The sequence below is a fragment of the Condylostylus longicornis genome, unplaced genomic scaffold (assembly GCF_029603195.1).
Source record: "Condylostylus longicornis isolate FDR11 unplaced genomic scaffold, ASM2960319v2 ptg000084l, whole genome shotgun sequence".
Classification (NCBI taxonomy): Eukaryota; Metazoa; Arthropoda; class Insecta; order Diptera; family Dolichopodidae; genus Condylostylus; species Condylostylus longicornis.
Window position 1 is genome coordinate 9,213,945 of NW_026578052.1, and position 464,650 is coordinate 9,678,594.

At 26.2% G+C, this 464,650-nt stretch overlaps 4 protein-coding genes and 1 non-coding gene across 9 annotated transcripts; 3 read left to right on the plus strand and 2 right to left on the minus strand.

Annotated features, from left to right (window-relative positions):
- The first annotated feature begins 73,404 nt into the window (after window positions 1-73,404).
- On the plus strand, window positions 73,405-211,478 carry LOC129613448 (axotactin). 4 transcript variants are annotated; one of them, XM_055527519.1, is made up of 20 exons: window positions 73,405-73,489; window positions 108,469-109,236; window positions 109,304-109,544; window positions 116,266-116,485; window positions 116,934-117,069; window positions 119,964-120,248; window positions 122,785-123,312; window positions 125,039-125,235; window positions 155,448-156,313; window positions 157,336-157,550; window positions 165,081-165,480; window positions 166,922-167,169; window positions 170,251-170,697; window positions 172,386-172,586; window positions 176,289-176,903; window positions 181,529-181,710; window positions 181,993-182,283; window positions 182,359-182,716; window positions 182,830-183,194; window positions 191,054-192,008. In XM_055527519.1, exons 2-20 carry the CDS (start codon window positions 108,747-108,749, stop codon window positions 191,564-191,566), a joined length of 6,798 nt encoding a protein of 2,265 aa, XP_055383494.1. In that variant the 5' UTR covers window positions 73,405-73,489; window positions 108,469-108,746; the 3' UTR covers window positions 191,567-192,008. The 4 variants fall into 4 exon arrangements, with proteins under 4 accessions (XP_055383494.1, XP_055383495.1, XP_055383493.1 ...); XM_055527520.1 differs by lacking the exons at window positions 73,405-73,489; window positions 191,054-192,008 and adding exons at window positions 86,354-86,392; window positions 210,947-211,478; XM_055527518.1 differs by lacking the exon at window positions 73,405-73,489 and adding an exon at window positions 86,354-86,392.
- Window positions 211,479-212,989: 1,511 nt separating this feature from the next.
- Window positions 212,990-215,618, minus strand: LOC129613474 (histone deacetylase HDAC1). Of its 2 annotated transcripts, none has more exons than XM_055527562.1 (5): window positions 215,441-215,618; window positions 214,918-215,030; window positions 213,851-214,782; window positions 213,504-213,775; window positions 212,990-213,366 (listed from the first exon to the last, which is right to left on the minus strand). In XM_055527562.1, exons 1-5 carry the CDS (start codon window positions 215,481-215,483, stop codon window positions 213,296-213,298), a joined length of 1,431 nt encoding a protein of 476 aa, XP_055383537.1. In that variant the 5' UTR covers window positions 215,484-215,618; the 3' UTR covers window positions 212,990-213,295. The 2 variants fall into 2 exon arrangements, with proteins under 2 accessions (XP_055383537.1, XP_055383536.1); XM_055527561.1 differs by having other exon boundaries at window positions 212,993-213,366; window positions 213,477-213,775.
- Window positions 215,619-217,267: 1,649 nt separating this feature from the next.
- On the plus strand, window positions 217,268-421,929 carry LOC129613485 (tyrosine-protein kinase Src64B). Its single transcript, XM_055527581.1, has 9 exons — window positions 217,268-218,003; window positions 298,373-298,516; window positions 308,281-308,460; window positions 336,880-337,038; window positions 412,378-413,866; window positions 420,086-420,302; window positions 420,388-420,641; window positions 420,729-421,036; window positions 421,132-421,929. Exons 5-9 carry the CDS (start codon window positions 413,638-413,640, stop codon window positions 421,744-421,746), a joined length of 1,623 nt encoding a protein of 540 aa, XP_055383556.1. The 5' UTR covers window positions 217,268-218,003; window positions 298,373-298,516; window positions 308,281-308,460; window positions 336,880-337,038; window positions 412,378-413,637; the 3' UTR covers window positions 421,747-421,929.
- On the minus strand, window positions 322,106-322,178 carry Trnam-cau (transfer RNA methionine (anticodon CAU)). Its single transcript has one exon. It is a non-coding gene; the product is annotated as a tRNA-Met (tRNA).
- An 8,643-nt stretch (window positions 421,930-430,572) lies between the features above and the next one.
- On the plus strand, window positions 430,573-433,193 carry LOC129613506 (uncharacterized). The gene is made up of 2 exons (XM_055527613.1): window positions 430,573-431,834; window positions 431,902-433,193. Exons 1-2 carry the CDS (start codon window positions 430,622-430,624, stop codon window positions 432,750-432,752), a joined length of 2,064 nt encoding a protein of 687 aa, XP_055383588.1. The 5' UTR covers window positions 430,573-430,621; the 3' UTR covers window positions 432,753-433,193.
- The last annotated feature ends 31,457 nt before the right edge of the window (window positions 433,194-464,650 follow it).

The following is a 464,650-nucleotide window of genomic DNA, read 5'->3' on the forward strand; positions in this document are numbered from 1 at the left end:
TGAATTTTAATTATGGTTGACAAAAAATCATAACAATTTTTATTGTATTTATTTAAAAATAAAAGAGATTGAAATGATTATTTCGGGAAAATGATTTTAAACTATTTCTTAGATTTTATAATTGGAAATAATTGCATGATAACTTTGATAAAAATTCATATGAATTAATAATATCTTTTAGTATAGGAATTAAATTTGATTGAAATGAAAAGGAAACTATGGTAATTATTGTAAAATAATAAGTAAGTTGAAAGAAAAGACCTTCTTAAATTGTTGAGGACATTATTTGTGCGTTTTGTTTTATCTGATTACCAAAATTTATTTAGATTACCAAATTACATACATATGTTACGTATGTGTTAAAGGAAGGCAAAATTCCAAATCCAAAAAATTCATTATATTTAGTTGATATTTTCTTAAGTTGTCGCAAAAGATATGACTTACCTAAAAATAAAAAGAAAAAAAAAGAATATTTTAATAAATTATGAATTCTACTAATACAACATCATAGTTGCGAATTAATAAGAATGTGCTTATTACACTACTAATTTAAATTTCCATTAAGTTAAATATTTTAATAATTTTGGGAATGCAGATAAATTGAAATACAGTTTAAGAATATTCGAAATCATAGCATAAATATAATTTTAGAGCAAATAAAAAATTTAGTTTTTTGTCTAATCAATATTAAAATACTCGATTGTTTTAAATTAATTTGCTGTTAAGACATTTACTGGTAAGGCATTTACTTTCGAGTCATTTATTACTTGCCAAAACATTTACTGCTAATACCGGTTAATATGACAAACGCTTAATTTCTTATACTCAAATTATGGTTTCGCAAAACTATTAAGGATAATTTTTTTAGTTAGCTTATTGTTAAGCCGGTAATATTATTTGTCGTAGCATGATCAGTATTTAAAAAATTAACATTAAGTATAGTTTTACATTATCATTATAAATGTGTAGCAAACATTATTTTGTCATTTATTTTTTGTTAATGAATTGATAAGAAAGTTATTCTATTTTGAAAAAAAATGAGCATTTTTAAAAGCTTTACAGTAGATTATGAAAATATTCTTTAAACACTTCTTTTCAATTTTAAAGACGCTAGCATATTTTTAGTTAGAAAGGCCTTGCATAAGGTCTAATCCGTGATATAGGGAAAATAAACTCACAAACAAAATTTCATCAAAATCGGTCCAACCGAACTTGAGGTACAGGTGTGCACACCGATAGATACACAAACCGACAGACCGATAGATCTACATCTCTCTCAAAATAGTTTTCTTACATTTCCTTACCATGAAGAAATGCGTTTTCACCGAAAATTCTTTTACTGTATACAATACGGTCGGTAAAAGTCAATTAACCCAATGATAGAAAATCTAAAAAGTAGGATTTCGAAAATATTTTCACTTACACACTGCACTCGTTTAATAACGTAGTAAGATTTACTTAACTAAACTATAATTAAACTTTCTCAACTTTATTAAAAAAAAAAATGCTCCGTGCAGTGGAAAAATGCGTACAAATACCGAACAAAATTATAGTGAAAAAAAAAAAAACATTTTCTATAAAAACAACAACGCTACCCTATTAATTTTTTTTTAATTTAAAACATGTTTGCTGTTATTACACACGTACTACATTTTCTATTATATTTTGTATTAAAAAAAAAATGTATAACATATAAAAATAACAACATCACAGTAATCACCTGATATTTTATCTCTTCTTGATTGTAATATCACCTTTCCATCTTCTAACCTATTATAAACCCATATATCAAAAAACATTATGGTTAAACAATAAGAAAAACCAAGAAGTTATAAATTGAATCAATCATCTATGAACATAATAAGTATAATAGTTTAAGTGTAGGTTAGTAGACAGGGACGGAATATATCACATGATCAGGAATATACCAATAGAAATTAAATTCAGAGAGAATTGTATATAAAATGCCGGCAAATATATAAACATATTAGCATGTTCTTCTCGATTTGAAACAATTTTTATTTTTACTCTCTTGTTTATGGCATTGTGTTACAGTTGTGGCTTCCTTAATTATTCCATTTACGTTTTCATTTCTTTATTTGAAGTTTTATCGGTTGTTGGTTGCCGAAGGACTGATATATATATTTAAAAGTTGTGTCTAACTGGAATTCGGATTATTGAACACTGGTGAACACCTACTAGTTACTAGTCTAACGTTCTTCCTAGGGAGCATTCACACTAGGTGTGTTCCATAATAACATTGTGTATGGTTTCCAGCAATTTTAATATAGTACTTTAGAATTTAATGACAAAACTAATTCGAACTCGTTTAGAGGTACTTTTATATTCCGGGGTTCAAAGTTGAAGCTTCATTATCATATAAGTAGATTCGTCACTGTTAAATAAATGCAATAATAATAATAACAAAGGTGCCAATATTAAAATAACTTGAGTGTTATGATGTACAAGATGAAATTTAAAAAAAAAAAGCATTGAAAAACAACAAAACAAAAAAATCGGAGTGTTAATTAAGTACATGGTGATCTCATTTCATTGTTAAAGCAAAAATAAAAGTAATAATGCAAAAATGAAGAAAGAAATAAAAAAAAATTTTTCTAACCCGATTTTCTTTTTCATACAACATTTCCTAACATTCACATACTTACGTTCAAACCACAATAACTACATGTACATCAAAACACAATATAATACTTTATTTCATCATACGCTCATATCTTAAATAACAACAAAATGACCAACTTGATTATGATTTTATTAAGGTAAATAAATAGATCTAACATTTAAACAAATCTAACACAGTATGCACAAACTTATATACATACGTTTATAATGTCTGTGAAAATAAATCAATCCAATTAAAGTCATTAATGAACAAGATATTGTCATAATTTATTTCATACTTCTTCATTTATATACCATTATTTCTTCATCTAACATTCAACGTAATAATTGTATGTACATACATGTTGTATGGTGTTTATACATGTTGTATACGTATTTCTATATCAAATTAATTCTTCTTTACAATCTTGTTAACATTTTAGATTAATTTATTTTTATTCGCTTTCATTTCATCTTTAAAGATAAAAAAAAATTTCTTTTCTAGATAAAATACCAAAGCGACATCGCTCGCGTTTATTGTACATTTTAAAAATACCTATATCATTTTAATAATAAATGGTTGTATAAAATAAATTAACAAATGAAAAAGTATTTTTTAAATTTTTATGATTTTGAGTCTAAATAAATAATAAAAAATTATCATATATACGTACATACATTCTGTACATAATTGTTATTATCGCATATCAAAGCGAAAAAATAATCAAAACAACATTTACAATAATTTAATTAATTTTATCATAAACAAATAATAATAATAACAATATCCGAGATGATTTAATGAAAAAGATCTAGATCTCCGGATCATATTTTCATAGCTATATAACATATACATTCACACATATCTGTATGATTCGAACATTTAATTAAAAAATTGTGGTGGTTTTAAAAAGTAATCAACAGTTTGTTAGAAAAGTCATTATTAAAAGAAAAATATTATTAAAAAAATTTGATGTGATCGGCACATAACACCTCATAGGGTATATTGTCTAGTTTAGTGAAAGTGTTACACAAGATTATGAAAATGCCTTTTAAACATTTCTTTCAAAGGACGGCAGTAAGTTTTTGTTTAACATATCTAGATGTAAATTTATGCAATTCAAATTCCTTGAAAAGTTTATCAGTTACTTGCCATAACAAACTGAACTCAAATATTGAATTTCAAGAAATTTTGTCAATTAGTTCCTTAGTAATAATCAAAAGAATATTATCTCCGTTGTGATGCCCCCAAAAGAGGATCCACCCGCGACATAGCCGTAGTAATTTCATACATAATATATCATTAAAATCGAGTCAATCGATTTGTCACATATGAAAGCTGTCGCATATACAGACAGCTTTCTAAAAATCGGTTACTTACGGTTCCCTCTAATGCTCAAATGTGTTTCCACGGAAAACTTGATATGCGAAATTTGCTGCTACCACAATATCTCTGTTATTATATGCAATGCGGTCTTGTAAAAATGTAAACTCTTATAATTGACTTTAAATTTATGTAAGAGAATATTATAACACTTTGTGGAAGCATTTTTTAACTTGTTCACTCTTGTTTGGCTTCTATATTTTTTCGCCTATAAATTGAAATAATAATGGGCCTTTCCATTTTTAATCGAATAAAATAGGAAAGAAAATTAAAACTCTTGAAAATTTAAAATTGAAACGCTTTAAAAATAAAAAAAAAAAAGACTTAACGGAAAATTTAAAACTCTACAAAACAAATAATTTAAAAATATCAGGTTTTCCAATTGAATTCACTTGCACACACACACAAGAGTTTATTAAAAATTGAATTTCATAAAAACAAAAAACCAAATTTTATTAGAGAAAATTTTCATAATTTTTACAGCTGCCAACGCAATGTCAATTTTTAATAGTGCGCGTACAATCTTTGGAAATAAATTGTCAATATAAAATTCTCTTTAATTTGACAAAAATATTACAATGTTTATACACAACTTTTGTTTTTTCAATTTAATTTTTAATATTAGATTGCAATTTCTATATTATTTTATATTAAATTTCATATTTATTGCATTTGAAACCAAAAAAAAAAAAGTGAAAAATTTTAATTTTATTTTCTATAAAAAAAAATTAAAAGAGAATGACAAAATAATTAAAGAATTTTATGACATACTCTTACTTGTCATAACATTATTAAAATTATGGATGACATATAAAACTGTTAACATTATACAAAGTATAAAACTTGATAAAATATACACGTACATATTATATTAGATTAGAATCGATTGGAAATTGATCAATACGGAACTTTGTAAGTGAAAATTAACTTACTTTTCTTCGGTTTTCTCTTCGTTTTGAATTAAATTATAAAAGTTAAAAAAATTACGGTACTTTGAAGCAAAAAAAAGTTGACCTTGAGAATTGCGGAAAATTCCAACTCAATTTGATTTGAAAACTTACAGCTAGAGTGAACAATCTTGATTTCTCAATATTAATTGTCAATTATAAGAATCTGATTTTTTCCGTATTCAAGAGATTTTAAATATTTTGATTTAAGGGTTGAATATTTTTATTTTATTTTATGTATTATATTTTTATTTTATTTATGTCTTTTCATGTTAACACTGCCAATAGCGCACTGGGATGAAATAGAAGGCCACCTATAGAAATCCACTTATAAATAAATAAAAAAAACTCGCACATGATTATCATGACACGCTATCTACTGAAAAATGTCATCATGCGAAGTTGTTCCTTCTATTTTGCTCGAAGAAGCTCTACTCAGAACTGCCAGGAATGGATTAAAATCGGATTTGTGCTATTGTTGGAGTCTTAGCTGGGCACTATCCGGTGAAATATCATTTGCCAATATTAAAATATTTCCTTTTCCCGGGAAAAAGTTTAAAGCTCCCTTTAAACTTTCTTAGGGATATTTCCGGGTATTTACTTGGGACCTATATACGTGCAATATAGGTGTGCTATAATAAGCCGTCGCTAACTCCACAATCTAAAATCTATAAAATGAAGATATAAAAATTTCTCCAATTAAAAAATCTTTAATTTGATTAATGCTGCGAAATAAATTATACTACAATGATTGTAATCTTTGATTGTTATTCTACACAATTTGTTTTCTAAATTTAAAATCTATTATTCGATAAACTTTCATAACGGAACTCCAAAAATTTTTCGAACAAATTACAATTTTTGTATAGAAACTTTTATCACTCTAACGTTATTTTAATTTCTATGAGTTTTAAAATCGCTAATTTTAAATTTAAATTACTTTAAAAACACAAATAAATAAATTGCGACAATATGGTAATTAAAATTTATTAATTTGAATTTAATGGATTTTAATTACACTTAACAATTTTAGCGATTATCTCAACAAAATTTAGTAGGAAATTCCGAAGATTAAATTAATAAAAATTAAAATTAAATTAAAATTATTTTTTTTTAAATGCATAATTTTTATAAAAATAAAATTGTTGTAATTATCATAAAATATTTAATTTAATTGTTTTGATCAACAAGATAGGTGGAAACTTATAATTTCTATAATTGAAATACAAAATTTATCAACTTAAAAAATTATTGATCTTGTCCAAATTAAATAATATTCTGTTTTCACTTAACATTTTTAATATAAGAAATTAAATATAAATAGAGGAATTACAAAAGAAAACAAAAATTATTTCGCGGTCGTGCATTGCAACTTTTCTTTAATAAGAAAAAAAATTTCGATTTCTACTTACAATTTTTATTTTCTTTTCATTTTAAAAGCTAATTTGCTTAAAACGCGTAAACAATGACAATAAATGTAAAATAAACTTATAGAAAATCCGCCCGTTTAAGTAGCGAATTATAAAAGCCATTCCGCTCTTTTCCTCGTCATTCGCCTCTATCATTCGTTTCAGCTCCGATTTTGGTAAAAACTAGGATGTTGTTGATCACAACTTATTTTTGTGTCAATTTTTTTTTTATATTGTTTGTGTAACAATTTTTTTCTTTAAGGAAATTTTTATTAATGGAACATAAAGGCAAGAAAGATAATAAAACTAAAAAAGCAGATCTTAAGTATGATGCCTATTTTTGCATTTTAATGGTTTTACATTGAAAATTAAACGCAATTGAAAGTGCGGAATTTCATAAATGGAAATTTTATAGATAAATTTAGTAAAATTTGGTGAACTATCCACAATTAGATTACAATTACGACGGATAGGCGTTCAAATGGATCAACAGTAGACGATAAAATGATGGTATACGAACGGATAGAGTAAATAACCTAAATTTGTTCATTACAAAAATTGCATGTCTAACCGCAGGTTATTGTTTTTCAGTGTAACAAAATAAAAGGCAAATTGTTAAGTAAATTATTATTGCTGGTCCATTCTAATTTACTGATGTAATTCGAACAACAAACTCAAAATGATATACTCGTTATGAATTTTCTGACATTGCACAAATATTTATTTGAAAAGTAGTTAAATTTAATTAAGCGTTAATGATCTATGTATTTTATATATGCAAATCACAAGTACTGTATTAAAATCTCCGATAACTCTCTCCTACAAATCAAACTTTAATGCAGTTTAATAACTATACCAAAAGAACCAAACCAAATTCAACCAAATTTTGTAAAGTAACCAAACATGTTAATATAAAATAAAATAAATAGAAAAATTCCAACCTAAAATAATTGTGAGCATTCAACTATTCCATTCAATAATTGTAAGTCAACTAATTAAAAAAGGATTAAAATTTTTTTAATAAGGATTTAACAAAAATATGACAAAAAAAAATTTTTTTTAATTGACTACTGATGCAAAAATTAAAGTATTGCGAATTAAATAATTTTGTTATCAAAAAATTTTTTACATAATTAATGCGCGTGTAAATACGAAACTTTAAATTACAGACAAAATTTTGTTCAATATTTATGTGTAAGTAATTTGGACTATACAATATTCCCAAAATTCTAAGTTTGAAAAACAAAACACAAGCGATGTGATCAGCACATAGCCGACCACCAGTTGTTGATATCTAACGTATTCCATAAATTAACTAATTCGTTATACGCTTCCAAAACAAAAGCAGTTTCTGAAGTATACAAATCTAAAAACTGGTCTGGTTTCAAACATGTATGACAGTCGATATTCGACTCAATCAAACTCTTTTAAAATAATATTATAAAATCGTCTATTTTATTTCAAAATAATTTCATATCATTTTCAAACTCATCTCATGCATATTGTTGATAAGTCCGCGATTTTTGATTCAAATCATATAGAAAGTTGCTTTTTCAGTAAATTTCATTTTCAAACTTATACATACTCTTGATAACTTAAGCAAGACATTACCTTTGTGAGAAACAACTTCCCTACATACCTAATTTTTTTATTCTAATTCGAATTCCTGTAAAATAACAAAATTTATAGCTTTAAAATCTATATGCTGTTATTTGTTTTAATCATGACCTATTTGTTATACATACCATATATTTTCCACTTTACATTCATAGATAACAATAATAAAATTTAATATCGTGCTGTTTATGGTAACCTTCTTTCTCTCTTTTAATATCAAAAACAACCAAACACTTTGATTGTCAATCCAATATCAATTTCAATCAATACACACTTAATTGTTTAGTAGGCATACCAAAACTTTAATCAACAAGTTCATATGCTGATTGTATAAATTATGCAAAAATCATTTTACTCTGTAATGTGCTTCAACATGTGTATAGTAGAGTTAAACGCAAAACACCCATTTAATTGGAATATTGCGCCCATATGCAAAGAAAAATTTCTTAAAACGTATATAAGGCAACAATATAACAATAATATTTTTTTATACATACATATCTAGAAAACTCATGTTTTTTAAATAAATTTTTAATTTTTATTATAAAAAATATTAAAAAAAAAATGTATTTTAAATTCTAGCAGATGCAGATCGTTAAGAAAATGTCACGCAATTTTCAAATGCTGGGTTTCATATTTAAAAATTTTATCAGAAATTTGACAAAGGCACAAGAAAACGAGCATTATTATACATACATTATGTACAAGGTGTAATGGAATTATAAAAACATGGAATTGAAAAAAACACATTGGGTAACTATTTTTGCTATTAGTATCTCAAATTGTAACCCTAACTTCAAAATTGCAGTATACTAATTTTAGCTCGCTAATGGCCATAGGTCTGTGGTTTACAGTGTGTACAAATTTAAATCCGGCTCTTAATTCAATACGGAAACCAACTTCTGAGAAGGAACCTTGTAAATAATAGAGATTGCTGAAACCCTAAACACGGTGTATAGTTTTATGTGAAGCAAAAAACAAGGAAAACCCCTTCTAGAAAAGAAGTAAACCTGACAATGAACTTATTGGAAATAAATTTTTCTTCAATCAGTTTCAGGCACCGAATTCAGTAACCAACTAATTGTTTTTAAGATAATACCCGGAAATTGCTGTAAGAACGAACTTTATAAGTAGTTATTTTACATTGATAAATATAATTGCTCAGTTATATCGACTATGAAAATATTTAATTTAGATTATTTATCGTCGAAAACACCACGTTAATTTAAATATCAACTTTTTTTTATTTCATATTGCTTGTATCACGCACCCGTTATAACTAATCTTCTAAACAATGTTTAATAGAGCTGCATTATTAAGAATGATAATTACTTTGTATGTGTAAAAGCCATGCACCTTGCGATTAAATAAATTGACCACTTAATTTTTTTTTGATTTCTTAATCCAGATTATTTATAAGATATTCATGATAGTTTGATTTGCTTGTCTTACTTAGGTTTTCTGGTTTTGTATTGTAAAGCAATGGTAATTGCCAAGAATTTTTGAGATAATCAACGAATACTTTACAAAATTATTTATTTATGTCACACAATCAAATAATTTTCATATTAAAATTCATTTAAATATGCAAATTATTTAAAATATAGCAAAATATTAGCCAGTAGAACGGAAAATCAAATTGTATGGTTAAATAGTTGGAGTTTAATTAACATTTGAATACTTAATTGACCTCGAAACTGAATATTTACTATAGTTGTTCTTACAAAATTAATATAGGAGGGAGTTTATTTTACGTTATGAGAACTACCGTCATTCTAAACTCATAAAACAGACTAAAGAAGCAACTTAACGAAAACGTCTTAACCCTTTCGACCAACTTGTTCTCAAACATGCTCATTTATATATTTAGAATTGTATGTGAATGCTATTACTCATCCAATATCAAATAGAATTTATTAAATTTTTCACCTTCACGCATTTTATATTGGTCTATATTATCACCTATTTTTGTTGTTTATTAATTGAGGGCAATGACAGGAATTGGTGCAAGTGAAGAATTTTAATTTTATGCTTTCTAGGCATAAACATATTTACATTTTTAATAAAATGTAGGAATGTAGAATAAGAATTAGGGTATTCGTGTACAATATTGGACAGAAAAGACATGCTTGTTAATTTTTTTATTGTTTTATATGTACAAGTTGATGTGATGACGAGCGTAACGCGTTTTCCTTTTTTTTTTTTTTGACAAGTCATCTTTAATGGGGCATTATATTTTATTTTTTTTTTGCCTTTCTATGCGTACATACTAATTATTATTTTAAAAGTGTACATAGATCATGTCATAAAATATGTACTTTTATTGTTTCATCTAAATGTACGTGGAGAGGGAGAGAAAGAAAGTCGTGATATTTTGTAATTATCTTTTTAAGAATTGAATTTAATTCTCGACTTGAAAACTTTCTTTTTATTATTAATAATAATAAAGGTCTACATATTCATATCATACATATAAGAATAATTGCATTCTTCTTAAAATGAAAGTGCCTGCCTATCTATACTAATTAATAATAATATTAAAATATTGTGACATATTAGAGAGTATAGTGTCACGAATTGAAAATAAAATACGTCGTGTACAACAGAAGTGTATAGGTATTAATTTGCGTGGCGTATGTTCGAAACAGAATAATGGTATACATAATTAATATTTACAAGTAGGGCAAAAGAACGTATAGCATGAATTATATAAAAGATAGTGTAAATGAAACAAATTTTAGTTTTAAGTTGGGTTTAGTTAATTATATTCTTAGCATAAATCCACCTAATAAACTGTGATTTATTTTATTGACCTAAATCGGATGAAGTGATTCTTATAAAAGTATAGTAAACTTAATTCTCGTTATTTATTTTTTTATTTGTTCATTTATTCATTTCAGCAAGCGAATTTTTCTTCAGTAACTTCTGCAGCCTCAAATAATCTGGAGAACAATAGATTAATTAGATTAATAGCTGTAATTTTACAATAGATGGGACTAGAAGCGATGATATATGAGCAGATGAATCAATCCTCAACAAACGAATTCGTAAATCTAGCTTATACATACTCTCTTAATGTAAATCAAAAGGATCATGAGTCAAAGATTCAAAATTACAGCCTAAATTAAATTTTCACAAAAAGTTTTCTTATCAAATCCGTCACCTAAATTGTGAATACTCTAATAATTAACCAGTTTGGTACAACAATTTTCTATACTAATATTGTCTAAGAACGCGCCAGCAAAAAAAACTCTAATCGTTAATCTCCCACAATAAAGTTCACTATATGTAACAAAAGACTGAATAAATTTACCTTTAAATTACAAGTTTAAAAAACGTTTTTAAAAATACAAATATAATCTTCTACTACTAGAAATCTCCACGATCATCATGAATCATACTATTATTTAAATTACAGAAATTCGAAACCGCTACCCAATTATAATGAAAAACCCATTTAACCTTATACAGTAATTTCCTATAATATTAGTACACTCTAAATGCTATTGTATAACTAAGATGCCAAATTTTTGTTTTCCTAATTTACATATCTAATTAATTTAATTTATTAATATATTAAAAAAAAAAAATGAGAAAAAGCTCTTCCATCTCAAATTTTCATTATAAATTTAAAATGATTTTAATTCAACGAAGATTTTAAAATACGTAGACATAGAGGGACAAATATATATATAAACATAAATATAATTTAAAGAGTGTTTCAATTTTTAATTTTTATTTATTAAAGCGTTTGCGTTATATTTAAGGGAATAAATAAATCTTGTAAGGCATGATGGAAAACAAAAAATATCAGCATCAAATCAAACATTAGTCTATTCTATATAAACGAGTAGGTAAGAGAAATTATAACACACCGTTGTTCTTTAGATGGTTTGCATTTTCGTATTAAGGGCGAATATGAAATTATTGACATTTAAGTGTTTAGGTTAGTTTTTATGCAAACAAAAAATTTTGTTTTAAAACTTTACTAAATTAAATTATATACATACTTCGAAATCATCCATAAATTCAAGTTCATTTTTCTACTCACTACAGTTACTGCAGTTCACTTAATTATAATGTTCATTCACAATTCGTGAATTGAATGTGTTATTGTAAGTAATACTAATGGAAGTAACAATCATAACTATGGAAGTGTCTAAATTATGAAGAGAGCTTTGCATATTTATTCCGGTAAATGGTTTAAAAGTTTCTAATGCAAAATAAATATAAAATTCTTAAGGACTGCATATTTAATTTTATAGCAATTATTTTTTATTTTTAGAATTTCTATGAAGAAAGGCATTCCATTTATAAACAACTCTCAAAAATTCTGCTGTTTGGAATTTTCTATAACACCCAAAGGAACAGAACTAGTATGAAGGTATACCAAAATCCACCCCACAACCCTGGTGTTATTTTATAAGAACTCTTTCTACAATTTTGATTATTTGTATTTAATTTTAATTAAAATTTCAAACACGTTTTTATTTAACATTTAAAATTGAATCACCTTTTTATTTTTAAGATTTTCTTTAAATTTTTTTCAAAATTAAAAATTTTCTATATCATATAGTAATAAATGTGTTTAGTAATCTTCAGATTGACCTAGTTATGGCCTTTTTAATAATATAAGTAATGGGTAGAGATATTTAATTTATATATACATATTTCTTTTTATTTTCAGAAAAATTCAGAAGAATTTTAATGAAGTTTATAAAATTTCGACAAATATAGTCATTAAATCATTATATAACGACAATTTAAAAGTTAATTTTTAGTAATTATAGAGAATTATCTTCAATATTCGAGCCAAAAAAAAATATATAAAACATAAGAAAATCTTTTGAGTTTAAAAATCATGAAGTATTAAATTGCATTTAAGATCTTAACAAAAAAAAAACGTTGATTGAATTTATAATTAAATTTTTTTTTTCGTTTTCAAAATTATGAATTTAAGTTGGGAGGCTTTTCATATAAGAAATACTTTAAAATTATGGTTATTGTTCATAATTGGTTTATTGATTTAAAAAATTCGAATAATTAAAGCATACATGTTGTTTTGCCCAAACTTTAAAACTTTGTAAAAATGATTAAGAAACTAAGATGTTTTTCATCACAAAAATTACTTAATTGAGAAAATTTACAATGTTGTAAACGAAATAATTATTCTTATATAATTACAGAGACGTTATGCCACATTGGAATCAAGATTATTAAAAGTTTATCACAAAAATTGTCATCATCAAATCTATAATAAGAAGAAAAGAAAACAACTGTAAACTAAAAATTGAAGGTAATGACTTCTTTACAGGTGATAAAATTTATTATTTTAGCTGTCAATTCTACTGATTGGCATCAATGCCATTTATTGAATTTTTACGATGTGCATTGCCTATATTCCAAATAATATTTTCTTGTCATATGGCATATAAAACGCATAATTCAGCATAATTACATACTTAAAATTCCATTATTGTATTAAAAAAAAAAAAAAAAAAGAATTTTAGGCAAGAATACAGCAGTGCCAAATTAAAATTTATTTAAAATATAGGTAATTTGTGTTTCAATACGGAAATCCTCTTTAATAATGATTTTAATTTATGTAGAAGGATTTTAGTTCATGAAACTAAAAAAACACACAAGACACTGAAGATTTCATAAATATTTTTTCGTTTAAACTAATTATAAATGCACAATTATTTGTGTTTTTTACTTCAACTTCTTCTTCTTCGTCAATGGTAGCTTCTTGTACATTCTTATATCCTGAAATCGGATCATTCGTATACTTATGTACTTTCAATTTCAGTACGCAGTGAATTCAAATTCCGCCAAAAATTTAATTAACCAGAAATTTCCAAAATTCGATAAAAGTGGTTAGCATTTTTAATCGTTTGAAATTAATATCATATGAACTGCCAGCTATACAACCAGTAGATTTCTTAAAATTTTAGAATACTACAATATTTTTAAGAGAAAAGCTAGTATCCAAATAGATTTACTTCTAATTTAAAAATTTGTTTAATTCAATGTAAAATTACTTACATTTTTCACTTATATCAAGTCCATATATTCCGCACACAAACGTAACAATCAAGAATCTAAGCATTAATATTAAAAAAAAAATTTAATAAACAAATTGAAATCATAAAATAGCCTGGATCGCTTCCTATACATGTTCATAACTTGCAATTCCTGCATTCAAATATAGAAAAAAAAACTTCTTTTCTTAAGTTGTTCTTCGTGCTACCTAGTGACTGATTTCCATTTTCCAACAGATAAAATTGCAAGATTTAAAAATGGTAATTGGTATATACTACAAAAAAATGAGGTCTTTCTTAATAACAAACCTGAAAATCCACCATGAAAGTTAACCCATTAAAAAAAGAAAAAAAAAAAGAAACTTGTAAGCAAAAAATAGAAAATTTATTCTTACCGCCCAACTGCTTTTTAAACAGATATTTCTACAATTTCTACTATTGCAGCAGCAACAATACTAACTACTAGTTAAAATGCAATTTATTTCCGTGAAAATCTTTAATCTTTGTTCATTAATTCTAGAATTTGAAATTAATTAAAACAAAATAAAATATAAAAAGTAGTAGAAATAGAAAATTTCTGCACTAATTCTATATGTATAAAATTTTTTGTATTTCAGCGAAAATTGCAAAATTTTTTTTACAAATTCAATACTTACACGAAAAAAAATAGAATAATTAAAACTTCAATTTAATTCTTGTTTATTAATATTTACAGTGTGGTTTGGCAATTAAAGGATATTGACGAAAATTAATATTTGATTTTTAAGAATACTTACACAAAAAGTGATCGAACCTCTTGATTAGACATCGTCAACTGAGAATCATCAACTGGAAACTCAAGTTTGGGCTTTGGTTTGGGCTGGAGGCATCTACAGATTTTGTGAGGAGGTCAAGGTTTGAGCCCTACAGAAGAAGAATCTTGGGAGATACATTCTTTTAGCGAAAGTGTTCCGAATAATAAATAGTTGTAAGATATTTGATTTCTCAAGAAGTACAGATCTCGAGAAAATGCTTAAGACGAAGAATTTCGCAAATATTTGGACTGGCATAAAAGAAATCCTCTAAGATGGCGGCACACCTGTTTTCTATGAGTTTGCTACAAAAATGTTTTCAAATTAATTCAATGGAATTTAACATGAATAGAATTCAAATTCTGTTAACCCGAAATTGCAGTTCTTATACAATTTCAAAACATGTATTTCAGCAGTAAATTTATTGGTGGTCTAATACAAACGTGGATCTCGAGGAAATGCTGTAAGTAAAAAACTCATAAGACCTTAGAAGGCGATAGAACAGATTTTTTAAGGTGAAGTGTTTCATCAATCCATAATTATCAATCTACAATTTAAACATGTACGAATAAAATGTGCCGATTTGCATTAATTTCTTACGTTCTAGGAAAATGAAGAACCTGAAGCTTTTGCATAACATAATAAGTAAGTAAAGGGGCTACTTGTAATCTAAAATACAAAAATTTAACATAAAAAGTAGACAGTATTTACTCAAAAGAGTAATCTTCATAATTTTTAATTAAAAAAATGTATTCTAAACCTGATGGTTAGCATAGAATTCAGTTCTTAAAAACATAAGTGATTTTTTTTTTCAAATACACGGAGTAATGAATACTAGTTAAATATAAAATTAAATTAAGTGGTGCTCCGAGCGCAAATTAAATGTTAAATTAATTCGTAAATCATTATGTAGTACAGAATAATTTTAACCTACTTTGTTTAAACCAGTCAACATGTGATTTCTCATGTCTAAACAGAAAAATATTTGAAGTTTTTATGAAACAATTCAAAAACTATTCAAACAAAATATATAAATTAAATTGAAAAAAACATTTAGCAAATATTATTTAGGAAAACAAATAAAACTTTCTGTAATTTTGAAATAAATAAAAGTAGTTTAGGGAATTATGAACTCTGCTCCTCATTGAATCGAAGGACAAGCAGTGTTTTTATTGCCTTGGGAAAGAAATACATATGTATATAATAAAACATGGCAACTTGAATCAGAAAGACTGCAAAGAAATTATAATAATGGATATGAACTAGGTTGGGATGCTCATGGTCGGCTAAGAAGTTTGAAATAATTTTTTGAAATACTTAATATTTATACTGAAAGCAATTGTAGGCAGTCTAGGGAAGCTGAGAAAACTTCGATACGCCTTGCGGAGGAATGTGTAACCTTAAATACAGAATAAGGAGTCTCGGGTAAATATGTATGTCCTCACGTTGATGGAGTTGCGGGAAATTACCACTAGAAATGACATTCGAATTTATTGAATAGCGCGATACATTTATTCACCAAGGTCTCAGTATCCATCATTCAATTTGTCATCCTACTTTAGCAGTCCATAATCTCTCTGTACCTTTTTTCTAAAACCGAAAAACCTTTTTTCGAACCCGTAAAATTCAAATTGATCCGTGGAAACACTGTTAAACCAAACTAATAATAAAAATATCCAAGTTTACTTAATTCAATTTTACCTAATTATAATATTTTTAAGTAAAAACTTTAATAATATGGAGAAAAAAAAGAAAAGAAATATGCCGCCTATTAAATCAAGAGAAAACTATACTTTCCATTTTTAAATGCTATTAAATTAAATTGTCATTTCAATGTCATTTCACCCATATAGATATTATAGTTTTTCACGTACACAAACACACACACATTGTACGTATTTTTTATAATTTGAAAAGAAATTAATCTTTTAATCAACAAACCATCCATTAGTCGCTGCTTTTTTTTTCTTTCTTTCAAAAAGCTTTTAACATTTTGTATTTTTTAATTGGATTGGAATTTTGAGCGCAATTAAATAATAAAGAAAAATAAATATTTGCACACTTTTTATACCCTGCACTTCGTGAAGGGTATATTAACTTTGGTATGGAGTTTGTAACTACTTGAAGGAGTCATCTGCGGTATGGACATATATATATATTCTTGCTCAGCGTAAAATTCTGCGTCGATTTAGACATGTCCGTCCGTCCGTCCGTCCGTCCGTCCGTCCGTCCGTCCGTCCGTCCGTCCGTCCGTCCGTCCGTCCGTCCGATCGCACGATAACTCAAAAACGAATAATGCAATCGACACCAAACTTTCACAAGTTTTTTCTTTTGTGCCAAGGACGAACCCTATTGTTATTGGACTAAGTCGGACAACGGGTTCGGGTAGCTGCCATACAACTCCAAGAGTTTATTTTAAATATTTCAAAAACTAATAAAGCTATAAATATAAAATTTTGTATACATGTGTCCAATTATATTCTACACATGCTCTAAAAATTATAATGGGATAGCTGCACCGGTTCGGGTGGCTGCCATACAACTCCAACAGCAAATTTTTTATATTCGGCAAAATAATAAAGTCAGATTCATGAAACTTGGCAGTTATGTGTCCAATTATAGCTCAAATATATTTCCGAAGTTTTGGAGGAATTGCTTGACAGGTTCGGGTACCTGCCATACAACTCCATAAGCTAATTTTAAATATTTGGAAAAATAATAAAGTTAGATTCATGAAACTTGGCAGTTATGTGTCCGATTATAGATCAGATATATTTGTGAAGTTTTAGTGGAATTGCTTGACAGGTTCGGGTACTTGCCATACAACCCCAAAAGCTTATTTTAAATATTTGGAAAAATAATAAAGTCAAATTCATGAGACTTGGCAGTCGTGTGTCCAATTATGGGTCAGACATATTTCTAAAGTTTTGATGCGATTGCTTGACAGGTTCGAGTAGCTCCCATACAAGTCTAAAAGCTTATTCTTAATATTTGGAAAAATAATAAAGTCAGATTCATGAAACTTGGCAGTCATGTGTCCAATTATGGGTCAGACATATTTCTGAAGTTGTGGTGGAATTGCTTAACAGGTTCGAGTAGATCCCATACAAGTCTAAAAGCTTATTCTTAATATTTGGAAAAATAATAAAGTCAGATTCATGAAACTTGGCAGTTGTGTGTCCGATTATAGATCAGATATATTTGTGAAGTTTTGATGAAATTGCTTGACAGGTTTAGGTACTTACCATACAACTCCAAAAGCTAATTTTAAATATTTTGAAAAATTATAAGGTCAGATTGATGAAACTTGGCAGTCGAATGTCCAATGATAGGTCAGACATGTCCGTGAAGTTTCTATAGAATGATCTCACAGGTTCGAGTAATTGCTACACAATAACGAAAGGTGCAGGGTATAATTCAATCGGTTTATACCGACTGAAACGTTTTTACTTGTTATTATTAATTTAAAGATTGACATTTTATGCAGCACAGGAAGTCAAAGATCCCATACATATTAATTAATAATTGAACGGAAGTTCATAAGGTGAATAAAGAAAAGAATAATACACGCTAGTTGGCAACAATAATTGCAATTAGCAATAAAATATATGATCTTGTTAAATGTATAGTTATAAAAAAATTAAAAAAATATTTTAATTTGATCTTGAAAATTATTATATAAATTAATTGGTTTCAATAATAAATTAATGATTTTAAGCAATTTATTAATTTCGCGCAAAAACTCTAATGAACTAAAGGTATTTATTTAATTTGTGATTAATGTAGTCAATGTCTATGGTGTGACTTAATTTACTTGTATAAAATTAATAAATTATTTATAACGAAAGAAACTAAAGTAGGACTAATTAATAAACACTCAACTTTATTTATAAATATTTTCTTAAAATAATTAATTTTTCCGTATTTTAATTTTAGGTGATTGTTTAGACCAACCGTCAAATTGTCAAACAGCAAATTCATGTAAGGAAAATGTTATTTAAAACACAAAGCGAAGATTTTGAAAATATACTAATTAAACCTGTATGGAAATCTCTGAAATATTCACATTCTTAATAATTATGGCTCTTAGATCCCGATAATCAATACAGATCAATCAATAATGTGATAGCAAGTATTTCTCTAAATGAAGTTTTTTACAATAAAAACGGAAAATCAGTTATCCAACTAATGAACTAACAAATGAAAGCAAAATCTACAATTACTCTCACTAAAAATAATATTGGAGAACGCATGATCTTTAAATCGATCAACAGCAATTATTTTCGTAAGAAGGCAATATCTAAGGAATATAGTAACCTAGGTCATGTCCAACAAAGTGTAAAAGCTAATTTCAAACCACCGTTGCCCGAAAAATATTAACAACGTGAAACTTTAATCAAACCAGACAAGTATACTCTAAAAAGGTTGCAACATGAGTTTATACACAATATTACTAATGTAAAGATTAAAAAAATTTCTATGGCACACCGAGGTTAGAATAAATTTTTATATTTAAGTAGAATTGAAAATCGCTATCACATTTCAAAAAAAATAATGAAAATCATCGACAAAACTCTCAAGAAATTTCTCATTTAGACAATAATCGTTTTAAATTTTAATAAATTAATTTGATTTTTTTTTTATTTTTTTTTTTTGCAAAATTATTTTGTCAAATTTTTAATTTATTCATGATTTTTGTATGACAAATAATTACGAAATCAATGTAAATGCGATTTAAAAGATTTTGAAAACATGATTACAACAATATTTACGATAAAAATATTTTAATGTGCACATCAAATATGTTTTTATATATACATACATATATTTAAAACGTAAATTTCTTTTGACAAATTTTCAAATTTAATCTCTTGAAAATGCATTTATAAAGCCTTAAATATTTTAAAATACTAAAAATTTATCTATGAAAAAATTTTATCAAAATATTTTAATCAGTTTGACAATAATTTTTTCTCTTATATTTAAGTATTGTTGTATTGGACTTTATTGTATACTATATGTACATAGATTCGTATTTCATTTTATTGGGATTAAGTTTAAGTATAAATTATGTATGTATGTTTGTCCGCATAACTGAATATATGAATGTATAGAATACTTATTAAAATATTCATTAGGTTGTTGATGGTAAATTTTGCAAAATTTTAATTGACAAAAAAAATTTAAAATTTTTTTTTTTTTATAATAATGAAAACTTTTTAGTAATTATTCGTTCATTATGTTTTTATCGTTTCATTATGATATATCACAATAGGCATCGTTACAAAAAGACAATTAATCAACGTATTTCCTATAAATCAGATCCCTTCAAAAATCGTCAATTATCGAAAATAAAAATCTCCATAAGATGGATTTTGCGAATGTAACACTTTCTATTCTATTTGATTTTGGTTGAGGGCAATCCTTCTCAATAGATTGTCTAACTATTAAACAAATCAAAATTAAATTGAGTAATTCAACCCTGTCCTATCTTATTATTTCTAACATAAACTTTTAAAATGTGTGAAATTGTTTTCCGAATTTCATTGGAATATTCAAATGCTAATTTTTTTACAATAGCAAAAAGTTGATTAAAATCATTTTTGAACGATAGCAAATTTTAGTGTATTTAAGTAATTTTTTTATTTTTTAAATTCGTTTTAATATTTACGCATTCAAAGTACTTTTACTTATGATGACGTATGTCAAAATTGATTTGCTCATATTTCTATTCTATGTGCAATTATGCGTAATTAATGCACGTTTAAGGATGCCTTAAAAAGACGAACGAAGCCAAATTAGAACAAAGTCAAACTTCTAAATATTTTTTCATATATTTTGTGACAAGTCTTATTGTGATCCCTTAGTTGGCAGATGTAAAAATAATTTCTTTTTCAACTATATTATTTTTAAAATTATGACTTTTTTTTCGGTTTTTAATTTTTCATATAATATTATTGTCCATTTTTTTTTTTTTAATTTAAACATAATTTGGTATTTTATGGTAATCTGATAAAGTAATTGACATTTTAATTACACTTTCAAAATAAGAAAAACATAATAAAAAAAAAAGTAAATAACAGTAATAATAACATAAAAAAAATTATCCTGTCATTTCATATTTGAATACAAAGTGTTTGGTGGCAAAAAAATTACTGTTTTTTTTTGCAATTTTCTCTTAATTGCATTTAAACAAAAAAAAAATTACAGGTTTTTTATACACATTTAACAAATTTTGTATTATTTGTTTTTTTTTTATTACTTGCAAAACATTTGAACATATCATTAAATAACAAAAACAGCTACGTATGTAACGTCCAAACGTACATAGTATGCATATGAAAAAAAACTTGTTATAATTTTTAAAATTTTCGATGACATTTTGTGCAAATAATGCATACATGATACTCAAACCATTCATATTTGAATGAACGCACCTCGTACATGAGTAATAATTATCTGCAAAGTAACAAATTTAAAGTAATTTAAATATAGAATTTATAGAAAGTAATGGTTCTTATGTAAAAGCTTTAGTTAGTTAATTGTGATTAGGTTAATTCTGGAATTATATAATTAATTTAAAATGCTCGTAAATGAACACATTAATATTAATGAAAACTGAAAATGTTTAAACAAAGTTAAGTCATATTTGTCATTTGTCATACTTGTCACTTGATAGATAACCTGAATAATTAAAATAGATTTTGCAGTTTGGAAAATATTATTTGATTTTAAATTTTGTACTAGAATTTAGTTAACAACTCACAAAATTGATCAAAAAATTTTTAAAATTGAAATAATCTCGTAAATAAATTCTTGCCAGATCAGTATTTAGAAAGCTAAATTTTAAATATAATAGCAATGTCACAACGCTCTATATAAAATATCGAAAATATGATGGATGTTTTTTTTTTTAAAAGTCAATTTATTTGCAATTTCAAAGTCCTTATTGCCAAAGCATTGATATTGTTAATAGTTGGAATCGAAACTTATCTTGTCGTATAAGAAAATAAATATGTATTTTATTAAGAAAATAACCAGTTAACTGAATTTTTGGCTACCGTAAAACCAAACTGAGCAATATTTCATTTTTCATTGAAATGGACCTCGGTCACTTTCAAAATAAACCATCCAAATTATGGAAATCCTTTTTGCAAGTTAAACGTCTTCATTAAATATTTTGCTCGGTAGAATAGAAGTCTAAAAAAGAAGTTTCACAGAATTGAATGTGAAACTTCTTTTTTATTAAATAAGTTTTAAAAACAGAATTAGTTTTAATTAAATTTTAATAAACCTAAAGTAATAAATTTTTTTTCTATTCTCTTTTAGGTTTTACTGCTGTCTGGATGAGTTACATTCGAAAAGGTAACGCTACATACACATCAAGATTACACATTTCATTATCATGCCTTTTTTTTTTGCTTTTAATAATAAAACAAACTTTTAATTTAAAGTTACGCAAAAATGTTTTTAGTTACCTATGCCAAAATTAAATACCTAATATTAAGTATGTACCTACATGCAACATATATTAAATTGCATGTTGTAATACTTTTTTTTACTTAATCTGAGCTCGTAAGATATTATAAATTAACTTGTGTATTGTGCACATTTATTATTTAATTATAATAGGATAGCATAAGTTTTGTTATAAATTTTACAAAGTAGTTTTTGTATACATATATTTTTGTTAAATTTAGTTTATTTTTTTTGCTATCTTCTATCTTAAAAATACGAAAAACTATGATATTTAAAACTTTTTTTTTAAATCGTTTTGTATTACATAATAAATTCATATTTCAATTTTCCTCGAATTCAATTATTATCTAGGTTTATTTATGTGCTTACTAATTATTACAAAATGAAAAAATATTAAAAATATACACATATTTAAACATAATAATTAAAATTTTCTAGGTTTAGTCTTCTTCAGTTGCAGCTTTGATAGCCAAATTTATATAAAAAAAAATTATTAATTAATTTTCTATAATAATTATTACGAAAAATATGAAAAATTTAGAAGCTACCAAGAAAATATTGTGTTAATCTGAAATAATCAATCTTGTCTGGTTGCCAAAGAAATGTGATAAGATTTTGTGAATTGAAAGTTATTAGGATTCTATAAAAATTTTACTCTACTGTACTGAAGTCTGATCAAATTCAAAGCACTTAACACTATAAATTTCAACTAACAGACTGCCGAAATCTAAAATTTTTCTGGTTTTATATTAAAAAATGTGCTTTACTTTACATATTCTCGCACATTAAATTATTATAATATTAGTTAAATGGTCATATTAAACGTAAGCATAAATAAAAAATTGCCTTTTTTTTTAATTTTCTCAAAAATTAAAAAAAAAAACAAGTAATTTTCATTGTAATTAACAATCATAATAAAAATGTTTTTAGCCCAAATTATTACCTTAAATATGAGAAGGTCAAATATTAAAAATTTAATATTAAATTTTTTTTTTGTTTTTATTGCAATTTTCATTTTATTTTTTAGGTACTTACGCTGAAAAAATGATGATGATCTACAAAAAATAAATTGTACCAGGTGTAAAAGAGGAACCATAATTAAATGGTATTCAGGCGTGTATATGTATGTGAGCCAACATTCATGGTTGCAATACAGAAAATGATATCCAATTAAATTGTTGTAACATTGCGCTTTTATATGATGTAAGCCTACTACATTTGTAATAATAATTATTGGTTGATTTTAATTATTTAAATATTTTTTTACTATAATAAGTAGTCATTTAGTAAGAGTATCATATAAAAATGTAATAATTGCAAAAATAAAACGAAATTCGTCCAAAAACAATTAATATTTTAAAGATGTTCAGGAAGGTATTCAATGTAGTTTATAATATTTACAAAAATTTATTAAATTTTATAAATTGAAATGTATTTTTATAAATAGAGACCACAGGTTTGGATTTTTAGCATAGTACTTACTAAGTTTTGTCAACAACAATTCAATGTTTAGCAATCACGCTATGAAATCGTACACGTAGGATTTAATTTAGTTATAATATACGACTAGAAAGATATAATTAGTTAAAATTGAAATATTCAGTAGCTTCCGAATTCGCTTTTTAAGATTTATATTTTAAAATTCAAATAAAATTTAATGAGTAATGCTCTTTTCATTATATGAATCTTCATATTTTAAAGTTTAAGTGTTTAACACATCAATTGAAATTTTTTATGTTAAACTACTTAAAAATATTCAGTTTAGATTTTTAAATTTTGGATGATGCCCTTAGTTTTTTTACCGTTAAAGTGCTTAATTTAATTAAGAATTTTGTCTTGAAGTGAAATGTAGCAATTCATGCTTAAGCCGGAGTAAATTAAATTTTAGCTTGATAGGTATTCTTGCACTTTTATTGTTTTTGAAAGAAATTTTTGTGCCTTCATTGTAGTAATATAGAATGCATATCTAAATCCAATAACACCAACTCAACTTATTCAGCAAAGTAATTTTAATTTCTGAATAAAGTAGATTACAGATAAGTTTACATTTAAATAAATAACCATAGTTCATAGCGTTTCATTATCATTAAATTTAATAATTCAGATGAATTTGCAAAAAAAAAATTATTTACTATTTTAATTAAAATTACATAAAAAGAAATTAATTAATTTATATTTTTTCTTTCTTCTTTCTTAATATTATAATTAAATTAAAAATTATTTTATTAGATTCACTAAATTAATTTCTTAAATGTAATTTTTTTTCAAATTTCATAATTTATTCATAATTTTAAGTGTGTATATTAATTCAAAATGTACGCCTAGATTCAAGGTTAAACAAAACTCTTTTGTAAAGAAAACTTCAAAAACAAAAAAGCAGCCATGTAGCTAGTGTAATATAAGAATAATATCTTTCTTTTTATTTAATATTTTTATAAATTATGTATAAATAATAATGATAATATTTAAATGATTTTCATTGTTCCATTGCATGCACTTCAGTTTTTTTGTTTTTTATGAACAATGTTTGAATTCCAGTTCTTGCATACATAATGCGATGAAATATGATGATAAAAAATATACCTACTCCTCCACCTGTTAACAACTGGTACAAAAATTTTGTTTAAAAAACTCTCGTACATAACATACATATAAATGTATGTGTATCCTAATTATAATTTTAAGATATTAAATTATTTGTGCAATAAAATAATGCAATGTAATTTTATTTTTATGAAATAAATAAAAATAAAACATACATTTGAACATTACGCTTATAATCGAGGAAACAAAATAATAATTTTTTTTTTTTTTAAATAAATTTACACTTGAAGTATTTTTTATACATATATTTTTCATTTACTAATATATTATTATTATGTTATTGCATTATAACTCCAGCTATATGGATGAAAACATATTTTGTAAAATAATTCACAAGAGAACACTTTTATATAGATTGTATATTTTAGGTGTACGGCACGTGTATATCTTTACTCTTTTATATTAAAATTTTTTTTACATTCATATGTACATTTACATACAATGTATATAAAAAGTGTGCTCTCTGCAATTGTGATTATCTACACTTCATTTAGAATTTATTATGTTCATATTATATAAAAGGTGTTAGGAAGCGAATAAATTGAAATTTAAATTATCAACTAATAAAAATTGAAAAATAAAAACACTTATTATATACTTCTACATTCTGTTCGATTTCTCATTATAATATGTTTACTAAATTATGTGCGTATTATTTATTCGTTTAAGTACTTCCATTTCCGCTATATACATTAATATGTAAATATATGACCATATATAAGTACATTATGCGAGTATATTCCTAAAATTTCGATATTATAAAATTTCAATTTAAAATTTCAATTTAATTTTAAAATATAAAAATTTTATTACATGAGAATATAAATTTGTATTTGATTTTAATTTTCACACTATTAAGCAATATTGGGTTCAATGTTGGGCGCCACTTTCTGTGGTTAATTACATACAAGGGACGAGTGCTATGTGACAGAGTATTTTCGGTTCGATTATCTATTTAGAGGGCAACCGTATGAATCTGACTGGAATATCCTGAAGCTTCTGTTGGAGGGATGGATCAAGTATGGGAGAATTTTCGTTTTCTAAAAAAGAAAAGTGTTAGAAAATGAAATATAAAATACTGTCTGTATTAGTGACGGGAATACAACAATTTCAAATTGTTGTTTTATATTGTATTGGAAAAAAATTTCAATTTTTGCTTCTAAGATCTTAATTCTCATATGAACTAGTATGAATTGTTAAAGAACTAATTAAGATCTTCATTATAAACATTTGCAGAAAAAGCGATTTCAAGCATCTCATTTTTTCATACGTATAAGAGTTGCCTCTTCTTTTGCTAACCCTACTCGAAGAGTAAAATTATAGTGTCAATAATACAATAATCCTCTCGTGTTCTCTGAAAAACGGAATATCAAAATTAAATAAATACGTACATCCATACTAAAGTAAAGGGCTCTTGAACCGTTTTGAAAATTTTTAATTAAATATGATGAGCCATTAATGAGCTTTAATTAATTTTTTTTTTAATTATATTTGAACATTTCTAGACAGACATACATACGTAACAAAAAATTCGCAATCATATTCAATTTTTATTTTGAGTACAAATTCATGTTGCAATTTTAACCTTAAAAAAACTTAATCAAATAGCACCATCGCGAAAACAATTTCTTAGAGATTGTTTTCGTTTGCGATTTCAATCAATTTTGCCTTTTTTTTTCTTTTCTTTGTTAAAAACTTCTTATATAGTTTTATCAGTGTAATTTAAACAATGATTTTCAAATATAAAAGTTCCATGACTAAACGCTTTCAGTTGTTATTTTTAGGACAAATTTTTTTTGTTTTCGAAACTAAGATTTCACATTTAAGGCAAAAGCAAAAAAAAAAATTGTTTTTACTTTTAACTTTTATCTTAATATGAAAATCTATGGTTTTGTAGGGTAAACCAAGTTGAACAATTAATTTATTGTCCGGCGTTTTATTAATTTTAAAGCGAAAGTAAAAAGAATTTTTTTTTTTTAATTTTCATTGTTATTTTTGTTATCTTTACAACAAAATTTAATGACAAAAAACCGTAATTTGACCTTCATAATTAATAGTTTAGTAAAAAAAAAACGAAAAAACCAAAAAACCAAAAAAAAATATTAATTAAATTATTTCATCAGTAAAATTCAATAACACTAGGTCTAGGTATTTCAAAAACCTAAATAAAAATTTTGGGTTTTTTTTTTGTTTGCCTCGAAATATTTTTAAATTTTCTGTTAAATTTCTTAAAAATAGAATGTTCAAAAAATCAATTAAAACAAGTTAAATAACAAGTTTATTTTTAGATAATTTTGGAACCAAATGCCGATTTTAAAACATGGAAGAACTTGAACTTTTGGGAATACAATATTGTCACGTGATATACATATGAATTTTCAAATTTATAACTTAAGAATTTTTCTCTCTTTCTTTGAGAGTATCGACAAAATGGCGTAGAAGAAACTGTAAAAACTCTCAACATTTGAAATAAAATAATATAAAAGTTTTCGGCAAGTAAACCAGTACGAAACAGCTGATCAACAAACACATTTAATAATCATAAACTTGATCTCCACAACTTACTATTAAAAGACCATTATTTTTGACAGAAGTCATAATTTTTTCCTATCCTAAGATTAGCATGCATTCAAATTTTTTTTCTGGTATTCGTTAATTAAATATAGTAACAAATTTTTTGCAATTTATAAAAACAAAGTAAAACAAAAAAAAAAATTGTTGATTCTCAGTTGATTAAACTTGAAATATTAACAGCTTTACAATGGAATAAATTATCGGAGCGTATCAATAGAAATATTATATTGTTTTTCAAGAAATTTTATCGTAATAGAGTTGTTCTTTTTAATTGTAGGATATGATGCTGACTGTGAAGAGTGAGCTCCTTAAGATTTTTTTTATAGGATTGTAGGATCATCCAATACATGGGTAGTTTATATTTGAATTAATTCGTCAAATTTTCCTCCATTCTTATTTTTTTTACTAAAATGATTTCCGTTTTTTAGCAGTTCCCAAATGTTAACATTTCTTTTAGTGAATGTAGAAATATAAGCTATTAAAGTGACTTTTGCCCCAAATTGAAATTGGGGAAACGGAACAATTTTTGTACAAAAACTACAACATGTTAAATTTGTCGTCAATTATTGTTAGTTTAATCTAGTTTCAACATTCTTTTCTTTTCTAATTTAAATAGAATTTTTAAGGTCAGAGAGTTGTTATTAATTTTTTATGTTGTCTTACAAAGTGAAACAATTTTTATAACACCGTTTTCATATTATTTAAAAAGTTCAAAATTTTCTCTCTTTGTCAATATTTTTTTTTTGTATAAAATGTGAAAATTATACAAATGTTATTGCCTATGCCAATATGTTTTTCGTAATTTCTTAACACTTTTGTTTTATTTTTTTTTTTATTATTTAGTTTAGAATAAATGGAGTGGAATAAAAGTCAAATAAAAGCGTTAATTAAAACAATTTTTTTTTTTACAGAATTATAATATTTTTTTCAAACTGCATCTAATTTTTTTTCTCTCTTTTTGTCAAACTTAAAAGTATCAAGGTGATTTTTTTTGTTTTTGCTAGAATTATTTATAGAAAACAGAAGTTAGTTTAGCATGTGTACAAATATGTATGAAAATACTGAACTATAACAACAAACAACACAATAGTTATCTTGCCTACGTCACATTCAGTTCGGAGAACAACAAAATTGAATTAAAGAATAAAAAGTTTAACGAACGGCAACGTGATGTGGCATCAAAAATTCTCAAACTCTCAAAATTGTGAGACAATAAAAATATGACAATTAAATTTTTTTATGTATTTTTAGAATTTATCTTTGCTTTTGAAAATGTTAGTAGTAGTACTATAAAAAATTTCAATTATCTTTGAGTATATCAACATTTACACATTATAGATGTATGTTTTTTGATTAATTAGCAAAAATTAATGAAGAATTTTTATATGTCAAAATAGTTTCAATTCTCTCAATTATTGTACAATATAATGAACAATCAGTTACATTGAAATTCTTTTAGGAGCAGAAATCATAGCAAGTATGACATTGTGTAATTGTTCTACTAAATATTTATCTTTCAAATTTTGTACTCACAATATAAGAACAAAAATTTTTAAGATGTAAAAAGAATTTTAGCGTCGCTATTAAAAAATTTTACTAAAACTAAAAAATATTAATTTTTAATAAATTGATCAACATTTGAGGTACATCAATTCTTTACACCCAGACCTTTAACATGGACCAATATTACGTCTTTGATTATATCAAACAAAATAAAATAATAAATTTTCCTAAAATTTTAATGAAAGCTCCTCCTAACAATGTGACGCAAGCACCAGCAAAAAACAAAATATACCTACATAAAAGAACACAATGCGATCAGATTTTTTATTTAATTAGAAGTAAGCATGCAATTACATATATGCACTCTATATCTTTTTATTAATATATTTTAAAATTAATTTAAAATTAATCAAAAGTCTATAATTATGAAATTGAATGAAATTAGTATAATTTATTTAAGAAATAAGTTTAGGTTTTAATTCTAAGCAATTTTTTTCCACTCCATTGTAATATTTTAATGCAATACTTAAATATAATTCAAAAATAAATTAAAAACCAAAAATAATAGTGCACGCCATCTAAATTTGATAATTATGTGAAATCTTATATAGTCTTTTATATAATTAACATTATATTTTAATATAAAAAATATATGTATTCATATTTATGCATGCCTGCATTAATTATGTAATTATGAACGAAAATAAGAAACGTAGCCTTCAAAATTAATTCCGAAATAATGCTCAAATTGAAATCACTTCTTAGATTTTACTTAAGTTACCATTATTCTTATATTTTCTAAAAATTTAAAATTATATTCTTACAACCAACCATATTGCATGACTTAAAATAATAACAAAATTTAATTATTTTAATATTTTATATCTATGACAATAATCGACACTCTCATACATCCACCATTATTATAAGTAAATAATTTTTTCTCACATTTTCATACTATTTATTTATCATTTTATTGAAATACTTATTCATATATTTAGGTGCCAAAATAAATAGCGAGTACACATTGATGTACATAAAATAGAAACGAGAATTTTAAACACTTATAAGAAAACCCCATATTGCGTTTACAATATAATTTAATTTTGAAACATCGTGCACAATGCATTATAGTGAAAGCAGGCCAATAACACTAAACACGAACATTAATTAATGGCATTTTATACCTTTATCCACACAAATATTTTTAAAAATAAAAAAAACAATAAAAGTAGGTTTTTTTCTTATGAAAAAATCCCAAAATTAAACAGGATTATAACATTCACTTTTTAATAAAAGACAAATAAAAAAATTAAAACCAAAATTGATTTATGACTGTTGTAACAATTTCATTGCAATACACATTAAGTGCCATGGATATAGCTGTTATAATAATGTTAAAGTACAGTTAATTTAATAGCAAGTAGCATTTAAAATTAAAATAATAATATGAGTTTTATCAGTTTTATTAATAATTCTCATATCTATTTTTTTTTTCTTTTTAGGTAAAATTTTCGCAAGAGCTAAGAGTAAAACATCCTACCGTATTACTACACCATTTGATACGATTGGCAAGTTGATGGTACTATTGGAAATCATTTCTTTAAAATAAGAGCGAAATGCGCTTTAAGGTCAATGAATTTCCTCACTGGAAACTGAAAATAACTTTTTTTTTTTGAATATGAAATTCAGACAGTGTGGCACTATTAAAGAACGCGCCGTTATATTTGCTATCTTCATCGAGATGAGTAATATCGAAAAATGTCACCCATCACTTTGAGATCTAACGTTTTCTAATTTCATATTTTTTGCTTTTTTGGAGATTAATCTTGTACATTAATTTACATAAGGTGAATTCTAATGATCATATTATTCCCAACTAATTTTTTTTTAGAACAATTTTCAATTCAAACGGAGAAAATTATAATGAAACATCAAAAATAATTTTCAATAATTAAAAATATTTCATTGTTAAGAATTTCATTACTAAGAAGTTTACATATGCTGCAATAATTTAAAAATGTGCTACATGCAATAAAACAAAATAAGAGCAAAACAAAAAATAAAACTTACTTTCCTAATTTAATAGAATCAAAAGAATTTCAATACACTTTGTCTACTATAAATATAAATTTATATGCATAGCACACGAACATACCTAATAATCATTATATAACATGAGAATATCTTGGATCATTATGATAATTTCAAACAATAACATCGTAGAGAAAATATTGAATAAAATGACATATTTGGCATAAATACATACGTAAGCTTATTATTTCTATTTCTAAAAAGATTATCTTACATTGATAATAATGCTGATGACAGCAATAAATAATTATTACTTATAATAATCATAACTTTTCATTTTTAATCATACACAAGTACATAATTAGATTTCTTTATAGATATAGCTGCACTGAACTCATCCAACATCAAATGATTATTATACATGCATTTATACATAATGTGTACATGCTGCTTATTATTATCAGAACATATAATAAGAAATTATATAATAATGTAGTTTCTAATATAATTTTAGAAAATCTTCAAAATATTTTTTTTTTTTATTATTAATTAAAGATTACAATTTCAAAGAGAAGCGACTATTGTACTACACATACCTTGACATCTTTCAAGAATTTTCAATTTAGAATATTTTGCAACAAAATTGTATGGTGCAGGAATAAAATGTATAGGTAATATAATTATATTTATAAAGATTATTATTGCAATTTTAATGGAATATACTTATTTTAATATAGTAGAATTTATTCGTACATAGTAATTAAATTAAATTTAATTTAAGAAGTTGGAATTAAAAAAGAATCCTTTATTATGCCAAGATTTGTGCAATAAATTGACGATTAAATAGATACAGTTAAGATATGTCCAATAACACAAATTATTCCTATAAGCACGTACATCACATAAATACATGTGGATCGTTGTGACAGGAATTGTTATTCTTCTAATACGATTAATACTTTCGTAATCAAAAATCCTCGTTACTTATATTCCTCAGTGCTTATCTTATTTTATCTTAAAATGATCTTATTTTATCTTAATGAGGCAATTATTTTTGTAGACTTGCTACTAGCTAAAAATTCTATTTAAACCGCAGGCACTGTTGCTCTCTTATGCCTTCTAGAACCCCGTCATCAAGTTTTACAAATGCTAAAATAATAAAAAATAACTAATTTTCTGTTTTTCTTAGATTTGAATCGTGATACTGTCTATGCATGTGCGGATCATACACCATTTGAAAGTTCCAGTCGGATTTTTATTTCCACATCATTTCAGAGCAAACACACATTATTTCGGAACATGTCAATTAATATCACAATATTTTCGACTGAATTTCGAAAATTAGATTCAAAAATATCGTAAGTATTAAATTTTTAAATTCTATATTTTCAAAGTTCATATTTTTAAGTTCTTGAGTTCCTTTCAGTTAATTTCAATTCAATCGACACAATGTTTAATACGTACTACCCGTGGACGGTGTAAAAATCTTGTTTTTTATGTTGTGCTCATAAAGTGCCATAAGTAAATGAACGTGATTTTTTCTGATTATTTGGTAATTAAATTACTCTGGTGAAATGATGGAGGTCAACATTTAAATTGAGTCAATAATTATTATTGTATGTATAAAGTAGTTATGGTGATTTTGTTTTTTATATTTTTATTATTTTGATAAATTTATTATTTTTATAACTTAAATAATTAATATCAGTTAAAAGAGTTTAATTTAATTTTAAATTATGTTTATTTTAATATATTTATTTACTTAAGAGTTATTTGTATATACATATATGTATGTACTGATAATATATTTAAATTTTAATTGCATTTAATTTTTCAAAAATATTTTTGTAATTTGATTGTTTATTAATTAGTGAAAATTTTTAATGTGGGCATTGTTGTTTTTTTTTTTAATTGTGTTTTTGATTTAAAAATATTTTATAATAAATAATAAAATCAATAAATTTTTATATTTTTAGGTCGTGACGACTATTGTGCATAAAATCAATGATGTGAGAATAAAAGCAAATTGGAAATAACCTAGGTCGTGAGTCTACAAGATACGTAAAACATTCAACAATGTGTTGATTTATAACCAAATAATAAAGCCGTTTTGGACATATATGGTATACAGCTATCGGGTTGTGTCTAGCAACCGCTTATTAGGCAATTACTAAATAAATATCAAGCAAATGCAAACTTTCCAGAACATTGTGCTTCGTAATATGGTGGGTGCTCTTTGATAAGTGCGCAATAGTGATATTCGTAGGGACTTGGGTGTCCTCGAAGGAAGGAACTATGAAGAAATAAAAAACTGTGAAGAAATATGGAACTGTAGCATGAAATATACGGTAAGTTTGGAGCAGCATATGAATATTAAGGCTATTCATTTTATAGAAGAGAGGGTTAGGACGGAAAGACGAATAAGTACTCTCGATTTTAGCTTAAAGTGGTGTTTTCCTTCACACAATAAAGAACCAAAAACTAATAGAGCAAAACTAATGAGTAGTTTGACTCGTTTTAGGAAGTTAGGATTAAAGTTCCCAACTCTTGATAAGTCTGACGACTTTTTGATTCCACCTATCTTTGTCTTACGTTACTGAAATACTGAAATTCAGGTTCTTTGTTTTAAAATTTTAGATTTTTTGTTACCTTCAAATTGAAATGAAAATTTTTGATGATCGTGATACTAGTTCTCAAATACTATGTATCAATTCAAGTTCAATATTTTAATAATCGAAACCATTTTCTAAAGTATCTACTGTACGAAATAATTTTTTAAATTAACTCGAAATTGTTTCAAATGAATTCGGGTGCCACTACGGTACTTTTTATATGATAGCACATAGTAATTTTTTGCAAATATAGCTTCATCTATATTTGCAAAAAATATGCTACTCGTCGGATGTACGTAATATTCTTACGTTATTAAAATATATTTTGCTAAAATTAAAAATAAAAAATGCTTTAATATTCTGAACAAAATTAATTATTTTACTGCTACAGAATAAGTACTTGCATGTACACATAAAAACAAAAAAAGGAATTTTGTTTTTTTTTAAATATAAAAATAATTATGAAACCATTCCCAGAAAAAAATTAAAATAATTTAGTGTGTACTACCGTAATCGGAAACCTTTTAGTTACTGTGAAATTCCGGTTTAAATTTTGAAAATATTCTAACAAATTCTTATATAACTAATACGCTGGAATGTGGGATTTATAGATAAAAGAAGGGGTGATTAATTCTACCCCAGAGAGGTCATTTTATAATTTCTCAGAGTAATTTTAGTTTTCGTTTGCTTCCTCTACTTAAATTTAGAATAATTTGCATTATTACAGAATATAATGTAAGTTAGTTAAACAGAAATTCTATAAATAAATGGTAGAACTCAAGTATTTTCGAATTTTCAGTATAAATGTATCGTCTGTCTATTGATAATCGGTTGCACATACCTGATCTAGTATATTTTCCTCATTCTCTTTCAGATTTTTTAAAATAATTATTATTTTTTTTTTATTTATTATTTTATTTATTTATTTTATTCCAATATAATTTGAAAATAAGGTTTCTTTTTTTTTCACTTCCCTCCCCGTTGTGTTTTTGCAACAAACATAAAAATAAATAAAATTGTGTGCATAACGCATTTATTTTATACGCACAAATTATATGGGAGCATTTATTTAATAATTACAAATATTTTTTCATTTAATAATATAAAAATTGATATTTTAATTACAATTTCCATATTGACAATAACACGAACTAATTTATATGAATTTTAAAAGGGAGGGAAAAAAATATATGAATGTGTAGGTATAAATTGAGTATTTTCACTTTTCTCGCACAATTATTTAAATTTTTTACAATGAGGTTGATTTTGTCTGATAATTAAAGTCGTTTTTGTATTGAAATTTGTATTTGAAATAAGTGAGCTATTTGTTTTCTAATTGCAATTCTTGTTACTTTAAAATTAATACCCTGACAAGCGTATAAATTAATGAGGCGATGCGGAAGTTACAGCCAAATCCAGAAACATTATTAATAGAAATGAAATTTTAATATTCTCAGTAAAAGAAATTCCAATTTTATTTTTGTTTTCCACATAAACAAATAAAAAATTTATCATCTTACTGATTATTAATAAAAAAAATTAATTCTTATTAGTGATTTCAAGCGTAGAGAATTTTTAAATGTTTCAAAATCAAATCCTATTTGACAATCCCTAATGCAAGTTATTTAGTGAATTAATGTCAAAATCCTCTACGATTTCCTGGTTTCCGAACTAAACATACATAATCTACCATTTTAGTATTATGTCATAAATGACATTTTCCTGCATTAAATGCTTATATTTCAATCCCAATAAAGGTTATAGACTAAAAATTTAATTTTAATTCTTTTTTATTGGGTAAAACGATAAAAAATTAATCCAATTTTAATGTAAAATGTTAAATTTCAATTTGTGATTATGTTGGAAATAGAACTTGATTTTTTTTTTTTAAAAAAAAAGCTTTTCCGCTTCAATGAATGACGTACCATGGTGATTATTGAAATAAGTGACCCTTCGCAATAATGCGACCTTTACAAAAACATAATCTTATATGTATGCTTGTAATTCCTGTTTATTGGGTTTTTTTTTCGTTAATTTTGAATGTGTGGTGCAAAAGTTGTCAAAAAGTATTTAAAATGCCGCCAAATTCCTGAGCGGTTATTTGTAAATTTTCAAGACGATGACGTTTTCAATATGAAATGTTACATTGGGGCTATATCCAAATTAAATACTGACCTTGCAGTAAGTAGGAAAGGAACAATAAAAACCTGCTATAAAAACATCACTATTTTCGCATAATATGAAAAAATCACCCCATTTTTATTCTGTTTTAACTTTTTTTTTCCCAACGTTCTAAACGTTTTATATTTCGGAGCCACAAAACAAAAATAAATAAAAATTAATTATAAAGGATGAGAAAAAAAAGGTTCCTTCTAATTATTGATTCCCAAAATCGATTTCATTTTTCATTTTTTATTCTTATTTTACACATCCTATACGTCTACCAGTTTTAAAAAGTTTGCAATCTCTAAAAAAATTAAAGGAAAAAAAACTCGTTTAAAATTATAGGATTTTGACTTTAAATTGAATTCAAGGTCATTAATTTTACATAATCTTTTCTAAAAATAATTTTTTTTATTAATTGAATAAATTTTAAAGTTTTCATTTTATAAACAACAAAAATAAAAGCTAGTCTACACGTTTAAAGTATAACAGGTTTTAAACAACGGTTTTAATTTTTATTTTATGGTAAAAAAATTTTTGAAAATAATTTCAGAAAGTTGGATTTTTATATTTCAGAATTAAATAAGTATAAAATTTATACAAGATGAAAAACTTTCGACTTTCTTTTTAATTTTTATTGGAAGGCAATTTATGTTTCTTGGGCAATTACACAATTGGGCAGTTAGTGGTTTTAAATATTCTCCTGGTAAAATTGCATTTTACATCACTTTAAGTATAGTTTAAAAGCTAAAGGTATATAGTGTTGCAGCACTTATTCCACTTGAAAGCAGTAGAACCTTTCACTTGATTTTTTGCAAACAAGTTTTAATTTCAAAATTCATTGCAGGTTTTGAGCCCAAAACCCTGCGATTAAAGGACCAATACCATAATTACTGCATAATGTAACAGAGGAATCACATGTAAACAACATACTTGATCATAATGCAGAAGGCAATGTGGAGACCAAATCGCCGATAATATTTTCATACATCTGTAGATTAGTTCGTGTTACATGTTAGAGCATTAGTTCTGGTTCAGTTTTTAAGAGGAAAACTTTTATTTACCTTGACTCGTTCCATTTTGGCTATACGCCGTTTATCTGTATACTGCAGTTGCATAAAGAAATTTTCTTTATTTTTTAGCTACTAAATATGGTTACTATTTATGAATATCATAAAGTTAACCACATGATCGTATTCAAAGTGAGATCAAGGAGAAAAAAGTTGTAATATTTTGCACGTAAATTTTCCAGTTAATTAAAGTAACGTGTTTTAAGTAACTTAGACTGTCATAATTTTCCTTATACTCGTAGTAATATAGAAATAAAGTACAAATAATGATGCCATAAAAGTAATTATTTAACTAAAATTATTTTCAGATAAAATTCGAATATTGCAACTTTCACAAATTAACAACATTTTTTTTTTATCTATATTTTAATTAATACTTTCTGTATAGTAGCTTTTACCACTTAGAACTTCTAATTTTTTATTACTATTTTTTATTCGTTTGCCTCTTAAAAAACAACACGTTAATGTTTCACAATTCAAATAAAAAGTATGACACGATCGAATGGAAAAATTTTTAATTTTTATTTCTATATCTTTTTTTTTATTTATAATAAATTTTAATAATGAAAATTTATTTATTAGCAACTAATGTCGATAATTGAATATATACACATTTATATATAAAAAAAAATCTTAAAATAAAGTTATTTATCTCTGTATTTATAATAAAAAACTGTAAATAATATTTAATAAAAATTTTTAGTATAATTCGTCTATTTACGAACGGAGAAAGAGAGAGAGAGTGACGCCATTAAGAATACAGTAACAATGATGACTGATGACCTTATTTTACTATACTCAAATATTTTTATATACCTATAATGTTAGTTATAGGTACTAGAACTATTAGTACTAGAAAATTTATTTTATATAATGATTTTGTATTATTTATAATTCGATTATTTTAAAATTTGCATGTTCTTAATGGTAAATGTGATAACCGCAGACAATGACAATGAAGAAATGGATCTGAGATCACCTCCGCACCAATATGTCAATGATCCCGTGTTTCGACGTTCAAATTAGCGCTGCTTAGTTTGTTGATGCCAGCTCCACGACTGCGACAACACAGCTCTAACCCTTTTGAGTTGATCTTGGATTTGACGTGACTAGAGCTTTTAACGCCGCCCTGCTGTCTGAGAGCTCATGGATAGTACGTTTTTTTTATATTCACTGTTTAAGTTCATTACCAGGTAGATCTTTATTGTATGTATTTCAGCTTTAAACACCGAGCAATACCAGGCTTGCGCTAACACACATGTTTCAAATTCAACATCTGTTGGTGTTACAAGGTTCTTAGCTTTTGCACATTTTATAGTCGCCCATTAAGAATTACAGTATTGTGTACAGGCCGCTATATAGGAATTTAAATTGTTGAGAGTACTAATTCAATATAAGTACCACCATTGCATTTGATCCTGAGCTATTGACCTTACGCATAACAGAGAATTATGTTTGTTAGTTTCTCAATCCTCCAGAATTTAGAAATTGCGCAGTGAAGAGTTATATTGCGATTTTCAATTAGTAAAACTGTTAAATTCTCATTCCTTTATTCATAATCAGTTTCATCAGGCCCACAATTCAATTCAGATGATATCATTGGAATTAGAATTAAAATCAATATAAAAAGGGAAAAATGGCAGAAAAAAATTATTAAAATAAAAATTAAAAATAACTTTTTTTCAAATAAAAGTTACAAAAAAAAACTTAAATAGGAAAAATAAAAGGCAAATTTTAAATGATTGAAGAAAAAAACTACCAAAATACCTACAAATTAAAATTTTATTAAAATTTAGAAAAAAACGAAATAACAAAAGCTTTCAATCAATAATGGTGAGCGAAGAGGTTGTATAAGAAAGCAAAAATTAAAATGATGATGGCACTATATGCGATTCGATCAATTCAAAGATCACGATTTACGAATCTTCTTAAATTAATTTTAAATTTTTTTTATTATTTTTTTTTAATTTTTATTGGATTTTTTGATTTTAATTTGAATCACAATATTCGAATCTGAAAAACTTTTGTTTTCTGTGTTTTTTTTTATTGAATTTTTTAAAGATATTTTTGTTGAATGATTTCAAGTTGTTCGCTCTTGAAATCATCCATGAATTTTATATATACATACTCGTAAGTACACACGGTTACCTTATGATATCAAGATGAAATTGATTTAATTTTTATTGTTCTTTATACAAACATACGAACATATTTAAGATCAATGATTTAATTCACGGTTTTTTTTTTAAATATTTTAAATATAAGCGAATATATAGGTTTAGTGTTATAAATGTAAATGTCATGACAATACTGAATTAGGTTATGAACCGTATCAACTATTTTTAAAATTTCTTATTCATAATATCAAGAGTAAAGCGCATAACTTACACAAGAAAGCACTTCAGATTATCAATTTGTACAATATGTTTTGTGCGTCCCCTCTTAAAAGACGATTTGTGTGTTGGTAAATGAATAGAAAAAATTCTGTTGTTAAATAAAAATTAAATGTTTTGTGTGTCTGTAGTCTTTATACTACCGAGTTTGGCCGTAATTGTTTAGAACTTAATTTGGCTATAATTCGGTAAACGACGTTCGTTTTTGTGGCTGAGTGATTTTTCCATTAGAGACGCAGAAATAATTATGCCTTTTAATAACTCAATCTACTTAATGAAAATCTATGATATTATACAACATTTTCTTCAATCACCTATGCAATGCCTTAGCTCAAAATCAAGCCTGGAAGCATTAACAATGTACATATATTTCACTACATTGTATTTACTTAATTTTTAAGATAATTTTATTACTTTTTTAGCACTTTTATTATAATAAAAATTGCAGACCCAAAAAATGAAAATATTTTAATAATACAAAATCAATTTCACATTAATTAAGCATTGCATTGCAAATTTAATTTCACCATCAAAATTTTTTTGTGCTTATTTATTACAAATTCGAATCTCGAAATTTCATTTAAAATTTTTCACCTTGTATACATTTTATATGCCTATACACAAGTCGGATCTTTTTGAAGAAAAATCCGTCCAATTTCTTTGCAAGGAAAACAAAAAAACAAATAAACACCAAAAAAAAAAACGTCCTAATTAATGGAAAAATTTCCAAAATTTGTTTAAAAAATTTTTTTTTTGTAAGAAAAACGCATAAAAATCTCATATTCGCTACTTGCGTACATTTATGAAAGCGAGTGAAATAAGAAAAAAACCATCATCGCCCATCATGATTTGTTTTTGAACGCATTTTTTTAATAATGTTTAAAAAAAACGTCTCCTGCTGATTACAAGTACTTTTGAGAGTAAAAAAAAAATACGGTTTAATTAATCACAACATTACTAAAAAAAACGAAAAAAAAAACGATAATTAACTTTCAGTTCAACTCAACACTTTGCTCGAGTTTTGAAATATTTTTCTTGCCTTTTTTGCCGACCGTATAGCACAAAAAATAAGGGAGGTATTGTGATAATATTGAATTTTACAAGCAAAGTTTTTAAGGGAAAAGCGTTTATCTGTGATAAAAGAAATCTTAAAAAAAAAGTATTTCTTAGCGAGATATCAGGCTGTCGAAAACTAAATTGCCGAACTGAGAAAATTGAATTTGCCGATGACTGTGAACCTTACTTTACGAAGGCCCTTTAAAGGATTAATCAATTTTCAGGGTATGTCAACTCCTCATAAGTTTCGTTAAAGAAATGCTCAATCCCATTTCTTGAAATTTATTATTCGAGATATGTTCGTTTATACGAAATAAAAGTCGGGATTGCAGAAAATGAGCCCCAACTAAAATTCAAAATTACACTTTTTTAGGTACATATATTGTTTTTTGTTGGATTTATTATATATTGGGTTCGCACTATTGCGAATTTCTTCACGGGGCACTGCCCGGTGAAGTACCACCTGCATAGGCTGGGGAAGTCGGGCTCTCCCCTGTGCAGATTTTGTGGGGGTGGCGATGAGACCGCCGTGCACATTCTCTGCGACTGTCCGGCACTGGCTGTTCGGCGCCGCAATTGTCTTGGACATGGGTCCCTAAGTGTTCGGGAACTGTTGTCCAACTCCCTTAGGGACTTAGGTAGGGGTGGCTACAATAAGTCAAAAATGGCTGCGGTGGCTTGGGGGGATGCTCCTGTCCCACTCGGTTCCCTTAGAATCTACAAATCTACAATCTAGGTACATATATTAACTAAAACGATATTACCACTCATAAAATTCGAAGTACTTATACGTGTTCAAAGAATATTTTTTATGTTATGCAACACACAACTTGTTACAGAGAACACACAATGTTGCCGGTTATATGCTGGTCACATCAAAATTTTTTTTTACAATATCTACTCATTTTTATTAAACTTTTCATTGGTTTCTTCTCACGAATTCTTTTCTTTTTTTTTTTACTATAATACCTTTAAGTTATAGAGTAATTGCATTGAGGCCTTCTTTATACTTCAAAAATTTTTCCTTAAAGGCACACAATAATTTTTTTTTTTAAAGATGAATTTAGTTTATTGTATCAAGGTAACAACATAGTAAAATATTATTGATTTGTTGAATCGAATGATTTCCAATTAAGTCTATAAAATTTAAAATAATAATAGAGTAGATATAATACTTATAGAGAGAGGGATACAACATTATTTTAATAGGAAAAAGGTATGTATATTATGTATAGTAATTATTTTTAACACAGTTTTGATAGCCCCAAGTTGTATATATAGAAAAATGTTCATATAAAAACTATATTAACTACAATTTTGTAGTTTTAAGCTTAAAGCAACAAAATGGTTTTAATAACAGAAAAGTTGTAGGTATTTTACGTCTACTTGTTATTTGAAAAAAGTTGTAACAGTGGCATAAATAAAACATACACACAGAAAAAAAATTAAAAAATCAAAATCTTAAAATGTCAATCTAGATCAAAAAGCATTTCTTTTTTTTTCGAATATCTTCATTCACAATAAAATTAAAAAAAAAATAATAGTAAATTTTAATCTCCTTTCATTTTGGAATTTGAAATTCCGCCCCCCGGAAATAAATTTAGACATTTCCTGAATTATGCGATTACAATAGTTTTCTTTTTTTTATACAAATAGTTTGGTGTAGCATAAATTTAAATTTATTTCTTTTAAGCATTAAAACGGCTACTCATTTTATACGTACGTCTAATTGCAAGATCAGCACAAAAATAAATAAATTTAATATAAAAAAAAATTTAAATTTTAAGATTTTTAAGATTTTTAAACAAAAGAAATAAAACTAATGTTTGATTTTTATCATTTTAACAAAAAACAAAAAAAAAACTACCTTAAATGAACATAAAAAAACGTAACGTAACGCACCACAACCATATTTTATAACCGATAAAAAATTTCAATCTCACTTTCTACACAAAATGTGAACGGTAAATCCAAAAAAAACAGCAAATTGCGAGATGTAAACAGAACAAAAAAACACAAAGAAGAAAAAAAAACAAATTTACACTAAGCTCCAATTTTCGTACCAATTATAATTTTTGATTTTATTGTTATTACTTTTTTTTTTCTTAAAATTAAAGAAAATACATAAAGGTTTTGTTTTAAAATTAAAGAAATAAAAAAAAAAAATTAACGCAAAACACAAGACTATGAATTTGATTTCAACTTTTTAACAATTTGTAAACAATCACTTTTAATTGACAGACTGTCAAATGTTTTATTTTATTGTAAACAGGAATTTACTGTAAATGCTACTTGGTAATAGATGGCGTAAACTATTAACATTGTCTCCCGAGAAAATTACATATCGTCTGTTGAATCCTTCTTAAATAGCGTAAGTATTGTTTAATACTAAATATAAATATCTTGGAATAAATAAGAATGAGAATAATTTTTTTTTAGAGCCAAGCCCTCGAATGTGATGTCAGCACCCCTTTCGAAAGTTTCACATGAAAATTCGTTTGTAAGATTAATTGCAGTCCTCGAAACTCCCTCGAAACGTTGCAAAACTAAGGTATACAACTTGTCAAGAAATTATCAACGATATGCTTCATGGATATGCTTACTAAGTTTTGGAACTAAAAAGGGTTGGACGGAAGCATTTTTAATTTATTTTTTATGCTATTACTTTACTTTCATGGCAAGCCGTCGTCTCGGAGATGAATTAAGTATGTATATGAAGGCAAAATTTGTGCTTTAAGTAGATGATCACACAATATTTATTTTAATTTTTATATCACAAAACCTACTAACGTTGAATTATATTTCTGCTATAAAAGTCGAACAACTTAAGCTAATAAAAAATTTAGGAAAATTGCTTTTTTAATATTCTAAATTACATTACTTATTTTGATAGTTTTTGCATGAATTCGAAAATTCAATCATTTTTGAATAAGCGAAAGACTTTCTTTTAAAATTAAATTTTTTATATTACGTATGTATGTATACATTTTTATATATATTTAAGAGCATTATACATGCCTACATATATAAAGCTTTGTGTGTTTAATAAAAATTCATTTTTAATTTTCGTTTTGTTTTAAATTCGATTTTATTGCCCGGAAAAAGTGGGCTTTTAAATGTAATAATGATGCTTAAATTTTGTTAAGATTTTGTTGGCGATCAAATCTTTTGTAGGCTTGTGTTGTATGTATATTTTTTTTTTATTTTTTTTTTTCTTGCTTCTTTATGGGATTTTGCTTGAATAATGCTTTCATTCATTCATTTGGAAAGTATTAAATTTAGTATAATTTTTTTTTAGTGTATTAAACATAATTAAAATATAGTCAAAATAAATAAAAAAAAATTAGATTATAGATTAACTATAAATTTAGAAACAAGAAAAATAATAATATTAAAATTAGTGACTAATGACTGAGAAAAAGGAAAATTATTTTTAATTAGGAAAAAAAAATCAAATTTTCAAATTTAACTAGATAAATTAAAGTTATTCTTCTTATATATTGAGGAACTCGTTCCGTTTATATATTCATCACTTCCATAATTCTTTCAAAACTCTAAATATTTGAAATTAAAACTGGTCGAAAACTAAATTATTACAGAAAATTGAAAAATTCTATTGAAGTATACGAAAAAATTTTGAAAAATGTACACAAAACCATTAGCATTATTTCCTATTTATTTATCTAAGGTTATTAAAAGTCTCCTGAAACAAAAATGTTGTCGAAAGCTAGTTAAGTTTTTGTATTATTCATGGCTTTACCCTGCAATCGAATTTGAACTTCCACTTTTCACGTCACGTCGACTTTTCTGAACAAACTATAAATAATTTTCAAAACAAAAAGAATATTTTTAGCTTCACACTCCTTATATTTGTCGATATATTAATTTTTATTTAATTAAAAATATTTTTCACAAAACACAACTACTTAATATAAAATAATCGTGTGTAGAAATTTTCATTCAGAAACTTAAAAATTCTTGGAAATTCATAAATCCATTTATGGGATTTAAATAAATCCAATATTATTTGTATTTGATTTCATTCAGATTAACACACGTTGAAGCCTATAAGGAATTTTATACAAAATAACAATATTTAATTAAAATGGAACAGAAACTTGTGTAGATGAAATTCCTTAAGTTTAAAAAAAAAAAGTTTTGTTTTCCATACAATTTGAGTTCATGTGAAATGAATTCAGGCGAAAATCATTTTTCTTGAATGAAAAATACAAAGACACGTTTTAAATTTAATCGAAAATAATATAAAAAAAAAAAAACAAAACAAAAATAGATTGAATTTCTAAAATAATAAAAATGTTGATGAAATTTTATTTCTTCTATTTTTCCGAACAAATAATCAATTGTGTTCTTAAATTAAATAATAATAAAACTAATAAAAATGAAAAATATACTAAGAATTCTTATGTACAAAAAATAAAATAAAATATTTTTCTTTTATTTTCTTTCAATTTTCAATTCAAATATTAGCTTTAGTTTTAAAATTTAAAAATAAGTTTCTGTAAAATAAGCGTTCACGGAGTTAATTTAGAGTTAATTTGCGTTCACAAGAGTTTTATTTTGACAGAAACTCAAAAAGAATAGTAAATGAACTTTTCACTTTTCTTTCGCACTCTTATAAAATATTGTGACCAACAACTAAGTTTTACTGTTTTTATTAAATTCGCATTTTTTCTCTTTCTTTCCAGAATATTAAAGTTGTGGTTTCGGAAAGGAAAATCATCTGGACCATTCGAAGCTCAAAACTATCTATGAGCGCTGTATAGACTTAATTTACATTTCGAGAATTTGGAACTTATCTAAAGTGGTCTTCATACCTAAGGTTGGGAGAAGCTGTGATAGTTGTTCAAAGGTCTTTAGACCGATTAGTCTAATATCGTTTCCATTAAAAACATTGATATAGCTGTTGAACACATACGGAACAACTTGTATTTAAGTGCCCGGTACAACATGGCTACTGCAAGATCTCTGATTAGAAGGTAGTACACAATTGCTACTTTTTTCAACATTGGGGTTGCATTTCAGAGGATTGTGTTATCTAGTTATCTTGTCAAGATGGGTGCTCTCTCCTCTACTTTGGGATCTTATAGCGGATCAACTTTTGCTACACATGGAGAGGAAGGCCACAAAATAATCGTTTATTTGGTCGATTACATCGATTTGGTGGTAGTTGTCTTGGGGAAGTAGTTCCACGATTTAGATGGATTGATCCAAAGAGCTCTCTATCTCATCTCTGCCTGGACCGCTGGCTGCGGATTGGAAATATACCTCTGTAAAATGAAACTATTGTCACCTTCAACAGGAAATTAAAAATACGGAGTTTGGTTCCACCAAACCAGGATAAAGCAAGGTTCATTTTCTTCTCGGAGACTAGATTCTTGAGATTAATCTTAGACTCTACTAAGCTAAACTAGTTAATTTAATTAGAAAAAGTTTCGGCTACAAATCGAATAAGGTTATAAAAGCAATCATTTCTTTTGAATAAATTTCAAATTAATTTAAGCTGGACAACTCAGTCCAATTTAAACAAAAATACACTATTATAGCTTAATTTTCCACAAATTATGTCCAACTTGAACAATGCGTTTCCTTCACTTTTCAGTATGGCTCTTATTTAAAAAAAAAATTATTTTAAATTTACTTTAAAATTTAAAAAACGGTGTAAATTTTTCTTACGATATCAAAAGTGAAATGAAAATATTTTTTTTACAATTTTATTTATACTAGGACGATTTTTTATCATCAGAATACGCAATATTATACAAAAAAAAGCAAATATTTTAAAATTTTACAGCATTAAATTTGGTTGCGTTGCAAAATATCTAGGTTACAGTTACACACTTACTCTTTATTTATATTGATTTATTTGATTTCCTTAAGAAGTATTTATGGTATTAGATGAGAGCAAAAAACTGAAGGAAAACATCTGTATGTTATTTTACTCTCCTTATTCTTATTGTTTCTGATGTTGTTTTATTAGACCAACCAATTTTGACAAGAAACTACTTTCCTTGTTTTGTTTTAAAGCAATCATGTTGCGCCTTATATTGTCACTGGCATTTTTTACTGCCATGTTGCTTTTACTAGTTTACTATTCCGTATTAAAAAATGTTATTATTATTGTTCTCTTTCTTTCTTTTTTTTTTTCGTTTTGAAATTTTTATCTTCTATACCTTTATATCCTTTCTCTTTTTGAAGTTTTTATTGTTGTTGTTGTTATTTTTAACAATTTATTTCTATGTGCTTATTTTTTTTTTGCTTTCTTATATTTGTTTAGTTTTTATTTCTTTCTTTCTTTTACATATTTTGTAAATTTATCAATACTTTGATATCTCAGCACTCTTTTTTTGTTTTTGTGTTTCTCATCTACAATTCACTTGTTCTATCTTTTCTGTTTTACTTTTATATTATATAGTTATACCGTATATAAATTGTCGTATTTTTTTTTCTTAGAAGAAGAAGGAAAATAAATTTTCCTTTGATATATTTCTCTTTTCCTTTTGATACATATGTACATACGTACATTGTATATTTGTCGTACAAAAATCTTATTGTCTATGTTTCTTTCTCTACATATTATTATTATTTTCGAAAAAAAAAGGAATAAGATTCAAAGTTGATTGCTTATTCAGGTAAGAGGTCTAATAAAATAGATGAAAATAAGAATAATAAAATGTGTAATACAATATATAAGCGTGTGCCTATATTTATATTTATTGGAAAATATTCATATGTATATAGGAAAAATAATAAAAATGGCGCATAGAAATAAAGCAATGAATAAAATAAAAAAGAAAACGAAAAATAAGTTATTATAACGGAAATATAAACAGTTGTTTATTAAAATTGTGGGTTATAAAATTTTTGAGTTCCATTTAAGGAGAATAATAATCTCCGAGCTATTCCGAAGTAGTCGATAGTAGTTGTTAAATTAAGCACTGTTTTGTGTGCAAATACTGTTGTACTAAAAATTTTACGTTTATTTTGAAAATCTAAAACTAACTATCGGAATCGTAACTAAATAGATACATATACGTATAGCCTCTCCTTTCAATTGTTTCTTTGTTATAGGTTGGAAGTGTTATACACCTGAAGTTCCTTTTGTTTAAAGTGTTATGTGTTTGACTAGAAAATCTGATAATTCAAAATCTTTAGCAAATCTGCTCGCCTTAACATATTGACAACATCATGAATGTTCCCGCAAATTACTTTGAAATAATTTTATCCCAATTACTTACTATAGCCAAAATTATGTAGTCGTTTCTGCCTTATACTCTCCTACACCAAATGCTTGTTGTGAGAAATCTGTTATCTGTTATGTAAACTAGGTCATCTAAATTATTATAAACGAATAAAGAAGAAACTGATCACTTAGCACAATTCGAATGTTATGTTTAATAAATTAAAATACCGAGAACAAACGTCAATATGAAAATAAAACGACAAATCTTTGATGGCACAAAAGAAAAAAAAAAAAAAACATTTTAATTTTTTTTTCTTATTCTTATGCGAATTTTACATTTTCTGAATGTTTAGTGTACCGGAAACCAATTACTCTTTTTAAATTGAAAATAAATAAATTTTTTTTCTTCTATTTATTTTTAAGCTATTATAGAACTCAAACTTTATTTTGTTTTTAAGACCTCCCCATACATACATATATCCTCCAAGAAACATGTTGATACCCCATATGAGCACAAAAGTATAAATGGATTCAAAAGTCATTTCTTTATTGTCTTAAAAAACTAAGTAAGACTCTTTGTTTTCATATGTAGAAAAAAATGTTGAAAAGTGGCGCGTATACGATGCACACTATGAGAAAGTATGAAGATATGAAAATTAAATGTATAAGAAGAAAACAAACTGTTTTTATTGTTTTCTCTAAGTTTCCTGTATCATTTTAGCAAAATTAAAACTATACCGTTAATGGATTGTGGATGTTAATGTTTACATATCTATAAAAAATACAATATAAAAATGCTAATAAAAATAGTTACAAGTTGATTTCTTATTTAGATCACATTATCAATAATTTTGTAAATGTGTATGTAAATATTTTAATAAAAATTGTTTCAACAAGATTATTTTTAGAGTAGGTGGCAGTCAACAAATGAAATTTGAAATTTCAAGAATTATAATATTTTTAATATCTAATATGGCACAATTAATTAGTAGGAAACAAACTATTAAATTTCAAATAAAAATTTCCCTGTAATCGGAATTTATAATCTTAATTTTAGTTAGAGAAGTGTGCCTTGTCTTAATGATGATTGCCACCCATAAGAGAATAGATCAAAATACTTTTAATTCTATCAAAGAACGAAAAGACCGTACACTTGACTATTAAAGCTGGTTGATTCTCAAGAGACACATAAAGACCTCCAATAATAAAAAGTTAGTGAGCGGCAAAATACGAGTATAATGATGTTCTAAGAAGAAGATCAGTTAAAATTGACTTGCAAATTTAGGGTATAATCGGAAAGTAATCGATGCAGCATCGATGCGTAATCATTCAAAAATCATGTGCGAAAATGCATCAATACGGTAACACTTTCAAAGTTTAGCGTCAAAAAAAGTCAAGAATAGGCATCGTATGCGTCATTTATTAAATCAGCTGTGCATCAATTTTTTTTGTGATTTTGTGTTAATGCAGAGTTTTAAAAATGGATGCTGAGAAGTAAGTAATTTACTATTATAAATTAATAACTAACAAAGTTAATTTTTTTTGATAATATTAACTTTTAGTAATGAATTAACAAAAAAAAAACGAAAATTGGACGGAAGCCCAAACAAAATCATTATTAACAACGCGATTAAAATATGAAACAAATTTCGTAGCTGGCAAAAAGAAAAAAGGAATTTTATGGAGAAGAATTTTCGTTTTGATTTTCCATGGTTGATAATATTTTAGCACTTTTAAAGAAAATTTTTTCAAAATAAATGTCAAAACACATATGATTTAGAAAATGTCCAAAAATGTCAAAAAATTAGCGCATCAGTAAGGTAAGCGCATCACATCGGTATAGTGAGCCTTATTCTAGTTGTCGCGTCACTTACGTGACATTTGTCGTTGTCGCTGTCACATCACTTGAAATGTGGTATTCTAGTTGTCGAGTGACGTGACTGCGAGAAATAAACGAAAATGAAACGTTTCAAGTGAAATTGATACATTTTAAAAAGAAATTTCGGCGAGTAAAATACAAACTAGAAAAAATTTTCAGTGTATATACTTATATTTTTAAATAATAAAAAATGTCATTTGCATTATGGTTTACGAATTCATCTCATTCCGGTAGTGATGAAATTAAAAAAAAAACAACAATTAAGGATCGAAAGATTTAAGATTAGCAACAACTCTAATCCAATGGATTTGCCAAATTTTTTCTATTAAAAAATTAAATGTTTGCAACTAATTTACAAAAACTAATTTTTGTAAATTAGTTGCAAACATTTTATTTTATTCACAGATTTATAAACTATCACAGACTTCCATAGGAGGCCTTTGTATATTTACTGAATATATTCGAGAGAAAACGAGTACCCGTAGAAGCCGTGCCCTGTCATGAAATTTCCAATTCTTCAAATTTATAAATGCTAAAAACAAAAATTAAATTGTATATTTTATGACTTGATTTATGTATAAAATTAATTTTTTTATGATTTTGTTAAATTGTTTTGTTTTAACTTGCATTTTTGGTGTATCCTTCTTTCTTGTCACTTGTAAATACTTTTCGACAAAAAACGTCGTTTCACTACGACATATCTCGCATCAGAACGACAACTGGAATATGGCTGAAACACATTTTCCCGCTATTCCCCGACGATTGTCACTGCGATCGCCGCTTAGAATATCAAATTCAAGTCGTAACGACAATTGTCGCTCTACTTCGACAACTAGAATAAGGCTCAGTATCAGCAACCTTTTTTTTTGCATTGATGCTGTATCGATGCGCGTTTTTGATTACTTTCCGATTATACCCTTAATTAAAAACAATCGTTTTTTCAAATGAGTTTCTAAGAATGCTGGAAAATTTGTGTTTTTATTTAATTTTATTTTAGTAGTAGCACTAAAGAGGATGAGACGGTAGAGAATCTTCCATGCGAAAGTGAGACTGCGGATGGCTTAACGGTGAGACGTTTTGGGGGAGACTTTATAACCCCTTAGGAGATTACACGTCTTAGGGCAGACGAAATACTAAAATTCATATATTGAATTACAATTGCGATATAGAGATAAGAACGGGCTTAGCATTTTTAACAATACAAAGTATTAATGTTAGAGCTCTGTACATACATACGTATGTATATACATATATATTTGCTTTTAAATAAGTATTTTTTGTGTAATTATTCGCATGTAATATTTCAAAAATTAAAATTTCAAAATTAATTGGAATTTTTCGTTTGACACCATATATACAAATGTAATTAAATATTGCAACATTCTTTTTCAAAATTAAAATAATTGAAAATGTCAAAAAATTTTTAAAATTAAAACTTCCATTTTCTGTCTTTTCCTTTTGCAAAGCACATAATTATATACGAGATATACAAAATCTAAGTCTGAAGCATGCATATATGCACAAATTACCCTCAAATTCAATCAATCTACTAACTGTATGCTGTAGGACGTCCTCTAAAACTGGTAATGCATGTTGGCTCCAATAAGAAAAAAATATCAAATTAACTTTATTGATTGTAACACGAAAAATGCTTTTAAAATTTTATAATGTGAATGGTAATGCCAATTGCCAGCATAAAATCATATGTAAAATCATTAGTAAAACCTCACTATACATAAAATTTAATAAATATATTATTTACATATGTAGCTAACATACACAGTATGTACATGGTTATAATCAAAAATATCAATTCCATTTGATTTTTGTTATTTGAAACTAAAATGCATGATTAAATTTAAAATATGTGGTTGTAATCTAACATTAATGCGTTCATATCAAATTTTCATGTAATTCATCACGATCTCAAATGTAATAAAGTGAAGATCAAAAACTTTAACATTAAAATATTTTTTTTTTTTAGCATAACTTGTACACACAGACATTCTTTTTAATTATGTATAATTGTAAATAGCTATGTTGGTATGTTTGCACATGCATGTTGTACAACCAAGTATAAATTATAACTGTGAGAGCTTAAGTTTTTCAATTGATGTTTTTGGTTTTTTTGCCTTTTCTGTAGGTAATTAAATTTCATGTTCTGGAAACCGTAAACAGTTATAAGTTTTATATTTTTATTGCAACATCTTAAATAATAACAATAAATCTATTTAATATTTTCGAAATTAAAATGATTAAATTAAAAAAAAGAATTGATTTGAATTGAATGAATACCAATAAAATTATAGTTGTGTTGGAAATCAGTGATTTGAAAAAAGTACATTTTAATATTTTAAGTATTATGCGGTCGAATTTTGTTAGCTAAAATGTTAAGTAGTAATAAAAGCACCTATTGATGAAATATAAAACCTAATTCAAACAATTTCATATGTGCAATCGGAAATCAAAAATTTCGACTTAGCAGTATTGACATTGACTGCTAAGTTCCAAAATGTTACAGGCCCTTTCCCAGTATGTCAAAGATTTGACGATCATGTCAATCACGTCAATCGCTTGATTTAGCAAATGACAATCACCTGTAATTTGAGCAATTTTCAAACAAATCACTTATGCATTAGCCTTTAAAAACATGCGAAAAAAAAAAACTAAAATGACAATCAATTGCGTTAGCAACATATGTTGGGATTTATGACGCTAGCGTCATGTTGCCTTGGGATTCATGACTAACGTCAGTTGCATGCATTTGACATACTGGGAAAGGCCCACAGTTCCGACGAAATACTAGGTAGCCAATATTTATCGGCAACAACCAATTTATTTGTTGTTCGCACTGGATAAATTAGCACGCGGAATTTTAAATTGTCAATGGGAATTTGACATTCCACATTACATTAATTCGTACTTATATCCACCAAAAACTCTTAAATGGAACAGAGCCCTACTTCTAAAATGTCTCAAGGTTATTTGAAACATATTATATTTCAAAATAAAAGAACCGCTTTCTATAAAATATACCATCAATATTAGACAATATGCCCAGTCTGCATCTTCTCCATTTTGAAAAAATCTATATAATACGCAAACAATTTCAAATTAGTTTTGGATTCAATATTGACATTTCAGTTTAACTGGCTTTTGTCTAATTGACATTTATAACAATTGCAAAATAACTGCAAAAATTGCCATCTATTTTTAAGATTTTCAATTAAATTTGTTTTTAAAGCAATTATGAGCTGTAAACGAACTTTATTATATTTGTGTGTATTGGATTTCGAATATATTAAGACTGTCGTGTAGTTTCAATAAATTTTCCAGTTATAATTGATCCAGAAAATGACAGTCAAACAAAATTACTTAACAAATAGTATACTTTTATTTCCAATATTAATAATGAAAAAAGAAACGGAATATAAGCCCTTCACCAGACATATTTCAATATAATATGACAATATACATTACATACATACATTTAGTACGCACACAATCTACTAAAGCAAAGGAACATTCAATTGTAATGACATTTTTTTTTTACTTATCAATAAGTATTTATTCTTCTTATTTTTCAATGTACACAATATACATAAGTATACACAGAGAAAAAACAACAGATTATTAAACAACAAACAATCTGTTTTATAAAAAAAAAAAACACAAAAATAACAAAGAAAAATTCTATAAAGAAGCCACACTAATAAGTACCTATTTAAGTCTGTATAATATTAGGTATGTATGTATGTATGTACAAACTACTAGTATAATATAAAAATGCAATGTAAAATGATCATCTTATGATTGGTTTTCTCAATATTCAATTATCATTGGTAAAATGATTCTTTGATTCAATGTAAAAAATGTATAATAAAAAAATAATTATATAGGTATGTAGTTAAAAAAAAACCAAATAACTAAATACCTTTCTGTTATATTTTTAGAATTTAGAAACTTTTTTATTAAAAGTTAAAAGAAAAATTAAATAGTAGGGTTTTTGAACTTTTTTCTATTCCCTTTTTATAATTTATAGTTTTTTAATTTTGAGAAACAAATGCATATTAGTTACATTAAGTTTTACTTTGTCGAACCCGTCCGTTCGTGTGCTTAAAATTCTATATATAAATAGAATTTTGCCAGAAACTTATTTTCACAATGGAAAACTTTTACCCCTACCGCCTCTAAAAATTATAGCCCCTTAAATTCGTAAAAGCCTAAAAAATTTGATAAATAGTTAAATCTATTTCGTTTAAAGAAAATTTTTTGCGACCTCCATCCGTCTCCTCTCAATTTTTCATTTCTCAAAATTCGTAAAATTTGAATTTTCGACACCTAATACTTCTGAATCTGCAAGCATTTCTATATTTATGCAAATTCAAATAATTAACGGTAAATGTCATTTCATCACCAAATATAATTATTTTTTTGAACTCACAATTAATTCTTGAAATCGTACCATAATCAATGTTCTAAAATTAAAGCCTCTCTCAATGTTTTTTATTTATCTCATCCTAAATATATGCAATTATTTGAAATATTTTGGGATATGAATGAAAATAATTTTAATAATGTATTACCTACATAGATTGCTTTTAACGGCAGTATTTTCCCGTGTTGAAGAGAAAAGTGCTACTTTACAAACCATTTGTTCTAGTAAACTCATTTCTATTGTGTCTTTTGTATTTATTGAGAATAAAATAATTATTATGGTATTTTTGTTTTTGATCTTTTATGTACTATTTATTAATCAATATACTTTTAATTCTATATATATTCTCTGTACAATCATATTATAATAGTTACTTTTAGACATAAAATAACTATAGTTACTTTAATTTTACCTATTATTTTTGCATATTTTAAAATAAAATAGCAAAAAAAAAATAAAGAATTTTCAATTATTTTCAATTTCGAATTCTGTACTTGGTTACATTATTGCTATATAGAACACCAGTAAATATGTATAAGAGTATATGTAGAGGCACTTATTATTTGCAAAATTTAATACCCCAATAATATTCTCCTTCCTTCTTATATTTACATTATAAGGTATGCATTATGTATATGGGGCGTAAAATATAAAATGTTTTTGATTTATTTGAAATTAAGAATATTAAATTTAATATTATAAATAAGTTTTTTTTTTATGTTTTGCTTTTTTATGTTTTAAATCCATAACCACTAAATAAAACATTCTTGTATTGGTTTCTGTTATACTTATATTTTTTTGTAGTTGTTTTTGTTGTAATTTTTTACCATTCTGTTTAAGAATATTTTGCATTGCTGAAATTTATGGTTTTTATATTATAAAGATATTAAATTTCTCTGTTTTGGAAATGCAAAAAAATTTTTATATATTTGTAGATACTAGATAGATATAGAGAATATTTTGTAGGTATACTTATAAAAATAGTATAGTTTAAAATATTTTCTAAAAATAACCACAAATGTAGAAAGAAAAAATTATTATAAATACACATACCTAGATTAATGTATATGGAGCTATATTGTATATGTATTTGTAAAGATAAGATAAATTGCATTCCATTTGCTTTACAGTAATTTATATTTGAATAAAATAATTAATATATTGAAGAAAATTCTAAATATAAATATCGGAGATAGGATCAGCATATAGTAGACTACATTTTATATGTATATTCCAGATTATATGCTCGCATATTCTAATAAAACTATTCACAGTATTTTAGGTAAAAGCTAACAAAAGATAAAATAACTTAAAAAACAGGAGCTAACAGATCGATTGACTGATAGATTTTACAAACATATCTCGCTTAGTTAAGCTGTTAAGAAATAAGTTGTGTTATACTGCTCATTTCACTACGGAGAAGTGCTTTCCTGTTGAACAATATGATAATATTATGTAACATTTGACGCTATTACAATACCTTCCTTAATGTATGAAATGCGATCGATAAAAAAATACATATTGAAATTCAATTTAAATTAATTAAAATTATGAATTAATTTTCTTCTATTTTCAATTATAAAATAAATAATTATTTTGATGACAATTCTATGACATTTTAATAAAGTATTTAAATATTGAAATATTTAAAAATAAAATTTGGAAATTCTTTTTTTAATAAAATATTAATTTTCTTTCTGTGTTTTGGGAAAAATTTGATAGTAAAGTGCAATGCAATTACTTATATGAATATAGAAATTAGTAATTTAAAATTATTTAATTAAATTTACTTCTTTCAATATGGTTTCACTGATTCAATATAGGTATTTTTTTTCCCCACTCGGAGACCAAGGCCCTTAAGCTCTTTTCACGTCGACCTATAGGATTTTTTGTAATTTCCATCCCCATCTACATTAGCCCTATACCTACGCCCCTGACAAACCGCAGTATAGCAGCAACATCAAGCCGCGAGATCCTCCACGAGGCCACAAAGCCCCCGATGTGCAGTATCGTAAAAATTTTACATTTTCTTTTTTTGTTCATTTGATCTCACATTTATACAGAAAATATTTATAGAAATCGTAAAACAATACAAGTTACCTATAAAAGCTATAGTTTTCAGAAAATCAGACCAGTACCATTTTCCTAATAGGTAATTCTCTTAATCGGTTAACATAATTAGTTTTATAATTTTAACACCAGTAATGAAAATTTAAAAAATAAAAATACGCTGTTTTCTCTTTTATGTATTTTTTTTTCGAAAATTAATTTCGAAAAACTAAAAAACTAGTCATAATGCTCTTGTGATATATGAGTGAATAAATATACTTATTAAAATTTTAGTGTTGAAGGGGGGAAGAAAATTCAAAACAAACATCATATTAAAAAAGCAAAGGTAATTAACGATAATGACTAATGAGAATGCAAAATTGTTGCGTTTTTTCCTCCTTTAATTAATTATAGGAATAAAAACGTTTTTTTATAGTACATGACTTAAAAGTTTCACCATTTCGTATTCTCCAATATAACTTACTAAAGTTAATTAAACAATGAGTTTCCCTATGCTTATTTATACCCAATTTAAGTAAATAAAATTAATTATAGGTATAAAGGAAGTATTTTAACGGTAGACTATGCAAAAACGCAATAAGTAGTTTTTATTTAACACCAGTTTTCTCTACCAAATTATTTATTTTTATTTTAAATCGAGGACGGTAGTTTCCTTAGAGTTTATATGAACAAAAACCAAAGCTTACCAAACACCTAATGCTAAAGCTTATCGAATTATTCAAATACCCAATTTTAATTATTTAGTTTTATCGAAGTTTCGTAACATGACATGACATACTAGAACAGGAAGATTCACAAAATCTAAATCAGCATAAAATATTTCATTTTATTATTTTTAACATTGTTGAATGGTACGATCGATACTGCCTCAAGAGCTATATAAGTAATAGGAAAGTTTTAACCCTTATAATTTACGGCATGCTATAGTTAATCGCCTAGTAAACCTCTTAACTAACGACACTAAAGTGTGAAGACTCTATACTATAATTTAATGCTGCATTCGAATACCACAAGACTTTGGGGGTGAAAAAAGAGAAAAAGAATCCTCATACTTAAATATATTAAGCTGCAAATTTAATTATATAAGAAATCATTTGTTCCACAAACAAAGCTACCCAACAGCTTTTGTTTCTCGCCCTTTTTTGATTACATCTGATATTTTCTTTTGGAATGCGAGTTACATGGCGACAAAAAACATGTCATGCATTATAATAAAAGACGTGTTATCTAAAAATTCGTGTCAGCTAAAACTTTTCATTGAAAGAACACTTTTCCCCATTTAACTACGTTACATGAGAGAAATAAATAAATATTTATTACATAACTAATATAAGAGTATAAATATAATTTTATTTATTAACGAAGAGAAGAATATCGGTCGAAAGAGGTTCCACTATCGATTACTAGGATTACGATCAATTGGTTGAGAAGTCCCTAAACATTACCCAAAGCATTAAAAACTATATTTTTCAGTGATGATTTAAAATCTATAATCAGATTGAACTCCAGACAGTTTACAAAATTTTCTTTAAATTACAAAACTTATTCACGTATTTAAATGTAAAAATTTCATAATTAAATTAAAATACAAGTTAAACCACTTACCTTTCTATAATAAAATATAAAAAATTGTTGTTAATTGCTTTTATAACAAAAAATTAATCCAAATAAATTATGTGCAATAAACCAGTATTAAAGTTACACAAAATTTCACAAAAAAAAAAAAAACAAAATCAATTTTAAAATTTTTAATCGATTTTATTAAAATCGATTCTATTTTATATTGAAATTCAAAAATCGTATATATTTTTTAATTAAATTTTCTAATTGCAATCAATAGGTATAACAGAATTGAACTTAAAATTTGAAAATTATTATAAAATAATTTTTATTTTTTTATTAAAATATTTTCTTCACCGAGTACAGAACACAAATTACACAAATTATGAAATCAAAATGTAAATTATAAAATTTAAATTACAAAAAAATTTATTAAAATATTGCATAGCAGCTTATGTAATTAATCATTAAAATCTGCAGCTTTTTCACACTGCTATGGTATACTCGCATAATAAAAGAGAATAAATTAAAAAATTATTTTAAAAATTATTATCCAAAATATTATGTATACAGTATTAAATTTCACAATAATTTTTCATTTAGAAAATTATTTTACTATTTTTTTTTTTCATTAAAAATCAAATAAAATATGCCGCAAAACTTATGAGGTTTAAGTTTACTAAAAATAAAAAAATCTTCATCTCTTTTTTTTTTTATTTATGTGAAAATTTATGCATTCACAATGTTTAACAATTCTTCGTATATCTTTCGCATAACAACATGCATTCAAAACAAACACAAAACAAGAAACACCGTTAGTTAGATGGTATAGTTAAAAAAAAAAGTTATAATTAATATTCTTAATTTACAAAAATCTTCTAGTAATTTTTTTTTTTTATAAAGTAGACAAAAATAAGAACTTCTTTGTTAATTTATTCAAGAAAACAAAAAAAAAACAATAAAAAAAATACGTAAAAAACGTAAAAAATTTTTCACATCATCAAGAACAACACCAGTAACTGTTATAACAGATTTACACTCAAAAAAAAAAATTAATCACTTGAAAATTCTTATTTTTAATCTCATACATTTAAAATTTTTTTCTCTATTTATTTATTTCTAAAAATGAATAAATGAAAAAAACAAATATTAATTTAAAAAAAAAATAATATTAAAAGAGAATAGAAAAAAAATTAAGAAAGAATTTCATTCACTAAAAAAAAAAAAAAAATCTTGAAAATTCTTATGGTATTGGTAACGTCAAAAAATATAAAAATCTTTTTTTTTCTCTCCTTTCTTCTTTCTTATTATTTATTTTATTATTTTCATTATTGTTATTCATTTCTTATAAACTATTATACAACAGAGGCATATAAACGCGATCATTCAGTCCCGTATGCCTCAACAGAAAAAAAAAAATGTAAAATGTAAACACCAAGAACAAAAAAAAAATTTCCCCACGACACACTAAAAACTGAAAGAACTGTAAATTTTGTGAAAAGAAGAAGGTAAGAATAAACAAACAAGAAAAATAAGAAATTACAAAAATAAATCGAACATTTATGTGCGCTACAAAATTTCCGCGATCAAAAATATCCGGTACATTTTAACATACTTTTGTATACACACACTTTATTTTATATGTTCACTACCGATTTAAATTCAAGTTTCGGCTATAAGATCAAAGATATTTACAATTTTTATTTTTTTATTTTTTTTATTATAAATGATCCAAGTTGGCGATTCAAAGTAGGCAGTTGTAAAACAAACTTCTTCTTTTTTTAGTTCATATTTTTTTTTTTGGTTTTTAACTTCTGCTTCTTCTTTTCTTGTAATTTTATAGGAAACTGGTCAACTGGTCAATTTTCTTTTGAGCAATTCTAAATAAGAAACAAAAAATTTCAACACATTTCTTTTCAATAATTTTTTTGTTTTTAATTTGCTCTTTTTTTTTTCAAATACAAAACGAATAAGATGAATAAAAAATTCTTTAAATAAAAATAATAATAAAAGAAAAATTAAAGAAAAACTCTTCTTATCCGCTTTTTAGGAGAGTTTGACCGAATTAAAAACGTTCATAAATAAATTATATAAAAAAAATAAAAGAAATGCAACAAGATCTTTTACATACACATCTACTGTCTTCGCATATATGCGCATATAATCAAGAAACACCACGTAATATTTTCGTCTTCAAAATCCCATTCAATATGTTTTTTTTTTTTTTTTAATTTTTCTTGTCTCAATTTTAATACCACAATAATAAAAACAAAAAAAAAAATAATTTACAAAAAACTTAAGTGAAAAACTTCACAAAAACAAACAAAAAAAAAATTGAATCGCACGACGTTCCGAATAAAAAAAAAAATTAAATACCAAAATTATCGAGACCAGGCGAAAATCCTCACAAAAAAAAATATTTAAAAATTTAAAACCGTTGCTTATAGTTCAACGGTACACTATCGAATGCAGATCGCTTTTTAACCATACCATAAAAATTTTTTACCACAAATACTTAAAAATTAAAGGTAAAAGAAAAAAAAAGCAAAAACAAAATTTTACTTTAACATTTTGAGAATAGCAGTAAAGCATTTCAATTCACACTTTAATAAAACTTAAAACAAAAATATTCTCAATTCTTTTTTTCCATTTAAAATTAATTTTCTCTCAGCTTTTCTCTCTCTTTATCTCTCTGAATCTCTGATATTCATTAAATCAAACAAGAGTTAAATTAAAGTAAACAAGAGAGAAAAATTTTCAGTCAATTTTCTCTCATTTTTTTTGTTTGCCTCTCTTCTATTTCGATTTAAGTTTGAATTGGGACTTGGAAATTAGAATAAGAAAACAAAAAAATTTCAAATAGAATTTTAAATTATAAAGAAACGTAGAAAATAATTTTCTATATTTTATTTAATTCAGGTTTCTCTTGAGATACCAAAAATAGACCATCATAGATCTGGCCAAACTTAAAAAAAAAAATTAAATTGCATTTTATTTTCATATTACATTGAATGCTCAATATCGCAAAATTCACTGTCAGTGTTGGGAAGTTTAATTTTCAAATAAAAGCAAACAATTGAAGAAGATACTTTTGCTCCATATTTCCTAAAATTTGCACTTATTTTTTAAAGGAAGAGCATACGTTTCATTAATAAGAGATTAGAGACAAGAATATGTGTATAACATAACATGTCTCTTTATTCGACTGAAATGAACAACATTATGCAATAAAAACGTAGGGAATTCACGAAAATTTGACATCAGTATTGGACAAGATATTTAGTAGTTGGTGCAAAATTGCAAATTATTTTTGCATTAACTCGTGAAATTTCGCAAAGATTGTGCATAATTATATGCAACAAGTTTTGAGTATTGATAATTTGTGTATAATTTTGTACTTTTGTATACAAGAAAACAGCAACAAATGTGTGCAACAACAGTCAAAAATGTGAGATTTTTCAAAGTTTTCTACTTGTGCACAACCAATTTAAACCAACTTGTTTATATTCTAATAGTGTTATGTGGAAATGGGTGGATTTCGCAGTAACTTATTTATCTAACAATGTATTGTTGTGTTTTAATTTGCATAACTTTAGGAGATTTTGACATTGCTGTTCGTAATGCCTTTCCGATTTCCGAATTTACTTTCAAATCAATATAAAGATAATGCAAAACAAATACAATTAAAACTACAAGGAAGTTTTTAAATTTATTACAATAAGTAATAAATTTTATTAAAAAAATATTTGATAAAAAATTAATTTGCGAAATTTTCTTAAAATTATTGCTCATTGTACGAAATCATGGCTCTTCTCGCAACGAATTTGAACACTGAATTTTTTAAATTTCTTAAATATGAAGTCCCAACACTACACAATTTGCAGATCAAATATTCGAGAGAAAGAAAAGATATTAACCATATACAAGCAACGATCATTTTAGTATTAATTTTGCACAACGCAAACGCTCTGCTCTGATAATACGAGTATCACAACAAAAACATAAAAAATTGAGTAACAGCAACAATAATAAATAAAGAAAAACATAAAAAAATGGAAAAGATAAAAAGCGACAACCACAAACAACACAGCCACACAGGTTATTTTATTTTTAATTTGTCATTTTAGGTGAGCGAGTGAATAAATTTTATTCTCGTATTTATTGTTATTTTTAATCATTTACAAGAAAGAACAAAAAATTATTGAATAAATTAATGAATAAAAAAAAATAAACGACAAAGAAAAACTCGTTGTACCGTAATTTTTGAGAGACACTAGACTACAGTAAGTTTCCGATTTAAATCTTTATAAATGAGTAAATTATTGCTGCATTCATACATTTATGTATGCAAATACGTACAAATACAACAACATTATACATAATATTATAAGCTCTGCAAAGAATAACGTTACAAAAAATGGAAAACTAGTTTTCTACTAGGCTTTGAAAGCGAGCAAGAAAAATAAAAATTTTAATAAAATGGTATTATACCTTTTAAACTAATGCGAGTGGTGTGTACATAGAGTTGGAAAAAAACATTGAGAAAAGATATTAAATTATAAATTCTTTTTTTTCTTTTTACATTTTAGTTATTCTCCATCATTTTATTATGGTTGTTGAACATCTGATTTGTTTCACTCTGTTGAACATTGTCGATCATTCATGTGTAAGTATGTTTGAGTGAATATTGTAAATATAAGCAATTGAAAGTAGTGTGGTACTTTTGCAGATTTGCATGATTCAACAAAGAAAATCGTATGATATTGTTGCATACAACATACAATCATAAATGACAAGAATGAGAAATGAATTTTCGTTCGAAGATTTTTCAATATTTAATGAAGCAATACCAAATATTTCGTATATAATTGGTAAATAAAAATAAGCGGGATAAGAAAACACAATATGAAAATATAAGACATCTATATCAGTAAGAAAATTTTTAACACATATTGCATTGTATTATACAAAGTATTAAAATATATAAAATGAATTTTAAGAGCTAACGCAAAAAAAATTAGTATAAAATATTGAGAAGAAAACTAAAGAAGAAAAGAAAAATTTTTGGCTAAAACAACAGTTGTCTATTTTCATATGTTATAAAGACCTATATATGATTTTTAAGCTTCTATGTAGTTGCGAGGGGCTACCATGATGACGTCGCAGTTGGCCGAATGCAAGGAACTCCGAGCACCATCCAGGACTGGACACAAGCTGAGGGCCTCGGCATTAACCCAAGCAAAGCAGTTATTGTACCATTTACTAGACGACAGAAATTTAGTTTTCGTCCGGTGTCAAGTATTTGAGAGAGATTCTGGATTAGCGACTGAACTGTCGGCCAAATCTTAAGTTAGTCATCGACAAAGTCATAAGGAATCTATGGGCCTCCACGTTACTGTATGGAAGAACATGGGCTCTTAGAGCTTAAATGGTTCATTGAACCTACTCTACTATTGTCCGACCAATTGTAACATATTCTTGTGCTACATGGTGACAGAAGACTGGGCTTGATATGACGGGTTCTCTGAGAGCGTGTTCAAACGCCTCGATGGAGGCTCTCTTGAGCATGAATCCGCCCATGTTTAAGACATGGAGTTGGCTTTGGGCTCTGGTATAAAGGTGAAGATCTAATGAGGCTTTACGTTCTGGATCTACCCAAAATTGAGGCTTTGATGTATTTGCTGAACACTGCCTCTTGATGGTCATCTGAAAAAGATGAGCAAGTGAGGTCTACTGTCACAGCATTGAGGAGTATAAAATGGTGGAGCATTTATTGTGTAAATGTGAGGTGGCTGCTCGCCTATGATATAGATGCTTTGAAAGAGGCTTTATGAATCGAATGAGGATTCCCGCACCTGGAGGTAATCGCTATACTGCAATTCGTTAGGAGCTTAGATACACAGTGCTAATAAAAATAAGAATGTCGATCACAAAAGATTCTATGAATCGTCGTGAGAAGAGCCTACGGATTCTACGGTGAAAAGAACCCACATTTATATTATATAATTTTTTTTTTTATGTAATATGAATAAGACATTTTGAATTTTATAATATATTAAAAAAACGATTAAAAACTCAATACTCAATCAATAATTTTTGAGTGGTTTTTAAAAATTTTGAATGATTTTTAAAGAATTTTCCGAAAACCCGAACACTTTTATGCTTTTATTTTGCAAAATATTCTAATATTTTTTTTATGTTAATATTTTTCATCGCTTAGAATTTTAATTTTTTCAATTTCATTTTAATTTTTTATTTTATATTAAAAAAAAATGGTGGAAAAAACCTTTAAATAATCTTTTTTTAATTATAAAACTCATAAAAATTCAAAAATAAATGTGAACACTGAAAACATACATTTACACTTTTACATAATATTTGTATACTTATATATACATAATTATGTACATAAAAGAAAAACCAAAATTATTATATAAAATTTCCATTTCTACTCAATTTTATATTCGCGTACTTTTAATATCCTTGGATTCTTTCAATTCCACTAATTTTTTTTTTTTTTATTAGAAATAAATTATTTTTTTTTCGGGGCCAAATTATTCAATTGGAATAAATTTTTATATGCCCACGTGATTGAAAATTTAAATTCTTTAGACCATCATTTGTACATTATATATATAAATATATATATGTATATACATATATTGCGTATTGGGTCTGTAAAATTTTATGTATATTTTAAAAATTTCGCTTTTCAAATTAAATTTTCTATAATATTAATACCTTTATCCTTAAAATTGGAATTTTTTATACTCCTTGAAGCATTAACATGATTTCAAATTACCAAAAGAAAAACGTAAAATATAAATAGCCATACGAATGTACATATGTATATAAATATATTTAAATATTAACCTACATTTTGTATTAAAAGGACTTTAATGAATGTAGTATTTTATAAAATTTTTTAAATTAACCGAATAACATTTTTAAGGTAAGAGAAATGTATAGGACTTTGTGTAATTTATAACCCAAACTCGATATATAGAACAATTACTTATTTTTGTGGCATAGCTTTGAGTGCTTTTGAAAACTCTTAGTTAGAAATAACGTATCTAAGGCGGCAACAATTAGCAGGATTATCTTATCTGTGAACACGGTTGTTAAAACAAAAGTAATTATAAGGCAGCCATTTCAATTAAATTTCTGACTGCTCTGCTAGTGTAAGTTCTTATTTAAACTACTAACATAATAGATATCTAAGTTACTGACACAATTTTACTGCATTTTCCAATATACTCTATTGCGAGCTGAAAAAGTGATTGCTTTCCTCAAAAACTGCCAAAGTACGGTATTAATATTAAACTTTAATTATTTAATTTGAAAACTTTAGGTTAAATTAAATAGGTTACGGTTGTGTTCAACTCCTCATATTACAGTTTTTTTAGTTTTAATTCAACTGACAGTTAATATACCCTGTGAAATTCATTAGAGAGACCGTAATATGCTCTCATTTAATAAAAAGCATCCCATATTTTTTTCTCATTAATTAACATGAAATTCTAATAGAAAAAGGATCACCAAAACGAAAATAACAAATCCATCCATTTTATTTTCTCCATCATGTCTGTATACAGAACTCACTCACCATTTCATACACATACCAAATTATAATAATCACTTAAAATGATGTTTAATTGACGATTCTTTTGAAAATATATTCATCAGCAAGAAATAAAATAAAATTTTTCTTTTTTTGAATTTAAATAACAAGAGGAGGACATGAACATAATTTCTTGAAATATCAACCATCCTTTAAAATATATTCTAATGTCCTTTGACTGACAACCATAATAAAGTCTAAAAATTCAAAACAATCAGTTATTTTCTAAAACATTTAATGTACAATGTCACATTATATAAACGAAGAAGTCACATATAGGTCATTTTGGTGAAAAAAAAACCAAATCGTATAACAGTAAAATTAAAAACTGTAAATGAAAGTATAAGAATAACGCAACCATATTGGAATATAGGCGATTAACATTATTATGCGCATATCAATATAAAATTGACTGTGATTTAGAAATTTATAGAGAAAAATTAATTACATGAAATAAATTTCAATACCAATATCATTGACTTTATTCATTATAGTTAAAACATATCAAAAGTCAGGACAAAAAATTAGAGCTAAAAATAAGAAAACAAAAAAAAATTTTTTTGAAATTAACATAAAATATGTGACAAAATACAAATATCCGAAATTTAAATAAAACGAGTAACTAGAGTACGTCATGTCAAAATGTTGTAAACTGTGTGTTCTAATGGGTCCGATTTCCCAAAAAATTTACATTTATTGATTGACAGAAGAAAATGTTAGTAAATTGTTAAAGGCAGATTGACATTTTTATATTTTAAATATTTATTCGATAATTATTCATTTTAACGTATTAAAGGTTGTGGGGGTCAATAAGGCATATTTTTAAAAGTATTATGAAGTTTTAGGAAAATAATAAAATTTTGAATTAAGAGTTCTGAAAATATTTTTGATTTTAGACGCATTACTGAAAAGAAATCCAATTAGCTTTTTCAAATAAAAGTTGGATTTCATGCAGGAAATGGTGAAGGAAGTATTACGATACAAGTAAGGGATGATTTCAATTAGGTTGTTTCGTGAAATTAAGTTACTTATTTATTTTTCATTATTATTTGACAATTTAAATTTTAAACTATTTCATCCTGAATATATGCAATATTTTTCTGTTAACAATTTAATAAAGCAAAATGTTAATAGTTTTTAAAAATTAGTTTGGTGGTTTAGCCTACAAAGCCCAATATGTAAACAAGTGATGTTAAGGTAATTTGTTCATAAATATTATTAAATTTTCGCAATATAGCGAAATTTAAAAGTGATTATTTATCAAATATACAGCAAAATAATGAGCATGTATTCCTCTTTATTATATTGCTAAATTTTATGATTAAATATTAGTTTTTTTTTTCAAAATAAGTACAAGATTAATTTTATTTCTTAACAAATTCATGCTCATAAAAATTGCATATCGCCACATATAAACTATATTTAATGATCCTAAACGTATGCAAATTTATAATATGTTTATATTTTTAGGCATTTTATTACGGGGGCATCATTAATTGTCAAATGCAAATTGTAACTTTACTTTTGAATATTTGAAATATGAAAATTTATTTAAAACACAAGAAAATCGAAAAATTAAAAAAAAATAAAATATACAATTTAATTGTATAATAAGTAAAACTAGCTTATAAGCTGAACTGAGCCTAATAAAATACCTAACTCTTGCAGTTTGTGTTATCCCAATTGCAATGTGTTGTTAAGTAATGGCAAAAAAGCAAATTATAATTTGTAATTCATTCAAAGTCCACCGAGTTTTCAAATACAAAAAAAAACATTTTGTTTTAGTTTGATAATCCCCTTTAGGAAATTATAAATATGGAATTCTAAAATTACAAATTATTATTAAGTCAAAATGTTAAGTGGATTAAATTCTTAGTTCAATATACTTAAATTTAAAAAAATCTGACAAAAAAAAACCAAAAACCTTTATAAATACTACTGGTACAAAACTCCTTTGTATAACATTTAGTTTGTAAATATTTTAATATATATAAAAATTTACATAAATAGTCATTTTTATATAGATAAATAATATTAAATTCAAGACTAAATCACAAATAATTTGCTAGATTAAATACATACGTTTTATATACCGTAAATAATTCATTAAATATATAAAATATAATAATATTTTCACAAATTATAAAATTGGATCTGGCACCCGATTAATGGCTCAAAAAATAAATGTAAATAATATTTCGATAGTAAAGTGCAAATATATGCTAAGTAACAAATTTTTCCAAAATCGTTTTTTTTACAGCAATACTAATTTTGAACGATCATCTTTGAGTGATGTAGATTTCAGTGCCGTAAATGTATTAATTTGCAAAAGTGTAAGGTCGAAGTAGTAAACAAAAATTCTAAGAAAACGAAATACTTTCTTAACATGTTTGCATTACACAAAACTAACATAATGATTAAACACAAATATGCCAAGTACATTTGTGAGTATCAGCAATTTTATACCAAGTACATGATGACCTTTTGTGCAAAATCTTAAATTTTATTAAAAATAAACTAATTTAAAATCAAAATTAATTTAAGAAGTTAAAGTAGAAAATAAAAAATTTTTTTCTAATTGATTGGGTTGTTTTCACAAAATTGCAAATTTTCAAAACGTTCACCTGTAAAATTTTATTTTTCGTACTTAGCATATCTTTGCACCACGACCTCGATATAATATGATAAATATTTATTTTATTTTTTTTATAGTTTTCATTAGGATTGACATGATTTTTATTATAGTTGATCCCTTAACATTATTATCCTTTTAAAATTATTATCGCATAATAAAATAAAAAATTTCACCATAAATTATTTACAATAATTAATATTTCTGCTAAAATAAAATCAGAATTTTTGTTTTTCGTTTTATATCTATTAATAAAGCAATTAACAAAAATTTCTCTTTAAAATGGCTAGTGTTCTCATCATTTTTACATTTTATTGGACTGTTTTTATTCAAAATTTCCAAAAAAAAAATCCTACTCCACCTAACAATCACAAGAATGGAAGTAGGCATTATGTAATTGCAATCAAGTTCAAAATTCATAAAAAAACTTAAATTTATTCTGTATTGTGTCGAGGGCAAGTTATGCGATTTCTTTTCAGAATATTTTTTGCGAATTTTAGTTAAAAGTTATAGCAAAAATTCTATAGTCTTGGAAAATATGAAAATTTTGCAAAACTCAGTTTTATCATAGATTTAGCTTCTTATCTTATATTGAACTTCAAAATTTTTCCCTATTCGAAAATGAACTTTATTGCATTTTTCTTACAAATAGGTTAATTCTTATGGTGGCAGCTCATTTTTTAATCTAAAAATCTACTTATTATTTAATTTCAAAGAATTTATATAAAATTGTGTATAAGAAATTTCAACTAAAACTATTTTTTTTTAAAACCACATTACTTTCTTCACTTTCAAAATTTATAATGTATGTTTTTCGCCTATACTTTTGGGCTTATTTAATTTGTTTAAAAATAATTAATGTCATCCGGTAATGTTATTGTACTGCACTTTAGGCCTTTCAATTTCATAAATGTATTTGCTTTTGGTACCATAAGATGCCTCTGGTTTGTATTATAACTATGTAAGGTATTTGTTATTTTAAAAACATATTTGCATTTCTCGAAATATATGAGTTGGTTTATATCTAGTTCATTCGTTTTTATGTATAATTCCTTTATCCTTTTATGTAAACCAATTCTTGGGTTGCAATTATATAAACGTTTTAAGCTTCTGTTCATGACAATGCCCTTTATATTAACATGGAATTTTGTATAATGACTCCAGCTGCATACATGTATATTAATTACGCTGCTTTACATAGCATAATATTGTTTTCCATAGTATATTATGTAGGATATCAATTTGTTCGGCTATAAAATGTGAAAATAAAGGCAATCTTTTTCCTTGAATATTTGCAAAATCCAATTCATGTTATGGAGGAAGATTATCGTACAAAATTACTGGGTACAAACTGCTATACAAAACTTTCCAATTGGCTCTAGAATTCTTTCATAATCCTATGGTAGTGTTTCTAGATTTTTTTTTTTTTAAAACATCCTTTTTTTCAGGTATGTGCTGCGTAATCCTTATACTTTGATAACAATTACTTTATTTAAATTTTCTGCAAAAAGAATGTCATTATATTTTATTATGGGTACACAAATATAGATACACGTATAATAAAAATTTATTATAACAAATAGTGGCTATGTGGATGGTCATCATTCATAATATGAAACTGGAATGAAATTTATTTTATTACAACTATTATATAATATGAATTGCTATTAATACAATGAATTAAGTAAGGATATTAAAAGGATTATATAGGGTTTAAAATGATTTATATTTTATACAATTTCTGTACTATAGGTTTTTTGTTTTTATATATATGTAGTAACAAATTCATAGCAATAAACAACTACTATTAATACTCAAATTAAAATGGATTAAAAAATACATACGAATAAAATGTGTGCAATAACAACTGTGCATTGTAGTTTTACTCCTTTTTTGTCATATCTTATTTAATTGGCTAGTGTTTAACAATTACGATTATTTAATTCGTCTTTATTTTAAATTGGTTATGATCTTTAATATATTTCAGATATCGAAATATTAATTATTTTGCGAATTCTACATAAAATTTCTCATTAAAGTTGAACTGAAATTACCAGCTTTTATTAAAAAACAAAATTTAAGAAAATTTATTTGGCCTCCCCATTAGGCAAAGTACAGCCGACTTATTCCAATCTTAATTCAAGCCTCTTATTGGTGTACATATAACATTTTCAGCAGCTAATAATATTTTTAATATTTAAAGAGCTTAACAGTTTGGATCATTCCAATGTCTCGTATTGATGATGGGTTTCTCGCATTGATGTTTTTAATTTTATTGTTACATAATAGTTTATTTTTCATTGAACTTGCTTTCTTTATTATTTTACTAGTTTTAATTAATTTTGTAAACTTATTAGTTCCTACTAATGCCTATTTGACCGAACGGTTGCATATTTTTACTGTACTTTTCATTAATTAATAAATAAATTACATAAAAAAACTGATTTAATATAAAACATTTTATGTTAAACCAGTAATATACTCGTAAATAGATAGTCGCTGTAGAAATTAATTATTAAATAAAACATTGTTTGAAATTATTTTAAATTAAATAAAAAATAGATAAATTTTGAATTGAACTCTTGTTCTTAAACAGCAAAGTTACCAGAAATAAATTCAAATTACTGTTTCACTGCTATCGTGTTGCGACTACATAATCAGACTTAAGATTCTATAATTATTTTAAATTTTATAAAATTCTCAAATTAATTTTTAACGAATTAGATTCTAATTAAGTTTCTAAATCAATTATCGATTTTTAATTTTTGTAACTAACTCAAGGTTTTCCAATTCCTCTATATACGTACATTTTATCACACATAGTTGTTAACTTTTGCTTAAAGAAAACTTGTATAGTTTATAGCTTAATTTTAAGATTTTTCTAAATTATTTAAAAGTGTTTAATTAATTTTTAATAAGTATTGAGTAATTAATCTAATTTATGATCACGTAGAATGCATTTTGTTGGAAAAAATTTTTTTAATCAACTTTTAACTTCTTTCTGTTCATGTAAACTTTTTGTGCCTTAAATGATGAGCATGATAAGAAGCATTATTGTTTCGTGAACTATTCAGTACTACGCAAGCACCATTCCGTGCAATTATCGTATATTTTATACAGTGAAGCTTCAATGATATTTTATACAGTGAACCTAAAATTGTAAAAAATAAAAAAAAAATTAAATTTTAATAATTTGAGAGTGATTTAAGTAATGCGACCGCCACGACTACTTCTAGACAAAGTACATTTTGGATGTTTAACTATTGCCTATATTCTTAAATATTGCTATTTGCCACAAATTACAAAAACTAACGTTTTGTTCAGTAAGCCAGGATGTGTTGCCGATTGGTTATTTTATTTATATTTATGAAATGATTTAAAACTATCAAACATCACGAACTTGCACGAAAATCGTCATATACTTAGCTTAATTTTGGTGTCAATAATCTGATATTTGTGATCGACGCATGTCGTCGATCTATTGAAACCACTTGTCTTCTATTATTAGCCACTTGTACTCTGGAGTCATTGTAATTCACGATAACATATCACTGTATTTTCAATGAATATTTAGAAAAATTGTTAATGATGTCTAAGTGTATTCCACTGCTTACTAGTCTTGCTCAAAATTGACAGTGTTTTCCAAATATATATTACGCCAAACGATCTCTAAAAATATAAAAATATTAAAAAATTTGGTTAACTAAATTCTGAACGCATTTTGTTAGGGATTCGCATTATTCACAAATGATGTGAATTTTAAAGCTCTGGATTTTTTAATTTTTTAACTGCAGTTGCACGTATTTCTATTATTTCTAATAAAAATTGCATAATGTACATAAAATATAGTTTATAGATTTCTAAAAACAATCAACTTTTATTCCAAAAAATTTTATTTTGCTTCTGTTTTTTTCTTCTTCTTTTAAATTTTTAAATTCATGGAAAAGCTTTTTTGGTACCTCTGATGATATTTTGATGAGAATGATATTTTTCACACCTACAAAAAAAATTATAGTATACACTTAACTTATATGATCGGTTTTAACATTTTGTGTGCATCAACAATCACACATTTCATAATTTATCTTTATTATACAGGGTGGTCGATTCCAAATGTTAAAGCGCTCGGGAGGTGATTCGTTGGAGTTTTTTAGAAAAAAAAATCGTATGAATGAGGAGGAGGAAGGCGAAAACGTCAAGGGTAGTTTTGGAAGGTAAAAAAAAATTGGATTAAAATAATTCTGTTCGACATATATGTCCATTCAACTATCCAAAATTCTGTCCGTTATAGCTTAGAATCTGTTGAAGCTAGAGCGAAGCTGTGTTTAGAAACTTTTATGTCAATTGATAGACCTACATAACAGTTGACACCGATAAATAGTGTCAGACTTATCATTTTCAAGTAATAGACACAAAATTTTGTATCCAAAATCTAAAATTTTTTCAAAAAACGCTAATTGTCTCTAAAAAGTATGATTTTCCTTAAAAAAATTCCATCGAATCATCTGCCGAGAGCCTTAACATTAAGACCGTACCACCCTGTATACCTATAAAAGAGTTCATACTTTATTATTACATGTGATAATTATGATAACAATTTTGACTATATACAAAAAAAAATATTTACGTTCATATAAACACCTACATATAAATCATGTGAGCATATTGTATTAAGAGCATACCACTAAGTTAAATATTGTACACAATAACAAACAATTGATAAATGTGAGATGATTACATAAATTATAATATTTAGCTCAATCAGCCATTGCAGTAGCTTTTGGCTTAGAGACTTTTTTAAGCTTTCATAGAACATAATACAATCAGTTTAGAAAATAAATTCTTTTAAAACGGTAGAGAGAGCGCGTATCACCGGTTTATTTGAATTTTTTTTAAAAAATCAGCTGTATTTGTTCTGTAATATTTAAAATTTCTTATTAATTATTTATTTAAATTAATTAAACAAGAACATTTTTTTTTAAATTTTATTAAAATTATGAAACAATTAAACGAATCGAAATAAATTAAAGTGTTTTGAATCGAGAATTATTTAAAATTCGAATAAATTGAAAAATATTATTTCAAAATAAAAAATTAAAATTTTTGAATGAAATGTTTATGATGTTATTTGAAGTGATTAAAATGTTTAACACAAAAAAAATTATTATTATAGTGTAAATTTGTTCGAAAATTAATATTTTGTTTACTTAATTATACAATTCATTATTCAAACTATATTTAACTTGCATTTTACGTTTATTATAAGATTAGATTGCATTAGACTGCGTTTCTTACTACATATTTCTTATCTATTAGAAAATAAATATAAAAAAATATAAAATGTGTAAATTTCAAAAAAAAGAGGAAATAAAACTTATTTGTAATCTGTATAAAATTACCGAAGTTCTAGTATAAAACTAAGTATTTAAAAATACAATATTAAATAAATTATTTGTTTTTAGTATTAGCAAAAGATGAAGGCCATTTCAAACTAGCAAAACTAAAGTATATTATTTGTTCTAATTTTTTAAATACATAATAATTTAATAATAGGAAATTTTAAATGAATTTTACAATAAAAGTTATTTGATTTATTTTTAATTTTGTTTACAATTTATGAGAAAAAAGAGCAAAAATAACAAAAATATAGAAGATTTATTTAAACATAGCTATTAATAATAAATTCAATTATGCGAAACTTGGAAATTTTTTAAAAATTTATAAATGGAATATTGTTGATTTGCTGTAATAATTACGAAGAAAAGTTTTCAATTTAAACAAATTTAATGGTAAGAACAATAATTTAACTTTAAATATATATTTGCACGTAAATATAATAATAAAATTTGTGTAGTTAATTGTGTATTTAATTAGTCTTGAATGTAATATTAGTGTTTTTTTATTTTATTAAAGCAATCTTGTCAGATGTTATTTAACGCAAAATAATTCAATGTCATCAATTATGTACTTATTTTCTAAATTAAATTACGTATACTAAAACAAATTAATAATATCGCCCTTTGCTCCCTTGAAGTAGCGTCTTATATAATTCATCAAGAGCTCCGTTTTGGTCTTTCATTTTCATTCTTTATAATGTATCCGCATATAAAATTCGTTCACAGCACCTAAAAATATGCAAAATTGTAATTTTTATATAATTTTTTTTACTATTAATTATAAAAAATGTTAATGTTAATTATAAAACAGGACTTTCACTTGTAATCTTCATTTTAGCTTATTTTTTGGTTATTTTTACGGCTTCCCTCGATGACAAAACTTAGTTTTCAGTTTGTGCGTTTACAGATCTACGTTGAATATTTTTGAAGTGTCCAAAAGTATCCCTGAACCTGGTGGTTACTAAAATAATTGTAATTAAAATTAATTATTTTCAGCAAAAACAATCAAATTTATTTGTTGGTCACTTCCATTTCACTAATGAACTACAGTAAATTTCAAATAACAATATGAAAATGTGCATCTTATATTTACATAATTATATAGAAAATTCAATTACAAGAGTAATTTATAAAACTTTATTTCAACCCCATCGAAAGTCAGACATATTTTAATATAGCTGACTACTCAATAGTCATAACTATTGTAATATAGCTGATAAATTAGTGAATTAAATATTTTATTCATCTAAATCTTATATAAATATAAGCATCAATAAATAGTTAATTTAAATTTATTATATTAATATAAAACGAAAACACTATAACATGGCATAAATATTATACTGCAAGTTCAATCTGATTTTTAACATACCTCAATAATATGAAAAATTATGTACTATAGACACAAATATTCTTATTTAGAAGACATGTTTACACGCAAAAACGTATGAACTTAATTAAACGGAAATTCAATTAACAATATTGTGTACAATATAAAAAAATAATCTGTTGTTGCTGTTGAAGATGTCTGCGAGACGAAAATTATATTGTGAATCATTTATAAAAACTTACATATAAATAAATTAATGTCTATAATATTTCTATACAAAAATTATGATATTTTAAGTGTATAAAATGGAATCAAAAGAAGAAGAATATAAACTCTTTTTGCCGAAAGTTTATTAACCCAATTTTTTTTTAAGATTGCCCAATTTAATTTTTTATTATAAATTATAATATAGTGTGACAAATACACTTAATATTCGAATGAATAATAAATATTTATATATGTACATTGTATAACAAGTACCATAGTACAAGGACAACAATATAGCTATTACACACACAATCAAATAAGAAATTTTAATAATTAATTACTGATTTATAATATTACATATTTTATATTTTTTGATGCAAAAATGATTCAAACAATTATGACATAATTTTTAAATTTCATTTTATTAAAAAGATGTACGACCCTGTAGATTCTACTATATACGAATTTGTACAGTTGATGTGCAAATAAAACACAAAATATAAATGAAAATTCTTAAGTCTTTTTAATATTGCAGTAATTAATTAATTAAGATCTAAGTTTAAATTACTGACAAAAGAAAATCATAATAATTTAATATTTAATATCATAACCTTTATTCTTTTTTTTCTGACATTTTTTTTTTTGTTATTAAATTAATTCTATTGATGACGCCTTATCAAAGAGTTTTTAATTTCTGATTCATTGAAGAGGAAAAAATGAAAAACTAATTTCGAATCTTCGTCATGATGTCGCACAAGAATATACGAATAGTTATACAATTTGTTAAGCAAATAAAAATATTCACAATAATTATGGTAATCAGAAAGTTAAAAAACTAAAATCAATAAATTATTTTTTGTTTAAATTAATATAAAAATTGTTGATGTTTGTATTCGGCCTTTTATAGTTTTATCTGACTTCGGATTTAAGAAATGAAATATTAATTTTTGCTTTGAATAGGTATATAAAAGTAAACAGTTTACAGAAGCTACGTCAGCTGTAAAAACGTGTATTTTTAATAGTACTGTGTATATTTTGCAACAGACATTAGAAAATTTCCTAATGTCTGTTTATGAACTTTTTTCAAATTATATCTTAACTCTTAATAAGAGAGGAGAACCCCACAGTGCCACCCACACATGAAACCTATGCACAAGGCCAAGAAGAAGAACATCCACTACCTAAGATCCGCTTCCTTTTCCACATCGGAGATACCCGACATACCCGACACACATCCATTGTATCGACACCTAGTCTTGCCTTTTTTTACTCAAGAAACAGTGCCCCGGTTGAGACCATTCCAACCGCATTCAAACAGCGACTTCATTCTCCTCTGATTCCTACAAGACCACAGCGTTCTGGACATCCCATCCAGAAAATGTCGTCCCCATTTAGTTTCTTTATGTATATAATATTAATAAATTGCTCCAACAGAAGATGCACTGATCCATTCACTAGGTCAGGATCCCCGTACTCCAAAGTGCTTCAAGCTCCCCGTAAGACAGTTGTTCATATAGTAAAGGCAAAGTGCGTTTAGTAACACTTTGAAGACAAAACTGACTAACCTGGGTAGGATTCGAGAGCTCCAATTGCTGCCGTACTATCTACAAGGATATTAAATTATTACGTTGAAGTTTTAGAGACTTGTAGTTACCGTTTTACGATATGCTTCTTCAAAAATATCCTATAAGTCTTCTTTAATTTGTTTTACATTGTTTCTTTAATTTCTTATTCTAGTTTTCACTCTGTGACCTTTTGTATTTACGTCGAATGTTTGTAGATCGTTCAGGTACCATAACACTTTTTCTTTCAATATTGCTTTGTCAATATAATCCTGGTTTTCTATTATACAAAGGTCCTCGTTGCTCTTTCTGAAAACTAAAATATAGAAAAATTTTAATCATAAACAAATGAAATTAAAATCATAATTTTTTTAAAAATAAAAATTATGAAAATTACAATTAAATAAACAAACATAAATTTTTCATATTCTCTTTTGAACTTTATAATTATACTGATAGTGATCCTAACACATGACGGTCCTATTTAAAAATTATTTTTTGAGGGGAAAAGAAAAATTAATCTTTAAGACTAATTATGCGAGATAAAGAAAATACCATTGTAAAATTTTTTATACCATCCGATTGGTATTAAACGTTACACTAAATTTCAACACCTTTCTAATTTTAATCCCAATTATTTATGCTATGCTCAATTAAAATTTCACCGCAAAACAGCGACCACAAAACAAATTTAGTATTGTACCAAGAACAACAGTAATGCAACATTATAAGTCTTAAGTGAAATTAACTTTATTTAAGTTCAAAGTACACAACAATAATAATGCATACTTATATATTTATTTACATATTAAATCTCTCGATAATACACACCAACTAATATATACGATATGTAAATAAAAATTAGTGTCACCACTAACCACATTCTCTCTAATGTAAATTCTTTTATTTTTATTTTTATTGTGTGTCATTGTTTTGCATTCATCCTCTTTTCATTTACGAATTTACCTTGTAGTTAAATAAATGTAAACTTTCTCTCTCTCTCTGTTTGTCTTCCTCTCATTATATTTCTCTTTTAATTACAACTATAAATTTTCTTTATAATTTTATTTTTATTATTTTTTTTCTTTGATTTTTTTTCCATTTTTTTCTTTCTTCTTGTGATAAAAATATTAGTGTGAGTTTTTTTCTTCTCTCTTATATGCGAAATTACGATATCCTTGCAAAAACAAAAAAAAATTAGAATAAACACAAGATAATAATATTTACCTAAACAATAATTATACTTATATCGTGAACCTAATTTGTAATCATTACCATAAACAGGAGCAATTAATAACTAAAATGTAAACACATTTAATACCTACTATTATATTATACTCTAATATAATGGTATATAAGAGAAGAAAATTATCATTAGGCATCTGTATAATATTTTTGGTACCTATTTTATATTGTTCTTTTCTCGTTATACCAATCGATTTAAATAAATTAAGAGGTGTGTAAAAATATTTTCTACCTATTTATTGTATTATATCTACCATAATAATTACAGAAAATAATTTTTTGGAAATCCACCACAGCAATATTACTTTATTCTAAGTAAACTTTTTTCGTATAAAATTGTTTTTTTCTTTCTATATAATAATGATTTTGATTCCTGTTTATCAGATTGGGTCCTATATATACATTCCTTATATTTTATATCTTCTATACATATTTACCATTATTGTATTTATCAAATGATCAAACGACAAAAACCATATTATCAAGATTAAAAACTCATAAGGCAAGCTACAATAATCCAGATGTTTATTTTCATCATCTTTAACCTATAAAAAAAAACAAAAAAAAAATGAGAGAATAAAATACTTGTTTTCCTCTCTTTTAATGTATAACATTAATGTATAACAGATATATATATATATACGAAAATGTAAATAATATAAAATATGTGCAGCTATCACCTTGGCAGTAATAGCAGCAGTAACCATAAGTAATATGTATGTACGTATATGGTATAAAATGTAAATCAAATCAAAGTTAAGAGATTAGATTCAACCCTGAAGAAACAAGGATAGAATCTGAATTTTAAGAAAAATATTTTTATTTGAAATACCCAAGTACTATAATAATAATATCACATATATATAAATGGTATTTTGTCTCAAATACATACGCACATACACAGGGAATCATACCTTATATTATTATTAGAAATATTTACCGTAAATATTTTTAAATTTCATTTTTCTTTTTTTACTTTTTTGTATAACAGAGATGAGAATGATAATGATGAGCATAGAACAAAATATACGAAAGAGAGAAAAAAAAAAACAAACCGAATTTCTCATTAAAAATTATTGCACGAATTCTAATTTAAGAAAATGTCCTGATATTTTTCTTTTATATTTTTTGTCTGTTTGCTTTATGAAATTCTTAACCCCTCCTCACCAACATAGTGTCTTGAGTGTAATGATACTGATGTATGAAACCTTTATTTTACTTACAAATTTTCTGTTTTTTTCTTTTTCTTGTTCCCTTAAGCATTTAATATTGCCTCACAATAATAAAATTTTGCACACTCATATACAAATCAACAGTAACATAACTCTGCACTCTTCTTTACATTTAATTAAAATTACTATTAATATATAAAACTGATCTAACTGTATGTGTGACTGTTCAATCTTAAAGTTCTTATACAAATGTGCTGTTGTATGTATGTAGTTGCTTATTAAAAGGAAAATTCCAAAAATAAAATAAAAACAACAAGAAGAGCTGATAAAAGTGTTTGCTTCTTTTTTTTTTCTTTTTGGATTTTCCTGCTCTTCTCCTTATAATAATTGTCATATTTGTAATTCATGCTTGAATTTTTTGGTACGAAAAAAGTGAAAAATGAAATTTCCAAAATAAAATCTTAAAATTCGATTGAATTGACATTTAGTTTTTGTACTTTGTCTTTGTTTTTCAATGATTGGGTCCATAAAAGTATTAATAATTATAAGAAATAAGAACTCGATGTAAAAGGATAAGAAAGATCTCAGAACTTTTTTTTCCAAACAATAAATTAATTCTCACAACTTAAACAAAACTCTAGAATTTATTTTTATAGTTATAATTTAAATTTTCCACTCTTAAATTGCAGTTCTATTCAAAGTATGGATTCAATTTATTTAATTTTATAAGAATATTTATTAATTTTACAAATCAGATTTAAGTTTAATTCAATAATCTCTCACTATACATGAATAAGCGCTAAGAAAATGTAAATAAATATAAGAGAAATTTAAGGTAGCAGCAGAGAACTAGCAAGTAACTGAGACAACAATACATACAATAAATATATATGTTTGAGTATGAGAGCAAAGTTAGTGCAATGTTTGCAGCAGTAGATCGACACTCACTCCTGAATCCTGATATTTGATACTATAGTAAGCATGGTAAGTAGTGGATAAAACGAAGGGTACTGTACATATAAAACACTGTCACGAAACATGAAAGATACCGTCTTCTTCAATTTTTTGAGTATAAACCAGAAAAAGTAGAACAAAAATACTTGGAGCTTCAATATCAAATATGTTACTCAAATAACGTACGGCAACAATATAGAAAAATAAATTAAAAGATTTGTCGAAAAAGTCGGGCTCAAAATTTTGAGGGCGGATTTATCATCAATTATCAGACGGATTATCAGACGGTTAGATGACTTAAAAACAAAAAGTTCCTTAATTATAAGATCTGAAATTCCACCTCAACATCCAAAAAGAATTGCACTTGTAGATCTTCGTGCACAAAAGCATAACGTATAGCTGTAATAACCAAAATTACAACAACTTCACAACTTTCTTTAATGCAAATTTTATATTGAATGACTTTATTTTATTTTCAAATCCTCAGTAAAGTTGACAGTCTAAATAGTTTTTGTGAATCCCAATTATCGGGATTAGTTCTTTCTTTCTTTCATTTCCCTTTATTGTTTTAATTTTTGCTTTTATAGTTTTCGTTCAGTTATTTTTTTTTTTTAGAAATTGTCTCGGCAATTCTTTTATGTTGTATACTGAAAGCAATGAACTCTTAATTGGAAAATTTGCATCAGATTAGCATTGCTTGTTTTCTATCTCTCACTATTTTTTTTTTTTGTTTTACTCGTTCCTCTTTAAACTTTTTATGCTTTTGGATTATGAATCTTCCTCTTCATGCACATATACACAAAAACAAAGTCGTAATGTAGAACGTTATTATGTTATGAAAATTAATTTTAAAGTAGGTACTTCTGTTTTGATTTCCATGTTTTTTGTTTTTGTTTGCTGTCCCTGCCGTTGAATTGATTGTTCTCCATATAAATATTAATCATTATTAAATTTATATTTTAAAGGTCTTCTTTATACATTATTTTATAGGGCATATGTAGGCAATACTTAATATAATAAAAATTCGTTTAATATTTTAAACGAATATGGGGAATAATAGAGAAAATAGGGGTGCAATTTAATAATATAATAAAAGAATTTTTGTTAATATGTGCATGTTACACACTCTTGAATACAAAATATTTGGTCTTGATTTTTTTTTTTCTTTTAGTACTTATAAAATTCACTTTTAGTACTATTTAATTAAGATGAAGATTTATTGATCTTACACATAAACAAATAAAGGAATTATTTAATAATAGTGACATTATAATAATGCATATATATTAATTGTCACTTGAACAGAATACGTAAAAATACTTTTAATACTAAACACTTACTAAATACTTAAACCCTTTAATATACTTAAATTATATCAATTGAGTTCTCTGTACGCATTTTTAATTAAGATATTTTTGATAATTATCAATAATTTAGCATTCGTCTAAAGCAACTTTTAATAATCATTTTGAAAATTTGTGAATCTGGGACGTGCAGGGTCCACAACTGTGTCCTGGAGCTGTGACCTTCCACACAAATGAATCTAAAACCATAAATATTTCAAGCTAAAACATATTGAATTATACATATTGAATACATATTGAATTCTATGCCCTGAGTTGTATCAGTAGGAGAGATCATTCTTAGGGAAGAAAAGAATCTTCATTATATCGCCCAGTAGGGCCATTTTTGTGACCCTCTCACTGCTATATTATTTACTATTTCTATTCTAGTATTTAAAGAAATGCTTTTCCTTCTAGTATCCACGGGAACTGGAGATACGCTGACAAGAAAGGGCATCATTTTCATTTATTTACTAACACTCGAATAATTGAAGAAATTAACAAGTAATTGAATTAAAAATCGCATTTTATCCGTTAAAAATATTTCCATACGTAATTGATGACAAAGTTCAAGATTTTTTTTGTCAGAAAATTCTTTTTGACGGAACAATATCAATTCATTTTGTCATTTTTTAATCCACTTACACAGCTCTTTCATTTTATTATATTGTAATTTAATTGAAAATATATCTAACCTCCTTCTTCTTCAGTTCACTGCCATTGCCACTAAATTAAAAAATATAGGAGTTTATATGCAAAATTTTTTTTCTTATCTTCCGGTTTCATTTGAATTAATTCAAATATTTTCTAAAGAATCATTAAAAGACATAATAATAAAAAATAAAATTAAGAATCAAGAAAATGGAAAAATTGTGAATATAAGTTTCAAAGTTCATTAAATTAAAATGAAAGAACAAGAAAATTTAGATTGCAAAAATATTTCATTGGAAACACACCGGCAAAATTCAACAATGAAGTTGATTTATTTTTTTTTTTCTTTATTGTATTCTTATTAAAAATGGAGCACATTTTTTTTATTGAATTAAATTAAAAAAATAAAATATAAAGCATAAATAATTACAAAGACATTATAATTTATTCATAATTCTAAGATAAATTTCCGGAGAGAATCGCCACTCATTCATTTTATAGATCGCACATTTTATAGAATTCAGAGAAAAATAATTCATTGAAGTTTTTCTAGAACTTTTGGTTCACTGATAATTTATAAAATTTGAAAATTAACTATATGCCATTTTTTAATGGCATACGAGTAATAAAAAATTACTATTTATAAGCTAATCTCAATTCATGGAATTCATGTTTATTTAAATTTTAAAATACGAAGAAAAAATGATTTAACTTGAATTTTTGTTAATCAAAAATAATTCGAGAATTTTACTGAGACCAATTTATTTATGAATTTAAGAACAATGACCTTAACTAAGGCAGTCTACGAAATCTGGAAAAACACCATTTTTAAAAAGTCTTTTAAAAACGTTACACTATCGCGGGAATTTATTAAGCACGAACGACTAAAATGTGAAATGTCATATGAACTTAAATGACAAAGTGCCAATCAAATGTCAAATTGAAAAATTACAGACTTCAGTCAAAATTTTCTCATTGTCTCCGTTTTAGACATTAAATTCTCAAAAGGCCACGACCGAAGCACTTTAGCCTTAAGCGGGCTACAGTCTTACACTCACATAGAAGACACTCTGCCGTCTCATCATTTTTCCAAGCAAAGACAACACAGCTTTCAACTCAACCATAGTCAGACAATGTCCTGTGAGCTCTCCAACCGTTAGCCTCAAGTCTGGACGACTAAGCGAGATCGTCGCTTTTCTCGCTCCCTAGGGCCCCACAAATTTCTGAGAATGCGCCATTCTTGGACACCGACTCCACCAGTCATTTTTAGCCATCAAGGCTCCAGAGAAACCAACTCTATTTGGTCAAGCAAATAAGAGTGTCCGAGTTTTTCCTTATTTTTAAAATAAAAATGCTACACAAAAAACGTGTGAACAAATAGTTCATGCATACTGGGCATGCAAAAAAATGATCATGAAAATAATTAAGTCACGATAGTATAACAATTTAATAAAGTCATGTTAATGTTACATATCGTACACACATGTACATATAACAAAATTATAAAAAATATTGTAAATTGAAATAGAAGAAGATATCAGCAAAAGTCTAATGAGAATATTAAACAATTTCAATATGTCACTTTCTAATTTATTATTAAAATGCTTATTTTATTAATAATATTATAAGTTGAAGAAAGTAATTTAGAAATATTTTACTCCTCTTAATGAGGTGGTACTTATTTAATAAAGAATTTAACAACATTTCTTTTAACATTACTTTTTTTTATTATTGTATAAAAACAGAAAAATTATATAAAATTGCTATTCAGTACATTTCCTTATTATAATTTAAGGAAATTTTTTTTAATATATCAGTAACCGGAATAATAAATAACAATTTGACATAACACAAGTGTCATTTTCTCTCTTTCTCTTTTTGTCATTAATTAGAAAAAATCGTATTAAATTTCATGGATACCACCATTAAGCAAAGTTTATGCAACAGCCACGGGAAGTAAATTGAGGCAAGAAAGCCCTCTCATTGAGCATAGATCCGACGACTTAACTGATTCCTATACCCGCTCCCTTACATAAATCTCACTTCTTCGCATAAATCCCTCTCGTAGCATTACAAAAAGAAAATTTTAATACCCAGAAGGAAATTGCAATTATATTTTCCGTATTTTCTCTACCTTTAAGATAAGGTTTACATTTTACATAAGTTTACATTTTCATACATTATATTAATTAAATAGATCTAGATTCTAGTTAATTAGATCAAGAATTGCCTTTGGAATTTATATCCAGAAATCCCATTTAATTTACACTAATTATTTTTCACACTTTAAACAATATCATCTGAGTTCCGTTAAATATATAATAATCATCATACTTCTTTTAAAAATTCATAAGTCACTTCTCTGTTACAAAAGCTAAACGGTCAATTACAGTACCTACACCTTCATATATCACACATGCATAACAAATGAGTATACTAAATAAATTTTATAATATTTTTATTACCATTTAGAAAATTAACTTAATATTTTATAATAAAAAATTTATCATAACAAAATAATTTTTTTTTACTTATATTAAAATAACAATCAAAAATAAATAGAATAAAATATAAATATAAACAATGAACAATGAAAATTATATAGAAAACATTTTAAGCATTGAGAAAATTCACATTGAATTCATATTGCGTATGTATGTGTGTATAGTACAATATCCATTGCTTTGCTCAGTCGCTCGTTACTACAATACAAATCACGATTCCGCCATCTTTAAATTATTACTGTCGTTTTGGTCTATACTCAATTTAAAACAAATCAACAGAATGAGGAGCGTTTTTTCTGATTTTTTTTTATTCTTTTCTAAATTTACTGTTATAATTCTATTGTTTTTGTTATTTAACATAATAACGAAATGACATATTACAGAAGATTATCATAATCCCTTTCAATTTCTCTTAAATAATTTTTGTTTAATATATATACACACATAATAGAATGCCCATATAATTCAAAAATTAAAGTTACAATTCAAAAAGAATACCGCATTGTGGATTGTATAGAAATCAGTACGTTTCGAAAAATATTCATTCGTACAGAAGGTAAGGCTTCAAAATTTCTTATTAATGCATGTTCAAAGATCTATATTGCGTCATATAAAAACTATTACATGTTTTAACCTTTGTTCCGACACAGTCAGTATTTGAAACAATTAAACACAAACTGGTATATTAGTCTGCCGAAGATGTTTGCTCAAATTTTTGCACCTCAATTTTTTTTTATAAATGCACTGCCATGAAAAGGTCTCACAATTTTAAATTCGGGATAAATCGATTACTGCTATTAAATGTAAGTACGTCAAACTAATATAATTAAAACTAATTTCGAATTACTCTAACAATTTTCAACCCGGATTCAAAAAATTTTTCTACTCCAGTACGTTCAAACTGCATTTTCTCACAAATGACAACTGATAATAGCACTTGGTGGACTAGCACTTACAACATTTTTCATAAGCCAATTTCTTTACAAAATAATAAATTAAAAAAAAAAATCCCATTAAAATTTAAATAATCTCATAAATGTATTTTACTAAATCAAAACTGAAAAAGCAAAAACAAAAATAAATTCAAAATGGTTGCAATGTTCTAACAATTTAAAATTATTTTCAATTTTAAAAAATCATTTAAAGTTTATCCGTCGTCGTGTATGCAGCAAATAAAAACTCAAGTAACTCGTCGCGAACGTTCTAGCAACAAATATATTCTTATCCGTTATTCGAACGCCATTTTGACTTTTTTCGAGCGTGTATCAAAAATTTTGAAATTTTTACAATTAACACGAATTTTTTATTAATTTCTACGGTATGAAATATCGTTTAGAATAATTTAACAATTATGTAATTGGTATACAATTTTCTTTCGCGCATTGAACTCAATTAAATTAATTAATTATTTAAAATGGATTTAAATAATTAATTTAATCGCGAATTAAACGTTCTAATCTAATACGGTTTTTCTTAAATTCACAATTAAAAGCACAAAATTCATCTTAATTAACATGTAAAAGGATTATTAAAGGACATCATTTTGGATTTATAAAACACCTACAAGGATTATCAATTAATTGCAACTAAATCAAGGATAATTAATTTATTAATTATATGATCTTTATTTTATTAAATTTAGAAATATGTATGAAATGTGTGTTTGTGAAATTTCATCAAGATAAATAATTTTCTTTATAGTTATTTTGTTGAAAAATGAAAATTTAAATTCATTTGAGTGTGAAAATTTTATTAAAAAATGTAAAAATTTTTTTTTAATAAATTGTGAATATACGAGCAAATATAAATTAGTGTGAAAAATTTAGAAAATAAAAAAATTGTGTTATAAAAATATTTGTAAATAAAGTTAATTAAATATTCATAATTTTTTTTTTTAAATAAATACGTGTAAATATTACAACAAAATTAAATAAATTTCAATAAAAAAGAATGTGAAAAAAAATCATTACTTATGCATTCAATTCAATTTGAAAAAATTTTCAAATTATAAAAAATTCATTGCCACCATTTTATTTTACATATGTGCTGCCATTTTGAATATTACTTTCAGTTATAATAAAATGCAATTTGTTTCAATTCAATAAATTTATTTTAATAAAATAATAAAAAAAAAGAGAAAAGAGAAAAAAATTAAATGAGAAAATTTTATTTAAATGAGAGTGTTAAGTTCATTTTAATAAAATAAATTATTTAATGAGTTTATATATACATATATATGTATATAGTATATAAATGATGCACTTAAATATTAAAATATGATTAGATAACCAAGAATAAAATAAAAATAAATAAAATAAATTTTTAAAGGTAAAAATTTTTTATGAAATTTTTTATATTGCTTTAAAAAATATTGACGATTATATAATGAAAAGTTAAATTTTTTTTCTAATGATAAAAACTGCAAACTGCCTGCTGCCCTTTCAAGAAATAAATTACTTTTAACAGAAAGCGGTCTTACTTCACTTCTAGTGAAAGTTGTTTCGCATTTTCAACTGAATGGACTCATTAGTATTATGCGTAGAAAATTCGAACATTTTTTTGCTCGTAAGCAAATCGAACTGATGATATACTACTATGCATAAACAGAAAAGACTTAGGTGCACCTTCTGGAAGAGTGTGATATCTTTTGTGAGTAGTGCTTTACTTTCACAGCAGCGGAGTAGTGCTCTTCCGGTACTCACAGTGTGCTCGAGTACATCAAGCGGATAGACTTCGAATGGGTGCCGGAGAACATGTCCCACACTTAAAGAGAGGGACTCATTTACCAGGGGCTCTGTTACTCTGGTTAATCTAAAAAACTACAACTCTACGATATTTGAGTAGGTACGGTTCCGCCTTATTCGACGCCCTCTGCGGTTTCAAAAAAAATTGGAAAATATTTTTATATGTCAAAACTTAGTTTTTTTTTTTAAATTGTCAATGGCGAATCTGTTTTCCGATGCTCATTGCAAATGCTAACTTTGCATATATAGTAGATCCGTCGCTGTCTACTGCATACTAAATGATAGAAAAATGTTAATTATACTAATATTAAGTTGTCAATAACTCACTTATATGGTTTTAAGCAGAGGTTTATATTATAGACAGAATCATTAATAAAAATGTGTTTTTTAAAAAAGATTACCGTATTTATAGATCCGCAAAGCGCTTTATTAAATTTTCTTTCAATCAAATTGTTGGAATATATGTATTTGTGTGGAAGTATTTCCAGTGAAAATAAAACCTCTTCTTTAAATCCAACCGAACTTGTTGCACCCTTTCAACTGAAAACATAAATAAATTACTTCTAAATAGTGTTAAGAAATATTTGTTAAACAAATATTGTTAAGTTCTCTAACATTGAAGTAAATAAATTTACTTCTGAAAATTAGGAAAACACATTATAAAGCTCTTAATTTTTCCAAACCTTATACTCGATAGGATCATAATGGCATTATACTTAATAATACAGAACAGTCCTAAAAATTTTCTCTTTTTCTAAAACATTATTTCATCCGCCAAAATTCTTAAAAATATTAATCCCATTTTAATATATAATTTTATATTTAAAATTCCATTTTGATCTCATATTAATGAAAATTAAACCTTGATCTTTTGTTAAAATAAAAAGAATATTTTCATATTTTAGTTTTTACACTATAATTTCAGGGCCAAAATAAATATTTTTTTAAGGATTGAATTTTTAACTATTTTTCATTTTATATTAGCAGAAGAGCGTGCAATGAGCCCAATGAGCCCTCATTGCACTTTAATAAAATATCCACAGCCACTTATATTATTAAAATTTACATACATATATTTATTTTTCGATTAACTTTATTTTATTTAATATAAATTAAATACTTGTATATTTTTATCCTTTTCTTATATTGTGAGCTTGTACTATATGAGCTGCATAGATACCACATACTACAGCAAGGTATAAACTTTAATGCACATACAAAATGTTTACCATGTTTTTACTATAATCTGCTTTCATATTATTTTATTTTTTTCAATTACTTCAATTGGATTCTCTAGACATTTTATTTTTTTTATATTTTTCTACCCCATATAATTCTAAATTTTTCATTTTGTATGCATTTTATGTATTTCTTGTACAAGTATATCTGCATATGGTTTTGACTACATTGTATTACGAACCAAATATATGTATGTAAAATACTTTTGTCTCAAATTCATTTTATATATAGGAATAATAATAACAACAACATTTAAATGTACGCATAGACATTTTGTAATAAAAGAAATGCATAGAAAAGAAAAAAATAAAGTGCATTTACCTACAAGTTTTTAGCAAGCCTTATTGCATTCTAAAAATTCCGAATCAAATAATTAGAATAACAACAAATTAAAGTACGTTATAAGAATGTAGGTTGAATGTTAAATGTTAATGAAAGTTTTCAGTATGCTATAAAATTTGAAACAGTAACGGAAAATACTAATAAAAGTTCGATGGGACCTGCACGTCGTTCAATAGTTGTTTTTAGTTAATAAACTTCATAAAATTAAATCCGACTTTCCTGAATAAATTGATTAACAAATTTAAAGTTATAAAGAATTCTTGCCCAAAAAGAAAAATCGGCCTATCTACCGAAAGATCCGAACATTTTTCAGACCTATAACTTAGACCTGCCCTTAATAAACCCCTATATGTTATTAGGATTATGTAGTGGTAGTGATTGGTGAATTATAACTTGTTATCAAAGCAAACTTCCAGGTACTTAAGTAATTCAACTCTTCTAAAAATTTGGTTTTTTAATAAATAATCTGAAAATATTAGTTGTCTTAGTCTAGACTGCAGAAGAACACACTCTTGCACTTACTAACGTTGATATTGAAGTTGTTACTAGTGAACCATCTGTAAAAATTAACTGACACCCATTTTCCATATTATTTAAAAAGATACAAGTAGCTTACACTAGATTAGTCATCGTTAATTTCTTCTTCAGAAAGCTGGGCTGTACCGATAATTACTGAAAAACGGAACGTAATTGGGGTAAATGCCATCATATATTATTCAAAAACTTCTAGAATGGTTGAAAGTTAACAATAAGGCTATAGTTTTCCATTTTCCAGTATCGTGATACATTGTATACTAAATAATACAGAATAGAAAATGATAAGCGTTCCTCAATACAAGTTTCTTAAAACTCATCCTTATAAATCAAATGAAATAGAAAAACTTAAATTAATCGTAGTATATATGTATATCTTTAAGTTTTTATTTTAATGAATTTTAAAGTAATTTTTTTTCTTTTCTATAATTTATAATTGAAAACAAGAGATATTCTTCATATTTATTACTCGTACACTAGTGCTTAAACAGGATAGAAGAAATATAGAAAAAAAAATATATAAAAATGCTTCTTGATATATTAATTTAATTGTGTTGGGAATTCATAGATGGAGAAGCTATACCAATTATTACTCTTGATAATTTTTTCTTAACTTCTTAGTTATTAATATATTGGAGAATACTAAAAGGAAAAAAATCTTCAAGTAACTGTTTAATAGCTTCAACTAAAATTCAAAAATTTAATAAAAAATTATTTAAGAAATTTTTACACTGCATTTACACTACATCTTTAACACTAATTTGCTTCTAAAACTTGTGTAGTAAAAATTTTTAAAATAAAGTGGTATACTTTCTTCGCAGTCCCAGCCATCTTTATTGACCAGCAGGGTGACCGTTTTCTAGGTTGCCGATCACAGCGGGATACAGGAAAATAAGACGGCTGGGGGATATAAGAACTGTTTTACAAGAGTTGCGGCATGCAGAAGTGCTTACCTAAAAGATGGATCGGCGCGGTAGCCACTAAAGGAATTCGTAGAGGAAACTAAAAAGAGACTATAAAAATGAGAAGTGGACGAAGGTGTTATTAAGATACGGTCAGGCTGATCTCAACATACTAGTGTAGGTGCTAACGGGGCATTGCCTCTTGAGGAAATAATCAACGGGCTTGGAGTCGCAAATGGGCTTGAAAAAATGCAAATTATTTAATAAATTTTTTCATAACAAAAGCAGCAATAATACTTATATAATAAATAGTGAGTACTTTTGATTTTTTAACAAGTAAACCGATTTTAAAACTCAATAATGGCCTCATTACAAATATTGACAGTTGAAAATTTTCAATTTTAAAAGATTTAGTTGAAAAAATCTACTTTAACGAAACTTTTTCAAAAATAGAAACCTAGTTAATAATATATTTATATAGGCTAGAGCACTAACACAATTTGCGTAGTTACTTTAAGAGTATATTTAAAGTAACTATATAACTTGAAAGTACAATTTTAAATTCCCAACAAGATCAACTAACTTGACCTAATATTTCGTAAAAAAAAAGGGGAAAAAATTTAACATTGACTCTTCCTCCCTTAATATTTATAAATGTTAATACTAAATGCAAATACTTAAACCTGTGCATACTATCGTCATTATGCAAATAAAATTTACTTCATTTTGAAAAAAAAAAAACAAAATAAATGCAATTTTAAATTCATTTTAAACACATTCACCCCCACATTTTCCAACTATACGAGTAATAACGAAAAAAAAAAGTATTTTATTTTCTTTAAACTTTAATTTCCACCCCCTTTTCTACATTTACTATTTATAGACTTAAGTATATGACAGAATATACTTATAACATATTACAGTGACATTTAGAAACAAATTGGCTGCAGTTATTTATTTGGACTTTTTAAATTTAACCGTAGGGAAAAAAATAGTTAACTTCTGAAATAATTTCTTTTAACTTCTTTGGTTATTTGTATACAAATAGAATAATATTATTGTAAATGTTATTTTCATTTTATGTAAAAAGTGTATAGGTATGTATATATTACACTACAATATCATACAGTTAAGGGAAAATAATTTTTCAACCCCATATACAATAGAAAAAGAAGAAATCATGTACTTAGTTCCCCCTCTTTGCCCTTTATAACTTTGTAATAATTATTGTAATACTACTTTTTTAGCAACATAAAAAATTCGATATTCTTTCACACAATATTAATGTAAAACATGTTTACAAGGTATATATAAACACGTATACGATATAAGTGTGCGTATATGTGACGACTAGGTAAAAGAAAATATAAATAAGAAAAAAAATAACGGTATAATGTAAACATGACAGTAGGATTATGTTATACGATATGAAAGTATAAAATTATTATAGTAGCATAGTAGTATTAGTATTGTAGTTTTTGTTCCCTCAAACATAAAAAATTCAGAAAAAAGAGAAAAATTGTTATTATCATGATAATAATTGTGCCAATATATTACTGTCACATATAGTAAGTGTTGACGGTAAACATTTTAATATTTTAAATTGTTTTGTTAATTTTTACTATTATTGACAAACATATTATACAAAGCATATGCAGGATCGTTAATTATAAATTTTGATTTTCAGTAGCAGGTTTTGATTGGAATTGTTGATTGCAAAAGTAGCTTTCAAAAGTAAGTTTAAATCTGAAAAAAAAAGAACCTGATTAATTAATTGTTTTTATTAACATCAAGGCTCTTTTTCCCAATGTTCCAGTAAATGAGACATCAGAATATCTAAAGGTCTGGTTATCCACACACTCAGGAGAAGGTAATTGGAAGAATAAAATAAAGGAATACCTCAGAATATTTTCAGTAGAGTTTTGCATTAAAGAAAACTACTGAGAATTACTTTGAATTTGGAAACGAGATGTACAGAACAGCGTCGTGAAATATTGATTAGCAACCAACTTTTATCATTTATTGCCGAATTAAGCATGCCGAAACTGGAAAACAAAATGGACAAGGAATGCAGGAGAATGTAATCTTATTTTTCTTGGATATACCCCAATATTGAATTCAGCATCTTCAAAAAGAAACCAACTACCAAAAGATACTTCGCAAAGGATTCAAACCATTCCATAAAACAGAAGATGGCCGCATCTTTTCTTATGATATACTGAAAGAAAACTGCACTGATGGAAAAAATAGGTCTTAAAAGCAAAAGAAAACTTCATGTGACTTTTCCACAGTAGTCAAAAATTGAACATGATGACATGGGCACATTGTATAAACAAAACATGTTATTGGATGAACAAGAAACAATATGAGCATCTTTGATTTATGGTTATCGTCCAATGATTAAGTTTTAACGATAAACATTCGTTTAATTCTATAATTTCCACAGTTTTCGTTAGACTTTAATAATAAAATAATTTAAATATGAGTTTAGCTTATTTAAAGGCATTTAAGAATAATCAAATATTGATAGTTTTTAATGCAAAATATTTGTGCAAAATTCTGTTATTTACGTTCAAAAATCATCTTTTGTTTTATTAAAATAACCTTAATCCTCTTAAACCCAACTCCTTAAAACCAACAACAGCCTCCATATATGTATACAGTTATTTCAAACAATAATAAATTATAAAATTAAAACAAATTGCCATCACTTAAAAACTAGCTATATAAGATATTAAAATGACGTATCAAAATTCAAAAAAATTTAATGAAAATTCCAATATTTATAGTTATCGCACAACTTTGCCTCATACAACACCAAAAAACAATTTTCAATTGAATTTTACTTTGTATATTACTTTCAAAATTGTTTGTATTATTGTTGATATCGACTAATCTATATACCTTGATACCATAATAATGCATCACATAAAATATACATATAAATTCTTATAGAAACTTCAAAATCTAAAATTAATATTAGGATTTACGGTATAATTATTTGTAAAATTCCCACATATACATATACCTTATTATATTCTTAAATATCTTTGATATTTGGAATTTTTTTGATATTTGGTGTACGATTTACATTAGGTATGGTATATAGCAGAGGTAAGGAGCCTTGGCCCCGAAACCATATGCGGCTTCTTTGGATTTTTTATGCGTCGTCGCCTCTTAAGGTAAAGGTCTTTAAAATATATTGAAATGACATGTTTTAAGAGAAAGCACCAAGAACAGCGTCTTGATTGCTTTCGTAAAAAAAAAAATCCTTCTGTAAATAATGTTAACTATAAGATAGCACATATCCTTGGCAAAAATTTATGGAAACTATGAACCCGATATGAACATAATGTCGAAGCTCATAGATCCCATCAAAGTTGAAAAACAATTGAATCTTTCAGGGAGAACTATCGCAGATCAGCAACCGAATTATAACAAGTTTATTTTCTAATCGGTTTATAAAAGTTATATTTTTGGGTACTGAAACTTATGTGACCTCTTTTGTTACTGCTCTCTCAAATATGACCATTAAGGTTAAAAAGATTGTCCATCTCTGGGATATAGAAAGTATGTATTCCAAATTCTAATAAATATGTAATTTGTGGTAAAAAAAAAGAAAAAATTAAAATGAAATGAAATCAAAATAATTTACAAAAATAAATTATTTACTAAGTTGTATGTAAAATGCAGGAACAGTAAGTGCTTACTGTCATAAATAGCATGTATTTTTAATACTTATAATACCGAAAAAAAAATTTTTCCGTTTTTTTATTCCAATAATATACATTTTATAATACATATGTAAATAATTCGAATAATATTTGAATTTCTGGACTAAAATATAAAATCTAATACAATATTCTGAGGTATGCATAACCATAAATTTTCTCTTTTGGATGAAAAAAACATAGATACCTATAAAAATGTTTCTCTTTCAATTAATATTAACACACATATAAGTACTTGTATGGATGTGTGTTTCCACATAACCTACATACACGCGTTTGTATAACACAACATACAATAATACCGGCTTTTAATACCCAAATATTCTATGTTTAAATATTTTGTATACACACATGCATACATAGTCTTACTTATATTTTATTCTCAATTAAAATATTTTTGTTTTTTTTTTTAAATACAACAAGTACTTTTTACAAAATATTTTATGTATGAATTGGTTAAGTAAAATTTAATGTTGCCTGACAGGATACAAAACCGAATTACATAAACTTGTGTGGTTTAAAATGAACATACCAACGCTTTGCTATTATACTCCTGTACATTATTTTTATGTATACAAATAATATATGGAATGGCTACACTTTTTTATAGTTATTTAATCTATAAAAAAAATTTTTTTTTTGTGTGCTCTTACTTTTTTTTTTGTAAAAAGTTTAAAATCGGTCAGTATTGCCAATTATTTTACCACTTTTATATTCATACAAATTAAGTTTTAAAAATATTTTATATAATTGTAGTATGAGATGTATACATATATGTAGGTATGTACTCTCAGGCTTAGAAATGATATTATGAAATTATTCTTCCATTTAACACTTAGATCTATTTTGTAATAAAAAAAAAATTATTTAAATTTCTCTAAAAACTATTTTTTGTCTCTATCCCTAAATTATCGTCCATCCTCTCGTAAATTCTGCTAAAGATGTTAGTCATTCCCATGTTAAAAGTTGTCTCATTCCTTTTTTCTCCTTATTTCTTTTTTAATTTTCTCGTTCTTCTATGGGTTGCCTAAATATTATTAGATTTCCTATTGAGATGAAACTACAAAAAGGTTATAAGAACTATAAGAGAATTAACATTAGATCTTATTAAAAATATCGGAAAATATCAAATCAGATTTCGGAAGTTGAAAAATTAATACTGCGTTCTTAAATCAACTTACGCTACTAAGAATTTGACCATTTGACAAATGTGTGGGCTATAATGTCTGGAATATCACACTAGCGCGTACTTACTGACGTTGATTTTTAAGTTGTTACCAGTTGTTGATAGTTAAATTGCTGCACACTCTATTTATTATTGTCTTTTTTTGGCATTACTCTTACTGTGTTCAGATTAGTTCCTTATTTTGCAATCGAAAACTATAAGGCAGTCGGTATTTTACTTATGTCCATCTCACATTTCCAATCCTATTCTTTTTTTCTATTATATTTAATGTAGTTCTACTCTTTAAAAGTAATTTATCAATATCAACACCGACTAAATAAATATCATTTGAAATGTGAACAGTATTTTAACAAACCCGCCGAAAGAATCGCGCTACAAATCAAATTTTAATTATATCCTATAATCCGGTTGATTTAAAATAAATCTTAACTTTTAAAATTTCCAATATTATGTTGTTATAGTTCATACTCATATTATAATCCTATTTTTTATAACATAAAAGAAATTTATAAAACTAAAAAGAGGTTTTTTAAAAAAAAAAAAATGGAGGGACAATCAGATCAAAATTTATTCACATAAACGTATCATTAAAATTAATGTACTGAAAAGATTTTTAGGAAATAAGGGCGTATTAACTTTAAGCTTATTTTCTACTTCTTCCCCCCCCCCCTCCACCGCTCTATGTTGCTTTCTTTATTTTGTATTTTTTTTTTCATTTTCTCTTTCCTTATTTGGTTTTTTTTCTCTTTTTTTGTTAATTTTTTTCTATTTTGTTTATTATATTTTTCCTATATAGAATTTAAATTTAAATTGAGTGTTAATATGTACAACATATTCATACATATATATTCTCATGCATGTGTGTATACTAGTATATACTAAGTATATTTTACACTATTATAATATACTTAATATCAAAAGGGATTTATTTAAGTAGAGCTAATAGATGTTTATAGTTTTCAAGAGGGATTAATGAAATTGATTTTTAGACGGTTATAATAGGCAAAAAAAATTTTTTACAATAAAAATACCTTCACTATATATACAATATCGTGGTTATGTATTTATGTATATGTAGACCCAAAATATTTAGAAAATTATTTTTTGCAAATAGGCTTTTGCTTTTGAAAATTAATTTTCAAATTTAAAATTATATATAGAGCAATTAATATTATAAATGAATACGAAATATTAATTTTGTGTTTAATATTAAAGAGAAATTAAATTAATATAAGGCGAACTATAGGCGAAATTTAGGCGAAATTTTGCATATTTTAAAGACCTTGTACTATACTAATCCGCATTTATATGAAATTTTGTAGACTCATTGTTCACATAGACATATTCTTTTAAAATATTATTACAAGGTCATTATAAAATGCTTTTGTTTAGAAAATATTATAAAAGTAAATATTTTCAAAGGGAAAATAGTCAAGGACTTTGTAACGCCGAAGGTTATGCAATATTAAAATCGAATTATATGAATTTGTATTAATAGAACTGTTTTGTGAGACGAATTTTGAAAATAATTTTATCAATTAAAAATAATTGATTTAAGAAATAATTAACCTTCACTATTGTCTTTTAAAGAAATTTTCTTAAGAAATCTAAATTTAAAATTAAGAAATTTGAACTTGAATTATATTAAAAAGTAAAGAGAAAAATTTCATTACAATTTAATTAGATTTTTAAGGATTTAAGATAAGTAATTAATTTCATTTTTAATTGGCATTTTATATATTATGTGACTTAAAAATAGAATCACATAAAACAAAACACTTAAATATATACTTGAATTCTTTAAAATAGTAGTTCTTAGAAAAACTCTTTAAAATTGCAAGAAATTCAATTATAAAATAAAAAAATATTTTCTTAATGTGTTCGTGAATGAATTGCAATCAAGTCACACCTTAAGTATAATTTGCTATGCTATGGCAACACACTGTATATAATAAAGAATTAAAGATTTTTTTTTATAAATGTTACAAATAAACAGTGAAGTTTTCTTGACTGTTTTTCATTTTTAATCAAATTTTCATTCAGATGTTTTACACCATAATTGTAAATTTTTTCCATAAAAATAAATAAACACATTCTCTTTCTTTTCTACTTCATACTACACAACATTTTAATTTTTTGAAAAACTTTAATCCTCTTGAAATAATTTAAAAAGAAAAAAATTTAATTTCCGCTATTTTTTCTAAGTGTTTTAAAGGCAACCGTTAGTATATAGTGTAAATGTGTTTGTAAATTACAATTAATTTTCGTCTTATACTTTTCGCTTCGCTTTCATATATACCTTTCTTCTTTTGTAATTTGTTTTTTTTTTTCTTATTTTAACTATTAAGAATGAAAAAACACTTCAACGTCTATTAAAGAAGTGCATGAATGGCTTACAACTACATATACGTATATACTTATACAGTTATGTGCATATACACTTATCTCTTTTTAAATTTAATTTGATGTATGTAAACTCATTCAACTTTATTTTAATTTAAGAGTTGCCGCACTATTTACAACTAGGGTTGAATTGATTCCTAATACGTTATGTGGGATTTTTAATTATATTTTAATATTGGAAAATTTTGTAGAGCTTGTCATAAGTTTTCAATTAAATGTCGTAAATGAAAGTTTTCCACATCATTTACACACCTTCCTTTTTCCCTGTGGGTTCCAAAATAACAGTCTGATTATCGCATAGCCACGTTCTTTTATAGCCACGTTTATAGGATTCTTCACTATACCTTTCAGAAACTGTTTGTTTGAAGCCGGTATATTTTTCAGAACGGAAGTTGTAATCAAAAAAGCTTAGATAACTAGAAATTTTGTGAAAATTCGTTAAAATCCCTGTATCTCGAAAACCCTTGATATTTCGCACCTAATCCGGAACAAAAGTTTTACCCATTTTCGACCTTCTAACCAATGGTATATGTTGTTGTGTACCTTTCTGAATCACCCTGTATATGACTGTGACTTATTGATATATGCTGTATCCGACAAAAAAATTTTGGTTTGAAATGTAATTTTACAAAGACGTTGAATATTTTGATCATGGTGCTCTTTGTCAAGCGGGATGACTTACATACGCGCTATAGACGGCCAAAGGCATTCTCGTTTTCGAGAATCTTTGGTAAATGTCTTGTTTCGTCCCTCTATCACCTGCCACGATGCTATCTAGGTAGTTGAATTAGGGCACCTCATTAATTCGGTAGCCGCCTAGTTGAATAGACACATTATTCATTGTATTCAGTCTAAGGCATTTAGTTTTGTTGACGCCTACCTTGAGACTGACTCCCTCAGCTTCCTCTTACGATGTTATATTGTGTATATTTAATTACAAATTTAAACTGGTTCTGTCTCATGGGATGATATTGTCGGAGTCACTCAAATTAAAGTAATGTTTTTGCTTCAAGGTTCTCACACTCACAGAATAATAATGAACGGGTAATGAAACCTTGTTATTATTCTCAAAATAAATTAATTAAAAAACATATAGGTGCGTAAGAAGTTGGTCATAAAAATTTGTACATCCAACTGCAATGAATAACAAATTTCGTTCTTCACAAGCAGAATCGCAAAAGTAAAACTGGAAACTCTAAAATTTTAAAATGTTTTTTTTTCCCTTCATAAACATTACATATAAAAGAGAGTCCTTGATTATATTTTTCTTTTCATTTTTTCAATTTAACATTGTCGGCATATAATCAAAAGCAAAATAAAAATAAGGAAAAAAAAATAAGAAATAAACATTAAAACGGGGCATAAGTAACTTAAAGGAGAATGACTTTAAAGAAAATTACTACGATAAATGATTACTATATATGATGATGACGACAACTATGATGATGACGACGAAGACGACAACAACAACAAAATCAACAAAACGGTTCTTTTCAACAATAATGATGAATAAGGATTAAAGTAAAGCAATTAAAATTAAAATTTTGAATGACTTGACTTCACAATAAACTCCAGGATTTGATAGTTGATTTTTATCATGATAAAATTCATGTTATTTTTCCTTATACATACTGTTATACTAATATAATTTTATTTTTCTTAGCTTTCATCTGTATGCATAGATGTATGTGTTATATGTATGTATTTTTGTATATACGTTAAGTAATTTCATTTCTTATAGTCTTACTTTAATTATTATTATACTTTTTCTTTATAAATCCTCAAAATTTTATATGAAATGTTCTGCTATTTTTTCTTTTTGTTTTTGTTTTAGTATTTTAATTCTATATGTCCAAGGATAAAATGTAATTATATGTGCTATATTTCTATCTCATTATTGTTATACTGTGCCAATGTACGTATTATAGATATTTTAACAAGGTATTTTTGTTGAAAAAGAGAACAGATTAAAACTAATGAAAATGGGATTGTTAAAGAGAAAGTATAAAATTTATTGAACATTTTATATTGTACAGATATACATATATACTTAGAAACAAAAGAATATTTTCGTAATTAATTTAACAATGCAAATAATTAAAGCGATAGCTTGTAATTATATCACTGAAACTTTAAGAAAAGAAAAAAAATTTAATTTTTAAGGTATTAAACGAAACTTGTCGAGAAATTTGCTGTTCGAGGTTTAAGTTTCGGATGGGGTTTGTGTCTTATCTAAAATTACAGATTCAATACATACATACATAGCAACTGCGTACAGATACTATTAATCATAGATTCATTAATATGTATTGTGATTTGATCTCGGTAATTTAAAAATAATATTAATTGCAAAAATATTGTTTACTAATCTTCCAGAAATGTTTACACTGGAGGACACCATAGAATGATTTTTATAAAAAACTTCTTTGTCGAACAGAATTCAAATATAAAGTTTCAATATGTTGATCCATCGTCAAATAAATTTTATATAAAAATTTTCATTATTTATTTATTTTCCAATGCAGATAAACCAAATAAAAAGGTGTGTTCCGATTTCTTTGAAAAAGTAATTACTTGAATAGGTTCATTTTATTTTCATACAAAGCTAATACAGTGATGTATAACAGATTATAAATACCTTAACAGTACCGGTTTCTTATTAAGTAAGAGACACAAATATTATGAGAACTATACAAAACGTAAGATTTTGAAATTTTGAAAATTTTATATATTTTTATTATATTTTTGAAAAATTTTATACCTTCAAACAAACATTATGTATAAAACTTTCCAAAAATTTTCGATGATTTATTAAACATTCGAAAAAATTGGATTTTTTTGATAAAAAATCTAGGTCAAGAAGAAAAATATTTTATGAAGAATTTTTTGAATACTTTTTATTACCTACTATATAATTTATGGTTATACTGAAACATAATGCATTATACGAACATTCTATTAAGGCAAACATTAACAAATACATAAAAATAAAGTAAATAAAATCTGATATACACATGTACATAATGTATATCTATTTGCTCATACATGTGTGAATATTGAAAACTTTAGATTATTTTCAATATTTTGAATATTTTTTTATTGATAGCTAGTAAAAAAGAATTCTTTTTTTTTTTTTATTTCGAAAATAAAATATTAAAAATATTAATATTTTCTTATTTTAGTTATTTATTTACGTATGTACTTAAGTTCTTGTAAATACGAGAAAGTGTAAACACACACACCCATTATTATATTCACATTATTTATTTGAGTGTTTTATTTACCTACCTATTGTGAATTTTTAATATTTGCAATTCGAAAAATTTTCAATCAATTTTTTCATTCTTTTTTCCTTATTTTTATTTTTTTATTATTATTATGATTTATGTCGTAATAATGGGGATAGAATCGTAAAATATAAAAAATTTAATTGAAAATTTACTTTAATTTTGAGTTGGGAATTAATAAACTTTAGGATTAGACAAAAAAAACAAGGAAAAATTAATTTTGAAAATAAATATGAAAATTTTTTTTTATTTAATCTCAAAAGAAAATCTCATAAAAAATTATATTTGCTAAAAATTTCGAATCTATTGAAAATAGTATAACTTGTAAATTAATCTGTAAAGTATTCTGTAAGTATAACAAAATATTTATTTTAAATCTGTTTAAGAAATTGCTGTTAAAAGAAAATTAATTTGAATACATTCGGTTTGAATGGATATAACAGCCCTAACCATTTCCGAATAATTTAGTTGGGAGTTTTATTTACCTAGAGTAGAGTGTTATATATACGTTTTAGAATATTTTTTATGAAACTACAACAAGAATATTTCCTTGAAAACTAGAATATTTTCTAAAAATGACTGAGTTCCAAAACGGACATGTTTGATACAAGTATGATATGGTATTTGAAAATCGAACATTATTAATGAATTTTGCTTTGAATCAAATTTTCGTGTTAATTTATTAAAGTAAATCAGAAAATACAAAAATGTATGTTAAAAGAAACTGGTGAACTTTAATTTTTGCTGCACACATGCACACATGCAAATTTAGAAATTTAAAAATTTTGCATTCACATGTGATTTCTATTTTCAGAAGAAATCAATATGATATCATGCATAAATATTTCAACTTCCAACTTCTAATTTCTGCAGAACTTAACGTATTTCAGGAAAATATAGAAAAAAAATTTTTAGTATTAAAATAAACGTGTATTAAGAAAAACTTTGATAGATTGAAATAATGTTAAGATTTATAAAAATGAAGTCCAAATGTTCGTCCCCCAAATTCTTATACCACCAAAATCAATATAGGTTAATAATGAAAGAAGGTAATTCTTAATATTATCGCATTTAAGCTCTCATTTATTGCATTAAATAATATGAGGTCCAACACAAAAAAAAGAAGGATATAAAAAGTCAACTTAATTTTTCTCATATACTTAAAATAACAAGAGAACATTTTATCAAAAAAAATTCACATGCATTAAGAACTCATCGTACATTACACCATAAGTACATTTTGGCAGATATAGAAACACATGCAATCACATACTCCTGTTTAACAAATGATAGTAAGATAGAAGAAAAACATGCAAAAATAAGACATTTTTTTCTCCTTTTTTTTTTTTTTTTTTTTGAAATTATGTGCCACCTTTTTTAAGCTTTCGAGAAAATCAGATCAACGTGTACACAGAAAAGGTTTAAATCTTTTCTTTTTTTTCATTTCTCCATATAGGAAAACGCACGGAAAGTAAAATGTCTTCATTCTAATAATATTTTTCTTTCGTATTACATTTTTTTTTTTTTATTTCTATTGTATTTAAGAATTTTCTGGGGGTACTTTTGTAGCCATATTTCATATCATGTTGTAACTTTTCTCCTGTTAAGAAAAGAAAAACGAATGAAATCTTAACATTTTGCACGAAAAGTTTCCGGTTCATATTCTTTTCCCGTTGATAATATTAAAAAAAAATATTGTATAACAATTGAGAAACTCAAATGTTTTAGTTAAGACGCTTACTTTATTTGATGTATTCACATTTTAAAGAATAGCAATAGTATATTATGGAATAAAAGTAGAAATTATATTGTGTTTGTGTGCATATGAACATAATAGTAGAGTAGCATAACCATTACATTTAAGAGATTTTACATTTATATTAAAAGAGAACGCAACAGTAACAGTAGATTAGGAGGGAAGGAGGAAAAAATTATTAAATTGAGTTTTTTTCACTCGATATATTCCGAATATAAAAAAAATTTATCATTTTCCTGTTCTACTGATAATTTCTAACTTTTTAAACCTAGTATTTATGTGCAATATTTCAAAAAAAAATTATATATATGAAAATTTTTCTTAAGACTCCCTTAAAGATAAAAGATTCAAAAAAAAAATTGCTTTCCTTTTTTCATATTTTATTTTAAAATTTTTGAAAAAACTTCTTGAAAAATTTTTAATTTTTAAATTTATTGAAAGTGTCATAAAATTATTTTTCTTAAAATTTTATGCTTTATATATGCATATAAAATTTTAGTAACTTTTTAATATTGCAGATTGAAAAGAAGAAGAAAATTTGAAATCAACTATAAATTTATTTGAGAAGAATACAATCAAAAATTCTTCACGCATATACTAGAGGATTAAATTGAAAATTTACTAATTTATAGTTAATACTTTTAAAAATCCATAATAGGGTCGTAAATTTTTAAGAGAAACTGATAGGAGCACGGGAACGATATCTCTAATTAGACGGTTGTGATTTATTTTTGTACCCTACACCTATTGTTAATATTGTAGCGATCGTCACAGCATAAGTATGGTGTTCTCCTCCAAAAAGTTCGGATATTATTTCCAAAATATATAAAACATCATGTCTGAGAAAATAGCAATATCATCGATTTAGTACTGGTTGTATAGAAAAAAATCTAATTTCCAATTTATGATATATAGAAACAAAAAGTAAGCAACAAAGAAATTCATAATAAAAAGAACTTAATTGCTATATCAACCCACAACAGCTTTGTTAAAAACTGGTTTAAGTATCTGGAAACGAAAAATTCATATCCCCCACATGTTTTAAGCTATACCGAAACTTCCAAGCAAAACCGCACCTCTTTACAAAGGGAGACAAACTCGCACGATAATCGTCCTAGATCAAAATTTGTGTTAAAATTATTGTTTTTCTTTTTCTCTCATCTACTTCTCATATAGATGAATATTTCGCAGATCACACCAAACACTTAGTTTATACTCTCCGATTATTTATCATACTCATGCAGTTTTAAAATTTTTTTAAAATTTTGTATTTTTTCGCTTAAACTATTTTAAATTTTTATACTTTTATTTTATATTTAATTAATTCAGACATTTTTCACATATTTTGGGTAACATGTTTGAAGAATAATTTATGAAAAAAAACTATGAAAAGTTTTTGTCACATTCAGTCACATGTGTGGAACCATTTTTCGTTTTTTTTTTAATGAATAATTGCTTAAAATTTTCACTATAATATTAAAAAAATAAACAAGTATATTTTTTATATGATTATTCATTAATGTCTAATATTAAAAAAAAAAATTATGAATAAATGAATGAATAAACTATTCTGAATTGCTTTCAAACTAAACGAGAATTTAAAAAAAAATTTGTTTTTTTTCATTCATTTCAATGTCATCGAGTTTATGAAACATATAGAATGAAACTGCTTATTTTTCAAAATTTTCATGACTTACGTATGTATAGTTTGTCCATATACAACACGTACGTCATCTAATATAATATTACGTGTGTACATTCATTCGTACATGTGCCTCGTATTAAGCAGAATATGTGTTCAAAGCAATTATTCTAAATTAATGATTATGTTTAGCGAATAGCATTTTATTAAATTTTAATATTTAAGTTATGTCATTAATTAATTTTAAAGTTGTTGCCACAAGACTTTACAAAAAAACTAATTCATTCTGTTTCATTCTCTGTAATTTTCTAACATTAAATTAATTTGCTCGAAATATTTTTTAGCCTTTTTCAAAAATATGCGTCCGTCATAATACATCTATACAAAATTTTTGTTCACGTCGAACGCTTAAAAATTATTTTTGAAATGAAAAGTTGAAAATTATAAAATCCAAGAAAATTTTTCTAATTTAAATTAGCGCATAAAAATGCAACGGACCCGCGTAATAATTCAATAACTTCTCAATACACAATCTTAGAATTTGAAAATTTTTGAGTACTTTTTTTCCATAATGACTCAATTTCAATTCTCTTTAATTTCTCAAAACAGTCTGCATTCTCGATGATTCAATCAAATCGAATTTTGTGTTTAAATATTCATTTCTCTATTATCCTAAAAAAACAAATTCATTTTTAAAACATAGCTACTTATATATTCAAAAAAAAAAGTCTGAATTTGAGTCCAAGTGAAACCGTTTTATTTGAAAGAAATTTTATTTTTCTCTATTTTTATGTTCCGATAAACTTTTTTTTCATCAACTGTAGTGAAGAGCAAGTTTGGAAAAAAAAAAGTTATTTCCTTCTTCCTTCTGCTTTATTTTTTTTTTTCATTTTTCATTAATTACCACTGACATTTTAACCAGCATATAATAATTCATCATCTGTTGGCCATATTGAAGGAAAAAGTATATATGTATGTACGTATGAAAAGAATAACCCCAGAAAAGTTAAACTAAAAGTCATAAAACTTTTCCCCTATTTTTTTTTTGTTGTTGTTTTTTTTTTATTCCAATTTATTCCGTCGATGTTTCAAAACTGATTTTGTTGCATAATTAATGCATTATTTTAGAATGCATCAAAAGAAGAAGGAAAACAAAAAACGAAAGAACCATAAAACAATCAAAGTAAAAGTTTTCCGTTTCGATCGTTCAGATTTGAAGGTTTGAATAATAGTTTTTGCTCAAATTTTTTTTTGTTATTCTCTTTTTTTTCAAGTTTTTTTTCTTCTCTTTTTGTGTCAGAATATAGAGGGAAAAGTTATCAGTTTCAATTTGTCAAAGTGACAAGTAAAATCTTTATTTAAAGACATTTCTATTTTTTTTTTGCCTGAAGCGAAGAAATAAAATTATCGGAATATTATTAGAGGGGGGGGAAAGAGGACAGTGATTATACAGTGATAATTAAAAAAAGAAGAGCATTGAAATTGATTGAAAATAATTAATTTTATTTTTTATAATTTATTATTTTCAATTGATATGAAAATGTATTAATTTACCTGAATTCAAAATAATTAAAATTCGGTTAATTCTTATTTGCGAAAATTTTATAGATTTAAAATATTTTTAAGAAAAAAAAAATGAGTGCAAATTAAAAAAAAATAAAGAGTATTATAAATTGTAAGATACTATTGAATCCTTAAGAGAAATCGAAGGATCAATGAACAAACTCGCTATGAACGCTTGACTACCACGAGACAGTTATTCTTGGAGTAATTTTTCTGACAGCTCCAATAACATTTGCTACCTGTTCATATTATGGGAAAACTTGAAACCTATTTCCTACAAAAAATATCGCAAAGAGCCGCTAAGAAAATTCGAGAATATACGTAGTAAAAAAATTACGAAAAATGCACAAGAATAATTTTTTTGCAAATTTTTTATTCTTTACAATAATTGTATTCTCCTAGAAGTATGCAATATTTCTCCAAGACATATGCAATATTTCGCGATTTAAATTTAAAAAATTCAAATATTTTACAAAATCTTTTAAAATTTCTAAATTTTAACGAAATTAAATTCTTAAATTAACCTAATTTATGTATTTAACTATTGATTGTTCAATTGTATTTAAATTAACCTTATTGTAATCGCACTTGTAGACATAAACCTATTAAATAGCATAGGTACACATTTAAATATTTTTGTCATAAATTTTTGATATGAGTTTGTACTTGGGAATACCCAATACCCATTTACTATCAAAATTTTATTCTATACTTATTTGCCTAAGTTACATTAAAAAAAAATCAGCAAAACAAAAGTCTTTTTCATTTAAAAATCAACAAAACGAACAAAACAAATTAAACATGTAAAAAGACCATTGACATACAGAAAACTTCACCATTATCTCACTAATGTAGAATTCACTAAAGAATTAAAGCCCAATAAAACAAAATTTTACAATATTTCATAACATGATCATTAAATTATTATTAATAATTTATGAGAAAATTTTTGACAAAAATTTTTTCTCTATTTAAAATACAAATTTTTTACTTCTATCATGGCTAGACATAAATTTATTACAGCAATTAACAATAAAAAAAAAAGGAAAAAAAAAAATGGACAGAAAAATGTGTTCATTTTTTTTCTCTTTTTTTTTATTAATATTTTGTACAAGTTTTGTTGGCAAAATGCTAACCAAAAGCCTGAATTCATTGACCTGCTTATATTTTTATTATGAAAAAAAAAACAGTAAAACTGAAAAACAAAACTCTTTTCAAGCACAAATAATAAAGAAAAAATAGACCCAAAGGATTCGAAGTAAACAAAAATTTATCAAATAAATAAAAACAAAATAGCAGTTACATTGTAAACCTTTTTTGTAAAAATAAAAATACGTGAATATAGAAACGTAAAATAAATTAGCATACGAACGAAGGATTTAATGAACGAATACTAAAAACTTGCCTTAACAATGCGAATAAGCCATTTAATATGAATTACTTTGACAATTCCACACTTTTCAAAATTTTTTCAAATCTGTGTTAGAGTAAGTTTATTATAAAATTATGTTTTGTACTCTTTTCCGAGCTGAAATCATCTGGAACTGCTGTTTTTCCTTTGTTTTTTCTCATAATTCTCAAATAATTTGCTAAATTTCAAAGGCTTAAACTTAAATGGTGCCATAAAACAGTATCCATTATTCAAATCTGCTCTCGAATTTCAAATTTCACGAAAGTTCTTTCATCAAACTTATAAGATAATTTTGATACTTAAAATTTCAAAATAAGCAAAAGTGTCTTGTTATCCAAAGCATGTCAGCCTCTCTCGAACAATTGAAATTATTTAAGTTGTAACAGCACTACACACCCTAGTTTCCTTCTCAAATAACATTTCACACAATTTTAATTGAATTTACTGGATTTACACAACTATACAATTTTTAATTTACTAGAAACTAGGATTAATTGTTTAGATTACTAATTTGATGTCATTTTATATAATATGAAAAAAAGGAGAAAATCTACTACTAAGAATATCATCTTCAAATCTAATTTAAAATTAAATATTGAATTTTTTTTTTAATTTTAAAAATAAACTAAAAAGAAATTACACAAATGTAGAATTTTTTCACATAACTGTAATACTATTACGGCAATAATTCGCTCAATAAATAAATTTTTGAGCACAAAAACTAAACCAAAAAAAAAAATTTAACAGTAAAAGTTTTTGTACTTTTATATTTTATATAGACTAAAGCAATTACCCTAGTATACTTTTAAAATTTTATGAACCATTTCAATATTACAGAACATCTGTTACCCCCTAATCTTTTAAACATGCACGTATAATCGTACATGTATATATAACATATAGTCATATATAACATGTCAAAAATATGAACTCAGTTAAATTTTAAATGTCATTTTCAAATTACAAAAAAAAAGCTCCTTTGCTTTTACTCCTTGTAATTTATTTCTTTTTTTTTAATTGTACAATAAATGCACAATAATAATTGTAAAATTCACATTTTATTTGGATGGTAACGTACTAGGGCTTGTACGTACATGATGTTGACAAAAATGATATAGGATTATTAAATTATTTGATTAATTGTTCCATTTCTCTTCTCACCACAGCAGTTTTATTAAATATTTATTATACGTTCTGTGGTGATAAGTAGTTGTAAACTCAACAAAAACAGAGAGTTTAATTTACTTTTTCTAAATCACTCTCAAGTGGTTACTATTACAATGCTGCTAATGTAGTATAAACAAAATTTCTCTTTCTTTCTATAATTTTGTATGTTGTAAAGGCAAAATGACATCACAACCCTTAGAACTACTGCCACAATGTTTTAAGGTCAAAAAACTATTGCACTAAAACTTGCGTTCTATCTCTATGCTAACTCTGCTGCTATCCTCAAAATTTGAATATTGTAAAATTTCTTCTTTAAAATTACAACATCTTCCCAGAGTACCGCAAACACTTATTGCAGGCAAACATTTTCTGTTCACTGTGTCTTGAATGTGTTCACATCCACTTGTATAAATTGAAATAAAAACATTATTTTTTTACAACAAATATTATTTTTTAAAGAAATTTAATTTTTTCATTTTTTTTACTTTTAATTTCAGCGTCTCCAGCATAAAGCTTTAACTATCAAGATAAAAGGAATTAAACAATAAAAAAATTTTTTCTCAACTTAGTTAATTGGTAACATAATAATTTACTAACCCTTTAGTCAAAAGGTTCTTTCAAATAATTGAAGCGGCATAAAATATAGCACTAATTAAAGCAAAAAAAAGCAACATTAAAGCAACATTAAGGCAACATAAAAGTAACTGAAACAATAACAATACTACAAAATAGCAGTGTGCATACAATAAGAAAAAAAAAGATTTTCATCTGAAAAATGAAAATTCATAGCAGTAAATTACTGACGCGACAACGTCACAAAAAAATAATCTCTTTATTTAATCTAATTGTTGTATTAGAATTATTTTCATTTATTAAAATGGTACCAGCTCCAACAAGTTCCAATAGTAGTAATAATCCAAATAGTAATATACATTTAAATTCGAATATTAATAGTAATTTAAATAATCAAATGATTCATGGTATTAATTCAACATTAAATAATAATATAAATGGTAGTAGTATTGGAAATACTGGTATTATTATTAGTGGTAGCGGAATGAGTAGTAATATTAAAGAAATAAAAATATATGATAAGTGTACTGGTCCCGGTGACCCCGGTCCATGTAAAAATTTTGTATATAGATGGCGATATGAACAAACAACTGATTCATGTATACAATTTATATGGGGTGGTTGTGAAGGAAATAATAATAATCGTTTTAGTACTGAAGCTGAATGTCAACTTCATTGTATTGGTGATCAACGTAAGAAATTTTAATATTTTTTATATTTTTACAAAAATTATTAATAAATAAATTTTTATATTTAAAGATACACCATCAACAAATATGGTTACAACAACCAAAAGTCCAGCTGAACCAACTGAATCGGGTGATGATAAAATTGATATACAAACACAAATACCACCAGATCAAAATCGTCCACAACCAAGTGAATCAAATGATCCAGAATTAACATTTGAGGAGAATGGTACAGAGAAAACATTTATGTTTGCTAAAAATAATACTTTTATACAATTGGATGGTGAAATTATACAAACATTTCAATTAAGGCAAGTTTATTTATATGGCATTTTATTTTAGACAAGTAATTTATATTGCATGTGTGGGACTAGTAATGTGGTAAACATCATTTATTGTTGTTTATCACATATGTAATTAAACGAGCAACTAAGTGATTTTAATCTATATTTCGTATCAAAATGTCAATATGTTTGATCATTGTAGGTCCTTCATGGTTCACTTACATGAGCATTATTTTTAGGGGTCTAACGAATCTCTGTATTTTATTTCAGGAGGAAATCAATACTTTATGCTTACGCAGTTCCCTCAATTGAAATAGGTTGTTAATCTATGACGATTATTTACAATAATTTATTAAATGCCAGAGTGTTGAATATAAAAAGAAAAAATTCAACGTATCTATAGCAAATTTAAAATACCTATATAACAATTTCTTTAATAATTTTCAATTGAACAACATCCTCAAAAAATCTCGAGGAACTATAGAATTAATCATAAAATATCCATATAAGTAATTGTATAATTCACAATGTACTAGATTTCTTTTTAAAGACTTTTTCAATCTTTAACAATTTAATCAATATAATAAGAAAGATTATGTTTCTACAATACATACTAAATTTCCTTTTGGCCGGTCTTCTTGTAGATTGTAGATTTTAAGGGAACCGAGTGGGACAGGAGTAGCCCCCCAAGCCACCGCAGCCATTCTCGACTTATTGCAGCCTTCCCACGCTCCCATCTATAGTCTTCTTAAAAGCTATACCTTTTTTTTCTATTATACCATTGCGGTATTGCAACTTTCCACAGCAAGTAAATAATTCATTTCCAACTTGAAAGCTACATCACACTGTTACATTCTTGTTAACTCGGTTCTTGAAAATAAAAAAAAATTTTAAGTTCAATATTTTTATATAGAAAAATATTTTTGATTATCGTGCAATTTTGTTTTAATCTTAAAAATTCTTTTGCTGTCATTCTTGTATAAGAAATTTAAAGTATCGATTCCTTGATATTTATAAAGATTTCTTTTGTTAATTTTTTATATGATCAACTATAAACTTTATTTAAATTCAAAAGAATTTAATAATACACTAATTAGGGATAACCAGAAACGTTTTTTTTTTAATCAAACAAAAAAGATGAACAAATATTTTTAAATGACAATTTGAACGAGTTGCCGACGTCAGGTTTTAATATTTTTATTATCTACATTTTTATTTTTAATAAGTTCAAATAAATGGTTTAGAAAATTCACTCAAAAAGTATTCTATTCAAATAAACTATTTTATTATTCGATAAGTGTACTAATTTTAAAATTGCTTAGAATGCGCATTGATAAAATTCGTCCCACATAACAAGTTTTGAAATTTGCAAAAACTTTTTAACTCTCCATTAAATAAAAACGATAAAATTTCCATTTTCATATCAAATAAAGCATTCAAAATCACGTTAACAAAGATTTTTTATATATGTATATTTTTTTTTGCCTTTCTTTCATTTTATTGAAATATAATATTCCTAGCTTTTATCAGTTTTAATAATTTTTCAACACTCTAAACTTTCACAGGCAAAAAAAATTATCAACAATTTGAGTTTCAAAAAAAATAATCGTATACGTTTACAATAACGGGCAGAGCCATTTATAGAATCACAAAAAGGAGTAACAATAAAAACAAAAAAGATAAAAACTCGTTAATTTTTTTTCTATAAAAATTTTTTTTGTTAACGTATTGGTTTTTTAATTAAATTTTTATTTATTGATTTTGGTTTCGTATATGTTACCAAACTCAATGCGATCTATTCATAACTGCACGTATCCTAACCGCACATACATACATGGAGATAGAAATAAAAAAGACTCAAATCCCGTATACATACATATTTGTGTTTAGTAGATACTATAAACATTTTTTTTCAACGCCTTTTAAAACGCCAATAAACAATAAGATTTTCAGTTTTTTAATATTCCATACTTTATTAACATTGGTATTCAAAAATGAATTAAGAAATTTTCTTTAAACATTATAAATATTACGATTCGTGCATAATAAATATTGATACTGTTCAGATCATGCTGAGTATTGAGTAAAATGAATTCTCTTTTGGCATTAATGGGAAGAAATGGGAAACAACTGAATTTTTTAAATTGATTACTTTGTTCAAATACGAATGATAAAAATTATACATATAAGGATATATAAGTAAAACATGATTATTCAACTAACGGACAACTGTGACTAATTAAAATCCGATGAATTTTGTGAATTTATATGAACTAAAAATTAAAAATTTTAAGAATACAGCAGCTGAACTTTCAGTATAATATTAATTTACAAGTTTAAAATATCATAGTGGAAATTCTGATTGAACTTACCGAAATACAAATTTATATAAATCTTCTGAATATTTTGTAGCTTATCCAGCAAAGAAATTAACCCGATAAAATAAATTTTTAATTCTTAAAGAAGAAATTTTCACGATAAAATAAATTTTTATGCTGGAATTTAACCAATCAACATGTAGCAAAATTCAATCATGACTGAACTGACTAACATTCAAACACGTTAGTGTTGACGTCGATGCAAAATATACATTGGATATCTTTTTGGCTGGATTGTGAAGAGACGATGATAGCGCTGCGCCGCAAGAATATGATTGCAATAATATCAACATTTTAATTTTGAACTATGTTTAGCATTAGCTGAAACCAAGTAAATTAGCGAATTCACAAAGCTATAAATCTGAAAATATTACCTTAATATCACTGTTTCATTATTTTAATTAAGGTTAAGCTTCAATAGCAATACAGAACATAAAACACAATACATTTACGTACGTACATATATAGGTTATAGGTAACACGTACATTCGCATTACACATTGGCAAGGCCCGTTGCGATACCGCTGAATTCCTGCTACCTATATTCCTACATTCAAATTACAAAAACTTCCTCCTTATTATTTTTTCAATATTTTTCGAATTTCTTTCTTTAATAGAATTTTTTTAAAAATTTATCAGAACTTTAACAACTTAACTCTGTCTGAATTTTTACAACTTAACTCGATCGTTACCCTATTCTAAAATTCAACATATCATAAATTAGATTTTCATTCACTTAATAAAATCTCATATCGCGACCTGCAACCTTGTGCCCATCCAAGAATAATTTATAAACTTCATTTAACTTTTATTCAAACTCACGTTATTCCTTTAAATGCATACATACACACATATACATCCTTGAATAATTTTTTAATAAATTTCTTTTTTCTATATTCCAAAGAAAGTTAAATTGAAAACAATTTAATAATAAACTTAAATATTTATTGTAACATTATTATATTATTGCAAAAATATCCAAGTTCAAGTAACTCTAAATAACCCGTATGTATAGTGCTTTATATAATATTATTTAAAACCCAGAGTATCAAACCGACTACTTTCAAAAAGGAATGTTCATCGTTGATATAAGAATAGACGGCACATACGAAAATATGATACACATCAATAACAAAAACCGTTATTACGTTTATGCATAAAATAAACAAGAAAAATAAAAATGACTTCGAATTTCCAATCATAAATTTTATCTAAGACCAGTCAACGGTTTTTAATTAATTTTATAAGAAACTGGGGCGAAAAAAAGAAACTGTAATTGTATGTACATACATACATATTTACATATTAATTATTATTCGAGCTATTTTAGGTTAGGTTTTACTGCATAAAAGTAGAACGTACACAATTGATATTGACCAATGACCCCCATGTTGTTAACTTTTGTTTAAAAACCCTGCAGTTGTGTAACATTTGTTCATTTAGTTGCTTGATTCCAATTAGAGCACATTAAAACTTTTTTTAATCAACCGAGCTGAACAGCATTATGTAATTAAGAAATACTTTTATATTTTGCATCTGTACTACCATACTGAAAAAAAACTTAAGCAACATTAGTGACAGTTTTGATCTCATCGTTTAGATATTTCTTTAACTCAGCTTCTTTCTTTCTTTTAACTTTCAGCAAGTTTTTATTCCAAACAAATTTCTTTACATGGGAAAATGTTATATCATAAGTGGATATGAACAAAGTTTTTTCTAAATATTACTTAAAATATTTGAAGTTTAAAATGAAAACATATGAAAATATTTGTCAAATTTAATTAAAAATAAGAATTTTACATCGCATTCAAATTTGATTATATTGTAATTTTCTTTTAATGAATCTATTCTGCTAATTCCGCTCCAGATTTTGACATATGTATTGTACTAAAATAATGTATTGTTAAAACCATCTGGCGTCGTAATTATAAATTTTTTTACGTCAAATGAATGAATGGAAAAGAAAGACAGACTCTACGGCACTATAATCTATTAATCTTTATTAACCTTTTAAGTGTGTTCATAAACCATAAAATTCAAAAAGTTATGTAAAGTAACTAGCAAGAAGGAATCGTTTTTTTACTGATTCGAACTTTAAATTATATATGACACATTTGTTTAAGAGACAACCCTAATATTATGTATGTTTGCGATAATTTTTTCGTTCAGTACTTCATGGAGAAGTTGAAGATATGTCAAAATAAAAACCGCTACCTAATTACAAGTGTTTGCAGGAGATTTTTGCATCAATTCCCCATGTACAGAAGATTCATTTGAAAGGGGAAAGCATATGAAAACCATTTGCTCTGTTTATATGACAGATTTAAGCGTATTTGAAGTGCTTTCCATGCCCATATTTACTTTACTTGATTTGAAGCCGACACCACTCCAGTTAATCAAAAAGTATTGTAACGATGTAATTGATGAAAAAGCACCTTGTGTAAATAGGCAAAATACGGATATTTTTTTCTAATATAGTATTTGACAATTAATTTCGGTTGTAGTTGGCTGCGCTGAAATTGAAAAATAGAGTTTTAATATTGCAAGCTAACTGTCATTTCCAAATTTTTATTTAAATTGCAAAAAATAAAAGAAGCTTTCTTTTTTTCTTTATTAAGTACAAAAATTTTATTTTAAATTTTTTTAATATACATTGTGTATACAGAACTAAAATTCAGAAACAAAATTTCACATTTTATTAAAAAAAATATAAATTGGAAATTCAGCAAGAGAATGGAAATTGAGAATGGCGCGTGTTATATAATTTGAAAGCAAAACTAGAAGCCCGCCCAATAGTTGAATTACGCTTATCCAGTTTCAAATTAGAATTCTTGTTTTATTAATTAAATTAGAAACATACGTATGTATATACTTACGATGTCTGGGCATTTCCAAATCCAATTGGACTTTTTACTTTTCACGAAAGAAATGAATGGATGGTGACTAACATTCGTATAGACAAATTTAAGAATAAACTAGATAAGTACATACGCAACGCGAAAAATTCCAACAGAGAATTACACTGAAACTCCAACTGAGAATTACGCGAAACTCCAACAGAACATGATCTTCACATTCTTGCTATGCGGCGAGTTAAAAAATCGAGAAACGATAAGACTAGAACTAGCTGTGGATGGGTTGGCAAAGAATTTAATATGTAAGATATAATGTGATTGATAAATTGAAAATGTTTATAAGCAGTTTTCTGTTTAATCCAACTTTTTTATAATATGAACTAGCAATCTAACTGCCAACCTACTTACGTCTGTAAGTATGGAAATAAATATCAAAATTGTTCGTGATATTACAACGAAACACAAGCAAATTCATCCGCTAACAAATGCATTCTGAATTTTTAACCAAATTTAATTTACTTAAAAATTTCAATATTTGGAGGACTAGCTATTTATGGATTTTCAATTAGAAATTTGCTTGTGAGTTATGATAGATATATAGAGTCTTAAAGTTAATTTGAATGAAAACATAAAGCCCAATGAATCCAAAGTCTTTTTCAAATAAATTGTATAATTTTTTAAATCAAAGGGATCAAATTATAAAAAAAATTTTTTTGTAATTTTTTTTTTATTTTTAATTATACGAAATTGTTTCACATCAAAAAATAATACATTTTAATACCCATACATTTACAAAAATATCCTTAAAAGGATATAAAAGCTAATTATAAAATTTTGAAACTTTATAACAAAAAAAAAAAACTAAGAAAATTAAATTTTTGATTTTTTTTGCGGTTTTAATTCAACATTTTCAATTTTTATTTTTACTTTACTTACGACAACAAAAAACAACAAGTAACAAGCAAAAATATGAATTGAAACAAACTTTAAAACAAGAAGATTCTTCAAGGACTTAAGAACGGATATTTTAATAATCCTTTTTCGGCTTAAACAAAATTAAAAAAGAAATGTTTTTGTCTTTTTCTTCATAATTTCGCTTTTTAACAAAATTATTGCGGGTAGTTTCTTTTTTTTTGTTTTTATGTTCTTCATCTTTTTCAAGTTGAATTAAAAAGAAATAAATTTATCCTTTCTCGAGAAAATTTTGTAATTTTTTTATGTCCTCAAAGTATTTGTACGTCAAACAAATTCGATCGGGCCTGTGAGGCATTTTAACCAAAAAATATTTTTTAAATATATTAATTTCGTTCCGTACTAATGGAAAAACACTTGATCAGTTAGATTATATTATTAGGCTTTCCAAAAAGTCAAATTTAACTATAAATCAGAAAAAAATATAATAACGAACCATCCTATACCAAAAAAATTTACATCGTTTGCACTGAACTTTTAGTATGAAAATAATTTGAATACCTAGTTTTAGTAACATTACAAATTTATTTTATTATCTTACAGATTATGTCGTGAAATATCATTTGATTTCCGAACACGTTTACCTCATGGCCTTTTGGTTTATCATAATGTTAAAAATCCAGATGGAATTGATTTAGCACCATACGCATTGTATGTTATAGTTGAGAAAGGACAATTAAAAGTTGTACATGTTTTTGGTAAACATTCAACAAGTGTTACAGTTGGTGAAGGTTTAAATCGTGATGAATGGCATAGTGTTACGGTAAGAAAAATAACTATTATATTATTTTAGTTTTAAAAATGTTGCAAACGCAATATTACTCTTAAATTAGCTCTGGTTTTCATTTAATTTGAAAATTGAAATAATTAGCGCTAGATAATATGAATGAAAATTTGTTTCCAATATTTATCAAACATTTTCAAATCAACTTAGCATCAAATACCCAAAATATACAGGAAAATGAGGGCATAAATTTAAAATTTTCCAAATTTTTTTTTTTTTGTTAATTTATTTGCCAAGTGAAAATTGGTCAATTAAACTTACTTTAAATTTAATAAAGTTTCTTTTAAAATAACAAGAATTTCATCTCTTAGTCGATTCGATTGAAAATTATTGAAAATTATTTTGGTTTTCAGTTATACCACTAACAGAATACATAATTATTGATGATTAATTGAAAATTCTTATTTTTCTTTTTTATTATTTTAAGGTACGAATTGATGTACATGGCGCTAGATTAATAGCAAGGGTCGATAATAGCCAAGAAGAAGTTTATTTAAAAGGATTAAATCATGATACAAACTATGGTGTTTCAACAAATTTACCTTCAGTTGTATTGGTTGGTGGTAAGATTTAATATAAATTTGTACTATAATAAAATTATTCTTCAATTGGCCTCAATCTGCTTCTCAAATTTTAAGAAAATAAAATTCATTTTCTTAATTTTTCTTTTTAAATGAAACTTGTCGTTTAATTTTAAAGACATTTGTGTCGATTGTTCGATTTTATTTAATTTTCTTTTATGCAACTGAAGTTATGGACGACTTGTGATTTCTTAATCGTATTATTTCTTTTCCAATTGGAATTTCAATAGTCTTCTGACGATTGAAAATCGTATAATTGAAAAAGAATTTTTTTTATTTTAAATATCTATTGATAAAGTCCTTGTTTTATTTTTGTATTAAGTCTTAAAGTAAAATAAATATGGCCAGAAAATTACGCCAATAACATATTATATCCTTGAACATATTGTATTCTATTATCAAGGATAATATTTAAGACTTTCGAACTTAGAAGAATTAAAATGGATTTTTTCTTAGGATAAATTGTAGAAATGTATAAAACTTTCTGGAATATATAAAATTAATTGATTTGCATTGTAAAAGAATTAAATTAAATTCTGTCATAAAAGAAACATTCATAAATTTTATGAATTTTTTTAAGAACTGTAGAAAAACTTAATTATAATCATTATTACAAATTATCGCTTTAAAGCTTAACAAAATGAATTATGTAAATGAAAGGACGTTATGTTTTAAAGCAATTTTGAACGCAATTTTACATATTTAAGAAAAAATTTTGTATTTGAAATTTTAAAATTCAGAAATTATGTTCTCAGAAGTTCGTATATATTATGGGAAGTAAATTTAAAAAGAAAATCATATGAGTTTTCAGAAAAATTATAGAAAATAATTATAGAAAATAATACAAAAATTTAATGAGGACTTTTTAAAACTTTGCTTACTAACTAACAAAATTCAAGTTGTACAAAAAATAATATTTTTTTTCTAAAAAATTATGCGTTCAATTCATTTTTAATTGCACATATTGTTACGATATTCATTTTAAAAATTAATTAAATTGCTCAGTTTAAAAATTTAATTAAAATTTTTTGAAATTCAAATATTTTTGTATTCGGGTTTTTGTTGAAATTTTCTTTTAAACTTTTCTTCAGTAGTTGAAATTATGTTCAAACACAAAAAAAACCAAATTTTTCAATTTTATAATTCAATTCGAAAGTTTATTACATAATATACTCAAAATGTTCAAAATAGTGCCTTTAAAGAAAATTTAAATGACTACTTTAAAATTTTCGAATATAAAAACTGATTTTTAGTTTTTTTTTTGATAATAATGTGAACCTACATGTAATTTAAATGCAAAGGAATTAAATTGCAGAAAAAAATATTTAATTTCGTTTCAATTAAAATGCTGTATAGAAAATTTTCATAAGTAAACAATCTTGAGTTGCATGTTAAATCTTATTGTCATGGTTTATATAGAAAATAAGTTTTTGAAAATAATTAGAAACAAAACATGAAAGACCAAATTATTTCTTATTACTTATATTTTTTATTATATTTATTATCCTTATGACTTGCAATGCTGCCAGAATTGGTAAGTCAACTTAGAACCCCGCCCCGCACAACTTTTTTATTTTTTAATCTGGCCTATTTGTTTGTTATGCTTTATTTAAACTGAACATAACTACAAACTTTTATGATACAATATTATTATTATAATTGCCAATTTTTTCATATTATAAATTTTTCTTCTAAAGTTAAATTTAAAACCAATTTTCTCATCGAAAAAAAATTTAAAATTTAATGAAAATTTCAAAAATTTCTTTAGCAATTTTAATTTTTCCTTTACAAAATATTTAATATCCTCAATAAGGAATTTAAATATCCTTAAATTAAATAACAAAATTTTCTATTCAAAAAAATTTTTCTTTAAAGTTCTTTATTTTCTGAATTGTTAATATTTTTTTTATTATGCTACTTTTTTTTGTATATTTTTGTACAAAAATTTAAGCAATATTCAAATCTATTTGACTTTAAAATTAAAAAAAAAGCAAAAAACCTTTTATTGTAAAAATTTATGTAATATAAAATTAAAAAATAAAAGAAATATTCTTGTTAATTAATGCTAAAGCTGCTATAAAATCCATTTATTTTGTCTAAATTATAATAGTTTTCCTCAATTATCCTTAAAGAGAGAACCAAAACAGAAAGAATAAACGTTCGTTTATAATGGGAAATGTTAAAATTTTTAATATAATCGCATACATATTCAAACAATATAGTCATTTATACATTTGTACAGTTGTATATATTGGGTTCCATGTAATCTGTCTATTTCATTTTATCCTTTTCCAGATTTACTTTTATATACCGTCAATCTATGGTATAAATACCAACTCTGACAATAAACTTTTCACCAGAAAATTTAAATAGAAATTAAAAACTTTTCGTTTCTGTGATCTTCCTCTTGCTTTTTTTTTTTTTTCATTTTTTTGGGGGATAATAACAATGCAATAAAAATTTATAAGAAAAACAATATAAAAATTTAGAAAAATTAAAATAAAATGAAAATATCGAAAGAAAAAAAGCCAAAATGGCGAAAATTTTTGCCCAAAAATTTTCGAATTTTTTATCCTTTTCTTGTTTTTTATTTTTTTGCTCTCATTTTCTTTTTAACAATTTTGTTTCTTTTTTATTTCATCTCTTTTTTTCTAATTAAAAAAAATAAAAAAAACAATAATTAAAAAATAATTTTTTTTTTGTTTAAGTTTTTCATTTCAAAAACCTTAAAAATTTTTAAACACAAATGTTGCATGCTCACATTTTTGTTCGAAACAGCCAAAAAAACATTCATTCTAACACGTACACTAGCATCAAATATGACGACGACATACTGATTAAAATATTCTGTTTTTTTTTTTATATTATTATTGCAGGACTATCATCTGAGGAGAAACTTCATGGTGTTAAATATATAATTGAATCATTTGTTGGTTGTATACGTAAAATAACATTAAAATCTGGTAAAGCTGCATCAGATCTTTTACCTATTATGCCATTAATTGCTACAAAACATGAAAATGTCAATGAAGGTTGCATTAACAAATGTCATAGTAATTCAAATTTATGTTTTGTTGGATCAAGATGTATAAATCATTATTATGATGTGTCATGTGATTGTTTTAGTACAAATTATGAAGGTGAAAATTGTGACATTTATAGTAAGTATTTTTTTAATATGTTTAATTTTTTTTTTTAATTTTATAATAGAAAATTGCATAAACGTTATATAATGAGTTCACTATGTTGAATTGTTTTTTAGGTCAAAATTTAATTTTATTACATTAAGAAATTAAACAAATATCAGTGTATAGTAATAGAATTTTAAAAAGTAGGACATGTTAGTTGTTGTAATATAGGAATGGATATGGGGAGGAATTACTATGTTGAAAATGTTTACTATAAAACGGGCTGGGTGGTTTGATTCATAAGCATATTAAGTAAATGCGTGCGTGAAAAAGTGGAACCGTACTTAATTACTAAGCACTTTACCAGTTAAACTTGCAAACAAGTGATACACAAAATCAGATGAAACCTAATGGTGGCAAGAAGCTATTTGTTCAAAAAATGGGTTGACATAGAATTAAAATTAAAATTTTGTTAATTTTGAAAAACAAGTAAACTATAAAGTATTTGTTAACTTCATACATATAGTTAAAATATTGTTAGGTTTGGTCGATATAACATCCATTGTCATCATTAGAAATAAATTCTAATGTAAAACTGAACTAAAGCCAATGTGCTGAGTAGAAAGAAATGGATACTAGAATAATTTGTTTAATAACTTTCTATCTTAAAGGGCTTAGAATTGCTAATACGCATGAACGTGTTCATGCAAGCATACATGTGCAGATCCATATTGCACCAAAGCTCAGAATATGTTTTAATATATATTTGTGTTCCTAAAAAATCACTGATACAAAGATGAAAACAAGTCTAAATCATGATGTTTATAAAATTCTATTGTTCGTGTAACCGAAAAAATTCGCTAAATTAAAAAAAAAAAAACAAATTTTAAATTAGTTAAAAATATTTTTTTTAAATGAAATCACTAACATGAAGCTATGAATAGCAAGAAAAATTTTTTTTTTGAATTTCCGCTTTTAAGATAGTTAAAAAGTTTCATGATTATACTTTGAAAAAAAAATCTATTAAATATTTATTTAATAGCTTCTTATTTTTTTATGTAATTTGCGAAAGTTATTATTGTAAACATTCAACTTAAATTTCTTAAATTATAAACTGAGAAACTTTTTTTATATAAATCTATTATACTTTATATAAACAAGCAACACTTCCTTGCCGGAAACTATTTTTTTTTTCTTGAACAAAAGGCAAACAAGAATTAAGCAAATCCAAAAATAAAAAGCATACACTGGCGATTTTTTCATGGTTCCTTTTTATTTTTTTTTATGATATTATTATTGTTATATAACAAAATATTGTTATCCTATATAATATTATTAAAATTATATATTTAGAAAATCTGAACTTAGAAAATTACACAATTCCATACACATATTAACATATATAAGCAGCGTTTCATTATTGTTTGTATTATATAATAAGTGTAAGGGATAGTAGAGATTTATTTACAAAAAAAGAAAAAGAAATTTATTAAGCTGAAATTAATAATAAAAGAAATTTATAATGAAAATAAATAAATCTTTTTTTAACATCACTCGCAAATCAAGCATTAACACAATATTTTTTTGTGTGTATTGAAGAATTAATTTTACTAGGAAAATGGTATCGATTCATATTGTATTGAAATTGTAGTTGAAATAGGGAGCAATCATCATTATTATTTGGAAAATAATTGTGAATTTTAGCTTGTATTTGGAATAAGATAAATTTAAAGATGTTAATTATTTTGCTGTGTAAAAATAACAACTTAGAATGTATCTGCTCTGTAAAAGGAATATGTCTATTAACGTTTCTAGATTAGAATTTGATGACAATTTTCATTTACAACAAAAATGAGGTGAATTTTCCTAATAAATTATAATAACACAACAGTGTTTTTGGTACAATACATTGGTATTCACTTCGATCTACTGGCTAGTTCCAATTTTATAAACTTAAAGTTAATGTACATATTGACTAGTTTCAGTTTTTACATTAGTAAACACCTCAGTCAAAATTTATGTCAAAATATTAATCAGGTCAAAAAAAAATTTTAAATTTTTTACCAAGGAAATTTTAAAATATGGCAACTAGAAATAATAAAATGTCTTCATTAAAATTGATGAGGAAATTTTAACGCTTTAAGGAAGTAATTCTTTTATTGTTGGCCACAAAATGAAAATCTGGGTAAAGTTCTAGATAAATGATATAAACTATAATATATGTAAGTACAAATTTGCTCTAAAATTGTAAACGTGACCACAACAAATGTAGTAGATGCTCCTTTATTGTGATGCAAAAGAAATAAAAGATGTACATGTAGCCGAAAATTGAAAATAATTTCTTATAGTCACGCAACTATAATTAGGAAACAACATATTATATGATGAAAATAATCTCAGATAAGAATCTGTTTTAAAAAAAACAGCACTTCGTGTCTATAGTTTTATGAAAATAGAGGTTTTATTTCTTTTACTTATATAAAAATAAATTTCTTATTTAAGAAAATGAAAAAATTCATTAAAATTTTTTTTTTTCATAATTTTATTAATTTTTTTTTTTGCATTTTAGCTGCAACAATATTAACATTACGTGGTGCCAGTTATGTTTCATATCGTATATATGATTGGAAAGATCGTGTACATTCACCATCAACACGTATTAGTATTATATTTAAAACTGGTTTTGATGATTCAGCATTATTTTATGCTAGCGGTGAATCAATAAAACAACAATATATTGCTGCATCCCTAAAAAATCAATCAGTTTATGTTGAAATCGATTTTGGTGATAATATAATGTCAGCAACATTAGGTGAAGAATTAATACGTCATGATTGGCATAATTTAACAATAATACATAATCAAAGAACAGTTAGATTAACATTAGATTATCAAACAAAAATATTAGAAATACCATCATCAATAACATCAAAATTATTATTTGATCCAGAAATATATTTTGGTGGTAGTCCAGATCCATATAAAAAAGGTTTAATATCACATAATAATTTTGTTGGTAGCATGAAATATGTTTATTATAATGATATATCAATATTATATGAATTAAAAAAAGGAAATCCTAAAGTTCATTATCATGGTAAGTTAGAAATTCATTTAATTATTTGTTATATACGTTAATGTAATAATGATATTATAATTAATTATATTAAATGATAATCAAGAAAATAGGGACTATAATGTATTCTTTAAATGATTTATATTAAGAAATTCATTAATTTGTAGTGATCTGTATTGATTTGAATATGATTTATTATGAAAAATATTGTAATTTCCTGATATAAAATCGAACAGATATTTTTATGTTTAAGGATAATGTAATTTTATTATAGAAATAGGCTAAGATTTCGTTAGAAAGCACTAACGATGTAAGCTATAGCTAGTGGAGTTGGAATACGCGGAAAACACAAATTAATGATATCTCCGCAACACTGCCCCACCTTTTGTATTTTAATTAATACTTTTCTTACGAATAAAGATCTGACGTGAATGAAAAGGAGTTTATTATTTCCGATTTAGACAGAATTTTATTTTATTTTAAATTTAGACATAAAATGACGAACATTTTTTTTTAACAACGAAAACACTAAACTAATTAAATTACACCAAATGAAAAATTAAAATTATTGCAAATTAAATTAAATCTATTTAAATTTATCAATTTAAATTGCAACACAATCAATTAAATTATAAATAAAACTCCAAAAATAATTCAAAAATTTTATCCTCATATCTCTTGTTTTATTTTTCAATTTCTTAAAAATAATCAAAATATTTTATTCAATTCCAATGTCTTAAATATATTGACAAATAAATTTTTTTTTTCTATTATATTGTCCTCTATCTATAGTTTATAATGTAGATTTATTCATTCAACAAACATTTATATGTATATTAATGCATAAATATATTTTTAAACGCAATGATTTACATAACCTTCTATCATCCATAAAGCTCTTCTCAACTCTTATATAAATACTTTATTTGAGAACACCATTTACATTTTAATTTTATTATAATAATAATCCAATTTCATTTACTCTTTTATGTACACTCTCCAGCTTATATTCGTTATTTAAAATAATAATGAAATATAGAAAGAATAGTTGAAAAAGGGATGATTTAGGAGGAACTAAAACAGAATTGAAAAAGGACAATACTGGTATTCATTTTATAACCAAGAAAAAAAGAAAAGCTATTCATTTAAAGAATTTCCAATAAATCGAATTAGTGCAATAAAAACGCCCGTAATGATCCATATTGAAAGCATTTTAGGATAATAAAAAAGAAAAAAAAAATCTCATAAAATATTTTATACATTAAACATCCATTCTTTTCCTCCCTCTATTTAATTATACATAATAATTTAATACATTATATATATACACCTTACTATATACTTACATATTTGCATTACTCTGTATTGTAGAGAGTAATGTTTATATACGGAATGTTTGGGACACAATGGAGATCGCATGCATTCTTTTAAAAAATAGCACCAAAAATTTCTTATTTTAAAAAAATTGAGCATATACTCGTATATACAGAAAAATAAAAACAGAAATGATAACAAAAAACAAAGTTCTAAAATCCATAAAAATATCCTTTTAGATCCTTTTCATTTTCCTTTTTTTTATGTATAGACTTCTTAATTCCCATATGTAAGTATTTTTCTTTCCTTTTTTTTTTTTTTAACAATTTTTCTTTTCTTCTACACAACTCTCCCATATATTTAATATAAAGTTTAATATGTCTGAGAGCACATATATACACTATACAATTTCATTTTTATATTATTATTACAGGCGTTCTTGAAGCTGAATTTAAAGAATCTGAAGTTGATGTCATTCCAATTACATACCCGTTTGCAACATCTCACATTTGGTGGCCAATAAATCAACCGAATCAACTAAATATTAAATTCGATTTTCGTAGTAGTCGGACAACTGCTGTCCTTGCATATTGTGATGTAAAAACTTCCGAAGGAAATGGAATTTGGGAGGTAATGTAATAATTTGTTATTTTACATCATCATACTATATACTTATACTTAACGAGTATTATACAATATTATTCATATATTATATTATTTAATGTATATAAATTTTATTATAAGGAGTAATTTTTTTACATAATATAGCAATTTTTTTTTGTATAATATATTCAAACTATAGGATGTTTTAGAAAGAAAAAAGTGATGTCATATACATATAAAATTTATTTATAATTCTCTATGAATTTTTTTTTAGCTCCAAACTATATTAGCGTTTGGTTGTCAAATGAACTTTAAATTGAATCCAAATTGTAAAATTAACTTAAATATAAACTAATAATTAGTATTTTGGATAAGAGGTTCCAATTGATATTAATATGACAGAAGTATGAGTGTATTTGCTGTCGACAAATGTAGAAATTGCTCTGAAAAATGCGAAGTCAAATTAAAATACTTAGCGAATTCTTAGCGTCGGAAATTGCTGAGGAGTTGCTAGATTCTTAACAGAGATTTTTGGAAAAGTAAATATCAGTGAAACTCTGGGGCGGTATGGTTTTTGAAAAAAAAAAATAAAACAGCACTTCTGGTCGAATTTTGGGGCTTGAGTCTAATGAAACACGGAACATGATGTATGTTCCTAGATTTCTCCAAATAACTGAAAGAAACAGTTTCAAGAAATTTATTCAGCAAATTTGTTACACATGAATTTGTAATTCTTCTAGGAACTTGCGACTGCGAGTATTGTTCTACAAATTTTTTGAGTTAGACATTTTAAAGCAGCCTAAACCATCATATCTTTTCACTTTTTGCTTTAACGTAATCAATATTTTTTTTAAAACAAAATTCTAAAATTTTACTTACATTCCGTCGTTGCACTTGAGCACTCATGCATAACAACAAAAAAAAAACCAAGCAGTTCAATGCAAAATTTCACATAAGCACAAATCTACATGCATACATCCATATACATATCTGAGGACACAGGATAATAATATCCTTATCTTTCTCCGAAAATGAAAATTTCAAATATTTCATTTAATAAAAGTTTTTAGAAAAAAAGCAAAATCAAAGAGCAAAAATATAAGAAGAAAAAAATTTTTAAAGACCCGACAAAAGTCAGAATGCTTAAAAGTCGAGTTGTCTATAATATGTGAAGCAAAAAGTTCATTCGTTATTTTTCTACATTATGGTCCTGAAATTTCTTATAAAATAAATCAAATGGACGACAATTGAAGAATATTGAAATTATTTTTGTTGTTTTAATGTTTGATTATTTTTAATATTGTTTTTATTGTTTTACATAGACACCCCCACAAACCAACTCATTTTTATGTATGTATGTTTTTCGATAATATGTTAACAAATTATTCACATTTTAAAGGTCTATTAAGAATATTTAGTGCTTTAGGTGATATAGAAAAGCAATTGAAGAAGAAAGGATAAGATATTACAAAATATTTATTTTATTAAATAATAATGTATCCTTAAATAAATTATTATTATCGGGACTTTAAGAGTATATTGGTATGATGACTTTGTTTATGTAACAATATTGTAGGGAATTGAAAAAGAGAATCAATTTAATTTCTCTTTTCGAAAATTATTTAAATTACAGTGTAGTCAGTTCACTTTTTATAATTTCAAATGATAATTCTACTTAAAGTCTGTATGTTTGTCAAATATCAGATATTTAATTTAAAATCAGTTCAACAATTACTATAGTGTTGTCGTTTTGTAATTTTTAATCAAATGATAGTATGGTGATGAGAATTAGACGCTATTGGAATACATTTTGCAATAGATTCTTTATAATAAATGTGAAATATTCAACTTAAGGCTCGTGGCCTACCTAGTAAACTCAATGAAGTAAGAAGCTGGTTCATGGTTATCTACAATATCATATACTAACCCTTTTTACAGTTCTAAAATAAGATAAAAAACACAATAATCAAGTTTATATATTTTTTAGGTAGAAGAGAAATTCACGTTGAGCTATAAAAGGTTATAATGCAAAACGAGAAATTGGGGAACTTCTATGTGCATTTTCTAATCAACCAGTAATGAAAAGCTATATTTCCCAACTGACTTTGAATGCATAAATAAAAAGTCAAACATTTAGTAGACGAACCATCTCATAACATCAAATTTTATAGAAACTTAGAAAGTTATGCACTGAAAAATATTTCATGCAAAATTATAGCAATAATTTCACATGAATAACATATAGAGAAGCATTTTATTAAGTGTGAGGCTTCCAGAGATATCGAACATTTTTTTTTAAATTTAAATTCAGACTCTCTTCATTGAAAATGTAAATTACTCTCATATACCTTCTCTTCTTTTATAGTCTCTTATATAAACGTGCGCAATATCACGAAGTATTTAATAAAATATAACATTTATAATTAATAATTTATAACATATATCCAAACAACCGGGGCTTGCTATAAATAGTACAAGAATTACTGTAATACGTGCCCTTAGTATATCATTGTCCCAATTTTGTGCAGTTGTGTTGTATGTATTGAGTGCCTGTTTAATATTCTAAAAAGCATGGCAATTAATAATGCAATACGCGCTCTAACACTCCGTATAAATTAAATACTTTTAAAGTAGATTAAAAATTATTGGCGACCTTTTTATGATAATGTTTAGTTTTAGTTGCAAACTCTAACATAATTCCCTGTAATCATAGCCCTTTATCCAATGTTATGCAATCTTAAATCAATTTAAAAACCAGTTACTATAATTTCGAAGACTCAGTTAACATTCACTTTTTTATTTAGTGTTAATTTCAAAAGTCGTTCTAAAAATAATTGCCACCACCATTTACGTATAGATTTTCCGTATACTGTTTATTGGTATTGATATTTTTCTTTTACTCCCATTTTTTTTTTAAAGTATAATAAAAAAATTTTTATCGATAAAAAAATTAAAATAATTTATTAGCGTTTATTGAGTGAAAATGTGAGTGTGTACACGCTTTTAATGTGATTTTATTTCGGATTTAAAAAAAACGAAAACCATGAAAAAAGAAATAAAGCGTTTCTGAAGATTTATTCGAAGGGTTTTTGAATTCTTTTTTGCTATTTTAAACGAAAATATTTAAGGAAATTAAAATTTCATATTATTGAGATTCATAATTGGCACATTTTTTAAATTATAATGCCATAAGTTTGACCTAAAATTGATTTTAAATGGTGAACGCTACACAATCAAAAAAATTTTTTAAAGTTTTTAAAGTTGAAAGAGTACTTCTTTAGAATAAAGAAAATAGTTTTAAATTAATAATATTTTTTCAGGAAGAAGTTGAATATTTTGTGGTATGAATTGTGACCGTTTTGCAACAGAAAATAGGGTGCACAAAGTCACGTGATAGTTTTTGAATAATCTTGTAGCCCTGTCAGGAACACGCTCTCTTATAAAGTTGTACGTATGTAACTTACCAGCAAGACGTTTCTTTATATAAATTTTGAATCCATTTGCTTTGATATTTGGTTAAGAAAGTTTTCTTCTTTATTCTTAGATTACAGCTACTGTGTACCACCTAAGTAATTAGAAAATCAATTAATATAAGACTGCTTTAATTACAGAATGAATTACAAATTTTTTATTTCATATCGTATTGAGAGTCAAGGGTTATAAGTACACCTTCTAACTACAAACCCCTTTGCGATTTTTATCCCTGGAGTTAAATGTGCATTATCTGCTAACGTTTTTATGTTTCGCGTATCTTAGATTAGGGCAAAACCTAAGAAATATCATCTCTGTAGTTCTGACATTTAGACAAAAAGTTATTAAAATTTCACGAGCATTAAAATTCTTTATGCGTGTACCTAGAAATTTTTATTAGTTCTACGTAATATGAAGTAGTAGTACTCATATATATTCGTATTATATAAAAAGTTTTAGTGCTTTATTTCATTTTGTAAGTAGAATACTTTATGTGACTAGAATATAGTAAGAAATAGTTTACTTATCCCACCCCACGCATTCAATCCGAATTAATTATATATCAAAAAAATTTGTTTCAAAAAATTATTTCTATAATTTTTAGTACATCAAAATAGAATATTATATGTGATTTTCATTGCACTCCAAAGTATAATTATAAATTAAAATCTTTAAATAAAAAAAAGTTGAACAATTTATTCATAAAAATTTATGACATTTCATATATCTACCGTTATTAATTGTTTTAAGATGACAAATTTATTTATTTAAATCCCATTTCGAAAAATTTTAACCCCTTTTTATGTTTGCTTGAACTAACTATAAAATTTATAAATTATTTAAATTTTATATTATCTATATTAAACATACATAAATAAAAAAAAAATAATGTGTCCCTAAATGTATGCAATTTCAATTAATTTTCAATTTGTCAGAATAACTCTACTTGAGGTCCTATTAAAAATAAAACTTTATTTTGGGTATTATAGTGAGAAAAAAAGATAATTTTAAAATGCTATTCTTAAATAATTTTTCATTCAAGAAATTTATTATTGTCTCTTTCTTGTTTTCTTTCTTTTTTCATTCTTTCTTATTTATTGTTGTCTCTTTTACTTCAACTTAATTTAATTTAAAGTCATGAAACGGTATACTCAACCTTTTTTTATAGTTTTTATTTAAAAGAAAACAATTTAAATATGGCAAAGAATACAGGAGAAAAAAGGTGTTGTAAGAACGAGGTGGATAGGGGGGAAGGGAAATAAAATTAATTTTCATAAATTTCTTAGAGAAGCACAAAAAAAAATCCTTTTTATTCCTTTAGTTCAGTTCACCTTTTTTCTACTCTTTATACCCGTACGAACGTATGTTCGAAGGGTATACTAAATTTGCCTTACCGTTTGTAACGCTAAGAAATAACGGTGTTAGATATAGACTCAAGTGTATGTTTTTGATCAGCGTCAAATTCTGAGTTGATTTAGCTTTGTCTGTCCGTCCGTCCGTCCGTCCGTCCGTCCGAACGATAACTCAAAAACTAATTGAGCTAAGTTCACCAAATTTTCACAAATGATTTGTTGTAGTAAGTGCCAGAACCCTATTTAAATTGGACATGATCGGAGTACCGGTTCGGGTAGCTGCCATACAACTCCAAAATTTATTTGGCTATATCTCATAAACTATAAAAGTTATGGTATTGAAATTTCACACAAACGAATATATTAGTAGGACCAATGTGTCACATAAAAGTCGTTGAAATTACTTGGCTCCTTCTGGTACCTGCCATACAACTTCCAAAATTATTTGGCTATATTTCAGAAACTATTAAAGTTATGGTATTGAAATTTCACACAAACGAATATATTAGTAGGGCCAATGTGTCACATAAAAGTCGTTGAAATTACTTGGCTCCTTCTGGTACCTGCCATACAACTTCAAAAGTTATTTGGCTCTATCTCAGAAACTATAAAAGCTGTGATATTGAGATTTCACACAAGTGAATATATTAGTAGGGCCGATGTGTCTCGTAAAAGTCGTTGAAATTACTTGGCTCCTTCTGGTACCTGCCATACAACTTCAAAAGTTATTTGACTATATTTGAGAAACTATTAAAGCTATGGTATTGAAATTTCACACAAACGAATATATTAGTAGGGCCAATGTGTTTCATAAAAGTCGTTGAAATTACTTGGCTCCTTCTGGTACCTGCCATACAACATCAATAGTACTTTGGCACAACCAGTATTTTGAATAACACATAGTACTGAAATTTTGCATAAATTAATATGGTAATACGGCAACTTAAAGTCATAGTCTGCCCCATAGTTAGTTATGGCACATTAGTTATTCGCACATACGATAACAAATTCGTACGGGTATCACAGAGTTGACAAGGTCAACTCTATTTTTTTTCTCGTTTTTTTGTATTTTCCTCTAGTTTTCATCTTCATTCTCATCTCTTTTACTCTTCTTTTTTTTCGCAACAAACCCAATTATCATATTTTCATTTCATTCAACTTTTCTTCTTATAGTTTTTTTTGCTGCTTAATTTCTTAACATTGGTGTGAATATGAATTATTTATGGTTTATTTTTATTTTTTTATTTTTTCCTTTATTTTGAATTTTTTTTATATTTTAAGAAATCACCCGACTTTAAAGCGAATGAAATACCAACAAACATTATAAAATTGCGAGGCTACAAACACACAAATGCAAAATACAGAACGAGTTCAGATGGCGTTCAGTTTATTATTATTCTTTTCTTTTTTCTCTTTTCCTTCTATTTTCTAATACAAATGACATGGTTATAGAAAGAAGTGAAGATAAATTCAGGTGTTTAATACTAGTTATAACTGTAAAATTATAGAAATTATTATTATATTTTTTAAAGTTATATAATCATACCTATAAACGTACTGTACGTAAGTATACGTACTATGATATCCTGTTGGGAATTTGTCCTGGGAGTAGAAATATTTGTCTGCATACTGTGTCAAAACAAATTAAGAGTAATTTATTGTAGTAAATATAAGAGTAAATTTAATTTTTTTTTGTGTAGTCACCATATTGCCCCCACCTTTCCTGTTTCATTTTATAGTATTGGGTGTTTTCTTTAATTTTGTTTTAATCTCTGTGTTGAAATCTCCACTCTGTTTTGCTATATAATATGGACTTTTAACCTTTTTTTTGCACTGTAAAAATAATTTGTTTTTCTTGTTATTTTTTTTTTTTTTGATTTAGTATTACAGTTTCTTAAAAGGTGTCTTATCATATTCTCTTAGACACACAAACACTTTCAATATAATAAAAATTTAACTTAAATTTTTACTTGTATAATAGTCTGAAAAAAAAATGAAAAAACGTGAAAAAAAACATAAATTTGCATAAATAATGAATTCTTATTATAAGAAAAGTATAAAATACAGTAACTTGACGGTAATTTTGGTACCTGTTTTCAAATAATTTCATGAAATTTTAAGAAATGTGAGATTAAATTTATAAGAGGAGAGTTTTTAACAAAATATTACAGTAATGGTGTTGTTAGAATCAGAAAATTTTTTAATTGAACAACTTCTATTTAAATATTCTAATTCAGTATTTGCTTTTAACGCACACTTTCCCCGAATTGAGAATAGAGTCTAAGTTATGCGGGAAGAATGCCTATACCCTTTCATATCTTCTAATTCTACAGAAAATATAAGAGAAGATAAGAGTTAATTTTGTAGAGTTGGAAGATATGACAGGGTATTTGACATTTTTTCCCACATTAGAGTTAGAGTTACATGCATACGAATTAATTTTCACTAAAAAATTCAGGTCTAAATGAATTTCTATAGACGTACGTATTTCTTGTTATTAAATTTTCCTTTTCATTTAAATTTCTTATTAAAAAATGCAAAAACGAAAAAAATTTAACATTTATTTGGCTTCAATAAAATTATATGATACCAAAACCATTATTTAAATCGCCTCTCAACCTAAATTTACTTAAAGCAGTCCCTTTTTTTCGTTATATAAGCCCGTCTATATTTTAATATTTTATTCACAATTCATATACCATTGTTTCCATAGTTATATATACACAATAAATTTTACCGAAATACACACACCATATACACACTTGTATATATCACAAAAGCACTAAACAAACACCTTCACACTATATATATCAATTTTAGACCAAGCGTTTTAATTTAATAAGGCAAATCAGTAAAATGAATAAAAAATTAATTCAAACGGTGATAATGGCAGCAGGACATCTCATACAAAAAATAATCACTTAAGTTGGTTAGATTTGTTTTTCATTTTTTGTTCTTTTGTGTATTTCAAATTTTTTACCTTCTTTTCCTTTGACTTCTTATTGTTATTAACGATATTTTTAAGGTTCGTTGTAAGCTTTATTATTATAGTTAAAAAAAACAGTAGAAAAATCGTTTAACATAAAAAACGATTTCTTATGTTATGGGGTGGAACAGAATAGCAAAAAAAAAAAAAAAAAAAATGAGAAAATACAAAAGATAAAACACAAAATTTTCTTAGGGATTTTACATTTTAAACAGACACACAAAACAGTGTTAAAGCAACAAGAAACTTCAAAATTAGATGATCTTTTAAGAATGAAAATGAAGGTTAAACGATTTATCTAACAATATACTAATTGTGATTAGATAAAAGAGAAATAAACTGTGCTGAAATAAATTATTTATTAAACCGAGAGAATAATTATTTTATTACAAAAAAACAATAGAAATAAATTTCAAGTATAATTTCTACCCTATATTAAAAAAGACTTGTTGGGAGAATAAAAGTGGCAAATATGATTTATCAGAATTTTGTACATGAATTTTGCATTTTTTCTAATAGAAAAACGGTTCTAATTTATGAAAATGTTAAACATTTTGGGTTTTATTAGTTTTAATTAAAAAAAAAATTTAATTTATTAAAAATATTAATTTTCCATATTAATAAAAAGAATATTTTCGTATAATGGGAGCCGAAGTGATAATTAATGAACTTTATAATTATGTCACCAGAAAATTAACGAAAAAAAAGAAATATTTGTTAAGAATATGGGTGTAATTAGGTTAAAGAACATTGCAATAAATTTTTAATATACAAGTTAAACTAATTATAATGAGATTGTTAAATATTTCGAGTGAGATTTATATGAAAGAAATATAGTATGATGGCTAGCCTACTGTACAATAAATATTGTTATTTTTTAAGATTACACATTGCTTTGTTCAGCAAAAAGTATATCATAACAAGTTGGAAAGAACGATATTGACCATCAAATTAAAATGAGCCTTAAAATCGAACATACAATCCAACGTGTCATCTAGATTAAAATTCGATCAACTCCCTTCGGAATCTGCCAATTAAGCCTGTAATCAAACATCATCTTCGAAGAATTACGCCTCCTAGAAAAATTTAATACTAGACACTCTTGTCTATATAAACCTCCAAACCATTCCTAGTACACTTGAAAGCGAACCCATCAAGATCATTTTGCAGACCAACAAAATCAACCGCAGAACGCAACTGCGCACTAATCTTCGTATTTTCAGCACAATCACTAACTTTAAAAGAAAAGGCAAACAAAAAAAAATCCTTTAGTGGTCACAATAAAGAAAACGGGACTCAAATAACTGCCCTGGGGAATCCCAGAAACAGCCAAAAAAGCATCCGAAAGACAAGAGCAAACGGTACCAGGTAAACCATCCCAGACAAGTAAGGGGAGAAAAGTCCATGTCCTTCAGTCTCAAAAGAATAATCTGTCGAATAACATATTAATATCAGGAAAAATTACATCAACTTCACCACTTAATTCAACGAAACCCTATAGTTTCAGAAAAAAATTCAACAAAGTTATACTGCCCCCTCTGAAAACCATGTTGATTAGAAAGAATAGAAGGCACAGACTAGGAAACAATAGGCATGAACCTGAAGATCAATCATCACCAAAATATAATAAATATTGCAAGACAACCACCTAATCAATAACAATTACACCTATATCAAAACGAGTAGAACTCGCCCTCAGCGATTCAAAGTAAGATTCATCAATCCAAGAAAAGCCATCAGCCGCAAACGTGCTTGAGAAATGAAAAGCAAAAAACTTTTATAACATCGGGGTCATTTGAAGTCTGACCAAGAAATTGAAAAAGCGACAGATAACCATTAGACCTATGTCTACTGTTTACAAATTCAAGAAATTTTCTAGAATCAACAAAAATATCACTACTAACAAGATCAAGACGACAACTATATATAAGAATTCGGAAAGAGCCTGTAACCAAATCATAAATATCAACAAAGGCTAAGTAATCTACATGAGATCTCGAGACCTTACATCTTCCACTCTGAATTTCTTGCATTAAAAAGAATCAAACACAGTTTATAAGTTATACGAAGAATACTTTATTATTAAAAATTACATTGCTATTCAATTATTTCAAGAACAAAAGCCATGAAACACTAGAATATAAAACTTTACAGAACATAAATTGTTTCCATGTGTATAAAAATTTTCATCCAAAAAGTCTTCATAACTAACATTCTTCTTCGTATATATCTCATTCAAACTTTCTTCTCATAAGTATAATAAAAAATTGCAGCTGAAATTCACTAAGAAACTATAAAAATAATTAAAAATTAAAGAAAAAATTGAATACGCGAAAAGGAATCCCTTTTTTTTTGTATTTTTTTTTTAATAAAAACCCATACAATTTAGGTCAGGAAGAAAAAACAAAAAAAAAACTCAAAAAGAAGCGTTCTTAGCGTTACTTTAATAAAACAACAAAAAAAGAGTAAAAAAAAGGATTTTTTTTTTGTCTTGCTGCTATGGCATTTTATTAAAGAAAAAATTCTTTAATTTCAGGATATGACCTGATTATTTCAAGAGATTAAATTTACAACCAGCAAATCTCAAGGAACAATAAATTAAAAATGATGAAAAAAAATGGCGAATAAAACAACTTTGAAGTGTTTTCAATTTTTCCGTCTTTTTTTTTTCATTTTGGGGAAAAATTCTTAATTTCTCTTTCAGTTTTTGTTTCTTTTTTTAACTTTTGTTGTACTGTGATTTTTGTTTTGTTTCTTCTTTTTGTTTTTTTTTTTTTTTGTATATAACCGGAACTTCTATTTCAAAAGTATTTAAGAAATTTTTGGAAATGTGCCGAAAATATAAAAAGCAAATTTTTATATTGCCCTTTAAATTGACCAAAATCTTCTGGCTTTTTTTTTAACAATTTATTGAGATTGTGAGAGGAATAGAAATAATATTTAGCATTCTCCAAACCGTCATCTTGCCAGTTAATGTAAAAATCAAGTCGAACTACCGAGCTGTTACTGGCAATTTCCATAGTTTTTAAAAATAGTCTTAAATTTGAGAAAATTTAGTTTTAATTCTAACAATGTATAAAAATATTTTCTTATTTACTCTCAAACATTAGTAATCGTGAGAAATTTCGTATTTTTGAGCGTTTATACAGATAGCGCCACTATATACAAAAAAGAGAAGTTTTAAAAAATATCTCAACATATTTTTCTCACGAAATTCTAACCCTTTATTTCAAAATTCAATTGGAAATCTGCTCAAAATTATATAAATAATTAAATTATTTGAGCTGAGCTCATTTAAGTTCAGATTTCAGACAAAAAACTTTGAAGCCTAAATTCAATAAAATTCAAGTACGGTATATGAAAAAAACTCAATTTTATCTATTAAATTTCAAACTAATGAAACATAAAATAATTTATTTAGTTTTCCATTTTATGATAGCGCTAAAGATCATTTTAAACGCCCTACAATAATCCCAAGGATCATTTAATTCTTATGCATACTTTTCAATTAAATGACTGGTTGTATCCGATATAAAAATCGGGAAAAAACAGTTTTGTTTTCTTTTTTTTTATTGAATGATGAAAGATTTCTTTTCAATTTTATTTTATTTAAAAAAAAAAATAAATCCGAAAAAGTATCGAAAAATCAAATAACAAAGATTGCATATTTTCAATATTATTGGTACATATGAATGTTGTGTACATAAGTCCAATTCGGAAGAGAAAATAAATAAAAAAGTAATAAAATTTAATTTATTTTTTATTTTATTATGTGTTTAAGCGAATAAAAAAGAAAAAGTTTTTTTTATTTCTATCCCATTCTGTAGCTGCCCTTTTTAACAATAAATATTTGAAATTTGTGTGGACTTTTTATTCTCTATATATTACGGCATCTTTATGTTTTTCAAATATAAGAATCACTCACCGAGATCACATTCGTGTAGAGTTTCCGAATATCACTCAGCGAAATTACATTCGCGTAATCGGCTTTTTTGATCTAAGAATTTTTTTTTTCAATATTTGAAGCACTCATAAGGCTACGAATTCAAAAATATTCATGTGTTTCAGTTTTGTGAATCTAGAACGTTTTCAATGCATTTTTGAGACCGTTTCTTGGGTTTTCCAGGATCTGGTTTTTAGCGGTCCCAATTTTCAAACGTGGCCTCAAAAAAAATATGGGGTTTTCTTGAACATTTTCAACAATATACTTTTGCTATGTATGACAATACATTTGAGGGCTCTTCTCTGGTATTTCTCGAAACTTGATCTGCGTTCTTAAAATACTGTTATTTAAGATCTTTTTAAGGGTTATACGGATAATTTTAAATTCAGCATGCGCAGTCGAACAAAAAAATGAGGAAAACACATTAGCAAGCTAAAATTTGACTAAGAAAAGTTTTCTTTTATTAATATTTGTAAATTTGCCTATAAATTGGCAACCTTATTTATTGGGTTTAAAAAAAAATTTCCTTAAAAAATTTTTAAAGAATTGAAAAAAAAATTAAAAAATTAAAAAACAGTAAAATAGTTAAAATTCTGTACGTTGCCTTTAAACAAAACGCAATGCTATTTTTTAAATAAAATTCTAAAGAAAGAGTAAATAAAGAAAGGCAATAGTAGCGTTACTCAAATAAATGAAAAAAAAAAAAATTTTTTTTTTTGGAAACTACCAATAAAAAAAAAAATTTTACCGAATTAAATTTTTAATTTTTACAAAAACTTTCCATCAATAGCAATTCTTTTATTATATTGAGTTCTACTTTTCATAGTCAAATAAATTATTTGCAGAGGGTGTACTCTTATCTTGATAGCAGGGTTTGTAACGCCGTAAAATTAAGGTGCCTTAGCCGTTGACGAAAACGAAATTCGCCAGCTCATATATACGATTACAAAAAATTCTAGAGAGCTACTTGAAAAAGAGTCTGCTCTCTTCCCTCCAGCTTCCCCCTCCACCCCTCCTTTCCCTTAATTATTGGATTCATAGCATTAAATTTCTTTTCTTACATGTATGCCAACAATAACAATGTTCTATGCTGTTGTCATTTTGCGTTAAACAATCTTAAGGGCTATTGTCTTTCAATTTTTGATTGTTGCTGTCTCTGAATAATTGTGAATTCTATGATTTTATGCTAGTTATCCTATAGTTGACCGACTACTTATTAAATTTCATTTTACAGGCAAAAAACTTTTCCAATAATTAATTTTCAACTTCATATATAAAGAATATTTTTAAAATAACAATGCCATCAAACAAAAAAATCCTTTTATGTCTATTAAAAAATTGTAAAATAAAGTCAGTAGAACATTGAGGCGAAGCCTAAAATATGGCAAATATGTTTTAAGAGAAATTAAAATTTTATATGGGCATTGTATTCGGAAAAGAATTTGATTTTTATATTGTACCGAAATTCAATTAAATATTTTCATTTATATTTTTTTTTTTTAAATAAAATTTTACCAATTTTTATTCCCATGATTAAATTTTTTCACATGCATGTATGTATGTTTTCTTAAATCAATCAACTTAAAATATTTTTTGGTTTAGCAGTTTTATACTCCCAGAAATACGAAAAATAACCATTACTAAATGGTTGCTCTCAAATTTTTGAAACATGCTTCCAAAATTTCGAAATATATTTGTAGCTGTTTTCGAAAATCAACATAGGAAGAGCTTTAATTATGAGATTAGTTTTTAATTTGTGACCTAAATATTCGTTCAGAATTATAATTATACACCATAGCGTTGCCATCTTTTATTATTTTTAATTTTTAATATGTTGGAAAATAACAGTTTTAGTAATAACTTTTAATAAATTTAATAACAATAGTTTCCATAAAATATAATTTTTCATTATAAATGGGATTTTTAATGATACTTTTAATTATTTCGAAAATATATTCAGTATTTTAAAGGAGAATATTTAAAAAGTGAATCTGGAATTCAATTTTCTACATCAATTTTTGTACTATTCGGATGGTTAAACAGAATGCAATTATTATGTCACAGAAAAAACACAATCGTGAAAGAAGTATACTCCAAAGAACTGACAGCATTAGTCAACTTAACTTGTTTTTCGAACTATCAGCGAATTTAATCAAATCTCTTTCAACATGCTTTCAATAACTGTGCGTATTCTGCAAGCAAATTGTAATTCATATTATCCAAATCAATGTACATCTTCCTCCCACATTTAATTCTATTTGAGTTAAACTTTCATTTCTTTAATGTCGGTTTTACATTTCCCTACTTACTCTCAAGAGTAATCCAATGGTGTTTATTTGTCAACTGAGTTTTGAATTGAAATAATATAGGGGTGATTGGAGTGAGACATTTTACTCTCTTCATAGATGCGGACTAGCAAATGGCTAAATGAATGGTTTTTATATCATGGGTCTTCCCTTAAACGTTCAGTGAAGCTGGACCATTTAATCAATATATTCTACAAAAGTTCCAAAATATACCAAAAAATTTTATATTTAATACATTAAAAACAGTAAAAACTAAATCGTTAAAAATAATTTCAAATAATAAAACCTCTATTAAAAAAACAAAAACCTTTATACTAATTGCAGTAATTAACGAAATTATTGTTTAAAAACAAAACAATAGAGGAAAAAAATCTAACCTCAAAAGTACAATATACGAGCGTGATATCAGTTATGACCAAAATATTGAATTAGAAAAATCTTTTATGAATGAGAAAATAAATATATATTTTTTTTAAATTATTAGGTGTTTTTAATGCTTTTCTAATTGAATAACCTTTCATAACATTTATTTTTATAAAATACTATTTATGTTTAATACTTTCATATAATATCAAATGTTTTTTAAATCGTTAAATAATTCCCAAGAGTAATAAGGTCAAAAATTAATTTTCTATTTCTAAGAATTTATTACACACTTGAACTTTACGAGTATGGACATATACAGTGATATCTGGCTTAAAATCGATTTTGGGACCGAAAATTAATGATTTTCAACGAAGTGATTCAAAACGATTATGATACATATTAATTTCACAATGAGAAAATGATTTTTGGAAATTAATTGAGTTGCTGTAGTTTTAAATTTTCTTTCATTTTTTGGAGCAATAATTCGACAGTAAACAGATTCTTGTACAATTTGAAAAAAGGAAAGGAATATCACTATTTTTTGAGTAGCTATTTTGCCATGATGACATTAGTGACATTATTGATGTTTGTCCTCGCAATATTACGGTAGAAGAAGAAAGTCACTATATATTCTAAAATAAAGAAATTGTTTAACAGGTTTTTATAATTATGAAATAATAATTTGTAAGAAAAAATATAATTTTTATAACCTTGAGAGGGGGAAGGGGCGACCAGACCATCCCTTTTCGTCTTTGCTGAAACCGTATATGTTCCTAGGCGAATAAGTTTTTGCAAAAATATTTATTTATGTATAACACATTGTATAGGCATTTCATAAATATAGGTGAAGAAGTGACAGAGAAATGAAAGGAACGTTTAGGGTAGTACGAAAAAGAACAGTTTTTAAAAATTTCATTTAAAGTTTTCTAATAAAATTGGATTACTTTTAAAGCTAAGAAAGTTAGGGCCTTAAGAGCAATGAACTATTCTTCAAAATTTTATATATTTTTCTGTCTTAAATTCACTTTGGCATATTTTGATGACCTACCATTCCAAATTATTAGTTTTCAATTATAAAACTAGAACATATTTCGTTTCTAATAAATAGGTACCTATAAACATAAAATGCATATATGTATGTACATATAAGTATAAAACGTTTGAACAATACTATCGCTTTTCATTAAATTTTCTATAATGAATGTACATGGAACAATAGACATTAAATTTTTTGGAATTTAAATAATTCAAATCCATTATTATCAATTTACAATGCTATAAAAAGAAAGGTTAAATAATGAATTCCCATTCGACTTTTCAATAATTTGACCCCTAACTCATTTTTATAGTTATACACTTCATATATTTATATGTACATACATAAAACATCCACAAACATACATTATGATATTCATTGACATTCGTGTTAAAAATCCTTTAATTTTTCAATTTTACTCTTTTTCACATTTTTCTCTTTTCCTCCTCTCTTCGTTCTATTGCCATAATGTCATACTAATTCTCACAATATTATAAAAGCCAAAGAACAAAATAACAAAAGCGAAAAAAAAATATTATTTAATAGTACTCACAAAATTATAATAGAATATTAGTAATAGTAATAAAAGCTATAGCATCATTAACAATAAGGACATTTGAAAACGAAAAAAAAAAAAAAATAATAAAAAAATAAAAAGACATCAGTGATAATAATCGTATATTTTAGAACGAGAAGAGTCATTAAAAATCCATTGAACACGTTCAAATTCTATTTTGATTTTATGTTTTACCACACATACTATTTACATATATATTTATGTACATACACACATATATCATTTGGTATAAAGTTTTTTGTATGTGAGTACGAAAAATTTACATACAAAAATATCCAAATTGGTCAAAAATGATCGAAAAATTTTCTGTTGATTTTTTATTATATGCGATGATAATTTTCTATTTATATTTGATTGGTTTCTTTTCAACTCATAGTCATATCTGGTCATATATTTAACTCTCAGTCCTGTACATGTATGTATGTGTGAATATTTAAATGAACATACGGTAAGACCTTCACCATGCCCAAAAAGAAAAAATTAGCAAAAAAAAAATTGTGATAAAATATCAAAACAAATGCAAAAAAAAGACAATAACATGTCCGAATTTCGTAAATTTTTAAATTCGATCCATTAACACTGTGTTGTACGTGTTCCATTTTACTACCATACCATTGAACACAGTAAAAACAGGACATGTATAGGAGGGCTGTTAACATTTTGTTGTTTTTTTTTTCCTCTATCGTATATACACAATAAAATAAAAATGAATGACTTTAAATTAAATGCCTGAATTTTATGTTAAAAATTAGGTAACCAAAAAAAAAAGGCAAATCTGTAGTATTTTTTATATTTTACATGCGGGCAATAATGGAAATTTTTAATATTATAAAAAATAAATTCCAGGATTTTTATTGAATTAATGCTTTTACTATATTCATATTATGTTGGAAATTGACCGAAATTGACCATATAATAATAAAAATAATGAACTTATTAAAATCAAATTTGAAAATTAAAATAAAAATTTTATAACATCTTCCATATTACAGTCAGTAAATCTAAAATTGAACATAATAAAAATATAAAAAGAATTAATTTTTTCTCATGTACTTATTAAATAAATGGCAAATTGAGTTTAGAATATTAGTCTTACACAATAAATTATTTTTGATTATATTTAAATACACTCCTTTTGTTTCTCTCATCTTTCAGGAGAGAGTAAATGAACAAAATAAATAATAAAATCTCGACTACTCCCAAGTAGTTTGAGAGGATAATTTTCAACTATTTCTAAAACTTATGAAGGCCGTTTATACATAGATGTCGACTAATATTTTCTCTTAATGAAGCACCATTTTCAATTGCTTCCATGTCTTTTAACTGTTTCACTGGTAATTGTAAAACTTCTCGTTAAATATTCAATAATTTCAATTGCTAATCTTTGCATCGTGACGTGGACTCGTTTGTTTTTTGATCTGGTAAAAATGTTCTTAAACTTAATGTTAACAAACGTTATGTGGTATCCCTTAGTAAGAACAAAAATATTAATGTTATAGGGGTTTAATCTTGGCGATAGATTCACTTTTAAATTGCACTTTAATAGTATTATTCACCACGCTAATAACATTCTGGGCTTGGTAAAGCGTTAGGCAAGAGAATTTCGTGATTCATATTTGTGTAAAACTTTATTTGGTACATTTTTGTTAGGTTACACCCGGGTATGTCAGCCAGGCCTGGTCTTCTTTTAAAGAGATAGAGTATTGAGTCAGTTCAGAAGCGTTTTCTTCCTGTGGCTCTAGCTTATTTGTTTTAGAATGATTCACTCCGTTTGTCTACTTATGCTGATAGGTTACGTTTAGTGGAACTGGAACCTCTGATTGATTCCCGCATCATGGCTGACATAATTTTGCTAGTTATCACTGACCCGTCATCTTTTGACCCATCATATTATAAATCATATAATAGTTGAAATTTTGTCCAAGTTCAGCAATAATTGTTTATATAATAAACAATTGTGTTATTAAATATTCACCCTTCATGGGAAATAAAATGCCTGTTGCGTTCAAAAACACAAAATATCACTCGGTTTAATTTTATGTTACTCATTCACGAAATCACTACGAGTTGGAACAACCTTTCATACTCTTTAAATAACTTATTCTTTGTCACAATAAATTAAATTTCTTATTCAATTTAAAAAAAAGAAAATGTGAAAAAGAGTAGCTACTCTTCAAAAAATTTATTATTAAAAATATTTTTACTGACAAATTTATTCATCTAAATTTAATTTTCATGCTACTTGTTTGTATCAGAAAAAAAAAAATCATTAAAATTTGTTTACAAAGTTAATTGAATTGAAGCGTCTAAAAACAATTTCTCAAAAACTGTTTTACGATTACCAGGAGTAAAACACTTACTTCCTCCTTTTTTCCATTTTTTTCCAAAGTCTTATAAATGAAATTACATTGAAAGGTCTCAGTCTTAAAATCAACAAACTATTGACCAAACAAAACAAGCAAAAAAAGAATTTTTGCTTCTTGATTTAAAAATTTTTCTGAATAATTTACGTTTAAAAAAGAAAAGGTAAAAAAAAAAATCATCTAAGAAAAACGCTGGTCTTATTTTCATTCAACAAATAAGGATTAAATATTAATATAAAAAAGTATTCAAAAAATAAATTTTTTTTAAATTCAATTATTCAGATGAGAACGAAATTTTCATCATCAAAAAACTTTCATTTCAATATTAAATTTTGAAGCCGAAGAAAAAATCTCTTTTGTATAAATAAAAACTAAATAAAAAAATTAAATGATAATTTAAATTCAATTTGCGATTAAAATCAAAATATGAATAAACGAAAAATGGAGGATGAGAGAAAGAGATAGTATAGTTCTACTATGGCAATTTTATGTGTTGTTCTACGGGGCTCGGATCTTTCCCCCTGGGGGCAATTTATTTCGTAAACGTACAAAGAAATCCTATTTCTATAGATTTGTTTTCTCTCTGCAGGTTTCAATATTTTATCAATAGACAAATGAGGCTTCCTACTATCAATAACCGTATATATAATATGTCAATATACCGTATGGGTTTCTATTGTAGTCAATAGGATGCGTATGGGTTGCTATTGTAGAAGGCAGTTAAATAAAAGATTTGTTGCTGAATAAGATACTATATAACGATTTTAGTACAAACATATCGCTGGCAAAACTGTGATACCATGTAAGTGCAAATATTTCCAAAAGTACCTTACCAATTTTCTGTTTAGGAAATGTCAAACAATCCATCTTTTAAATTTATGAAAATATGAAAATTATTTAAAGAATATGTAATTATTTATTATTTTTTACTGTTTCGCAAATTTTAAAGATGCACTGTTTGAGATTTCATAAACAGAAAATTGGTAAAGTACTTTTGGAAACATTTGCACTTACGTGGTATCACAGTTTTGCCAGCGATATATACTTTGATTTACGCGGGTGATTTATAGAGTGTGTTGATACGCGATGCGTACCTTATCTCTGGAGCTATTCTTACAATTTAAAGTTTAAGAAAAATTTAAACAATTAAAATAAATATTTTCTGCCAAATATTTTTTATGGTTTTTCCATGCAGAATATTTGAATATTTGTGGATTTATTCAAAAAACAAAACATAAAAACTGTTATGTCCGTATTTAATACTCTGCAAATGTCTTTGGTTGTGTAGTTCCTCATAATAAAGCAACAATAAATCCTCTTTTGAAAACTTAAAATAATTTAAAAATTGTGCTTTTTTATATTTTTTGTTATTTTTTGTTATTTTCCTTAACAACTATAAATAAACTTAAATTATTTTTCATTAAATTCCCCCGTATATTTATGTACACCATAAACACCCTATGAAATATTGCTTAAGAAACTATGTGAAAACATATATACAACTAAAAAGAGAAAGAACATTTCTTTAGTTTAATGATGGTCTAACCATAAGGAAATGAAGAAGAAAAAAAAACGGAAAACAAATCAAAAACAGCAATAAAAAAAAAATTATTATCGTCTCCAGAATATTTGCAATATAGTTATAAATCTAAATAGAACGAGGGTTGAGTAACAAGTTGACTGAGAATATTATAACAGGAGTTTTAAAAAGATTATTGAAATGGGCAAGAACCAGATGAGAATTTTCACTTGTTTCTTATCGGGTCACTGTGGACAGTATATTTTTTGTGGAAGTCAAAAAACTTCAGTACACCTTAAATGAAACAGCGAAGCAGTGATTCGAAAGAGAATCGAACCGCTAGGTAATTAGGGGTAGGTTAGGTTAGGTTAGGTTGTCGCGGTTCCCCGAAGAGTACACATAGGCCAACTAGGCCCGTTATGGTACCGCTGGATCTCTTCCCTCCCGCTCCTCATCTAAACCAGCACGAAACCTTTAAAAATCGGTTCAAATTTCTAAAGCTAAAAGATCGTTTGCGGGGCGGCTCATTCTCCTTGCATGTTCGCCGATCAGACAATGGCCCGTCAGTACCCCTACCACAGCACTGATATCCTCTATTTTGAGAGAGATCAGATCCCTTGTGCGACGTAAATCCAGCTTCGGCCACAAATTTCTTGTCGTGTTACACGTTGCTCCATTAGCCCATCTAAGGTTGGTGCGCTCCACTGCCGCGTTGCGCAGTAGAAGCACTAGAGTTCTTAGAGGCATGCCAAAGTTCTCCTTTTCAGGTGGAATCTCCAGAGTAGTTCCATGCCTCGCAAGCTCGTCCGCCATGCAGTTTCCCGGAACCCCACTGTGTCCAGGGACCCAGACCAAGTTCATTTCGAACTGCCCCGCCATCTCGTTGAGAGACGACCTGCAGTCCTGGACCGTTCTAGACGTGGAGACCCCAGAGCCCAGTGCCCTTGTCGCGGCCTGGCTGTCAGTGAAAATACTGACGCCACCAGCCGATACGATATTGCACCCAAGCCAACGCAGAACCTCCCCAATTGCGGCCACCTCGGCCTGAAATACACTACAGTGATTCGGCAGATGAAAGGAGAGCTCAACATCTAATTGCTCAGAATAGACTTCCCCACCCACCCTGCCATCGAGTTTGGATCCGTCCGTGTAAAAATGTACTGATCCGTCGTCAGTAAATCCCTCGTTCTGCCAGGCCGTGGCATATAATAAGTTGCCTCCACAGCGTGTCCACAATCCACGAGAACGGAAGCATGTCCCCTAGGGCACCGCAGATCCCGCAGCCATCTGCCAACCCAGCACATTTAATGGCGGCAGATGGAAGAGAACCTCGAGAGCCTGAGTAAGGGTGGAGCGTAATACCCCACCAATACACACCATCGCCATTCTTTGAATTTTGCTTATCAGCCTAAGGCCCCCCCCGCTGTGTGGAGCGCTGGCCACCACACCAGAACACCGTACATCAGGATCGGCCTCACCGCTGCGGTGTATAGCCAATAAACCATGCTTGGTTTTAGGCCCCACCTCTTCCCGACGGTCTTCTTACATGAGTAAAGCGCAAAAGTTGCCTTCCCTACTCTCTCCATTACGTTGGACCTCCAGTTCAACTTTGAATCAAGAGTTAGACCCAGGAATCTAGCGTCCCTGCTAAAGGATAAGCGGATTCTGTGTCGGCGGAGTTATTGTTGGTATCTTATATCTCCTACTGAAAATAACGAGTTCCGTCTTTTGTGGGTTGATGGTCAACCCACAGCCGACAGCCCAGCCAGAAACGAGGCGCAGGGCTCTCTGCGTCAGCCCATTTAGGGCATGAAGATACTTTCCAGACACCGCAACACTCAAGTCATCAGCGTAAGCCTTGTAGCACTCCCCCTCCAAGCATACCAGTAATTGATTAATTACGAGGTTCCAGAGAGGGGAGAAAGCATCCTCCTTGAGGGGTGCCCCTGCCAACGGAGCGCTCAATGCATGATCCCCCAAAGCTACCCCTGATGGTTCCACCTGACAGCATGTTGCCTATCAGAGCAATCAGAGAGCCATGAATCGAGAGCCCCGACAGCGCCTGAGTGATAACCCGCGACTCGACATTGTTAAATGCGCCCTCAATCTCCAGGAAAGCAGCCATTGTATACTCTCCGCAGTCTAGAGAGTTTTCAATGTAGTGTATCAAAGAGTGGAGGGTCGTTTCCGTTGACCTCCCCTTACGATACGCATGTTGTGCCGGAGATATAAGCCTTGGGTTAAGGTTACTCCTTATGTATACATCCATCAACTTTTCCAATATCTTTAATAGAAAAGACGTTAAACTAAGATCCTTTGGGCAGCTGTGAGAACTTCTCCCAGCCTTAGGGATGAAGATCACCCTAGCAACATTCCACGTTTTTGGAATGTAGGTTGAGTCTAAACAGCACCCATAGATGATCTTAAGCCAGGGAAGGATGACCTCCGCAGCGCATTGTAGTTCTGCTGGCACTATGTCATCAGCGCCAGCCGACTTAAATGGATCAAAGCCGCGAATGGCCCAGAGTATTCCCCTTTCAGTAATCACTTCAAAGGAGAATTGTGCCTAGCAACGAATTCAAATTCTATATAGCCATGGTCCGAAAAGGAATGCTCTTGCGGTACTTTCCAGTTCGTAACCGAGCCAAAAATAATTTGTGGGGCAATGATTATGTCTATAACGTCCTGCTTATTTTTAGTAACGAATGTGGGCTCTGAGCCTCTATTGAATAGTGTGAGGTTACTACTCAAGATAAAATCAAAAAGTGACTGACCTCTATTGTTGGTATCCGAGCTTCCCCAGATCACGTGATGTGCGTTGGCATCGCTCGCAATGATGAGACCAGTGCTAAGACACCGCGCCTTTCCCACCTTTTAAGGCGGAGAATAAGCGCAGCCGATTGCCTTCGCGTATAGGTCCAGGGACCTATTGTCTGCACAGGCCACGAAGGTTTGTTGAAGTTTTGTTCGGTGGCCTGGGTCTCTTAGCTTCTGCTCTTAGCTCTGTGGAGCGTTGACGCTTAATAGCCACCCCCTTCTCGTTAGATGCTTGTCCACTATACTTTTTGCCCATTTGTATGTGGACCTTTCTTCATCCGACCTATCTTTTTCCGGAATACAGCCAATCCTTTCCAGATTTCTGAAAGCCGATCGCCGTTCCCTGTAGGCTCTCTGTGAGGCCTTGATTGTTGCTGTTGGTGCCCTTTCTATGCTCCGGGTAGTCTTTGTGACTGCACCTGATGCACTACTGCCGGCACTGGGGCTGACTTTGTCATAGCCTCGTGCCACGCTACTTGGTCCCGGCTGGGGTTCCTGTTTCACCTTTGGTTCCACAACAGCCCTTACCGCATTTCTGTTGGTTACCTCCGGCTTTAGTAGTGGACTCGCTTTCTGGAAGATCCCATTTTTGCTGTGAGGAATTAGCTTGGCCAAATTCCTTTCCGGCTTTTCATGAGTACCAGACTCATCGATATTTTTTCCGTTTCTTTTCTCCATGCTAGTCTCACGAGTTGCGGAGAAAGGAAGTCCATCTAGGCAGAGATCCACCGTACCTAGACAAGGCTAAATACTCCGGAGGGCGTCAGGTATCCGGATACTTCGTTCAAGACTGGGCTATTTGTCTGGGCCCCCAGCCAAGCTGATTATCGGCACGGATCGTATAACACTTTAATCCGACCCAAGGGAGTTTGGAGTGAAGGGAGTCAATAGGAGGGATATGTTGGGGGAAGGGTTGAGTACCATTTGGTTTCAAGTCTCATCTGGAGATGTTTCTGAGACTTCTTGACCCTACTCGGCCCCTACACCGCGACGAGGTAGATAATCGTGTAGAAGTAATTAGGGGAAAAAATTAAAAAAACTAGGACGGAGATTCAGTTTATCGATCCTCACAAGTTGGGAAGTAGTTTTGTACGGTACGGTAAAACTCAGGCGGGGAGCACAATAGATTCGTGGTGTAATTATTTCGTGTTATCACAGGAATTATTTTAATTTATTGGGAATTCTTCTTAATTTTCTACTCTTTCTAATCTTTTTTGAAATTCTTAATGTTTTTTTTTTTGAAAAGCGTACTCGTAGCACATATCACAAGTATATTTTGTACTTAAAAGTTCATATCATTCATGTCAAAGTTTGATTTAAGGGTAAAAGTTATATGAGTTTACATAAGTTTTCCAGTTCAATTCTCCTAATTCTTTAATCATTTCCAGGAAATATTGAAGAAGACCTCGTAAATTCCTTAAAAATAAGAAGATTTTGATTGTTTCTCTTATTTTTCTTTTATTTCTCTCTATCTCTCTTTCTTTTTTTCTCTTTCGAAATATACGAGTAATAATATCCTTTAATAGTAAATTTTAAATAGCTGAGAAATAGATTTCATTTTAATATCCTACAGTAAATGTCATTTTCAATAGCTAGTACCGTTGGTACTTATTATTTAATTTTTTCTCCTTTTTTTTGTTGAATTTACAGTGTGTTGAGTATAGTTTATTATCCGTTAAAGGAAATTTATTTTTATATTGGGGAAGGATACACATAAAAATGATATTTTAATTTCATTTAAAATTAAATTATTTTTTTTTTTGCATTCTTTTGTTTCTTTTTTTTTTGTTTTCTATGCGTTTTTTTTGTTTTTATGATGTGACATAATTTAAAATTTGTCGTTATTTGGCGATCTTAAAAATAAATTAAAAAAAAAAATGTCGTAAAAAAAAATTTTACATTTCAACCACTTTTTATGGAAGACTTAACAATTTGAAAATTTTACGCAGACACTTAATATTTCGATTAAATACATTTTGTGTAAATTGTAATGCAAATATTGCAGCAAAATATAAAATGGTTACATATTGGAACAAATTGAATGACAATGAGGATTTTCTGATAACATTAGAACATGAGATGAGGACCTTCTATTAAATTTCTAATGAAAATCAAGGCGTGTATGGCAACAATATTTACTAAAAAACATTCCATAATTTGTTGAATATTAAAAATACCGATGGGGGAGTGTGCAGTACTGTATACACATTATGCAAGAAAAAGTTAATGATTTAACCAAAATTAATTTTAAAATTTCGTCGAATTTCTCATATCGTAATGGGCATACTATACAAAGCACAAACTAAAACCCAAACTAATATTGAATAAATTTTGCGTACACCAAATTAAAATGGAAACTACCATTAATATTTAAATTTATCCAGCAAAATAAATTAAGCAGAAACAACTTTGATACCAAATTTTTAATATTCAAATAATTAATTAACTTTTTTTTTCTCTGGAATTTTATCTATAATTTTCGGTTTACAAAATATTTAACAAAATTTCCTATTATTAATAATGCGGGAATAATTATTATGTTTTTTTTAAATATTAGACGATTTATATTAAATTATTAATTAAAAAACTCTTGAAATTAGCAAATGTCAATAACAGTTTATCGTCAATAATGCGTAAAATAATAGTTAAAAAAATTAATATTTTCCTGAAATTTCGTTATTATTAAAAAAAGTGCATCGAGCTTATGTTTATTTAAAAAATATTGCCTTCATAATATTTTTAATATTTATTTATTTTGACATGTTTTCAAAAAGGAAAAATTAAAAAAAAAATTGCACTCTAAATATTTAACAGACGTCTGTTAGTCGCATTCTACTTGTTTGCATTGTTAATAATAATAAATTGAGTCTAACCAATTTTTCTGTCAGCCTGCCTATCTTAAAGTTTCCTGACTCATAATAGAGCTTACGAACTAGAGACTCATAGAGTGTTCCATCTAGAAAGCTGTCGAATACTTGTTCAAGTTCAGTTTGAGGAGAACAATTTTCATAGCTTTCTGCCTTGACAGTTTTCTGTTTTGATAATCTTTTTTTTTTGGGACTTTGTGCGACGAGCTTTTTGAGGACTACGAGCTACACTCACAGTAGAACTTTGGACAAGTGCTGGTTGGATGTCGGAACAGCGAATTGATTATTTGATTCAGGTGACTGATAGTCAATGATTCCGAAAAGAAAAAATTGAATAGAAAGCCCTGGTGGACCGGAGGTTTCTCTATTTACGCTGTTGATTCCAAGACATCAAGTGTGGCTAGAGCTGAAGTATTCTATGAGGAAGTGGAAGTGTGGAAATATCTGTTAGGCTGTCGGATCACAATAGTGCATTTAAGGTCGAGGTGCTTGCAGTTCGGTGTTTCAACTGAGATCGTCGCCATTTAGGTTGTTAGCAGGGCGATTCTTCGGGTGCTTCCGCCCCTGGGGGTGTTGAAAAACTTTATAGATGAAGAAACTAGGAAAAAGGCAAATTTACTTTGGAATGGCGGGCGAACTTTTGGAACGACAAAGACCCTGGAAGGAAAAGAAATTTTTTTGGGAAGATATGGCTTTAATGTTTCGGGAAGAGCACGCGTTGGTGATCTGCTGAACTTTGTCAAGGGACTGGAATGAATTCAGCGCAAAGTGTATCGTGAATCGTGATATTAACAATATCTTTCATTAGTATTACAAATTGAGTGGTAGTTTATAACGTCCTTTGAAAACTCATTCATTCTAATTCAAAAAATGATATATTTAATATAAGTTTCTAATAGGATTAACATTATTCAGTTCTATATAGCTACTCTAATCCAATTTTTTCACGCTAGTTTTAATATTTGAAAATCCACTTGTGCAAAATACAAAAAAAAAATCTATGACTATTTATTTTATTATTTTGCCTTTGAATAGTTTTTATTATATATTTTACTATTTTTTAATATATATAAAACCAAATAAATTTCCTGAAAAACACAACAATCTCATAAATATGGAATTTTTTTTTACTCATTTTGTATTTCAAATTGACAAAAATATCTTGCATCAGTTATTTTTATCCCAATTGATTGCATATATTTGATAAAAATAAACTTTGTAAACGAATAAAAACATTAACCTTTTTTTTTACTATAGCATTAAAATGATGATGCCAAGTATAATCGTAATAATATTCTATATAATAAATACTACAGTAACAAAAAAAATGTACATAGTTATATTTGGAATGAAAATAGGTAGGGTTTACTTTAATAATCCTGGGATACCACAATTACTCTGGAATTTTATGAATCCGAAAACTATTTTTTAATAAGCTTACAACTGATCCAAAAATTTCTGCAAACTTTGTCTCCAAAGGCCGAATTAACTAAACTCAATTTTGTATAATGTAAGCACCACTTTACCTGATTTCGAAATGATTCTCGTCTGAGATCAAATAATTCTACTTGGTTGATGTCCAATAATTTTACTATATGTTAAGGTCAAATAATTTGTGATTCTCCTTTTATTCATAGAGACTAAAACTCTTTTGTTGTTATCTCTCAGAGAGAAGAAATCTCTGTAGTGCTTATCTCACCCAGAGTTCATAAACGAACGGCCAAGCAGAAAATGAATGACTGCAACAATTCTAATTTACCTAACTAGGTACACCTTCGACTTCAGTTTGAATTGGAACCGAAATGGAAAATTTATAATAACCCGCTAAACTAACACAGTTCGTTTTTTTTTTTTTTTTTGGTATAAATAGACCTATAAAAATAAAATTTATGAAAATATTTTTGGGTAAAAAAAAATTATTTTTTTTTTTCGTATTTCTATACATAACTATGTTTATGACATTGTTATTCATGCGATTATTTAAATTCTGAATAAAAAAAGATACATGAAATATGAATATGTGGCTAATAAATTTAACAATGTATTCTCTTCGGAGAAAAACCAGAAAAAACTACTGTCGGATTGTTCTAAAATTCTTAAAAGTAATCCGAATCGTACAAGAATAACTTTAGCGCCCCACTAGCAACAATACGTAGCTGGGAAAGCCTTGTTTTTTACAAATTCATATTGCTGGTCAGAATAGATATGGAAATCAGGACTCTTGTCAATCTATTGTCCGAAAACTATCATGTGTTTTAAAAATTAAAATACTCGGAGTTTAACATGCAAACTAAATTTTTTTTTTCAAATTAATTTTAATTTTTGTAGATTTCAGGAAACTCAATTTTCATCTAACATATACGAATAGTTTTCGAAGAAAAAAAATTTCTATCAAGGATATTAAGGAAAAAAATGCGTAAATTTCTTTTTCAGTTTTTTTCTTTAAACATTTTATCATTTAATTGTTACATGCCTTCTACTCTTGGATAATAAATATTTAATACATTTGTTTTTCCTTTCTCATATTCTAACAAGATAGAATAGTAGAGGGCATAAAACAAAGACACTGAAGACCATATTATAAAAAATGAAAATCATTCATTTTTATTTTCAGTAACAATGGAAAGAAAAAACAAGAAAACAAGAAACAAGTAAATTGAATTTTCTTGTTTTTATCATTAACAAAAAAGAAAAACAAAAGGGGGAACAAAAAACAAATAAACTCTAATTTTTTTTTTTTTTTACACATACCTTTGTTTTCTCAACTTTAAATAAAGTGACCATACATCACACCTACTTTCCTTTTTAATTTTCACTTTTCCAATTTAGATTTCCTCCTATTCAGTACTATAGAAGAATATTAAATAATTGATTTTCGTCACGTTGACAACGTTTTGTTTGCCTTTAAGACTCTTCATGTACACTGATGTGATTCCTACCGTTTTTTCCCCGACTTTTCTTTTTAGACCTACAACATATTTTGACAAAATTCTATTCTTTTTTCTCGTCATATTTGAACAGCCTTTTGGAAGAACTTGTCGTCTGGGTTTTTTCCAGATTAAAACTTAGCATTAAAGTTCTGAAATAGATCTTAAATTCATAAATATCAGTAAAATGCTAGATCTGAATTTGTCTTACTGAACTTGATATACAATATATCCTAAATAACACGAATGTAATTGTCATTTATAAGAAACCCAATCTACAATGGCTTTTTCTGGTTTCTCATATTGGTAACTCTTACTTGCTGACTAAGCTTACAACTCCATTAAGTATACAACTTTCTTGATTGGTGACAAGAAAAGAAGCATAACTTACTATTATTAATGTTTGAAATACTTCTTACCACCACGAGCAAAATTCTACTTTTCGTTTTATGTCATTCTATTTCTTATAGTTGCAGAAAAGAGGACCAATTACGTTACGGGAAAAAGAATGTTAAATGAAGATTATTAAACGTTTCTTGTGAGAATTAGTTTGAAATGCCGAACGTAAATGCCTGTTCAAAATCGAAAGCTTCACTTGTTCAATAATTCCACTTTAATTACTGAATAAGTCTACAGTTTCAGTTATAAGTAAATCATAATTTGAGTATTTACAAAATGGTCACCTGGTTGTAAAGAAAATTTATTTATATCCGTTCTTTAATCGGAATACTGCTGAATTCCACCAAGTATCTACCTGATAATTTCAATTTATTTGTTTGTTTTTTTTTTTAATGAATGATCATCACTTTTTTCTTTATTTATTTTTAAATTTTTTTAACATTTAGTTTTTTTTTCTCTTTTGTTTTTTACTTCATTTTGTGTTTCTTAATTTTGCTGATAACAACGTGTGGTGCAAATTATTGGAATTTTTTTTTTTTTATTTTTTTCGCTTAAATATTCGTGTGAAAAACAAATCAATAAATAAATCAACTATACTGGAATTGTGGAAAACATTTAACAAAAAAAAAAACCTGAACTTTAATGGTTTGCCATTACCATGCTCGCTCACAATGAAATTTCAACAACGACAACTTGAAAATTCAAAAAAAAAAAAATGGAAAATCAAAATGGGAAAACATACATCAACTAAAACAAAAACCAACAATCAATACAAACACCTTCACATAACGAACGATATTTTTATAATGATGAACTTTTACGGTATTCCACTACCTTACTACTATTTATTAACCGAATCGATGGTGTCATTGACGGCGGTGCTGTATTCCTTCCTTTCTCATTTCCTATACATATACGAAATTTTTCTCTCACCCTAAACTTATTTTTACTTTTTTTTAACACTATCATCTATATCATATCGTCTACAACGAATATTGTCGTCCTATACATTGTCGTTGTTACCGTAATCGTTACCTTCATCGTTGTCCTCGTCGTCGTCGTTGTTGTCGTCATCGTCCTAGTCATCATTATTCTCTCTTTTTCACCTATTTTGTTTTTATTTTACACTCCATTTCATTTTGATTCACATATTCTATATATTTTGACGGTCACAACATTAAACGATTTGACCTGATTATTAATTAAAAAACTATATATTTACTTGATTCCTTTTACACACGATTGACTACATATCCTTTTAACAATACCCACACCTTTATTTACCTTGAAAATTAAAAAAATTTTTTTAGATACGTTTAAGTTCCGATAAATTAAGTTTTGATTTAATGCCAAATAGCACGAATAATTCAACACATTCAATTGTTATTAAAATAAATCGTGCCACTTCATGGCATAGCATAGAATTTGATTATAGAAATGATACAATTAAATTTACAATTGATTATCGTTATACACAAATACTTAAATATAATTTAAAATTTAATATCGGTGATAAAGTTATAATTGGTAGTAGTTTAAAATCAGCTGCATCTGGTCTAATCGGTTGTATTCGTGATATTGAAATAAATGATTATTTAATTGAACCACGTTATGTTATTAAAACAGAACGTGTTGTTGGTGAAGTTGCATTAGATAATTGTAATTATATTGATCCATGTAAACGTCCAAATACATGTGAACATGGTGGTAAATGTTTTGTTAAAGATGATCGTGTTACATGTGATTGTAAAGATATTGGTTATATTGGTAAAAATTGTCATTTTACAAAATATCGTAAGACATGTGAAGAATTAGCATTACTTGGTTATACAAAATCCGATGTGTACTTAATTGATATTGATGGTAATGGTATTTATCCGCCGGCACATGTTAAATGTGATTTTCAAAGTTTAGAGAATGCAACAAAAACAATTGTTGAACATAATTTACCATCACAAGTTGATGTTAGATCATTTAAAGATAAAGATTTTAGTTTTTATATTAAATATCGTGAATTCTCACCAGAAATGTTACAAGAATTAATATCACATTCATTATATTGTACACAATATGTTAAATATGATTGTTATAAGGCGCCATTAGAACTACATGCAGCAACATGGTTTACATCATCCGATAATAATATGACAGTAGATTTTTTAGGTAATGTTAAAAGGTAAGTATTTTTTTTTAATTTAAATGTTTTTATTTATTTCATTTTCAAAAACTATATTAATTTCAAAAGGGTACACCAACTCACAATAAAATCTAATTGCCGCAATATATTAAGTTACTTATAATTGGTATAACAGTTTTCGTAATTCATATTTTACTTGTTTTACTTTTGAATGCTGTCCAAAGCGCCGAGATTTATTTGTGAGATTTATTGTGACAGGATGTTCAATTTTCTAAACCAAATCAATACATTTAGTTTGAGAAAAGTTTTCAAAATTTCTTTTAAGAAAGAAGTTTTCGAAAAGGCCACATTAGAGGGCACATTCCAATATTCAATAATCACCAATTTGCACCGTCACTTTTATACAGGAAGAATTTTATTTAATGAATACGAGCGCCATCTTCCGTATGTTTCCGGCCTTTGGTTTTCAAAATCAGCTAAAGGGTCTATTTAAGACAGGTTTGTAATGCAAACCTGTCGTAATTTAAGCCTTAAATTTATATTAATATTCATATTTGCAAATCTCATATACGAGTATAAAAGATTTAATAGAAAAATTCCAATTTATTTTAACCAATTTAACTTTTATATATGGAATTTCTTGTCTTGTTCTTTTTTTACATCAATCTCCATTCTTCCCTTTATCCAGTTGATATTTTCCTCACTTTCATTTTATTATAAAATTCCATTATATATGAATATAGACTTGATCCCTTCTTCTATATTAAATTTTCTACCTTTCTGCCTATACCATACCCGTAATAAATATAAGAAACTCAAAATATCCTGTAACAAAATATTTCAATCATTTCATCAACTTTTTAACACAAAAAAAATGAAAACAAAAAATAAAAAACAAAATTTTTTTTCTACCCTCCTGGTCTCCTTTATTTTTTTTTTTATATTTTTATTAAATTTTTCCATTTTTTTTTTCTTTTCTTTTCTTTTTTTTACTTGTTTCTTTAATACACATTCAACTGTACATAAATTGTGTGTGTTTTGCTGTATACATACATATGCAGAGGTGGTTGTCCATGTTCCGTCAACAAAACATGTACGGACCCAAATCAATCATGCAATTGTGATGTCAAGGAAAACAAATGGAATTCAGATGAAGGATACTATGTTGAACCTCATAGTCTTGGTATAACAAATATGTTTTTCCTACAGCAAAAGGATCTTGATGAAGAAGCACAAGGCAGAATCACTTTAGGACCTTTGGAATGTGTTGAAACAAGTATGTTTTTAGTTTGTTTTTATTTTATTCTTTTATGAAAACATGATTTTTTTTATTTTTTTGATTTTTTTCCATCATTCACTGCTTTATTTTGTGTCCTGTACATAAAATTGCGTACATATACATAGATGTTCTTTGTGTTTTATTAAAACACAGGATTTTTTAACGCTCAGAAAAGAATTTATTATGGTTATCCTAGTTGTTGTTATTTTTGTAGTTGTTGTTTCTTGTTCCGATCTCAGTATTGTGTATACACTTTCATAATTTTTGGCAATCAGGAACGAAAGAATTACACTAACATTTTAATGAAGAGTTTGCTATGAGGACATTTACCTTAAAAAATTAATTTGAAGAAAATTATTTGAGAATGAAATATTCATCAGATTTTTTGAATCCGTTCCGATGAAAAATAACGAGTGTTCGGAATGTTTCCTAATTCTTTCGAAATGATAAGGGCTATTACAATAATCCAATAATAATTGGATAACGATAACAGTAGAAAATTTCGCACATTGAGGAAAAAGTTGGATCTTCATAGACATAAAATCTCCAGTACGGTTGACTAGATGAAAGAAATCTTCCCAAAATTTTCCGTACTCAAAATTTATAATAAAGGGTTAATTTATTTCACACGTACTTCGAAAGCTTATCGTACAGCTATGATTAAATATTACATTATTCCGTTTTGCCGACCCTAATACATATATTTGAATCCAATTATTTGAATACCGCTACTCAAAATTTGATTTTTACCTATTATTTGACAACCATTGCCTTTGACACTCGAATAAAGTCTTAAAAACCAAAAATATTGGCCATACAGTCGATTATCTTATCAACCTATTATTTTTGAATTATGGTGTTTCGTGCCTTACATACGGTATTTCCTCTCATTTAGAAAAAAGTCTCTTTTTTATTTAGATTGAGAATTTTCCTATGTAACGAAGAAAAAGAAAAAAGAGAAAAATAGAGAGAGAAGCAAATTATCAAAATAAATGAGATAATGGTATACTTGGGTATTATAATAAATTTATTTTATGGATTTGAAGAATGTTGTACACCCAAAATGCCCTTCATACCATCATAATATGAAGATATTGCCATTTTCTGTTTCTCTTTTTCTTCATTATTCAATGATAATACTAATATCTTTTGTTTTTCATTTCTCAATTCTTGTTTTACTCCCACATTTCATATGGGTCAATTGTAAAACAAAAGCTTGAAAGAAAAAAAGTAGGAAAAAGGTACAAAATTTTGAAATCAAAACAAAAGTAGGCATATAATAAAGGAATTTTTAAGCCTTAAAATAACAACAATGAATAACCATACATACATACACATTTTAAATTAAATATTATGGTATTGAATGGGAAAAATTTATGAAAATGAAGATCGTCTTGGCTTCCCTTTTCCTGTTTATTTTATGAGATTTATTAATTAATTAGAAGGTAACAGCAGTTTGTTCTAAAAATAGAATATTTTTTAATCTTAAAATAGGATTTCATTTATCCTTCATTCTATTTAATTTGCAACGCCCTCACCAATTTTAATATCATAAATAGAAAATATTCAAATTGAATATTCTCAGAATAAAAATTTTTAATTAATATTCATTCAATACAATTTTTAATTACACCTGCTTTTCATTACTCTAAAAGTGGTGTTTAATGCGGTTCCAATATTAGAAAATTTAAATTGAAATTTATTTTATTAATTTCAGTTAACCAGATTTAACGCATAGTTTTTCAAAAAATATATTTATTAAAATAATTATCTAAATTTCAAATATAATAATTTTATTATAAAGAAATAAACCAACCATATTTTAATAATAACAGTAATAATATTTAATATTTTACGCTTAAATGAATAGGATTAATTTGTTCAAAATTATTATATAAATTTTAATTGTATGCTATTAACGAAACATAAACATATACATCCATAACTAAATATTTTATATAATATTTTTAAACTATGTACAATACATTTCAATTAATTTGAGCTCATAATTTCATGAATTTCCTGCATATTAATTTATTAACGGGGACCAAATTAAAATTAATGGCCTCTTAAATAATAATCATAATATGAAATTTTAAGATTTTAAAATTATTTATTTCATTGAGCTCATAACTCATGCATAATATTTATTATATAAGAATTTTGTATTAGGGCCATATAAGTAATTTACAGTAATAAGTATAGTTGTGATATTTAATATTGAAAGAGAGGCTGAGCGAATTAATATTGAATGCTCTACATTGCTGAGCATCCCGTAATATTATTACTTATTATAATTGGCTGTTAGACTCAGACAATGTAAATATTTTGCCTATTTTATCGATTACATATTGTACATTATACACATGACATACTACATACACACCATTAACAGATTTTCTTATATTTAAATTAAATTTATGTTCAAATGTGTGTATACTTATTAAAAAGAAATGTAGTGAAAATATTACAAACATATAAACAATTTGAAATATCTCACAATAATTTATAGGTTTTTATGTCTGAGAATTTCTATTTTATTTTTATGAATAAAAGCCCTCTGACGATAAATATTTAAAATAAATTGATATTTTTATTTTTGATTATAAAGGAAATATTTTCATTTGATTATCTTTGAGAATGTATGATTGTATAAGTAAATGGACAAATAAATGGAAAATAAAACTAAATGAAAGTAAATTTGTACATGTAAATTTCACAAACAAAAATTTAATAAACCCACTACAGTTAAATTTGAGTGGAGTTAGTGTATCAATCCAAAATACAGCAAAATACAAAATGAATGTCAAGCTCAGATGAAAAGAGCATTTCAAGAAGAGAACTATTGACATATAGGGAAAACTGTTGAGTTCTACATGGATATATGGTAAACAGCTATGAAGTTGCGCGAACAGCTAATACATATCAAACAAATACAAACTTTTCAGAATACGGCGTGTCATAATATGGCGGGTTCTTCCTGGTATGTACGCATTAGTGACATCTATAGAGATTTGAGATGAAATTAAGAACTCCACAATGAAAGGTAGAGTGCATTTGGAGCTTAGTTTAATGGAAATATTGAGATCGCTCAAATTATAGAGCAGAAAATATTAGAACAGGATGACTGAAAAAAAAACGAGACCTCTCGATTTAGCCTACAATGAAACAGCAATTCCGTGTCTTCCTTCAAATAGTGTAGCCACAAAAACACGATTAAGCAAAACTAGTCAGTTTTACTAGTTTTAGGAAGTTTGTGACCATCAAACTACGTTTTAGGTTCGATTCAAACCGTCCGCTAATAATAGGTTTGACAAAAATTTGAATCGTCTTCATCATTATCTCTACATGATTTTTAACACCTGTAATAAAAAATAAAAGTTTTTTAATTGTTCTCGGTAGAAAATCATAAAAGACAGGGCAGTATCAGAACCCTCATCTCATACAAACTAAGTTCGAATTTTCTCTGTAAAAGTCTAAAAACAGTGATATTTTTGGAATGAAAGGAAAAAAAACTTTTCGAGGTTTATCAAAATGCTAAAAATTAAAGAGCTTGCATTTTATAGGAGTATTGGGACGGCGAACTTGACTAGAATCAAACGGCCTACTACCATATGTACAAACTTTGACTGGCTACTAGCTTGGTCTCTTTTTAGATCTCTTTTTTTGGGAACAAATTGCTTTAAAATTAATTTTAACCGTGCACAACAATAATATTTATTTTAGGATTTAACTAAATCGTGGGGAATTTTGAGGATTTTGTGAAAATCTAAAAAAAAATTCAAATTCATTTTATAAAAATTTCCCGATTCCATTAAATTATACTTAAATTATTTTTTTTTTCTATACAAACGATTTTTTTATCCTTTTCAAATTCTACTTAATTTCAACCTTTTTAAACTTCTAATATTCCAAAAAGAAGAGATGCCCATATTCAAACCATACAATGTTCATTATTATCCTTTGATTTCTCAATACACTTATAAGCACAAATTCTATAATACTTTTCTTTCCTCCTTATTTTTTTTCTATTTTTTTGAAGTTCTTTCATTTTCAAAAGTATCATTTTACCATTTAGTTAACCATCACATAAAACTTGGTTCTTTTGCTTTAATTGGAACTCATTAAATATTTAACGTTTTTTATTGGAAAACTGAAACCTATCAGATATTTAAAATTTAATCTTGCGTTTATTTTTTTTCAACTTTTTGTTTTTTTTTTGCACCCGGTATTATTAAACAATAATTAATTACATTACGATTGGCTCAATTAAAGCGAAATGCATATAAAATGAAAGAATGTAAAATAGGGGGAGAAAAAAGTGCCAAACAGAATTCGGAGTAGAAAAATGAACTCTTCATCTCATATAATTTAATATCATTAATTATATTCTTTTTTTTTTGTTCGTTGTTTAATTTGGAAACCTCCACAATATTTGACACAAATATGCAAATGTTACGTGCAAAATGATAATTTTTTATATTTTTCCTGGAATGATCAAAATTCTTAATTCAAATGTTGTTGTTAAGAATTTTATTAATTAAATGTTTGCTTTCAATTATAATCTAGAATTCATTGCCGAATTTATAGGCTAAATTATATAATCATAACCAATTTACTCCGTTCCGTTGCAACATTCCGTTCTTTAACATTTTCGCCAAATATTTAATGCAAATCTTGATTTGCTTTTATAACCAATTTTGCTTGAAGAAATCTCTAATTGATTAGGCTAAAAAAATTGGTTGTACCAACTTGTACCAAATAATTTTCCACTTATCCAATATGTACCAAGCATTTTGCCTCAGGAACTTTTGATAAAATTTTTTAGAAAATATTCCTTGTTACAAGTAATCCGAATAATTTTCACTTGCAATTTTCCCATATAATTTTATTACCGACCGTATTGTGTAAACAATAGGTAGGTTATGTGATAGCAACAAATTTTGCATATCGAGTTTTCGGTGGGAACGTACTTCTCCATAGTAGGGAAGTGTAAATAAACTATTTTTAGCAACCTGTCGGTCTGTCGGTCAGTCTTTCTGTCGGTCTGTGTGTGCACGCGTGTATCTCAAGTTCGGTCGAACCGATTTTGATGAAATTTTATATGTAAGTTTGTTTCCACCATGGCACGAATCGATCAACTTTTGGTATATATCAGGCCTCGGGAACTGCACTTTTTAGCGGGCCTGTTTTACATTTTTGAACATTTTGAAGAAAATATTCAACCGATTTACTTGAAATTTTATATATAAGCTCAACTCGACCGTCCGCAAAAATTCGTATATTTTGGAAAAAATCAGGCATCGGCAACTAGACGTTTACTACGGGCCAAATATACATTTTTGTGTATATAAAGAGAAATAATCAACCGATTTCATTGAAATTTAATATATGAACTCCTTGTATTAAAACAATGAACATATAAATTTTTTGGAAAGATCAGGGCTCGAAAACGGATTTGCGGGCCGATTTTACATTTCTCACCATTTTGAAGAAAGTATTCAACCGATTTACTTGAAATTTCATATATAAGCTTTGCTCGATCATACGCAAAAATTCCTAACTTTTGGAAGAAATCAGGCATCAGCAACTGGGCGTTTACTACGGGCCAAATATACATTTTTGTGTATATAAAGAGAAATAATCAACCGATTTCATTGAAATTTAATATATGAATTCCCCGTATTAAAACAATGAACATGTAAATTTTTTGGAAAGATCAGGCATCGGCAACTAGACGTTTACTACGGGCCAAACATACACTTTTGTGTATATAAAGAGAAATAATCAACCGATTTCATTGAAATTTAATATATGAATTCCTCATATTAAAGCAATGAACATATAACTTTTTTGGAAAGATCAGGGCTCGAGAACTGATTTGCGGGCCGATTTTACATTTTTCACCATATCCACAGAACAAATTGATGGAATTTCTTGAAATTTGATATTTGAGTTCTGGTTGTTACCGAAACTAACTGGCGAGCATTTCAGGGAATTCGAGTAGCACAAAGCGAAACTCTACTAAGAGCCAAATTTACATTTTTCTAAGTATGTTAACTATAAGCTTACTAATGTCCTAAAAATTGGAAAGAAGTATTTAACAGACATTTTTATAATATTCTGTAACACTTTCATTTTACTAGACAATACACAATGCGGTCGGTTATGTGCTGACCACATCAGATTTTTTTTTTGGTGTTAGGGCAAAAATTACCACTTCCATATAAAAAAAATGGCTGGCACATCAATGCATCTTATGCATACTGTCAATGTACCATACCACATGGAAAATTGTACACATAATCCAATTGAAAATTTTGTCCATTGAATTCTTAAAGTTGGGTTTTCATTGCCATAATACTTTACAATTCCAAAACTTCGTATGTAGCATCAAAATTATACAGTTTGCCAGTGATTTGCGCTCTTGCATTATAGATTTTAATCTGATCCATTTCAAATAATTCAGACAAAAAGAAGATTTGTTTCATATGAATGCACAATTCATTTATCTTATCGTGTCGTTGTTTCGTACCATTTTTTATTCAAAGACCTAAATGGTAGGTGCATAAGTATGTTTATAACGGTTTATAATGAATTCTTTTTTTTTCTCACTCAATATTTAAAATATCACACGTTTTATTTTTTTATTTTTTACTCAATTTCATATTCTTGAATATTTTTTTTTGTTCACAAACCATACAAACACGTGTAAGTCGATAATAGCGTATTTTACAATCTACTCGAATTTTCATCAATTATCTTGTACTTATTTCATTTTAATCCTTATACACTTTGAAACTAAAATCGAATGAATTCTTCATTAGTCTCGAAAATTTTAATATGAAGAATTTTTTTTTTGCAATTTACTACATTTTAATCAATTTTTTGAATAATTTTTTTGCTAGATTTTCAGGTCACATCAAAATCGAGTTATTTGGAAACTATAACAAGACTTTTACCAAAAACAAATGACAATGGAATTAAAAGATTAAGAATGTTAATGATTAGAAAAATTAACGATTAGGAGTCTTGGGAATGCGATTATTAATAGATACCAACCCTGCGATATATCCCATTTAAACCTAGTCTATTTTGAATCTATTTACAATGTACAGCTTCTCGTCAATATCAACTATTTCTGGCAATTTTACTAATGATTCAATTTAAAGCACCTTGTACGTACACCATCATTGATTTGGGCCTGTGTTCGCGTGAATTTTGATTGTCATATTTACAGATTAATATCATAAAATTGAAATGCGACCACTCTAGAGAAAAAAAAAATTTAATCCTTCCTCAATTTTTTCATGAATCATATTGATTCTGACATAACCGATGAAAATGTATGTAAACCTATACGTAAAATGGTTTTAAAGTGAAAGTCAATTTGTTTTTGAATTTTTTTTTTTAAGGAATTTTCGTTAGCACTCATCAATTTCCCTTTTTCAATTTTCTTTTTTTATTTGCAAAAAAAATTCACATTTTCTTTTTTTTTTTCTCTCTTTAATCTTTACACAAAAACAGATACACAGAAATATGTGGTGACATTTACCACATCTCAATCGTATATTGAAGTACCTGGTTGGCGTAAAGGTGATATTGCATTCTCATTTCGTACAACTGGTGAAAAAGCTATACTATTATTTCAACCGCCTATACGTCCATCATATCCATCATTTATGGTTGCATTAACTGGTGATTATCAATTGACATTTAATTTCACATTAAATACTGGTACTACAAAAGAATTGGTTATTGATTCAAATCGTAAATTAAATGGTGGTGAATGGCATAAAATTTGGATTGATTATAATGAATATCATGTTAGATTTATGATAAATACTGATTATAAAATGGTTGATTTACAAGCACATGAAGAATTTGGACCATTTGAGGGTAGCATGTATATTGGTGGTGCAACAGCGTAAGTATTTAATTCATTGTTTATTTGACTCAAAAAAAAAAATTAAAAATTGTAAATAATAATACAAAAAATTTAAATTTAATTTTAGGAATGTTAAGGAACTTATCCGGGTATATGATAATCGCAGTAGCTCTTGCCGATGTTTTTTGCCTTTACGTGACCAATCGGTAACTAATCAGAAGATGTGAAATCGCATGATCTCGGAGGTCGACAAGTTCATTTCTCATAATTGTCTTATCTCCAAATTTTGATTTTAATAAATTAGTTTTAGTTGCCGTGTTACATAAAATTTATATTTATCTTAAATATTTGTTCTTAAACCTCGCCCGGATCAATATTGTCAAAATACTTGAACACATAAATCATGTTGTGATCACGGTATTCGTTTACCAAATACGCAGTTTAATTCTAAGAGGACAATCAACAAGTTAGGAACCATTAGAAAATGATTTTATCTTCATTGATTTTAATAAATATTTTCAATTTAAAAGCTATTTCCCATTCAAGATTTTAATAAATTACAAATATTTTGAAATTTTAATTATAAATTCATTAGAAGAAATAATAATAATATATTTTCAATTTGGAAAATTTTTATATATTGGATTGAATTTTAATTGGCTCACTGAACAGTAATTTATTTAATAGATAGGTTAAGGATATTTTATACAGATGTAAATATTTTGCCAAATTTAAATCTTTTTGAAAATTATCTGCTCGCTTAAATCTTGTGTAATATCTACATTTTCAATAGGCTCTTGTTTATCAATTTATAAAATTAAATGGAATAAATTTGTCCTCTGTTTTGAAAAAAAGGACAACCCAATTTTCTGTTAATGTAAAAAAAACTCTTCTAAACTTAAAATTGTTATAAACTTACTTATTCGTTCTTCACCTATTGAGAATATTCACTTCGCCAGTCCTATTGCCCAGTTTTGCGGTAATTTTTTTCGCAAACCTGTAACTTCTACTCACGTCGTCATTTTATTCCATTCAAATAGTGAATTCTCAAAGTTTTTCATACCCCGCTCACAATTATTTCCACAAATAAATTCAAATTATCTTCATTTAATCGAATCTTATAAGTATGTTACATGTTTATACGTTGATTCACTCTGTAAGAAATGAATTTCCATATTATATACGTAATATTTGCATTATATATATTTAAATATGTGTATATAGAAATGTTTATATTATGTATTACAATATTATTTTGCATACTCCTTCCTACTTTTATTTTTTTTATAAAATAATGAAATTTTATCTTCCTTACTTATTTTCTTCAACAAAATTATCCGTATATAAAATTGTTGAATAAATTCTTAATTCCTTGGTATTATGTTTGTTTATATGTATAACATTATTTTTTTACAAAATATTTTATTATAATTATTATTATTATAGTTTCATTTTTTATTTTTTGTTTTACTTTCTTCAGGGATCTTCTTAAAAAATTATCTGTTAAAGCTGGTCTCATCGGTTGTTTCCGTGGTTTAGTTGTTAATGGTGAAATTCTTGACATTTATAGTTATATGTCTGTTCATTTGTCGGAAATAATTAAAGATTGTAAGCCATCTTGTGTACCATCACCATGTAAAAATGGTGCAGAGTGCAAAGAACTGTGGAGTACATTTCAATGTGTTTGTAATAATCCATGGGCACATTTAGGACAATTTTGTGAAACAAGTAAGTATATAAAAATATAATAATATATTATATTTATAATATATTATTATGCATATTTATATATGTATAACAGATTTACATATATGAGTACATATAAGAAAAAACAATTTATTTCTAAATTTTATTTTTCTCATTTTTTTTTTTTTAACATTTAAGAAAGTGTTCATCTGGAATTATTTCTAGCATTTCATTATATTTTAATTAGGAGAAATTTAATATAAATAGCATTTATGTGTTTGTGTGGAAATAACATCCAAAACAACTTATTTTTCTATCATTATCTTAACTATAAATATTTATATTGTGTTATACTAGTTGTTGAAACTATACGAGTAATATTGCAAATTATAAGAGTTGCACATAACATGACAACTTTAATACAGCAGAATGCGTTTATTACACTTTACTTAACATTACTACATAAAATTAAGAAACTAAAATTTATTAATTATTATAATTGCATACGCGAAGTTATTCATGAAAATTTATTTATAACATATAATATATATTTATAATTATAAAATTGTCACAAATTTAAGACTTCATAATATTGAAAGTAGTTTTATGATTACTTTACGTAAGTATTTAAGAGAAGGAGGATGTAGGAACACGATTTGTACATAAGTGTATAGGAAAATATATTATTAGTGTTATTCATTTCATATAGAAATTAATTTGTAAAACTAGACATATTTTAAATGTTATAATAATTTTTCTTGACCTCATAATTTATATTGCAAATTGAATAATTTTATTAGTTTTTAATTAGTTTTAATTTTAAAAAATTTAATTGTAATTTGATTATTATAGTCATAATCAGAATGAATTAGCCAAATAAAAAAAAAAATATTAAAAACCTTCAACAATGGCCGCGAGTGAATCGCGGGCGTCGATAAAATTTCAATCTATTTGACTTTTTAAAGTTGTTCAAATAAAGTTTCGCTACCGCAGGAGCAAAAAATTTCCAATCGACTTAAGTAAAATCATAATCTGTCAAAATGTCAATTAACTGTCATATTAATATTTTTGATATACAAGACAATTAAGAAATTTTCGTAATCATTTCTCTCTTTCAGAAATCATAAATTTTAATTTCTTTAACATCTGAAATCTCCAACTTAATACTTTAAATAACAATCTGCAACAGAAAGACTTACAAAACAAAAAATATGAATGACTGTCAAAGTCTGCGACACACTGACTAATGGCGGTTAAACGACTCTTGCGGTACTTAATTACGACATAAATTGGTTACCGACAAAAGTCGTAAAAAACAACGACTCCCGCTTTTGAGGCTAGTAATTAGCTGTTTTTTATTTGAATTGCGTTCCAGACACACGTATTTTCTCAATTTTCTGCAAGAACTGAAATATTTTATTTTCAGACACCCAGATTATAGTTTTCCGACTTTTTTTCTTTAAATTAGTGTTTTTTATGCTTTGCCCTTTGACTTCTATATGTCGCATTAATTAATTCGAATGAAATTTCTTCAATTCATTCGAGAACACTTATTTTTCCTTATTAAAACTAAAAAAAAGTGAACAAAATTACACAAAATCATGAAATTATCGAAATATGGACCTTTTTTTTTAGTGGAATCATTAAAAATATTTCCCTGGAAAGCATTATTTGAGGAAAAGAAAAAAAAATTTTCAAAAAATTGTGTAAATTAAAAAATAACCTAAAAATAAAAAAAAAAAACATTTAAACGAATGTTTAATGATGTACTCAACTTTATACAGCAGTTAATTTTAATTCTTCATACCCTCCTATCATTTTAAATCCTTGTTAGGTATAATATAACACTGCCATACTTTAATGTATATAATATGTATGTATACATGGAATGGATGTATTTCCTTGAAAATATTATTACCATAAATAAAGTATAATAATTATTTTATTAAGCTTAATGAAAAAAACATTGGAACATCTTTAATATTATGAATAACTCAAAAAATAATTCATTATAAATTATTCCTCCTAATTATAAAATTTTATATAAATTACAAGCCCGTATATATATATATATTAGTATAATAATATGTATGTTATGTTAATTGTACATAACCGGGAGTTACATATAAATAAATTCTATTTGTTCGTTCATTTACATTATACATTCACTCATTCATTAATTCATTCATTCATTTTATTCAATTCATCATTATCATCATTATTATCATTATTATTAACATTATATCATTAGAAATAAATGTTTATTCACATTAAATATTGTGTATGTGTATATACTAATATATGTATACATAAAAATTTAAGTGTATAACAGATATATTATAGTATGAATTTACATATTTTTATAATCTTGTAATGATAATTATCCTTATAAATATACGTATGCGTGTAATGTTTATATAAGGTGTATTTATTTTTTAAATAAAAATAAAGGCAACGAAAATATTGTGATTTTGAATGTAATTTTTTTATTTTATAATACAATTTCTTGCAAATATTTCATGTAAACGATTTCGTTTTAGTGGTAGATCCATTCGAAGCGACCAATTTTATCAATCCGGGATAACTGACGAATAACAATCGATGTAATGTCAAATAACAATCGATTTCACGTACTGGCAAATCAAGTTTTAGTAAACTGTCAAATGAAATAATTAAGAGTTGGTCTACTGACGGATAATTGATAAAGTCAAAATGTCAAATTAATAACTCATCTAACGTTTTCACAATTAATTATTTAAACTAATTATTTCTTTCTTGTCATTTTTTACTTATAAAAAATCTGACAGTAAATTTAAAGCAAAGACGAAGCCTGACTTTAAGACAAAGTCTGATGTCAAGCAAAATTACATATACGGCTTTTATAAGAGTCAGATTAAATCGTAGTTTACGTCGTATATGTGAATAGTAACTTAAAAATTCAGAAGTATTTTCCGATCTGACAATTGACAGCTTAAACAAATGAAGTGTATAAAATGTTAAAAATTAAAAACACCCTTTGTAAACGCCTATACAACCATATACGTATATTACAAATTATTTATTTTATATATTTACACATTCTTATTTTATTTATTTTACTTATTTTCTTTTCTATATTTTTAGATATTAATGAAAAAGCACTAACATTTATTAATCGTGAATCATATTTAAAACGAAATTATTTAAATATACCAGAGGATACATTGATACCATCATCAATTGTTGAACGTGATATGTTAAAGGATATTCTAACACAAAATATTTTAATTAATTTACGTACTTATGATACACATTCATTGGTATTATACGCAAATGATCATTTAAATAATTTTATACATTTATTTATAACAAATTCAAATGAAGTTGTATTTATGTATAATTATGAAAATGAAATAATTAATTTAACAATATCAAATAATGAATTGAATACTGGTAAAAGTGTACAAGTTGCTGTTATTAGAGATGGTATACAAACAATAATGCATGTTAATGATAAAAATGTAACAATTGATCGTGGTACAAAATTATTAGAAACATATTCAAATAAACCATGGATTAATCCAGAAAAAGGTAAAATAAATTTTAATAATAAATTCTCTTTATATGATTTATATAGAATAAATCAAAATATTATTAAAATAAATAATAAAATTAATAAAAGGAAAACCAAAATTTAATTAAAAAATTATAATTCACATAAATTTATGTGCCATAATTTCCTTTATCCATCGCCATTTCTTCTTTGTTCCGATCCTTTTTTCCTTAGATTCAATCAAAATGAATTTTAAATTTTAACCATTTTCCAATAATATCTAAAAGTAAAGAGAATATTATTTTTGGGTTTCAATTATGAATAAATGAAAACGAAATTGTTATAACTATATAGTTCGATTTGGATAATAACAAATGTCGAATTTTGTAACAATACCATTCACATACATATTTTAAGGGTTTATTAAATGAAATAAAATAATATTTTGCTAAAATTATGTACGCATATACGATGACGTAGTCTTTCGTCTCACACAAATATCATTTAGAAATATTAAATAAAATCAAAAAAAAAATTTTCTTTTAGAATCCTTTTCATTTTTTCAGTTATTTTCGTTCTTCGAAAATTATTATATTACTTTCCAAAAACTGTATAACAGATTTTTTTTACAAGGACATTCCAAATATGTGTACAAAGAGAAAATTTTATAGGAATCAACTAAAAAAAATGATTATTTAAAATGATGAATTTAGAACTTTAACTCCCTCACATTATTACAGTGTTCGGTAGACATAAAATAGTTCGTAATTTTGCCATCAAATATAGGAGAAGTTCTAATGAATACTTATAAACATTTATTTTGGTAGATGGCTTTAGATTTTTATATCTTATTAAATTTAATTGTTTTTCCTATATAAGAGGAATTGCATACACGTTCTACGTTCACCTTCTCTGAGATATTTGGGGGTTTTATGTTTCTATAAAATTAACTTACTAAATATATATTCTATATTTTGGAGAGAAATTATCTTTTAATTATAAATAAAAATTAATATTAGATACGAAGATAGTTTTTACCTTTAATTTTAGTTGAAAGCACATACTGTATGGAGGATATTACAGAGCACCTACAGCGTGATATAATGGAGTTATTCGAGTCAGAGTGAATTTTTTTTAGGAATAGTTTTATGACACTTCAGGATGTGTCTTCTTCACTCCAAAACTGAAAATTTCTAAACAAATCATGGAAAAATCATTTTTGAAAATAAAATTCATTTGTAATATTTTTGAATTTAATGAATTTAAACTCTTAAAATCTAGCCAATAAAACCAGGGCAACAAAAATCCCTACAGAACAAGTGGGTTTTATTTGAAATAATAATGTAGGAGAATATATTATATTATACCAAATTTCAACAAAATTAAAAAAATGAAATTCGAAACAGCAATTTTTCCATTCAAAATTCTTACAAATAAATTGAATTTGTCCCATTCTTTCAGACACAATAACGATTCTCGAAATCACACTATTATTTTTCAATTGTGTGTACAACATTCATCGTAATATAATTTAATATTAACGTATTTTTTTTATTTTTTCTTTTTTTTTATTACATTATTTTCAATATTTTTATTATTTTATATTTTATTGATACAAATTGATGTTAACCTTTTCATTTCTCTTGTTTTTTTTTTCTTTCATATTTACTATTTATTTTATATTTAATTTTATTTTTTTTATTTTGTTTTCATTTCGGGAGGACAGAAGTTTTATCACCGCATCGACCACCAGCACCACCTACAGAATATTTTCAATTTAATATTGGAGGTTATGATTCAACAAATTTATTACGAACAAATTTAGATTATCCTGAATTACAAGGTTATATTGGTTGTGTACGTGGGCTGAAAATTGGTGAAAATCTAATCGATTTAGCTAAAATAAATGAAAAAAATATCGCACATGGTATGTCGTCGCAGTTATTATTATTATAATGTGTTGTATAACAGTGCTGCATGTAATGTTCATTATTGTATTATACATTTGTATATTGTTTATTTGATTTCTTATTATCCGTTTCGGGGATTATGAAATTGTGTTTTTTTCTGAAATTGAAAATTGTTTTTGGTGTTACATTTGTATAACAATACTTAGGTACATACATATGTAGTTAAAAAAGGATTGTATTTTTATGATTGTGATTTTCGTGTAATAATTTTTGTTGATCCCGTTTTTTTCGGTTTTGTTCCAAAAACTTGAATTACAAAAGTCATTTGGGGAATATTTTTGTTTTTTTTTTTGTTCAAAATACAAACCAAAAAATCTATAAAACAGAAAATTTAATATTTTTGTTATCGGGTTGTTATAGAAATTGAATTAATTACAATTTTACGATATAATTTTCGGTTACAATCATATAGTATACTTGTAGGCGTAAAAAAACAAAAAAATTAAAAATATAAAAAATAAATAATCAAGGGTTGAAAATATGTCACATAAATTTGATTTTAAATCTCGGTAATGTCAATAAATAAATTTATTATGATTTTGTAAAAGAAAAGATTAATGATTTATTTTTTGACTACAAAAAGCAAAAAAAAAAAAAAAAAAATTATGATTTCTTGATAATTTTTTTTTTTTTGGGATGCGTAGTTTTCAAATATTTCAAAATTAATAATATGTTGTCAAATTTATGGTTAAAATTTATTGTTTATTTTGTTATTTTTTTTTTAAATGAAAACTAAAAAAGGGATAATTGCGTATTTCGAATGTATTTTGGAAAATTTTTATTAAAAAAATATTTATTTTTAGTGAGTGTATTGGTTCTGGTTTGCTGTGAAGATCGCCTACGTACTTCCTTGCCTGACTAGTTAAATCAAAAGTTTTTGGAAAACTTAAGTTCAAAATAAATGTGAACTAAAAGAAATAACCCCAAGTGGTGCGAAATTTGAGTATTTCTGCTCAAACAATACCATAATCAACATAGAGATCTGTCCAAGTTCTAGAAAATTCAAACACTTTTCTGCAAGTCGGATCTAATACATAAGTCGGATAAATATTTTCACTATTATATGTTTATAAAGTATCATTATATTTAATTTTGTTATCGGAGATGTTAAGACGAGTAAGCTAGTGCGACATTATAATCATATGTTCATGTTAGATATCTAAAACTACTTATGAACAGATATTTAAATCAAAAATTCTGTTGTAAAGACCACTGTTCGTACTATTATGAGGCAATTTTTTTTGTTACCCTTTATATAAAACTTGTAACTTTTTTTTCAATTCCCATTAAAATTTAAAATTTTTTTGTGATTTTCCATTGAAAATGTAGATGTTCTTATTTATTCAACCTAATTATAATAATATTAAAAATTAATTGAATTATATTTATTATATTTTTTTTAATATAAAAAGAGAATTTTTCAGATCAAAAGAAATGACCTTTGATACTCGTAAAATTATTGTAAAAAAATCAAGTAGTTAGGCATATTCACATAATTAATTTAATTTTGTCTTTGATAAATTTCTTAAGTTTATTTTATTTTTTTATTATATTTTTTATATTAATTATTATTGAAATAAGAGTTACCGTTTTAATTAAATTTTGAAATTGAAAATTGAATTTATAATTAATTAAATCGAGTTACATATTTTGCTACCTAAAAAATTTTGCATTAAATTAAATCATTTAGTCTCTCATCTCTAAATGAATTATCAATCAATTATTTTAAAATGAAATGATTTGTAGATCGTAGATTTGTATGACAATGTACCGCCATCTAAATTTTGCCCCTCCACACTGTGCGAAGGGTCTTGCAATTTTTCCGTTGAAATATGCCACCGAAACAATTGTCTTATTGATCAAAGCTCCACACTCATTAAGAAAGTGCATCGGGGTCTCCTTCCATTCCCACAGAACTTACAAAACCTATCAGTTCTTAAATCCGGTTTAGTTAGGTGTTTGTAAGATTGAAATTAAAGTGAATTTCTATAGTATTCTTGATAAAGTAGAAAAATCGAAAAAAAACTTAGTCCTAAACCAAATGGCAACAAACTTAATTTCAAAATCTCATTCTATTTTAAATAATTATTTGGATTAAATAGCTAACACTAAACTTATATAGAAATTTAAACTAATAACATTAAAGCTTTTTAATTTATATGGGAAAACGGCTACTCTATTTAAAATTCTTCTACAAAACCCTAATCATAATTTAAACTTACCAATGTTTATGTCATCTACAGGACTTTTTTTTTTTTCTTGAATTCTTGAAAAATAATATTATTCTTTAAAAAAAAAATAAATACTTAACAAAATAACCACTCATTTTCTTTTTTATATAATAAATCTTTAAAATATGCCGATAGCAATTTATTTATTTGATAAAATTTAAAGGAAAAAAAATTAGAAGAAAATCATATATGAACCTATACGGTTTCCTTTATATCGTATGCCCATAACCTACACGTTATTATTACTTTCATTATTATTATATAATTTTTTATTTTATTATTTTTAACCGGATAGGGCTAGAATACAAAAACAATGAGAAAAAAAATTAAAGTATACCTTTTTCCTATGATATATAAACTTATATAAATTAAAGGTAAGCAATCAATTTTGGTCCAGAAGGTTATTTATCCTTTCCAATACTATCAAAGCTTTTTATTTTCTCTCTCTTATATTGTAAATATGTTTACCTTAAGGATACAAAATAAACAAAAATATTTCTTTGTTTTTAATTTCCTCTAAGGTACAATATAAATAGTTAAATATGTCTTGGATTTCTATTAAAGGAATATAATAATAGCAAAGGCTAATTTCATGCTTTTTTTCATTCTTAAACAATGTTTATTTTATTTTAAATTTAAACAAAAATATAATTATTATAAATATCCTATTTAGTTAAGTTTAATTTCCTTACTGAAATTAATAGTTTTCAAATTATACCTACATAATATTAAAATTATAACAAATGTTAAAGAATAATTTTTGCCCTTAATTTTATAGGAATAGCAAGTAGTGTATACCTACACTTGCCTACCAAATAAATTATAAAATATTTAATTTCATTTTTAATCAATGTAAATTTTGTATTGTGTATGTATTGTAACATCTGACCTATGATGTAGAAACATATCAAGTTCAAGTCCTAATCGAACCATCATAAAAATATGTCCAATTGCCTAATAAAATTGTATAGCTAAAGAAATACCATCAGTGGGCCTATTTACACGTGTACTTATTAAGCATATGCACAGAATTTACTATGTGTTTCTCACACCCTTCATCTTACAAATAAATTATTTTTAGAAGAGAGAAAATGTGAGAATCACATATGTAAACAGCCAAATATCTAATACTAAAATAAAATTAGCAATACATTTGAAATCTGCAACGCCATCTTCTGAAAGAAATTAACTTAAAGATTTAAGACTAATAATTTGTCTACAGTGAAAATTCAAAATGATACGAAAGGAAAGCGTAAGTTCTTTAAGAATACTCAGGAATCCAATACTCGTACAACGAATAAAGAAAAGAACAGAAAAATATAATTTATTATAAATTAACATAATTTTTGTTTTAGTTTTTACTGACAGATGTCAACATCTTAATTTTATTTAATTTAAATATGTATTAATTTTATTTTATATTTTTAGTTTTAGATGGCGTTCTACCAAATTGTCAAGTTAAATGTGATGCAGTACCATGTAAAAATGGTGGTATATGTATTGAAAATTTTGCGGAACAAACAAGTTCCTGTGATTGTGAACATACTAGTTTTATGGGTGAATTTTGTTCTGATGAAAAAGGTGCTGATTTTAGTGGTGAATCAATATTACAAAGAAAATTTGAATTAAATGGACCAGTTAATAATGTTAAATTACAATTGGCATTTTCAAGTAATGATTTAAGGCGTACAGAACGTGTTATGTTAGTTTTACAAACAATTAATGAACGTAGCTATTATTTAATGGTTGGTATATCAACTGATAATTATTTAATATTCGAAGAAGATCGTGAAAATGGTTTTGTTAGAGCTGAAGTAAGAAGAAATTTTTTAAATAATGCAAGACATTCAGTTTATTATATACGTAATGGTACTGAAGCTAGTCTATTAATTGATAGAGAAAAAGTTGAATTGATTGATGGTCCGGCACCACCATTAATGCAATTAATGGCTGATTATGGTGTTAATGAAGTACAAATTGGTGGTACAAATACAACTGATACAAGATTTGCTGCTTATAAAAGTTATAGTGGTTGTTTGTCGAGTAAGTTCTCTATTATAAAATAAAAGAAATTCTTAAAAGTAGAAACCTAAAAATTATATAATTCTTAATTTAAAAGATATTAATTTCTTGGAATAATAATACCGATTTGTATATTAATGTGTACTCAAGTATGAAATCATTAAAAGAAAAATAATTTTTTTTGCTTTCCAAATTAAGGTTTTGGTTTCTAGGCTTTTATTTTTTTCTTTCTCGATTTTATTTTATTGGTCTCACTCGTTTACCTTTAAAAGTTTTCCCAAAGGAGACTTATCCTATTAAACATAAGAGTTGAATTATTAATTTTGTTAAACGGTCTAAAAAAAACAAAATAAATTTTCATAACTAAACCATATTTTTCGTAAAGAATTTTTAAGCAAATTATCGAAAATTATAAAATAAAAAACTTTCAAGTTGAAATACAAAATAATTTGTTTTTATTTCACTATAAAGTGTTTTAAAGAATATTTATGCGTAAGGTAAAAAGCAGTAGCACTTAGCTCAAAAAATGCAAATGCAATTTACTCTCAAAATCAGCAGAAAACCCGCATGCGAGCTATCAATGCAATTTACTTACACCAGCTCTAAAGCACGTTAAATGCTTTTCCTTATAGAACTTGTTTAACTTAAGGTTGCGTTTTATTTTTCTAAAACTAATAACATGCCCATGAGAGCAAATATTTATTTGCTTTAAGAAATAGAGGTCATATGCACTACGTGAAGGTTAAAATAATTCCCCAGAGCAAATAATTATTATTTAGAAATTATTTCAATTTAAAAATTTTACATATCGAATATTTGTCTTCAACCTTCAAAGCTTATAATAATTCTTAATAGTGGTTAATTTTGCGTAAATTATATCTAGTTCTAGTCTATGGAAAAAAAGTAAAAAATTCATCTTTATTTTGACAAGGGTTTCTCTCATTTTACATTCATAAATTTTATTCCTTTTCTTATATTTATTTATTTATTCATTTTTTAACTCTATGTTAATAAATATCTTTGAATACCTATTTGCATATGTACATATGCACATATTTTCATGCATATATAATATTTAAAATAAATTGTATATTTTTATTATTTTCTAAGAATATTTCTAGTTTCTTAGAAATTATTAACATAGAGAAAATATGTATACAATAAGAAAAAATTAAAGCATAGTTATAGGCTTCAAGATATTTTCAAAATATTTTACTAAGACTCTGTTATATATTCAGAACCTACACGTTAAAAAGAATGTTAAAATTCAAGTAAAATTTTCGACTTTGTAAAATTAGAAATTTTATTTTCTTTTTGGAAATTTACAACCTTATAATATTGTTATTTTTTCACAAGAAACAAAAAAAAAACAACAGGAAAAAAAATATCATTGTTAAAAATAAAATTATGTGCAAAACATTTAAGTAATAATTTCTTCTATCAAGGGTATTGTTAATATTATGTTCAGGTTGAGTTACTAAAAGTTATAAAGGTACTTAAATAAAAGAAATATCGCAGGTAACACAAACACATTTTGAACTTGCCATACTGCATTAAAATCGTGTTATTTAAAAATAATTCTTTAGTCCTTTCAGCTGAAAAAAAAACCCAACGTTGCAATATATATGAGCCCAAGAACGCATTGTTATACTCCATTATATCCAGAAACATACCAGTTCCATGAAGGCTGCCAATGCATTTGTCTAGCAATAAAGGAGATGCTTTTTATTTTCGAATATCCGAGATAGACGAGTAGTGTTAATTGGTATATCCAGGAAAAGTATTTTTGAAAATTTCCATGATAAAGTAATTTCACGCCAGGAATAACTTTTACTTTTTGGAAGTTACATAAGACAATATAAAAAACACTCCTCAACATTGATTTCTTTCACTTGTTTCAACAATTTCAAAAAAAATGTACATATTAACAAGTTGGCAATCTTAAACTATATTTATAACATGTATTTATTTTAAGTGCCAAAAAATTTATCGTCTTGTAGAAACTGACTTGACTTTAGTCCAAAAAAAAAAAATTATGAATGTACTCACTTCTCTTTTTTCTCGTATTCCGAATATTACCGTTTAACTTCAGTCAAAAACGAATAAAATATACTGAATGAAATTCTTATTAGAAACGAGGCAAAAAAGAAAACATGAAATGAAAAGGTGAATCAAATAACAAGCTAAAAGGTCGAACAAGTATCAGAACATTAAAAATCGCACAAAAAAAAAATACATTCTCAAATATTTTCAAAACGTTTCCCAAAAAAATCTAAAAACTTAAATAGAAAATATTTTATGAATGTTGAACATAAATAAGAGTATATTAAAACCATTTACAATATTTATTGTAAATATATGTATAAAATGTGTATATAGAAATACAATAGAAGAACATACATCCCTTAAATGCTTCTAATGTCCTTTTAATGAGGAAGGTCGAGACCGCAACATTATTTATGGGTTTTTGTGTAAAGAACGTTTCCCAAAAATACAATAATTCCAAATATGAACTCACATATGTAAAATTCATTTTATATTTTTTGTTTTTTCTTAAAGTAATCCTTAAAACTGTGCACGTATTTATGTTTATAAAATTATATTATTAGTTGTATATATGATAAAAAATGAAATTTTGTGTGTACAACCTTAACTCATACACTAGTAGAACTTAATAATTATATAATAAGGCTATTAAACGCAAAAACTTTTTTCCTCTTTCTCTCTCTTATTTTATTAAAATTTAATTTTTTTGTTACTTTTTATTTTTTTAAATATCCAATTTTAAAGGTTAATTTATTATTCCCTTGAATCAAATTTACGTTTCGGTTCAAATAATTTAAGGTCAATATAATAATGAGAAACCAAGAAAAGAAAAAAGGAATAGCTAGATGAAAACCAGAATAACATAAAATTTGAAAAGAAGAAAAAGAAAAATTGAATGGTTTTTCCTGATATTTTTTATTTAATTTTCAATTTGGAAAAATTTTTTATTAAATTTTTTTTTTTGTATGATTATTAAAAATATTATAATTTTGATAATCCGAATGCAAGGTATCACATAAAAACCAACAAAAGCTGGTTTGAAGTGCCTCAATGGCAATTGAAATGAAATCTTGAAGATATTTTGCTGAATTAATGCAGATTTCCACTTTCGCATTGACACTCAGATATAAAAATATTCCAAAAACCGCTCAACATTTTATTCTTAACAGAAACTTCAAACTGGCAAGTCAACATGTTTGATTTATTTACTTCATTGTTCTATATTTTGTTTGTTTGAATTCCAAAGATAATTTTCGTATAAGGAATTTAAATTCAATTTTTGGGCAACAATTTCGTTATAAAAGTTGTATTCATATTTACGTGTTTTACATTTCATTCCAATCAAACATGTTCGATTAGCAAAATAAAGCAAAATCTAACAAATTAAATGTAATAAATTGGAGAGTAATAATTGTAATTATTTAAGCCTTATAGAACCATTAAACCCTTTGTTGTTAAAGAAGATTATTGCAAATAAAATTGTGTTGTTTGTTCATTGTTTCTTCAAGAAAGTAAACTCTTTTTAATTTTAATAAAATGTTTCATTAAATTGCCAACCAAGTTGTAGATCAACTTCTCATTCAAGTCAAAAGTCAATTTTGACTTTTACATTTTCTTGTTTTTCCATTTTGAATATTCCATTTTCCAGCTTAATTTACATCAAAGCATAACCAATATATACCTTGTATATTAACCCGCCAGTCTTTTTAAAATTTTTCCTCGAACAGAAGAATATCTTAATATGTTGGAGGCCAACTATGGTTTCCAACATTTTTTCTCTTTTTTAAATAAAAACGTTTTGGTTTTATTGTTTTTTTTTTTGCAACATTTTAACATTTTGCTTTTTAGATTTGTGGCTACCTTTTCTACATATACGGTTAGGCAAAGAGAAACACAAAAAAAAACATTGAAGCAAATCTCAAATATAACCACTAATAAATTTAAGGAACAACTAAGCTAACAACCAAATTTTCTTATACCTTGCAATGTAGGTTGGCACAAAACATATTTTAAGTTTTTTTTGACTATAAAAAAAAAACAAGTCTTTTGATATGGGTCGGTTATTTTAATTTGATTTCTAATAGCATATAAGGTGATGAGTTCAATTTGTAATTTCAATTTATTAATAATAGCCATACACCTACAAATTTAGGTTTTAATCCAATCTACTTAATGTGTAAAATATTAAGAAATGGTTTTTCAAATTTTTTATAAAAAAAAAATTTAGTAAAAGAGAAAATTATTAATTGATCTCAATTATTATAATGGGCGTGCTATTAAAAATTAAAATAGGAGATTCGATTTCAAATATTGGAGTGTAGGAACAAAATATGTTGGAATAAAATGAGAATAATAGACATTTCAGAGAGTATAATGTTAATTAAGAGGGAACATGATTGAGGTTGTTAATGAAATACAAGAAGTGTGAGTAAAGAAATGTTGATAATCGCAAAATTTTGTTTTCTAAAATGTGAAAAAATTTGATTAACCCTTGCAAATGTGACATTACAAAATGTAGAGGAATTAAGTTGTTTCTAAAATAATTAATATTTTGATTTGATTTTATTAAATTAAATTTACTTTATTTTTCTTATTTTCAGATATTTTCATTCAAGTCAATAAATACTCTATGAAACCCCTAGAAGAATATATGTTATTTACAAAATCTGCCCCTGATAATATAACAGTAGTGAATTCCCAGGGAGTTAGAAGTGCTCAATGTAATTCACATTTTGAACGAAGTGAACATTTAATGCCAGAACCAACATTAAACTTTACTGTGGTAAAATTATAATGAAATCACATCATAATTTTTTTTTTATTGAAAATTGAAAAAGTATTTACAGAAGAGTTTCAATTTTGAAAAGTAGAATTACAACATAAAAAAATTCTATTTTTCATTGAAAACCCGTTCAAGTATTTCAAAATAAATTTTTGAAATTGGGTAACATTTTCTATTTACTTTATTATTCCCAAAATTTTCATTTAAAATTGAAAGTGCTTGAAAATATTCTTTCCATCTATATTTGTATAACAAAGATAATTCATCTTAAATCTTTTCCAGGCATCAGATAAAACGTGGGTTGAAGAACCTCCTGTTAAAATAGCATACATAGCTCAATATTTTGATACATCAACGAAAGAAGAACAAACACAAGTTGTATTTATTGTATTAACAGCGTTATTTGTTGTCATTGTCATTTGCTGTTTAATTGAAGTTTATCGTAGTCATTTAGAATATAAAAAACGTATTGAAAGACAAACAGATGAAGATATTATTTGGTCAAAAGAACAGGCAAATCAAATGCATGAATCTCCAGGAGTTCGACCAAAGCCAATTAATTTCACTCCAATTGTAAATCGTTTAAATATTTTTGCACTTGTTTTTTCTTTTTTAAATAAATTAATTTAAAAATTTTTTGATTTTTAGATAAATGCCGGAAATGAGAAAAAAGAACCAAATTCAGTTCAATTGGTTAGTATTCTTAAGAATGGTAGTGCAAATCAGCCACCAGCATCACACAATCAACCACCATTGCAAATGAAACCAAGTTTGACACCAAAAACTTCATTGAATGGTAGTATTCCACCAGAAATTATTGAAGAAGATAGTGAAGAAGATGATAAAGAAGACGATGATGTAGTAGAAAATGTTAAAGATGAAGAAAAAAATCAAAATGAAAATGTTAAAAAAGAGCAATTAAATGAAAAACGAAAAAATAGTAAAGATGAAGATAGCGGTGATGAAATCAATGAAAATGTTCCACTTATTTCTGACACTAATAAAGGTCGATATTTTTTTTTTTTTGAATATTAAAATTAAATTTGTTTGCCAACTATATAAAATTAAAACCTACCCATAGTATAAACATTTCACATTAATTTATTTCTAATTTTGTAGAGCCGAATTCCGTTGTTGCGAAATCTTCATTAAATGCCGAAAATAAAGATGAAATACTTCCGACAACTACTGATGGTGCTAGTAATGAAGTTATAAATACAATACCAATAACAACTCAAGCTAATCAAGAACAAATAAAACAACATAAGCCTGTAGAACGGCAACATCAAAAAATACAAAATGATAATGTTAAAAAACAAAATGGTGGTATACCAACATCAAGAAAATCATCTCTTAATTCGAATCATGATAGTACATCTGATGTTGATAGTGGTGGTGGAGGAGGAGATCATGATTATAATGAGATAGAATCAGATGAGATTCGACAAACACAACACACTAATAACGAAGCAAATGAAAATTCGGTAAGCTAATTTGAGTCATGCATATACATACATACATGATTATACATATAAGTAGTTTCATATCTCGAAATTTATTAAAGCAATATTGTAAAAATTTCATAAAATTAGGCGTTTATAACAAATACTATTTTAAATTTTTATTATAAATTCTTTGCATTTTGTAAATTTTGTACGATATTTATTCGTAATTTATATAACAGTTTAAAATGATGTTTAACATAATTATATTTTATTTTAACCACGTAATTAACATTATTTAATTAATTTTCATTAATTGATTAACATGTAATATCTATAGTAAATTTATTATATGTTGTAAATAACTTCATATTTAAATTAATATTTTAATATAATTTTATAATAAGATTTTTGTAATTGTATAACTTACACAAAACTGTTAACTAATCTTGTAAGTCGGTATTTTACGTAATTAAGAATCAAAATTTTTGTATTTAAGAACTTCATTGTTAAACTATTAGTTTTTCATTTTAAATTTGAATAAGTATTCTTTTCAATCGAAAGAAGCAGTCTAAACTGTTTACTAAATTAAATGTGTAGTTTTAAATTATTTTATAAACAAAATATTGACTGAAAAATCAAAATATTCATTGAGCTTTCAAATCCAGGAAAAAATTTAGATTAAGAGTAAGTTTATTGAGTTTAAAATAAATCTCAACTGAAGGAGCGCTGTGATTTTTTAGCCTAAAGCAAATGTTAGTCGTACTTATACATATATAATTAAAATGATTGTATTTCACTATAATTTTATTTTCTTATGTACAGTCCTTTAGTCTACAAAGACCATATTATTTTAATATTTTATAAAAAATTTCAGTTGGTTAATTTAATAAATTAAAAGTTAGGTTGGTTTTCGGTCATTATTTGTATAATTGGTATATATTTTAATAGTAACATATAAGATATTTATTCGTAATGTAAATTTTTATTTATATACATACATCAGTTCCATGATACATCCTTTCTTCAATTTAATGTAAGGATAAAGAAAGCAAATTTACACTTAATCTTAAAATTTTTATTTCTAAAACAGGAACAAAAAAATATTCTCCATAATTTTTAAAACAATTTTGAAGAAAACCCCATATAAAATATTTTTCACTTGAAAAGGCTGAAGAGGTCTCATTTAAAAAAACAATTTCAAATTCAATTCTTTGTTTTTTTTTATGGACTTTCTTGAAATAAAGTATAAGTATTAAAAAATTTTATAGGAAATGTATTACAAAATAAAAATTTAGTTTATACACTTTAAATACAAAATTTCCATACAATTGAAAGTTACTTAAATATAAAAATACTCCCAAATCACATATCAAATATTAATTATTATGGTTCTACGACAAAATTATCAAGCTTAAGAAAATAAGGTCTGTGAATCAAACTACTTTATTTCAGTCCCTCATGATTTTTATTGGAATTTCAAGAATTGTAACTTAAAATTTTCAAAAAATTATTATTTCTGAACTAAAATATCATAAAATTATAATTACAATTACAATTTAACTGGGTACTAATATTAATAAAGTATTTTAAATTAAAATTATTTATATTTAAATAAATCATAGGATTGTACCCTATTATACATAGTTTGCCCATATAAACTTTAAAAAATTCACAATTCAAATGCAATTCACATTTATTCAAAAAGATTGAACTAAATGTAAAACACTGAAAATTTATATTTTATTTAGATTTTAAGTATATGAAAATGCAAAACAATATATTTTTATTAAAAAACACACAAATATTATAAAACAAAAGTTTTCGTTTCTAGAACTACAAAACAAAAACCCAATATAAAAATAGTTATGTTAGGTCACGTTGATTCTGCAACCGATTTTATTTTTATATTCTTTTGTTTTTTTTTTTTAAATCTTTATCCTTAAATTGTATAGTTTGTGTATGTGTTTCCATTTCCTTTATTTAGTTTTTTTTTTGTTTCCTATTTAAAGTTTTCATGTTTACAAACATAATATCTCCATTATTTCGTTTCTTTTTTTACCACCTTTTCAGGAAAATCCAAAACAAGATACGATCCATTTGAATTTCTTAAAAAATGTAGACAAAAAGAGTTGAAAACAATCTACTGGTTGAGAAACTTTTCAATTTAAGGCACACTTCTTTTATTCTTTTTCATTATTTTTGTCTTATAAGAATTCAACTTAGTTCCACTATTCTCCTGGTTTTAGTTACTAAAACCTTACAATTTATTATTGTTTGCTTCTTGTTTTTCAACTTTTTTTTTCTTTTGTAGGTTATCATGCGTTTTTAAGTTTTCTCATCACTTTTCCTTTATATTAAAAGAAAATTTCCATTATGAATTACTGCTACTTACATTCTTCTTTTCGTATACCCAACTATTCATACACGAGCACATACATAATTTCATATGTGTATAAGAATATGTGCATATATTTTTGAGGAAATTTAAAAATTTTTCAAAAAAAAATTCTATTTGTTTGTTGCATGCTTTGTCATATTTAATATTATAAAACAAAAAAAAACATAAACATACAAAACATAAAAATATGAAATTCAAAGGATTATGAAAAGGATAACAAACCGGGTGTAAGGATAATAACAATAAGAAGTTCATTAGAATCATAATGTTCATGATATTGTTGGACGTGTACATACTTACATTGTAAATTTTATATTCTCATAAACTCTGTAGAATAGAATAAAAACAAAAAAAAAATTATAAAATTCTTATTTTTAACTCAACTTCTTTATAAGAGAAAATTTAGAGAAAGAATTAAGAAAATAAAAAATTTAAGAAATGAACAGGGTGATTAGAAATAGAATAATAGAAAATATTCAAATTTTTTTGTAAAAATTGTAATTAATGAAAATTTACAATATTAATTATGAATTTTTTTGCGATACTTTATCTTTCACTATTAATTATTTGTTAATTTTTGGAAAACAGTAAGCATTTAGGTATTAGCATTTATGAAATCGCAAAACTACCGACTGTAACAGAAACTTTCTTCTCATAAACCTTGATTTATTTTACCTAATTCTATTTTTTTATTAGATTTTGTACTTTTAACCAAAGTATTAGTAGTATTTCCGATGAAATCCTGTAGAAAATTTTCCAAATATAATTGTTCATTTGTGGTATAATTGTTCATAAAGGAAAAAGTACCACAGTTTTTTCATATGATAATGGAAAAACTGCATGGGACTGAATAAAGGAACCTTGTAATTTTTGTACATTTTACCAAATTGTACAAATTGATATTAGGTCGATTAAGTTCCGATTAGAATTTGCATTCAAATTTAATTTCATTTTTGTTACTAATAACAAATAACACACATTTCTCCTTAAATTCAAAAATATTTAACTGGAATTCAGTTACAAGTAATGTCGAATGTTATCAACGAAATACTTGAAAATCATATTTTGTTAACCAACTCAAATGCGAGAAATTTTGTCTTAAAACCTCCCGATTTCCATTCAGATAGAAACATTTGCTCTTTTAGAGTTGCAAATTAGTTAGGACATATTTTCTTTACTCAGGTGCGCTGATTATCTATCTATTTAGCTAAAATTGAAATATATTTTACTTAGGTTTGAAATCGCCTGAATCAGTTTAATTTATGTATCATGGTTATTCGTTGAACTACGTTATTATTACTCAGTTAATTAATTTTTTTTAATTATTATTTGAATATACCAACTTTAAGCCCTCATAATTCATAATTACCTCTTGATTCTTATGACATATTGTTTAGATTAAAAAAATAATTTTTTTTTCCTCCAATTAGAACCACTAATTTTCATCCAACCAAAAATTCATATTAGAAACTTTTAACAATGAGATTCTTAATTTAAAAACTAAAGAAATTCTAAGTTTTTGCAAAACAATTTTGAAAAAACAAAAGCCATTATAATTATCCTGTTAAAAGTTTGAAAACTCAACATTTATTCCATAAATAATTTCAATTATAAAATTGAAAATAAAATTGTACGTGGTCGTCGTTTCTAAAATCAAATTTTTTTACGTAAAAGAAATTCCCCGTTTAGTCGTAACACAAATGGCAAGTAAAAAAAAACATTTAATCCAAAGTTTTTGTTTTAGAAAAGCCGGATGTATGTGGCACCTGTTTTTCTCATTCAAAAATATTCTTTTTTTTTTTTATTCTTCAACAATAAATTAAACAAGGAAACCAAAATAACAAACTAAGTTTGCACATACATAAAAAAAAATACTATGCTTTTAATCCTCTACAATAAAAGCAACGAAAAAACTATTCCTGTTTATTTTGCAACACCCATTTGAATAAAACAAGCAAAAAAAGGTTTAAACAAATAAAGTAAAACAAAAAAAAAAATACCTATATTTTTGTAAACAAAAGACATGAACTCGCAATTTCATTATATTTCTAAACTCTGCAATATTACAGTCATTTTAGGGTGATATTACAAATAAAAAACTGAAAGTGGCAGCATATGCAATTGTCATGAAAAAAAATAAACATTTCTTATATAAGTTTTGCATTTAGTTTTCTTGTTATGGGTTCTTGTTTTTTCATTTTAAAGTTTACAAAATCCATATCTATTCAGCTACATGTACTTGCACATATGAGAGATTTTATTCCCTTGCTTTTCTGTCAGTGCATTTTATCTTCATTCTTAAAACCAAAATATCATCACTTTAAGAAAACAAAAAGAAAAATTGAAGAAGAGAAATGTTGTTGAAAATGCGTACCCATTTATCATTGTTATTGTTAAAAAAAAAAATAGAAAATATAGAAAATAAAAATAATTAAAAAAATAGGAGATTTTTAACCACCATTTTCAAAAGAAGAAGTTTAATAAACTCTAGAAGTATAGAAATTTGAAATTATTTTTTTTTTGTGAATTTCTTGAGGTTAACAAACTTTTTTCCTATAAAACTTCCGTATTTTCCATAATGTTTTATTTTTTAACTTAAAATATTGAAAAATAAAAATTTTAAAATTTTGAACCAACATTTTTTTTGCAGTATTAATTTAAATAATTAAGGTGAATTTGAAAAGTGAAGGTTGTTTTGAGAAAAAAAAAAGTTAAAAATAAATTCCCTTAATATTTTAATATTAAAAATTTTGAAAATCAAAACCTGAATTTTGAAGTTGAATTTTTTATTTTGAATACACTTTAACTTTTTTTGATATAATTATGCTGGAATCAGGAATTCCGCACTGAGAAAGAGCCAGGCGAACATTATAAATCTACCAAATCAATATTAAATTTTAAAACTAGAAATGTTAGAGTTTAAATTTATATATTTTTTTAATTAAGCTTATTAATTTATACAAAACCTACAAGTGAAATGCATAGTAAGGATTTTAATCCTTAAATTTTAATATAAAAAGAAAATTGAATTTTTTTGCTTTAAGTTTTGAAATATAGTCTTGCAATTTGTTTTATACTGTGCATGTGAAAAATTCTGAATTGATTTCGGTAATTTTCAAGTTTAATGAATTACTGAATGTGTTCTTAGAACGAGATTTGAAAGGAATTACATATTTTTCTAAGAATATGCGTTTCTCTACTCCTCTCCTTGTTCTGGAGAAATTCAGAAATGCTCTATTTAATACACTTTGAAGAAGTTCCACTATATTCTCATACTTACCTTACAAATTCCCGAGCATTGGGTGAATTATTGCTTTGATATTTCATAAGAAGTAATTAAAAATTTATCACAGACCCTAAATTAATTTATACCAGACGAAAATGAATTAAGATTTTATATTAAGCCAAACAGTTTTTAATATTTATAAAAAAATTTCATTTATTCTCAAAATAAATTAAATCTAATGAAGTAATTTTCACATACGTATACAATAAATCCAATTTTAATGAACTTAAAGTTTATTATTCATATTTTTTTATACATATAAATTATTATAAATTTAAATTAAAAGTTATAAATATTTAGAAATTTAAATATTATTTTGAAAATCAAAAAAAAAACTTTTTTGATATAGCTCAATGGAAATAAATTATAAATTAAATTTGTAAATATGCTTGTATTCAAATATTTTTCTATGCGTACTTACGTTGCAGTCATAACGAAAATTCAGAAATTTTATTAAAAATTTTAAATTTTTCAATATTCACTCCAAGTTTTAATGGACCCACTCCCGCATCTCTCTTCTCATATATGTTTTTATTAAAATTGAGCAATTAAATATCGATTTTAGATTTATAAGAAAAATTTTATTTTTAAAATTGTTTAGCATTTAATTTTAAGTTTAGAATTCATTAAGAAAAATCATAAATTTTTCATAAAATTTCTATGAAACTTTTATAATAGTATACATATAGTCAGTGCCGGATCTATCACATATTCAAAGTAAGGACTTGCAATAAGCGACTGAAGACAGGGGCGCCATTGGAAAATTTTAAAAAATTATCTAATTTTATAAAAATAATATTTTTTTTTAAATTTTACATTATATATTTTAGAAAAAAAAAATTTTTGTATTTAAAAATTATGTTATCCTTCTATATCTCCCTCCTATATACATATATATTAGTAGGGAGAAAGTGAACTTTTTGGTAATAGCGTGTGGCGCCCAACAAATCAGAACCGGGCCCGTACATTGTCTACATTATATTTAAAGTATTCTAATTTCTATTTAACTGTTAATTTTGGAAAAACTTCGCATATTTTATCTCTATTTTCTAGCAGCTGAATCTTTTTTTTTTACATTAAATATTAAATAATAAATTATTATTATTCTGAAAAGTTGAAAAAGGAATAAATATTTTAAAATATTCCACAAAAATTATTATTTTCTTTCAATTATTTTTGTAAATAATTTGCATAATTTTAAACTTTTTGAATTTTTTTTTTTGAATTAATTTTTCTTTTATTTTAGGTTGTTAGATTCTATAACTTTTAATAAAATAAAAAGTTATAGAATATTCAATGGAAAATTTCTCCTCTTCTAACATAGTTAAGAATCTTTATAAATGAAAATTGATTATTATTCAATTTTTTTCCTTTTCTTGTTTTGTTAATTATCATATTATTTAAAAATTCCAGATTTAATGAATTTTTGAATATTCGATAATAATCTTATAAGATGTTGCTATTAACAGCCCTTTAAGAAAACTGTTATACATAGTTAAAAATGTAGTCAAAGTAAAATTTATTGTGTTTTAGTTTCTTTGGTATTGGATGATTACAATTTTCCTAAAATTTGAAATTCGATTTGTATAAACAATAAACAAATTTAATTAAAAAAACTGCTGTAAAACGTTTAATACTCTATTGCTGTACCAGTAAATATCAGACTTCTTCTGCTCCCAAACTGTGATAAGATTTCCTTTGTATTATTCAAAATTAAAATATTTATGAATTAAGATTTTAAAAATATTGTAAATTTTACATTTTCAAGTTAAGTGAAATATAAGATGTAAGCTCTGTTTTTATTTGAAAACAGTACTATTAAAGATAAGGAAAAACAGCGTGGCACATCACTTCATTATATGGAAGTAGTAGCATGGCATTTTGTAGACGCTCAACGATAATTCTTTGAAATAAAGTGGAATGTTTAATGTATCTACTATTTCTGTACATTATGCACAATGCATGTAAAAAATAAATCTTATTTTTAAAAATAATATTAAAAGCATGATCTCTTATACCAATATACTCGTAACAATCAAGTAAATCGAAATAAATTTCTTGCTATAAATGGAATGATGCTGCTAATATAAATACTATTGTGAATGCTGCACAAAATCTTTAGAAATTCTTTCTCAAAACAACCAACCATGTAAATAGAAATTCATCAAATATTATGCCAACATTATTTTTTTCTTTCGAAAAATTTTTATTCAGATAAAAATTCAAATAAAAGGAAATTCAACAAAATCATCAAGATCATCATCAACACCATCATCAGCAACAACAACAGCAAAATTGTCATCAACAGCAAATTACAATAATAGCAAACCACCAATGATGAGAAATCGTTTAACACGTCAAGTATCATGGGGACCATCATCAATAGCTAAATATAATACATCACAATTACCATATAAAATTAATGAAATTTCAGCATCATATGCAACATTAGCTGGTGGACCAGCTACAACAATAACTACCGCACAACCGGGTATACAGTCAATAACAAAATTGAAATCGTCCAATTCAGCTCCATCGGGATTATTTAGAAATTTACATTCAATAGGAAAAATACCAACAGCAGTAACAAGTGGAGGAGGATCTTCATCTGGAAATTCAATTAGAAATATTTCATCACAAAATAAAAGTGGAGGAACATTATATCAAAATTCATCAGCATCTAGGAATGGTCATTTCAATAATAATTCAGAAATGTTACATTCGTAGCCCTTATATATACATATATATATATATGTATAATTATAATAAATTAATTATAAATATTATCTCATAGTATATATACATTTAGATTATATTCATACATATAAATAGGTTATGTAGCTTAAAAATTATACCATTTTTATTAGAAATTCAAAAGAAAAATAATATTTTTACTAATATCAGTTAGAACTCTTTCATATTTGTAAATTACTCATAATAATTAAGTATAACAGAATTTACGAATAAGTAAAAAATAAAGTTTCATTATGTTTAAATACGTAGAATGCATTCATTTTGTTATACGCGTATATATGCATTTTAAAATTTAACATAGTAAAAATCAGAAATAGGCTCCTCATACGCTCACGATAGATTTTGTAATGTTAAACAATATTTCTTTAGATTTGAATTGTTCAATATTCCTTCTTAATTTACAATATTTCTTCTTAAATTTGAAAAATCAAAGTTCAAAATCAAATTCACCCACATTCTTCTAACCGCGTCGTGGGATATTCAAAAATATTTAAGTTTTTTTATATATGCGATTAACAGAATGTAGGCTATTATATCTTTGAAATTCGAGGAGTGTTGTCTTAAGCTAAATTCAAAAAAAAAATAGCATTTCTTAACGGCATTCTTATGTGCTGTAATTGTTGGCATCACTATTTTGTGTTATATGTATTTATAAAAAAAATTACTGTGGTTGCTACTGTTACCATCGTGATTTTGTTTATACACTTGCATTCATAACCGAAAGGACACTATAATAATTTTGAAATTTTTTGAAACCACATTCGTATTCATGTAACGTGGGTTTTCTTAAGATGAATTTGATCCTTTTCTATAATTTGCTTCGTACAGACACGCTAATTTACAAGTGAACTGAGATATTATAAAATATAAATAAAATATTTATGTTTAAAATAAATAATTCTGAAAGTAATATCCAATCTCATCTAATTTAATTCTAAAATATTAATTTTTTAATTTTGGCTTTTTCATTCTTAAATTCAGTAAAATATTCTAAAAATAGCGTTGAATAGCTTGAACATTTCTCGTTAATTTCTTTTAAAACAATCTTAATCTTATAATTTAATTAATTTAATAAGAACAATATTTTAATTATATTTTTAATATAAATTTTGAATTTCATTAAATATTTTTTTAAAATAATTTTTTTTTTAATTTTCTTGTGATACAAAAAATAAATTCAACCGAAATTTTTTATTTTGTATTTTTGCTTTTTCCATTCTCTAAGACAATAAAACAAAAGATGAATTGTAAATGCAAAATAAAATTATAAAAAATATTATTATGTAATAAATATGTAAAATATTATATACTTAATTAGAAAACAAAAATGTATTTTAATGTATGCTGCGAGAGATGAAGCAAAAGTTGAAATAGTTGAGCTTGTGTTCATCCAATATTTTGAAAGGATAAAAACTAAATCACTTTTTCTAAATATAATTTTCATTTTTGTAATTATTTAAAAAAGATATTCTATTCCATTGAAAATTTTATTTGTTTTAATTAAATTTCTAAATATTTTTGAATAACTACGGTAAAATTTATGTACATTTATTTAAAAAACAAAACGAAAAATTGTTAAATATAAAAAATAGTTGCATTTTTCAAAGGTACAAACGGCGAACAATGCAAAATATTGTGAATTTTTTAATAGTTGATCATAAGAATTAAAGGATTTTGGAAAAAAAATTCATATAAAGTAAAATACAAAAGAATCTTATTATCTGGTCGAGTTTATTCGATCTTACAATATTAAAGAGTCTAAGAATCGAATTTAATGATAAAATGGTTTAAATATTGTTGTTTTAAGATACATTCTTTTTGCTCCGCTATACAACTATTCTTCAATTATATGGATCAATCTTCTTTTCTTATTTATTTTAAAAAACGAAGGTTTTTTGTTTAGTCAATTTCTAGAATAGTTCAACTCGTAGGACGTTCGAAAATTTTACGCTGCATATTCTGATAGTGTAGACCGTTCGAAAATATCTCGCTGCAATTTTAAAATGCATTCGAAAATTTGTTATGTAATATAGAAATGTCAGAAATAGATCGTAGAGATTTAATTTAAAGATTTTCACTATCTCATTAATTTTTTTTTTAAAATATAAACTTTAAATTTTTCATTTAGATCATTTTCGGACGACTGATTATTTAGAAATTTCAGAATTTGCAAATTGCCTTAACATGAAAAAACTTAGCTGAAGTTTTTGCATATTATTTAACTTTGCTGCTTAGAAATTTTGAATTCCAATTTAGAACTTTCGGTGTGCATAAACAAAAACCCTCAAATTTTCTTAATGAACTTCAACTCTTCATGTTCTTTCATTTATTTCAAACGGACCCTTAAGACTTTAACATTATACAATATTATTACAGAAATTGGTACTATACAAAAAAATATTAACAGAATATTATGACAAAAAATATTATAAAATTTCATTTTAAATTTTTAAATTTTTTTTTTAATTGTTTTAGTATTAAAAAAGTTCCTTTTTTTTCATTATATATGTATCTACATTTATTATATTTTAATTTTGACTTTGAAAATTTCAATTTTATAATAAATTTTTTATGATTTATTATATTTTCTTATACATATATAAATGCACTGCATCATACACATGAAATATGCAATAATAAATTAAAAATTTTTTTTTTTGAAATTTTATTTATTTATTTTCAAGCATAAATTTAACTGAAATTGTTTTAAATTGTTTGAAAATTATAATATGTTACTCATATACTGGAAAATAAGAATATTTTTTATAACTATATTCTATATTATAAAACTTAGTCGTCATAATATTTCCAAAAAAAAAAAAATTTTAATAAATTTCATATTGTATTTCTATAACATTAAATTATTTTATTTATAATAAATAGAAAAACAAAATAATTTTTTAAATAATAAATAATAAAATTATTGATTTATGTTTTGTATTCAAGATATATTTGTGCAATATTTGCAATAATTTATTTGCAATGATCAAATATAAAATATTTACATTTTGAAAATAAGGAAATTTTGTATAAAATTTTAAAGTTTCAAAAATTGCATCGCTTTTACTCAAAATAATTTATAATTTTTGGTTTCTTTCATTTTATATACAAAAATTATTATTTAATAATTTATTGTAAACTCTAATCATATTTGAAATCTAAATTTTATATTTGTAGGATTCATAAGCAACTAGACATTTAAATTTCAGAAGTAATACACAAAACATGCATTTAATATTGCCCCTAAATATATGCAATTTTAGTATATTATTTAAAACTAATACATACTGCAATATTCAGTCGTATTATTCATTAAATTACAAATAATATAAAATTTAATTGTTAAATTTAGTTTTTTAGAATTTCTACAAGGCTTAGAGTTAAAAGAAACCTCAAAGTGTTGTAAAACACTTTTGATTTATATTCCAATATGATTGAATTTTTAAAATATACGATTTCTAGCACCCTTACTAAACAAACTTAAGTAATTGCATATTGATCTAATAAGAATATAATAATATCAATTGTTATTTAATCAAAAGTTGAGTAAAATTAAAAATTTTAGTGAAGTTTTTTTAGGTTTATTTTAAACATACATTATGTAGTGTTACCAATCACTATTATCCTCAGTTACTATTTTAAATAAGTTTAAAATCACTATTATACTTTCAATAATTTCACTAAAAATCGTATATCATTTACACGATATGCATTCACATTTTACAAAAATTAAATAATAAAATTGGCGCATGTTATCAAAATACGCAATTTATACTATAAAATTGTAAATTAAGCATCTTAGAAAGATTACAAACTAAAAATTCTTTCCTCTTATTTCTAAATATTTCATATTTAATGTATGCAAGCTTAGTTTACTATAAAGAATTATTCATGCTCAATGTGCCAATTTCCGTAAGCCCCTTTTATGTATTCACTAAAATGATTTTTATTGTCACTTGAACTCAAAAAATAAAAACCATATCAGGCGAAAGAAAACATAAACAAGTAATAATTTCCAAGCTTAATTCAATTTTTTTTTTGCACCTAAAAAATAAAACAAAAAAATTAAATTTTCCTCGTTTCGGTTCAGATAAAGCGATTCAAAATCCTCATCATTTTTGTTGCAAGTAAATCCTGGAAAAAAAAACCAAGAGGAAAAAAAAAATTTACTTCTTTAATAAATTATTTTCTGCATGTAAATCTAAACTTTGTTTAGTCACATGTTCCTAATATCCTTTTTAACACTTGCATAACTTTCAATAAAAAAAAATTGTTTGTTTAAATTTTTTTTTTTTTTCTAGAACACACATAAAAAATACAAAGGAATAGAAAAAACATTAAAATAATAATAAAAATAATAGAAGAAGAGAAAATTGTTGAATGTATGTGACAATTTTGTATGACACCATAAGTGACTGGAATTAGGTTTGTTTTCTGTTTTTTTTCTTGTATTTCACTATTGACTTGCATTTGACTATAAACAAAAGTTAATCCTTTAATAAGTTTTTCCTAAATACACACAGAATGTGATGGAAGTGGAAACATATTTATATAGTATAGTTAAAGAATAATAAAAAGCGCAAAAAAAATGTAGTATAACAACCTTTGAATAAGAAAAATACGGAATAGAACAAGACAGAGAAGGTTTTCTAAGATATTTAAAACATTATCAAAATACGAAAATCAACATAGATTTTTCTATTTTCAGTACAGAAGAAAACTAGCATGAATACCAGAGGGGGGACAATGCAACCCCGACATCGCTTGCTACGTTTTTTAGATTTCTTTCGAGGCCTCCTTATTCATTGAAAACTTCTCTAAATTATATTTACGGATTGCAAAAGCTATGGTATTGTGGTCTATGAATCTCCGTTGTTACTGCTACTTGAAAAGGTTCCCCATATCTGATATATCCCCACTACCTTTGAATCTTTACATATATAATATAATATAAGTTTAAATATTGTGTGTATACATCAGTGACTATTTTATATTTTACTATACTTTAAGTACAGGATATTAAAAATGAGTTCTCATTTTATTATAACAAATTTTTTTTTCCTATTTTAAAAAAAAAATACAAATTTTTTCTTTGATTCTCTTGCTTTGAATAAATATCACCTCGATTTTAATAGGATTTTATACATACACACATAGAATGACTTAAGAGAGATTTCAAATAAGAAATACATCAAATCCATGTTTATATTGTACTGTGCCATTTTAATCTCTTTCTGTAACAAAATGAAGAGAACACAAATAATAAAATACCTACAAAGTATGTATGTATAAATGAATGAGAATGAATGAATTTTGCATGTATATATAGAAAAAAATCTTTTAAGAAATATTTACACACATAGATTTTAATCTTTTACACTCTTGTTTTTTTTTTATATTATTTATTCATTGCTTTTTATTTTGCCACTTTCATTTGGATTTAACTCACTCTCTCTGTGTTTCTAAAAGAGCCCATTTTAATAACCACTTTACACGTTTTAATATGAGATTACATACACTTCAAACCATAAATATATTTTTTTTTTACAATTTTCTTATTATTTTTCATATTTGTGTGGCATGGTACTGTGTACCATTTTTTATTTTATTATTATTGTTATCGTTATTACTGTTATTATTACTGTTATTATTATACGCTTATTTTTTTCTCTTTTATTATATACGATTCACAGATTTTTTTATATTTTTTTTTTTGCCATTTAACCGTGTTTCTGAACATATTTTGTATAACAAATAATAAAACATTCACAAATATACACTTATATAAAATACACATTTTCTCTGTTTTTTTTTTTATTAATATTATATGAATATCAAAAAAAAAAAAAAAAAAAAAAAAAATGAGAAATTTCAAAAGTTATAAAGGATTAAACTAATATACAAATATTATAATCCTTAATAATATGAATGTTGTGTTGATGTAGCCCCAATATTGGCATGCATATAATATTATGTAGTACATACTAGCATCTTTATATAATATTATGTAATATACTTCGGATAATAATAGTAATAATACTAAAAAAAAAAAAATATTATTACCAAATATGAAACAGAAAATCGAATTGAGATCTTTTATATTACAACACATTTATTATATATATATATATATACACATGTATGTGGATAGGTACATGCCATAATGGCTTACATTTCATATTGAATTTGAGTAATATTGTGAACATTTTATGTTCAAAAGAGTGAGAAGCTTATCTTCTTTTTAATATAGTAGATTGTGAATTGAAATTGATTTTGTTTGAGAGAAAAATCAAATATCAATTTGAAATATACTAAAAGTCAAAAACGTCAACAATAATTCTTATATAATATTATAAATAATTTACATTAAGGATTTACATACATATATAAACAGAATTTTTTTCTTGAAATATTAAAAAATGAAAACAAACAAGAAATAACTAGTATAAAATAATCTTTAATATTTATGTCATTATTAATGTTAGTGCATATGTACATATATAACAGTTCAATTCAAATAAAATATAATATATCAAAGCGTATACTTATATACGAACTACTTATAAGGGTATAGATCTGTGAATATATTCGTTATGTTACAAATTTTTGGAGTGTATTGTGTGGGGAACAAAATCAATCGTTGAATAAATTATGAGTGAGAATTTATTATTACTGATAAAATTAACGTCGACTATAAATTGTAACTGACAGGGTGTGCCTCACCGCAGTTTCTATTGCACTCTGCCGTCATATGATTACCAGCACATTTAACACATTTAGCCCCTCTTTGGCAAAATCTTTGTATATATCTGAACCTCTGCCATTTCTTGCATTGAAAAATGGACATATTGCTTCTAAGAGCCTCAATTTTTTACTACTCTCACGAGCTGAAGATATTTTATTTATGTCTTCAAAATAATTTACTCCTCCACATTCTTATACCTTAATAATAATATTTTCTTTTTAAAATTTCTAATATCATAAACTAAAATTCAATCAGAATAAAAAAATTCATCAAAAAAATTTTTAATATTTTTTAGTGCAAAATTTCTTTAATAAATTTTTATGATTACTGGAAAAACAAAATCTCAATCATATTTCATATTTGAAAATATTTTCGAACTTGAATGAAATAAAAATATTTTTAATGTTATTCGAACTTTTATACGAGATTTTTTTTTTTCAATTACAACTGAAAATAAAAAATACCATTTTTTTTGCTCTTTTTGCCATTTAGATTTACCGAAATTCATGAACAATATCGGTTTTTTTTTTTTTTTTGCAAAATGTACACTTAGGTTTTATGGTGAATCATTGATGCTGATTCCGTCATAAACCAAATGAAAATCATTTACAAATTCGGGAAAAAAATATTTGTGCTTTATTATTTTTTTTTCCTTTTTAATCCAGATAACCTTCATATTTATCTTAATAATCTTTGACTTAAATTAATAAATTTCCTAAAAATATATTTCGTAACACTATAACATTTCCTTTGACCTTATACTGCATGTGTTTCATAAGGTATTTCATAAGAAAAAAAAAATGTATGTAAAAATGATAACACAATGTTTAGTTGATGCGTGTAATTCCGAATATAAAACTCATATGGGAATGGAAAATTAATAACGTAAGGCAAATTGCCGTTTTTCGATAATATTTTCATTATTAATGAATAATGTTAAAAATTACTTTTAGTGATGCTATTCGGTTCAAGATGGCTAGATGATACAATAATTGTTTTAATACAATAGACCAAAAGCAAAAAAATTATGAGAGCAGTAGGTTTTGGCACAAACGCAAAAGCGTTGAAACAAGCCAATTCCTTGTTACTGATAACAGGCATTAAGTTGTCATAATCAATTTGTAGTTAACGTAGCCGGAAACAAAATTTACTGGTGCGTAGTTATGAAAAATTAGATTTTGTTTTTGTAATTTTTATTCGAATTTTACAATAAGTGAATTACAAGCTCAATTAATTAATCAGGACAAATTTGCGTTGTAAATTGCAGGAAAATTCACTATTTCTCTCTTCCATATCTCTCTGAACCAAAAAATTTGAGTTAAAATTTTTAACTTTTCCATAAATTGCCCAAATATTCAATGAAATGTTCGTTACTCAAATGAAATTGTAGATTCTCGTAATACTTCGTTCAAAATCTAAAAAACTCTAACAAAACTTTATTAAATTTTCTATCAAAGACTTGAAAATTAAGGAAGATACAGGAAGTTGATTTAAAAATCCAATTTTAGCCACCTTTTCGAGAACGCCTACAAGTTCCAGTAGACTCGTATGAAAATAGAAAATACTGACTTTATTGATTTTAAATCATTAACTGCAAAAAGCGTATGTTCTCAAAACGCCAAAACTACTTAATAATCTACTGAGAGTGGCTACCTTACGTATTATAGTTGTAGCCTGAGTGAATTAACTACAAAATATAAGTAATACTCATTTTTTGAACTCTCTGACTTTAAACGTTAAATTAATTTTAATACATTTTAAAGAATTTGTATGTAAAATGAAAATCCTCAAAAATTTGTTACTTCAATATTTTATAAAATTGTAACGAGTATATAGTAATGATTACTTTTGATTATTTTTGATCAATTAAAATTAATGATGACAGCATTCGTTGTGCTGAGTTATAGTAATATAGAATGTGAATTTTTATACGTCTAGTGGTGTGTAGTGTGACGCGCTTATTGCATTGCAACTAAATTGTCGTTAAACATTTCTCATTCTTGTTCGTTTACACTTTTTGAAAATAAAAATGTTTCCACTTTGTAAAATCTATGGTACTTAACAAATTTTAATTAAAAAACGTCGACTCTTTAATTTGAAAAATTAAAACTCCAGTAATAATTTTTCGTATATTTTTAATACAAAATATTTATTTTGACTCTTTAAGTGTTTCATGCAAAGAAATTATAAAAAAAAATCTTAAAAGAAGGAAGTGTAAAGTAATTAATTTTTTTTGAAATGCACAAAACTTCATAATTTATTTTAATTTTATTTTTTATTTATGACTCAAAATGTCTGGCACTAATATTTAACTTCGAATTTCGAGTTGTCTATCAATTTTTTATTTAAAGAAAGAAAGAACGACATCTTGCTGACAGCTTTTTCATTGAATTAGAGTAGGTGCTGAAAATTTTTTTTGTTTTTTTTTTTTTTTCGTATATAAGAAGGAAGCAACATAGTTGCTTAAGTACGTATTTGTATTTATGTATGTACATACATATATTTTATTTTTCATAAATATTCATTGAAATTTATTTTCTTCCCTTCAAGGAACTGAGATTTTTCTCATTTCCTTTGAGGTTTTTTTTAGTTTTTATATTTTTTTTCGTATACCCTATTTAAGAAAAAATATTAAAATGTTTTTTCTTTTATTATTTTCAAGTTTTAAGCTCAATTATTTTTAGGTTTTACGTTTATAACATTCACGACAGAAAACTAAAAATTGTGAAGAATAAAAACCAGATGGCGTTTCAATGAATTTCTTCCCATTTCATTGAGATATATGCAAAAACCAATAAGCAATGAATTAAAACTCCGGAGGACTCAGATACCCGCTTCAAAACGGAAACACCTTTTCAAAGTAACGCGTCCCAAACGCATAAGTATGGTGAGATGCTGTTTAGTAAATCCTCTAATCTCTGATAGATGGAGATCTTGCATTTACTGCATGTCATTTGTGAAAAAAATTTCTTGGTATAACAAAATAAGCACTTGGTGCATAACAAGCATATTACCCGATATTTTTAAAAAAATCAATTATGTCAGTCAATTAAGTCGGGGGGTTGTCAAATCAGTCTCTTTAAATTACTTTTTAAATGTCGTTGAAATATAAATTTTGGGTAATTTAAATCTCAAAATTACTTTTTGTACCATTAATGACGCCTAATTTAGTACCACTAATGGCGCTTACTGTAGTACTGCAGATGATGCTTATTGTAGTACTACAGATCATGCTTATTGTAGATTATTGTGGTATTGTACTATGAAAAGCACTATTACATATTATACGAACTTCAGTATTTCACTGGTAATGCCAAAAATTTCGCATTATTAAGAGGACAAAATCCATGATCTCTGATCGTCTTGAATTCATTATTCGATTAAATTAAATTGAAATCTTAAACAACAAGCAACAGCATCTTTCAATCTTCAAATCTCATAAGTTTATTACTTCTTGTTTTCTGTATACTAAAAGTATCCTGGAGTAATGAGTAATTAAGCAAATTAATTTCTGAATTTTTTTTATTTCCTTTTTCTTTCAATGGTCATTTTGTACTCGAGTTTATCGTTTCAACTAAAATTCTAAAAATGTATACATAGTCATTTATATTAAGTACAGTAATAATTCTTTATTTCATATTTCATATACACCACTACCTATAAGTATACTAAAAAAAAAGCAAATGTTCAGACGGACCACTGAACCATAATAAAAATAAGAAAAAAAAAAGCAGTCTTCCTCTTTTCAAACTTTTTAGTTCTGTTCTATAAAATTTTTTTTTCTGTTATTGTATGTGACTAGGTATATACAGTTTATGTTAATATGTTAGTGTTCATGGTATATACATTTGTTATGAAAGGAGCAGCAAAAAAAAATCATCAAAAATTATGGATGTAATGAAGATTTCTGGCATATAAGTGAGCTAAGGAATTAAACAACAAAAAAAAATGAAATATTTTTTTAAGAAAGAAAATTTATTTATTTTTTTACTCACTACATCTAAAGGGTTTTTTAAAAATTTTACATAGAGCTCATGAAATTTAAAAAAGAAACTCTTAAAGAGCAAATGCGCCAAAGACATATCGCCAAAGATAGTCCCGGTTTACTTTCCCAAGTCAATTCCTATTGATTACTACTAAACTCTTGCTTGAATGGTTTGATAACAAGTCACGTATTTTGATTATAAATTTTAAAATTTGTAAAGTCGGGCCTTGTATAGGGAATTCATGGAATCTGGTAGCATAAAACCATGTTTATGGCAACCTTTCTTTTGAAAATGGTCACGTCTTGGCAACATTTGATTTTGAAAATGTTTTTGAAGAGAGAAATGCATTGATAACCAGAGAGTTGCTTGAAATTGCAGATTTTAAAATGAAAATGTTTTTGGTGGAATTCAAATTGACAGAGAAATGTATTGATGTCCCGAGAGTACCTAGATAAAGGTGAATTTTTGGCATAGTTCGTTTTCAACTGGAATAGAGACGACCTGAACTGGACATCGTTAATCCACCTGTACAAAGTACTATTGAACGATGTACTCACTGAATTTTACATTTCTATTACCTAGGGGAACATCATTTCTGATATTTTCTTGCAATACTGAGATTCTTCCATGACGGCCTTGTGTTTTCTTCACATACTGTGTAGTACACTTTCTTCAATACTACCGTTTAAGGCAGATGAAGATCACAAAATGAAAATGAACTCAAGAGTCTCACTTCGAAATCTCACTCAAATATCTAAGAGTACACGAACCCTAAAAAAGCAAACACTTATTTCCTTGCAACTATTTGTTATTAAATTTAAATATTTTAAATGGAAAAACTCTTTCATAACAAACTTCAAAGAAAAACTCAACTCATTTTAAATAAAATCATAAATGAAAGATGTCATAAACTTCATAAAACGAAACGAACCCAATCCAAATAGAAATTTCTATTGTTTTTTTTTTTACACCATTGTAGAGACATTAAAATAGAATAAGAAAACAACAGCAAGTTAAAAATTGTATGACAATGTAGACTAGATTTTAGCAAGGATTCATTGTATTTGTTTTGTTTTATTTTTGTTCTTGTTTTTCTTTTAAACATCCTTAAATCCAAGATAGTCTCGTTAGTATTACAATTTTTAACAAAGGATTGTTGATTTTTGGTTGATTTTTTCTCTCTAACACAAAAAGTTTTTACACATATTTTATCCAACCTACCCAACTTGTGCTTACATTCCTCAAGTGAATAAATTTCAAGTCCTATATAGTCTTAACAATCAACATATTTTCAAACACATTTTTCACACTATGATTGTTTACATCTAGTAGACTGGAGGTTTTGTAGATATGATTTGGAGACTTTTAGGCAAAAAATAAGTGAGAGGACTTGAAAAAAATGAATATTATGAGAAATAATATAAAAATAATAAAAAAGAAAAACAAATGTGCTTTTTTATGGTCATCACAAAATAGCTCTCTAGTACTCTCTTCGATCTAAATCTCAACTCGTTTAATTATAGGAAGAAAAATAGGTTTATGATGTGGAGAATAATCGGACATGTAAGTTGTGTAATAAAACGTTTTTATAGTTAATGGTTTTATTTGTCATACATATAGTAGTTATAAAATATGGATTAGCGGGCGTGAGGGTGGCAAGAAATGAAAATTACGACTGGTTTTAAAATTTAATTATTAATTTTTTTATTTAGTTTTTTTCATTTTGCTTTTCCTCTATATTCGTTATAATGTGAGGAAAATGGTGAAAATATAGTTAAGAGAACAACAGTATGTTTTAAAAATCTCATATATTTTATAATTTACGTATTAGTGTTGAAAAATAAGCGTATTACGGTATAATTCTCCCCTTTGGTGATGTTCGAGCACGAATTTTTGTTATCTCACCACCTGAAATAGTTGTATTTGTATAGTATATTTCGTATATTTTGATGGTGGTGAATATATATATGTACTTGACAAAATGATTGGAGAATTCGTCAGGTATGATTAATTATTGTTCTATTTTTTGTGTGAATGGCATATTTCACCACCTGAAAGCCATATACCGTATAGTACATTTTATATATTTGATAGTGTTGAAAACGTGATTGGGGAAATTTTATTTATTTCATGGCATGGCCTCTTTCCTGTAAACTAAAAGTGAGAGAAAGAAAAAGGTATTTTATTTTAAAATAGGAAAATAGCAATTAATGTGTAAGACGAAGTGTAAAACATTGAGTTCTGTCGCAACAAACAACTAGTTCAATCTCAGATGAATTTAGCCGTTTATTACAAATTCGATTTTTCTATATTTGAGTCTATATATATATATATATATATTGCCCAAAATTTAAACAATGAACCTTATTTATGCTCTTGCGATACAATTTTGAAAGGTACAGATTTTTAAGAAAATTTCTCCGCTGAACAAAGGTTCAGGAATTAAATTCACCACAGTGATCAAATAACATATTTTTCATTCACTTTCATATATTTAGAATTTTATTATAAATAAAATTAATAAAATTTAAAGATAAACATGAAAAAGTAATTAAATTAAGTTCTTAAGTTCAAAATTTAAAAAATAAATAAATTTCGGGTATGAATTCAGTAAAATCTCAACACTAGAATGATAAAATATTTTAACTCTTTAACTATTCTCTTGTTTAAAAAAAAATTCGAGAAAAAAACTCTCTTTTTATATTCTACCACAAATTACTTTTGAAGAAAACAAAAACTAAAAACCTACTGTCCTAAATATTGGTTATTGTAAAAATAACAGAAATTCCCGCTAGAAAAGTAATAATATCCAAATGTTTTTAACCCTCACCCTCCCCAGTATATATTCGTGAATATTTTAGTTTGAATTCTTTTTTTCTCAATCATTCAAATAAAATACAAATATAAAACAAGGTCATTAGAATGAATAGCTGGCGCTGTAGTACCAGCAGTAGATTAAGTTACCGTCCTATTACATATACCCCCTTCCTCCTTAAAAATACTTGTAGAATTTACAGTTAAATAAAGGCTCATTTTGAATACCATAAAGTTTTTGTTTTTCTTTCTCTCCTAATTTTTTTTTTTTTTTGAAACTAACATAAACTGTCTTAAATACGAGTATTATACGGGTTATAATCATAAAATGAAAGGACTCACTACAATATATCCTTATATACCCTGAATACAAAATTTAAATACACATGCTTTTAAACATATTTTGTAAGCTAGTATAGAAATGTAAAAAACTTTTTTTATGGATTCATGATTTTTTATTTTATTCCCTTTTTTTTACTTTTTTTTTTTATATATTGTATAAAAATGCTATTTTGTAAAGCTTCATAATTTTCGGACAACAACTTCATGAAAATTGGAGCATAATTTTAGGCAAAACTTGGTTAAGAAAAATATGATGAATAAAAATAAATTGGATTGTGAATAGTAAAATAGAGGAAAATAACGAATAAATTGAATTGGAATGAGAAAAGAGAAAAATATTTTACATTGCTTTTTCTTTTTATGTATTTTTTACGGTTAGATATTTTAACCCATGTGGTTTTCTTTTTAGAACTGTTAATATTGAATTTGGATGAATTTAGCCGCCTTTGTGCTAGCTAAATAAATGGCATCAATTTATGTTTAACCAATGCATATTTTTAAATTGATCTTAGTTCTTCAGTATTCTCACAAGATACTCCGGCCGCCACAAGGTACTTGAAATTGTCAGAAGATAAGTGTCGATTTAGGCATGACAAGTGGAAAGGGACATGATAGATCAACTTCTTGGCTCGCGATGCATTCTGGTCCCGTGTAATCTAATTCAATCTATTCTAGTTATTGATTTAACTCAAGAAACGGCATGAACGAGCTTATGCCAGTACGTTATGATTACACTTTTAGCAAATGCCTCTGTAAATTTTCTAAAAAATATTGAGATACAGACGCGTATTAACATCGTAGAACTTAACACTTGAAACCGTACATATCTACATTCAATAAGAATTTTCAAACCATCAACACATTGACAGTAAATATTCAATTTTTGACAGTTGATAAATTTATTTTGACATTTTTATTTGGTTTTTATATTTTGACAATCGCAATGTCATATTATGTACCTGTATTTCAGTTATCTACGTGTATTTCCGGTTTAGTTTTTAATCTTAATCAAACTTAAGAAAATATTTACTTCTGCTCCTTAACCAGTTAAACTTTCTACCTCCTACTAAACGTACTAAATATGTTACCTTCAGACTTGCAATATTTTATTAAACGCGTTCCATTCCTATTAAAAATATTATGAAAAGTGTTAAAGCAAAAAAAGGAAGAAAATATAAAAAACAAAAAACGAAAAATAAAATAAAATGCCCAACTATAGAAGTAAATTAAGTTTATAGCTTTATTGGCCAACAAAACAAAAAAAAATAAAAAAAAAAAACAGAAAAACAAAAATGTAAGTTAGAAAATTAAATGTTTGACTTTTATTTGATTTTTTTTCTGACTGCTTTTATATTCAAGTTTTATTTTTCTTTTATATTGAATTTATTTTGTTAGTATTTGGAAAATTTCAGACATCAGTCAACTCTCAAATCAAAAAAAAAGCATAAAATTATTTTTATTTTTTATTTTACTTATCCTATGTGCACCTCCCATATCTCCCCCTCACCCGTTCTTAAGAGTTTATTTTTATTTCTTAACACAATTATCAGAAATTTTGAGTTTTTATTATTAACTTTCATTCAGAGGTGGCGTACTAAAAAGGAATTCGTAAAATTGTACTGCACTTATTATTAACAAAAATATTGTACTAAAAGTTTTTAATTGTTTATTGGATTCGTTCGTTTTAAGAGAATAAAAACCTTCCTGTCTACTCCGGAGTATAGTAGGTAGTATGAAAATCCTGTAATATATAGGAGAAGAACTAAACTATAAACTTAAATAGTGAAAATAATGTTTATTTTCTATATTTAAATATTGAGACACCTACCGGTAGAAAAAGTGTTCGTAGATGTTTGTTCAACAACAACCTGCTTTTTGAAATACATTTTGATGAAATCTTATTCAATACAACCATAAAACTAGTGACTATTTTGTGTGTTACCTAAAAATATGTTAAAAAATAATTGTTTAACATAATTTCTTGTTGGATATAAATGTAACGATACTGTATAGTGAAGTGTAATAGGGGAGAATTATTTTTTTTTTCTTATTTCTAATTGTTTATGATTAAGGAACAATTCATCCTCAAGAAATGATGGATCCAGTTGAGAAGTAGTAACAAAACAAGATATCGCAACAACAGTAAAATCACAAAATGGAACACCACAACATAAAATGGGAGAAATTTGTATAATTCGAGATTAAATTTCAAAGATTTTCCAATAAAAACAAAAAACTTAAAAAAGCGAAAATAAACATTAAAATCCTTTAATTCAACACTTTATCAAAATTTTTACAATTTTCTCTCGTTATTCTCAAATTTTATTCTCCAATGTGAGATTTTTCAGCTCTCTGCAATTCTTTTGAAATTTCATAAACCAGAAAAATATCTTAAAAAAAATGAATTTGTTTTTTCCAAGAAGGTTTCTAAATTTTCATATCCTTGAAATTTTAAAAAATACAATTACAATAATAAAAAGAAAATTAAAGGTTTATTGATTTTTTAAAAAAAAATTTTCATTAATTTTCCTCATATATGTACTTACGGTATTCGGGAATCTTTACAACTGCAATATTGTACTAAAAATTATTAAAACGTGCCAAAAAATTAATCAATAATCAAAACATAAGTGCTAACATTGAACGGAATCATGTCAAGTTTTTTTTTGGTACAATTTACACAGTTCATTTAATGTCTGCTCCCTCTACATAAAAATTTCTAAATGAAATTTGAATAGAAAAAAATTTTTTATTGATTGAATTTTGTTTTGTTCTTGATAAGTAGCCTCTCCATTGAATTTTATTGAATATTTTTCTTTCTACTCTAGAAAATATTCTAGAAAATTCAATTTCATCACCATTCTTAACAGCGGCTTCTCTATTATAACCAACATCATCTCATTTATGATAGAAAAATTCTGAAGGTAAAGTTTTCCTATACAATTTTTTCCTCTTAAATCGATTTAGATCTTTTGTTTACTTTTGATTTTCGCCAAAAAAGATGAAGAAAATAATAAGAAAATTTTACTTTCTTCACCGGTTTTATTCATACAACTAATTCGGCATAAAAATTCAAGAAAATTCAATTTTCTTCATTTTTTCATTTTCAAAAGTTTTAAGGAGTATGAATGAATCAATTGCTTGTATTTTTTTTTGGTATGAAATTATTTCAAAGGTGATTAAGTACAACATAAAACAATATTAAAGGATTTGGAATATTAGCACATATAACATACATATATAAAAATTAAATGTTTAAGCTATTGAAATTCTAGACTATTGAAAGTTTTATTTTGGAATGTTAACAAGAGAAGAATAATTAAAAGATTTTTTGAAAAACTTCTCTACTTATGTATACATACAGCACTTTATGTACATTTAATAAAATGTGATTAGAATTAACATGTGGAGATTATTACCTATTGTAATTGGGCTTCAATATAGAGGAAGAGTCAGGAAAAATTTCAATGAAAAATCAACATAACGAGAAGAAATTATTTTGTTAAGTAATCTTTTAAGTTTATTTTGTTAATTTTTTAATACTTATTTAATAAATTATATTTTTTTAACAGAATAGAAGATAAATAATAAGTTTCTTTTTTTGTTTTAGGCATAGTAATAGAATAATAATAGAAAAGATTAGAATTTATTAAAATCATTAATTAATAATGAGTAAATAAGTTTAAATAGGAAGATAGAGTAAAATCAGTTTTACCATACAGCGCACATTTAAATTGAAAATGAAATAATATTACATTTTCTAATTCATAAAAAAGGCATAGAGTGCCTTTAAAGGCAACTTGGAAGTTAACCCATTTAACATGCGAACCAAAATAAAAATATTAAACGAGTGCGTTAAGTTAGTGCTGTTTTAGGGGAAGCGAAACATCGTTGGTGTTCAGAGCTAGCATACAAAAGATACAGGTCTTCATTAATAAATGTCTAATGCAAAATTAACACATTTTAAGACGACCAGAAACAGCAGCAACACGTCAAAATTTGGAATGGCACCCTTAAGGGTTAAGATCTGTGGGATGTCCAAAGGAGACATGGGCGATAAGTGTGCATGAAAGAATTAGAGCTTATCAATAAAAGACTGACACAAAAAAGAGAAAGTTGAAGAAGCTATGTTCCCTAGGAGAATAATAGGAAACGAAAAATAAATCATTTTCTTAATTTATATATAGGGCTAATATATTAATTAAAAGTTTAAACTTAAGTAATTCATGCCTAATTTAAGTATAACTATGCTATCAAATGTATTTTTAGTCAAAAAATAATAGAAAATTACTCATTTTCTAGAAACAACTTTATAATATTAAATAAATTAAATCCCGTGAATCATGAAAAGCTACTGTAACCAGAAAATATCAGAAAAATTCGTAATATTCTTTAAAAAATGAACCATTTGAGCACCATGTACTCAAATGCTGTACTCAAAAACTTAGTCTTGCAGATCTAATGATAACTTGATAAATACGAGTAGATTAAGTCATTGTTAAATTTGCATTTGAATAATAATATTGATGGTTTATTTTGAAAATGGTGTACAGCCGCTTTCAATTTGGGTATTTGATTCACGATTGATCTAAATTTCAATTCCAACTATTGAAAATTATCGTTGATTTCGAAAAATTGCAGGTCTCTTCCAAAATAAATCATCCATATAGTTTAAAAATCGAACATTAGACAATTTCTGCCTATGTAATTAAAATTTAAATTTATGAAATTTTTTATACCAATTGAAAAACTTCTACTCACAATATTTTATTAATTATGTGTATTAATTTTTGGGATAATTTTTTAAAATTTAATTTTCAATTTTAGAAAAAGTTTGTGTTTTAATATAAAATTTTCATTAAATGTGAATAATTATGTAAATTTCAAAATTATGAAAAATATGACCAGAATTGGAACAGTTCATCAGACTGTACGTAACACTTTAATATCATTCATCTGTGTTTTTTTATGTTCATACTTCAAAGGTATATCAAGGTACATATAAAATATTACATAATCTAATCATATTCTAATCTTATCATTTAGTACCTACTACCCCAAATTTCTGTAACATTCACTTGTACTTTTACTTATATAATTAAATTAACATTTTAATTATTAAAAAAATTTCATATTAACCTCTTAATTAAATAATATTCAATTAATAAAAATATTATCTTTAACATGGTTATTTTCTATACAATTTTATTCAACTTTTTTCCTCCTCCTCCTGTTCCTCCTCCTCCTACTACTACTAAAACCAAATTCAAAAAACAAATAAAAAAATATTAAACAAAAACCATAATATGTACATTACAAACATATATACATAATTCGAAATATTTGTAATACATATGCATATGTACAAAATACATACATGCATATAGGCAACATCAGAAAATTTAAATGAACGTATTAATAATAATTGATCTATGTGTACTCCTTAATAAATATTATTAAAACCAGGCGGACTATTTGGATATTTATAAAAAAGAAAATTCATCATCAACATGTACCAAATTTAATGAAATATCAACGACAACTCCTTCAACAAAATTTCGTAAATATAAAAATATAAGATCATTTAAAAGACAATTATCAAATGAAAGTTTTATTCAATTACAAATTGAAGATGATAATGAGGATGATGATGATGACGATAATAATGTTAAAAGAAAATTTAAAATTCCATTTATATCTTTAGATAATTCAAAAATAAAAATTAAACCGTTCCTGTTACGTCGACATCCAAAACAAAATTCATCACCAATATTCATTGATGAAGGGCATCGACAATTTTTGAATCCTATTAGCTATTTAGGTGGACCAATAATGGATATACGAAATAAAAGTAGCTTAGAATCAGTTTTATCACTAGATTAATTTACTTAATTTATTTTAAATTTTTGGAGAAAAAAATTTTCCTAACTTATGTGTAATTAAAAAAAAAAATGAATTATTTATTTATTTATTTAGTTTTCATTTTAATATTGTTACTTAAAATAAAATAGAAAAAAGTATTATAAAAGTATTAATTATTTTTTTTGATATAATTAAGTAAAGTAAAATAATTTTGTAAATTCAAAAATGCATTTAAGGTAAGTTTTGAAAACAGAAAATTGGAAATGCTATACAATTGTGGGTTTACATGATTTCAACTCATTTCATTGCCGTAAATTTTTGTATTAGAGAATTATTTTGAACTCAAATCACTCTTCAATAACTTTAAGACAATCTTGAAATCTTTGGTATTAAATTTTCTTTTAAAAATTACATCAAATCTTTTAATTATATTTGCTCCAAATTATTAAATCTGATCCAAATAAAAAATTTCGCCTAATTGCAGCACATTGTTTACCTAAGTATAAAATAATACAGGGAAGGGCAAAAATTAAATTCGAATTAAGTTTCATTCCAGTAATAAAGCAGAATAATGTAAAATTTAAATTGTTCGATTTAAAAACATTTTGATTATTTAATGTTTTTACTTTTTTTAAAATACAATTAAATATGTAAATCGATTTTATATATCTAAAATTCAACAATCAACACTCATCATACACTTAGGTGTAGTCTGAGATTTGAAATAATAAAAATTCTTATTAAAAAATTTACAATTAAATTTTGTATGTATTTTTAAATTTTCTTTTTTTTTTTTTTTATAATATTATACATTTATGTTCTGAAAATACATTAGGTCGGTTCTTCACTCTTAGTTAACAATGCACAAACAGAGAATTTTTTAAATTTAAATCCTCTGTTCCTATTTCTATTATTTATAAGTCAACCATTTTAAATGGATTCAATTTTATATGTATATGTACTTTAATTATTATTTAATTATTTAAAAATTTATGTAGTAAACTACAAATATTATTTTAATATAATTTTGTTTTTTAATTTTAAATTTTTCTTAAAAAAATTTTAAAAATATTTTCTTTATTTGTTTAGTTATTTTGTTTACATATTTTTTAATTTTTATTCTTTTATATAAATTTTAAATATTTGATTGCTTCCCAAATGGGGCGATATATGTATTTATATATATTTAAATCTTAAGAGCTACACAAATTGTTTCAAATGATATTTTATAATTAAAATAAAAATGATCTTCTGGTCTAATATTACGTTTTGAAAACAAAAAAAAAAAAAAAAAAACACAAAATTTTTGTTATATTTTAATATTTAAAAATACTTATTACCAGAAAATTATGAAATTTAAAATAAAAACAGATATGAGATCTTTTATAAATGTGTTATTCTTATGTAGTGTGTTAAAAAACACTGCAATACAAATTTTTTTTTTAATTTTTAATTGATTATTAAACACGCGGTATTTCTAAGATTACGTGAAATGAACTTCATAATTAATATTATAATATTTTGTATAGACTTCATTTAAAATGTATTTTTTTTTATAAGTTAGATAAGAATTGCAAATTTGTTTAGTTTTTTTTGTTGTTTTGTTTAAATAAAAATAATAAGTCTTATGAAAAAAATTAAACTAAAATTATCTTATATAATTTGCTATTTACTTTCAATATTTTTGTTTTTTTTTTTGTTTGTAATTGAATTGGTCAACTATTATATTGTGTATAAGGTACGCTAATACAGATGACAAATTTTAAAATTCTATTCTATTTAAGAAAATCAAATTATATGAGAAATTAATAATTATTATCTTTCATATTTATAAAACTTATATTATATAAATGGTAGGTATTAAAAAGTGGGTATAAGAAACTAATTTCTGATATTTTATTAAGCATCTCTACTTGGAAGAAAATTTTTGCGATATTTTAAAAGTTTTGCTCATCATGTCAATGCTGGTGTATCCTTCTTTGTATCCTCACTTTTTGTCAAATCATCAGGCTCAGTTGTATCCACTAAAAATAAAAATTATTTGTATTCAAAATAGAAATTCAAAGAATAAATTACATGTACTAATAATAAAAAAAAAGCTTGTATAAAAATAAAATATAAAAAGAAAGCGTACTTTTATTCTCTTTTTCGTCTTTTTCACCTGTTTCAGATTTAACACTATCTTTATCTAAACGAGGTCGTTTCCTTTGTCCCTTATAATTTCGATTATCGCGTCTACCACCTTCACCTTCATCTTCAGAATCAGAAAATTCATTGTCAGGAACGATTCTTTTATCTTTGTCACTTTGTGGTAGTCTTTCATCTTTGTCAATTTTATCCTCATCATCAGATTCTTCATTCACAGCATCTTCGGGAATGGCTTGTACTTGTACCCCAGGAGCATGAGGAAGCATACGAAGATTTTCAAAAAGTCTATTAGAAAAAAAAAAAATAATAATTTTCAATTTAAGAGCACCGGAGAAGATATATATATAGATACTAACTTACCTATTTTTAATTTTTTCTAAATATTCAGTTGTATTTTGATTGGACATATTACTTGGACTTATATGCAATTTAAAATCTGGACCAAAATATTCGAAATAATCATTATATGGTAATTCATTTGCTATTTCTACACCCAAGGCAACTGATGTCTCATAAGTCCAACATCTTGATACGTTTCTAATTGTGTATCCACCACCACCAACCATTAAGAATGGTAAATTATATTTTTTAACAAATTCTACACATTTTCCATGTCCTTTTACAGTTAAATTAAAGCAACCTAAACGATCACCTGTTAATGAATCTGCACCACATTGTAATACAACTGCTGATGGTTGAAATGTTTCCATAACTTTTGATATAATTGGCACAAAAATTGATTCATAAGCTTCATCATCCATTCCATCTCTTAATGGTATATTAACTGCATAATATTTTCCCTTCCCAGCTCCTATATCCCTTAAGTCACCTGTACCAGGAAAATATTCTCCATATTTATGAAAACTTACTGTCATTACTCGATCAGTTGTATAAAATGCTTCTTCGACACCATCTCCATGATGAACGTCAATATCAATGTAAAGAACACGCTGGTGATATTTCAATAATTCAAGAATACCAAGTACAATATCATTAACATAGCAAAAACCAGATGCTTCACTTTTTTTAGCATGATGAAGACCACCACCCCAATTAATACATATTTCAGTTGCTTGTTTATTAAGTTTAACTGCAGCTGCAACTGATCCTCCAGCAGATAGTTGACAAAATTCATATAAACCATCAAATACTGGACAATCTTCTCCTACATTAAAACGTTGCATTTGCTTATTATATTCAGTCATATTATCAGGTCGAATTGAACGAAGAAATCGTATATACTCATCTGAATGAAACTTTGTCATTTCATCAGCAGTAGCTTTATGAGGACGCTAAAAGCAAAAAAAAAAAATTTGAAACTATTTAGATTTATATCTTTTTGAAGAATATAATTTTTTCCTTTATTTTTTGTTAGGTTGGGGACTCCTAATCATTTACTTAAATTAAAAAATTAGAAAAAAACTTACATAGATTTCCATTTTTCTATACAATCCATAATTTAATAACAAATTATGGGTCATACGGATACGGTGTGGTTTCATGGGGTGACCCTGTCCATAATAATAATTTCCAATATCACCTGCAATTATTAAATTGTCATAATTATTGGCATTATTATACTTAAGAAACAATTAAGAACATCATATCTTAAAATGTAGACTTTTTCAAACTTTATTGTAACTAATTCATTGTTCACTTTTCGCTATTCCTAACGAGAGGCCATATTTGATATTAAAAAGCAATATTGTAAATACAAACGCGCAAAACTAGGAATATTAATGACATGCCACCGTAGAAAGTGTACTTAGAATTAGTTGAAATAAAAAGTTTGAAAACATCATATTCATTCTACTTCACAAAAATATTCAAACATAAGTTAAATTACACATATATATTATAAATAATTGCATCAAAGATAATTTTTTTTAATAAAATATCAATATAATTTAAAATATTGAAAATAATCGTAAAAGTTGTAATAAAACTTACTATCATAGTAGTAACAAACTCTCTTTTTATTATGGGCCTGCATGTTCTCTTATGTTTTATTTTATACTTTAATACTTTTTAAATTATTTTTATTTGAAAATAACTATTAATTAATTGTATTTTATTTTATTTTAATTAAAAATTAAGAGCCGACGAAACGAGCGTCCACTAACTTTTGTTTTCAATTTTTAATTTGATATGTTGACTTTTAGTGTGTACACAAACCATAACTACGTATATGCAAAGTGTTATAAATGAAATGAAGAACAATGGCAGCACTTATTATATGATTCCTCACGTGTCAAATGTCAAAAAAATTTGACAACATATTTTTTCATTATCATATGTACATAATTTAACTGAGTATGGTTGTGACATTTTGTATTGAAATAGTATGTAAACAAAATTATTTATAATTTGAAAACTAAATATGTATTTGCAAGCAATTAAATATTGAAATCAAAATATTAGCTCTCAATTGCATGTAATTTACTTGTGTGTTGAAAAATTAATTTACATTTTTTAATCTTTTTAATAATAAATCATAACATAAATCAACTACAATATTCACAATGTAAATATGTGATACTTCAAAAAATATAATTGTATATGTACATGTTTTTCAGTTTGCAGAACTGCCATATGCATATGTACATATTCTATATTGCGATTTATTGAATCAAATTTAAAAACTGAGAAATTAAAACTACTGTCAAAATCAAGTCGCAATATTTAATAATAATAATATACCAGAACCTTTTACATGCTATGCAGTAAAAAAAAATTTAAGTAATTTTAAAGATTTTACTGTATACAAGTTATACATGAAAATAAAATTTTTTAAAAATATCACCTGTAAAATGTTGACATGATTTTGTTTCAGGTCAACGCGTAAGCTATTGTTGTCATTACTGACATGATTTTGTCCAGCCGGCTTAATTGAAAATGGAACTAAAAAAGGGAACGTATCGTATATTATGCATATATCACAACATACGCTCCCTTAAATAATATGAATAAATTACATTGTAGCTTAAAATTAATGAAGCTACAAAATTCGACTGTTTCTTAAAGCTATAGCTCAGTGTAACTTTCAAAGAACATTTTTTTACGGTTTAAATATTATATTGTTGATTCCTGTCAAAAATTGACACCAATTATTGTCCAATGTCAAACGAAACTTTTACGGTCAAAAATTACGTATTGAAATGAAACTCTATTGTGACTATTGTTACAAGTCAATTGTAACATGACATATAAATATTTTGATTTGATTATGTGGCTAAATATGAAAAAATTAAAATGTTACGGCAAAGCAAAATTTTTTCAATATTATTTTATATAATTTATGTAAAAAATCAAAATATGTACAATATCGTTTTCATTCTAATCAGTCATTTTTAAATACGAAGTAAGTAAGGTACACAAATTTTTCAAAATTAATTTGACATTTCGTCGTCGAAATATAATCGCTTTTGTTTCATGTTCAATGTGCCACTATCTATTTTCAAGCATAATATTTTGGGTGATTAAATTTATTTGATAAAACATATTGAAAAGACCGGTTCTTCATTGTCTTTCGTAGTACATGCATTATGTTTCAATTTCCATTATTTCATTTCATTAAGTTTATTGGGTAAAAAAGCTATTTAAAAAACAACAACAACAATAAAATAATACCGCTTATCGGTTGTCAAAATGGTATCTTTTTGTGAATACAAACAAAAAAAAAAAAAACAAAAATACATACATGCAGAAATATTGGAATAGGAACTAAAAAATTGAATTGAAACAAACGAAACGACCATATTTGCTTTATTTTTTGATTTCAGATTTCAGTTCGGTTCGAATAGTTGTGTTATTGATATCGGTGGTTCGTCGTAGAATTTGCTGAAAGTATAGAATAAAAAAATTTTTTCTGTTTCAAAAGTAAATTGTTAGAATTTTCATTTTTTTTATTATCTATGAATTTGATGAGAAAAAAAAATTTTAAATTTGAGAAATAAATTCATGAATTTTATGAAAAATATGGAAAATGCACTAAATATTTATGTGTATTTATGATTTATTGATCAAAAGTGCTTTTTAGTTTTTAAAATAAAAAAAAATTAAAATTGTAAAGAAAGTAGTGCCCCAAAAGAAAAAAAAAGGTAAAGAGAAAATAAAAAAATAAAAGGAAAAAAAAAAGAAGTTGATGGTGGTAGTTTCAGTTTTCGGTTGGTCGTTGGTGTAAATTCGGTGTGGATTGGTGAAAATTTCAAGAGCTCGTAAAAAAAAAATATAAATTTGAAATAAAAAAGAGAAAAGCTCTTTAAAATTTTTTATTAAAATTGAAATAAAATTAAAATTTTTATTTATTTTTTAATTACAAATTAAAAATAAAAAATTCAATTAATCTGCCGACATTTATACAAAAATTTTTTTTTTGTTATTTGGATTACTTTTACTTCAATAGTGGATTATCAATAGTTTTTTTTTCTTGTATTTATCAACAATTTGCACTGCAATAAATTTTGTGGATATTTTCAACTTGGATAATTAAATGGATATCTTAAAATGAAAGGTAAGTGGATAATAGTTTTATATGAAATTAACGAATTAATCATTTAAAATTATTATTTCCAAAAATATTTTTAGTTTCTAGATAGGTAGCTGTTATAAATCGGACTTGTGTATAATATACAAGGCCCCGTAGACTGTAGTTATAGGTAAATAACATTTTCAGTATAAAAAGGATATTTACCTACCCATACAGTGAAAATTTACCTTGAAATATTGTTAAAAAATGAAAAAGGACAGTTGAAACAGAAGTCAGAACAAAAAAAAATAAAAAAATACGGAATGAAAAGGAAAACCAAAAAAAAATTTTTGTTTGTTTGCAACTTCAATGTCTGCTCACAATTTTTTCTAAAACTTCTCATTTTATAAAAAAAAATTAAATTGAAAATTTTATGACACAAAATATTAAATTGTGAAAAATATTCTATGATTCAAGAATTGAACGCATAAAAAACATATTCTAGAGATAACCTACTATTTACATATTTATAAAAAGAATGTCTAGACTAGATGGTGTCCCAGGAATTTAAAAAATGAAAATTTCAATTGAATTGATTTTGTAATTATAATTATTATTTTCAAAACAAAAATTGAATATTGTTTTAAAGTAATTATATCAAGCAAATTAAAATTTAGCTTGCAATTTAAATAAATTACTGGTTATTGGAGTGATTGTAGAATAATTGGAATGAGGGTGGACTATGATTAAAATTTCCTGCTTATTTTAACCATAAACTACTTATAATATTTACTTATAGGTAAATGGATTCATTTATTTAAGCAATTAATTTAGAATTTTTAAAATATCTATACGAAAACGCATTAAGAATTAATACCTACTTAGATTCGATGTATTATTGAACAATATAATTATTATTAAAGACTCTAATTAACAGTTGTATAGGTACCCAAATCCTAGATTTTGAATTTCATCTAAAATGCATTCTAATAAATAAGTTTGGTTCAGGCAAAGTGAATAGATTTTGTTTGGAATTGTTCAAATTCCTCAAAAGTACTTATAAATGGTTTTTACTTCACTTGAATAATGATTAGTGACATAGGTTTGTATGTAGTTACTTAAAATATTACTTACGTATTTGACTACCTACTTTTAAATTTATCACAAACTTTGCATATCTATCAATACCTTCCTCGCTAATAAAAAATCAAAACCATATCCAGTAAATAACTAAAAATGAATGAATTTTATAAACAAGTAAATAACTAGTTACTTATATTTAAATTAGTAGGTACTTATATATATATGTTTTATATATTATTTAAATTATTACGCTTTCAACAATAAAATAAGATCAATGAACTCGAAAATTCGAAAACTATAAATATGGCTAGATAATTTCAAATTGTGTAAACGTAACTATAGTTATTCTTATCTATTAGTACGACGTATTTGGTTTGAAATTAAATTTAGTTACTGGTTAGTACTAGTTAATTCACATGATTACATTTTTAAAACTTAATTTTTTGATTATTTAAAATTTGAATTAATTCTCTTTGAAGTAATTAAAATCAAAATTAAATTACGTGGTTATTTATTTTTAAAATATTATTTTCTATGAATTTAATAGTTTCAAATTTTTTCTTTCGAAAAGAAACTACAAACTAAACAAAGTACTTATTACTTAATATTGTTAGGTACTTTGAGATCATTTTATATAATTAAAAACTAAAATATAAATTGTAAATAAATTAGATGTGGGAAATAAATAAAACGTAATAAAAAATGAAGAGATGATAAGTGAATTAAACAAAAGAAAGAAAAAAGCATAAGTATTTTTATTATCTTAAAGAACAGAATAAAAGTTTCAAGAAACAGATGTTTCTTATTTTAGTTTTGAGTATTTTATTTTTGCTTTTGTTTCATTGTTTGCCTTTTTATTATTTCCCTTGTTTAAAATTTTAATTTGCGATTGGTTTTTATTTAATATGAAATTTTTTGTTTCTGAAGAAATTCGACTTGAATCATAATTTTACGAACTTGCATTTATGTACGTATTTTATTTGTTTGACTAAAATTGAGTTGCTAAAATTATGTTGATATTTATTTATTTATTTATTTATGTTGAAAATAAAACAATTTATTTAATAATAATTAAGTAAATTTAGGAAGGTACAGTCGAAGACGCTTTGTTATAACACGCGCATATAATCAAAACTCCTTTGCATATTTTGCTCATATGGGATTTTTCTAATTCTTCATAATATTGAGGCTTATTCCGAGTATTCGAACCTATGATGTTTATTGTAATGCTAGTGATATTTATTGTAAAATCTGATAAAAGAGATTTTTCTACCTATACTTAACACAATTGCATAAATAGGAGTAATAATTGTGAGTTCAATTAGCGTATTTACCATGCCTGCTCGATTATTACTTATATTTATAGATTAGTATTTGTAAAATTTTTATTAATAAATTTGTAAAATCTTTAAACATTTGATTCGTAAATGAAACTTTTTAAAATGGTTGTAAAATCTAATTGAATTTTCGAAAGAGCCCGTATTATTGGAGCAACATACCTAAGTATAAGAATTAAAATACTTTATTTCTTGCAGCTGGAAATGAAATTAATTAATTGAAATCAAAATATTAGTCCCATATTTAAATTGAATTTCTTCGGTGGTTTATTTTCTGCCTCAAATTTTTTAATGTAATTTAAGGATACTTATTTATTTAACATCTAATGCAGCGTCTATAAAATAATTATAATCACACGAATTGTATAAAATAATAAAATTTACCGAATTTAATAAATTTATTCACTAAAATACCATGTATATGTGGGTATATATATATATAAATTTTTAATTAATTAAAAACCTTCTAGGAATGTAAAATAGAACCACATTTAATATACATACATACATACTTATCTTCTTACATATTTATTTATTGATAATAATGTAAGTAATTATACGTGAGTAATTGTGTGGAATTAAAATATTAATGATAAAGGATTAAAGTTATTGAATTAATAATTAAAATTATTTAATTATTAATTAAATGATGTTAGTAAAATGCATGAATTTTTTATGCGTAAAACGTATTATGTGCATGTATGTTAAAGAGTAGATGGTGCCGGTTTAAGAAGTTCTGATTAAAGTAAAAAAAAAAAATTCTCTATTTTTAGGAAATCGGGTTAGAAAAGAAAATTCTCTTATAGGTTAAATTTCTGCTACTATGAATTTTTGTTAAATTTTTCTAAAAAATAATTTAAAAATGTTATTGGAAATGTTAAAAAAATTATTTATTTAAAAAATTAAACCTATTATAAGAGGTTTGGGTATAAATGAAAAGAAATTGCATCTGACCACAAAATATAAGATAAAATAAGGGCTATTACGGTAAACCATAAATAATTTAGTTATGCAAATCTTCTGCAAATTCCCTTGATTTTATGTAAGTTTAAAAATAGCTTTAATTTTTCAAATACCCAAAATTTGAGATTTAACTTTAAAATATTTAAGATTTTTGAATTTATTATAAGAACTTATGTATTAAGGAGTAGTTCTAACTAAAGAATTTCTTTCTACCCTAAAATATAATTTTAAAATCACTGCATATGAGTTTAATATTATTTTTGTATAAAAGCACGAACATATTTAAGAAAATAAAGTAGAAAAACAAAAAAAAAATTGTAGAATAAATCAGCTTAAGTGTTAAAAACCCCCAAAAAAATTTTTTTTGCAGTTAAAATTCAATTCTTTTAAAATAATAACAAAGTAGAGAGAAAGGAGTCCATTAAAATAGATGTTATTTTTTCATTGTTTCACGACCGGATTCAGACATTTTTTTTTTTTGAAAAAAATATTTTTTTGTATGAAAATTGAAAAAAAAAAAAATATTGTTCTCGACATATTTATGTTTTCCTTTTTTAACCTTTAATCGCCTTAAAGAATAAAAATAAAGTAAAGTACAATTTTTATTTTTCTTATATCCTTATTATTCACACTCCCACAACACACTACTTATATCCTGTAGTCTCTCTATTTTTCTATTTCATATGTGGTAAAAGTGCTCATTGCAAAAAGTTTTTTTTTTTTTTTTCATCCACTGTTTAATCCTAAGAAAATCTGAAAAAAACTCTTGGACTTACATACATGTATAAGTATTAAAATTATTTTTAAATAAATTATCTAACTCTTAGTAAGTACTTACTTACTTAGTTTAATATAAAAAAAAAACATTAATACTTGAATATATATATATATATATATATATATATATATATATATATATATTTAATGTATTGGAGATTAAAATAGAATTCTTATTAATGGAAATTTTTGCAATATTGTACTGTATTTTGGGGGTTTGTTGCTAATGCATAAGTACTTTTTAAGTATAATGATATTTTTAAAATTATTAGGTATGTAGATTTTTATTGTCAAAATGAACTAAATCTTCTTATAAATGTTATACAATTTCAAAAAGTTGAAAAATATTAATTAAAAATTGTTATATTAAAAAAGAGATTGAATCATATAGTAATAACTCAGGTGAGAATCGGACTAACTCTGTACTACTTAAGTTAACGGAATTAGTTTTCGAGAAGTTGCCATGCTAGTGGAAGGTTGTGTTACCCTAATATAAAATCAGTTCTTAGAATTAATTAATTATTTAGATACTTAATTGGAATTATTAGAACGCAGTGTTTTAACTATAGTTAGCTAGTTGAAATATAACCAAGTTTGGACATTGATTTTAGTCATGAATTCCAAGGCATTATGACGCAAGTGTAATAAAACCTAACATAGTTGCAAAGAAAATTAAACTGAAGTAGGAATGAGGAAAATGACACATAGAGGCAAATAATTAATAACATTATAAAAGTTTAAATAATAACATTATTTAATTATAAATTAAATAATTAATAAAAGAGAACATTTTTTAGTCTCGCAATTGCATTGCCGTTGCCATACCAGTAATCTCTGTAATAAAGGAGAACTCTCAATATTTTTATGGTATTTAATACATATAAATATTTTGCTAGTATTTTTTTTATAGGAAACGGCAACTCCTTTTTTTTGGAAAATGTTAAAAACCAACTCGTTTTATTGCGGCTTTAAATATTTTTAAATTTACTTTTTAAATAAAATTTTAAATCTGAATAAGATTTAGATTTTTGAATACTGAGTAAGTACTTATTTTAAAATTTAATATAGAATTATTGTATATATATACACTTAATATAGTTACCTTTAATTCTATTTGGCACCCCTTTCAAATTCAACCATCAAAAAATTTCCATAAATTCAGTGAACTTTTCGTATTCCTATGTATAAATTTTTCCCCAAAAATATTTTTTTTTTTTTAGTAAGTAATGGGTTCGCAGAAGCATTCTGATTTTTTCATTTTTTTTCATTTTCACAGTAAGTATTTGTTTTGCTCATCTTTTGTTCTCGTTAAACCAAAAAACTAAATTCAAAAGAGCTTTAAAAATATGCTGTTTCTTCTTTTTTTATTTTGTTTTCATTTTCTCTTTGAATTTTTTAAGCAACTTTAGGGTTTTGTATAGAATATTTTCACCACATGCCCTGAAAATATTCGGTCGGAACATGAAATATTTATGAGCTCATACGTTTATTGTCTATACTTAATGCGAAATATCAAAAAAAAATATGAACACAAAACCTCAATTGAAAAATCCTGGGAAACATTTAAAAAAAAAAAAAACAGGAAAAATAGCAAATAAAATATTAAAAATTACCATAAATTTTCATTCAAAATTTAAAAATGAAAATAAAATATAAAGTGGTGTGAGAGTAGGGGGGGGGGGGGGGGGGTTATTAAAAATACGTTGTTTACTTGTATGGTTGCATTAAACAAAAAGAGCAAAAATCTTAAAAATCGAAAACATTCGAATGCATTAACATTGGAGTTTGGAGACAAAATGCTCTTTATAATTTTGAATTTTTAGCATTTTTTCTTGTTTTTTTTATTTATGCCACCGCATTGATAAAAGTGTAAAAATAAAATTGTGATGGAAAAGTAACAAAAAAAAATTTTTTTTTAAATTAGCTATAAAAGAGAAAAATATTAATAAAAATATTTTTTATGTTATTGGAAAAATTCAAAAATAAATTTAGACACCATCTTGAATTTTTGTTATTTCGTTTATAATATTTGAAATTTTGTCTTCGTTTAAGAAATATTCGATTAGAAAATGAAGTGTAACTTGAATTTTTCATAGCAAATATTGTTAGTTAAGAAATTTTCTTTTTTATTTAATTTTTGTACTACTGGCATCCCTGAAAATTTTTATGTCAAAGTACAACATTTCTATAGAGTGATAAATTGTCAAATTCTATAGAGTGATTAATTGTCAAAAATTATGTTTCAGTTGGTTCTCATATGTATTACATAGCGGGTTTTGAATCAAAATAATGTACTTGTTTGGGATAAGCTCACATTAATTGCATATACAGGCGAACTTTTTATAAATGAAAGTCTCGGTTAAATACAACAAATTTTCGCAACAAATCAGTGTGCACGTGTATGCGTGTTCTATTGTAGTGGATATATCTACTTGTAGTTAAAGTTTTTTTTTTGGAAATTTCAGAGCTCAGCTATGTTCACAATCCAAAAAATCATATTGTTGACTGAAGAGTATAAAATATGAGTAGCCTTTTTTGAAACAAGCGAAATTTGACTAACGATGAAGGACGATATTATCTTATAGTAAACATTATGTAAGTTAAAATACGCTTTCAGTTTCCAGATTTTATACAATATAAGTACTTAATACTTATCTAATTTTTTTTAAAAATGTCCGTATTCTCGTTCATCCTTTTTTGATTGCAGATATTTATTTTCCGTTTTTAAAGGAATTCATTCATATCTGTTTTTTTTTCTAAATTCGCTTATACATAAAATGTCAATAATATTTTTCGGACTTTTTTTTCCACAAATTTCAAATAATATTCTATTCAATATTTTACAAAAAATATAAAACAAATACCAAAATAAAGAAGATAAAAGGATCTGTTATTAATATTTGAGTACTGGGAAAATATTGAATCATTTCAGGATAATAGGGCATCTGTTAAAAATTTATTGTATAAAAGGAATATAGTGAATATGTATTTGAAAGCGGAAAATCCTTCTCATTCGCCATATAAATAAGCAAGTATGAATATATAAAAACACAATGTCCTTTTTAATAATATTAAATTTTATATTGTGATGCACAAGCATTTAAACATTTAATAACAATTATAATTTAATAATTTTTGTTATATAGTTTCTTTGGCAGACAACTTCAATTAATTTATATTAGTATAAAACTATACTATTTTTCAATTATTTTGGCGACAATATATGCATACATATATAAGCAGCCAACCCAACCATACATTTATAGTCACATTTTAAGTTGATAAACGTGTTTCCTTTTTTTTTTTGTTTTTCATCTAAGTGAGTATGTATTTTTTTTTTTTTGGTTAGAAAGCCGGCAACACAAAAATACTAAAGTAAGGAAGAAAATTGTGTTTGTGTACGCGAAAGTAATGTATATGTGTGTATGTACAATGTACATATTTCTATGTACTTATATATTGTGGTAATAAATAAAATGTTTACATGGGAATATTACGCATTATACTTACAAATAAATTTTAAAGCAGTCTTACCGTTTTATTAAAATTTTTAAATTTATAATATGAAATGAAAAAAAAATTGAAATAATAGGTACCTAAAATTTTTCTGTGTTTTAAATTACAATTTTGAGTAAGTATTTGGAATAAAAAACTTTGTATTACTATTGTGTATTTAGTTTATAGTGCTATACAGAAGATAATTTTTGTAATAACAAGATAGAACTACCGTTGAGCGACGATGTTTCAAATTGAAAAACTTAATGCTCATTAGTCCTCCTGGAAAAAGAGTGTTCGTTATGTAATTACAGAAATTTTCTTCTGTATAGCAATATAAATTATACACACAATGTCTTTACGTATCTTAGACAGCAACCAAAGCTGTACTGTTACTTAAACATATTAAAAAACCACGCATTTTTAATCCATTATTGATGCACCAAATTAATAAAATATCTAAGTAAAATCAATTAACGATATAATTACTGTTAATTATATTTGAAAAAATTTGAAACGGTAAGTCTGTTTTGTAAAATTAATAAATAAAAACTTTTGAACTTATACTTTTTACCCTTTTATATTTTTATTACTGTTTAAGTAAGTGTATGTATTAGTATGTTAGTAATTGTAGTAGTTGCTTTATGATGTAATATTTAAAAATGGAAATTGGTTTCGTTTACATAGAAAATTTAAAAGGAAACCAGTAATAATAACAGTTTATTTGCTCATACTTAAAAACATTATTTGTTTTTTTTTTTTTTTTTTTGTTAACGAAATTCCAATGTGTTTACCAATACATTAAAAAAACAATATTTTCTTTTCCGTTTTCGTGATAAAATTAAACAAGGATATTAAAAAGAATGTCGCCTTGAAAATTTTTTCATATCGTCTGTTACGAGTACTTTTGACGTTTTTGTTTTCATTTTTTTATATTTATTTGTATTTGTTGCATTTTACACAATTTTAATGTCGATGACGTCTACTTATAACAATATAAATAATAATAATGGTGATATTTTTGATAATGGTGGTGATTTTAATATTTTCTTTTAGAGATTTTTATCTACAAGTAACACTAAAATTCAATTTTGTGTTAAAATGTAAATTATAAATTGATTTGCGTGGGCCCGACTGTACAAAACTTATTTGAAGAAGACTGTGCACTGTACAGAATTTATTTTCAACAAATATTACATAACTAAGTTTGGGCTGCGTATTTGGTGATAACTGCGTTTACACGACAACTCTTAAATCAATGCTTGACATACGTTCCATTTTCCATTGCCTTCGAAAACAAAATTTATTTATGGGAAAAAGAAATGAAATGCAATATGACAAACATATAAAACGTGTATTGCATATACAAAGGCGCTTAAATGAAAGGTTCTGAATTCCGTTCACAATTCGTGTATTATTTTACACGAATATTTATTACTTATTATTTATTAACGAAATAAAATTTAAAAGTGTGTAAATTTTCAAAATACAAATGAAAACAATGAAGTTCTCTTGTTAAATGAAAATAAATATTATTGCATACATGCGTATATACAATAACCTTACTTCACACAAAAATACTTTGATATACTTAAATAAATTACTCTTACTTATTTACTATAATTCATTTTCAATCTTTAATTCTTGACTTTTCTCTCTCTCACTCTCAATATTAAATTTTAAATTACTCTTATTCTATTTTTCTTATACTCCTTCAAATGGGGTCATAATCGGAACTGATAAGAAATGAATTATATTTGTAATAAATAATAATAATAATCATTTCAACTCGAATAAGTGCAATGCTTTCTCTTCTGCTTCTTCTTCTTTTAAAGAGCTAAAGTATAACTATTGTATTTTTTTTTAAATAAATTTATTGTCAATATTAATGTAAGTAAATATGTCGGTGTATTGTGTTCAAATATCAATTCAATTCGTTATTCTTCAAGTAAATTCTATGTGTGCATTTTATTGTTCATTCATATTTCAATTGTATTTGTAGTACTCGTTGTATTCAATAGATCAATAAAATCTATGTATGTAAGTATGTTTGAGAATTGACCTGTCAAATGCAACATTAAAGCGTTACAATATATCTTATCACAATGTTCATTGTTCCTTAAAATCTTTTTTTTTTTTTAAAAGTTTTATATAAGTAAATAAGTAAAAATGTACTTTAGTTGTAGGATTTTTGAAAATTGAAGAATTTTAAAAGAAAAATAAATAAACATGAAAAAATAACAATTTAGATAAAAGAATAATGGGGCGGAATGTAGGGAGAAAATACTCGATTAATAAAAAGGTAAATGATGCCGAAAATATTTTGAGAAATTAAAAAATGGTTCTTAACGTGACTTAAGTATTTTCTATGTATATCCATTTTTATGAGGACATGAGTTCATATTAAATGTAGTGTTAATTCAAATTAAAGATATTAGAGGTAAAAAATGTAATTGTATTCGCTTAATTTGTGTCTTCGCTTATGTCGTGTATTTGAAACATATTCGTATGGGGAATATCGGACTCCATATTTATTCTACAACTTCATTGACTTTTCTGGGACTCTTATGGATTCAGGCAATTTCATAAATCAAATAATTACGGCTAATAATTTTAGGTAAAATGTTCTGCATATTATTCTTAGGCATTTATTTATGAAGATCTGCACCCTATTCGTGTAGTTCATCTTTATTAGCCACATTTCACTGCCATATAGGAGCAACGATTTGGTGCACGCTTCGAGGATTATAATTTTGGTGCCCTTTGCCAGGTGATGCTACTTCCAAACTGCCCATAGTCTTCCTAGAAGGCCTGAGTATGTCTTCCATCTCTCTTTCAGGACTCCCATCTGCAGTAATTATACTACTCAGGTACTAGAACTCAGAGATATTCTCTGTGTTCTTATTTGTAGAGGGATTGTTGTTCTTTGAGTGAATGCATAGACATTTTATTTTGCTTAGGTTTATACGAAGCAATATGAGATTGTGATCGATTGAAATTATTAATTTTCATACCATTGGTATGTGCAAGATATCAAAATTTCAACTAAAATTTATTTAAAGAAATGCACTAAAAATATAACCTTTTAAAGTTAATTAAAGAAAATTAGTAAATAAAGGTCAACTTAAAATATAAATTTAAATTTAAAAAAAGAATTCTATCATGTTTTAAATTCCCATTTCCTTTTAAAATTGACATAAACGTTGCATATACCCACACAAATATAGTTATGTGTGCACTTACTATACTTACTATGTTGAAACATAAAACTCATAGACGTGTGTGTAGCCGTTGAGGTAAAATAATACTCATACTCTTACTACCAATAAAAAATGATTCATTTTTTATTTATTTATTTAAGTATTAAACCGAATGATTGCTTCCTAGGGCTATCATAAATTATAAATGGTGAATAAATACTTAAACAAATATATAAATAATAAAATAAGTTAAATATAGAAGAATTGCATTTTATTTGTTACCATAAAAAGATTTAAAAAAATCAAATGACATTTGGGTTCAATTTCAATATTGATATGTGAGTATAGTAAAAAAACTTACAGACTAATTTTCATTCCGTTTTAACCATTTATAATTTGATATGCAACTTATATATTTATATAAATTAGGTAAGTATGTATTATAAAGATTATTATATAAAAATATTACAAATCAAAATGAAGAGAAAAACTAAAAGGTTTGAAATAAAATTAAAAATAATTTTGTACTAGAATGGCAACTAAATAATTGCGATTTAATAAACAGCTAACACTAAGGGAATAGTATGAAATTTATGATTAATTTGGTTTAGAATTTGAAATTTGAGAGAAGACAGAAAGAGAAAAACGTCTAAATTTAAAATTTAAGAGAACAGTGACTTCAATACTTAAATAATTAGTAACTGCCCAAACAATAACCTAATAATTCGAGTACTCAATGTAATTCTGCTAGTAAGGAGTAAATCAGTTAGACTACTCTTTGTCAGATTTTGACAGTTAGGAATTTGTGTGGGTATATGCATCTATTTTGTTCTATATGACATAAACGCGCCCTTAGTTAGAAAAATGTTGGTCATTGACAGTTAACGAAAATGTTACGAGCACTTCCGAATTTTACCGAATATTCAATTTTCTTTCGTAAATATAAAAGAATTATTTTACACAACATTGATGCCAGACATTTATTTAGCAATTTATTGAATGAATTGATGCCTGTCACAAGTTAGTTTCATAACAATGCTGTTCATAAAACTTGCAATATTTTAAAATTAATAATTATTTGTTATTTCACCAAATTTGTTTTATTTTGCGAATTTTCGAGGCAATTATTTAATTGTCAACTTTTTGTTTAAGATTATAAAAATAATATTTTACATATCAATGTATCAAAAGTAAATATACTTATGTACGTACGTATATATTACGTTTACATACTTATTGGTATGAAATTTAAAATGGAAGTTGAAAAGTGATAAATCAGATAAGAGGTGAACTTTTTAATTCCTATATTTTCTTTATTTATTTTATTCATATTTTTTTTTTGTTTTTGGGTTTTTGCTTTGCTTTCCAATAAATTTTTATTGTCATACCACACAGCTGAGATAATCAATTGCTTTATAATACTTATAGGACAGTATGGATAGACTTTTTTTTGTTTATAGTTAAGTATGCATGTTTGATATAGTACCCACATTTTAATATATAGGCACGTTATAACACAAAAAAAATATATAAAAAAACTTATTTGTAAAAGGATTAAAAACTTATATAAAAAAAATGTAGACTTCTTTTTTTTCTCTGTCTTATTTATAAACATTGAGACACACTTTGTTACTGACAAACAAACGTACTTATACACTATATGCCCGTATTAGGTTTATTTATAGAATTTTTTGGTAGCAGATGTTTTGAAATTTTTGACAAAACAAAAAAAATAACCTCATTTTCTTTGAACGTTCTGGTTTTATAGATTGGATTACATTGTATAATTTGATAGGAAATTTATTAGGGGACCACATTTTGATTTAGTCTTTCTGTTTTTGTTTTGTTATCGCTAAAAGAGTGTCGTTATTAATTTATGATTTTCAATTTCGATTTCTATCAAAAGTGTAATAATTGTAAACGCGTGCATAATTACAAAAATCATTCCCTCTTTTTAAATTATTAAAAATTAATATTTAAAATTTTTTGATAACAAATTATTTATTTGAAATTTAATTGATCTTTTAGAACGTTAATTGAATAATGATTTACTTATGTTTTATTTTTATGCGTTGACACAATGGATGTCATCAGAAATAAATGCTTTTCCTGTAAAAAAAATGTAAGCATAAAATGCGATTCCCCGCAAAAGTCGCAATTCTTGGTAAAAAGAAGAGAAAAATTCTATTCAGTTGCAAACTGCTGTTATATTTGAGTCAATCTTAATACGCATAAGTACTCAAAATATTGATTTTTAAATTGCAATTTGTAACTGAATTGTGTAGCAATATTGTATAATTGCAATTTAGAAAGTACGCATTCTAGACTTGAAAACGTAAAAACGGTTCAATACATGGTTGCTCAACAATATGTTTCATGCTCAATAATTTGCGTTCGAGCTCAATAATTGGTATTCTGGCTCAACAACAAGATATTTTAAGCCATCTTGTTTTCAATAATCTTATGAAAATAAAGTTATTCATAATTAAAGAAAATTTTTATGGCTGTAAATATTCCATATAGGGAGGAGAGCATGCTGATTATTTGTACAGGGGATTGTTTACGTTGTGTGAGATATTTTTTCCTCGAGCATTCAGTTTGTATTTGAATTTTATTTTAATATAAAAAAATTATTTCAAAAACGTTAAATCAACCTTTTTTTGAATTCTATTTAAACTTGATAGCAAAAGTGTAGACCAAGAGATATAAATTGATAATAGACCAAATGTTTTGCCAATATATAAGTATAAAAACGGGCTCAAAGTACACGAACTGTGCGAGACTGCCGCGCAAAACACTTTTTACAAAATTTTATGATTTTTAGTGTCTTATAAATAAATTTCTAAATTTCCTTTCTAATAAATGTAAAAAGAAACAACTTTATAATTTATTGTGTCCCGCTTTGCTAATTTTTAAACCTGTTTGCAAAAATATAGAAAAAATAATTCATTAATTTTTAATTAATTAAAATCGAAATTGTATACTTACTGTTGTGCATATAAAATAATACAAATTGTTTTTAAATTAAAACATAAAAAATAAAAATGCTCAGTTTTTGTTCGAGTACAACTTCTATTGAGCAATTTTGCACGGAGCATTTATGTATTTACAGGAATGAAAATTAAGTTTACTGAAATTCTTTTGTTCAATAGAAACATAATTAAATTCAAAAAATAATTAAGAAGTAATCACATAAATAATCTTGCAATTTTATGTTTATAAATACTTAATGAAAAGGTGCAATATTGCACCACATTTAAAAAATTTAAAGCACAGAAAAAGTATGCTGGTCGTTTGAAATTAATTCTACTGAAATTGAAATTGAGTAACTTGGCTTACAACCTGCTTGCATTCTTATAAATGAATTTGTGCATAAAAATAATTGAAATATTAAATAGTAATTAATATTAATAATGAATAATTTACTGAATGAACAAATATTCAGATTGAAAGTGATTGTAATTGAGTCATTTGTGTTCTTTTAAAACAATTTTTTTCCTACATACTCAAAGTATGAATGTACAAGTTGACCCGAATAGAAGACATCGTGCACGAATAATTAAATAAGGAGAATTTTCGCAGTTTTGCGAGAAATAGTTCGAATATTCGTATACTATTTCGATTATATTTTTATGAGTGTTTAATTCGGTAAATTTAATTGAGTTATGGCAATGACTGTACTTAACTTTTTCCAGCAAAATTGTGAAACGGTATACATTTATCTCTATACGAAATTTGTGTACAGCTGCCTCAATTATTTTCAATAAACATGAATTTTAAAGGCAACACTATTTCTCCAATCAAATTTCCAATTTTATTAGAATGAAAGAGAGTATCGGCATATTAACTAAATTATTTTTAGAAATGCGGTTAAATCAACATTAAAATTAATTTATTTTTCAAAACTGTTTCATAAATGACATTTGTAATTTTAATTTGGAATGCAATAAAAAGTAAACATACGAGTATACTTAAGTAATTGAATTTTAAAATTGCAAAGGAATAAAAAACTAGAAATTTAAAACATAATACTTATTCTATTTAATTTGTAAATTATTAATTACAATTCCTGAGCAACAATTTTTTTTTTGTATCAGTTTTAGAACAACAATTGTCCAATAATAAAAGTAAGTAAATAAATAAGAACATTTAATTTTGATTGAAAATATGTGACTATTTTAATTAAGTTTTCAATTTATTTAAACCCAAACTAACTTAGTAAATATCGACAACTATATACCTACTCGCTATAATACCTACGTATACACAATTTATATATACATTTGAAAATTTTCTATTCTACACTATGTGTGCATTTAGTTGTTTTGCCGAACTGAAAAAATAATTAATTATTGATTACTGTAATGTTGGTTGGTATTGAATTGTTGGTTTCATAGTTAGGGTACAGTAAATATTACTTTAAAGAGCATTACATACTTCAAATGTACAATTAGTTGAGGTTATTAGGGGTATGGATGGCATTGTTCCATTTGTTCAATCCCAATTTTTCACATCTAAAAGAATAAAGCATATTTAATTGAAATTATTTTAGATTTAGAATTAATTTTTGAATTTATAATATTGACCAATGGATTTCATTACCACTTGATTTATTTTTAAAATTTCAATAAGGTTCCCGTGCATCTATCTATAGCAATGGCATTTAATTATTTTTGTTTTCTTTTTTTTTAATTTTCGTCATTTTATTACGCTAATCATTTCCGGGTAAGTACAAAAAAAAAAAAAATAATGAAAAGCGTTTGATATTCAAATTTATTTTTCATGTTTTTTTTTCTCTCTTATTGTCATTATAAATAAATTTTCTATTAAAGTATCAGTAAGTATAGTCGCATAATTATTGTTAACATTTTGGATAAAAATCAATTCAAAAAGAAATCAGAAGATTGTCCATATCAACTCTGCGGTACTCGTACAAATTATTGATTTTATGAGTTTTATAAGAGAGCTATCATTTCAATTTATGCAGGGTCTCTTTTATGATTTTAGTTCAAATAGTAACACAAAAAATTCTAACCAAATTGTAAGCTAAATTATAATTTTATTCTTTTGCAAAAAAATTTTAGTATTGTTACTGCAATAGTATCAGATATTTGAGCAAATAACATTGAAAGCTTTGTGGAAGTTCAAGCCACTTTCTCCGATTTTTGCTTAATACCTCAAGCAGGCGGCTGAATGAACTAAACAGATGAATCTACTTAAAATCGATCTTGAATTTAGAGTGTATGTCTTAGAACAATATATTTCAGTATTACGAATGAATTGAAAAATTTTTGATATTTCATATTTAATACATATGAAGTATTTCATTCAATCACTTACATTATTACGTTTAGTTACTAATTACTAACTTATTAAAAAGTATAATTAAAATCTTATCGGAATAGAAAATTAAAAGCTTTCATATTGTTTTCACAAAGTTCAGAATTCATGATCGTGGCATAATTTCCTTTTTTCAGTTTTTTTTTTTTTGTTCAACAATAGAATTATACAATTTTTAAATAATAAAAACAAATTCATATAAAAAATAGTTAAAATTGTAATTAATTATTTTATATTAAAAATTCTAATAATTTAGAAAATTCAGAAAAATTATTGAATAAAATATAATATTGTTTGTATATTCGAATCAAGCAAGAATCTTTTAAATAATTTTGAGCGCTGTTTATGTTAAAGTGGCATTTTTTGAGTGTTAATACTAAAAACTTTTTGAGTGAAAATACTAATTATATTTTGAGTGTAAATACTAATTACTTTTTGAGTGAAAATACTAATTACTTTTTGAGTGAAAATACTAAATACCAATAATTTTTGAGTGGAAATACAAATAAATCATGAAATTTACACTTAAGTATTTATTAGCTTTTTGTGTAGTCTCACGAAATTTCCACATACAGAATAGATTTTCTGACAAAGAGTTATTAAAAATCCTAATTTTTAATTGATAGTCTATGAAATTTCATATACGTTCCATTTCAATTTGCAAAATTTGTAATCTAAAAATAAAAGAAGGGAAAGAGTTTGTAGCAATACTGCAACATTTAATAACTTAAGACAACTGAAACTAATTTTTACACTCAATGCATCAGTAAGCATCCAATGATCGTGCTTTTGGTATCATTTACGCTAATTTAACTATTCGTGCTACACAGATTATACTTGAGTATGCTATATAAATTATTCGCATTTGAATATTATGAGGTTTATCCAAATATACTGTACTTATATAAGATGTAAATTAAGTAACATATGATTTAGCATCAGTTTCTCAAGATTCAGCAGAATTGAAGAAATAAATTTTTCATTATGCTGTTGTCTTCATTAATTTTTATCATATCTGAAATGCATTATAATGCCTCTACTTTTTCATTCTTTTAAAATATTTGTATTGAGATCTGAGTATAAATTAATTATAATCTGTAAGGAAAAACAATATTTAGAAATATTATTCTTTGATAAACACTAAGTACACATTATCTTACTGAAAATAATACCAAATAATAGTGAAGAATAAAATCAAAATCCAATATAAGATTTAATAGCATAAAAATAATTCCAACTTTTTGAAAGAAGAACCAACTATGAAAATTTTTACAAATACACACAACTTTAATTCTTATGTTTACTTTATGGAAAATGTGTTAAGCTCACCTGCAGCGAACATTAAAATTCACTTTCATGAACTCACTTTCATAGTGCACATACATATACATCATATATATACATATAAGTATGAATAAATGATTTACTTTTAAACTAAGAAAATATTTTTAGAAACTTATTCAACATTTCCAAGTATTTTAATATAAAAAGAGTAAAAAAAAAACTCATGATTGAAAAACGTTTTTCAGTTTCTCTACTTCTCTCTTCCTCCATCTCTCTATGCCTATATTTTTGTTTCTTTCTATTCTTTGGAATTAATATGTGAAAGAAAAAAAAGAATTATTTTTAAAATTGCAATCAAAGGTGCATTCCAAATGACAATAAATCACATGTTAAACTATAAATTTCTAAAAATAAACATAGGAGGCATAGCTTAAGTATAATTATTGCACTAATAGTAAGAATGATTGTGTGTTTGTGTCAGTGTGTGTAAATGCATATGAGATTTTAAATATTGTAATTTTTTTGTTACAAAAGTTTGTCATGGACTCACGTCGTATCCAATATTGTCAATAAACGAAAATGTATTTTGAAAAAACAAAAAAGAAAAACACCTGTTGGGGTCAAGTTTTCTACTTTTTGTTTTTCAAGTAATTTTCTTAGTATGATGACATTTTCTTATTATAGAATTAATGGTTTCCGATACACCATCTTTTCATGAGATTTTAATAAATGATAAAATAAGTTTTATTGATTTTGAAGTTTGTTTTTTAAAATTTATTGATTTTATATTTAAATTCATGTGTGCTTTATTGTAAATTTGTAATAAATGTAATTTTAACAATGAATTTGTAATTTATTTTGTTAATCATGTTTAACACTCTGTTAACAATCGGGTGAGCCTATCACATATAAGTAAATTATATTAAGAAAATGAATACTTTAAATAAATATTTAAATATTCGATATTCGCACTATGAATAGACTTCTGACAAATTACAATATTGCAGCGACGGGACTTCCATCTCGGAATCATAAAAAGCCTTATAAAATATTCCAGTCGAAAGCGAGGTGCGCCTTGTATTCTCACCAGTTCGTCCTCCTTCAAACAAAGACGAAACATTTAGAGTCAGTTATTTTTGAGTCAGTTATTTTGTACTCCAGACCTACTACCATCTATAGTTTCAATGAATATTAGAAATTCGAGATATTATTATTCTTTTCGAATATTTTCAAATTATTTTAAATATAAATTTTACGTTCAAGTATGAAGAATTACCATTCACAGTATTGTCAACACCAGACTTGATTGTTTAACTAAATAATTATCCAAAAAGTTGGCACAAAAACAGCAAATACTCATATCCTATTAACGAAAATTTTATTCTATAAATATTACTTTAATAACATTATGCCCTACTTATGGTGTTAAATAACATGATGTTGCCAAAAAATAATATTAATAATATCGAAATCAGTTATTCAGTCCTTAATTTTACACTACTGGGTAGTTTATAATATTGGCACCTTTACATTTTGCCTCGTATTTTTCTGCTTAAAGTCACTGTTCCTTTTTGTCTCTCTCTATTTCTCTCTGCTTTCGAATTTATAAGAAAAGATTCCGAGAAATTAAGTGTAAACATGTTGCCTGATGTTAAAAATTTTTGAATACAGCAACAACGTGAAGCAATATCATGTGTTTAATTTGGGCTTTATCTAAAATATTCAGTTGTGCAGTATCTTCACATTAAAACTGCGATATTAAATTTTGCATGTGCATCTCATTGAAAAATGAAAATTGTTGTTGTTTGGTACTTAAAATTTTGAAAACATTTTTAGATATTTTTTATTTTTTAAATCTATTCAACTAATCAGTTTGAAGATTGCAGGTCACGTTTCAATTAAAAATAAGTAGATACATAACAAATTCAAGTGAGTATGTTTGTACTTATATATATACATCTATATATTTAATTATAAAATTAAATAAGGATTTTTAGTTATGAAATAAGTATAAAATAATACAAAAATGTTATTAAATTTTTTGAAGGTTTTTCTTTTCTTTTTTTAAACTCTCAACAATCACCATTGAATGAAAACACATCAAATTTCATTGCTGAAGAAAAAAATAAAAAAAAAAAAATTTGTAGCTAATTAAAATTTTATAAATTTAATTAATTATTCAAATGTATGTACGAGTATGTTCATGTACTTATGATGAGTGCACAATAAGTAGGTTCCATATTTTTGATGTATTTGTAGGTCTTTCAATGATTTTTCAAAATTGTAGGAACTTATTTTGTTTAATTACTTGTAAATATTTGTAAAATTTAAACGAAACTTTCATATTGTTACTCACTAACTAGTTGCACTAGTAACTGCTCCGTATCTAAAATTTAATGGCGGACGTATTTAATTTAATGGCAGATCGGGTTTTGAATTCCAAGACTGGGTTTTGTTTACATATAGATGGTAAACAAAAACCAGTTAGTGTCAAGGAAGTTTTTTCTTTATTTAATTATAAATTTTACATTTTTGGGTCCGAAATCTTGACTTAGAGTATAACACTTTAACATTTTAACTTATCTTACAGTTGAATAATTAGTTGAAGGAAATTACAGAATTCTAAATTTCATTGCCCCATAACAGGTGTTATTTGCGACATCCACACATTATAGTTTATTAGTGTAATTTTCCGCGAGAAATTTTTATATTTTCTCCCCTTTTTTATAAATTTTACGACCCTAAAAATTTTCATTTCCCTATATACATATAAATATTTTTTAATTATACACACACTTTTATGTTATAAATAATTTTTATGCATTTTATTCCAGTGCTTTTTTTTTGTAATCAAATTAATACACTCACTGAAATAAAAAAAAAAATCCAAGTATGAATTTTTTTTTCTAACTTTTCACTTACATTGTTCGCTTATTTTTTTTAACTTGAAATTCCGCTATTTTGCACAATTTTTCCAATATGTACGAATATAATTTTTTCTCCAAGTATTTTTCAACTTTCTTTCCCCCAGCTCCTTTTTCTCTCGCTCCATAATAATTTTTACTAGTTTATCTACATTTGTAACCCAAAATATTTTGATTTATTGTAAAAATAAGTATGAATGTGTATAACACAAACTAGCGTTCCCATATTGCCAAATTTATCTGATTTTTTAGATTTTTCGAAAGTCTGCCAGATGACCAGATCTCTTACTGAAAATGCGAGATTTTTTTTTAAATTTGCCAGATTTTTCCAGTCACTTGAAAATCTGACAAATTACTTTAAATTATTATTCCTCGAATACAGGATTAAAGCAGTATAAAATCTAATCAATAAATAAATAAATTTATTGTACTCAAATGAATTGACGTCTACTTAGGTGACGCTAAAGCTAAATAATAATTATATTATTGTGAATTCAGAAAGACAGCGACTGTCTTCTTGACTAACCGAATACTGATTTTCATATTGTTTGTAAAGTAAGATTGACATACAAGTGACATCTGATTTTAAATGCAATTTTGTGCTGAATGCTAACAGTGAAATAGACATTTTGGCAAAATTCTCCAAATTTTCTGTGAAATGAATATGGTAACGCTACGTTCTACAATATTCAATCTATATAAGTACTTATGTTGAAGTAGTTATATATGTAATTTTATCAATATACAATTTGTAACTATGTGTGTAAGTGGTTGTATTGTGAATTTCATTTTTATTGTTTTGTGTTTTTACTTCTTTAAAGCAAGCAAATCAACATCATTCCAGTATGTGTGTGTTTTGACTCTCGCAATCCAATTAATTTTTCTAAATGAAATTTGAATTCAGACTGGTTAAAACTAAATATAACAAAGTTTAGTAAAGCAAAAATTAATATAAAAAATAAATCAGTTATTTATTCTAGTTACATTTTATTCGAAATATAATTGCATGTGATTGGAAAAAGAACGTTAACAAAAATAAATGTAATTAGTCATTCGCGAATAGAATTTTCATATACTTAATTGCAAAAAAAAATTTAGAGAAAATTTATTGACCTCATTTTAAATTTACAAATGCAAAAAAAATCAAGTTTATCTGAATTTTTTTTTAATTTTTAAATAATTATTTTAATTAAATTTTCTTCCCATTTTCCATTTTTATTATACGAGTATGAAGCTGTTTAAAATTTATGTAATTAAAGAAAATTTATTGATACCATATTTGATTTTAATTGTATTTAAAAAAAAATATTTTATTTTACAAAAGCAATTCAAAAATTTTTATTTGAATTTAAAATTGTATCGTCAATGTTCTTTTTATGCTATTAATTAAATTTTGTCAAAACAAAATATAAATTCTCCTATTGTTGCGCTATATGTCGATGGCTTCAAACATTCAATAAAGCATTATAACACACAGTTCAGACACTACTACTTACTAATAGTCATTAGTTTGTTAAATTGTTTACTAATATCGTATTATTGTTACTTATTTATAATAAAAAGTTAGAAGCGGTTTTAAATCAAATTTTATGATTAAAATAAAAAAAGGATATTAATTTGTGTAAAAATCGGAAGCCGTGGTAGTTACAACTTTTGTGAAAGAAATCTTTTCAAAAAGAAGAATATGTGGTTGTTTACTATAATCTTCTTTTTATAAGATTTTAATTAGCAAATAAAACTGTATTACTGAATAAGTCGATTTGATTTCAACTCTGCACTTAGGTAGAGAATTGGCGTCCTCCAGTGTTACTTATTTGTAACAATATCAATCTAATTAAAAAAAATAAATATTTACTTACAAATTTAATGTAATTTTTATATCGTAAATTTCAATATCGTAAATTATAATATCGTAATTTCCAATATCGTAAATTGAATATCGTTAATTGCCGACTGTATGTGCATATTTTAAGTACAAATGAAATTTTAATTCCGAATGCGATGCGATAAAAATGAATTATTTTTTAACTCCATTTTGATTTTTTAATTGGACAATATGTTAAAAAAAATGTATAATCGGAGTGTGTTTCTTGATAGCTATCTACTTAATAGCTATCTTTGAAAATATTTGATATTGTATTTGGTTTTAAAAAATTTTTGATGATCACGAAATGTAACCGTATATGTTATTTATAAGTTGTGTATGAATTCACCTAATTATTTATTTAAGAAGTTTGTATTTTAAGCACAATTTAAAGAAACTTGTTTTTTTGAAGTTCATGTATACAAGGAACTTTATTTTTATACATTAAACTTGTATTTTAAAATTTATTTTATTTTAATAATTAAATTAGATTTTAGAATTATTATATTATACGGCATTAAAAAAATTTTGTTCATTAATAAAATCAATGAATCTTCAATATAAATTTTGACAACCAAAAACGCAGGAAATGCCGCTTTAAAAATTTTTGCCACTTCAAATTGAATTACAGTGAGTATAGGAATGACGTTTTGTTAAAATGAAATGTTTAGCTTTTGACGACTTAACTTGTGTAAAGAAGCAGAAAAAATAGACGATTAAAGTGAGTAATTAGCTTTGAGAACCTCAAATTTATAGCATCCCAGTCATAATCTTTAATGCATTAACATAAAATCAATAAAAAAAATTAAATAAATGAAGATTATAGCATACATTACTGTTAATGTTATGTGTATGTATTTTGCTAATCACAACTTCTCATCTTCATTAGATCATAAAGTAGATCAATACTATAAATTATGTTTTCCGTACAGGTGAAAGATAGTATACAAATAGAATTTTACATCCCGTTTTCAATTCAATAATTAAGTTTATAAACTAATTTATTACAAAGTATTTATTATATACACACTTCTATATATATACATGTGCAAGGTTTCCTATATAAATAAATTCTGTCACAACTCTTAAATTCTATAATAACAAGTATTTTATTCTCTATTATTTAAAGATATTAATGGCAATAAATAACATTGACGACGACATTTAATAATAGAATAGGAGAAAAAGAAAAAAAAACAAATGAAATTTATTGTGTATCTCTTTTCAAATCGTGTTAAAATCTATCAAATCGTCATGCTTGACAATTTAGAGATCAATCACAGATTTTTTTTTTTTTCTATGTGCTAGGAGGATTTGGTGAATGAGTTTAAATGTACTCAAACAATACAATGATTTTTTCATACACGTTTCTTTTTTTTGCTTATTTTAGCATTAAAATTAGTCTTTACTTTTCTATAATATTTGGTGTAATAGCATAGATTTGAGCTTTGTTTGAAATATTCTAAAACAAAAATTAAGTACAAATTAAACAAAACAAAAATCGAAAAAATGACAACAAACAATTTAATCTTATTTCCTATACATATATAGAATAAATTTTAGTACATACAGAAAAATATAATGATTTAAGATAAATACAAAAAAAGAATCAATCATAGATTATTGAATTCCGGAAATTCTATAGCTTTTCCTATATAATTTGAAATGTTTTTTCCCCCATATTCACGTTTAAATTTTAGTACGAAATCAATTCATTTATCGTTAAATTGAATAAGATTAAAAAAAAATGTTAAAAAATAATGAGTACAAAGATTATGAGGGTAAAGATAAAGAATAGACTTACGACTTATTTCATTCAAAAAATTAAAAGCTAATGAAAATTTGCGCTAATCACAAGGAATAATACAAGCGTCACTACTTGCAAATTTATTCGGTAAATATCAACAACAGATTTTGTTTTTGACGGTAAATATCAACAACATATAATTTTAAATTTTTAGGAATTCTTGTAAATTGGTGTCACTCTATATGCCGAAATTTGAGTTATTAATGAGTTATGTGCCTCAACACCGCGCAATTGTCTCTGAATAAAAGTATAAATTATATTTAATTGCGACTAAACTGTGTTTACAAATTGTTTGGACCGCCAACTGTTTTAATGTAAACTTATTGTCTTTATTCAAACTCAACGCCGTATTTACCATATTTGCAAAGTAAGCATATGAAATGAGTGCCAGAAAACAGTGGCGCAACTATTATGTGGAACGTGAATTGTTAATTGTTGATGAGGTTCAGACCAAACGAGGCAGAACCGGTCCAGTTCTGAATTTCTGTGTTGTTAATTTATATTCCAAAATTCCAAACAACAACTAATACATTGTTTTTTTTTCTAAAAAGTAATGTTTAATTCTTTAATATCTGCAAAATATTCCAAAACCAATATTATTATGACCTCTCAACCTACAATACCTATAGGAATTTCTAAATTATATTATGAAGATTTAAAATTAAAACATAGAAGAAAACATTGCATGTCACATGATATTCGAATATTAAAGTAAAATAAACATCCCGTTTTTATGGTGACCTTTATACAAAAAAAAAAAAATAGGATAAGTTGCGGTACTTAGACAAACTAAAATTTCAATGATTTCTGCTCTAAATTATATTTGTATGTAAAACTTATGTACTTATAGTTTCAATATTCTATTGATATTAAAAAATTTCTATTTATCTAATCGAATTCCCACGGTAATAATATTTTCGCTTAGAATTATTTACAATTAACAAATAGTTCAAGCAAAAAAAAAACAAAGCTATTGCATAAATTTTTAATTTTTATTCGATTTTCTATTATTTTATGTTAGGGGTTGGGAAGAGTACACTGTAAAAAATTTAAAGCAAATCAGAACTAAAATTTTCTTAATCTTAACACAGTTTTCTTTGAGTTCAAAATTATTTCATGTTGGAGACAAAATCTGCAGCTCAAAGCATTTATTTTTCTACACATATTTTGCGACAAATACATACAAATTTATTGATTTGGGAGGTGCCGATAAAAAAAGGTATCTAGTGCATTCGAAAATTAGCATTATTACAACGAAATCACACTCCCTCCAGTTTTGAGTGAATTGTCCTTTGTTAGCATATTTTGCAACCGAATACGTATAAAATATTTGCAATTCTATTCATATATGTATAATAAATTTTTGGTTTTAAACACGTTATTGGATATCACCATCAGCATATATACGAGTAACTGGCAACGCAGTATTTTGTTCATTATCAATTTATTAAGTAAGTCTGCTTCACTACGTTCTGGGTAACTAACCTTATTAAATAGGAATGAAATGAGTTACGAGCTAAAATTTTTGAATTTACTGTTAAAAGTACTTGCCCATTTATTGCTCTAAAATTGAAATTTGACATTAGTTGTACTAATTTTTTCTTACAGTGTAGATAAAGGTTGGGTACTTATACAAAATTTTTAGTTTGAAAATTTCGAAATTTAATTTTTTTTGTTGCTAATATTGATTTGATTTAAGTAAATTTGTATTGAATTAAAAAATTTTATTGTTAATATTATTTAAAAAAAAACACGGATTTTTACAATGACAATATGACAAATTTTAAAAAAAAATTGGTTTTTTGTTAAATATTTGCTTATCTAATTGAGAAATCGTGATATTGTATAAGAGGGGCTATTATTTTTTATAAAATTATTTAATAGGTACTTTTGATTAATAACATTACAGTTTTTATGACTTTAAAAACTACACGGACTAGGCAACTGAATTGGAATTAAAATATTGTTAGAAGTAATTGAAGATTTTGCATTCAGATTTTGTGATTCGGTAAATTTGTATTGAAATATTTTAGAGAGAATTGCAATAATTAATCATTTAAAATATCTTAGAATTTAAAATAGTAAAATTTTAACTTTAACTTTTGTTTAGATGGCGTGGAGTTCAAAATTTTTAAAAATTATTTCTAATTTTCAATGCTACTGCAATAATAGAAAACTAATAAAATGGAAGTAGACTATTGTTATCTTAAGTAAACTATGTTAAGATTTTCAATTGATTTTTAGCAAATATGAGTTAAGAAAAAGTTTTCATTATTCCCTTAATTTGCATACTAAATTTTTTATAATAAAATACATGTAAATAGATTTGAATGAATATTGATGTGCTTACCCATTAGGTATAAGTAAGTAAGTATTTATGTGATAATTCTCAAGTATTTCTGAACCAATATTATTTTAATTTATGCGTGTATAACATTATACTAAATCACATATGAACTATAAGTTTTTCGTAGCAGGAGGGAAAAAAATAATGAAAACATCTTTAATAAATTTATGTAGATCATTAAAACTAGGTTAATATTTAAATTTATTTGTAATATACCCACAATTTTTCATATAAATGTGTATATATGTATGCATAATCACGAAATCCGTTGATAAAATTGTTTATGCAAATAATTTTATATAATTTTATAGTTGTAAATTTAACCGCAAAATTTTTTATTGTATAAGCTTTACGCAAGTCAAAGAAACTAAATCTTTATAAACTTAATAATATATAGGTAACTATAAGTATTCTGCACAGTGTGTATGTAAATTAATATGAACATCATGTATTCTTAAATATAATGAATAAATATGAAAGTTGAAATGATAAATTATGATTTACTAACGCATAAGATGAAGATTACAAGCCAGTAGAGAAAAAATACAATACTTCTATTGTAAAATAAATTTTACTTAAAGTTCATTTTGACAAGAATTTGCCAGTGGTGGCTTAATCATTTATTTTTATAAAATCTACGAATTTTATAAAATACTAATGAACGAATATTGTCCAGAAACTTGTCATCACTATTTCTCTCTTTTCAATGGCCCTAATCTACTGACTTCCTATCTATTTCTAAAAATCTTATCATCAAAGGGAATAATCGGGTTTTCATTACTTAGAATTTTAATTAATTCCAAAATTTAATGAAATTTAACATAAAATGGGGAGCAAAAGTGTTGGGTAAATCCGAACATTTCTTGTAGAAATGAGCAAGTCAATAATATTTTAATAATTTTCTTAACCCTTCACAATTCTAAAATCAAATTCAAATAATTAATTTAAAAAAATTTTTTTTTTTGGCAATTGAAACTTTTCAAAAAAATATTAAAAAAAAATGTCTTTTTAAACGCCTCTGGATTCATTCATCATTTTTTTTGTACCCATAAGTACCAAAAAGGAAATATATATAAGATTTAATACTTTTACCAAATATAAGTGACAGCATACTACTGTGTGTACCTTGTATAAAAATGCTAAAAATAGTGTTAAACAACAAATAATAACAACAAATTCTAATAACGGTAATATGCTTATGTGGAATGGATTTCATTGTATACGGGAGAGAAAAAAAAAAAACACTAATGAAAATTAAACGCCAACGCTTCAATGTAACGGTATGGGATCAATTGTTTGATATTTTGAAAAAAAAAAAAAGGCAAGCACAAAAAAGAAACAAACGTGTGATAAAAAAGTTTTCTTTCTTTTGTCAAAATTTTTTTTTTCAATGTTTTTTCATTATTATATGTTTTTTTTTCTCTCTATTCCTCTCCCTCTCTCTCTCTTTGTATTTATATATTTTAATTTTGTCAAACAATTGTTGATTGTTGCTATATGATAAGTAAAGCCACTTAAATAAATTCTGTCATCAATTTTCTTAATTTGAAGCAAAATGTATTCACAATGTCTTTTTACAGTAAAATGTCGGAATATTGAAAACTACAGAAAATAATAGATTCCTGTAATCAACTTAATAAACTTATCGAAATTGTGTTTTATTTTGAAACTTTGTGCTTCATAATTATAATTGGAATTGTTCTCAAACACTACACGTGGTATGCTCAATTCTTACATGGTATGAAAAATTAGGAAGCATGTATGATTTCTTCTTTTTTTTTGTAAGAAATTTTATTTAATGCTTTTTCCTTCGCTTCGGTAAGTTCACATTCATTTAAGATAAGAAACGAATTTACTGACATTGCAACTGGCATTGAAAAGTTAAGAATCGTTGAAACCAAAACTATTGTTTGTTATATATTTAGTATCGAACATGTTTTTCATGATGTTACAACATGTTTGATATGAAGTACAACATGTTCATATTACATATATGTTTAATATTAAATACATCGTTGGAAGCAAAATTATTGTTTGTTGTATTCAGTATCAAATTAGTTCTTGACGATTCTACAACGTGTTTGATATTAGATACAACATGTTTATACTATATTTAATACTAAATATTTCCTTTAAGAAATGAATTTGAATATTGAATGAATTTGCATTCTTGTTTTCTTGAACTCGTGTTTCTTGAAAAGGTTTAACTGTTTAGAAACTCATAAAATCTTTACCGAACTGTAAATTTTACAAATAAAGTAGAAAAAAAAAACACCTAACATAATGACGCTGACGCATATATATTCACCTATTGTAATATTTTGTCTTTGTTATACGTGCTAACATATTATTTGTAGTTCAATTGCAAAATTTAATCAATTTTATTATTTAATTTTTCAGTTTTTTCTTTCTTATTTTTATTTTGTTTGATTTTATCAAAAAACTGAAATTTTTCAAATGTTGGTGTCTAACAACAAACTTATGATTATATTTAGCTGGTGAAAGCTTCGTCTTAAAAAAGTACAAATAAACAAAAAAAAAAAAACAAATAAAACACTAAAAGCAATTCTTTTTTAAAAAAAAACTTAATAATTTTTAAAATCAAGAAAAATTTTATTTAGTATTTAGGATAAGTAAGTAGTACACATGTTTATTGTATTAATAAAAGATATGATTTTAATTTATTACTATAAGAGATAATAATTGTATGCATACAATGTTATCGCTATAAATTCAAAGAAAAGTAAAGAATATTTTAATTTAAATATTCATTAGATAGGTAAAGTAAAACATTCTTTTATATATCGTGGAGACTGAAGTATACGTAATTTTTGGAAATATTATGCTATATCATGGAAGAATGAGACCGTATAATGAATTGAATACAATTACTAGGTGTAAGTAATATTTTTCTATGGCGTATGTAAATTAATTTTATCATAAAATTAATTCGAGTTTATTTTTGTAAATGATTCAAAATTTTCAACAAAACACATTAAGTTGCTTGAAAAATTAGAATGTATGATTGATTATTTGTGAAAATATGTTGAGCATGCGACCACCGATCATGAATGATATGGTAGTATCATGTCGGGCGCCATCGAATATTATGCCACAATAGCTAATATTATTTAATAAAAATCTGACATTTTAGTATTAAATAAACACTGGCTTCGTTGCGTTTTGTATAATAAATGTTTGTGAATAATATATACCATTTTGAAGACCGATGTCGGGCCCCATCGAATATGAAGTCATAGAAGATTATAAGAATGAACTTATAATCTTAAATTTTTATGATTGTTACTAAACAGTAAACATAAATAACACAGCGAATAAATGGTTTAAATGAAATTTACTTAAAAGTGAAACCTAGGAGGATATTATAAAATCAAATAAATTTTAAGAAATATGGCACCGTCATGAAAAACAAATTTTAAAAATCAAATCTATAAAAAAAAATAATTTTAAATGAAAGTGTAAAATTTCTAAATTAATGTCAATTAAGTTTCATTTACACAAAATGATCACAATATTTTTAGAATCTCAATTAAGTTATTTTTGTTTATGTATTTTGGAAATAGACTGTTAATAAAGCCATTTCCCAAAATCATTATTTCGAATAAGAAAAAGAAATAGAATGAAAAAATATACAAAAATTATTTGAATGATACTTTAATAGCCTAAATTGAATGTAAGCAATAAAAATTAAGAAAACTAAGAAAATCTATTTTAGTCCAAGCAGTTTTTATTTCAAAAATAAAAAAAAAAGAGCAAAAACTCTCAAATTTCTGACATATGAAAAGAATTACAAAATTTAAAAATATTTTTCCTTTTCTTTTAATTAAAACTCATTTTCCTCTAATGATTTGTTTAAGTGTTAAAAATTTAAAATTTAAGTTTCCATCATTTAACAAAAAAAAAATTTCATCCAATTTTTTAAAAGAAAAAAACGTAGTCATTTATTAAATTGCTTTTTTCTCTATTTTTTTTTTTTTTGGTTTAATGTCATGTTTGATTAATGTTGTTCTTTAATTGTTACATTTAACACTTGTTTTACAAAGTAATTATAGAAGCTTAGCATTGAGTTTGTTTAAAATAATTTCAACCAACATTAAAATATATTAAACTTTAACAGAAATAGAATGAAACTGTTAGAAATTTTGACTAATTTAGAAGTGGATTTTTAGTAAAGAAAATGATATTTTCCTAATTCACGTTCAAACATTTTCATTGTGTTTTTCATTTGTTGAAATACTTGATAATGTTCTAATTTAGGATCCAAGTTGAACGTCTTAGGGCTCGAAAATTAATCAGAGGTGAATTGATGTGTCGACTCAATTTTCGATTAAACATGTTTTGTTTTGATTACACCAACTTACCATATTAATTTCTAAAGAGAGTAATAGAATTCACCCGAGAGTGAAAAACACTCCGGCCCTGGACTTTTCCGGTGCGGAACGAGTTCTTGCCTCCATCAGTAATGTGAAAACAAATAAATATAGGTATTATCTTACGTGATCCAATCGCACTTGGAAAACCCTGACTATATACGGAACAACAAGAAAAATGTAACCAAAGTACGACCCTATATGAAATCGGGAAGTCTATTGGCACAGTATCGGGCTACATGGGGCCTAAAACTTTGGGGGAGTAAGCGGCTAGGTTCGGATTACCCTTCAATACCATTGGCTACGGGGCCACACTGGTCACGTGGGACAGAACAACCATGACGAAGCTGAATGAGATATCGAAGATTACTATCGAAAATTTCCTCAAAAAACAAAACATTCCTCAAAAAACAAAAAAAAAAAAACGGGTTGCTTAGATAGCGCTCAATGACGCTCAATGTGGTTACGAAACGGTGATAGGTAGACTTTCATATCGGACCGGTCATGACGGCCAACCAACCAATTCTCTTTTATAGAAATTTAATTGAAAAGAAACGGGGTACTTAATGTACTTAGATATTTAATGTGAAACTTGTTTTAATTCTCCCAACTTTCTCTGTTTCCGTTCCTGTACAAATGAGAATTCTCCAAAATTAGAGAGCATATATACAGTAGAATAACTTTTTGTTATTAATTTTCTTATATTCAAAGTGATTAAAATCATTCACATTTCTCCACTTCTATTCCTCTCTCTTTCTTTACTATGTTCCGATAACATCCATTAACGTTATTCAGCACAGGAATGCATGTGTTTATTCAGTCATTTAAAACTGTAGTTAATGCATAAACATTTAAGTTTTATAATTTACAAAAACATTTAACTTTATATGCTTATATACCTAATATTAAACTTTATTATTGGCAATTATTATTTTAATTCTATTATGTTTTCTGTAATACAATAATTTTTAAATCATTTTAACTTTCTAACACAATGTGTAAGCGAGTGTATATATATTGTAGTAACTTAACACTTGGTAAATTAACAATAACTTTAAAAAAAAATTACATGCATTGGTTGCAAAGAATGTTGTATAGGGTAGTGTAAAACATGCATAACTTGTTCTTACTTTTATTCTTACATAAAAATAAAATATTCTAACAAAGTATTTTTTATTATTTTCAACTTTATTTTCTATATACAATTAGTTTTTAATTAAATTAAAATTTAATCGTTTTGCTACACAACTCTATTATATAAAACTTGGCGAGAAAAATGAATCTAATAATTTTTTATGTATTGAGAAAGTTGTTCTACACGTACAAGAATTTGTAAAATCAAGGATTTTTTTTGTAAGTTATTATTTTTCAATTAAAATATAAAAACAATTGAATTCTAGAACTTGTATATAGCATTGTACTGATTAAAAATAATGATAATTTTTAGTAGATATGAAAATTTTCTATATAAAATAGAATGAAATCACTTTGTTATTTAAAATGGCAGATTGTAATTCCATAATTATATCAATGCTAAAAATATTTAGAAAGATTATTTTACTTACTCATTAAAATAATTTATTAGTGCCGTCCCACGTTATTTTTGATCTCCGTTTGTTAAAGAAACTTTATACGCGAAATAAGTATAAGTATTTTATTTACAAAATTTTGTTCAAAAATAAACCAATTATAATTAATTAGGATGTAAATTAAGAAATAATTCAATATGCATTTAATAGCTGCCATGACATCAAATTTTGAAGAGATTATATTTATTAGTAATTTGTTTTTAAAATGGAGTAATTTGCTTACAATAAAGTGTTAATAAACTTTTGCATTTTATGTTAAAATAAATTACTTTAAATTATTTAAGAAAGAATAGAATTGTTTATGTCAAAAATATCTTCCATTTCCAGCCATTAAGTGTGAACGATATATAATTCTTTTGACGGAAGAATTTGTGATCTTTTCAACAGAATTGATTTTCCAAAAAAAATTTGAGGTTTTCAAATAGCAAAAAGCTGGATTTTCTCTGTATTTGACTGTATTATTAATAATAAATGTAAATTTAACAATTTAAAGGCCAATATTGGGAAAAATCGGATATGGCGCCCGAACATGCTTCTAGAGTTATATTTATCACTAAAATTAAAAGAATCTTTCGGCCGATAGTAAGTTCGTATTTGATCGTTACCAAAATGATTTTGAAGCTTATTCATTAGTGTCGTTATATACTCTATTCACATGTACTTAAAACCTCGTTGCTGTCCTCCCCTCCTCGAATTCGGCTATTATTTTATTAAATTTAAAATTTAGATTTACTACTTTAGAATTTTAAAATTAAATTTTTTTTTTTTTTAAATTTAATTAATTAAAGTTTCACACGCAAAGTTTTTTTTTTATCTATTTCCATTTATAATTTCTGTAGGACCCCGACTTGATTAAAATTCTAAAAGATTAGAAGTAAATTGTAATATTTATTAAAATTCCTCATTTATTTTTTTTTTTGATTATAATTGTAAAATGTAAATTGTATTTTTTCAGTTATTGTTATCAGAAAGGTCATCATCTCATGTCAGAATATTTCATTTAATTTTTTTTCATAATTCATTATAATTTTTTTAAATAAAAAAATTACAAAATACCGAAAGAATAAAAAACTACACTTAAGAGATAACAAAAATAGTTAAAATAATAAAAAAAAATAAATAATGTATGAAAATTTGGGTTTTTCTTTTGTTTAAGACGAATAATTTAGGAATTTCCAAATTAATATGATGAAATTCAAGAACGCCATTAAAATTGCCTTAGAAGAGCTTTTATGAGAAAAAATATTTTGCCCATCCTTCTTTCTTTTGTAATTTATGAACGCTACTTTAATTCATTATGCTTGGCTTCTGAAAATATTTGAATACTTTTCTTATTGTTTCGTTAAATTGGCAAAAAATATCTTTGTGTACTGTTAAATTTTATTCATGTGGTCAAACTAAAATAAATGTACTTTAAAATTAATTGCACGAAAATACTTAAATATTTTAAGATGAAGAAGAATGGACAAATGTTACGATTTTCCCATATATACGAATTAAGAAAAAAAAAAGTTATGATTTCCTGAAAAAAAGAAAAAAAAACATTCTAACCCACAAACGTGCTGTAATTTTTTTTTTCCTCTAAATTACTTTCATAATCGTTTTTTCTTTTTGTTTTGTCAAGGTTGCCAGTTATTGAAGAAATCAAATATTAAAATTGAATAAATTTTTTAATCTATTTAGGCCAAATTTTAGAATATATGAGAAATTAAAACATGAAGTACTTCTCGGTAATTAAAACAATTTGATATGTTCCTCTACAAAATGTTTGACACACACTGTTTCTATACATTGATCATTGTAAAGGTAATTGGGACGTAGTTAATCACTTATTTAATAAGGAAAACAAAATTCATTTTCGATAGAGGAGCACGGAGTCCCAATTTTGAGAATAGAGAAAAATATGTTTTGTTGTCCTCTACAACACAAAAGATGGCACAGACTGATACCATTTGACAAATTTTGTGGATAACTCGTGTTCTAAGCAGTTACATATTCACTAACGAAAATGGTTGATGGAATCAACATAGATCTTCAACAGAAAATTAGGAAAACAAACGAAAAACTGAGAGTTGATAATTGAATTTTTGTAATTTTTTCCAACAACTATAGTTGATGGTTGAAACACTTAACTATGAATACCAACTTTTCACTAACTGGAAAAAAATAATAGAATCATACATGTTCGTAGTCGTATCATACAATTTTGGTTTGGAGACATTTTGTTTACCAAATTTATATATTTAAATATTTCCTGAAACTTGACTGTAGTTTTAAAAATAATTAACTAAGACAACATATTAAGATTTTTATTTCAAATTTCGGAATTTTGATGCCAAGTTTTAAAAATTTTTAATGGTGAATATGGTAATGCTAATATGTATATTAAAAAATAATTTAAAACGCGATCTGTATAAAAAGAACAAAAGAATAAAATTATATTTTATGTTGTTGCCATTGAAAAACGTACGTAGCGTATATTTTTGTGTTCCCCCCTAATAATTTTCATTTTTTATTCATAATTCCCCTATTATTTTATATCAATTATTTTCTTTTTACATGCGTCTTCCTCCCCCAATCTCCCTCCCGTTTGCCATTCCTTTCTTTCTTTCTTTGTTACTCATCAGTGTTATTATTTTATTTAAATTTTTATATTTCTTTAATTATTGTAACCATTAAAGTGTGTACATAAAAATCTTTAACGAAATTTTAATGTTGCTGCAATCATAAAAAAAAAAATTATTTTTAAATTTTTCTTATATTATTTTCCTTTTTATTATTGAGAATTAAAGCCACCATAATTTTTCTTTAAATTTTTTTTTTTTTTAGGGAAACATTGTATAAACAAATCATAAAAATACAAAATATTCTTGTTGTATGTGCCGTTGCCGTTCCGTATACATTATTTGTGTGTGCATTACATAATTTATGTGCATATGTAATCATACATACATTTATATTTTATTTTACATATTTAATATGCTTATCAAATGTACACAAACATATTCCTGCATACAATTTGTATGAAGGTACATAAAACTCTACACAAAAATTCTACAATAGTGTCTCAAGTATTTTTTTTTTTTTTTTTTGGTTTTCTGAAGTTGTTGTTGTTGATGTTATTGCTTGTATGCATAATAAGAATTTTACTTATTGCATTGAATATACCACAAAAAAACCATAAAGTTCTTCTACGTATACTTTAAGGTTGCTTTTGTATAAGGAAATTTCTTACTGTACAACTGAGTGCAAGTAAATAACATTCTTCTTTTGTATATAAACACAAAAAAGATCTCATAATAATTACATTCACTTTATATTTGTTATACTTATAGTTTTTACATTTTGTTATACTTATATAGTTTTACTTTTTAACTATACATTATTAAAAATTGTAAGTAATAAGTAACCACAGTAAAAATAAGTGAAATATTTAACACGCTTTTTGTAATTATTACACAATACCTTTTATAGGAGTCTGCATTTTCTTGCATTCTCTTCCAAGCAGCCACAACACTTTCTACACTAATGTTTCTATATAACAAAAAGATTAAAGTCAACATAATTTTATATGCAACTATTTCATATGCCATACTAAGTGTGCGGTTGTGCGTTCATAATTATGCTTTAAATTTAAAACATTATTCAAGTATTCCAAATATACTTATTGCACTTATCTATATGAATTTCATAAAAGATAAAATTTTTTTCTTAATCCTCAAATTTTATTACAAGTAAATACGAAAACAAAACGGAGCATTGTCAAGAGATTTTTCATATTTTTAAGTAATTTCAGGAAAAAAAGTTAAAATTTCTTATAATTTTTTAATGTTCTTATTCAAAGTTTTATTAGAATTTTAAAGAAAATAATTCTTTCAAATTCAACAAAGCAAAAATTTGAATTCGAACAAATTAGATTGAGCAACAGAAATTTTTAGAAGGAGAGATATCAGATCCGCCGTTCGGCGTAGATCTATCCAGTTTAGGCCAAAATTGTGTGATTTTGTCGAATGTTGTTCCCTTTTCCCACATGCTGTTGGTTTACTTTATTGCCGCATGGCGTAGCAACAGATAACACATATTCAGAGCCGCTCCATGCCTCGAAAGCTCATCCGCCTTGAGATTTTTTGGATTCCGCTAGGTTCCGGAATGCAAGTCGGATCAATTTTGAACAATTGCGACTTCTCCTTCAGAAATCTTCTGCAATATTCCTGACCGTTCTAAAAGTAGAAGTTTTCGCTTCCATAAAATAATAGGGGAATTATGAATAAAAAATGAAACACTTTCAACGCTCTTATTGCTGTCTGATTGTCAGTGGAAATGTTATACACCTATATGATATCACATTGCCCGCCAGTTATTACAACAACCTCCACCTGAAAGGCAGCGCAGTAGCTTGCATGCTATTTTCGTACTCTCCACTTGTTATGTAGGAAGAGATTCGACGCAATAGTAATAATGGAATGAAGATAATATTCTGTCCAGAAAATTAAAAAAAAAACACATTGTTTACAAATTATTAATTTCGAAGGCAGCAAGCCTAAACTATTATTATAAAAATCAATAAGAAATCCGAAGACGAGCTCGTACAAATATTAAAATATTTCAATTCTCATCTTATGTAACGAACTGAAAACTACTGAAAATATCTAACTACTATATTATGTAAAATGGCAATAATTATTACCCATATTACTCGTATATTATTATAATTAATTTAACCCTTTATTTTCTTCATATTTACATGAAAATAAAATTGCAAGAAACAAAAAGAACACAAAAACTTTTTTAATAAAAATAAAGGAAGAAATACATTTGTACCAAGTGTGGATAATTAACTGAATATATGCAATATAACTGTAAAATACCATTTGATAATAATTTGCCACCCTATATATACAATAACAATTGTAAAATATTTCCTGGAATTGTTGTAAAAAAGAACTTGAAAAATAAAATGAAATAAAACAATAATTACCCTACAATCACATTATAAAATGTGAAAAAATATTAAAATTGTATAGGAAATGTACAAGAAGAAGTGAAAAATATTACAATAAGGTTGTATGAAGAGATGCAATTTTCAAGTTATACAAATCGCAATTTAAATAATTAGTAATTTTAGTAAATATTTAGAATTTAAATGAAGGTTAAATAAAAAATCGAAATTTTGTAATTTAAACCAAATATTTACTCTTAAACAATTTGAATTACGAGATTTCCAGTTATGTGCTGGAACTTTACGAGCTAATGAAAGTATGTTTCAAAAATTATTTCATTACACAACAAAATTCTCATCTATTTTTCCTTCCACACATATATAGAATTTGTGAAACTTTCCTCCCTCACTTTGAAGAATTTTGAGAATATTCCACTACACTAAATTGCATTTTCATGCTAAGCGCTATTTCCCAATTTTCATATAGTACTTAATTCTTTTCTAATTCATTATTATATTATATTTAATTAGTTCATTTAAGTTAATTTTATATCAATTGATTAAGAGTATTGAAGATAAGCAAAAATTAATAAAAAATTCAAATAATTCACGAAATTCAACAATAACTTGAAACATTAGACTTCACCAAGCATATAAAAATTTTACATGACAATTTTTAAAATTATTCAAGCTTGTTTTGCTTTTAATTTCTAATGATAAATTATTAAACGTCTGAGCACCGCCGTAAAATAAATTATTCTGTGAAAAGTCAATTGAAAAATATGAGGTGACTTTAAATTGTAATCCGTTGCTTGCCCAACATAATTCAAGAATCTCTATTTTAGTTCACCTAACGTATAATGAATACTCGTTCTTCCAAAAATCCAAATAAGGTAAAACAGTTGTGTTATAAAGTGTTACAGTCAACTGACACTTACTCTGCTTTTATTAAAGTCTACAGAGTCATCTGATTCAACTGACTCCTTATTCTGCCTAAGTATCCGATAATTTTTGTTCATTTTTGTTTTTTTGTTCATAATGTAATCTGCATGCTGATCAAATCCGAGTTGAGTCTTTCAATAGATGTTAATAATCAAACATCACGATAAATAAAGTTTGCGTTCCATCATTAATTACTATACATTTAATTTTGTCAAAAACTGGTCTGAAGCATACCAATTATCCTAAAGCAATTGTAATTATTACCCTATTATGACGTAATTTATTTTCGATTTATAAAACAATTTGAAGTGAATTTTTTTACGTGTCGGTGCATATTACATACCTACAATTTAACAAATGAGATTAACTAGCAATGCAACAATGAAATTCAATTATGTAAAAGAAAAAATACTCTTTAACCCTCTACTCACTCATAATTTTTTTTTGGTTTTCTTCATTTGAGCAAAAGTACAATAAACTTAAATTGCATTAAAAGTAATGATTCGTGAAATGTGCTCTTTTTTTTGTTGTATAACTGTGAAAGCTTTAATCTTTGTATATACGTTGGTGTGCCCTTTGGGATTTTAATCATAATCTTAATTTTTATTTTCATATTAATATCATTTAAATTAATATAAAATTTCGATTTTAATGAATTGAAATTAATTGAAAAATTAATGATTGTAATGTGGTGCAAAAGTATTTTCAATTATAATGCCACAAAATGGTGATTTTTATATTAAAATTAATTGTTGATTTTTTATTTATAATTGATTTTATATTATAAAGATAAAACAGTTGCATAGTAGTTAATTAATATTTTTAATTATATTTAAATTCAAATATTTTTTATTAGGAATTTCTATGATTTTCTGAACATAACAATTTTACTATGTGAAATTGTGTTAAACGATTTTTGCGGAAGTAATTTTAAGGAATTCACTAAATTTTAGTGACAAAATTTTAAAATTAATTTCTTAAATTAAAAATTCTATAAGTATCCAATTATAATTTTAATTTATTAAACGATTTTAATTTTAAAATATAAACTAATAAATTTATTTAATTGTTTTTTTTTTTATTTCAGGTAATTAAGTACCCTAAATGTTATGGTAATTGTGAGTATTTCACTATTTTGCGGAAAATGGCCGCTAGTCATATATTTTATATTTTTTTTTGAAAGGAGATTGTTGACAGAAAGAAATTAATAAAAAAAAAAGGCAATTATGACCAACAAAATTTATTTAGTCACATAAACCGAATACGGTGAGTTATAAAATTTTGAACCAAAAATATTAAAATTTACTGTGTTATTCCTAGTTAAAGTGACGTAGTCGAAATTATTTAATAAGTTTTTAATATTTTGAATTTAGTTGCCATTGTTTTGTTCGTATTGAAATTTATAAAGTTATTTTGTTATATGAAACACACTGCAAAAAATTACACTATTTAGAATACAATTTATAAGTAAATTTGCTGTTTTTCCATAAGTATACTATTTATTCCAATGTGATTTTGCTATAAAAGTGCGAAAAATGGGGTGATTAACGGAATTGTCACACAAATTTCAGACCTTTTTCACATACTGTCATATATAGCACAATGACACAATTTTCACACTTTTTCACACTGTTTGTGATGTTATATTCTATAAAAAATTCCAACTAAAACCGTATAAAACTATTTGACACCTTATAACATTATGTGATTAGTATTGAACTATACTAGTTATAACTGATAGCAGAATGTATACATATAATTACTTGAACTCATAAGTGATTCAAGACATTTAAGCTGCCAGCTTTAATGTTTTCTTTGGAGTTAAATTTTGAAATACGACATGTGGCGCGACCAGACAATTATGGCCTAAGCTAGCTCTACGTCGCACAGCGGATGTGATACCTGTCCTTTGGCGAGACATAGGAGCTGTGATAGGGGTTATAACTGGACATAGTCTGATTGGCGAACATGCCAGAGTATCGGATGCTCCGCCTACGGTCTCTGCAGGAGTTACTGTAACGAAGAAGGGAAGGAAAGCAGTGAATCAGCTCTGTGCTCACGTCCAGCTTTGACAAGGGAAAAGCGGAAGTTCCTTGGGTCGCATTTGATGACGTCGAAAATAACATAATCGACTGAAAATAAAATTAAGTGTAAGAATACAATTAAATTTTTTCCGGTTGCTATTAGAAATAATTAACCTCTAGGTATTGTCTTTAATACAAGACAGTTTGACAGCCTGTAAATTATTAACACTCTCACAAACGATGTTTACACTTTTAAGTACTTACACAAGTTGACTTTCTTGCACTGCTTGATATTGAAAAATGAATTGTTCTTTTAAATTGTCATTCTCAATTTTAATAACTTTTATGTTAATTCCATTTTTTTTTTCTCTTTTTTAACATTCATTTTGTGAGTGTAAAAGTTTCTCTTTTTTTTCAAATTGAAGAACATTAAATTTGAATTTTTTTCTTTTAACATAAAATTTTAAAATTAAAATTTTTCCACTTATAAAAAAAAAAAAATGATTTTTAAAATTTGAAATTTTCTAAAAATGTCGACTTGAATACAAAAAAACAAAGTCAAAACGGGAACTTCTTCTTCCTCATAAAATCCTTTTTCTATTCAATCGTCTTCAATTCTTTTTATATTTCAATGAAATGGAAAAAATTTCCATATGTGTGTATGTGCAGGTAACAATGAAGACGCTTTATTGTCATTTCAATTTTTTTTTTTTTCATTTTTAGTATTTAAATCAAAAAATTTAAACACGTTTTGTACTCTCAAGTTATCCTATGACATTTTGACATGCAAATGTTAAATAAGTTGAAAAAAAAAAGGCAAAATTTTTTTAACTACTTTCAAACTTTTTCGTTCCTCTTTATTTCCGTTTGAAATTCAACAATTCTTCTTCTTCTTCAAGAAAAAAAATTTTTACCTATTCATTGTCATCATTAAATGCAACATTCTATATGTATGCTTATGCAATGTGCAATGTATGCGAATGAAATATGCTAAATAGTTGTGTAAACTCACTTGCATAAATAATTTGTGTGTTCCGTGGTTGTGTGTATGTCATGTGTGTATGTATGCATTCTTTTGTGATGTAAGCTAAATGCCATAGTATAAGAGTATATAAAGTGTAGAAATGAACATAATCCAATGAGATTATTTTCTATCATAACTTGTCACAATATATAGAAAATTAGATCTCTAAATATACCATAGATCTGTGTACGAGCACATGCATAGAAACTAAATATTTTTTTTATCAGATTTCGGATGCACATAATATTATGTAAATTTTTTTTCGTAAAATATACTCTTAACTATATTTTGCATCTCTTCTGCATTTCTTTTGCATTTTTATTTGCAATCCGTTCTTATTTTTTTGCATTATTTTGTTTTGTCACAAAATTAAAAAGGAAATGGTATATAGAGAAAGTAAGGAACTGTTCTGAATTTTTATTTTTTTTTTTTGAAAAATTTTCATAGTTTTAAATTCTATTTCAAATTTTTTCTATAATGCTTTCTTTTTTTATAACAATAAATTTGATCACACAGTTACTGCTTACGGTGATAGTTAAATTTAGTTTTTGCTACTAGGGAATAAGATTTCCAAGAAGGATGTGGGGAAAATTAACTTTGTTTTTGTTTTTATAATTCGTTTCTTATATGCGTTTGTGTTACCAAAACTTAATTTAAATTATATTACACGTTTAATGTGCTCATTTTTCAATTTAAATTAATCTTTGTCTATAAAATTAATTTAACCCATTAATGGCCGAATGAGGTTTGTCAGCTTAGAAGTTGCGAATCCAGGTTTTCGCCTGATTATTCCTAAAATTTTTGCAACATTATAAGAAGTTTAGACAGAATACAAATCTCCATGTCCTGTAAAAAAACGAGTATTATGAGCAAATGAACTTTAAAGGAAAATGTATTGAAAATTTCGGTATCACTGGTTCACCGTTAGAAGGCATTATTCTGTCAATTCATCATTCTACACTCTGCTCTCTAAATGTGCAATGTGAAATTGTCTAAAATAAAAACAATTTTAAATATTTTTTTTTTATCTGTTTCTTTTCAATGTTTTTTAACACTCAAAACTCTTGTGCACTGTAAATAAAAGAAAGTATGCTTTTAGTGATAAATTGACAAAGTTTGTTTTATAACCTTCATACTTTGTTTTATTCAAAAACATTTTCATTACAAATTCTAGCATTAAACTTTCTTCATAATTTTAAAATACAACTTTTACTGCACCATTTACAAATTTTAGTACTTACTTGTTAGTTTTTTGTTTTAGTATTTCCATAAATTTTTAATTTTTCATATGTAAATGTGACTGATTCTTTGTAGTTTTAAAATAAATTTGTTTTTTGTTGTATTTGTAAAACAGAACTTAAATTCCATCGAAAGTTCTTGTTGTTTATACATTTACAGAGGTACAGAATTAATTCAGGTTTTGACTTCAATTTTACATTTATAATTTGATTTGCATTCTAATAAATTTTTAAGCTTAACTATACATATTGAACTCATACCTGTTATAGGGTTAGTTTTGATTTATTTTATCATGCCTATTTTAAGCTCAATGTTATGTTTATGTACCAGTAGAGCAAGCCAATCTTGTTAAGCAAATGAAAAAATAGATAAGCAAAATAATGCAACGCAACAAGGAAGTTGTAGCCAAAGCTATATATAGGCTTGCATCGTACAAGGGATGTTTCTATATATCTCTTTGAAGGTTGGATATCGACCCGGCAATTGTGATTCTATTATAAAATTGTTTGGATGGTTATAACATCCCGTTTGATGGTCCTTCCCGTAAAAAATCTCTGTAATAACTATAGCAAATGGAAATGCTAGAGACGCTAGGAAGGGGAAAAGAAGAGGTCCGGAAGTACGACAACGGGTCAAATGGGCAAGTGAACTCTTCTGTGGACGGCAACAAACTAACCTTACCCATTTTAACACTTATTCCCCTTTATTTAATAATGCATTAAGCCTGTGGAACTATAAAACCATTCAAATTGGCTTAAAATTAATTAAAAATTTATTTTATTAAACTAAAATAATATTTCAAAAACACAACAATATTGTTACATTTATACCTTTTGGGTTAACAATAATAAAATAACCCATAAAATTAACTTAAAATATAGGAAAATTCTGTAGGGATTTATGGTTTTATCAATAATATGTTGTACATAAAGGATATTATATAAGGATACCAATTAAATTACATATGTTATAAAATTATATTGGGAGCGGTAATTGACCCTTGTTTTTATACTTTTCCACACACATGTGCATATGTATATGTATAAATGAATATCGATGAATTTTAATATTTACACATGTTTAATAAAAATGATTGAATAATCAAAAATAAATATCAAGAAATAAATCAATTTGCATATTGTTGTCATTTTTTATGACATTTTTAAACTTTTATACAAAAAAAGAGAGGATTTTTATTGTTTTATTCATTTGAAAATCCTTTTTTCTACAGAGAGAAATTCTATTTAAATATTATACAATATTTGTTATACATTTTATATTTTATCATTCGAATACCATCAGAGATCAAAAAAAAAAAAAATTTATTTGAATTCAACACAAATACTTTTTTTTTTGAGCTTTATTTGTTTCGAAAATCCTTTAATATCCCAGTTAAGGATATTAAAAGTATTAAAAGTTTAGCGAGACTTCAAAATAATAATATCCTAGTATATGATTTGCTATTTGATGAATGTGAATTATTTAAAATATTTAAAATAGACTGCGTTGAATGCTTATTTTGGATTTCAGCATGAAATATTAAAAGAATTTGCGATGCTTGGCTTTTTTTTTTGTTTTCTATGGAAATTTTTTTTGGTGTTACTTTAATCTTAGAGTTGCTAAGTGGATTGAATAAAATATTTTTTCTGAAAATTATATGCTATTCGTTTTGCTAGAGAGGATTTTTTTTTTTCACCATGAGAACTGAGAAACTTAATACGTAGTCGGGTTCTCAAAGTATCATAAGTATTTCTTTGGCTTAAATGGCATTTTATTTCATAAAAATTGCGTATTTTAAAATATAGTTTAAATATTCAGTAATTTTTAAGTTTTTGTAACAACATGCGTTTAATTTACGTTATTTTAGTTCCGGATTAAGTGGATTTTTACGTAAATCTTACATTGTTTATCAAACTAGAACGCATAGTCGAAAAAATATTAAATTATTTTCTTAGTAGAGCAGTATCATGATTCAGAACAGCCGCCGTTTCAATCCTTTTTTGTTACAATCGTATTTCAATATATTCGAATGTTCAAATAAGTAAACTGTAAATTGAAAACTGTACGGCAAGGCATTAGACTTCGGAAAATCTCGTGGGAACGTTCTGAAAAAATTAAAAAAATTATCGAATATATTCTTCCCACGTATAGTTGAAAATGGCTGCCTAAGTTCAATAAATTTTGTTATGAGACACTGTTAAAGATCCCGACAATATTGATTACTTTTTGACAGTGTAAGACGAGATTTATAACATTACAATTAAATTATATTTCAAAAACAGTTTTTAACAATTTTAAATTGACACCAAAATGTCATTGTCAGTACTTAAAATGTCAAAATTAATGTCAAATTGACACTAAAATGTCATAAAATATAATTTCAATTAGATTTTTATACCTATATGAATTTCAATTTAATTTACGAATTACCTTCAATATTTTATTTTACTTTCAACCATAGTAATTTAGTTCCAAGTTAATGTTGCCAGGTTAATTTTTAATTAACTGTTAAGTGGCTCGCATAAACTGGCATTATAAACAAACTAACAGGAAATTAATGTATGCATGTATGTTGTATGTGTGTATAAGTATAAATATAATGTTGGCACAGTTTTATTTTTGATTTAATTATGAGACAAAATATAATTTCCCTTGCAAAAATTTTTCTGCATTGCTGTGCAATTTTTATTTTTTTTTTGTTTTCCAATTGAATTTTTTCTTTTTTATATTTTTACCTTCAAATCCTTCTTTTTTTTCTATGTATAAGTTCATTGCCCGGCGGGTTTTGTTGATAACTTGAAAAACAAATAAAATAAAAAGGAAAAAATAAATAAATAAAAGTACCGAAAGGCAACAGAACACAACAAAAACAAAAAAAAAGGAATTAAAACATAAGGAATTGAAATGTTTGTACTCATTTGTTGCTCGAAATTTTATTTACTTTTAAACTTAACGTATGGTTGATTACTTTTACTTATCGCTACTACGGGACGCTATTGAAAACTTTATTAGAAAAAAAAAATCTATAGTCCGAAAAATTCCAAAAATTTTTTCATTTAGTTTTTTTGTTTTTTTTTCTTTGTTTGTTTTTATATTAATAAACACGTGTGTATTTTATGTACATTAGTGCGCTGTGCTGTGATTGTGTGATTAGAAGTTTTTAAAGTTTTTTTTTTGGTTCCATTTCCCATAAGTACACTTTTCCCCTTCAATCACCTCTTCGACGCTCTATAACCACTTGTGTTTCTTCTATATTCGTGTTGATTTGTATAATGACTCGTGAGTCATAGATATTTTTTTTTAACGTTTTGTTTTATGTTGATTTTTTTTTAAGAAATTCATGTTCGATTTAATTCTCTTACGTCATTTTATATGAAAAATGTGACTTGAATTTGATTTTTTTCCCTCATAATTTTTCTTCTCATTTTTCTAGCTATATTTTATACTTAATGTGTGTTCTGTATGTATTTATGTGTGTATTATGTGAGTATGTATAATTTAAGTTCTTAAATTATATTTTTTATAATGTCGTTATGTTCCTTTTACAATGTATTAAAAGGCCATATATGTATATATATAGAAAATAAATATTTAGGAGCAAAATGAAGTATCTAATTTTGTATTTATGAGCTTAATTTTGCTTATTCATATAAGAGAGAAATATATACATATGAACATGTGTGTTAAAATCCTATAAATAGACTTAATGTGATTTGAAGAGGAATAAAAAAAAAAAAGAATTTTGAAAACATCTGAAATTATTTGAAACTTTTTAAAATTCCAAAACTTTTTCATTCAATATTAATTTCTTCATTTTTGAGTATAAAATGTCAAATCTTTAAGCATTACTAGATTGTAAATTGTACAGATGGTGTAACAGTGCACCGCGACCGAAATATAAATGTCTATTGAGCCACCCCAGTAGATGTGGAATACGCCACTACAATACCCCATTGAGATTGATCCCCTGATCGTTTTGAGTAGGTTAAAGGATTCGGCTGATCGGAACTCCATCAGAGTGAGCATTTAACAGAAGGTGCATTGAGGCCAAAAAAAAATCTGCAAGTGCCCTCACTTTTGTTTGTATTTACGTTTACTTAAGAAGTTTTTTTGCTATCTTCCAATTGTATGTTAGAAATAATTTTTTACACTGTTTTTTCTTACCCGTCTCGATAATTTAACTGTTACTCTACCATTTGTATTAGCTGAACAACACTGACTACAGGGGTAATTGGAATGCCACTATACTACACAAATACATACATAAATTCTAACTAAAACTTTGTAAAAATGAAATTGCGTCGCATAGACTTCTTTTATTTGTTTTTTTTTTTTAACTCTTTCTAATTTTTTTATTGATTTTATCTCACTACTTTAAAAAAAAAACTTACTTATCCTACTGACTTACATTTTTTTCTGTTTTCTCAAAATGTCATAAGTGATTTGTCAGATTTTTATCTGTGTATATGTATACATGTCATACACATATATAGTTAACGGTTCATACGACTTATAAATGAGAGACGAAAATTATTAGTTATAGTACGAAGTGTGAAGAAAGACAATAAAAAGTAAATCTAAGTATAGGTAGATTGAAAATGTCATATGGTATTTTTTTTCCCTCTCTCTCTCTTTTTTTTTGTTTTGTTTATATAATCTTTATCTCATTTTTTTTTGTTTTCTATCTCACTCTTAATTCAATTATTATATTATTTCCTTAATGTTTTTTTTTCTTGTATTATTCTTGCAAATAAAAAAAAATCATATTTTCCAAAAATATTCTTTTAGGATTATTGAAAATAAAAAATCTAGAAAAAAAAATCATATTGAAGAATTCATTACGAGTATGACTCAGCTGCGGTAACTTTTTATGTCACATTGATGACACTTCTACAACAAAATTCTTCCGTTTAATAGAAAATTACATTCAGTCAGTCATTTTTGATTGTAGACTGTGATGATTGAAGAAAAAAATGTGCCAACCAAAATTATTTACTGGTAAATTATAATTAAATTATACACCGTTATTTGTGTGTGTAGGTATATAACGTATGTAATGAAATTTAAGAGAATTTAAAAGAACAGTGGTATATTCCTGATTAATGCTCTTCCCTCTGTATCTTCTTAAAAATTTCCCACTTAAAATAAATGGTGTTCTTCAAAGAACTAGCTTAAATTTGACTTGGTCCAATATATTTTACGTACTGTTGAAATTCTTCCTCAAATTTAAAATATTTTCAGACTGATTGCTTGGCTGAGAATTCAGGAGAATTCAGATTCCATACTGGCTAAATGATTCTGTAATGTTGTAACAGAGTTTTTTATGTGATATTTTAAACTAATTTATTATAATTGTCTACGTCAACTTGGTAATCAAAATCTTGGGGAACACTATATGATCATTTTCTAAAAAGAAACAAAAAAATAAATGTTAAGTAAATTTTCTTTTTGTGATTTAATTAAGAGGAAGTATAGGAAAAAAAAAACACGTAACGAAGGAGACACCATTTTTATCAATGTCACCATTATTAATATCATAAACATCAATATCATTATCATTATTATCATCATTATCATTATTATTACTTTTTTCTCTTATTATTATTAGGTTTGTGTTCTGCTGTGTTTTATGGAAAATTAATATTAAGTCATTTATTACGTAAATTAGATGGAATGAAAAAAAAATATGTAATTTAATTTTTATAATTAATTTTTTTTCCTTTCATATACAGTTCTCCCCGGTTAAATGCACCACGCTTAATTGATTTTCCCCTTTTATTGAACGAAAAACTAAGGCAACTTTAAATCCCTATTAAAATATACATGAATAACATCGTTTAATTGAGTCCCGTTTAATTGAACAACTCGCTTAAATGAATCTCTTTTTTTGGTATTACCTTATAAAAACTGTGAAAAATTCCCCTGTTTATTGACCTGTTTATTCTATTTGTTGTTGTTAAACTAGCAATAGTAAATTTATTGAAAAATTAGATATAACGTATGAAATATTTTGTTTTCTTTGTAATATGAAATATTTATTTTTAATTTTTGTTATGTTATGTGATATAAAAATATTATGGTTTACATATTTTGAATTTGAATTCACAGTTACATTACTTAGATGGATTTAAAATGATGAAAAATTTAAGTTTTAAAATTTTGAAATAAAGAAAAATTTGAGTTTTAGTATTTCATTAGTGTATCCCCTATTTTAAATATAGCTTTTTACCTAGGATATTTTGATAAGTATATGTAATAGGATATGCTTCCTATTGTTTTTATTAATTTTATGCAGTAGCAGGATCAAATTCGTTTTTGCGCCTGATCTTCAATAGCGAGTATTCGTTTTCATGCGTAAACGATTCAGTTAAAAAAATTCGTTTTATTGCACCAATTGTTCAATTAAACGGGATTTTTTTAATTGATTTACCCGCTTAATTGATACAAAAAGTGTGCAACTTTTCTCGGTTCAATTAACCGGGGAGAACTGTAATTAAATGCCATTACTAATGTATTTAGCATGCAATGGAAGTTAAAATTAGTAAAATTTCAATAGATATTTTTTTGAAATGTACTTAACTTATACTTACGAATAAAAATTACAATTACTACCCCATGAATACGTAGTTGTTCAAATATGATGGGAGTGTGGATTTCCTAAAATCAAACTATTAAGAGAGATATTTGTTGCCGAATTTAAGTGAAACATTTTAGTAGCTTCTAAAGAGTTATAGTGAGATTACATTTAATTGGCGGAAAATGGAAATTTCAGAAAGCTTAAGGTGACTACAGTCGTCCGACGAAATTTAACGTTATTTACTGACATAAACATGACCCAAAGACAGGTAATAGCTGTCATTTACGTCAAAGAAGTGAAAATATTGTTGTAGTGGAAGTGTCTCAACTAAGTAAATTAAAAAGAGTAATTCTTAAAAATATGCTCTCAGTTATTTTTTAAGACAATTAGTCGTAAAATTTTATGTGGATGCGTGAATTGAAAAATAAATTTTAAAAATTGTAGTTTATTTAATCGTTTTACAACCAATAACCAAATAAATTTAAACAAATTCATAAAAATTGTAAAAACTTGATATTTGTTCAAAAAAGAAGAAAATAAGGTGGGTAGGTACAGTACAATAAAATTAAACTTTTCAGCTCAATAAAATTAATTTTCGAAATGCTCTTAACGAAACGTACGAACGTATGTTCGAAGGGTATACTAAATTTGCCTTACCGTTTGTAGCGCTAAGAAATAACGGTGTTAGATATAGACTCAAGTGTATGTTTTTGATCAGCGTCAAATTCTGATTTGATTTAGCTTTGTCTGTCCGTCCGTCCGTCCGTCCGTCCGAACGATAACTCAAAAGCTAATTGAGCTAAGTTCACCAAATTTTCACAAATTATTTATTGTAGTAAGTGCCAGAACCCTATTTAAATTGGACATGATCCGGGTACCGGTTCGGGTAGCTGCCATACAACTTCAAAATTTATTTGGCTATATCTCAGAAACTATAAAAGTTGTGATATTGAAATTTCACACAAACAAATATATTAGTAGGGCCAATGTGTCTCATAAAAGTCGTTGAAATTACTTGGCTCCTTCTGGTACCTGCCATACAACTTCAAAAGTTATTTGACTATATTTCAGAAACTATTTAAGCTATGGTATTGAAATTTCACACAAACGAATATATTAGTAGGGCCAATGTGTCTCATAAAAGTCGTTGAAATTACTTGGCTCCTTCTGGTACCTGCCATACAACTTCAAAAGTTATTTGACTATATTTCAGAAACTATTTAAGCTATGGTATTGAAATTTCACACAAACGAATATATTAGTAGGGCCAATGTGTCTCATAAAAGTCGTTGAAATTACTTGGCTCCTTCTGGTACCTGCCATACAACTTCAAAAGTTATTTGGCTATATCTCAGAAACTATAAAAGCTGTGATATTGAGATTTCACATAAGTGAATATATTAGTAGGGCCGATGTGCTTGATAAAATTCGATAAAATTCCTTGGCTCTTTCTGGTAGCTGCAATACAACTTCAATAGTAGTTTGGCACAGTCAGTATTTTGAAAAACACATAGTACTGAAATTTTGCATAAATTAATATGGTAATACGGCAACTTAAAGTCATAGTCTGCCCCATAGTTAGTTATGGCAGATTAGTTATTCGCACATAGGATAACAAATTCGTACGGGTATCACAGAGTTGACAAGGTCAACTCTATTTTTTTTTCTCGTTTTGTTGTAATTTTTAATTTTACCAGTATATAAAAAAAATGAGTTCAGCGCAATTGAAAATGGTCATCAGTTCATTCATCGCATATAGGTACTCATCGCAACAACCAATATTTTAAATATTCATTCTGTCATTAAAATTTTTAAATGGTCATACTCTAACAATTTAACCTATAAATACATACGTTGTATATGGAAACCACTTACAGCCGCCCAACAATACTCTCAAACTGCTTTTGCTAAAAAAAAAAACAAGCACAAAAAATTCATTTATTTAAATAAGATCAAATAAATTTTTATTTAATTGTAATTTCGAAATAAAAATTAAAAATTTATTTCAATTTCAATTTTCAAACTTACCTACTTGTATTGTGCCTAAATATGTAATTTGGAGTATACACCATTTTTATAATTCCGTATATATATGCGACATAGAAATAGAGGTGCATTACATGTGTGTACATAGGTGGTTATGTATTTCTATATCGCATAGATGAAAATAAATAAATTATGCAAATGACATAATAATTGTTTTCAAATATAATTTAAGTGCATGCTTAAAATTATCGCAAAAGATCAAACAAAAAAAAACGAAAATGAGAAACAAAAAAGGTCGAAAAGAGAAGGTTGAATAAATCCCACACTAAAAAGAAATAATAAAGCTCCCGCGTACATCGTGCCTACTAGACAGTTATGATTTAAAAACTGAGCTTGAATTTAAAAATGTTCCTGCCAACTTAAGGATTTAGTTGAGTATTTTGTTATGAAATTGTTGTATAATGGTTAAAATTTCTCGTGAGAAAATAATGTTTTAGGGTGCAGTTTTAGATTTGAAAATTCGCAAAGATTTAAGAAATTTGCATTAACGGGACAAAACTCGCTCTCACTATTTTTTTCAGGTAATACTCAGTGCTATTTTAAAACATTAGAACGAATTGGTAGCACGGATACATTCTGTTCATCAGCATGGTGACGAATGAAACAAAACTCTGTCAATTGCTGTTCCGTCATATCAAAAGATGAAAAAAACTCTGAACAACAATTTTTTTGATCCCTATAAACGATATGGGCAAGACTTTCAAATTTTCGGGTGACGCAAATTGCAAAAATCTTATGATTTCATATAAAATGGAATGAACTATTAACCCTGTTGTGCCCGACGTGTTGTATTTAAGTTATCCAGAAATATATAGGTATAAGATTTATTATTAAGAAACCATTTTTAATTTTAAAGCAGTGAAGTAAAGTTCGCTCGAATTGATGGAAACTGGCACCGAATACAATTATTTCAACTAAATTTAATATCCGTTTTCAAAAACTGCTATGAATTCCTGATTCTAATTTCAAGTACAATTCTAAACGAAAACTGACATTGACACTTTTCATTGAAATCAATTTATAATAATTACAAAAAACTAAATTGATTTGGGAGAAAAATGTCACCAACATCTGTCAATATTAATTTTTGTTTTTGTATTTTTCTTTTCTTTTTTAAATAAAAATGTGGGTGGAATTGTACATTTTATGTATGCACGTTTGTTTTGAATGAATTATGTTGGGGGCTATAAGGCCTGCTTGTTCTGTTACCGATACTTTTTTTTTATCTTTTTGTAAAAAAAAATATTAAAAATTATTTGACGGGCGGATTTATAAAAATAATCTATGAACACACATACACATTTGTTATTCACAATTTACATACGTACATACACACAAATAAATGTAAAGTAATTTAATTTTTGTTTCACAGTTTTTTTTATTGCTTTGACCATTTTAGTTAAACCAATTTGTATACACATAAATTTAATAAAAATTTTTTTTACAAAAATCGTGTTTAAATGCAGTTTAAAAAATTTTTGTACACAATAAATAAAACATAAAACTTGCATTCTAGCAATGTATGGGTACCGGTATTTCTATATGCACACACACAAACAAATAGGAATGAGCATATTTAGTGTTGAATATGCAGATTTTAAGAGAAAAATTTATAGGTACGTACGTTTACGGTTCAAAAAGTTCATACCACCAATAATGAATGAATTTTAAATTCATTTTTTTTTTATTTTACATATTTGGCGCCTATTATTTATTTAAATCTATTTTTTTTAAATTCTTATAATTTAATTCAAAAACAATTTTTATGTTTTTGCACCCGATATGGCAGAAAATTTTTTAGAATTTTGTAGTAGAATATTTTAAACGTTTCATGTGATTCTTATATGGAAAGCAATTGAGAATTGAATTGACTATTGAGAATTTTGTGAAATGAAATATTGTGAATTGAATGAAAACTTTATGTGAAATAATTTGTAAAAAATTGAGATAATCTCAACAAACTAAAAAAAAAAATATTAAAAATTTGATTTGTATAAAGAGAGAAAATTTAGTTTTGCAGAAACCGCTGTTGTCACTAATATTCAAATCGCATTGATGATTTGTACATATTTTATTATTACGAGGTCACTGTCATTCCAATGGGAAGAAGTTATTACTTAAGCTTGAAAAATATAAAATTTTAAGTGATTGGATTCAATTAAAAATGTAGTTGTACGAAAAATACTCACTCATTATCTTCTAAATGTCGTTCACTTATTGAGTTGAGACATCATTAATCCTTAGTCGTTAGTAAGGGAAGGGGTTCTGCTTCGCAACGCAACACTCATGCGCTATTCCAACAAGCAAATCCACCGGAAATTCTCAAATTAAACATTTGGTAACTCCCACACCAATAATGTCCGTGGAAGAAATAAAACCCTGTACCGAAATCAATCAACATTCTTAACGAATCTCAAAAGAGCTTCGCCTTCTCTTTTTCATCAGAGACAAACAGACACAGAGAACATGTTCTATGACCTTCATCATCGCGATACCCTGACATTTCCCGGCAGATTTCCGATATCCGTTGTAGTGACTTCTATAATCTCTTTGAGTATTTTTCACAAGAGACAACGTTCTGTCATCACCACTACCAACGTTTCGAAATCAGCTTTTTTTTATACTCAAATAAAGGTTTCTTCCTCTTTCCATCCAATACAATGCGTTGAGACATAATTTGTGTATTCGTTGTTTGTTTACTAAATTAAAGAAAATATTTTGAACCAATCCAAGCAATTTTAATTGAAAGTGAGTAAATATATTATTAGTTAATAAGCGTGTGTATATATGATTATAGATGGGCTAATAAATATTGCCTAACAACATATTTTTCCACTGAATCTTCTTTTCAAGGATATTTGAAGACAATTTGATATTAAAATTATAAATTTACTAACTAGTTACTTATTTTCTATTTTTGTATTCCATGTATACACAATAAAATTAAGTAGTTTAATTTAAAACTTACAAATAAATGTTGCATGCCACGTAAAATTACAATTAATTTATTAAGAACAACCTTTTTTTTTTTTGAAAAACGATAATCATACATACTTAATATAATATTATAATAATGAATTTTCAAACCTACACCTAAATAAATATTAAAAATTTATTATTTCTATTAATCAAGTAAACATTTAAGCATATAGACGACGTTCTTTCTCTTCTTTCAATATTAAGTAGTTAAAATTGTTATTTTAAATGGACTTTTTATAATATACAATTTCTATTTAATTCATTATTGAATAGGAAAAGGAAAAAAAAAGGTTTAACATGCTATTTACACCCCTTTATTTCAATACAAATAACTCACAAGCACACAAGAATAGTTTAATATTTTTTGTAGGTATTCACATGCACCTTTATCATACCAAAGGTATGGGTTGTTTTTCTAATTTTAATATTAATTTATGATTTTTTCCTCATACTCGTATACTAATAGCTGTACCTATAAGTATATAATATTATGTACATATTTACTTAACTACCATTTATACTTACTATTTTTAAACAACTAATTTACGTGATGTGTACACATAATAAGTAGAAACTAAATATTATTTTAACGAAATATTAAAATGCCTTTGGAAAATTATTAGTGTATCTTTATATAAGTTAGTTTTTGATTGCTAGTAGCTAATTCCAATTCGGTGACCTTATATTTTTCTTATTAAATATTATTGTATATTTAAAATATTTATGTGTACGCATATTGATGATGATGAAATGATAAAATTGGTTATTTTTTTTAATATTCAGACAAAAATATTTATACATGTAGCTATAAAAGTCATTACAATGCAAAAATTCTTGTTTCTCATTAAATAGTTAAAAACTTATTAGGTTCATTTAAGAAAATGTAAAAATATAAAGGAGAAAGGGAGATAAAAATATGATTGCAATATAAGTAATATAAAAATGTTATTTATCCGAACAAAATATCTAAAATTTGATTATTATGAGCGGAAGGGGGAGAAGGAGGGGAAGGTTTATAACCAAAAACACGTCTGAATATAAAAAACAATGACAAAGAGAGTAAGAGGGCAGGTGCGAAATATCAAAAAAAAAAAAAAAGATACAAAAAAATATACTCGAGACTTTTATTGTAATTTTTTTTGATTAATTACTTTCGCCTACGGTAATAATATCAAGTCAATATTATTTTGTTATATACGAAAATTATATACTTGTCTTACGTTTACGTTGATTTTAATTATATGGAAGTATTGTATTACTATAATGACAATTGACTCCATCTTGGGTGGAGTAGTGAAAGTAATCTAAAAAAATATTACTCGTATTCATATGTATTTGAATTTTATTCTCTTGGATAGTACGTGTAGCATCCACCATCTTTAAATATGAATTTTTTTTATTTCTACAATTTCAATCATGAACTGAACCTTAAAATATTTAGGATTCATTATAATTAGTGAAGTAAACCATATCTGATCACATTTTTGTTCCAGAAGATGGAAGGTCTCTAATGTACCTAAGTTATTGTTTTGATAACACAGTGATCACATTTGGAAACTCACAACATTCCAAACCATTTTTATATTAATTTTTTAAAAAATCAAATCTTGTTAGTATTTAATTTCATTGAATGTAGGAAATTCGTGTTTTGTTACTATGATTATGGTTGGTTGTATGTACTAGTAAAAAACTGTGAAGATTCATGTAGAACAACTCCTCTTCATTTTCCTATAATAAAATATGAAAAATATAAAAAAAATTATTATTAATCGTAAAATGAAACTAAAAATCTATAAGAAAAGCAGAAAAATATAAAGAATAAAAAATATTAGAATTCGTTTATAACTCCTTTTTTTGTAAAGGTTCAGCAGGCTTTAATTAAGTTTGAAATACTTTTAGATTCCCGGTTTAAATCCGCAAAATTTCTTATTCACCTTACATATGTATACATATTTTCATTTCGTTCAAAGTGTGTCATACGTGTTAGGCTAATTACGGCGGGAGTGTGAACGATAACTCGATTGTCACCATCTCGTTGTTGTTCTATCTCTGCCTGATGAAACTCATTTGTTATTGTGTGTTAGATTAGCATCTTTGTTATTCTGTTAATCTAGGTATAACTAGGTATAGGAGGGCTGATCTCAACATACAGGTGAGGGTGCTGTGTCAGAGGACATTGCCTCTTGGGGAAAATTACCAGGAGGCCTGGAACGCCAAGATAGATATATCTCGTGAATGTCAGGATATGGCGGAGATAGAGGTGGAAGAGAAAGCATGTCTTGGGGCCTTTCTTTTATAATGGCCTGATGACCTGTCTGGGCGTTCTCTCGCGCGGCTTTTGAGATTAGCCAGGGGAGTTGGTTGTTTCGGATAGATAGTCTTTGGGATTGGGTTGCGTAGGGGTTGTGGAATGTTATTTTTTTGTTTGGTTTTTTTTTCACTTTCCTGGAGTAATGCCGAACAATATCATTTACTTATAATATATTAAAAAATCTTAATAATAAAAAACTTTATTAAGTAATAAGTTTGAGTATAAGAAAAACAAAAAAAAAGTGGTAAAGCAATTATAATAAAAGAAGTTTCGAAGTACTAAGCGAGATTGAAAGGAAATAAACGTGTAAGTAAACTAATCTTGTGATTAATAAATGCCGTTTCTCAAAAATCTACACAGATACCAAGCATACACGTATACAAATACACTTGTATTGAATATAAATAGCTTTAATTTTATAGACACATTGTAGCGTCTAGGCACTTATGTATGAAATCATAACGAATGAATATGTATGTATGCTAGACGCATAGCTTTATTATTGGTGTCTACTGTCTATACCAAATTTTGAGAGTAAAATATTACCTTGGTTTAATTAGATTTTAAAAGACGTTAAATTATAAATTAAATGTTACTTGTTATTTTTTTATCTTTAAGGTGTAATAACACTCAGGTGTTGAAATTATTAAGCAAAAGTCAAAATTTATTATTTTTGTAATTTCTTATTGTTTTTAAAAGGTAAATCAAGAAAAAAAAAATACCATTAAAAATTTTGTAAATAAATTTAATTATTTTTAATTTTTTGCAATTTTTACGGAAGTCTTTTTTTTTGTGCTTATTGCTTTTATGTTAATGTCATTGTCAAACGCAAGTTGATAAAACTTTGATTTGGCATTTATTGTAGTTCTCATATCGATAAAAATTTCTTATTACACTATGAAATTGAAAGAGACTTTTAAAACATACAAATACTTTAACCCTTTACGGCAGCAGCAACTTACATCAATAAATTATGTGAAAGTGCAATTATATAGTTGGAAAAGTTATGCGATTATCAATTGTTTTATTAATAATTTGTCCTTTAATACCTGCAAAAATGATCTGTTACACCCCCTACTCCACACTGGGTTTTCAATATGTTGTGGGTGTAGTGGTTCTAACCCACTTTGAAGGTGCATTAAAGTCTAATCGTATTCCAAATTTAGATGCTGGTGTTTCAATTCTTCAACCTCAACTTTCAGTTTCTTAGGTGCTCTGGCTGAGCTTACCCTCCATATATGTATAGACTATTCCAGACTATTCCGGTAGAAATTAACCATTAGTTGAGGGCTCCAATAGCAGCCAGATATAATGTCAAAATCAATATTCTCAAAGTTTTTTGGTTTTGGTCTGTTTGTCTCCAACAAAATCCTTAACATATCAGTGTACGGCTTAATGTTCTGTAATGCCATCGCATAAAAGCTTAAAACATATATTGTCATTATTCATCAAAACTCCGACTTCACACTAGAAAGGGTTAATTTTTATTTAAAAATTCTATCGAAATTTAAACTTGAATTTATTTGTAGATAACAATAGAGAAATAGGCTAATAGCGGTTAGGCTAGTTTGATTTTTTCAATTAATAAGAAATTTTTAACAATTGCTAATAACAATTTAAATTGTAATTTGTTACATTGTTATAATATAAGCCTCAAAGTCGTCCTCAATTGATGTAAATATCTTCAAATATGCCCTAAAACCTTCATCGTAAAATATTCAACGAATTCCATTGTCAATATTCTGTTAATAAAAAAATATTTAATTGAAATAAAATTTAATTTTACAATTAAAACATTCCAAGTATTTAACAAAGTTATTAAAACTTTTTTTGTTGTGCATCTTGAAAATGAAGGTCAAATTAAAAATATTAAAAAAAAATGGCGATAATATGTAGAAAATATTTCTATTTGTAACTAATTGAACCTTAATGATCGTAACAAAATCTCGGATAGAAAAAACAATAACTCTTTTAATTTATCATTTCATCATAGGTGTATACCGTGATGAATCGAAAGATCTTTAAAAAAATTTTAACATTATGTAAAAATAATAAATTAAAAAATTTGTTAAAAACATTCTATTTGCAGGCTAGACATTATTGCAGATAAGATTTACATAAATTTTGTGCTCCAGCTAGAGGAAAATAAATTATTTTTTTTTATTACTTAATTATTTCAAATTTTCAAGTGGAATAGCTACTTCAAATTAGACATTTTGACCTAAATTATAGATCTAAATGAAAATTATTATTAATTATGCGCGTACATCTGCAATCTTGTAAAAAAAATCAAAAAATTCATTTCATTTTATTTCATTAGCCATTATATTTATGTATATGTAAGTTGTTAACAGATTTTAATTAATCTATGAATGTAAGATCACGTGTTAATTATTGAAAAGAAAACAAAATAGAGTTACCGTCATATTACGTACGTAAAGCTTAATGTAAAAACGAAACAAGAGCGATTTTTTGCGGCGAAATATCAAAATTCACAAACTTAGAATGGTGTGAAATCGCGGCGAATTTAACTGACGACGACGGTAGAACTGGAAATTTTCAAGTCGTCTGTTTCCATGTGCGTGTGACTATATACCAAATACTTAACAGCTGATATGGCCACTGCGCTGTTGTTCTGCGTTAATAACGGAAATCGTTTGCCGCTTGATAACATCATTCAAAATTTCACATGCACAATTTTCGCCGTTTTACATTAAGACGTCTGCTTAGTCGTTGCTAATTCAATTGAAACTAAAATTGTCCAAAGAATATCTAATATTCCAAATTAGTGAGAATCTGACCATCGCTAGATTTAATTCAGCTCTTTCTGCTTTAACAGAAGAACGGCAACTCTAAAAATTATTTTGTTTTCATTTTCATAATCATAATATTTTCATCCATTTTACATGGTTTTGAAAAAAAAAAATGTAGGTTTCTATAATTAAGTTTTTTTTTTCTCTATTTTAATTTTCACAAGATGAAATCGACATTTTTTGTTTCTACTTCTCTTTTTCTACTTTTTATTTTTGTTTTTGCTAATTGTTTTGCATCAGCCACATTGAATATAAACCGCACTTGTTTTATAGCATAAAAGTCGCAGTGCGTTTTCAAAAATTTTTTCTTCTTCTCATCTAAATTTTTTTTATGTTTTCATTTCGATTGGGATGTTTAGACTGAAATAGATTCGAGTTCCTGCACTCTTTGTATAATTGAATGAATTGATTTGTGAACTGAAAACAGTGGGTGTTAATTAGTAACATAATATAGAAATGTATTTGAAAGTTGAAATTCATGTCTTTTTTTTATAATAAAAGTGATAGAAAGTGATTAAATTAAAAAATAAAAAGTATAAGGAAAAAAAACTTAAGCTTTAATTTCATAAATGGTGTTACTAATTTTATTTTTATGTTCATTGTAATTAACATGTGATTTTACAGCAATTTAATTTTATAGTTGTAAATAGAATGACATTAGACAGCAGTGTTAAAATTATTTTAATTATTTTTGATTATTTTATATATCAATAAGTGTGATTATTGAATTAAATAAAGAACAAGTGGGAAAAGAATGCAAGATGTGTAAACTATTTAAATTATCACTTGTTCGTTAGCAAGGGCGTTCGACATGGCAATAATTGACAGTGTTGTGGTAATGAAATTATTTTTTTAAATTATTGTAACTACTGCTTCTACTTGAGTTCACAGAAGTGTCCTTTATGCATTTGAGTATCATTTGCAGTTTTTATTGTTCTTGTTTCCAGTATCTTTATACTTTCTTAAAAAAAAGTTCGTATTAAGCTGTTTTCTACACTTTAGACCATTGTCTCTTTAACACAAAACACCAACAATGAAGTAAAACGGAATCGAAGTCTCCAAAAGTTTTACGTTTGTATTTACGTTATAATTAAAACCGCCGAATATAATATGAACAGAAAAATTTATCTGCAAAATTTGTGATGCAAGTGGTCTTGTTTCCACTTTACAGAACACTGGTCGGTAATGGGTTAATAAAATTTTTCATTAATAATTCATAACACGTTTTTAATTTGCTGATAAGTGAATTTTATATTTCATTATAAATTTTTTCTTCCATCAAATTATTTTCAATTAAAAAATTTATTTTTTCTGATTCTAAAAATATTTCAAAATTTTATTTTTATTCTCTAATTTATTGGAGCATGTACAATGTATGTAAAAATTATTACAATATTTTATTTTCTAAATATAGGAGAAGTTATTTTTCCCCATTTATATTAACGCAGTGTGTATATTACTAATTATAAAATTTTCATTAATTTACTACTAATCAATCTTGATGGAAAAGTAATTAAAATGATCTATTTTTATAAAAAAAAATTTTGAGAACCTTAAAAAACATAATTTACAAAACGTTAATTATGTAGATTTAATTGTAATAAATAAAAGGGAGGCACTTACAACAGTGCGTATACCGTATAGCATACGTCTATACAAATTTAACTAATATCAACGAAGTTAAAATAAGTTAACGTTAACGTTATTAAAATATGTAAGAATGTATGTATATAATATTGGTATAGGTGTACTAAATGTGGTAGAAGAAAGTTATAAATAAACCATGGGTTTATAAAATATGTTAAAATAATGGATATTGACTTTATAAGTATAACTATGTATATATGCTTACTTATTTATATTTATGTACACACAAAACTTCCCCTCTATATAATATTTATGCAAAAGAAGAATTAGAACAAGTAAAAACGTTTCAGTCGGTATGAACCGATTGAATTATACCCTGCACCTTTCATTGTTGTATAGCAATTACTCAAACCTGTGAAACAATTCTATAGAAACTTCACGGATATGTCTGATCTATAATTGGACACACAACTGCCAAGTTTCATGAATCTAACTTTATTACTTTTCCAAATATTTAAAATTAGCTTTTGGAGTTGTATGGCAGGTACCCGAACCTGTCAAGCAATTCCACTAAAACTTCGCTAGTATATCTGATCTATAATTGGACACACAACTGCCAAGTTTCATGAATCTAACTTTTTTATTTTTTCAAATATTTAAAGTAAGCTTTTGGACTTGTATGGGAGCTACTCGAACCTGTCAAGCAATTCCACCAAAACTTCAGAAATATCTTTGACCTATAATTGGACACACAACTGCCAAGTTTCATGAATCTGACTTTATTATTTTTCCAAATATTTAAAATAAGCTTTTGGACTTGTATGGGAGCCACTCGAACCTGTCAAGCAATTCCACCAAAACTTCAGAAATATCTTTGACCCATAATTGGACACACGACTGCCAAGTTTCATGAATCTGACTTTATTATTTTGCCGAATATAAAAAATTTGCTTTTAGAGTTGTATGGCAGCCACCCGAACCGGTGCAGCTATCTCATTAAAATTTTTAGAGCATGTGTAGAATATAATTGGACACATGTATACAAAATTTTATATTTGTACCTTTATTAGTTTTTGAAATAATTAAAATAAACTCTTTGAGTTGTATGGCAGCTACCCGAACCCGTTGTCCGAACTGGTCCAATAACAATAGGGTTCGTCCTTGGCACAAAAGAAGCAACTTGTGAAAGTTTGGTTTCGAGTGCATTATTCGTTTTTCAGTTACCGTTGATTGGACGGACGGACGGACGGACGGACGGACGGACGGACGGACGGACGGACGGACGGACGGACGGACGGACGGACATGTCTTAATCAACGCAGAATTTTACGCTGAGCAAGAATATATATATATGTCCATACCGCAGATGACTCCTTCAAGTAGTTACAAACTCCATACCAAAGTTAATATACCCTTCACGAAGTGCAGGGTATAAAAAGTGTATATCTTATTTTCATAAGCACGAGTATGACATTTTACTTATGTATGTATCAGAATATTGTGTGTGTCCCATATTATATTGCATGTTGTATATTTATGTATATATGTATGTTGTATGTTCGTATAATTTTAGAATATAATTGAGTATATCGTTATTTCTTTGCGTGTTATAAATAGAAAATATACTAAGTTTTTTGTTTCTTTTTTATTTGTTTTGTTATAGTCTACTTGTTTATATATAAATTTTTTCTTCTTTGTTTAAAAAATGATAAATTAGTATGTATTAATATTTTCTAACTTTATTTGAATAAGGACCCATCATAAATAATATGTACAAGTTGTTTCAAATTTGATTTGAACAGATCTAATAACTACAGGTCAATAGATTTGTTGTATTATCCAAGAAAATCATAAAATTTTGTTTTATAGAATATAAACGGGCTTTTGAAATTACAGATTTTCCGCAGAGTCAAATTTCAAAAAAGCCGCTTCGAAATAATGGTTCGAAGTTCTCCACATGTACTTATAACGCCATTAGCAAAACATATTAAAGAGAAAACGGAAAGCTGTGCATAATGTAGTAAAATTAAGCTCTGATACAATTAAAAATGACATAGTGTTGAAGAAAAAGAGCTTTGAGCTAACTTTAATTCACGGCTCATTGTTGAGCTAGATTTGTGATCCAGTGATAAAAATAATAAAATCTCCTCCATAGAAAAAAAGTATCTGCTAACGAGGTGATTTCGTTTCTCCTATTAAAAAGAAACAATTATCATTTGTCATATGTACTCTGAGTTTAGGGAACCTAGATTGCGCAAACAAGCTAAAGCGAAAAACAAATTTGAAAGAAAATAGTTTGCGTTCGTTGATTGTTTTTTCTATTTACAACGAAAAAATTATTAAAGCAGCTATTTGTAAACACTGCGACAATTTACGTTCGACTCACGTTGACATGTAATTCAGAATTTTAGGTTGTTGAGTGGGTAGATAAGTCAAAATTAGTTTCCGTAGTTTTTTTTTGTTAGATAAGATCTCTACTAAAATTTCTCCCTCACTCAAACAGTATGATGGTACAGTATGATTAATCTTAAATATTTCTCAATATATGATTAAGAAAGAGAACTACGCAAGAAACTACTACTGCCGAAACAACTTGTTACCATTAAGTATACAAAATAATGAGTATGAATGAGAATTATGATGTGACATTAACTGAATACAAAAAAAATAAATTCAGAAGCATACACACAAACATAATAAATATGTTTATTTAATGTTAATAATTTAAATTATAAATTTATACATTGAAATTATTTGAGTGTGTATAAATTTATTTTTTTAATTCTGTTACCACAATTTTTTTTTTAATTATTTTCACTTAATTTAGAAACAAAATATACACAAAGTCAATTTAAAAGTCTAATTAAATTATAATTGTATAGATTTAATTTGTTATTTTTTTTATATAGTTATGAGATTATAAAAACGTTAATAAATAATTTTATAAAATGTCTTACTTAATTTTTATAATTTGAATTTCTAGTAAAAATGTTGGTTAGAATGAAAACCTTGTCATAACGCTATTATCGATTTTCTTTATAAATTTTATTTTTCTGGGAATATTTTTAAATAATTTCAGCATATGAAATTTAAATACAAGTACTCGTATAAGTGATTTAACTCATGGAATTTTCCGTGCAGACTTGTGGAAAAATAGTTCTCAAATAATTTACAAAAATAAAATATTACAAAATAAAGCCATTTATCAAAGTAAGAGCATGTTAGTTAAGTGATTTAATGTTAACTGTTAATTTTATTTCCAAATTAGATTTTGATAATTTTTTAAGATAAACAAATCACGTGGAAATTATTTTAATATATATACTGTTGCCACATTTCTTTTTTGTGTGTTTACGCTAACCATATAGGAAAATGGAAAATAGAGGTGTTTAAGAGGGGCTGAATTCTTTATGAAGATTGAACCACGTTCCTCAATACTTCTACACTTTGCACGGAAAATAAGTTGTTGACTATAGTGATGTATTCGGTAAATCATCTACTAACCCGAGGTAGATTGATCGGGAATGTCCTTAGCAAATTTGTCCTTCTATCACAACCCAAACTTCAATACCGGATATCAATATCACCATCCGTTCACTTCTGCGATTATGGCTTTCATATCTGTATTGAATATGTATACTCGCTTTTATTACTGCTTTCTATCTACTACATTTCTCTTACAATTATTCTTTCTTTTTGTAGGCTTTCCCCAATTTAATTGATATTACGTCAAGTTTTTAGCTTTATTGAAATTATTTGCACTAATTAAAACATAATTGATTAGATCACAAACAAGTAAAATACACTGGATTGCCATTAATGTGCTGCAATGACTCGTTTTTCCGACGCATTCTGGATATATTGCCAGAAGTTCTCAACATTTATATAAAAACTTAGCAACATTTCGTAGTCACAACATGAAAAATAAGTGGATTGACTATTTACAGGGAAAAAGAGACTCTAATTAAAAGTTTTTCCGTCCCTTATCTTCTTCCAACTCGAAGTGGTTTAATTAAGTCTTATAGTAGCTAAAATAGTGACGTCTGCATTCTTAGGCCTCCTCGTGGTGGTTTCCAACGAAAACACAAATTTTCCCCGTACGACGAAGGCCACATCGTCGGCGTATCCCCAGACACGTGCCCCAGAGCCCCTTCCTGACTGATAGGCGTACTGAGATTCATGCAACTGATTGCTTCCCAGTGCATCGTCCCGTATAAATCTATCAATCACTTTTTCCATTGCTTTCAGTAGAAAAGAAATAAGGCTGATTCGACGGAAAGACCTTGGGTGGTTGCTTGGTCGCTTACCTGCCTTCAGAATATACGTCACTTTAGCCACCCTCCATGCCTGAGGGATGTAGTCCCACGCATAGCTTGCACGAAAAATTTCCAACAGTGCTCTGGCGATATGTTGGAAACCGCTCTGCAAAAATGCAGGATATATCCCGTCATCATCTGGAGATTTGAAAGGCGTGAAAGAGAAAACAGCCCATCTAATCTGCCCATCGTGAAGACCAGACGGGATTGTTGCTCTCGGTTTAATGACCGCATTTGAGTGATTCCGAAGAATCTCCGAGTCAGGAAAGTGCGTTGACGCCATAAGCTCCAACGTCTGCTTTCCGTTCTCAGTTATGGATCAGGCCGTTTCATTACGCCCAACCCGCCAGCATACTTTTTGGAAACCACCAATCAATGCCCTTGTAGAACGCCCTCCGCGAAATTCTCTTCGCTTTCCTAATTTCTTTATTGTATTTCGTGAGTGAGTCCTTATACTCTTCCCACGAACCCGACGCCTTGGCCTTATTGAATAGCTTTCTGGTCTTTAGTCTAAGCCTTGAAAGCTCTTCATTCCACCACGGGCACTTCCTATTGCTCCGCCTAGGCTTAGCGCGGCAGCTCCCATGGTAGGCACTAGTAATAGCCGCCGTCAGAGTCTCGCTGGCCAGTTCGATATCCATCACCATTCTGACAGAAGCAGGAACGGATCCAATCCCATCCGCGAGGAGTGTTTATAATTGACTCCAATCTGTGGATTGGGGTACCCGATACATTTCTTCTGCCAGGCCCCCGGAGACCATGATATCAAACCTAATCTGCCTGTGATCGGACATGGATGTCTCATTTGAGACATGCCATCCACCAACCCTACTGCTGATAAACTCAGTGCAAAGGGTGATGTCAAGGACCTCTTCCCTTATTGCATTTATGAATGTCGGCCTATTGCCCGCATTCATAACCATTAATTTATTGCTATATATAAATTCAAGTAGGCACTCACCTCTTTTGTTTGTATTACTGTTCCCCAGACGGTGTGGTGGGCATTGGCATCACTTCCTATTATAAGTTGGAAGTTCCTCCTTCCACAAAAGGCCACTAGATCCTTCAGTTGCTCGTCCGGGTGGGCACAGTCTCCCGGGAGATAGGATGAGCAAACAATGAACTCCGTCCAGCCCCTGGAAGACTTCACCTTCACCAACGCAGCTACCTGATCCTTAGAACAGTAATCTGGAATGGGAAAATACGTTAGCCTTTTACTAAACAAAATGCAAGCCCTAGGGCTGCCCCCAATTGTATTATCATACAATAGCTCACCTGTTAGGCCCTTAACCTGATCCTTCACTATGTAAGGCTCTTGGATAAGGGCGATATCGAGCTGACCCTTAATAAATCTATGAGCTAGTCACAGCCATATCATTTCCTCCGGCTCTTGTCTATGGGCTTTGGCCCTTTAGACAAAGGCTTTACATGAGCCTTGCTTCCCATTGCCGCCTTTTACGCATCTTGGTGGGCGCCTGCCCTGCCACAGCCTCCTTTGCCGAAGCAGTAGCGGGCTTCGATGGGCTTGGGCCCTTTTGGTTCGCCCGGAACGCTTGTATCCGGCGCGCTGGTCGATGGTCCTTCCCTTTCCGCCGTTTTCGGAGTGACTTCAGACTTTCCAATGAGTTTTGGCTCTTTTGGTTGGCCTGAAGTGCTCGTCGTTGTCGCGGTCGGCGTTGGTTTTTTATTTTGTCCTGCCCTGCCGCCAGCACTTTGAGAGGATTTTCTTCCTTTAACCCGAACGGTAACACGGAGGAAATTCAGGAAAAGTCGGAACTCCGCTTTCCGTAGATCTTCCAATCCGGAATCATCCACGGAAAAAGTGATGGAGCAGCCCCCGTCCTTTTCCTTATCCATCCTCAGCACCCTCCAGATACTCATCTTGAGGCAGGGATTTTGCTTCCCTATCTTACTTAGCAATTTGTCCCTAGAGAGACTGACGGTGGTTTCGTCCTTTGGCACGTAGGTGACGCAGACATGCTGTTTAGGCATGTCGTCGCCATCCAGTGCCACGACGTTGCAATCGTCCCAAGGCTTTATCTTCCTGCAAACACTGGTTATCCAATCCCTGGTGTTTTGATTGTTGCATGTTACGGATATCCATCCCCTTTGCTACGCTACAGTGAATTGTGGATGAGAAGCCACAACTTTATCCATTTCATCCATGATGGCTACTTTGATTTTCCCCATCTGAACTTCGGATAGAATTTCCTCTGGATGCAGTTTATGAGTGATGGCCACCTTGACCTGTGCTACTGCATCCCGATAAGAAGTCATTTTCGGGTTTTGTTGAGGAATGTTCCCAAGGACCTTTCCCTCAACATTGCCCTTCATCGACCTCTTTTTTGAGGGTCCTGCATCAGGGGTGTTGCTTTCTGACCTTTCCCTCTTCTGGGGATGGTCGGCCACAACACCCGATCCGCAGGCCCTCAGCTTTTCTAGCCTTTCCTTCTCACATCTGCGAGCTTCCTCTGGGGACATGCCATCCCTGATATTAGCCGATTAGAAATATTGTTTTTTTCACCTGATGTCCAACCTTTTCAGGTCCTCCTCAGTTTGTTGGATAATAGGTCCTAGAGGATCCTGATTATCCGTCTCCATCGGAAGCGCCGCTTTTTCCTCTACTGGCGTGAGAAGGAGTTCCTCCTCTGCGTCAGTCGAGAGAAGCTCTGGTTCCGCAGACCCTTGAGCACTAACTGTGCTTGTATTAATGTTGTCCTTAGTATTATTGTTGTTGTTGTCATTGCTGTTATTGTTGTTTTTGTTATTGTTGTTGTTGTTGCTGTTGTTGTTGTTGTTGTTGCTGCAGTTGTTGTGTTTGTCACAGTTGTTGTTTTTGTTGTTGCTGTTTTTGTTGTTATTTTTTATGTTCTCCATTTTTTGGTCCCACGAATAGCGCGGGAAAGTATAGTCACCCATGGCAGAGCCCGGCATACCATAGGAAGGCTCGTTTAAACTGGAGGCGCCTGGTATCCAGAGTCCGCATACTAACGACTGAGCTCCCCCTTAGCCACGCAGTCGTCGGCATATGCTGTTCCACCTTGGCTTGGGACACCTGTCGTCAGCTGACGTATAGGTATAGGGCTGAAACTCACAAAGCAAGAGGCTGGCCGCGAGACATGTCCACGACACGAACGTAACTTTGATCGTTTCAATCACCCCTTTATCCTCCGCCATTACCGGGGCCCACCACTAGGAGATGACAGTTCGGTTTTGGGCCCGCAATGTAGTGCTAATGTAGTGCTAACCAACTCTATCATTATAGACTGTGACATTTTCGTTTTATCACGGAGTTGGATGTGTTCTTCCATCCAAAACTTAATCAATATACTATTTTTGATTACTAAATAAATTTTAATTTATTTATTAATTATAACGATTTAATATTCACAAAACCAAATCATTATTATTAAGGCTTAATACATAAATAACTATGTATATAATTTAATTCTAAATTATAATCAATTATAAATTAATAAAATCGAATAAATTAATTTTCATATACACTTTATACACACTCATATACCTCATTTATTTAAAAGAAAATTAATGAAAATTTTTCAATTAAATGATTTTTTATAATAAATATTTTATTAAATAAAATGAAATTTTAATAAGTAACACATGTTATTCTTAATAAATAAACACATGTATTTTATGGTACATACTTACATATTAGTAAGTATTATATAATTATATAAAGGCGAGTACATCAAAGTTAAGTGGTTTTTTATTTGATTTATAAATATATTGCGCTTATAAATTCACAAATAAATTATTAATGCTTATATCGGCATAATGTGGAACACATTAATGTACAAATATAGGAAATTTCAATATTTTACAAAAGAAAAAGAAAATCTTCAAAGAATTCGACATATTAAAAATGTTATATAACACAATTTATGTGTGTGTATATGAAAGTTTTTCAACATAATTCTAATTTAATTTTGGAAATAAGTGGTTATATAAGATAAACAGAATGGAAAGAGAAAAACTTTTCCGATTCTCTCAATAATTAAATATAAAATTCTTTAAAGAACCCAAAAAGTATTAATAAAACTTTAAAGATAAAAAACGAAAAGGGTAAAAAAAAACACTACTAAAGTAAAGTTTTGGTAAATTTGGTTAAAATTAAAAAAATTTTTTTTTTTTTGTAAAAAATCAAAAGAAAATTTTCTTTCCGAAAGAAGTGCTTTCATAAGTAAAAAATCTTGAATGATAATGAAGACAAAGAAGTTGAAATCAAAAATATTGAAAGAATTAGATTTATATAGAATTTGTTCCATTTCCGCTAATGAATTTCTAATCTTAATGGTCATAAAAAAAATTAATATATGCAATGGCGTAAGTGGTTTGTTGCTTTATCATACACGCAATTCTGAATATCATACTTGGAATTTATGATTAAAAATGTGGTTACTCAACTTTATGGCTTTTAAAAAAGCACATTTCGAAGTAATGAAAATAATTTGTAAAAAATAATTTTTGTATTACAATAATAATCTTGCATAAGTTTAGGAGATATTTTAGTGTAATAACTTGCAAATAAAAAATTTATATAATATATTTGCAAAACAAAAGCAAGTTGGAAAATGAAACCTCTTCCTCGGAGTAACATCGGAGCTGTGACAGGAGTTATAATTGGGCACTGTCTGATTGGCGAACACGCCAGGAGGATGAAATGCATTTCTAACGATCTCTGCAAGAGTTAATGCATTTCTTTTTGCGAGTTGCGGACCTGGTAAATTCAAATTCTCGAGATTTAAACCAGTGTATAAAAGAACTTGCGCTGGTTCAATACGTGTATCCTTAGAGGGCTGCGTTAACCTAACTTGAAATAACCTAATCTTTGTATTCCTTATATTTATAATATAAAATTACATTTTTAAGTATGTAATTTATTTGGAATATTTTTGTCTTGTATAGAAGTTCAACAGAGTTTATAGCGTCGAACAAATAGAGGATTATAAAATTAAGAATGATTATATATGATTCGGCAGATCAACACGAGTTTTCCGTTAGTTAGATAAATTACAAAAGCAATCAAAAGACAGGCTTCCAATAGCACTGTTAACATATTTAACAATCTATCATAGGGTTATATGTTATTTCTTTAATTTGGATAGAGTACCCAGCCAAATTTGGTATTTTCCCAACTGTGAAGAGCTATTACTTGAACAGGAGGAAGGTCAAAATTTTATTCTGGAAAACTAATGCTTTCACTAAATTCTATTGGTCTACATTACAGTTTTTTAATTTGTATAACATTATAGAATTTTGTATAACAGATTTGCTGAAGGGCAGATCAAGTAAAACTAACAAGTAAATTTTTTTTTTTAATATTTTTTATATGCCAAAAATCTATTTCATAACATTTCAATAATGTTACACAGAAGAAAGTCAAAAAGAGTGAAATAGAGAGAGAAAGAGTACAAAGAATAAAGTATTATACTCGTTATCAAAATGTTATATCACCATAAATAAACAAAGTAAATAATATACTAAATTCCATTAGGGTATATAAAATCACACTTAACCTTTTATCATACCTTCTGTATTACCATACTTCAAAAAGAAAAAAAAAAATCAATACCATTTGGTATATTAACAAATTCTTGTTTTTTTTTTTTCTTTCATATTATGTAAATTTATTAATATTTCTATATTTACTTAATTAAATATTAATTAGAAAAGATAAAAGTATCTATAAAGACCTACATAAATATTAGATTTTTATATTTTTAGAGCTTGATTTAGTACAAGTTGCGTAAATAAATGTTTCGTTTAATTGTTGTTTCTTTCCTTTTTCTAAAATTTATTCAATTTCGAATCACGTACATAGATTATAATTAAATTGGTTATACTAGAGTAAGCATTCTGTATATAAGTATTTCTTAATAAATTTTACGATAAAAAGTGATTGTAAAATATTTAATTATTCTGTATAGCGAAAATGATAAAAAAAAAATATTTAATTTGGAATTTAATTGTTTATGGAAAATGTAATTTTTATAAGAATTTTTGTGGACCGGTAATATGTTTTTAATGAGATTGAGTGAGTTAAACGATTATTAATTTAGTCAGAGATAATAAATTATTACAAAATTATATTTTGTTACAAATTCTTATTGAATTCCAAATCATAAAATAATTTAACATTTCGGATCATTTCGAACAGCTATTTTATAATTCCATTGAGTTGACGTTGAAATATTAATGCGTTTACACTCTTTTACTATTGCATTGAATATTAACATTATAGGAAACAACACGAACACGTAACTGAATGCCGTATATACATGTCTTTTAACGGCAAGCCATTAAGTTTTAAGTAGTAATCACAATATTTGACAGGTAAAGAAACTAATTTGACATATACTCATTGTATCAATACATATTTGTTTCTTTTATACCGACTAGATGTCACAATTGGCATATTTTTTTTTGTTATATTTAATTTGGCAATAAAATTTGCGATTTTTTTACAATTAGTAATTTTCATTGATTTAAAACCCATATTTTTTAGCAGTCAGTAAAACTGTCATACGTCACAAAGATTGTAATTTGCCATTTCTTGTATTATACAGTGGTACAAAAGTAAAACTATTTCGTGTGGTCGCAGATTCGTATGAAAGTAGTAATTTTTCACTTTTTATTTTTAAACTTTTTTCTAATTTTTTAATTTTCCATATCTTAATTTGCCCCAATCTATTCGATAAATCTCAAAATTAAATAAAAATCCTATAATTGAGATTTAAATTTCTTTATATAGGCTCTAATACTTTCATTTCAATTAATTTCATAAAACTTTAAATCAAGTTGAATGCTACAATAATTGTAAGTGATCTGAAATACAAAATGACAATATTTTAAAATTTTCTTATTTTAAAATTATAATTTCGCTGTCATTGTTCATAAAAAATTATGATAATAAGAATTCATTAAACTGTCTATAATGTTTAAAATATATTTATTCGGATTTATTCAAAAAATTGAAACAAACATTTTTAAAGCCAAAAATAATTTCAATTTTAATAATTAATAATGCCAGTCACGTATAATGTGTCAATTATAATAAAAAAAACAAAAAAATATCGGTATAAAAATCGATTGCTCTGTATTCGATAATAATAAAATCCGATAGAAAAAAAAATTGTGATCCATCACTGTCAGTCATAATTCGGTTTTTTCAATTAGTACTCCGAAAAATGATTTCGAAATTAAATATTTGAGTGTTTTTTTTTAAAGAGATTTGAGTAACCAGTCATATTACGTGTGATTTTATAGAAAATTTTCGCAAAAACAAAAAAAAATCGCATTATTTTAAATAAAGAAAAAGAAAATCAATTCATGAAATCAAATATGAAAAATTTTTTAATTCATAAAAAATTCGTAATTGAAGCTTTTTTTGTTTTACTTTTTAATGTAATCAGTGTAGCGTAATTTAAGTATAATTTTCAGTATTAATTTCATATGAATGAATTGATTTTTTATGGTTCGTCAAGAAGAAAAGAAATTTTTAGTACAAAAAAAAATTCGATAAAATTGCATTAAAAATGATAAAAAAAATTATTTTAAATTCTATTAAAATTCACAAAAAGAGTCCAATCTCTTACCTTGTTTATTCAATTAATTAATTATTTTTTATGAAATTTCTCTTTATTAAATGATAAAAAATATATTTTTCTGAATTAATTGGTGCAATATATATGATCCACAAGATCTTATATAAAATATTGATAAGTGAATAAATAAAATTTTTAAATCAATATTTTAATTACAAAGTAAAAGTGAATGTAACAACTCCGGAATAATTTGGAGTTGTTTGCAAATTGGACTCTTCTTCGTATACACAATTTCATGTGTATTCAGTGGCAGTAAAAACTAACCTATAAATTTAAATATTAAGTATTCGACGTTTATTTTCCAAATAAGTAAAAAATTAAAAGCCACCTAACGGAATAAATGTGAATTCATGGCTTCGTTGTATTAAAACCGAATTTATTTTACTAAAATATTATTATTTTCTCAGAACCATCCATTAATAACAGAACTCCTCCAATTATTCTTTGGTCCTGAAAACTTCACTGCATCCCTTGTTTTTGGCCTTCTTAATATGCACATATGTGACCTATTCATTCGTAAGTGTATTTTCTTTATTTGTATTCGATTCGGTTTTTGATTTTAGACCGAAAACAAGATGACCAGAATTCTGTTCGGGTAGAATACCCAGCCGAAAATCTTTGTTAGTGAAAAACTGCAACAAATGGATTTTAAATTTAGTTCCAAACCAGTTTTAACTCTCATTTAAAATTGGGGATTTCTCGCACATAGGAGTTTAATATTTCTCGCACATAGGGGCTTAAATTTGTGCTGTTGTTCTTCCCAAAATTTTAAAATATAACATTTGTAAATAATGTAACTAAATTGAGTGACATTATTTTGTAGTTAATATACCCGCCTCTTCCATTTTATTAGGAAAGAGAAAAAATTTGCAAAGTGGTATTTTTTATATCGTGTGTCCGAACTAAATATGGAGTTATTCTTTTAAACTAACGCTTTATATAGGTTATTGCCGTTTAGGGTTGTTATACTTTTGTAGTCTTATACGCTTAATAGTTATCAATCTCATCCGATTTATCTATTTAAATATAAAAGTTAAATTGCTATTATTTCCAATTATATTTTAAAGAATTAGGGATTTTGTGTCACGAATCCATATGTCTACATTCTCAGTATCTATTTGACGAATTTCATCCATATTAAAATTGATTTTACAAAACTTATGAAACGAATTTTAAAAAAAAATTATTGAAATCATCATAGAATCTCGTTTAAAATTCTGATTTCGTGATTAGCATCATAAAATTTTTCATCTCTCGTCTTATTAGCAGCATTCTTTAATTATACAAGAATACTCAACCCTTATTCATTTACATTCTAGATTGAAAATAATTTAAATTTTTCACACAATACACCAAAGCATCAACCAAAATGAAGAAGAAAAAACTCTTTAAAAACAACCATTTTATAATTAACATCTTTTTAAAAATACAAAAAAAATACTGTAAAATTTGGTGTGAATTTTAAAATAAATCTTTTGAAATACTTATGAAAACTAATCAATTTTATTCATTTTATAAAATACAAAATGCCATTTAATTTTTCATTTTCTTATTCTTCTTTTTACTCATATATAAATAGAAGATATTTTAATTAATTATTTTGGAAACGTTCCATCCATGCAAACTTTATTCAATGGAAACAGAAAAGAAGCCAGAAAATAAACATAGTAGAGAAATGAATAAGAAAATCTTTATCTAAATGCTTGTATCAAAAATCATTGTGGTAGTATGTAGGTATATAACAAAAACCAAAAACAAAAATCCAAAACACCTTCTTGAGAAGCCTTGAATCATTTAATTGAAAATTCATTAAATTCTCCATCGTATAACAACAAGAACTAAAAAGAATTTGCTTTAGGGTAATTTGCAATCTAAGGTGAATATTTATTTTTGTTTCTTTTCCGTTCATTTTTTCAATAGTCATAAATTTTTTTATATTATAATAATTATTGTTATTATTATATTTTTCAATTTTGAAAAAAAAAAAATCGTTTTACTCATCTGTACATATTGCTAGTTCCTCATTAAAATTCAAGAATAAATCAAGTCTCTCAAAATATTAAAATTATTTTTATGTATAGATTTGGTTTGATTGTTTCATAAATTTGAATGTGATATAAGGTGTTCTCTTTGTTTTATATACAAACAAACATTCAATGAACTATTAATTATCAATGACGTTCCATCAACTAATGAAAATTAAAACTTTGTTTATTCAGCTTCTTTAAATTTATAACTAATTTTGATTTTAATATGAATTCTTCTTGTGTATGTATAGAATTTAACAGGCGCTTGACAATTAAGCTACTCATCACTATGACCCGATTCATGATGAAGTCTTGGCTGAAATTGAAAATTAGCTCGAAATAGAAGAAATAGCCCGAAATAGCAGAAATAGGCCGAAATAGCAGAAAAAGGCCGAAAAGTCGAAATGAAATAGTTCGTTATGGTAATTGCATTTTGGAAGTGTACTCGTTCGGAAACTATTTTCTAGCCGGGATGATATTTAATTTAAATATGATTACGTATTTCAAAATCAAAACACATTTTATACCGATATTCTCTATGTTTGTTCAAACATAAATTACAACTCTGTTAAAGTCTGACGTCTATTTAAAAAATCCATCTCCCTGTCTTAAAGTTAGGTTAACACATCATTAAAGGATTTTCAAAATATGTCATAAAGAGTTTTCACTCAAAGAGATTTTAACAATTTTATAGTTTATTGTTAAACTCGGTTCCTTGAAATAAAAGAATTAAAATTTTATTGTCACTATCGTCCAACTTAATTTTCATAAGAATTTAGAACAAATATTTTAGAAACTACGTTATTATGATTTAAAAGATCCATTTAACAATTTAATAATAAAAATTATTTGTGAAAAAAATTATTATTAATAAATTTTTCACTAAAAAATGAAAAATATTTTAAATATTTAAAAATTTAATAAAAAATTCCATATAAGATCATAATTTTCTGCTTTTACATGCCTCTTTTAATAAAATTTTTCTGCTACTTCACTGCGTTATAGGAATGAAAACTTAGTTTTAAGCAAATGACAACAATCCTTTTTATTTTTCTGTTGAATTTCGAGGACAAAAGCATTATTTCAAAGAGAAGTAGTCATAAAGTCGGCATTGTTGCGTGTAGATACATTAAAATGAAAAAAAAATATAACTTTGCCTCTAACTATTTTATGTACACGCGTATGTACTTACATATATTATATTATTATTATTGTTGTATTCATAATTTAAATGTAAACAGTGGTGTGGCGTGTGAATTCTATTTATGGTTACAAAGTGTAGTTCACTGTATGTGTTGTACAAATAAAAAGTTGAATTATGAGCTCTTTGTGTACATATTTCTTAAAGTGACAAATTTGTCTTAATAAACAATAACAAAAACCGAATCTGTGCCCAAATTCGAAAGTATCAGTCAGCTAAATATTTAAATGAAAAAAATAACACTCTCTTTGAATATTTCATTATAATAATTCCGGAATTAAAACTTGGAAGTGAAAAATTTAATTTTCGAAAAGCCCCCCTAGGTATGCAAAAAATGAATTAGAAGTTAAGAATAGCATTTTTCTCGGATCCATAATTGTTTAAAATGTTAATTGCTTAAATTGACTTTCATTTAACAGTGACGACTTTAGTTTTTTTAGACAACATTGTCCAAAGACAATAAAACAAAAGAAAATTAACAGAACATGCCTATTTTATAGCTCAAATTTGAATTCTTCCGATATTTCATACCCATTTTTAATTTAATATGTGTATGGCTTTCCAATACCACCCTTCATTTATCCCTCTTCTTTCTCTTTTCTTTCCTGTTTATTTTCTCCTTTTCTTTTATTTTTTTTTTTAATAATTTTCTTTAAAAAAAAAGAAAAAGATGCGAGAATTTGAATGAATGAATAAAGTATTCCATATTTTTTCTTTTTTTTTCAGTGAATGAATGGTGAATGCCCTTATACAATTATAATAAAATCATGTCTGGTATGGTAAAATAAGCATAAGAAATGAAAATAAAGAAAACAAAAACCAAAAACAGAGGGAGAGAGAAGAAGAAGAGTTTAACCGAAGTTTAAGTTTTTTATTTTCATTTTCGTATTGTTGTTGTATTCGAAGTTTTTATTAAATATTCCGGGCACGTATTTAATACCGTCCACCAATTCTTTTCAAACTAACATGGATTTGGAAATCATAATGAATTTTATATTTGCTTATATTTAAAGCATTTATATAAACATTTTTTTCTGATTTTTGTTTTTGTTATAATTTTATATTCCTTTTTGAATTCAAATTTATATTTTAATGATTTTCCCTCTATATGCCATATCCGCAATACTACTAAAAAACGAAAAAATAAAAAATAAGATAGTTAAATATACAAGTTAAATGATTTTCAATATGATCCGCTTTGTCCGTATATATATAAAAAATTATTTAATAAAAAAAAGAAATATGCATTTTACCGAATATTCGAATGAACAAAGAAATTCGAATGAACAAAAAAATATTCGAATGAACATAGAAATTCGAACGAATACAGAAATTCGAATAAATACAGAAATCCGAATGAATACGAAAATTCGAATAAATACAGAAATCCGGATAAGTACCAAAATTCGAATGAACAAAGAAATTCGAATGAACAAAAAAAAATTCGAATGAACATAGAAATTCGAACGAATACAGAAATCCCAATAAACACTAAAATTTGAATGGGCATAGAAATTCGAATGAAAATTTAAAATTCTATCCGAATGCATTATTTAATGAGTTTAAAGCATATAGCAGCTATTAATCGAATATTGGCAAATAATTTAACAGTTTTGCGACAAATTTTAACCATCGAAAATCGTACAGAATATTGCGATAATTATTCTGCACTCATACACAATTATATATTTTTGAAAAATTTTGAATATTTCGATATGCATAGTTCAGTTTTTATTAATCACATAATTGAACAAAGTAGGAAATTTAAAAATTATTTTAATAAATTATTTTTTTATTGAAGGAAATTTACGCAAACTTCATCTTCCATTTGAAATACGATCTTGCTGCCATCATTTATTCTTAATCTGCTTCAGTATCACATATGAAGTTTAGCGAAATTTCTAATACAATCTGAAATTTTTTAAAGTATACTCACGTTCCAGGTGAATTTCTTGGTGATTTTTTTATTATTTTTCTTCATTCATTCATTTTTACTGTTACTTCTTCTATTCATTCATTTTTCTTTTATTAACGGAACCGAAAAAAATTTCCTTTTTTTTTTTCAAATTTGAGGTTATTAAGTAATTTTTAATAGGGAAAAAAAAATCTTTTATTTTATAGGTATGAAAAGTAAATTATATGACGTATTTAAAAAGGATCTTTCACTTAAAAAACAGAAAAAGTAAATAGTACTTGACAGAATTTCAGAATCCATTTATGATTATTAATGTCACTTCTTTATGAAATTTTTCATCATGATGGCGCTGTAATAGAAAATTGAAAAATTATTTTTCTCTTTCTAATTTTTTCTTTTTGTTTTTGTTTTTTTTTGTTGTTGACCTCTTTGAGATAATCTTTATTTATTTTATTTTCCTCTATACACAAGTACACTTTATTTTTTAGGTATTTTTTATTCAAAAGAATTTTTAATGTTTGGGAAAAATTAACTTGGCTTTTTTTTATTCTTAAGTGCCATATAATGTGAAATTTTATAAAGATTAAAAAGAAAATTGCATATGTGAATTTTAAAAATGGATGAAAACAAGATTTTGTTGTATGAAAATAATGATTTTAAGGATAAAGAAGCGAAAATTCTTAGAGGTAATATGGAAATTATTGTGAATTCCTCAACCTATCAATCTTTTGTTTTCTTTCATTTGATTTTATTTATTTAGTAAGTGTTCAAGGTATTATCAATTAAAATTCTATAGTAAATTATTAATAGTTTGTAGATCTTCCATTTTGTCTGTTTTTTTTCCTCGCAAAACTTCCAATTAAGTTTGATCGTTGTTACTCACAACGCTTTCTACAGAAGCATTCTATCTATTTTGTCCGAATATTCTAATTGCCTTGCTAGCTTCTTGATTTTTGTTCCTTCATTCTCTTTAACTGCTTTCATAATTAAATTCACAATTACTTGAGCAATTAAATTATATCACATTCACAATTCAAAATCAGCTAACCTAAATTTTCAAAATAATTATTAAATAATTGAAAACATAAAATTTTTTAATTAAATATTGTTAATAACGTTGTCATAGAAATTAAGTGAAAAATGTATTGGTTGAGGTTTCTACAAATGGAATGTTTCCTTTGGACAAAATCTGTTCAAATTGCAAGAATTTAAATATGTACACAAATATTTGTGGATGGATGGAATTTTTATAAACAATATCTGAAATATTAATTAATAGTAGTGAAATTATGAAAAATAAAACCAATTAGTTTTAGTTATCTTTTTATGAGCTCTTAAAAATTTACGTGCAAGTAAGTACAAATCTCATCGCTTTTAACTAACAACACTCCTTCTTTTCACTTCCTTTATAATTTAATATTGTTATTACAATTATAACAACTGGTGTTCTTAATATAAATTTCATATTCTTGAACTTTCGATCTTTTCTTCTATAAAAAAACAAAATCAGCACTAACATATACCATCTTCATTTTATTTCATCATATGCTATTAATTCTCTTAATAACGATATGGTTATGGTACAGCAATTCAATTCATTCCCAAACATGAACTAAAATCTATAAATTTATTCATTCTATAGAGATTCTCTAATCTCTTTTTGTTTTGGTTTTTTGTAATTATGAAAAATTTTAGCCTGGAGAGAAAGAGATGTGTTGTATTGCAAGTAACTACATATACTAGTCGAACTCGTACATGTACTTTTGTTTTCTCTTTGTTTTAAATTAACAATTTAAAATATTATTATTTTTATATATAAAATGTACATGCCAAATGTATATCTGTATAATAGATAGCTCCTTTTTGTACTTTCTCCATTTTGTGCTTGCTTCCAGTGTTGTCGTTTGCATTTTCCTAACTGCAGTAAATGGGTCTATGAGCTGCACCAAATTAATCCAAATTGCAGTAAATATCACAGTGGAGCAAATTTTCGTTTCAAATAAAAGTTTTCACTGTTTACATAATTTACTACTTTTCTGACAGTTATGTAAAATATTAATAACATTTAATTCCGTTTACTGGATTATGGATACTGGATATTTTATTTAAGCCATAATTGAGCCATTTTTATTTACATTAAAGCATCCTCACAGCTCAATAGCTCAACAATATTTTTTTGAACTGTATAAATATTTCCTACGAGTTTTTCAAAATTTGATGGTAAAAGTTTTAGTGTTGATGAGGATAAATCAATTGAATGATTTAAATTGCAGTAAGTCTATTAAAAATGTTGTTGTGCAGTAAACGTTTCCCAAATGCCATATGTCTACTGCAATTGCAACATAAACGACATCACTTGCTTGCTTATTCTTCTATTTCTTATATATTATAAATATTCTAACAATATTTGTTTCTCCATATGATATTTTCTCTTTTCATTTTTAGTTATCTCTCTACATGTACTACTATTATGTATATTATTTTGAAGGATTTTACCATCAGGTAACATCATTAATTCTAACCTCAAAAGAGTTACGTTCCTTTTTTCTCATTGGTGATATATACTCATACATTCTATATATACATTATGTAAGTACACATATATATGTACACTGTATACTTAGTGTTGTGCTTATAGTTTTTAAAATTTATCCCTTTCATTTTATATTTAAGTTTTATCGAATGTTATCGTCATATAGTTGTCTCTCCATCAACATAATCATTATAATCATCATCGTCGTCATATTAACCATTATTATTATTATTATGTATATGTATATATATATAATCATCAGCACCTTAATCTATATATCACAATCACAATCATCATCAACATCATCATCATAGTCTGACTTCTTTCAAAAAAACTTTCTTTTATTTTTAAAATTGCTGCTTATTTAAAAAATTTTCTAATATGAATAGGAAAATGTATTTTATTTAAAATTTATTCTTTTATATGCACATATGTATATGTTAATGTATATACCCTTACTTACCTTTCCTATATATCCATGTATGTTATGACAACAGAAAATAAAAACTTTTTTTTTTAGAGCTGTGAAATTTAGAACAAGAATCACTTGATCACATCGACTGCTGCTATACAGCAGACAATAGATAGATGAACTGGTATTTAAGAAAATATTTTTTAAAAGTGTAAATTCGGTATCATTTTGGAAAAGTTTGAGAAAAAAAGAAAGGATGAAAAGAGAAAATAATAATTCTCTTATTTTTTAACTCATACTGTTTAATATTGTTGTTATATTGCTATAACAGTAAGTGTTATTATACATTGGGTTGCTTTGCTTAGCTCAGTTCTCTACATGCAGATTAAAATATATAATGGAAAGTGGAAAAAAAATTAAAAATGTCAAAAATGTGAGAAAAATAAGGTGGGAACAAAAGAAAATTTTTTGGATATAGAATAGGTGAGAAGGATATTAGAAGCATAGAATGTTATTTTTTTCTCTCTTGTATTTTGCGAATTGTGTTTCAAAATCTGTTCTTCCTTGTTCATAATTTATTTTGTAATTTATGTTGCATTTTGATTAAAATAACAAGCACGGCTTTTAATTTGTTCCTACAGATTTTTTTTTAGAGTTTGTTGTTGGTTTTTGTTTGTTATGTAACGTTCGCTGGTGGGCATACTTGAACTTAAAACAACTTACTGGAAAATTAATACAGATGTCTATGGTTTCGAAGAAAAATTGGCTAAGGTTTTTTACACTTTAATTTTGTCGACGTTTCCGGTTGGCTAAGAAATTTCCGGGTAACTATAACGATTTAAAACAATTATAAGAATAATTATGTGAGAATACTCAGAGTTTCTTAACAGAAAATATTGATGGCTCATAAGTTATCAAAGATCTCAATGTTTTCTTGATTTTTCTTTTTGAAGAGAATCTAGACTAAATTTTGACAAGATATTTTGTGTTGAATTTCTTTTTCGTGGCCAAAGGAAAAGGTGGACTAAATTAAGGGATTTTGAGGCAGCTTAAGTCACCGAGGAATAGGATCTTTGCTGAAATTTTCTCTCGAACACATGAATTATCTGAATCATATTGGTTTCCTAACGAGTCAAATGTCTTTCTAGCGAAAATGTAGGCCATATTGATGGCATGTGAATTCTTGGGCAGACCCTTCTGTTACGGCTAGTATTGTGGCATTGTGTTGACCGGCTCCCCTCATCTTGATCATACTTACAAGAGCGTTATGCAAAACGTAAAAAGCTGTAATTTCTTTGAAGAGATCCGCATTACACAAAAGCATCGCAATCTTAAATGTACAATGACCGTGTATTCGCACAGTAGATTGTCTTCTCCAATCTTATGAAACGGCTCAATAAGCTCATTATTTATTTGTAATCAAATTCCCCATATCAATTGAGATTAGCATTAAGTTGTGTTTGCATTTCGTTGCAATATAAAAGTTTACAATCTTTTAAGTAATAATTTCACGTAAATGAAAAATTAGAATAATTAACTGAGTTAAAAACTTTTCCGATTCCATGTATGGATTACAAAATTTTCTATAAAGTTATTCAAAATCTTCTAAAGAATTTTAAAATTTTCTAAAACGCAAAAGTTATTTTAAATAGTTTTTTTTTTTTTCAAAGTAAATTTCATGAATAAAACAACAATTAAAAAATTTTTAATTTTCATTTCACATAATGCAATTGAATGACATTTATTTCAATTTTTGATTGACAGTTTCATTCCATTCACTTTGCACTTGATTTACATTTGATGTTTTTATAGCGTATAGAAAAGCAGAAAGCGGCAAAATATTCTTTGTACTTTACGAGTGTATAAAGAGAAATTTGCATTCTATTTATAATTACTTTTAATTTACTTAAGTAGTTTTACTATAACAGGTAGTTAAATTTTATTCAGGTCAAAATGGTTTTATTTAAAAAATTAACTTTTCTGGTTTCATTTTCGAAAAAAAAAACTTCAAAAGAACACTTAAGAAAATTTTCTCTATACTTAAATGAATTATTTAAAATATTTTGATGTTTAAATGTAAATTTGTGTGTATAATCAAATACAAAACCGTAATTTCACATTGTTAATAAAATAGTTGTACTTAATTACTAATTGTTCTTATTGATATTTACAACTTATTAAATAAACGCACAGAGAATATATATATCATAAAAATAACGATAGCTACGAGTAGTAGGATGAAATTAAGGAATGCTTACAAAAAATCTGAACTTTGCACGTAAACTATAGTTCGTGAATATCCTCCTGCTATCCAAGTATCCTCCTCTTACAAAAAACGTATTACTACACAATTCCAATCCGTCATTATTTTGAACATATGAGCTTCATTTAATAATTGGTTTTGTTTACTTGCACACTGTATTGTTCTTTTTTTTAGCACTTTTCCAAAAATTTTTTGAAAAAAAGTGCTTATTAATTACACTCTGTCCGTCCGTTCGTCAGTCCGTCCGTGGACACTTTTTTTCTTTACAAAACTTCTACACCCTTGAAGATAGAAAGCTGAAATTTAATGCGTATATAGATCTTCACCCAAAAAATCTGCACAGGGGTGGAGCCCGACTTCCCCAGCCTATGCAGGTGGTACTTCACCGGGCAGTGCACCGTGAAGAAATTCGCAATAGTGCGAACCCGGCTCCTGCTCATCCCCAGCAACTCTGTGGTGAATCCGCTGGAGCACACCGAAAGAAACACTTTCGCATGACGGTACCCTTTCGTGTCCCGCCAGTGACGGCCGCATTCCGCCGCGAGCAAGCAGACAAGCCTGGCCCCCACGGCGGAAGAAGACAGACCGCAGAAAGGCAGCGGCTGCACAAAGTCAGCCCCAGATCCCCTCCGCGCCAGCCCATCGGCAACTTCGTTGCACGCATGGCCACTAGGGCCCGGCACCCAAATGAGCGTCACTCTGTTCTCCGATGCCAATTCCATAAGTGCAGCAATGCAGTCCCAGACCAGCTTGGATGTAACCTGAGCTGAACGAAGCGCCAGCAGTGCAGCCCTGCTGTCCGAGAACACATAGATGGTGCGGTTTCTATACTCCCTTTCTAAATTGATTCTCAGACAGATCTCTATTGCATGTATTTCAGCCTGGAACACTATGTAATACGGGTCAAGAGTTGCATATAAACGCGTGTCCGGGCGGACACCGTGTACGCCCGAACCCACACCCGACTCCGTTTTGGACCCGTCCGCATACCACACGCTCGAACCCGACCTAAGTACGGGCCACTCCGATCCCACGTCCATCGATCGGGAAACAGAACCCTGTACCTGTGGTCGAAGTTGTACCGCGGCAGACAGGTATTCGACATGGTTATTCTTAGAATCGGATCGCTCTCGATGAAGTCTCTGTGAGTCCTGTGGACCAACTTTAGCCCTGCCCCGTCCTCGCCAGAGAGAAGTCGGTAAGTCACTAGCCGAGCTTCCTTTAATATATGGAGGTGCAGTGGCGGCAATCCGATCATCACTTTCAATGCAGCGGTGGGAGCCGTCCGCATTGCCCCGGTCACTCCCAGGCAGGCCAGCCTCTGTAGCTTTTCCAGCTTGGCCCGTACACTCGCCTGCTGAGCCTTACGGCACCCTACAATCGACGCATAGGTGACGATGGGCCTAGCAAGGGCAGTATATAGCCACAGTGCTATTCTGGGACTAATTCCCCAGGTCCCCCCGATGAAGCTCCTACACGTCCACAAGGCCGCCGTAGCTCTCCCGATAACTCTATCTATATGTGTATTCCAAAAGAGACGATCATCCAGGGCTATCCCCAGATACTTCACCTCCCTAGAGTAACTAATACGTCCCTGCTTCTGCGTCTGGTGAAGGCGACCAAAGTATTCTTGCTTGGATTTATATTTAACCCCACGCCTTTGCACCACCTTTCCACAACACGTAAATTTTGCTGTAGAAGATCAGAAATAGTGCTCTCAAATTTTCCCCGCATGACGAAGGCCACATCGTCGGCGTATCTCCAGACACGCGCCCCGGAGCCCCTGAGAGCAGCGATTAGATCATCTACTACAATGGACCACAGGAGGGGCGAAAGAACCCCGCCCTGCGGACCTTTTGCAGCGGAGATGAAGAATATATTGTCAGCTATGGTGGACTTAATAATCCTATCCTGTAGCATCCGATTAACACATCTGCTAGTCGTCGCATCAATCTCACGTTTGTGCAACGACTCACAGATGACATAGTATGGGGTGTTGCTAAAAGCTCGCTCTATATCAAGGAAGCAGCCCACTGCCACCTTCCGCGCTTCCAGCGAGTTTTCAGGGACCTCCACCAGACTCTGCAGAGCAAGTACAGTAGACCTTCCTGACTGATAGGCGAACTGAGATCCATGCAAGGGATTGCTTCCCAGTGCATCGTCCCGTATAAATCTATCAATCACTTTTTCCATTGCTTTCAACAGAAAAGAAGTAAGGCTGATTCGACGGTGGTTGCTGGGTCGCTTAACCGCCTTCGGAATATACGTCACTTTAGGCACCCTCCATGCCTGAGGGATGTAACCCCACGCATAGCTGGCACATTTCCAGCAGTGCTCTGGCGATATGTTGGAAACCCCTCTGCAAAAATGTAGGATATATCAAGTCATCATCTGGAGATTTGAAGGGCCTGAAAGAGAAAACAGCCCATCTAATCTGTCCATCGTGAAGACCAGACGGGATTGTTGCCAGTCATCCCTCCTGGGCCAGGATGCCTTCGGTTCAATGACCGCATTTGAGTGATTCCGAAGATTCTCCGAGTCAGGAAAGTGCGTTGACGCTATAAGCTCCAACGTCTGCTTTCAGTTGTCAGTCATGGAGTCATCAGGCCGTTCCATTAGGCCCAACCCGCTAGCATACTTTTTGGAAAGCACCCTGTGAAGACGCGCACTGCTGGAGAGTTCATTAATGCCCTTGCAGAACGCCCTCCACGAGATTCTCTTCGCTTTCCTCATTTCTTTATTGTATTTTGTGAGTGAGTCTTTATACTCTTCCTACGAATCCGACGCCTTGGCCTTATTGAATAGCTTTCTGGTCTTTAGTCTAAGCCTTGAAAGCTGTTCATTTCACCACGGGCACTTCCTATTGCTCCGCCTCGGCTTAGCGCGGCAGCTCCCATGGTAGGCATTAGTAATAGCCGCCGTCAGAGTCTCGCTGGCCAGTTCGATATCCATCACCGGTCTGACAGAAGCAGGAACGGATCCAATCCCATCCATGAGGAGCGTTTCGAATTGACTCCAATCTGTGGATTGGGGTACCCGATACATTTTTTTTGCCAGGCCCCCGGAGATCATGATATCAAACCTAATCTGCCTATGATCGGACATAGATGTCTCATTTGAGACATGCCATCCACCAGCCCTACTGCCGATAAATTCAGTGCAAAGGGTGATGTCAAGGACTTCTTCCCTAATTGCATTTATGGATGTCAGCCTATTGCCTCATTCATAACCATTAATTTATTGCTATATATAAATTCAAGTAGGCACTCACCTCTTTTGTTTATATTACTGCTTCCCCAGACGGTGTGGTGGATATTGGCATCACTTCCTATTATAAGTTGGAAGTTCCTCCTTCCACAAAAGTCCACTAGATCCCTCAGTTGCTCGTGATCCCTCAGTCGGGTGGTCACAGTCCCCCGGGAGGTAGGATGAGCACACAATGAACTCTGTCCAGCCCCCGGAGGGCTTCACCTTTACCAACGCAGCTACTTGATCCTTAGAACAGTAATCTGGAATGGGAAAATACGTTAGCCTTTTACTAAACAAAATGCAAGCCATAGGCCTGCCCCCAATTGTATTATCATACTATAGCTCACCTGCTATGCCCTTAACCCGATCCTTCACTATGTAAGGCTCTTGGATAAGGGCAATATCGAGATGATCCTTCATAAATCAATGAGCTAGAACATCAGTAGATGCCTAGCATTTCCTCCGGCTCTTGTCTATGGGTTTTGGCCCTTTAGACAAAGGCTTTACATGAGCCTTGCTTCCCATTGCCGCCTTTTTACGCATCTTGGTGGGCGCCTGCCCTGCCACATCCTCTTTTGCCGTCCCAGGTGCCACGCTAGCTCCTCCAACAGCAAATACCGAAGCAGTACCGGGCTTCCCAATGGGCTTGGGCCCTTTTGGTTCACCCGGGACGCTTGTATCCGGCGCGCTGGTCGGTGGTCCTTCCGTTTCCGCCGTTTTCGGAATGACTTCAGACTTTCCAATGAGTTTTCGTTCTTTTGGTTGGCCTGAAGTGCTGATTCCGCTTCCCGTAGATCTTCCAATCCGGAATCATCCACGGAAAAGCTGATGGAGCAGCCCCCGTCCTTTTCCTTATCCATCCTCAGCACCCTCCAGGAACTTATTTTGAGGTTGGGATTTTGCTTCCTTATCCTACTTAGAAATTTGTCTCTGGAGAGACTGACGGTTGTCTCGTCCTTTGGTACGTAGGTGACGCAGACATGCTGTTTGGACATGTCGTCGCCATCCAGTACCACGACGTTGCAACCGTCCCAAGGCTTTATATTCCTGCAAACACTGGTTATCCACTCCCTGGTGTTTTGATTGTTGCATGTTACGGATATCCATCCGTCCCTTTGGAACGCTGCAGTGAATTGTGGATGATAGTCCACAACTTTATCCATTTCATCTATGATGGCTACTTTGATTTTCCCCATCTGAACTTCGGATGGCCTTTTCTCTGGATGCAGTCTATGAGTGATGGCCACCTTGACCTGTGCTACTGCATCCCGATAAGAAGTCATTTTCGGGTTTTGTTGAGGAATGTTCCCAGGGACCTTTCCCTCAACATTGCCCTTCATCGACCTCTTTTTTGAGGACCCTGCATCAGGGGTGTTGCTTTCCGACCTTTCCCTCTTCTGGGATGGTCGGCCATAATACCCGACCCGCAGGCCCTCAGCTTTTCTAGCCTTTCCTTCTCATATCTGCGAGCTTCCTCTGGGGACATGCCATCCCTGATATAAGCCGCGATACGCCGCTTGGATGCACCAGAGAAATATTGTTTTCTTCCCCTGATGTCCAACCTTTTCAGGTCCTACTCAGTTTGTTGGATAATAGGTCCAGGAGGATCTATTATCTAACTAGGTTTGTATTATTGTTGTCCTTAGTATTGCTGTTGTTGTTGTAACTGTCACGGTTGTTATTGTTGTTGTTGTTGCAGTTGCTGTGTTTGTCACAGTTGTTGTTCTTGTTGTTGCTGTTTTTGTTGTTATTGTTTATGTTCTCCATTTTTTGGTCCCCAGAATAGCGCGGGAAATTAAAGTCACCCATGTTAGAGCCCGTCATACCATGTCCGCATACTAACGACTAAGCTCCCCCTTAGCCACGCAGTCATCGGCATATGCTGTTTCACCTTGACTTGGGACGCCTGTCGTCAGCTGACGTATAGATATAGGGCTGAAAGTCACAAAGTAAGAGGCTCGCCGCGAGACATGACCACGACACGAACGTAACTTTCATCGTTTCAATCACCCCTTTATCCTCCGCCATTACCGGGCCCCACCACTAAGAGGTGACAGTGCGGTTTTGGGCCCCGAGCATTATGTTAACCCCACTTTATATTATTTTTACTTTATTTCAAAGACTGCATATATGCATCATCCTAAATATATGCAATCCTAGAAATAGTTTTGTATATGAATGAAAATAATTTTAATAGTGTGATAGGAATACTAGACTGTGTTTAAAATCAGTATTTTCCCGAATTGTTGAAGGGAAAAGTGCTACAATACAAACCATTGGTTTGACCCAACTTTATTTAAATAAAGTTCAATAGATTTCAGTACATTTTTGTCACATCCGTATTGCAAATTTTCGTATTTCTTACACTATTTGGAGTGTAAAATAATACCTAATTAATTTCTTTTAATGTTGTTTAACTTGTACATTAGGGTGGAACGTTCTTGTACGGAATTTTTATTTTTGTTTAGATTTTACCCAATTTTAACTCATTCGAACGCCATCTTTTATATCCAAAATTTTGTTTTGAAAATTTTCATATAAAATGCTTCTCAATTGATGCGAAAAATAAGTTTTAAACATAAAAAATTTTTTAATTGGAATATCTAAGACTGCTCATTTTTTCTTATAAATATTTAATTTTTAATATTTCTAGCCTGGAGGCAGGCAGGGTTAACAGGAAGGTATACTATTCAAAATAACAAAATTTTGCTGATAGGAATTGCTGCACTATTTCATATTTGCTCTACGGAAGAATAATAGAAAATGGTTAGTTTATGCTACAAAGTTTGAAAGGAAAAAGTTGTTACCCTTCACTTGGGGCAAAACATAATTTTCAATCACGCCAAAATTTTGACACCTCATTGTTGACATTACGAAAAAAATTTCTCAGCTCCACACTAATTTTCATTTTGTTTATTAGTTTTGGGCTGCATTTTATACATTTCACACCTTCATATGCCGCCGCTACTTCATTACTGAATACCAATTTGACTCGTAAATTTTTTATATTCAAAAATATGCTGTCTTACATAGTTGCAGGCAATCACTTTCGTTGTATTTGTTTAAATATTCTTGAGTAAATTTTAGCTGATAGGAACAATTTATTATCACCTTACTTTTGTATTCTTTTAGTTGGGTATTTAAGTTGAGTACACAATGGCATTCAATGTATACAAACAATAAATGTAATGTATGTTGTTTCCAATCCGGATTCTAATGTTATTCCGATGAAACCTTATATAAGACGTGTAGAGTAGATTTTGTTTTGATTTCGTACAAGTTTTGTTTTTTGTACTTGTTATTTTGCCTGTCATGTTAATTTTGAGTTTAGAACAAAAACAAAATCGTTTTACATTTCCTTATATGTACAATAGCAATTCGTAAAAATTATAATTTTTTTTTATGTTGAAACATAAACATGCAGGTTTAAATATTTTGCTCTTTGTACTTCATACATATATATACATACATATATTATATATATAGCAATCATCATTGTTGTCTTTTTCAAGTATACTCAAAATGTTATTATTTTCACTCATACTTTTCTTCTAGTCTTGTTTTTCATAATTCTTCATCCTACTTTCAATTTGGCTCGGTATGGTTAAGCATATGCTACACGTTGTGTCAAAAAAATGAGAGTGAGTAAATTTGTTTTTTTTTTTATAAAATTGAAAAGGTGTCGCAGCAATATTACATTGTGTAGCAACATTACTTGAATTAAAAAAAATATTAAATTGTCAACCATCAAATTTGAGAATATACCAAATTATCTTCTTAAAACTTGAAGAGAATTTTAACAATTTTATTAAAAATGAGTAAAAAAAATTATAAAATCTTGTTTTTAAAAAAATTTCAAAATTATTGAATACATTTTCTCTTTTCCTTTCTTACAGGTAATGAAAATTAAATAAAGCAGTCATTTAACTCAACATCACCTTTTAATATAAGTGGGGAGCAATAAGAATTTAAAAACCACAAATCTGTCATCAAATTTCAATAAAATATTTTAATTTTATTCCACTACTGTAGTGTATTAAAAAAGAAATTTAAAATTAAAATTCCACCTTTAAAACGTAAGTTTGTTTTCAATATTTTTGTAATTTTCAAATTCTACTTACATACATATATAATATACATACAAAATACATTCATAAATATTTTAGGGTACATAAGCAATTATAAAAAATACTCCGCCACTGTTCGTGCGATGTATGAAAGAACGTTATAAATTATTTGAAGTGTAAATTTATTCAAAAATAAAAAAAAATCTTATCAGACAATTAGGCATCCATTTAAATATTGACATTCGGCGTATATGAACAAAATAATATACGTGGATTGTATATACAGGCATATTATATAATAATTTTGAGTTGTAAATAATATTTGCATAATATTTTTTGTAATTCAAAATTAACATTTTGTATATACAGAAAGTTATTGACATTAAAAATAACATTTCTCATAGGCCTACGCAAATTACTCTAGTATGTAATGACATAAACATTCTTCTATCTGTCAATAAATTTTTTAATTAATATTTTTTAATAGATCTAAAATCAAATCGTGCTAAAGAAATTAGAAAGAATATAAAAAATTATTTCGCATTTCAAATTAATTTTTTTTTAATTAATTAATTAATTCAAGCCTACGTTTATAATGTTTTTATTTTTAGAAAATATTTACTTAATTAGTTTATTTAAATATTAAAATTATTAATCAGTAATTTTTTAATATTTGTATTAGACATTCTCTTATCTTGAAAATTAATTAGAGCAATTATTTAGATTGAACTAAAATGATAATAAATTAGTATGTAAGATTACACTATAAATAATTTAGATTGTGTTAAGAAATTGAAATTATAATGGTGATTTCTTGGATTTGATGGAATTTCTTTCCTTCAAATGTGCGGATAACGAGTTCAGTAAAAGTTTTATAATTAGAATTAGCTGCTATCTTGAATCCATTTGTGTCAAATTTTCTATATCTTCAGCTTTTTTTTTTGTGGGCTTTTAGAAATCTAAAATTTCAGAAAAATTTATTAATTATTAGAATTGAACAAATAATATTTCTACCTCCCGTGTACGTGTTATTATGCATAAGTGATAACGAATCCGTCACTGAATATATAAAATTAAATATGCTAAATATTAAGAGAAATGCTAATGATGTGTTGTCCGGACATCTTGCATTAGAGAAATTTGTTCTGACACTCTGAAAATATTCAAATAAAAATATAAACAGTAACTCTATCTTTGCTCTTTAATTATTACTTATGAGCTCAAAAATAATTTCATTCTTTTCACAGCGCCGCGTCGCCACTGACAAATGTCAAAATATTTAAATAAAAATGAAATTATCAACATTCTACCAATATTTATGTAAATATTGTAAGTAAAGTAATAAAGTAACTTATACCATACCTAATACCATATGCAGACGTCTATGTGTAGTAGGACATTAAGAAGTGATATGGTTTCAAGCAATGGAAAAAAAAAACTAAATTTGAATATTAAAGAAAAGTGACTGGAAACGTCAATAAGTAAAACACACACCTCTATACCATACGTTATGATCTCCATAAAAAATTATTCTTTAATATTTTTATTTTTATTGTTATTGTTTTTTAATATTTCTACCTTTTAAATTATTACACTTTTCCTTACTAGCAAGTATAAGTAATTCACTCACCTTTCGATTTTCATTTTCTCAAATAACTCTACTTTAAATTTTTTATATTTACGAATTACAAGTTTAATACTAGCTTGTACATAAAAATTTTCATACACTGCACATAAATATCTTACGAAACCTCATCATTTTACATTTTCTTACATACGTTATACATACACACACTACATCAATAGGTAGGTACGCGTCGATGGTAAATTTGAAATAAACTCGTGAATGTGGGTTGAATTGCGTGGTATTAAAGAATACAACGAACATGAAAAATTATTAAAAGTGGGCTTGGAAACTGATACATTCAGTTGTATAAACTTTGTTTTAAAACCAACCAAACCAAAAACAAAAAAAAAAAATTGTCATCAATATTATAATCTGCATTAGATTTTGTATTTTTTAAGAGTTTCGAAAAAAAAAAATCAAAACCGATAAAAAACGAGCATAATTTCCGATTCATTTTTTTGTTTTATGAAAAAAAAGTACACGAAATGCGTTTGATCGGAGTTATTGGGAATAATGAAGAAAAAACCTAACCTTATTTTATGCTAATTTTATTGGGTTTTTTTTTTTTATTTGTAATTTTGCCGATACTTATGGTAAAATTCACTTGATTGAGGGATTTATAAAAGTGTTTTTAATAGAAATTGTGTTTTGTTTCGTTTTTGTATTACCAACATAATTTCGTATAATTTCGAATGCATATAACGAAAGATCTTGTACACACGTGTAATGGTTAAATTTATATATAAATACGTCCATATTGCAATTTATAATAAATATAAATACTTGGCGACAATAAATAATAGTTCAATGTTCGCCATTATTGCATAAAAAATGAGCAAAAAGGGAAAAATGGAGAGTAAATCTCTTATTACTAAGGTGTATGTCAAATATTTCACATACACTTTAGATTAATGAGTTTAACTTGAACTGCTGAAATCTAGATATGGAAAGATCTTCTGCGAGTGAACCTGTCATACAAAGTTACCTGCTGACAGCGGAGTGTCCTGATAGGAAAAATTTTGTAAAGCAGAGTTGAGGCTAGCTTTGTCAGCTCATGCATTGAGCGATTTTTCTTCTCTTCTCTGAAATCTAGTAATTAGTCAATTACTGGTATTGATGAAGGGGGAAGACTATAAAGTGGTCACTTACGCTGATTATTTAATGGTTGTTGTATATGTTAAGCTCTTTCGTGTCCTAAATGGGTTGATGCGGGGTGCTCTTAAATTTGTTTCTCACTGCGTTCCTGACTATCAGTCAACAAAAGATCGAACTGGTTATTTTTATCAGCAGATTCCAGGTGCTATACACATGCTGGTGTTACATTGCCATTATTTCAAGGACTGCCGTAGAATTTATTACTCATACGTATATCTTTGAAAATATACTATTGTACCTTGTCAATTACTAGAACTATAATCACATATACCAAATGTTTTTTGCTTTTAAATCCTACCTTATTATGAACAACGTAATATGTACAATATCATTCAGCTAATTGTAATTACATTACGAATCAACAATAGTACACTAACTTAAGTAATTTTATAGTTGAGTGCGATATTCTGTCAAATTGTCATGTCTATACCGATTACCAACTATCTAGACTTATTTTAAAATATTTTTCTATTTCTGACAAAAACAAATGCTTTTAAAGAAAATTTCATACCCGTAATTTTAACTTTATTAAATTTTCTACTTCTATTTTTATTTCTGTCAGCCAAAAAAGAAAATTTTCTGACAGAGAAATAAACTTTACTTGCTTTTTCCCCTCCTTCGCCTTCTCCTTGGCTTCTTTCATGTGTTTAGCTGAGTTTTTCCTATCCATCGCAACTAAAAACTTGCCAGCTTTTATTTTTGCTTTCATTATTTTAATTTTTTTTTTTATGATTCATCAGTTATAAAGTTGACTTAGGATATACGTGAGTTATAAAATGATTAAGCAATAAAGTAAAATTACATATTGTGTTTTGTTTTTCTGTTCTTGTTTTCATTTTTTCTATTAAATAATGGAAAAAACGAATAATAACATAAAAGAAAGTTAAAGGAAAATGAAAATTGAATGATTTTCCTTGAAATGTCCTTCACAATTTTACAAACAGACATTTATTATTATTATTGTAATATCCTGAAATAATTATTATTTACATTCGTTGTATGTTTGTGGATGTGTTTATATTATTTTCTATTTATAATTTAAGTTTCTTTTATTTTTCAACAAAAATTAGATCATATATTATGCGGCACACTAAAATTATAACTATTCCCCATTTTGTATTCAAAAACTATAAAAACAGTTCTTTGGGCTATTTTGATTTTAAGTGTACAAGTAATATAAGTAAGTAATGACGTTCGTGTGCCATTATGTATACTTCGCGTATGTTCGTTTATGTTAAATAACATTTTTGCTTAGTAGTTTCGTAGATTAAAGCTATGTGTCAATTTTTCTTTCTTTCGTTATTTTCAGGTTCGGTTCTGATTTGTTCGGGGCCCCTTGCGGTTTCAGAAAGCTCCTCACATCATAAACCACTGTAAATTTCGCAGAATAATTGCATGCTTGTTTTCCGGGCTCATTGCATATGCTTACTTTACATACATGGCGGATCTACCATGTTATCTTAGAAATTTCATTTTTAACTTATCCTAAACGATAGTTTTGCATATGTTTTTGGAAGCTTTCCTATAGATTATCGTAGCAAATTTCATCCTCGTACCATTATCAACTAAATAATGCTGTCTTACAAACAATTAAATGTTTAGTTAGTGAAAATTTGGAATTGCAACCCTTTGAAAAAGGGCAACAGTTCATTTTACAGCCAACGCTAACAAAAAAAAATTCTTATTTTTGATCGTAATTCTCTTTTTTTGTCCATTTTTCTAAATTTATTTACTTATTATCTGATTTCCGGAAAATTGATATTTTCCTAAGCGTTTTTATACTCGATATGTCTACTTGCTTACTAAGTTAAGTGTAAAACAAGCAAAGAAAAGTTTTTTTTTTTTTAATTTTTCTCATTGTCGAATAAATAATAAGAAATCTTTGACACTTTCACACCTTTCTGTTACACCTCTTAAAAATTTACTATAAAAAGCTTACCGAATAATCAAAAAGAAAATTTGTGTTGCATAGTAGCACAAGAATATGGGAAAATGTAGGTAAATGAGAAGTAAAATCGATATTGAAAAAAATAACACTCACTTTTTTGAAATGCCATTGCTTTCTATTTCTTTCCATTTGAGACAACTACTATTTTCGAATTATTTCGAAAATTACTAATTCGAAATAGTCGTACAGCAAGAATATTTTTTCGCAATTTAAATTAATTTTTCGATTGCTCCATTTGTTCTGTAAAGATGATAGCCGATTAGTTCGAAAATTAATTCAAAGTGTTTTTTGTTTAAGCCGAGCAAGTTTTTTTGTTTAAAATTTAATGAATGTTTTCATGAGCTGAAAGACATGTCTTTCTATAATGTTTGATAACATTATACGGAACCGAATGTTAAGGGTTCCAGGTTTTGAATAAGAATTTTGAGAAAAATTGTATATAATAGAGTTCTGCAATACATACCGTTTATTTTTGTATGAAAGTTGTGCTATGCGTAGGAAAGATTTTAACTGCGAGGACTTTGAATAAAGTAAACTGAAGTAGTCAGAAAATTTGTTAAAATGTTATTAAACTATATTTTTATAGTATGGTAATCCTATTGGAATTTTGCTTCAGTCAACAACCAGATGGCTCTCTTTTCTTACGACAGTTCATTTTTTTTTATTATTTTCAAGAATATTTTTTAAAAGTTATCGTTTTTGTTCCATAAAAGTACAAACATTTTAATTTGTCTGGTAATATTTTGATCCTGAGGTAAACACAATAAATATACAGGTCTCTTCTCTTCTTAACAAAAGTAAAAGAGACAAAAAAAAAATATAGAGAATCTTTGACTTTTAAGAGTTTTATTAAAACTGTCATTAAATTTATTGGCAATGGCATGAAATCATTTTTTTTTCTACCTTTTCTGTTTATTCTTAAGTATTGAAAGTTCAAGACTTTTCAGAAAATACAAAAGAATTTTGTTTGTCGTTCTTTCTTTGCGACTACATAAATTTTCGTAAAAAAAAAAGTCAAAGATTAAATTATAAAAAGTATTGAAATATTGCCCAAATATATAGACATGCACTTTTATAAAAAATTCTTAGAAGCGGAGTCTCGCCTTTTTGTAAGCAATAGATCAACGTGTCATAAGAAAAAAACTTAAATTTACTTATGAATTGATTGTAATTTTGACCTTTTTAACTTGTAAATTCACATTCTTGAACTCGAGAAATTAAATAAAAATGAACTTATCCACGAAATACGAAATTTAGGAGTCAAATCTGCAACAAATTTTTTGAATCACGATACTCTCCCTCTAATAAAGGATTCGGTTAATCATCTCGAGATTCTTTTATTAACTTCATATATTTTGACTTTCTCCTAATTAATGTGATTCAGACTGAAAGAAACAAATAAAAAATTCTTATACGACCTAATCAGCTGCTAATGCCAGTCACCAGTAAACTTTACAGAACAAATACGTGCGATGATTAAAGGTACCAAATCATGTTTTCAAAATCTGGAGTCGCTTAACTGCATTAATCGCTAAAGATTTTTATAACGAAATGCCGCACGGTTTGGAAAACCTTTCTGTCAAACGTAAACACGTTTGTAGCAGGAATCTTGAATAAGATTCACTCAAAGTTCCTTTCTTTTATGCCCCTTATTGAGAGGATTGAATTCAACAAGGCGACTTTTTGATTTCATCTCATTTTTTAAGCTCGCCATAAGAATTTTTTTCTATAAAATTAATCTTTAAATTAGCCATGAATAAAATACATACATAATAAATATTAAATTGAATTTTCTATCTCTCAAGCAATTTATTTAATTAAAGATCCTCATTCTTATATTAGATTAAGTAGATTAAGTATTATTCAATGTTTTCCACTATACAGAAAAGCACAATTTCCTCCCTCATAAATTAAAATATATTAGAATGAGCGGTGCTTAAAATGGTGTGAATGAAATCAAAAAAACAAATGTGTACAAATCAAAAATTCTTACTTACTAATTCCATTTAGATTTTATTTCAGAAATCAAGAAAAATAGTTTATGTCGAAAATATTGTGTTTTTCTTTATAAATTGTTAAATTCAAGTAAAATTTTATAAGTAATCCTTGTACTATTTAAAACACAAACTATATATGTATGTGAAAGAAAAATGAAAGCAAAGGAAAATTTTTCTGGCTTCTTTACATTGTTACATGCAATAGTAATGAGAATTTTTTCCATTGAATATTGCATGGTTCGTAAACTTATATACGTGATAGTTAAAATCATACAGAAAGGAATCTAAGAATGCAAGAAAATAAAAAAAATAACAAGAGAAGAAAAGGCGAACGACCATCATAAAGTTGTCAGCAAAATAAAAAAAAATGGTGTCAAGAACACTAAAACAAAAGTTGTAAAGTATAAAGCGAAAAATAAAAACTATAAGCTTTCTTATACGAGTATATATATATACAAACGCAAATTAAGATATGTGTAGGCATATGTGTAGAAGTGTGTGAGTAAATTTAATACCTTATACAGGTGCAAAATATAGTATGGTTCTTATCTTATAAGTCATACAAATCTCATTTGCTATTTATACTAGGCACATATGTACATAGGTAAAGTAGTATATAAAAAAAAATTGCAGCGCTTAGGTCTTTCTGATTTGTGAACTAGTTTCTATGTTGTATAGCAAGAAAAAAACTTGAAAGAAATCAAATGCGAATCATTTTGATGTCATCCTGAAATCCGTATACGTTTGTTATAAAAATTAGTGACCAAATTCTTTCATGTAAAAACTCAATTATGTGACAACTTTGTTATACACTAAGAAAAAATTAATTATAATAAAAAATTATTTGGAATGCTTTGACAAAATTCACTTGCCAAATTTGGCATAATTATAATTGCACTGAAAAGTACGAAAAATATTAAAGTTTTTTGAATTTGATGAAGGGGGAAAAGTTCGTCCTACTGTTCAATATAATCCGGCGACTTTCTTATTTCTTCTTTATATACTGTGAACATAACAGTTCGGCATTAATAATAGTCTTTTGAATTCCCATTTTAAGTCCATTTTGAGGACTGTCGTCTAATTCCCTTGGAGATGTCTTCAGCTTTATACTTGAAACAGAGATATTATGAGCGGCTGCGTATGCGTAGACAACATTAAATCGCGAATGGATGCGGCGGCCTGGGGGTTATGTTTTCTTGTCCCACTTGATTCCTTTAAAATTCAAAATTTATAGACTGCAGGCGTGCTGCTTCAACTTTTGCCTTTTGAAATATCGAAATTTTAAAAAGGTTGATTTCGATTCGAACGCCGACTTTAACTCCGGCTTTTACTCATTGTTCGATTTAAAATAGAACTAAACAGGACTGCAAATAGATTTTCGGTCAAGGCAAAAAAAAAAAAACATTAAATTGTGAAAAATCGGATATTCAATTACTAATTTGCATATTTGATCCTAGAAATCGAGTTTTACGACACGCCTCCTGAAGATATGCAATGTATTTTAAAAAGATTTATTTACAACGAACTCGAAAATTGCTCAATTTCTCTATTGAAACAACAAAAATAGAATGCTATTGAAGGTACGACACTTAAGAATGCTTTTTTTTATGGAGAAAAAAATAAAAGACATTTCCTATTAAATTTTTTTTTTTGAAAATAGGATGTTTGTGAACTGAACATTCATGCACCATTCTCAACAACAAGATCTCATAGAAGAAAAGACAAGAAGTACTCGTTGAAAATTATTTGTATAAGTTAAAGAAAAAAAAAATGGAAGCATTAAAAATTTTTAAATCATATATGGAAGGAAAATGTACATTCATGCATATTTTGTGCCTAAAAGTATGCATTCTAGTATGATAACTTTGCGACAAATTATTTACATACGTAATTGTGTCAACAAACATGCATAACGCATAACATTTTATTAGCAAAAATCATTTTGAGAATTTTACAAAATTTTCATCCTTAGAGATAAAGGATTTTTTGTGCATAAAATGGATTTTGTGTTTACTTAAAGGACCCCGTTTCAAATTGGAAGAGATGAAATATACCGAAAAAATAAGAAAAGGATTTCTTTCTCCCATTTATTTTGCTCTTTTATAATTGAAATGAATGTTTCCATTTAGTTGAACCTTTTGCGAGAATGAAAATTATTTCCTTGTATAATGTTGCTGTTTTCTGTTTGTTTTCTTAAAAAATCATTCTATTTCTTTAGGGTATAACACTCACTTTTTAGCTCTTTGAATTTTATATAATTGTTAAGTATGTATGTGCGTATACGAGTATAATGTTTAGAATGTCATAAATTTGTCATGAATTTGTTTAGTCTGTTGTAAAATAAACCATGAATTTTTTATATTATCCGATATGAAAACAATTTATATAAGTGCTATGGTTACCATTTGAGAATATGCCCAAGTCATCATACCTGAAATTATATAGTTCAGTTTTCTGTTTTAATAAAATTCTTATTATTTTTGCTCTAGTTGAATATATAATAAATCTCTTTGATATTCTTTTATAATTTATAATGTTGTATACAATGTACTTACAAACCCACTTTAAAAAATAGGCAGACAATTTATCGAAATATGTCGATCTTATAGAATTGAGAATATTTTATAATCTTGAATTTAGGCGTTAAATCTTAAGATGTAAGAAATTTTTAATACAATTTGCATGATTTCTTTTTTTTTGAGTTGAATAAGAAATAAGTTGAGTTGTTCTAATTAAATAGAGGATTTTATGGATAAATACGCTTTCTCATAATTAGGGCAATTGTTTATTCAATTAAATATTAAAGGACGTTTAATAAAATTCGAATTTACTTGTGGAAAATAGTGCCACTAGCATAGTTTTCGTAATTTTGTTAATTTTGAAATTTTTGAATATTTTGAAAATTTTTATGTAATCACCGAAATTTTCGTTAAATATCCTAAAGATCAAAATCAATCATTACAATTCTACATTAATTGACTAAATCATAACCTCGTACGAGTAACCTTACTAGTACTTATGTCAAAGTAGGATTTGCAAATTTCTCTGAACCAAATATTTTAAAGAAAGGCAAGGCGTCGATGTCACCCTTTTCAAAGTAAAGAATAAATGTGACATCAGCCAACACTACACGATTGCAACAGTTTAAAATCGGTCCCAATCAGTATCGGTTTCAAATAAATTGTGAATTCTCATCCCGATTCACTTAAGCGAAAGGGAAATTCTCTTTAAACATTCTTAATCTAGGAAATATCAATGAAACTGTAAGAGGATACTCATATGAATACGCCGCTATAGATGTGTCCACAAACTCCACCTGTCGTTCACATTCTTGAACATACTATAGACAATAAACTATAAAAAATGAGATCAACCCGGTGACAAGTAAATTCATTTCTGTGAAGGCCATTTAAAACATCTAGTAGAAACTAGTAGTAAGATTTATTCCAAATAAAAAAACCTTTGTCATTCCTTTTGTAAACATCGGAACGCGTTATATTGCTTTTGCAAAAATGTTTAAAAAATCACAAGAAATTTACCATCCCTACAATAATTTCCTCAAAATACTTATGTACTCTTCTTTAAATTCTCACAAAAGGCATTAAAATTTTTAATATCCTCTTTTCTTTCCTTTTGAACTTCAAACATGGTTTATTTTGTGTCATTTGAGTACGTCCTTTGTGTACTTAAATTATGCGTTCCTTTTTAAGAGCTTTCTCATCATTTTTGTATGAAATCACATAAAACAACATTATTTGTTTTTATATATACATACATGAACTCCTCTTACATGTTAATACAGGAATAGAAATAATAAAGGCGCGTTCTTCATTTTGTTTTCGCAATATTATGGAAGCAATCGAAGTCCATACATTTTTTATTAAACAGAATCCTTTTTCTAACGATGAAGTTTTCTATCGTTTACATAATATGCTTGTGTCATTGCGTAAATTCTGTTATTAAATGGAAGTAGGGAGATGTGTTGAAAATACTTCCAATTAAATTCTAAACATGGTTTTTTTGTTCGTGTGAATCATGCAAATATTTTAATACGATCGCTTTCATTCCTGTTTGCCAAAATATTTGAATTTTACAGTTTATCAGACATTATATGCAATAAATTATATAGAAATTTATTCTCAGAGGAAATTTTTATTTTATTTAAATTTTCAATAATTGAGTTGTCAAATGGCTGTCAAATAATTAATTTAATTATAACTCCATTCACGGTAGATAAATTCTGTCATAATGTTTATCCTATATGCAAAAGACCAGTTTAATTGTAATTCATTTGTGAATTAAATTATTTTGTAAATCTGTCAAAATTTTTTGTCTAATGACATTTGTCATTTAAATGAGTGATAAATAAAGAAATATTCATTTTTACTCTATAATATTGATCACAGAGTGGTCTCTAAGGGAAAAAAATTAAACTAAAAATGTAGCTTGTAAGTAAAAAATGACAGTCCACCATAATAAAATTGGAATTGAATGCAGTTATTCTTATACGAGTATTAAACGTTTGTAAACAATGATTTTTGAATTAAAATACAATTACTTTGACATTGAAGTACGACACTGTTAATTGACATTTTGAATTTTAGTTAAAAATTCTTACGTTTCACTGTGATTTTTTTTATCAACTTAACAAATCCTTCCTTCTTGTATCAGCTGTACTGCACGCAAAAAATCCAATAGAGAAACTCGAAAAATTCATAATATTTCATATAAGAATGTTCATACATCCTGGTTGTATCTATAAAAATTTAAACATTATGTGTCTCTACAATTTATATGTGTATGCGTGTATGTATAAGTGAATGCATGTTGCAAAATAAAACTCTTAAAATTTTTACTTTGAAAATTGAATGCAGTCATTTTTTTTCCAATTGTTTTCATATTTTTTATTGTATGTTTATATACTTAAACTCTGGAATGATGATTATAAAATGACTTCAAAATATATTATTGTTATCATATTGTTGAAATGAAAGCATATATACATACATACATACAATAAAAAAAAGAAAAAAAGGACAAAAGAGAAATCATTTTATATTCTTTCCTTTTCCTTCAAATTTATTTTAATTGCACGATGACTACATAATAGTATACATACATCAATCTATATATAGATACGCACATCCAAATACATTGCCAATTTTCCTATGTCTGCATGTTATTCTTGCCCGAATGATTTTATTATAATAGAGAGACGACTGTATAGAAAAACAGGAGAGCTTATATAACAAATTTTTTGTACATCAGTGTATATTCTTTATACATTATCATTTTTTTTTTGTTTTAAAAAAGGATAAATTTGATTACTGGGTTAACGAATGTATTAACTCAAAAAAATTCAATTTTTTAGGTGTTAAGATTATTAAAATCTCCAGAGATAGACAATGAACTGTATAAAAGATTTTTTTTGGAAATCTTGAAATTAACCCATTTTATCCTAAAATTGGATTGGAATTTTAAATATAAATTACCATAACAATATTAATATGAAGTGGAGAAAGGCGTTAACTTACACTTGCATTCTGACATTTTTTTTCATTAACAAATTGCAAAAATATTAATTTTTTTCTTACTTAACTCCTATGTGCACTGACGTCTTCTATTAAGTTCTATTAAGAGAGATCACATTTGAAAACTAATAATGTTCTATCCGAGCAACTCGATTTTCGTCAAAATGTTAGTTAACCCCTTTGTCCATTTACTCTTCAATTGTCAACAATTTTTGGTAATTTTTCTCAAAAACGATTTTCTTCACTTATACGTTTTAATTATTGGGGTGTAATACTGAACTTAACTCGTATTATGTATGTATGATAAAATATTAATGAAAAATATAACGATAATTGAATAAAATAAAATATTTGTGTGCCTACATGTTTAAATGTGTGTATATGCACGTGTGTGTATAGTTTGTGCATGATAGTTTAGTAGGAAAGCAAACTATTCATTTAAAATATTTTTTTTTATTCTATTTTTAATAAATTTGTATATTTGTGTTATTGAATGTTTATAGAGAGAAAATTAAAAAAAAAAATTAAAGAAAAATAACAAAAAAAAAATAAATATTTAAGGATATAAAAAGATATTGCAGATTTATTTTTTTTTTCTCTTGTTTATTTTCAATTTTTTTTTTTTGTTAAATTTAAAGTTTTTCAATTGAACTTTATAGGGAAGCTCTTATCAATATAATCGATTAAAAATAGATTGTATCCTTAAGGAAGAATTTTTTTTGTATTTAATAATAAAAATAATAAAATGTGGTCTATAGCTTTGCTCGTACGTCAATAATTTGCACACATATGAGATTTTCTTGCTTATTTTCTTTGAAACATAATAATTTTTTTTTGTAAATTTTAGGTCTTCTTGGTTTTTGATAGTTACAGATTTAAAAGAAGATTAAAATGCAAAAAATGTTGCTCAAAACTACTAGGAGTTGAAACAATTCGCCGGAATTCGCCGGAATTAATGCATAATATAAAACATAAAGTTGGAGAACCTGAAAATTAACCCGAATAGCAACTGAAACAACTGTGTTTTTAACTTAATAAAAAAAAATCAATTTTCATAGCACATATTGCATTATAATTAACCGTATAGCAAAAAATTTTGCTTCCATATTGCCGAAATTTTTTCATAAAAATATTCGAAATTCGAAATCATTGAGAATGAGGAGCCGTCTGTCAATTATGTCACCTATTTCAGTTAATTTAACCATTAATGCGTCAGTTAACTATATAATAGCAAAAAAATTAACAATTTTTGCACTCATAAAAATCTTTTTTTTTTTTTGAACTTTTCAAATTTTTCTTAAAAATTTGAACTTTTTTACAATTAAAGGTTAAAAAAAAATTATTTCAAATATAAAAAAAATAACAAATTAGAAAAAAAAAGTGGAAAAAAAAATTTTGCCCCGGGTGAGGATCGAACTCACGACCTTAAGATTATGAGACTTACGCGCTACCTACTGCGCTACCGAGGCTATAAAACTTTTGCAAACTAAAAGAACTTTTCTTACCTTCAATGAGAATAAGAATGAGAATTTTTTTCTATTTCTCTTTTTTTGTTCTCTTTTTGCTTATATTTGCAAAAATTTTAAAAAGATTTCAGTAATCAATAATTTTATTGCATCATAAGGAAGGCTTTTATTGATAATCATTTTGCTTTGTCTATGGTTATCAGGTGTGCAAATAATTATTAAGATTGTTAGGTAGCAAAATTTTTTTCATTAAACATTATTAAATTTGGTGTATTAGAAAAAATAGAACATTTTTCTAAATAATTAAGAAATTAATATTGTTTATCTCTCACATATTTATGTAAATACAAACGTACATATGTACATATGCTAATAAACATTTGAGTATGAAGTTTAATGTGCGATAAGCTTTATTGTTCGGATTCATACAACAAAATAAATAAAAGCGAATAGAAATAATTTAATTTGCTAGGTGTTTTGTGTAAGATATAGTATACCCTTTCTACTATTATGAAATATAATGAGTTAACTAACAACAGACCTACATTTTCATTATACTCGTACCTAAAAAAATATGTAATTACTCTTATGATTCGATTATTTTACGTTCATTTTACAAAAATGTGTCAGTTGGAGACATGTCAAAAATCCATAGATTTATGCATAAAATTTTTGTATTTGAATTACGTATGCTGGTTTGAAAATTAGTCGAAATTACGCCGGCAATGTTACCCCAAAACTTCTCTCTCCTATTATAAATTTAACAAATACTGTCTGCCGGTCAATATCTAACGAAATATTCAAGTAAGGTAAAATTAGTTTGATGCGGCTCCCCGAAGCGTGTACTTATACAGCAAGATATTTAACTTTTGAAGTAATCTGTGATCGTTTTATAATGCTTAAAATATTTTTTTTTTAATTACAATAAATTTATAAATCTAATTCAAAATTATAATATTCAAAATTATAAATTCAAAAAACAAAATCTGAGACTCAAGAGAGAGTTTCTGGAGCATTTAATGTCCATATCCATTTTTTTTAAAGAAATTTTTGTTTTATTTGAAAAAAATCGCATAAATTTTAAAATTGAATCAAATAACCGTAAATTAATCAAGGACCTTTATGAAAAAAATAAATCAAAATAAAAATAAGCATTTCTCAATAACAAAAACTCACTTAATTTCATTTTATACGCTATACTACACACGTACTAGTTGACTTAGAAACCTAAAAACTGCTCTCTTCAAAATAAAGTTCTTTCTTTGAATTAACAAATTGATGTGGAAATGAAAAAACAATAATAAAAAAAAAATTCATAAAACTAAAAAATATTCATAAAACATTGAAATTGTGAATAATACACAAAAAAAAATAAAAATTATTGTGAATTGAAATTTTCGATTTGTAATTTTTTTTTGGCTTTATCAAATTCTCATGAACAATCGATTTCAACGAATATGTTATGTACAATTTGGCCCTCTTTCTCTCTCTCTTTCTCTTTCTTTATTTACTCTTATAAAAACTTAATAGCTTTCCAATAAATAAAATTCTTAAAAAGGAAATAAGTATTGCATAAGTAGACTAAAAAAAAAATAAATTCAAATAACAAATAATAATAAAAGTCCCTTTTAAAAATTGAAAAGTAGCAAAAAAAAAAAAAAATAATAATCCTAAAGGAAGAGAGAAAAAGAAAAAAGATGTTCTTTTTAAAATATTGGAAAACAATTGAACTGAAAACAAAAACAACAAAAGAAAAATATTCAAAAAATTTCGATTACTTCATCGTAAATTTTTTTTTTTGTGTTTTTCTTTAGAACGTCTAAGAATATTTTCCAAACTACTTTAACATAAAAACTTTAATATTAAAAAAATTTTTTTTTAATAAAAAGAAGATTATTAATACTTCATTTTTTTTTAAATAATTGGATTGCTTTTAAAATGATTTTGTGTACTTTAAGTGATCACAAACAATCAAATTGAACGAGATCAATTTTTAAGACTTCTCTATATAAATATTGTGAATGTAAAGTTTGTTATAGTAAAAAATTGTTATAGTGAACAGGAATTTTGAGTTCGAAGAACAATAAATTTTCTATTGAAATTCAAATTTTTAAAATTAAATTTCCTAACATTTTTATATTATTTTATACATGTAGAATACTAAGCAACTACATGCTAGTATAAGAATGTTTGTATTTAGAAAGCTTATGACACTTAAGTTATACCGGAACATTTAAGTTGAATAAAAGTAAACAAAATCTTGTTGGAGAAACTGCAATTATTTTTGGTAGTAAATATTTCTGCTATATATTCAAGCTTCGCAAGGCTTACGACTGCTGTACGAAGCCTGTTACGGAGAGTTTTAAATTGTAAGCAAATATTCGCCTTTAATTCGATGTTCCACCAATTCCTCTTTTGTCTTTCAGGAAGTGTCAACCTTCCTTTCTGCCTGTGCATTCCTTTTTGGTACGGTAAATGGTAAGATAATGTGAATCGAGTATACCTACTAAAATCTTAAATATTGGACAACTTAATATGGCCGGTTAATTCTCGTCTCACCAATTTGTTAAATAACAGAAATAACACTTACAAAATTTAGAATATTTCCAAAAAAGAATTTGTGGTTTTTAGTTCCATTCAAATCGCCCGTACATTTGTCTTCAAAAGTCTTCTACAACCTTTATGTTGGAAAGCAAAAACTGTATTCACAGATAGAATTTTGTAACAAACCTATTTTGTTTGTAGAAAATTTTTAATTCTGTTCCAGTCTTAAAATCATAGTGCCTGAAATTTTTTATTTTCTTAACAACTATTTTTCGAATTTCTTGTTTTTCAAATTTTTAAACTAATGAAGCGCTCATCTAAACCATATTTCTTCAAATCGTTCGTTGTCGCTCTAAAAGTGTGCTATTGAAAGACATAAGATGACAGTAATTGAAATAATATTTTAATAATTGATAATTATTTTAAAGGAAACGTGCTATACATTGCAAACCATTGGTTTAAATTCATTTTACTGCATTTTATCCTCAAATTGTCTACATACATACAAACGATCATATTCACTTTTACAATAAAAAAAAAAATAATTGAAAATACAATTTATATATGAAATCAATTGTCAGCTAGAGCATTGGAAACAGATTAATACCCACAGAGAATTACATTGAAAAATTATATACAAAAATAAAAAATGAAAAATTATAAGTAAAATGTTGAAAAATATTTTCTATTATATAAAAAAATTCTGTTACGAGTATACAAAAATCTACAAAAATATTTTTATTTTATAGAAAATGTGTAAATTTTTCAAATGAAGCTAGTTTTTGACATTATTCTTAACCTCAAAATAATTAAAAAAAAGACAAAATAGAATTAAAAAGCATTTTTGTAAATTGAAAATTCAAAAAAAATATTTTTGAAAAATTTTCACCAAATTTCCTTCAATTCTCGAAGCAAAATACCAATGGTAAAGTGAAAATTTTTTCAATCGGGTATAAATAAAGTGATTTTGTGTCAAATGGATGGAATGATGAATTAAAGAAGCAAAACGGAAACAGAAGGGGAAGCAGGAGTCTAAAAAGAATTATTTGAAGATTTTTTTGCGTCTTTACTAGAAAAATTTTTCTTCTTCGAACATTTCGAATCGATAATTTATTTAATGTGCAATTTTTTTGTAAAGCAAAGCAGACATTTTGTAATTTATTTCTTTTCTAATGAAAATAATATAGAAAAAAAAATTGTTCCATGAATTTTCTTAGACGCATATTCTTATACTCTTGTAAAATTAAATAAAGAAAAGTTTTTTTTTTTATTTGGCAAATTTTAATTTAATTTTTGCAATTTGTAAATAAAAACAAAGAAGAAAAAATAAGAGAATATGCAAGTTTTGCTGTAATAAAAATAAATAAAAAATTTTTTATTGAATTATTTTTGAAATTTATTTAAGCATTTAAATTAAAATTTGATTATGTTTGATTTCGACAACAGATTATTTTTGATTACATATAAACTTAAACAAAATTTAAGGGCAATAACTTTGGAATTACTTAACGATCTCAGTATGTAATATTCAGTAACGCTCAAGTATGATGTAGTTCACAGGATTTCTTATAGTAATATAGATCGCAAAACAACAAAGATGTGAAAGAAATTTATTCTGTTTCAAGAAGAATCAATTTTGGAGTTTTCCAAGAGACCATTCTGGGAGTTATCATATTTCTGATCAAATCAAATAATATGTACCACGTTTTAGTTGACTCAAATATTTGCTTGTTCGCAGATGACAAATTACTTTATAGTATAGGAAAAATACCGATGTTATTGAGCAGCAGAAATGGTACGAATAAACTATATGAATAGTTATGCAAGAATGAATTATAACAATTTAAAATCAAAAGCAATGTGTGGAAGCAGAAGTGCACAAGTCTAGGGGGAATAACGTTGAAATGAGTATGATTGTTGATTACAAACCAAAATTTGACAAGTAATCAAATTCGGTTTGGCATCACTGCTTATTTGCTATTCATATAGAAATGTCATTCATATAGAAAAAAGGGAGATATTAAAATTGAGAGAGGACATTGACAATATTGTAATGAGAAGAGTTTAAAGAGAAATTCCACTCTTTGACAATGGAATGGGAAATCCATTCAAATTAGACTAGAAAATTACGACATGATGTTAAAACAGAGTATTATTTTTCTAAGGGTTAAATTAAGCTGTGAAAAATTTCAGAAGTAGGGCTAAGCTTAGTGCATTTGAACTGAAGTTTCATCTAGTTTTGCTAGAAATGTTTCCAAAACTAAAATGGTGTACGTATTTGATATAAATGCTTTAAGTCGTGGCAGCCGGAATTAATTAAGATTATTACTTAAGAGGGATCTTTTATGCAATATGAAATTGTCAAAATTTAAAATTTCTCTAGCTCATCAGCATTTACTGATTTTAAAAGTTTTACTTGAAACTCATTTAAATTAATAGATTAAGTCTTTTAACTCAAAAAATTAATTGTTTTTTCTTTATATTTTTTTTCCAATTAAGTAAACATTAAGGATAACCCTTATTTCCTCTAGATAATTTATATAACAAACAATCAAAAAAGTTTTATATTTTTATAACCAGTTCCTGAAATAATAACTGATTTTATCTTTCTCAAAAATAAAGAACGTAGAATGGAGAATAGAAGTTTTCTTATTAAAAAATTTAACTTTGTTCTTAATGTGAATTATAACTGTAATTATTTAAATGTCATTATCTTAGGTGCAAAAAAGCTATAAAATATATTTTTGCACACATATTTCACATAATTTTTTTTTTTTTTGTTGAAACCTAGAAGGAAGTTAAAATTTTAATTTTCCAACTTACATTTTATACGCTGATTTTTTTTTTCTATTTTGTGCAATTATTTTATTATTATTAAATTAGACTGGCCAGAGTTATTGAACAACACAAAAAATATAATTATGTCATAAATTCTTGTGACAGCTAACAACACAGGATTTCTACGAATTTCAACGAATTCTCGCGAACTATGATGCTCTGGCCTTCATCATATGATTCTCAAGTTAACGGTAATTTTTGGAACTAAAATACATTTGTATGTAAGTTAACGTCATTCATGTTTTAAATCTATTTGTATATATGAGGGCCTACGTTATGTACATAGCGAATTGGGATGCGTAAGGTAACACCATCTGACACTACTCTTAACCCGATTTGATCAGTTGACAAGACAATACAATTGACGCTTTCATAAAATTTTACACTAGAATAAGTAATTGAATAAGTAAAACTGTAATTTTCCTAATACAATAACAATAACGTTGTGTTACACTGTCACTAAATTCCCTCTCACTTGCATTTTGTGTCACATTTTTCACTTGCATTTTCACTCTCACTTATTACGTCCTCTCAAATTGACAAAACTGTGCTACGGTTGTTAATTCGTTTTGTATTAAAAATGACAATTTGAATTTGGGTAAATTGGTAACTCTAATATTATTATTATTATAAAATTACATAATAAGTGAATGAAACATTGAAACTCCTTAAAATATGATTTCACTACATATATAAGAAATCCTTTTCATATCCTTTATTTTTATTCAAAATAAACCTTTTTTATGCATTCATACACATTTATATTAACATATATATTAAATACGAATTTATTTATTTTTCTATTTCTTGTTGTCTTGTCGCCTTTCCTTTAGACAATGTCTATATGAGCTCTTATACTCGTAAATGTGCGCTTTATTCAAATAATAAAATCGTATATTTTCTTATTTTAACTGGAAACTAGATTAACTTTAATCTAAAAATTTGCAAGTTTACAACTGAAATATTTTCAACATTAAGACAAAAACAAAAATAGGTACTCCTTGCATACTTATGGGTACTTGAGTGTGGATGGATGTACAGCATGTGTGTGTGCTGTTTGGATTTTATAATATAAAAATTTTTTATTTTCATAAGTTTTTCTCTTTATATTCACTATTTTTTATTTTTAACCATAAAGGATAAAAAATACAAGTATGTAATATGAATCAACGTAAGAGTTAGAAAAATTCGCAATTTTGTGGAATTTTTTTTTTATTTTCATTTCTCTTACAAAATTTTTAAACTTCTTATTGTAAATATGTTTTACATTGTTTATACACATATAGAGAGAGATTATTAATATTTCGCTCTCATGTAAGTTATAACGATATTTAATAAAATTGTGCTACATATACCTCAAATTGATGGATAGTGTTGTCAATGCCTAATATCGCGAGAATATGATGAAATTTTGCAGAAATTGAATCGGATATAAAAAAAACGTATTCGCACTGTCAAGGCGCTGTCGGGTTTAAAAAAACGCATTCTTGCAGTCAATTCGGAAGGATTTACTATCGCTTTTTCTGTACTACAATAATTAAACAATTTATAAAGTAACAAAACTTAAAGTATATGACATTTGAACTATAAGAGATTCATGTGCCAGTGTTGCCGTTTCGAATTCTGAATAACTGTCATTTTAATATTGACGCTATTCTTGAAATCTACTTAACTGAATCTTTACCAATAACAATCAGTAATGCAATTAGATTTGAATTTGGGGTAGCAATGCACTGTGCCGCGCTAGAGAATTTTCACTGAAATTATAACACTTACGTGTCAAATACTCATCGAGGAACATTTTCTACAGTTTTGCAGTAATACAATACGAATAATAATTTGGTTCACAAAAATTCAAATTTAACAATTCCATTTTCAATGCTGTCGTGCTAGGATTGAAGTATTTTTATGAAAAATATGGCAATATTAATTCTATTCACTTCCGTTTCAAACTCACTGTAATTTATAAAAAAAATACATTTCGTTTGTTTTCTTTCTTCATTTTTCTTTTTTTGTTGTATTCAAAAATTTAAACACAAAGCTTTCTTTTCGTTTCCTTTTTGTTTTTTTTTTGCTATATACCAGAAACCATATCCTCTTGTCTTCTAAAACAGGAAGAAAATTGTGTCTATTTTCATATACTTACATTGCATATACCCATAATGCCTGTGTGTGTACGTATGTTTGTGACTATGACTATGTCTTCCCATATTATATAACACACATAACACAGTATGTTTGAAAAAATTTTCCTTCCAGACATAACCAACGAGAAAAAAACTCCTCAAAGGATAATGGACGAATAGAGATTTTAAATTTTTATTTTCTGTTTTTATAATTTTTGTTTTGTTGCCGTTCAAATTAATTCTAACTAGTAAGTAGAATATAGAAGAGCAAGCAGCTCTCTTTTTCTCTTTATCTTTTTTTAGTAAAGAAGATTGAAAGCATTATAAGCGAAAATAAAAAAAACACAAAAAAAAAAATGATTTAAGCAAACGAATGTGTGAGAATAATGAAACTTTCATATTTTGTGTACACTTAAATTGTATGCATAATTCATAATATCTGGCAAAAAAAAACACAACAAAGATAAGATAAAGAAAAAAATACCGTTAAATTTGTTCATCCACTTTTTTACATTACAACACTTACAATATTCTAAAAAAAACGAGGAAAATGGAGTTGACCGTGTCAACTCTGTGATACCCGTACGAATTTGTTATCCTATGTGCAAGTAAACATGCCACATATGAGACAGCTTATAGATTACTTTAAGTTAACGTATTACCTTGCTAACACGTTCCCTGTCCCAATACATAAATGCAAAATTGACCGACAAGTCCAACAGGGTTTTTTGAATAATTAGTTTTTTGTAGTCTTAGGATAGCACGTCCAGTGCAGAAACTGTACAGTTCTGTTACGTCCAGTCGAATAATTTGCTTTAGAAGTTTTATATACCCCCTAACGCACATATGGCTCAGGAACGTATCAGTGCTTGTCAAGCGCACGTTTACTGAACCATATGTGGCTCAGCGGACAGGGAGCGTGTTAAGTTGAGGCTTTTTTAGTTTCTGAGATATAGTCAAATAAATTTAAAAGTTATGGCAGGTATTCGAACCAGTACCTCGATCATAACGAATTTAAATAGGGTTTTGGAATTTAATATAATAGATTATTTGCGAAAATTTAGTGAACTTAACTCGATGCGTTTTTAAATTATCGTTTGGAAGGACTGATGGAATTACGGATGTACGAGGCTAAATCGACTCAGAATTCGACGCTGATCAAAAACATATACTTGAGTCTATATCTCAGACCATTATTTATTAGGTATACTATATTTACTGTTACAAACGGTAAGGCAAATTTAATATACCCTTCGAACATACGTTTGTGCGGGTATAAAACATTATATATGTGATGTGTACTTACATATGTAATAATATGCGTACATATACAGTTATTTACATACATACATACTTATACATTTAATATTTAAAAACATTACAGTTCAAAAACAGTTAGAGATCCTAGAGAAACAAAAATAATGAAAAAATAAATGTCATGCTATTACACAATTGGTTCGCTGGCGCCATTGTTTTTATTATGTTGCCTTTACTGTCTCGTATATACTCGTCATGATAACAAAAAAAAAACAAAACAAAATATACTGTATACAATAATAACAATGATGAAAAAAACAAAAGGCACTTGTTTTATACAATATGGTTGCTATTGGTGGTAGCCCTGACATTATTTATACTTATTGTACATACTTTATATGTTTTGGGTTCAGTTGAGAAATTTTCAGTTTTCATAACAGTAAAAAAATGTCAATGATAATAAAATGAGAAAATTTTTTTTTTTTTTCATTTATTATTTCAAATATGGCATTATTATTATTGCGACAATGATCTCTTAAATTATAATATGTGGACAATGATTTTGAGAAATTTGCTTGAAATTGTGTGAGCGAGAGAGAGAGGGGGGGAAAGCGAGAGATACTTATATAAAGTGAAAGTTTATAATTGAAATTTGAGTCCTTTTTTATGAAGCGTTGAACTTTTATCTTTTTTGTTGCCAGCTCCCCCCACTCCATTTTATTATTTTTTTTGGCTATTGAATAAATTTTCAAAAGTTTCTATAGCAAAAATTTATTTTTAAAAACAAGTTGCTATTAGTGAAATTTTTCGATATTAATATCAAATTTTATAGAATTTCATTTAAAAATAAATTTAGAATGGCATGTGGGACTGTTTGAGTTAAAAAAAATTCTCTCTTTTTTTTTGTAATCTCCATTAAATTAATATCTCGATTCTAGTTATAATCGGAGCATTTCTAATAATTTTGCAATAATTGGAAATTCGAAAATATATTTTTGTTTTTAACTTTAAATTGCGTAAATTGCAGTATTAATTGCGACTGAATTAAATTTTTAAGTTAAATTGTAAGTAAAATTGGGGTGAGGTAATTTTCATACCGTTTGAGTATATACTGAATTCTTACAATTTTTAGTTAGAAAATATCACAAGAAATTCCTTGTGCACGTATTTTGCAATCACATCTACTGAAATTTATTTAATAACGACTTGCAAAATTTTCCTTTAAAATTTAGTAGTGACATTTATATCAAATTTCTTGCGTACAATCGGAGTTACAGTGACCGCGTATTATGATTTAATGTGGTCGTCGTAATCGCCGAATGCCGGAAAATGTCCTATAACACCCGGTCAAGACTCACCCTTCTGATAACCTTCAGTACCGTATGAGGCCTGCAAAACTGTATTCCGCTACCGTGAGAGCAAGACTCCCAGTACTTCCTTTCTCCTACAGGCAAAAGCATCACACTCTCTCAGAAAATTTAATAGTCTCAGCCCCCACTTTCCATGCCCAGTCTATTGAGTTGCCTTCTAAATCTGCTGTACCCTGACAAGATCATGATGAAAGTATTTTTTGTTGTGCCCCTAGAGGTATGCAATGGGAAATCATCAATGTATATCAGAGCAACTATATTTTCACTTAAGGGAAATGTACTACTTTATAAACAATTAATTTGCCCCTACTTTATTATGCTTTAGTTTGATATTTATAAATTTTCATATTAAAATTTATTCATTTCCTCTTATATACATGGTAGATACTGTTACGAGTATTTATATTATTATTTCAATATAATATTACGTGACATTAAGATAATTAATAAAATTGCAGTATTTTAATGTTTTAAGAGAAATTGAAAAAGGACTACTCGTTTGTAAACAAACTATATGAAAAAGACCAATGGAAATTCAATATATTAAATTTTTAATGAAACTGAAATGATAAAATTCTCTAATATGTTCTATTTTTGTATTTGTAGTCTTCATTCTGAATTTTTATAAATTCTTATCTATTAGTGTTATACACATTATTCCACATAGATTCCATTATCATTTCAAAAAATATAGCAATAACCCGCAGAGGACTTGAATAACTCTTATAATAATATGAACTATTATGCACGCAAGAAAAGATTCATCATCATTCCTCATAATGGTATATACGAGTGTATAACTTGTTTATATAGAGAAGAGACTTTTGCAACTATTTAAGTATTATGTTGAAAATTTTCTAGTATAATCTTTAAAATTGAACTCATATGATGAAAATTTATGTTTCTATAGGGCATTTGAGATTTTCTTCTATCGGGTTTTCATTCTAGAATTTTTTTTTTCAGTATTCTCTCTAGTATTTATCTAGGTTAAATGTATATCGCATAAGGTAAATTTTATATCACAAATACATGTATTTAGTTTAAATATAAAAAAATCAACAAAAGTGTACTTATATACATTATTTATATTGCGATCCTTATGGGTTATTAATGGCCATTATTTTTTTTTGTAATAGAGTGGAAATATAAATTTCAATATAAAATTCTTTATATAGATCAGTAATGTAAATTTATACAACAACATATGAGCTCATATCACATAATATTATTTTTAGAATATCAACATTAAAAATTAATCTCAAAGGTATATACGGACAGGTAGATATAATAAAAATAAAAAGTACTATGCAGACAGGTTAAAGCTTTAATACTTATATTTTGTATATATACCGCGTTCAGAAAAGTTGATGTCCTATTCTCTGTGAAAATACAAAAACTAAAGATATTAAAATTTAAAATAAATATTTGAATGTGTAAGTGAGAACATTACAAGTCCTATATTAAATTAGTTTGGCTATAATTGAGAAAGCTTTAAAAAAATACAGTGAATGAATTAATTAAGATGATTTAAGTAAATAACTGACACTTGTCGGATTTTAGGGGTTGAAAATGTAAAGGGTATTTTATTGAAAACTATTTACTTGTTATGTAAGATAATTTTTAATTGCATAAATTAAGGAGAAATATTACAAATGTCGGACACAGCTGGGTTCCGCAGTACAGTAATGTCAGAGGAAATTAAACAACCATTGTCGGCATTACGACAATGGACATTTTGTTGCCTCCACCCTTGGGTGAGTTGAAAAATATTGTATAGATAAGTAAACTAAAAGTAGGATAAAATTACTTTAAAATAGTATGCTAAATTGTGCTACGACAAAGGGTCTGTGGCCGAAGAGGAACGGAAAGAAGAACGAGGGGTCTTCTGGCATTATGCGAAGAGACTAGGTGTTTCCTTATCGGATGTTTTAGAGGGACGTCGAGATATTAGGGTATGCGAAGGGTAAGACGGTTTTGAAGGGGCAGATATCAGATCGATGGATTGGAGAATCTCTCGGAGGTACCCGTGAATGAACTGCTGAACTATGCCATTTATTAGGAATACATAATTAAAGCTTTAGAAGCAAATCGATCCTGAGTAGCTACAAAATTAATTTTAAATTTTATCAGAAATTAAATTTTAATTTAAATGAAAAATGTGTTTCACCTCAAAAAATGAAAAGTAATGAAAAACTTAATACTTTTCAATTTAATACTTTCACTTATCAAGTGTTTCTCTTATGATCGCAGTGCGACTGAATTCGAGTGGTACAGTTGTTCTATAATAAAGGAATTCCTTATTTTAAGACGTGTGTAGTATAAGCCACGAACCAGCTGATTTGTTTGAGATCGTCGAACTATTATAACGGAACTATTATAACGTAGGGCGTATACAATTGGAATGTGCTAGCCGAAATCCCCTTCTTATACATCTCGTATGCAAGACATATGGCATGATTGCATAGTTTAGTGTTTTATTGATATTTTTTTGTACTTATTATTATACTCTTAAATGCCCATATTTCCGAAAAAAATACCAAAAATGAAAATAATGAAAGAATAAATGATTTTTCAAAATTTAAAATTAGCTTCCATTTAGAGCAAAAGTATTCTATATTTGAAATTATAGCGTAAAACATTACGGGCTAACAAAATTTAACAAATGAACAATGATGGGAAAAGGATGAAGAATTTGAATTTTAAAACCTTTCAAAAATCATTTTGATTTCATTTTGATTTTTATTCTTTTTTTAATTTTATATTTTAAGGATTTTTGGTTAAAATATGGTTTTTGGAACTTTTGGTTTTCATTCAAAAGAGGATTATAAAAAAAATGTAAAAAACTTTCTAAATTCAAAAAAGACTTGTTTAATTGATGGCAATTATTATTAGTTTTGTAAAAAAGCAATTAGGTATGATAGAATTGAAATTATTTATAATAAAATATAATTAATTTTTTAAAGAGGATTAAAATTTAAAAATGAAATTTTTAATATTCTAGTGGGTGGGCTGTACTCAAAGTATATTAGTCTTTTTACAGAAGCAAAGATTTCCAATGTGTGGAAACTTAAAATACTGGGTATTTAATAATAAATTTCAAAAATTTTTGAAAATTTAATAATTTCAATTAAAACTTATTATAAAACTTTTCGGACTTTAATAAATTTTGTGAATCGCATAAATTGGACGATTTTATTGATGAGAAAATGTCTAAAATTTTACAGATTAATTAATTAAATAATTAAATTTTATAATTTAATTAAAATGGAATTTTTTATTTTCATTTAATTGGATAAGTTTCCAATTTATTTATTTAATTAATTCCATTAAAAAACTGGAATTTTTTTAATGAAATTTTATTGGTATTTTTTTTGGAATATTTGGTGCGGATATTAAAGCAATTAATTATTTTGTATGTTGAGAAGGATTAACTGAAAAAATTAATCAAAATTATCGTTATATGGGACAAGAAATTTTTGTTCTATTGGAAAACCTTTAACTATTGCTTAATAAACTAAAATAAATCAGAAAAAAGGTTGATTGCACAACTTTCATAAAATATTTGAAATAATTTTAATGTTAAGTACTTACACATATTTCTCTTTCGAGGCAAATCTTATTGGTTATGAAAAATTTTTTATGGAAATAATTAGACGAATTGTTATATTTCAAGAGTTGCCCAATTGTAACCAATGGTAGGTCATGTACAATAAATATAGTGTTTTAAGCTTCAATTGACAATTAATGATAGCTTAAGTGGTAGCTCATACAAAATTCAATATTTTAAGTTTTACCCTTTAATTGACCCTGATAAGTACAATGGTTTATTAGATATAAATGTTTTGAAACAATTATATTCAAAATTCTATCTTTGAAGGATTTCCTTAATGACATCATCGCCACAACACTAGTAGAACAAAAGTTCTTGTTGTTTATAGACTTTATGACGTAATCGCAACAGATCATAGACCATTAAGTAACAAAATACGATTTGATCATTTTGGAATACAGGGCTCGCAGAATACTCTTGATGTGCATCAATAGTTCAGGCTTACGCTTTGAACCTTATAGCTTAACGACGTATATATACTACAATATTCGTGCAACATTAACGCGTATTTAGTATAAACTTTCGAAAACGTTGTATTTCTTATGTGTACTGTTATGCGTCTTACTTATTTCTAATCTTAATGTGTGTTATTTATTCCTAATCCCAATTACAGTATTCTCCTATAGATTAAAAAATTTTAAGAATTTTTACAAAATTAAATATACTTATTCTGAATTATTTTTAAGTATTACGTGTACCATACATTAACGCATAATGTTGTATCTTCTCTCTATACATACTACAGCAACGCAGCATAAGACAAACAATGAAAAATCTTTGTGTCGAAAAGCATGGCATTTTGATAATTTTCTTAAGTAAAATTTTAAATGAAATTTTCTTGAATTAAATAAATTTCATATAGAATAATACTTATAGTCATATTTAAACATATAAACTTAATAATGTACGAGTAAGAAGAAAAAAAATAACTAATTTTGAAAATTTATTTCACATTTCAGGTAAAATATTCAAGGATATAAATTTTATAATGCTCATGTATTAATTTTAATGAAATCTCAGTGAGACATTAAAAACACACGCAACACAAACAAAACTATACCAAAAAAAAAAACAAACAAAATAAAATGGAATGAGAAGAGAAAAAAACTTATTAACAGGTAAAATAAATTATTAGAGACATTTTATATATAAAAAAAAATAAAATAACTAAATCAGTCAGCCTCACCTCAGCACAGCAGAAAAATAGAATAAGGAAGAGAAAGAGAATTTTTTTTTCTGTTATTACTTTCTCACTTCTCTAAAATTTCTGTAAATTACTTTGAAGACATCTACTATACTATGAAAAATGAGTGTAAGTTTCAAATTGAAAATGAAGTATTTGAGTGTTGTTGTTAGTAATTTGTACATGTTAACTATAGAACGCCTAAATATATGCATTATATAAATCTTAAATAAAATATATTATTTCTCCATCTTATTTATTATACTTGAGAAAACTAAGTGAGAAAAAAAAATGTGTGTAGGTAGAATAATTTGTGTGCGTATTAAAATTCTTTTCAAAGTTATAAATTTTTGATTTTATTTATTTGCGTATACATACATGTATATATATATATATATATATATATATATACATGTACATGTAGTTATAGGTTGAATAACGTAATAAAATGTTTAAATAAAAGTTAACAAATCGGTTTACTCATTTTCTTCACAGTATAAGTAGAAGTTATTTAAAATTTTGTGGTGAAATTGAGAGAGACAATTGAGATTTTCATATAATTTACGAGTACAACAAGAATATTAAATTCGTTCTCTTCACTTATGAGAATTCTTCTCATAGACAGAATTGTGAGAGAACTTGTTTTGGAAAATTATCAAATGAAATAAAGGTGTAGGGGCAGTTTTAATATCATTAAGTATGAGATGCAAATTCCAAATTATTTGGATGAATTCTAGGATAATTCAAATGCGAAAGTGATAGATGGTTTAATCCTACTTTAATTGTTACCGTACTTCGACTAGTTTCTCAAATGAAGTGATAAAACAGGGGTGTATAGTTTCCAAATTGAATAGCTAAATTGAAGCGAAATTCCGAAATTAAGCCGAATTGTACATTTCATTTCAATTTTTTCTTTTAGTCTCAAGAATTCTTCAAGTTTCAAGAATTAAAAAAAAAATTTAAGATTTTAATGTACTTTTAAAATTTAAGACCTCTAAAATTTAAGACTCTAAAATTTTTTCAATTCTTTCTCACATTGAATGCGGAATTTTAGAAGTAAAAAATGAAAATGTTTGCTGTGTTCAGGTGTTTTCAGTTCTTTTGTTCCTTTTGTGTACGTGTTGGAATTGCAATGGAATGTAATTAGAGGCAAAAACAATTGGAAAAGCAAAAAGAAAATTTATGCAAAATGTTAGAAATTTAAAAGCTTTATAAACAACAAAGAAAGCAGAGTAAAAAAAAACGTGACCATTACAAGTATAATAGAAAAATAAAAAAGGAAACCCATTTGTTTTTTATTCCCTTTTTTCTGATTTTTATGCCCGTACGAACGTATGTTCGAAGGGTATACTAAATTTGCTTTACCGTTTGTAACGCTAAGAAATAACGTTCTTAGATATAGACTCAAGTGTATGTTTTTGATCAGCGTCAAATTCTGAGTTGATTTAGCTATGTCTGACCGTCCGTGCATCCGCCCCAACGATAACTCAAAAACTAATTGATTTTCAGGGTACCGGTTCGGGTAGCTGCCATACAATTTATTTGGCTATATGTCAGAAACTATAAAAGCTGTGGTATTGAAATTTCACACAAACGAATATATTAGTAGGGCCAATGTGTTTGATAAAATTCGTTAAAATTTCTTGGCTCTTTTTTTGTAGCTGCCATACAACTTAAATAGTAGTTTGGCACAGCCAGTATTTTGAAAAACACACAGTACTGAAATTTTGCAAAAATTAAAATGGTAACACGGCAACTTAAAGTCATAGTCTGTCCCATAGTCAGTTATGGCATTTTTATTCGCACATAGGATAACAAATTCGTACGAGTATCACAGAGTTGACAAGGTCAACTCTATTTTTTCTCGTTTTTATTTTAAATGATCTAAACAGGGATGTCCTGATTTGCAGTTATTACGTAAAGGGAAGAATAGAGAAACAAAAAGGATAATCTATTCTTCATGTCCTTTATTTTATAGTGTGCCTTCTATTCAGTCGTCTCAATATTTTCTTCTTTTATTCTTTCTCGGTTACAAACCGGTTTCATTATCAATCTTAAAGGATAATAAAGGAAAAGGAGGAAAAAATAACTGAGTTTCTTTCTTTTTTCCTTCCAATTTATTATTGATTTTTTTTGTTTTCTTTTGCATATCCTTCTTTGCATTAAAATTAAAAAGAAAATCCTTTTATCTTTTTCCCTTATACTTCTTTAATTATCAGTTTTAGTTTTACTTATCTTATCTTATTTGACGTTTCTTTTTTTATTCCCTATATTTTCTCGACATTTTACTTTTGTTTATGAGGTTATGATTTTGTAAACGGAAAATTTATGCTGCAAAAAAAAATTGTTCGTGCTTTAATGCGTTTAAGAAAAAGGAAATTTTTCCTGAAAGAAGAATAGACGATTTATTCAACTATTCGCATAAGAACAATTGATAAGAACAATAAATTACTAAATTAATGAAAAATACTTACAACTCTTAAAACTTCTCTATATTCCACCATTACATTGCCCTATTTATACATTCCAAAAGAACCTCACAATAATATTAAAAAAAATTATTACAACCATTTAATTCGCTCATTTTACAGAGAGGAAATTTGTACAATTCTGTAAAGTACTCTCTTGAGTACTTGTATACTGTGTTATAATGAACATAGAGTAATTACCATTGCAAAGGTATATTTGATTGATTAAAATCACAATTATACACCATAATTTCTTTATATAAATACGCACTTAACCTCATTTCTCAAACCAATATTTTTAAGTTAAAAAACTAATAATAATAAATGTTTTCCTTAAAAAAATAAGTTAGTTATAAAATTTATTACTGTTTTTTAAGTCCATTTCGTTGATAAAAATCTAAAAATTTCTTTTACTCTTCCTGTGTTGAGAAAAAAATGAGAAACTAAATTGCAAAAATGAGTGGTCTAATGAGAATCGCTCTTAAATGGTGAATAAGAATTGCTATAATGTGAGAATTAAAATTGGCTCTAATATGGTATCGGAAATTTGCTTTAACGTGGTGACTGATTCTAGATATTGAGTTGAAGCTCTTGCTCCTTATTATACAAATATCTTTCTTCTGTCCTTCCACCTCTATCTCTTCTAGTTTAGCCAGAAAACGCGTTTAAAATTTTGCAAAAGATTTTTTTAAATATCTCCAAAAATATTTTTGCTACAGCCTATTATCATATACTCGCAGAATCTGTGAACTCCCAGTGATCGCGAAAAACACTTAAAACTGCTCTATCTCTTCTAGTTTAGCCAGAAAACACGTTTAAAGTTTCGCAAAAGATTTTTTTAAATATCTTCAAAAATATTTTTACTACAGCCTATTATCATATATTGGCAGAATCTGTGAACTTCCAGTGATCACAAAAAACACTTAAAATCGCTGTATCTCTTCTAGTTTAGCCAGAAAACGCGTTTAAAGTTTTGCAAAAGATTTTTTTAAATATCTCCAAAAATATTTTTGCTACAGCCTATTATCATATTCTCGCAGAATCTGTGAACTCCCAGTGATCACAAAAAACACTTAAAATCGCTCTATCTCTTATAGTTTAGCCAGAAAACGCGTTTAAAGTTTTGCAAAAGATTTTTTTAAATATCTCCAAAAATATTTTTGCTATGGCCTATTATCATATATTCGCAGAATCTGTGAACTCCCACTGATCACGAAAAACGCTTAAAATCGCTCTATCTCTTATAGTTTAGTCAGAAACCGCGTTTAAAGTTTTGCAAAAGATTTTTTTAAATATCTCCAAAAATATTTTTGCTACAACCTATTATCATATATTGGCAGAATCTGTGAACTCCCGGTGATCACAAAAAACACTTAAAATCGCTCTATCTCTTCTAGTTTAGCCAGAAAACGCGTTTAAAGTTTTGCAAAAGATTTTTTTAAATATCTCCAAAAATATTTTTGCTACAACCTATTATCATATATTGGCAGAATCTGTGAACTCCCAGTGATCACAAAAAACGCTTAAAATCGCTCTATCTCTTCTAGTTTAGCCAGAAAACGCGTTTAAAGTTTTGCAAAAGATTTTTTTAAATATCTCCAAAAATATTTTTGCTACAACCTATTATCATATATTGGCAGAATCTGTGAACTCCCAGTGATCACAAAAAACGCTTAAAATCGCTCTATCTCTTCTAGTTTAGCCAGAAAACGCGTTTAAAGTTTTGCAAAAGATTTTTTTAAATATCTCCAAAAATATTTTTGCTACAACCTTTTATCATATATTCGCAGAATCTGTGAACTCCGACTGATCACGAAAAACGCTTAAAATCGCTCTATCTCTTATAGTTTAGTCAGAAACCGCGTTTAAAGTTTTGCAAAAGATTTTTTTAAATATCTCCAAAAATATTTTTGCTATGGCCTATTATCATATATTCGCAGAATCTGTGAACTCCCACTGATCACGAAAAACGCTTAAAATCGCTCTATCTCTTATAGTTTAGTCAGAAACCGCGTTTAAAGTTTTGCAAAAGATTTTTTTAAATATCTCCAAAAATATTTTTGCTACAACCTATTATCATATATTGGCAGAATCTGTGAACTCCCGGTGATCACAAAAAACACTTAAAATCGCTCTATCTCTTCTAGTTTAGCCAGAAAACGCGTTTAAAGTTTTGCAAAAGATTTTTTTAAATATCTCCAAAAATATTTTTGCTACAACCTATTATCATATATTGGCAGAATCTGTGAACTCCCAGTGATCACAAAAAACGCTTAAAATCGCTCTATCTCTTCTAGTTTAGCCAGAAAACGCGTTTAAAGTTTTGCAAAAGATTTTTTTAAATATCTCCAAAAATATTTTTGCTACAACCTATTATCATATATTGGCAGAATCTGTGAACTCCCAGTGATCACAAAAAACGCTTAAAATCGCTCTATCTCTTCTAGTTTAGTCAGAAACCGCGTTTAAAGTTTTGCAAAAGATTTTTTTAAATATCTCCAAAAATATTTTTGCTACAACCTATTATTATATATTGGCGGAATCTGTGAACTCCCGGTGATCACAAAAAACACTTAAAATCGCTCTATCTCTTCTAGTTTAGCCAGAAAACGCGTTTAAAGTTTTGCAAAAGATTTTTTTAAATATCTCCAAAAATATTTTTGCTACAACCTATTATCATATATTGGCAGAATCTGTGAACTCCCAGTGATCACAAAAAACGCTTAAAATCGCTCTATCTCTTCTAGTTTAGTCAGAAACCGCGTTTAAAGTTTTGCAAAAGATTTTTTTAAATATCTCCAAAAATATTTTTGCTACAACCTATTATTATATATTGGCGGAATCTGTGGACTCCCAGTGATCACAAAAAATACTTAAAATCGCTCTATCTCTTATAATTTAGCCAGAAAACGCGTTTAAAGTTTTGCAAAAGATTTTTTAAATATCTCCAAAAATATTTTTGCTACAGCCTATTATCATATTCTCGCAGAATCTGTGAACTCCCAGTGATCACAAAAAACACTTAAAATCGCTCTATCTCTTATAGTTTAGCCAGAAAACGCGTTTAAAGTTTTGCAAAAGATTTTTTTAAATATCTCCAAAAATATTTTTGCTATGGCCTATTATCATATATTCGCAGAATCTGTGAACTCCCACTGATCACGAAAAACGCTTAAAATCGCTCTATCTCTTATAGTTTAGTCAGAAACCGCGTTTAAAGTTTTGCAAAAGATTTTTTTAAATATCTCCAAAAATATTTTTGCTACAACCTATTATCATATATTGGCAGAATCTGTGAACTCCCGGTGATCACAAAAAACACTTAAAATCGCTCTATCTCTTCTAGTTTAGCCAGAAAACGCGTTTAAAGTTTTGCAAAAGATTTTTTTAAATATCTCCAAAAATATTTTTGCTACAACCTATTATCATATATTGGCAGAATCTGTGAACTCCCAGTGATCACAAAAAACGCTTAAAATCGCTCTATCTCTTCTAGTTTAGCCAGAAAACGCGTTTAAAGTTTTGCAAAAGATTTTTTTAAATATCTCCAAAAATATTTTTGCTACAACCTTTTATCATATATTCGCAGAATCTGTGAACTCCGACTGATCACGAAAAACGCTTAAAATCGCTCTATCTCTTATAGTTTAGCCAGAAAACGCGTTTAAAGTTTTGCAAAAATTTTTTTTTAATATCTCCAAAAATATTTTTGCTACAGTCTATTATCATATATTGGCAGAATCTGTGAACTCCCGGTGATCACAAAAAACACTTAAAATCGCTCTATCTCTTCTAGTTTAGCCAGAAAACGCGTTTAAAGTTTTGCAAAAGATTTTTTTAAATATCTCCAAAAATATTTTTGCTACAACCTTTTATCATATATTCGCAGAATCTGTGAACTCCCAGTGATCACAAAAAACGCTTAAAATCGCTCTATCTCTTCTAGTTTAGCCAGAAAACGCGTTTAAAGTTTTGCAAAAGATTTTTTTAAATATCTCCAAAAATATTTTTGCTACAGCCTATTATTATATACTCGCAGAATCTGTGAACTCCCAGTGATCGCGAAAAACACTTAAAACTGCTCTATCTCTTCTAGTTTAGCCAGAAAACACGTTTAAAGTTTCGCAAAAGATTTTTTTAAATATCTTCAAAAATATTTTTACTACAGCCTATTATCATATATTGGCAGAATCTGTGAACTTCCAGTGATCACAAAAAACACTTAAAATCTCTGTATCTCTTCTAGTTTAGCCAGAAAACGCGTTTAAAGTTTTGCAAAAGATTTTTTTAAATATCTCCAAAAATATTTTTGCTACAGTATATTATTATATATTGGCGGAATCTGTGGACTCCCAGTGATCACAAAAAATACTTAAAATCGCTCTATCTCTTATAGTTTAGCCAGAAAACGCGTTTAAAGTTTTGCAAAAGATTTTTTTAAATATCTCCAAAAATATTTTTGCTATGGCCTATTATCATATATTCGCAGAATCTGTGAACTCCCACTGATCACGAAAAACGCTTAAAATCGCTCTATCTCTTATAGTTTAGCCAGAAAACGCGTTTAAAGTTTTGCAAAAGATTTTTTTAAATATCTCCAAAAATATTTTTGCTACAACCTATTATCATATATTCGCAGAATCTGTGAACTCCCACTGATCACGAAAAACGCTTAAAATCGCTCTATCTCTTATAGTTTAGCCCGAAAACGCGTTTAAAGTTTTGCAAAAATTTTTTTTTAATATCTCCAAAAATATTTTTGCTACAGTCTATTATCATATATTGGCAGAATCTGTGAACTCCCAGTGATCACAAAAAACACTTAAAATCGCTCTATCTCTTCTAGTTTAGCCAGAAAACGCGTTTAAAGTTTTGCAAAAGATTTTTTTAAATATCTCCAAAAATATTTTTGCTACAGTATATTATTATATATTGGCGGAATTTGTGGACTCCCAGTGATCACAAAAAACGCTTAAAATCGCTCTATCTCTTCTAGTTTAGCCAGAAAACGCGTTTAAAGTTTTGCAAAAGATTTTTTTAAATATCTCCAAAAATATTTTTGCTACAGTATATTATTATATATTGGCGGAATCTGTGGACTCCCAGTGATCACAAAAAATACTTAAAATCGCTCTATCTCTTATAGTTTAGCCAGAAAACGCGTTTAAAGTTTTGCAAAAGATTTTTTTAAATATCTCCAAAAATATTTTTGCTACAGCCTATTATCATATACTCGCAGAATCTGTGAACTCCCAGTGATCACAAAAAACACTTAAAATCGCTGTATCTCTTCTAGTTTAGCCAGAAAACGCGTTTAAAGTTTTGCAAAAGATTTTTTTAAATATCTCCAAAAATATTTTTGCTATGGCCTATTAAAATATATTCGCAGAATCTGTGAACTCCCACTGATCACGAAAAACGCTTAAAATCGCTCTATCTCTTATAGTTTAGCCAGAAAACGCGTTTAAAGTTTTGCAAAAGATTTTTTTAAATATCTCCAAAAATATTTTTGCTACAACCTATTATCATATATTGGCAGAATCTGTGAACTCCCAGTGATCACAAAAAACGCTTAAAATCGCTCTATCTCTTCTAGTTTAGCCAGAAAACGCGTTTAAAGTTTTGCAAAAGATTTTTTTAAATATCTCCAAAAATATTTTTGCTACAACCTTTTATCATATATTCGCAGAATCTGTGAACTCCGACTGATCACGAAAAACGCTTAAAATCGCTCTATCTCTTATAGTTTAGCCAGAAAACGCGTTTAAAGTTTTGCAAAAATTTTTTTTTAATATCTCCAAAAATATTTTTGCTACAGCCTATTATCATATACTCGCAGAATCTGTGAACTCCCAGTGATCGCGAAAAACACTTAAAACTGCTCTATCTCTTCTAGTTTAGCCAGAAAACACGTTTAAAGTTTCGCAAAAGATTTTTTTAAATATCTTCAAAAATATTTTTACTACAGCCTATTATCATATATTGGCAGAATCTGTGAACTTCCAGTGATCACAAAAAACACTTAAAATCTCTGTATCTCTTCTAGTTTAGCCAGAAAACGCGTTTAAAGTTTTGCAAAAGATTTTTTTAAATATCTCCAAAAATATTTTTGCTACAGTATATTATTATATATTGGCGGAATCTGTGGACTCCCAGTGATCACAAAAAATACTTAAAATCGCTCTATCTCTTATAGTTTAGCCAGAAAACGCGTTTAAAGTTTTGCAAAAGATTTTTTTAAATATCTCCAAAAATATTTTTGCTATGGCCTATTATCATATATTCGCAGAATCTGTGAACTCCCACTGATCACGAAAAACGCTTAAAATCGCTCTATCTCTTATAGTTTAGCCAGAAAACGCGTTTAAAGTTTTGCAAAAGATTTTTTTAAATATCTCCAAAAATATTTTTGCTACAACCTATTATCATATATTCGCAGAATCTGTGAACTCCCACTGATCACGAAAAACGCTTAAAATCGCTCTATCTCTTATAGTTTAGCCCGAAAACGCGTTTAAAGTTTTGCAAAAATTTTTTTTTAATATCTCCAAAAATATTTTTGCTACAGTCTATTATCATATATTGGCAGAATCTGTGAACTCCCAGTGATCACAAAAAACACTTAAAATCGCTCTATCTCTTCTAGTTTAGCCAGAAAACGCGTTTAAAGTTTTGCAAAAGATTTTTTTAAATATCTCCAAAAATATTTTTGCTACAGTATATTATTATATATTGGCGGAATCTGTGGACTCCCAGTGATCACAAAAAACGCTTAAAATCGCTCTATCTCTTCTAGTTTAGCCAGAAAACGCGTTTAAAGTTTTGCAAAAGATTTTTTTAAATATCTCCAAAAATATTTTTGCTACAACCTATTATCATATATTGGCAGAATCTGTGAACTCCCAGTGATCACAAAAAACGCTTAAAATCGCTCTATCTCTTCTAATTTAGCCAGAAAACGCGTTTAAAGTTTTGCAAAAGATTTTTTTAAATATCTCCAAAAATATTTTTGCTACAGCCTATTATCATATACTCGCAGAATCTGTGAACTCCCAGTGATCGCGAAAAACACTTAAAACTGCTCTATCTCTTCTAGTTTAGCCAGAAAACACGTTTAAAGTTTCGCAAAAGATTTTTTTAAATATCTTCAAAAATATTTTTACTACAGCCTATTATCATATATTGGCAGAATCTGTGAACTTCCAGTGATCACAAAAAACACTTAAAATCGCTGTATCTCTTCTAGTTTAGCCAGAAAACGCGTTTAAAGTTTTGCAAAAGATTTTTTTAAATATCTCCAAAAATATTTTTGCTACAGTATATTATTATATATTGGCGGAATCTGTGGACTCCCAGTGATCACAAAAAATACTTAAAATCGCTCTATCTCTTATAGTTTAGCCAGAAAACGCGTTTAAAGTTTTGCAAAAGATTTTTTTAAATATCTCCAAAAATATTTTTGCTACAGCCTATTATCATATACTCGCAGAATCTGTGAACTCCCAGTGATCACAAAAAACACTTAAAATCGCTGTATCTCTTCTAGTTTAGCCAGAAAACGCGTTTAAAGTTTTGCAAAAGATTTTTTTAAATATCTCCAAAAATATTTTTGCTATGGCCTATTATCATATATTCGCAGAATCTGTGAACTCCCACTGATCACGAAAAACGCTTAAAATCGCTCTATCTCTTATAGTTTAGCCAGAAAACGCGTTTAAAGTTTTGCAAAAGATTTTTTTAAATATCTCCAAAAATATTTTTGCTACAACCTATTATCATATATTCGCAGAATCTGTGAACTCCCACTGACCACGAAAAACGCTTAAAATCGCTCTATCTCTTATAGTTTAGCCCGAAAACGCGTTTAAAGTTTTGCAAAAATTTTTTTTTAATATCTCCAAAAATATTTTTGCTACAGTCTATTATCATATATTGGCAGAATCTGTGAACTCCCAGTGATCACAAAAAACACTTAAAATCGCTCTATCTCTTCTAGTTTAGCCAGAAAACGCGTTTAAAGTTTTGCAAAAGATTTTTTTAAATATCTCCAAAAATATTTTTGCTACAGTATATTATTATATATTGGCGGAATCTGTGGACTCCCAGTGATCACAAAAAATACTTAAAATCGCTCTATCTCTTATAGTTTAGCCAGAAAACGCGTTTAAAGTTTTGCAAAAGATTTTTTTAAATATCTCCAAAAATATTTTTGCTACAGCCTATTATCATATATTGGCAGAATCTGTGAACTCCCAGTGATCACAAAAAACGCTTAAAATCGCTCTATCTCTTCTAGTTTAGCCAGAAAACGCGTTTAAAGTTTTGCAAAAGATTTTTTTAAATATCTCCAAAAATATTTTTGCTACAGCCTATTATCATATACTCTCAGAATCTGTGAACTCCCAGTGATCGCGGAAAACGCTTAAAATCGCTCTATCTCTTCTAGTTTAGCCAGAAAACGCGTTTAAAGTTTTGCAAAAGATTTTTTTAAATATCTCCAAAAATATTTTTGCTACAGTATATTATTATATATTGGCGGAATCTGTGGACCCCAGTGATCACAAAAAATACTTAAAATCGCTCTATCTCTTATAGTTTAGCCAGAAAACGCGTTTAAAGTTTTGCAAAAGATTTTTTAAATATCTCCAAAAATATTTTTGCTACAGCCTATTATCATATATTGGCAGAATCTGTGAACTCCCAGTGATCACAAAAAACGCTTAAAAGCGCTCTATCTCTTCTAGTTTAGCCAGAAAACGCGTTTAAAGTTTTGCAAAAGATTTTTTTAAATATCTCCAAAATTAATTTTGCTACAGTATATTATTATATATTGGCGGAATTTGTGAACCCCAGTGATTACAAAAAATACTTAAAATCGCTCTATCTCTTATAGTTTAGCCAGAAAACGCCTTTAAAGTTTTGCAAAAGATTTTTTAAATATCTCCAAAAATATTTTTGCTACAGCCTATTATCATATATTGGCAGAATCTGTGAACTCCCAGTGATCACAAAAAACGCTTAAAATCGCTCTATCTCTTCTAGTTTGGCCAGAAAACGCGTTTAAAGTTTTGCAAAAGATTTTTTTAAATATCTCCAAAAATATTTTTGCTACAGCCTATTATCATATATTGGCAGAATCTGTGAACTCCCAGTGATCACAAAAAACGCTTAAAATCGCTCTATCTCTTCTAGTTTAGCCAGAAAACGCGTTTAAAGTTTTGCAAAAGATTTTTTTAAATATCTCCAAAAATATTTTTGCTACAGCCTATTATCATATATTCGCAGAATCTGTGAACTCCCACTGATCACGAAAAACGCTTAAAATCGCTCTATCTCTTATAGTTTAGCCAGAAAACGCGTTTAAAGTTTTGCAAAAGATTTTTTTAAATATCTCCAAAAATATTTTTGATACAGCCTATTATCATATATTGGCGGAATCTGTGAACTCCCAGTGATCACAAAAAACGCTTAAAATCGCTCTATCTCTTCTAGTTTAGCCAGAAAACGCGTTTAAAGTTTTGCAAAAGATTTTTTTAAATATCTCCAAAAATATTTTTGCTACAACCTATTATCATATATTCGCAGAATCTGTGAACTCCCACTGATCACGAAAAACGCTTAAAATCGCTCTATCTCTTCTAGTTTAGCCAGAAAACGCGTTTAAAGTTTTGCAAAAGATTTTTTTAAATATCTCCAAAAATATTTTTGCTACAGCCTATTATCATATACTCGCAGAATCTGTGAACTCCCAGTGATCGCGAAAAACACTTAAAACTGCTCTATCTCTTCTAGTTTAGCCAGAAAACACGTTTAAAGTTTCGCAAAAGATTTTTTTAAATATCTTCAAAAATATTTTTACTACAGCCTATTATCATATATTGGCAGAATCTGTGAACTTCCAGTGATCACAAAAAACACTTAAAATCGCTGTATCTCTTCTAGTTTAGCCAGAAAACGCGTTTAAAGTTTTGCAAAAGATTTTTTTAAATATCTCCAAAAATATTTTTGCTACAGTATATTATTATATATTGGCGGAATCTGTGGACTCCCAGTGATCACAAAAAATACTTAAAATCGCTCTATCTCTTATAGTTTAGCCAGAAAACGCGTTTAAAGTTTTGCAAAAGATTTTTTTAAATATCTCCAAAAATATTTTTGCTACAGCCTATTATCATATACTCGCAGAATCTGTGAACTTCCAGTGATCGCGAAAAACACTTAAAACTGCTCTATCTCTTCTAGTTTAGCCAGAAAACACGTTTAAAGTTTTGCAAAAGATTTTTTTAAATATCTCCAAAAATATTTTTGCTACAACCTATTATCATATATTCGCAGAATCTGTGAACTCCCACTGATCACAAAAAACGCTTAAAATCGCTCTATCTCTTCTAGTTTAGCCAGAAAACGCGTTTAAAGTTTTGCAAAAGATTTTTTTAAATATCTCCAAAAATATTTTTGCTGCAGCCTATTATCATATATTGGCGGAATCTGTGAACTCCCAGTGATCACAAAAAACGCTTAAAATCGCTCTATCTCTTCTAGTTTAGCCAGAAAACGCGTTTAAAGTTTTGCAAAAGATTTTTTTAAATATCTCCAAAAATATTTTTGCTACAGTCTATTATCATATATTCGCAGAATCTGTGAACTCCCACTGATCACGAATAACGCTTAAAATCGCTCTATCTCTTATAGTTTAGCCAGAAAACGCGTTTAAAGTTTTGCAAAAGATTTTTTTAAATATCTCCAAAAATATTTTTGCTGCAGCCATATCATATCTCATATATCATATATAATTATCATATATTGGCTGAATCTGTGAACTCCCAGTGATCACAAAAAACACTTAAAATCGCTCTATCTCTTGTAGTTTAGCCAGAAAACGCGTTTAAAGTTTCGCAAAAGATTTTTTTAAATATCTTCAAAAATATTTTTACTACAGCCTATTATCATATATTGGCAGAATCTGTGAACTTCCAGTGATCACAAAAAACACTTAAAATCGCTGTATCTCTTCTAGTTTAGCCAGAAAACGCGTTTAAAGTTTTGCAAAAGATTTTTTTAAATATCTCCAAAAATATTTTTGCTACAGTATATTATTATATATTGGCGGAATCTGTGGACTCCCAGTGATCACAAAAAATACTTAAAATCGCTCTATCTCTTATAGTTTAGCCAGAAAACGCGTTTAAAGTTTTGCAAAAGATTTTTTTAAATATCTCCAAAAATATTTTTGCTACAGCCTATTATCATATACTCGCAGAATCTGTGAACTCCCAGTGATCGCGAAAAACACTTAAAACTGCTCTATCTCTTCTAGTTTAGCCAGAAAACACGTTTAAAGTTTTGCAAAAGATTTTTTTAAATATCTCCAAAAATATTTTTGCTACAACCTATTATCATATATTCGCAGAATCTGTGAACTCCCACTGATCACAAAAAACGCTTAAAATCGCTCTATCTCTTCTAGTTTAGCCAGAAAACGCGTTTAAAGTTTTGCAAAAGATTTTTTTAAATATCTCCAAAAATATTTTTGCTGCAGCCTATTATCATATATTGGCGGAATCTGTGAACTCCCAGTGATCACAAAAAACGCTTAAAATCGCTCTATCTCTTCTAGTTTAGCCAGAAAACGCGTTTAAAGTTTTGCAAAAGATTTTTTTAAATATCTCCAAAAATATTTTTGCTACAGTCTATTATCATATATTCGCAGAATCTGTGAACTCCCACTGATCACGAATAACGCTTAAAATCGCTCTATCTCTTATAGTTTAGCCAGAAAACGCGTTTAAAGTTTTGCAAAAGATTTTTTTAAATATCTCCAAAAATATTTTTGCTGCAGCCATATCATATCTCATATATCATATATAATTATCATATATTGGCTGAATCTGTGAACTCCCAGTGATCACAAAAAACACTTAAAATCGCTCTATCTCTTGTAGTTTAGCCAGAAAACGCGTTTAAAGTTTTGCAAAAGATTTTTTTAAATATCTCCAAAAATATTTTTGCTGCAGCCTATTATCATATATTGGCGGAATCTGTGAACTCCCAGTGATCACAAAAAACGCTTAAAATCGCTCTATCTCTTCTAGTTTAGCCAGAAAACGCGTTTAAAGTTTTGCAAAAGATTTTTTTAAATATCTCCAAAAATATTTTTGCTACAGTCTATTATCATATATTCGCAGAATCTGTGAACTCCCACTGATCACGAATAACGCTTAAAATCGCTCTATCTCTTATAGTTTAGTCAGAAAACGCGTTTAAAGTTTTGCAAAAGATTTTTTTAAATATCTCCAAAAATATTTTTGCTACAGCCTATTATCATATATTGGCACAAGCTGTGAACTTTCAGTGATCACAAAAAACACTTAAAATCTTCACAAAGTATTTCAACTTTTAAGCCCAACTTGCTCAACGACTTCATAAATCGGCAAAATACTGCCGCGAGGATTTGTCAAAAAATTGGCACCTGATTCTTGCTCATTATAACAATTTGGCAGGATTGTTGTGGTTTGGGTCACCCGAATACACATTTAGCTTGTCAGAATGTTGATAATTTTCCAAGATTGCTGGTCCCATCATACGCAACTGTCAATTGTCTCCTAGGCTGTGTCAATCGTTTCGAAACTCAAATATAACCCAAATTTTAAATTCAATTCAACAATCGTATTACATTTTGCGACTTAAAGCACATTTGCATAACAAAATCACTTGAACTGACAATTCGTGAGTCATTGAGGAAAATTAAAAATGATTTTTATTAAAATTTAAAATTCTTTTGAAAATAGGCTAAAAATAAAAAAAAATTCTCCAATGAATGGCAAAAGAGGAAGCGAATTTAAATTGCATTTTCATTTTTACTTTTTATTTTTATAGTTTGGTTTTTTATTGTACTTACTTCAACTTTTTAAAAGAAGAACGACAAAATGGTGTTTTTCTTCCTCTTTTGTTTTGTTTTTATGAAGCAATAAAGTAAAATGCGCTAAGGAATTGAAAACGGAAGTGAGAAAAAGAGAAAAAATAGGCCATATTTGATGATTGAACTCTTGAGGAATAGTTAAAAAGTTCAAGAAGAAAAGTAAAAATGAAAGTGAAATTTTTAACACGAAATGTTTAACCACACGATTTCTGTTTGTCTCATACGCCGCTTATCGATCCAATCTTTAAATAGAAAAAGGAAAAAAAATTTTTTTTTTGCTTTTCCTGAAAATTTTCTTATAATGCTTTGCTTATTTTAATTTTTTTTTTTAAAGAAATTGAAAAATTTTCAAGGAAATTTTTCTATTTTTTAGTACCGGAAATTAACACAGGTAGAAGAACTTCATATGAATGAACTCAGAACAGAAAAAAGAAGAAAAACACGAAAAAAAATATGGAAAATGTGTCAGTTTTTCTGTTGTAGGTGTGTGTGTTCAAATAAAAAATATCGTCATTCTCGAGCATTTTTACCTACATTTTGTTTGTGCTAGAGACTGCACATTCATTCATTTTCAACCGGAAATAAATAAAAAAAAAAGTTTTTCTTCTTTTTTACGGTATTGTAAAAGAAAAGTTTGAAGCTTTGAAAAAGGTTTTTTTAATCCTTAATTTTTTTTTATTTAAATTGTAAGAATTTCATTAAGAACAAAAAAAGGTGTGTGTGTGCATAAATCAAATTAAATACATAAGTGTGTGAACTTTTAATTTTTGATTTTATTGAAGTGATTTTTATAATGAAAAATTCCGTTCTCAATACATGAAACTAGGAAATTCATGATTTATTAAAATTAAACGGGGTTTTTTAAAGAAAAATTCAAAAAAAATTCTTCTTCCGTGTGCCAGGGTATAAAATTGTAATTTGGGGGGGAGAAACTTCAATATATTTTCATTAATATAACGATTAAGGAATATTTATTTTATTGTTCCTAGAGAAAATTAAGACTATGATTGGAATAAAAACTATTGCAGGTACAAGTTGTTGATAAAGTTTATATAGTGGGAGAATTGCTTTTAGAAATTCGGTAAAACTTATATCGGAAGATTTAATTTATTTCAAGTTTATCTGAGCGATTTCATCCAATGCAAACCAAACGTGCGTAATTTTAATTTTAGAGAAGTACTGAGAGAAGAGTAATGCGCTACTGTATGTGACTTTGAATATTGAGTGATATAACGTAAATCTCGTGTCTATTGTTAATTATTTTGCATTTCAATATTTGTAAAAAATTTTGGATACAATTCTCTCTCCTTCTCTCCCTTTTTCTCTGTCTGTTAAATATTCTCTCTCTTGGAAATGAAAAGTTTTAAATTCAATAAACTGGCTAAAACTTAGCACATTTTATTGACTTTGTGCCAATATTTGCAGAAGAAAATCAGCTTTGATAAAGGGCGTATGTAGCGCACGAAATATATTAGCGAAAAATAAAAAAAAAAAGTATTTTATTCCGAATAAAAGGAAGTTTTCTTTTCATACCAATAAAAAAAAAAAAAAGATTTCTGTTCTATTAAAAATCTTGGACAATGTGCGACCTCGACCTCATAACTTTAATTTCATACATCTCAAAGAAATATTTTAAGGTTATAAGAAAGAAATTCTTATAGCTATTTTCTATGCCAGTAAATCGTACGGTTATTTAAATTTTCACGTAGCCTTGTCAATGACTTTGATTAATGTATATTCATTTTTACTTGCACATTTCTGCAATCAGCAATCTGTCTATGAGCGTATTCTTAACTTTACCAGATTTTTTTTACTGTCATTTCTGTGTTCCTGTCAAATTTAGATATTGATATATGAAAGCTTTGAAGTTTTCGATATTTGCTTTCAGTTCGATTTCTTGCTTTTTTCTCTTCTTTATTTCCCTCATGGTATTTGTATAATATTCTGCAGTTTTCTGATTGAAAATGGCTGAAATTTTATCAATCAAACAAAAAACATTAAAACTCATTGTGATTTTGAATATTATAAAAGACTTGCTGTTTGTGTTGCCGTCTTGAAAAAAAATGCAGCAAATGAACTAAAAAAAAAAAAAATTAAAAAAATCTTAATATTTCAAAGACAGAAATGAGTTTGGTACTGATATTTTTTTTGTGTTTTTTATTTACTTTGTCTTTTGCTTTGAAAATTTCGAATTCCACCAGATTTTTATAGAAATTGTTAACGCTTCAGAAGATCCTTGAATTGATAGACGTTCTCCCCCTCCTAGAGCAAAATATATGAACATTTTGTATTTTGTTGTTTTCTCTGTCGCTTCTAAATTCAATTTGTGGTAGTTATTTTTTTCTTTTCATTTTCTTTTCTTATTTTTCTTTTATTTCATATTCTTATCCATGTCTTTTTCTTGTATTCATCATTGATACGCTTCCAAAAAATATTGTGCATAAAAAAGAAATGAAAATCATAAAAGGAAAAGAAAATTTCCTTATTCTTTCCACCGTAAAATAGGATCTGAAATAGAAAATCAAGAAAAAATAAAGTTGGGTCAAACCAATGGTTTGTATTGTAGCACTTTTCCCTTCAACAAGTGAAAATACTGCTTTTAAAAACAGTCTATGTATATCCACCACACTATTAAATTTATTTTCATTCATATACGAAACTCGTTCTACGTAGGATTGCATATGTTCAGGATGAACCATTTATCAGTCTTTGAAATAAAGCAAAATTTAATATAAAAAGGGGTTAACATAATGCTCGATTTTAAGGGTTAATTGTGTGAGTTAAGAAAAATAATTATATTTTTTAATGTCATGGAATTTACCGTTAACTTTTTTCGTTTATAGAAATTTGAAAAAGCTTGCGGTTTCATAAATATAAGGTGTCAAAAATGCAAATTTTACAAATTTCAAGAGGTCATAACTTGAGAATGGGTGGAGATGGAAAAAAATTTTCTTCTAACGAAATGAACTACTTGTTAATGTCTAAAAGGCTCTAAAATTTCAAGCTTCTACAGGCTGGGGTCTAGAAGAAAAACGACATCAAAAATTTGGAAAAAAAGGACTTTAGATAACGGTAAATTTGGACGGCCATTTTGTTTTTCTAAAGTTTAACTATAGTATACCGCGGTAGGGGAAGCAACCCACTGCCTTTCTGCGTTTGCAAAATTTCAAAAATGCATATGGTTTCATTGCAACAAATAGTTAAAATAGGCCATTTTTAGTGCTTTGGGGGGGTATAACTTCTAGAGGGGGGGAGATAGGTAAAAATTTTGTTCTACGAAAATAAGTTTCTAGTAAAGATCTATGTACATGCAAAATTTCAGCTTTCTATCTTCAAGGGTGTAAAAGTTTTGTAAACCGACACACGGACAGACGGACGGACGGACGGACGGACGGACGGACGGACGGACGGACGGACGGACGGACGGACAGAGTGAAACTAATAAGCACTTTTTTTCAAAAATTTTTTGGAAAAGTGCTAAAAAACAAGCAAAAGAAATTATCGGAAATGATTTCCATTTTTAATTTTTTTTTTCTTTTTATTTTTATACTCTTTCAATTTCTGTTTATTTTTCAATTCTCCCTTTGTATAAGTAGTTGTTATACTTATTTTCGTCCTTAATTTTTCCACCTGTCGTTATTTAAAAACTTTTCCATATACTTAACCAAAAAAGGAAAAAATAGAGGAGTTCTCTATCACTCACTTACGACAATAGAGAGAAGAAGAGCCCTGTGTTTTGATTGAATTTTTTTTCCTTTGATTTTCATTATTTTTATTTTTTTTGTTCATTAATGTTTGTAGCTCTTTCAATTCTTGTATTCATGAGTATATTAAATGCCTTTCTGCATGAAATCGAAATATGCATATGTATGAAGATATGTAAAGAAAATCAATAACACGTGACTAAATTTAAAGGTGAATGTCTTCTATATAACTTTTTTTTTCTTTTTCTCTTGTTAGAGTGTAGTTTTCATAAAATAGAAAATTCTATTAAAATTATAGATTTAAAAAAAATACATTTGCAAAATTAACATGTGTTAAAATATTATGAATGTAAAAATGAATTTTGCATAAGTTTTTATTATAATTTTAGTTTAGTAATAAGAAATGAGAGTAGAAGAAAGAGGGAGGACAGATCTTATTCGTTCATTTCCGTTGTTTAAAAATGTGAGAATTGCGGAAAGGAGAGCGAAAACTATATAATGAAAATTTTTTTCAATTTGGTTCGGAACCTTGCTACTTTCTTAAATAAAAAAATAAATGCAGACAACTAGTAGTCTTTTTGAACTGAGTTATAGCAGCCACTAAGTGTGTACATAAGAAAAAAAGAATTGGCAATAATTGGGGTACACTTTGCAGAGGTCGCCAGAAGTAACTGTGCGGTAGACTCTAGAACGGAACCCACAAGAAAAATGCAAGAGGGGTAGACCTCAAGTAACACGGCGAAGAATAATAGAAAAGTAGATCAGGAATAGCGGCAAAATACGAGCACAAGTAAATCTACGAATTAATAGCAAATGATAGAGTACTGGAAAAGTTATGTTGAAGCCCTATACTCACAAAGTGAGTGAAAGATGTATTAAAACTTGTAATTGGCCTAATCAGCCAAAAAGTTCGTTTCCTAGAATTTAGATATTAGATTTCAAATATGTGTTTAGGTTTGCCTTATTGTCACAGAATTCGGAATTTTTTATTTATAAATTTGGAACACTTATTAACCAAGCTATATATGAGTTTCAAATTGTAATAAAATTAAGAACTGGTTAGCCTCTTTTATATATGGGGGGTTGATACTTTTAACCACAGAGTCTTTTTTCAGGTATGCTTTTATCGTTTTAAATGCAAGCTTTTTTAAATTTTTGCGTATTAGAATTAGATCAAATAAATAATTCAATTTATTTAAGATTTTCGATATTGAATGTAAACTACATTAAATAAGAAAATTTTTTATATTCTCAATAATCTCATTAAATTTTGCGGTTTATTTTCAACTATTTTTTATATACGAACAAAATTATCATTTATGTTGAAATCATTGAATAAATTCAACATTTTATTTTTAAATAGAAAATTGCTTTCCAGAAAGCCGATTCTAAGTCAATTCGGTAAAAAAATCAAATTTATATTATAAAAAAAGTCCGGAAAACACACAACACACACTCTTACATATTTCAGTATTAGTTTAAAGCTTACGTTCTGAATTATTAAATTTAATCAAATTTAAAATAAGTTTTTTTTTCTTTCTTTTTTTACTCCTTCATCCTCTATTATAACAATATCATTGAATCCTTTCAATTCAATTCATATTTCTATATGTCCTTATTTTTCTCAGCAAAAAATGTCGTTTTCTCCTTATGTGGATTCTCTGTACATGTCTTTTATAAGTATTGTCTGATTAATTTTTATTGAATCAAAAATAGACTACATACTTATATATAAAAAATTGGGAAAAAATGAACGATTCAGAGATTGAATTGAAAGCAAATATAGTAATGGACTAGAAAATTGAATTGAAGTAAAAGGAAATTTTGCACTCAATTTGGACAGCAGCGAACAACGCAAGCAACGAAAATTCTTTTAAAGGAATTAATAAAAACTTTTGTTCTATAAAAAAATAAATTTTATTATTAAAGTTTTTGTTATATTTTGTTTAATTAAGTATAACATTGGAATTACGGTCTTTAAAATTATTGAGTTTTATTTGCCCAATTTGAATTGAAATTAAAAATAGAATATGGTGGTTCACTTACATTTAGATTTCGAGGACATGTCTGAATGGTCGATTTTCTTTAATTAAAAATATACAAGTACGTATTTTTCATATAGTAACTTGTCGAACGCCGCTAGCATTATTACGAATTTAAGAAAGCTGCAACTTTAAACAAAGCGGAATTAATTGAAAATTTTCTTCAGTAAAACAACAGTATTTCTCAGAATTGAACAGTATTTCTCTGGTCTTATAATAATGATTTTTCAGTCAGAATGTAAGTTTCTGAATAATTACAATCCTTCTTAAATTTTGGTAAAAACATGCAAAAAATCAAAATATTTCGTTTGCGTTAACTACAGATAACAAAATAAAATTGTAACAGTAAATGAAGTGTTGCCGCATCAAGTAAACTTTTAGTTGCGTATTTATCGTAATTATATTTATCGTAAAATCGTATTCTCGTAGCATTTCTGCAAATATCGCTACCTATATTCTTAATTCTAATTGTAAAAGCAATATGCTTCTATTTTCACATTTAATTAATACCATAAATTGTTAATAAATATAATGACTTTTAATGTTAACGATAAGTCTTTGATTTCGAAAATTATAAACGGTAAGTTTATGATTTCGGAAATTATAAATGATAAGTTTTTGAGTTCGGAAATTATAAACAATAAGTCTTTGATATCGGAAATTAGAAACGATAAGTCTTTGATTTCGATAATTATAAACGATTAGTCTTTGATTTCGTTAATTATAAACGGTACGTCTTTGATTTCGGAAATGATAATCGATAAGTCTTTGATTTTGGAGATTATTAATGATAAGTCTTTGCACATAATTCATGAAACACAATGAAAACTATAAAACAAATAAATGTAGTCAAATTTAAAAATCAGAACCTTACAATAAGGTTTCCAACCCCCGATAATAGCACTCAAATTTTGTCATATTCCAATTTATAAAATAGATTATATACCGACATAATTTAAACAATTTAGACAAAAACTTTTTTTTTCATTTTCATATCAAAATTATTGATTTAAATCTTTTTTACTGTTATTTATTTTGTAACTGCACGCACACATATACTGACGCGTAGAGGGAAGACGATTGTGTATTTAAATTTTGTTCATGTATAACAGTATTAAAAAATATTTTTCTTGTATCTTTTTTTTTGCTTTTATCCCGTTTTATAATATTTGTACTCCATTTTCTTTTTTTTTAAATATTTATTTTTATATTTTCTTTGTATTTGCTAAAAAAAAATTTTTTTTTTTTCTTTGAAAATTTTTCATCATAATTTTATTTTCCATATAGGAAAATTCGGGGACTGACGTAGATTTTGTTTAAGGTTTGTGTTTTTTTTTTGCCTTTTTTAATAATTTCTCTTATAAATTTTGAATGGTTATAAATATTATCCTGTTATCCTGTTCCAAAAAAAAAATGAAAGAAATATGAAAATTCACTGACTGTGAAAATAAATTTATTTATTTTTTTTTCCTTCTCTATAAAACGTAAAATATTTAAAAATAATTTTGGAAAAAAATATAAAAAATAACCTTTTTTTGGCGGTTTCAGTTTTATTTTTGTCAAAAGAGAAGCGACAAGCAAAAAAAAATATATTTTTAGTTAAATAATTGAATTGAAATAAAAATAGGAAAGAAATTCGTTTTATGTCTGAGAGTTTTGTGAAATTTCTCGATAAAAATAAATATCGAATGGTGAATAACATACACAAGACCAGAGGGGAAGAGAAATAAAAGGCTTAACGGATAAGAACAGAAACAAAACAAAAGACCCGAAAAAAAATTTCTTTTTATGTGATCGCAAGGCAATGTAGAGAGAAAGCACAACGTCATTATAAAAAATTTTAGTGAATTATTGCGAGTGCTGCCATAAAGATCATTAAATTGGAAAATTTTGTTTTAAATGCCAAGTACAATCCATTTTTTGCTGAAATTATTAAAAATAACTTCAATATTTCTCTGTAACCTAGAATGTATGATTTTGTAAAAAATTTTCATATTCGTTGTCTTAGATCAGAATTAGCCCAAGTTTTTAGTCTTATTCTTAGCTCCTAAAGGAAAAATATTGTGTTAATCAATGTTTTGGGAGTACAAAAATTTTTATTGTTTTAATAAATAAAATTTTTTTTGAATTCGATTTCCAAATATAAGGTTGAATTGAGTAATGGCGGTTAAAAATGGCAGTCTTTGGTAAATTTAGTAATAATTTTTATGTTAAACAAAATACATTAATTTTGGATGACTTGTATGCTCTTATCAGCAAATTTATTAATTCCAACTTTTAGATTAAGGATAACCATTTAATATGAGATTATTTATTATTATTCGTACACCTTTAGTAAATGTCCTTTTAATTGCCTTGCCGTAAATATTCGTTCATTAATTAAAATTGAATAAAAAATATATTTTTTTTTTTATTTTACTTAACCCTTTTGTATTTACTTTAATTTATTACCATGTTATTAAAAATTATGAAAAAATTTATAAAATTACACCCATAACAATATTAAAAATAATTTTCATATATTAATCTTTAGTTACCACAAACAATAGTAAATTTATTTATTCAAAAAAAAAAAATGAATGAAATGCCGTGACATTTACGCCCGCCCCCCTTCTGCACCCCTCTCCTATCCACCATAGTAATCGACCACATATTTAAAAGTAATTGTTTTAGTTTTTTTTTTCTCTCTTTTTTTTTTACAATAAAAACTCTCTTTTAATTCCATTATACAAATTAATAACCCCTAAAAATGAAATTATGAAAACAAAAGCTATAAAAAAAATAAACCAAAAAAAAAAAAACAAAAGAGTCAACACAAAAGGATTCGATCCTGAATTTTATCCTGCTATTTGGTATTAGAAATAATAATGGTAAAAGAGGATAATAATAAAATCATGCCAAATAATTTTAATTACACCTTAAAAAAAAAAATTTTTTTTTTATTTTTCATATTTTAGACATTGTTTTTTGGAACAGTGTTGCCGTATTCGGGGAAAAGGGCAAAAATTTTTTATGGATACGAGCATTAAATAGATAATAAATAAATTATTCCATAAGAAAACTAGCTGGGCAGGACAACATTGAAACAGTATAAAAATTGTGAAGTCAAATATCAAACTATTGCAAATTTGCAATTCATGGCTCTAAAATAACAAACAAAATAGGGGAATTAGGACTTCTTAGAAAGAGTACTTTGAAAGAGCGAGTAAGATCTGCATATATTTTTAATAAAATTGCATATTTCTAAGCTATAACGCTCAAACGAGGGATAAATGAGGTACTAAGAGCTCATCCTTAAAATGAGTATTATTTGCCTTAATAATATTCCTGAGATTTGATTCTTTGTCATACTGATTCGCCTACTTTTTTGATTCGATATTTGTTGTCTTAAACTGGAAATTCAAATCTCGAAAATTTCGAAACTTATGTCTTAAACTCGAAAATCAAAAGAAGCAACTCGTTTTTTAAAACTCTAAAAATTTTTATTTTCTAAAAAAGGTGAGTTTTCAAATGCAAAAAAGCCTCATTACTTTCAGTTTTTATTTATTTCATCACTTAATACTTAAAAATTATTAATTTATTTTAATCAAGAGCATTTTTAAGAGAATTAGGGTCTACTTTAAAAAACTCAACAAAAGACTAACCCAATATAACTTAAGGGTTGATAAAATTTACTTAAAAACTGGAACTCATTCATTAGAACAAAAAAAAAAATCCTTTTTTTATTATTATAATTTTTTCTACAGTAAAGAAGAATAAGAAGTGGCAGCTCTATTAATTATAGTAATAAAAACAATAAATAATACACTGACATATTTATAAAATAATATGGCAACTTGTCATATTATCTGTGTGTACCCCAAATTCAAATATTATAGGGGATAAATGAAAAAGTAAAAATACGTATTGAAAAAAAGGGGGGAGAAAATTTAATTTTGTATTTGTTGCTGTGAGCAAAAACCAATGGGGCCTTTTTGTTTTTCGTTTTTTTTTCTTCGCTCTTTTATTTTTAATTCATCATTTTTATTCATAAAAAAAATGTTATTCCTTATATGACAGAAAAATTTGATTAAAATCTTGCATTTTATTCTAACAAAAAAAAAAATGAAAGTTAATGTTTAACCTACACACACATTAGTAATATTACAAGTTAAAAAATTACTTTATTATTTAGATTATTCAAAGCTGTAAGCACACGCAGTTACCATTTAATTTTATTTTGAATAATTTCAAGAGTAGAAGGAGTCAGACAGGAAGGAATTTATGTTTATAAAATTGCAATTATTTGGAATTTTTCCCTTGGAAATTTTGAAAAATTTTAACGTAAGTTAAAAATGTGAAAATAATGAGGCCATTACTATTTATTTTTATTAATGTAATTTTTAGAATTTCTGTTTTATACTTCAATTAGTGTTTGTAATTACTTCAAACTTGTTTTATTACTAAAATCAGAAATTTCGAATTAAACATTGTTCATACATTTTGTTTGAATAACAAGTTTGATTATGAAATGTTCGTAAATTTTGTTTGAGGGAATAAATAGAATGCCATACAATTCTTACCCAACATAATGTGTGAACAATGTTTGATGTTTGAGTGCTCTGGCAGACATGCATTTTTAACTTTTACCACTGTTTTCCAGAATCACAAATCCCTTTCATACGCTTTACGTTATTCATACAATATTGCAATACCGGTAGAATATATTCCAGTCGAACTGGTTCAAAATTTATTCCAATATTGAAAATTATTTTTCTATCTGTCTCTTTTTTTCGAATTTCAAATTTTATGTCTATTTTCTAATTGATTTCAATTATGTGCTTTGTAGATTATTTTATTAAAACTCGAAAGAAATTATAAATTTTTTGTTCATAATATTTTTAGAAAATTTTTAAAAAATTTATGCATTAAAAATAAAAATTCCATTTGAGGTTATGATTTCACAAAGGAATAACAGGCAGAATGGTAATTTCATTCTAAAAATTTTAGCAAGCCCAAAATTCCCAAATGTATATTTTTACATACACACACACATAAATGGATATTATATATTGTTTCTACAAGTTTATCTACAATATTTTTGAGTTGGTTTGTAATGTTCAGTTGAATTGTTTTTGGGGAATGAAATTAGTCCAAGCAGCCAAATTTAATGTTGAAATGCAAAAAATTGCATATCTCAGGGCGAGGCAAATATTAATATTTAATATGTTTTTTAATTATTAATATTTAATATGTTTTTTAACTAATTTATGCACTGTTCAATTTTGGAAGCAAATCTTCATCGAATGAAGGAGCATTACGTCATGGTAACATTCTCTATTGCATATTGATTACAAAAGGACATTCTTCTCTTTATTTCTCTTTACTGAAGTTCTTCCAATTCATAACTCAAAGATTTGTCTTCGGCACATATTTTCCGTATACGTATCCACTAAATTTTTTGGTACATCAACCGGAAAGCTTATACGACACACATACATTAGTAATAATAAAAATATAGATAAAAATAAATTCAAAAACCACAAATAATAAAAAAAAATTCATTGCCTTAATATATATCCTTAATATCCTTTTATTTTTTATATATTATGCTTATTATTTTTCATATTGTATTTTAAACAAATCCCAAGAGTAAATTATCTTGTTGTATACTTTTTATGGTAATTTTGAATATTAAAAGAGAATCCAAATAGGCTGGAATTATTTTATATCGATTTTATAGTTGTGAAACAATTTTGTCCTTTATTTCTGTATAGTCTTTTATTAGTATCCTTAATTTAATTTTTTTGGATAAATGTACAATTTAAGTAATAATTAACTACTAATTAACATAGAAAGAACTTAATTTCCATGTTATGTTTACAAAGAAGGTATTCAAATATAAAACTTTAATTTAATATAGAAAATTAAGTGTCATAAATAAAAGAACAAAAGAAACGTAAACAAAATTCTGTTTGCTGATATTAGCAGATGCGGCCTTAAGGTAAAGGACGGCCATTTCCAAAATTGATAATACAACAACAACAGAACAACACTGGGCCATTAGAAGGCTTATCCCTCTACGACACACTTCTCCATAGCTAAAACCATATAAACCTCTTAACAAAGTTCAGCAGGTCATCAACTGGCGATCGCAAGATCGATCTCCTCTAATCCGTCACACCGATATCCTCCCAAAAAGCATCTTTGCGTTAGAGCGAAGCCGATGACGAAATGTCCTTGACATATTTTCCCTAAAATGTTTCCCGTTAAAATCCTAATCGTAATACCATAAAATCCCCTCGGCTCGATTCCAACATATCTCTCGTTCTTACACTGCTGTTTTTCGGCCAAGGGGCCAAAACGGGAAAGCAAGTTCCCTCTTCTTCCAGTTTTCTCGTCTATAACGTTTTTCAATTCCTTCAAAGGCGGAAGCACCGTACAGAGCATTGCAGCAATATTAAATCCAAAAAATAGACCTGTTTGACGGAATCTTTCCTGTCCGGAATCTATGTACGGTTATTCAACAACGGTCGCCGGAATCGGTTAATCAGTCGGCGAATTCCCTACATCCAACTCGTACTCAACCGAAATTTTACTTTTGATCCTCAGAAATCACATCGCATGAAGTCTCAAAGCACTCTTTGCAGTGACATTTAACGATTAATCTACCATTTAGTCTTACCGTCGTATTTTCTAAGACGCATCACATTATTTTTTGGAAACACGGAGCATAATATTTTTTATTTCGGAAAACTGTAAAAATTAGGTCACATTTTGAATATTAAGTTTTCAAATTTTGTTGCTTTTTTTCTAAATGTCATGAAATTTAATTTCTTTCATATGTCAAAAATATTTTTTGTTTTTTCTCTTTCTCCTTTTTTTTGCTTTTTTGTTGAATTTGCATTACATCATTTTACCATTTTTATTAATTCACCTAAATATTTCCTTTTTTTCTTTTTTCCATTCACTTTTATGTCATAATATTTTTAAAAAGAAATTTATTCACCATAATCATTGTATAATTATCATAAACGTTTTATATTGTTATATACAAAAAAAATATAAGTTCATTATATAGTGTTGCCATCAATAGTAGAAAATTTAATATTGAAATGTGAAACGAATACAAATCAATTTAGAAAGCAACTATTCGATGTAACTTAAAAATTGTGCATTATATGGAGAATATGTGGGTACACTGGGAAAAAATGTTGGATTAAATACTCGTAATAGCATTTATTAATTAACAATACTAGTTGCTTATAACTGTAATTATTTGAAATTTAGAGCAGCGAAAGAACTTATTTAAGATTAATAAAACTTATGATATTTTCGGTTTTGGAAATTTTAGTTTTATTAACTTATTAAATTGTAATACAAATGAATAATTTAGAAATTGAAAGCGAATATAGTACAAATTAAACTAAATTTTAAACGCTTGTTTGTTCTATTTTCAAAATGCTATTCCAATTTTCATTAAATAAATTTGTAAACACATGAAATTATAAAACAGAAGAATTTTTGGACCGGAAACTTATTTAAATAGTTTTTTGAACACAAACCACCATTGTTTCGAGAAACGTTCACTTTCATTCAAGAATTTTTAATACTTTATACGGCAATCATATTCTCTTTTATTGTACTTTTCAATCAAGATTTTTTTTTATATTCCAATGGGTTCCTGATTTTCTTCTTTTCCCGGTTCTTTGTTATTTTAGCAAAAGAAGTGATGATATTTTTCTTGACTTCCATTAAGAGGGTATTTTCCTTCTTAAGATGGTTGTTTTTTTTCACTTCATGTACATAAGTGCTCTGTAGTTTTCCTTAAAAACTTTTTCTCTCAATCTTATACTATTGGTGTATAAATTTTCCGTTTCTTTATTTTCCATTCTTCAGTAGTAAAGTAAGGTTGTTTATTGTAATGAAGTTTTCCCCCCCTTGGTTTTTGTGATTTTGTGAACATGTTAAAAGAACAAATAAAATAAGAAGTAAAGAGAAAAAATTGCAGACGTACGTGAGAAGAATTTTCCTATATTTTGCCAATCGTTTTAACAGTTATGCAAGCAATTTTCTTTTTTTTTTGCTCAGTTTTCTTTATTTCCTTACAAAGCTTTCCTGAGCTTTTTTTATTTAAATAAGTTTTTTCTTATTGTATTTTTCACTACAACCAGTTTTAAAGTGGGTAGTTTTCTGCTTTTCTATTGAAATTTTTAACGTGTTTGTTCCAGAGTAAAAAGGAATCGGGGTATTGTTTGACTTCTTTTATTGTTCCCTCCTTTTTTTTTTAACTTTTCCCATTTTATTTCCTTAGATGTGAAGTAGGTTACTAGGGTTAACTTATAAAATTGCAGGATTTTCTCTTTGATGAATAAGAAAAACAAATTTTTTTAAATAAAAGAGATTTTGTTTTTTTGGAGTTTGATTTCGTTTTCTTTGTTTTCGTTGGAATATTGGAATTGTAGGGTGAAAATTTCAATAAATGAAAAGTAATAAATTAAAGTTGATTTGTTTTTTCTTTTAAAAAGTAAATCACAATTTCATGCTTCTTTTCTGCTTTTGTTTTAAGAATAATTGATGTGAAGTGTATAATTAATAGTTTTTCCCAAACAATTTTAAAGAACAAAGTCTAGTGTAGGTGCCACCTGATTAAAAAGATTGCAGGAATCGTCTTTAAACTCTAAGTGACAAAGGTGACCATGTGTTTCTGTTTTCTCTCGAAACTATGTTTAAGTTTCATGAGCTATTCGCGCAGTTGAATTGGTTATAAGTTCTTGTCTTCCATATATATGATAACCTTAGTATTGTGCTGCTTTTGAAAACAAAATAAGAGAAACTCTAAACGTGATGGCGACTCTGCCATATTTTAGTACTTTAGTCCTATAATTTAGAATTAGAGCCAGAATCGTTTAATTTCAATATGTAAGAGTCTATCACAAAAATTACTGCTAAAAACTCACAAATTAGATACCAAGGTTTTTTTTACGTATTGAATGTTAAGAAATTTGAGGTTAAATTTTGTGTTTTTTTTCTAAAGTATTCGAATTTGGCTTGAAGCGAGTATTCATTCACTTGCTGCAAAATTGTTTCAATTAATCAAAATTATTTAAATATTCAAAATTGCTTAAAAACTATAATTATACACTGGCCCCTTAAGATATGCAATTTTTAAAAATTTACTTTTTTGAAAAATTGAACATTTTTATAACCAATATTGTAGATTTAAACTTATTAAAATGCTGTAAATTAACCATTTATAGATTTGCTAATCTTAATTTAGAATCATGACATGACATTCAAATTTTATTATAATTTTTATAGGTTTTAAGGCCAACTCATCAAATGAAAAAAAAAAAAAGGAGGAAAAATCCTCATAGTCTTTTTTTTTGTTAAGCTAGAAATTCTTTTCAGCTTATTATTAATGGGATCATAAATTGTTGTAGTTTATATTTGGAATCCATGAAAGTGACAATTCCCAAGAGAGCAAATTTAAATTCTTTTTTATGGCATTTTCCTTATTTTTTTATGATTTCCAATAAACTTTTGTTAAGCTATGAATTTTCTTTTTAAGGATTTTTATGGATTTTTCAAAAATAAATTTTAAATTTTTTTTCTTTTCAAGTTTTTAAAGCACATTGAATAAAATTCGAATTATGTTTGGATGACTGAAACAGAAAAATCAAAATTCTTAAGAAAATTTTTATAGTCTTTGTGTGTCTGTTTTTTTTTTTCAGTGTAAAAGGAGCAACTTTCTTAAATTAGTATTTTTACAGGAAACAAAGTATAATTTTTTTAAGAAATTTTTTTAAAAAAGTAAATGGAATTTATTTATTGCAATTTTGGAAAAATCTTGTTAAAACATCTTCTCGTTAAAATAAAAATTTTATGATATTTGAGAGAAAAACTTGAACATTTATTTAATTAATAAGGAAAAATCGTTAAGTAATATAAAATACAATGAAATGAGATTTATATACGGAAATAATAAGGTAATAAGAAAAAATAATTTGTGAAATCTAAAGAATATTTAATGCAGTATTGAAGGATTAATTTCATTGTAGATTTCTGAAGGAACTACCCATTTAAAATCATTTATATTCAAAGTATTCAACTGCCTTCCACAATTAAAAGATTTTAACATGATTTTACGATTCGTTCACACTACTTTGAGATGGTATGTCAACTGGTTTTGTCTAAAGATAACTGTAAGTTTTCTGAATTAACCAATAACTTGTTCGTCCTTATCTTTACAACAGGCAAACCATGAATAATGGATTTTACAAAATTTCTGTTGTCTTTTTCACCACAACGTCTCCAGCACATTGCTTGATCACCCAGATTATTTATCGGACCCAACTCTAATAAAATATTGAGGAATAAAAGATTGGTAAAATGAACAAATTCACGATAGAAATCAAAAAACATGCCAAATAATTCCGGTACACTGAAGAATAACATTGACTGATAAGGTGTAAATGTTTCCGATAGATAATGTTTAAAATTTCAAATATTCCAGGAAATTCTAGTGCACTGTAAGACACAAAATAAGGGATAGCTACTAAAGTAATATTGATCAAGGTGCAACGATTATTAGTCTTCTAACTAGATTTGGATAACAAAACAGCTAATTGAATTGTCCGTCAGTCTGGGTCAATCTGAGTACCTTAAGATTAAGAAAAATTTAAAAATTATGTTGAAAGAACTCTTTAATTTCATAAATTATTAAGTTAATAATTAAATGATCCGCGACACTGGTTTTATAAAATACTTTTTATTTTCTTTTTTTATTTATAACACACTTTGGATCTTAGAGTATCTTAACTCTAAGATGTACGACTGAAGACTATTTAACAATGTTCACTATAATAAGTTAAATCAGGAACTGACGTGTTTTACGATTTGTTCTAGACCTTTTTTTACACCAAATCGATTTCCTGTATTATCATACTTGATTGAGCTTGATTTCTAATGTTCTCAATTGTTAGTCATACAACACATATTTTTATTAAAGACCCAAATAACAATTGGAAATATTAAAAGGATCATATTACATTTTATTCTACTTATGAATGAACTTGAAAATATTTTGTATAGAAGAAAATAATTTTTAAGAAAAAGTGCAAACGTGTGCAAAAGCTTTTTATTAACGTTACGTACTTAATGTTAATTGTGTAATTTTGCGAAATGCAGTTTTATTATTTTAAGCGGAAGCTGAAGAATGAGAAACTGAAACATAAGAAGAATAAGAACAAATTATTTTAAATTACGTGGACGTTACCACATGCAACAGTTAATCTCACCAATTTTATTTTATTAGACTTGGAAATAATTTAAAAATTGTGTCCTTGTACTGGACTCTTTTCATATATAAATTTGTAAGAGCGAACTGTTTCAAAACGTATTTAAAATTTTTGTGTTGTTTGCCAGTCTTGAATAACGCAAAACTGTATGCGGTAGAATGCTTTAAAATCTACTTACGAGTATAAAATTTTCTGTTCCACCACTTTTGTTTTGCCCTAATAAATTCTTCAATAAACTCTGCAAAAATCAAATAAAATCACAAAAATTTCTTTTTAAAAAATAATTTCATTTGTAATTAAAAATCACAAAAAAAATTTTTTTAATTGTTCAAACTTTTCTCAAAATATTTTTTTTGTTTTTGCAAACGTGTTTTTTACAAAAAGGAACACAATAATTTTATAATTCCAAAAAAACCTCCTTTATTCTTACAATAAATAAAATCACCTCATTTGAGTAAGCATGTGTGTTTACTTTAGGTATTTTAAATAACAACAACACCATATAATTTCGAAAAAATTATTCAATAAAGCAATTTAATTCAAGTACCTACCTTATTTGGCATGACAGCATAAATTTGCATATTTCAGAATTTTTGTTTTGCAAGTTAAAAAATTATACGAGTGGGTTTTCATTTTTGCACAACACATGCCCTAATATTTTTACATTCATGTGTTTGTGTGTGTGAATTTTTACGTGGCTTGGTTTATTTATCGTTTAAATTCTCAATTTTACTCAACTTAACTAATCCTTATCGTTCTTGTATAATTTTCATAAACAACTCATTTCTTAACACTGAAAAAAAAAATGTGCGAGAAAAAACAAAAACAAGTTAAAATTTTTTCCTTAATAATATTTTTTTTGTGCATAAATAATAAAAACAAAAAAAAAAGACAAGAAACAACATGAAAAATCACGTTCATTCAAAAAAAAATTTTCGCATTACAATACATTTGAGAATATTTGTTTTTAAATATGAAAAGTTTTTGTTAAAAAAAAAAAAATTAATTTTAAAAGAAAAAAGGTGTTGAATTTCATACGAAAACAACAATAACCAAAAAGTGAGTAAGAAGAGAAAGAGAAGTACAAGTTATCAATTTCTTAAAATCTCCCCCAAATTTCTTAAACAATGTTATAACTTTTTTCTCTTTTATTTTTGTTTTTGTTATTATTATCCAAGTCTTATCCCTTATACATATAAAATTTCAATTCATACACTCATACGTGCTTCTCTTTCCATTAAACCAAAAAAAAAAATTGTTAAAACCAAAAGTTGATTTTTACGTTTTAAAGCACGTTGTTGGCCCGCTCTTCACCTCTCTTGTTATTTCAATGTCCTCTCTTCCATTCTGACACTTTCATATGTACATATATACTTACACGTTATAAATATTATATGAGTATTCATAATTTTTATGTTTAAATTGTTATACTTACATGCTGTTGTCACCCTCATTTGCTTTTTTTTCTGTTTTCTTCATATTTTATTTTTTTGAATTTTTAAGAAGAAAATTTCCTACATTATTGATCACGTACATATATTTTCTACTTGTGTACACACCTATAAATAATAATATGAAATCTGAGTATGTGTAGATAAGCAAATATGTATATATGTGTGCATAAATAAAAAAGTACAAATTTTTAATGATTTCATTTACCTATAAATTTTTTTGACTTCCAAATTTTTATAACAGAAATGTGTGAAAATTTTATAAAAATTTGGAAAATTTGGGAATTGAAAGGAATAAATCGAAAATTTGTTGTGTACTTTGGCCACTTTAGGGATAAAACTCATTGGTATTTTAAATTAATATTAAATTATGGCCTATTTCGTACTCAATGTATCATTGCAGTAAGTTAACACTTTCAAGAAATTGCAACAACCTCCATGCATTATAGCAATTTATTGTTGAAAGTAGTTTTTAGATCCATTTTAATTATTTATTCCTGCCAAATTGTCGTTTTCGTAGCTCTACATTTCAACAATATGAGTGAAATTAAAAAGAAAACACTTCGAAGACGTACAAGCAATATAATCAAAGAGTAATTATCAAATCGGCTGACGTAAGTGGCGTAATTAATTTGTCTACAAAAACTCAATTTTGCGACAATGATTCGCTAATATTCACAAAACAAAATTTCAGGTAACTTATTAATAAATTTTTTATTAACGTTAACTAAAAATCAAATTGTGTCATCACTAAACCAAACAGGCAAAATTTAACGCGTTTATGTAGAAGATGTCGTAAACACTGCGCCATCGCAACGCTTAGTATTGCACCATATAGCAGTAACACCGTAGTGGCAGTAACAACGTATAGAAGTAATGGCAACAATACCGTAGCAACAATTTTCGGTTTGCAATTCATTTTTAATATCTATACAAAAAAGGGACGCGCTATTTTATATAAATTCATATTGGGTGTAGTAAAATTGGCGTGAAAATACTTCCGTGGTTAGAAAAATTTCTGAGGTCATATATGTAAGAGTTTTAAAAGTTTTCTGGGTAAAAGGCTAAAAAAAATTTGAGTAAGTAGTTTAGTTTTAATGTTTATAAGATGTTCACCTTTGTAATTGCTGACAGTAGTTTCCAATTGAAGAAGTCAATTTCCATAAACTGTCTCTTATATTCTAGTTTACCAACAAATATACTTAATTTACATTCTTTAACAGACTTCTGTTATTAAATTTTAATAAAAAAATATATAAAAATTTCATTTTAAAAATTATTTTTACTAAACTTTCATAGATTTCCTTCACTTCCCCTCCAAAATCTATCACAAACATGAGGTTTTCTTTCATAATTACACTCCCAGTAGACATTCATAATTGACATTTATACTGACTCCAAGCATTATTTTTGCTCTCATTAAAAAAGAGAAGCACATTATGTTTACACTCACTTTCTTCAAATATAACGTTAAATTAAACTATTCGTGTTACAAATGAACAACAAAATGTGTAATATCTTAAGTATAAACCACTTAAATATGAAGGAGACAAATTTAAATGAGATTACAAAAGAGAAAATCGAAATTTTTCAATTTTTATTTTCTTTTTCTAATTTTCAAATACCACACTCGATTTTTCTTTTTCAATTTCCAATCGAATACGAAGAAAAAAAAGAACTCATTCTCCCTTGATTTCTTTATTCTCATATACTTAAGTAATTTTATTTACAAATATACACCTAGAATATCTTGTTTTACAATGAATATACTTGAATGTACTTTGCACATTATAACACATTTTTCTATATGTACTGTTATATAAGTATAACGGAATTACTATTGATATGGGGGAAAAAAGGATACTTTTTTTTTGTCATTTTGTCATAAATAAAAAAAATTTCTTGTTAAGTAATTTTTGGTTGTGATTGTTAACGTTCTGTCATTCAGACCAAAACAAAAACAAAACAAAAAAATTTAACAAAAATCATCAATAAAAAACATTCATACAAACAAATTACTGTCTGTGTTGTGTTGTGAATGTTATTAGAATAAAGGTAGAGAGGGGAGAAAAAAAATAAGAATAACAACAAATTTATACGTTTTATATTCGCAATGTAAATGTTTACAGTTATGACATTCTATCTAAAAAAATTTTTTTTCAAACCCGAAGGTTTTCAAATGACAGGACTAACGTAAATAAAAAATTTAAGAATTTTTGACAATTTTTTTTTTCTTTAACTTGAAGCGAATAATTGCATAGGTATAAAAAACGCCTGAATATTTTATGCAACAGAAAAAGAAAGAGGGAGTAAAAAAATTTAAATTTTTTTTACGTGTTTCTTCTTCCTTATAACATTCCTTATTTTAGACATAACCATTTTTCGGAATTTTATTAAATTTGTGATTAATTGAGTAGATTTGAAATTTGAAGTTTTACTGATTAGGGCCTTTTTTCCCGGTTAGTGGAGAAATCTGTATTTTAATGGTCTTAACGTTAAAAAATTTTATATGATTTTTGTTATTTTCGTTTAAATTATAAATTGCATTCAACTCATAGATCATATTCTTCGACAGCACTTTTTAATCTTTTATATATTCGGTACGGGTGACACATGGTGGCCTCTTGAAATTTCTAATTTTTCTCTTTGGAACTAATCTCCTAATATTACCCCCACAAATTAATTCAAATTTTGTAATGTCTTATAGTCTATGATTGGATATGGATGGAAGAAGTTCATTTCGTTTTAGCATCTCTCAGAACACCAAAACAATTTTTGAAAATATTGAATGGTGTTCAAATTATGATGTCTCTTGAATCATATACATTTTTAGGGTCAATAAATTTTTTGTAGAAAAATTTCAGTTCAGAAGATACTTTTCGACCTATTAAAGTGTTAGAACAGAAGTTTTTTGTTCATCACATAATCAGAAAGAAGGCGGTCGGAGCGCTGGAGAAGTCTTCCGGGGTTGCGGCAAGCCAAAGAGCTCCGGGGGGATTATGACCAGAATCGATTTAAGAAAATTATAGGGATGGGCAAGAACCAGGTGAGAGTCCTCACCGACATTTTAACGGGTCACTGCAGGCTTAGGGGATACCTCAGTCGGCTGGGCCTGGAAAATGAGGAAACTTGCAGATTCTGTGAGGAGTATGGAGAGACCTCGGTACACTTCCTGGGGGAGTGTGATGCTCTTGCTCATAGGAGTGGGGAGGTGCTGGGAGGCTTTGCTCTAACGGTGGCGGAGTTACTGTCTTCTGGTCCTTACAAGTTGTTTGAGTTCATCAGAAGGGTGGGTCTCGAGCGTGTGTTGTGGGGCATGCCCCGCACTCGGATGGGGACGCACAATAGATCCTTTCATGTGGTCGTGGTGCACTGTTGCCCCCGTTGTAGAAATCTACAAATCTACATTTAGGTGCGTTCACTTCATAAAAATAGGAATAAACTTATTCGGTCAATCTTTTTACTATTGGTTGGCATTGAGCATTTATAGAGTGTGAGTTCCTCTAGGTAAAACTATAATATTCTGGATAAATAGCACTATATAATCGATTAATTTAAAGGATTTCAGACGCTCTAATTTATTATCTACACAATATTGAAGCTCTGATCAACATTGATGTCGTTTCGCCTTCTTAACTTGCCGTTCTCATCAGTCAACGAACTAATAATTAAAAAATCTACAAAACGGTGCAATAACAGAATACGTCCTTTTGTATTGTCGCAAATTTCTAAAAATCTAATACGACTTCCAAGAGAATATAATTAAAAGTTATTGTTGTTATTATGAAATTAATTAGAGTTAATCAGCAACTCACATATGCAATAAATGAAGTCAAATTTAAAATAAAGTATTAAATTTAAATTGAAATCCTTTATGGCTGAATAACATTTAGATCTTCTAATGCAAAATAAGAAGAAAAGGAGTAGATGATAGGAAAAATAAATTCAGTTATGAAAAATCCCATTGAGATCATTTTTTTGTTTTTTTTACTCTTCGTTTCATTCATGCTTTGTTCTGCTCTCTTTCATTTTTTTGTTTGTTCTCGATAAAATGTGGAAAACATTTTGGTACTTTATTTTATTCTCCATTTTGTTTCTTTTTTTACTTTTTGTTTTTCTCTATTCTCTCTTTTAATATTTTGTTGTTAAATTGAAAATACCGTATGGAATTGAATGGTAAAAAAAATATTCCCGTATTTATAGAAAATCTAAAAACATTTTTCTTTTTAAAAAGTTCTTGTTTTCTTACCGAAAAAAAAAAAAACAAAATAATGGCAATGAAAAAAAAATGTATTTTTTTTTCTCTCATTTTTTTTCTCATAAAATGGATAAACTGTAAATACGACTGAGACTGTGAGAATTTATTATTTTATAAGTAACGAAAATAAAAGTACAAATGGGCTTCGCTTTCTCAAATGAGTGCTAAAAAAAGTTGTTTGCTGTTTTGTGAGAAATTGTGAAAATTTTTATGATTTCCCCGAAAAGTATGCAATAATATTTAGTAACCAATAATAAGAAACCAACAATACTTAGATATTTATTTAGTTGAATTACACATTCGCCAATGTTACAGTGACTAATTCAAAATGATAATACCCAATGTGAGCTGAATTGTGCTGCAGATACCACTGTATTGCTCCAGTTGTACCACTGCGGGAAGCTCGATTAACAACTTACCGACTTCTTACTGATGGTGATATCGCAGTGAAAGATTGGCCGAAGGCCCTCATAGGACTTTTGTCGAGAGTGTCCTCATTCTACGGACAGCTATTTCGAACGAATGTCTCCCGTTGTGTAGCTTCGATCGTAGACACGAAGTAGTGTTTCCTGATTAACTCATAGGGACGGGGGGGTCCAGTTTTTGAGATTTTCTCTGGTGTATGATACACTGATTTGTCCAAAACGAACTCGAGGGTGGGCTCGAATGTGTACTAAGTACGACTGAATATGTGTATAAGTACGAGTCAAGATTTTTATTCTCGGTACTTCATGCTTAAAAACATTGCAATAGAGATCTGCCTGAGAGTGAACTTAGAAACGGAGTATGAAATTTTCAGACAAATTTGTATAGCCATTTGACTGGATCGCACCACAAAAACCCATAATCGTGAATCATCGTAAAACTTATGATTAAGAGACGAACCTTTTTTTTTAAATTTTATTCAATTTTATTTTCACAATATTAAAGAACTATAATAACAGATAAATCGTGTATTGTCGGATGAGGATAACGGTTTAAATATACTCAATAAATTATTCGATAGCGAAAAAACAAAAGAAAAAATAATAAAAAAGAAGAAAAATTGTAAGAGAGGAAAGCTAATGGTAAACTGTTTTTTGGTTAAAAGATTTTTATTATATTTCTTGTTCGTTTTTACAGTTATATGATGTAATAAGAGAATAATAAAAATGTTAATAAAGAGAATATAGAGAAAATATATGTACAGATGTAGTAAAAATGTATTTTCCACCATATTGCCAATTCATATGGTAATTCAATGTTTTTTTTATATATTTTTGCTTTGAATAATTTCTAAAAAAATTTTTTGTTTTTGATCTTTAAATTACATACGTCATGTACGATTGCTGTTGTTGGGGTCCTTGTATATGAAAATATTTTAAATGTAAATTTTTTTATTAGCCTCTCTTTCTTACAGTATTGGATTTTGTTTACAATTTAGAAAAGTTGAAAAATTTTGAAAATAAAAAATTTATGAGTTAATCATTGCCGTACAAATAATTTAAAGATCTTGAAATTTTATTTGAGTGTTAGTAAAAAGTTTAAAATATTAATGGAAATTGGTTAAACTCTAAGAATTCTTGAATTCAGACAGCAATAAATTCGCTAATTCCTCTGCGAAAGAAACTGTTTCCTCAATTATTCATTTAAAATATTTTTAATTTGAAATTTTCATTCATAAATTTTTATTTTTTTTTATTTCAGGTATGAAAAATGCGATATTCCTTTCGGAATCTTGTTCAATTACTTTAGAATGTTAAGGTAATTCGACAAATTCGTAAGTATTGTATAAATTTTGTCCTATTATCGATACATGAAATTTTCGAATCAAAAATGATAAATCGAATCATTTCAAAAATGATAAATAACTGCTTCTCAGAAGGACGATTCCCAGAACTTCTAAAAAAAGCGTTTTTTGTTCCAATTCATAAATCCGGTTCAAAGGAAGAATACGGCAACTATAGACCAATCTCAATACTAAACTCGATATCGAAAATATATGAAAAAACAATAAATGATAGGATCTGCAATTTCATAACGCAAACCATTGGTTTTGATAAAAATCAATATGGATTTTTAGAAAATAGTGGTACTGATTCAGTGATAGCGGCAACTCTTGATCAAGTATACGATGCATTAGATGAAGGGTTTTATGTTGGTGCAGTGTTCATTGATTTGACAAAAGCATTTGATGTAGTGAACCACTCCAGATTACTTGATTTTTTGGAGGCAATGGGAATAAGAGCATTAGTAATCGACTGATAGAGAGTTATTTATCAAATAGAACACAGTGTGTAGAAGTTAATGAAGTTATAAGTGAAGAATTAATTCTTTAATTAAAACAGGTGTTCCACAAGTCTCTATGTTAGGTCCACTTTTATATTTACTATATATAATGAATATTCCGAAAAACAATATTATATCTAATTATAACGTTTATGCCGACGATACTAATTTGATTGCAAAAAAAAAAAAGAAAAAAAAAAATAAATAAAATTGAATATTTTAGAATAATGAGTTCCAAAATTTTTGATTTAAATTTCAAATTCAAATATCTAGTTCAATATTTGTAAATATACCGCGTGTGAAACCCAAGGGATCGACAAGGACTGACTGTAATAGTAAAAAATTTTATAAATGTACCAAAAATTGGCCTGAGTTGGAAAAGAAACTGCATTTACTAATTTGAAATTTTTTATTATTAAAGTCAACGATTTTTAACCTTAAGAATACTGGAACTTTTCTACTGAAAAATCGTTCTTGAAAATGGTGCCCATCTCTTATAATTTAGTCAGAAATTCGTGTTTAATTTCAATTTTTCAAATATGTATTGTAAGCCTCTTTCATATATACATGATAGTTAATTTCCATGTTCAAAAATTACTTCGAATTAATTAATTTAATTTTCTATAAATCTATTGTACTATCACATTCAATTTTGAGGTGAATTTTAGATATTGAATTTCATTACTTGATCCTTAATATTTAAAAAGAAAAAAAATCAAATAAAAATTTCAAAAATAATTCCTAAGGCAAATAATATTGACCACATTTGAAGTGTTTTCGTACAGATAATTTGTAATGAACACAGAGGACCTCTGCAAAATAAAATTCCATACTGTTTTAACAAATATGAAACCAAATATAATTAAAATTACATTTACATACTTTCATATATATATGGAAATGTTCAATCACAATTTAATATTCATAGATGCATAGAGGAGCAGTACAGCAAAAGTATTGGTCTTAAAATCCTTTATTTCATTTAAAATTTATTCTTAATTTTGAAAATTACTATTTAATGTTGGTAATAACAAAAATTCTCCATATATGTTTAATATAGGTATGTAATATGTATGTATTTTTATTTTAATAATTTTCTATACAAAGCTGTATTTGAAAATTTTACCAATTTTATTTAAATGATCCATAAAATTTTTGAATGACTTTCATTTGTATATTAAAAATTTTATGGTTTTCAATATATACATATATATATATAGACTTGCTCAAAATATTTTAAATTAAAATTTTGATTCTTTTGTTCTCTTCTATGTCTCTATGCAAGTTTTGTTTACGATTTGTATGAAAACTTTTTAGAAAATTAATTCAAAATACAACAGCAAAGGAAGGATATTGAATATCTAATATATTAAGCATACATAGATATATGTGAGTAATATGATATGATTATGATTTATAGATAGGTAGACAATATTTTTGTAGATAAAAATATTCATTATCCACACATACACACACACATAAATATATTCGTTTAAGTCAGAGAAACTGTTTGATATTTTCTTTATTAAATAAAATTTTCCTCTTAAAACATAATTTTTTTTCGTAGCCATTAATTGAATGTAAATAAATTTATAATATTTGTATATATATTTATGTACACAGTACATATATGTATTCGTATATTAACAGGATATTAAGGATTTTCCTAAATTCTTGTTCTATCCTATTTACAAGAAATCTTCGGAAATGTATTAAAAATTCTTCTATATACAAAATATCAAACATTTTATCCCTTGTTAAAATTTCCCTTTAAAAATGTTTTGAATTTTTTAAAGTTTCCGACTGTATACCAAATTTTCTTCTGCATAGAATTAATTTAATCATAAACTTTATAGATTGTAGTAATAATTATAGAAGGGAAACAATGTCAAATATTGTTTTAAGAATTTTTGGTATAACGAATGAAATTTCCATGAATATTAAATTGTATTTCTAGATCTTAAACTAGATTTCTAGAGACTAACACACTGAAAAATGAAAAATGTAATTTTATTTTTCAGATTTCTATACAATATTCTATGATTTCGAAGGGAAAATTTGAAGAACTTTACCTTAAATCGGGTTTGCTGATCAATACTCTAGGTTAATAATTTTATTTTTAGTTTTCAATAGAAAATTAAGCTTTTTAATCTTAACCAAATTTTTCCAAAAAAAAAAATAATCTTTCATTTCTTGTTTGTTCCTCGACGCTTCATGTTCCTACAAATTGTTTCTTATATTGTTCCATTTCGATGTTATCACTATCTGTGATCAATCTTAATGTGACATTAACTGTATTAGCCTTTATTCTGTTGTGTTTTACATTGCTAAAAATAATTAGAAATTCTTTTTTTTAAGAAAAAAAAATTTAGTACTTTCTAAAATTTAAAAATTTAGTACTTTTAGTAGTTTCTAAATTTACTCAATAATGCGACCGTGCCATTCCCAGTATCACTTTGGGTCATTCACTTTCCATATAAAAATATTAAGCCATCTGCTAGAGTAAATGTGAGTTGTTATCCTCTTTTAACAATTCTTTTGTATAGGCTGTATAAGACTAGATTAAATGAATGAAGTAAACAATGTATCGCGACCCAGGAAGTTAATCAATTGTGTCCCCTCCGACCTATCAAGCCTAAAGCGTTACTTTGAGATCTATCCTTCTGACAAATTCAAGTATCTTGTAAGGGGCCGATTTTTACATTACTTTTGATGTAATGTCATAATCGCCCAGATGATCCTTGGCCTGCCGATTCTTCACAACTAACGTTGAATATTATTTGTTAAAATTGTTATATACCCCAATAAATGGAACACAATATACCCAATTTACTTAAAAAATTCAAAATTTCATTCTGATACAGGAATTTTTATCTTCAGTAATAAATTTCTTTTTCTTTTGCTCAATTTCTCATCATTACCACTTTTAATAATAATGAGAATACCTTTAACTTTAAATGGTCAGACAATTGGTTAGCCAAATAATTTAAAAATAACCAATAACGTAGAAATTTTATTTTTAATTTTTATCATCTAAAATATCCGAATTATAATAGATCCACAAAAATTGTATATAATATTGAACATACAAAAAAAAATTTACATGATTAAAGTAAAAATAATTGCAGTATCATTTTATCCTTAAAGTTAATAACACAGACCAATATTTATATGTCCGCTTACATAAGGATTTTTTGAACAAACATTCATCCGTACATTTAAAAATAGAGTAAGTAAATATTAAATTATTTTCTACTATATCTACATACTGTAATGTTTATATTACAGACATTAACCTCATTTGGTCATACACTCACCACACACACTCACACACTCTTGAAAATTGTTTAAAAACGTGAACATGTTACAAAATTTTGCAAACAGGAAATTTAAAATGTTATGTAGTTTTAATTTTTGCTCTTTCTGTTTGTTTTTATTTATTATTTTTGTTTTTTTGCTCTTCTATAAGAGAACAATTGAAAAAGGGACGAGAGCGGTGCTGAAACAATGAGATTAGTGTGGGCAAATACTTTAAAACTATTAAGCAGAACTTTTTTAAAAAAATTCAAAAACAACAAACAAATTTGTTTTAGTTTCGTGTTTTGAAATTAATTTTGTTTTTTGTGATTTTCTGGTATTTATGTATAGATTATGTGCGCATTTCCGTTTGTTATATTATTGCACTACAAGAATTTTGGAATTGAAAGTAAAGGAAATAAAATTCTATACAGAACTCGGTAATTTTCAGTTTCTGAAAGATTTATGATTTTTGATTTAATTCAAAACTAATCGAAAAGTAGAAAACGGGAGAGCTGATGGTTTTGCCAGGGAGGGAGCGGTGGCTCTCTTCATTGGACCGGAGCCATGCTTTGGGGTGCCCAAGACAACGGGCTTGCGTGCCCTCAGTGAATGGGAGGAGCGGGCCAGAGTTGAACACTGGGATAGCTGCCATGGCCTGTCGCACTTTAGGAAATTTGTTCGTCCTCTGGGAGTGGGGGGACAGGGTCTGACCATGCTCAATCGTCCAAATTTGAGGACATTAGTGCGGGTTCTCACTGGACACTGCCTCTCGAGGGTCCACCTGAAAAGAATGGGCAGGGTGGCGGATGAGGTCTTCCGTTTATGCCTGGAGGAGGACGAAACCATGGAGCACTTACTGTGTGAGTGCGAGGCGGTTGCTCGCCTGCGACTTAGGTTTTTCGGGGGGAGGGGGGGGCTTTGTGAACCCGAGGAGGATATCGCAGCTTGATGTAGCTGCCATATTGCGATTTGTCAGGGACCTAGGAATAGAGCTAATGTAGGGGGGATGGGAATCACAAAAGATCCTATGGGTCGACGTGAGGGGGGCCGAAGGGCCTCGGTCCCCGTGGAGAAAAACAAAAAAAAAAAAAAAAAATCGAAAAGTAAATGAAATTTTCTTAATCTTTTAATTGTTTACAAATTTTCACAACAGGCAGTCAAAACTAAGCTGTCATTGTGCTAAGGAGCAAAATATAAAATTTGTCACAATCCATGTAATACCCATAACGAAGTACGCTCGAATTTATAAACTCGATTTTACCCATTTGTAAGTCATCCACACATGTGTGCATATATCTCTCTCTTTCTCTCTTTTTCTCTTTATTTGCCTTTGTACAAAATATTCCCGCTCCAAATTTAGATTATAGAAAAGAAAGTATTCTCTGTCTTCGGCTTAGTCAACATTTTCGACATTTGTCAATTATCAAGCGTTCGGCGTTGTAACTGATGCACGTGAATTATTCGTCATTATAATCTATGTCAAAATGATTGTTAATGAACCAACAATTTTTTGTTTTTATCAAAATTTTTGGTTTTATGTAATTTTAGGTTAGGTTTTGGTAGTTATTTGAAATTCAACAATTATGGATGAATATTCAGAGGACAGTAATATAATATTCGTGTATTCGTAAATATTATCTTAGAAAATAAATGTCGAATGACGATCATTTGTGACTATGCCGAAAACAGCAAATTGTTCGAACTTTAGTAGGGTAATAACAACTGTAGATTAGCCGCTTCCGTGTGAATTAAAATTGTAAATGGGTCAAGTTTGAATTATTAATATTAATCCAAATATAGGCAATACTTTTAGAGCATCCTTCATTAGATTCGTCTTGGAATATTTTCTCAAGAGACAACCCTAAAGTAATAAATTTAAAAAAATTTATCCGATGAAGATTTATTTTATAGAAGATCAAAGATAAACGTCAGTCTCTAAAACTAACAAAGAAAATCAAAAAAAAGGAGGGAAAAATTTTATTTTTTGCCTTAGGGGTTGTTAAAAGTTAAAAATTTTTAACCAATTTTTTTTTTGGCACTACAAATATCCGACATAGAGAAAAAAAATCAACTTTTTACATACCTTCCAGGTTTATTGTTCCCACATTTTGTAACAATTTGCTTAGGATTTTTTTTTTTAATTCTTTTCGTTGTCGAATCCTTTTGCCTTTCGTTTTTCTTTTTCCATTCTTATTCAATTTTTTTTCGTATTCACCTTAATTTTTACAAATTAAAAACATTGTTTTTGCCCCCAAAAGTATGCTATGAAATCAACTTCTAGTTTGTTGTTGTTTTTTTTCCCTAAATCGTTTTACAAGCAAAAATTTTAATTTTATTGTTTATAAAATATTTCGTCTTTTTTTGTGTTTTTTTAAAGTGGATTTTAAGTGAAAAACTTTTAACAATAAAAAATGAGTAAAACAAAAATAATTGAGCTAAAAATTTCGAATTTTTTTTTAACCGGACTCTCAACAAAAATTGAGTGTAAAAATACAAAAAAAAATATGGTTGAAATGGCAAGGAGACCAACCTATTTTAGCTTTTTTTTCATTGTACTCAAAAAATATTTTAATCGGTTTATGATTATAGGCGAATACTTTTCTTATTTAAAAACTGAACCGTGTAGAGTTAGAATAAGAAGTAGAAAATTCCTGCTAAATTATTTTAGCGTTAAAAATGAAGATTTTTTTTTTCAAGAATGGTAACTTTTGTTATAATTTTTAAAAAACTATAATTCCGATTAATAGAACAAGAAAAATTGAAGTGATTGAAGTGTAAATGGGGATTATTTTCTTCCTTTCTCATGCATTTCTGGGCTTATAAAATGGAATCATAACCCTAGATCTAAATTTCATTTAAAACTTGTTTCTCTCTGTATTTTAATTTTTATTTATGTGGTCATTTTAAATTTTATATTAACTCTCTTTTATAATAATAAAGCTAGTGGAAAGAGAATAATAATTTGGATAACCTTTAAAGCACAACTTCATTTTTAATGAAAGTTTTTTGTGCAAAAATTTGCTTGAAACTTTAATTAAAAGCTGAACAGAATTAAAAGAAATTTGAAATTAAATTAATTAATTTATTTTATGTGGATTAACGCTCTCAACGTGACAAAAAGGCTGTGGACAAAGTTAGGCTTGCTTCCCACAAGGGATGTGGCCAAAACTATACTAGTGTCGCCGGGGTCCGACGGGTTACTATCTCACGGATACTATTGCCAAACATGCTAGCAGGATTAGCCATCCCGCAAACGATACCTGAAAAAAGCAGAATGGGAAGCTGCCACGTAAAGGAGAAGGAAACGGTAACCCATCTACTTCGCTTACATTCAGCGCTGACAGGCAGAGTTTACTTGGATCTTACTCATATCAGCGAACCACGGACTTAGCGAATACAAATTCTAGTATACTAGGGCAGTTTCTGGGTAGTTCTGACTGGTTTTAAGTATACCCTTCTGGAGATCACATACCTAACCTAATTGAATCCTCTCATACCCAATCTAAAGAATTTTACCAATAGAATTCGCTCATAGGATAGGATTTTTTTGCGCTCATTACCTTCTTTTGTGTCATTTACATATCTGCCACAAAAATGGACCATAATTGGATTATAATAATTACGGTGACAATAATGATAAAAAGTATGCTTCACATATTCATACAAAAAAATAATAAAAGATTCTTTAACAGAAAAATTTTAATTGTGGCATAATATGCTTTGGAACAAAACTATACAGTCATAACATAAACTACAATACCAAAGAGAGAGAGAGAAACATATATAAAATTGGTTCAAAACTATGCTAATAATGTACAAGTTTACAATATGTAATTACATTTCAATACCTCTGATAGTTTACAAGAGAAAAATGAGCAAGACATAAACGGAAGCAAAGCGCACTACTTATACAATATTAAATGGGAGTTGCAATAGGAGCAAAATAAAAGATTTAATGTTTTCTTTAATCCTTTTTGAATGCCATACATATAAAATTGGTAATAAATCTTTAATTTTCAAGAATTATTTTTTTTTATTATTGCAATTATATTAAAAGATTTTTTTTGTCTACTTGTAAAAAATGGAAGACTATACAAAATTTTTGAAACATAAAGAAAAAACTTGGTTTTAGGACACAAAATACTGCAATCTATTGAAAGTAATAATTCTATTATTTTTGCATAATATGCACATATGTCTAATGAAAATATCAAAGAGACTTAAAAGGATTATTGAATACAAGACATCTGTGAAGCAGGAACAAAAAAGGAGGGGGGGATAAGTGAGGTTTTTTTTGAATTCCATTGAAATGTAGATTTGCTTATAATATGAAAAATATTTTAAATTTAAAAATTCTTTTTATAAAAATAAAATATAAATTTAGGTAAAAAACTTTTATTATAAAAATTGTAAAATTTTAAGAACTCATTCCAAATTGAATGAAATATTTTATTGTAGTTAATAAATTTTTATTGGAAAATTTTGATAATGGAGCCAATATAACGTAAAATATAATAAATGACGGTTTCCCATCAACTTGTGTTATAAAAAAATTTCTCTATACTTTCCATTAAATTCAATAAATTCAATAAAATTTAATAATCGATTGTCAATTAATTGAAAACTTTTTTAAATTTTGATTACATACAAAATCTACTTTAGACACCGACGACTGCAATGAAGCTTCTGTTAAACTTACCTCCAATATATCTTTAAATTAGCGCCCAGTCTAGTATGGCTACGCGGAGGATCTCTGGTCTTGACAATCGGGATAGGCCTAGCTAGCGCTTTATGAATGGTGGGATGTAACAATAAGCCTTCTGAATCTAATCTATTTTAATGTAAATCTACTTTGAGTTTGAAAGTTATTCTTGGATAACAGATGTTTCTCGGGGATTTCTAGATAGAGGAAGTGGAACATATTCTTTGTACCTGTCCCTTTCAGATGTGGAAAGGGAAACGCATCCTAAGGGTATTATTGACGATGACTTTCTTCTCTTACGATGGTGTAGGGGACCTGTCGTGGAAGTGTTTTGGCCCGGATCTTGAGATTCGCCAAGGAAGTTTTTTGGTTCCAGTACATGGTTTTTGAGGATTGTTTAGGGGTAAATTCTGTGTTGCCGATGGGTTTTCTTTTTGGCTTTGTGTAGGATCTTCGCGTTGGTGGCCGGGCGGTACGCCCTCTCTTACTACTACTTCTTAACTAAAATATAAATGAAAAAATGTGTTAAAGCTCTTCATCACTTTTTTAGCGTTACCTGATATAGCTTCATCCAAATTTTGGTGAATTTTATTAAATAACTCACAAAAATACTTCGAAGAAAAAAGTTTTTCTGGGTGACAAATTAAAAATTTATAAAATTGTGTAACGTGTGTACATAACCTTAATTAAATTAAAAAAAGAAAACTATTTGTCTTAATTATATAGGGTTAATAACAATTAATCGTAATTAATTCAAACATAATTTCACATACACCTATAATAAATACAATAATTTTCCTGTTTTCAATTTACAAAAAAGTTAAACTTTAACTGCATATATTTACTTAATTCATTAATAAATTTAATTATTCAAAATATACATTTATATACTATATTCATACATACATACAATTATGTAAATAACTTAACACATTATCGAACATATTTATACAATTTAATTACAATTTAAAAAAACGTTAACGACAAAAAAGCAAAAAAATCTATTTATAAAAATTTTACTCTTGTACGTGCCAAATTTAACTTGATTATAGAAAAGTTTTCAGGCAAAATAAGAAAAAAGAAAACGAAAATATATAGGAAAAAAATAAATAAATGTAGATTGCATGACAAATTCCCATATAATATACAGGAATCTTTTATTTAAAAATATACTCAGGATATAGCGAACGTCAATCATCAAAAAGGAATTTATTACACCTGTAATTATTTTAATTTATTATTTTTTGTTTCATTTTGTTTTCTGCTTGTTCTTCTCTTGTATTCAACACCCCAACATCCTCAATGGGAATAAAAATATTCAAAACAAAATAGAATAAAAAAACAAAACATTTTGCCAAAAAATTATACGTCAATAAAAACAATAACAAAAATGAACGAAAAAGTTTCTTTAACTTTAACCCACTCACTCCCAATTTTATAAAAATTTTTTTTATTTTTTTTTTTTATTTTATCATCGTCTGAAGACGACACCCCTATTTTCATTTTGTTTTTTGACTGCTTGTACCTATCGTTATTTTACTTCCAAAATACGAGCTCTCTCCCTCTCTCTCCCATATTATAATCAAAAAAATTGGAAAATGTTAGAATTTCAGAATTTCCGACAAAAATTAAAGAAAAGTTTTTCTCTCTTTTCTCTTATCTTTCTCCGTCCTCTATTCATTTCTTCTTAATATATTTAATTAAATTTATTCTTCATGTATTCAAATTTATATATATGTATATATATATATATATATATATATATATATATATATATTTGTATATATATATGTTAATTCTAACAGATAATTAATTATAATAAGATCTTACTTACATACATATCATTTTATGTATGCATATGATTATGTATAATGTTTGTTTTGTAAAAATTTTGACATATCTGTGATTTTTATTCGAATATATTGTATAATCTGGCGTGCATATAGATGTAGACATTGTGTACATAAAAAAATGAAAAATAAAATTGATAAGAACCGGTTTTCTATATATACATTGAATATACATTTTGTGTGATCGACGGCAATTTGCTGTCTTTTTATACTTACATATACATTCTCAAAATTTCATTGAAATACATTCATAAATAAAATGGTTCACATAATAGAGTTAGCACTTTTATTGAAAACACAGAACAAATGGGAAAAAAGGAAAATAAAACGAGTTGTTAAAAATTTTTAAATAAGTGATTCGTTGAAGGAATGAGAGTGATTGCTAGAGTGAATAAGAGTTGAAAAATTCTAAGGTTTCGAACATTTTGATTCTCATAATTTGTTGTGTGAAAAACACATTTTTGCCCTATTACAGTTCTTGCAATATTACGGAAATTTAATATTAAGTGTCGAGTCAATATTAGGCCAAACTGCTGTTTATTTGCGCAGGAAAATGGTCTTTCTATTAACATGTTGCTATATGGTAGGATATGGCCTGAATTGGTATATTTCTTGAAAAAACTGGTTTGTTACTTTCTGTTGTACTAAAACGATTAGAAGAATAGTGAAAATAGAAGTGTTGGTCGAGTCAGACCGAATAACCTGCTCTACTCGACTCATCATTTATTCCCTCTTGCAAATTGTTATTATTTATTTAATTTTCTTTTTGTCATTGTGTTCAAAACTTAATCTTTTTAAATTCAAAATCAAATTGTCTGGCAATAAATAAATTTTTTTAATATTCAGAGTGAACTTTCAATTTATTTAGAATAAAAAAAAAATTTTTAATTATACTTTTTATTACAAGTCATAATAATTTTAATTTTTTTTTTCTTTCACTATTTTTAATTACAACTTTTTCATAAAATGCAAATGAATTTTAATTTTTTATTGCTAAGTCTTTAATTTATGCAAATTTTACTTAAAAACTTAAAATGCATTTTCGACTTTATGGTTTTTTGTTTCTGTTTTTGTTGTCATTTCCCCTTCAGAAATAACTAATTATCAATTACATTTACAATAAGTACCGCTCTCAGTATATATGTATAAATCATGCTACATACACTCTATATATATAAATTATTATGTTAAAAACTAATATTAGAAAAAAAGTAATAAGTAAGTTTTATATTTTCACTTAACATCTCTGTAACAGTGTTGCTGTGACTTTGCTACTTTATATGTGTGTATTGATAACAAATTTTAGATTTATGTATGCGCTACTATGCATGTGTTTGTGCTATGCATATATGTATACTAAATATCATTTATAAATGTTTACATTTTCTTTTTTTTGGTCCTTTTTTCTCTCTCTTGTTTTTTAGCCGGTATTCGACCTTTTTTTTATTGTTGCTATTTTTGTTATTTTTATTTTTGATTTTTTATATGTACATTTTGTTTTTTTTATTTATTTTATTCATTTCCTGTTATTTGAGACATGAAAAAGTTTTCCGATTTTTCCCAAATTCTTGTATAATATATAAATATGTTATACGTATATAAAAATGCTAATATTGTACATAAATAAAATAAAATTGAGCCAGAAATCAAACACGAATAAAAAAAAGTTAAACAAATTTTGTTCAAAAGTAAAAGAATAAAAATGATAAAAAATAATAAAAAGGATATAGAAAATAATATAAAAGTTTATCCTTTGAAAAAAAAAACTGTTATATTCTTGTTTTTATTATTATTTTTTTTTGTGTTTATTTTTTCGTGTTATCCTTAAATTCCTTTTTATATACGTAATTTTTTGTCTTCGTTACTTTTTTCCCGAATGAAATTTGTTCAGATGTATGTATATATGTATTAATTCTTATATGCATAAATACATAAATAGATCCGTGCATTGTATATAGAGAACATATGAAAGGCATTGTTGCCATAATTCAGATTTTCAGATAGCATTAAATTTGACGTCTAGGTATACTTTTCCATGTCTATATAAGGATAAGCTTTTCATATTCAAGTTATACTATATATACAAATTATATCTGGTATATCACAAAATATATGTATATATAGATATCGTTTTTGTATATTCTGTTATACATACCTTATATATCGTGTTATATACATATTTTATATCCTATATATTCTAATATACATACATTATATCCTATTTATATTCTGGTATACATAATTTCTGTCTTATATATTCTGTTAAACATACATTATAACTTATACATTCTGTTATACATATATTATATTATACCCATCGTACATGTGTATTTATATTTCTATATATTACATATATATATGGAATATACATAGAAAAACACATGATTATTAATAGATAAAAAAGGTATATTTACACATTTATATAAAATTTTCTAAATTTATTTATCTCTATACATAATTTATGAATATAATATGGTATATAACGGGAATATACACTATTATATAGAACTTATAGAAAAATATACAAAAAAAAAATTCTCTTATTTTAAATGTCTTTTTTTTTCATTATTTTTTGTTATACATATAAAAAAGGATGGTTATTTCTATGACAAAATAATAATAATAATGGGTGATGGTGATGAAAATGATGTTATAATGAAAATGAAATGAAAATTTTCATCATCATGTATGTATGTTTGTATGTATTTGATGTCTTATTATTTCCATTTTAAAAACATATTATATTTTAATGATGTTATACATATGCATGTTTGTATATATGAATATTTGTGATGTCATATTAGAGAAAAAATAATATTATGCATTTTATAAATATTTTAACAATTATAATAGGAAAATAAAAAAGAAAAACAATAAGAGAAAAATATAAAATATTAAAAAATTTTTATAACTTGGAAAAAATTTTTGTTTTCTTTTTTATATTTTTGGTGGTTTAAAAAAAAATTTTAAGAGACCTTGAAAGTAACTTAAAAAAAAATTGTTTTTCTTTTCCATTTTATAACAAAATGAGAGTTTTTTTTAAAGTTTAATACTATTTTATATACGATTATTAAGTTTCGACTTTGAATTATTCACAAAAACTTGGTAAATGAATTCATTCTTTCATATTAGTTTGTCTATTTTAGTAATGCCATTAAATCAATTCCAATATTACAACTTTACTATATAGCGCAGTTAATATTCACTATATACCAGTATATATAGCACATATAGTATTCTAAGGTTTTAATCTTAATATACAAGACATCCATCTTACACTCCATTTAAATCATTAAAACAAAGAATGTGAGAATCATATTTAAGGTAAATATACAAAAATTGTATACAATATTTTGGTTTTAATAATTTACAAAATATTGCATACTTTTTGGTGCAGCATTAATAAATTTTGTGCAATAAAATAATTATCATATTTACAAAGGTCGATAAACATTTAATATGAAAAACTTATTGAATTTTAAATGTTCCATAATTCGTAAATATTAAAATTTTATTTAAAAACTAGTTAAATTCATATTACATTCTTTGTTCTTATTCTCAGTTTATACTCAAGAGAGTAATTTTAACACTCAGAGGTAATTTTGCTCTCGCAGAGCTATAATACAACACTTGTATTTATTAAATAAAAAAAAAAAACAAAATAACATTAAATTTATTATTTATTTTTAGATTTCAATTATGGTTTTTTTTTTGTAGTATTTTAAGAAATTTTTTTTTTTTTGTTTTGCTGTATGCTCCATTAATTTTTCAATCAACATTTTAATTTCAGTATATACCGTCTCTTAAGATGTTATCAAGTTTATTCGAATGAGGCAAAAGAGGAAACTTTCTTTGTAAATTTTTTTTTTAATTTTTTTTCTCTTGATTCTCAAATTTAGAAAGTACAGGGGCCAGGAGAATAACTTATATATCTATATATATATATAGATATTTATATATGGATATGTAGATATATACATATATATATAGATATATACATGTATATATAGATATATATATGTATATATACATATATATATATACATATGCTATATATATATATACCATATATATATGGTATATATATATATGTATATATATGTATATATATGGTATATATATATGTATATATATATATACTTATATATATGTATATATATAAGTATAGATATAACAAATTTATTAGCATTATCAACGTATATATGTATATATATATACGTATATACAAATCTGTTAACCTCGACATCCTAGTCTAAGAAAACCTAAGCCAAAAATTTGATATAGAAGCAAAAAAACTGAGAAGTCGTTTTGAAAAAAAAGAGAGAAAGAGACAAAAGGAGGATTTTTTTTGTTTTGTTTTGAAGAACTTTTCTCATTTCAGGTTATTTGTTTTTATGTTTTTTTCATTTTTATGTTTTGTAGTTGTTGGGACTCCATTAATAAATTATTTTCATATTTTTTTTTTGGTGTTAAGAAATTTTATTTTTTTTTTAAAGGAAAACAAGATTTCTTCATTTTCTCTTATATAATTCATTTATTCCTCAATATATATATCTCTATATATAATAATAGATTATGTATGTATATATAAGTGTTACACACACAAAATTCATAATGTTAAATACATGAAAACAAAAAAAAAAAACAAAAAATATTTTCTTATCTCAGACACGCTATTCACTTGAATTTTCTGTTTTCAGACATTTTTTGAGGAAAATTTCAATTTTTTATTTTTCATCTTGTTTTACAATGCTTGTATTATAAAAAAAAAATTATCATTTTCCTTTTTTTGGTTTTTTTATTTTTGGTTTTTTTTCTCTCAATTTAATGAGGAAATTTTATGAAGACAACTTCATAAATATATAAAGAGTAAACAAAGCAAAATATTGCATAGGATGTGGGGTTGGAGACTACTTATTGAGACAACAATATTTTTCACAACATTGTTACGAGTATACAGAAGAGAAGAGAATTTTTAAAAAGTTATAAAAGATTTTTTTTCTATTTTAAAATTTCATTAAATATTTTGGAATTAAAAATCTATTTTACTATTTCAAAATTTAATTTAAGATAAATACTAGTGGTAACGCCTAAATATATGCAATTTTCGAACTTAATTGCAATAATTTCGCATTTATTAGATTTTTTTAATTTTTGGAATTTAAAATTACAAAGTATAAAAAATTCAACGTATTTGCAATTTTTGAAAAAATTAAATTAGATTAGATTAGATCTGGAGTAACAATGCACCGAGACCCAAGGGGTGGATCTATTTGGCTCCTCCTTCGTTCTGTCATGCCTAAAGCGGTACTTCGAAGCCTATTCTTCTGACAAATTCGAGCATCTTGTGGGGATTTTTCGGCTGACCTAAACTAACACAAGCATCGATTCCTATTGGATAAAATTACAATCAATCTTAATTTTTCTTTAAAAAGACGAAAAAATGACAAGAAATAAAAAACATGGTAGATGATAATTTAAAAAAAAATAAATTTGACGAAAAATATTTACTCACTTTTCAAAATTATTATGTCTTGACAATGATGACAACAACATTCTAAAAATATTTCTAAATCTGTAAAATTTAAAAATTCATAAATTTCTCAGTAAAAGTTAATTGTTCATTGTAAAAATAATTAAGTCGTTTATATTAGCAATTCGTCTACTCAATTTTAATTTACGACCAAGTATGCCAAAAATACAATTGCGTACAATTATTATATATATATACATTCGTACAGACATCACACATATACATACATATACGCAAAGTTTTATAGGACGATAGTTATATGGCAGTAAAATACCAATCAAATACTGGTAGAAATTAAGAGCGAAATTTTTTTTTTTCTGCTAAACCAACATTTTCTTGGGAAATTGTAAATTTTGCTGTTCTTGTTCTTGTTTTTTTGTTTTATTAATGTTTATCTACAAAATTGTTGACATAAGATGATGGAAATACTTTTTTTTTCTTTGTTATTTCGAAGGTAATCAAGAAAATGAAGAATGGCCCATTTGACTGCTATTTTCAACGAATCAACTTTTAATGATATTTTTCCATTTTCTATTTTTATATTTTGTTCGAATTGTTTTTCGTAAATGGTATTATACAATGGTTTTTTCAATTGTAATGCTAAAAAAGAAATAAGAGTAAAAAATATAAACGTTTGAGAGAAATATTTGAATATTCTGGAGAAATGTTTCAATTTTCTTGGAGAAATGCCCGAATATGCCCAATTTAAGCGATTAATATAATTGGGGAGTATAAGAATTTTTTTAAGCTACGGTTTAACATATAAAAAAAAAATTTTTAGCGATTTTTCTAAAACCGCACCCCACGATTATTTACGAGATAGAAACAACATTTTTGATCATTTTCACAATTTACTCTTAATAGTTCGGTTGCCTATTATCTATGAAATTAAGGTAATCCTTTGCAAATATCCCATAATTGCCAAAGATAAATTCCCATTTATCTCATTTTTATTGTAAATTTATTGTTTTTTTTCTATTTTATTGTTCTAGTATTGTACTTGTTTTGTGTCTGGAGGCCGAGTGTGTAGGAAATTTTTATTTTTCTACATAAATGATGAAATAAGGGGAGAGAAAAAAAAATTTATTTTGTGTCCATTGTAAGCTTTGCTGTTTGCTATCTTTTTTTTTTTTTGGTTTTTGAGTAGAAGATGAAATTTACAAAGATTAATGATTGTAGAAATTTTTTTGAGCCTTCAGAAATTTTAATGTTTTTTTTCTTTTTCACATTCAACTATTTTTTGTTGCCATCATTTTTATTGTTTCACTTTCATACAAAAGATTTATAGTGTGACCATTGAAAGTGTAGGTAATAAAGAAATTATTACAAATTTTTTTTATTTTAAACTCTTTAAAAAAATTATAAAAAAAAATATAGGAAATTTTATTTTGTGCCAAGACTCAAGAGGAAAACTTTAGACATTTTCAAAATTAATTTCAAATTTTGAGATATTTCAGTGTGTGATGCCACGCCGCGTACAAACTTGTACAAAAAACCGAAAAAATATAATATTAAAAGAGCAATATTAAAAAAGAAAGAGCACAATCCATTATGAATTGATTTCACTACTCTCCCGTCTTAAGGACTTAAGAACATTCTCTTTGAGAATTCACTCTCAATTTATCGCCGTTTTGCACTATTCGATTATTTTAACCATTTCTAAAAATTGTCTCCGAAATCCTGTACGATTAATACCATTTAATTGACATAAATAATATATTTTGTTTGATAAAAATTTGGTCGTAATCTCTGAGAATCTTTTAAGGGAAAATGGGAGCTATAAAATTGTGATTTTTTTACCTCAATTAATTTACTGAAAATTAGATTAATATAGCCTAGAAATAAAATTTATAATTAACGATTTTTGATTTTAAAATCTGCAATCACAAAGGGAATCAAAGAAAAAAATTGGGAAATAAATTTCATTTTATTACCAAATAAATTAAAAATCTTTAGCTTTATTAAAAAAATTTCCAGTCCATGAGTAAATTAGGCGTAACATTTAAATTACCTCAACCACATACATTGAAATTTTTTATTATTATTTGTTGTCAATTTTTCTCATTTTAATACGCGACAAAATTCTAATATACCGAATTGAATATGTCATATTTATTGTATACGTATGGCTATTGTGCCAAGGGTACATTCATACCTATATATATATTTAGAATTCAAAATTTATGAATGAATATTTATTGTGAATGGATAATTATTATTGCACACTATATAGCTATTTATTTTGTTTATTTTTGGCACCAAATAATTTCGGTTCGAATTTAATCAATAAATTTCTATTCATTGTTGAATATTCCCATTTTAAAGAAGGGGGAAGACTTTATTGGTCAATGATGTGTAGCGAATAATACTTCCGTTTGCCAATTTACATATTATTACCGAATAAATGCAATTTAAAGTTCATTAAACCTATTAAAACAAAAATTTTTTTTGGTAACTGATTTAAGGATCAATTGCATAAAATATTTACCATTTAATTTTTTTTTTTTGATTTAATGAAATTCGTATTTTTTTTAAATAAATGCTAATTTATGAATTTAAAATCAATTATCCCTATAAATATGAAATGTACGTTTGTTTGTTTCTTTATTGAAAATCAATAAACAGGATTTAGAATAATAGAAAAATTTTAATTAGAAATTAATAAAACTTTGTGTGATAAAAAATATTGAGTAATAATTTTATACAAAATCGGAATTCATTAAATAATTTTATTTATAATTGTTTTCTAAAAAGGTAATTTAATAAATTTGCTATAATTTTTTCCCTTATGGATGATTAAACATTCACAGTTCAATTCAAATATTCAGTTTTTTTGTCGACAGTAATCGATATTAGATAAATAATCGAATCGATAACTCTAATTTAGGATTTGTAGCTCAAATTAAGGTATGTGAATCAATAAGACATAATATGCCCCATAAATTATGACATCCTATGAAGTCCTGTAGCAGTAAAGGTGAAGCAACCTCCCAACCCAATTTAGCACTAAATTAAGGTATTACAATGTTTGAATTTTTCATATTTAAGTCCAGTTAGGGTGATTAACTTAAAGTGTGAAAGTGAAGTCCATAGGAATGTGATAAAATTATTTTTTTGTTTAAAAAAATTCTATGATCTTAAAAATCTAATTAAATTTAAAAAAAAATATTATCATCGAGTCCTTTTCTATTATTCTCATCAGTTCCAAATATTTTCTTGAAATTTTTTTAGCAACCTTTAAATTGTTGACTCATTCCGACTATTTTATATACAACAAGAAAATCAAGAACTCTGAGACATTTTTTTAAAAATTGACCATTTTCATAATAATTTCAATAATTTTAACATGTTGTATTTCGTGTAATTCTTGGTTAAGATTGTACATGTCTTAGATGTCAAAGATGACATAGTAAGAGTGTGTAGAAATTATTCATTACTTTTAAATGATCCTTTGGTGACCTGTAAATTCTATACGAAAATCGACCCTACAATTTCAAAACTAATTTCAAATCTACTCGATTTACTTAGAAGTTTAATAAGATTTTCAAATAACAACAACAAAATCCCAAAGAAATTCAATGGCTCCTATATAAAATTTCAGTATTGATCTTTATAACTTTTAAATTACATATTACGATTTCTTTGTCTCTGATTTTGTAGAATCTGTCTACCAAATTCTAACCACAATTTTCAATTAATTCTAAAGTTTATTTTTTTGTTTTTTTAATCATAAAAAATTAAAGTTCTTTATACTGTTAATACCTTAAGTCTATATATTTAAAAAATAAATACAAAATTATTTTTTCTTTAATGAAAATATTTAATATTTTTTTTTATGATACCAAAAAACAATAGTTTCAAATATTTGAAATCATAAAATAAAATTTTAATATTTTTAATAAACAAAATTGTAATCTCTCTCCATTCTCTCCCTCTCTATTCTTATTCAATAAACTATGTGTCAAAACTCAAAAATCTTCTTTCTTTGTTCTCTTATAATTATTAATTATTAATTCAATCAATTAAATGAGATTTTGTTAAAAAACAAAGAGAGCCTAGACAGTAAAAGTAATACAATAAGCCTGTTAAAATTCATACGTCTATATATACGTAAATAAGTAATTAACATTAATTTTAATATAATATATAAAATAAAGAGAAGAGAAACAAAGAGAAATTAAAATGTTTTCTCATTTTTTTTTTTGGTTATTCTCCTCCTTTGTTTTCGAAATTAAAATAATTATGGCATAATTTTTTTTTTAAAAAATCCTTTACTTACTACATTTATTAAAAATCGCACAAGAAAAACAAAAAATTACTGTAATTTCTCTAAGTGTTATACTTTATTTATATTTTATTCAAAAAAATTTGAAACAAAAGTAAAAGATTTTTACAAAAAAGCTTAAATATTTTTGAATAATTAAAATCTAAATCCACATTTTTACAAAAAGAAAATCTAAAGCTCAAAAAATCTGAATTCTTGTAAGAATAACAGAATGGTAGAGATTAAGAGTAATAATAATAGTATTATGGGGAAAAAGAGGAGAGAAAAAATCAGAAAATAAAAATTATATTAAGCGATAAATTAGCATGGATTACGAAGAGACCATAAGTTTGTTTTTTTTTTTAAATCATCAACACCACAAACACCATTATAATGTTAACCATCAACCACCCTTAACATTATAATCATATTATTATCAGTTTCTATTCCCCACACTTAAATTTTCGCTCTACATACCGTATAAAATTCTATTCCATGAATTTTAATAAAAAACATTGCATACTAACTTTTTTTAATCTCGCAATATTAATTTTATTCTACGATTTCAGTCATTCTCACAATTCTCACCATTCCATTAGTTGCCATCACCTAGTTATTAAAATGTATGTATATATTTATTAAAAATTCTCAAACCTAATTATAACATCGTCCTTTTCAACTATGCACGTATAATAAATGTACATTGTTTGTTTATTTAAAATATTTACTTGTATTGGTAATAAACGTTTCGAGCTTTATGTAGTTAAGAAATTATCCTTGAACTAAATTTTTTTATATTTTTCTATTTTTACTGTTTCTTTTTTATATTCTCTTATCATCAATTGTTGTTTTGTTGTTTTCTTCATGATTTTGTTAGTTTTTTTTTTAATGGTTAAAGTCAATCCCATTTCGTTCAACGTTTTATGGTTATTTGGAGAGAAAGGGAGGAGTAATAATTTTATATTATATTGTTGTTATTTTAATGAAATCGGTGACACGAACTGTCCTTATACTGTTATAATATATATGTATAACACTTGGTTTTTATGCAAATATTTTTGTATATACTAATTCGTATTATAACTTTATATATATGTATATAATTTTTGATTTAATATTTAAAATTTGAAAAAAATATTTATAAATATAAGGTGTCGTCGCATGGTGAAATCATAAATTTTCATGAAAAGGAAATGTGTTCTCAAATACGGAATATTAATCCAAATGTTTTCTATTGGACGTTGATTGCAATAATAAATTTTGTAATGAAAATTAATCTTTAATTATTACTTTCTTCTCGTATAACAGAATTATAATTTCATTTCTTCTATGGTATAACAGAATTAGAATTTCATTTCTTCTCGTATAACAGAACTATAATTTCATTTCTTCTCGTATAACAGATTTAAAATTTAATTTCTTCTCGTATAGCAGAATCAGAATTTAATTTTTTCTCGTATAACAGAATTAGAATTTCATGTAAGTACGAAATCTCTTCTGTTTTATCCATTTCATGTAAAACTCAGCAGTATCCAATATCTAACTAAATAAGTGTATACGTTAAAAGAGAACTAATTCAGAGAGAATACTTGCAATTATTGTCATAACAGCTATCAAAAGTTGACTAATTGAGTGTGGTTTCTTGATCGTTCTCGAGTTTAGTAAAAGCAGCAACGAATCGCAGTGTAATCACTAATAATTAAATTTAATTTAATTATAAAATTTGGAAATTTTAATTTTTAAAAACGTCTAATACTGAAAATTGTATTTTACAGCTTTTATAAAATAAAAAGGCCACCTTCTATTTAAGTCTCTTATAGTTATATAATATAATATTGTATATATATATTCGACTTATTCTCTTTTGTAAAATGAACCATTAAAAATATACAAAACCAGAAAAAAAAAAATGCCGGACGTAATTTTTCTTTTTAATTGGTGGTTATCACGACAATATCCTTTTACTGAAAAAATATGAAAAATGTTCTTTTGTTTTAATGGGGCGCTTTAATTTTCTCCGAAAAAGTTTGTTGAAAATTTGAAGAAAAATTACAAAAACAGAAAAAAAAAGGAGGACTTGTCGTCGCGACGCTCTCTTTCTATTTTTTTTTCCGCTATTTTTATTTTTTGATTTTTCTCTGCAATTTTATTTTTTATTTTTTAAATCTTTATTGTTATTTTTTCATATAAGGAAATTTTAAACACCAAATATTTTTATAATCATTTGTAAATACTTGAAATGTTTTGAGAAACGGCTAAATGAAAAAAAATTCAGAAAATTTCCACTCAACTTTTTTTTTGTGTTTTCGTACCTAGCGCTAATATTGCATGTGTATATATATGCACACAATATATCGTACATACATGCATACACAATTAAATTTTAATGGTGCGTCTAAAGTATTTCCCGCTAGACATCCGTTTAAAAAAAAAAATTTACTTTATGTTGAATTTTTCTCTTCGTTTTTCAAAATGTTTGTGTCTTGTTTAATATTCCCGCTTTTTCAAAGAGAAAATGTGATTAATGAAATACCGTTTATTAAAATTTGAGTAATGGAATTCCAGTAAAATTAGGTTTATTATTCATTCTTTATTTAGAACGAATAAAAAATGAGAGGGAAAATACTTTAAAATTTTTTACTCAAATAGACAGTTTTATCATCACACATTTCAAAAGTGTCACTTCAAGTTCAAGATTCAACATACTAATTAGGCGATGCTAACGCTTAAACCATTTAGACGCGCTTCGATCGCCGGATTTCTCCCTTTCGTCTCCGCAAGAACCACTCCGAATTCCTTAGGAACCAACCGAATCACTGAAATTTTCTTTAAGCCCAAAGCTTGCTGAAAGAAGCATCGTTTACCGGGTTGGTTCATCATTGTTGCATATTCGCCAATCAGAAAATGTTCATTGAAAGCCCTATTACCACAACGATATCTTCTCTTCGGAGAGATATCGTTCCTTTATGTTATGCGATGCAAGTATAGCTTTGACCACAATTTCCTTGTCGCGTTGCTTATTTTAGGTGTACATACAATAGACTTTGAAAATGAAAATATTTTAACAACTCGGAACGCGGGACTAATCAAAAATGGTTCAGACATATAATAAACTCTACCTTTCGCTCACCCAAAAGCCATCAACCGAGAAAAACACGAGTTAAAAATATTTTTTCATTAATTTTCCTGCCTTTCTTCCAAAAATTCTATATGAAAGTTCTAATTTCATTTTGAATTATACTTTAATATTCGGAATAAAAGTATTTTATTCCGAATAAAAGGAAGTTTTCTTTTCACACCAATAAAAAACAAAAAAAAAATAAATAAATCATTTTTGACGAGAAAACTTTCTCATATACCCTATATTTAACCATTAGGCAACAAGAGCTCTTTATATTAAAAATATTCTCGTTACAAGCGAATACGAACAGTGCAAACTGTCAGATTGAAATTGCTTGGTTAACTACTCAACCATAATATAATTGTCATAAATAAATATATACATACATATACGAATTTAAGATAATGAATAATATTGAGTGAACGACTGAGTGAAAAGAGTGAATGACTGAATGAAATGAGCGAATGAATAAAAATGGAGACATAAGTACTAATTCATTACGGTGTATCTGTGTGAAAAATTCTCCTGTTTTATTTATTCTCCCTATTGCGTAAAAAAAATATCATCTTACCGTAATTTTTAGTATGTTTGCAAAAAAGCATTTTATAAGAAAACAAGAAAAAAAAAATTACGTTAAACAAATTAAAGTAAATTTGGAAAAATCGTTTGTCAAATATCCTTTAGCAAATATCCTTGCACATATTCAACCAACATGCACATAAGTATAACATTTGTTTCGTTTAAATTACAATATTAAAAAGCAAATCTTGTATATATGCAGATAATTTTCTGCACAAGAGACCCTTTTGTTATTATTATGGATGGCGATGGTGCTGGTGGCGTGTGTATGTGTTTATTTAAAGCAAAAGGGAATTTATTTTGCAAAAAAAAAAAGAAAAACAGGGAAGAAAATCGCTTTTCCGTTACATTAATGACAAAATTTATTTGAATTTATCTACTCATTTCTTTTTTTTATGGTTTTCTTCTTCTGGTATATGGCAGTGGCTTTTGCATTGCGATGGGTTTTAACTTGATTTCGGTTAGGTAAATGAATTTTGTATGTGAAATCATTTTCTTGAGATCGGAGACTTACCGTTCTCTTAGAAATTAACGCACACTCTTCTGTTGGTTTTTTATTTTATTACCCACTTGGTATGAAATAAGAGGGGTATTGTGATTGTAACAAATTTAAATGTCAAATTTAATCGGAAACAGCAAACCTATATTATAGAGGCAACAAGCTGGTGTTGTGATAAAAATAAACGCGTCTCTGGTTGCCCTTTTTTGTACATCTGAAACTCTATTTTCATGCAAATGAATTGATTTACAAGAAAATTTATATCTGAGTTTAATACGAGAGGGTATAGATTTCAGTCTTCCCCGCAAGATTTCACAAACTGATCAGCTAACAAGATTTAATATGAAAAATCATTAAATTTTCTAAAAATTGCAACACAACGAGCAAACAACAGATTTTCTAGAAAATCTAAAAGTCTGCAACTCAACCTAAATCAGAGGCCAAGTGGAAATAATAAAATAATTAGCAGATTTCCTTGGACCATCCTATTTAAACAGAGGAGGAACACAATCCAGTCGGTAATAGGCTGATAACATCAGATTTTTTTGTTTTATATGAATACCAAGTTTATCTTTGAATTTCATTTACGAGTATAACACAATTGTACTGTTGTATATTATGACAAGGACTTTTAATGATATAAAATTCGTTTACTTAACGATTATAATCATAAAAAGCAGAAAAACAAGAAGATAAGGAAGATATAAAAAAATTTAATAAAAGTTGAGATGCTCAAATACATTTTTACACTTTGTAAATAATTTATATATTTTTTTCTTCTGTAAATAAGTGTGAGTACGAGTAAAAACAGAGAAGAGGGGGTTAAGATTTTTTTTTTGTTTTTATGTCCTGCGGTTATTAGTCTATCAGTTTTATGGTTCTTTTGCAAAATTTAATGAAATATTAATAATAAAAAAAATAAAAGTAAATTAAAATGTTCAAAACCACCCAGTTTTTCAGTTACTTCAGTTTTTTTTTGTGTGTGTGGCAATAAAATTCTTCTAAGTTGTAAATTAAATCAATTTAGCTTTGGTTTCTCTGAGTTTTGTTAAGTTGATTTGACTTGTTATGAAAACAGCAAACGTTTCTCACCATTCAACCACAAAATTAATCGTTTTTTCTCTGTTTTCCTATCAGGACACATTATATGTAGATTGTAGATTACTAAACAGAGATATTGGCAAAGGAACTCTTCCTATTCGATTGCCGAAACCACCCATGGATTATTATGTATCGCTACAAATGCAAGTTACTCTGTTTGTTGATGCCAGTATCACCAATGCGGGCACACCAACCTAAACCAATTTGAATGTGACCTTAACAAATTGGAGCGCTGACAACGCCGCCCTGCTGTCTGTAAGTTTAAGACTATACGATTCTTATATCTTCTTTCCTAAATTCACTTTCAGGCAGATCTCTATAGCATGTATTTCAGCTTGAAACACTGGCCATATTCCGTGCAAGTTCATTTTGGACCTGTCAGTGTACTGCACGCCAGAACTAATCTCAAAAACTGGACCATCCTAGTAAACACTGCTTCGTATCCACAATTGAAGTTATACCGCGGAAGATAGACGTCCGATATCGCTCTTGATGAAAATTCTATAAGCGCTGTGAGTCAATCCTTTCACCAGTAACAAGTCGATAAGTTGTTAGATCAGTTCCCTAATTCAAAACCGATTCCCTTACTTAATCCATTATGCTTGGTCTAGAGATTCGTCGGAATATACTTTTCGTAACACCTAGTTATGGTCTATTCAGTTAATGTCATGTACTCCAAAAAGCTACACTAATCAAATTTTATTTTCCAATTTTAATCACGAATTTCTCGAAATCTTTTTTAAATACGCAATTTCTTTAATTTCTACTTAAATCTTCTACAAATTATTTCTTTTAAATTCAATTGTACTAAATATTATAAATGTTGTATGTTTTTTATAGGGTAACATTATCCATTTCATTCCATATACTCACTACAGCTAAGCTATCCTACATGTGTAATTCGTTTTTGAGTACATAATTTGCTTGTACTCAACAAGAACAAAATCATAAATAACGTTTTTTCTTTTTACTATTTTTAATAATTTTTGATGGACTCATGTCTGTTATATTTCTTGACTTCTCTTTTAAGGAATCAGAAACACTAGAATGAAAACAGCAAAAAATAAATAGTAATATTAATTTAGTAGAACATTATTTGCAATAAAATAATATCCTTATTATTTTTTTTGTACGTATTAACTTTTCCCATATAAGTTTCGCCTTTATAGAACATTCAAAAAAAAATATTAGAAAAATAATATTAACCTCGTTATGCTGTCCGTTTACAAAATTTCTACATTCTTGAAATATGTGTGCAACTAAAACTTTCATACACAAAACAATCTTAGTGAGAAAATTATTTTCTTAGATAAAAATAGTAATTTACCACATTTCCCACTTTCTTGATAATTTACTCCTTAAATTACTGCGTCACGAGAGACCAAAATTTTTTTATAGTGCCTTTTGGCAACGTCTTCTTTCTTTTCTCTTTCCATATTACATTCTTCATTTTATTGCCTTTCATAGTTAGAAAAATTTTCGACAACTTATTTTTTCGAAATTACTAAATTTTCAATTTTCTATGAAAGCAAGGAGTTTAGTAAAACCATTTTCTTAGTGTGCAAATGCGAGGCGCTGGCTCTCCTATCACTAAGATGCTTCGGAGGGAACTTTGCGACTCCGATGGAAGTCTCGTGGCTTGGATGTCTACTATATTGCAAGGGCTAATTTTGGCATTAAAATAATATTTTTTTATCCTCCTAGTGGTATGCAATTTTATTGTCCTCCTAAAAGTATGCAAAAAATTTTAAAAATTTATTTTTGACTTAGTAAATCGAAATTGTTGTTTAAATGAAATGTGCTGCTTTACAAAACCCATCATATTTACCCGATTTCATTTTCTATATTTTTCGGGGTGTGCTCGATTTTTTTGTTTTCTTTTTAATAGAAACAAATATAATATGTGTTATCATATTAGTTACTTTCTATCTCAACTATATATACATTAAAAAACAAAAAATCTAAAAGGGATATTTGATAAAGAGGAAAGCAAAAAAAAAAAAGAAGAAGAAATGTAAAAAAAACATTTTGTTAAAATAGAAAATTTCCGGTGTTTGTCCTACATTAAAAATGTAACATGATATTTATATGTTTTCTTTTCTCTTTTATTTTTCAATCTTCAAGGATGTACTATGTGTGTCTTTTCGGTTTTTTGTTTGTTTTCATTTTCATTTTCCATAAAATAAAAATAGCCTTTTTGTATACAAATCTTTTGTGTTCGTTTTTAGTAACAAATTTAACAAATTCTCTTCAACTATATTTTACTGTGTTTTATAGCTACTATCCGTATTATTAATGAGGTTAGTGAATGACCGAATTTGTGTGGTTAAAATGTTCCCATATATACATAAAATACTCATTGTAAATAAAAGTTTTGATGAACTACATTTTCTAAAACAAAAAAAAAAAATTATTTTTGCGTGTACTTAAATAAAGTGTTCACATACATGAATAAAAGATTTAATAACTGTTTAATGTTTTTCAAAAGAACTCAAATAAATATTCCAGTTTACTTTTATGTTTTTATCTAAAAAAAAAAATTTTAACCCCGAAAGTGGTTGCTTTAAATGAATGAGTTCACAGCACACAACACACATTAAGTGAGATTTGTAATAAAAATAAAATGGTGTAGTTTTAAATTCCAAAAATTAAAATTATTATTTAAAATTATTGCATGTACTTAATAATTTATTGAATAAATTCGAGTTCTTATACAAGACAACGTGTAACACTGCAAATATTTTAAATTTTCTTCATTATATTTCAATTTAAATTAATTTATTGAATGTGTTTGGTATGTGATGTTTTTTGTATGGCGGTTATCTGTAATTGCAGCTTTTCATATTAAAATTTTTAAAAAATTCCACATAGCACTCCTTTATATTATAAGTACTTATCTTGTATTTAAATGAGGGTATAATACTTAACTGTGCTAATAAATAACAACTATTTAATTAGAAAATTAAACCATAATATTGTGCAATTTTGCATATATTGTGCTATATGGAAAAAAAAAATTGTTAAATGAAATAAAATAAAGAGGTTAACCACAAAATTAATTTGGTTGCACCATTTGTTTTTAATTACCAGTATGAATGGATTTTTTGTTTTTTAATAAATTTTCAAGAGAAAAATTGATTAACATTAAAGTGTTTTATCGTTTGATTCAGGATATGGGATTTTTGCGATGATGGGCTGACAATTTTTCCGTTATTGCTCTTGAAATTCTCTTAAATTTGAAGAAAAAAATTTTCGTTTCGTATTGTTAATAAATTATTTTCTTTTCCGAATATTGATAAAATTTGAAGTGATCTGTTTTCTGAAATTGAGTTTGTATTTAAAAAAGAAGTCTAAGTTAAGCGGGCTCTAAAATACATTTTAGACCCCTAAAAATATGCAAAATATTTTTTAAAATCATTATTCAATTTTCTCATCGAAAATTACAAAGATTTCTTAGCGAATTTGTGCCTAAAGCTTTGAATTTTTTAAATATTTGAACATAATTTCAAATATTAAGTGTTTTTAATGTAGGAAATGTGCTCTTTTAAAAATATTGCTTTTAATACTTTGTTGGTGTGAATAATTTTTCAATAATTTTCTATTTAATTTTCATTTTAAATTTTTTTTTTAAACATATTGTTTTAATTTCAAAATATTTTATTGTTTCCATTTTAAAAATTTAAAAATATTTGAGAAATTTTATTTTACAGGAAAATAAAAATTGAAGTTTGAACTCATCTAAAAACCAAAAATTTAACCAAAATAGTTAAAAAATTAAAAATTTTCACAATATTTAAAAAACGAAAAAATGCAATTTTAATTTTTTTTTTTCAAAAATCATGAAATGTGGTTTTTCAACAGTGTACTTTAAATGCACCGAATTGTGTGTTTTTATCAAACAAATTCGATTAAAGGTGATGTCTGTGTTTAATTTATAAACTGTTATATAATTATATAAGTGCCTCCGATTAAATTTATTTTACCTTTATAATATAGAAATTATTTAATTTCTTTATGATAATAACGATAATGGATTATGTGATGCTAGTGTTATATAAAATATATCGTTCTTAACGGAATACTAGTTTTACATTTAAAGATTATTAAATACGATGGCAGTGCCTTAAGTCAGTTTTAAACGACTTTGATAATGGGCAACCAGTGCCAGATCTATCATAAACAAAGTACGCATATTTGTAAGTTATTGGCGCCGGAAAACGAGGGCACTAGAATAAAATATTTTCTTCCAAATTATGTGTTTTCAAAAATTTTAACTCCAGGCTTTAAATCTATTTGTTTTGGGAAACAGAACAAATCAGAGCCGTGCCTGGGCGATGGTAAATCTAAAATTAAAGTCTTTAATGTGTTTCGTCTGTCTAGAATCTAAAAAATAACAAAAATAAATTGAAAACTATTTCCTTTATATACACTGAACGCGATTAAAGGAACCTTGAAGAACATTTTTCATTAATTTACTATTAAAAAACAAATGAAAAATATTTTCCATGTTTTTGTTTTTCTCTTGCGAAAATTAAGATTTTCCGACTTCTTTTACTTTTTTTTTGTTTCTCATAAAAATGCTGTTCTCATTTTTTTTCCTCATTCATGTTTTTTGTATGTAATTGTTTGCTTCTTAATTAAAGCTCAGATTTTAATTTTTTCCATATTTTTGTTCAAGGATGTTTGTTGGTATTCGAACTAACTGTTAAAAATTAAGTATGTATATATGTATGGTATGTGCATTAAAAATAAAAGAATTGAACTAGGTAACGAAAAACATCATAAAAAGAAAGAAAATAAAACAGCAGGATCCTTAACAACTGCAAATTCTAAAGGTAAAATTAAAAAACAACAATTTCTATAAAAGGTTAAATTCTTCTTTGGCTTTAACCAGTCATTTCAATGCATTCAATCACTTGTTTCGGTTCTATACTCTTATATATGAAAGTTTATATAAAATATAATATAAAATATGTGAATATGAGGTGCAGGAGTGTTTTTTATTTTGTTCAAAACTTATTCAAAAATAAAATAAAATGTTGAAAATAATGAAAGTATATGGGAACAAAATCTCAGCACATAAAATATTTTCATATTTTTTTTTTTTTTGATTTTTTTTCTCAAATATCCTTAAAACATAAATCTGTGCAAAAAACTCTGGGAGGAAAAAATAAAAACAAAATACTTAAAATGAGAAAAATTTCATATTGAATTTTCCGTTTTTATTTTAAAGCATTTGAACTCAACAGTAACTCAACACAAAAGAGAGAAAGAGAGGGGTAAAAATAAAAAATAAAGAAGAGAACATTAAGAAACGTACTGGTAACCGCTAGTAGTTTACTGGCACCATGCATTCATGCATTGTTTATTGTCATTATATAAACCATGTAAGAAGAGAGGATAAACTTACTGAGGGAGATAGAGAGAGAGAGGTAAATGAAATCTTTTGTTGCTGAGTAAATTCAGTTGAGTAAAAAGTAAGAAATTGAACATAAATTTCGCATTTGGTTTTTCTCTTATTTTATTCTCATATTCTTTTACTTTAAATTTAATAGTTTGTTTTTATTATTGTTTGCATTATGACTGCAATTCCATTTTATATTTTCTTGTGTTCTTGATGTTTTTGAATGCATTCATAAAAATTTTCTTCTTATTATTTTTCATTACAATTTTTTATATTTGGAAAAGTTCAAATAATTGTGAAAAGTGTCCTAAATCTTCTTTACACAAGACACAAATAATATTAAAAATAATAGTAAGAATAATGTGAAACATTTAAAAACTATAGATATTACAAAATAGAGGGAAAAGCAGAACAAGGATAAATTATTCTTTAGAAAAATAAAAAAAAATAAATAAACAAAAATTTTATTTATTTTTTAGAAGAACCTGAAATTTAACGGAGTCGAAAATAATCTTTAACATTCAACTTTAAATTTTGTATGTTATGAAAAAAAACATGAGAACGAAAAATAATTTAAATATTTTAAGGTTAATTTGTAAAAATGTATAATTAATTTTTGTTCTACATCAAAGAGAACTACAGCTGTCATGAAAGTTTGTTTCAAATATAAATAGAATATATACTACATTCATGACAATTTAGCCTTTGATCTGCCAAAATTTCAATTGCATATTTTGAATACATCTTTATGTTGGTTTGAAACTTTGATATTCACTGAAATTCTAATTGCATTACGACGAGGAGAATGTTTCTCACATAAAAGGATGTGGGAAGAAAATTTTTAAAATTTAAATTCGAAATAAACTCGAAAACTTTTATGCATACTTTAGATTTAATTAGATTAGATTGAGGTAACAATGCACTGTGATCCAAAAAAGTGGATTTATTGTGCCTTCCTTCCAACTATCACGCCCAAAGTTCTCCCTCGAGATTAATCTATCTGACAAAATTCCAGATTTTTGGCCACTCTCTTGCTGCGACAACGTAATCACCCTTCCTCATGTGGATCAACTCTCCACACTCACTAAGATACGAGATATGTATAGATCATTTCAATTTACCTTCTGTCCATTTAAATTTTTCATTTGTGGAATACGTAATTCAGAAACAAGTGGGTCATATACTCATATTAATGGTTTTTACTTACAAATCCTAAACAGTTTTAAATATTCATCATCAAAATTTCACGGATTAATTTTTGTTTTTATAATTTTATATAGTTTGATTTCGATACTAAATATTTTAGTACAGTGTTTTTTTTGCATAAAATTTTGTTTCTTACAAATATGTAAATAATTTTGTATAAATTTCAGAAAATATTTTGCATATTTTTTTTTAATTTCTGTTAAGAGAAAATAGAAGTTATTTTTATTTTGAATTCATTCGGTACCATTCATTTATTCAAAAACCTACCTGGTTGGTATGTTTTTGAATAAATGAATATTAATTTAAAACAAAGCAAATTTTTTAAAAACATATTTGTTTTTAAAAAATGAAAATATTATAAATAACATGCATGTGTTTTAATTCAAATAAGGTGAATAAATTTTTTTAACAATTTCAAAAACATTTTGTAAATTAAATTAAAAAAAAATATTCAAAACATTTACAACAAATTCTTCATTTAGGTTATCTTAGACAAAAACCATTTCTAGAGAATTAAATTTTTCTACATTCTTATTGTCCTCGATAGGGATCACTATGGGGCTTATACAGGTACAATATATAAGATATTTTTTATCACCACAAATGTTAGAGCAAAAATTTCTTGTCTCATTACATAGGCTATGTCAGAAGGTACCAGTTATTTATTTCCACTTTGTTGGCGCAATCCCTAAGATTTCTTTATAATTCTGATTTTGATTATTGATTTTCTAATTTTGATTCTGATTTTAATTATGACTATATTTTCTGATTTTAATTATGACTGATCTTTTCTGATTGTCGTCAAAATCTGAATAGCTGCATTTAAAATTGTCAACGAAATTAGTCAGTATTTTCATATTGCGGCTCATTTATTAAGAATTTCGGTTAAAGCCAATTAACACATGCAATTTTTTTCATAATTTTTAGTTCTTAATTATCATTAACTCCCCTTCGTCTACTAGGTCTACATTGCACAATATGAAGCTATAACTAAATTTAAATTATTCTATAATGCAAATTTCAAATTTTGGTTTCCTTTTGGCAAAATACCCTTTGTTTTTGATATTAAACATATTTTTTTTTTATAATTAAAAATATCATTTATTATTCAGTTCTATCCTATAATTACGAATAAAATTTTCGGAGCATGTCATTTATTACATTACCCAATAAACCTACTTAAAAATTTATAATATAGAAATTTTGAATATTTTTAAAAATAAAATTATTTGTTTAGAACTAAATTAGATTATTAAAATATTTAGGGTTGTTTAACTTAAAAAGAGAACCTTCTTTGGCTAACAATTTTTTTTGGTTATAGAGAGCCACTTATATACACTGAGTATATAGACTCAACCCTCATTTTTAGTGATTGAAAAACTCATACAAAATTTTTTGTTTTTTAAATTTTCTTAAGAATCCTTGTTCTTTTCCTTTAATATTTAATTGAAAAAAAAAAATGGATTTGTGTGTGCTCTCAAATTAACAAAGTTAAAATAAAAATTTTACTTTTTTTTTTGTTTTTCTTTTGGAAGAAGTTCTTACAAAACAGAATGCTATGTACTATATATGAAGGTTTTTAAAAAATTTAATTAAAATAAAATACAGACATAAAAAATACAAAAAAAAAGTTGGAAAAATTTTTAATATTGCATTCTGAAGCCCCCCCGTCCCCCCTTCCCGACTGTATGTCGCGAAATTTTGATGAAGAATTTTGATTTGATTTCAAGAAAATTTGTAATGAGAAAATATAGGAAGTACATTTAAATTAGCAAGAAAATTTAAGGTTCTTTTATGACTCTTGCTTCCACCTACTAAGAATCGGCTACATATTGAATAAAATCGTTTGAATGTCAAAGTTTTTTCGAATTTAAACTTCAATTTCAACTTTAGTTGAAATTTAACATATTTATAAATTTAAATAATTAATTTTCATATACAAACAATAGAAAGACTGCAAAATTGTGCGTTGCCGTGAATATAACTCATGGATTCAGAAAGATGTCAAGGATACAGAATTGTTGCCATGATTTCATTTTATATGACGGCTGTCTGAAGCTTGACTTATTAATATTAATAACCTCATAAAATTTCTCAAATCATATTAAAACTTTATTGTTTATCTTAACTTCCGATGGTTATAAGTTTTCCAAAATAACTGGTATAATTAAATTATTTTCGAAATATTTTAATTTTTATTGATTCTTTGCCATTATAAGTAGAAGTTTTCGTTAAAAAATTTTGTATTAAAGTTCATTTAAAACAATTATTTATAAAATTTTTCCTTTCCCAATAATTCGGATTAAATAATTTTTTCAATTTTACGTATAAAATTCTATTTTAACGCTTGACAAATTTTCGCTGAATAGTTTGAACACTTGTATAACAATTTCTTTGTTCATTTAAATAGATTTAAAATAAATTTAATTGGATTATAAGTTTTTCTTTTTAATCCTCTTTTTTTACATTACAATAGAGGATACGTAGAAGTTCAAGGAAATTATCTATATTAAAAATATTTAAAACGATTCAACTTTATTTTTTCTTTTAATTTCATTTAATTTATTGAATAATTTGACTTTGATCTTAAATAAAAGAGAATCTGAGTATAGGTACAGAGTGTTTCAATAGCGCTGCTTTCACTAACAGGGCGAAAATAAAAAACGATAAATTTTGCATCAAATTACTCTAAGTAAATTACTCTAAAGAGACTTTGCTACTGTTTTAATTTGCTGTAATATTATTCACGTTTCACACTGATTTCTTATAGTAATTGTCAAAGTTAAACGATTCAGTTTAGTTTTATGCTTTACAATGGAAAACTGGCACGCGAACAGAGCGTTTTCAAATTTCTCAACTGTGGAAAATATGAAATTAAACAAGTTTTGTGTTCGGTGAGCAATTATTTTCAAATTTCTTATCTTTCAATTTGGACGTAATCTAAACGTGACATTTTTTGTTTATATCAACCATTCGACAGTGATTGTAGCTTCGAAAAACACTAAACATGAAAATTTCTTATTTTGACCAGAATGTACGAAACAATAGTGATCCAGAACTAGATCCTTTTGAATGAAACTATTAAAACAAAAATGCTGTCAACATTTATATGAGGTTATAGTGAAAAATTGTTTGGCAATAATTAATTTATCGATTCAAACAATTGGCGTTGGGCTATACTTCTCTTAAAATTTTATACCATATAAATATAAAAATGAATTGTATATAAAAAAATAATTCATATTTTTATTATAAAATTTTAAATTAATTTTTATTTTCAACCTATAACTAATTTTTTATATTTTTTTATTTTCCTTTCATTCCAGATAGAACCTTGAATATTTTTTTGAAAAAAGAGAAATGATAACTCTAATAACCGCAACCATCCACTGCAGTCATTGTAATTTGAACACATGAAACAAAAGACGAAGAAGAAAAAGAAGAAGAAAACGAAAGAAGGAAACAAAAAAAAATACACGAACTTTTTACGCTAATAACAATATAGAAAAATAACATCTACAATTATACAAATATATCTACTTAAAGTGAATTTTATTGCTATATGTATAACAAATGAGTGCATACAATAAATATATTGATATACATTTGAATAATATTCAATATTGACACAGATCGAGAGTAGCAAGCAGTACCGAAGTAGAACCGAAGAAATAACAAAAAAAAACAATAAGAGAAACACGTAGGACAAAAAATATTTTTTTTTTAGAAAAAAAAACAAATTGTCCTAAATTTTTCCCAAAAGGAATTTATTGAAAACTTTTATATTTCACTCTTTTCATCTCTATTTTGTTTTGTCATCTCATACTTTCTCCTTCTAACTTGTATATTAATTCTCATTTAATTAAATAACAATTATAATAAAAAAACAAAAACAAAGGAGAAAAGAAGAAGAAGAAGTAAACAAAAAAACTGCTTTTTTTGCATTTACACACCAACACTAATGAAGGAGAACAAAAATTTACATTCCAGGAGCGTGCATTTTATTAAAACATTGTTATTAAAAATAGAATCTATAATAACTTGGTTACCAACAAAAAATAAAGCAAAACAAAAAAAATCTAGTCAAAATTAGCCGCTACATTTACATAAAAAATAGAAGAAGAAAAGAAAGAAGAAGAATAATTTCTCAACTCTCTCTCCCCCAAACTTAATGCCAAAAAAGAAAAAAAAAGTTTACATTTTTGTTTTTTTGTTTTAAATATAAAAAAAAGTAACAAAATTTAATAATAATATTAAAAAAAAAAGTAAAAAACAAAAAAAAAAGTAATTAAATTTTTGACATAAAAAATATAAAAAAAAATTTTTTACATACTTAAATACGATAACAACTTTTTTTTTAAAAAAAAAAATTAAATATTAAACGAGAAAAGAAAAAAAGAATTACAAATAAAAACAAAGAAGAAAAGTAAAATTTCAACAAAAGAACAAAAAATTGCATAAAAATAGGCGCCACGATAATATTTTGACATTTGTTTTTATTTTTTATATTTTACATTTCTACACGACAAAAGAATAGAAACAAAATATAAATAAATAGTGATTAATTAAAATTTTTTTTTTAAAAAATGGGTAATAAATGTTGTAGTAAACGTCAAGACCAGGAATTGGCATTAGCCTATCCGACTGGTTATAAAAAAAATGATTATAGTTTTGGACAAACAAATCTAAATAGTGGTCAAAAACATAATAATGGTGGTTCATTAGATTCAAGGTATACACCAGATCCAAATCGTGGTCCAATTAAAATAAATTCAAAAGGTGGTGTTGACATTATAAGGCCAAGAACAACACAATGTAAGTATATAAATACAAGATTTCTAATTATTATTATTATTAAAATTTTATTGTTTAAGTTGAATATTGTTATACTTAATGTAAAATAGCTCGTGTTTTTGTTTCTACTCTTTGATGTATTGGTGAAATTTGACAGTTTATGAAAATTAATATTAACATAAAATTATTCAGTATTGAATTGATTCTCGATCAGTGGCAGCCATAATTATTTATGTCAATTAGTAATTTTAGATTTTCATATACAGTTTCACATTCAATATTGTAAAATTGAATTTCTATTTTGTAATTGCCTCAACCTCCTCATATAGCAAAACTGGTTTACAAAATTACATTTTTAACATTAATTGTTTCTAATTATGTCTTTTTACTCTTGATTTCCTTTTTATTTTATTCCTGTTTCGTTTACATTTTGTATTGAAAATAATTAATTTCGATTTCAATATAACATTTTAACGATATAATAAATTATGACTGTGTATACCTTAATATCCGAAGGGAAGTTATTATAAATATGTCAAATGTGAAAATAATGAATTCATTTTGATATTTTTTTCTTAAAAATTTCTACCTAAATGTACCTTTACATTCATTTCCTTTTGTATGAAATTCTTTTCGAAACTGAATATGCGTTAAAGGTTTTCTAACTCGGTATACAATAGAATCCAAAAAATCGATTATATCCATATATACGTTTGTATAATCTTACATATATATATATATATGTACTTAAATATGTATGTACGTACATCATAAAGCATTATTGATTCATTTTATATTTTTATTACCGTTTCATCTGGTGGAGGAAAGAATTTTTTTTTATAATCTACAAAATTTTTCTTAAAAAAGTAAAAAAAGAAAAAATGTCATCATCATAATTCTTATTTCATATGATTTTTCTTATTTTTTCCGCATGGTGGCTTTTTGTATTTTTAAGACATCAATTTGTCATTGACCCGGTTTTATTTTGTATCATGATTTATGTATTATTTTACTTATACCTATGAGTACAGTAGTATAATAATAAACATTTTGAAATTCAGTACACCTTTTTTTTTTAGGTTAAATGATCACAAATTTAAAGTGGCTAATTATGCGGGTACATAAAATATTTTTGATGACAGACAGTTAAATAAATTCTAAGTTCTAACAATTTCATTATCATATTAGAGGAATACAAAATAATAAGGCAAAATTTGAAAAATTAGCCATAAAAATAAGAATCTTATTGCTTATCGCTTACCTTACTAACGTTATGAGAATAAAAAATGCTTAAAAGCTGATGTTCTAACTGTTCTTAAAATCTTTCAAAATTGCGTATTCTATGCGGTTGTCAAAAATCACATGTTGTCAATTTGAATATCAGAACCAATGACCTGCGTGAACTTTGTTCTTCCATGCATGTCACTTGCAGTTTGCCTTACTCTTGCGAAAATAGATTTAAAAGAACATTCAAAAATAATATGAGGAAGTGAAACCATTACCTTGCTCAACATTTTTTTAAATTTTGTTAGAATTAAATTTCTTTTTCAAAAGAATTCTTAAATTTAAAGTCTTACGTAATTTTTATAAAATAACGTGCTGTGAAGAATTTTACAATATTTTTTGTTGAACATTTCAATTATTACATTATAAGTGTAAGTAGTGGCAAAGTTGAAGGTCTACTAAAACTTTTATGCGAAGCATAAAATCAAATAAAATACTTATTAAAATTTTTTTAATATTGTTAAAAACAAAATTTTTATTTTCTTTATTGTTTACCTTTGAAGTCGAGCTGTTTGCTTTTTAACTTTTTTTTATCTTTACGTATGTTTAGGTTAATTTGGGCATAAAATATTTAAGTGGATTATTGTTTAAGGTGATAAATAATGTATTAAGATGTAAAAGAATATTAAAAAAATAAAAGAAAGAAAGCGAAGCGCTAAAAACTAAATAAACGTATTTAACGGAAACCAAACAAAAAAAGTAAAATGTTAAAATTTAAAAGCTAACATAAAAAGAAGAATATTGAGACAAACGATGACTTCCAAGCAATCATTTACACAAATGTGTGTATATATCTATAAGAAACAACTCATGACTTATTCTTGTAAGTCATTGTTGTCATTAAGGCTAATCTTATTGCGAATTTGAATTAAATTCAAAAATTAAAAATATCAAGAACATCATTAAATGGCGTCTTACTAAATTTTTCTAAAGATCTTACTTACAACACACAAACATGATTGAAATCTAATTAACATTAAACTACTTTTTGAAAAAGTTTTGCTCGTAGGGTTGTACATGCATAAATATTTTAGAACTTAGTATAAAGCCAGCCACCGGAAACAATTAGCGAAAATTCGTTCTGGTAAATTTTAATTACTAAATTACATAAATATTGGTCTGCAACTACACCCCTATAAAATCTGGTACCGTTGAAAGTGTTACATTTGGTGGAGTGCATGTTTTCTTGTTAAAATTTGAAAGTTTGAGACTTTTTAAGAACATTTTTACGGTTTCTTTTTCTTTTATCAATCTTGAATTTCATACACTTCATTTAAAAAAAAATTTCTTTATACTTACCTATCTCATATTTGAATTTTCCTTTCCGATTTCGTTGAAATTTCTCAAATTTTTATCATGTTTAGAACTTTATCAATTCCAATTTTGTTCTGAATTCCATTCAATTTAAAAATTATTTGCTACTAAGTGCAACTATTAATTGAAATCAAAATCACTTCACTGTTCCTTTGAAGTTTTTTAAGTTTTTATGAGTTTTGGGGTTTGTACATTATTCTGACAAACATCTTCATAAGAATCCATTTCAATGTTTAAGAAATTTTTTAATTATATTCTTAAAAATTCCAGTATAATTTTCTGTGTATATAAAATAAGTAGATAACTGTGAAGTGGACACAGATTTGTCAAAAACTTTCTTATTACTTTATAATCTTCATTAATCTTATTTCCATAATTTCTATAATTTGAAATACGAATGTAAGTATGAATGTACTTATATGTGTGTGCTGATGCTAATACAAACATATGCTAAAAATACTTCAACTACATATGTAGCTACATATGTATGCCCATAAAATATTTTTAATATTTTAATCTCTGATGTGCCACAAATTCTATGCTTAATTTTTCTTTTTCTTTTTTGCTATTAAAAATAATTTTTCTTTTGTTTCACCTAATTTGGAAGAAAATAAACAAAAAAAAAAAATATTTTTTTTATATTATGACCGTAACCTAAATATTTGCGAAATATTTTATTTTATTTATTTATATACGCCTCTTAATTATGTTTTTCTATTTAATACTAATAAATACCACCACTACTACTACAGCTACTAACTACATAACTACATAAGTGTATACTCTTTCTCTCCAGATCATTGAACTATGGTTTCGTTCGTTTCTATTTGATTTTCTATTTTGAAGATGAAGAATTTACGATTATGATTTTTTATGACGTTTTTATTGCTTTTCTTTATAGTTTTTGTTTCTTTTTTTTTATTTATTTATTTATTAACTTGCCAAAATTAATTTTATTAGTTATAAAAGTCTCCAAATCTGTTAATCTGTTTAGATTTTTGGATTTTTCTTTTGCTTCTTTTATTTTTTATTTATGCTTGATAGTAATAAAGAATTAAGTATTTATTTTCGTTTTAATATTAAATTACGAGTCCCAATCTCAACTCTCATACTTATTTTATATTTTGGTTTAGGTTAAATAAAGTGAGGTGTTGCAATACGAAAGAAATGTTTGAGTAATTGTATATAAAAATATTTCTAATCAGCTCCCTCTATTAATTCGGTTGTAAATATTGTTGACAAACGTATCGGTGTTCTTGCTAAACCGTTTGAAAATTTATAATATTAAAACTCCATCAAGCAGTTCTCAATTCAAAATCCAAATGTACTACATAGAAAGCAAATAGAAAATATTGTAAAATTTTATTTATTAACTTTATATTTTAAAATTCAAGAATATACTGAGTTTTAAAATACTTAGCTATTGAATTATAGTGGGGTTAAAATTAAATTGAATTTTATTATAAAAATTACAAAGTAGATTAAGTATTAAGAATTACACATCGAATTTCTCTAATTGTATTTCCTAATCTGTGTTACCATTTCCTAAAACCTCTGAAATTGTACAATTTAGTGAATTTTCAGTTGAATAATCAAAAAACGTCTATGTTAAACATGTCAAAAAGACGTCTAAACTTATCGAAGACTACTCTTCTGCTTTGTATTGATATTCTTAATGTAAGTGCCAACGTATTCGTTTTGGCTACCACTCAAGAGTTAAATTAAAGTCAAAATATTTAGCAGAGCCTCCACAGACTTTTTTTTTAAAACATTTTTATTTTACAATTTTATTTATGCATATGGCTCGTACAATATCATAAACATTGTTACGGTATTTGATATTTTTCTATATATGTACATGCAAAGCCAATTCGTATTTGTATAGATTTTTATAAATGAGAGACGAATGAATAATTGAATTGCGGTAAAAATCAATTCGATTAATACAATATAATTGGTTTGCGTATTAACTGTATGAGAGAATATAGAAATTTTTATGTGGCATGACAGCATTGGGTGCATATGAAGGTTTACAAAATTCAGAAATAGTTTTTTGGATTTTTTTAACTAATATAATTCTTTATTATTATCTAACCATACTCCTTAAATATGTATGAAATTGAGTACTCATTATTATTTCTACTAAAAATTTATTTTATTTAATAATATCTTTATTTTGGTTCTTAATAAAAATAACTAACAATTTTGAAACACATATACAGTCTTCATACCTTTAAATTTAATGTTGAACCAAATTTGATGTCCTAATAATGGTAATTTAACAAATAAACATAAATAAAAGCTACTCTATAGCAAATGGTTTACCTATAATACTCTTACTTATTATGGGTATTGTAAATATAAGACAAGAAGCTGAAGAATGAAAAGATGATATCAGATTGGAATGTCAATAATAAACTTTGATTAGAATTCATTAAAAGTGAAATATGGCATTGATATTGATAACATTATTACAAGAAGAAAAGAAAAAATAAATCTTATTGCTTCCCATTTTCTGTTATAAAATTTTATATGAATAAAGGTATGGTGCATATTTAAAATATTTGAGAAATACATATGTATGTGCGTATATACTTGTAATATGTCCAGAAAAATTGTAATTTAGGTTATCCATTTGCGATTATTTGAAATAATGGGAAGTAAGAACGAAATAGATTACTTATTTTATTTTATTAAAAATTGCAACTCAGAATGACCGCCTTTGAGTTGAAACAGTTCTTTGTACTTTTCATTTCATCCACGAATTAAAAGTTATACTTATAATAATTTTTATTTGTGAATAGTCAAGTCACAACACAAGCAGATAATAATTTGCATCAATAACCTTTCAGGGGCATAATTTTTCATATTTGACACTTCTCACACCAGATGCCACCTTTTAATAATATTTATGACATTTTCGATAATTTTAATTTATAGCCATAAATACTTATTCTTTGAAGGAAAAATATAGGTTGAAATTAACCAATACCTGTACCGGAACTTTGCCCCTTAAATATTTTTATATAATATAAATAAATCAATCGAATGTCTCATTTAATCTACCTAACGGTATTAAATTTTCATTGATTACCCCTCCTCCCCAAATATATTTTTTTGTATTTTACGGTTTTAATCCGCATATATATACTTTTTTTGCGGGCATGTGGAATAAAAAAAGTTCTATAGATTTATTGGAATTGATTATTTCAAGAGAAATTCTTTTAGTACACATTTTTATTATAAATAACCATTAATATAAATTTTCTGTCAGGTAATGGTTTTGTCCATAAATTTATTTTTAATGTTTGAAATTTCATTTGATATCCAATGGTCCAAATTTCAGTTTTTATTAGATCATTAACTTTAACTAAATATTTTATTTATATTATTCTAACGATTTTGAATATGATGTATGTGTGAGTTTGGTTATAAAAATGAAATAATCACAATAATCTTGAATAATATTGGAACATTAAAGAGAAAAAACAAATTAAAAAATAAAGATTAAGAAAAAAGTATTGTTTGATGATTAAAATTATTGCTATAAAAAATGCTTTAACTAATTTTAGGACTTTCATTTTGCTCAAAAAAAATTTGATCTAAAATTTTAATTTAAATTTTTTGTTTTGTTTTTGACAGGTGTTCAAGGTGGCGTACCAAAACGTCGTGTAGTTGTTGCACTGTATGACTACAAATCACGTGATGAATCGGATTTAAGTTTTATGAAAGGTGATCGTATGGAAGTAATTGACGACACAGAATCAGATTGGTGGAGAGTTATAAATTTATCAACGCGTCAAGAAGGTCTCATACCATTAAATTTCGTTGCTGAGGAACGTAGTGTCAATAGTGAAGAGTAAGTAAAACTTTTTAAACAATTTTATTTAAGGAATCTCATTGTGAAAATTTTCATCATTAAAAACAAAAATTTTTTTTTGCAGCTGGTTCTTTGAAAATGTATTGCGAAAAGAAGCTGATAAATTACTTTTGGCTGAAGAAAATCCACGTGGTACATTTTTAGTTCGGCCATCAGAACATAATCCAAATGGTTTTTCATTATCTGTAAAAGACTGGGAAGATGGTAGAGGTTATCATGTTAAACATTATAGAATAAAACCATTAGATAATGGTGGTTATTATATAGCTACAAATCAAACTTTTCCATCACTTCAAGCTCTAGTAATGGCATATAGCAGTAAGTTGTTAAAAAATAAAAATAAATATAATTTTGTAATACATTTAAAAAAATTTAATTTTTTATTAATTAAAAAATTATTTTTAGAAAATGCTCTTGGATTATGTCATATATTATCGAGACCATGCCCAAAACCTCAACCACAAATGTGGGATCTTGGACCAGAATTAAGAGATAAATATGAGATACCACGTTCAGAAATTCAATTAATACGTAAATTGGGACGTGGTAATTTCGGTGAAGTATATTATGGTAAATGGCGAAATAGTATTGATGTCGCTGTTAAAACTTTAAGAGAAGGTACTATGTCAACACAAGCATTTTTACAAGAGGCTGCCATAATGAAAAAATTCCGTCACAATAGATTAGTTGCTTTATATGCTGTTTGCTCTCAGGTGCTTTATTTAATTTAAATAAAATATTTTCAATATTTTAAAATTTAAAAACATAAGTGTAATTCTTAAACATTTTATTATTAATTATATTTTAGGAAGAACCAATATATATTGTTCAAGAATATATGTCAAAAGGTAGTTTATTAGATTTTCTTAGAGAAGGTGATGGACGTTACTTACATTTTGAAGATTTAATATATATAGCAACACAAGTAGCATCTGGTATGGAATATTTGGAATCAAAACAACTAATACATCGTGATTTAGCTGCTCGTAATGTATTAATTGGTGAAAATAATGTAGCTAAAATCTGTGATTTCGGTTTGGCACGTGTTATAGCAGATGATGAATATTGTCCAAAACAAGGTTCAAGATTTCCAGTAAAATGGACAGCACCAGAAGCAATTATATATGGAAAATTTTCAATAAAATCAGATGTATGGTCGTATGGTATATTAATTATGGAATTATTTACATATGGTCAAGTACCATATCCTGGTATGCATAGTCGTGAGGTTATTGATCAAATAGAAAGAGGTTATCGTATGCCAAAACCAACAAATCATTATTTCCCAGATAATATTTATCAATTGGTATTACAATGTTGGGATGCTGTACCAGAAAAACGACCGACATTCGAATTTTTAAATCATTATTTCGAGTCATTCTCTGTGACGTCGGAGGTACCTTATCGAGAAGTACAGGACTAAAATTAAATATAATTTAAGTTAATTTTTTTTTTTTTTATTAAATATTTAATATAAATATTTTTAATTTTATATAAACGTATAGAACATACATGTGTGTATATATATCTTTATACATATAAAATTTGCACGTTAAAATCCCTTTCTTAAGCATTTTTAAAAAATTAAAAAAAAATATGAAAAAAAAAAGTATGTAAGACTCTAATAATATTATAGAAAAAAGCAATGTCCATGATTTTTTTTTAAAAACAAGTTTTTATTTTTTTATTGTATTAGGATTTCTTAATTAAATGTAAATTAAAATATCTAAATGAAATATTGAAACATAAGAAACCAAAATAAAACAAATGAGATAACAATAACAAAATTATACTTTAAAATTGAATTTTACATTTATTTTTCATAATTTTTCTTTTATTAACAAAATACATTCAAAAATTTGTGTATCTAATTACAATTAATTGTAATAATTACAAAATTTTCATTAATTCTTTTTAAAAAAAATATACTCGTAATATGAACCACACTATTTAAATTTCTCATTTATCATTCACAAGAAAATAAGATTAAATTGAAATAATTTTTTTTTGTTTTTAATTTTAAATTTATTTAAATTTGGACTCATAGTTCTCTTTGTTCTTAAGAAATGAAAAAAAAAAATTATAATTTTTAAATTGTATTCACACACTAATATGAATTTATATTACGAATTTATTTTGAATTAGATTGGAACAATATTCTTGTTCAAAGATCAAAAATTTATTTCTTATTTTTCTTAACTAATTCCAGAACACATATGGAACTTAAATTATTATAATTTGTAATAAATTAATAAATGACTATATAATTTTTGTTGAATATCTTCTTTTTCCGTATAAGAAATCGTTGAATAGCACGATAATATTAATAAATATCCATATATTATTGTAAAAATGGTTCTTTTTTTCTCCGTATTTTACGACAATTTTCAAGACTGATTTTATATTTAAATATATAAATTTTATTTAAAACATTCAGTATTATAATTTTATAAGAAAAAATTGCATTCCACAAAATTTTGTCAATAAAATAACTATAAATTTAAAAAAAAAAAGAAAAAAACAATTTAATAAATTCAACATGAAAACTTTAAGCATGATTGCACCTCACAAATTCCCTGAAAAATTCTAATAATTTTTTTTTAGTTTAAAATTTTACACAAAATACTCATTTCATTTAGAATATTTTTCTCTTAATATTTATTCTATTAAACTAAAATAAGTAAAAATAAATTAGTTTTTACAATAATATATGATATTTATCACAACAAAAAATAATTTCAATCTGTGTTCAATCAAATTGAACCCAAGATTCTTATTTATAGTCATGATTCTATGTCCAATAATTAATTCAAATATTTTAAAAACAGTTCTAATTTTAATATGGTATCGAAAAGAACCGCTTTTAAATATGCATTGGTAAATGAACCGAATCACATAATTTTAAATTAGCACGTCCTTTATTCATTTTTGAATTTGTTAACTCAGAAAATTTCAGTATTTCTTAACAAATCACTTAAACAACGTTTTTATTGCAAATTTTTCTTGAATATTTTGTAATTTAATATTTTTTGTATTTTTTTTTTTAATAATATTTATCTAGTATAACACATAACTTACATTTGTAAATTTCTAATTCCCATTTCTTTTAAATTATAAAAATAAATCATTATTAAAGAAAAAATTTAAAGTAAAAAATAAATAAACAATTACACAATCAATCAATTTGTTATATAAATATAAAATATAAAAAAAAAAGTTAGTTCCTTGAAATAGAATGAGAAAAATTAATTAAAAAATTTGAATAAAAATCTTTTCTTTTTTACTCAAATTTTAAAAAAGAGTAAAAAAAATATTTTCTTTTTTCACTAAATAAACGAATAAAAAATGACTAAAAACAATATTAATTAAAAAAGAACAAGAATTAACCGTTATATATATATATAATAAAATATTATAAACCTGAACATAAAAATTAAAATATTAAAAAAACAAAAACTACGTAGTAAAAAATTTTTTTAAATAATGTGAAAGAAAAACAAAGCAAAAAAATTTAATTGTAAAATTAATTTTATAATGCGAAATAAAAGAAAAACAATATTTTGTTTTTTAATTTAAAAATTAAAATTTAATTAAAAACTTTATTAGGAATATTCCATTTTATTTGAGATTAAAAAAATTTTATTACATATGAAACTTGTGACTCTACAAACCCGCATTACCATTGTCATTCTTATTTTTACAATTATTTTTCAGAAAGATCTCTTCAAATTTTCTAAATATTAATTAAAAGTAATTAGTTAATATGATAAAATATTAATTAAAAGTATTTTTTAAATATTAATTACAAGTAACCTCAATTTCTTAAATATTTTCAAATTTTGAACTATTTTTACATCTCAAATATATTGATGAAAATTTTGGTAAAAACCCACAATTAGAGACTTCTATAATTTTGAAATGATAAATTTTACAATATTTTTGCAATTAATGCAAAATAACCAGAGAACCAATTAATGCTTAATAACCAATTAATGCTAACATTAAAATATTTAGATTATGTTCAAGAACTTGTAGGCTATACTTTATGGGACCATATAAATTTTATAGAAATCATTTCAGTTGAATTTTCTAACTATAAGTTTTTTTATTTCCTAAATTGACAATCATCCATTGTTTTTAGTCAAGAGTTACTTGTTTCAACATAACCAATATTTGATTAAAATTTAAAATCAAAGTTACAAAATTTCTTCATTTATAGAAAACTTTTTTTAAAATAAAATTATATTTTTCCTTAGCATAACATTTTTTATAATAAATATTCCTAATAAATTTTAATTACTTAAAAATTATAATTTCATCTTGTTTTTTGTTTTTGTAATTAAAAAGAAAATTTAGATTTTAATAATGGAATCAAAAAAAAAAAAACAAAACAAAAAAATATTGATATGGAAAACATACATATTTGTACTTAAAGCCCAAGCTATTGTATTGCTTAGTATGTACTGATTTTGTATTAAATTGAAAATTTAAAATGATTAATATTATAAATAATTAATAAAATAAATTTATGAAATACACAAAACAAAATTATATGAATAATTAATAATGCAATTGTATAAATCGAAATATTAAGCAACAAAAACTTTTTAGAACTTATTTTTGTTTTTTTTTTTTTAAATTTAGAAAAACTCATAAAAGATGAAATGAAATAAAAGTTGATCTTATAATTGATTTTGGATTGATCTTTGAATTCTATAGCTATTATTGCTTTTTAAAATCAAACTCTCTATCAAATTTTAATTAAAATTATTTCAGTATTAAATTATGCACTTATTCAATTTAAAAATTTCAAAATTTGCTTTATAAATTATTATGGTTATTTTTGTAATTTTAATAAATATATGAAATTTTTTATTTTTGTAAATTAATTCACGTCATAATTATAATTTGTGACTTAAAATCATTTCATCTTAAAATTTTTGAAAAACCGAAAAAAATTAAATTTAAATTTCTCTTTGTTTTACTTCAATAATTCGGACTATCACTCGCACTTTAAATTATTAATTATAATATGTTTTTTTTTTTTCTCAAATAATAAAATAAATAAAGAAAAATTTATATAAAATATCGAATTAAAATTAAAATCAGTTTTTAAAAATATATGGAAATGATTTTTAATAGTAGCTAATTAAAATATTGAAATTTTTTTATAAATTAAAATAAAATTTAAGATTAATGTAAAATTATATATTATTTTTAAATTATAATATAATAAGAAAATTCATATAAACAAGTGCATTTAATAAAACTATTTCAAAAAGAACAATTTTTCGAATTCCCCATCATTAATTAATAAAATTCTTTAAAAATTCCTTAATATTATAAATTTAGAATAAACTAAGAAATAAGATTTTATTATTTTTTTTTTTAAATAATAGAAAAATCATATTTGTCATACTTTCATTTGCTTCATCCTTTTTCCAATAATCATGTTTTCCATTATTCACTATTTTTTATAATTTTTCAATCATAATTTTTTAACACAATAAAGTGATAATAAGAGTTCTGTTCATTTTTTAATTTCAAAAAATAAAAGATAGAACTTTTCCAATTATAATAAAATTTACTACTTAAAAAAAACAAACAAAATATTTAAAATTCATTTCCATTTTAAAACTGCTGAAGAAAAGCCTTTCCTTCATTCATTAATATTGTAAGAAATTTAATGAAAATTAAATGAAAAATAAAATAATTCAGAAAAAAAAAATAAAATAAAAGGAAAAACAGACTGCGTTTTTAAAGTAAATATTAGCAAAAAAAAAATAAAGTAATAATAATAAATAAAAGTGAAAAAACGAAAAAAAAAATATTGAAACAAATTTTATTTAGCATATTTTTATCCGAAAATAAAATAAAAATAAATATTATAATAAGACAAAAAAAAAATGACCTTATATTGTATAAAAATTAAATTAATAAAAAATTACATAAGTCTCATTAAAGACAAAATGAGAAACTAAAAATTAAATATAATTATAATAAAATAATTTTAAGATTAATGAATAAAGTAAAAAGAAAAAAAAATGAAAAAATACGAAAAAAAAAAAATTTTAAAATTAGATAATAAGATAAAAAAAAAAATATTGAAGTGAATCATTTTTAATTAGTTATTAGTTTTTATCAAAATAAAAACATTATTAAATTATATAACATTATATACAAACGTAATATAAAAAAAAAAAAAACAAAATGAAAAATTTGGAATTTTATTGCAAAGCATTTCATAAATTTTAATATTAAATATTTTTCATATTTTCCATTTTCTTTTTAATTATTTTTTGTTAATATTAATAATTTAATTCTGTTTCAATCAATTCAATGAAGAGAATCAATCTATATTCATTAACAATTAATTTATACTTTTATTATTAAAAATTTATTATAACAAGAATTCGTTTATTTCTTTCAATTATCCTAAGAAACTCAAATTAGTATTTTAACGAATTGCACCAAAAACTATATTTTACAAATATTTTAGAAATCAATATAAATTTAATGAAATGCTTTTAAATAAAATTTCAGTAAAAGTACATAGGATGAAGAATATATTATATAATATATAAAATAAAATATTTATAAAATTAATTAAAAAGAAAATTACATATAAATTTTTAAATTAATTTTTCTTTTTGTATAAATATCATAATATAAAATTGTCATTTTTTTAATATTATTTCATATGTGTAATTCTAAAAAACAAAATTTAATTTTTTTTCTTAACATTATATTCTTAACTTTTTATTCCTAAATATTATAATTCGTAAAACTCAATTATTACAAAACAGATAGAGTAATAAAAATACGGAAATATCGGTTTCAGTGTAAAATGGTTATGTTATATTGAAATTATTATTTTATTTTTGTTTTTAAATTTAATTTAATTATTCAAAGTAATATTTATAAGTTATTTATTAGCAATTTATTTTCATATATAAAAAAAAAAAACAAATATTATATAAATATTTGTATATACATTAAATATTAATATAAAATCATTAAAACTATTAAATATTTTATCTTATAAAAATATCCTTTTGTATAATTTAATAAAATAATATTTAAAATTTAAGCAATAAATAGATTAATAAGTCTTTCTACAATATTATTATTTTTTCAATAATAAAATCAAATATTTGTATATATAAAAAAATTTTTTTAAATAAATTAATATATTATATTAAAATTAATAATTTTAATGATAATGATTATCTCTATTTCAATTCCAAAATTAAATTATTGATTGCATTTTTAATTCATAATATATTTTTGTCTTAATTTTCAAACATTTTTCTTGAATTAATTTCAATCCAAATAAGTAAGAAATTCAAAATTTTACCAATTTGAATAATAATTTTAATCTTTAAATAAACTAATCAAATTGGTTATCTTCATATTTAAATTTCAAAATAAATGATTTTCTATATTCTTTATCTTAAAAAATCTATTTGTCTTAATTCGAGACATTAAAATAAATGGGTGCCATTCCATATATTAAATGTTTTTTTTTTTTAATATAATATTAATCTTATCAATTGAATTTGTACATAATAGTACTTTATCTAATCTCGTCCATTAATTGTTTTTTTTTTTGTGTATAAAATATATTAAATATAAAATTATAAGCAGATATAGTTGAATAACAATAATAATAATAATAAAAATTAAAAATATCATGTTTATATTTTAATTTTTCAGTTTAATAAAAATTTATAATAATAATTTTAAATTGATGTAGTTTTAAATTCACATGCCATTTAATATTATTCCAAAAAACAAAAAATAAATATTGGGTTGTACGGTTGTATATTATATAATATTTGTGAATCTATTGAAACTTTTCAAAAAAACAGACCTATCACATTTCATAATTTATTCAAGTTACACAAAAAAATATTAACAAAAAGAGATAAGAGCGGAAATAAAATTTAAATTAATTATAAAATTATTGAATTTTTGTAAGTTTTTTCAAGCTATTATTTTATTCGTTTTGAATTTATTGAAACACAAATTGATAATAAACTTTTTAATATTAATTAATTTTATTTTAAAAAATTCTACTGCATTTAAATTATATTTTCCCTTTATATTGTTTTTTTTTTTTCTAATATTATTATTTAAGTTTAGTTAAAATTTATCTGAAACCAAAGTATATAAAATTTACTAGTTTATTAAAATAAAAAATATATAAAAAAAAAAAAATAGGTAATAAAATATTGTAAGAATTTTTAATTTAGAATTAAATTATTTAATAATTTTATTATTTAATAATTTCTTCTCGTTTTTGATGTTTCAAAACTAAATTTTGGGTTTTAATCTCTGTGTAAAATAATATTGTAATTGTTTTTAATTTTTTAGTTTATTATAAGTAAAAAATAATAATTATTTTTAGTGAAAAAGTGAAAAAAAAAATTGTCATTATAATTGAGATGTTTTTTTTTTTGTTTTTTTTTTTTTAAATAAATAATTGTAAAATGAAATTAATTATAAAGATTAAATATTTAAAAAATGCCTATGAGTTTTTAATTTGAAATAAACTTTAAAATATTCCCATTTGCAAATAATTTTAATTTAAATTAAAAATATTGACATCACTTTATAAAATATACTTATTTTCTTTTTTGTTTTTCATAATTCTTTAGTATTCTTTTTTTTTTTTATTAAATAGAATTTGTATTTTTAAATGGTGATAAACCTAATATTAATGTAATACTATACAATTATTTTTAATGCTTTTTTGTATAGTTATATAATTATAAAATTATATATAGACATTTATATATAAATATAATGAATTTTTTGTGAAATAAAAAGAATTATAAAAAAAAAAAGTAATTACAAGTTTTGTTTTTTTTTTTCAATGTTTTATAAGTCGACAAATCGTTAAATCTATTATTGAGAGTACTTGTATAAAGAAGAGGGTTTCGGTTATACAAAATTTATAATATTGGTGGTTCTGAATTATTCGTAAAATTATAAAATTTAAATTTATCCTATTGTTTTTAAAATTGCTTCAACACTTATAATTCCCTAAGGTAAAAAGTAAAATAGAATAGTAACAGGACCATATTTTTAATAGGAAAAGTAAAAGGACTCTGCAATTGTGTATACTACTTGTCTTTTTGCTCGTCAAATGCAAAGAAAGTGAGCGAGTATCTTACATTCGTTCAATGTAACTTTTTACTGAAAATAAAAACATTATTGTCACTAAAGATACATTAAATGCCATGTGTTGTTTTACCCAAAATTTATTAAGTATAGCCACCATTCAATCAATATTTTATTTAAAGTACCAAGTTTGAGTCAATTTCCTAAGAAAAAATTTTTAAATTCCAATGGGAAAATTCAGTAAATCTTATTTGAAAACATTCAATCAAAACAACAAAACAATTGAAACTGAATGAGGTACCTACTTACGATATAGAATTAAAATTTATTGAATCTTAATCTCGGTGGTTGAGCAAATTCTTCTAGTTTATCTTATCTGGCTATGCAGTTTCGTTTTTATAAATTTTTCAAATTAATTCCAGTTTTTAAAATAAATTTATGATTAAATTTTTAGAAAATCTTTAGTATTTCATTTATTTTAGTATTTACGCCCAAATAAAGGTATTTATTAATTTTATACAAAATTGTTATTTATATTCAACTTTCTTATGTATAGAAACAAATATATTGCGAAAAAGTTGCTAAACAATAATTCTGCAGCATTAAATTGTTTATTCTAAAAAGTAACAGTCAGCAACTCTAAAAAATATTATTCAATGGCAACATCTAAATTTTTTATATTCAACTTTGACATTTAATCATTGACATTTTTACTCTGTTTTGTTTTGATTTTAAAGTCGATAGAAAAAAACACGCGTGTTGTTCTGGTCCAAGTTTTTTTTTTTTTTTATAAAAATTGTTAAGAAAAAAAATATTTGAAATAAGACAATTGAATCGACAATAGTATTTTAAGTATTAAAGTAAGTATGCCTTGAAATTGTCTTCAATTAAAATAAATTATTAATTTAGTAATGAAAACAAAAGATTGCGGTGTAACGAAAAATTGCCATCGTTTTAACAAAATTCTGAAAAAATGTTAATATGTTCTTTTAGTCAATTAAAAATATCAATCTTTATAATTTATCATTCCTTATATTTTGTTTATTTATTGTGAGTAAAATAAATTATTTAATAATTTAATTCAATTCTCTAACTTAACAACTGATTTTCTTTTTAGTTTACTAAAATTTGAAAAAGTCTTTGATTTGTGTACATTTTTTAAAATTATTCTGATGAAAAAGATGAAAAGTAATTCAACAAAGAAACAGGAACGATTAGAAAAAAAAAAGAAAAAATTAGCTGCTTTAGCTGAAGTAATGAAATTAAATGACAAGGATAGACAAGAAATTGAGAGTAGCAAAAATTCCATCTCAAATTCTGATGATGAAGTTCCGGCTGATAAAGACAAAGTTTCTAAAAGAAATGAGCCAGCGGATCATATTGAACCAAAAAAAAAGAAGGTTAAGTTAGAAGAAAACTCCAAAATTCCAGAGGAATCTGAAAAAATAGAAGAAAGTGAAAATAAATCTAATGATATGAAAAACGATAATTCTAATTTGGGTAATAATGATACAGAAATTTCAGATGAACAATATATAACTATTAAAAAAAGTATTAACAAGAGAAAACATGCACCACAATTCCGTTTAAAGGAATTTGGAGAATTTGCACTACTGTCGGTTGATCATGATTGTAGAACACCAATATTTTTAACTGATATACAGCATTTATTAATGGGTTCATTAATTAATCTAGATATTGGATGTATACCAAATCGATGGTGTACTGTTGAAAAACTTGGAAAATTATCCCATACCGTAGTGTTAATTGTTGAAGGTATTTCGTTATTCCATTACCTATCATATCAGAATCAATTTGAAGAAACTAATAAAATTTTTGAAAATAAACTTGAAGTAATTTTACCAACTTTTGAAGAAGGTAAAGTGTTAAAAGAATTAGCTACTGTTCCTCTAACTGCTTTTCAAAAGGATCAGCTTATTGAAAAGTATGGTTCGATTGAGGCTGCAATCGAAATGAACAAAGATCCTATATTTATGGTAAAAGAAGTATTTCCAATTGAAAATACTGAAATTAGTGAAAAGATCGAAATTGAAAACAAATTGGAAAGGGTAAGCAAAGAGGTCGAAGACAAATTTCCTAGAACGAAACTTCTATTATCTGCTTTACAAATGGTAGAGGAGGGCTATCCTCTTCCTTTGCGTGGCGAGCTAGAAAGAAGATATAAAAGTTATAAATTTACAAAAAACATTTATGAAAATGTTACATCAACAAGTCCCTTATTCGGGGTTGATTGTGAAATGTGCAGAACATCAGCTGGTAATGAATTGACTAGAATTTCAATAGTTGATGAAAATATGGAACTTGTATATGAAAGCTTAGTGAGGCCAAAAAATGTTATCATCGATTATTTAACTAAATATTCAGGTAAAAATTAATTTTTTTAATGTTAATTTTGTGAACTTATTTTGAAATCTTTTTTTTTATGTAAAAGGCATTACTGCTGAAATGATGATGAACGTTACTAAACAATTACATCAAGTTCAAGAGGATGTAATAAAGTTATTGCCATCTGATGCAATTCTTGTTGGACAATCTTTAAATTCTGATTTACATGCCATGAAAATGATGCATCCTTATGTTATTGATACAAGTGTAATATTCAATTTGACAGGTGATCGAAAACGTAAATCAAAATTACAAGTTTTGGCTAAGGAATTTTTAGGCGAAGTTATTCAAAAAAGAATTGAAGGTCACGATTCAATTGAAGATAGTAAAGCAAGTCTTAAATTGACAAAATTAAAACTTTTAAATAGCTTGGATTATGGTGACATTGTTCTTATGCGTAAAAAGGAACAAAATAAAGCAAAAAAATTAGGTGAAATGAATATTTCAAATAATTTCTTTGCATATGTTTCTAAAGTAGAAAAGAGAGCAACAATTATAAGTGCAAAGGAAATTCCTTCCGAATTAAAAAATGAATTAGACGGACATTATAAAATTAATAGTGATGACACTGAAACACATCCTTTACAAAATAAAGTTCATTATTATGTAACGGATGGTAATAAAGCAGCTATAAGTAAAGCTAAGGAAGTTGTTTATGATAATTCTTTAACAATATGTAACGTTAATATAGCTCCACAACAATTGGAATTATCTAAAGTAGAAAAAACAATGGAAAATATTGATAAATGGATAAGAAAAATACATGAATGTGTTTCTTCTAATGGATTGTTTATTGTAATAATTGGTGGATCACCTGGCTCTACAAGTGGTGTAGCAATGATAAAAATTAAAAAACATGTTATCGAATCCAATTCGGAAACTTCAATCACGGCGTAATTAAATGATATGTAAAACATAAATTTTTTTTTTTTAATTTGAAAAAAAATGACAAAAATGAATTTTGAATTTATCTTGGACAAGTTATAATGCAATCGTTTATATAAAAAAGAAAAACAAAAATAGAACAAAAAAAAAAAAAACGCGAAAAGTTTCAATAAGTTGTTATTTTATATAAAGTTTACAAATTACAAAAATAATCATTACTGCATTTGAAAAAAATAAATTTTTTAAAATGATTTTTCATCTTGTAAACACAAGCAACATTTCAGAATTCTTATTTAATGTAAAATAAAATAAGATAATCTCTTATTAATAAGAAAATTATTTAAAATGATGTTGTTTCATTAAAAGCTATTTTTTATTAGATTTCGTCTTAACAAAAATGTTAAATTAATCTTAAAAGACTCGTAAATTATTTAATAAATTCTGTTTGAAAAGAGTTTTGGTTATTATTGCCAAAATTAAAATATTAAAATTCGATTAAAATTTAAAGGTTATTGATTGTTTAAAATTGCTTAATTCAATATTGGTTTAAATTAAATTATTTCATTTTAGATAAAAGATAAATTCAGTCGTCCCGATGTTATACTTTCGTATGAAGAATATAGTACAAAACTCCAAAATCGTACCGATGCTATCAAATTAATATATTGGAAATAAAAAAAAAATGAGACGAAGTGAACTTCTTCGTTCTTTTGTTCCACGGGCGTATTGATTGCAGGAAAAATTATGAAATTATTTTCATAATTTTGTAAAACACGGCAGTACAATTTTAAATTTATTAATAACGTAACTTTTCGTAAAATTTCATTCTTCTTCAAATTGATAGCAAATTTTTTTTATTTTCTCTTTACATTAAATGCAATAAAAACTCAGGATCTGAATAACTTCAGGATCTTATTAAAATTCACACAATATAAATAAATTGCAATTTACATTTTGCATTTACGAGTACATACTTGAAACCATAAGCATATGTATATTAAATAATTCATATAAACCAGAAACTATGCATCATATTTCAGATAAAAATATATTTTAAGTTGATTTATGGATTCTAAAATGAATGTTATTAACTCAATTCTTATGACCCATTAGAAATTTTCCAAAATAATATTGTTTATTTAATTTCACATTTATTTAATGTTAATACATATTTAAAGAATTCATCAAATTTGAATGAAAGCAATTATTCAAAATTTATAATACATTTTATATATGCATAATTAAAATATGAAAAATTATATAGGTAACTTTAAAATTACAAAAAAAAAATATTCTCTGAAATAGCAAAAAATTGAAGGAGAAAAATATAAGTGACAAATTAAATAGAAAATTCACTACATATTATAAAAAAAAAAAAAAAAAGCAAATAAATACAAAAATTTCTCACAAAAACAAAAAAACTAAGAAGAAGATTTTTTTTTTTTAAATTATAAAAAGAAAATAAAAAATATATTTTCAGTCTGAATCATACGGTTAAATCGTGAACATAAAATTTTCTTTCATTAATTATAAAAATAAATTTGAAAAAAAGGAATAAAATAAAAACTGTTTTTTTTTTTTTTTAAACAAGTGGTTTAATAAAATATCTTATTTTCTATTTGCAAAATAGATAATAGATATAGATTCTATAGATAATAGAATATGTGAAATATTTGGTAATAAAATTTTTACAATTTATTTTAGATATGTAGTTGAAATACACGAAAAATTTAAGTATTTGATCTTAAATTTGAATAAATCTAAAAAATAAAAATTAATATTTATTATCACACAATTTAGTATTACAAAAAAAGAAAAGTAATTTGCGAAAATTTATTGAACCCTTTAATATAGATACGTTAAATTTTTACCAATTAAGAATCTTATACTTTTAAAGTGTTTCATTTGATATTGGAAAAGCTTTTTCAAATTTTGCCTTACACATTATAAAAATTTTTAAAATTCTCCTCGCAAAAATATTGAAAACAAAATATTCTTATAAAATAAATAATTTTTTATATGCTATACAAAAAAAGAAGAAGAAAAATTGATCAACAAAATACTTCTTATCCTAGTGTTCCCCAAAATACATTAAAATAAGAGGTAATATGTGGTAACAGAAACCGAAACAACAAAAAAAAAACAAAAGAAAAGAAACTAGAAAATTAAAATATACAAAAAAAATTTTTGTTTCTTTAAAAAGAAAAATTTTAATTAGAATAAAGAAAACCTCAATTGCTTTGAAATTATTTTGAATATTTTTCTATGTAAAAATCTAATAATTGAGCGCCAAAAACAAAATTCAAGAATAATTTTGTGCGCAGATGATGTTATAATTTTTGTATGTTTTTATATATTTCAGAATTTGTATGCCAGTTTGTACTTATATACGAGTATATATATACGAGTATATATAAATATAAAAACAAATTTATATAATAAAAGTTGTGTTACTCCAAAAGTAGGCTAAAAGAACATTTACCAAAAACAAAAGAAACAGAAAAATATCAAATTATTAAAAATAAACAAACAATAAACATTAAATTTATAATCATTTTTTTCATATTTGAATTTTTATTGAATTTAGAAATTCTTTTTGAATTGGTACAAAAAAAAAAAATTGTGAATTTTCAATTAAAAATTCTATAAAAATTTCTTATTTTTGTTAAAGTACAAAGAAATAAATTAAAATTTTTTGTTTTTTTTTTTTTTTTTATATAAAACTTACATTAAATGAGATCAATTTGTAATTAAGACTAAGAAATATTGAATAAGTTCTTAATGAATTAATAAAATAAGAGAAGAAATTTTGAATATGTAAACGAAATTTTAATTGCGAGCGGGTTTATTAGAATAATATTCAATTTATGAAGCGCTTATATGCTAATCTCTCTACAAACCCAAGAAATTTTTCGTAATTAGTGGAAAAATCTTGCCAAATGCATATTTTACTGCCAAGAATTTTGGAAAATAAAATATATTTCTTTTAATTTACAATCTACACATATATTTGTGTTGAATAATTTCACTGCTATTTTCTCAAAGGGTTTCCTCCTCAAAATTTCCTTATATTTCCCTTATATAAAAATGTTAAACCGCAGTTTATTGAGAAAATTCTGATTCATATCAGGTAAATCTTCTGTAAAACAGGGCAATTTGACTTAAGAACTATTAGACATTTTTCTTTTATAGAATTGATTTTAATAGATTACTTTTAATTTACGGCTTAATCAGTTTCTCTTTTAACAAACAAAATTAATCTTTTCGAAATTAATTGATTTCTATCTAAAAAATCAAATAATGTTGTTTTAAGTCTCTTGATTGTTTTAAATTAAGCTAAAATTTAAAAAAAAAATTTAGGAACGCCGTAACATATGCAAAATTTTCGTATTATTGAAAATCACAAGAAAGCTGTGTAATTTTTTTATTCCTTTCTTAAATGAAAATTTCATATTATGCGACATAAAATTTACAAATAATTTTATTTTACATTTATAATAATCATTAAAATTTTATTATTATTAATATTTCGAAAATATTTATGAACAATTTATTATGCTTTATTGCTTTATTTAATAAACTAAATTGAGCTTTTAAATTCCCATAATTTATACAAAAAAAAAAAAAATAATCACACATGTTTTCTCACCTCTTTGTTTTTCTAAAATTATTGTTGTTTTGACATACATTCCATTAATTCGAAAATTTTCGAATATCCATAAAATACTTATGTATATTATAAATATAAAAATGTAATAGTATTTGTAAAAGGATATCAAATCATGTGAATCTTTAGATAAAGTATTATGAAAATATTTAAACACACACTTGGAATTGTTGTCTTAGGTGAATTATAAAAAGCTCACATTGGAATATGATAAAATGGAAAACTAACTCCTAACCTATAAAATACAGAAAAAAAAAATGAAATGAAAACAGAAAAATATTGAAAGAAAAATTAAAAGGATATTGTGACAACTAAACAAAAATTGTTAAGGCAAAGTTCTTTGAGGTTGTTCTATACAGAAATATTCACCTCTATATATATATATAAATTTATATATTCACTTTATATTTCGCGCATGACATAGTTTTTATTTTATTTTTTTTTGGGAATAAAATGTAAAAAACGAAAATAAATGACAATTGAATTACTGTAGAGAAAGAGTGAAATTCAATGTTTTGCTGAATGTCTCCTAAATCTAGTATTAATGAACAGAATCTAGGTAAAGAATTCATTAGAGAAAAACAAAAACTGCATAAATTGTACGAATACCTAATAAAACAATATTGAAAATTTTATTCAAGTTTATTATTAACTATGTCAAGAAAATGGTGTTAATCCAATTATACGGACTCATTAATTATAATATTGAATTTGAGTGTGGTGAATAGAAGACAAAAAATAATTAAAAAAATTGAAATACTCTTCTTATGTTTAGACCAAATGTTTATGACTTAACAATGATATTATAAATATCATAACAATACGAGCTGATTAAGATTTCAGGATCGTTTCATAGAATCCATATCCTTACATAGGTTTTCTAATTCACACTTCGAATACACTTCAAATTAGAGTTTTTAATATGTATTTCCCTGGAACGAATATTAGGCGTATAAATCAAGTCTAGTATCTCCTGAAATAATATGAGATTCATTTAAATTATATATGAAACCGTAGACTAAAATCTAATTTTCGTTTTTATATTCAAGTTAGAATTTAGGACATAGGACCATCGTGGGTATAGTTTCTTGTGATATACAAAAAAGATTTTTGTAATTACACAACGGAACTAATTTTTTGAGTAACTGTGTTCTAATTCTAAAAAATTATTATTTACTAGCGCCACTCAAAAAAGATAATTAGTTCTGTAATTATAAAAATTGTCTTCTGTATATCACTACAGAATTCTGCATTCTGTGTACAGTATTCAGTATATTCTGTTGATATACACAGAATTACTCTTTAAAATATTATTTAAATTTACACAAAAATTTTGAATTTTCTCAAGCTAGATTTAAACCGAATGGAAATACAATTAGATTTTCGAAAAAAAAAAAAAATATTAATTTTTCATGTTTCCGGTTTAATTTTAGCGTTTTTATTCACATATTGCGACATCTATTAGAAAATATTCGAAATCCCTCTAAATTTTATTATTTTTCTTTTTCCCAAAATTCCCATCATGCTGCAAACCTCTTGGACTACATTTTTAAAATGTTATAAGTAATAAAAACAGAAATATGAAAGGATAATGAAAAAAAAAAATGTGAAAACTTTTTTATATTTTTTTTTTTTCAATTTATATACGTATATACATTTGTATGTACATATATGTATGTGAGTAAATACTTACAGAAAAAAAAACCTACTAACCAATAAGTCAATGAGCTTCGTAGTGAGAAAAGCTCAAAATTTATAATAAAATTTCTAGTATACCCACTTAACTTAAAATCAGTTTAACTTCAACCATCGAAACGTAACATAAGACACAAAGGAAAATAAAAGAAAAACCAAAATAAAAACTTATTAAAAAAAATATAGAAAAAAAAGGTCCTTTTAGGATATTTTTTTTTTCATTTTGTACAATATTACAAAATATTTAACATAAATAACGGTTTTATAAATACATACATTACAGACACGTACAATTTTTTCGTGTTATTTTTGTTTTGTACTCTTTAGGTAAGAATTTTATTTTCTTCTGTAAATGTTAAGTTGCTATTTTGTGTAGTTTTAATTAAAGAAAAATTAAAAAATTAAAAATATTGGAAATTATTAAAAATAGCAAAAATAATTATTAAAATATAAAATTAAAGATTTAATTGTGGGTCTGGAATATGACAATTTCTAGGTAATTCGAATTTTTCATTAAATTTGGGCACACCGAAAAAAATAAGTGATAATTTTTAAATATTTTTATTTTTGACGGGATTTTTAAAAAAATTTAATTACCAAATATTTTTAATAAGTTAAAATTAGAAAATTATTTAGTTTTCTCTTGGAAATTTCGTTTTTCTCCTACATACTCGTATTATACATATATTGAATTATATACACACAAATGCTTATATAGGTGAAAACTGTATTGTCAGAATTGTATATGTGTGTATGTACATCCTTGCTTTCTTATATAAAAATAAATCTTTTGTATACACAATAAGAAAACGACGTGGCAAATTGTTGAAATTTTTTTTTATATTTTTGAAATTTTTAATGAAATTTAATTGTCAATATTAAATTTGTTTTAAATATCAAGCTGAAATCTTTGGTTACAAATGCCTCTATACCGGCAGCGCCTTCTTTTGATGAAATCAAAAACAATATTGATGAATAGAAATCATTCATAGTTCAAATAAATATACTATATGTATGTAAATCCTTTCTTCATTTATTTTTATTTTAAATTGTACACGGACTGATGTTCAATCCCTAATTATTTATTTTTTATTGAAAATTCACTGGTATACGATTTCAATAGGTATATTAGATTAGAAGTACATTTAAATTTTAATTGAAGAAATTTTGTGTTCAACCGGTGCCTTCATTAAAAATTTAAAATATCCCGTACAATATTATGCTTCATAGGTGACACATACATACACATATCATATATTTTATTTTAGGTACACATTGTATAAATTTCCTATTTAAATTATGAGAAGAAAGGTGGTAGTAATTAAAAACTATATTTAGTTTTTCATTGTATACTCGCAGATGATTAGTAAAGATGCGATTTATTTTTAATAATCCTCAAGTATAAGTTGTTTCATTTTGGAATTAGAAAAAATTTCATAATGACATTGAAATTTGAAACATAATAATAAATAATAAAGTGGAGAAATTTCGAACTAGCATTTGGTGCACAATAACAAAACTACAGAGAGGAAATTTGTGTATGCAATACAAAAAATTGCAGCAACAATATTGTGTATATGCATAGATGTTTTGTATAACAATAACAAATTTGTTTAAGATCATTATTATGAGAATAGCGATTAGAATATTCTAGAAATTTTAGAAAGAATGTGTAAAATGATTTGATTCTAAACAAACTAAAAAAAAATGAAATAAGCAAAAAACATTTAAAAAAAAAATTATGAGATTTTTATATTTTCTAAGTGACAAGATTGAGATCGAACAACTTCCTTTCGAAACACAATAAACACAAAATTTTTTTTAAAGAGTGTGTTATAAAATTTGAATTACTTGTGAGACAAAGTTTTGTATAAGTGTCAACATTTAATGTATAAGGCCAAATTATAAAAATTTCAACAATATAATTCAAAAAATATAAACTTGTGATTTAATTTAATTGTTATAAATAAGTGTATAACTTATAATAATTGCAGAATAATTTTAATGTTTAATACAACAAATTTAGTTTTCTTCTAATAGCTTCAACAATGTACGAATACTGTGTACCGTACTTTATACTCATAGTACAGTTTTGTATAATAGTACCACTCTTCATATCTACCATTTTGTTTACCTACATATTTTATTTTCCAAACAACATACAAAGTGTCAAATTGATGAATAAATTTGATAAGTCGAATATGTTTGGTTTTCCCTACATATCTACTTATTCAAGATTGTTAACAGGAAAAAGAACTGAAGTTTTCTCTCTTTATCTTTTCTAATCGCAATATCATTCAATACTTCTTAGTGTAGATCTTCAAATTATTTGGTATGTAATCTGTCCACGTGCGTATGCTTACAATTTTCTTTGTAAATCGGTCGTAACTATGTGTACATGTACCATTTTGTTTACGTGACTTATTGAGTTTGAAAAAAAAAAAAACAAAAATCTCTGACTATAAAATTTCCTGTGATTTTGTACTTAATTAAAAGTTTTGTTTTTCTCAATTTTCCTCATTCACCAACTTCCGTCACACCCTTTCGCAACATAGTAGTTTCCTTCCAAGAAAATTTTAATAAATCAGAATTTAATTTTTAGATTCTTTGATTTTATTTAAATTTTTCGTAATAATATGAAAATTTTTATTCAACACTCGGCGCGCCATAGCTTCAGCCATGTTTTCTTTACATTTGTATAATTTAAAAAAATACCTTGCATACACACATACACGTATAACAAAAAAAAAAGTATTTTTCCTATATGTGAATAAAATTTTTTTTCGGTTTTAAACAGAAAAGGCAAAATAAAATTTAGGAATGTTTCCAGCCCTTGACCCAATTTCCATTTTTTCTTTCTCATTTTTTACGTTTTTCTTATTTTCTTGAATTACTTTGGTGGTACAAAATATTCATTGTAGTTTTGGGGAAAAATTGAACCCCACCTATAAAAGGAAATATTTGTTTATTTCTGATTTTTCCTTTTCTTTTTGTTTTTGCTTTTTTTTTTGTTTATTAAAAATGAAAAATCAGAGATTTTCTTTTGTGTGTTGTGTGTGTTGCGGTGCGGCGGACGGCAATTTTATTGTGATATTTAACTTTGAGTGATTCAATATGTAAATTTCAAAAAATATAAGCCATAAGTATTGATTTTGATATGATGGTGTTCTACTAAAATTGTTGGTATTGTTCTTGAAGATTTCATTTAAAAAAAAATGAAAACGAAAAATGAAAAATTCAATTTTGAAAAATCTTAATAAAAGAAAATTTTTTTTTTTTGCAAAAGTGTATGTTGTCTGTAAGAGGAACAAGAAGTTTATGTGTATTACAGCAATGTTATACAAATATAATGAGAAATTTAGGTTATGTTCACAAAAAAAATTTTTTTATCACATTTTATGAGAACGCGATAGAGTGGAGGCCTTCAAGTGAATTGTTTTGTTTTTTTTTTTTCTTGCTAAAATCTCTTGCGTGTTCTGAAAATTTATTGTATAAGGAAAAAGTTTTTTTATTGCAAAATGAAATTTTGTAAATTTTTTTCAAATTATAATATTAATTTTGGTATGTAAGGCGGTGGTACATACACAGTATGATTGTGTAAATAATACACAAAATTCGGTATACAAACATTCTGTTTTCTGAATTAATATAATATGTAAATCTATGTAGAGAAATATGTACCTATACAAAATGTATGTATATTTATAGTCATCGCCTGCAGTTCTTATACTTTGTTCTTCATGAAATTTATTTATTGATTTAATCCGAATATGAGTGGGTGTATTTTTATTGATATACGTGCTATATATAAAAACTGTAACTGTATGATATATGTATGTGTGTATAGTACGTATGAACAGATGATAAAAAAAAATTAAACATAAATATTAAAATGGTATTAAAGATAATACAGGATATTAATAAAATACTTATTAATTATTATACATACATGTATATTTATATAGATATATAAAAATATTTTGATAAAAAAATTAATATAGAGCAAAATATATGCATGTATATGTGTATATGTATATATATATTTAGGTATTTTAGGAATCTACTTAATTATTAATGCGTAAATAATGTTGTATAATATTTTTATAATGATATTATGTCTATTACCAGCTTCTTGGGCCATTATAAGATTATAAAAAGAAATTATAAAAATTTCTTAAGTAAACAAAATTTTATAAAATTTATTGTTTTTCTTTAACAACTTTAATTAATTAATGAAATTAATGAAATTCCAATTTAAATGCCTAAAAACAGAATTCCATATGTAAAAATTTATCCTATACATGCATCAGATGTGTGTACATACATCTATACATAAATGTTTGAATTCAATTTTGGACAACAGCAAAGTTCAAATTTATATAAGAATCAGTGTGAATGTAAAAGAGCTTACAATCAGAAATGTTATCTTTATAAATTTTATATGCGATACAGTCGACTATACACAATTAGCGTTAATAATTAAATCAGTCCTGAAGTTGTTATTCATGTATGTACATTTCAAGTTGGCTGCTTTTGCGAATGATGTCTTCCATATGATCACTTGTTAATAACTTCATGTAATAAAGGGAGTATCAGCATACCCTTTGATTTTGAACAACAATATTTTTATTTTATTCTTTATTCTTTGGTAACTATCTTAATACTAACTTACTTATTATAGTCAATGAGCAATATATGCTAAAATATATTGAGAGAAATGATGATTTTAAGTGGTAAACAACGTGTTGTACCTTTTGATAATAAGCAAATTCTCATATTCATTCTTTTGACAAATTACTTTGAGTTTTTGCGTTATTATACAGCGTGTATATTTTTATTGCATATAATATCTTTTATATAATATTTTCTAATACAAAAGTGATATTATTATAAAATGATAAAATGTGAATACCAAGCTTTGCCACAACGTGCTATCCATATGAAAGAATCCAGTTGTAAATAAATCTTAAATTTTATTAAAACAGAAATTTATGTCAAAAATTTTGTTATACAAAATACCGCTTTGTATTAATCACACTATGACAGATTCACATCTGACAAGTTTAAATTCACAATATTCAAAATTTTAATATTGACTCCTTTAATATAATTAAATTTAAAAGCACTTTTATTTCCTCCTCCCCCACTCTTTCCTCTTGGTTTATGAAAAGCGGAAAACAAAATTTTCATTATCACTTCAATAATAAAAAAAAAAAAACGAATATAATAAATAATTAACACTTTGACACACTTGGTGATTTTACATTGCAATGCAGTCAATCACCTTTTATGAAAACATTATAATTATTATTACCCTGCATTTACATAAATGAATTTGTTCTATATCTACACATACATAAATATATATTGTATATAATTATTTATTTGTCAATTTATTGTAAATATTGTAAAAATGAATCAATCAAGTTTAAACATTACAATTATCGAGACGCGATGAACGATAATTGAGAAAATATTCAAAATATTTTTACATTGTAATTAAATAAATTATTTTAAATTTTTGTTTATATTTAAATTTTTTATTAACAATAATTTTTCCTTCTTCTATGCATACATACATATGTACATATTTTTTCTAAATATAATGACAAATTTGTAATTTTAAATATAAACTTTAAAAAACTTGTTGAGTGTTTTGAATATTGTGCGGTGTGAGGCATGAGAATCAATCCAGCGTGTAATTTGTAAATGATTTAGAATAAGAAAAAATCTTAGAATCATTTTGAAGGTCGGAAGTAAAATGAAATCGAAACTGTTTTTTTTTTTTTATTTCTTTTTGTTTTAGCACCAAAAAGCGTGAAAAAATTTTTCTTTCCAATACTTCCGATTTTTTTTTTTTTGAAATTTTTATGACTTGCGATAATTGTAAACAAAAAAAAAAACTACTTACACTTTTATTGTTTTATTGCATTTATGAATTGAATTCACTATTCTAGACCAGTTTTTTTTTTCTTACTAAAAAATTGTTATATTTGTAAATAAAAAACAAGTAAACTTATTTCAGGCGGTTGACTGAATTATACCCTGTACGTTGGGTAGTTTACATGACTTGCCAAATCTAACTTTATTATTTTTCCGAATATTTAAAAATAATATTTGGATTTGTATGTCAGCTATCCGATCGAGTGCAGCTCATTTTATTGAAATTTTCAGAATATACATATATGCAAAATATAGTTGGCAACTCGCTTCCAAAATTTCATATTAATACCTTTATTAGTTTTTGAAATATTCAAAATAACTTCATTGAGTTGTCTGGTAGCTATACGAAACCGTTGTCTGAATTGATCCAATTACAATAGCTGCTGAGTTTTTTACGGCGTTTGCTTAATTCGTTGTTTGAGTTATCGTACAATCGGACGGACGGATGAACCGATATATTTAAATCAATGCAGAATTTTACGCTGAGCAAGAGTATACATGCATATCTATATAACATAGACGGCTTTTTCAAGTGGTTACCAACTCCATACCAAAGTTAATATGGGTATAATAGCGAAGGTGCAGGGTATAAAAATCAATAAAATTTTTAAAATTTATAGATCAAAATTTTATGTATATTTTACTTTGAATTCTTGTAGAAAATTTATGAGATCTTAAAATGGACAATAATATTTTTATTATACTTATCTTTTGTAGTGCTCTTCATAAATCCAATTGAAAAAAAGGTTCTTATTGTAGTTTAGAGGTGAAAGAGTTTAACAAGTTTAGATTATATATGGAATTAAGATGATTTCGTGGATGAAGCGAAAATTAGAAAATGAAAAGGAACATTTTTGCACATACACAATTCATACGACTTGGTCATATTTATAGTCATAAGACATAAGTATTTAGCACTCCCATACTAAATACTAGCCTAGTGCAGCTGTTTAGTTCAGATGAGCCTTCAAATGGCTATTGCACTAACAACAACACTAGTCTACACAATAGAGCTATTTATAGGAATAGTTACACACATTCAGTCCGGTAAATGTCTTTTATATGAAAAGGTTTTTTATATGGAAAATAAATTTCAAATTTTCAATTTTGAGGAACGTTATGGTTCTATACTGCCAACACATTAATCCCAACTATGATCTGTAGAACAATACAAACTATTTCCAATTATTCACGGAGAGTCATAATCCTTTGAAAAAATTCCATAAAGCATAAAATATAATCTCCACAATGCCTCTAATAGTTGTTAAAATGCGGCTATATTGAAATTCACAAAGAAAATTATTTATTAGTCATTTTATTTTCTGCACTCATATTTCATAATAAATTATAAATTATTATTTAATAATATTTTTAAAAATTTACATTTTATTTGTTTCAACAGCTATTATTAAAGTTTGCGATTTATGTACATACATACATACACACTTGTGTATATATTAAAGAAAATTAAAAGGAAATTTATTCACTGACCTATTAATAACATTATGACTCAATTATTTTCCCATTGTTTTTTTTTTGGGAGAAATTTTTTCTACATTTCGTGTAAAATAAAATTTTCATTTTCTACAAATATAAACACAAACATACACACATAATTTCGTAATGAAAAATTTTGAAATAAGTAGGTAGACATATAGCCTAGCTCTAGCTAATAATATTTTGTTTCTTTTTAGGAAAATCAAAAATAAAATTGGGAATCAGAAAGAAATTAAGAAAATTTTGAATAAATTCGGTGAATAAACAAATTAGAGAAATTTGAGATTTAAAGAGAGAAAAAAGAAACCAACATTTAGATAAAAAGAGTAAAATGATTTCTCCGTTGTGTATTCCTGCGGAATGTTATTTAGAATACGAATACTCTCATATTATCTCTATATTATAGTATTAATATTTAATTATTATCATGTAAATGAAATTGTTGCAAAATGTCGAAAAGTAACACAGATATTTAGAAGATAATTATCAAACATAGTCCCAAATAAAATAAAAAGGTCCATTTATTACATTCTATTTGAATCGAATATGACATCTGGGGAGTAAGTTCACTACAAAACTTAAAAAAAATTTAGATATTGCAAAACAAGGCAATAAAAAATTTAGTTTAGAACAAAGGACGCTCTCAAATTATCTCTATATAGAGTATATAATACAAACACAAGTCAACGTCAATTTAAAATTGTTCAAGCCGATCATATATATATAAAATTCTAAATGGTTTGCTAATTTCATACACAAATATTTTAAAAGAAACTGAAACAAACAGCCACAAAACTAGACGCTCTTCAAACTTAAGGACGATTAAAACAAAGTCAAGTAATATTTATAATAAAGCAATATGTGAGTTCAAAAAATTACCATTTCGCTGCGGTAGCTTCCTGTTTCACGTAATATACAATAATTTTATGTGCATAAAACAACGTTAGTAAACTTAAGAGTTTAATATTCGAAAACTCAGTTCTAGATCTAGCTCTATTTTTATACAATCTACAAAATTCAATGCAGAGTTAAATATTTCAACAGTACTTTCATTTAAAATTCTAATATGAATTTGATACAGTTCTGTACATTGTGAAAATTACAACATACGTAAAGGTTATGCATATACGCATGCACATATATTTGATAGAATCTTAATAAATCCTCTATCTAGTTCTTATTACTCATCAATTTAATCGATTTACACCGTACATTTTTATAAAAATTATTGCTGAAATAAAAAATGTTTAAAAACATTCTAATAAATTCACCTGCGTCTCCGCAGAAGGAAGATGTACAGCCGCACTTCATCCATAAAACCAAAATATTTTCTCAAATATTTAATTTTTCATTTTCAATTTTTACCGCATCTATAAAAGCCATTTAATATTTAGATCAAATAATAAAAAAAAAAAATTATTATGAACCAATTTTGAAAAAGAACTTTTTCTAAAAATATTATTCATCGTCCAATTAAGGTAGAATACTGAAAATTTCTAAAAATTAATAAAATAAACACATATACATACGTTCCGATGCACATTATAGCATTTATTTTATACATACACAGAACTACATACAACTATTATTGTATATTGCGCTCTATTTAATGAAAAGATCCACAATATTGGAGAAAATGTACAAAATTGGGAATTGGGAATTTTATATGCGCAGAGATGCACTCATTCATTTGTTTGTTTGTATAATTTGTGCATTTAATTATTAAGTTAAACAAAAATAGCTACAGAATTCAGGAAAAATATTGCGAAACATTTTTTTTTCATTTTCTTGTTTTTTTCACTATTTTAAGTTGTTCTTTTTTTGATCTAAAATTAAATTTTGGGTTTATTTTTTGTCGTTTTCTCTAATTTGCTTCACCAAAATTTCTTTTCATTTATATACACTAGTAATATAACTAGCTAGTATCTGAAATATTTGAAATAAGGGCCACTAAAATAATACTTAAATGCTTTAAAATGATTTATTGCAGGTCATGTTTCTGAAGTGAGTTCGTTCAAAAATTAGAAAAGAGAAAAATGGAAAAAAAATAGGGTTGTAAAAATTCATTTAATTATTTTTTAAATTTTTAGATATTTTTAATTCTTTAGCACGCAGCACCTTCTTATATTTGTGGCACTTTATTTGGGTTTTTTATTTTTCGAATAAAAATGTTTGTGTTTGCTTATAGACAACAATAAATTTTAGTTTTTAGCAATTTTCCAAAAAGAAAATTTTGAAAAAATGTGCTTATTAGTTTCACTTTGTACGTTCACCAAAAAACGAAAAAGTAGTGGCAGGCTTCTTCTATCGCGGCATAGCATAATTCAGCAAGCAATTTCTTTCTTTTTCCTCTTTCTAGACGATAAGTTCTAGGTCTCTTCTAGAAAGCTAACGGTAAGCTCCATGTCATTATGTTAGCGTCTCTTTCAAGTTTTTCTTGTCTAATCCTAAATGTATGCAATCATCTTAAATATTTTGTTACATGAATAAAAGTAATTTAAATTATACCTGTTGCATTATGAAGTGCTTTTTATTAATAAATTAGTTTTTTTATTTGTTGAAGAGAAAAGTGCTTCTTTACAAACCATTGATTTGACTAAACTTTATTAATTTTTATTTTTTCCAAATTTTTTATCAATTAATTATTGTTGTTCTAATTAGATTCTAGATATGATTGTATAAATTGTATGTAATAAATTTAATACTCTTATATTACCCAAAAAAATGTAATTTTTGATAACGAAAGGCGACTTTTAGTCAAGAAATTTACAATTTGCCAAAAACAAGCTTTGTTTTGCTATTCAAGTGTAATTTATGGTAATACTTAATATGGTGAATATAATGAATATGGTGAATTATTCATGTTTCTCTTCAAAACTTTTCGAGCTTTTCAAAATTCCAGTTAGTCAGAAACTAAATTCAGAAATCGAAATTCAATCGCAGAATAAAATAATTTGGCAGCAACTTCTACATTTCGGATTTAAGCGTGTACTTTTCTAGAGTTGTATGTAATATAGAGAACTTACTTGATCAATTATGCCTTAATTTAATTTATTTAATCCCTCTCCCTCTCTCTTCTGCCATTATCATGCGCAGGATGTAAGCAATCATATGTCAATTAATCACATTGTCAAATAATCCTTGATATGATATTAGAGAATTCGTTTCTATCTGTTCAGTATTTGTTCCAGTCCAGTTTTTGATATTCCGAAGGCAGGACGTTTGTTTTCTATCGACATTTCATCTGTCTTCAATTTTGCCTTGCATGATGAACTGAAGGAGTTCATACTTTGCGCCTTGCCTCTATGGCAGAAAGACGCATTTGAGGTTTTGAAGAATTTATTTAATACAATAAAAAATCATCTTGAAAATCCAACCTAATATAAAAATTTCAATTGTACTTTAGCAAAATATTCTAAGAAACCAAATTTTATTAAAATATAAAATCATTATGATTATTGTGAATTGTGGTTATTTCATATATGTATGTATGTATAAATTACAAATTAGAACTTCAATATTTAATTCAAATATATGTAGATTAAGTTAAAATAAATCTTAATATTAACATACTAAATTTTTTATACAAATAAAGTATTGATTTGGAATTTTATTAAAATTCCAATTCCAATTCTTAACGATGATAAAATATTTATAGTTTAGTTGATAATTATGACGTAAAATATGACATTTTATTTTACAAATTCAATAATTTAATCTTAATTTACATATTATGTGTGTATATGTATGTGTTTATTAATTTTCATTTGATTACAAACTATCCAATATTTACTGTTATTGTTATCATAAATCCTAATAAATATTTGAATTTTTTATAACAGTAGCGAATACGATGATATTTCCGAGTACACTTATCATTCTTATTAATTATGTATATGTGTATATGTATGTACATGTAGAACATAGTTGTGTCAACAATATTGTTTTCAAATTATAAGAGTAAAGAAATGATGATTAAGTTATTAATAATTATTTTTTTTAAATTAAAATTTAATTTATTTTTAGTTTTTAAAATATTTTTTATTTTAAAATCCTTTAACCTTAGCATTGGTATACTGGTGTTGTATAACCATTCTTTATCATAAGTTTAATGAATAATTCTTGCTATATAAATTCAACGACATTTCAAACCGCCTCCATAAAAACCAAAAGCTATGTAGAAAACAAACAACAGCTAATGCTTGGGTATTTAATTTAGTGGATTGCAGCTTATTTAAGTGCTTATATCAGTGAATCGAACGCGATATATGTACCAGCGAAGCAAAAATCGAATTATTCATATAGGGTTAATGTTGTTTTTAAACCGGAAATATACCCCATTGCAATAATACAATTATACTTACATATGTACATATGTGTATATAAAGATTTAAAATTTATTTTTAAACAGAAAAATTCAATGAATTTTTTTTTTATCTTCAAGTGTTTAACGCTCTCTATTTTAAAGTGTATACAAAAGATAAGAAGTGCGACATTTTGTTTTTTCTAAAAATTAATTATTTTTTTTTTATTTGACCAAATTTTAAGTAAGTGTAGACAATGTCTATGCCTTGTACATACATATGTGTTTGTACGTATTCTTTATTAAATTAAATTTTGAAATTAATTTTACGTATATCGTATTTGTATGGATCACGTGCAAAATTATTACTAAAAATTTAATTGCTTCCAGGAACAGAAGAAAAAAAAACAATATTTATATCTCGTAATTTGTTATCAGTAATCGTAAATATTCTATGAAATTATTTTGGTAAAATGTGAGTCCCAGTTGTAAAAGAATTATAAAAGCGAGATAAGAAAATTTATTGCACAGCACTTTTGCATAATAATGGCGTGGCGCATAACTTGCATTTTATTGACTTAGTCACTCACGATGTATAATAATAAAATAACTCTAACGGTAATTTTGTATTATTAATTCATTAGTGAGAATAATTGAAAAAAAAAATTGTATTCTTAAAAACAGTGCCAAAGTATTGAAAGGCAATGGCCAGCGATTTCCGGTATTAAACTAGAACAACAACGTAACGATAAAATCAACTGTTTCACACACATTGAAGCAGATAATGTCCAAAAAACATCATTGATACAATAGGAATTTAGTCTATATTTCAACACTGTCGATTAAATTCACGGCAGTAATTTCGTTTTACCCTGGGAAGTCCCATTGAAATGCATGTAACCTGTATGAATTCTGGAATTTCGCAGCGGAATTTTGTTCTCTTTCCAGCTTAGGGCATCCTCTTTTACATCAACATGATATTCCTTTATACAAATGTACATAATCCTTTACATATTCTATAGTTCATTAAGATAATAACACAAGTACATACAAGTCAAATGAATCATAAAATAAATATAGCTTAAATTCAGTTCAACATTAAATAAATAATGATCTGGGAAATTATAGTGCGTGTATAAATAAAAGTCACAAATATTTTCAATTTATGTTTCAAATTAAATATCCTTTTTTTTCTATATAATAAACATTCCCTCTGTATACCCCTCCTACACATAAAATTTCAACTACATTTCTAAATAACCTCAATTACAATTTTTTTTTTGTAAATGAAGTCAGAATATTGCACGAATAATTACAAATTTATTTTTATTAGAAAAAAATATTTTCTTCTATACAATAAAAAATTAAGGATGAAGGATAAAATATAATAATTATTTGAAAAAAAAAAATCTAGGGGGTACAATTAAAAACCACAAACAATTTTTTTATTTTATTTTCTAAAATATTTTAATATTGTTATACTAATGCATTATTACTCATTATGTGTACTTATTGTGTTCCAAAATAACATGCATGTTTACTTAATATGTTAGAATAACAAAATGTCATAGACAATTAATTTCATTAGGTTCACTCCGACGTCACATTTAATTTCATTATAAATTCAAATCTATTTACATACATGTATATAAATATATAAATACTCATATACACTTTATACATTTTGTGAATAATTTCTAATTTAAAGTACCTACAATATTAATAATTATTTTTATAATAACAATGAGTCACTGAACTCTTTTAAAGGTGGTTTTTACCCTTTTTGATTTCTATATCTATTTTTTTTAATATACCCTTAAGTATATGTAGATTAAATGGAATTTAATTATTGATTTTGATAATAAATTTCCAAAATACTTTTATAATATTTAAAATAATAGAGATTTTTTCTTTATTTACTATACTACACATTGAATATCGTATATAGACGCACTTATAGCGTAAAATTAAAATATTCATAATCAGTAATGTAGTCAGTAAAATCTCATTTATAACTTCATTAAGTATGTTCTATATCTATGGATGTGCATACTGGCTACTTGTAATCAAAATTTTCACACTTATAATTTCATTCTGACCAAAATTACAATTCTGTTATAATTTATTTGTGGTTAACAGAAAATGTGCTAATCAAAATATCGTAGTACTTTTTACGATTTAAATTTATTTCTCTTATAAAAATAAACTAAAAAAGAATTTTAAGAAATTTTAGCAAAATTTTCAATTTTCTTAGAAATTTGAATTAAAATTTTACAAGCATGTATTTATATATGTATAACATTATTGTTATTTTTCTGTTTTTTAGATAAAAATATGTGGTTAAAGGAAATTGGGGTACAGCGAAGTCTGTCGTTTTTGCGGTAGCATTTCATAATATAGTTAACGTAAATCACCGATTGCTCATATGAGTACTAATCACACTATATATCCACATTCTATACATATTTATTTTTTGACTGTTCAGAATCAAGCCCAATTACCGCTACGAATTTCATCACCGGCGGTAAAATAATCTAAATTCCCATTGTGCCGTTGTCGGTTTTTCTTTTCTTTGACATTATCTCTTTCTATATGCGAGTAACATTATTATGTAAAATACTCGTACAATTGATTTTGCTGCTCCACTGTTGTTAACAACAGAAATCGTTCGCAGTTGCCGTTCACCACTGCAATGATTATATTTTACAATTAAGATTCTTAAAAATTTTTCGAATTCTATATAGCAATCATTCATTTCTTAAATAAATCATGTCGAATTATGGAATCTTGGAGTTATTGTTATTAATTATGTATATAAAAATAATTATTACTTTAAAAATATTGATATACAAAAATAATATTTTTTTTATTAAGTATAAATTTACGATTAGAATTAATTTTAATCAAAAATTTATAAGTGTCACATTCCAAATAATTTATTTTTAAAATAAATATAGACCCCAATGTTTGTTTTAATAATTTTCACACAATGTTTACATGCGTTTACAAAGTGTTATACTTGGAGTTGAATCATATTTAAATATTTTAATAATTAATTAGTCAATAAAATGACAAAAATAAAATTTTTGAGGTATAGATTTATAAAATCAATATAAAAATGAATTAAAGATTTTTTATTTTATATTTTTTTTTTAATTTTTGCTTTTATTATACTAATTTCAATTAATTAAATTGATTATGACATTGCGATTTGCGATATTATAGTAAATGAATGAATCAATGAATTATAAATGAATAAAATGATCGCGATTATTTTGCAAATTAATTGATTAATAAATTCATTTTCAGATACAAATTAGAATATCGTAAAATAGCACGTACGTAATAAGTGATTGATAGTATGTATTTATAAGTGTTATACATAATTATGTATGAAAAATATTCATATCTTATAGTAAATTATATGTGTACGAGTATGTATGTAGGTATATAATTTTTGTATGTCATAATAAATTTTATGACGATATAATTTTCATAGAATAATTGTTTTTTTTTTCATTAATCAATAATTTATCAGTTAATAATGAAAATATAAAAGGTTATGGTTAAAATATTTAATGAAAACCTTTTTATCACCGCATTATCACCAATTCCGGAAATCTATGGTCAAGAATTAAATCGATTAATATCTGAGCTTCAAATGAAATTATTAATAAAATTTCATTGTATAATAGTTATTTATTTATTTTTATGTAAATTACTTAAAACTTATTGAATTGAATCGATTGTTACTTTCACATAAGTAATTGAAAATTCTAAAATTTTAATATTAAAATGTAGGAAACTAAAAGATTTTTTGAAATGTGAATAATATTTTCTAACAGTTTTATAAATATAAAACGTTAATAAATAAATAACTGTCTATACCTACAATAAATACATAATTGAATACATATAAAAATATGCTAATAATTAAATTGGCAATACAACGAATAAAGTCGAGTGATTACAGACATAAGACTATATAGTAGAAATATTCTTGTAAAAACAGTTAATATCGTCTTTAAAAGACGTAGGTACAATGTAATTAAATTTATTTAAATATTAAAAATCTTATAAACTAAATTATCATTGAAATATGAGATTATGATTACAACGTAAACTCCGCTTTGTTTTGCCTGCAACTCTGATAAATCGAAATTAAAGTTTATTCCAAATTTTTCCAGTTATTCCCAGTGTTTTCGGAAATACTTTAATAGACACATCACTTTATATCGATTTCAATTCATAGAAATGATAAGAATTTGAATCCTATATAATAAGTGTTTTATAAAACCGGCTTATTTTGGTTTTCATGTGATAATACTAATTTGTTTTCGAGGATTTATAGTATACTAAAATAGAAAAAAGAAATTGTTATACTATTGAAAAATTTTGTACATATTACAGAATTTTACTTATGCGATTGTATTATAAACATTTTTCTTACATACTATCAAGTACTTTTAAAATATACCTGAACTATACTATGGAGTTGTTAACAATAGGAACGTTTAAATGGAACGTTTCTATATTTTCTGTACTGTTAACGTAGGAGTAAAATATAACCTGTTAATACAAAATTGATAATAGAGAGATTAAGGTTTATTTGCCATTATATAGATGTAAGGCATTTTAAACTGTTATACAACTTGCATGAGAGTGTTATACAACTGTTATACGTTAATATATATATGTCTTAAAAATATTTTGAAAATTGTTTTCAAGTCACATATAAAGTTTTTATTACTGCATAATATTTTAAAAGAATTTTTCAAGTACGAGTACCCAAATAAATAAATTATTTTTAATAGAAAGCAGCAGGGTTCGCCAATTTATTTTCATCATATTAATTAATTATTTAGTTATCTATTATAATAAATATAAATGATAATTTAAAAAGAGTTCAATTTTTGTTTTTACAAAATTACACACTTAAAAGATTTTCAACCCAGTTCTATATATGTGTTTTCCTGTGAAGTTATCGTATCGCACCTATTTTTCGCCCCCATTTTCTTTTTTTTTGAAGTACCCACTAAATTTATACTTATGTGACATGATGATTTAAAAAAAAACATTATTTTGTTTAGCTAGTTTATATTTAATCAGTGCCTATATCGATTATTGGAATTAAAAAAAAAAAAAAACAAAATCTATAGATAAGATTAAACTCAGAGAAAATTATAACTTAAAAAACGCGCGGTTGTTACACTCTTGTTACAGTGAATCATAGATGGCATTTGGTTCTTTTGGCATTTTTACATATGTAAAAGTGAAGAACTATTTTCTCACAGTGTTTTATTCACTTACGCATGTATTTATTTAAATATCTGTTATGAAAATTCAGATTTCTATAAATTGAGAAATTACATATTTTAATCTAAAATAATAAGAAAATTGCACTTCGGACTTCAAAATTGTAAAATATTTTGTTTTTTCGTTCATTACTCCCGTGTTCGAACGTATGATCAAAGGGTTTTATAAGTTTGTCACTCCGTTTGTGACGTATTTCACATATAGAGAATACGCTGATTAGCATCGAATTCTGAGTCGCTTCTGATAACTCTGAAAAACTTAATGAGCTATAAAATTGTCATGTTAAGGATTATGACTGACATTTGCTATAATCAATGATTTCTTATAGTTAATGAAAAAAACCTAATTGAATTGAATGTGATCGAGTCAGTAGTTCGGGTAGCTATCATATATAACTTCAAAAATAATTTGTGAAACAGTAGATTCTATGAAACAATGAGTCAATTAACAAACAACTCTAAATATTCGTACAGGTATCACAGAGTTCGTTATACTCTCGTTCTATTAATATTTGTACAATAGTATATAGAATTTATTGAGCGAATTTGTTCTATGTAATATGAATTCTATATACAAATTATGTACATAAATTAACTTAAAATTTAGTTATCATTATTTTCAAACACTAAAATTATGTGTATATGTACACTTATTATTCATTATTTATTTATTTATTTATTTATTTTAATTATTTACCCATGTGATAATTATCGAAAATTTTAGTGTTTTTAGCACGTGAAGTTAAAGCTTTTTGATTCTTATTCTTCGACACTTTATTAATTATAGGTAAGTGAAGAAAAAAATTTTAAAGCTAAAATCAATAAATTTACTAGAATTATATACAGCAACACATATATATCTGTAAATATGTGTACTATGTATGGAGCATAATAATTTGTTTAGTGCAAAATTTTTTCATCTTTTTCATGATCTTCTATAATTGCATATATTTCTCTAATCCAGTGAGTAATAATGCATATGTGTATGTTTCTATCTAAAATATAATATTATAATTAGTAGTATATATATGTATGTATGTAATATAATTAATTATCAATTGCAAATTCTTACACTTGTATATAGTGGCATCCCATAAATTTAGATCAAGATAAGCTCTTTGGAAAGAACATAAATATGAAAGTTCACGTGCAGATCACACTTTCGTGATTGTTCCTACAGCACTCTTTTGTTTTTACAGCATGCATGCATTTGAAATAAATGTATTAAAAATTAATTAATCATGTATGGGTAGTAATTTTTTATATTATATAAAATAATTGATTAAACTATATAATAAAATGGAAAGAAAGGAGTGAGGAAATTTTCATATTTAATCAAATACACACTGCGAACGTCCAATGACACAACGGTAAATGCCTTAAATCGATTTTTCCAAGTAAAAAATTTTAGTCTACATACATTTTTGAAAAACCATCACTGATTTTCATGTGATTCAATAAAAATTTTTATATATTAATATACCGTTGTGGTCATCGAAGTAGAGCGCTAAGGTATATTGTGTTGTTGCTTAAACATTCATTCGCGTATATATAATAATGACTATATGAATCATGAGCTATTATGAAAATAATTATAAATTCGAATAACAATGACTATATTCGTATGTAAATGCGTAATAAATAGTAAAAATATTAATATTGCATTCATAAGTGCATTCGATAATATTTAATCTTGTTTGATTTATATAAAATTGTGTATAAGAAATTGCAAATTTCAAAACCAATCTTAAAAACACTTTCTCAACTGTTTCTTAATTCATCTGGCAAGGTGTTGTACATTCTTATTGTACTGCACTTTAAATCATTTCAATTTATAGGTGAAGTCGCTCTAGATACCATCATATGCCCACTGTGTCTAGTGTTGTAGCTATATGCACTGTGTTTCTTGTTGTAATTGATAATATTGATTTCATTTTTATCATTTTTAACATTTTGTTCATAACAATACGCATTTCATATCATGACTCCAGTTGCATATGTTGTAACGAATTTTTGAGAATATTTGCCCATTATACATGATGTATATAAGTTTTGCTGCTTTTACAGTGCCACTGTCCGCTCTTTTAATAGCCATATTAAGAGGAATCATGCTTTTTTCAACCGTTTGATGTTCGTATATCGCGTTTCAGATGTTCATCTATGCCGATGCCATGATATTTTGCATATTCCACTTTCTTTACTATTTCTTCTCTAAATAAGTAAGCAATATAATTTCTTTAAATTGAAATATTTTGGTAATCCTTGTGTCTTTTATTATCCGTACAAGGATATTTTCACGAGAATTTATAAAGAATAGATAATAATGCTGCTTACTTGCTTCTTCAAATTATTCATACATAATATGTACATACATACACATATGTTAAATAGGTATCTGTAGGGTCTTGAAATAAATGTAATCAATAATTTAAATGCCATTTTCAAATCTCAATATTATTTTCCAATTTTGTATTTCTAGAGAAAATTTCATTCTTCGTTTCTTTCTCTCCTTACTTTCATTTCATTCTTCTTGCTCTCTTACTTCTTTTTACAAATCAAGTGGAATAATTGAAATTTCTAAAATAATAAAAAAGAAGAGAAAATAATTTCAAGGTTAATATCAAAAAAAAAGTTTTAGTAAAAAAATTTAATAAATTTTTTCAAAAACTTTTTTTATTGATTAAATTCTTTTGTTGTCATTTTAAAGGAGAAAAGTTTTTTTTTTAAGATCAAAACAGATTGAAACCACTTACCATGTGTGTATGTATGTATACATATATTTTATAAACAATTAATCCATACCGACAACAATAAAATTTGCTTGTGGTTCTATGTGAGAATGTAGAACAAGTAAATTGGATACCAGCAGATTTCTCCTGCCATTAATATTTTTAAATCATTTAAAATTATACAGAAGTCTATAGGGACGACCCTATATTCATTGCAATTTCTCCCTTATTCATAAAATTTAAAAATTATTACATAATTTTTGGAGCTCTTTTGTAATATTTTCGTTTCACTTATATGCAGGTTCAATTCAAAATATAAAAAAAGTAATATGTGAAAATCAAAACTTTAAAAATTGCAAAGAACTAAAAGAATAAGAACAAAGAAAGTTTTTTGTTTTTATCAATTATACAATTTGAATGAAAGTGTTGCAAAACCCAGTTTAATTTTTTAATATGAAATTCGTATAAAATAAGATTATACGCGCACAGCATATATATGTATGTATCTATGTATGTATGTAAGTGTCACTTGATTGCTCCATTCTTGAAGTTGCCAATTTCAATAAAAATAGAAAAATATCAACAATTATTCCTGTACATACATATGTATGTTCATATGTATGTAATTACGTATACATACTCCATAAATAATTGTGTGAGCATTTGCAAGGCGTATGAATTTAGATAAAAACTAAAATATTTAATTTTAATCACAACTGTATAACGGTAATTTTTATCATTCATAAGTATTTTTTCAAATGAATTTACAAATCAATTTCACAATGAAAACTGAAAACAAATATAATGTACGCCTTTAATTACCTACAACGAATTCAGCTATAATAATTATTGTTGCTTACACTATTCTATATAACATTCAGCTTATCAAGCACATACCTACATGAATAATACGGAGCTGAAGTGTAAATCACATCACCATATACATACATACATGTACCATCTGATTATTTTCCCATTCTAGTCTAGCGTATAGTAAGTATAGTAAAAAAAATTTATAAATAAAAACAAAAATACTAATAAAATTGGCAAAAGCTTTTTTATGCTACTTTATCGTAAGAACAAACGATTCATAATGCTTTGGCTTACAGCCGTATTATTTGAGTTTTTTGTTTTATTTTTTTCTTATAATTATTTTTGTTATTTTTTATTTTATTTTTTTTTTTCTTGAAGGAAAATGAACAAACCATTCTGTTGTTTATAAATTTTAAAAAAATCGCAACGAAAATATCATTCAACACTCTTTATCAATTGTTTCAGTTCTTTAGCGTTCTTTGAATTTATTGGACACACACTTGCTCTTCCTAAAAATAAAAAATAATTTCAGTTCTCTTCTATTTTGTATAATAATTGTTATACGGACGAAAATTGAAGAGTGAAAAATTGTTATAAAATTTTTTAATTTAATAAAATTGTTATATTTAACTTTATAAGTGTTATACTTATTTAAAATGAGTAATTTAACGGTATTTTAATGAATTAAAAATTATTAAAAAAAGGAAAGAATTTTTTGGATAAAAATCAAAAATAATAAAAATTATGTGTTTTAAATATTTTTAATTAAAAATTAATTTTTGTTCTACGAATAAAAAAAGAAACGAAAAAAAAAATTTTTATAATTATTTTAAAAACAAATGCCGCAAAGGCAAAAAATTCAGACAAAAGAAAAAGTGTAACGGATAACCACTCAAAAAAATTGAAGTGTGCGACAAAAAAAAAAATCCGATAAAAAACAAAAACAAAATTTAAAAAAAAAAAAAAATATTATCAAATTTTTAAATTAATTTTTAAATTTAATATTAATTTAATAATTATTATTGAAAGGAGTAAATAAGAGTGAGGTAAATACAATGCCTACTTATGTAGATGTTAGTGTTGTCTTTAATATTTTTATAGAACAAGTACACATTGTCGGAAAGTCAAATTTGCAAAAATTGTTAAATTGAATTATAATTCACCAAAATTTGTCCAACGATACAATAAATTATATTAATTGCTGAATATAAATTAAATAGACGTTAGATCAGCATTTAGGTGTATATACGCTACCAAGTCCGACTATATAACCGAAAACTCTACTTCACACACTTCTTTTAGAAAGTTTTATTTCTTTGAGGACACTTCGCCTTTCTCGTATTACAATTCGTTTTCTAAATTAAATAATGTTTTACATATGGGATAAAGTTTTTTAAAGGAGACGAAGTCCAGAGAGTATCTCAAGCGCCATTTTGAATTATGTTAAATAATTTATTATTGCTGACCCATGGGGCAGTGGGTGCGATATCGACTATTTAAGCGAAAGGTATCAGCTTCAAGGTCCGGTCTAGATACTATAAAAATTATATTCAATATTATATAGCTTAATATTATATACATTACATATAAAACAAAAAATTAGTATTTGGACATGGGTATACTATATCATGCACCAGCCAAATAATCCGATGTTGCTCCTCGTACTGGTAGAGTAGAAAGAAAAATGAAATTAATATTGCTTTACACATATTAATATATTTATAGACTTTAGCTTCATTTTTATTTCTTATTTTTTAACATAATATTTTTACATGAATATTTGTGGAGTTTAACAAGCCGGAGGCTCAACTGCCTATTTGCCCTACATGCAATGCATAATCGATTTATAGCCTCTTAATAAAATATTTTTTTTTGGAAAGTATTCATAAGATAAAATTAATAATTAAAAATTTTCTTAAACCTAAACTGTTAATTACTTAATAACTTTTAATTTGCCTCAAGTATAATTTCTTATACCGTTATACGGTTATATACGTATTATACACTCTGTCACATGTGAAAAAGTTAAGTGAAAAGAAAATGTATGCTGTAAATTTTTATTTACAAAATATTCTTAGTAAACACTGGAAAAAATAAATGTAGAATATCACGACGGGATATTGAAAATTGTCTCTGAACAAATTGATGAAATTGACGAACATGCATGAAAACAAAATACTCCTCTAATCAATAAATTTTTCTAATCCCAAATAAGTTAAATTGCAGTTTGTAGTGCCTTACGCACTTGGATATTGAAACTATGTATGTATATGTTAACAATGTTATAAGTAATTAAATACAAAATATTTTCTTTACACAAGGCTCTCATTTATGTTATCTTTTTCTTAAAAATATATAAGAAAATTTCCGTTTTTTATGTGTCCTTTAAACAAAAATTAGAATGTCCAGATATTTCGGATTAATTTTATAACAAATGCACTTAAAAAAAAATATTCTCACAAAATTCAATTTTTATTATTTTTCAAAATAAACTATTTGTATAAAAAATTTAATATTTACTCTATTGAAATAACAAAATTTACAATTCAAGTTTAACGCACTTGAATTTACAAAATCTAATTAGAACCATTATTATTGGAGGAAAACAAAGAAATTCTTAGTCTTATCGGAAATAATTTAATCACGAAATTAATTTATTTTTTTGTTTTCTAATATGAATTTTGTGTGTAAATAAATAATTTTGAATAAACACAAATTAATATTAACAGCAAATGCTCACCCTAAATCTTAAGTAAATATTAGTATATAAGTAAATATTACAACAGTATATATGTAATTGTGTATTTTCATTACAAATTAATTTATTACAAAATATTCTGATAATTTTTTCGAAAATTATTGTGTTTCCATACTAATTAAAAAATTAACAAAATTATCTTTTGGCATTTAAAAAATTATCTAAAATCAAATAAAAAAAAAAAATTAAAATTATATTGTAAATGACTAAAAATAATAATTGAAAAAAAAATATTCTTGCGAAAAATTTCGTTCCTTATACCGCAAGAATCATTTTAACAGCAAATGAAAAAAAAATTAAAATTTTATGTTTATTTAACACTTAACAGAGTCAAAATGTAAAGTAGCAATTTTAAGAATGAAACAAGCAATAAATTCTTTAAGCAATATAATAGTCCACTAATATTAGCACTCAGATTAAATATGAAAATTGAAATGAATTTTAAATAAAAGAAAAATTTAGTTGATCATGACAATTCTGAGGTCATGATAAACTTCTTTATTTTTCATTACTAATGCTTATGCATTCTTTGTCAACTCTGATAAATAAAGAATTCTAAACGGCTTCATCTGTTAAACATTCATTGACATAATCTCCCTTTAATAACAGTTGGAGTTTCAGATTAATTTTATTCGGATATTTTATACTTTTTGCATAATATAATGCTTTCGGGAAAACGAACACAAACCTTATTATACAAACAATTGTTGCTAAATAACATTTATTTGTCGGCAGACACAAGCGACACTGTACTCACAAATAAGAGTATAACAAAGTAACTGTGATGTGGGTGTCGGGACATTAGAGCATAAACAGAAATGAGAAAGCTAATGGTCTCGCTAAGAGAGGAGCGGCAACCACTTTTATTGGGCCAGAGACACCAAAAACAGTGGAGTACTCATTATATGAATGCAAGGCGGTGGTTCGCCTACGCCTGAGACGCGTCGAAAGTGGCTTTATTATTCCGATGGAAGTCCCGCGGATTTAGATGGCTGCTATACTGAAATTTATCGCTTAGATATAGTGCTGGTATAAGTTAGAATGGGAGTCACAAAAGATCCTATGGTTAGAAGTGAGAAGGACCTAAGAGCCTCGGTCCCCTTAAGAATATAATCAATCATCTTTCAAATCCAATGAGCAATTTCATAATACATCCTATTTACCTTTCGCAAATAAAATTTCAAAATTAGTCATTATTTTGTATTATAGCATTTAATTTTCTACAAAATGCTCATGCATCAATAAAAATAATAAAAAAAAAACATTAACAAAAATTCTCGGCTAAACAACAAAGAATTTTTGTCTCGGTTCTTATTTACTAATCCAATTAGTTCTTGATTTTTTTTTTTATTGCTTTTTAATTTCATATAAAAAATGTTTTATATATTTTTCGTGTTTATTATATTGCAATGGTATTAAAACAATAATTGGTACATATACAAGTGTAAAAAAACAAATACAATCTGAAATACAAATATTGCCTGCACACTAGCAAACTCCCGTGTCTTCAAATCTAGCTGAATTTAATAATATTATGACAACGATTTCGGAAACAAAGTCTTTGGTTCTGACAAAGTCTTGTATATGTGTACGATGTAAAACCAAACCGAAGTTATGACTATTGAAATTGCGCGAAACCACTTACCCCATTTAATAATATCAGATTAAAGTTCGTTTTTGTAATCCCCCAAAACTACAATTTATTTACTAAATGTTATTTTGAGGATGCAATATTAAATAATCCATTCTAAAGTACACAAGATTTCTGTCTAAAAAAAAATAAAAAATTTAATTTTTGCTTTAATAACAAAATTTTACCTAATTTTAATTTTATTTTCAATGAAAAATCATAATAAACGCATTAAAAAAATAAAAAAAAATTTAGGCAGAAGAAAATTTTATGAGAATTGTAAATTTGGCGTTAAAAATTAGCATGAAAATTTATCGATCTGGAAAATTTTGCAGATCATTTTGTTAATTATTGTAAAATTTTGATTATTCAACATAATTTTTTTTTTAATTAATTGATTAAATGCAAACATAAGAATTTCCGTTATTTAAAATTTGATAATTTCCGTTATTCTAGAGAAGGAAGTGATTTTTCATTCAATGTTTGCCTATGTAATTTTTTAAATTTTAAATTCATAAAAACTTGAAAAAATTTACATTTGACCATTATGTTGCAATTATTTTTAATTATTAAATTCAAATTCTTATAAGTATATGGTAAATTGCGACGGCGCAGTGCTAACACTCAGGTGCGGTAAAATTTTTAAACAGAAAATTAACTTTTCTGAACTTTCCCTTTTGTACTAATTTATTGTTTTCTTTATTAAATATTTAATCTATATTATGCATATATTAATAAATATAAAATAAATATTGTAGCAAAATTGTATAAATATAATGTTTGTCATTCATTAATATTTAATTAAAGTAATAGCATTTTAAATTAAATATATTTTTATTCAAATCATTTCAAAATCTCTTTACCTTTCCAATAAAATCAAAAGTTCTTATATTTAAAAAAAATTAAAATTACTTCAAAATTTTTTAATAAGTACGCTAACCGTTCAATACGATCAATTGTCCAAAAAAAAAACACATAAGCTGATCTACAAAAATATTCTTATCGCAGATTATTTCATAATCAAATATTTAAAAAACAAAAAAAAACATTATTGTATACCGAAATTTAATCTCAATATTTAAGAACAGAAAATTAAGAACTCTCATTATTTTGTATCGATTTTTTGGTTGAATTAATTTAAACTAGGTAAAATCCCATTTTTCATCTTATAGTCTAATTCATTTATTGTTCCTGATCACAAATATTACAGCTTTTAAATTTGACTTTGATCACATTCTAATATATTCTAGCCTACCTCACTAAATGTTAAGCCAAATTTCAATTAATTAAAATTAAATACCTTTTATATATAGGCTAAACTCTGTAGATTATAATTTTATCATAATTTGATTGATTACAAGTTTCAATTACACAAATATTTGTAACTAAGTACATATGAAATACAAAAAAAAATATTTAAGTACTTAAGTACTTTTATAATATTTACAAAGTGTTAAGATTATGAAAATTTTTCAATTTTATATGACGGCGTTTTATTCTAAGTACCTTTTGAAAAATTTAAGAGTTTCCTTATTACTATATACATATGTACAATATTTA

Excerpts from the sequence above, each read along its gene's own strand:
- LOC129613448 (XM_055527519.1), top strand. The coding sequence starts at position 108,747 with ATGAAAATTCATAGCAGTAAATTACTGACGCGACAACGTCACAAAAAA. Across the intron at positions 156,314-157,335 it reads TTTTTAGGTAATGTTAAAAG|AGGTGGTTGTCCATGTTCCG; the intron begins GTAAGTATTTTT and ends ATACATATGCAG. Across the intron at positions 165,481-166,921 it reads TATATTGGTGGTGCAACAGC|GGATCTTCTTAAAAAATTAT; the intron begins GTAAGTATTTAA and ends TACTTTCTTCAG.
- LOC129613474 (XM_055527561.1), bottom strand. The coding sequence starts at position 215,483 with ATGCAGGCCCATAATAAAAAGAGAGTTTGTTACTACTATGATA. Across the intron at positions 213,776-213,850 it reads TTAGAAAAAATTAAAAATAG|ACTTTTTGAAAATCTTCGTA; the intron begins GTAAGTTAGTAT and ends TTTTTCTAATAG. Across the intron at positions 213,367-213,476 it reads AGACGAAAAAGAGAATAAAA|TGGATACAACTGAGCCTGAT; the intron begins GTACGCTTTCTT and ends TTTTATTTTTAG.
- LOC129613485 (XM_055527581.1), top strand. The coding sequence starts at position 413,638 with ATGGGTAATAAATGTTGTAGTAAACGTCAAGACCAGGAATTGGCATTA. Across the intron at positions 413,867-420,085 it reads AAGGCCAAGAACAACACAAT|GTGTTCAAGGTGGCGTACCA; the intron begins GTAAGTATATAA and ends TGTTTTTGACAG. Across the intron at positions 420,303-420,387 it reads CGTAGTGTCAATAGTGAAGA|CTGGTTCTTTGAAAATGTAT; the intron begins GTAAGTAAAACT and ends TTTTTTTTGCAG.
- LOC129613506 (XM_055527613.1), top strand. The coding sequence starts at position 430,622 with ATGAAAAAGATGAAAAGTAATTCAACAAAGAAACAGGAACGATTAGAA. Across the intron at positions 431,835-431,901 it reads TTATTTAACTAAATATTCAG|GCATTACTGCTGAAATGATG; the intron begins GTAAAAATTAAT and ends TTTATGTAAAAG.